At 39.6% G+C, this 526,516-nt stretch overlaps 4 protein-coding genes and 1 long non-coding RNA gene across 23 annotated transcripts; 3 read left to right on the top strand and 2 right to left on the bottom strand.

The window, feature by feature from the left end:
- Positions 1-63,889: 63,889 nt before the first annotated feature.
- TMEM243 (transmembrane protein 243) lies at positions 63,890-92,692 on the top strand. 5 transcript variants are annotated; one of them, XM_026504794.4, is made up of 5 exons: positions 63,890-64,126; positions 64,766-65,064; positions 81,108-81,158; positions 82,186-82,290; positions 83,594-92,692. In XM_026504794.4, the coding sequence occupies exons 2-5, from the start codon at positions 64,987-64,989 to the stop codon at positions 83,714-83,716; spliced, it is 357 nt and encodes a 118-aa protein (XP_026360579.1). In that variant the 5' UTR covers positions 63,890-64,126; positions 64,766-64,986; the 3' UTR covers positions 83,717-92,692. The 5 variants fall into 5 exon arrangements, with proteins under 5 accessions (XP_026360579.1, XP_057160422.1, XP_057160423.1 ...); XM_057304439.1 differs by lacking the exon at positions 63,890-64,126 and adding an exon at positions 64,217-64,288; XM_057304440.1 differs by lacking the exon at positions 63,890-64,126 and adding an exon at positions 64,230-64,325.
- Positions 84,027-128,291, bottom strand: DMTF1 (cyclin D binding myb like transcription factor 1). 4 transcript variants are annotated; one of them, XM_026504764.4, is made up of 19 exons: positions 128,128-128,269; positions 126,262-126,397; positions 117,181-117,303; positions 115,896-116,012; positions 114,035-114,157; positions 109,459-109,553; positions 105,503-105,617; positions 104,200-104,276; positions 99,483-99,640; positions 98,327-98,359; positions 97,319-97,428; positions 95,180-95,408; positions 93,868-94,019; positions 92,323-92,532; positions 89,491-89,576; positions 87,072-87,227; positions 86,183-86,560; positions 85,535-85,682; positions 84,027-85,368 (listed from the first exon to the last, which is right to left on the bottom strand). In XM_026504764.4, exons 4-19 carry the CDS (start codon positions 116,002-116,004, stop codon positions 85,259-85,261), a joined length of 2,289 nt encoding a protein of 762 aa, XP_026360549.1. In that variant the 5' UTR covers positions 116,005-116,012; positions 117,181-117,303; positions 126,262-126,397; positions 128,128-128,269; the 3' UTR covers positions 84,027-85,258. The 4 variants fall into 4 exon arrangements, with proteins under 4 accessions (XP_026360549.1, XP_026360543.1, XP_057160420.1 ...); XM_026504758.4 differs by lacking the exon at positions 126,262-126,397 and having other exon boundaries at positions 128,128-128,291; XM_057304437.1 differs by lacking the exon at positions 114,035-114,157 and having other exon boundaries at positions 128,128-128,259.
- On the top strand, positions 104,277-124,094 carry LOC123001327 (uncharacterized). Its single transcript, XR_006410109.3, has 3 exons — positions 104,277-110,977; positions 114,027-114,228; positions 118,961-124,094. It is a non-coding gene; the product is annotated as an uncharacterized LOC123001327 (long non-coding RNA).
- Positions 128,292-128,320: 29 nt separating the features above from the next.
- ELAPOR2 (endosome-lysosome associated apoptosis and autophagy regulator family member 2) lies at positions 128,321-379,750 on the top strand. 12 transcript variants are annotated; one of them, XM_057304433.1, is made up of 27 exons: positions 128,326-128,403; positions 144,417-144,565; positions 169,766-169,900; positions 171,549-171,592; positions 175,825-175,891; positions 181,502-181,535; positions 295,131-295,251; positions 309,108-309,303; positions 314,407-314,554; positions 317,793-317,879; positions 319,701-319,806; positions 320,724-320,876; positions 321,499-321,587; positions 331,295-331,475; positions 332,932-333,060; positions 339,468-339,558; positions 340,234-340,336; positions 343,470-343,607; positions 345,021-345,284; positions 346,018-346,191; positions 348,438-348,627; positions 349,884-349,980; positions 350,626-350,727; positions 359,857-359,983; positions 364,855-365,033; positions 366,041-366,206; positions 376,963-379,750. In XM_057304433.1, exons 8-27 carry the CDS (start codon positions 309,140-309,142, stop codon positions 377,020-377,022), a joined length of 2,748 nt encoding a protein of 915 aa, XP_057160416.1. In that variant the 5' UTR covers positions 128,326-128,403; positions 144,417-144,565; positions 169,766-169,900; positions 171,549-171,592; positions 175,825-175,891; positions 181,502-181,535; positions 295,131-295,251; positions 309,108-309,139; the 3' UTR covers positions 377,023-379,750. The 12 variants fall into 12 exon arrangements, with proteins under 12 accessions (XP_057160413.1, XP_057160416.1, XP_057160417.1 ...); XM_057304434.1 differs by lacking the exon at positions 181,502-181,535; XM_057304430.1 differs by lacking the exons at positions 175,825-175,891; positions 181,502-181,535 and having other exon boundaries at positions 128,321-128,403.
- A 5,036-nt stretch (positions 379,751-384,786) lies between these two features.
- Positions 384,787-474,828, bottom strand: GRM3 (glutamate metabotropic receptor 3). Its single transcript, XM_026504744.2, has 5 exons — positions 474,361-474,828; positions 454,183-455,038; positions 408,317-409,383; positions 397,734-397,908; positions 384,787-384,944 (listed from the first exon to the last, which is right to left on the bottom strand). Exons 1-5 carry the CDS (start codon positions 474,826-474,828, stop codon positions 384,871-384,873), a joined length of 2,640 nt encoding a protein of 879 aa, XP_026360529.1. The 3' UTR covers positions 384,787-384,870.
- Between the last annotated feature and the right edge of the window lie 51,688 nt (positions 474,829-526,516).

Below are 526,516 nucleotides of genomic sequence, written 5' to 3'. Positions count from 1 at the left end.
AGCAGCCAACAGCAAACTAAAGCATGCTGGATGCAATGAGACCAATCAGAGACTAAAAATTAACTCCACTACCAACAACAGATGAGCACACAAGGGGGCTCTTTTTAGCACTGATCATTGTTTTGGGATTGCCTTTGATGATATTTACTGTATATAAAAATTTACCACCAAAATCCTAGGGAAGAATTAACATAACTATGGTGTTCTTATATCGGATATAAAGCTTCTTATTACTAAACAGAACATTTTTTAAAAAATGTAACAGCCTTTTCAAGATATAATTTACATACCATAGGTTGCCCGTTTCAAGTATATAAATCAATGGCTTTTACTGTATTTACAGGGTTATGCAGTCACCATAATCGAATTTTAGAACATTTTTATCACCCCCAAAAGAGCACATTATACCCATTAGCATTCATTCGTCACCAACTCCTCATGCCTACCTCCCCAGCCTTATGCAACCATTAATCTACTTTCTGTCTCTATAGATTTGCCTATTCCGGACACTTCATATGAATAGGATCATACCATAGGTCTTTTGTGACTGGCTTCTTTCACTTAGCATCATGTTTTCAAAATTTATCCATGTTGTAGCAAATATCTGTACTTCATTTCTTTTTATGACTGAATGATATCACATTGTATGGATATGCCACATTTTATCAATTCGTCGGTTGATAGGCATTTGGATTGTTTCTGTCTCTTGGTTATTAAAATAATGCTGCTATAAACGTTCATTTACAAGTTTTTGTGTGAGCATATGCTTGTATACTTAGGAGCGGAATTGTTGGGTCATATGCTTACTCCGTGTTCAACATTTTTAGAAATTGCCACGCTGCTTTCCACCACAGTGACTGCAACATTTTACATTCCCACCAACAATGAATAAAGGTTCCAATTTCTCTACACCATAAAAACAGTAACAATATAATAGTAACACTTGTTATTGTATGTCCTTTTGATTATAGCCATCCTAGTAGATGTGAAGTGTTAGCTCATTGTGGTTTTAATTTGCGTTTCTAGGAAGACTAATGATGTTGAGCATCTTTTCCTGTGCTTATTGACCAGTTGTGTATCTTTGGAGAAATATCTACTTATTTTTTGCCCATTTTTTTAAACTGGGTTATTTGTCTTTTTGTTGTTGAATTTTAAGAGTTCTTTATATATTCTGGATACAAATCATATCAGATAAATGATTTGCAAATCTTTTTGTTCCCTCCTGTGAATTGTCTTTTCACTTTCTTGATAGTGTCCTTTGAAGTACAAATGTTTTTAATTTTAATGATGTCCTAATCAGTCTTCTCTTTTATCACTTGTAATTTTGATAGTGTAGCTAAGAAGTCATTACCTAAGCTAAGATCATGAAGAGATGCTCTGATGTTTTCTTCCAAGAGTTTTATCATTTTGGGTCTTATACCTACGCCTATGATCCATTGTAAGTTACTTTTTATGTGTGGTGTGAGGAAGAGGTCCAAATTCACTCTTTTACATGTGGAATTCCAGTTGTCCCAGAAGCATTTGCTGAAAACATTCTTCTTTCCTCGTTAAACTCACTTGACTCCTTTGTCAGAAGTCAGTGGAGTATAAATGTTAGGGCTTATTTCTGCACTCTCAGCTCTCTTTGGTTCATCTGTATGTCTGTTCTATGCCAGTACCACACTGTCTTGATTATTATAGTTGAATTTTAAAGTATGGAAGTCTGAGTTCTCCGACTTTGTGGGTCTTCTTTCAAGATTGATTTGGGTATTTTGGATTTCCTGTGTTTCCAAGGACATAACATTTTGCAAGATAACTGGGGACACTGGAATATACACCAAATTTGATTATATATATTCACTTTTCACCTAGATTATGCTTCTGAGAAACCAGTCTAATCTAGTTAATGAACTGGAAATACCAGTATTCTTGATTCTTTCCAGTATCATTTACAAGAAAAAGTTATGAAGAAAAAGTTATTTACAAATGTGAAGTTCAATGTTAGTATTTATTAATAACACTAGGTTTATAATCTATATATGGCATAATATTCATGTTAATGTGTATCTAGGGGATCTTTCCCTAAATCAAAGAATAGGGGAAACAAGAGAAATAAGATAATAGAAATAATGTACATATATCCTCAAAAGGAAACCAGTCTTATTCCATTTAGTTTTTAAATAACTATAGCTTATCAAAAAAGTGCTATGGTCAGCCCTCCAGAGAAACATCGTGAGGGCTAATCAGCAGGCCATAGGCTACAAGGCAAATAGTATTATCACGAATCTAACTTTGAAGGTCATTTGAAAAAACAGTTACCATGAAATTGTGTGTGATCTACCTGATTATATTTCATCATGTTTACTGACATTTGAACCTCAACTTGTTTTAGTTTTAGGAATATTTTTCCATTATTGTGTTTTTATAATGAACAATATGATATGTTCTACTAACATATAAAAATTGTCTACCAATCAACATTAAGTGCTTAGAGGAAAATGTCAGATTTTGAGAGTGACTCTTATTACCTTATTACCTGAATATTTTGTCTTTTTAAATTTGCATTCCATATTAGTTTATAACTCATATTTTGATACATACCTTAAAATGTATGTACTTTGTCTATTAAAATACGTGTCTATTAAAATAAAAAAATGTACTTTGTCTATTAAAATACGTGTATATTTTCTTTGAAGTATATTGAAGGCATTGCGTTATTTAAAATAATTCTGGGGATGCCTGGGTGGCTCAGTCGGTTAAGTGGCTGCCTTTGGCTCAGGTCATGATCCCAGGGTTCTGATATAGAGCCCTGCATCAGGCTCCCTGCTCAGCAGGGAGCTGCTTCTCCCTCTTCCTCTGCCTACCACTCTGCCTACTTATGCTCTCTCTCACTCTGTGTGTGTCAAATAAATAAATAATTGAAAAAAATAATTCTGGGTACTTAACCATCGTTCTGCATGGTTTTTTTTTTTTTTTCTATCCTTCAGTTATTAGAAAGGATACCATACACCAAACAGAGGGAACTTCATGATGGGTTTGTACAGAAGGGAAGCTGTCATGTTATTCTGTATTTTTTCATCACAGTACCTTCACCAATTTGCAACTCCTCTGAGCTCCCGTTTTTTTGTTTTGTTTGGTTTGCTTGCTTGCTTTTTGTCTATCATGCTTATGACTAAATGCTAACACTTAAAATTACCAAGAACTTTTTGGAAGTTTTATAATAAGGATTTTTATATCAGCCATGAGATGAGGTGAAGTCACCTGTTATGTCACACTTCCTTGTAATTATAGAACTTAAAAAAATGGGAAGCGCAAATAATTGGAATTTATGTTTAGTACATACCAAGATCATTGGTATTTATAAAGATCTGAAATGTTGCATAATCTCAAGTACCCTCTGAATTGCCAAAGAGATATGAAATTATATTCTACATACTCAAGATCAAGTATCAGGTGTTGTACTTTTATTCTTGGCAATCCTTATATTACAAAGCAGAGGCAAACAAAGCGTGGTGGGATGTTTGTACTACCTTCTTTAATATCAAGAAGCTGAAGGAAGATTTCCATTTCTGCTCCAAATATCAAACTTACCTTTCCCCCATAATAACATCCTTCTGCCACTGTGTCAAGTTTATCTAAACATATGAACATATAAGCGACTGGAGATATACATGGTATATGAATAAGATCTCTATAGTAGTGAAATTAATTAAATACAAATCCCTTTCCTTATTCTCTTTCCAGTTACCGGTTACTTTTCAAACACAAACTCAGAAGGTTTCTATGCTTCTTTAATGAAGTAATTTCATTTTTTGTTAGAGCCAAGTGGAACCATGTGTTCCTTGTTGAAACTTCTAATGACTACTGGTTTCTCCTGTACTGACAGTCCCTGTCTAGCTTTACTTGAGTTCTATACATTCAGTATCTTTAAAATGTCCCATCTCTTGGGGCGCCTGAGTGGCTCAGTTGTTTAAGTGTCTGCCTTAGGCTCAGGTGATGATCTCAGGATCCTGGGATAGAGCCAAGCCCCAAATCACATCCATATTGGGCTCCCTGCACAGCAGCCTGCTTCTCTGAAGGCTTCCTTCTCTCCCTCTCCCCCTCTCTCTCTCTCCCTCTCTCTCAAATAAATTAATAAAATTTTAAAAAATAATAAAATGTCCCATCTCGGCTTTCCTTTAAGCTTTCTCTTTCTCGGAATTCACAGGACTTCCAGAACAATCTTTGTCTTTTTCATTTTTATTTCATTTTATTTTTATTTCATTTATACCTCTGGGGCACATCACCTCATGTGAGCCTAAAGCTCACAGGACACATGTGATATGTAGCCAGGCTCCCTGACTTGGTTCAAAAGCACCATGTTGACGTTGAGTGGTCTTGAAATATTCAGAAGCTTTGTTCAGTAAATATTTGGGCGTACAAATTTGGAGCTCAAGAGAAAGTGTTTATGAGGCTTCAACGAAAATACAACTATCCTATGAAATTTCAGGGAAGAAAGAAAGAGTAATGAGCTTTTTTTTTTTTTAAAGATTTTATTTATTTATTTGAGAGAGAGAGACAGCCAGCGAGAGAGGGAACACAAGCAGGGGGAGTGGGAGAGGAAGAAGCAGGCTCATAGCGGAGGAGCCTGATGTGGGGCTCGATCCCACAACGCCGGGATCACGCCCTGAGCCGAAGGCAGACGCTTAACCGCTGTGCCACCCAGGCGCCCCGTAATGAGCTTTTTTTAAGAGAGAACTTCAGAAGCTACACCTCTCCCTGTATCTCCTTATTCTGTATCTTGGGCTCTTCTCTGTGGTAACTCTTACTGTCCATTGAAGTGCCGAATTCCCCAACCCAAACTGAGGAAATTCCTTTTTTAGTTCAACGAAGACAAACTTAAATTTTCAGAAAGAGTATAAACAGGAATTTTCAGACAAAGACTGTAGAAATGGCAGTACAGAACCCAAACTTACCCTAACAACTAAAATACAGCCATAAAGTAGCTTAGCTGGTACTACTTGGTAGCTGTCTCAGCATATTCTAAAGCAATAATTTTCAAGATGGGGTGATTTTGCCCACCAAAATATTTTTTGGAAATACTTCTGCTGATCACAACTAGAAGTGGAGGTGTTATTGACATTTAGTGGGGAGAGACCAGAGGGGCTGCTAACCACCCTACAAAAGTAATTATCTGACCCAATATGTCAGTAGTGCTGAGATTAAGAAACCCCGGTCTCAGTAAATATGTGAAAAGAAGGAGGTTCAACCACCTTCAAAGTGGGTTAGGATGGTATTTGTACATCCCGAGAGCTCTGCCAAAGGCCAGGATCGATTTCAAAATCTTTTCTAATGCAGTGTAACCAGTATCTTTTCAGCCTGACAACCAAATTCTTGTTTCCTGTCAGTGGAAATTCCAAATCTGATACTTTTTTTGTAGAGGAAAAATAAAACCATATACATAACCGATGATTAAAACTTCATGAATTTAGGGAGCTGGCTTTCTCTACCTCCCCAGTTCTCTTTGATTACTTAGGTGCCCTAAGAAAAAAAAGTGACAGACTTCCGTCAGTAGTTTTATAAAGCAGTAATGTAAAAGTTCCCTTAAAGAGGTCAAACAAGTCTTTATTTAGCATCTAAAGAGTGGGTAACATTCTGCAGGGAACTACCGATGAATTTTTTAAAGCATCACCTTCACTAGTTTTATGTCAGTGTTTTGCCCTCAGCTTTACTGGAGGCCCTCTCAAAGAGCAACCACGTGAAATTTGAAATATGCTATAAACGTGTTAAGAATGTAGTTTGTTACATCACTTGCAATATCTCCCATTATGTCCCACATTAAAACTTTCTTTTAGGTTTGAGTTCAGGGAAAGTTTTGGTATGGTTCCTCCTTTCTGATAATGAAATTTAAATAACGTACTGGATTCCCTCTAAGCTATAGCAAGAAGGAGACTCACAAAATGTTGATCACATAGTGTCCTTTGTCCTACATAAATATTTTTAAAACTTTTTTATTGAAAGCATTTTCAAGTCCTTTGTAATAAGAGAGAGGAGTGGGAAAGGATAAACTAAGAGGGAGGAAAAAAAAATAAGTGTACGTAGTTAAAGAATTCAGAAACAAAGGTCCGTGCAAAAATAACTGGAGACTGTGATGTGTCTTTTAAAAATTGAGTGCTAGGGGTTGTTGTACAGGTCATAAATACTAGTACCAAAGCACTTCAAAACATGGGTGAGATTATCACAAGCTCTAACTCAGAGAAAATTTGGAATAGATGGACCACAAAGGAAATGTATCCATCGGTAAGGAGGAAAGAAGACGGGCTTTCATTCCGAAAGTGACAATAGTAGAGTGTTTGGCCGGTGTGTAATGGATGATGAGGCAGCCAGGGAGATGGAAGATTGACACGAGGTATGCATAGAGAGAGAGAGAGATGGATAGATGGTGCTAATTGATGAAGAGCCTTGAATGCTACAGAGGAAAGAAATGCAAAATTTGAAAGCTGGAACGACAACCTTCTGTTTTAAAAATGAGAGCCAGAGACCCCAACGGGCTGATTTCCCCCTCCACTGCCACTGGTCTAGAATGTGGATCCCCTTACTCTCTTTCTGCAATATCCCATTGCCTTTCAAGATCTCTCTTGGCAGTAGAAAACCACTGTAGGCTTATATGCTAGAAAGTGTTTTAGAAAGTGTAGCAAAGTGACTGATAAGCTGTGAAGAGGGAGAACCAAAAAAGAGGCTTTCATTTTCAAGAAGGAATTCATTACTGAAGGAAAAGGGGGGGGGGAGGGAGACTGTTGCTTAGGAAGCACTCCCAGTGCCCACTACGTTACTGTTATAGTTCCTGCACTGCAAGAGACAAGAATATAAAAGTTGGTATTTATCAGGATAGGGATCTTTCTAGGAAGTGTTATGAATGTTCCACTTAGGTTATGGTCTGTGTCCTTTGGGCTGTCCCACCTGACTTGAAAGACAACTGGCTTCCATTCCTTGGTTACTTCATATTCAGAAGTTAAGCAAATTAGATAATACAGATTTGTGCAAAGATAAACTACGAGTTTTCTTATACATTTTCAATAGTTTTCAATACATTTCATAGAGGATTCCCTTAAGTAGCAGTCTTTGCACTATAGGGAATATGCAATTCCATATCATCACTACTTACCAGGAAAATGAAAGGCACTGAAAGATGCCTTTTGCCACATCTTGGAGAGTGAGTTTTATGAATGAGTTTGAATACTATAAATTTAATGCTTATGTTTGTTACTTGATGCAAAACATTTTTGAGGAAACATTCCATTTAATCAGGTACTGAAAGAAGAAAGTAAGGGCTCTTCCTTAGTAATAGCTTTTCTCCAGAGAAAAGTGTCAACCACACTTCAATGAAAAAAAAAGAAGAGGAAAAAAATGACCTGCATTTATATCAGTAAAAATAAAATAGTTTTGGAGCACTAAGATTAAAGATACTTCAGTATATTTTTAAAAGCTTAAAGATACTCTATCATATTAGTGTTTACACAGTAGTGTATCAACTTTTACTCAACATTGTCTTCTTGCTTTATTGAGGCAAATATATTTCATACATAGTACCAAAAATGCCTGAGGTCCTTCCTGTGTCTCTTCCTGGTTCTGAGACTTATCTTGGTGGACAAAACTATTTAGATTTTAGGGCCATTATTTTTCCAGAAAGATTTTGCTGATGAGAATATAATATTCTTTTTTTCAAGACTTTATTTATTTATTTGAGAGAGAGAAAACAAGAGAGAGCAAGTGGGGGGAGGAACAGAGGGAGAGGGACAAGCAGACTCCCCGCTGAGCACAGAGCAGAGCCCCTTGCAGGGTTCAATCCCACAGCCCCGAGATCGTGACCTGAACCAAAACCCAGAGTTGGCTGCTTCACCAACTGAGCCACCCAGATAGCCCGACAATATAATATTCTTGAATAAACAATGATCCTTTTTAATAGATTTCAGAATAGCCTTGGAGAGCCTCAAGACTCTATAGCAGGACCACTGTAATCCAGATAATGTGGGATGAGACCAAGTGGTATAGTTGGAGCACTCATGAGAAGGTCTAGAAACCTACCTCTGCACCTGATATGTGTTCTCAATCATGCGAGGATTAATCATGCAAACCCCAGGTAGGCTTCAGGTTCTCTGGGAAATAAAATGATTGCTCTCTGAGCTCCATCATCCCTACTTACTTTATAGTTCTGAGAAACTCCCAATGAGCTTTACCAGGTGTCCCAAAGCAGCGCTCCTCACGACCGTGTCTCCTGCTGGGCAGAATTCCCATGGGGCACTGGAGTCGTGGGAGGGTGAGTAGGATTTACAATCCACCACAGGAAACTTGTAGGAGTCCTTAGAACACGAAATGGGTTCCAGCATCTCTTGGGGCTGCTATCCACTCCTTCTTACACCCACATTCCTGTAGGAAACCTTTCTTTCCCCTCTTGTTCTCACCTTGTCACCAGCTCGCCAGGCTAACTGCACACCTATTTCCTAGCAAATCTTTTCCACTGCCCACCGTTTCGGTAATTATTGTGAACCCTTCTCAGGTGCAATTTCCCCCTGAATCCCTGCATTACTGAAGCTGCTAGATGGGGACAATGAATGTGACTGCGCAATTTGATATACTTGTTGGCGCTGGCCCCCTTGTACTGCAGCTTTCTTGTTAGCATTCCAAGTATTGTTCCCTCCGCCTAGTGTGTATAATGTTCACTTCCTTTTCTTTGTGTTTCCTACAAAGTGACATGTGATTAGATGAAGAAGTAAAAAGCTTTACAAGTATTTATTGAGCACTGCCCCTTGCCTAACATTCTGTTCAATACAAATGGACATGGGGGAGGGTACGTGTTGCGGTGAGCGCTGTGCTGGGTAAGACTGATGAATCACAGACCTTTACCCCTGAAACAAATAATACCTTACGTATTAACAATAAAAGATAATTAAAAAAGAAAAGAAAAGGAAGAAAGAAGTCAACGAGTCAATTCTGTATTTTCCAGTTTTCTGTATCCATGGTTATGACAGCTCATATAAGGTGGAAATCCTCAGGCATTTTTTGCTGTATTTTATGGTAAAGCATATACACGGTAAAAAAATAATCATAGGCTGCCAAGTGTGTAACTTCTACCAAAAAAAGTGTATTTGACATTCTGCTTGTATAAATCCAAATGCAGAATTCTGTGTGTTTTCATTACTTAAACAATTCTGGGCTTAATGCTAGCCCTTGTATTAATGTTTCCTTTTAAATAAAAAATTCAAACATAGGCTGTGTATCATTTTATTAGACACACTTTGCATGTCTCTAACTCAATGCCAAGCCAAAGTGGGTGCTGCTTGAATTTATATGTGAAAAAAATAATAATGGATAAGAGCTATTATCTCTGGGTTGTAAAAATAGGAATAATTTTTATTTCTTTGCACTCTTCTGCATTTTTCAATTGGCCTAACATAAATAATTTGTGTATATACTTAAATGCATGCATGCACACATACATACCTGTACATCAGTATGTTTATCTAGATCCACAGACATGATTTTATGGCGCCTCAGGATATCGTACAGTCCTGTATCCTGCCTTCAGAAATATTATGTGCCATTATCCTTATAAGAGGTCAATCCTCAGAAGCCTAGAAATATTAAGTGGCTTATCGGGAATTATACAAGCAGGAAGTAATGGAGAAGGGACCAGAACCAAGATGTTTCTGGTTTGTATTGTATTGTATTCTGTACTTTTCCTGTTAAAATAAACATAACAGGTGGAAGTGTGGAACCACCCTTCCTCTAGCATTATACGCGTGTGGTACCTGCTTCATGTTAAACCTCTGGCATTCTGAAATGTACAGTGCGCAGTACAGGTGTGTGTGTGGGGGGAGGGTCCTTAATCGCTTTGAAAATTTTGTCCTTTTTTTAATCTAAGAGTGCCTTATACAGTAATATGCATGTATTAGATTCTCAATAATAATGCCTTAAAATATAACAGAACATTAGCAGTGGTTGCTTCTGGGTTGTGGGTAAATGTTTTCCTTCTCATTTATATTTTCCCATGTTTTTCTTATTTTCTGTAATGACTACTGCATAGTTCACCATTAATCAAAACTGATTTTTTTATAAGAAGATTTCTTGAGGTCATGTTTTACTCCTTAAAGAGGGAGGAAGTTTTGTTTTACTTAACAAGGACATATATTCATGGTAAATATTTAACACTGTAAATGCATTGTTTTTTTTTTTAAAAATATTCTATCATAGGTTCCTTTAATAATCTATTGGAAGGTGTGAAAACCTCCCCCCAGAGAAATACAAATACACATATACAAACAAAATACAAAAAAATTTCAGGAGGTTCACAGATGCCCTCAAGCCTGTTCATATATACCCTCTCAGCCTTGTTCAAAGCACGGGCTACAATTTTCATCAGAACACCTGGGATGCTTGGGGGCACCTGAGTGGCTCAGTCAGTTAAGGGACCAACTCTTGGTTTTAGCTCAGGCCACGATCTCAGGGTCATGAGATCGAGCCCCACGTCAGACTCCACACTCGGCATGGAGTCTGCTTAAGATTCTCTCTCTCAGGGCACGTGGGTAGCTCAGTCAGTTAAGCGTCTGCCTTTGCTGAGGTCATGATCCCAGGGTCCCCGGTTCAAGCCCCTCACAGAGAGCCTGCTTCTCCCTCTCCCTTGCCTGCTGCTCCTCCTGTTTGTGCTGTCTCTCTCCCTCTTTCTCTGTCAATAAATAAAATCTTAAAAAAAAATTCTCTCTCTCCCACTCTCTCTGCCCCTCCCCCTGCTCGCTCTCTCTAAAAAAAATTATATATATGTATATATATATAATCATATTGCTTCCATTAATAGCCTTCAGCGATAGTTGCTGCATCATCTCCCTCCTGTTTATTGGCTCTTCTTTCTTCTACAATCTCAAACTCGTCCTTGCCAATCATAAGAAATGATTAACTCTTCATCTTTGGTACAATTCTTGTGTAATCTATGATGATTTACTCAGGACTACCTTATGCAATCCAGGCTACGATTATGTCGAACCCCTGCCTTGAGTCGGGCATCGTAACGGAAAGTGCAAGGATTACAAAGATAGGGGGGAAAGATCCAGTTTGTTGTCCATTGAATCCACACCACCATCTTCATCATGACCCATCTTCAGCCCTCCTTCTGTTTTGTTTTGCATATAGCTTTTGTCAGGTTTTCTATGAATGCATTCCTGATTTCTGTGCTGAACACATAAAAAAAAACATAAATACTAATCAAGTGAATAGAAATCTAGAAAATTCCCTGGTGGTGGAGAAGGTAAGCACATTTCTCTAAGCTTAGAGGGAAAAAAGAGCAGAAATGAAGGAGAGGACTAAAAGGAAAAAAAAAGACCTCTTGTCAACTTGCAATGCTTAGATTTGGGTCATAATGTATTATCTATTTTATATTACTGGGTTTTTTTGCTAATACATTGCCTAGGATTTTTCCATTTATGTTCATCAGTACATTGGCCTAAAATTTTAAGTTCTAGTAATGTCCTTGTGGGATTTTGATATTAAAGTTCTGCTAGTCTCATAAAATGAGATAGAGTGTTTTGTCTTTTTCTGTAAAAGTTTGGTAAAAGAGATTTTATTTTTCCTTGAGTTTTTGCTAGGATTCACCAGAGAAGCCCTCAGGCCTGTAGGGTGTTGTTTTAGATTTTCTAGGTTTTTTGTTTTGTTTTTGATTGTTTGTTTTGTTTTTACATATTATTGTTTTAGTGTGTAAGTGAGCAGCTCATACAAATTTAAAATAGTATTGTTAAGGTATGACTTAAAAAAAACCTTCTAGTTTGAAATAATTACAGATTCACATGAACTTGCAAAAGTAGTATAGAGAGGTCCCACCATACTCTTCCCCTAGTTTCCCCCAATGATGCCATTTAACATAACTATAGTACATATAAACCCCAGGAAACTGACCTCAGAACAATGTGTGTATATAGTTCCACATTATTTTATCAAGTTTTTGCACATTTTTGTAACTGTAGCTGTAATGAAAGTACAGGGGCACCCCAACACCACAAAGAATGTCCTGGTGCTAACCTTTTAAAATTATACCTGTTCTCCCCACCACCACCCCGATCCCTGGCAATCAGTAACCTGTTTTTCTTCTCTACAAACTTGTCATTTCAAGAACGTCATATAAATGGAATCATACTTTTGAGATTGGCTTATTTCACTCAGCAAGATGCTTCTGATATCTTCCCAAGTTGTTGTATGTCGAAAGTCAATTTCTTAAAATTTTTAAATTTAAATTCAATTTCATTACCATGTACTGCATCATTAGTTGCAGAGGTAGAATTTAGTGATTCATCACTTACATACAACACCCAGTGCTCATTACTTCAAGTGCCATCCTTAATGCCCATCACCCAATTACCCCATCTCCCCACCCACCTCCCCTCCAGGAGCCCTCAGTTTGCTCCCTGTAGTTAAGAATCTCTTATGGTTTGCCTTTCTCTCTGCTTTTATCTTATTTTATTTTTTCTTCCCTTCCCCTATAAGCCTCTGTTTTGTTTCTTAAATGCTGCATATGAGTGAAATCATACGGTATTTGTCTTTCTCCGACTGACTTATTTCACTTAGCATAACACACACTAGTTTCATCCACGTTGTTGTAAATGGTGAGATTTCATTCTTTTTGATGGCTGAGTAATATTCAGTGTGTGTGTGTCTGTGTGTGTGTGTGTGTGTGTACCCCATCTTCTTTATCCATTCATCTGTTGATGGACATCTGGGCTCTTTCCATCAAGACAAAATGGTACTGACACAAAAACAGACACATAGACCAATGGAACAGACTAGAGAACCCAGACAGTTATTTCCTTTTTATTGCCAAGTGGTATTTCAAGGTTCAGATGTACCTGAGTTTGTTTAACCATTCACCTATTGAGAAACACTTTGGTTGTGGACATTTAAGGATATTACAAATAAAACTGCTATGAACATTTATGTGAAGGTTTCATTTCTTTCTTCTTTTTTTTAAAGATTTTACTTATTTATTTGACAGAGAGAGAGGCAGCAAGAGAGGGAACACAAACAGGGGGAGTGGGAGAGGAAGAAGCAGGCTCCCAGAGGAGCAGGGAGCCCAATACGGGGCTCGATCTCAGGACCCTGGGATCATGACCTGAGCTGAAGGCAGATGCTTAATGACTGAGCCATCCAGGCGCCCCTGCGCACAGGTTTCTGTGTGAACATGAGTTTCTATTTCTCTGGGAGAAATGCCCAGCAGTTCAATTGCATATGATGTCTATGATTTCTCGAGAATTTTCCAAACCTATTCCAGAGTGGTTTACCAAGTTTACATAACCACCAGTAATGTACGAGAAGTCCAGTTTCTCTACTACCTCACCATTAGTGGGCATTATCAATTTTTAAAATTTTGGCTGGATAGGTGGATAGTGGCATCTCACTGTGGTTCTAATTTTGCATTTCCTCAATGGTTTAGAAATGCTGAGCTTATTTTCATGTGTTTATCGGACATCTATATATCCCCTTCAGTGAAATAGTTATTCAAGTACTTTGGCCATTTTCTAATTGGTTTGTTTGAGTTTTTCACTGCTGAATTTGGAGAGTTCTTTATGTATTCTTAATACAGTTGGTTGTCAGCTATGTGATTTGCAAATACTTTTTTAACCCAGTTTGTACTTACCTTTTCATCCTCTAAACAGAGTCTTTTCCAAAGAAAAAGTTTCATTTTGATCAAGTTCAATTTATCAAATTTTCCTTGCTTGAATCCTATTTTCATGTCTGAGCACTCTTCACCAAGTCCCAGATCCTGAGGACTTTCTCCTTTTTTTTTCTAGAAGTTTCATAGTTTTATATTTTACATTTAAATCTATTATCCATTTTGAGTTAATTTTTGAAAAAGGTGTGGTGAGATTTGGCCAACGTTCTTTTTTTTTTTTTTTTTTTTTGGCCCATGGATATCCAATTGCTTCAAATATATGTATATATTCAACGTATGTATATTTAACATTTAAATATATATTTAACATTTTCTCTTGTTGCGTTTTTATACATTTTATTTTATTTGAGTGTAGTCGATGATGAATTTGGAAGTTTTGGCTTCATGAGCGAACAACTAAGAAAGAATTCTTGAAATGTTTTTGGTGCAAAAAGATGATTTTATTATAGCATGGGGACAGGACCCGTGGGCAGAAAGAGCTGCACCTGCAAGTGGGAGGGGTGACTGATTATGTATTTAAAGCTTTGTGGAGGAAGTTGAGATAGAGATAACACAGGTTTCTAAGGAATTTCTGTATGGTGAAAGTGGGTTTTACAGGACCTTGAATATTTAGCTGTTTTCAAGATAAGGTTACTTTCAGTCTATAATGAAATATGACATTAAGGCAATAAGGCAGCCATGAACTCCTTGAGGAATGTCATGCTCTGCATGTCTCCGGTATCAATCAGGGGCTTCAAGCTGTAAGAAGATTTAATTTAAACTACATTGTTCTTGCCTTCCTGACCCTCATCAGTCGATACACAATGTTACATTAGTTTCAGGTGTATCACATAGTGATTTCACAAGTCTATATGTTATGCTATGCTCACCACTAATGTAGCCACCATCTGTCACCATAAAATATAATTACGGTATCATCAACTATGTTCCCTATGCTCTGCCTTTTATTCCCATAACTTATTCATTCCATAACTGGAAACCATATCTTCCACTCCCCTTCACCCATGTTGCCCGTCCCCCCACCCTTTTCCCCTTTGGCAACCATCATTAGTTTGCTCTCTATCCCTACAGGTCTGTTTGTTAATGAATTTGTTTTTTAAGATTTCACACATGAGTGAAATCATACGGTACTTATCTTTCTTAGTCTGACTTATTCCACTTAGCATAAGACCATCTAAGTCCATCCATATTGTGGCAAATGGCAAGATCTCATCCTTTTTTATGGCTCCATGATAATCCATTATGCGGGTGGTGGGGTGGGTGTATGCACACACCACATTTTGTTTATCCATTTGCCCTCTAATGATACTTATTCTTTAATTGGAATCATTACCTGACCAAGTTAGATATTTTGAGATAACTGCTTTTCTTTGACAACTCTTGCTCACACCAGTAAATCTGCTCACCTTCCCCATGAGTAGTCCTAAAGCTCAAATGGGCCTGTGTAGGCAATTTGAAGACGAACCTGTATAGGAATTCATTTTAGCTGCACTTGATTTACCAAGTGCAATTTATTTCCCTACCTCAAATTATTTTGTAAAATCAAAGTTTACTTACTTGGGTCAATTAGTTCCAACTCACACAGTTTATATCAATGTCAAAGATCAAAGTTCAAAAATATCCAAATTCCAGAAAGAATATTTTTAAATAGAAGGGAAACCTTTGGTTATTTTCCAGATCTTTTGCAACAAAAACAGAAACAAGGAACAAAGTGTCACAGGAGATTTTTACCACTGAAAAGAATAAATGTGCGCTCTGAATTGATTCCAGTTAAGATGGCAGAGGAGTAGGGGACCCCTTTTTCAGCCGGTCCCCTGAGTCGAGCTGGATAGGTACCAGACCAGCTTAAACAACCACGGAACCAGCCTGAGACACAGGAAGATACATCTGGATCTCTACAAATGAACATCTCCAGCGCTGAGTATTGAGGTACGAAGCGGGGAGCTGTGAAACCGCGCACAGATATTGGAAGATAAACGGAAGGGGGAGAGAGCTGCGTTCAGGCGCCGGGAAGCGGTGGCCACCTGCATGGGGGAGCGGGCGGACTCATGGACAGCACCCGCGAAACAGCAGACTGAGACCCTGAACCGGGTGCGCGCGCCACCAGGCTTCTCACGGAACTCCGGAATCGAGGTGTGCTCACCGGGCACAGACTGAGACCGGGAGACCCGGGAGCGCGCGGGGGCTGCTGGCAGCTGGCGGCTGGCGGCTGGCAGCGTTAGAAACACAAAGGACAGAGACGCGCCGGCCCTGGAAGTGAGGGCTGGGACGCCGGGTGTGGGGCGCACATCCCGGGACGCTGCAGCGTTGAGCAGCACCAACAGAAACAGAGTTAAAGTGGCCAGAACATCAGTGGAGAACGGTCCACGATCCCTCCGTTCTGTGACAATTCGGCCTCTGCTGCTCTGACTTTCAGAAGAGGCACAGCAGACAGCCAGGGAAAGCCGCCAGAGAACAAAAGCCTGGAAATACCGGCTCAGAGAGTGCCCGTCCCCATCCCCCCTCGCAGGGGACACGGAGACTCTACCCAAACAGGGTTGCCTGAGTATCGGCGCGGCAGGCCCCTCCCCCAGAACACAGAAGGCAGGCTGAAAAATCAAGAAGCCCACAACCCGGGGCGCCTGGGTGGCGCAGTCATTGAGCTCCTGTCTTCGGCTTAGGGCGTGATCCCAGCGTTCCGGAAAGGAGTCCCTCATCGGGCTCCTCCACTGGGAGCCTGCTTCTTCCTCTCCCACTCCCCTGCTTGTGTTCCTTCTTTCGCTGGTTGGCTCTGTGCCACATATAAATAAATAAAATCTTTAAAGTAGCCCACATCCCCAAGATCCCTGTAAAACAAGGGGCACGGCCTGGGACCCAGTCAATAATTTGGGCTCTGGACAACCCCGCAACCTCTCCTCATCAGAATGACAAGAAGGAGAAGCCCCCCCCAGCAAAGAAAAGACAGTGAGTCTGTGGCCTCTGCCACAGAAATAATGGATATCGATGTAACCAAATTATCAGAAATGGAATTCAGAGTAACGATGGTCAAAATGATGAGTAGAATTGAAAAAAGTATTAACGAAAAGGTTACTGAGAATATAGAATCCCTAAGGACAGAAATGAGAGCGAATCTGACAGAAATTAAAAATTCTATGAGCCAAATGCAGGCAAAACTAGAGGCTCTGATGGCCAGGGTCACCGAAACAGAGGAACAGATTAGTGAATTGGAGGATGGGTTAATAGAGGAAAAAACGAAAATAGAAGCTGGTCTTAAAAAAATCCACACCCACGAATGTAGGTTACAGGAGATTACTGACTCAATGAAACCATCCAATGTCGGAATCATTGGCATCCCCGAGGGGGTGGAGAAAAACAGAGGTCTAGAAGAGATATTTGAACAAATTGTAGCTGAAAACTTCCCTAATCTAGCAAGGGAAACAAACATTCGTGTCCAAGAGGCAGAGAGGACCCCTCCCAAGCTCAACCACGACAAACCTACGCCACGTCACGTCATAGTGCAATTCGCAAATATTAGATCCAAGGATACAGTATTGAAAGCGGCCAGGGCAAAGAAATTTCTCACGTACCAAGGCAAAGGCACCAGAATTACGTCAGACCTGTCTACACAGACCTGGAATGAGAGAAAGGGTTGGGGGGGCATTTTTAAAGCTCTTTCGAGAAAACCATGCAGCCAAGGATCCTTTATCCAGCAAGGCTGTCATTCAGAATTGATGGAGAAATAAAGACATTTCAGAATCGCCAGTCATTAACCAATTTCGTAACCACAAAACCAGCCCTACAGGTGATATTAAGGGGGTTTCTATAAAGGTAAAAAGGCCCCAAGAGTGATATACAAAAGAAAGTCACAACCAATACAAACACTTTATTGGCAACATGGCATCATTAAAATTCTATCTCTCAGTTCTTAGTGCCAATGTAAATGGTTTGAACGCTCCCATAAAGCGCCACAGTGTTGCAGATTGGATAAAAAGAAATGACCCATCCATTTGCTGTCTACAAGAGACTCATTTCAAACCCAAAGATGCATTCAGACTGAGAGTAAGGGGATGGAGTACCATCTTTCACGCAAATGGACCTCAAAAGAAAGCTGGGGTAGCAATTCTTATATCAGATAGATTGGATTTTAAACTAGAGACTATAGTTAGAGACGCAGAAGGGCACTATATTATTCTTAAAGGAAGTATTCAACAAGTGGATATGACAATTATAAATATATATGCCCCCAACAGGGGAGCAGCAAGATACACAAGCCAACTCTTAACCAGAATAAAGAGACATATAGATAAAAATACATTAATAGTAGGGGACCTCAACACTCCACTATCAGAAAAGGACAGAACACCCCAGCAAAAACTAAGCAAAGAATCAAAGGCTTTGAATGCCATACTTGACGAGTTGGACCTCATAGATATATATAGAACACTACACCCCAGAACCAAAGAATACTCATTCTATTCTAATGCCCATGGAACATTCTCAAGAATAGACCATGTTCTGGGACACAAAACAGGTCTCAACCGATACCAAAAGATTGAAATTATCCCCTGCATATTCTCAGACCACAACGCTCTGAAATTGGAACTCAACCACAAGGAAAAATTTGGAAGAAACTCAAACACTTGGAGACTAAGAACCATCCTGCTCAGGAATGACTCGATAAACCAGGAAATCAAAAATCAAATTAAACAATTTATGGAGACCAATGAGAATGAAAATACAACAGTCCAAAACCTATGGGATACTGCAAAGGCAGTCCTAAGGGGGAAATACATAGCCATCCAAGCCTCACTCAAAAGAATAGAAAAATCTAAAATGCAGTTTTTATATTCTCACCTCAAGAAGCTGGAACAGCAACAGAGGGACAGGCCTAATCCACACACGAGGCAGCAGTTGACCAAAATTAGAGCAGAAATCAATCAATCAGAAACCAGAAGTACAGTAGAGCAGATCAACAGGACTAGAAGCTGGTTCTTTGAGAGAATCAATAAAATTGACAGACCACTGGCAACACTTATCCAAAAGAAAAGAGAAAGGACCCAGATTATTAAAATTATGAATGAAAAAGGAGAGGTCACGACCAACACCATTGAAATTGGAAGGATTATTAGAAATTTTTATCAACAGCTATATGCCAATAAACTAAGCAATCTGGAAGAGATGGAATCCTTCCTGGAAACCTATAAACTACCAAGATTGAAACAGGAAGAAATTAATTCCTTAAACAGGCCAATTAATTATGAAGAAATTGAGTCAGTGATAAACAACCTTCCAAATAACAAAACTCCAGGCCCGGACAGTTTTCCTGGGGAATTCTACCAAACAGTCAAAGAAGAAATAATACCTATTCTCCTAAAGCTATTTCAAAAAATAGAAACAGAAGGAAAGCTACCAAACTCATTCTATGAGGCCAATATTACCTTGATCCCCAAACCAGGCAAAGACCCCCTCAAAAAGGAGAATTACAGACCGATTTCCCTAATGAATATGGATGCCAAAATCCTCAACAAGATACTTGCTAATAGAATCCAACAGTACATTAAAAGGATTATCCATCATGATCAAGTGGGATTCATACCTGGGATGCAAGCGTGGTTCAATATTTGCAAATCAATCAGCGTGATACATCATATCAACAAGAAAAGACTCAGGAACCATATGATCCTCTCAATCGATGCCGAAAAAGCATTTGACAAAATACAGCATCCTTTCCTGATTAAAACCCTTCAGAGTGTAGGAATAGAGGGTACATTTCTCAATCTCATAAAAGCCATCTATGAAAAGCCTACTGCAAATATTATTCTCAATGGGGAAAAGCTGGAAGCCTTTCCCTTAAGATCAGGAACTCGACAAGGATGCCCACTCTCTCCACTATTATTCAACATAGTACTAGAAGTCCTCGCAACAGCAATCAGACGACAAAAAGGGATCAAAGGTATTCAAATCGGCAAAGAAGAAGTCAAAATGTCTCTCTTCACAGATGACATGATACTCTATATGGAAAACCCAAAAGAAGCCACTCCCAAACTATTAGAAGTTATAGAGCAATTCAGTAACGTGGCGGGATACAAAATCAATGCTCAGAAATCAGTTGCATTTCTATACACGAATAACGAGACCGAAGAAAGAGAAATTAGGGAATCCATCCCATTTACAATAGCACCAAAAACCATAAGTTATCTTGGAATTAACTTAACCAGAGACGTAAAGGACCTATATTCTAGAAACTACAAATCACTCTTGAAAGACATTGAGGAAGACATAAAAAGATGGAAAAATATTCCATGCTCATGGATCGGAAGAATTAACATAGTTAAAATGTCCATGCTACCCAGAGCAATCTACACTTTCAATGCCATCCCGATCAAAATACCGAGGACATTTTTCAAGAACTGGAACAAATAATCCTTAAATTTGTATGGAAACAGAAAAGGCCCTGAATCTCCAAGGAACTGTTGAAAAGGAAAAACAAAGCTGGGGGCATCACAATGCCGGATTTTGAGCTGTACTACAAAGCTGTGATCACAAAGACAGCACGGTACTGGCACAAAAACAGACACATAGACCAATGGAACAGAATAGAGAACCCAGAAATGGACTCTCGGCTCTTTGGGCAACTAATATTTGATAAAGCAGAAAAAAACATCCGGTGGGAAAAAGACAGTCTCTTCAATAAATGGTGCTGGGAAAATTGGACAGCTACATGCAAAAGAATGAAACTTGACCAGTCTCTCACACCATACACAAAAATAAACTCCAAATGGATGAAAGACCTCAATGTGAGACAGGAATCCATCAAAATTCTAGAGGAGAACATAGGCAGCAACCTCTACATCGGCCACAGCAACCTTTTTCATGATACATCCCCAAAGGCAAGAGAAACAAAAGATAAAATGAACTTATGGGACTTCATCAAGATAAAAACCTTCTGCACAGCCAAGGAAACAGTCAAAAAAACTAAGAGGCAGCCCACGGAATGGGAGAATATATTTGCAAATGACACTACAGATAAAGGACTGGTATCCAAGATCTACAAAGAACTTCTCAAACTCAATACACGAGAAACAAATAAACAAATCAAAAAATGGGCAGAAGATATGAACAGACACTTTTCCAATGAAGACATACAAGTGGCTAACAGACACATGAAAAAATGTTCAAAATCATTAGCCATCAGGGAAATTCAAATCAAAACCACACTGAGATACCACCTTATGCCTGTTAGAATGGCAAAAATAGACAAGGCAAGAGACAACAATTGTTGGAGAGGATGTGGAGAAAGGGGATCCCTCCTACATTGTTGGTGGAATGCAAGTTGGTACAGCCACTCTGGAAAACAGTGTGGAGGTCCCTTAAAAAGTTAAAAATTGAGCTACCCGATGATCCAGCCATTGCACTACTGGGTGTTTACCCCAAAGATACAGACGTAGTGAAGAGAAGGGCCATATGCACCCCAATGTTCATAGCAGCAATGTCCACAATAGCTAAATCGTGGAAGGAGCCGAGATGCCCTTCAACAGATGACTGGATTAAGAAGTTGTGGTCCATATATACAATGGAATATTACTCAGCTATCAGAAAGAACGAATTCTCAACATTTGCTGCAAAATGGACGGCACTGGAGGAGATAATGCTAAGTGAAATAAGTCAAGCAGAGAAAGGCAACTATCATATGATTTCTCTCATCTATGGAACATAAGAACTAGGATGATCAGTAGGGGAAGAAAGGGATAAAGAAAGGGGGGGTAATCAGAAGTGGGAATGAAGCATGAGAGACTATGGACTATGAGAAACAAACTGAGGGCCTCAGAGGGGAAGGGGTGGGGGAATGGGATAGACCGGTGATGGGTAGTAAGGAGGGCACGTATTGCATGGTGCACTGGGTGTTATACGCAACTAATGAATCATCGAGCCTTACATCGGAAACCGGGGATGTACTGTATGGTGACTAACATAATATAATAAAAAATCATTAAAAAAAAAGAATAAATGTGCGCTCTGATATTACCAATATCGTAGATTTCCAAATGAATTGGCACAAATTCCACTGTGTGTGTATTAATTCCCTGGAAAGTAGCTTGGCAGTTCCTCAAAATGCTAAACATAGAATTACTACATGACCCAGCAATTCCAATTCTGGGTATATACTCGAATGAATTGAGAGCAGACACTCAAAGGTACACACCTGTTCACTGCAGCATTCTTCACAGTATCGAAAAGGTGGAAACAAACCAAGTGTCCATGAACAGGTAAATAGTAAACAAATTGTGGTATAGGGGCGCCTGAGTGGCTCGGTCGGTTAAGCATCTGCCTTCAGCTTAGGTCATGATCTCGGGATCCTGAGATCAAGCCCTGCATCAGGCTCCCTGCTCAGAGGGGAGTCTGCTTCTCCCTCTCCCTCTGCCACTCCCCTCTACTTGTGCTCTCTCTCTCTCTCACTCTCTCTCTCAAATAAATAATATCTTTTAAAATGAAAAAAAAAACAAATTGTGTTATATCCATGCAATGAAATAATGTTCAATCATAAAAAGGAACAAAGTGCTGATATATGATACAACATGGATGAACCTTGGAAACATTACACTGAATGAAAAAAGCCAAAAGGTCACATAAGTAAGATTCTATTTACTTTTTTTATTTTATTTTTTTTGCTATTTCTCATTCATTTATTATTGTTTCATCCCACTATCCCACTAGTTCTCACAATAACCTCATGAGGCAGATGCCTTCATCTCCATTTTATAAGTAAGAAAGGCCCAGAGATGTTAATCGCTTGACCAAGGCCACATAGCCAGTGAGTGACCACGGCAGCATTTGAACTTGGAGTGATCTGACCCCTAAACTTACTTTTTTTTTTTTAATTTTTTTTATTATATTATGTTAGTCACCATACAGTACATCCCTGGTTTCTGATGTGAAGTTCCATGATTCATTAGTTGCGTATAACACCCAGTGCACCATGCAATACGTGCCCTCCTTACTACCCATCACCGGTCTATCCCATTCCCCCACCCCTCTCCCCTCTGAAGCCCTCAGTTTGTTTCTCATAGATTCTATTTATATAATTCCATAACTATTCCATTTTTAGAATAGGTGAATCCATAAGGACAGGAAGTAGATTTGTCATTACCAGAGGCTAGAATGGTGAGTGACTGTTAATGGCCTGGTGGTTTCTTTTTGGAGTCATAAAAATGTTCCGGAATTAGGTAATGGTGACGGTTGTACAACCTTGTGAATATATTTCCCAAACTACTGAATTGTATAATTAAGAGAATAAATGTTTTATGTGAATTGTAGCTTCATGTATTAACTTTAAAAATGAATGATTATTAGGGGTGCCTGGGTGGCTCAGTCCTTAAGCGTCTGCCTTCGGCTCAGGGCGTGATCCCAGGGTTCTGGGATCAAGACCCACATCAGGCTCCTCTGCTGGGAGCCTGCTTCTTCCTCTCCCACTCCCCCTGCTTGTGTTCCCTCTCTTGCTGGTTGTCTCTTTCGAATGAATAAATAAAATCTTTAAAAAAAAAAGATTGATTATTAAATATGACCACCCATGCAATTTGTTTCTTTTCCTTATGACATTCTTAGTTTTGAGTTTTAAAAGTACAGGATAAATAGAATGAAATTTAAATTGGCTGATGAACAAACCACATTTATAAACAATCTGATTTGTAAAAGGATGCAATTTCAACAGCTACTTCCTCTTTCACTGAGAAAAGGAAAAATTTTAGGATAGTAAATAAACAGGGGTTCATAAAATAGGGAAGAAGCAACTTATATCTGTTAGAGAAAAATAATATGGTAATTTTATAGATTTTGAATATGAAAGGAATACTTGAAACCAGAGATAGTTATTTAATTAATAGAAATGTCTAAAACATCAAGAGAGGTTTCTAAAACCAGTCAAATTTTCAGAAATAAGAGAAATAGTTTTGAGGATCTCGTATACAGCATGATGAATGTAGTTAATAATACTGTATCATTTATTTGACATTTGCTTAGACAGTAGATTTTAAGTGTCTCACCACACACACACAAAGGTAACTATGTGTGAGGTGATGGACGTACTAATTAACTTGATTGTGGTAATCATTCACAATGTACGTGAATATTAAATCATGTTGTACACCCTAAATATATACAATTTGTTTGTCAATTATACCTCAATAAAGCCAGAAAAAAAATAAATACAACCAGCCATTGGTGAATAGTTTTGCTGAACTTAGAATCCGTGTTGGAATAAGCTTTCATTTCAAAAGGAAGCTTAAAAATAAAAATAAAGGCAGTCAGGTTATTTTTCCAAAGATGCTTCTGAAAGAATATAGAAATCCTATTTCTATGGAAACAGAGTACTAAACCTCATGGACACCTATATTCCAAAGGGCAATCATAACTTAATGGTTGCTTTTAAAGGATCAGCAAGAGAATTGAATCTAAAATGAACCTGTGTAAAACACAGCCTTGAAATACATTTTATTCTAACGGGGAGAACTGCTCATGTAAATACTAACCGGAGCAGCCAGTATGGTCTAGTTACAGAACAGAATGTAAAGGAATTAGCATTACCATTAGCCTGCTGAATTATGTGGGAGCAAAATCTCATCCTATACTTCCCTTAGCTTGGTAGCTTCAACAGGCTTTGCAAAATCAGGGTTAATAATTAAATGAAGGTAGAAATAGATTATTTTGAATAACCCACTATCTATCCCTAGTTTTTTCTATTAACATTATCAATAGAGATTAACAATATAATTCCCCTCTCTGGGTTTTCTCATTTAAACTTGTGAAGTCTGAGAAACTAGGGGTAGGTAGTGGGTTATTCAAAATAATCTATTTTTACTTTCACCTAATTATTGACCCCAATTTTGCAAACACATTAAATATTAGTGATTTCTGATGGCACGGTAATCACCAACAACTTTATCTTCAAATGTCAGTAGGACTTAATAGTGTCCGAAGCCTGTAGTTATCACCTAAAGGCAGAGACGAGGGAAAAATAAAAAAGGAAGAAAGGAATGCAATTAGAAAAGAGATAGTAATATGAAAGAGATGAGAATATTGGAAATGAGTGGATGAGAATGCCAGCAGCACTTGCCTTAAACGCCATGGAACGAAAAATGCATGGATTATTAAAAAAATGTATTGAGTAACATGAAAAAAGGGATAGGTCAAGAAACAGCATGAAGAACCTTACTATCACACTGACCCACATATTGGGCGAGTAAACAAATATATAGACACATATTTTTATTAGAGAATAAGACATGAATAAATTTGTAGGGGTATTTTAAATAAAAACAGGTATTTCAACAAAGAAAATAATTAGGGACCATTTTCAAATGGCAATCTTACCTCCATAAGTTTATCTTACCAAAATCTCACTGGCAAATTTACAAACTTTTCTTGAACAGACATGAACGTTGTTATCTGAGTTGCTTTTAAAGGTGCAAAATCCTTAACAAATAGAATTCAAAAATATATAAAACGAATTATATACCATGACCAAGTGGAGTTTATTCCAGGAATGCAAGGCTGATCAATATCAGAAAATCAATCAATGTAATCCACTCTATTTACAGGCTAAAGAAGAAACATCACATGATCGTATCAATCAATGCCCAAGAAAGCACTTGAGAAAATTCAATTGCCATCTATTATTTAAAAACAAAACAAAACAAAACCTCTTGGAAAACTATGAATAGAGGGCAAATTTCTCAGCCTCGCAAAGAACATCTACAAAAACTATAGTTAACATCATACTTAATGGTGAAAAACCAAATGATGTTCCCATAGATAGAAAATAAGGCAGAGATGTTCATTCTTTTTTTTTTTTTTTAAGTTTTATTTATTCATTTTAGGGAAAGAGAGAGTAGGAGTGGCAGGGGGAGAAGCAGAGAGAATCTCAAGCAGACTCCACACTGAGCATGGAGCCCAACGCAGGGCTCAATCTCAGGACCCTGAGATCACAACCTGAGCTGAGACCAAGAGTCAGACACCCAACTGACTGCGGACACCCAGGCACCTCCAGAGATGTTCATTCTTAACTTTTCTCTTTCAACAAGGTACTTTATCTTGACAATGTTTATGTCAAAGTCCTGTTCGTAATATTGTACGATAGTTTTTTGTAAGATCTTACCATTAGGGGAAACTGGGCAAGTAGATGCAGGATCTTTCTGTATTATTTCTTCCTAGTGGATACAAATCTACATATCTCAAAATAAAAGTTTTAATTTTAAAACCCTCATTTTAATTGGAGAGGGAGTCTTTGAGTTGGAATTCATAATATTAGTCTGATGGAGCAATGTGATCCTGGAAAAATGACATAGTATGATAAATGTATTAGTCTTTATTCCTTAAATGGAATTATTCTTTGAAATCTCTACCAGTGAGTAAGATTCATTCGATACCTTTTTAAATTTGTAAGTCATTATATGACTTCTCTTGCCTAATATCTTGTGCTCAGTATATTCCATATAATGGGGCCCTCTGGCAAGTAACAGAATTCTTTAATCTGGATGGCCTTTCACTTTCCAAAACCTTTTAACCAAATGGTTCTTTTTCAGTCCAGAGAAGTTCAGTCTGAGGTGGGTTGAGCAACCAGGCCCAGGTCTGGAAGAGTTTGGGAGGTTCTGTTTTTGCCAGTAACTACTTTGGCGAGGCCTGGACTAGGGCTCTTGGGGCAGCTCAGAGGCCTCTCAGTAATGCTGGGTCTTGATTGGCCTCAAAACTGTCTTAACTTTCTTTTAGATTTTCTTTCATATCAATATAAAAGTTTTTAATTATGAAAAATTTTTCATGACAAAGTGTATTAGACTCCATATTTTTCTATCATTTTTTTTTTGCCCAGAGATATGAGGAAACTTGTCAATACTTTCTTTGACATACCTGTAAAAGTTACAACTTTCTTTGTTTTTAGAATTCTAAGTAGTAAATTCACTTGAATCCCATATCATAAGTTTATTTTAATTTGCCAAAATGAATCTAGTGAACTTAAGGCCTTAAGATGTATTGTTTAAATTTAACCTTTCTGCCAAAAAAAGTGGTTTTCTATGCACTTACTTTTCTCAACTAATTCTATAAATTGTATTTAAAAATCTTAGAAGTTTACACAATGAAAGAATGCATCAGTACAGTGCAAGTACCACTGTCATCCACAATCAATGTTTGTAGACCCCAGAATAAGAAGCATATGAATGAGATATTTCATACAATGTAGTTCTTCCATAAAGTTCTATTTTAGGAAATAAGGCATTTCAAGTCTATAAGGCATTTGGAAGAAGATTCAAAAGGGTGTTGTTCTCCATCAGGTTCAGACTCTAGAAGGAAACCAAAGTGAACTCTAGAGCAAACCTAGAAAAATAGTTCCAACTTATCCGATAAGCCTTTTAAAACATCCTGCTAGATTACTATAAAATACCAAGTGATAAAAGCCAAGTATATATCTGTATGATGATTCTAATTACATAAAGAAGGGAAAAAACAAAGAAATCATGGGATGGAAATATGCCAAAATGTTAGAGGTGGCTAATCTTGAATGGTAGACTTAAGAAGTTTTTGTTTATTTCGTCGTTTGCATTATTTCTTTAAAGTTTTTAGACTTTCTGTTAGGAGTAAGTGTTTCTTTTATATTCAGGGGGAAAAGTAAAAAAAAAAACTGGAGGAAAAAATTATTTTCTTAGTGCATATAACTGTCTTAATCTCATTTCTTCTCATGAAACCCAAGAAGTTGGTTGGGGTAGAGTTAATTCCCAGTAAGTTTAAATATATCAAATGAAAACTACCAAAGTCTCAATAAAATGCCAAGGCCACCAAAAGAGCCAATAATCTACAGCACAATCTCCACATATTATGTTCCCCCACTCCCAAAGGGCTTGCAGTTCCATCTAGATGTAAGACAGTTTGCAGAGACCAGAGCAGCTCGATACCACATGGACCCCGAGCCTCGTTGGGTCCATTCAAGTCAAGCTGTCAAACTGCCATCCCCATCTCTCGACCATAGCTACAGCCCAGAACACTTGCTATCGGGTTAATTTCTCACATAGGCTCGTGACTACCCACCTGAGTTTTACCCATTTCCTTGCCTCCTCCTACTGATTCTCTCTTTAAATCTTCCTATCATGTTCTCAAGCCACAGATTAATTTCCAAGAGATCTCCCTAGAAATTTAGCTCTTTCCTAAAATGCTCCATCTCTTCACTGTAACTGAAGACCTGAAGTTTTTCCCTTGATAAAGATTTCCCTGCTGAGTGTCAGGTGGAGTCTGCTCACCCCTACACCCTCATCTCTCTCTAGACTAGGAGAAAGAGTTAGTGTAATCTTGGCTCTGCCTTGTGCCTTTTTCAATTCCTTGCTCTGTAACCTTCCTTCGAAAATTCTCTCTCTCACTGAGTTTCACAATTCCTCACCTCAGCTTTAAGGATGTTCACTTCCATTTCAGTAACCCACATACTATTTACCACCATGAAATATTCCTTTAAAATGTTTAGGTCAAGAAGGTAAATTTTATGTGATGTATCTATTAACGATAAGTAAAACACACCTTTGTCGTAAATTCCCTTTTCTGCCACAGCATCCTATACTGATGCTGATACCACTCCTGTTCTCTCTGCTCCACTGAACCTTTTTATTGGCTTGGCAGGACTTACAGCCTGCTGACTTCTCCTTCTTCCCTCGGTTTATCTATAATTCCCAGGGAAAATGGAAATCATCTAGTCTTGAATTCCCTCAACTTCCGTTCTCTGTCCCTCGGGACTCACCCATGTGTTTACCAGGTCTACATCCTTCCATTTTACTGCAGAGGAAAGAAGTGTCATTTACCAGTTTTCACCTGTGTTACTATCTCCCTTCTGTTCAGGGAGCTTACTCATAGCTTATCTGCTCATTCTTCTTTATCTTTTATCTCTAGATTCTTTGCCTAATTTATACAAATCGATTGCTCCTTTCCTGCACATACTAAAACGCAAACCAAACATTCTCCATGGATCATGCATCCCCCTACATTGGTTTCTCTTTTCACCTGTAAATGTCTTGAAAGCGTAGACCACCTTCATTTCTCTTTTGCTTGCCTCCCATGTACTCCATGGTGTTTCTACAACTATCCATTTAAGGACCTCACTGGGACCTCCATCATAAGTGCCCAGGTTGGTGGAATTCAATGACCTCTTTCCTTTCCCCATCTTCATCTTCCTTCATCTTTGAAGGAGACACTGCTGGTGAACTAAAGTGGGTCCCCTTCTTGGTGCATTATAGACAGAGGCTACACCATGCAAAGTTGTCACACACAAGGTCATCTTTATTTGTACAAATAACGGGATCGTGAGGAATCATTTCCAAATCTGTGCCTCCCTGAGCAAGGAAAAGCAGTGCACAATTCCTCACCTCAGCTTTAAGGGTGTTTGCTTCCATTTTATTAGGGTTTGGGATGAATATTCAGAGGGGAATTTTAACATTATCGTGAGGCTGAGGCACTTCCTGATTCATTTGTGCGGGTGTCTTCCTCAAATGTTTCTTTTTCTGTTCCCGCAATTTGTCAGTTAGTTTCTTAAGATAAGATGGTCAGTGAGGCAGGAGGTTCTAGGAGTTCTGTTCTTAAAAAGTAAGATTGACAGGCAGAGGTTCTAGAAATTTCCTAAGTTCAGGGCGTCAGACACCAGTGACAACACTGTTCACCATCTTCCCTCCAATCTTCCCACCTTGACTTCCATGAGACCACTTTCTCCTGTGTAATTCCTTTCCTTCTAAAATTTTCACTTAGGCTCCATTTTGATGAACTTGTGACACCTCTCTCCATCTTCACAGTCAACCTCTTGCAAAGTCCTGTCATTCAACCTCTGCAATGTCTCTTTGAATCCATCCATTCCTCTCCATTCACTGTCATGAACTTGGTCCAAGCTCTTCACCTGTTATACACCCCATCCACCTCCCTCCCCACTGCACCACAACCTCCGTCCAGCCATCTGCACCATTGTCAGAGCAATCTGTCTAAAACTCAAATCTGATCAAATCGCTTTCCTGGAAAAGAAGATGAGGGGTTCTCCAGTGATCCTAAGATAATATTCAGGCTTCAGAGTGGTCCTTACCTGCTTTCACTCATTGACCACCCCTGTGCCTTACACTCTCTGCTGGATTCTAAGCCAGATGAACTCTTACTTGTGCTTCAAAGCCAGATCACGTTACTTCCTCTAAAGTGTGTTTCTAATCTGCTTTTTCCCCCCCCTTTACTTCTTCTTTTCTCTTTCACTGTCCTTGAGCACCTGGCATAAGTATGTACAGAGCTCTTTGGGAATACAAAGATGGCCAGTTCAGTACCTTCTTCATGCTAAATATTCTCACACATTTCAATGTCATGAACAGGGTTGCCACATAAGATACAGGATCCCCAGTTAAATTTGAATTTTAGATGAACAAAAAACATTTTTTTCATGTAAGTATGTCCCATGCAATATTTGGGACATATTATAAAACTATCAAATTTAACTGGATACCATTTATAGTAAAAACAATTTATTGTTTATCTGAAATTCAGATTGAACTGAGTGTCCTGTATTTTTATTTGCTAGTCTGACAATTGCAATCATCAACCAGACTAAAGGACAGGTAAATGATGACAGTTTCACAGCTGATGAAATAGAACAAAGCTCGGGGAGACAATTTCCCTAAAGTCACCTGCTTGAAAAAGATGGCAAGAGACATGATTTGAACCTGGATTTGATTCAAGGGGTAGATTTGAACTACTCCTTCAGTGCCAGTAACCATGGGCAATGGTGAGAAAGTGGAAGAGAAGTGACAGATCACAAAAGCTACAGACCCAAGGCTGGGGCTAGCTGCCTCTCCTTCCAACACAAGTCCCCTCTGCATGGAAGAACCAGCTACCTACTTGACTTTGTGTTTCTGTATTTGGTTTGCTGGACCTGCTGAGACCTACCCGACATAATAGTCGCCTCCCAGGTGTGTCACACTGCTCACGTCCTACATGTAGCCTAAGCTCTACTAGGTTCCAATATCTAGCAAATCACCTCTACCCAAATTTCCCAACAAGGTAGGAAGAGGGAGGTAAATTACAGCCCGATGACTGGGCTAGCTGGCTGCTGAGACATATCCCATAGGGCTTAATAGTATAAATACTACTATGAAAACTAGCTCGCTCCCATTGATTAAGACTTGGTATATTAATACTAACACAAACAGCAGCTCTTCCGTGCGTTGCATTGCATAATCTCCTACACACATACATCATTTTGTATAATCAATACCCTTTGGCAGAAGATACTGTTATCCTCAGAGAGGCAAGTAACTTGCTGGAGGTGGTTGGTCAGAGCCAAAATTCCTGTTTAATTTAGTCTGCTCTCAAATCCTGTGATACACAGCTCTCTCCCCAGTTGCCCAGAAGCAAAACCCAGAAGACAGTGGCTGCTGCCGCTCGCAACTATTCCAGTTTCAGTAGAGAGCACAGGAAGGTCAGGGATGGAAATGCAGCTCTCTCTGCGGGGGTTTACTGCCCTTACTTCTTCTTGTGTTTTGTTTTTTTTTAATTTAAATTCAGTTAGCCAACATATGGTTCATCATTAGTTTTTGAAGCAATATTCAATGATTCATTAGTTGCGTATAACGCCCAGTGCTCATCACATCACTGCCCTTACTTCTAAAGAGGACGTCTGAGCAGAAACAGTCCCTGCCCTCCTCCCTGACTTGTTTCCTCATGAATCACATGTGCCATAACCCAAAAGGGGCTTCTTTTCTTTTTTTTTTTTAAATACAGACTAAAGGTGTTACTTTTCTTTTTTTTTTTAAAGATTTTATTTATTTATTTGACAGAGATAGAGACAGCCAGTGAGAGAGGGAACACAAGCAGGAGGAGTGGGAGAGGAAGAAGCAGGCTCCTAGTGGAGGAGCCTGATGTGGGGCTTGATCCCATAACGCCGGGATCACGCCCTGAGCCGAAGGCAGATGCTTAACCGCTGTGCCACCCAGGCGCCCCAGGGGCTTCTTTTCTAAAACCGCCCAGCAGTCTCCAAAGTGCCCCACGCCCAGACCAGGATCTGCGTCTCTAGTGGGACCCAGGATGAATGAATAGGGTCTTATTATCTGGATTTCTACTCGGTGAGCAAAGCAATTGCCATTTACTCTTGAGCAAGTTCTGCAGCTATTGTTAAGTCTTTGATAAGTAAAGTACAGGATGGAATGTGTCCCATCCCGCCAAGGACTTCGGAAGGAACCTACCTAACTCGAAGCCAATCAGGAAAGAAACTGTGAACATTGTAGTGAGAGTGCAGAAAGAATGGAACTAGGGTCACCCTCTTTTATATAAGAAGGTCATAAGTTTTTATTATAAGAAAACCATGGAAAGGACAGTGTTCAAAGATAATTACTGATCTTAACATAACACTTTCTCAAATGCGTAAAGGTATGTTTTGAGGAAGTGTTTAGAAATAACTTGTTCAGTTTATGTCTGTTTAAAAAGTGTCAGGGAACCCTTATTAGAAAATGCAGGTCTAGACCCTTACTACTCAGTTTGGTCCAGAAACCAGTAGCACTAGTGTCACCTGGGAGTTTATTAGACTCTCGGACCCAATCCCATAACTACTGATTTAAAATCTGCATTTTCACAAGATTCCTGAATGATGTCTATGCAATAGTCTAGATTGGTAAACGGTAATAGCAGCTAGCCTGGTAGTGGTGTGTTTGTTCCCCGCTGAGGTGTGGGGGTGGTGAAGGGGAGGGAGTTAAAAGAGAATGACTATAGAAGAATGAGGAGACCTTATATATACAAGGGACAACTGTCACCCATCTGGCCAGGAATGATGACAAGGAAGTTGGAAATCACCATGATTTTTACCCTCACTGGATCCAGGACAAGCCCACGCCAGTGCTGACACCAGAGCAGGTCTTCACATTGTCCTGGCTGTCAAACAGGCTGTTAAAAAAAGAAGAAGGGGGCGGTGGCTCAGCAGGTTCAGCATCTGCCTTCGGGATCCCAGGGTCTGGGATTGAGCCCTGTGGGCGGCTTCCTGCTCAGAGCAGAGTCTGCTCCAGGTTCCCCCCTCCCCCCGCCCCTGCCCCTGCCCTCTCTGTCTCTAAAATAAATAAATAAAATAAAAATAAACTTACATACATCAAGAGCTGGCTCCTCATTTCCCTACCCCCCCAACATTGCTCACTTACTTTTTCCTGCACCACCAGCTACCCCACACTTAGTGATTTAATATAACAAGTTATTTCTCATGATTCTGTGGTTTGACCAGGCTCTTCTGGGCAGCCCTGCTCTCCAATCCAGCTTTTTCATAATAGAGCTGATAGTGGATCTCCACTTGTCCTTTTGTAGTGCTTTTCATCTTCGGTGTTCCAGATTTTACAGGCAAAGACAACATCACCAACGTAGGACTGTGTCCCTGTAACTGCCTTAGCGAAAAGCAGTGAGTGACTAGAAGAAAATTCAATGTAGGAAAAAAAAACACCTTAAAATATGCTAATTACAATTGTTCCCACAATACAGATTTTTAAAAATATTTAAACCTTTTCTGGGACACAACCCATTTCTCTGCCTTGGTGTCCACTCACTTCTTAGGAAAAAGAGGAGGAGTTTCTTCAGTATCTCCCAATACGAATCGCATCTCATCCTTCAGAAAAAAACCCTTAACAGAGGGCAAGTTTGATTTGCTATCTCTTCCCTGGGAGCATCTTGAAGGCAACAATTTGCCATAGAACAATCCCCCAATCTTAACATAACGTGAGGAGAGGAGCTCTGTCAGACTGGCCCCACAAGGCCTTTGAGCCTCCAAGTCCTCTGGTTTCTTTGAGAATTATCCACAGGTATGAAATAAGGACAAGACTCTTCATTCTTCCTGCAGACTCCTAATGCATCTTCCCTCACTCCCACATATGCATCCTTCAGGGATAAACAGTCAGAACCAGTGGAGTCTAAACCCATATCAAGGAGAAGAACCGGTGCTCCAGGGGTGAACTCATGAGAAGCTTCCCCTTCTCAGTGGGGAGAGAGCTTGACTGTGTAGGGCAACTGTATCAGTTCATCTTTGTTCATTTTCTCTGCTTCCAGGCCTTGCCCAGAAACCTATTAATAACTTCATATTTTTAAAAGATCAGATCCATCATAATGTTTACCCAACAATAGACAGTATGATCCCGGTGGCTACCCTTTAGCGATACGAAGTCCAAACTGAAGCAATTTGTCAATGTGTCTTTACTTTGGACCAAATCAAGTTCTTAGACATCAGCCTATATAAGCAGAGGATGAACAGTTTGCAGAACCCTTTTGCCTCTGTCCAGAGCACATCCAGACAGGCTGGGCTGTGTGGTGTTCTCTGTTCTCTGCATATACAACCTGTATGTACTATGTGAAGGCGGTTCACCGGGACCATTTCTCCCCCCGGGGGAAGAAAACACTCTGAGGCAAATGTGCCCCATACCTAGCTAGTAGCCAGACATAACTTTAAAGTCTGTTTCCTGGCCACCTGCATCCACTATTGCTTCCCCCACATCAGGTCACCCAGCCAAGGTGCTCAGACCCTGTGGCTCTAGTTTCCAAAACGGTCCCTTTAATGCCAAGCATAGGCTTTACTTTCCTAGCGTGTGACAGACATTACTTGAGATTCGATTTCCTTTAGTGCCTTTATCCCCCAAAGAAAGCAAAATATATATAGTACCTCCCTCCGCACTTTGGAGAAAGTTCCTAGCTCATGCATTATCACCTACTGAGAATCTTAAAATACTTGGCTACAAAAGAAATTAATTTTAAAAGTGCTTCAAGGAATTCAAGGTAAACTGAAAACCCGATGCATCTCCTCTAGGTAACGTCATGGTGAAAATATGCACTTGGGCACAGACTGGTAACTAATAACTTGGTTGTAGATTTAAAGACGTGGATTCAGGGAGTTCTGAGCCTCCAGCAAATGCTGGCTGTGATGGAGCGACACCTTCTGGTATACATGGAGTACTGCATGGAAGCCGGCCGCCTTTGAGGAAGCTCTTTTGCTCAGGTTAGCTTCAAACCAAAAGTTCAATCAATTCTATTGACCAAGCTCAGTTTCATCAACAGGGTCATATTGTTTGGAGAGTTAATAATTTCCACTGCTCGATTTTACAAGTTGTTCCTGGACACTGACTTTTTAGAGAGAAACAAAGCAGCCTCAAGCACACTTTTCATCTAGAATTATGGGAAATATCAGCCAGACTCTCCCCACCCCCCACTTCCTGTCCAACCCAAGAGGAAACTTCATAGGACCAAAAATGAAATGGAGCCTTTGCAACAGTGACCAGTCCAGACCCTCTCTGACTGATACAGGTAGGAGACTAGTTGTTACAGGGTATTATGGTTCATACTGTTCTAGTGGGTCCTGAGGTAGCAGGGAAAAAAAAAAAAAAAAAAACCAACCCACAAGCACCATAATGGGGTTCCTAACTTCATAAGAGGAAAACAGTGTATGGCTATTTAAATGTATTACTTCGCTAGGACTGTTGTCCACCACCACCAACTGGGGAGTTGAAACGATAGAAATGTATTTTCTCCCACTTCAAGAAGTCCGCGATCCAGGCTTTCAGCAAGATTTGTTCCATCAGAGAGCTGTGCAGGAGAATCTGTCCCATGTCTCTCTCCTAGCTTCTGGGGATTTTCTGGAAATCTTCAGTATCTCTTGGCTTCTAGACACACCATCCTAATTTTAGCCTCCATGTTAAGAGGATGTTCTCCTAGTGTGCCTATCTGTCTCTCTACAGGGTGCTCTTTTATAAGGATTCTAGTTACATTCCATTAGAGGCCCACCCTTCTCCAGTATGACCTGACCTTAACTCATGACATCTGCAATGACCCTATTTGCAAATAAGGTCACATTTGGAGGTACTGGAGAGTTAATATTTCAACATAGGAATCTTCAGGAAGACAGGGACATAACCCAACCTGTAATCGTTTCTCCCTTGGTCCCCAAAACTCATGTCCTTCTCACATGTAAAATACAATCACTCCATCCCCCCGTCCTCAAAAGTCTTCATCCATTCCAGCATCAACTTTTAAGTCAAAGTTTCTTCTAAATCGGGTCTGGATGAGATCCACGGTATGAATCCTGGAAAACATTCCTCTCTGTCTGGGAACCTAAAAACCAATCAAGTTGTCTGCTTGCAAAATTTGAAGATGGAACAGGCATAGGACAGAATGAATTCTCCCATTCAAAAAGGGAGAATTTGGGAAATTACGTTTACCAATATCTATGCCCATGTTTCAGTTTATATTTGGGAAATACTGGCCATGTTCTCTCTCTCACCTGGCATTCTATCCCAAGCTCCCTCAACTGGAGAAATTTTATTTTGCTCCCCTGTTATCCACATACAAATGCTCATTATTTTCTTATTCCTGTATTACTTCGAAAGGAAGCAGCATCTTGAAATTCAGTGCTATTGGTACCATACCCCTTTCCTGCCACACACACTCATAAATAAACACACACAAAAGAATACCACCAGAGCTACTTCTTTTGAACAAAGTATTGTTTTAAAAACTGTAAGATTGGGCGAGCCTGGGTGCCTCAGTCAGTTAAGCATCCAACCCTTGATTTCGGCTCAGGGTTGTGAGTTTGAGCATTGAGCCCGAGTCAGGCTCCGCACTTCATGCTGGGTGCTGGGAGTGGAGCTTGCTCAGGACTCCCTCCCCCTCCCCCTCCCCCTCCCCCTCCACTTCTCCCACATCGCTCTCCCCCCTCTCTTAAAAGAAAACTGTAAGATTGGCCATGTGTTGATCATTTCAGAAGCTTGGTGGTGGATACATGGAGCTTCGTTATATTATTATCTCTACTTTTTCTCCCCTGGGAAGCCATTCGGCTTGGACTCTTGTTTTGGGGAGATTTTTGATTACTGCTTCAATTTCCTTGCTGGTTATGGGTCTGTTCAGATTCTCTATTTCTTCCTGTTTCAGTTTTGGTACTTTATACACTCTAGGAATGCATCCATTTCTTCCAGATTGCCTAATTTGTTGGCATGTAGTTGCACATGTTATGTTCATATAATTGTTTGTATTTCTTCCATGTTGGTTGTGATGTCTCCTCTTTCATTCATGATTTTATTTATTTGGGTCCTTTCTCTTTTCTTTTTGATAAGTCTGGCCAGATGCTTATTGATCTTATAAATTCTTTCAAAGAACCAGCTCCCAGTTTCATTGATCTGTTCTACGGTTCTTTTGGTTTCTATTTCATTGATTTCTCCTCTAATCTTTATTAATTCTCTTCTCCTGCTGAGTTTAGGCTTTACTTTCCGTTCTTTCTCCAGCTCCCTTAGGTGTAAGGTTAGGTTGTGTATTTGAACCTTTCTTGTTTCTTGAGAGAGGCTTTTATAGCTATACACTTACCTCTTGGGACTGCCTTTGCTCCATCCCAAAGGTTTTGAACAGTTGTGTTTTCATTTTCAATTGTTTCCATGAATTTTTTAAAATTCTTCTTTAATTTCTTGGTTGACCCATTCATTCTTTAGTAGAATACTCTTTAAGCTCCATGTATTTGAGTTCTTTCCAAATTTCCTTTTGTGACTGAGTTCCAGTTTCAAAGCATTGTGGTCTGAAATGGGAATGATCCCAATCTTTTGGTACCAATGGAGACCTGATTTGTGACCCAGTATGTGATCTATTCTGCAGAATGTTCCATGTGCTTTCAAGAAGAATGTGTATTCTGTTGCTTTAGGGTGGAATGCTCTGAATATATGTGTGAAGTCCATCTGGTCCAGTGTGTCATTCAAAGCCCTTGTTTGTTTCCTTGTTGATCTTTGGCTTAGGTGATCTGTCGATTGCAATGAGTGGAGTGTTAAAGTCCCTTACTATTATTTATTATTGATGTGTTTAATTTTGTTATTAATTGGTTTATATAATTGGCTGTTCCCAAGTTAGGGGCATGAATATTTACAATTGTTAGATCTTCTTGTTGAATAGACCCTTCAATTATGATATAGTGTCCTTCCTCATCTCTTATTACAGTCTTTGGTTTAAAAAAAATCTATCTGATATAAGGATGGCCACCCCAGCTCTCTTTTAACATCCATTAGTATGATAAATGGTTTCCACCCCCTGACTTTCAATCTGGAGGTGTCTTTGGTTCTAAAATGAGTCTCTTGCAGACAGCATATCGATGGGTCTTGCTTTTTTATCCAATCTGATACCCTGTGTCTTTTAATTGGGGCATTTAGCCCATTTACATTCAGAGTAACTACTGAAAGATACAAACTTAGTGCCATTGTATTACCTGTAAAGTCACTGTTTCTGTATATTGTCTCTGTTCCTTTCCGGTCTGTGTAACTTTTGGGCTCTCTCTTCACTTAAAGGATCCCTTTTAGTATTTCTTGCAGGGTTGGGTTTAGTGATCATAAATTCTTTTAGTTTTTCTTTGTCCTGGAAGCTTTTTATTTCTCCTTCTATTTTGAATGACATTCTTGTTGGATAAAGTATTCCTGGCAGCATAATTTTCTCATTTAGCACCCTGAATATATCATGCCAGGTCTCTTTGGATAGGTCTGCTGCAGTCTAATGTTTCTACTCTTGTAGGTTATGGACCTTTTGTCCTGAGCTGCTTTCAGGGTTTTCTCTTTGCCTCCAAGATTTGCAAGTTTCACTATTATATGTCAGGGTATTGACCTATTTTTTATTGATTTTGAGGGGGGTTCTCTGTGCCTCTTGCACTTGAATGCCTGTTTCCTTCCTCGGTTAGGGAAGTGCCCCACTATAATTTGCTCCCATATACCTTCTTGCCCCCTCTCCTCTCTTTCCTCTTCTTCTGGGATCCCAATTATTCTAATATTATTTCACTTTATGGTATCACTTAATCTCTCAAATTCTCCTCTTGTGATCCAATACTTAGTTATCTTTCTTTTTCTCAGCTTCTTTATTCTCTATCATTTTGTCTTCTATATCACTAATTCTCTCTTCTACGTCATTTATACTATCAGTTAGAGCCTCCATTTTTTTGCATCTCATTAATAGCCTTTTTGATTTTGACTGGATTAGATCTTGGTTCTTTTATTTTTCCAAAAAGGGATTCTCTTGTGTCTTCTATGCTTTTTTCAAGCCCAGCTAGTATCTTTATAATTGTTATTCTGAACTCTAGCTTCAATGTCTTACTTATATCCATACTGATTATGTCTCTGGCAGTCAGTACTGCCTCTTTTTCTCCTTTTTGAGGTGAGTTTTTCTACTTTTTCATTCTGTCCAGAGAAGAATAGATGAACAAAAGAACAAAGTACTAAAATGGCAATAACAACCTTAGAGAAGTATACACTAAATAAATCAGAAGAGACCTAAAAAAAATTAAAATTAAAAAGAGAGACAGAGAATATAATCAGACAGGTGAACAGAACAGAGCAATAGACTGGATCCTGTGTGCATTTTGGTCTGTGACTTAGAAAACTAGATCCCGAAATTATAAAGAAAAACTTATATATGTACAAAAATAAAATTAAATACAATGAAAGGATAGAATGTAACTGTAAAAATGAAAGTTAAAAGACAATAAAAAAAGAAAAAGAAAAAAAAGGAGGAATATAAACAGACAGGTGAACAGAACAGAGCAATACACTATATCCTGAGTGTATTTTGGTCAGTTTGTTAGAAGAAAGTACATCTCAAAATTGTAAAGAAAGAAAAACATATATATACAAAAATAAAATTAAATACATTGAAAGGATAGAATGTAACTGTAAAATGAAAATTGAAAAAGACTTCAATAAACAAAAAAAGAAGAAAAAAGAGAGAGAATATGGTCAGACAGGAGATGAGAACAGAGCCTTACACTAGATTCTGGGTGTATTTTGGTCTGTTAGAAAAACTGCATCCCAAAATTATAAAGAAAGAAAAAATTATATATACACAAAAATTAAATTAAATACAATGAAAGGATTGAATGTAACTGCAAAAATGAAATTTAAAAAGATTTTTTAAAAAAGTTGATAAAATAAGAAATTGGGTGAAAAAGGAAAGAGAAAAAAATTAAAATCGAAAGACTAAAGAATCATGATAAAAAAAAAAAACCCCACAAATTCTATATGCTGTATTCCCCCAGTGCTGGAGTTTTGCAGTTCTCTATAATCGGTAAACTTGGTCTTGGCTGGATGTTCTTGCAGATCTTCTGCGGGGAAGGGCCTGTTGCAGTGATTCGCAAGTGTTTTCTCCCGGCTGGGCAGAACTGCCCCACCCTTGCCTGCGGCTAACTAATCTGCTCCCTCCACGTGGCTTTTGTTCCCTCAGGGCTTTCTGCCTTTCTGCGCTTTCTGCACTTTCTTTAGAGGATGAGAATGAAAATGAAGGCCTCCCCATCTATGGCCCCAGAGCCAAAAGCTTGGGGCCCCACTGGGGCCCCACTCCTCGGTGCACTCTCAGGTAAAAGTAGTCAGCCACTCTTGTCTGCCTGGTCTCAGTCCACACTCCGTGCCACCCAGCCCGTGACTGCGCATTTGTATCTCAGGCACGGGACTGCATTTGCATTTCGAGTCTCCAAACCCTGCGGGCTTGGCAGCACGCTCCCCTAACACTCCTTCCAGGGGAGGGGGGGGCGTCTCGCTGGTTCTGCCGCTTATTGGGCCCCTGCTTGGAGAGCAGTTGCCCAACGGTGTGGTGGTCCGTGGTTTATGGCGACACCAAGCTGAGAGCCCCCTCCTGGGCTCCGTTTGCAGCCGGCTTCCCCACTCCTATGCCTGGAAACTCCGCTGCACTCAGGCACCCCCGGTTTTCCTGTGACCCTGGGGATCCCGAGATCATACTGTCCCAACTAGGCTCCTGCCCCGCTTTGCCACTTGAGCACCTTTCAGGCAGGGACATCCCTCACCAGAGCAGACTTCTAGAAGTTCTGATTTTGTGCTCTGCTGCTGTATCACTTTCCAGTAGCCAGCTGGTGGAGAATCCCTCCCCGCCATGGTGAATCTTCCTGTGTATCTCCTCAGATTCACTTCTCCGCACCTCCTGCCAAGTGGTTGCTTTTCTATTTGTAGAATTGCAGCAGTGCTTTTCTTAGAGCTCCGGTTGAGTTCACAGGTGCTCAGAATGATTTGATAGCCGTCTGGCGGAATTCCAGGGGCCAGACGAAGCTAAGGTCCTCGGCTTCTCCGCCATCTTGGACTTGTTCGTGTTTTGAAGTCTGTGTGACTTATTCGGAAAACAGACTCCCAAGAATCCACGGAGATATTCCTGAAAGCAGCCTGGATTCCGGAATGCTCTCTGTGTGGAGCACCAGCCACTCTGTCGCGGGGCCGGGAGACTGCGACCACCCTTCCTGTGTTTTTAGCTAGGTGCCCTCTCCTGATGTTCGGCCTCTACCAGACACGCTCAGGTGATTTTGCCAACTGAGATGGAGCCGTCTTCTGCGCCTGGTAGGTCATCTGATAGATGGAAAAAATATATTTCCCAGAATCTGTTTCTGCCCACATTTATAGCTGTTACCATGGAGACTATATGCTCCAGCATGTATAGTATGATTCCAAATACCCTTTTGCCTAATTGCTTTCTAAGTATTTTGATCCATGGATGAATATAGAAAGAAAACCTGGTTCACCTAATGCATTCATGCAGCAAACATTACCTGGCGACTCTGAGTTAAGCATTATAATAGGCACTCGGGGCCACTGAGGTGAGCAAGACAGGTACATTTCAAAGAGGGATTTTACACAAAAGCAAATTGATGGGTGTGGCAATAGGGAAAATGGGAAACGCAGAATGGCTGCCTCACAAAGCAGCACCCACGAATAGTCAACCTTGAATTTCTGGAAAGGAGAGCAAGACAGTGGAGAAAAATTGAAGGCATTTACTTTGTGAAAGCAGGCTTGTTTGCTCAGTTTCCAAAGCATAAAACAGGTTGCTGTCCAGTTGAGCTTTCGGTTTGTTTCCAGTAGACTTATTAAACCCTAGGCTGGTGGTCTGATAATGACCCTCTGTGTTAGTGAGGGTGTGAGTCTTCGTCCTCCTTTTCTTCATTGGCATGGCTCTACAGGTCACTGGAGGAAGGATGGGATACCTGCATGGGGTCAAATAATTAGGTCTCTATCTTACATCAAACACAAACATAGTTCAGATAGATTAAAGATCTAAATGTGAAAAGCAAAACTTTAAAACATCTAGAATGAAATTTAGAAGAGTATCTGTGTGACCTTGGATAGAAAAATGCTTTTTGACACAAGACATAAAGAAAATAAATCACAACGTAAAATATTCATAAACTGTGTCAAAATTAAAACATCTGTGCATCAGGGGATACCTTTCAAAAAGTGAAAAGGCAAACCATGGATTGGGAGAAGACATTCACAGCACCTATGACCAAAAAAAGAATTGGTATCTTATCAGAGAACTCCTACAAATCAATAAGGAAAGGGGCAAACAAGCCGCTAGCAAAATGAACAAAGGACCTGAATAGGCAAGTCGCTAAAGAGAAAACCCGAAGGCCAATAAATATTTGAAAAGATGCTTAGTCTGACTAGTAATCAGAAAAATACAAATTAATACAATTAATACAAATTAATACAGTTTCGGACCCATAATACTGTCAAAAATGTAAACCCCCGACAATACCGAACACCACAGGACTGTGGAGCTAAAGTAACTCCTGGTGAGAGGGTGAAACTGCCCCACCCTTTGGAAAACCGTTTGGCTTGTCCATTAAAGCTATAGATGCTCCTATGTTCCTGCCCTCAGTATATACCAAAAAAGCTCACACGTGGTACAAAATTCAAAACCTAAATTTATATCAATGGGAAAGTGCATACATGAATTGTGGTACATCTTCAAACAATAGCTAAATAAATGCAAGTCAATGAGTTCCATGTATCGGTATAGATAAATCTTAAAAACACAGATTGAGGGAAAGGAAGAGTTGCAGAATTACAAAAGTATGCATAAGTGTTATAAAACCCCAGGCAGAGAAAAACGGAAAGGAATTGTGGGCAGGGTTACAATGTTATCTGGGCTTCCACGTTATATGTTACGTGTGCAGCAAACATGATCAAGCATTGGCAAAGCTCGGGGGCGGGATGCATATAACCTGTTAAGTATTAGCTTGAAGAGGGGCACCTGGGTGGGACAGCGGTTAAGCGTCTGCCTTCGGCTCAGGGCGTGATCCTGGCATTATGGGATCGAGCCCCACATCAGGCTCCTCCGCTATGAGCCTGCTTCTTCCCCTCCCGCTCCCCCTGCTTGTGTTCCCTCTCTCGCTGGCTGTCTCTCTCTGTCGAATAAATAAATAAAATCTTTAAAAAAAAAAAAAGTATTAGCTTGAAGAAAAAAATAAAAGGCTTCAGCAGCTGACAGACCTGATTTCAGATGGTAGCTAAAATCTCTGGGCTCTTTCACTTGTGAGCTCTGTCCTCAGGTGAGTTTCTTAACTTCTTGGAGCCTCTGCTGCTCTCCATATATACCTTCTGTTCTGTTACGTTATCATTCTTACACCTGCAGTCTTCGTGGTTCTGATTCTGGGGTCTGCTACCTGCTGTTTCTTTGAGCTCTTGTTCATGGCTGTTTGCTTCCTTATGAGCATTGGGGTTGTTGAAGTGAGTTCAGATTTCTTGGAACTTTCTCTGTGGGAATGCTCAGAGGCCTGACTTTAAGATGTTTTCCTCCAGGGAGAATATATGTTTTCCAGAGGCTGCAGGCTCTGCAAACCCAGGGCCACTTTAAATGTTTTCCCTGAGGGCTTTTCTCTTTCCAGAATACCCTAATAGGGCTGTGTGGGGGCTGAGCTCTATCGTGAGGGCATTTTGTGGTCATAAATTCTTGTTGGACAATCAATTTTCCTTGTTGCTTCATGAAAAGCTCTTTATTTCTACTTTACATTCACCCTGAGGACGCAGCCCTTTGGCACCCAGCATAAATGTGGAGGAATGGGAAGCTCTTACTATGCTGTCCGCCTGGTGTCGAGTCTAGGTTTGGGGGTCTGTCCCCTGAATCCATAGACACCATGAAGAATGGAAGTGCAAGTTCATCTGGGTTTAGTTAAAATCCTTAAGGTGAAAGTCAGTTCTTTGCCTGCTCTGATTTTTACTTTCACTTTGTTTTTTCCTTCTGAGAATTCCTTTCTTTCTTGCCAACTCATCAATGCATTTAAAAAGATTTTTCCCCTTCATTTAATCCAGCATTAAAAAAAATTTTTAGTGAGGTATTTTCCAAAGATAGCTCATCCAAAATACTGCTGGAAAATGAACTTGTGTGTTCTTTTATTTATTTTTTATATCTTTTTAAAGATTTACTTATTTATTTGAGAGAGAGAAAACACAAGCCGGAGGAGCAGAGGGAGATGGAGAGAGAGTCTCAAGCCGACTCCTTGCTGAGCACGGAGCCTGACACGGGGCTTCATTTCATGACCCTGAGATCATGACCTGAGCTGAAACCAAGAGTCCGACGCTTAAGCAACTGTGCCGGCCAGGCACCCCTGTGTATTCTTTTAAAAAGATTATATGAAATTGTACTTGGGATTTGCATTAAAATAATTCCATCGCCCCCCAAAACCACACAAGTTTGGCAAAACTTGGTGATAGGTACAAAGGAATTTGTTATACTAATCCTACTACTTTTATGTTTGTTTGAAAATGTCTTTAATGAAAATTTTTTCAGAGACGGAAAAAAGGAGAATCCAGAAGTTTGATCACAAAAGGGCTCCCTTTTCTATTCCCCTCAAGCACTGTCTAAGCTGGACTATTTTTTAGCCACCAGCCATAATGCTGAACCCTTCTACTCTCAGTACATATAAAAATGTAAATATTTGAAAATAAAAATTATACTTTTACCAATAGCTATTGTTTATGGTCTTTACTCTGTCCCAGGTGAATAACTTCCACATGGTACAGTCAGGAGGTGTGAATATCTCCATGTGCAGAGAGGAAACAGAAGCTCAGGTAGGTTCAAAGTGACTTGTAGATAATCACATATTCCACCAGTGGTGGGGCCGCTAACTGAACCTCGGTGACCAAAAATCATTCTGTGTCTGTCTGGCTGCAAAGCTCTGGCCTCTACCCACTGCAGTAAGTTGCCTCCCACCCATGTACTAGACCAAAAAGAAAAAACCAAAGGCATAAGCTCCTCCTCCCCTTGGAACGTTTCAGAGTCTCTTCTTCCTGCTAGCTCTTCCACTCCTCTGTTCTGTGATTCTACTGTCTGCCCCTTGCCAGACCCTTTCCTCACCTCCCCTGCCTTCCAGGCCTGAGTTGCCATCTTCCTGCTGGAAATTTCCTATTGGCCAGGCCTTGCAACCAGCTCTTGGAGCCATAATGTCTTTAAGCCCACCACTCATCCCCAGTTAGGTGTGAGGCCTTGAATATATAATAGCCTTCTAACCAGTTTCTCTCCTCCTGTCTCTTATTTCTCTGGACTGATCTGCATATCACAAAGGTTACTTGTGCTGAAACACTGCTCTTTGTGGACCCTGTTCTAAAACCAAGTCTTCCCAGGACTTAGGGCTGGAATGACAAACACGGGTCACAGAAGAGCCCCTCTGTGCCCCACTGCCATCCCTCACTCTTATCAGAGCAGGCTTCACAGACCACAGCAGTCTTCTCTCTCAACCCAGTGCTCCTGGAAACCCCTCTGGAGTCAGGTGCACACAGGAGACACCCTTCTTGCATTGTGACCTAGAGCCCTGACAGCAAACTCCCTCACTGCATGGTCAAGGCCCTCCCCCATAAAGGTTTCATTCTTCAAGTGGATCTGTGGATGCTTGCATGAGCCCTCTGTTCTGGCCAAACTGCTCTATTCCCTGTACCAGGGACATGTCTGGCACTTTCTCACCCTGGCTTTTGTTCTTTGCTCATGCCGTTTTCCAAACTTTGCTTCCCATGCCCCCTGCTCTACCTACTGAACCCTCTTCCCTGCCAGGTCCAGTTCAGATTTTAACTCCTTCTTTTTTTTTTTTTTTTAATTCAAGTACAGTTGACATACAATGTTATGTTAGTTTCAGGTATACAACATAGTGATTTGACGACTCTGTACGTTATGCAGTGCTCCCCATGGAAAGTGTAAATGTGGTTGCCATCTGTCACCAGGCAATGCTATTATAATACCATCGACTATACTCCCTATGCTGTATTTTTTATCCCTGTGACTTATTTATTTTATAACTGGAAGTTTGTACCTCTTAATCTCCTTTACCTATTTCACTCATCCCCCCCACCTGCTCCCCTCTGGCAACCACCAGTTTGTTCTCTATATTTATGAGTCTGCTTCTGTTTGTTTGTTTTATTTTTTAGATTCCACATGTAAGTGAAATTGTACAGTATTTGTTGTAATGGAGCCCAAGTTCATGTGCCCCACGGGCAGCAAAGCCAATCACTGAGACGTTGAGTATGTAGCAAGGAAAGGGTTTATTCTAGAGACAGCCAAATGAGGAGACAGGAGGCTGGCTCTAAATCTGTTTCCTGTACTAAGATTAGAACAAGTTTTTTATAATCCTAGGGTTGGGATTACATACATATTGATGAAAAAGGCGGAGAAATTTATGACTATTTGAGAGGAAAGATAGAGCATGCGCATTGTGCAAACATGTATGTAAAATGCATCCCATGTTCACCTTGGGGTGGACACTTAATATTAAAAAGAGGTAAAACTCACCTTCTTATGTCAGGAGGTTATCTTAGAACGAGGAGAGAGCTACAGGTATGCTCCTAGAGCCCATGTAAACTGGATGCAGGGCCATGTTTGTTCACAGGCTGGAACCATATCAGTGACCTTCCAGTGGATTTGTTAGTGGAGTCTGAAAAGGAACAATAACTGATGAGGGAGAAACAGATCTCTGAAAAATAGGCTTTAAATTTCCTGTCAGTTCTAGGGGTCTGGTTTCATTTGTCTGACTTATTCACTTAGTATAATACCCTCTGAGGCCATCCATGTTGTTGCAAATGGCAAGGTATCATTTCTTTTTTTAAGGCTGAGTAATATTCATATATGTGTGTGTGTATGTGTATGTGTGTGTGTGTATCATCTTCTTTATCCATTCATCAGTCAATGGGCAAGTAGGTTGCTTCCGTATCTTGGCTATTGTAAATAATGCTGTAATAAATGTAAGAGTGCATATATCTTTTCAAATTAATGTTTTCATTTTCTCAGGTAAATACCCAGCACTAAAATTACTAGATTGCATGGTATTCCCATTTTTATTTTTTTGAGGAGCCTCCATACTGTTTTCCATAGTGGCTACACCAATTTGAATTCCCACCAACAGAGCATGAGGGTTCCCTTTTTTCTACATCCTCACCAGTACTTGTTATTTCTTGTCTTTTTGATACTAGCCATTCTGACAGGTGTGAGGTGGTATCTCATTGTGGTTTTGATTTGTATTTCCCTGATGATGGGTGATGTTTAGCATCTTTTCATGGTTCTAGTGGCCATCTGTGTATCTTCTTCAGAAGATCCTGGGATCGAGCCCCACATCAGGCACCTCTGCTGGGAGCCTGCTTCTTCCTCTCCCACTCCCCCTGCTTGTGTTCCCTCTCTCGCTGGCTGTCTCTCTCTCTCTGTCAAATAAATAAATAAAATCTTAAAAATAAAATAAAATAAAATAAAATATATTGGGACCAATTGTGTGCAGACTTGTGTTCAGCCAGAGAGGAAGAGTAAAAAGTGAGAACCTCACAGTTTAATTGGGAAAGGCACATGTAAAAATAATTCTACATCAGGATGCACCGGAGCGTGGGTGGCTTAGTTGGTTGAGGGTCTGACTCATGGTTTCAGCTCAGGACATGATCTCAGGGTCATGACCTTCAGAATCGTGAGATTGAGTCGTGCCTAGGGCTCCGTGCTGGGTGTGGAGACTGCTTAAGATTCTCTCTCTCCCCCTCCCTCCTCTTTCTCTCAAGTAAATAAATAAATATTTTTTTAAAAAGACACACCGTCAAGGTGCCGTACTGGAGAGTCAAATATTAATGGCCTGTAAGCATTTGAAAAATTATTCTACCTTACTCTAGTAATCACAGACAAGCTAATTTACATAATAATTAATATCATTATTCCTTGATCAAATTGGCAACAGTTTTTATTTTAAATCATGATATCCAGTGTTGACTAGAGTTTGGGGCAAGGGGTCTCAAACACTGTGGTAGATCCTCTCAGGTGATAATTTAGTAAAATTTTTTAAAACCTTAAAAAAGTACGTACATCATCTAGCAATTTTATTTCTACAAGTAGACTTAAGTAAGTCTGTTTTCCAAAGATTTTGCTACAAATATCCTCATTGTATCAATATTTTATTTGTAATAGTGAAAAGCTGGACACAATCTAAATAACGATAATAGCTAACATTTAATTGAGTGTTTACTATGTCCTAGATACTTACTTGGACACTTTACACACCTTCATTCATGCAGACCTCATAAAAAACAATATGGGGGAGATACTATTATTATTATCGTCCCCATTTTACAGATGAAGGGCTGAGGCACACAGAGGTTATGTAATGTGGTCATACGCCTGGTGAGTTGAAGAGTCATGTGATTTAGCCTCAGCTGTCTAGCTCTAGTGTCCATGCTCTTAACCATTCCACTCCACCTCCTGCCAGATCTAAACAGCCAATAACAGCTATGGTTAAAATCAGTAATGTTCAATGTGTGTGTGTGCAAGGGGGTGGGAAAGAGAGAGAAGGAAAGAAAAAGGAGGAGGAGGAGAGACGAAGGGGGAGAAGGAAGAAAGAGAGGGTATATGAATTATAGCACATGTATACAAATACTATGCAATTATTAAAAATGATAATGCACACTATACAGGCATACTAGCTTTATTGTTGGTTGCAGATGCTGCATCTTTTTAGGCAAATTAAAGGTTTGTGGCAATCCTGCTTTGAGCAAGTCTATTAGCACCATTTTTCCAATAACATTTGCTCACTTTGTGTCTCTGTGTGACATTTTGGAAACTCTTACACTATTTCAAACTTTTAAAATATTATTATTTTTGTTATGGCTCTCTATGATCAGTGATTCACCTTGCTGAAAGCTCAGATGATGGTTAGCATTTTTTAGCAATCAAATATTATTTAATTAAGATGCACTTTTTAAAAGACATAATGTTGTACAATCAATAGACTATGGTAGAGTATAAACATAAATTTTATAGGTACTGGAACATTAAAACATTCATTTGACTCAATTGTTTTGTGATACTTGCTTTATTGCAGTGGTCTGGAACTGAACCCACAATATCTCTGAGGCCTGCCTGTATTGAGTTGTGTTCTAGAACAATGTCTTTAAAACTCTTTTGACATGACCTATATTAAGAAATAGACATTTGGTGCCTGGGTAGCGCGGTCAGTTGGTTGTGGGACTCTTGGTTTCAGCTTAGGTTGTGATCTTAGGGTTGTGAGATTGAGCCCCGTGTCAGGCTCCACATTCAGTGTGGAGTCTGCTGGAGTTCCTCTCTCCCTCTGCCCCCCAATAAGTAAATAAATCTTAAAAAAAAGGAAGAAAGAAACATTTTGCATCACAACCATACCCATCTATGACAGGAGGAGGGTAAGCTGGCTTCCACCAGTACAATTGTCCTAGTTGTATATGGTGGGTGTCTCTTTTCTTATGTCATGGCAGTTCTTAAATTTTTGGAGTATCATAGACATTGTTTTTCTCACACACACACACACACACACACACACATGCACACACATCTGAAATAGAAGTTTCATGAAAACCACACTCAGACTTACTAAATGTGATGCAGTTTTATATTTTCTCTTCTGTTCTATTCTATTCCATTCTTAAAATTCTGGTCATCAGCCTCTAGTTGAGTTCATCATCCTAAATTAATGTACCCATAATTTGAAACTGATTCTGGAAGAAAATCATGGTGCTTGTAATACCTAAAGTCTCCACAAGGAGACACCACAATTCTACCCAGACAGGGTTTACACCAAAGGCTCGCCCTGCTGGTGATGAGGAGAGGGCAGGGATGCTGTCTTCTGCAGGACGCAAGTCAATGGACCAGGCGCAAGGCACTTGGCTGAAGGACAGCTCATATCTTGACTATGCACCTATTGAAAGGTGTGACACAAAAATCTCTGTTCCTGTGGAGACTGTCAGGGTCTCAGTCACATGCATCTGACATGGAGATATAGGAGATGTAAGTGATTAACAGAATAGAGGAGAAAATCCATGAGATAATGAGAAGCTGGAGGGTAATAATGGGTCTGTAATGAGCCAAAGGTTCAGTAAGTTCAAGTTATGTTTGGAAGACAAAACTGAACAAGAAGATAGAAGGAGCTAAGAAAGATACCTAGAGCAGGGAAGCCTGCCGAAAGGAAGAGGAGATAGCATCATCACAGCAGTATGCACTGAGATGCAGTTGCATGGACCACGGCTCCCACACTTCTGTGGCTGGTGTCCCCGGGACTTCCAGCTCTTTGCGGCCCAGTCGTTCTTGAATTCTTCTTTCTAGGAGGCTCCTGGATCCCTGTATTCCTGAGTGCCAGGGATCCTAACAGCAAATGCTTCCTCCGTTTGCTGACCCAGCAGCAGTCGAGTCTCTTCTGCTTATTCCTACAAAGGAGCCTAACTGAAAAAAAAAAAAAAAAAGCAAAATGAAAGATGTTCCCAGCTTAAGTTAAAATGTTCCATATTACGTTAAAGATGTTCCCATATTAAGTAAAAAAAAAGGATATCACTTTAGAGCATTTCTTTATAATGTAATTTTGTTTTAAAATGTATAACATAGGGGCACCTGGGTGGCTCCATCGGTTGGGCTTCTGCCTTCGGCTCAGGTCATGATCCTGGGGTGCTAGGGTCAAGCCCAGTGTTGGGCTCTCTGCTCAGCGGGGAGCCTACTTCTCCCTCTCCCTCTGCCTGCCACTCTACCTACTTGTGCTCCCTCTCTCTCTCTCAAATAAATAAATAAATCTTAAAAAAAAATAAAATAAAGTATAGAACATAAAATCTGGAAGGGTATACATCAAGATATTGACAGCGGTTATAGCTGAATGATGATTTGTGAGCATACTATTTTTTTGCACAAGTTTTTTTTCTAAAATAATCACATACTAATTGTTTAATGTGTTAAGCACAATGCTTATTAAAAAGAAAGAAAGAATTTTAAAAACCAAGATATTTTTGTGTATTTAACTCCTTATTTTTTATTTTTTTATTTTTTATTTGGTTATTTTATTTACTTATTTATTTTTAAATTCAATTAATTAATATATAATGTATTATTAGTTTCTGAGGTAGAGGTCAGTGATTCATCAGTCTTGTATAACACCCAGTGCTCATTACATCATGACAACAGCACAGGGTTGCTGAACGTCTTCTGAAGGATGATGTGATTTGGGTCCCAGAGGGCTTTCAGGGTACAGGTATCCTGGGAACTGTCCTCAAAGGGGCCACTATGAGTAAAGTCCGAGAGGCTAGTGCCCCCAGGGAATACTGGGAAAATGGTGGGGGGCTGGCTACAGCTGAAGCAGAGAGCACCCTGAGCTCTTAAAGGACACAAAAGTTTGAATACATTTGGTAGAAATTAATATCTTTTTAGCATTCTAAAGATTATGCACTTCTTGATAGATATTTGAAATGATATAATTTATATGTAAGTTAGAAACATAATAATTAACAAAAATATATCCAGTACCCAGCTTAAAAAATAGAACATGACTAATACCCTTGAGACCCTCATATACCTCTCTCCGAACCCATCAAGCTCCTGCCCTCCCAAAAGTAACCACTCTCCTGAATTTTGTGTTTAACATGTCCCTTATGGTTTTATTGCAAATGTAGACATCCTTAATAATAGTAACAGCTGGGGCGCCTGGGTGGCACAGTCGTTTGAGTGTGGACTCTTGGTTTTAGCTCAGGTCCTGATCTCAGGGTCATGAGATCGATCCCCGCCTCGGGCTCCATGCTCAGCTGAGAGTCTGCTTAAGACTCTCCCTTCCTCTCCCTCTGTGCCCTCTTCCCCCGCTTGTGTTCACTCTTGCTCTCTCTCTAAAATAAATAAATAAATAAATAAATAAATAAATAAATAAATAAAATAATAGTAACATCTAACATTCTTTGAGTGCTTGCTCTTTCTAAGACACTATTCTAAATTCTCTATGTATTTTAACTCTAATCTGCACAACAAGCCGAAAGGGTAAATATTGTTATTAACATCCCAATTCAGCAGTTAACTGAACTGAGGCACAGAGAGCTTAAGTGACCTGCTCAAAGTCACACAGCCAGTACATGGCAGGCCCTGGTTTCAAACCCTGGCAGTTTGCTCTAGCTTCTGTACCCTTAACTACTTATTCTGCCCACTCTTAACAATATATTGTCATTCTCCTTATTTTTGAATCACGTACAAATAGAATCCCATTGTGTTAGTTCTGTTTGTCCAGAAGGGCATTCCGAGATGTGGGTTCTAATGAGAGCAGTTTCTTTGGGAGGTGAGCCACTGTATTTGTCAGATTTCTCCAGAGAAATAGAACTAATAGGATATACACGATAGACATAAGAGGAGATTTATTTTTATCATAGGAATTGGTTCACACAGTTGTGGGGGCTTAGAAGTCCCACCATCTGCCATCTGCAAGCTGCAGAACCAGGAAAGCTGGTGGTGTAATTCAGACTGAGTCCAGAGGCCTGAGAAGCAGGGCCCCATGGGGTAAATCCTGAGTCTGAAAGTCCAAGAATCAGTCACACCAATGGCCAAGGGCAGGAGAAGATGGATGTCTTAGGTCAAGCAGAGAGCAAGTTTGTCCTCTACCTGCCTCTTTGTTCTTTTCAGGTCCTCGGAAGATTGGATGATGCCCACCTACATTGGTGAGGGCAATCTTCTTGGCTCAAGCTACCATTCAAACACTCATCTCTTTCAGAGACATTCTCCCAGACAGACCCGGAAGTGTTTTACCAGCTCTCTGGGCATTCCTTAGTTCAGTTAAGTTGACACATACAATTAACCATCACAGCCACAAAAGCCCAGTAAGGGAATGGAATGGAAAATAAGGAAGGAAAAGCCAACAAAGAAGTTACCACTTTGGACAACTTCATCCTAGTCACACTAAGATGCCAGAGTAGAATAGACACTAAAGAGTTATCCCACCCAAGAGCGGGGAGGGAACCAGAGTATTAATACAGCAACTCATGGCAATCATGGGTTGAGGCCTGGCTTCTAGAGAGCGTTAATTCCCTCTGGCCTGCCTTATGTGCAGACAGAGCGAGCTTCAGAAAGAAACCCCTCTGGCAGAGGGTAGCAATGACTGACATAGGGCTTGGATTGACCTGTGCTGAAATGGTAAGGCCTAAGGTGATATGAGCAGGGAGCTTCTAGTATCTTGTCACATACTCTGTGAGCAATCCTGCAATTTGCTTTTTTTTTTTTTTTTTTTTTTTTTGCTTGCTGTTCACCGCTGTGGTTTTGAGATTCATCCATGTTGGCATGCTGATACATGTAAATTGTGGTTCATTCATTTTCACTGCTATATTCTATTATATGACTATGTTTCATTAATTTATTCCTTTTTTTAAAAAAAATCCATTCTGTAGTTAATGGACATTTGGGCTGTTTCTACTGTTTTGTTATCAGAAATAATGTTACCTTCTTTCACAAGTCTCTTATTGCATTTGCCAAGAGTTTCTTCTCTACACCCAGGTTTAGAATTATTGGGGTAGGAAGTACTCACAACTTAACCTTTACCATATAACGAGTACAGTAGTCGTTCCTGTAGAAATATCAGCAGCAGAGTCTCAGATTTCCTAATGTTTCATACCTTTGCTCAAAATGGTATTGTTAGATTTTTAATTTTTGCCAGTCTGGTGTGTATAAAGTGACATTTCTTCATATTTTGGGAGGATACACACACACACACACACATACATGCATTTTTTTTTAAATTTAAAAGTCATGTGAATTCAAGTTCAACTTCGGTCTCTAATTTTTTTTTAAAGATTTTATTTATTTATTTGAGAGAGAGAGCAAGGGAGAGAGCAAGAGAGAGAGCATACAAGCAGGAGGAAGGGCAGAGGGAGAAGCAGGCTGTCTGCTGAGCAGGGATTCCGATGCGGGGCTCGATCCTGGAACTCCAGGATCATGGATCATGACCTGAGCCAAAGGCAGATGTTTGACTGAGCCTCCCAGGGGCCCTTAGTCTCTGTCATTGTAATTTAAATTGTCTAAGAAGAAAGATGGGAAATAACACTCAGAGTTGTGACCATAAATGAATGAAATTTTTCACTTGCATAACTTGTATGATGGTTCATTTTATGTGTCAATTTGAATGGATCATCCAGATATTTGACTAAACATTATTTCTGCATGTGACTGTGAAATTAGTGTTTGAATCACTGGACACACTTAAGCAATTTGCCCTCTCCAGCGTGGTGGGCATCATCTGATCTGTTGAGGGCTTGAAGAGAAGGAAAAAGTAGAGGAAGGCTTTGGCCCTTCCTGAGTACTTGAGCTGGGACACTGATGTTCTGCTCTTGCCACCCCTGGTGCCCAGGCCTTCAGATCTGGATTGGAATCCACATCTTTCTCTTCTCAGACTTTTAGACTAGGAGCTTTATTGGTTTTTACACACCAGCTTTATTGGGTCTCCAGCTTGCAGATGGCAGATTGTGGGACTTCCCAACCTTCATAATTGCATGAGCTTGTGTTTTATAATAAATATATACTTTATTTATTTATTTATTTATTTGGACTGTTTCTCTAGAGAACTCCGACTAGCACAACTTGCCAACAGGTTCTAAGGTCAATGATAGGAGAAGACTTTCAAAAGTATGAGCAAAGTTGGCACCTTGAGTTATGTGTAGCTTCTGAGGATACACTGTAGGACGACGCTAAAGTTCTGTGTGTCTCTTAAAAATTCAGTGTCCTTATTTTACAGGCAGGTCTCATACCAGACAGATGATAGCCTTCCTTCTCTGTACTCTTAATGATTTTCTTAAGCTCTTTTTCACTTTGGAACAAGTGGTTGTTCTAGAGGACTTAGCACAGGAGAGAGCTTTGTCAACATTAATAAATCTTTGCGGTATCTCTAGTGAAGGAGGCAGCAGTTGCCAGTATGAGTTTCACAGGACTGCTACAACAAGTTAGCACAAATTGGGTGGCTTAAAACAGCAGAAATTAATCCTCTCACAATTCTGGAGCCCAGAAGTCCAAAATCAAGTTGTCAGTAGGGGTGTTTCCTTCTGGAGGCTCCGAGGGAAAATCCGTTCCCCGTTTCTTTCCTAGTTTCTAGGAGCCGCCAGCAACCCTTGGCATTCCTTCGCTCTGACTCGGTCTTCACGTGGCCGTCGTCTCTTGTAAAGGCACTTGTCATTGGCCTTGGGCCCCAACAATCCAGGATGCTTTCATTTGGAGAGTCTTACCTTAATTACAGCTGCAAAGACCCTTTTTCCAAATAAGGCCACAGTCACAGGTTTTTGGGTAAACATATCTTTTGGGAGTCCACGATTCAATCTGCTAATGGGAGGCAGCAAAAGACGTGGTTGAGAGGAGAGCTAATTACGTTAGATCTTCTGACGTTCTGCTCATAACTCTCTTTTAGTGGGCAGGGAGGAAAAACACCATGCTGGGCATTAGAGATGAGATTTCTTCATTTGTGAATTCTGAGAGTTAATAGCTTTTCCCCAAATAGAGGCTCAGTAACAGATGTCTGATCTCACCATAGGGATTGTCAAGGAAGCCAGCCAACAGGAGGTAGTGTTAATATTTTCACTGGGGAGAATATAAATGACTCTCTAAGAAGGAAAAATATGTGTGCTGTTGGGTGGACAGGTTGCAAAAGAATTTCTTTATCTTAGTTGTTATTTATTTAATTTTTTCTTCCTGATCTTAACATCCTTCTTTAAAAAAAAGCCCCCCCCCAAGTTCTTCCCTGGAAAATAAACCTATTTCGTAACATTCTATGTATTTTATTGAAAAAGTCAGAAGTGAGAATGATGTGAACTTTTTAATTCTTGGGTATTTTTTTTAACTTTTTTTCTATTTTTACAGTGAAAAAGTTAATTGGGTCAATTTCCCATAGTCAGCAAAAGACACCATAGATATTTTTAAACAATGCCATGTACTTCTTCAGATGTTTATTGTTCACTCTGAACCTGAATTTTTTTTTTAAAGATTTATTTTTATTTATTTGGGAGAGAGAGAGCATGTGCACAAGCAGGGGAGAGGAGGAGTAGAGGGAGAGGGAGAGAATCATCGTCAAGCCGACTCCCCACTGAGTGTGGAGCCCAGACACCGGGCTCAATCCCATGACCCTGAGATCACAACCTGAGCCAAAATCAAAAGTTGGACGGTCAACTCACTGAGCCACCCAGGTGCCCCTGAACCTGAAATTCTAAGAATAAGATCATTTTATTCCTGTCTAGGCCTCCTTAAAAAAATGAAAGTGACATTGTTCTAAGAAAAGAAGTGTGATTACCCCACTGTTACGTTTATTTAGATAACACCATAAGTAGTACAGACAGGTGCCCAGAGCAAGGCTAGCAGGTCTGGACTGGAGTGTGCGGTGCTATGCATATAGTACTAAATATATCTAAACATCACAGGGAAAACACCTTTGTGAAAAAGATCTTACCCCTCCAAAAAAAGGCCCAAAGTATCCAAAGTCACTATGTAAAAAGCTAATATATCTGCACTGTGAACTATAAATTACATTTATATTTTTCTCTTTCTCCCCTTTAATTTTTGGCCTCCTCTCTTAAGGTCAAAGAGTCACATGATTTTCATGCCGAAGACCCTTAAAAATTCACTTATTCTCTTGCTCTCATTTTACAGTAAGGGTAAATAAATAAATATGAAATAAATAACCGAATGTGACACAGTTAGTGACAAAGCCGTTGCCTGGCACACACTTCTCCTGAAGCTAAATGCTTGAACTTTAAAGAATTTATTCAAAATAATTATCAAAAATACTCTAGATCTCATATGAAATGATTACAAAAATTAACTGTCATTCCCATCAGTTTTTCCAAAGTTTTCTTAAGAGATGTATTATAGTTCAAAGCCTGAAAAATACTTTGTCATTGCATATTTATTTTCAAATTTCTCATTCATAGAATTAAAAACAACACACACACACACACACACACACACACACACACACACACAGAGTTTGAAACCCAGAAGCTACTGTAGTTACAGTGAAGGGCTTACATGCTCAAAATCCTATTTGTTCCTATTTGAGAGGATTGGCTTAAATTGGCATATTTGTTTAATTCAATTTCTCTGTGCAGATTTTGCATTTTCACATTGAGAACAGTGCTTCTGCTGTGGGCAATAGACAATTGCTTCAGATTTTATCCACTTCAGTACCAGTGCTGAATTCATTACTAAAACCCCTAAAAATTACTTTTTATCAGTTGTGGCTCATTCCAGCGAATAACACTTCAGAGTATAAAAATTGATTTCCCCCACTGGATCTCACTGAATTCTCATACAACAACCCTGAGGGTGGAATTTATTTTCCTTATTTTTTTTTAGCATATGTAAAACTGAGCCTCTGAAATTTGCTCAAAGTCACAGTTCTCTATTACACATCAGCCTTATTTAAAGTGGAGAACTCCAAATAAAGAGTCTATAGGTAATAGTATTATACCAATGCTAATTTTCTTAGGTTTGATAAATAAATGTACCATAGTTGTATAAAATGTTAACATTAGGGAAAACCGGGTGAAGAGTATACACCAGAGCTCTCTGTAGTATCTCTATAATGTTTCAGTAAATCTAAAAGTATCGCAAAACTTAGAGACATTTAAAAATAAGTCCTCTAATTAGTCTCAGAGTTTATTAGCATTTTAGATCTGGCAGGGTAGAATATAACCTTTCCGTTTACAGATAAGGAACCTGGTGCCCAAGCAGACTTTCCTAAGCTCACCAGATCAGTTTCCCAATTACTAAGCTGGTTCTTTCACAACACCTGCCTGGTTTGTAGAAATTGCATACTTCTATTCAAAAAATGTTGTCAGCAAGTCCGCAGAGACTATCTCCTCTTGGGGGCACATGCAGAATGATATGTACAGTCTGTTGCAATGCCTAAATTCATTATATTGGTGAATCAATCTTATTACATGACTATTCAAATTATGTACACCTGCAAAGGCCCCCAGCAGTTCCTGCCATCTGGCCCCGTGATGTAGGAAGACACTTGCTCCCTTACTCTTGCTTCTGGTTGCTTTTCACTGGTACCACAGCCTTTCTGCCAGCTGACTTCTTTCTTGCCACTTAACTTTCTTCTTGTGTCCATTGAGTGAGGCTGTGAGGGCAGCACTCAGAGCAGAATTCTGAAGATGTGTGCTTCTCCCCACCCCTACTATTTAAGAGACATCTTCCGGTTAGGAGTGCCTGGGTGGCTCAGTGGGTTAAGCATCTGACTCTTAATTTCCGTTCAGGTCATGATGTCGGAGTTGTGGAATTGACCCCCATGGTGGGCTCCACGCTCGGCGCAGAGCTTACTTGTCTCCCTCCCTCTGCTTCTCCCCTGCCTGTGCTCTCTCTCTCTCTCTCAAATAAATACATAAAATCTTTTAAAAAAAGAGAACGAGAGACATCCCGGTTTGGTAAGACCCAGGCACAAATTACCTGGTGTGCACTCCTCTCATTTTTGAGCTCTGGGACCAAGGAGAAGCACACTTCTTCAAAATCTGCTCTGTGATCCTACCTAAGTGAAGCTATTAATATTACTCTATTCCCCAGCAAAGGTTGTGTGTGTGTATAACTGCTTTGTTCCTTTTGCAAGCCACCTCACTGAACAGTGTTGGAATATGAACTTTTCCTTCAATTCTGGACTGTGAACACTGCTTCTCTCTTCATCCTCTCCTGACCTCTAGTATTGGTTTCTGAAAACTGATGCCCTTGACTACTGAAGGATCATGGGATGCCAGTGAACATATGCGAAGATGGAAAAAAGAGAAAGAAAAACAATAAAGAAGCACAAATGCATTATTGCCAGTTTTCCTATTTCTGGGAAAGGCATGGAACTGAAAAAAACATTTCAGAAAAGAGAGAAAGATTTATGGGGCACCTGGGTGGCACAGCTGTTAAGCGTCTGCCTTCGGCTCAGGGCGTGATCCTGGCGTTATGGTATCGAGCCCCACATCAGGCTCTTCCGCTATGAGCCTGCTTCTTCCTCTCCCACTCCCCCTGCTTGTGTTCCCTCTCTCGCTGGCTGTCTATCTCTCTGTCGAATAAATAAATAAAATCTTTAAAAAAAAAGAGAGAGAAAGATTTAAAAATAACAGCTCTGTTTTTATATTTTTCTTTTTTAAAGATTTTATTCATTTTTTTCAAGTAATCTCTACTCCCTAGGTGGGGCTCGAACTCACGATCCTGAGATCAAGAGTCACGTGCTCCACCGACAGAGTCAGCCAGATTTTCATATTTTTCATGTTTTTACATTTTTCATGTTTTCTCCCAGTCTTGGTTCACGTGCATAGCTATGTTAAGCAAGAATACTATAAAGATTCTACTTAATATTTATTTTTTCCCTTTAACGTTAAATCATGTGCATTTTTTAAATTTTGCTACAGTCTTCAGTATGTTCATTTTAGTAGATGCATAATATACGTAATTTACAGAGTTTTGACTATGTGTCCAGTGTTTAAAATATGTTATTTAATTCCCACAAAACCCTACAGGGCAAGTATTGTTTTGCTCATTTCATCTTATTTACAAAAGTAAAAACTGAGGCTCAGAGGGGTTAAGTAACTTGTTCAAATTCATGCACCTAGTGAGGGGGTAAGTCAGGATTCAAACCAAAGTGTGTGGACTCCAAAGTCTAGGCTACTGACTTGTCAGATAGCAGAGTGAGGAGGATATGCAGTGGAACTCCAGATCCAGTTACTTAGCCTGATACTCTGTCCAAAAACCAGTGGTTTATGGCTGTACACCAGAAAATATCTGGGGAGCTTTAAGAAATAGTGTTGCCTCCTCTGAGAGACTCAAATGTAACTGGCCTGGGGTGGCCCCAGGCATCAGGGTATTCCAAAACTCCCAAGTATTTTAACGTCCAGCTACTGTTCTCTGTGACAACTTTACTGTAGAAACGACAGAAGAGGGGAAACACAATTAAATCATAAATGAAATGAATGAGTATTTAACTTCAAAAATGGCTTCGTAAGTTATATGTCTCCTGCCACGTTGTGGTCGTCTGTCCCTATAAGTTTGGGAGTCATTAGCATGGACATAGAGGTGAAGCCGTGGCTGTAGGCGAACTGGCTCTTGCAAAGCATGTAGTGAGAAGGGAAAAAGGATGCAAACAGAGCCCAGGGGGATAATATTTAAGAGATGGGTAGAGAAAGAGCCAAAGAGCTATCATACAGCCTACTTCCAGGATTTTTATTTTTAAAATTTTTTTGGTTTTTTATTTTTTAAAGATTTTATTTATTTACTTGAGGGAGAGAGAGAGAGAGCACAAGCGGAAAGGAGAGGCAGAGGGAGAAGCAGATTACCTGCTGAGCGGAGAGCCCAATGTGGGCCTCGATCCCAGGACCCTGAGCCGAAGGCAGACATTTAACTGACTGAGCCACCCAGGTGCCCTACTTCCAGGATTTTTAAATGCTAAGTGCTGCCGAGTGGTCATGTAGGGGAAGGTCTGGAAACCTGCGAATTAGCCCCAAGCTCTCATGGGAACATTCATGGCAGTACACGGGGGAGCCATGTGGGTAAGGCAGATTTCAGTGACTGAGGCAAATGTGGGAGGTAAGGAAGTGGATATAATCTATATGGACCTTTTTACTGAAATTTTGGCTTTAAAAATGTATCTGTGTTTTCAGCTGTAAGCATGGGAATACCCAAATAAAAGTGACTTACACAATAGAGACCCTCCCACTACACACACACACACACACACACACACACACACACCAAGAAGCCCAGAAGTGGGCAGTTCACAGATTTAGACTCTCGTTGGCTTCTCTGGCATACTCTTGGCCACCCTTCATGGTCATGAGATAGTAGAAGCATCTTCAAATATCACGTCCTCACATGACAACATCTAATGGATAGGTCTCCTCTTATGCCTCTCCTTTTGTTAGGGAGGAAACCCTCCTGAAAGGCCCCAGCCAACCTGCTCTAGTGACTCATTGCCCTTAACACTCACATACCCTCCCCCAGCTACAAGGGGTTCTCAGCAAGTGAACATCTGGTATTTTTGTCCTTTACATTGGGAGGTAGGTTCTGCTTTCAAAGAAGAAGGGAGAGAAAAGAAAGATGGCTATATAGGTGACCACAGAGTTGCACAGAGAGTATGAAGAGAGCATGGTAGCCAGAGGTAGACATGGGCTTAATGCAAGTTCTCTGCTTGTTTGTTTTAAGATGGTTGAAGCTGGACATGCTTAAATATAAAAATATAATCATATTAGTGAGCCCCCCATGATGGTGGGATGCATGGGAAGTAAAACATGAGAGATGGACAGGTGTCTCTTCCATTCTAATTGGAGGGAAGGAGAACTGAAGATGGTGGATATGGTTCATGTGTTGGTTTGCTGGGAAATGGAGGGGATCTCCTCTGATGGCTTTGGTTTCTTTCTTGCGAAGGGGGTGGCTGAGTTATCTGCCAAGGGTAAGGGGACACAACACAAGAGAGTGTTGCCCAGGTAACACAGGATTTTCAGCTGGTTTTAAGGATGCAGTTGAGGCTTGCTGCCCTGAATTTAAAATTATTTTAATTAGGGGCATTCATGATTTTTTTTTCTCCAGCTGCACTAGACACTTGGCCACAGGTATTGGGATGGCAGAATGATGACTATCTCAGGGGACTTTCTGCACAGGTGTGATAAAATAAATAGAATAGGGGAACTGAAAACACCGTCGAAAGAGCAGTTTTAGTGATAGCACACACAATCTGAACAGGCAGGAAGTGAAAACAGGGGAATAGATCCACTGGAAGAAATTCAAGAGACCAAAGGATCAGAGACAATGAGGTGGCCAAGGGACTGATGTAGAATGAGTAAATTGGCAGGATTGTTGGATAAGGCTTAGTAAATGGGCTGGTTTCTTTCAAACATGGTGCAATTCTGGGTGTTGACAACCTCCTGAAAGTTGAATTAGAATGAGTGGCTTCAATACATCGAAGATCAAGAAATGAAGAGCTATGGTATTGGAAGGGTCATCTAATGGCCTGAGGAACAATTTATAAAAATAGAAGTGGATGAAAGAAGTGCTTTTCAGACTTCAGTGTGTGTACGAATCTCCTGGAGATCTTATTAAAATGAAGATTATGATTTAGTAGATCTGGGATGGGGATTGAAGCTCTGCAGTTATAACGAGTTACCAAGTGATGCTGATTTGTTGGTCCAGGAACCATACTTTGAGTGGCGAGACACTATATAACCCCATTATTATCTTCTACACATACTCTCTTCTTTATTTAAATAACCCTCTACTCTACTTTGCTGAAGGGGGTGGATCTTAGAAGATACCTGTTGTCCCTGGTCCCACCTGTTGGCTGGTTGGGGGTAGAGGAGCTGAGGCAACTGGAAACTACCCACAATCTGAACTCAGCTGATTGAAATTTCTCATGAGATTCTCAACTAACAAAATAGAGACTAAGCCTGCAAACCAGTGGTGAGCAGTGGCTCTATAAAATCTATTTTTTCCAAAGTTTAGCAGCAAAACAAGCTTAGGCCATATGTCACTTGAAATTTTGGGGAGTAGTAATGATGAGGAGACTGGTTCTTAGGAAAAAGAATGGAGTAGAGGCATAGAAAATTAGTGAGACAAAAGAATAAGAAGTTCTAGAGTAAGGGGTCATTATCTCCAACTCAACTTTCCTCCTCAAATACGCTCTACACAAATATCTGGCCTCTCTGGCCTGCCTTCTTCACTCTTCTCACATTAGCTAAATCATACTCCTCTTCAGGTCTTGATTTAGAAGGAGGAAGCTTTTCCTGTCAACTGAAGCTGGTGGGTGCCTTCCCGTGTATCCCTATAGCTCCCCTTGGAGTCCAGATCATAGCCTTCATCACCATTATGACAACCACCATTTGGATATTTATTTGTCAGATGTCTTGTATATTCTCTACTAAACTTTTTATTTATTTTATTTTTATTTATTATTTTTTTTAAAGATTTTATTTATTTATTTGACAGAGATAGAGACAGCCAGCGAGAGAGGGAACACAAGCAGGGGGAGTGGGAGAGGAAGAAGCAGGCTCCCAGCGGAGGAGCCTGATGTGGGGGCTCGATCCCAGAACGCCGGGATCACGCCCTGAGCCGAAGGCAGACGCCTAACGACTGCGCCCCCCAAACTTTTTTTTTTTTTGAATAAAAACTGGTTGAGGGCAGATATGATCTACTTCAAAGCTTGTCCTCTTAGCCAATGTATCTTGCCTGTCTCTTTCTTGATCACCCTATTACCCTTTCTGGTGGTTGGCTGGTACAGAGCAGGCTCTCAAAGGTACTTGTTTAATGAATGTGGCTGAATGTGAGTGACTTATTTGTTCAGCCCATCGACCTTCTATCAGAACTGGGTGCAGGGTTGTGTAGCATTCCTGTTAAAAGTCCTGCACAAAAAGATCATTTATGAAATACCTAACTGATCAGATATGCACCATAGCTCCTCTACTCAGTGTTGCAAATTTCAAATCAATGGATGTGTGGTTCTTAGTCCATCCCCCGTCCTAATCCCTTGACCTAAACCGCGGAAAGGTCACCAGGAATCTTTGCTTGGGCTCTAAACGTTACATGGCTACAGCGTTCTAACGAGGGTTCTCCCTGCAAACAAACATTTTCAGAGCTCTCTTTAACCTCGGAGCTGCAGTGTCCTGCCAACCTAACGTGGTTGCGTTTGTTCCCTAATACTTGTGACTCCAAATGCGGTGACACTATGTTGCCTATAAGGCCTGTCCACCTCCAGTTCCCTATGCTGTAGTGTTCTCTGTGGCTGCAAATGTGCTTAGTCAGCACAATCACTAACAGCATGAGTGTGCAAGTCAAAGAAGTACCTTGCAAGTGTCACGTCCCAGCTGTTTCTTTAAACGCCACAGGATCCCTATCACAGAACAAAACAAGACTAACATACAAACAACCATAAACCAAATTTGTCAGTGTCCCCCGTTGCGTCCTAGTAGTGCAAAGACTGGGGTGGTTAAAACAGGCTAGTTGTTTTAAAGATGTTTTCAGCCGAATGCAAAGCTATCTTCAGAGAGGTTCTTTACCCACGTGGCTCGCGCAGACGCTAATTACTAAGACGCTGAGAAACGTGCAGCCAGGGAGATTGGCAGCCCCAGCGGGAAAGAAGTGGCACCTCCAGAAATAAAGCTCCGCAGCCAATGCGGCTCCTCGGCCCGCGGGATTGGCTGCCCCGGCGGTGACGTCGCCTGGGCGGGCCAAGTCGGTTTGCGACAGAGACCGCGGGTCCCGGCCGGGGGAGCTGAGCGGAGGGTATCCGCAGCCCGGCGCTTGGCCCTCGAGCCCGCTCTCCGCCAGCCCGGAAGGTTTCTTTCTTCTCCGTGCGGTCTCGCCCGCGCCCCAGAGTCTTGGCTCGGAATCCCGGCGGGTGTGTGCGCCCGGGAGCAGCGGACCCCGGCGCGGCCAGGACTCCCCAGCTCGAGGGCGGCAGGGGACGCCAAGGTTTGGCCTGCGGGCGCGGGGCGGTCGCGGGGCGGTGCCCAGGAGGGTGGCCAATCTGTGCGCGACCGAGGCGGGATTTTCTCTTGCTCGCTCTGCCCGGGCGGATGCTCCAGCCGCGGCTCCCGCAGGAGAGAGCCGAAGGGAGCTGCGGAAAGCACGACGGTGCGCGGGTAGATGCGGCAAACGAAGGGGATTCGAGGTGCCTGGCGCGACTGCGACCTGCAGCTGCAGCGCTGGGGGAGAGGCCCGCGGAGCGCTGGGCTTGGGCAACTTCATTTTTCCCGCCGCTCCAGAACTGGAGGGGTGGAGAGGTGCTGAGAGCTTGGAGAGGGGCTTGTAATGAGTTCTTCACTGGAACCCCGCTCCTCCTCGAGCGTGGGGGTATTGGTGCTCAACGGAATATTGAGAAAGTTGGGAAGCGATCGCGTAAAGAAATGCGGTGGGGAGGGGTGGGAACGGTGGGTACCCCCGGGAGCGCGCGGCCGCGGATTTGCTGTGTGCGCTGCAGCGCCCCGCGGACCTTGCAGCCTCGGGCCCGGCGGGGCTGAGCGCTGAGATTTGGGGAAGTGGGAGCCGCGCGGGCGGGGCGTCCCGAGGAGAGTCGGCCACGCGGTGTCTGTTTCCTTTCACTTCCTGCAGCAGTTGCTCGCTATGAGGAGGGCAGCGGGCCTTGGGCGGAGCGGCCGCGTCCCCCGGGCCTGAGCGCCCACCCGCCGCCGCCGCGGGGACGTCCCGACCCACCTCGGCTTTCGGCCATGAGCTCTCGGTGAATACGCGGCTTGGGCATTCGTGGACCTGACACTTCGGGAGGTAATGCTGGCTCAGGTTTGAGTGGCGTGGGAGAGTGAAGAAACCCTAAAATGGAGGACTTTTCTACTAGGACCTATGGCACCAGTGGCCTGGACAACAGACCTCTGTTCGGAGAGACGTCGGCCAAGGTGAGCGCGGACCTGGATTCGGGGTTGGGGATGTGTGTGTGTCTGTGTGTGTCTGCCCTCCCGCCCGGAGCCCTGGCCTGCGGCCCTGAAGGTACTTGTAGGAAAGAGCTGGTTCTTCAATCCTGCTTGCCTCTTAAGATGTTTGTCCTGCCACTCGGCTCTTTCTTTGGGACAGGGTTGGCCCCGGAGCCCTGAAGGCGGGGGTGGAGAAAAGTTTAGAAAGTTCTGTTGGGGGCCCTTCAGGGGAGTACGGAAGCCCCTCTCGGGAGGGGAGGTGGAGCTGGAGTGCCAACCTTCAAGAGGCTTCAGGTGTGCACCTAAACCTTCCGCAAGAAAGAACCCCAGAGAGGTGCTTCTCATGAGTATTTATCTGGAACCATTAAGGGTTTACGGCTGAGGCAGCCAAGCAAAGAGGCTTGATAGGAGGCTTTCTTTGACAGCGCTCCGTTCCGGGAAGCGCTCAAAGGGTCTCCAGACCTAAACAAGCTGTAGTACCTTATTTTAGGCTTTTAAAAAGTGTAATGCCTTCTTACAGGCTTTATCATGTGATGTTCTGGGCCAGTAATTGAGGAGAGCTCTTTTCCTGTCTTCCACTTTAATTTTGAGTCATTTTGGCAAGATGAGCCTATGTTTTTTTTTTTTTTTCCACCTAGAAAGTGGTATTGGTGACCTTTGATCCCTGACAAAGTCCTTTTTTTTTTTCTTCCCCTAAGATTGATTTATTTATTTTAGAGATAGTGCAGGAGTGCACAAGCCGGAGGGCAGAGGGACGGGGAGAGAGGTGACAAAGCCCTTTCAAGCCTCTCTAAAAGTAGGGCTCATGTGGAATCTAGAACTTCTTGGGTTTTTCAGCTTTGGTGGGGGTGGGGATCTCTGACAGAAAGGATGGGAAATTGTACACCTGGCAGGGTGGGTTTGGAAGCTGCCAGTCTTCTACAGAACTAGTACTGGATTTTTTAAACTCTGTGGGTATTCTTCTTTCTTAGAGTATCGTAAGAAAATGTTTTAAGCTTGGTCTCTAGGAAGATGCATTTATTTATTTATTTTGTGACTTTGCATAATCCAGGTTCATATTGCACATAGTTTGAGAAGCATGATTCTAGTTGATTAGACGTTCCTATTTCTACTATTATTAAATATTATGTGATAGGCCCTCGGGGTCCAAGGAGCACAGTTTGGTGGGCGAAATAGGGAAACAGATGTGATGCATTGGATTTGTGTTATGACGGGGCATAGAGGGGGTGTGTTGGGGGACACAGGAGAAACTGGTCACCTTTGTTTGGGAAGCTTGGGGAAGATCTTAGACGGCTTTTCCATTCAGAGTTTCTGGTAGCCTTGGGCTTGCACATATGAATGCCCCTAAATTAGGGTTTAACAAGAAGAGGATTTGGGGCTTGGAGAGCAGAGGCAACTTGCTGCGTGAAGGTGTTGGACCAAGGGCACCTGACTGTCCAGTTGTCCCAAGAGCTAAGAGGTTCAGTGTCTCCCTCACAGGCCTTGGTGCACAGATTGGGGTTCTGGGTGATGTAGACTTGTGACCTCCTTTAAGCCCCACAGCCCCTTAATACTGAGGTAGATGAGTTTAAGATGGACTTGATTTACAGAGACACTGAGAAATACTGATGTTTTCTGACTTGCTTGGGCCTAAACAGTCAATCACTGTAAGTTTTCTATTGCCTATGATCAGTTTGAAACCCATCCAAGAACTTGACTGTTTGAAATGTTTCTCTCTTTGTTGCATACTTATTTAGTCCAAGAGTATATCGGCCTGGCATTACTTAGGCAATTTAGGGCATTGTAACAGTAGATTGAGCTACTCAGAGACTAAGAATAAGGTACAACTCCACATATCAAAATTTAGTTCCCTCCGTGAGGTTGACAGAATGATTGGACATAGAGAAATTATCCAGAACCGAAAAAGGAAAGAGACCATTGGTTTGAGAATGGGAGAAAACATCCTGTGTCTTATAGATTGAGGTGTCAGGTCTGAAGGAGAGACCTAGGTCTTTAATGACAGCAGATGATTCTATAGGAGGATCCGAAGCGGGCCAGGCACAGGAACTGGGAGGACAAGTTGCAGGGGAGCAATTCGTGTGGAGAGCAGTCATTGCCAGAGCGGGGTGGATCCCTGGGGACCCAGAGAAACCCTTCACTGGCCCCTCTGTGCAGGTATTCCTAGCCTGCTCTCCTTCAGATGCCAGGAAATTGGACACAAAAGCCACTTGGCCATGAGACTTACTATTAATGAGCTACCATTTCTGAGGAGAAAAATCCAGAAAGGGGAAAGCCCACTTCCTGTCATAGTCTGTTAGATGCTCTGAACTTTCAGTAATCTTGTTTGTCATACAACAACTGACCATATATAGCCCCTCAGTTTTATTTTATTTTTATCTTTATTAATTTTTTTTTTAGCCTCTCAATTTTTAATCGAGAGCTTTAGATCTAGTGTCTACCTCTAGGGCAAAAAGATGACTGAAAGCCCACAGAACAGAGCAGAATCTCCAGGGGGGCTGCTTTTCCTCAGTGCCAGGCAGCATGCTAGGCATTCAGGCTTTCCCCCGTTTGCTCATCCAGCTCCTTTGTAAGGTGGGCATTGTGACTTTGATTTTATAACTAAGAAAGCTCATCCACAAAGCAGACTCCTTGTTGGGTCACACTACTAGTTCTTCCCTGGTAATGTTTTAACAACCCCCTTTCAGGAGTTGACGAGGATAGTAGACAGTAAATGACGCAGTCTGAGTGCATACTTTGAAAAGCAGTGTAGAAATTCACATACCAGTTACCCAATCCCAGGAAATGGGTGAAAGGGGTTCATCCAAAGTCTTGGAGTGGGTGAAAGGTACCAGAGTCTACTATAGGACAGAAGATACGTAACCCAGTGGGCCTGCAGCTGCTTCCTCGTGGGAGAGTCTCTGTAGTAACTTTTTTTTTTTTTTTAAAGATTTTATTTATTTATTTGACAGAGAGAGAGCCAGTGAGAGAGGGAACACAAGCAGGGGGAGTGGGAGAGGAAGAAGCAGGCTCCCAGCAGAGGAGCCTGATGTGGGGCTCGATCCCAGGACCCCGGGATCACACCCTGAGCTGAAGGCAGACGCTTAACGACTGAGCCACCCAGGTGCCCCTGTAGTAACTTTTGTCTTCACCTGTATGGGATGCACATATTTTCTTCATTTATGGAACTCTAAACATATTCAGACTTCAGCATGATACTTACGAATACCTTCTCAGATAGAGCCTTGGAGGGAAAGGCAAAGTGAAACCATGCTGTCCTTACATAAATATCTCAGGGATAATAGGCAAAAAAGGAAACCCATCCATCATTCCTTTGGAACTACGTATTGCTAGGTGGGCTAGCTTACGCATCCTGGTCAGAATGTTGTTTTCAGCTGTTTTGATCCATTCCCAAAGTCTGGGATGGACTTACGTACATTGGTTGAAGGGAAAAAAACAAATGTGGTGCAGTTGCCAAGATGGATGTGTCTGTGGTTGCCAAGCCCGTGCTCTAGCCTCGCGTTTCTAAAGGGGCACGAGCCAGTAGAAACACAATGTGAGCCACATACGTGATTTTATTTTATTTTATTTTATTTTATTTTTTAAAGATTTTATTTATTTATTCGACAGAGATAGAGACAGCCAGTGAGAGAGGGAACACAAGCAGGGGGAGTGGGAGAGGAAGAAGCAGGCTCACAGCAGAGGAGCCTGATGTGGGACTCGATCCCATAATGCCGGGATCACGCCCTGAGCTGAAGGCAGACGCTTAACCGCTGTGCCACCCAGGCGCCCCACACATACGTGATTTTAAATGTTCTGGTAACCATACGAAAATATAAGCAGGTGAAATTAATTTCAATAAATTTTGTTTAATTTCCTACCAAAAATACATTTGCATGTATAATCCATATAAAAAGCAGAGATATTTTTACATTTCTGGACTAAGCCTTGGACATCCCGCGTGTATTTTTCACTTGGAGCCCATGTCCATTTGGATGAGCACATTCCCAGTGCTCAATAACCACAAACAGCTGGTACCCGCCTTACTTACTGGACAGCACTGAAGCAGGTGAGTTCGTAGTTACGGTGTTTCGGAGCATTAGTTACGGAGCATTCGTGAGACTGATTTCTACAGGACATCCTTTGGAAACTGTTACTGTAGGAAGCCTCTTCCTTTGCTCCTCTCTTCCCTACCCTACTGTGAACTAAAACTGGAGAAAATCCCCCTCTCTTGTCCATGGCTGCCTTTAAAAGTTTGCTTTAGGACCGCACATAGTTGGGGCCATCTTTCTAAGTAATGGAGGCACCCTAAGTTAACCTCAGGGCCTGGAGTCCATGTTCTTCTGGTTTGCTGGCTGCCTGCCCAGTCATCTGAGATCAGTTTCATCCAGTCCAGATGGATGAACCTAAGATGGGAGGGAGAAGATGGTTCTCTCCAGGAAGAAGGCAAACCCACACCCCATAGCTAGCACAAGTGGGAAAGCAGGAATGCTACCCCTGGTGGAAGGTAATATAAACTGCTTTCTGGACCAGCCTGCTCTGTTGATTTGTCACTGGTTCCAAAAATGAGTGATGCATCTTTTAAGGCGGGCGGTGACCATGGTTGCCCCTCCATTCATACCTGCATATGATCTAAGGAAGTGAGTGACTTTGGTGACGGTACATACACTGAACTCAACTAATATGGGGGTGAGGGGGTGGGGTCTGTATAGGGCATACGTTACTGGCCCCGAGGCTCAGATCTTTGGTTCCAAAGGCAAAAGGTCCATGTAGGAAAGTATTCTTCCTGCATCCTTCCCCCTTCTTCCCGTAAACAAGACAAACAAGATTGGTGGGGGGAACAAAGGTCTTTTATGGCCTGTACTCCAATGAAAGCCATTCCAGCTTGGGGCATTTAGCTTCCGCAGATGATAGTGTAAAATGAGAGTGCCACTTTGTGCTTTTTGTGGGGGGTGGCGGTTTAAGGGTTGCCGCTTAATTAATAACAAAACTGTGATTAAGATTATTTTGTCTGCCTGCTACCCTCCCTCTGCCTAGAAGGCCAGTCTTTATTCTGAGGGGTGCAGGCTTCTGGCTTCTTTCCTCATGCTACAGCTTCTGGGTGAGCCTCTGAGTCCAACTCCTGTCTCCCTCCAAGGGGAGCTGGTAGCCCAGGGTACCAGATCAGCTGTCCCCTTGCCTCTCGTCCACCAACACACCACTTTGAGTTGGGATTTCTTGTGCTGGAGATATTCGAGGAGGATCCCTGCCACGCCTTTTTTCTTTCTTACTATAATAAGTTTGCTCTCTCCCATCCCCAAACCAAAGGACTGGGGATCTCTGCAAGTTGGGCTCAGGCATTTGTAATTTTAGGAAGCCCCTCAGAGGGTGCTCTGCATCGAGAGGGCCGATTCCCTTGGTCTTACCCATGCTTTGTGGAAGCCCAGGGCAGGCTGGCACTCTCCACCAACCTCTTTCCTTTAGCTGCCTCCTGCTCTTGGCAAATGCTGTTTACCTTTCCGTAGCGTTCTTGCCGAACCCTGACATCAGACTCGTGATGCGCAGTAAGCCAGTCTCTGAGTCACCGGGTTTGAAGCAGAGAAGGCTGTGCTATCAGAAGGGCACCCCACAAGAAGGCAGGGGAGAGCATTGCCCTATCTGAGTTGCCCTGTGGAACCTAGGAATGGCTGATCTATGATTAGCAAAGTACGTGGCAGTTAGAGCAGGACCTGGGTGAACTTGAAACTTCTCCAGGGGGTCTTGAAACTTCTTGAGGTTATTATGTGCTATCTTCCCTACCCTGGCTAGCCAGGGGGTCCTGGTTCATTACATGTTAACCGGTTCTGCAAGACAGACATTTCAACAGGCATGCCACCCCTGGTCTCTGTAATTAACTTCAGGAAAAAGAATAAAAGGACAGGGTTAATAATTTTTGCAGGGTGGTGAAGGAATGTGTCTGTGTGCAGCCCCTGAAGGTTTTATAGAGGAAGAACCTTGTAAAGGTTTAAGTGAATAAAGAATCCTATTCCCTGGATCCAGTGCTGTCTCTTCTCCAAAATCTGAATCCCGTTCAGTCTAAATCCCCGCCTTAGAACATTCCTTAAAATCCAGGCTGCAACCATGCTGCCCTTAAATGAGCCTGGCCCTCGGAGGTGCCCCCCAGGCACTTACTCCTTGTGAGGAGAGGGATTTGTCTAGATCTTGCCTTCCTGACCCCGAGTGTCAGCTCCTTGAGGGTAGGAGGCCCTCCTGCTGCTGACGGCCTCCCGCGACCCTGTCCCTGTGTGTCAGCAGAGGGCCAGGCAGTAAACCTGATACCGTATTGTACAGAAAACTTAAACTGAGGTTGGCCTCTCAGAAGCTCTCCGGCCTGCTGCGTGGTCCTCTCCACACGTGGAGTTTTTGCAGGTCTGGGGTGGTAGGCTAGGTCTGCTGAAAAGGGTCATTTTTTTTTCCTCTTTTATGGTGCATGTAGATGTATAAGTACGTTTTTTGAGCTGCTCGAGGATCGAGTGGGTTGACAGACTTGAGTGTCCCTGTGGGAATGATGGAATGCGTTTGAAATTGGGGCTGACTTAGAAACTGGTGCCAGGGTATGGTCCGTCTGCACTCCTCTCATCTCTGAGGACCCAGCCTCTCATTGGTAAAATGCCCCATTAGATGTAGGAATAATAGTAATACCATATTAGCAGCCGTTTACCGGCTCTCTGGTAAATGTCACTGTTCTAGAGGCTTTACAGATAGTACCTCCAAGTCCTTACAGCACCCCCACATGTTCGACCATTGCGTGAATACGCAATTTAGGCTTAAAAGTTGAATGATTCCTCCAAGGCCACAGGCCGGCATATGGCAGAATAAATCCGTCCCGTCTGTCAGGCTCCTACTCTCGTAATCTTCCACTGTGTCTCTGTGACCCTCAGGAGGTCACAGCCCCTTCCTGTGGGATTCTAGGGATTATTTTGCCCCTTAAACTTGAGGGGTAGATTTGTTTTCTATTTTCACTGTGATCTGGTTTGCATAAGTTGTGCTTTAATGAAATTAACATATTTCAAGTTCATGTATCTCTGAGAAAGAGAATCAGATAGGATGGAATTACAAAATTATTCACAAATGAAAGCTGCTTCAAAATGTGAGTGTGTGAAATAAGGGAACCCTTTCAAAATGCCTGTGCATGTACTTTCTCCAGATCGAGACGGGGTGTCGGGTTCAGATGGACACGTGGCAGTGGTGGTCATGGTGCATTTGAGAGGGGGCTGGGGGGGTTGTAAAGTGTGCATGCGCCTGCATCCTCGTGACTACCTTCTCACGCTGCCTCTGCTCCTGGCGCCATTCCCAGTCTGGTGCTTCTTTGCGAGTCCTTTGGGATGTCTCAGAAGAGCAGCACCTAGGATCAAAGTCACTATTGAAAGCTGTCCCTGGGTTTGCCCCAGATGACAGTGTGAGGGCAGGCTCCTACTTAGAGCTGTGTAGCTCTGGGGGAGCCGTGTTAACCCACTGACAAGGCGTGAGAGTTCTTGTTTCAGCTGGGCCCCAACCTCCCACATTTTACACCCTCTCGGTAGGTTTATACCTATAGGGCTGTCTCTTGGGACATCTGCGCTATTTCCAGAGCTTTCCTGACAAGAAGATTTCCACTGCGATTTGGAAGAAATAAAAGGAAAATCATTTCTGAGAATTGGCCATTTATTTATGGGAGTGTTTTAGTTTGAGAATGCAAAAACTTTCGTCACAAAATTGTAAGATGTGGCTCAAGGGTCTGACTCACTCAGTCGGGTTAACAATGGTAGGAAGTGGTGCCCTTTGGACATTTCCTACGTGCTGAATGGACGGTCTTCTCTCTGCCTCACCAGAGACGATAATCACTGTCTTCAGTGACCTGAAGCTCTTGTGGGTTATGGAGGATAAGTTCTGGATTTAGAACGCGATTGAGGCCTTTAATGAAGGGATGAGCAAAGTTCTGGGAGCCTGAAGAAAGAGAAACTTCTATTCCGGGCACCAGATCAGAGTGCTTTTGAGTCTTGGACCTTGAAGCAGGAGTAAGATTTTTGACAGGAGGAGGTGATGGGGAATCCCCAGCCGGAGGTCCTGCCTGTGTCAAAGGGGTGGGAGCAGGAAAGTACCGGAAATGGTGAAGGAACTCTGGGTGCCACTGTGACTGGACTCGAGAGCTTGCTGGGAATGGGCTGGGCAGAGAGCCTCGAATGCTGTGCTGGGGAGTGTGAGTTCTTGCGGAGGCTGTAGGCTGTTGCTTGTGCGTGCCTGTATGCTTGTATTCACTTACCAACCGTGTCTGAGGAAGTGTGCTGTGTGCGGAGCTGTCGATCTCTCATGGAGCATGTATGTACTGCAGGGAAGATAGAAGGGCATTAAACAATCCCTTTTCTTCCCTCTCTCTTACTGAGCTTCAGCCATCCTGGCCTTTTATTTATTTTAATTTTATTTTTTTAAAGATTTTATTTATTTGTCAGAGAGCACAAGCAGGGGAGTGGCAGAGGCAGAGGGAGAAGCAGACTTCCCACTGAGCAGGGAGCCTGATGTGGGATCCTGGGATCATGACCTGAGCTGAAGGCAGATGCTTAACCAAGTGAGCTACTCAGGTGTCCCCATCCCCACCCCCTTTTGTCTCCATCCATTTCCTAAGCTTACTCCTGCTTCAGGGCCTTTGCACTTGCTGCAGTGGCTTGTTGGTAGTACCCTTCTCCCAGATCCTTGAATGTCTCATTCCTTAGGTCACATCCTCATGAAGGATTCCTGGGCCTCTTTTTACAGATAGACCCCATTTCCACCCTGGCCACTCTTCATTTACCCAGTTTTATTTTCTTCGAAACTTCTTAACACTTCGCATGTAAGATGAGTGGAAAATGAATGCCTAACGTCAAAATGGGAGGCGGTATGGATGGAAGTTTCTTCTGATGCTGGAGGGAATTGAGCTTTGTGTGCTCGAGATGGACTCCACGAGGGACAGCTTCAACATAAAGATGACGAGGGAGAGAGTTAATTGAGCCGGGGACTGGGTGCAGGATTGGCAGAGAAGCAGGTCACCTTCTGGTTCTGTTCAGGTTGGAAAGAATGGAAACAGGAAGAGGAGGAGTTTTCCTCTTGGCATCTTTTTTTAAAGGATGTCTGCTGATAAACAGTTTGCAAGAGTGGGATGAGGAAGCTGAGTTGAGATGGACCTGCACACCCTGTTCTAGAGAGACGCAGGGACTGTCATCTCGAAAGGCCATGGAAGGACAGTGAAGGCTCAGCTGACAACAGGAATTTGCAGTCAGCTTAGTCTGTCTTTGAGCTAATATTTGGACATCTAATATATGCTGGGCACTGTGGTCAGCATGACTAGTGCTACCCCCCGATTTGGTGGCACCTTTGTACAAACAAGAAGGTTCTGTCTGCTCTGGGCAGTGGCAGCTTCCTCAGCCACATGGCTTGGCTTTGTCTGAATTAGAGCAAGGTGCTCCTGCCAGTGGGGTGCTGTGGGCTGGTGCCAGGATGCTCAGCTGGGAGGGTGAAGCAGGGGGGCTGGACTGCGGGCATGCAGCCGTGTGTAGTGAGTGGCCCGCAGTCTGACAGTGAACAACAAAGACGTGGCCTTCAGGCTCCCAGACCTTACAGGGGGAAAGGGGAGACGGAAGCATAAACTGGCAGGTGGGGTTAGGACAGTGGGAAGGTTTCACGGCGAGGCTTAGCACCGGAACATAGAAGTAGTCGAGGGTTTGGGGGAGGGGTGACTCAGGACTGGGTTTTCAAAGCATCAACAGCAGATGAACAGATCCACTGGGGAATCTTCCGAGCACAGCTGAAACCGCTGACTCCATGGTCTGAGATTGATAGGGAGGCCCTCAGGTTAGAGCTTTGGTGTAACAGATGGGGAATGATCTAGACCGTGAATGTGGGTGAAGACCAGATTGAAGGGCAGTAGAGCAGAACGTTGCAGGGATACAGATTTGGCAAAAGCAGGTGCAGAAATGATCGAGGAACTTGGAAGAGGGGGAAGAAGTTGACTGGATGTTGCCAGGGATCTAGGTTTTAAAGAGGATGCTTTAGTCCATTTGAGCTGCTAGAACAAAATACCACAGACCAAGGACTAGGTGATTTTATAAACAACAAACCTTTTTTTCTCTCCATTCTGGAGGCTGGAAGTCCGAGGTCAGGTTGCCAGCATAGTTGGAGGAAGGTCCTCTGTCAGGTGGTAGCTTGTGTTTGTACCCTCACATGGCACAAGGAGTCTCTCATATGGACACCAGTCCCATTCCTGGGGGCTCTACCCTTGTGGCCTAATTATGTCCCAAAGACCCCGCCTCTTAATAGTGTCACAGTGGGCAGTAGGATATGAAGGTGAGAACGCGGGACACAAACAGACCATAGCAGAGGGTTTGACTGAGGCTGCTGACTCCATCTGGCCCAGAGCAGGGTATGCCCTGCACCCCACCCCTCGGCTGTGAACCTGGGGTGAGTACATGGGTGACACGGCTCTCTTGGGGACAGTGTTCACAGACAGAGGAAGCAGGGGAAATCCAGGGTGTGGGAGAACTCTGCAGCCCACAAAGCTGTTGGCTTCCATGGAACAAGTTTCAGGGGGTGGGATGGCTCACAGGACTTGCGAGGGTGGGTGTGAGGACAGACTTGGAGAACATTTAGCGGGAGGCTGCGGGTCTGCCAGGCTACCTGTGATGGTGTTGGAGGCGAAGGATTTTATGGAGTCACAAAATTAGAGGCAACGCTTAAAGTGTAATTCTCAGTCTTACCCCAACCCTTGCGCCCACCCCAGAGGGGTTTTCTGTCCTGCGCAGAGCTTTCTTTGTTTTCCTTTCCGTCTCCCTGGGAGTGCCAAGCAGCACTGCTGAAGGATGAATTAATTCCTCAGCAGGAGTTGCTGTCGTGCCTCTGAAACCAGTGCTTGGTCCTGCTCCTGCTGAAAGTGAGTAATTGGGCTTGTACTCAGGTAGGGAAACCTGGACCCAGGTTGATTAGATATTTCCATGGAATTAATGGAACCTAGCCTGGGAGGCACCAGTTGCATGTTGGGCCTCCGTGGCTGGCAGAAACGTGACCTTCTAGGCTGCAGGACCAGGCCATAGCTTCTGCTGGGCAGTGCTGTGTCCGTCCCGGAACGGTGAGGCCATGTGCTGTTCTGCCTGGGAGCTGAGATTTCTCAGGAGCTAGGCCCCAGATCAGTGATGAGAGGAGCCTCTTGGTGAGAGGCCCTCTAAGAGTAATGCTGTTGGCCACTTCTTACGATTCTCTGACTGAACCAGCATTCATAGAGCGTCACCCGTGTGCCAGGCTGCAGGGAAGGGAGACAAGAAGGCTGCCTACCTTGCCGTAAACTGACTGCCAGTCCTAATGGAGGAGACGGGCAGTATGTTCTAATTCAGTGCAGTAAGCGTCAAGTCTGGGCAGCGTGATCTTGGAGTCCTGAGATAAGAGCATCTCATCCTGAGGGGAAGGGGCCTGAGGATGGTGTCCAGAAAGGGTTTACAGCGGACTTGATGTCTGAGTTGAGCTCTGAAGGGTGAGCATTGAAATTGGGAGTGTTGGCATGTTAGCCGTCCCACCTCCCACCCCACAGTTCACTTTTGAGAACACTGTGCCTTTATCTTTACTTACGGGTCAATATAAGAGACGATTATGTGTGAAGTAGCTGTTTCCTGTGTCCCTGTATTTCAAAGACCCATGCAGCCGAAGTTTGCCTCTCCTCTTGACCCAGTGTGCTTCATCAGCCAGCAGTTTTACACCCTACTGCACTCCCCATTTACCCAGCAGTCTTAGTACTAACACTTGAGCTTAAATCAGAAAAGTTTTCTTTAGTCCAGTTTTTTTTGTCTGTCCTCTCACTCCACTCCCCAAGCCCCTTGCTCTGTTGTTCCTTAAATGAGCTGGGGTTTTACTATAGTAGCACAAGCCCTTAACTCCATCTTGGAAGTAGGCAAAAAATAAACTGCTCTGGAAATGGAATACTTGTTTGCATTCCAAACAGTCTAGAACCAGGATGTTTCCTGGCTGCTGAGGGCAAAGGCCAGTTTTCATTTATTTGGGATGTTACTGCCAGTTTCCTTCCAGAGCCATCATGAAACACCTGAGCATTTGACACGTGTTTGGGGGTCTCTGTCTTGTATCAAGATGCTGGCTAATGACTGACAAGGCAAGATTGGCAAGATTTGCCAAGATTCTCTGCTTCTTGACTGCTGGGGAGTGGGCCTTCTACTCTGGCCCAAGTGCCATTTGAAGCTGACAATGTAGAACCATAGTTAAAGCAGGAAGGGTCCAGAAACCATGTAGCCCAGTCCCCTGGTATGATAGACCCAAATGGGTTAAGGCATCTTTTTAAAGTCACATGGTTATTAGTCCGTGGCAGAAGGGAGATGAGAACCTTGGTTTCTTAACTCATTTCAGGATCCATATATAGTATTAGTCTAAGGATTCTTAGACTTTTGGCTTGAATTTTGCAAAGAGCATTGGATGGACTTGGCCATTACCTGGTCGTATGACCTTGACAGACAAGTCTCACTGAAGCTAGTTACCCATTGGTAAATGGAGATCATGTTTTCTTGTTTGAGTCACAGGGTTACCTTCTGCCATCCCAGGTACAAGCCATTGGCACATACGTCCATCATTTTTCTCCTTCCCCATTTCCCGGGAAAATGAGACCTAACTGCTTTGGGCTCAGGCTGATGCCAGCCCCTTTGCTCAGGTCTAATGAAGCTGGCTCAACTATGGGCTCTCTCCATTTGCCATGCTTTTGTTTTCTCTGGGGTCTTGGTTAAGGTCCCTCTTGACCACCTTCTTCCCTTTTTGTTCATCTGCTAGTCCTCTTTCAGGTCTTTGTCTTATATTCTCTACCTGACGAAGGTACCTTACTTCCTTTCTCCTTAGTGCTCTCTTGAGCTTTGGACAGTGTCAACTTCTGGAGGGTAGAATCTGTTTATTCATTGTTGTATTTGCATCTGGAATATAGTAATTTTCTTCATTTTATTGAGATATAATGGCGATGTTTAAATGAATAAATGACTCACAAGGTAATATATGCAGAATGCCTCTCAGAACTATACATTTTCTGTGCTAGAATGTCCTAATTCCCTATCCTATCCTCTGCAAGTAAGATCAAGGATGATTTTGAGCCTGTCGAGCTTTCTTGGGGAGTGAAAATAAAACACAGTATAGGGTCTAAAGGTCTGGGAGGGGAGAAGTTTTGGTAAGCAGAAACAGGAAGAGTAAAACTGAGGAGGAGACTGTTTCTATGAGAAATTAATATTCTTATCTTCATGTACTTTATTATGATTTGGTGCATATTAGTTTGAAAACTGACCTTTGAAATGCTGTTTAATTATTTGCTTCAGTTGCTCTATCTTTGGAGACTGGGAGCTGTGGGAGAGATGCTAGAGCCCAGCAAAGTAACCTCTGGGCCCAGGAAAGGGTCTCTTCTCTATTAAATAACTTCTCAATATTTAAAATGGTTTAGTTTGGACTTGATAGAGCAGTGCTTCTCAGATTTTAATAGTGCAGATCGCCAGAAGATCTTGTTAAAATGCAGATTGATTTAGTAGGTCCTTGGGTAAGGCCCAGGATTCTGCATTTCTCACGGGAGGGCGATGCCGCTGGGCTGCACCCCAGACTTCCCTATAGCAAGCTTTTAGAAGCGCCTGAAAGTGGGAGGTCTTACTAAGTCAACTCTGCTGTATCTCTGGCCTGGATTCATGGTTACTTGGACAGCAGAAGGCCTGAAGCCAAGTCCTTGGCTTGGAGAAGGAAAACCCTGTGAGAAACACTTGACCATATGCTAAATGGTTCATTCCATCTTGGGAGTCCCAGAGGGGCTGCATCATGATAGAATGACCGATATTCATGAAGATGACTTGGGATTCTATTCAGTGAACTGTCTAGAAGGCAATCAAGGAGTCTTCATTCATGTTTAGATATCTTACCATGAAAGATTAAAACCAGTTAGGCTTACCTAAGTTTAACAACATGAAAAACTCAATTGAGGAACTCTTCATTCCTGACACTCCACTGTAGTTTGCTAATGGACTGAGGGGCCACCTGCCACTTGATTCTTTGTCTAGACCAGAAGTAGCATTCTAAGTTGCTCTTCCAATGAGAAGCGTAAACGGGATCTACTCTCTCGGCATTGAATCCTGTCTCCATCGCTAACTGATATTGAGACCTTGGGCAAATTCTGTTTCCCAGAACCTGTTTTGCCACCTGTAAAATAGTCCTGATACCATTCCATCCCAGAACTTTTTTTTTGAGAAGATATGCAAAAGCTCTTGGCATAGTTACTGTCCCTTCACTATGATTACTTTTTCTCCTGCTCTGATCCTAGTTGGCATCTTGCTGTGCTGTTTGGAGATAAGTGATTCTTCTTGGCTACCTCACCTGAACCTCTTCACTGTCTTCTTTCTATGGGTAAGAGAGCTGTTGTGAGGTCTGCAGACCTTTGTAAACTTTAGCAAATCCCTGGAACTCCTAAAGAGATGAGAGCAGATATTCTCAGAATAGACCAGAGAGTTCAGTTAAACCTTTTTCACCAGGTAAAAATAATGGGGCTCCCATTAATAGACTGTACAACTTAGGTTGAGAAACACATTTGTCTTGCGTGTGGAAATAAGTGACTAGTGATCAGTGATTTTTGCCCCTGGGTCTCTTTCCCCACAAATGGTTGTAATTTCAGACTCTGGGTATTGCTGGCCAGGCTTCTCTAGCTGAGGCGGCGACAAGATCTGTTCCGAGTCCTTCTAGGTTAGTTAAGGGTGTAGCTGGAGTCCTTACCTTTGTCCTGTATAAAGGGTGAATTGCAGTGCCCTTGGTCTGGAGAGAGTGGTTTGTCCCTGGTCAGATCAAACACACCCAATTTAATACTTGGCTTTCCTTCACTTTTCCTCAGCTTCGCTTGCCTCTTAACTTAGGATTCTCAGCTTTAAATGTAGACAGCTCGGAAATGGGTGTTGAGTTGCTGCTCTGTGCTTGTTCCTTCCTGTGCCCTTCTATCTGTCAGCTTTTGAATACTGGCTACTCATGTTCCATATCCTGCTGTTCCTTGCTCAGATGCTACCAAAACAATCTTTAAGATGACTGACTTCTGTGACTTCTCCGTAATAGGACTACTTGGTATTCTCAATGGCCTTTAGAGTTTCTTAATCCTGACCTTGTTCTCTAAGCTCAATCAAATCTATATATTACACGTGTATTACATATTACTAATAGTATGTTAGTTTTATATATATAAAATACTTGAGTCCCTACAGCTGAACCTTTATCTAACCAGTGACCCTGATTTGGGAATCCTGTTGCTTCTCACTTGCTGTAGGCCTTTAGGCAAATAATTTAACCATACTCACTGGACCTAAATTTATCTTCATCTATAAAAAAAAAAATAAGGATTGAATTAGATGAGAAGTTTTCCAAATCTTTCTGTGGAATTGGTTGGAGTAAGGATGGGAATGACAAGAAGGCTCAGTGGATAGGACCCCAGGCTCTGCATTAAATCTAAGGATTATTTTGTTATTAAAGGCTTTTGCTAATTAATTTAGTTGGCAAAGCACTGGCCTAGACCGTCTGAGATTGCCTCCAGCCCTGGCATTGTGTGATCCCATCCAGCCATAGCATCTTCTGTTAAATACATTAGACAAGGACACCTGAGCTGTAACACAAGTAGGCCCAAACTCCTGGCACTGCGTATTATCTGCAGTCTGGTTCCTGATACTTGTCACCAAGGCCCTGGGCTGGCCATCCCAGTGCCTTTGTCCCTTTGCTTCTGTTAAAACTGTTCCCAGCAGCACACGGAATATTTATAAGTGTCCTTTCCCCCTTAAGTCCTTCCCAGTCTTCAAAAGACTATAGTGTAAAAGCATCCTGTCCGTTCAGAAAACCTTCTCTAATTAGTCGTCCGTGTCTTCCCCTCTCCACTCTGGTGGCGCAGTACACTTTGCCTTTCTGGCAGTTCTGTGTATGTGTAAAGCTCGGAGAGGGGCAGGACCGTAGTGTCGTAATTCTGAATCACCCCAATGGCTAGAACTGTACCTTTCTGAAAGTGCCGTGGGTCCATCATAGAGCTCAAAAACGCTTTTCTCTTTCAGGATCGAATCATCAATTTAGTTGTTGGCAGCTTAACATCCTTACTGATTCTAGTAAGTATGTTTACTTTGTGTCTCACCCAGGCTCTTAGCCAGAGTTTTTTGAAAGCCTCAGTATTGTGGTTCAGTTTAACACTCAGAAAAAATACTTGAAAGAGGCCAGTACGTGAACCTGTGAAGTATTCTCGTCATAATCTAGTTTTCAGTTTTAATACTGCTTGAACAAAACTGCAGTTGACAACAGGAATACGTAATTTCCACCCTTACCTCCCAGTTGAGTGTATGAAATGGCACACATCAGGTAAGTAGTTTTTCCGAGTTTGCCATGTTTCTTCAATAATTTGTAACTTGTCAGGGGCACAGCAATGCCCCTGTATACTACCCACAACTCCCCATTTCCGCTAATCCTTCAAGTTTATTTTGTTCCTAAAGCAAACTCATTATCCTTTGGTTTAAAAAGATTATTTGGTCATTATTTTTCATCCTGTGTAATGTAGCTTGGTGCTACTGTTGTAAAATAAAGCTACAGCTCCCGCAGTCTGAAAATAGCGTTTTTGTATCCTACTTTCATTAAATCTAAGACAATTGTAGTGACGTTTCATTGACTTCCTAATAAAAAGAATGAGTATAATGCTTTCTCTGTGGTAGAAATGGAACTCCAGTGTATTAGAATCCTTTTTCAGTATTTTCCAAAATGTTCAGCAAAAACCGTTTTGGTTTTAATTTGTTGGCATATTCAAAATAACGTAACAAAGGTTAGAACTTTTCCCGGTGGAGTCCTATCCTGGGAATGAGGTTTAAATGCTTTCTAATCTTTTTGTCAAGAGGTTATTTTGAGCTTAGCTAGTTTTATGAGCATGATGTTTTGTCTCCTTTGATCATAGAGGAAAAGGATAGAGAAAGGAAGTACTAAAAGAAGTAACATTACAAATACTTTACTAAATATTAACATTCCAGAAGGCAAACCTGGTGGTAGATGCTATTGTAATGTGAGTGTTTTATAATAGGACAACACTTAAAACTCCAGTCTAACGGAGTGTTGGAATTACCCCAAGGCCTGACACAATTTCTTTTCATACAGGTAACGCTGATCAGTGCTTTTGTTTTCCCTCAACTACCTCCAAAACCGTTGAATATATTTTTTGCTGTCTGCATCTCTTTGAGTAGTATTACTGCCTGCATACTTGTGAGTACTATTTAGAATTTAAATTGAGTATCCTTGAGGGCTGAAGGTTGCAGTGCCTGCCTAGGACAGATTCCCAGCCTTGGGTCTGTAAGAAAGGGTGTATCTAGTTAAGTCATCCCCACCTTGCTTGCGAAGGATGTCAGAAGTCTCAGTATTAAATTGGCAGATTTTTTGATGTTGGAATCAGGAGTTGTTAATTCTAAAGGGAAACTGTTCCTTTGAAAGCTTAAAACAAAGGGGGGGGTGGGGAGGGGAAGAAGAGTTAAGACTTGGGTGGCCAAAGCTTTGGTTTAATTTACCTACTACGTCTTCCTTCAAGGACTACGTACAGGCCCAGCAGGACCTGGCAAATACCGTTACTGCTCTAAAGGGAAGAGATACAGCCTTCTGGATTTATTTCTAATTACAGAATTAGTCTATTTTCATCTCTGTGCTTATCTCCCCAAATGAAAGTAATTAACACCAAGAACCTCCTGGGAAATCTTAAGCTACAGCTGTATCCTTGTCACAAGAATGTACAGTTTTACCATAAAGATGCTTTTCCTTTATGTAAAGAAACAAAGATGGTGACAGATCCTCACCTAGATATTTGCCAGTGATTTAGTCATTCATTAGTTGGCTGTTTTTATTTCCCTTTAGGAGAGTTAGAACCAAAACTATAAACCCTTAAAAGCAATAGTTCTGACTGACATAGGGCTCAATCGCCATTGTAATGCGCTTATCTAATTAATTTATTCTGCGCTACTCCTTTGATCTGAGGAAGAGTTGGCCCATCTACTTACTTCTGGAGCCTTTGGAACAAAGCTACCAGAGATGGCTTCTCACTCCCAGCCCAAAGCCAGGAGTGACTACTGGCTAGTTTTGTATGAAAATTTAAAATGTATTGGCAATTACTGATTCTGTAATTAAGAATTTAAAAGTTGTCATCCTTTTCAGTACCTAAGGGAGCTGTACCTTTTACTCAAATACATTTAAAATAGGCCTACAAGGTATACATTCTTGGATGGCTTGTCAGTGATTGGATGACTAATGGTTTGGACAGAACAAAGGTAGCTGAGAAAGCAGGAATAAGTATGATTTTGAATGTGGAAATTTGGTACTACTGGAATTGTAAAGAGAAAAATTATATTCTGGCCACATTAGTTTCAGAAATGCAGACTAATGTAAAGACTGTCTCACTTAGGGGGAAAGTATATATGGATGAAATTCATCACAGGTGAAAAAGAATTAGTTGTATTTAAAAATTTTCATACCAGGCCCAGTGGCTATTACTTAAACTCTTATTTAATTCTTCTTCTTTTAGATCTACTGGTATCGACAAGGAGACTTAGAACCGAAATTTAGAAATCTAATTTACTATATCTTATTTTCTATCATCATGTTATGTATATGTGCGAACCTGTACTTCCATGATGTGGGGAGGTGAGGCTGCCAAGGAGAAACACTTACCAGGTCTCTTCCAAGCTGTACATTAGGACTGAGTCAGAGCTGGGTAAGCTGTGCTGAAGAATCTCCCGCACAAGTCTGATACATGATTTTCATGTTAATTGTAAATCTAAAATTCCCTCTTGCAGGGGAGACATATCCTAGATGGCTTTGCTTTTTCTTTAAGAAGGTGGTATTGCACTTAAACATTCCAACCCTTAAAGCTTAAATGGCACAAGCAATTTTCACTTTTGAAATTAAACTTTTTTATAATGTAAGTGCATGGCGAAAGGCTATGTAACGATCTTGCATTTTAAGACAAATATTCTTTTATTTCTGTTAAACTGAATATACAATTGTTCCCTAGGCAACCAACTTTTGCTTATAACTACAATTTCACATTAACAAAACACAGACGGTGAAAAGACAACTTTGATTGTGAAGATCTAATTACAATAATAAATAAAATAATTTATACAAGTTTTTTTTTTTCTTTTTCTTTTTTGTGACTTTTCTATAGGGGTCATGTTCATTAAAGCCCTAGAGGCTAATTTTGGCTTCACCTTCTCTAATACAGGAATGACTCTTGATTTCTTTCTTTTCATAACAGAAGCAAATTTTGTTTTTTTAAATTGCCTGAGAGGGAGAAGTTATGTCGCACCCCACCAGCTAATGCACTGAAGTGAAGGGCAGACGCAGATACCTTCCTCAACTATTTCCTCGGTAGTCTGTACAGCAAAACATGTAAGAGTCATAGTATAGGGTAGGCAACCTTACTTCCTTTCCCATTTAGTTTAATTTTACTTCAAAGTGCTAACTTTGTAAACTGACAACAGTGGGTTCTGAAGGGGTAAAAACTCTACTTAGCTTCTGGTGAGCTGTGTTGCTATTCTCTTCCATATTCCCTTTAAAAGTAATAGAAAACCTGTAGTGAATGTTCTTATAATGCTTCTCCGTGTACCCAGCCTCAATCAGCTCCCACTGCCAGCAATGGGTAAACCAACAGTAGTGGCCACACAATCCCCTCCTAGGTCTCTGTATGGGATGCTGGTCACCTTTCAAACTAAGGATACTTTACTTTACATTTCTGAGCGTCACTGGTAAGCGCTACACCACGTTGATGGGAGTCTCTGAAATAGGAACAGGCCTATCTGAGACTGGATAGAGCCATGTCTGATCTTTAGAGATGAATATGACTGCTTTTAAAACAGAGGAGGAGATAAGCTTTGGTGATTGTAAACTTTTCTCAGTAGCTGAAGTGAATGAAACTCCCTGCTGACAATTAACACGAATCACAGGGATCTATCAGTTAAGACCTCCATACTCGGTTCATCTACACACTGTCCTAAGACTAAACCTCAGATGGTATATTTAAAGGAGGTAAAAAGTCATAGCAGCAACACTGTATGTGGCTTAAGCACGGTAGCTATTTAAAAGCCAAAGGAATGGTGAATTAAGCCTCTTGGGAGTTGCTCCTATTTCTTTGATGTTGTAATTAACAGTGTGGCTTCTTTGCCTGAGCTACCTGTCTCGTAAGAATTACCTAATGACAGTTGACCAAATCCTCAACATCCTTTGAGTCTTCTGAAACAGGACTGCCCAAAGATGATCCAATGATATTTGATTCTTCTCGATGATGTTGGAGTATGGGATCTGTAATGAGTTAAGTGTTAATAAGTTTACGTGTATGTACTATAATCCATGCCAAGAAGGTATAGTAAGTGCAAAATCTAACAAGATGACTAAATATTGTTGGATCAGGTAGCCTCATGTTCCCCTTAAGATTTATCAGGCACATGATGGAGTTGTGTCACAGTACCTGTTAGTGTTGTCAAAGGCAGGACAGATTCAGTATCTATAACATCAGATGCCTGGATAAAGCCATGTGGTGAAGGAACGATAAGTATGGTTTCATCATCAATGGTGGTTTGATCAACGTGTTCTTCTATGGTAGGAGACTCTAGATCCTAAACAGTAGCAATTAAAAAAAAAAAAAGACATTCTGACTCCTATTTCTTAGTTTTCCTTAAGATCCCAAACACATTTAGGTTTAAAAGGACTTCATATTTATAAAGAAAATTAAAGCCTTGAAGATGGGCAAAACAGAATTTAAAACAAGTGGTTCAGTTATACGTCCCCTGAACGTAGCAGAAATAATGCTGTTACACCGGGGGTAAGGTGCTAAGCTGTACCACAAAGACCTACTACTCACCACTCTCCTGGAAACGGTTCCATCGGTCCCAACAAACAATTCTCAATAGTTTTGGTGCTAAGGCTGAGCAACACTGCTGTCTCATACTAGTGAGGTCACAGGTATGGTTTGCATTTGATTTTTGTGTCCAGAGAAAAGGAAGTTAGTGGAAGACACGCCCCAGCCCCCGCCGTATTATTGCTAGGCTTTTTCCAAACTGAAGGTTCCAAGGCTCAAGGCAAGAACCCAGAGGCTGTTCCCGTATTTGCTACTTACCTCAGTAACATAAGCACGGGCTAAAGGAGATGACTCCTCCTCCTCTTGTTTAAGGTCGGTGTCAGAGATTTCTTCTGTTCTGACCATAACACTATTCATCAGTTCTGTGCTATTTTGGTCACTGAATTTGGATACGTGAGCATCATTAAATGACGGCTCTACAGTTATCTTAGGCTGATGAATTTCATCTGGGAAAGTGTCTGCTTCTAGGGCATCTGGAGGCTCAGGAAAATCAGATGAGTGAATATCACTATCTACTGTCAGTTCTGCTTGGGATATGGAAGAAGTGATGTCCTCTGTGGCAACAGTCTGAATGATGACTCTTGGTGTGTGACACTGCACTGTGACGTTGTCACTTGTGTTCAACAAATGTTCTGGCTATAAAATGTTAAAGAAAACGATCAATAGCAAAATGCGAAAGTCCCTATGAGACTTCAGTTATAGGTGACAAATACCATTTACAGGTGGTACCCTACTGTCCCCTCCCCACTCTTCCCCCCTCTGGAACTGCAGTGTTCTTACCACTGTTTTTCTAGGACTTCCCCCAGCCCCATCATTCCATCTCACGTCAGGAGACACATGGGATAAGGGTTATACCCCAGTGAAGGCAGAGTAATGGTGTAAAACCATGTTCCTGAGACAACAGCAGTAGGGAAAATTGTTTAAATAACTGCACTACATTAGTTTTGGCTCTTAAACTTTGTATCAATTAATCCTGGTCCCTAACAGGTACTCAAATACTTAGAGTAAATAATCAATTTTCCCCATGACCTGTTGTTACTGAAAGCACATGGGTTCTTTCCTAGTATTAAAAACAAAAAGCTGGTGACACTTATCAGCCAGTCTTCTCTACAGAAACTAGAACAATCAAGGAATTGATGTAACATACGGATAAAGCGTGGACAATGATCTGTTCAGGAGAAGCAGGAGCAGCAGCAGTCAGGGTTACTGTTGGACTAGCCGTCAGAGTGAGGGGAAGGCCTTGGCTTGAGCTTGTTTGAAGTAGGTAGGTGCCTGGAGTGCCAGTGGGCTGTAAATGGAAAGACTAAAGGAAAAAAAATTAAGATCCACACAGGTACAGCAGACTGAATAAATAAGCTTACTTATTAAGTCTAGCTTTATATCCAAAATGGAGTCTTTAATTGACTAGCCACAAACATACTTCCCAATCCTGAAGGTGCCCTCAAGTAGCAAAATGAAGGGTATAATAGTGACTTGTCCTACGTCCTTACCCTTGTCTTGGCGGTTTAACAGAGAGGCACGGCCAGACCTTGATCCTGCTCTTCCCTCCCGTGTATTTCTACGGTCTGGTCTTACCCATTTATTTCTAAGCACCAAGACATGGTAGCATCAGCCAGTGTGTCCAATGCAGTAACCTGCACACAGTCTTCCTTTACTGTCTCTCTAGAACATGAAGAACTGGTACTCCCCCCAATTTTTAAAAGTTTCACATTTTTGAAAAGGTACTACAGCAGAGTTTACTTGAGCAGTTTTTCATAGTGTAATTTTAGGAAGTATTTTTTATACTCAGGAGAAATGGACAGACATAGTAATTAGTGTTCAGAATGAAAAAGAATGTAACTGTTTGAAAAGCTGGTTAACTGATGATAAGTTTATCTTGATATGTTTCACAGAACTGTAACAAAACTGTTCAACACCAATAAGCCTTTCACAGCCACAAGCTTCTATAGATGATAATTTGAGTTCGGTTTATCCTACTCTCCCAAAGGGAAAGTATTTGCACTTAGAGGGTGGTGCTGAAGTCCTAGAGCCTATGGTCTTGTGTACTGAAGTCAAAACCGCTCTCCTGGTACCAGCTCAATGAAACTAAGTTTCTTTATTGCTAAAGCAGGCATAACAACTACCTTAGGGGTGGGGTTGTGGGCATTACAAATTATTACAAAATGGTGCCTGGCACACAGGACTCAATTTCTTTCCTCCCTCCCGTAAAAGTTAAAGCTGATCATTTACAAACACAACCTTCAGTAAATTAGATGTGGTCAGACAATAAATACTTCATGTATTATATACATGTAAGTTTCTGTAATGTTCACACTTTTTTGAAGCTGAGGCACTATCATCCTTCATTAATAAATCAGGACAGAAGTCTCTAGATATATGTATATATATTATTTGGCCAGGGGGAAGAGGGGAGCTGGCAAAAGTTTTCAACCTGTGACAAAGGGTTATATTACACATCCCTATTTTGGAGACGACAAGATTAGGAAGTGGAAGCTCAGGTTAAGTAAATTGCTAGTAGAGGTTCCAAAGTTGTTAGAGAACCTTTAGCCATGTTGGCTATCCTCATGAGATCTGACTGTGCAGAGGATAAACTTTTGCACTAATAGCCCTATGTTTGTCACAGCAAATAAACCTTGACATAATTTAAATAAAACCTACTTTATATTTTCCTCCTGAAAAATGAGCTAATTCTGGATATTACCTATTTTAGGAAACAGGACAAGAATGGGGACTTAAAAAGTTATTCTACGACACCCAAAAGAAACCCCATTCAAATTAGCAATCCTGACCCTTAGCTCCCCAAAACCTCTTAGCATAGGCAACCATTAATCTTCTTGTCTCTGTAGATTTGCCTGTTTTAGACATTTCAAATAAATGGGAATCAAATACTATATGGTATTTTGTGCCTAGTTTCACTTAGCATAACATTGTCAAGGCTCACCCTTGGAGCATGTATTAGCACTTTATTCTTTTTTGCTGCTGAATAACTGGATGGCGACAGCACATTTTACTTACCCATTTGTCAGTGGATAGACACTTGGGTTTCCACTTTTTGGTTATTAGGAATAGAACATACATGTACAAGTTCATGCAAACACGTTTTTCATTTCTCTTAGGTATACCTTGGATTAGAATTGGTGGCTCAGGTGTTAACTATACTGTTTCACCTTTTTAGGAACTGCAACATTCTTTTGTAAAGTGGCTACACCATTTAGGATGGGGACTTTTAAATTCTGTATCCCCAAGGGCCAGTACAATAAGCTTTTTGGTTATTTATGGTATTTGTTTATGACTCAACACAAATCAATAGTATGCACCCTCCTCATTAAGCCCTGTCACTTCCATATGTAAAAAGAGCACATTATTGGTTTAAACCTCTACAGATGAAGAAAAAGTGGAAGTCTGATTTGTCTTCGTTTAACCATCTGGCCTCAAAAACATGGACATAGTTGCACTTGATGCCAATCATGTTTTTATTTCATCTGTTCGTACAATAACAGTGCTAAAATTAGTGATTTTTCTTATGCATAAAATGACCAATTTCTATTTTGTGAAGTGTTACTCACTGGAAGAATCTCAAATGCCTGTAGTGTTCCACTGTTTAGTGTTATTGTTTCCGAGTCAACAGTAGCAGCAGGGGACTCTGTTGAAGCTATGGTAGGAACAAGGACAACAGTAAATAAAATACGTAGTCTCATAGTGAATAATTTGCCTGGAAACCTGAAGTCATTTAAATTTCTTACAAGAGAAGGAATCTAATGGATTTACCTGGGATGGCACAGATATGGGGTTGGCAAACCATGGCTCATATCCAAATCCAGCCCACTACCAGTTTTTGTAAAAAGTATTATAGGAACACGGGCCATACCTGTTTATTTTCCACAGTTGCTTTTGCACTACAAGGGCAGAGTTGACTAGCTGTTATAGAGACAATATCTGCTAACCCCTGGTATAGAACACAAAATATTTCTAGTATTAGAAGTAAGAGGATACACCAAGGCTAACTTACAAGTAAATAGGAACTTGGTAAAAAATTTGCCTGGGTATTCTGATAAGCAGTATAGATTCCTGGAACAGTAGTCCCCAAACACCAGGCTTCAGTTCTAGCAGCATTACTCCCGAGCAATGTAAACCTGAGCAAATAGCTTGCATTGAACCTACTTATGTTCTGAGACTTTATCTGTCCTGCCTACCTCATGTAGTTGTTGGGAGGAACCACAAACATGAAATATAAGATAGTATTATTTCAGGGGCCCCTACGTGGCTCAGTCGGTTAAGTGTCTGCCTTCAGCTTAGGCCATGATCCCAGGGTTCTGGGATGGAGTCCCATGTCGGGCTCCCTGCTCAGTGGGGAGTCTGCCCGCTGCGCCCCCCACCCCCCGTTTGTGCTCTCTCTTAAATCTTCAAACAAACAAAAAAGATAGTGTTATTTCAGAAGAACACATCTGGGAGACTGAACAGCGCTTTAGAGATCACACAGTATATAATCTCTTTATAGGTGTGTCAGTTGAGGCTTTAGACTTGAGCAGTGTTGGTTATACCTGATCAAGGTTATAAGAAATTAAGACTAGATGAAATGTGATCTTTTGGTGCTTTCAATTGCACCTGTAGATAAATCCATGCGAAAAATGATTTGGAATCATCTTGTAATGTGTAATGTTTATTCCGACTAAAATACTAATCAGTTGGAAAGGAAATGAGACACCTTTCAAGAGAAATGTACTTGATTCACGTTACTACTTCTCTGTTTGATGGAATCTTAAGATCATACCTAGACTAATTTAAAGTGATTCCAGAGAAATAACCTTCGTCATGGGTAAGCGAACTATGGGCAGAGATAAATGTGGTGCAAGACTAAGAATGGTTTTTACATATTTATTTAATTATTTTGGTTTTTACATTTTTAAAGGGTTGTTTAAAAACCAGAAAATTCCACAAAGACCTATGTAGGCTGCAAAGTCTAGCATGTTTATATTTACTATTCTGGCTCTAAAATTTGCTAGTCCCTGACTCCTAACATAAAGGAAGAAACAGCCAGGAGATTTTAGCCTGAATGCAAAGAATAACCGATATGGTATAAAACTCTTACTGATACTTCTTGCTGGAAGAAATAAAATTATTCTACATATTTAAAAAAAAAAAAGCCATCCTGTGAATATTAGGGTACCAATTCTAAAATGTCTACATTCCCAATAAGTATAGTCACCCCAACAGCCAAGGAAAGTTCTAACAATCTCTGTGCATAATCTATAACTAACAGTAGTTCTCATATTTATGGTGGACCGATAATTGCAGTTGCTTCACAATTCTTCAGGCGATAAAGTTAAATAAGCAAAGGGCTAAAGAAGAATTCTTCATGCTTTATTACAATGGTAGAAAGCTAAAGCAAATAACCAAACTTAGAATATTAAGATCGGCAATGATTAGTTTACAGGTCTCCAAGGTAACTCTGAGTCACTGGATGGATATAGTGTCACCCTACCAATACACAGCCCAGTGATTCTCAAAATGGTGTCATATTGTACGTTGAAGAATCTGTAGGGTGTTTTTATTTGCCATAATGACTAGGAAATACTACTGGCATTTTGTGGGTGAGTCAAGGGACACTGAGCATCCTGCGACATGCAGGACAGCCCTGCCAACAATGAATTATCTCACTCAAAATGCCAATAATCCTCTGGTTGAGGATAACATGCACCAATTGGTATACTCTTGGCAATGATCTTTCCATAGACATAGCATTTAGGTAGACAAAAGAAATGAGAAAAAAGTGAATCATCTGGTTCTGAGAATTTTCTTCTCATTCCTTTTCTGCTACTCTATCACGAAAGAAAAGGTAGAACTATCAACTTGGCTTAGATTTCAGGAAATAAATTTCCTCTCCCTATAACAATTGTTGGGTTCTCATAATCTCATTAAACAAAAAATATATCAGAGGCTAAGGAAAAAAAGGGTAAACAAAATAGTTCCCACAGGAAACTGGCTCTTTACTTCCTGAAGAAAAGCCTGAATCTCATCAAACCCATTTCTTCTACACATGACTTCAAATCCACCCCCAATTTGTGTGTGTCCGGTGAATCACCAAAATGATGTGCCACCTCATGAACTCTATTTCCTTGCTCAACTGACTGTATTTTAGGTAGTAGTCTGTTAATCATTAATTCCTTGTAACCTCTAAACGTAAGATGATTTAAAGTGGTTTAAATGGCTGGCAAGTTCTTCCTGTCACACACTCATCTTTTGTGCAAATATTAATTGAGCTAATGAACATGAAATGCCTTAAACTGCCTTTGTCAACTTGCACAAATTTCTGTCAGCATTTTGGAGGAATGAAAGGTGTTAGAGCCATGACCAAATCATACAGGTCCAACAGCAAGGAGTCTCCAGTAAGCACTTACAGACATGGGTGATCTGGACTGGAATCTGCAAGGCCGTCATGGGGCTTGGAGAGATGGCTGTATTGTCTTCCAAGCGGGCGACTCTGATCTGAACATGCGGTACACTGGAATTGGAATTACTGTTTGGAACTCCAGATCCCGATTTATTCTCCAAAAGCGTTGGGTTGTTTTTTTGATTCTCATGTAACTGTTTAAGACCTTTTATTAAGACTGAAGGGAGATGGGTAGACAAAAAGAACATTGATTCTCCGACAGACCACCATCTAAGCAGCAAGGGAGGTGGGGGTAAGGAGGGAAAGTATTTGGAATAAATAATTGTACGCTGCATGTGAGATCTCAGCAAAATAACAATAAAAATTTTTTAAAGCCACAACCTGTCTGGAAATTTTTGGAAACATTATCACAAGAAATTAAAAAAATTCTTAACATAATGTTATTCTTGCCACCTAAGATGCATTAAAAAAATAGCCGTTGTGAGGACCATGAAAATAAGACCTTTGCTATGTCCTAGGGCTTCAGGATAAAATTCTTATTATTTGGGAAGAATATTGTTAATGCAAAGTAGCTTATTTCCCTTTCTCAGTGAATAGTGTATCTCTCCCGCCACACACACCACACCAAGTACTCGAGGACATGTGACTGTTTTAGCCACGGCAAAGGCATCATCAGCTGGCTGCGAGTTTAACTCACAACTCCAGAGTAGTAGCTCATCTTTTCCAAACAGTAATATGCAACCACCTTGAATTCTTGTGCAGGAAAGTCAAATCTAGACTCTCCCCTTCACCAGTCCTGATAAACTATCAATCCTCTTAGGTGATAACTGCCATCTGGGTGAGTTCATGTCATATTAGTATACATTCACTCTTCCGGTTTTAACATTAGGTTTATAAATGTGTAACTATGTACTTGATTTTTTAAAAAGCTTATTTTCATCAAGCCAAAGTTCTTCATTTATTTTTCCTTTGGAAAAATGGAAGTTGGAGCACTATACTAAGGAGAATGAATCTGAATGCCTTAATTAAACGGACTGTACAACTTAGTTTCGCACCTAAGTGCAAAGCAGGCAGGGAAAGGACAAACATGCTGTGCCTCACTCTTCAGCAAACCCAACTTAAGATCCCTAGATTTACATAATAAGTGAATTATAAGTTTGTAGTCTTTATACTATAAAACCACCAAGAAAATCTCTATATGACAAGCCCAGTTAAGACAGGTGAAATTATTCAACACATAAAAGTTGATTTAAACCTCAGTTTTCAGAAATACATTTTTGTGCACAAGATGTAAAATCGTTTTCTTCACAGTGAGAATGTATGTAAATGTGTATATTTTCATCTTAGGTGCTTTGAGAATTACACATCACATCAACTCTTCTCAAGGAAGAAAAGACAGTTACCCAAAGAAATAGAGGAGATGTTTAAGGGAAGATCTACTGAGATTCGTATCTCTTTAGCTGAGGCAAAGAACTTCTGACCTCTAAGTAGGTCCTGAGGAGTAAATATGAATAAGACAAGGGAAGGACTTAAGAAGCAAATAATACATTACCAGGGAACGAAACATCCTTATGATTTGCAATTTGCCTTTTGATGGTCCACCATTTACTTCGAAGCCATTGTGGTGAACGGACACTGCTCCATCCCTCCGCTAACAGATCCCAGTTGATGTCATTTTCATCCGCGACATCAAGCTCTGCTATCCTACAGGTTACAAAACAAACATCTGTTAGATGTTAACTTCTACACATGATGGCACTGGCGATAAAGGGGACAGCAGCTTCTGTCACGGAGATGCTACTGTTCATTGCATGGGAAAGGATTCCAAGGTGCAGAACTGCTCCCAGAGCTAAGAGCTATATGACCTAGCACTAGCAATAGCCTTTCATTAATGGTATAAGCAATGGGCCAGGCCAAAAATGGTCTGAAGTAGATGGAAGCACTGTAAAGGCAAGGGAGTAGCTAAGGGTTAGAAACAGGGTAAGAACAGGGTTAGTTGTATGGTGTTTTGCAATGTTTTACAGCATGTCATAGCAAGTTATTTCCTAGATCTGAACTTTTCCATTTCTATATAATAAAAATGTTTAGAAATGAGCTCTTTGCAGCTGACTAGTTGAAAAAAAGTGTTTTAAAAACAAAACCCACCAACATTAATAGTACCACTAAATTTTAGGTATTAATGGTCCATTTGTTTTCTAGCTTCAACTGTCATGATGATTTTGATTTGCAGGACGGAGTAGCTTTTATTACTTCAGGGTCTCAAACATTTTTTTGCTGGTATTTTTGCCCACTTGAGTCACTGAGTCTTAATGGTTAAACTGACTAACTTAAAAAAAAACAGCTCAGGATTATTATCTTAAAGCTATTTCCGGGTATCTATGAAATGGATGTGTCTGACTGGGTCCAGCGTGAAGGTGTGGGGTAACTGCAGACTGGGCCCCCTTCTTGGTGAGCTCAGCACAGCAGCCCGAGATTGAAGGGCATGGAGACTGAGCAGCCCTCTTCCCCTCCACACGGTGCCCCTCTGCCAGCACTGAAGCACGGTGGTGGGTGGCGAGCCGCAGTACCGCTGGCTGCCTGGGCTGTACCTGTTCTGTGGACAGAGAGAGGACTTCAGTCTCCACGCCTGCAATCTGCTACTTTGCACGAGCCCTATATCCACTAAAAAGGAACAAACACAAAACAAAACAAAACAAAAGCTCAATATGAAATCCATAGGATCTGGAAGATCCTGCATGGATGTCTTCTCTATGGAAGGGATGCTTTCAGACATTAGGCATCTAAGGAAACCAAAAGAGGAAATACAATCAAGTCACCTACAGCGATTAAGCGGCTTTTGTCTTTAAAGGACTTAGGACACAAACCTGAGGATGAGATTGATTTCATCTTCCTTGGTCCATTCAGTACCTCCACTCTGTTTCCAGTTCAGGTAGTTGAGCCATTTAGAACGACACTGCTTTTCTGAGCGGGTACCCACTCGCTCTGCCACGGCTGCCCATGACACGCCCTGTGTCACTATGTCACCTGGCTCAGTGCTTGTCAATTCATGAACCACCTCTGCAAGTCTCTTTTCCTCTTCTTCCGTCCACTTCCCTGAAAGAAGGAAATCATCTAGACTACTACTGCTACCTTTTTTTTTTTTTTTCCGGCAAATCGGATTCAGCCCTGTATTTCCAAGGACTGATGGAAGTACACAGTAGCACCAAAAATTATTACTGAACGACCCTGGAGCGGGAAACTATCCACTAACATGGTTGCTTTTCACTAGCCCAGTAAGGTTCTTGACACAAAAGAAAATACAGAACCCTAACAGAAAACACTGGCTGACTCCTTAAGGAATGAAAAACTACCCAATACATACCTAGAAAGGATTATATACTGTCAAGTTGCACTAATCCTAAGTGGGAAGAGCTTCATGGAGGCAAGATGGACACAAACTCACAATCACAATTTTTCCTTAGTCTTGCCTAGAATTCCATCTCTGCAGAAGTAGAGTAAGCTCGAGAGAGATCCTTCATTAGAGGAATGAATGATGAGAGACATGTGCGGTAACTCCTATGAGCTCTGACCCACTGTAGTAAAAATGGAAACTAGGTTTATACCATCTCCTTTCCCTCCCATCCCAACTCCAAGATACTGTGATATAACAGAAGTCTGAGACTAATATTCACACAGGATTTTACTCCAGGTTTTCCTGAAGCCTAGACCAGTAATGACACCAAATGATCCTCTTGGTCTTTCCTTACGGAACTTGAGCAGAAAAACAGGAAAAGAAGGTTTGTTTGTTTTTTTTTTACTCCTTCCACTTGTTTCCATTTTGTTACTAGTAGCTAAATATGTCCAAGAAATTTCAAAAGAGCTGTGTGCTTGCATCAGGGATTCATTCATTCAACAAATATTTACTGGACATCTATTATGTGCTAGGCACAGTTCTGGATACCATATATTCAAGACAAAGTCCTGCTCTCCTACTTTATCATGGCAAGAAAAGTGGTTCTGTACTCACAGAATTTTACATAAAACTCTGGGGTCCCATCCTAAATCCAGAGCTCCTATTCCTGCTTCATTCGTTAAGCTGTCATTAACCACAGAATGACAGAGTTGGTGGAATTTATGTTCTCCATGTCTTACAGGTCATAGTGCTGGTGGAATGAATGGTTAGGTAGGAAACATTCCTGATTCCACTTTGGCAGGGTAAGGAGGTGAAAACAAAATATATAACCTTAGAAGCTTAAGCTTACCTTGAGAACTATTTTTCTTATTGAAAGACTGAGCACAGACTGTGGCTCCTTCAGAAAATTTTAGGGCTAAAAGGGAACTATGAGATCACCTGTTCTAACCTCTTCATTTTAGAGGAAACTGAGGCTCAGAAAGGATTTATGTGAGAGCTAGTGCCCGAGCCCCAATATTGTTGTTAGTCACATAGGTAAGCTTTAACAGTATCATCAATGAGTTTGTATACATTAAGAGTTAAATAGGCATTTGTGGTCTGGACTAGAGACTGAAACACTAATGACAAGTTGTTTCTATGGAAAAATATACTTACTTGTTTGAAATAAGGAAAACAGAGCCACAGCATCGAAAGATAACTTAAGTGTGGACCTGCCTGAACTAAAGCTTTTTATAAACATGAGTTGATAAGCTGTTATTAACAAAAGCTCAACAGTTAGATGGGCTTAAATTAAAACTACTTCCTCTTTTAAGCCTTAATAATAAATACTTTCCCAACTGGAGCAGTTCTGAATTGCTACAAAATTGAACATGCTACAGCTAGAAACTCTGAAACTGAGGAAATGTATCCCTGCAAAAAATGTCACCTCACACAAAACGAGAAAAATGAAGGATCACTTGGGCCTACCATGAAGAAAAAGGAAGACTAAAAAATAAAATGTGAACTCAAGTGAATGACAAATTTCTTTCCAGAAGAGAAGTGAAAGCAGTATGTGAAGGGGCGGGAAGCTCCAATGGAGACAAGAGCAGCCCAGCGGCAGTGCTCACAGTACCTGTGTTGCAAGTATCCTTCATCAGTCGGCACCGATCTTTGACGGAAGACGCGCTTCTTCCTAGCGCCGCCCCTATTGTTGCCCAGTCATTGCCATGCTTTATCCGGAGCCTAAAACAAGAGTCTGCCAATCAGCATTGGGTTCAACTGTTTTCTCCCTTTTAATTTCATCATTTATTCTTCATTCTTCTTCTTCCCATTTGACTGGTTTGGAAGTTGTGGGCAGCAATACTTTGAGAGCCAAAGTTTGAAAGTGTGGCCTTTTTTTGGGGTCCACAGTTGTCTGTGGGTGAAAAAAAAACAGGCAGCAATTGCCTTTTTCCTGGGTCAGAGAAGAAATAAGTAACTTGGATATGTGTTCAAAAAAGACCAAATTTCCCCTCAGGTTACTGACACAATCTCCCAGGCATCCCCAGATTGTTCCCTTTGGAGTACTCCTAACAAGCTCTTCTCAGACAACTGAAAAAGTTTCCCAAGCTGCTATCATCATAAAGAGGATCAACCTTCAATTTTTTCCACGATCCATACAATTCATTAACCCATACTTTATGGCCCTACTCAACAAAGCAAAATTATTTTTCCTGCGAAACAGCCTTCATAGAGTCCACCCAGACATTAAGTGAAACATTTGTTAAGTCACCATTCTAAACTAAGCATGTAGCACAACCCTGTGTTTTTGATCCTGGTATGTAAATTCCTGGTATTTAGTCTTCAGGCCACCAAGAATGGCCATCTGATCTTTTCTGTAACCCTGATTAGTGGTCTGAGGACACATTTCATTCAGCAACTCACTACAGGAGAAGAAATTTATGGGCATGGCTACTCCGTGCACGTATGGATCTAAAAAGTTCTTTTTATGGTCAATCATGCTTAATAGCAGGATTAAATTATACCAGTCTACTAAAAATCTCTTGACATTTTCAAAGTAAAAGTTTAAAAAACAAAGATATTAAAAAAGTTAAAATCCAACTATCAGAATTCAGGAAAAGAAAAAAATTTTTAAACTTACTCCTTGAGCTTTTCAATTTCTTCAGGTGTATATCTAGAAATTTAAAGAAATTTTTAAGAAGATCAATTAAAGAATGCTAAAAAACCTTAATAAAAAATCAGAATTTCACTTAGGGAGCCAAATATTAAGTCACTTAGCATACTGATAATATTTTTAAAGTAATCAATTTCAAAGTGAATTACTAAAAATTAAAACTGATGCTTCTATTTTCTTTTTTGTAAATATTTTTAGGTATAATAAAAGTGAGTAATGTACATTTTTCTCTAGGAAAATTCAACATTTAAAAGATATTTGCTCCTATTCTGCTTTAAGTCTTCCTTTATTTCAAAACTGGTTTCAGACCCTCTGTACCGTAGCTATTCTGAAAGACTTATGCATGACATTGTAAACCAGAGCCAAAATGCAAATCTATGGTAAATTCTCAGAAGGCACCAAAAAATTTTTAAAAACTTCTCTTCATCTCCCCTACCCATGCACGGACATCTGCCATACTCTCGCTCCAATGTAAAGGCTCTTTTTCTTTAGAGGGAAAGTACTCAATACAGCCAATGCAATGCTCCTTTTAAAAGCAGTTACCTAATAAGCCATACTATGACTACCTAAAATTCCCAAAGAGAAATTTAAAGTATGTCAGTAACACCATAGAATCACTGCATTGAAAAAAAATGATGCCTTCCCATAAATGCTACCTGTAACAGCAAGCCAGGCAATGTATTCAGAAATTTATTTATTTTCCACTCTGGTTTTATTTCACTTTATTATCACTAACCTAGGAAATGCTATACTATATTAAAAAAAATGAATACGAACAACGTTACCAATGAATTTAGAGGGTTTTTTTTCACACTTCCTAAATCTTTACCCACTATAATATTTGTTACTTTATAATAAAGCAGACTTTGATGTATGAAGACAGCTACGTCTAAAATCTGACATATATAAGGTGACTGAGATTCTAACTTCTAAGAGACCTTGTTATAATGAGATTTCCATATTTACAACATGGACCTGGAGAAAAAAAATATTAACACAACAAACAGTAATTCATAGCTGTCTCCAATTAAAATTCTGATCAAAACTATATGTTAAAAAGTGATAGCTCCTTAAATATTTCCCCTAATTACATGAAAACATGCAGCATTACAAGTTTTCATACTTTCCCACATGGTTTCTGTCATCATACATGCGAAGCACTCTTCTATAAACTGCAAACAAAGGCCGGTTCAGACCCCATGCTATAGTCCTGTAGAAATCTTTTCTTTCGTCTTTTGACATCTCAAAGATGATTTCTGTAGCATCTTTTATTCCGCGTGCCTAAATGGGTTACATTTCTTTGATTTAGGGATTTCTGATAAAATGCATATGGATATACTATGCTTTTTAAAAGTTGTTTTTTTATGTTCAAGATCATCAAAGGCATTTAGAAAAATAATGTATTGCTAATTCATTAATAAGTCAAATATAAACGTTAAAATGTTCCAAGAGGTAATAAGGTGATACTTAAATGCTCCAAAAATAAACTATTAAGTTCAATAAAGTCAAGTTGTGTCAACCCCTTTTAAAATGATAAGAAATTAGTATCTAAAGAAAGAAGAAAATCATAAGAACAAAATTAATGAAATCAGGAATCAAATAACAGAAATGACAGGCAATGTTAAAAAACGGTTCTTTGAAAAGACTCATTAAGACTAATAAAATATGAAAACATAAACTATGGCAAAACTAAAAGACAAAACAATACTGGAAATGAAAAAATGGGGCCTAAGCAGAAATGCTACAGAGATTAGAGAGTTGAACATTATGAAAATTCTATGGCAATAAATTTAAAAACTTACATGAAATGAATAAACTCCTAGGAAAAGTCAACTTACCAAAACAGACTCAGGAAGAGATAGAAAATCTAATAAGCACAGACCACCAAGAAAATTTAGTCAGTTATTAATAATTTTTCACAATGAAAATACCAGGCCCACATGACTTGGTAAAGCCAACCAAACAATCAAGAGAAACATAATTCTGATTTTAAACTATTCTAGGGTATAGAAAAACAGGGAGGACACTTCCTCATTCGTTTTATTAGGTGAGCATAACCTCAACAGCAAGACCAGACAAGGACAGTTTCAGAGAAGAATCTTCAGGTAAGCTCATTCAGTAACACAGATCTTCCAGTCCCTAAAATACTGAGCACCTGCAATGTGTAAGAAGGTCTGTAATCAATACAGAAGGTGAGCTTATTCCAGGAATTTTTTGTTAATTAAAAAAAATTATCATTATAGTATTAATTATTAAATTTATGGAAAAAATTAAATATCTACAGATGTGGAAGGAACATTCATAACATAGAACATTCATAAGTGATTATACACCTATCGAGTTTTGATTTGCCGACAATCTGATAAAAAAATATAAAAAGTATAGGTCGAAAAAGAAAAATTATTTACAAATGTTATATATGTAGAAACTTAAGAGTATTTAGCAAACACTGGTTACAAAATATATAAAGTCATCTGCATTTCTATACAAAGATCATAAAAAAGTTTAAAAGTTCTCATTTACAGTAACATCAACATTAAAAGCAACAGGACTAAATCTCAGGCAAGTTATGTAAGTCCTTTATGGAAGAAAACCAAGTATCACAAGGCATTAAAGAGGAAGCTGCTACAATGGAGGGTATACCATGTTCTCAATAGGAAGATGGACTACTGTATGGATGTTAATTACTCTCAAATCTACGCACAGAGCAACAGCCCAAACCAGCCAAGACATTCATGAAGAGACTTGCCCCATCAGATGCTGTGATTTCTCTAGGCAGTGTTATCTATACTAGTGCAAGTATGAACAAATAGAACCTGGAAACAAATTAGAAAACCCAGAAACAAATCTGTGGAAGCTTGACTTGGAACAAAATGGACATTGTAGATTGGGAGAAGACTGACATTCCATAGCGATGCTGGGACAACTGTCTTCCATTTAAAACAAAAAAAATCCCAACAGTGAAACCCCATCTTGGAGCAATAGGATAAAAAATCACCATGAAAGGCAAAACTACAGAACTTTTAATGTGACAATATATGGGGCAACATCTTTATGCTAACCTTGAGGCAGAGGAGGATTTCCTAAATAACCATGCAAAATATAAAAGTAAAAAATGATGATTTTGATATTGAAATTAAGAATCTTTTTTTCATGAAAGGACCCCCAGGGAGAAGGAAAAGATGGCCAATAAATTGAGACAAGATATCTGTCATGCAAATAAACAAAAAGCCATTAGTATCCAGCATACATTAAGAATGTCTAGAAAATGAAAAAGATAACCCCATAAAAAACATAAAAAAACACAAACAGGAATTTCAAAGAGGAAACATAAAAAGTAGCGAATAAGCATATAAAAGTATGTAATTAGAGGAATACAAATTAAATCCATAATAAAATACCATTCACATCCATCAAATTTGTATAAATTAATAGCAAAAAAAAAACACAAAACAACCCCAAATGACCGTTAACTGTGCATGGGTAACTTAGAGTATATATATTGGCATAATGAAATATAGCTACAAAAAGGAAATAAAAAATCAAAAGGGTATGGATCACAAAATCACAATAAACACAAGCCAGTTACAGAACACCCAGAGAATGAATCTATTTACATAAATTTCAGAAAGAGGTAAAACTACACTGATATGCATTTTATACATTCTTTTGAATGTATGAAACTTCACAGTAAAAAGCTTCTCCTTTTTTTTTTTTTTAAAGTAATCTCTACACCCAACGTCGGGTTTGAACTCATGACCCCAAGATCAAGAATCACACTCTACTGACTGAACCAGCTCGGTGCCCCAAGTTTCTAAATTTTAAAATCTAGAATTCTCTTACGCCAGTTCTGCAAATAATTAAATCTAACATTTACAAGTCTAAATATATGAAAGGCACTGTGTTGCAGGATGACCATATAGTGAGATGAGAAGATTCTTCTGCTCTTTTTTTCCCACTTGTGGCAGTTACTTTTGTTTATCTGATGTCTAATTAATTGGTTTAAAAATGGGTCCACAATGTTCTTAAACAGCAGCACATAATAAAAACCATAGTCAACTATCAAATAAAATACCTTTTCCCAAGATCAGTACATCTTTTTCGACATTTCCTATCTCTGCCAATTCATTCATCATTCTCCCAGTCGTCCAGAATAAACCACTCTGAAGTTATTCCAAATCCTTTTTCCTCTTCCCTGACATCCAGTCACCACGTGTCCTTAGAGACTACCTGCTTATCTGCCCTTTCCCTGCCAATTCTTCCACGCTGTAGTTTATAAAGTTCTTAATTACTCTCATATGGTCAAGTGAAATGGTCCTCTAAAAGGTCTCAAATTTCAGTCTCATTCCCACCCTTTAATCATAGAATTGAAGGGGTCCTTGGAAACCATCTACTCCAATCCCCTAGACAAGAAACCAGCTCCTTAATTTCCAAGTTTGCGTTCTTACCATTCGTTACTGCCTTATCTAAACCAGCATTTTTCAAGTTTTCACTCAAGTGTGACCAGTGGACATATGTTTTCAATGGTCACTGTATTTGTGTTTCTCTTAAAAAAATTAGTTTGGTGGGAAGGATCTTTATTCATTAACAAAGAAATGAAGTTTTTCACTCTTTAGTTTACAAAGCTTAGCTTGGGAACAGTGCTGATTAAAATTAGGCTTAGGAATGTGGACATTCTAGGCAGCAATGTATTTATAATAGTGAAAAATTATATAAACCACCTAAGTATCAAACGATAGGACAATGGTTAAATAAATACTGTACCCCTCCCATTCCCAAACAATGCTGATGGGTCTGTGTTTCAAACATGCACTAAAACTCCTTTAAGGGAATGGTTAGCAAATCACTGGAAAAATTTCCTTGACAAGAACACAGACCTACTCCACCAATCCCTCACTCAACTAAGGTACCAGTTGTTTTCATTTCCTATAGGACAGAGTTCTAATTCTTTGGACTGGACTTCAAAGCCAAGTTTCCAGAGGCTAATTACTCAGTTCAAGTTAAAAGGAGCCAATTTAATGTGCTCTGGGTTTCATTTCTGACTTCTTAGTGCTTAGTACTTACTTGCGCATGCTCCCTCCAGCCCCATTCTAACCCAAGTTCTATTCCTTTAAGACTCCACTCAAATCCTTGCTCTTCCAAATATTTTCCATTATTGTCCTAACCCTAAGAATATACTCTTCCTTCTCCGAGCTCATGCAGAATTCACAACATGTATCATTCACATTAGGTACAATCCTTATATTACTCTTCACCTGCTTTCAACATTCCCAAATGAACTGCTGGCTTTTAAAAAGCCAATACCATGTGTTACGGCAATTCATATCTCCAGTACCTCAAAAATACTACGTTCAAGAGACATTTAATGAAAAGGATGACTTAGCTAACAGAATATAAGCCTCAATATGAAAATGAACTAAATTACTCATTTTTTTAAAAGGGGGAAGATTCTCACGTCATAAATTCACTCAAAGAAGAAGACCTGTATCTTATGCTTTTGACAATGCAAGCTTAAACTAACTTATAGGCTGCTTGAAAAGACAGGGCTTTAAGATTCTGAGAAACTATTAGGATTTTGTCTAAACTTCAGGTGTTAACTAACACAGTAAAGCTATTTTAAATTAAGAATTTGAAATTTGTTTAAAAATATACTATAATCATATACCTTAGAATTAGGAAGCTATGACATATTAACCAATCATCCATTATAAAAATTACTGGAAAGCTACTTATAAAGTACATACAATGATGCTTTGATAATTTTTGCAATTGGCAATGAAAACAAACAAAAAATTGTGAAACAATTTGTTGTGAAACCAACAAAAAATGCCATAAAATACCTTTAGATAGCGTTCAATATTGTTCATCAAAATATCAATTTCTTCCTTAGACCACATCCCCTGTTTCCATTTATGTCCTTTAAAGGAAAAGAAATAATGTTATAGAAAACATTATCCCTTCAAAAGGAATAAAACACTGAAGATTTGATTTGTGATTAAATAAATTATCTGTGGGACTAAAATGTAGCTAATTTCTTTTTCATCTGAAATCTGAAAGATCCCCAGATAGTTGCTTTTGTAATCTCTTTTAGGTAGGCTCCATGCCCAGTGTGGGACTTGAACTCATGACCCTGAGATCAAGAGTCACATGCTCTACCGACTGAGCCAGCTATGTGCCCCGTAACCCCTAGTTTTTAAGAAAGAATACATTTGATCCTGGGGCACCTGGGTGGCTCAGGCAATTAAGTGTCCGACTCTCGCTTTCGGCTCAGGTCATAATCTCAGGGTCGTGAGATGGAGCCCTGCGTCAGGCTCTGCGCTCACTGTGGAGAATGCTTGAGATTAGGTCTCCCTCTGCCCCTCTTCTTCTCTTGCACTCTCCTTCTCTCCCTCTAAAATAAATAAATAAATCTTAAAAAAAAATACATTTGATTCTACTAAATAAAGACAATAATAAGTAAAAGACTAAAAAATTATGGCTTCCCCTCAGTTATATGTCTTACTCTTTGAGCAATACAGGCATGCTAAAAAGACATGAAAATTATAAAAGCCAAATCATGTTCAAGACTGTGAAAAATTCACCAGTGGAAAAAATAAATTTTATGGGCAAAAGAACATGCACCAATGATTCTAGGACAAGGTGAACATAATATGTTGCACACCGAGTGAATAAAATATTCATAATGAGTATATACTATGCAGTAGTTGAAAACAATTCCTTTTCTTAACTTCAGAGTGGCATATACACAACCCCCACTTTCTTGTAACAGCTCCCTACCAATCCTCAGAACTCCGTAGGACTATAAACACTTACTTTAAACCTCTAAGCAGCTTATCAGACCAAAGTTAGATCTCTGAGAAGACTTGACTTCCCACTCCCACGTGTAGTAACTGTACTTTCTTTTATATGCCACCACTGTGCTTCTGTTTATAATTTACTGCATCTCAGAGAAATTACAATTACTAAAAAAACAAATGTTGGTTTCATGGTCTCATTCAGAGCCAAAGTTAATCAATTACAAAAACTCAATTACTGTAACTCCTCAATCACAATTACGAAGTCCTCAAAATCCTGATGACTACAAGTTCTTCTTACCTCCCATTTTTTCCAATGGATATTAAAATTCACATTATATATTATTACCTTTGTTAGTTAGAGAATCCTTATCTTCTTTAGTTGTAAACCATGCTTGGCTAACTGCTGAAACTTCCTCATTACCCAAGGGAGATATTTCATCTAGTTGCTCATTCTGTAGAATCTTGAAGAGGTAAATGTTAAAACACAAAACAAAACAAAAGAAAAAACAAGTATAGCTTGATTTAATACAACCTGATTCATCTTTGTTTGCAATACTAAACATTATAAAACTCTAATATATGGAATTCATTTGCTTTACACAGAGGAAAAATATATTCAATTTATAGAAAAACAATGATTTCTCTGCTGTTTTTATTGTGACAATATGAAAACAAAACTGCCTACATTAACAAAATATGACCTTCATTTAAGCATGTTAACTCCGTACTAGTAGCCAATTTTATAGAATAATAGCTAAGGTTCCATTAAGTACTTCAATCAATACAGGATATCTAAAGCCATCTGTTTATGTAAATATATAAAATGAGCTCATACATATAATAAAATGGACATGCTTCGTTTCAATGTCATGATTGTTCAGGTCCTTATAGGTAGTTTGCTGCCTAAATATACAGTCATCTGTAATGTAATCTCTTGCTAAATTTAAAGGATTAATAGGTCAAATCAAAAGACATAGCAAAATCATGGTCTCCTTATTGTTTATTGACAAGTCTGTTTTTAGCCAACCTCTAGAACTGATTCCTAACCTCATTAATGTATCTTCTCAAAGGACTATATGTTATCACTTTTTATTTTTATTGCAGCTAAAGCAGTCTTTACCGAGAAATGTGTAGTTAAAACCTAATAGCTTTACTGAGATATAATTCACACACCATAAAACTCACCCTTTAAAATATATACAATTCAGTGGCTTTTAGTATATTTATGCAATTATCACACCAACTACATTTTCAATCACAGACATACCTCATCTAGCAAATTCTGCAGGAACAGAGCCATTTAAGAGAGCTGGACTTGGGCTAAAGACTGCTACAGTCTAAGTAAGGAAGATGTGGCAACAGGGCTACCATTTCAGGGACAAGCCCATCTAGGGCTTGAGCAGAGCAGGAGGAGTGTCACATGCCTAGTGACCACTCGACTCAGTTCAGTCTCTGCACTGGATCAACTAAGCCATGTCACTGGCTGGAGGTAAGTTCTAAAAGACACTGGACTATTTCCTGAATAGGCAGAAAGTGAATTTTTCATTTCAAGAGGAACTGAAATCATCCTGCTTGTAAAGAGAGAAGCTGTCAGTGAACAGCCCAAGCACAATGAGGAGGAAAGCCACGTTTCTACTGTTACCTATGTTATTTTTTTTTATCTGGGAGTAATGAGTATGTTGTATTTAAGAAATCACTGTTCTTAAATCTCTGAGCAAAAAACTAGAGTCACTGGAGTAAGTATGGAAAGTTTTGTAACCCTAGGTTTATGTGTCAAACATTTTAGATTTTTTTCTTTTAAAGATCAAGAGGCTACCTTTATAAAGTTGAGAATGGAGACAGATCTAGACAGATAATGTCTAAGGCCTCTTGTATTCTCAAGATCCTAACTGTCTAAGATTTGACAGAGGTTATTCATCAAGGGGGACAGATTGCTGTGAAAAGACCTTGATACAAACAATACCCACTATTAAGAAACGTAATGTAGAAAATACTCTCCTGAGGTGACCTTCTCTTATATATTAATCAGTTGGTTAAAAAAATCACCATTTCCCAAAGTGAGTCTAAATATACAGGCTACTCTCTGAACCTTAGGAATACATCTGTCATTCTGGTTAATTGCTATCTTTGGGCAAACATCTAATGCCTTTTGTCTCAAATTACCCTGATGAAGAAATAACAATTATTACTTACAAAGAGTAAACAAGTAAATGGTAAATATGTAAACAGCCATCAAATGAAGCCAACAATTATTAAATTTTAGCAGTAAAACTTAACACCTTCCATAGCAAGTGAACGGAGTGTAAAGACGACTTAGGTACCTTAAAGGATGTCTAACTATATTTAGTATATAGGTATTATTAAGTTTCACAGTATTTTACCCCAATTTTTCACTACTCTATATATACATTTTTTAAAATTACTCAGATATATTTAGTATGCTGCTGTTTTTGAAATGCAGCCTTTTTGAATTGGTTTGGTTATAGGGTTTTATGTCTGTAATATACATAGACTTGGAAATCTAAATATTTTACCCACTAAATACTTCTTTTAATCACAAAGCACTGTATATATTGCGAAATTTTTTAGTTTCTATTTTTTTTTCAAGCTAGTTCCCATGCTGAAATGGGACAGTACATTAACTACAACAATATGTGAAATAGTTATACCTGCTTTGACACAGGACACAGCAAAAAGCAGGCTAGTTCTGAACTTTGAACTATGCTTTCACTTACAACCTAATGGTATTTTTAATGAAACAAATATCAGAAATTATTAAACGCTTTTCATTCACTAAGACGGTAATAACAAACCAAGAGGCTAATATCAAATTATAACTCATTAACTTTTTTTTTTTTTAAAGATTTTATTTATTTATTTGACAGAGATAGAGACAGCCAGCGAGAGAGAGAACACAAGCAGGGGGAGTGGGAGAGGAAGAAGCAGGCTCATAACGGAGGAGCCTGATGTGGGGCTCGATCCCACAACGCCGGGATCACGCCCTGAGCCGAAGGCAGACGCTTAACCGCTGTGCCACCCAGGCGCCCCATAACTCATTAACTCTTAAGAAATAACTCAAACCAACCCTATAATTTGTCTAACTCACACTACCATTGCCCAATCTTTTAACAAGTAGGTTGTAAACTACATCACATACGTACACACACACACACACACACACACACAGAGCTATTTTTATTGTATTGAATATGAAATTGAAGTCAGACTATACAGTCTTTGAATTGGAAATGAATCTGACAAGGCCCGTTTTGAAGAATGTGCTCTATGGCTTCAGAGGACTTGGAAAAAATTCCTGTCCAAATCACCCACTGAAATCCAAGAGCAGATTATGACAATCTCTAGGCAGGCTCAAAACTGTTTGAAGCACATGAAAGATTCACTCCTCTGGAAGTCCTATCATTCTGGAACCACTGTGAAGCTCCCTGTTGAAAAAGGTTTTCACAGTGCACCCACCTGAGATGTCCTTAGTCCTTGATGTTATATATCAACTCGTAACTCTTACACTTAACTGAAGGGTCATTGTGATGCTTCACATAAGAAAAATAATGACATAATGTCTCTATTATCTACTTCAAAAACATATTATTAAATAAAGAAGTGAAGCAAAAGGACAAGATACTAAAAAGAAAGGCACAATCAGCCAGACATAAACTTCAAAGTAAAACAGATTTAAGCTCCAGGCTATCTAAGACAGCAAAGAATTCTGATTACGTTTGGCAAAAATAACGCGTATGAGACAAAGAAGTTCACATAAAAGGAAAGCAGTAAGTCTTGCTTGTTATCCAACCTCTTAACTCAGGATAAAATGTATCTTAGTCCCATAGCACCCAAAGGGACTACAACTGTTATCATTAAAATCTATGTGAAATGAATAGCTTCCATTCATATGAGAACAGGGCACATATGTAACCCCCCTAAATCGGTCACTAGAGATACTGCTGGGTAACACTTAAAAAGCTTTATACCAATATCTTATATAACTGGTAAGATAAAATTTAAAGTTATTTAATAGCTCAAGTGCGATCATTCCATGTAGCTGAAGAATGCACGTGCACCATCTGTTTCAACAGATGTGAACCACTCTACAGGGAATGAATTTTAAATTCTACCTTTGCCTACTATTCTGAGATTCATATATGTGGGGACTGGAAACCTGAATGAAAATAATAAATCTTACCTCAATTCTGTCCTTTGTCAGACAAATTATGTTCTCATCATCTTACCACCTAAGGTATGTGTTAAGGATAATCCTCTTGCGGTCAGTAAAAAGACTCACTGTACCTGGATCTGTGTCACAGTTCCCTCAGTAATCTCATCATCTGCCACCTCGGTGGTTGCAGTCATGGTCACCTCAAAGCTCTGATCATTTTCTGAAACTTCAAGAAAAAAAGAACAATTCAACTCCAGAATAACAGCAAGTTCTAATTATAAAAAAAAAAAAAAATCCATGGAGAAACATATGTGACCATCTAATTTCCTAACATATTACCATATATGCTTAACAAAAATTTATTGTGTACCTAATTCATACCATTGCTTTGGATGATGGGAAGATAGCAGTAAGCAAATGAAACGACGTCCTGCCTTCACTATGCTTATATTCTCGTGAGGAAGACACAAAATGAACACATTATGTCGGATGTGGATAAATAATGAGAAAAAATAAAGTAGAAAAGGGAATTTATTGGGGGAAGGGATTGAAATTTTAGATAACAGGCCAGAAAAAGGAACCAAGATTTGGACCCAACTGAGAAAGGAAGCTAGTCACACAGGTATCTTGAGGAAGAGTACTTCATGCAGAAGAAAAGCCGAGGGCAAAGACTCTGAGATGGGGCACACCTGGACTGCTCAAAGGAATGGCAAGGAGGACAGGGACGAGAGAAAACCGAACAATAAAGTTAAGATACTATGTGGGGACTTAGAGGCCAATGTAAAGACTCTGGCTCTAACACTCACGTAGGAAACCAGTGGAGTGACATAGTCTTTTATTTTAATGGGATCACTCTGGCTCCTAGGAGACAATAGTCTGAAGGGCAGGAAGGGCTGCAGTGAAATCGGTTAAGAAGCTAATTCAATAATCCAGGTAAGAGAGGTCAGTGACTTGGACGAGGGTCGAAGGCAAGTGAGGGTGATGAGTCGTTCAAATTGTAGATATATTTTGATTTGGGAACCAACAGGATTTGTGGACAAACCAAATATGAAAGAAACTGAAAAGTCCAGGATGTTATTAAAGTTTTAACAGTCTGAGCTATTGGAAGAATGTTCCTGCCATTAATGAAATGGGGAAGACTGTAGAAGAAGCAAATATTAGAATTTAAAAAGTTTTAGGAGCTTGGTTTTTAAACACACTAGTTTGAGGTTAAACATCTAGAATTAAGATCAAGTCTGGACTGGAATAAATCTGGGCATCATCACCTGAGATAGGATTCAAAACCATGCATTCTAGGGAGTGAGAGAAAACAAAACAGAAGCAACCTAAGAACTGAATCCTGGTCTACTCCAATTTAGAGCCTGGGGAGATGTGACCTATTCACTCAGAAGGTGCAGACAGGACGGTAGAAAAAAACTAGAGGAATGTGTTCCCTGGAAACCAAATGACAAAATGTTCTAGAGAAGATGGAGTGATAAATATTGTCAGAAATTGTGGACAGATCAAGAAGACGACTAACACACACAAAATCACCAATGGACTTAGCAACAGGAGAGTCTCTGGAGACTTGGGAAGAACAGTTTTGGTCAAGTGATAAGAGGTGAAATCCTGACTGGAGTGGGTTTAGCAAGAATGGAGGAAGAAATGAAGGTGAGTATACCAATTCTTTTTTTTTTTTTTAAAGTATATCAATTCTTTCAAAGTATTCTGCTCTAAAGGAAAGGAAAGAAGTTAGATGGGAGCCCAAGTGGGCTAATGGGACTTTTTCTTTTATTTTGAAAGATTTTATTTATTTATTTATTTGTCAGAGAGAGAGAGACAGAGAGGGAGAGCGCGCGCGAGCGCACAAGCAGGGGGAGCTAGAGGAAGAAGCAGGCTCCCCACTGAGCAAGGAGCCTGATGCAGGATTCCATCTCAGGACCCTGAGATCATGACCTGAGCCGAAGGCAGTTGCTTAACCGACTGAGCCACCCAGGCGTCCCGGGGACTTTTTATTTTAAAGAAGAAATTATAGTGTTTGTAATTCTGATGGGAATGATCCAGTAGAGAACGAAAAACTGATGATTCAGAGGAGAAAGGAAAGAAATGCTGCAACAATGTCCTTGAGTAAGTAAAAGGGATGCGATCTAGTGAAGCGAAGGGCTGGCCTTAGCTAGAAGAACAGAATGTATGGACATAACTACATGTGGGTGTGTATCTGCAGTAGTGGACACTTGCAGGAACTTGTTTGGATTACTTCAACTTTCTCAGTAAGTAGAAGCAAGGTTATCTGCTGAGAGTAACAAAGGTGGAGAAAATACTGGAGGTTTCAGGAATGTATGAAACAGTCACCCGAGCGGGAGAAAAAACACCCATTTGTAAGTGTGGTGTGACTGGCAGGCAACAGTATGAGCCCACTTCAAGTTAATGATCATGAATTTAAAGTAAGATCACTTAGCTTGCTTGTGCCGTTTTTCAGTTAGCTGTGCCAATATAGCGTAAATAGCCAGACATATTTAAACAGGGTTGTGGTTTCACTAAAGGACAACGAAGTGAGAGAAGGAAAAAAGGATCTGAGGGTAAATGCAAGAGTGATTATAACGATTAACCACGAAACAAACTGGGTAGGGAGGAAACAAAAGATACAAGTGGAAAAGAACAATGCAAAAGTGGTAAGATCAGTGGGCCCTAGTGGGCAAAGGACTGCAAGCATTCAAGAGTATTAGAGGAAGTAACCTAGAAAGATAGGACGTAGTCCTGGAAGTATATCACAAATGGACTCCAGTTAGTAGGTGATAGCAAAGGAGGTAATAGGAGTAATAAACAAGGTAGTTAGAGAACAAAAGGCAGAAGAGGCTAAGATATTGCAACAATCATCTAAATGAATAATCAAGAGTTCTGTGAAGAGAGAATGGATAAATGTGGTGGTAGATAATTGCAGTAGAGAAGAAGTGGTAAGTGATCTAGAATGATTAACATGAGACTTAAAGAGGCTTTTTAAGGATCAGACAGAAATTTTATCAGTTTTATAAAGGATGTAATGAAAACCCTGAATATTAAAATTAAATTTCAAGTTAAATTTTTAAGAGCTAATAATATTTACTTCCCTGAAGTCCAACAAACCATTCAGTCAGTCCCAGACGATGGTGACAGACACAGGACTTCATGTTTTTACGTGAATTTTTTTTTAATGGATAAGTTTTCCTAAGTTGATTTTATCAACATACTTTTTACCAATTTAGAGAAAAATACTTCAAGCCAATGTTTCATAAATTTAGTCCTACTGTAAATATTAGGCTCCAGAATGTCCTCCAAATGTGATGATGCTATGACCCCATATCAAGCAGCTCAGGTGCTTTTAGGTCAGCACATCCAAATTATTCTACCCAGTTAAGTGAGTAAGTGTGGAAGGATTCAGTCTAACACCATAAAATAGAACAAGTTTGAACCTACAGTCATGACCAAGGTACTCAACTTTAACCAAACGAATTAACCAGTCATAATTTATGTGAAAATAATCCCTCAAAAATTCTGACTTAGTAAAATAAATATTTTTGTTTTATGTACTAGAGATGTAATGTACAGCATGGTGACTATAGTTAATAATACTCTATGGTATATTTGGAAATTGTTAAGAGAGTAGATCTTGAAAGTTCTCATCACAAGAAAAAACAAAGGTGTTAACTAGGTGTGGTGACAGATATTAACTAGAATCATTATGGTCATTTCATAACATATACGTACACCAAATTATTATGTTGTACACCTGAGACTGATAATAATGTTATAGGTGAATTATATCTGAGTTTTAAGAAATTCTAGCTTAGAAAATGTCCATATAGGATTTTTATCTGTACAGACAGGTCAATTAAGTTTTAAGACTGGATCACAACCTAATTATGGTCAAATTAGGAGTTTAAAATCATATAAGCCATCACTAGAAGGAAAGATCATTTAATCAGAAATACATTATGTCTGTATATGTCAGCGGAAGCAATATTAGTAATATTAACTTTAACAATGTCTTTGAATAAAGTCTCACAGTAAACTGATATAAAATAGTTTCTTTTCTATTCAATTGAATAAGCAATAAACTCTACATGAAAAGTACACATCTACCTGTGAAGACAAGGTTTGCCACGATGAAAACCTAATCTTAATTTTTTCCAACTGAAGATGTGATTTTGCTTGATGCTGAGAGCAAAATTAAAGTTCTCAAGAACCAGAATGCCTGGGTATGACCTTAGACAAGTTCTCACACCTCTCTGTGCCTTAGTTTCCTCATTGTAAAACAGGGATCATAATACCTACTCTACAGCGCGCTTTCTCAATGAGGGCATACATGCTTCTGGGCGAGGTGTGGGTGAAAAAAGCATTCTCTTTATTAATAAAACAATACATACCTACGGTACATTAAAAAAAAAAACCCAGTATATCTGTGGTATTACAATTTCTCGGAGGAGAGCATGATCAGGAGAAAATGTCTAAAAAAGTTTGGGGCGGGAGGATGACAATAATTAAAAAAAAAAGGCTGAGAAGATTAAAATAGGCAATATATGTAAAAACATTTAGAGCCATGCCCACTCATGAAGTGTTAGTTAAGAGTTCTTTCAACTAAACGAAGAGAATATAATGGGTGTAAGTCTACCTTGAAATGCCAATTTGATTTCTCCCAAGCTAAAATTTGATTTCAAAAGGGAACTCTGTTCTTAATACACAGTGACTTACGTGGAAGTGCAACAACTGATATGCAAGGAGTAGAATCATCAATACTCTGATCATCCTCAGAAGACAGACAAAGCCTTTTATGTGGAGGTTCAGTACTATCTTCTGAGTCTATTTCATCAGCTTCTAATGAAACAAAATAAAACAAAAATCTCAAAATCTTCAAACCAATGAGGAAAACCCAAAATCTTCAACAAGTAAGTGTAAAACAATCTTCTTAACCATTTGCTCAGTTAACCCAATTGTGCAGGTAGGACTCCAAACGACACTGCCTTCGTTACCCCCAGTGCGGAACCTCAGCTCCCATTCTTACAACAGGAACTATGACAACAGAGGCGCCATCTCACTTTTGTGCTACTAACTACCTGTCTTTCCAAATATTTCACATGTAAAGACAAGGGCTTGTTATTTAATCACTCATAAATATTTACTGAATGCCTACTATGTGCTAAATACTGGAAACAGAACAATGACAGGTAACTCCTCACTGTCAAGGAACTCACAGGGTAGTGGAGATGACTAAAGCAACAATTTCAAAATAGTGTTCTAAGAGTTATGCAGGTGGAACGAGGGGAGAGGCATCTAATTTATACTACAGTTGAAGGAAGGTTTCCTGCAGGTGTTAAATTGGAAAGAACTTGAATGAACAAACGCCAGGGGTGATGATTATTACTGGCACTAGGAATAATTATTTGCAGCGACAGTGAGGTATGAAAAGCTTAAGGTGTGTAAGGAAAAAAAGTCAGCTGTGAATTGCTAGGACACAGATATATGAAATGTGACAGGAAGTGAGGCTGGAAGGGAAGTGGAGATGATGGGAGTCCATCACTGTATTCTAAAAACCATGGGACACTTAAAACAAACAAACAAACCTTCCTACACTACTGAGTATCATGAGCAAGGTCATCAGCAGTTTGAAAGATGAATTTGGGTTGGGAGATGAGTTAAAAGGCTACTAGGGCCTCCCAGGTGAGAAATGAAGAGTCTGAACAGAGAAAGGGGGACTTGAGACAAAGGAAGCAATGGACTCAAGAAACAAAATACTATCAACAAGTTTTCATGATGAAATGAACAAAGGAGATGAGAGAAGGGTTTATTCCTACCCACATTTATGATCTGGGATACTAAGTAATGAAACTGAGAAAGAGAAGTAGGTCTGGGAATTTTGTAAAAGAATTCAGTTTGGAACATGTGAAATTTAAGGTGTCTATGAGAAACACAAAGAATTCAGAAAAAAGACAGAAGTTTGAATCACTTTAATAGGTAGGTGGTAGTTAACATCACAAGTTTCAATAAAAAAAACAGAAATTAAATACTGAATGAGAAAAGAAGATAAAACCTTGGCTGAGCAAAGATAAAGTTAAGGCAAAATAAACAGTAAATACAAATAAGGAATAGGTAGAGAAGTGACAATAAAATCACAAGCCTCAAGGCTATGGAATCCTACAGATAATGACATTAAATCTTATTCAAACAGTCATATAAAATCCTCTAACAGACTGTAGCAAAAAAACTGACAGGACTACATGTATATTTTCTAATGTACTACCTACATTGCAGGCACCAAATGATATCAAAGAGGAAGTATATTAATCAATCATCATCTTTGTAGGCTCAATAAATTCTACTTATTCGTAAACAGCTATGTGATACATCAAAGTTCAAATTCATGGTAAATTTTAAAAATACAAAAGTATATTAAAAAAATAAAAATATAAATTAAGGTTAATTCATGATCCAAAGAGAGAACTCCCTTTTCTACTGTGCTAGCCTAAACTGTCTATCTGGGTAACAGGGATCAAAGGTGACATGAAATCCAGAAATTCAAAAAGATCCACAATTGTAGGTCAGCAAGTTCTCCTACCATTCTGAGGGCAATGAAGAATGAGGTTCCCGTCTGTGTCCTGAGTCAAAGTCACAGAGTTCACAGTTTCTACTGTTACTGTGTCAGAATCCTCTTCAACTGTGCTCATACTCAAATCTGTAGATTTCAGATTTAAAACATTATTTCCAAATACGAACATAAAGTAGCCTCCAACTTCCCCCTCCACCCCACGAAAACCCCCCACAATTTATATCCACTACAGTGTTCTTTATGTGAAATTGCAATGACAGACTTCAAAAATTGTTTTTCAAAAAGTTATACCCATATTTAGAATGAGATGTAATAATCTGCAAGAATCTGACTTTTCTAATTAAAAGCCTATGGCATTTATTTTTTAAATACTGGGTTTTACCACATCCAATGAAAATGACTGTTGCAAGTTGTCTTATTCATAAAATATGTCCTATTAGCAAAACTTTCACCACAAATTATTTATTGGCAATTTTATGATACATTCAAATAGGTGTTTAACTTCTGATTCTTTCAGAAGATTCATTAAACCTTGTATCTTAGAAATCTAAATCTAATAATTTCTCCATAATACTTTTTACAAGTATTTAAGCTCTATTATTATCTGAAAACTAAGAACACTATGGAATTATCCTCACAATGTTTTTTTTCCATATTAAAAAAGTGTGTACATTCATCACTGACCAAACTGCTTTTTTTTAATGGATATGGAGTTAAGCTTTCTTTTGGAATAATTGATTTTAAAATGCCTTTACCTGCTATTTTACACATACATTATTTTCCTCTTGTTCAGACGAACCGAACGATCAGAGTCTCACAATAGAATACCTCATGCTTGACAGGAGGAAATGTATTGAATTAAAATCAAGAGCCTGGTTGAAGTCTTTGGGGTTTACCTTACAATGTCCAATGAAGTTCTTCCCTCAATACTCCATTTTGGTCTTGTCCACATACTTTTTGCCAACTAAATAATAGAGGCCATAAGCCTTAATGTTTACTAATCACTCAATATTTATTTGGCTCCTATGCACAACGTATCAGTCTGTTCACATATTTACTATTTATTCACGTGCATTTTTCCTTGGCAGAAAAACTTAAAAATGTACTGAATATTTACATGGTGAAGATCCAATGATTCACTCAGGTTTTACTATACAAATTACTGTTTTAAAAGGATATCAATCATTTTACAGTAATAAAGATGACATTCCCCAAATTAAACAGAAAAAATAATCTAGTTACCACCAAAATTTGCAGAACACAGGTGAAGTCCTTGGAACAAAGGCAGGCTTACCTAGAAAATAGATGGATCAGGTATAGCCCTTCCCACAGAATCAAGTCGCCTTCCCTTAGACACCAGCATCACTTTCATGTTATCCAGACTGCTTCTCTCCCATACTCCTGCCTCTGCAACACTCTGAAAAAGTAACAGCATTACACAATAAGGCTTAAATAAGAACGAACAATCGTGTTCTATCGATACTCTCATGACACTCTAGCCTCAAGACTCTGTGATGTCTCAACTAGAAAAGGAATGGCAAAAACCAGAATTCTTTTCTAAATAGACCTTTCAGAAATCAAATCAGCCTCTGAAAGTATTCCCCAATGAAAGGCAGAAATGATGAGATCCTGTACCTATTTAGTTTATAGGCAGTTTATCAACCCAAGCTGTCCCTCAACATACAAATATTCTCAGAAAAAAAGAGGTTCAACTATGCTACTGGCTCTGTGAACTGAAGACAGAGCACATACAACCTAACCCTGTACCACGAGTACTACCAGTAACTTTATTTTTTTCTTTATATAATATACTAACACCTCTTTATACATAATACTGTATTTCATCTTAAAGCATTAAAAACTATATCATATCTGTGAACAATCCTAAGAATCTATGGAAAAAAAGAAACCCTAAACAACTGAGCCAGGAAAGGTAAATTACAAGTAAGCTCTTGAATCCAATGTGAAACTTACAAAATCTGAAGTATTTTTTAAACGTTTCTTTCAGTACACTCATTATCATCCCAAAAGGTCAACCAAAGAATCAGAAAGTTCAGCATGATTTGAGATTTAAGGGGTATTTCAGCTACAGCTAACAGCTGAAATTTCCGTTTTAGCATTGTTCTAATGAGAACTCCTCTCTCCAGGATAGTTGTATTTTGAGAATTGCTATACATAAATAAGTCTGCAGTGAAAAGGTACAGATCCTGCTAGAGAAACCTCCAGTCTGCTATTAAATTTCATGTTGTTCTTATTTCTGAATCCCTTAAAATTTCTTAAAACGCTGGTTAGTAATATTTTACTGCAGAAGATGGAGAAATTCAATGTTAAAAAAAAAATGATCCATAAACTTACCAAAAGCAGAGTTCACTCTCTCTGGTGTGTGTTTGTAAATGTATACACACTACAGTGTATAAGCAAATTATATCCTGCTTTTTAGAGTTTATTCATATTAAAAAGTATGATGAAACCAAGCTAGGTAGCTAACTGAAGTTTTTGGTATCATGTAAAACTTACACCACCTTAAAAAACATGACATTGTTTAATAATTGCCCTATCACTGGACATGTGTTGTTCCTAATTTTTCATTTCCTTAAAACATACTGCAACAGTTACACACTCTATTTCTTTAAACAGTTTTAATTAATGGAAATTATTACCTAAAAGAATATGACACAATTTAGAGCTTTTTTAAAAAAGATTTTATTTATTAGAGAAAGAGACCACGAGTGAGAGCACAAGAGTGGGATGAGAGGTAGAGGGAGCAGACTCCCCGCTGAGCAGGGGGAGCCGGATGCAATGTGTGGCTGGATCCTAGGACTCCAGGATCATGACCTGAGCCAAAGGCAGATGCTTAACTGACTGAGCCACCCAGGCATCACAAAATTTAGAACTTTTAAGTCACACTGAGACTGGGAAACTGTAAGGGACCTCATGGAAAAAAAAAAAAGCTGTTTTTTTTTGTGTTTTTTTTTCCCTGCTTCTAATTTTGCTAGGACCTGCACCCCTACCTTACACATGCCTTAATGTATGTCCTCCTTGTAAAGGTCAAGGAGTTAATTATTTCTTTGAAGTCTTCCAGCACAACTGATAACATCTAAGGAGTGGCCAGATGAGGTCTTCAAGAACATTCTCCAAGACCACAGACTCCAAACACGCGGACCAAGACTGCAAGCTCCAGGGCATTAAGTGCCTTAAGGAGGACATCTGACCATTAATCCTTGTTTTGACCAGTTCCTGGATGCCTGAGAGGACATGTACACCAGACCATCGTCCTTAATAATAACTCCAGATCGGCAAACATGAGACTCACGCCGGTTTTCCTTTGAGTCTCCCAGACGGTCTGTATCTGCTCTGGTCTATATATTCATTCAACTCTGCTTTCACTTCTTCCTGCCTTTGATTTCCATTCTGCAGGAAGCCTAGAACCTGGTTGGCTGGTCCTGTGGGACCCCTTCTGAATCCTCAGACCTGGCCTGCCTGCATCAATACTGCAATCAGTTTTTCAGAAAGGTTGTTTGAATTTATACGCAAACCAGTGAGGTAGAAACTCTATTCTTGGCAAACTTTTTTTTTTTTTTTAAAAAGAAAGCACAAAGCAAAAAAAACAGCACAAGAGCTCAGTTGATAGGTGCAAAGTAGTCACTGGTTTAGCGTTTTAATAAATTTCATCAGGACCCAAATTAATCTAAAACTAAGAAAAAATAAAGGTAGATTTAAGACAATATGGAAATAAGGTGAGATAATAATACCAGAAAAAAGGAGTCTGAAATACCTAGCTGAAATAAAGGATTTCATTCCTGACAACCAGTACTGGTTACAGGTAATCCTATGCAGTGTACTAGCTTTAAATCAGAAATCTAGGTTCATTTTCAAAAATTCGGCAACTCATGTTTGAGATTAGTAAATGGTTCTGAGATGCTCTGCAAATTAACAAGCATATTTGTTCAATCAACAAATATTTATTACTTATCTACTACATATTAGGCACTCTTAGGCACTAGGGATATGGTGGCCACTTTTTTTTTAACTGTCTCTTTAGATATGATCTTGACTCACTTTCCTAGGGTCTCTCCCACTCCCCACTGTAGTTAGAGCTAGGTGATCAGTATATTTATTAATATTTAAGAAACTCATCTGATTTTAATATATTTATTTTTAATAGGTAACATATTTACACAGTTCAAAATTCAAAAGATCAAGTTGATTATACAGTGAAGTCTACTTCCTGCTCCAGTTTCCTAGTTACCTGGTCCCCTTCCTCTACAGGTAAACTGTTACCAATTTCTCAGGCTTCCTTCCAGTTATTTTATGCAGATGTTAAGTTAATATAGCCCTTCCTGCTACACATACCCTTTTTACAGAAATAGTATCATACTACCAACACTTAAGAGTACCTTTTAATGGCTACTTTCCAGTGTTTCAGCAAGATGAGGAGACACCACTAGAAGCATATGACTGCAAGCTGGCCAACTGATTAATAATAGCAAAGTCCCTACAGTGGAACCTGCTTTGGTGGGTGGCAGGAAAACAACACCCCCCCCCCCACCTCCCAGCAGCCAGTATGGCAGAAGCATTCCATAAAGGAGAGTAGCTGAATTTAAGGTTGGAGATAAAGACGGTTAAATCTCACAAGGCCTCACAAATCCTTGGATGGTTTTCAGTTGGGGAATATAATTACATTTTTAAAAGATCACTTAGACTGCAGAATGGAGAATGGATAAGCAAGTTACAAAGACAAGCTGTTGTCCAAGAGAGGATTCTTGTCTGGACTGTTCACAGCAGTCAAAGGAAGGAGGCTGAACAGAGGATATATTCTGGAGGCAGTGTTGAGAGGATCTGCTGAATGAAGAGATGATGGAGATTAAGGGGAGGGGAACTATCTCAGGCTGATTCCTAGGCTTTTGGCTTGAACAGCTGATTGAGTTGGGGGCACTCAGATATATATTATGTATTTTTATTACTATTAGTATGAGTAATTAACATTCTAAGGCATTCAAATGAAGATATCACACTGGCAGCTGGAAGCTGGAATTCAACAAGGATTAGAATATCAAGACAAATGAGTTAGTGACATGCAAATACATTTTTTAAAGATTTATTTAATTATTTTAGGGGGGAGGGGCAAAGGGAGAGGGAAAAAGAAAGTCTCAAGCAGACTCTGACCTGAGTGCAGAGCCCAAGGCGGGGCTCAATCTCACAACCGTGAGCTGAAACCAAGAGTCAGACGCTTAACCCACTGCACCACCCAGGCACCCTGGCAAATAATTTTTAAACATATCACCACCCAGAGAGGTTAGATAAAACAGTCTAGATTCCAGTTCTAGAGCACCCTTTAACAGGCGGAAATCAAGCTATATATAAACAAGCAAAGGAGACTGAAAAGGACCAGCTAGTGATGGAGAAGGAATACTAAGGTGTTAATCAAAAGACACAGTGTTTTTCAAGGAGCATTAAGTAGTCAACTGTGTTAACAGAAATGTGAGATGATGGAGAAGTGACTATTTCATCTGTCAATATGGAGAACATTGGTGGCCTTAACAAAAGTATCTGAGGTATAGTGGGGACAGCAGCCCTACTGGAATATGCAGAGAACTGAAAGTAGGGAGACAAGACTACGGGTCTTTTATGAGGTTTAGTTTTCAGGGCAAGTGAGAATACTAGCTACAGTAACGTCCAGAGAGCTGTTATTTAGAAAAACAAATCTGTATTCTGATAGGACTATGAGAGTGCCTGAGAAACGCTGGTGAATAATCTTAGGATAGTAAGGTACAAAGCTGAGTTAATTTTAGTGCCTTCCATTCTAATTCATTATGCATGAAACTATGCTTAACTTCTGGACCTGTTCCTTATTTGATTTGGGAAATGTATCAGAAAGATGTATCGTTTTAGTCTTCTTTTGGATTGCCATGAGCCTACTGAGGTCTTCCCTTCATTCTCTGTAAAAGGAGGTAACGTATGTACTATTTGTATACTAACTAGAAACAAGAAGAGGAAAAAAATTTTAACAGTCATTTTAACTGGTGAAATGGCTTTTTAGCACGTTTCCATCCATCATTTGGTGACTATCTTGAACAGCAACAATATACTAATAAAGTCATGAAAAGAACATGTGAAATGCAGTATAAAACATTTATAATGGAATACCTACACTCACATTTAAATGAGAAATATATTTATCTTCATTTAGAGCTCCCAATAAACGAGAACCGTATCTAACGTAGAAAAAAATAACAACTCTGGATCTGGTACTTAATACAGAATTTAATTAAAGAAATGAATCCTTCATCCTACTTCATTCTAGTATTGATGTAAAGTTCTTATTCAATGGATTATCTTAGACTGGTATTTCCATCAACTAAATCTACATACAGGCATAATTCCTTTTATTACACTTCAAGGACACTACGTTTTTTAATACAATGAAGGTTTATGGCAATCCTGCTTTAAGCAAGGCTACTGGCACTACCAATAGCAGTTGCTTACTTCGTGTCTGTGTCACATTTTGGTAATTCTCAAACTATTTTCAACTTTTTCATTATTACAGTTGACCCCTGAACAGAATATGTGTGAACTGCATGTATCTAATTATATGTGGAATTTTTACAATACAGTTCTGTAAATGTATTTTCTCTTAGGATTTTCTTACATTTTTTTCTCTAGTTTATTGTAAGAATACAGTAGATGATACATGTAACATACAAAATATGTGTTAATTGATTTTTATTGGTAAGGCTCCTGGTCAACAGTAGGCTATTAGTTTTGGGGGAGTCGAAAGTTATATAGGGATTTTAACTGCCCAGGGGACCATCTCCCCTAAGCATCCAACAACTGTATATTGGTTGTGGTGATCTGTGATCAATGATTAAGACTAGGTGAAAGCTCAGACGATAACATTTTGTAGCAGTTATTTTTTTTTTTAAGATTTATTTATTTATTTATCTGACAGACATAGAGACTGCCAGCGAGAGACAGAACACAAGCAGGGGGGGAGTGGGAGAGGAAGAAGCAGGCTCCCATTGGAGGAGCCTGATGTGGGGCTCGATCCCAGAACGCTGGGATCACTCCCAGCCGAAGGCAGACGCTTAACGACTGAGCCACCCAGGCACCCCTGTAGCAGTTATTTCTTAATTAAGGTATGCACATTGGTTCTGACATGCTCTTGCATGCTTTTAAATGAACTACAGTAAAGTATAAACATTAATTTGTACATACCCTGGGAACCCAAGAATTCATTTGACTTGTTTTATTGCAACCTTTGCTTTACTGCAGTGATCTCGGAATGCTCCTAATTTTCCAAGTGAAGCGTCAGGTTATCTTCCAAAAACTACAACCAAGAAAAGTGGCATTTCTTCCTAGTTTGGGAACTAGTTTTGCAGATAAATCTGTATCTGTTTCTGAACAGTCCAAGTATACGAGGGTGTATTTTAGTGGAGATCATGAAAAGCACTGGAGCTAAAAGTTGCTGACCCTACAAGCCTGGAGTCAGGATTCTACACTGAAAGATGTGATAAGACTAAACATTCAGTATTATAAGATTTTTTTTTTTAAGAAATATCTTTTTCTTTTTTTTAAGATTTTTTTTTTTTTAAAGATTTTATTTATGTGACAGCCAGTGAGAGAGGGAACACACCAGGGGAGTGGGAGAGGAAGAAGCAGGCTCCCATTGGAGGAGCCTGATGTGGGGCTCGATCCCGGAATGCAGGGATCACGCCCTGAGCTGAAGGCAGAAGCTTAATGACTGTGCTACCCAGGCGCCCCTATAAGATTCTTTTATAAGGGGAAATCAAGCAAGCTACAGAACTTGTAACACTAGAATTTTATTGAAGGAGTTGACTGAAAAACAACACTGTGATGCAAGGTTTGTGGTGTAATTCAACTAATAAGGCAGTAAGGCCATGTTCAATTTTTAGAGGTCGTTTCTTAAACCAGTGTAAGGAAAGTTGTTCATATATTCCTCTGTAACATTTTGTGATGATCTTCCAAACATACTGTCCCATTTTTTAGAACTTCTTTTTCTGCACTTAATTTGGACTATTTTTCCAATATTTCTGCTTATTCTTCCACAGCATTTTTAGAAGCAAAGCTATAAATGAACGCAAAGCATACTAGACTAAGGTAACTAATCATTGTAATAGCTTAGCTTTAAGGTGGCAGAATATGACTACACACTAAGTCAATAAAGTTGTTTGGACTTTATTATAAAAAGTTTTAGTTGCTTAAGATGTTGATTTCAATTACCAGCTATTTTTTTTTTTTTTTTTAAGATTTTACTTATTTGAGAGAGACAGTGAGCCAGAGAGAGCATGCACACGCTGGGGGAGGGGCAGAAGCAGACTCCAGTTGAGCAGGGAGCTCTGGGCAGGGCCAAATTCCCAGGACCCTGGTATCATTCATGACCTGAGCAGAAGGCAGACCTTAACTGACTGACAATTAACCAGCTATTGAAAAACAATGTTATTATCAAAGAGAGTTACTTGGTAGTATGGTTCATTTCAAGGTGCAGCATTTCATACCTGGTTTGGCAATAAAATCATATTGCTGATTAAAAAGGAAGACTATTTTTCACGCAGTGCATGATTTAAGAGCTTATAATGTGTATCTGACTACATTCAAAAATTTTATCCATTCAAAACTGAGCACTTTATACAAGGCACCATCAGAAGCTCTTTAAATGGAAATAAATTATCACCATACTCCTCCGATTTACACTGAAGTTGATTTTTATTTTATTTTTATTTTTTTAAAAGATTATTTATTTATTTATTTGACAGAGAGATAGCCAGCGAGATAGGGAACACAGCAGGGGAGTGGGAGAGGAAGAAGCAGGCTCCCATTGGAGGAGCCTGATGTGGGGCTCGATCCCGAAACGCCAGGATCACGCCCTGAGCCGAAGGCAGACGCTTAACGACTGCGCTACCCAGGCGCCCCTGAAGTTGATTTTTAAAGCATATTTTCTTGACAGATACTAACATACACATAGGCAGTAAATAAACAATGAGCACTTCTTTTGCTACATAGTATGTGATGGTAAATAAAGATTAGTGTTGACAACCCACGGCTTGGAAGAATGGCCTGACAACAGTGTACATAACCAAAATGACAGCTTAAAAAAATGAAAAACTGTTCATAAAGGGATCTCCAGTGTGCTTTTTTCCTAACAACTACTTTCTGAAATTCAGTCATGGAATGGGGATCTTTCCACAAACCTGAAGCAGCAGACACGATAAACAAGTTCCTTCTTTTATTTATCATTTATCTTTATGGAATCAAAGCAAAACCAAAACCTATTGTGATTTCTATTACAAGAATTCTCTTCAGAAAAGGAAAAGAAGGGGGGAGAGAATGACATGAAAGCAAACAAATGCCACATACATTTAATAAATCTATCACTTAACACCACAGTAAGTTCATAACTTTCTCAGGTCATTTCCTATCATTTGAGGATAAAAAAAAAAAGTTTTGCAACTGAAATTGCAAAGCATTTAGAGGTACACCAATTCCTAGGCAAACCTTTTATATGGAGAAAAAGTGCTAAAGATGAGGGCAATAAGAGAAAATTGACTACTAAAAATAAAACTCCATTTTGAGAAGATAAACATTCCAGGTTAAATAAGTAGCCTCTTAGACAAAAAAAGGACAACTCTTCCTGAACTTCATTGTTGTTCTACAGTTTTGCTGTCCCTGCAACAGTTATAAATGTGTGTTCAATATGATCCAGGAGCTCAATACTTTAAGAAACACTTCCCAGCCCTCCTAAATTTTTAACATCTATGTGCCAGGCTGTAAATCCCTAAGGATGCTAGTGTTTCGAATTAGGGTATTCATCCTCACAGGTGTTAACTTAAGCCAATGGACGTAATGGAGCATGACAAAAGCAACGGTTTATTAATAACATGAAATTATTGTCAGAGCATACAGTTTTATTACAACATTAATAAAACATCTGTAGATGTTGGAGAGATAAAGTAAATTAAAAAAAGAAAAAGAAAAGCTTCTTTTATTTGTATTTCAATACTAAACTAGCAATATCTAACATTACAAATACACTTCTCTCTCCCATTGCCTCAGGGTGAAATCAGATAAAACTTGCTCATCTTAAAAAAAACAAAAACAAAACAAAAACTTTTAAAAAGAAGAGAACTTAAAAAAGATTCTTTTGATATAATTCTCTATAAGTAACCATTTCCCAGCCATACTCTGCTTTCAAAGATCAAATCCTAACTTCAAAACGTTCTTGTGATTGCTTCCCCTCAAAATATTTCTAAAACCTGAACGTTCTGAGAAAAACATTTATACAGTATATATTTATTCATCTAACTGCTCAAAGTATGAACTTAAAGTTCTAAGCAAGTATGCAATGCCCAGTACTTACTGATTAACTGTAGATGAAGACAGGGCAATAGCATTTTGGCTCCACCATCTAGCTCAACTGCAAATAAAGAGATTCACGCAGAAAATGCAGATTCTAGATCAATCCCAAAAAGCGTATTTTGGGGTGAGCCTATCAACTAAAATAGTAAAAAAAAAAAAAAAAAAAAAAAAAAATTAGCTTTTTGGTGGCACATGAAAGGTATTTTTTGTAACTGTAATTTTTTCCCAAATTCAAGCTATTTTTTGTCGCTGGTGAATGAAAAAACAACTATTCTCATACCAAATTTTTCTCAGACAGCCTGACAATTCTTTTTGTAAGGTTAAGAAACTGAATAATTTTTTCCTAAATCTTACTAAATTTCTGAATCTTAGCCTAATAAATGCGCTCTTAACACTACACCGCCATAGAAAAACGCTAAGTTTTTGGTATTTATCGCCACAGAATCTTTAAATGTTAAAGTGGTGGTAATTATTCAAATTACTAAAAAAGAAAATAGTTATACAAAAAAGATTATTAGAAACAACTTTAAAGCCGGCTCAAAGAATCTTAACGGAAAAATATAAAAACTAACTGAAAAAGAAAAGAAGATTTCCCGTTTGTAAAACTTTAAACACAATGGAAGAATATTTTCTTCCTTGGACTGGAGCTTAAAAGCTATAAATAGTTAATAGCCTTGTACGAATTAAAAATAAAGATATAATTAGTAAAAGATTAAAAAAATTTCGAAATGGTATTATTCTATGCTTAAAACATTGCATATTCGAAAGTCACCCTATAGACTACTAATTTTGTCGGATGTCCCAACAAGCAGCCTCGCCTACTGTCAGAAGGAACACGACGATGAATCAAGTTACGAGAAAAGCAACCACACACCTAATTTGAATTTCCAGATTCAAACATGGAAAGGGAGAGAGTCCTGATTTACATTTATCACCCTCTCCTTATCTTCACGGAGTATTTTTATTATAAAAACAGATGCTGTATCATTCAACTGCATAGAACGGCACTTGGCCACCTCTACTCTCAAATCTACGCCAGAGATTGGGTCAAAACAAAGTCTATTTTAAAGGACAATAAAATTAAAAAATTTAAAAACTTCCCCAGAACTCAGCAAAATATGACAATTACTACTTTGCAGACGCCTTTTACGGTTCTCTGCTAGACTAGGACACTCTTCCCACAGTCAGTCCCAGTCTCTCCTTTTTAAGGGAGACTGACAGAAATACTACAGCCAGCAACCTCTATTGCCTCTGCATGGGCCCTGAATAGCAAAGCTAGAACGAATCCCAAAAGATGGAAGAGTCTAAGACGCAAACAAGGTAAAAGGAAAAAAAAGGGGGGGAGGGGGAGAGACGAGACCCGCCCAACTCTCTCAAGCCCACCTCTCCTTCACTGGACCACATAAAACCGAAAAGGTAAGGAAAAAAAAAACCAGAAAAGGAATACCAAGAGAAAGCAAGTAAGGCTTCCTTACTCTCCGCATTCTCGGGCCCAATTCTCTACCGAAGCTCCCGGCCCACCCCACCCCACCCCCAGGGGTCCCGGCGCCATTTAGCTCCTCCGAAGCCGCCGCCATTTTCCGCCCCCGCCGGATCGCTGCTGCGCCTCGGCGGCCGCTCGCTACCCCACTCTGTAGCCTGAGCCACCGCCGCGGGCCAGGCCCTGAGAGGGGGGCCCTGGCCTGAGCGTGCGGGGACGGCAGCTTCAGCGTCATGAAGGCCCAGCTCCGACCCCGCCCGCGATGCCCGGGTGCCCACAGCCTGTGCCGGCCGACGGGAACAGGCTGGCAACAAGGGGGCCGGACAGGCTCCACTGGGCGGAGCGGCCCTGGCGGCGGTTGGGACCTGAAGGTTCCATCGCACTTACTTCCTGTTTTGGGTCCGGGCACTTTGGAAGAACCAGGATGGAGGCTCCAAAAAATACCAGGATGGAGGAAGCAGCCACGGGCAAGAGTGGCTGCAGCTGGAGTGAGCGAGCGCGACGAGCCACCGGAAACGGAGCTACGGCCGCGCCCCGCCCCCAGCCCCCGCACGCTCCCCCTCCCGCTCTCCTCTCCCTTGGGACTGCCCTGCGTGTTGGCTGACCGCGTCACTTCCGGCCAAGTCGGAGCCCTGAAAAAAGTCCCGGTTTATTGGAGCTTCGGTAGGGTCTGTGTGGCTGTTGTTTGTGGTCCGCTCCTCTTCTCTCTTCCTACTGGGAAATCTTGGTACCGACAATTCTGCTGCTGATGCTGTAAAGGAGGCTCATCTTTTTTCGGCGTAACTGTGGTCTTTCCGCCTCGGGGGGCAGTTGGGCCCAGCTGGCAGAGTTTGATAAATTCGCCAGGCTCCAGAGCGGATACAGCTGGGCGTGGGGCGGAATAAGAGCCTTGTCTAGATGGAGAAGAAAGCGGGGAATTAGTCTGGCCCCTCACATTTGGTTTGCCTTGCCTTAGGTGCTTTGGGAGTGTGATGGGGTTCTGGTCAGAAGTGTCCTCTGTGAGCGTAGGAAGTTGCCACTCTAGTTTACAGTCTGAAAGCACTGTTTTTCCTAAGCCGGTTGTTCTTCAGTTACGTGGGAAACTTTTAGAAAGGACCAATACTCGGGCCTATCCCCTAGACCAGTCTTTCAGCATCTCCGTAAGACGGTGGCAGAGATTTTGTTTTTAAAGAATTTCAAGGCCTTGAAAATCAGGGTGGAGTGGTCCGAACCTGTTACAACTATTTATGATTCCGATCTCATTTTACTTGTTTATAAAACTAGGTTTGTTGTAGTCTTCTTTCTGTGCCGGGATGACAGAAGTTTAAAAGTTACACTTGACTAATGTTCTTGCTTCCAACAACTATGTGTAGACTCACACTACGTTGTTAGGAGGGGAATGTAGTTCACCTCAGTGGTAAAGGTCAAATAAAGGCTATAGAGAATGTGAATATGTACTCCCAAATTGGTCTTAAGTAGCTAATGAGGTTAATAATGCGTAGTGATTTCCCTCCCCCATTATCTTAGCATGTTATGATTTTTCTGTGCAGTTGTGGTTTTCTTTGACTACAAAGTATGGTTGAAAGACTTTGTGAAAAGGGCAGTAATTCATCAAAGAAACATGGGAGTGGTCGTGGTAAAAAACAAAACAAAACTACACAATGAATTGGGTTTAGAAACATAGTCACATGTTAAGCCAGATGTACATGGTTTTAGCAGTAGTCCACATAACCATGCTGTTCTTTGGGGTAAAAGAATGTCTCTGGCATAAACATTGGGTTTCACAAAAGAAGTGCAAAACAGTAATGAGATACCATTATACACCTATTAGAATGACAAAAAAAAAAAAAAAAAGCCACAGACAACACCAAATTCTTGTGAGAATGTGGAACAGGAACTCTGCTAGTGGGAATGCAAAAGTTTACAGTCACTTTGAGAGACAGTTTGGCAGTTTCTTACAGAACTAAATGTTCTTACTGTATGATCCAACAATTGCTCCTTATTTACCCATTGAGTTGAAAAGTTAAGTACACCTGAAAATCTGCACACTGATATTTATAGCAACTTTTTTCATAATTGCCAAAAAACTTGGAGGACACCAAGATGTGCTATAGTAGGTGAAGGGATAAATTGTGGTACATCCATACACTAGAATATTAGCTAATGCTAAAAAGAAATGGACTATCAAGCCATGAAAGGATATGAAGGAAACCTAAATGCATATAACCAAATAAAATAAGTCAATCTGAAAAAGTCATACTGTATGATTAAAACTACATGACATTCCGGAAAGGGGAAAACTGGAGTTAGTTAAAAAGATCAGTAGTTGTCAAGGTTTGGGGCTGGAGAGAGGAATAGATGGAGCAAAGGGTATTTAAGGCAGTGAAACAATTCTCTATGATACTAAATGCTAGATACAAGTGCTTCTACGTTTATTAAAACCCACGAAATTTACAACACCAATAGTGAACCCTAATGTGAACTGTGGTCTTCGGGTGATAATGATGTGTCATTGTTGGTTCTTCATTTGTAAAAAATGTATCCCTCTGGTGGGTGATGTTAATAATGGAGGAGGCAACGCATGTGTAGAGCAGGTGGTATATGGGAAGTCTGTACCTTTCTCTAAGTTTTGCTTTGCATCTTAAAATCTAAAAAAAAAAAAGTCTATTTGAAAAAAGAAAGAATGAAAGTGTGAAATAAGCCTTTGGATTTGGACAACGTGAGCCAGCATTTTTTGATTGCTTATGTGTCAAATGCTTTACATGTATTAAACTCATTTAGTGTTCACAAGTGTAAGGTGCATCAGTACAGTTATCACAAATGAATCTTATTTTAGACAACCAGAAAGAAGTGAAAAAATGTGCAAGGGTGCACAGCAGATAAGTAAGTGATAGAGTCAGAATTGAATCCTCAGCTGCAGAGCCCATGCTCTGAACTATGACTCCTGCAGCTCACAAAGTACACTTTGCAGTCTTTCTATAATGAAAACAAACTATTTCAGCCAGTTTCCAGAGTCTTTACTGAACTGGAAGATAGACACATTTGACCAATTTTCAAAAATAAATGCCAGAAGCAGCATTTTATTACATCTGACTTTATTACCAATATGTGATACTCTGTATCCTACTTGGGTATTACGTATACCACTCATTTTTATAAGCAAAACCATGAGGTAGGATTGTATTGGGGAATAGATGTTGAAGTCACACCAAAGTATGCATCTTGGCTTTATTGTTTAGTAGTGGGTATGGTAATTCACTGCTCAGTTTCATTTGCCTTCAAAACATGGAAATAATAAAATCTACCTCCTAAAATAATGTAGGCATGCATTGCACAGGGCCTGACGTGTAGTGACCAGAAAAGCAATTACTCTCAGAGCGGGTTCTAATTAAATAATAATTACATATGTAAAATTGTTAACATTTATGAGGAAGTGGTTCCTAATTAGCAACATTTTTCATAAAGCATAACCATATAGGATTCTTTTTCACCAAGGCATGACAGGGTGGTATCTAAATTATAGTTTATCTGTCCATTGTCCTCTGCCAAATTTTGCAGACTGCACTCTGCTCCAGTCTGCGTTAATTCCCTGAAAAAGTCAAGCCCATCCTCATAATTAATTCTCCCTTTCTGGGTGAGTTTCTTACATAAATACCTTTTCCAAAGTCAGTTAGTATATACTTGGGGAAGACAAATGTATTTTAATACTAGTTTAATATATAATTTTAAAAGCAAATTCAGCATCCATTTATGATAAAAACAAAGTGGATATAGAAGGAATGTACCTCAACATAGGAAAGGCCATATATGACAAACCCACAGCTAATCATACACAGTGGTGAAAAGCTGAAATCTTTTTCTCTGAGATCAGGAACAATACTGGGATACCCACTTTTATTACCACTTTTATTCAACCTAGTATTGGAAGTCTTAGCCACAGTAATTAGGCAAGAATAGGAAGTAAAAGCATCCAAATTGGAAAGGAAGAGGTAAAACTCACTGTCTGCAGATGACATGATATTATATATATAAAATCCTAAAGACTGTCAAAAAACTGTTAGAATTAATCAGTTCATTAAAGTTGCAGAATACAAAGTCAATACACAAAAACTGGTTGCATTTCTATACACTAATAACAAATTATCAGAAAGAGAAATTAAGAAAACAATTCCATTTACAACTGCATTCAAAAGAATAAAATACCTAAAAAGAAATTTACTAAGCAGGTGAACGACCTGTGTGTTGATATCTATGAAACATGAATGGAAGAACTTAGGACAAATAAATGGAAAATATTCCATGCTCATGGTTGGGAAGGATTAATATTGTTGAAGTGTTCATACTACTCAAAGCAATATACAGATTCAACAAAATCCCTTAAAAATTCTGATGGCATTTTTCACTGAAATAGAACAAAGAATTCTAAATTTGTGTGGAACCACAAAAGACCTCAAATAACCAAAGCATTCTTGAGAAAGAGGAACAAAACTGGAGGCATCATGCTCTCTGATTTCAAACTGTATTACAAAGATACATTAATTAAAACAGTATGGTATTGACATTAAAAACACACATAGATCAATAGAACAAAGTAGGCCGAAAATAAACCCATGCATATGTGGTCAATTAATTTATGACAAAGAAGTCAAGAATATACAATGTTTAAAGGACAGTCTTATCAATAAATAGTATTGGGAAAACCGGGCAGCCACATGCAAAAGAATGAAACTCAGTCACTATCTTACATCATATATAAAAATTAACTCAAAATAGATTAAAGATGGGAACATAAGACCTGAAACCATAAAACTCCTAGAAGAAAACATAGGCAGTAGTCTCCCTGACATAGGTCTTGGCAGTGATTTTTTTGAACCTGACACCAAAAGCAAAAATAAACTAAAAAGCTTCTGTATAGCAAAGGAGACCATCAATAAAATGAAGAGGCAACCTACTGAATGGGAGAAAATATTTGCAAATCATATATCTGACAAGGGACTAATATGCAAAATACGTAAAGAACGCCTACATTTCAATAGCAAAAAACCAATCTGATTAAAAAATGGGCAGAAGATCTGAATAGACATTTTTCCAAGGAAGACACAGATGACCAACAAGTACCTGAAAAGATGGTCAACATCACTAATCAGGGAGATGCAAATCAAAACCACAAAGAGATATCACTTCACACCGTTGGAATGGCTATTATCAGGGGCGCCTGGGTGGCGCAGTTGTTAAGCATCTGCCTTAGGCTCAGGGCGTGATCCCAGCGTTCTGGGATTGAGTCCCACGGTCAGGCTCCTCTGCTAAGAGCCTGCTGCTTCCTCTCCCACTCCCCCTGCTTGTGTTCCCTCTCTTGCTGGCTGTCTCTCTGTGTCAATTAAATAAATAAAATCTTAAAAAAAAAAAAAAGAATGGCTATTATCAAAAAGATAAAAAAAATAAGCATTGATGAGGATGTTGAGAAAAGGGAATCCTTGTGCACTGTTGGTGGGAATGTAAATTGGTGCAACCACTATGGAAAACATTATGGATGTTCCTCAAAAAATTAAAAATAGAACAGCCATATAATCCACCAGTTCTACTTCTGGGTGTTTACTGGAAGAAAACAAAAACACAAACTCAAAAAGATCCATGCACCTCATATTTATCGCAGCATTACTTATAATAGCCAAGCTATGGAAACAACCTAAGTGCCCATCAGTGGATGAATGGATAAAGAATGTGTGTGTGTGTGTGTGTGTATAATGGAATATTACTTAGCCATAAAAAAATGAAATCTTGCCATTTGTGACAACATGGATAGACCTGAAGGGTATTATGTTAAGTGAAATAAGTCAGAGAAAGACAAATACCGTATGATTATATGTGGAAACTTAAAAAAAAAAAAAAAAAACCCAAAAAACCCCTTCCCCCAAAAACAAACCCCAAGCTCATACATATAGATAACAAATTGATAGCTGCCAGAGGTGATGGGCGGAGGGTGGGAGAAATGGATGTACTTAAAATCTTTTTTTAGTTAAAAAAAAAATACTAAAATTTATTATAGTAACATCATATTATCTTTAACTTGCATAATGATTGTAAGGACTATCCATAATATAATTTGAAGTCTAGGGCAACTTTCTGTAGTTTTACATGTAGGTTATTTTTACCTTAGTACTTTGTCACTGTATCCCTAGGGAATACAAGAGATTTTTAATATTATCCTAGGATTTATCTAATAAAGAATTAAATATTTTGTAGAAAAATCATAGAAATAGTTCTATCCCAAATAGAAGTTATAAAAGTATTTACAGCACAGTTATGGTATTTGCTGCATTTGCTACTTATGATTAACTCTCTTGGACTCTAGATTTTTTATAACACTTTCTTGAAGCTCATCAGTGATAAAATATTGATGAAATTAGTTTTCTTAAACACGAAAGTGTTTCATATACTGAGAGGCAGGTTCTGTTGATTATCTCATGTCCTGGATGGTATGAAAGAGATGTTTGCAAAGGCTTTTGTTCAAAGTATATGAAAAATACAATTACTGGGTAGTCCATTTTCTTTCTACACAGTTTCTGAGTCATGTTAATACAGTTTGTGGGCTACACTGGAAGTCTTTCAAGAAGTTCTGGACAGCTGATGGGGATTCCTATGCTAATAGGGGAAAGAACAAACTTTCCCTAATTAGGCCCACACATGATACTCTTCCAGGTCCTCTTTGGTCTCACATTCCTCCTCTAGGCTTTTCTCTGGGGTTTATGGCACTCCATGTAATACCCCTGTCATGCTCCTTCCTCTCCCCCCCATTTTGTGTCAGTGTCTCATCTCCACACTTCTTTTTATCTCTCAATCTAGTCACCACCTCTTTATACCCTCCTCACTTTTTCTTTTGCAGTAGGTCTTTACTGAGACTTATTAATAGAACATTAGCAAAATTTGGTTTCTCTTTCAGTTAGGAAAATGAAGAACCAAGACTTTGGATACTCCCAGTAAGCGAGGATAAAAGTTTTCATTCTGTCCTTGAAATTTTTTTGTGTGCAAAATGAAACAGTTAAGTTACTTGACTAAAATTGGGAGAATGTCTGGACCCAGATTCAAAGACCTGTTCCTTTACAGTCTGTCATAGGAGACAGAGGGATAATATACCAATAAGCCAGTAAATACTTGCCAATTTTTATAAGTTCTAAGGAGGACACAGATTGAATGCTCTGAAAGTAAGCTTTCCATGGGGTATTCAGAGTAGGGCATTCTGAGAAGACATTTGAACAGAGACTAGAAAGATGAGAAGAAATCACCATAGTAGGGGGTAAAAGATGGGAGAGCATTTGCCCAGTTAATATGGGAAAGAGTGTATTTGTAGAAAGCAACTGGCCCGTATAATTATAAAAGGGAAAGAGCACAGTGTTAGTAAGGGGTAGGCTCAGTCTTTTAAGTCCCCTCCTCTAAGATTGGTGGTCAGCACAGGAACCAGAGGTGGCTGGACCATCTGCCACCTCTGCCTTATCTCATTGCTTCAGTTTGTCAGCATATGGCACAATACTTTAATATACTCTTAAATGTTTGTTGATATAAAAAATAATTAGTTTCTTAAGCCAGAAGATCAGGAAGCTAGCCATTTCTCTTCTTTGGTAATAGTTACTGACTACAGAGAGCTCAGTTGTTTTTCAGATAGTGTCACTACTTGCATAACTCTGGAATAAAATACATGCTCCCTTTAATTATTACTGTAGTGCAAGGAGGGTATTTTAACAGAATGCTCTGAAAGTGAGCAAACAGAAGGTTTGGAGTTACTTTATTGCCCGAATCTCCTTGTCCATCTAGAAGCAATATTTTAAGGGTAGAAGCATTGCATTTTAACCAGCAGATGTCCCTGTTGTTTAGCAAGATTTTTTTTTCTTTCTTTCCAGAGTAGTAGCTTCAACAGTAGATAAGAATTCTGTGGTTTGAATTTGTTAGTATTACACTATGGTAGCCTCATCAGTAAGAAAACCAAAGGGATATGCTTTGAAATCCAAATGTGACAAGTCTTCTATCATTTGAAGGCTTGTCATTGAATTATCCCCTTTTCAATGTACCTCTAATTCCCTTGCACAGAATACACGGTGAAAGAAATAAAAGAAGGAAATAAGGAACATGTGTAACCTTTATAGCTTTCAGGAGCTTGCACATCTGTGGTACACTTATTCCTTGGCTTCATTCTGCAGATCTTCCTGAGCACCTACTTTGTGCTGAGCACTCTTTTAGATCTCTTGTTGTAGAGATCAAGAGAGATAATGTCCTTGCCCTCAAAGAACATATTTTCTAATGGAAGAGCTTACATTGTAGTAGTTTTTCAAAAATGTGTCTTCATAAAAAACTCTTGTTTCAAGTACCAATTTACTGAATTGTTGCAACTGCCTGTAAAACTTGCTCATTATTAACAACTTAATGAGGGATTAAGACAAAATATGAATCAAATAATTTGGAGTCATCAAATTAGTCTGAATTGCAAATATTAGGAAAAGTGGATCAATGCTCATTGGTCTTGCTTCATCAAAGCACTATGCTTCTTTTAAATTACACTACAGCTCTGTATTTAATATTGTTGTTAAGCTTTTAAATTCCAGTGTAGTTAACATACAGTGTTATATTAGTTTCAGGAATACAATATAGTGATTCAACAATTCTATACATTACTCAGTGTTCATAAGTGTACTCTTAATCCCCTTCACCTATTTCACCCATCCCCCCACCTACCTCCCCTCTGGTCACCATCTGTTCTCTAGAGTTCAGCGTCTTGTTTCTTGGTTTGTTTCTCTTTTTTCTTTTCCTTTGCTCATTTGTTTTGTTTCCTAAATTCCACGTATGAGTAAAGTCATAGGGTATTTGTCTTTCTCTGACTGACTTATTTCACTTAGCATTATACTCTCTAGTTCCATCCATGTTATTGCAAACGGCAAGATTTCATTCTTTCTTATGGCTGAATAATATTCCATTGTATATATATATACCACACCTTCTTTAACCATTCATCTATCGATGGTCACTTAGGCTGCTTCTGTAGTCTGGCTATTGTAAATAATGCTGCAATAAACATAGGGGTGCATGTATCCCTTTGAATTAGTGTCTTTGTATTTGTTGGGTAAATACCCAAAGTGTGATTATTAGATCATAGGGTAGTTCTATTTTTAATTTTTTGAAGAAACTCCATACTGTTTTCCACTGTGGCTGCACCAGTTTGCTTTCCCACCAAGAGTGCACCAGGGTTCCTTTTCCTCCCCATCCTCGCCAACACCTGTTGTCTCTTGTGTTGTTGATTTTAGCCATTCTGACAGCTGCGAGGTGATATCTCCTTGGCATTTTGATTTGCACTTCCCTGATGGTAAGTGGTGATGAACATCTTTTCATATATCTGTTGACCAGCTGTGTGTCTTCTTTGGAGAAATGTCTGTTCATGTCTTCTGCTCATTTTTGGCTGGATTATTTGTTTTAGGGTGTTGAGTTGTATCAGTTCTTTATATATTTTGGATACTAACCCTTTATTGGATATGTCATTTGCAAATATCTTCTCCCATTCAGTAGGTTTCCTTTTAGTTGTGTTGATTTTTTCCTTCACTGTACAGAAATTTGTGTTTTGATGTAGTCCCAAAAGTTTATTTTTGCTTTTATTTCCATTGTCTGAGGAGACCTATCTAGAAAAATGTTGCTTTGGCCGATGTCTGAGACATTACCACCTGTGCTCTCTTCTAGGATTTTTATGGTTTGAGGTCTCACAGTTAGGTCTTTCATCCCTTTTGAGTTTATTTTTGTGTATGGTGAAAGAAGGTGGTCTACTTTCATTCTTTTGCATGTGGCTGTCCAGTTTTCCCAACATTATTTGTTGGAGACACTGTCTTTTTCCCATTGGATATTCATTCCCCCTTTGTCGAAGATTAATTGACCATATAATTGTGGGCTTATTTCTGGGTTTTCTATTCTGTTCTATTGATCTATGTGTCTATTTTTATGCCCATACGAGGCTGGTTTGATTACTGTAGCTTTTCATAGACCTTGAAGAGTGGAATTGTGATACCTCCAGTTTTGTTTTTCTTTTTCAAGATTGTTTTGGTTATTCAGGGTCTTTTGTGTTTCCATACAAATTTTAGGATTGTTTGTTCTAGTTCTGTGAAAAATGCTGTTAGTATTTTGATAGGGATTACATTAACTCTGTAGATTGCTTTGGGCAGTATAGATATTTTAACAATATTTGTTCTAGTCAAAGCACTTTGAACAATATCTGGCAAATAGTAGGTGCTCCAAAATGTCAGGTATTGTTATTTGTCTTGCCCATTATAACAACAAAAAAATGAAAAACAGGAGAGAATTGTGTTATTTGACCATTGAGTAGGATTTATTAGGGTGACAATTCCATCTCAGTGAAGAGCATTAGAATATAAAAAAATTATTCACTAAGATTTATATTGAAAAAAAGATTTATCTTGAAATAAAAATAGCTAACAGGTAGTCTATTTTTAGATAACTTCTTAATTTATTTTAAACTGCCTTCCAAAATGTCAGTCTATTGATAATAGATATGGAAAGGAATATTATAAATTGCATTGTTTTGAGTTTTTTTGTTTCTCTGAAACTCCTTGGGAAGAGGCCTGTTTTCATGTTTCTGGACAAAGCGCTTTATGTACTGGAGAAGGTGATATGGCCACTTATTTGAGGAAACCCCTTCTACAAAGTTTCACTGGATACTTTTAACATGCATACAACAGATGCATATAAACACATGCAAGCTAAAGGTCTTTCTTGGCCTGAAATAGTTAGACTTAAAATCCAAACTCAACAGAAAACACTGTTTATCAAAGAAGCAATTCCACCAAAAACAATTACCTGAAGTATCAACCTAGTCTTTTAATACCTACCCAATTTAAGAACATCTACAATGTATTAAATATAGCCATATCAAATTAAATTCCAGAGCATAATACTTTTGTTATAATGACTACATCTTAAGTGGGCGGACCTGGTAAAAACATGTAATATATAATTTTTAATTTAATGAGATTGGGAATAACAGGATTAGGAAAGCAGAGCTGCTGTGAGCCATCTGTTCAGAGTGGTGAACAGTATTATTACATATAATCCTGTTTTAGAATTGTAGCCATTGCAGCAGTATTACACGGATACCAGCAAACCTAGAGTAAGGAAGATATGTGGCTCCCACAGTCACAGTATCACTAATGTCTTTTTCCTCTGTTTACGTTTCTTACCAGAAATTTACATTTAGGCCAAACTTTGGTCTGTGTTAGTTCAACCTGGTATACTATGACATAAGCCTGTTACAGCCATTCTTTGAAGGTGAAACTACTTTCTCTATTTCCATTATAATTGGATAATCTCTATTTTTGTTGAACAGGAGCCCATTTTCACACGATGCTGCAGTCTTTTCCTTCTTTTCCTTTGCCAAAGAGCCATCTGCCATGAAATCATTATTGAGAACACTCTTGATCTTGAGCCTGTAATAAATTTTCACAAGAATCTCCTCTGAGAAGGAACCCATGCTGCTTTGCCATTGTCGACCAATTGCAGGAAAAATATATGATACAACAATATCTCATACATAATGTTATAAATAACTATGTTATTTGAAAAGGTCACAGTAAATATAGTACTCTATAAGCAATCTGTCTCTTGCAGTGGCTAAAAACAAAAATGAATCTGAAGCCTTTGCTTTTAGGCCTTTCCTACCTCTCTCCACTGCAACTACATTTTGAGAAAGTAATAATTTGGATGAAGTATTTAAAAATTAGATTTCCCTAGGATAAGTGGCTTATAACTGCTGGTAGGATGCAACAAATGACCAGGGTTTTCCTACCATTCACATATTGACTTTGTAGTAATATATAAATTGTTAGGTGTTTTATTTAAAAAAAACTAAATAGAAAGCGAGATGGTTGATTTCACTTCTTTGTATTGTTGTTTAAGCAAATAGAAGATAAAACTCAGTCCTGATGGGGGCGCCTGGGTGGCACAGCGGTTGAGCGTCTGCCTTCGGCTCAGGGCGTGATCCTAGCGTTATGGGATCGAGCCCCACATCAGGCTCCTCCGCTTTGAGCCTGCTTCTTCATCTCTCACTCCCCCTGCTGTGTCCTTCTTTCGCTGGCTGTCTCTATCTCTGTTGAATAAATAAATAAAATCTTTAAAAAAAAACAAAAAACAAAAAAAACCAAAAAAAACTCAGTCCTGATGAAAAATTTAAAGACATATATCATACTCTACCGTTTTGCAAGGAATGTGTCTGTCATTTCTTCAGTAACAGGTCTTGAGAGAGCTCCCCAGACCCTGATAGCCATTTATTCCCCCTCTCTCTAAACAAATGACCTTTATGGAGTCTTTTAAGAATGAACTCCCTCAATGGGCTGCCCCCACTTATATGGTCACCTGTGTTTATCTAACCTCCTTCTCTACAATTCTAGAGATGTTCATTCTCTTAATCAAGGCTAATCTCTTTTTTTGTGCTTTTGACCTGTCTCCCTTCCAGGACTGTACTTATTCCTTCTTCTATATTTTTAACCACTGTAGTCTGGTTTCTGCCTCCAACATCCCACTAAAGATCATTAATGGCCTCATGTTGCTAAATCCAATGAATAATATTCTATTATCACTTAACTTAATTTTTCAGCAGCCTTTACTACTGAAATGACTACCTCTTCCTTCTTTGAATACTCTTTTTTTTTCTTGGTTTTGAGATCCAATACTCTGGGTTTTTTCCCCCCCAGGCATGAAGAACGCAGTCTTTTATTGTATCAACACTAGATGCCTAATACTTAGCCTAGCATTGTGCACAGAGGTTATGTTTGAAGCAATAATGATACTATTGGCCATAATAAGTATAGATCTCCTTGAATGGCAGGAACAACAACGGCAAAGAATTAAAAACTTGGGATGCCTGGGTGGCTCAGTCAGTGAAGCATCTGCCTTCAGCTCAGGTCATAATCCCGGGGTCCTGGGATGGAGTTCCATGTCGGGCTCCTTGCTCAGCAAGGAGCCTGCCTCTCCCTCTGCCTGCCACTCCCCCTGCTTGTGCTCTCTCTTTCTGACAAATAAATAAATAAAATCTTAAAAAAAAAAACAACTTATACGACACTCCGTATGCTATAGGCATGAATCCACTATGCATATATTTTTTTCTTCTAGGCAAGGTATTTAGTTGTTTGTTTATTTGTTTAGGAGGGTTTAAGTTTTGTTATATTTCCATCTTAAATGGTTTTAGACAGCATCCAATGGCTGGTACTTTTAAATCACTCTGGAATTCCTTCTATCTCTCTAAACACTTCTTGGCTGGCCTGGCTTTTAAATTTTAGAGCTCTTCATGGTGACCTCCTGTGTCCACATCTCCTTCTCTTTCTAATCTGTCTTCCTAAGTGATTTCATCCACTCCAGTGGCTTCAACTGCTCTTATACACTGATGACTCCTATATTTATAGCTCCACTAATCTACTATTCAAATCCCTGATGGACGTGGCACTTGGCTTAAATGTGGAAGATTGTATTTTCCAAAAATGGCTGTAACAGTATTTCTCATCCAACATGCTTTTCATACAATACAGCTTTCATACCTTCCCATCAAGAGGAAGGACTCCTCCCATTGAAATGGTACAGCTTCTGTGACTATTTTAACCAATAGAGTATGCAGAAAGTGGTGCTATGTGACTTCGGAAGATAGATCATCAAAAGCCTGTCAGGCATCACGTAAGCAGCCACCATAAAAGCAGCCCAGCTGCCATACTGTGAGGAAGGCCAAACTAGCCCATTCAGAAAAACCACATGAAGAGGCACCATGTAAAAAGATGAGTATGACTGAAGAGCCCCTTGCTGCTCCAACCTCCTCTCCAAATGAGGTATCTGTTGCTGCATAACAAATTACCCCAAAATGTAGTGGCTTAAAACGGCAAGCATTTATTACCTCTTAGTTTCTGTGGGTCAAGCATTCAGGAGTAGCTTAGCTGAGTGATTTCCTTAGGGACTCTCACAAGGTTGCAGTCAAGCAAGATGTCAGCTGGGGCTTCAGTCATCTAGCCTCAAGATCACTCACTCACATGGCTGTGGCAAGAAGCTTCATCCTTGGCTATTGGCTAGAGGCCTCAATTCCTACCATATGGGCCTTTCCATTGGCTGCTTGATTGTCCTCAAGCACATGGCAACTGGCCTCTCTGAGAGCAAGAGATCCAAGAGTGAGATCAAGGAGGAAGCTTCAATGCCTTTTATGACCTAGTTTCACGAGTTACACATTGTCGCTTCTATTTTATTCTATTCATTGGAAATGAGTCACTCAGGCCAGCCCACACTCAAGGGGGTAGGGATCGGGATCTACCTTTTGAAGGGATTTGTGGATACCTTTCATCCATTGTTACTGTTCCAGCCATTATCTGACTGCAAAGGCATGAGAGACCTGCAAGCTAGAACTGTTTATCCCAGCCTTTTCCCAAATTCTCATCCATAGAAACTGTAAGCAATAATAAAATGATTATTGTTGTTTTAAATCATTATGTTTTAGAGAATTTTTTTTTTTTTTCAGTGCTAGCTAACCAGAACATGGAGTCTTTTGGACTAAACCCTAGAATGCCAAAAGCTCCATTCTTTTCTGGGATCCCCACAAATTTGTCTGGGGTTTCTATTCCTTTCTCTCCCTCTGACCTAGGATTTTTGCCTCCAAGAAGGGAGTAGCATATGGGGTTCCTTCTCACCTACTACTGCTTGTTCTCTTGTCAAAATTTTCATTTCCTTTTGGTTGGGAAAACAGCTCTTACAGCATCAGCATTCTTCCCACACTCTGGTTTATGATATAAACTCTGATCTAGGTGGTTTAGGCTCTTCTATTAGTTTTTAAACGAAAGTTTTTAGGATCCCACAAACCTATTTTTTCCTCCATATTTCCTGTCTCTCAAAGATAAGACTCTGGGTTTCAATATTGTCTCATATAATTTATAAAAGTCCACTCAGAAGTTTAACTTACTTCTTGGTTCTAGTCTGTGTGTATGTTCCTTCTCTGAGGCAGTGTAGAGAAAACTATCAAAGTTGCCTTCATGAAGGATGACAGGTATAAGAAAGTTCAGGAAGCAACTGCAACCCATTAATAGCTCAAAATTATTATTATACTAATGAATACTTGACATATAGCATTTATGTTAAGTGCTTTTTGATTTTATATAATATGATGTTCCCCAACAAGCTTACATAGGAAGGACAGGACTATATTGTTCAACAAGGAATTTCTTCTAAGAAGGCCTTCTTGTATTGTACCTGGTTAACATCTGAAAGATCACTTTCTGTGAAAAACGGCATAGATGCTCACATAGGGCTTCCTGATGACTCTTCGTTTGTGTTTATTTGGTTCTAAATAAACTTTCTCCATGACAGCTTCTAATGGTGATGAGGCCTCTTCAGCAATGAATTATTTTGTAATCAGTCATGTTGCAATCTGTCAGAAATGCTCAGTTTGTCCATCTGCTGGGTCATTTCCACTATATTATGGAGTCTGTTTGGAAAGATGGAAATTGGCCAGTTCATCCTGTTTTCTTCACTGATGTGTTAGTATCAGTACACAAAATGTGGTTGAGAAAAAATTTAGGTGAAATTCTTAAAATCTGAGATGGTTACATTTAGCCTACTTTTCAGTTAAGAAAGTGATTCATATTTATTTCCAGTGGCTAAAACCCAACACTACGTTAAGTCTAACTAAAGCTCTCTCAAATTGCTAACTTGATAGTTACTATAAGTAGCATAATTAGGAATTCTACAGTGATTTCTTTTTGACTATGTTTTTTTCAACTATGCTTAATCCTGCTCTTAGCACCCCTGTTTGTTTAAAAGTTGTGGAATTTAAAAGGAGCTACGTTGGGGCCTCCTATCTCCCATCTCATGAAATCAATGTAAGATTGCTTCATTTCCAAAGTCCACCTGGGTTCAGACCTTTCCATATTCTCCTGCAGATTCTCAGAGTTTTAGACCTTTCCATATTCTCCTGCAGATTCTCCTTCTTCCTCTAATTCTTGATCCAGGTGCACATTCTATTTTACCTTGAAGAATCGAATCTCTTCACCAGTTATCACAGGGTTTCTCTTTCTAAGAATTTAGGCTTTGTGGGAGAGTTAAAGGTTTCAGGGAGGAGTCATAGCCTTCCACCATTTCTCTGGCTTCTTTCTCTCCTCTCCTATTCTTTCCTATCTTTCAGGAACAAAGCCAGTTTCTCTTCTTGCCTTATATATAGCATTTTAGTAGGCTAATATGCATGATCTAACCTGTGGTAGAGGCTACTACTAATCCCTGTATTTGTTCGTCCCTTCCTCCATAGTGTTAGTAGAATATTTGAATGCCAAGGTAACAATACATCTCCTAGCTTCCTGTATAGCCAGGTATAATCGTATGACCATCACTAGCCAATGTGATGTAAGCAAGAACTGAAGTATATGCCATCTGGGTTTTCCCCCTGAAAGGAATGAGCCTGCCCTCCTTTTCACTTTCCCTCTTCCTTCTGGTTGGGATGTGAAGGTGGTGGTAAGAATCATCTTGAACTATGCCGATAAGAGCGTCAGGAATAGTAGAACAACCAGATGTACTGACATGTTGCCTGTCCTTGACTGACTATGCCTTGAGAGACGGATAAGCATTTACCTTTTCTTTCTTTCTTTCTTTCTTTCTTTCTTTCTTTCTTTCTTTCTTTCTTTCTTTCTTTCTTTCAGAGAGAGAGAGCATGAGCAGGGGAAGGAGCAGAGCAAGAGGAAGAAGCAGACTCCCCACTTAGCAGGAAGTCCAACGCAGAGCTCGATTCTAGGACCCTGAAATCATGACCTGAGCCAAAGGCAGATGCTTAACTGCCTGAGCCACCCAGGTGCCCCTATCTTCTTTTTAATACACTTATATTTTGGGTTTCTGTTTCTGCAGCTGAGTCTATATTCTAATCCATGCAATGCCCTTCAAGCTCCCTCCCTTCTCACCAAGGCGTTTTTTAAGAATACTAAGAGGAACTCTGATGAACCAAATTTTCTCCTCTTCTTATTTATATGTGAAACTTCCTGTACAAGGGGAAGATGAGTGTTATTTCTTTAAGTAGATGTATGAGAGTGAAGGCACTTCACGTGGAAGAAAATTTCATGAGGAAATATTCAGGAAAATGCAAAGAATTTCTAGGGAATAAAAACATGTGCAGTTTGGGGGGCACATAGGGGAATTCTGGAAAGCAAAGCTGGAAATGTGACTTGGCTGGGTTAAGTTAATGGAGGCATGCATCTGTTCATCTTTGCTGCTTTGCCATGTAACAACACCCCCGCCCCCAAACACAACTTTTAGCGTGTTAAAACAATTATTTACTCACTACTTAATGGGTCTGCAATTGGAGCTGGCAGCAGTTGGTTAGTTTTTCAGCTGTTTTCCTACTCATGCAGCTGAAGTCAGCTAGAAGATCAGCTGGGATTGGATGGCCTCATTCACATGTCTAGTTGATAGGTTGATGGCTCATGTGCACATGCTCAGTTCTCCATGTTGTCAAATCAGCTGTCTACCTTGGGCTTGATAGCTTGGGCTGCTAGATAGCAGCTGTATTCCAAGAGGAACAAAGAAGGCAAGACCCAATGCTCATATAATTTGTTTTACATTAGTAAGTCTCCAATTGTTTTACATTAGTAAGCCTCCAATTGTTTTACATTAGTAAGTCACTAACTGAGCCCATATATGAGTTAGAAGAAGACGTCACCTCTTGATGGGAAGAACTGTAAATTACCAGAGGACAGTATTTTGCAATCTTCTTGGACCTTGGATACTAAGCTAAGAAATTTGGACTTTTAATTGGTAGAGAGTGAGGAAGGAAGGGCACAGACTTAGAGATCAACCCTAGATGTAGCCAAAAACTGTATTTTTGATAATAGTCTTTATTTTTTTTAGAACAGTTTTAGATTTATAGAAAAATGAAGATGATACAGAGTCCCCATATGTCCATCTTATAACTATAGTATATTTGTTAAAATTAATGAACTAATATTGATACATTTTTATTAGCTAATACATACTTTATGTAGATTTCTTTTTTTTATAATTTTATCTCATTTTATTTCATCATGATAAGTGCATTCTTTAATCTCCATCCCCTGTTTCACCCATCCCCCCACCTATCTCCCCTCTGGTAAAGGGGAGGTAGGTTACCAGCTTGTTCTGGTTAACAGATGGTTATTTGTTCCCTATAGTTAAGAGTCTGTTTCTTGGTTTGTTTCTCTCTCTTTTGTCTTTTCCTTTGCTCATTTGTTTCTTAAATTCCACATATGAATGAAATCATATGGTATTTGTCTTTCTCTGACTGACTTATTTCCCTTAGCATTATACTCTCTAGTTCCACCCACATTGTTGCAAATAGCAAGATTTCATTCTTTCTTATGTCTGAATTATGTATATATGGTGGAATATATACCACACCTTCTTTATCCATTCATCTATCGATGGTCACTTAGGCTGCTTCTGTAGTCTGGCTATTGTAAATAATGCTGCAATAAACAGGGATGCATGTATCCCTTTGAATTAGTGTCTTTGTATTTGTTGGGTAAATACCCAATAGTGCAATTATTAGATCATAGGGTAGTTCTATTTTTAATTTTTTGAAGAAACTCCATACTGTTTTCCACTGTGGCTGCACCAGTTTGCTTTCCCACCAAGAGTGCACCAGGGTTCCTTTTCCTCCACATCCTCGCCAACACCTGTTGTCTCTTGTGTTGTTGATTTTAGCCATTCTGGCAGTTGCGAGGTGATATCTCCATGGCATTTTGATTTGCACTTCCCTGATGGTAAGTGGTAATGAACATCTTTTCATATATCTGTTGACTAGCCATGTGTCTTCTGTGGAAAAATTTCTGTTCATGTCTTCTGCTCATTTCTTGACTGGATTATTTGTTCTTTGGGTGTTGAGTTATATCAGTTCTTTATTTTGGATACTAACCCTTTATTGGATTTGTCATTTGCAAATATCTTCTCCCATTCAGTAGGTTTCCTTTTAGTTGTGTTGATTTTTTCCTTCACTGTACAGAAATTTGTGTTTTGATGTAGTCCCAAAAGTTTATTTTTGCTTTTATTTCCATTGTCTGAGGAGACCTATCTAGAAAAATGTTGCTTTGGCCGATGTCTGAGACATTACCACCTGTGCTCTCTTCTAGGATTTTTATGGTTTGAGGTCTCACAGTTAGGTCTTTCATCCCTTTTGAGTTTATTTTTGTGTATGGTGAAAGAAGGTGGTCTACTTTCATTCTTTTGCATGTGGCTGTCCAGTTTTCCCAACATTATTTGTTGGAGACACTGTCTTTTTCCCATTGGATATTCATTCCCCCTTTGTCGAAGATTAATTGACCATATAATTGTGGGCTTATTTCTGGGTTTTCTATTCTGTTCTATTGATCTATGTGTCTATTTTTATGCCCATACGAGGCTGGTTTGATTACTGTAGCTTTTCATAGACCTTGAAGAGTGGAATTGTGATACCTCCAGTTTTGTTTTTCTTTTTCAAGATTGTTGTGGCTGTTCAGGGTCTTTGTGTTTCCATACAAATTTTAGGATTGTTTGTTCTAGTTCTGTGAAAAATGCTGTTAGTATTTAGATAGGGATTGCATTAAATCTGTAGATTGCTTTGGGCAGTATAGACATTTTAACAATATTTGTTAACAATATTTGTTAACAATATTTGTTCTTCCAACCCATGAGCATGGAAAGTCTTTCCATTTCTTTGTGTCATCTTGAATTTCTTTCATCAGTGTTTTATAATTTTCAGAGTACAGGTCTTTAACTTCTTTGGTTAGGTTTATTCTTAAGTATTTTACTGTTTTTGGTGTAATTGTAAATGGGATTGTTTTTTTAATTTCTCTTTCTGCTGCTTCATTATTGGTGTATAGAAATACAACAGATTTCTATACATTGATTTTTTATCCTGTGACTTTACTGAATTTGTGTATCAGTTCTAGCAGTTTTTTGGTGAAGTCTTCCAGGTTTTCTGTAGTAACATGTCATCTGCACATAGTGAAAGTTTTGCTTCTTCCTTACTAATTTTGATGCCTTTTATTTCTTTATGTTGTCTGATTACTGTGGCTAGGACTTCCAGTCCTGTGTTGAACAGCAGTGGTGAGAATGGACGTCCTTGTCTTTTCCTGACTTTAGAGGAAAAGCTCTTACTTTTCCCCCATTAAGGATGATGTTAGCTGTGGGTTTTCACACATGGCTTTATTGTATTGAGATATGTTTCCTCCAAACCTACTTTGTTGAGGGTTTTATCAAGAATGGATGTTGTACTTTGTCAAATGCTTATTCTGTGTCTATTGAAATGATCATATGGTTCTTATCCTTTCTTTTATTGACGTGATGTATCATGTTAATTGATTTGTGAATATTGAAACACCCTTGCAACCCAGGAATAGATCCCAATTGATCTTGGTGAATTTTTTTTTTTTTTAATGTATTGTTGGATTTGGTTTGCTAGTATTTTGTTGAGGATTTTTGCATATAGGCTTATTGGAGTTAATGACCTGTAGTTCTTTTTTTGTGTGTGTGTGGTGTCTTTATCTAGTTTTGGTATCAAAGTAATACTGGCCTCATAGAATGAATTTGGTAGTTTTCCTTCCATTTCTATTTTTTGGAATAGTTCGAGGAGAACGGTGTTAACTCTTCCTTAAATATTTGGTAGAATTCACCTGGGAAGCTGTCTGGTCCTGGATTTTTGTTTGTTGGAAGTTTTTTGATTACTAATTCAGTTACATTGCTAGTAATTGATCTGTTCAAAATTTCTATTTCTTCCACTTTAGTTTTGGTAGATATATGTTTCTAGGAATTTATCCATTTCTTTGAAGTCGTCCAGTTTGTTGGCAATATGTGCTTTCATAGTACTCTGTGGTGATGGTTGTTATTTCTCCTCTTCCATTTGTGATTTTATTTATTTGGGTCCTCCCTCTCTTTTGTTTTTGTTTTTTGTTTTTGATTAGTCTTGCTAGAGGTTTATCAATTTTGTTGATCTTTTTAAAGGACCAGCTCCTGCTTTCATTGATCTGTTCTTTTTTTTTTTTTTTTTTTAGTTTCTACATCATTTATTTCTGCTCTAATCTTTATTATTTCCTTCTTTTTGCTGGGTTTTATTGTTTGGGTTTTGTTTGTACTTTTTCTAGCTTCTCTAGGTATAAAGTTAGGTTGTTCATTTGAGGTTTTTCTTGCTTCGTGAGGTAGACCTGTATTGCTATAAACTACTCTCTTAGAACCACTTTTGCTGCATCCCAAAGATTTTGGACCATTGTGTTTTCATTTTCATTTGTTCCCATGTAATTTTTTATTTCTTCTTTTATTTCTTGGTTGACTCATTCATTGTTTAGTAACACGTTATTTAATATCCATGTATTTGTGCTCTTTCCAGACTTTTTCTTGTGGTTGATTCCTAGTTTCATAGCATTGTGGTCAGAAAAGATGCATGGTATGACTTTGATTTTTTTTGTATTTGTTGAAACTTGTATTGTGGCTTAATATGTGATCCATTTTGGAGAACATTCCATGTGCACTTGAAAAGAATGTGTATTCTGCTGTTTTAGGATGGAATGTTCAGAATATGTTTGTTAAATCCCTCTGGTCCAGTGTGTCATTCAAAGCTGGTGTTTCCTTGTGGATTTTCTGTATGGATGATCTGTCCATCAATGTAAATGGGTGTTAAAGTCCCCTACTATTATTGTATTACTGCTGATTATTTCTTTTATGTTTGTCATTAAGTATTTTATGTATTTGGGTGTTCCTGTATTGGGTACAATAAATATTTACAATTGTTATATCCTCTTGTTGGATTGTCTCTTTTATTATTTATTATTATATAGTGTCCTTTTTTGTCTCTTGTTACAGTCTTTGTTTCAAAGTCTATCTTGTCCAATGTAAGTATTGCTACCCTGGCTTTCTTTTGACACCCATTTGCATGATAAATGTTTTTTCCTCACTTTCCATCTACAGGAGTCTTTTGGACTGAAATGAGTACCTTGTATGCAGCATATAGATGGGTCTTGTATTTTAATCTACTCTGTCACCTTATGTCTTTTGATTGGAGAATTTAGTCTATTTTCATCCAAAGCAATTATTGATATATATGTATTTGTTGCCATTTTGTTACTTGTTTTGTGGTGGTTTCTATAGATTTTCTCTGATCCTTTCTTCTCTTGCTTTCTTTCGTGGTTTATTGGTTTTCTTTAATGATATACTTGGATTCCTTTTTTTTTTCTGTGCATATATATTACTGGCTTTTATTTGTGGTTACCATTAGGTTTGTATATAACATCTTCTGCATGTAGCAATCTATATTAAGATGACCATCCCTTAAGCTTAAGCCCACTCTTTACTCCTTTCCCCCATGTTTTAGTATATGTTGTCATATTTTACATCCTTTTATTTTATGAATCCCTTTACTAATTTTTATAGAAATACTTATTTTTACTGCTTTTGTGTGTGTGTGTGTGTGTGTGTGTGTGTGTATACTTTTCGTACTCTTATTTATGCTTTTTGCTTTCCACTCAAAGCGTCCCCTTTAATATTTGTTATAGGCCTGGGTTAATGGTCTTGAACTTCTTTAGTTTTTATTTGTCTGAGAAACTCTTTACCTCTCCTATTCTGGATGATAGCCTTGCTGGATAGAGCCTCAGGGAATGTCTACTATGTGTGTCGCGTGTGTTCTCTGCTGATTCTTGACCTCTTTTTCCTTCAGTCTGGTTGTCTGCAGAGGTTCTCTTTGCCTATTGTGGGCAGTGTTTGGTTGCCAGCAGAAGTCGAGTGTGTGGTTGTCTGCTTGTGAAATGAGACCTGCCCCTGCTGCTGCTGGAACTGAGGTCCTGCAAGACATGTGGGCTGGGAGATGTGGTGTTAGCAGGGTTTGCACTGCTCCTCTGGGGCATGGGCCCGCAGCACTGGCACCGAGGCAAGCACGGGAAGGGGGGTGGGGGAGGGAAATGGAGCCTCCTGCTCCTTTGTTCCAGGAGGGGTCTCCTTGAGATCCCTGTCTCTCGGGGCCATGCTCTGAACTGAACAAATCACTTTCGCTCCCGTCTTCTGCGGGCATTTTTCAAGCTGCCAGTTCTAAGCTGTATCCGCTCAGCTTGTTTGTGGTGCTGCGTCTTAAGGGTGGGGACTCTACTTCCTAAAGCTCTCCTAGAGTTGAGCCCAGAAATTTTTTTTTTTTTTTTTTTTTTTTTTTTTAGAGTAAGCTCTACACCCAACATGGGGCAGGAACTCACGACCCCAAGATCAAGAGTTGCATGTTCTACTGACTGAGCCAGACAGGTGCCCTCAGCTCATCTATTTTTAAAGTTCCAGGCTTTAAGTCCTGCTTGTTGTAAGAACTCACAAAATGTGGCCCCTTTCGCTTTCAAAAGCAAATGTTAAGGGGATTCATCCTCTTCATTTGTTGGGTTCCCCAGTGTGAAAGTCTCTTTTTTGTCTTTTTCATGCCACGGGCTCCCTATCCACTACTGATGGCCCTGGTCCATTTTGCCCCCAGACCAGATCTTTATCCTTCCTACCTTCTTTTTAATTCTTTAAATTAAAAATATATATATATATTTTTTAAAAATTTAAGCAGCTTCATGCAAAGAGCAGAGCCCAACACAGGGCTTTTGAACTCACGATCCTGAGATCAAGACCTGAGCTGAAATCAAGATGCCTAACCAACTGAGCCACCTAGATAGCTTCCTTCCTACTGTCTTTGATGTTGCCTCTTCTCTACCCTTAGTTGTGGAGTTTGTTCTGCCAGTTTGCAGGTGGTTTGGGGGGTTATTTAAGCTGATAGGAGTGTCATCTAGTTATACCTGTGGGACGAGGTGAGCTTAGGATCCTCCTACTCTTCCATCTTCCCTGCAGACTCTAGATTTTTTATTAGACTTTACCTAATGTCCTTCTCCTGTTGCAAGATCCCATCCCAGGATGCCATATTACGTTTAGTTGTCATGTGTTCTTAGACTTCTTTTGGTTATGATATTTTCTTGGACTTTTCTTGTTTTTAATGACCTAGATTGTTTTGAGGAGTACTGATTAGGTATTTTGTAGGGTACCCCTCTTTTGGAATTTGTCTGATGTTTTTCTCGTGATTAGATTCAGATTATGGGTTTTTGGAAGGAAGATCACAAAGGTAAAGTGCCAGTTTCATCATATCATATCAGAGGTACACTGCTTTGCACTGTTAATGTGAATCTTGATCATTTGGTTAAGGTAGTTTTTATCAGGCCTCTCTACTGTAAAGTTTCTGTCCTGTGACACCCCCCTCCCCCACATACTCTGGAAGGAAGTTACCATGCTCAAACCACACATAAGGAGTAGATCATTATTCTCCCCCTTCTTGAGGGTAGAGTGTCTACATAAATTATTTGGAATTATACTCTACATGGGAGATTTATTTCTTCTTCCCCATTTATTCTAGTTGACCCTTAAACAATGTGGGGGTTAGGGGTGCACAATTGAAGATCCATGTATTTCTTTTGACTCCCCAGACACTTAGCTACTAATAGCCTACTATTGACCGATAACATAAATAATTGGTTAACACATATTTTGCATGTTATATGTATTATATATTGTATTTTTTATAGTAAAGTAAGCTAGAGAAAAGAAAATATTATTAAGAAGATCATAAGAAAAAAGTACTTTTGCAGTACTGTACTGTATTTATGAAAGAAAAATCCACATGTAAGTGGACCCATGCAGTTCAAACCTATATTATTCAAGGGTCAACTGTAATTTATTCAATAGTTTATATGTATCAGTATGGACTCATGAACATTTATCATACACTCTGGGTTGTAATTTAATACTAATCTTTATTTTCTTGCTCAAGTTGTTTCAGCTTTGATGACTAGGAGCTCTTTGAGTTGGCATGCCCCTGTCAACATAGGCCGATATTGCCTGGGCTGCACAAATATCAGGAGCAGATTGCATAAGGCATGGGAGGCAGAAAGAGAAGTTTGCATGAGGACAACTGAAGGGTGGTGGGCATTAAGTTAAGGCTTAACCCTCTTTCTTTTGAATTGGAGAGAATAAGAAGAATTATTCTGCTATAGCAGATTTCAAGGTTGAAGCTATCATCAGGGAAAAGCCAGATGTTGACTATGTTATTATAACCAAAAAATACTTCTAGAAAAGTTTGAAGGTGCATAGGGTTTTTACAGTTGAGCAGGGATGCAACAGAATGCAACAGGAGGAGATAATAAAGTGTCCTGCAGAGGTAGAGGACTGTGAAAGAGGGAGGGAGAAAGATGGAGATTTAGTTTCGTGAATCCAAAGGGTACTTATCCCATGTTGCAGTATCTCAATATGAGCCCCAAACAAGGGATTTGACAGTTAAATGAATGAATAAAAATATCTTTTGACAAATGGTAAATTAGCAACCAATAATTGCTTGCTCAAATAATTATTTGGGACAAGAATGAATGAAAAGCATATGCTGCCTGTTTGAGTTGTCAGTACTTAGATGAGCTGTTGACAAAAATGGAAGGATATTAAATTAGAAGCGTGAGCTTACATATTGCATCAGAGAGTACTGGAAACGCTGGCACTTTAAATATTCACATGAAAAGTCATAATGAGAATGACTTCTTACAATATGTGAAAAAGTTATATAATGATATATGGGTTGTATCATTATATTTTCTTAGGTTGGGAGGAAGGAAATTTGATGGTTCTCTCTTCCACCATACTCTACATTACCAAAATATTTTGGTACATGTGTCACTTTGGGTTTTCACTGGGGAAGAAATGGAAAGTAGGAATAGTGTTCTGAAAAGCAGAGACAGAATTACATTGAAGAAAAAGAATAACCTTTCTTACTTTTCATCTGTTATTTTCCCTTGCTTCTCCCCACCACCACTGGAGAACTAGATTTAGATGACCTATACCAAAAGAGATCAAAGATCTCTATGTGCCTTCTTTGAGCAGCACAATGAGAATAGAATCAGAAACTGAATTCAAACTCAACTTTGAAGACAGAAACATCTGAAATTTTTGAGATGAAGACTGGACAATTTAAAGTGACCCAAAATAACGTAATAGTTGTCTCCTGCAGGGAACAATCTTTATAAATCTGGGCCAGAAGTTTGCATCTCTTATTTAATGTTATCTTCTGTCATTTACTCTTACCTGTCCTTGGGCAGGTTAATTTCCACCAGAAACTTTTTTTATTCATGGTGTTCTGAAGACTTAAATATAATCTGTGTATATAGGATTTTCTCCCTGGTTTTATTTTTTATGCAAAATAGAAGCAATCTCAAATTAAGGAATAGTTGGCAGTACAGTATAGTCAATTTTTTTCCCTAAGCCATTTGAGAGTAAGTTGCTAATGTGATGTATCGTCACCCGTGATTACTTTTGTGTATATTTCCTATGGTGATATTTAGTGCAGGATGGTATTTAGAAATCAAGAACTGGGTACTAGGTGTAATTGTAACTATTGGGATGTTGCTGTTTCCAGGTCTCTCAGTGGATAGAAATTTATACATGTCTTCAGAAAGAGACGCATATAAGAATAGTTATGCAGCTTTATTCATAAAAGCTCAAAGCTGGAAATAGCACAAATATCTCCCAACAGGAGAGTGCATGAAAATGGTGGTGCATTCATACAATAAAATACTGCATAGCAAACATTTTTTAAGAAGGGAAAGAAAGAACAAATGATACATGCTATCACCTGGGTAAATCTCAAAATCATCATGTTGAATGAAAGAATCCAGATACAGCCAAGAACGCTCTGTATAAATCCATTTATATGAACTTCAAGAACATGCAAAACTAACCTATAGCAATTGACCAGAATGGTGGCTGCCTATATGGAATGGAATTGAGTGGGAACTGAAAGTAATTGGCTGCCATTATGGAAATATTTTATCTCTTCATTGGGCTATTGGTTCTACAGTGTGCCCATTGAACTGTACATGTAAGATTTGTGCATTTCACTGTATGTAAATTTAAAAAATTTAATTAAAAAATTAAATTAAAAAATTTAGTGGGGGGCTGACTCAGTTCAGCAGAGAGGATTTTATGCCTTATCTTGCTTGGCAACTGTTAATGTAAGTTTGAGCATGGAAGCCATGAGTTAAGAATGGCAGAATAGAAAGAGTTTAAGTTCTTCATGACTTTGTAGGACCACATAGCATTCGTAGACTGTGTAGTTCCAGAATATGTTTGTGTGTGTGTGTGTGTGTGTGTGTGTGTGTGTGCTTGTGAGAGAGATTGAGACCTAATAGGTTTAAGTCATTATAGTTGAGGCTTAGTTCCAGCAGCCTAAACCATTCCCTGACCTTCCCTGATCTCTTTTTCTCTCATCTTGTTTGGTTAGGAATACAGTATTTCTCAACCTAAATGTACTATCAATCCTGAGGGAGAATTAAATAGCTATTTCATATGACAGTAATTGCCTGTTCCTAATGCATGTTCCACAGAATGTTCATTTCACAGGAAGAGATTCCATATTAAAAAAAAAAAACAGATTAACCTTTTATATGCGAATCGTTAGAAATTATTGAGAATTTAAATTCCCACCAGGGGAACACCCTCTACTCATTTCGCAAATATTTCTTGGCCACCCAAGCTTTTTGTCAATGGTGCATCTGGCTGTATTGGATATGTTCGGAAACATCATCCTCCATCAGGTGTGCAACTTGGAAACAACACTTCTTGGGATTTGACCTTTTCCCCAACTACCCCTCCCCACTTCAACAGGATGTGTAGCTTGTTTCAATTTGCTGTCATCAACCAGTCCTACTTAAAGAATGTGTTTCCTACCTTGCCAGAACTCTAGAAAAGCTCCCCGAGACACAGTATTTTAATTTTTTAAAGTCTTCTTAGTGCAGAGGCCTTACATGTTCTGTCCTGCCTGCTCTGCCCTCCCCTTTCAGTTCCCTTGGCTCTCCTTAGTCCTGAGATCTGGGATCTAGAAACTTTGAAGATGCTATGCATGTGTATGGCCAAAGTGTAACAGATGGGGGTATGGAAGGTGCCCTCTGGGATGTTCAATGAGGCAGCCCCAGTTCTCCTTTGACTCTTCCGGGTCCCGCCTGCACCCTGTCTTCTGCCTGACCCTGTCTTCTGGGGCTCATAGTTCCTGAACTTTGATTTCTGTTTGCTTCTCTTATTTCTGACTCATCTTAGTTTTCTCATCCTTACTTTCATTTTAGAGATGTTTTTGAGCTTCTGACAGGTTGGTCTGGGAACTGACTATGGCTAAAATCAACTGGTATTCCTGTATCCAAGTACCCGAGTATTAACGCTTCTCAGTTACCTCCCCTTCCCTCACAGATGCACTCCTGCTTGAAACAGTCTTTTGCCCACATGACAATTTGGAGACATGTGAAGAAAGACTAACTAAAGAAGAATTTTTAAAATTCAGGATTACTCTGTGTTGTGAATATTTGAAGGTAAAGACTCCATTCCTCCTCGGTCAGACTTTAGATTGTCTGTTGAGAATTAAAGTTTAAAAGGATCACAGGACAGAATAGCAATATCTTTCTCTAAAGGGAAAGAATGATGGCTCAACAGGTAACGTTGAACTGTAACCTGATTGAATATATTTAGTAACCAAAGAAAATAGTGTGATTCAGATGGTGGGGGACCTTGGCTAGCCCTGAAATTTCAGAAAAAGAAAGATCACAGGGGCAAAGATTGACTATACCTAGGGACAAGAGACCTTGACCTGGAGGGAGCATAGAACTGACACTGCTCATTCTGAGGTTATGATCACCAAGAAACCTTTTGATAATAGTTCAGCTGCCCATACAGTGGTCCTGTAGGTAAAGAATGCATGGGCCATAGCAGTGAGTGGCAGTGAACACCTTTCTTTGTGAATTAATATACTTGAAATTGAGTTTAGATATCAGTCTTTGTGAGCTGGATTAGTGGAATGCTGCGTGGTGAATTGAGACATCAGGTTCAGGAGCTTTCGAGGCTCTCGAGCCAAGCCTGTGAGGGATTTATCAAGGCAATGCCAGCCTGGTAGGAGCTGAATGTGTAGCTCGTCCCTCTTCCCTAGTCATCTTTCCTCCAACCATGGCCATGTAGGTGAGCACATTTTCTTCAGATTTCTAGCCTATTTAACTCAGATTGATCAAGTGTGTCAATATTAGTGACATGTTAATACCTATGTACTTTTCACCGTTTCCTCCTGCTTCCAATTTGGGGTGAAAGTATCAACAGGAAACAGAGGGATATTATGACCCCACATGGGAAATTAGATAAAAGAAAGGATTTCCTGACAGGTGTGCTTTGAAAGTTTTGTTTCTTTTTAATTTTTATTTTAATGTAATTTTATTTATTTATTTACTTTAAGAAAAGAGTTCAGATGCCAGTTTGGCTGAAATTGCTCTTCTTCTTTTTCTTCTTCTTTTTTTCCTTGTAAAAAGAAGCTGGCTCTGATGATACCACTCTGTTTTGTCCAGCCCAACAGATCCTAAAATGTATTGTTCCACTTGATATTAAAAGTATATTCTGAGCAAGGATCTGTGGTAGTTCCTATTTAGGTTTGGGGGTTGGGTTTTCTCTCACAAAGTTAGGTGAGAAAGGAAATCAATATGTTTATTTATTTAATTTAGGCAACCTCCTCTGAATTTTGCTAAATTTCTGACTCCATGTTGATAAGAGAAACCTGGGTAATTTCCTTTTATCTCAGCCTTTCTCCATGGAAACATCTGAATCAACATGTGTAACGGTTTTAATGGCTGTGATGTGGATTACCACCCACTCGCTCTCTTCAGTGTCATAATCTGTGCTGTTTCTAGATTGCCGAAGTAATTAGTGGGGCTATGTTGCTGTACTAGTCAATGACATTTTATGAGTATGATTAAATTGTGTGGGCTTCTGTTTCCCATAATCTAAGTGTAAAATAAAGTATTTGATGGATTAAATCATTAATGATTATTATTTGGATATTTGAAAGAATCACATTCCAACTCACATGGGAAAATACATTTAGGTTATGCTCAGAAATGAGTTAAGTGAAACTCTCAAACATTAATACGAGAAAGAAATCCATGTGGGACAACTGCAAGAACAGATAGACTTCAATTTTTTTAATGTTGAGAAAGTTAAACTTTCCATGTCAAGTAGCAGTCATTCAGTGGTAACAAATTGTCACAAATTATTTTTGTTATACTAGGATCAAGAAAGCTCACTAGGCAGAAACTGGGCTAGGGCCTGCCCACTGCACTTTCTGGCCTGCCCCCAGACACATGCATTGTATACTATCAGTCCTAAGGGTATGGCATTTCGTTTACATTCAATATTATGTTAGTTACTTTGAAAATTATCTATGCCAGAACTTTAAATTTTAACTCAAGCATTTAACTAATGGACAAAATTTACTGGAAAAAATAAGTAAAATAGATGATAAAAACAATAAAGAAGAAGCATTTTATTTCAGTAATTTGTACATAGCAGTAAATGTAGCATTATCTTTATGTACTCTTACCTTTCAGAGTAAAATAAAAATAAATTAAATGGGACTTTCCTGGAAATATAGACAAATCAATTTGTAGCTGTTTACTAGTTCAATATCAAGTGAGATAATTAATTAAAATTAGAACATTTAGCACATTAGAATAATTAGCCCATTAGAAAGATTCTATTTGGGCAAGACAAAAGACTAAAAAAGAGGCTGAATACAATGAACAAGTGAATGTGAAGGATATATTTTTGTTGACTTTATCTTGTTCTTTGTTTTTTAAAAAAGTGATAAGGAATAATCTCAGACCCCTCAGATATGGCAGTAGGGAATGATTTATTCTTACATTCATTTAGCAATGTCCTACTGCTGAAATGACAGTCTTAATAAAAATAGAATGAATGCTTCGAGGAAAAATATTTAACAAGAATATTTTGATCACCTATTATGAGAAAGACATTGCTGCAGTTCTTAGGCGTATAAGATGATAAAAGACAGTATGACTCCGTAAGGTATCACCATTTTCAGTATAAACTTGGGTTTATTTGTGATAATCCACACTTGGTTTCCACATCTCATCTTGGACTCAAGGTACTTGCTGGGGACCCAGGTACACTGTGCAGCTTTACTTGTTTTTGAACAACGGCAGAAATAGTCTTACCTGACACAGCGGGGAGGGTATAATTGGTTGGCTAATCAACAATGTGGCTAAAACCTAGAATCTTTTAAATTTTTTTCTTTTCCTTTTTTTTCAGGGACTCTTTAAAAATTAATATATTAAATGTGTAATTCAAACTTAAAACATAAATATGTATACTTCTGTCAAGTTTTTGGAATAGAGTTATGACTTTTTTTTCACGTGGGTCTCATGATTGGGGTTCTGTAATCTCATTTATACATGATGTATACACACAATAGTTATCATTTGTGATTCTCAGTTTTGTTTCCTGAAAATGGGATGGAAACTTGAAAATACTTGTGAAGTGTACTGTGAGAAAGTTCCTCTGTTTTTAAGATTTGTTCACCTATCTTTTGGCGTGCCTGCTCAACTTGTAATTCAAAGACAATAGTTGTTAGAGGTCCACCTTTGTTGAGTCACTAAAGTGAATGAGACAGTGTAATTCTATTACTTAGCATTTCTTAAAATATTTAACTTAATTTTTATTAAAACAACTTTGCCTTTTTCACTTATATTTAATTGATTTTTGTGATATTCATCTGAGTCATGTATTTACAGTAATAAGCTCAACGGGAATAAACAGGTTTGAGCAAACCGGACTGACTTGATGGCAACATAATTCAACTGATGGGAAGAGAAGTGTGTGGGCATAAAGAAGGAGAGTATTAGCGATGATTGTATAGTGTGACAAGGGTCTCAGTAGGTATGTTTTAAAGAAGATTATAGAAGAAATGGAGAGTGTTAGTTTTCCAGCAGGGCACTTACTTGCATTATGGTTAAAGTTACAACTGCAGGGGTACCTGGGTGGCTTAGTGAGTTAAGCCTCTGCCTTTGGCTCAAGTCATGATCGCAGGGTCCTGGGATTGAGCCCTGCATCAGACTCTCTGCTCAGCCTCTCCCTCATGCTCTCTCTCTCTCAAATAAATAAATAAATAAATAAATAAATAAAATTCTAATAAAAATAAAAAAAAATAAGAAGATACAAGTGCTGGGTAGACTCATCATGTAGGTGTGGTAGTGTGGTCTTGAGACTTTGTTATGTAATGTTGAGGGACACTCTACACATGGTTATTTTTTGTTTTTGTTTTTTTAGAGAGAGAAAGGCAGGGGAGGGGAATAGAAAGAATCTTAAACAGGCTTCATGCACAGCACAGAGCCTGACATTGGGCTTGATCTCAGGACCCTGAGATCATGAAGTGAGCCAAAATCAAGGGTCGGATGCTTAAACAACTGAGCCACCCACATGCCCCTCCGCATGTGGTTTTATTTTTTATTTATTTATTTATTTTTTAAAGATTTTATTTATTTATTTGACAGAGATAGAGACAGCCAGCGAGAGAGGGAACACAAGCAGGGGGAGTGGGAGAGGAAGAAGCAGGCTCATAACGGAGGAGCCTGATGTGGGGCTCGATCCCATAACGCTGGAATCACGCCCTGAGCCGAAGGCAGATGCTTAACCGCTGTGCCACCCAGGCGCCCCCACATGTGGTTTTATCAGGGCTCTTCACTCATCAGTGATTCTCTTGGCTTTTTCTTCTTCTGTGTCTTGGTTCTATCCTCAGGCTGACTCCCCTTATGATAGAAAAACAGCTGCAGTTGTAGTCCTACCATCTACATACCCCCACTGATCAGAAGGATTCAAAGTATCTCTTCAGGTAGCTTCAGGAGGAAAGTAAGGACGCTCTCTTCCCAAAAGCTTCCAGCAAACATCTCTTTTTTCATTGATATAAATTGCATCATGGGTCCTTCCCAGAATGAATTACTGTGACCAGCTGATGCGGTGTGCTGTTTGGCTTAAACCCATCACTGTATATGCATGAAACATATGGAATGAATGAGAGAGGTAAGAAACTGGAATGAAAACTGCGGTTCTATAAGAGGAGAAAGAAGGGGGAGATGTCCACTATAGGCTGCAAACCCAGTCTATAAATTCCTTAATATGGTGATCAATTTAATCAAGTATCATCCTTGAACTTACAGGCGTTATTTTTTACAGTAGGGAGAAGTCATCTAAAATATTTTTCTTTTTCTTATTATTATTGATGTGAAGTAGTGTTGGAGTGTACCGGAGATAGATATACACATTACATTGAATAATGTGAATTATTTCATTCGGTGTCTCAGAGGAGAACATGGCTTAGTGGCTAAGAACACGGGCTCCAGAGACACTGGATTCATATCCAGAATATTGCACTGTTGTAATATGACTACCTCTGTGACCTTAGACAAGTTTTGTAACATAAGACCTCAATTTCTTCATCTAGGAAATATAAAGCATCATAAAGTTGTGGGGATTAAATAACCCATATAACACACTTAGTACAGTATCTGGCTGCACTTCTAAATGTTATTTTTGCCAGGGTCTAATCAGAATTGGTGTCCTCATTACCATTTTGCTACCTGGAAGTCTTCAGGGGCTCTGGAATCAAACCTCATGCTGAATCTTTGAAAGAAGCTTATATAACTTGAAAATCCATCTTGTTTATTTTTCTGAGTGAAATGATAAATTCACCACTTTTCTTGCTCACAATATATATGTAAGAGTGAAAGGAACTATAACAACATAAAACAGCAATGTTGAGCTATAAAGGCTGGGCAGAAACGAGTAGACTTAAAGTCAGTAGAGGCAAAAATCAATCTATGGTGTTAGAAGATAGGGTATGGATTAGTCTTGGTGGGTAGGAATTCAGTGACTGCAGTGGGTTTGAGGGGAGACTTCTGGGCTGGTCGTAATGTGCTGTATCTTGATTTGGATGTTGGTTATAAAGTATGTCCATTTAATGAAATTTATTTAGTTGTATGCTTGTGATTTGTCCATGTTTCTTCCTTCCTTCCTTCCTTCCTTCCTTCCTTCCTTCCTTCCTTCCTTCCTTTCTCTCTCTCTTTTTTTTTTTTTTTGTTATACTTATCAGAAAGGTAAAAGTGAACATGCCTGACTTTCTTTGGATCAAGAAATATAGCTCCTTACCTTTTGTCCAGACTAAAAGCCATGCAAAGATAAGCCAATAGGAACCTATTTCTTTGGAGGAAATATGACCTTACAAGGACAGTCTCTCCCATGATTCCATGGTATGAAGGGCCAGCTCCTGAGATGAGTGATTCATATGTGAGAAGAGACATTTCCTGGGAGAGTGGAACTTGAATGACCAAACCTTTCTCTTTTGAGGTCTAATGTTATAAAAATCTTTTAAATGGGTGGTGTTGGTCCTAATGGAAGACCATTGTCAGAATGTCCTTAAAGTCCCCCAGTAGATTGCTAAAGATTGGGGAAGGAGGAGAATAGTCTGCTAATGGAAGTCTGGAGGTTCACGAATGTAGAACACATCTGTTCTGGAACATGTGGGCCATGCTAACTTAAGCCAATCTGTACATCTCATCCTTCCAACCACCGTGATTGTTTCAGACATGGGTGGAAAACCAGATCAGAACAATGATATCTAAGGTCGCACTTGCTGAGCTATCTTGTTAAAAGAAAGGTAAAGAAAAAAATTCAATTGTGGAAAATGGCAGAGAAGACATCTTTTTTGTCCTAAATGTTGAGGTATAGCATGTAAAGTTGGTTTTATTGTATCTGTATTACTGTCACCAGCAGGGAAACCATGAGGCTTCCCTGGAAGGCCATTATATATACAGATCCTGAGGATGAAGCCTATGTTACGAAAGGCAGAGAGGAGAGATGGAGTGAAAACTGAGTCCTTGATAACATAGACTCCTTTATTACTAAAGCCAATTTGAGTAGGTTTTTATCTCATAATATACTGATTGTTCAATGGATTCAAGAATTTGATTATTTTAAGAATGCATGTAATACAGTTTTACCTAATTTAACGTGTATATAAATATTGACATGGGAAGGAGCCACATAAAATGATTGGTCTGAGTTCCTTAACCCTTGTGAGTAGTTCTGTTCTCATCTTTCCTAACTTCTACCTCTATGTCCGATTTATTTATTTATTTATTTATTTTTTTTTTTAAAGATTTTATTTATTTATTCGACAGAGAGAGAGACAGCCAGCGAGAGAGGGAACACAAGCAGGGGGAGTGGGAGAGGAAGAAGCAGGCTCATAGGGAGGAGCCTGATGTGGGGCTCGATCCCATAACGCCGGGACCACGCCCTGAGCCGAAGGCAGACGCTTAACCACTGTGCCACCCAGGCGCCCCTCTATGTCCGATTTAATTTTGAAGGATTTCCAAAGATTACTGTGTCTTTGTAATTTTTTACATGGGATTTACTATACTTCTTTCAAATAGGGACCAAGCTAAAAATTGTCAATAAAATGTTGTTGAATAATGACTATTTTTAGAAGTAGACCTAATTTCTTTTTTAATTACGGGAGGACTTCTTTTTTTAAATTTAAATTTAATTTTGTTTAAATTCAGTTAATTAACGTATAGTGTATTATTAGTTTCAGAGGTAGAGTTCAGTGATTCATCAGTTGCATATAACACCTGGTGCTCTTTACATCATGTGCCCTCCTTATTTATAAAACCGATTTCCTTAATTTAAAATTTATTTTTTGAGGGTATGAACAAAGTTTTATTTATTTATTTTTTAAATTTAAATTCAGTTAATTAGCATTTAGTATATTATTAGTTTCAGAGGTAGAGGTCAGTGATTTCATCAGTCTTATAAAACACCCAGTGCTCATTACATCATGTGCCCTCCTTAATGTCCATCACCCAGTTACCCCACCCCCCCTCACACCTCCTCTCCAGCAACCCTCAGTTTGTTTCCTGTGGTTAAGAGTCTCTTATGGTTTGTCTCCCTCTCTGATTTTGTCTTATTTTATTTTTCTCTCTCTTCCCCTATGATCCTGTTTTGTTTCTTAAATTCCACATATGAGTGGGATCATATGAAAACTGTCTCTGACTGACTTATTTCGCTTAGCATAATACCCTCTAGTTCCATCCACGTTGTTGCAAATGGCAAGATTTCATTCTTTTTAGATAGCCGAGTAGTATTTCTTTGTATGTATATACACCACACCTTCTTTATCCATTCATCTGTTGATGGACATCTGGGCTATTTACACAGTTTGGCTCTTGTGGACATTGCTGCTATAAACACTGGGGTGCAGGTGCCCCTTTGGATCATTCCATTTGTATCTTTGGTGTAAATACCTAGTAGTGCAATTGCTGGGTCATAGGGTAGCTTATTTTCAACTTTTTGAGCCACCTCCATACTGTTTTTTAGAGTGGCCGTCCCAGCTTACATTCCCACCAGCAGTGTAAGAGGGTTCGCCTTTCTCTGCATCCTTGCCAACATTTGTCGTTTCCTGACTTGTTAATTTAGCCATTCTGACTGGTGTGAGGTGGTACCTCATTGTGGTTTTGATTTATATTTCCCTGATGAGGAGTGATGTGGAGCATTTTTTCATGTGTCTGTTGTCCATTTGTATGTCTTCTTTGGAGAAATGTCTGTTCATGTCTTCTGCCCATTTTTTGACTGAATTACTTGTTTTTTGGGTGTTGAATTTGATGAGTTCTTTATAGCTCTTGGATACTAGCCCTTTATCTGATAAGACATCTTCAAATGTCTTCTCCCATTCTGTAGGTTGTCTTTTGGTGTTGTCAACTATTTCCTTTGCTGTGCGAAGACTTTTTATCTTGATGAATTCCCAGTAATTCATTTTTGCTTTTGTTTCCCTTGTTCTTGGAGACGTGTCAAGCAAGAAGTTGCTGTGACGGAGGTCAAAGAGGTTGCTGCCTGTATTCTCCTCTAAGATTTTGATGACTTCTTATAGGCAATTGTTAAGTGATCCGTAACTTGAAAATCTGTAATTCCTAGATTCTAACTATATCAACAGACACCATGAGAGATGATTTCTGCTGAGCACCAGGGAAGTCATTAACAGTTTGGCTTGTCTCCATTTTTAGGTCAACACTCTCATACCCTCCCTCATTCTATTTCCAGTATGTTCATGTTTTCCCAGAATAGCTATGAAATCATGTAATTAGCCTCCAAATCAGCAATGCTGACACAGCCATTGGCATTAAGTACAAAAAAATTGATCAACTTATTTTAAAGAAAACATTCCAAAGGAGTCAGGTCTGCTTTCAAGAGCCAGGGAAAGTCCGATCTGTTAATACTACATTTCTTTCATTACAACATGAAATGGCTACTGGAAACTGTTCCCACATTGCCTCCAAGAATGCCTACTCCCAGAGCAGGAAACACCCCATAGGTCAGATTTCTGCACATGTACTTTGTGCCCATCACAAAGCCAAATGAGCTAGATCCAGATGGAAGTCTATAAAATAACATATTTAAAGGGGAAAAGTAATCAGTGGTGAGGTAGGTGGTATATGGGAGCAAGAATGGGGTCCCACCCAAGAGATTTTTTTTTTTTTAAGATTTTATTTATTTATTCGACAGAGACAGAGACAGCCAGCGAGAGAGGAAACACAAGCAGGGGGAGTGGGAGAGGAAGAAGCAGGCTCACAGCGGAGGAGCCTGATGTGGGGCTCGATCCCAGAACGCTGGAATCACGCCCTGAGTCGAAGGCAGACGCTTAACCTCTATGCCACCCAGGCGCCCCCCAAGAGATTTTTTAAAAGGGAAAATGGTATTTTCCTTTGTGGTATATTCTATAAAATCAATACATAGTGGATGTGTCAGGCGTATAAAAGACTGGCAAATCAGAAAGACTCAGAAATAAGTGTAAGACATAATGGTGACCTGACTGGTGATGTGTGTGGGTATATATTTGTGAGTACATGCACATATAAAGCAGCACAATCCAATTTTCCCATCTGAAAAATACAAATAATTGCACCTTTTTCACAGTGGCCTTGTGAAGATTAAAGGGAGGGAAGCTTGTCAAGCATTTAGTGCAGCACCTACCGCACCAGAGGAGCTCCGGGGGGGTGGAGAAGAAAGCCGCAAGTACAAGAGCATGCAGGCAATGCCATCCATTTGCCTCCTTTTTCTGCACAGTCTGTGGTCTGCCCAGGAGCTGCTGTAAGTGCTTTGTGTGTTTTAACTGCTTTCATTCGCACGACAGGTACCTCTAAGTACCTTTAAGGCAGGTGCTATTTTATCTCCATTTTGCGAATTAGGAAACCCTCACCAAGGAGTTACTTAAGCCTTACATTGCCGAGATTACAAAGTTGGCAAGTGGACGATTGCTGGAGACAGGATGGATCCCCATCAGTCTGTACCATAGGCATCGATGGAGTGTGAGTGTACCCAGAGCCCGCTGCAAGGTTCTGATGGCTTCTAGGGGGTCCTACTTTTTGCCCAGAGGCTTTCTTTTCCAAAATTAGTCATCTCATGGTTCTTGGTTTGTGAAACTGCTTAAATTTGCATAATTATAGGTTTATAGGAGACCTCTACATTCTTTAACTTTTCTGCCTGTTTCCAGCCATCTGATGATTTGTAGTTTCTCTTAAGAGCTGTTTAGATTTTCTTGGTTCTTTGTATGCCTAGTAATTTTGGATTTTATTTTGAACATTTTGAATATTATAGGTCTCTGGGTCCTGTCAATATCCTTTAAAAATGTTGATTTTATTGTTGTTTTAGTAGACAACCTGGTTAAGTTCAAACTACAAATCCTGTCTTCTGTGGGCAGTGGTTCGATTTTTAGTTTTTACAGCTATTTGGATCCCATCCCACATATGTCCCACTGTGCCGGTGTGGGACCTGGTTGAGGCTGTATACTGCGGTTTGGTTGTAAAGCCTTCACTAAGCTGTTTTCGGTCTCTGTTGCACATGCACATCTCATGGGTGAGCCTAAGACCTGTGTGGGTTCACACAGGGATACACAGATGGAGAGTTTCTCCTTCAGCTCCCTCCTCTGTGAGTTCCCATCTTCCAAGGATATTTTATCCCTGTCTCCTCGCTGGAAAGCTGCGGTTTCTCTTAGAGTTTTAGCCTCCCCACAACTGTTGTGCACTTCCCATAACTGGGACATAGGGGCAAGAGAAAAAAGGAACAAAGAAAAAAAATGTGAGAGAAATACTTTTGGTTTCTCTTACACTTTGGGGTGTGGGGAGCAGGCCCTCCACCCGTCTTCTGCCTGGAGATAAGGGTTTCTCTCTGGGTTTTAGGAGCCTATAAAACCTCAACTTTCACTGGGGTTTGCTGTGGGGAAGGCTGGGACAGAAAAAAAAAAATAAAGATTTCTTCCTCACTCTCAGGCTGGCTACTACCTCATCCTGTGATGAGAAAGAAAGTATTTCTCTTGGAGAGTTTCATGTCCATGTGTGCTACGCAGTAGAATCTGGACTGCCCTTGAGCCTAAGCTGGGAAACTGTTGCATAGGTTGTTCTTTAAGTGTTGGTTTCCTTCCCTAATATGTCTGCTCTTATTCATTTTCAGAGTTCTGGAATATTGATTTTTTATATTCTTTTGCAGGACTTTCAGTTATAATCACCAGGAGAACTAGGGTGTAGTGGGCTTACAGCGACTTACATGAAACCAGAAGCTCTTTAAAGTTATCTTTTAAATTGAGATACTCCCTTCCTGTGTAATCATATATTCCATATATACTGTGATATAAGGAACCTTAATCCCCTGGAGTTACCTATTCATTGGTTTCTTTATTCACTAAATAGTTGAATGCCTACTCTGTTCTACATTCTGAAAAGAATGTGGTGGAATACATATATAAATAAGACCCAGTTTCTACCCAAATTTCTCAGAGTATGCACAGAAGACAAATAAACCAGTAACTGCAATACAGAATCAGTGCTATAGTGGATCTTTAACTTTTTTTTTTTTTTCACTAAACCCCAAGCAGGGAACTATCTCTATTAAAGGCTAAGCTCTGATCTCTTCCTCATTTTTCGTTTCCTTTGATAACTGCCCATTTCCCTGTTTGCCTTTTCTTTTTTTTTTTTTTTTAAAGTACAGTCCGGAAGAGTTGGTTCCAAGGTAGAACTAAATGTTTTTATTTCACAAAGAAAGGCATATATTTTAAGCAAAATTAAAAGTAAATTCTTACTTTACTGGGTTACTTGAGAGGTCTTTAGAAACTAGATACATCTTTTCCAGTGTCCTCTGCCATCATTACCCTTTGGTCTCAAGATCTTATCTCTTATCTAAGGCTCAATCTCTGAGTTACACACTTTAAAAATACATTCTTTCAACCATTGAGCCAATGCTAAGCTATAGCTGTGAGTTCTATTTTAGTTTGTAAAACTTAGTTGCTTAAAATAACAAACATGTATTATCTCACAATTTCTCTGAGTCAGATGCTTGTGCCTCTGGTTCTGAGTCTCTGTTGAGGTTGCAGTTAAGCTGTCAGATGGGGCCACAGTCTCATGTTAGGCTTGACTGGGAAGGATACACTTCCAAGTTCCCTTATGTGGTTGTCAGCAGGATTCAATTCCTCTTGGGATGTTGGACGAGGGCTTCTGTTCTTTGCTGGCTGTTGGTCAGTTCTTTGCTCTGTACCTCTAGTTCCAAGCTGTGCATCTCCAGAGGGCTGCTCTTAACATGTCAGCTGACTTGCCTCAGAACCAGTGTGTAAGAGAATATAAGAGAGCATCCAAGATGGAAGCCATTGTCTTTCTGTAACCTAATCTCAGATGTGAGGCCATCACTTTTGCCATATTCTATTTGTTAGAGGCAAGTCACTAATCCAGCCCATGACCAAGGGGAGGGTGATTATAAACCTTAACTGCCTAGATCAGTGCATTTCTTATTTGCTGTAAATAGGACTTCTCTGTGCTAAGTCTTGGGACATGATAGCCTTTGCATGCTAACTCAAAGCATCTAAAATTCCATAGATATTTATCTTTACCCTTTTTATTTTGTTTATTCATATTAGCTTTGAACTACTTCCTTTCCAATAGGTTGGATTCACTCAGACTAGATCCCACTTTTAAAATATCCTGCAGGACGTTATAATGTACATTTATATATTAATAAAAATAGCTGTCTTCCTAAAGAAGTCTCTACTGTCTTTCAAAAAAGTATGCAAAGTATTTAAGACTTCATATTTATGTTTGATTCATGTGCCTGTCTGCCTCTTATTTGTTTGTTGCTTCTTATTTCCCAGTTACTCTTGGGAGTTGGAGGACATTTTGTGATAAAGGAAAATCTTTATCACTCAAGGTCACTTTGGGTATAATTTCTCAGGCCATGTGATTCTGGGAGAACTCTGTAAATTCAAAATTGTATTATTATTTATGTATTAATGCATAACTAAAGATGCACTGATCAAAATCACAGCAAGGGAATTACTGCCATGGAAAATATATACATTCCATTTTTTTCTATGACCTGCACTAATAGGACTATCTCTAATAGAAGAGAATTAACAACCTTAATATTTTAGTTAAGCATTGTGTGATTATAATGGGATGCCACTTTAACCTTCTGCTTGTTGAATTTGTGTCCACTTCAGATTTTCATAAGTTATGTTATATTCTACAAAATGTATTATTTTTGGTTTTCATATGATTTGATTTTCCCTAATTTTTGAAAATTTTCAGTTTAACAAGACAAAATTTGGAGCATCCTCTTTCATCTGTACAGGAAATAATCTACTTGTTGCTAAAGCTAACTGAGCATTATTGACCAAATTATTATCACAGTGCTACAGGAGCACATGGCATATATGTTGAGAGCCCTGGGAAACAAGGGCATGAACATTTTGTCCAGAGGGGTCTGAGTCCAGAGATTGCTTCTAAAGACAAAAACAAAAACAAACCCTGAAATGTAATCACTGTACATAGGTAATGCAGGAGTGCAAAAATCAATTTCTCTTAAATCCTAAAATAAAAGATATATTTCATTATCCTTTGTCAAATATTTTATTCATTGAACAAAATGTATTGGGTATCCATATGTGCCAGTTCTCAGCTGAGAATTGTCACTTCCTTCAGAGCTCATGGTATGATAGATAAAACAGGAGTAAATGGCTTGAAACAGTGCCATCTTTCTTTTTTTCAAATGGGCTTTTTAAGAAGATTTTTTTAAAAAAAGATTTTATTTATTTATTTGACAGATAAAGAGAGCAGCAGGCAGAAGGAGAAGAAGCAGACTCCCTGCTGAGCAGGAAGCCTGATGCGGGGCTCGATCCCAGGACTCTGGGATCATGACCTGAGCCAAAGGCAAACGCTTAACCAACTGAGCCATCCAGGTACCCCAGAAGAAGATTTTTTTTTTTAAAGTTTATTTATTTCTTTTAGAAAGTGTACACACAAGCTGAGGGAGGGGCAGGGTAGGGGAGGGACAAAGAGAATCTTAAGCAGACTCCCTGCTAAACACAGAGCCCTTCTAGGGGGGCTTGATCTCACAACATCAAGATCATGACCTGAGAAGAAATCAAAAGTGCGGTGCTTAACTGACTGAGCCTCCCCGGTGCCCCTAAGGAGAAGATTTTATTATGAAATATATTGCACATATATAAACTTTTGACCAAAAACCATTCACTACCTTTTAGTTGATGAAGAAAATATTTAGTATAAATGGTGTAACTAGGTAACAATTTTTAAAAATTCTCTCACCAAAGAAGGACATTAACCAGTCTTTTTAATCCCTTCCAAGCAACCTCATCTGAAAATCTTAGTGCTCTAAACCTGTTACTCCCAGATCAAAGACTTTCAGTAGTTCCTCTTTGTTCACAGAATATACCTCAAACTTTTAAACCAAATGTCTGAAGACTTGGGGGGCCTGGGTGGTTCAGTCATTAAGCATCTGCCTTTGTCTCAGGGCCTGATCCCAGGGTCCTGGAAATTGAGCTCCGTATCGGGCTCCCTGCTCTGCTGGGAACCTGCTTCTTCCTCGCCCACTCCCCCTGCTTGTGTTCCCTCTCTTGCTGGCTTTCTGTCTCTCTGTCAAATAAATAAATAAGATCTTAAAAAAAAAAAAAGTCTGGAGACCTGTGGTCCCAGAAGACTTTTCTAACCCCATCTTTCATTACTTTATTACTTTTCAGCTCCACCTTTCATAATGAATATTTGTTACAACACCGTATTTCAACCAAACCATTCTCTCTCCTTACGCTATTTGTCTGCATGCCTTTCCCTTCACTTGGTTGTTTAACTGGTCCTTAACCAGGGGCAATCTTGTCTTTTCCCTCCTCCCCTCACGTTTGGCAATGTCTGGGGACTTTTCGGTTGTCACAGCTGGAGGGGACTACTGGCATCTAGTGGGTGGAGGTTAGGGAGGCTGCTACAATGCACAGGACAGCCCCTCCAAGACAAATAATTCTCTCTCCCAAAACATTTCTATTGCCAATGTTGAGAAACCCTACCTAAATAGTACTTTCCTTTCTCTTTGTTCAAATTCCAAACTCTTTATGGCCTCTTTTAATGATTATCTCCTCTATGCAAGCTGGTGTTGTCCTTTCCATCCAAATAATCACTCTTTTGACTTTGAACTTTTCTAAGAGAAGTGCTTTTGGTACTTAGTATTTTAAGTAATTTATTTAAGACTAATTTTTTAGAGCAGTTTTAGGTTCATTAGCAAAATTAAGAGGAAGGTACAGAAATTTCTCGTATACCCCTGCCTTCATACACACATAATTTCTCCCATTATCAGTATCTCCCCAACAGAGTGATATGTTGTTATAAATGATGAACCTCCATTGACACATCATAACCATCTGAAGTCCATAGTTTACATTAGGATTCACTCTTGGTGTTGTACATTCTATAGGTTTGGACAATTGTGTAATGATAGGTATCTGTCACCATAGTGGCATACAGAGGAATTTCACTAAATACTAAAAATGCCTGCTTTCGCCCCCATACCCCCAACCACTGATCTTTTTACTGTCTCCACAGTTTTGCCCACGTCCAGAATGTCATATGGTTGGAGTCATAAAACTGTAAGTAAACATCTTTTTTAAATTGGCTTCTTTTGCTTAGTAGTGTGCATTTCAGCTTCCCTTATGACTTTTCACGGCTTGATAGCTCATTTCTTTTTAGCGCCGGACAGTATTCCGTTGTCTGATCCATTCACCTACTGAAGGACATCTTGGTAGCTTCCACATTTTGGCCATCATGAGTAAAGCTGTTATACATATCCGTGTGCCAGTTTTTGTGTGGACATAAATTTCCAACTCATTTGGAGTGCAGTTGCAGGATCATCTGGTAAGAGTAGGCTTAGCTTTTCCCGTCTCCTTTTTACACCCACTTCTATTCTTCCATCCTCTGAAGTTCAGCTTACAGTATGTCTTCTTCAGGAAGTCTGTTGGATCACTTCCGCTCACAGAATTCTTTCTTTCCTTTAAAATCATTTTATGGAAGTGGTATGGTATAGAGCAGTGGTTCTCAAACTTAAGCAGGCATTGGAATCCTGGTGAAGAGGGCTTAGTTAAAACACAGATTCCTGGACTCCATTCTCAGAGCTTCTGATTCAGTAGGTCTGGGTGGAACCCAGGAATGTGCATTTCTAACAAGTGCCCGGGGGATACTGATGCTGCTGGTCTGGGGACCACACATTGAGAACCACTGCTAAGGGAAGCGTAGAAGACCACCCTTAGCCAGACAGGTCTGGATTTCTATCCCAGTTCCTCTACCTCCAAGCTGTATGTCACCGAACTAGTTATTTTATCTCTCTAAATCTCAGTTTCCTCACCTGTAAAAGGGGAACAATAATAGATTAATTAGAACTATACAAAATAAGATGTATAAGTGTTATAAAATAGCAGATTTCTTTGGTATTATTTGTATTGTTTATGATAAATACTAAAATATACCAGTTATTATTTTTTTGTTGGAAAAGAAAAAGTTAGAGTGTAGAGATTTGTTGACATTCACAGGCCAAACCCAAAGAGTCTAGTAGCCAGCACTTCCCAGATTGGACTGTGAGCCAGCTACGGGGAGATGAGGAGCAATTGTTTATCATACAGTGCATGTGAGACCCACTTTTGTGTGCATATTATTTCAGAGTGCGTTGATATGTTACCATCTGATGCAGAGCATCCCAATTGGGCAGAGTTTCACTGCAAGTTTCTCAGAGGATTCGCTCTTCCTAATGTTGCGCTCACCATGTCTGCTTTTAGCATGGATGAGAACATCCAGTCCAATCTGCTGTGCTCTAAGTGGTAGGGTTGGTTGTTCTTGATGTACGTGATATAAGTTACAGCAGAGATGGCAGGGGGTTGCTTTCCTCACAAGAACACAGTGGGAATGGCAAATAGGACCCTTCAATGGTCCATGTTGATAGGTAATTTCACCCAATACTCTTGACTGGGCTTGGCTGAGTGGCGCTGCTCTAAGATCTGCCTTTAGGTTGAAGGATCAATGTCTATAGAGGAAGCTCTTTTCATTGCTATGGCAACAATAAAAGAGAACACAAAGAAACATGCAAGGCATATTGAGGCCTAGGCTTGGAGCTACCATTTTCTCACTTTTGCCTGCCTGTTTTGGTCAAAGCAAGTTTCATGAGGTGAGAAAGATAGTCTGTCTCTATGATGACATTACACAATCAATTTACCAAAAAATTGGCAAAACGAATGAAGGCTCTATGTGAGGAAAACTATAGCAATTTCAACATAAAATCAAGGTCTGAACAAATTGAGAGGCATACCATGTTCTTGGATGAGAAGATTTAATTGTAAAGAGCTAATTATTCCCAAATCAATTTATATATTTCATATAATTACAGTTAGAATACCAACTTGGATTTGTTTTGTGGAACTGGACACACTGACCTTAGAGTTCAATTGGAAGACAAAGAAAAAAATCTTAAAAATAGACAGAAATTTATCTAAAAGAATAGTGACCGGGGCATCCCATATATCAGAACATCGTCTATAACCACTAAAATTCAAGTAATATATGGAACTGGCATAGGAGTAGACAAATTGGTCATCCAGATACAGAGCAGGAAACATTAAAATGTAACATATGACAAGATTATTTTAATTCTGGGAGAAAAGATTTATTTAACAGTTGGTGCTGGTAAAACTGATTGCCCACCTATAGGAGTGTAAAATTAGATCCCTACATTTTGTATATATAAAAATCATTTCCTGTTCAAATACTTAAATATAAAAATTAAAATGTTAAGAATTTTAGGAAGGAATTTAGGAGGTAGCATACAATCTAGGGAGAGAGAGAGAGCTTAATAATAATAATAATAATAATAATAATAATAATAAATCCTAGATTAGAATCCTAGATTAAATGAATCCTAGATTAAAATCCTAGATTAAAAATTACATATCTGAGAACATAAATATTAAAAGTCTTGTATGCAAAATAAACTATAAGCAATGCCTGCAGACAGTCATTAGATTTGGAGCAAATTTCTGCAAAGCAGATGATGGATTAAGTAAGGATTAATAACTATAATACTCAGCTTTTACAATTTGACAAAAAAGACAATAGAGAAATAGATGAAGGAGATAAATCTGCAGTTCACAAGGGCAAATCCAAACAGCTGATAAATATATTAAAAGATGCTCTAATGCAATAGTAGTCATAGAAATGCAAACTAAATTAACATTGACGTACTGCCTTATACCTGCCAGACTGGTATACAGTTTCAATGTTATAGCAGTTATTGCAAGCAGGGATTCAGGAGCTGGAAGTATAGTTATCATGTTGGCAAATGTGAATTTTCATAGTCCACCTCTTTGGTACCCAACATCACATTTTTCTTTCCATTTATATAACCTCCCCCTCTTTCTCCAAGTCCAGATTTCTAGGTGATGTTCACTCCACTCCATCAGGTCTCCTGGTGTTTCCCTGGGCTCGTGACATACAGACTAAAATACAAGTTATTGGTTCTCAACATAATCATTTGTGGTAATTAAGAAGTACCAGGAAAAACTGCAATATAAGCTTCCGTTTGGAGAGAGACAGTAAAAAAAAAAAAAAAAAAAACAACCCAAAAAGCATAAAAACGTCCCGCTGTCACCGGTCCACAGCAAATATCAAATCCTAATGGGTGGGAGTAGCAAGAACTCTGTGCGATGTCAAAGAAGTCACTGCCAGTCTATCAGACCCTTCTGTTTTCTGGTAGGTCTCTGTTGTTTCATTCCGCAGCCTCTGGTGCTTGCTGGGGTGGGAGTAGGGGATCCTCCTTGTCTGTTATATTTCATGACCACAGGTGAGGTCAGTTATTGCTTTTTAACAGCTCACTTCTAGTTGGTGTGACTTTGGGGTGCTTGAGGATGGCTTTAGAGGCTGATTGATGGAAACATCAATGCGATATGAGGAGTAAAGTTGGGGATAGTGTTAGGCACATAGATGAGGGGGAGGGGATAACCCAGAAGGGCAAGGAATTTATCTGCTGGTTTCTTTTTTGTGTTTCATCTCTTTGAATATGTAACCTTCTCCAAATGTGTGAGTAGTGTTTATTTGGCCTCTCCACTGGGGCTTTTTTTCTGCTCTGAGGTGGTGGGAAGAACGGAGCCTCAGTGGGTCCCTTCTTGTCTGGGAGGGACACAGGAACTGTGGTGGCTCTGTTATAGAGAGAGAACAGCTGCCGTGCCAGTGCTTGGTGCTTTCTTCTGGGGAGACTGGGTCAGCCAGTGGTATTGGAAGACACTGCCAATGGCATGGTGAATCTGGCCACAAGTGCCTTATTGTTCCTACTGGAGTGGATCCAGTACCATCAACTGCCCCTCACCGAGGGGGCTGGGTCTCATGTGATTCCCACCCGTCTCATGCATGTGCAAATTCTTAAAATGGCTGTAAAAACTGACTACAATCATATGACACATATTATTTAATATTTACACAAGTGACTTTTTGTTTATGCAGGATTTTATATTTTATCTTGGTCAGTTTTCATTTTGTTAATTTAAGAGTTGGTGAGCAGGATCATAGGAAGGAAGCCAGCTAGTCTGTAGTTCAGGCAAAAGAGGGAAAGGTGGGGAGCAAACCCTTTCTTATTAGGGCTTGCATAGCCAGGAATTGCACTAGATTGGCCAAATGTATTAACTTGGTGGGTCAGAATCACCTGGGAACTTTGCATACGGCGCACGTGCTTAAGTCTTGTATCCCTTATTAACTCTCCGGGTAGTACTCCAATATGTACTCAAGTTTCAGCTCTCCCTGCATTAACCCATTATACCTGAGGTAGATATCATTGCTCTCTTTATAGAGTCCCAAGCCGGGGTTCCCAGAGGTTAAGCTGGATCGGGCTGGAAGATGGAGAGGAATTTTAAAAGGTAATTTCTGCCTGATTTGGTGGGGAGTTTAGAAGCTTGAAGATCATAGTTTATGTTAATATGACATTGTTCTTGCCCGTTTCGGTGAGGACTGATGACATTCCAGGTATGCTTAAAAAAAGTATTACACGTTAAATCAAGAAACAAATCTTCTCAGCGGTAGTTTGCCACCTTATATTCATAGCCCATTTTTTCATCAAAATTTCAAATATTATATGCACATAGTTAAAAAAATAAAACAAGGAAGAAAGAGTTTCTCTTTCAATATTAGATGTTTCTAATTCATCCTGGGGACTGGCATGGGGGAATGTTTGTGTTCTTTTTAAGATATGTAAGTCATTTCGTCTCACCTCCTCTGTCTCTCTAACCTTAGCTTCATTAGTTTCCCACTCCAAACAGAATAACATGTAAAGTCTTTCACATGATCTAAAAGACTCCATGACCTGGCCCTGCCTGCTTCTTTAACTTTTTTCCACCATTTCCTTTAGCCCATGTTACCTCCCTGGCTTGGTGCTGAGTGTCTTGCATTGGATGGATTCTTCGCTTGAAAGATCAAGTCTGGCTTTCAGGTCTTTCCTCAGCCTATTTATACAATGTGTCCCTTAGTGTGGTTTACTTTCTTAGTGGGGTTGGTCGCTTTCCAAAAGTATCTATCTGTTTAATTGTTCATTATATTTCTCCTCCACACATGAGTAAATTCCATGAGAATAAGGACTTTGTCTTTTTCATCTATGTTCCTATAATACCTAGGAAAGAACAGTGCCTGGCCCATAAGAGGGCATAATACATATTTGTTGAATGAATGAATGAATATACCTTCCTGAGGACACACAAACAGACATAGACGCGCACACACACACACACACACACACACACACACGTACAAACACACAGAGAAATTTACACCAATAGAATCATGCTATCTTTAAAAACAAAATTGATTATCTTTGAGATTTTCCTAGAAAGACATAGATTAACTAGTATTTTTTTATGGCTTAAAGATCTTTAGGATATAAAATTTAGCTAAAAATAAGAAAGCAAAGGACCGAATGTAATACTATTTTGTGGATGTACTGTAATTCATTTATCAAGTCACCTACTGATGGATATTTTGCTTTGGATTCCAGGAGTTTGCCATTTCAAAAGTGCAGCAATGAATACAATCATGGTGTCTTGGAGTACCTTTCTTTCTCTCTTACTTTAAAATTTTTAATATTTCAGGTGCATACATATTTGAACATCATTTTGTCAGAATCACCATATTATGTGACTGTTATTGCTGGTTGGGGTGGAGATATTATTAATTAACATTGATACCTGAGAATTTTCAAAAATCAATATGATTCTTAGAAAACATTGTTCTTTTTACTTTAGCTTCAGACTTACTGTAAGTAATTTTATTCTATGAGAGATGCCAATTTTTAAATGAATTTCCTGGAAAAGAAAGAAGTATTTCCCTTATTACTCTGACTTTTGAAATAATAGCAAGAGTCGGTTAACTTCTCAAGTGTAAAACTCAACAGGGCCCATGCCTGCTGACCCATGAGAAATTTCAAAAGGCTGGCTAATGCATTATTGATTGTACTTTTTCTAATTAATTCTAGTAAGTGGGCAGTTCCTGGGGGTGGAGTGGCGGGGACAGGGCCTCGAGCAGATCATATTGTATGTCCCCTTCTCTGCTCCACCAGTCCTGTTAATCTAGTGCTATCAGGTCATGAGGAACACAGGCAGTTTTGGTGGTGAAAAGTTGCTAAAAGGGCTAGCTCGGGGATGGTGCAAGGCAGGGAGGGAGAGGTGGTTCCTCCAGCTGCGCTGCGTGGTTGAGAATAAGATGCTGTCACGCTGAGTGTTCATAGGTAAGACTCAGGTCCGACTAGCTAGCAGAACCACCTCCTGCCTCACGCTGTGGCTGCTTCTCTGCATTCCAATTCATCTTGCACCAAGAGATGATGAGAAGGGGAAACGTAGGTGGCCCAGGACTGTTTATCTGATCCACATATCTTGGATGAGTGTTCCTCAAACGGTTACTTTTGTACCTCTGGACACACTCCAGTTTATCTGTGTTTCTTTTAAAGACATTTCTGTAAGCTAAGCAGGGCCTCCCACATGCTGTTCCCAACCCTAGTCTGTGTCTTGTCATATCACCACCCTCTGGGCAGCCACAAGTTATGGTATTGAGAAGTAATGACCGGCTCTCCAAGACATGGCAGGACCTGCCCTTTCTGAATGGCAATTCCAAGTCTATTTACACACCCAGCGCCAAGAAGAAAGCAAGCCAAGAGAGAATCTGTATGCATCTTAAGCACTTTAAATGCACAGTGAATTCTCATACTTTTAAGTGTGGCCAAATGAATATTTTGAGCCTTATCAATCTGGTTAGCAATTCCTCTTTCCTCAGGGAGAAGAAAGGGTTTGGCATAAGGTGGGTAGAATGGCAGATGTATTTTCTCTTCTATATCTGGATTGAGTCTAAAAAGAGAGGTTTTCTAAGTAGAAGTGCTAGAACTCAGTTTAAGCCACAGAAGTCTGAAGATAGGGGCTATTTTGAACCCACCTTGGCCTGTGTTCCTCTTTATTTTGTCTTTCTGTACTTTTTATGTAATTTTGATTTTTTTAAAACAAAATCTTGGGAAGCCACATATAATCTAAGTAACATACCTGGTGATGTGATGTCAGGAGTATTCTTATCTATCTGGGGCCTTTTTCTTGTGCTAAGGGCTAAGACTCCATGAGATACTAGAACACCTCAGAAAGAAGATGAAGTCACTGACTGAGACCTCCCATTCCCCAACCAGATGGAAACCACTTTGTGAGATCCCCCTTTCTCCACCCCAGCTTCTTATATCCTAGTGCTTAGTATGGCAGGTGGTAATGGTAATTAGTATGGTAGTGAACTTTAAGAATGTAATGAAATGTGGACAGGTTCTTAACTCATATATGAACTTTGCAAGAATGTATACATTTGAGCTGGTTTTGAGCATCTTGTTACATATTCCCATCATGCTGATACATGATTCCCATTCAGTAGGCTGAATTGCATAATAGTTCCAAAGGCTCTCCCTGCCAGAGTCTTGTTCATGTTGTATTCCAGAAGACTCTGGAAGGATCTGATACTTAGGGAAAAAGGGCCGGTCGTGTTAGTATGACTGTAGGCATTTGTTCGTTTTCTATTTGGGAAAATTGCTGTTCTTTCACCAAGATAATTGTAATTTTTAAAAGATGACACTTATTAAGTGATAATGTAGTGATTTCCCTTCCAAATAGGAGGAATGAATCGAATTTTTTTTCTAAAGAAACTATTATTAACGTTAATGATTTGTAGGTCACTAATTACTTTGCTTGCTGCTCATGGGGCAGTGGTAGGATCTGACAGTCCAGGACCTTGCTCCCATAATTATAGATATATTCCTTCAAATGATAACTGAAAAATTGCGTGTAGATGTTATTTTGTAAGTAGTTGAATTATAATTAAAGCTCTGTAGTGCATTATTTTGTTTCATATAAGTCTCCATTTTATTTTATCAAGTTTTTTTTTTTTAAGCTAGGTACACTTGTACTTTCTTATTGAATAGATTCCACCTTGGATATAGATAGTCACGCCTGTTTTATGCTAGCAGGGAAGGAGTAAAGAGGTGAAGATTACAGGAAACAGGAGTAGATTGAGTTACATAGCCCTCTTTGTAAGTAACAAGGAGAGCTGAGAGAATATAGTCCAAGGATGGATCTACTCTTCCAAGTATAAATGTTTATTTCTTCAGTGCGGTTGTAGATAGCCCATCAGAGATAAAATAATAAGCAGAGATGAGCACAGTTCAAAATGAACAGATGTCTTCTCTATTGGAGTAAATTTTAACTTCAAAGACATATTTTTATATTTAATTTTTGGTTGCATGGTGTATTTCAAAGCTTCAAAATGATTCCAAAATTATTTTTCACTACAAGATTTCAATAACACATCATGTATCTCTGGAAGGTAAGAATCAAAGTGTATGACAGGCACTGGGAAATCACGGCAGACAGTGGCAAAGTGATCTCAGTTTGTGTCATAGAATTCTCATGCTTTGGCTGAAACTAGTTTAAGAGACGGTGGCATAATGGAAGGAGAGAGTAGGCAATGTAAAACTGTAAGGAGCCAACAATGATGGGAAAGAAGACAACTTTAAGAGTGGACATTTCATTCTCCCTTCCTGAAAATTCTGGAATGATGCTTTCTAGGGAATGTGCAAACAATGATTTGGAGGATGACAGCATTAAGACTTCAATGATGTCAAAGCTTAATACAATGCAGTGTGGCACAGATAATTGAGTATGCATGGAATATCCTTTAATACGTAGACCAATTTTTCCTGTGAGCCACCATTTCTAATTTCATGTTGCTATGAAAAGATGGCAATAAAAAAAACAAATAACAAGGAGATAAGCTGTTTGTTATTCCTTCTTAATTTTGTTGCCATGTCTTTCCTCATATCCCCTCAAAAAGGGAACGATACCAGAGCATGGTTTGAGATCTCTCAAGCTTTGTATTTCTTTCTCCCATTCCTCTTTTCCCCTTTTGCTTGGCCTTGGGACAACATTAGTTAACATTCTAGTTGTTTACCCCTTGAATTAATTATCATGAGTTGTAGAGACACAAGTTCTGCTATCTGTTGCACATCATTAAATGGCATCATTAAAACATTAAATTATATCAGGGTGAAAAGCAGTTGTGAGTTCTGCTCATTTATATACCATCCTTGCAAACTCTCCTTATGAACAACCATCTGTGCAAAGATCTCGATGAGGAAAAAGAAGAGAAGCCTATAGATTATAGACTCTGCACAAACACGGTTGAGGAACTCCACAATAATTGTTGGCTCACAATGAATCCCCACAGCACTCTAACATAGTTGGAGTGAGATTATGGCCAGAGCTCCACTGTCTCTCACCGTTAAGAAAACTATGTTTGCATTAGCTGTGGAGTGTATACTGTACCAGTTTCCTACTAAGAGATGTATGTTACAGTATCTCTGTTAGACGGTTACTGACTCAGTGGAAGTGTGGCTACAAAGAGCTCCAAATCTCTGCTCCAGGTGGTTGGAAGAAGGTGGGAGGTTAGCACATGGCCGTTCTCCATGAGCAGCAGAAAAGGGCGGAAGTGAGGTTTGTTGGGAGGGTCTTCTTTTGTTAATGGCTTTACTGTGGCTTGACAGAACCTTAGAATTAGGTCAAAGGTCTGTATCCGTCAATAGAGCTCCTTGTCTCAGGGCTCTGATGGAGGAGATCTTGGTGTAAATCCTGGATCTGCCACTTACTTTGTGTGAACTCCAAGTCTCATTTCTACATTTGTATTACTTCCTAAAGCTGTCATGATGATTAAATTAAATCCTGTCTGTAAAGACACTCAACTAAGGCTGCTCGCTCTTATTTTAATGATGTAGGTAGAAGTGCAAATGCAAATCACAATGCTTCCCTTCTCTTCTAAAGAACTGTAGATGAGGGATAGGGAGCGGACGATGAGTGTGTGACTGGAGATGGCGTGGGGGTAGGCCATATCTCCTAGGGTTCCCGTATCTCCTAGGGTTCATGTTGCTCACTGGCTTTTCAACTCTTCTTTGATTCTTTGTGTTCCAGAGCCTGAGCTGTAAGAATCAGCAATAATGGACTGGTGAGTAGGCAATCCTGAGGTGCTGCACATCTTTTAGCCTATAAGATACTTGCTTCTGGGTAGGTATAGAATTAATCGCAGTCAAAAGGAAGCCAGAGGCTATAAGTCAATCTTGATCATTACTGAATGCAGAGCAAAAATTCTGGAATATTAGACTAAAGCAAAAAGAAGATTTACTAAACATGGTGTTATAGGTTTAACTGTGTTTCCCACCTCCACCCCCAAATTCATATGCTGCAGTCCTAACCCTCAGTACCTCAGAAGGTAACTTATTTGGAAATTGGGTGATTGCAGATGGAATTAGTCAAGATGAGGTCATACTGAAGTAGGGTGGGCCTTTAATCCAAGATGATCAGTGTCTTTATAAAAAGGGGAAATTTGGACACACACACACACACACACACACACACACACACGGAGAACACCATGTAAACATGAAAGCAGAGATCAAGTTCATATATCTTCTAAGTAAGGATCACCAAAGATTTCCAGCAAGTCTCCAGAAGCTGGGAGACAGGCACGGAACACCTTCTGTAGCACAGTCCCCAGAAGGAACCAAGCTTGCTAACATCTTCATCTTGAACTTCTATTTTTTTCTTTTTCTTCAAAAAATTTTTAAAGATTTTATTTATCTGAGAGAGAGAGAGAGCATGAGCAGGGGGAAGGGGCAGAGGGAGAGGGAGAAGCAGACTCCCCGCTGAGTAGGGAGCCCAATGTGGGGCTCAGTCCCAGGACCCTGAGATCTTGACCTGAGCCGAAGGCAGATGCTTACCCTACTGAGCCACCCAGGTGCCCCATCTTGGGCTTCTAGATTCTGGATCTGTGATACAATAAATTTCTTTTAAGCCATCCAGTTGGTAGCGGTAGCCCTAGCAAACTAATACACATGGGTAAAATTAATCTCCATTTCTCTTAAACAAAGCTGGGAAAAGGGTGAAGCAAATGAAGCACTTGCCTCAGCGCGTTTAAAGGGCACCACACACACAAGAAGGCCCTTACTAATGAAGATAAATCATATCTGAATGCAGTATTTTTAAAAATTGAAACTAATGCAAAATATCAATGCCAAAAAATATCAAAAGTTTAAATAGCAACAGGATCAACAAGAGCTTCATGCTAAGCATATTGGAGCATGGGGCAAAAGAAATGAAAAAAAAATTAGTAATACTATGTTCATAGTGTTCTTAACACTAAACTTATATCTGCTATATGAAGCATCACAATCAAGACCTTTATACATGTACACTTGTCTAATGATTTCCTCAGGGTAAATGATTAGAAGTGGACCAAAAAATGCACAGATTTTATGATTGGATACTCATTGTTAAATTGACAAAATTTTGCTTTCCCCATTGGTTTATGGATACCTTTTTCTCCTGGATATAATTTGATGTCTTGAATATTTCACTTATTTTGTGAATTGCCAATTCACATCCTTTATGTATTCGCTTGGGTTGTTCATCTCTTTCAAAGTGTTTTATTTAAAGAGCTCTCATATTAAGGATATTATCTGGATATTAACTCCTAGTTAATGTTATATATATTGCTAAGTTTTCTCCAGTTTATCAGTCAGTCGTCCTTTTTTTTTTTTTTTTTAAGATTTTATATATTTATTTGAGAGAGAGCCGAACGCAGATGCTTAACTGACTGAGTCACCCAGATGCCCCAGTCCTCTTTTAATTTATGTTGTATTTTACACAACCAGAAACCTGAGCGTAGGTGGAAGACGAGGTGACTGGAGCAGAGAAGAAGGTAGAGCCTTTTTGTAAGGTCACAGCCAGACTAATAAGCACCAACGGCAGGCACCCGAGGTCCAGAACAGACCAGAACGATGAGGAAGCGTTTGTCACTGTATCTCTGCACTCATGAAGAACTCAATACAGGTGTACCTAGGACACACATACTGACTGATTGGCCTGAGCTAATGAACTCCACTTTTTTATTTTTTACCTAAGCCAATCTGAGTTTTTTGTACTTTGTAGCCAGAAAGAGTCCTGATTAGTCAGGCCACATAATTTGGGGAAAATCATTTTTTTTTCCCTGTTAAATACAAGGAGACATTTCCAGGGAACCTGAAGAACTGAAAAAGTAGTAGACTTCGTTTTCCTGATTTTGGAGAGCAAAGGCTCAGGTGGTGTTTAGACGGACTAATTATGAATGAGAAGATAAATTAGAAATTTGTCATCAGAGTCATGGAAGCTGGGAATATTTCCACATATCTAAAGCTCAAAGTGTAAAGGCTGAATTGGAACAGAGGGTCAAAACTCTTTGTTTAGCCCCATGGAAGTCTGCCTCCAGGGAGAAAATGTGCTGATCCCATTGACTTTTGGCATTCTGGTTTTGTGGCAATTATTTTTTATTGTATAATACTACGTTGGCATTTGGCTTTGAATACGTCGGTCTTCTGAGTGGGTTAATAGGAGTCCTCCCTTGGGACATGGCAGAGTACCAGTGACTGAGCTATTATTATTTCACTCTAAATTTAGCCTTCTCTGTGTGGCTCTGTGATGATGTAGCTGGGACTTTGCAAACTACATTGCCCAGAATTCTTTGCCTGTTAGCCTCCTCAAGTAGCAGGCCCTACCAAGGAATTGGGAGTCAGGAGGAGAAGAGAAGGGATTTTCATCCTGCTTGCTTGTTATTCCTATTAGTAAGGCTCCTACATCAGCATTTTGTTCTGGTCTCCAGCTTCTTGTAGTACTTTGCTTGTGTGTCTCCTCAGAGGTACTTGGAGCAACGAGGTCTCCCTCCTTTGAGGTTCTAGGCTCTGATAATCTAAACTCTTTGTATTACCCTGGCCTAAGGGCTGGTAGCTGCATTTAGCATCGCTGCATTACCTCAGTGTTTCTATTGTGCTCTTTCAGCCAGCAAACACCTGTGTAACCAATTCCTTATATTTAATTTCCTTCCTCCCTAGACCCTAATATGTAATAATAGGAATGGTCCCAGGAAACATCTCCTAAAAGATAGAATTCTGGAATTGGTTCAGTTATGTTCTTGGGCTTAAATACATACTGCTTAACTCCTTGGCAAAAAAAAAAAAAAGGAAAAGAAAAGAGTCACTAATAATCCATGACATGCATTGGTATCATGATTAAGTAAATGGTCTCTTGTAGTTGATTGTGATGAAGTGTTTGTTGAAGCAAATGCCTTGGAGACCAAGTAGCTGTCATACTTTTTTGTTTTGTTTTGTTTTGTTTTGGTAGGAATGAAAACTGCAAACACTAGAAGGTAGGGTAACTGCCTTTGATTGCACTGGTGAGTTGACTGAGAGAAAAATGACAAACTTCAGGCCTTTAAACTTTCAACTAAAGACACTGTTGGATAATCAGAATTTCTATAGCAGCCCCAAAAGAATCTCTTGTATTCTGTAGCCACTGAGCTGAATTTGCTGCAGATTAGTCCATAATTTAATTGGGTAGGTTGCAGAATTACAATACCAGTTGGATTTATAACCTGCCAACTTCTTACTGGAAAGATTGGGAAGGAGCGAGACCTGGAATGGGGTATCCGTATAAATTCAAAGCTGAGAGTCTTGAACCCTTGAGTGTTTCTGAGACTCCCTTGCCAGCAAAATCAGCTCCTCCTGCCTCACCTTGTCAACACCTACCAACACGACCTCTCAGGGCTTCTATAACTTGAGTCAGAACAAGTACAAGATATGAGTCAGGAGGGTATAGTTATGTTTAAAATAATTACGAAATTTTGTTGCTACATATTGGCAGAAACATGGTGAATTCATGTGGGAATGGGTTTTCTGGTTGTTAGATTAAGATGGATGGAATATCACATTGGGTTAGGCTAAGTTTATTGATAGGAGTTCACAGAGAGTCTGGATTCAGTGTATGAGCTCAAGCAGCTGAAAGTGGCTGTAACAGTTTGCTTGGCTGATTGATTGACACTTGGGCTCATTGGTTGTCTACATTCAATGAGGCTGAGATGTCAGAGCTTCTGGGAGTAATGTTGTGGAAGAAATCCAAAGGTTTAGAGAGTTGCAAACTTTGGAGCAGAGCAATCATAGACAGCCTCACACTGCTCCACTCCCTTTACTATAATACTAGCGAGGGCCCAGTGATGACTTCCTTTACTAAGGCGCTGAGAGATGCATTAGTGAGAGGAGCTCCAGCATCTGTTAACAAACTGCGTGACTGTGGCGGCGGTTCTCTGGAGGCTCGGGATAACGGCAGCAGAATGCTTTGACTCTCTTTACACAGAAAGACAGTGAGACCCCTCAAACTTGAGTTTGTTGGGAACAGAAGTAGAACCAGAACCCATATCTTGTGACTTCCAGTCTGAGACCCCTTCATTAAGCCTCATTAGGTCCAAATCCATCAATCCTGTATAGTTCAAGACTCAAGGTCACTTTGGTTTAACATGTATATATTCGTGCATACTTGTTCTCTTCTTCACATATGACTTACAGGGAGAAAATAATGAGACAATCTCATAACATGCAAAACCGAACATGGCAGCCCGTTACAGTAGCGGTTGCATGCACGTTTACACTGCTATCCAGCTGCAAAGGCAGCACTGAGCAGTTGTAGGAGATCTTATGACCTACAAAGCCTGAAAAGTTTACTATCTGGCCCTTGATGGAAACAGTTCGCTTACCCATGCTCTAAAAATAAAAGCACTGCAGATAGAGCTTAAGTTTCCTGTGATCACTCTTCCTCTTGTCAGCATAAATTTAATAATATTGTGTTTTCATGTTTATAGATTATTTGTCGATTTAAATAATCTATGATTTCTCTGGTCACTAGGAAAGATGGGGCAATTTTTCCAGAAGACTTAACAGAATGACTGTCTCCTAAAGAAGGTGGGCTACTTGGTCTCCCCCTTTTTTAATTTTTAAATTTTATTTGATAAATTTATTTAAGGATTTTATTTATTTATTTGGGAAAGAGAGAGAGAGAGCATTAGCCAGGGAGAGGGGCAGAGGGAGAGAAAGAATCTCAAGCAGACTCCATACTGAGCATGGAGCCCGACACAGGGCTCGATTCCTCAACTCTGAGCTGAAATCAAGTGTCAGAGGCTCAACTGACTGAACCACCCAGGGACTCCTCCCTACCTTTTAAAAGTAGGCTCCACACCCAGTGTGGAGCCCAACATGGGGCTTGAACTCACAACCCTGAGATCAAGACCTGAGCTGAGATCAAGAGTCAGATGCTTAACCAACTGAGCCACCCAGGTGCTCGGGTCTCCCTTTTCACAGGTGAATCTTAAAGAGCATAATTACCAGAGAGAAATTTATAGGTCACTGGTACAATGCAAAGTTGCCTTCTAATGATTAGGAGGTAACTTTACTTTTACAATTGCTAACATTCACTATATATATATTTTTTTTTTTTTTAAAGATTTATTTATTTATTTTAGAGAAAGAGAGAGCAGGGGAGGGGCAGAGGGAGAGGGAAAGTGAGAGAATCTCAAGCAGACTCCCCATGGAGCATGGATCCTGATGTGGGGCTAGATTTCATGACCCTGAGATCATGACCTGAGCCAACACCAAGAGCCAGATGCCCAATCGACTGAGCCACCCATGCACCCCAACGTTCACTATATTAAAAAAAAAAACCTCTCTTTCAATATAACTCTGTAGACCAACCACTTAAAGGCAACCATTGTTAATTGTTAATTTACATTCCTTATGAGCATTAATATTCATTGAAAAATGCTAAAAAAATACAAAAAATAAATGGATGCATTCATTATTTTCTGATTGTTCTAGCTTAGCCTCAGATGTAATATTTATAGAATATTTAGTCAATAAATAATTAGTTGTCACCTGCCTCTTTTTTTCTTGAGGGATATAAGATTGCATGTATTTTCCACAAGTCAAGAAACACGCTCACATCCAGGACAGGCCATTATTTTCTAAATTACTGAAGTCATCCTGGAGATGAAGTTGTTTTGAGATGATTGATTGTTTTCATTATTCCACCAGCCTGAATATTTACTGCTGTGTTCCTTTTCACCATTCATATTTAAAAGAATCTCTCAGGGAAATAGAAACATAAAAAGCCCCTAGGATCCTTCTCCATTTTATTGCTGCTATGACACACGCCCTTGTCTAGCTTCTGTCTTCCCTGTAGAACTCCATCATGGCTTCTTGGTCAGATTTGTCTTCCAGAGATGCTCCATGTGAGAATGCTTCCTGATGGAGGAACAATGGCTACTGTGTCAGTCTGAAGACCTACTCCAATGCCTTTTCTCAAGTGATTAAACAAATATGCTGGTTGAATAGTGATTTGATTCTTCCTTCAGCTTTGCTTCCCTCTGCTTCAATGAACACTGTATTAGTGTCCCATCGCTGCTGAAATAAATCACCTCAAGTTTAGTGGCTTAAAGCAATACACATCTATTGGCTAGTAATTTTTGGAGGTCAGAAGTCCAAAATGGTTCTCACTAGGCAGAAATCAGGCTGACTACAGGGCTGTGTTCTTTTCTGGAGGCCCTAGGGGAGCATCTGTTTTCTTTCTTTTTTCAGTTTCCACTTCATTCCAATTCCATCTTCAAAAGCAGCAATGGCCTGTCCCATCTTTCTCACATCACATTACTCTGACACTGACACTCTGGGCTCCCCCCCACATTTAAGGTCCCTCATGATTACATTGGGCCCACTATGGATAATCCATGGTGGAGTCTCCCAAGTCAAGATCCTTAATTTAATCACAGCTTAACTACAGCTCAAAGTCCCATGGGGTATGTGAGGTAGCGTGTTCACAGATTCTGGGGACTAGAACGTGGACATCTTTCTGGTGGCTGCATTATTCTGCCTACCACAAACACGTTCACTCAAAAGAGTAGATAATGTCTGGGGGTGTCTGGGTGGCACAGCGGTTAAGCGTCTGCCTTCGGCTCAGGGCGTGATCCTGGTGTTATGGGATCGAGCCCCACATCAGGCTCTTCCGCTATGAGCCTGCTTCTTCCTCTCCCACTCCCCCTGCTTGTGTTCCCTCTCTCGCTGGCTGTCTCTATCTCTGTCGAATAAATAAATAAAATATTAAAAAAAAAAGAGTAGATAATGTTTGAAATGGAACAGAATTGTTGGGGAAATTTTGTTTTCCTGTCGCTATTTCTCAATCATACTAGTTTACTACATCAGCTGTCTCAGTATAAAATATGTTTTGGGGATAAAATTACTATTCTTGCATGCCCCTTTTCCGGGCTGGCCTGAGACAAATTATGAACCCACAAGTGAATTTGTCTGTCTATCCCCCCACTACCCTCCCTGAGTCCTGTTTCTTCCCTCCCAGAACTCTGCTCTCTTTTCTTACTCCTTGTCTTAAGCTAATCCTGATAAGGTATTTTGTAATAGGAGCTAAAAAAACGATGCTCCTACAGATATTTTTACATTATCAAAAGGTTTTGAAAATCAAAAGACTTCTAAGTCTTTAAGACACAGAATGGAGTTTTAAGATCCAAAATCCCAAACCCAAAAGCTGATAGTAAATTATATTCAAATATTTGTTCATCATATGCTATGCTAGTCGCTGGGAGGATTCAAAGATAAGGAAAGCTCAATTCTCAGTAAGTTGTTGATCTGGGCAACTGAAAATTCATATTATTGGATCAGAGGACTTTCAAATCACCCATGTAAGTTCTAGTTCTTTGTAACTATACTATCATTGACAGCATTAGAGTTTAAAAACTAGAATTTTTCTTTATGGAATTGCTATGGACCTGTATTTACCAATGGCTTCAAATTTACTAACAGAAATGTGCCAGGGGAATGTAGCCTTCAAGTTTCTTATACCTTCTGATGGCAGAAGGTGGGGAGGAAGGGGTGAGACATAAACTTCAAATTTGCCATTATATAATTTCTTCTGGTTTGAATATTCTTTTCTAAATGATTCAGATTCTTAGATGTAAAATTGATTTTCCTTCCTTCTCTATCTTTCTAAAATGGTATCTGGTTGTATTTCACGATGAGGTTTATATGACCACATGATCGTGGGAGACTACAAGGGCCTGTGGATTTTAGCTAGTCTCTGCTGTGGAGTGGTCATTCTGGTTTTCTTCTTAGACCAGTATCTACTGAAATGCCTGTGTGGTCATTTGAACACATGCTGACCTATATCCTGCAACCAGACATATATTTCTAGAGGTGAAATCTCCACATATTGTGGCTTTGCTATCCCAAGATTTTGCTGGTCCTCCAGCTCTCAGAATTTGTGTCGCTTTATCAGAGCATGCAGAAACCACTAGGGCCCTGCATCACCTGTGTCGAGGGGCTGTAGGAGACGTTAGTGCTGCTTCAGGCTCACTTGGCATCCTTCACCAATGCAGCATTATTGCTTCTGCATCATGCTGGATGAGGGTGTATGTGACACTCCAGCTAGGGGCATAAAGTCTTTGAAGTGTTGCAGGTAAGATTTCCAGGAGACACACTCTGAGATGGAGATTTGCATGAGAAGTTTGTCGAGGAGGGCTCCCAGAATCTACAGCTGGGTGAAGTGGTGGAAGAATGATGAAAGCAGATGGAAGTGTGAGGGAATGCCACAAAGTCTCAGCCAATCCTGTAGGGAAGCTTTGAAGCTGAAATAGACCATCAAGGTGTCCTGAATTAAGGTAAGGGGGCTAGGCACCCTCTGTTGACCAGTAGTGGATCGGTATTAGACCTGTATTGACCAGTCACTGGATGAGAATTGCTCCGTGCCCACCTGACCCCCGGGGGCATTCCCTTGGACAGTGGGGCTCTCTTCAGCTGAAAGCAGTTTTCTGAGAAATATTTAGCTGTGAACTCTCAGACATCAATATTGTCACCGTCTAGGGAAATGAGTGCATTAGTCTTGGAGGAGGGAGGAACTGGGGGCCAAACCACAGCATCCACTATCCTGTGGAAACATGCCGTTTGCCACTCCTGACTCCCAATTGACATTCTTGGGATCCCCCCTCATCCATCTGGATATTTCTACTCTGTCTCCATTCCCCCACTCTGTCTAGGCATTCTACCCTGAGAGGGAAAGGAAGACGCATAGTCATTTCGTGTTTTTTCTTTATTTCCTTGTCATTTCATTTTCTGTACTCTCCCTGGACAGTAAGTGTGGGCTTTCTTTTGTCCTCCTCTTTTCTGTAGGGGACTTCTCCTATATCATGTTGTCAAGAACAGAGAGGAGTCTGAGATTCTACTCCGCTCTCCAGCTAGCCAGTTAGCTTGCCATAGTTTCATGGCGTCTGGCAGAAGACATAAGTCTCCTGAGTTGGAGACTGGGGGCTTTATTACTCAAGGCACATGAGGTAGTAAGCACTTTATATTAGTGCCTACTCTCCACTTTCTCCAAGTCCCATGGGAGCAATGTTGATGGCTCTAGATGAGTGCTATGTACACAGTGGATTTATGTCACAGCTGAGGAACTCTAAGCATTGGAAACCCCAAATCTGCCCAAAATTTGAACCAGAGGGAGACATTATTTTCATTTTACTAGACAGCAAACAAACCTATCCTGTGCTGCAGAGGAACATACTATTTCTGTCTTTCAAGGCTGTTCTTTGTAAAGTATCCTAGAAAAGATAGTCCTGGATAGAAGACTGTCAGTGCCTCTACTTACAAGATGTGAAGAAATGTGAAGATTCGTGGAGAATTGTCTCCTAACACACACATCCCTAACCCATAAGCATCTTTTACAGCTCAGCCTTAAAGGTAGAGGATGTATTATTTCTACATTGTGGAAGAAATTATAATCAGAGTCTTCTAGGCTTGACTATTGTTATAAGAGCTTCAGAATGCTAGAAACTAGGGATTAATAAGGATAAAATATATTGGCTTGATATCACCCAAATAGTGCTCAAATTATCTATTACTTTTGTATTCTTATGCCTTTTCTATTTAAAACTTAGGAAGATCACAACTGTATGATGTTTGTAACACACAGATATTGTCTTGTCTAGGACCATAATAATCTAAAGACTGCTTTTACCTGAATTGGCAAATTACTTTTAGGAGTATTCACAGCATTCAACTATGTTTTGTGTTTTATTTTGACATGTAAACTGTCAGGTAGTAAGGTAATTTGTGCTATTAGCCAAGGGTAATTAACGTTAGCTGCTGTAACAAACAATTTCCAAGTTTCAGTGGCTTAATACAAAAAAGTTTCATTTCTTACGTCACAGAACAAAGTAGGTCAGATGGCTCTCCTGGGGATTCTCCACCCCCACCCCATGTTGAGTCAGGGACCTAGGGTCCTTCCATCTGGTGATTCTACTTTTCAGTAAGACCCCCAGACTCCTTCAGTGGGTACCCTCCATTTGGGCAGCTGACTAGCAGAGTGTTGAGGACCTCAGGGGATGTTTTAAGAGTCAGGCCAGAAAGTGAGGTATATCACCACCTATATTTCTTTGGCTAAAACTAGTTACATGGTCTGACCTACATGCAAAGGATGGGAAATATCATCTTCCTATTGTCTCTGTCATATTCCTTAATAAGAATCTGTCAGTCAACAGTATTTATTGATGATCAGCTTGGTGCTTATCATTGTGTTATACACCGTGAAAATAGGAAGAGAGTCAAAAGTTTTCATCCATGGATATAGAGAATGGGTTCAGGCAAGAAGTCATTTTTGACTCATTCTCTTTAAGTTAATCATTTATTTTTTTTAAAGATTTTACTTATTTGAGAGAGAGAGAGCACAAGCAGTGGGGAGAGGTAGAGGGGGAACAGACTCCCCACCGAGCTGGAGCCCGATGCAGGACTTGATCCCAGGACCCTGGGATTATGACCTGAGCCGAAGGCAGACACTTAACTGACTGAGCCACCCAGGTGCCCTTATGTAAATCATTTAGTAATAGGTTGAATCAAATGCTCCATTGCAGGTTAGTTTTTTTTTTTAAATTAGGGGCATATTTAACCCCTGGAAGTATAAATTATAGTGTGTGTATCAAATAGCATGTTTTCTGGATTCAAATATTAGGTGCCTAGATCCCTGGTAGTGATTGAAGACAGTCCTCCGTGTACAACAGCTGCAGCAACAGAAGGGGGTGGGCAGAAGCAGTGTAGGGAATTGGGTATGCCAGTAACAGGCTAATTCTTTGCCTAAGCATAAATAAAGAAAGATATTATGTGTTAGGCAGTCAGTGGCAACCTAAAGGAGGATGGGATCAGAACTAGGGATCTGGGTCATGAGAAAACTGTATAAATGAACAGGAAACAAATGACAGGACACGATAATTGTCATCAGATTGGCAAGGACTGTGATATAAAATAAGGGGGGCAGTAAACTAGTGATTGTGGAATATGTGATGATCTTAATGGCTAAAGAAAAGAAAACATAAGTCAGAAATTACTATGACCTCCTTTTTTGCTGCAACAGACACAAGTATATTTTCAACAGTCTTGGTGACCTTGTAATTATAAGATGAACGCAAATTAAGTAGCTGCTTGCCTTCTGAGGTCAAATTTTGTCCCCCCATCCCCATTCTTATTTTTAAATGATTCAAATAATCAAGTAGCCCAAAGATGGTAGTAGGGAATTACTATTTGTTGAATGCCTGTTATATGTTGGGAACCACATTAGCACTTAAAAAAAATGTTTACTATTTAATTCTTGTGAGGATGCTGTGAGGCAGGCATGATTATCCCTGTTTTAACAGAAAAGAAAACTGAAGCCCAGTGAAGGGGCATGACTTAATGAAGGACACATGACTAATTGTAGAATTGGAACTAGAAACCAAGTCTTTGGACATGGTTCGTTGCTGTACATTATAATGGTGACATAAATTTATCTGTTTATTGTCAACCAGAGATGGTTGGTATTTTGAACAATTTATAAAGCAATATAAGGTAAAATAAAAGACTGCTTACTTGAACTCGGAAAAAAAAAGATGAAAGAGAGGTAAAATATTGAAATGTATTAATTTGGCATCACAGAAAAATATGTGTACCTCTCACTCTACCGTTCATGCTCTCACTCTCTTTCCCTTCCTTTCTAATTTGTATCTCATCAATTTCTGGAAAAGGATTGATGGAAGTTCTTTTGCTGACTCCCAAGAAAGTAATAATGTAGTAAAATTCTTTTCAAATTTCTAGCTAAATAGATTGCTCACCTTCAGACTGTGAAGAACTGACAACATTGGTAATAGAAAAATATCCATGTAGGTAGGACATACTTTTGTGTCTTACATAAACGAAATCATATTATTTACATTTTTCTATAGCCCGCTTTTGTGTTGGATATTATGTTCTTGGGATTCATCCATGTTGTTCTGTGTAATCTGTAGTTCTTTAATTTTTACCACTGTATGTGAAATTCTATTGTATGTATATACCACAATTTGTTTATCCTTTGTATTGTTGACAGACATTTGGGCTGTTTCCAGGTTTTTACTGTAAATTCTGGTGTGAACGTTCTTTTACAAGTGTCCTGGTGCACATATGCGAATATTTCTGTAGGAGATATATATTCTTAGGAGGAGTATAATTGCTGGGTCATAGAGTAAGGGCATCAACTTTATTGGATGACGTCATAGGGTTTTTCCAGAGTGAGTGTTGTGCCAGTTTACGCTTCCATGTAACAGTTGTGATTGATTGATTGAGGTAGAGTTAATACACAGTGTTACATTAGTTTCAGGTATACAGCGTCGTAATTGGACAAGTTTAAAGTGATGCTATAGCCATGGAACAGTTTTATTTGCGCCAGGAACCACATCTTAGACTTGTTATTGTCAGTTGACTCATGCCAGTCTGGTTGCTCAGTATAGTTTAAACTTGTATATCCTTGAGTAATAATGAGATTAAACATGGTTTCTTATGCTTTTTGGTCCTTCATGTTTCCAAGTCTATTGCTTTCCAGGACCCTTGCCCATTTTCCATTGGGTTATTTGTCTTTTTATCATTGATTTAGACAAATGTTTTTTAAACATATTTTTGGGACATAAATCATTTGACAGTAATTTGTGATGCAAATTTTTTCTTTCAGGGTGTGATTTATCTTTTGATTTTTTAAATGGATTTTTTAAGTAAACACAAGTATTAAATGTTAATGTAGTCAAATTTATCATCTTTTCTTGTGTGGTTTGTTCTTACTGAGTCTTAGTTAAGAAAACTTTTTCTACTCTAAGGTTGTAAAGCTAGTCTCTTACATCTTCAAAACTGTTTCATTTTTTCATACATGATTTTCTTAATATATATGGTGTACTTTAGAAATATAATTTATTTTTTTTCCATATGGTTCACAAATTAGTATCCATCCAATTGGGGTGTTCTTTCATGTATCAAATTTTATGACTTGTATAATGGAAAAGCCACTCCCCATTTTTAGAATATTTTCAGCATGTTACTATGTGGTTGTGATTAAATGTGTTTTCATTGAAAACTAAAGTGTGGTTAAGGTGGATTAATCTAGATTTGGTGAGCAGGAAACAGGAAGGGTGTAAAAGATAACTTTGAGGAAGGGAGACCAGTTAGAAGCTTATCACAAATTTAAGTAAATGAAGTTGTGAAGCATGAAGTGACATGGTAATGGAAAGGACAAAAATGTGAGAAAACTTGCAGAGAAAGAAGTGAATGTATTTGGTAAACAAATGAATATGGAAAGCAAAGTAAGGTAAGTGGTAAGTATGACTACAGGTTTTGATCTTGGATAACTCTGGTTTTAGGAAAAATGATTATTTCAATGTTAAATTTATTAAAATTGATGTGGCAACAGGTATTGATTTACAAAGTATTTATATGTAATTAAGTCTGTTGGAGGGATGTTTTTAATAAATGTTGCTGGTTTCTGCATTTTTATTGTTTCATAGGAATTCTTTATATATTCTGCATATGAATCCTTCTCCCAGGAAGATCTTCTAGTCTGTGAGGTTTTTTTTGTTGTTGTTGTTATCGTTTTTAATCTTTTTATGGTGTCTTTTGAGGAACAGATGTTCTTGATTTTTATAAAGTCAATTCTATCAATTATATTATTTATGTTTGCACATTTTAAGAAATTTTTCTGGACAGTGAGGTCATGAAAATATTTTACTATTATGTATTCTAATTATAGTTTTTACAGTCACATATAGATATTTAATCCAGCTGAGATTGAATGTTGTTTAACTGTATCAGGTAAGGATACACAATCATTTTTACCCCTTGTGAATACTCAATTGTTCCAGTACCACCTTGAAAAGTCCATCTGTCTGTCACCAATTTTTAATACCACCTTGACCATATATCATTTGATAAATGTAGGAGTTTATTTCTGAGCCTTTTATTAGATTTCATTTCTTTAATTGTCAGTCTGTGTCAACATCACCTAATTTTAATTTCTGTAAGTTCATAAAAAGTTTTGATATCTAATAGGTCAGGTTTTCCAAACTTTTTTTCTACTCCTTCAGTAGAATAACATCTTGACAATTTTTTGACCCTTGAACATCAATATAAATTTTAGACTAAATATGTTAATGCATACACACACAGCTGATAGGATTGTTATTTTTACTATATCGAATTTACATAACAATTACAAAGCTACGATCTTTATATTAGTCTTTTAGTTCATGAACATGGTATACTTGTTGATTTATTTAAGTCTTTAGTATACTTAAGTAAAATTTATATTTTTGTCTATAACAGTTTTACATATTTTTATTAAATTTCCTCCTATTTCATGCATTTTTACCTTAGTTTTTAAGAGTCTGTTTTTCAACTCTGTATTATTGGCATATAAAATGCAATCGATTTTTTAAAAAGATTTATTTATTTATGAGATGGAAAGAGAGAGTGCGAGCACACAGCAGGGAGGAGCAGAGAGAGTGTGAAGCAGACTTTGCACTAATTGCAGAGCCTGATGTGGTGCTTGATCTCAAAGCCCTGAAATCATGACCTGAGCTGAAACCAAGAGTTAGGAGTTTAACTGACTGCACCACCCATGTACCCTGTAAGATGCAATAGGTTTTTACTCTGCAAATTTACTGAACTCTTTTCTTATTCTAGAAATTATTTATAGATTCTGTTGGATTTTCATAATAGTCATACTACATGAAAATAATAATATTTTAATTTCTTCCCTTCTTTCTAGTGTTTATTTCCTTTATTTCCTTTTGGTACTGGCTAGAGACTCCAATACAACCTTGAAAAAAGTGGGCATTCTAGTCATTGTCTTGATCTCAAATGGGATGTTTTTATCATTAAGTGTGATGTTTAGTGGTAATTGTTTTGGTAGATAAGGTGAAGGAATTTTGCTAATTAAAACAAAAACAAAGACAAAAAACCAAGGCTGAATCGTTGGGCTGGAACAAAAGAAAGGAAAAGTGGAAAGAAAACTTCATTGAGTTTTTAATTCCAACTTTTTAATTTTTAATTTCTAAGTGTCCTATTTAGTTCCTTCCTCCCTCCTTCCTTTCTCTCTCTCTGTCTCTTTTAAAACCAGTTTAATCTTTTTAAAAAGGTTTATTTATTTATTTATTTGAGAGAGAAAGAGAGAACATGAGTGGGGGGAAGAGTGGAGGGAGAGGAAGAAGCACACTCCCCACTGAGAAGAGAGCCTAATGCAGGGCTGGACTCCAGAACCCTGGGATCATGACCTGAGCCAAAGGCATATGCTTAACTGATTGAGCCACCCAGGCACCCCAAAACCAGTTTAATCTTTAAAATATATTCTCTTATTTTCCCCTTATATGTTTAGGGACATTTAATTTTTAAAATATATTAAGTATATTTAATATTTATTCTTTGTCTTCTAATTCCAATATCTGAAGTTTTTGCACATCTAACTTTGCTGTCTTTGTTTCTACCATCTCCCACTCCAGGTGGCATGTTTCCTTATGCATCTTACAAGTTTTAACTATAAGTTCTTAATTTTTGGAATTTTATCTGTTCAAATTTTTCAAGTCCTGTATTGGCAGTTTATACCTCCAGTGACTATTTGCATTCACTTTTGCCAAACATTGGGGAACTCTACCAATATAGAAACACTTTAGGTTTTCTTTCTTGAGGATTTTTTTTTTTTTTTAAATATTCCTAGGTAGTATGAGCTCTGGTGAAGCCCAGCTTGTGGATATGAATTCCAAGGGAGGATTTAATGTTTCCTTCTACCCAATGCCACATTTTATAATAGGCAATTTTCCTGATTGTCTCCTGGATTTATTTTTAGTTCACATATACTTTGAGGGTTTAGGCCTCTGGGGTACCTGATTTATTAAGGAATCTCCAATTAGATTTCTCATCTTGGTCAGGTGCCTCTTAAGATTTATCTCCTGTTACCTATAAATACAGAAGCTCAAGTTCACCTTCATAGGCAGATGTACTCAAAGTCAAAACCAGATTCAAAGTTCAGGTTACCTCTCTGGATTCCTTAGTTTTTGGTTTCTGAGGGTCCTTATTTTCTTGCTAACATAAGGATGTATTTAAATTTTTAAAAATTATTTTAATTATTTTCAGTGGGAGGGTTGGTAAAGTGTCAGGTATGTCATATTACTGGAAAACGGATTTCTTAGGGTCTTTGAAAATAATTTATCCCTATAATAAAGTTGCATTGGTATGAAAAGAATGGGGGTATCTTTATGAATAATACATAGTATAAATACAAGATCATAGACTAAATGCTTATTCAATTATTCACTCTTTTATATATATTCACTGGGCATTCTGTGAGATGCTGTGTTACATTGCAGAAGATACCAGTAAATATACTGAAAGGTCCCTGGGCTTCAAAGATCATTTATATCATTTATAGATATAATGATAAATTCCATAAAGATGGTTTAAACTAAATACTCATACCTAGCTGGGGAACTGAAGCAAATCACTGCAGAAGGTGATATTTTATCTTAATCTATAGGATAGATGGAGGGAGATGAATGGCAGTTCACTCCAGGTAGAGGGACCAAAGAACATGAACAAAGGTGTAGAGAGATAAAAAAGCATGGAATGATTTTAGATAACTATATGCCTGACTGGATCATAGTGATTTTAAGGAAATTGTTAATGATAAGAAGGGAAAGTCAGGCTGAGGCCAGAGTGTGAAGGGCCATGAATTCTAGGTCAAGTAATTTGAACTTAAATTAGTAGGGGGACTAATGGATGCATACACCTCTCAGTTTTATATAGTTTAAAATCTGTCATTTATGGGAGGCTGATAGTGGAATCAAGACTTACTCAGTTAATCTCTAGCAATTATGAATGGGTAAACTAATGATGTACTATATACTGGCTAATTGAACATAATAATACAAAAAATAAATAAAGCAAATATAAAAAAATTAAATAAACGGAGGTAAATGAGGATGGGCTGAAGTCTGGGATTGTGAGACAGCAAAATATGGATATTTTATTCAGGGTTTCTGATGACGGTGGGATGTTGTTTACATAATTACTTCCATTGCTTAGAAAAAAATTATTTATTTCTGAACAGGTTTGAACCAAGTTCTTGGCATTTCCTTCCATGAGTTAAGATTCAAGCCGGAGTCATAACTCTAAGGACACAATATTTAGGAACTAATATTCCCCTCATTTTAAAGCGAGAACTGGGCTTGTTCTTGCTCAGTTTTGATCATTTTATCTTATTTTTTAGGTTATGATACTAGTTTAACAGAGCATCTCTATAAATTTCTTAGGTCAACTCATTTTGTTAATAAGAAAAGAATCATTAAATGCCAATTAGGATTTGTGGTATCAAAATTCAAGGTCTACTTAAAAATGCTAAGGATCTTAAAATTATCAAAGGAATACTAATAGGCATACTACAAATGGCTAATGTAATTTTTATTTCTGAACCGAGATGAGAAATGAGAATGTGTGTCTTTCTCCACTCCAGTACCAAAACCTCATTAGGCTCTGGCCAGCCTGTGGGGAAGTGACACAGCTGAGGCTTTCCAGGCAAAATGCATTAACATTACAAATGAAAGTTGGTCCAAATCTATCTCAAGCAGCATTTTCTCTCAGAGGCATAGTAAGAATTACATTAGCAGTGCAGTTATTAAGCTCTGTTGAATAATTCTGTATTTTAGAAAGGGAAAGTGACCTTTTGTATCTCTCAGAGGGGTAATAGCCATACAGATATATTTAAGATGAAGCTAATTGGGACAGGATACCAGATTGACAAAAATATGGGGGGAAATTTGGTGTTCAGTTAAGCAAATATAGAGTATGTAATACAAAGCATTTCATAATATTAGACAGATGTGTGACCTTTAGCACTTCCAATCAAACAACTTTATCTTCTCTTACAGGTTGTATATATAGGGAATGAAAGACAGAAAAACGCTTGAAAATTCTCTGTTTTATACTGCTTTGAAATATGGGCACAATTTATCACCTAAACGCCTCAATAATTAGCATAACTATTGCTTCTCTTCAGAAGTAGCTATTTTTCACATTTTGACATACTTCAAATCTGGGTGTTCCCTAAAAAGCAATGTCAAAAAAGAATATGTCCCATTTCCTACCCTTCTTACTGCTCATTATCTTTGTGAGTGATAATACAGTCATATGTGGTAGGATTCAATGTGTGAATTAAGTTTGAATCTGTAATGTTGCTTTAAAAGTTTCAAAAACACAACACTAATACAGAACTGAAACAAAACATTATTTTATACGAAGGACTATTAACCAGCAAACAATGAAATCAGGGGTAGTAGAAAACTGCCAAATCTATTGGCCTTTCAAAGCCAGGAAAGACTGAATGACAGATTCGTGGTCCTAAAGGAGTATAATTCAGGTGCCAAACATGTATGTATCAAAAGCTTCTGGATGACTCTCAAGAGAAGGTAATTCACTTACAGTGATGGCTAATTCAATTAAGGAAAAAGTGAAACTATCAGCTTAACCAAATAAGAAATGAAAACAAAACCCTAAAATAATACTCTCAATCTTAAAGACGCCCAAGAGCTGAGATCACAAGCATGGATTTATAAAAAGCAACATATTGTCACACTGCCTGACCAAAATCAACTCAGAAGACTCCAAATCAACCCAGAAGACTGAGTGGGAAGACACTGGAACTCAAATTGCATTTTGATGATGCAGAAAGGGCTGTCTCCAATTAGATGAATAAAAATATAGTACCATGAGTATGAAAGCAATGTAACATATATTTAGTGTTTTGTCTCTGAAAACATAATAAATACTTAGAAGCAGAAATGGTAATCACTAAGATCCAAGGTGGATTTACTGTCTCTAAATTACTTCACACTAATATGATATTCTTCCTTGATAGGGTTGAAAAGTTTGAGATGAGTAACAAATCTATATTTCAGTAGAACACTTAATAAACTCATTGTATTCCTGTGGACAAAATGAAGAAATATGGCCTAGATTAAATAGTGTATCAGAGGTTGAATGACTGGGTGGATATGGTCTGATGAGTGGATTAATGGCATCTGGAGAGAGGTTTCGGGTGGTTTGTGGATAACCCTTTCCTAGGCCTTATTCTATGCAGCACAATTTGTTGGTAACTAGAACACATGGAAACCTTTCTCACAAAACTTGCAGTTGTAAAAAAATAGGAAGTATAAAAATACTTTAGATCAAATCAGTATCTTTAAAAAATTTTGACAGAGTAGAGGGATGGACGGAATCCAGTAAGATATGTTCTATAAGAGATAAATATAAAATCCTGACTCTGGAATCCTGTTTGGGTAAGCTAGTTCTTAATTTCTAGCCACTTTGTTAAACTCTCTCAGCCTCAGTTTCCCTATGTGTAAAATGGGAATAATAATACTAGGTACTTAACAGTTTGAGGTAAGGGCTTAGCACAGTGCTGGCACATAGTAAGTGCTTAATAGGTGTTAGCTGCTACTTTTCAGGAAATCCTGGTATAGAATCCAAATTCTGCCACCTGGGTGGCTCAGTGGGTTGGGTGTCTGACTCTTGATTTTGGCTCCGGTCATGATCTCAGAGTCGTGGGACCAAGCCCTGAGTCGGGCTCCCTGCTCAACAGGGAGTCTGCTTGAGATTCTCTCTCCCTCTACCCCTCCCCCCACTTACATGAATGCTCTCTCTCTCTCTCTCCTTAAATAAATAAGTCTTCTTAAAAAACCAACAAACTCAGCCACTTATAGGGTATGTAAACTTGGGTAAGATACTTATTCTTTCTAAAGCTCGTTTGCTTCATTTGAAAATGGGGATGGAAATAGTACCTACCTCCCAGGGGGTTGTCATGAGAAGTAAATGAGGTGACGTATGCGAGGCCTTCTTTGAGGTGGTTGGCACATCGCGAGCTCCTAATGAGGGGTAGCAGTTACAGGGAACATTAGTATGACTTGCAGAAAGTCTACCTTGAATGAGATAGAACTATAGCCTGTTTAGAATAAGGGAAATTATTCTTCTACTCTATTATGGATGGAATCTATGCTATTACTTCATTTTAAATGTATACTTTTAAGAGGAATATTGAAAATTGAGGTGACCATAAAATCAAATACTGTGCAAAATGATAGCAGCGACTGGGATGTTTATTCTGAAGAAGAGAAGATTGTGAAAGGAGGAAGCTCTTTGAAGTGTCCTCATGGGAAGAGGAATTAAGGCCAGTGCTCTTGGCTCTGTGTGGGCCTCGGAGTTAGGATTATGACAATGAGAGGTTTTTTTGCTCCCCTGAAGACTTTCTTCCTGGGAGAGCTCTGCAAAGGTAGGACAGCTGCCTGGGAAAGGAGTGATTGCTCATGACGGAAGTTTTTTTTAGGTCTGAAAAGTCATTTGATGGAGAGTTGCAGGGATTCAGGGATTCAGGGATTTGAGACGGGATTTGGCTCCATGATCTTTAAAGGCCAATCCTCTCTTAAGGTTCTGTGGTTCTGCAGCTGTTGACTTCTTTACAGTGCTTAACATTTAAGATCTTTAAAAAAATCTGTGTCCAGTCACCCAGTCTTCTCTTTCAAAAAACTATTTGACTGAAGCATCTCACCCGGAGTAAGAATTGCATATCCTTGACCTTTCAGGACTAAAATTTATTTCCTTCACTGCTTTTATCTGCAGTATCTGGGCAAATGGATTTGCAGAATCTGCACGTGCCAATCATACTTGCATTTCTTTTTAAAATAGGGAAGTTGATAAAATGGTCAAAGAATTGTCAGGTCACAGGATTTCTGATGGCTCAGCTTTAAGAGCCAGCAATGATTTGTCCCAAGTAATGTCAATATTAGTTAATAGACATGCAAATATTGGGGATGTGATTCACAAGCAAGCTTGTTATTGCACAGAATTCTTTGAACAATAAGTCTTATAGGAAAAAGTTGTATTGACTTTACTATCTCATTTGGCATAATAGTCTGCTTCCAAGTGGTTTAATTTTTCTTTGATTTTTAGTTTATGCTTCTTGGTCTTAGAATTATGTATGGAAAAACTCAGACTCTCTCCCTACTTTTATATTGATTTACAAATAAATCATGTGTGGTTTAAGGACAATGGAAAAGGGAATTTTTCCAACAGATTCAACCCCATGGTAGGCATTGCCTGGAAGAAGGTGACACGATGTCTAATCTACACCTGTTCACGGGTAATACAGTGAAGGAATGGGAAGGAACAAGACTGGAGGTTTGCTGTTAAAGAGGACTGAGAATCATGTAAATGAATTTCTTGAAAAGAGCCTAGTGTGTAGGAATATTAATGTCCCTTGTGAATTTTCACCAAATGTTCAATAACCAGGTGAACTAGATGACTCACTCTGTTGATGTCAGTCAACTCCTTTCTCTGGTTACTGTGTCAATGAGCTCATAAACAATGGTCCGTCACAGCAGTGATGAAGATTGTTCATGTCTTAATAAAAAATCGATTGTCTGTCTCCAAGGTTGATCTGGGTCTCCTACCATGGCTGAATGCTCAGTCTGCCAGCAGTAGAGACCAATAGTGAGCTCTTGAAATTGTATGATATAACGAGGGGACCAGCCTAACTGCTGGTTGATTATATTGGGTCCCCTACATTATAAAATGAACAGTGTTTTATCCTTACTGGAATAAACACTTAATCTGGATGGTTTATTTTCTTGGTCCAGTATGCTGCTTCTGTTGACTTAATGCCATATTTACATCATGTCCGAATTACATAACACAATATTGCTTTCTCACACAATACTGCTTTTAATCAAGAAGTTTATTTCACAGTGAAGTAATTAAGGCCAGTGCCTTGACTGGTATTTCCACGAAACACTCACCCAGAGCACCTGGCTTATGGTATAGCAGAATGACCTAAGGAACTGATTTACTGTCTCAGCTGGGGAACGGTACCTTTGATGTCAGTGTGGTGTCCATCAGGATAAAACATATTCTCTGAACTAGCGACCAATATATGATGCTGTTTCTTTCAAAACCAGACTGCCCTGGTTCAGAAATTATGGAGTGAAGTGGGGTAGTATTTCTCGTTATTACACTGAATGAACAAAACACAAAATTTTCCTTCCCAAGTCTGTTCCTTTAGATTCTGCTAATTTGGAGGTCTTGGTATTTAGCAGAGAAATATTCCACCAGGGAAGACAATTGAACTGGGAGGTGAGATGCTAAGATGGCCATTTGGCCTTTTTGGGCTCCTTCTGACAACAGACCAGGGTGCAAAAAAAGAAAACAAAAAGTTTACTATGATTTTCAATGATGGAGCTCAGGAATACCTCTGGAGCACCTCCTACTATTGTAATATCCAATGAAAACAGTTAATGGGAGACAACCCCTTACAGTTAGGGTCACCAAGGTTCAGACCATTCAGGAATTTGCTTTTGGATTGCCTCACCAAACAACCATGACTGCTGAGCTACTGCCTGAGCACAAAGAGAATGTGAAGAAAGTTATCAATACCAAAGGTAATGTCAGAAGCAATTGAAGAAATGAAAATTATTGTCCCTGCTCATATTTTCTTGTTTTTATATGGATATAGTAATAATATATTGTTTTTATATTGTTTTTCCTCAGTTTCCCTAGTTTTTTTTTCAAACTTAATAAATATTTAATGTCTACAAAACCCAACATGTTGTCATCTTTAGTGGTTATTAACTTCAGTAGTCACTGAGTTGCAGTATTTTTTTAAAATTAATCCTTGGGGCGCTTGCGTGGCTCTGTGGGTTAAGCATCTGCCTTCAGCTCACGTCATGATCTCGGGGCCCTGGGATTCAGCCTCATCTCAGGCTTTCCACTCAGTGGGAAGTCTGCTTGTCCCTCTTCCTCTCCCTTTGCCCCTCCCCCCACTTGTTCTCTCTCTGTCTCTCTCTCAAATAAATAAATAAAAATATTTAAACAATTCATTCTTTAACATACAGTCAAATTGACTTTTTTGGTAGGCAATTCTATGAATTTTAATGCATATGTAGCTTTGTGTGACCACTATCACAAATACAAAATGATTTTAACTGGTAGTTAACTTTATAATTTATCTGATAGATTTCAGTATATCAAGGTGGGATTGTCACTGAGTTAGAAGAGCAATGTGAACATCCCTCAGAGATGGAAGTTTTAATGTAGGGGTGAGAGTGTTTATGTACATTGAGTGGCAAGAGGGGGAACTGCTGTAGAAAATGTACTTTGACTCACTTCTCTCCAATCTGTCCTACTTTTAGTGTGCCTTCTTGAACCAAAGAGGTGAGACAGCTAGCTAAAATGTTCGCAAGACTCCCTTGTAACCAGATTGTATATTAAAACCAGATTTTCCCCAGGAAATGTCCTCACATGAGATTCGGAAGGAGGGAGTGAGCAACGTGAGATGGCAGCTGTGTGAGTGTAGATTAATTCTTCCGGCTGACACGGCAACAGGGGCATTTGGGTCTTCTGCTTTAGTAGGCACAGAGGTTTTGGTGTACAGTTTTTTGTTGTTGTTGTTGTTGTTGTTTTTGATGTTGGGTTTTTAAACATCACACCTGCTGAGTGGTGTGTGAAGTCTGCGGGGGAGTTTCTACCACAGTCGTGTTACGGGCGGGTAGGCTGTCACGCGTAGCTGTGGGTCTCCTGGCTGCATAGATCCAAGCTTCGTTCCCTGGCCCCTCAGGAAATTTTGTAAAGTAGCCAATACTACGCTATAAGTTCCTTTCCCTTAAACCGGATAAAGTGGATACCGTTATCTGAGACTCATCCTTTGTTTCTCAAACTGAGAATTTGGGGGAACCCTCAAATTCATCTTGGGATAAATTTTAGAAACTATTAAATGAATTGCTGTGCATCTGAAATATTTCATATTAACAGTAACAAACCTGCATTTAATTGCTCTCATTTATGGTCATCTCATAATGCACTCATTCATGCCACCTATATTTATTAAGTGCCTATGTACTAGATCTGGAAACACAGCAAAAGCATGGGGTGCCTGAGTGGCTCAGTTGGTTGGGCATCTGCCTTTGGCTCAGGTCATGATCTCAAGGTCCTGGGATGGAGCCCTGCATGGAGCTCCCTGCTTGGTGGAGGGTCTACCTCTCCCTCTGCCCCTCCCCCCACTTATGCCCTCTCTCTCTCTCTCTCTCTCAAATAAATAAATAAAATCTTCAAAAAAATAAAAGCAAAAGCAAAAGCAATACCTATTTTTCATGGAACTTCCATTTTAGTGAGGAGAAATAGTAAGTAAAATAGGCAACATGCAAGATGATACTGCTAGGTAGAAAAGCAAAGCAGGGAAGGGGAATCGGGAGTGTCGGGGTGTTAGGGTGGCCAGGGAGGTCCTTATTGGGAAGATGACATTTGAGTAAGGACCTGAAGAAGAAGGAGCATTCTGGACAGAGGGAATAACAAATACAAAGGCCCTAAGGTAGAAGGACATCCGGTAGGTTGAAGGAACAGCAAGGAGGCCAGTGTGGCTGGCATACAGGGAGTGAAACTTAGGGATCATAAAGTCAAGTGCAAGCAGAGGTACTAACATTTCATGCGAAAGAGTGACATACAAGTAATCTAAAAAAAAGTATATGTTTATGTAGAGATTATAATTTTTCTCATTATCAACAAAATGCAAATTCAAAATATAAAAATTCTCAGAGAAAAAACCTGATCTCCTAAGAAAACACTGAAGGTGCCCCCTTCCACAGCCCACCCCGGGAGTTTGTGAACTCAAGCGGAGAAATGCTCTCCTTTTTTCTTTTCTTTTCTTTCTTTTCTTTTCTTTCTTTTCTTTTCTTTTCTCTTTCCCCTTTTCTTTTCTTTCCCCTTTTCTTTCTTTCTTTCTTTCTTTCTTTCTTTCTTTCTTTCTTTCTTTCTTTCTTTCTTTCTTTTCTCTTTCTCTTTCTCTTTCTTTCCTTCTTTCCCTTTCTTTTCTTTCTTTCTTTCTTTCTTTCTTTCTTTCTTTCTTTCTTTCTTTCTTTCTTTCTTTCAGATTTTATTTGTCAGAGAGAGCGAGAGTGCGAGCGCACAAGCAGGGGAAGTGGCAGGCAGAGGAAGAAGCAGACTCCCAGTTGAGCAGGGAGCCCAATGCGGGACTCAATCCCAGGACACTGGGATCCTGACCTGAGCGGAAGGCAGACATTTAACCGACTGAGCCACCCAGGTGCCCCGAAATGCACCTATTTTTTAAGAAGAAACATTTATAGGGGCACCTGGGTGGCTCAGTTGGTTAAGCATCCAAGTTAGTTGGGTCATGATCTTGGGGTTCCTGCTCAGTGGGGAGTCTGCTTCTCCCTCTCCCTCTCCCTCTGCCCTTCCTCCCTGCTCATGATCTCTCTCTCTCAAATAAATAAATAAAATCTTTTTTAAAAAAAGAAACGTTTATAAAGAACTACAAATATACCAATAAACATGGCAATGCTTTAGGCACATTAATTCATTGTATTTATGAATTCATTGCAAACCAAGCCTACGATGTCAGGCATTTTTAACTCTAATTTACAGATGAAGACACTGAAGCCAAGGGAGATTATATAATGTTCCCTAGATCACACAGCCAGCAAACAGTGGAGTTTTGATTTTAAATGCAGTTTTGTCTGACTTCACAATCTTTTTTTAATATCTCCGCAACCTCTCACAGAAGGTTCAACTGTATACCCAAGTGAAAGAATTTTCTTCTTTTACTAAAAATAGGTTTGTTTTGATCCTTGAAGGAAGTGGAGAGCAAGGGACATACGTACCACCGGTAAAAGTCTTTCTGGACTTAGAGACAGTAAATCAAGTAACCATAATTTAGCCTTTCCTCATATGACCTATTTTCCATTTTTTGAATAATTTTTTTTGTTCCATTTCGAGTCTTCTCCACTTATCTTGCCCAATCCCCCATTCTTCTTCTCCTACCTGTTAATCACCCCTGAAATTGGCTCATAGCCTTCTATCCATGTTTTATATTTTTATTTTATTGGATGTATCTATTGTGTACGAATTTTGTATCATGATTTTTCCCATTTAACAGAAAACATTTTTGTAAAAGCATTTCCCTCTGTCAGAGACTTTTCATAAAACAATTCTTTGGGTTGAGGTGATATACCATTGAATATTATTATTTACTTAACTGTTTCTTAGAGTTAGATATTTAGGTTTTATTTATTTTCTTTGACAAATAACACTTGGTGCACATTTTTGTCCTTATATTTTTGTATATATCTTTGATGATTTCTTGAGGTAGGATTGGTAGGCATCAAAGAACACAAACATTCTAGTAATTCATAATGATTATGAAAATGATCTATGATAATTGTAGAAAAATTGAAAACAAATCTGTAAAAATAAAAGAAAAATATCTGTATGCCACCGTTAAAAGATTATCATTGCCAACATTCTGATTTCTAGTCATATTCCTTCTATAAAGCACACTTACACACTGCCTCCTGCCCTATACTTGGGAATATTGTTTATTAAAGTTTGTTTATTCCTTTTTTACATTAACATTATGTGATAACATTTCCTTGACTCATTTAGTATTCTTTGGGAAATGTAATTTTCAATGTCTGTATAATTCTACCATGTGAAGTAGCATAATTCATGTACCTGTTCCCCTATTAGAGACATATGGGCTATTTCATTTTTAATTGTATTAGACAATAGTGAGTATTCTTGTACAGAACTTTGTGCTCCTTCCCTATTAGTTCCTTAAACAGAGTCATGAAAGTAAAAATTACTGGATTAAGGCACAAATATATTAAGACACTTACTGTATATTGTCAGATTGATTTTCAGAAGTGCCTGTTCTCTTGAGTGTATAATACACAACATACAGTTGCCAAAACTATTACTTTGCTAATTAGATACAGAAAATTCATTAATTTTTTCATTTTGACTGTTTAAAATGGATTTTTAGAAAATGTGTTGTTTGCATTCATTTAAAATTTTTTTCTAATCTTTGTGTACTTAGACAATCTCTAAAATTTTGGTTTGTTATACCACCATCTGCTTTAAGTTAAAAAAAAATTTAAAAAATCTTTGTGTTTAGCATCATTTGGGTACAGCAGTGACTTTTGTTGATTAGCAAAGTTTGGTTCAATTTTCAGTTATGTACTGCATAAATGAAAGTGAAAATTGATGACCGTCTAGTGACTTTAAGCTATTTAAATTTCACAGTTGAACCTCACCCCCCCATTTCATTAGGAATTTTTATATTGAAGTATTTTTTTAAAACTAGGCTTTTAAAAGTAAAGTTATTGTTCAGATAATCACAAACCATTTGAATAATCTGCTGTTAGATTTCAGAACAGGTGCAAGGGGATCAGAGTTTTCTTGAAATTTTCCTTTCTCTGTCAATCTGTGTGCTGGTTTTAATTACCTAAGGTCAAGATCTTTTCTATAGGTAAGACTGCTCTGAGAAAATGATAATTATTATTATTTGTGAGTATAGTTGACATACAATGTTACATTAGTTTCAGGTGTACAACTTAGTGATTTGACAAGTTGATACATTATGCTGTGTTCACCACCAGTGTAGCGACCATCTGCCCCATTACATCGCTAATACAGTATCATCAACTGTATTCCTTATGTTCTGCTTTTTATTCCCATGATTTACTCATTCCATAACTGGAGGCCTGTATCTCCCTCTCCCCTTCTCCCATTTGTCCAACCTCCCACCTCCTCCCCTCTGGCAATCATCAGTTTGTTCTCTGTATTTATAGTTCTGATTCTGCTTTTTGTTTGTTTATTCATTTTTTAAAATTTATTTTTACTTATTTTTTAAAGATTTTATTTTTTCATTTGACAGAGAGAGAGCACAAGCAGGGTGAGTGCAAGCAGAGGGAGAGGGATAGGCAGGCTCCCCTGCTGAACAGGGAGCCCGATGCAGGGCTCGATCCCAGGACCCTGGGATCCTGACCTGAGCGGAAGGCAGACACTTAACTGACTGAGCGACCAAGGTGCCCATCATTTTTTTTCTTAGATTCCATTTATGAGTGGAATAAGACGGTATTTGTCTTTCTCAGTCTGACTTATTTTACTTAGCAAATACTCTCTAGGTCCATCCACATTGTCTCAAAAGGCAAGATCTTATAATTTTTTATGGCTATGTAATATTCCATAATATTACAAATAGATTTAAAAAAAGGATGTGAGAAAAAAATATATATATACACCACATGTTTTTTTTAAAAAATCTATTTGTCTACTGATGGACACTTAGGTTACTTCCATGTCTTGGCTATTGTAAGTAATGCTGCAATAAACATAGGGGTGCATATATCTTTTCAAATTTGCATTTTCATTTTCTTTGGGTAAATGCCCAGTAGTGGAATTACTGGATCAGATAGTAATTCGATTTTTAATTTTTTGAGGAACCTCTATACTGTTTTCCACAGTGGCTGTACTAATTTACATTCCCACCAGCAGTGCACAAGTTTTCCTTTTTCAGCACATCCTCACCAACACTTTTGTTTCTTGTCTTCTTGATTTTAGCCAGTCTAACAGGTGTGTAGTAATATCTCATTGTGGATTTGATTTGCATTTCCCTGCTGATGAGTGATGTTGAACATCTTTTCATTTGTCTATTGGCCATCTGTATGTCTTCTTTGGAAAAATGTCTATTCAGGTTCTCTGCCCATTTTTTAATTGGGTTGTTTGGTTTATTTGGTGTGAGTTGGAGAAGTTCTTTATATATTTTGAATGTTAATCCCTTATCAGATATAGTGTTTGCAAATATCTGCTCCCATTCAGTAGGTTTTCATGATGGTTTCTTGCTGGTTTTCTTTGCTGTGCAAAAGCTTTCAATATCCTTTGCTGTGTAAAAAGTTTGTGTTTGCTTTTGTTTCCTTGTCTTAGGAGACATATCTAGAAAAATATTGCTATGGCTAATGTCAGAGAAGCTACTGTCTGTGTTCTAGGATTTCTATGATTTCAGATCTCACATTTAGGTCTTTAATCCATTTGCAGTCTATTTTTGTGTATGGTGTTAGAAAGTAGTTCAGTTTCATTCTTTTACATGTAGCTGTCCACTTTTCCCAGCATCATTTATTGAGACTCTTTTCCCCATTGTATATTCTTGCCTCCTTTGCCATAATTGGCCACAAACATGTGGATTTATTTCTAAGGTCTCTATTCTGATCCATTGATCTTCATGTCTATTTTTGTGCCAGTTACCGTACTGTTTTGACTACTATAGCTTTGCAGTATATCTTGAAATCTGGAATTGTGATAACTCCGGTTTTTATTTGGGGTCTTCTGTGGTTCCTTGCAAATTTTAATATTATTTGTTCCAGTTCTGTGAAAATGCTGTTGGTATTTTGATAGGGATTGCATTGAATCTGTAGATTACTTTGTGTATATGGACAGTTATGACAATATTAATTCTTCCAATCCATGAGCATGGGCTATCTTTCCATTTGTGTCATCTTCAGTTTCCTTCATCAGTGTTTTATAGTTTTCAGAGTACAGTTCTTTCACTCACTTGGTTAAGTTTATTCCTCAGTATTTTCTTCTTTTTGGTGCAATAGTGAATGGCATTTTTTTATTTTATTTTGTTTTATAAAAAGATTTTATTTATTTATTTATTTGAGAGAGAGAAAGAAAGAGAGTGCACGCAGGCAAGTAGGGTAAGGGGCGGAGGGAGAGAATCTCAAGCAGACTCAGTGCTGAGTGTGGAGCCCAAAGGGGGACTCAATCTCACAACTCTGACATCATGACCTGAGCCGCAATCAAGAGTCAGACCCTGAACCGACTGAGCCACCTAGGTGCCCCATAAATGGTATTACGTTTTAAATTTCTCTTCCTGCGACTTTACTGTTAGTGAAAAAGTTATTTATTGACAATGACAAGATGTCTCACTTGGGATAATCTGTAATTGTCATTTAATCTACATGCATTGAATAGGACAATCCTTATTTTTACAAGGAAAGAAACTGTCCATTAGCCATGCTGTTAAGTCTCGCTCAGATGAAAAAATAATATAATTTGACTCATATATTTTGGATGCATTAAAGAATAAAAAATATAAAATGAAAATAATAACTAAATAAGAAATTATAGGCATTTATAAAAGGATCTGTAGAAGCACAGGTGTCTCTAAGGATAAAACAAAGGAAAAAATCACGAAGGAAATGTTATATTTGAGAACACAAAAATGATAATCTTTTGCAAAAAAGGCCACCTGAAACAAAATTAAAAGACTACAAACTCAGAAATGTATTTGGGACACATACGGTAAATAATGTGTAGTACGCAAAACTTAAAGACTGCTTACAAACTAATTAAAAAAGATGGAACTTTAATAGAAAAATAGCCAGAGTGCCAGTGGAAAGTTCACACACAATGACAAGAGAAGGAAATACATAATCAGTAAATACATATGAAAAATAATTCAATGTCACAAACTGTAAAAATACATTTAAAAATACTAATAAGATAGCATTTTTCTCTTTTGCCAAAATGGTAAATATCTAAAGTATTATTAAATCTAGAATGATGTTAGATAAATACTCAAACAGCTGGAAACAACTGATATAAAATTGTTGGAGGGAATTTGTGCCCTATTCATCAAAACCCAAAAATACACATACAGTGCTACCCAATGATTTCAATTCTAGAAAACCATAGAAAATTAAAAGTAGAAGTGTGAACAGATTACATACCAAAGGCAATCATTCCAGAATTATTTATAACATCAAATACTTGAGAAACAATGCCTAATATCCAATAGTAAATTATGTATCTCCAAAGCATAGATGTTATTAGACAATTATTAAGGCTGTGTTCGCAGAGACTTCATTGACTTGAGAAAATATTCATGTTGTTAAGGAAAAAAGAGAAGCAGGTTACAAATTATAATTCTAGTTTTATAGTACACAGGCAGTTAAAAGACCATGAAGGGGGGCGCCTGGGTGGCACAGCGGTTAAGTGTCTGCCTTCGGCTCAGGGCGTGATCCCGGTGTTATGGGATCGAGCCCCACATCAGGCTCCTCCATTAGGAGCCTGCTTCTTCCTCTCCCACTCCCCCTGCTTGTGTTCCCTCTCTCGCTGCCTGTCTCTCTCTGTCAAATAAATAAATAAAATCTTTAAAAAAAAAAAAAAAGACCATGAAGGAAATTCTTCAAGAGGGTAATACCATGCTAATGGTGTCCTATCTCATTGGTGGGATCCCTAGTAATTTTTACATTCTTCCTGGTACTTTTAAGTATTTTCCCAAATTTTTACAATTAACATGCATAATTATGATAATCAGAACAAGAGGGAGAGAGAGAGAGAAACTTTCACATTCCATGTGGAAACATTTATTAAAAAATATTAAAGATAGAGACACATAAATTCAGGTCAATTTATGAGTCAGCCAGGTACATTTCTCTCATCAGAAACTTGGGTACTTCTTTGAAACAACAGGAGAATTCACATAATCACAGAATTATAGAGCAAGAAGGAACCTTTGAGATCCCCACAACTGAGGAAGTCATATGCCCATTTTGTTCACCTGTTGGTGCCCACCACCAGTTCAGTATATTTGTAAGGAAAGAACATATGGAGACTACCCCAGTAATTGTATATATAGAACTGCTTCCTCCAGAAACAAAAGGGCTTTCTTGCCCAAGGTTACGCATCTTCCCCATGAAATGACACCGACAGTAGCAGTACTTGTGGTTACTACTACTACCAACACCCATCGCATCTACTGCTTGCCAGGCACTCCCCTCGGTGCTTTATGTGCAATTAATTTAACCCTCCTAACAACCCTATAGGCTGGGTATTGTTACTATTTTCGTTAAAGAGGTGAGGAAACTGAGTTACCAACTGCATCGATATTTCATTCCCCTTTCCTCCCTGCCATTTTACCCATTGATCTTAATCACCCCAAAATTCGATGTGACGCTGGCCAGCCTGGATCTTCACCAAGGGCCGTTCCTAGGGCGCGTCTGTGAGGGCTTGTGTGTGATGCAGAAAGTAGGGCAATTTTAAAGACCAGCCGCCTGATAAACAATATCCTGATGTCCTGTATTCTACTCTGGCTTCATGCCTGGAGCGCCCCTCCTGGCGGGCCACGGGACCCGGGGATACCGCGGGGGGCCGCCGCGTCTCTCGCTCTCCTCCGCGCGGCGACGCTCGGGCCCGGCGGCGGCGCAGCCCCTCTGGAGCGGCGGGGCCGAGCCGCAGCACTCGCCCGCGCCACCTGCGCCCGGGCTCCCGCGTCCCCGCCCCGCGGCCCGCCCCCGCGCCGCGCCCGCGCCCCGCGGTCCCTCCCTCCGGCGTGACGGGAGCACCGGCGCCGGCTGCCCGGCCCTGAGCGCTGCCGAGCTGTCAGCGGGCGGACGGGCAGGGGGCGAGCGAGCGGCGAGCCGAGCGCGCCCCACCCGGGGAGGCTGCCTTCCTGCCGGCCGGCGGACCGCACTGGGACGGAGATGCGGCTCCTCGCCCGGGGGCCGGCGCGGGGGAGGGGCCGGGGGCGGCGGGCTGGGGCTCCCCGCTGCGGGCTCTCGCCGCCCTGGAGCCCCGCCTGGATTTGCTGCTGGGCGCTCGCCGGCTACCGGGCGGCCTGGGCTGGGGAGCTGCCCTCCTCCTCCGGCCGCCCGCTTCCTCCTTGCCTGGAGGTGAGCAGCACCTGGTCCTTTACCTGGAGTTTGCGGGGGAGGGGGAGGAGGGAGCGGGAGGTGAGGGGCGAGGCGGGTGCCCGTTTGTCCCTCCCTGCCGTCGCCTTTTGCCTTCCTTGGAGGACGGGGGCTTCCGTGTGTTGCAGGGATGAAGTTGCCCGCCCCGGGTGGCTGGCCGAGAGAGGGTGTGTGGCTTTGCTGTCTTTTGGGGGATGCTGTTCTGTTCGCGCTCCTGTTTTGAGGGCTCTGAAGGACTTTGCGGCGCCCTCTTCAGAGTGCCTGGCTTGAGGACCTGGGGCCTTGGCAGAGATTTCTGCAAGTGGGGTGGCGGGGAGACTGGGGAAGCCCCGCTAGTGGAATTTGGAGACCCACCTCCTCACAGCTCTTCTGGAGAGCCAGATAATGCCACAGGAGGGTTTCCCGCTTTCCGCCCCCCCACCCCCTGTTCCTCCTCCCCGTTTCTCCACCTCCTTCTCTTCCCCTAGACCCTGTAGGGGTCTCTACAAACCCCTTCTTCGCACTCGCCCGCACTCAGCTTCCTGATAAGGCCCTGGGGACTTGCTAAGCCAGTGTGTGGTATCACTTGGCATCCTTCTGGCAAAATGTGGATATGGATTAGGGAGAATAAAAGAGTGTGTACTTAGGGAAGAGGCGGGTTGGTGATCTAGAAAATTAGAAAAGACAGAGTGAATATGTTCCTTTTGGGAGGTGTTCATCTGACTAAAGCATTGCCACTGTTTATTTTGTACTTCGAGATTATTGTTGACTTACAGCCAAAAAGAAGAAAATGATGGGTGATGAGATTTTCTCCTTCTTTTAGGGGAAGTGGACTTAGTGTGCCAAAAAATTTACAGGGGGTGTCATTGGTACTTGTAGTGGGTGTTTATCTTTCCTTTTAGTGTTCCAGAAAGTGCAGCCTCTTAATGAAAATCAATGAGGGGAAGGAAGCAACATTTCTGACCTACTTTGAGTGATTATGTTCAGCAGGATATGGGGAGTGGATACTGTTTTTAGGAAGATTGCTAAGAATCAGGGTGATGGGTCATTTTAATTTTTGTAGCAAAAATAGGTTAGCCAATAGCCCCTCTGGGAAGAAAGGCCAGACCCTGTTCCTTTGTGTGTGATGCTGTAACTTTTGAATTTTACCCAGGCTTGAATTATAGAGTATCTGCCTTCTGGACATCATCCATCATCCTTGGATTTTCATCTTCCTCTCTCATAGTACAAGTCCCAGGACAGACTGAAATGAGAGAGAATCAGATCAAAGGCATATATGGGAGCACACAGGAGTGTTGCAATTGGGGAAATCAGGGCAAGCGCTCAAGAAACAGCTGTGTTTAACTTCAGCGCTTATCAATATAATTAGTAGTTTAATCTGTGTTCTCCAACTTTACCTATCACGTGGGAATGATCCATTCTTCCAGATTTCCACAGAAAGCTGCTTCCTGGACATCCTCTGATTGAACAGTTATAACAGGACAAACCTAAAGCCTTGCCTCTGGCCCCCAGCCTCAATATGCCCAACATACTTCTTTTTCTGAAATGAAATGCCTTAAGCTTTTTGTAACACTAATTCTTAGTAATGAAGAATCTACTTGAAACATCAAGGTGAAAGTTGGGGCCAGTGGACTGATGTTTTTTGGTCATTACCAATAGACTGATCATTGGGATGGTCACATGGACCACAGATGTACACCTAGAAAGAACAGAGTAAGAGCCTCCAGCCTAACAAAGAAGTAGTGAAAGGAGAGGCAGGAAGATGACAGAAATTTCAGGAAGGCTCTCTTCAATTAATCCCAGCTCTTTGTTGCACTGACTTTAGAAATTGCTTGTGACTCAGTTCCTTGAGGTCTCCTTTGAATTCCTCCCCCCCCCCCCCAAAGTGGGAATATGTGACTCATACAGAGGGATTGTATTGAGCTTGCCTGTGGCTGGTTGTGTTTTTAGAAATGGTGATACCCGGATGCATTGATATTCTTCCTGATGACTGACAACATTTGTAAGACGACTGACTAAGAGTTAGAGGTTCCTTTGGAAATAGGAGAGGCCAAGCAGTCTCACAGTGGCTGAGTCCACTCCTGGGCATCTGGTCCAACTCGCTGAGACAGTTTTCTAGAGTCGATCATTGTTTCTCTCTGACACTGTTTTTAAGAGGAAAGGGAGAGGAGGAGGTGTTTTTCAGGCTCTGAGGGTAGGGTCTGTTTGTGCTGGGAGGTAAGGAGGAGGCCTCCTCTGAGGCGGACCTGTGGAATTGTAGGCCAACTCCAGTGGACAAAGAAATAAAATAACAATTTTGTGTTCACTCTTACCTGTTTATCCTTTTCCATGATTGAGTAATAGAAAAGGAGGTGAATGCCGCACACCAAAACAGAACCATGTGCTGGGGAACAGAGTGAGAGGGTACAGTGAGGGTCAGGGGCTGGAAACTAAGGCCAGCTCTTAATGATATGACAGAATGTTGAAAAGGGTGGAAAAGTCAATGATTCTAAACCTCATTTCCCTCCAGTAATTTGAGTTTCACCCTCAATGACCAGTATTTTTATAAAAGTAGACATGATTACATTATGTAGACTTTGATTTTCTTTGCTTGTTCCTTAGAAGAAAGCAAGGGAAGGAAAAAGAAAAAGAAAATTGGTCTGGGACTAATCAAGTTATAATTGCTGGAGTTCAGAAAAAAACTCTTCAAAAAGACAATTGGGTTATGGGTTAAGTTTCACTTAGGTTTTTTGCAGAGAATGGGACTCTGGGGTGAAACTCATGAAGTACGGCTTCCTTTGTCAAGTCATTGGATTTTGGAGGTGAGAAGGGGAGAAAAATGATTACTTTGGAATGAATGCTCAGCTGGTGATCAGATCAGCAGGGTAGAAACACAAGCACAAACAGGAAAGCTATAGTTTGGGAGACAGAAATAAAGAGTAAAGTTACTGTGCCAGATAGAAAGGACAAGAGGATGTGACTTTGGTAAATGGTGCTGAAGGAAAAAAAAATACAAAGACTGGACGTCAGAAAGTGCAGAATTAATTTCACAGGCTTATGCTTGGGGAAACTTACGGAGAAGGATAAGCATCCTCTGGGTTTCTTGGCACCAGTTTGTTGCTTGTAAATGACAGTAATAAAAACTGACCTACCTATTTCTGTTGTGAGGCTGAGATTAATATACGTTAAAGGAAAACAATCTATGTGAATGTGAGAGTTGATTATTGCTGAATTAGTAGACCTGGATCCTGATATTTCAGGAAGGGTCTACAGGGAGATTTCAGAAGCTCAGAGGATAGACTTATCCAAGGAGGGAACGGACTGGAATTTTTAACTCATCGAATAATAGGACTTAATGGGACTGCCAGAGGAAAAACATGATAAAGGCCAACAGATGATTCAGAGGTGGAGTAAGGTATTAGAAGATAGAGTGCACGAGAGTAAAAAGAACAGAGCTAAGTGGATTATGTATGCATTATTTAAATTTGGAAAATTAAATCACAATATAGCTTGATTCTTAGTTCACTGCTCTAAAATCCTGCATAATATGATTTTCTACCGGTCTCTGAATCTTGAGACTGATGACTTTGTGCCAACAGTTTTTATTCCACAGGCATTTATTGAGTTTATACTATGTGCCAGATGACATGTCAGATGATGTGAAATTACAAATTAAAAAAATAAAATTTAATTGGATAACAATGAGACAGAAAAGTAAACAATTGCAATGAAATGATTTGAGGCCATGAGAGCAGAAAGGGGAGGTCACATGCAGTGAGAAAGGTCAGAAAAGGCCCTATCGAGGAAGTGAGTGGGACCTGAAAGATGAGGAGCAATTTGCCAAGCAGACAAAGGTCAGATGTACATATGGGCTAGGAGGACATTTCTGGTGTAGAACGCAGATTGAGAGAAAGGGCAGAAAGACAAAACTGCATTGTGTTATAATAGGTCGTAGCTGGGATACAGGGTGCTGTGGAGAGCTTAATGAGAGATGAGTCTGCGAGGCAAGCAGAAGCAGCTTGATCCTAGAGGCCGTGTGTCATGCTAAGAAGCTGGTCTTCATTTGGTAGATGATGGGGAGCAATAGAAAGATGTAAACATCAGGAGCAACAAAATATGCTTTAGTTTGGCAACAATATGGAATCCATATTAGTGGAGGATAAAACAGAAAGAGGTGAGACCTGCTAAGGGCAATTGCTGTAGTCCAGGTAAAGGGTGATGGACCTCAGTTAAGGAGTAGCTACGAAGATGGCAAAGGGGGCATGCTTTTGGAAGGTAGAATTGCCAGGAAGTGGATGTGGAGGGTGAGGAAATTCAAGATCCTGACTTGATGAGAAGATGGTGCATCTGACCTCTCTGAGGAAGAGGAGATGAGGAGCTTGGTTCTGAAGAGGTTGACTTTTAGTAGAGTTGGTCAGTAGGGAGTTGGATATCAGGCCGTGTTGCTCAGGGGCCTGGTCTGTGCTGATATGGGAATCACTTGAATGAAAGGCATGGTTGAAACTGCTTTATTGGATGCAACCATCCAGGGAGTGAGAACAGAGACTACAAAAGGTACGACTGGTTTTCTCAGCATTGAAGGTGGCGGAAATGGAGGCATCCACAAAGGAGACATGTAAGTAATGCTAGAGGAAGGGAAGTGGACAGTACAGAGTGTGAGGAAGGTGAGAAAAGCCTTTGAAGGAAAAAAGGGGTGGTTGTAGTGTCATTTGGCCAAAAAACTCAAGTAAGATGAGGACTGAAAAGAGAATATTGAATCTGACCATTGGATTGCTGGTGCTCGATGCCAGAGTGGTTCCTGTGGAATGGTGGGGATGGCTTAAGTATTAACTGGGAGGTTAAGCGAGGGGGGGGGGGGTTATGATAGAGGAGAATTTTATTGTATAGCCTTTGTAGATTAGGTAAGAAATTGGGACTTTCAAGTCCACGGAAATCAGAAGAGTTGCAAATGGCCACATCTTCTGTTTCAGGCTTGGAGGGCAGCAGCTGAGAAATATCCTTTCAGCTGGCAGTCTCTGAAGGTCATGGACTGTGGGTGAGGGGGTCAGAGTCTCTAAAGTCACACTGCTTCAAAAGGGGTTAGGACTCAGCCTTTGTTTTCAAGCAGTTAAGATAATTAATCTTGCCTGTTGGGCTTGTGGAGGTGATTTTCCATTTCAAGTTCTTAAGCTCAGAACCATTTCTCATGTTTTAGGCAAATGTGAACAAGTATTCACACCATCAATATTTACAATGTAAAACCAAGAGTTGACAGTTCTGTGAAGTGTCATATTTTAGCACAAGGGATGGAAATAGCAGAGCATAGTATAGAGTGGCACAGTTTCCTATCATAGTGTATTCTTCAGAAGTGTCTTGGATCTTGTCAGAAAACATCGGTCAAACTTTGGTTGCCTTTTCCTTCCCTCTGAAGACACCATGGATGATTCTTGTCCCTTTTTACATTTTTAAATCTAAGTTATGTGTCCTATTTCAGTATTAAACCCATATTTATTGTGTACTTAAGTACTAGGTACTCACGGTAGAACAAATAACAAAACATATGGCCGTGCCCACATTGAGCTTTATAATCTCATGGGGGCAGAATCAAAACACCACCACCATCTAAGCATGTTTGCCATAGTGGTACGATGGAAAATTGCTGTGTGCAGTGGGAGTATATGGCCATTCTAGTCTGGGGTTGGGGGGATTCCCAAGGAAAAGACGTTTAAGCTAAGACCTAAAGGATGAGTAGGAGTTTGTTGTTTGAAGGTTGTGCTTGGTGGTGGTAGAACATCTCAGACAAAGGAAGCCTCCTGGCCAGGATCAATTTCTGTATCCTCCTTTTACCCCTCAACCCTTCAACTGCTAAAGACAAAGGATCTTTTTTCAGAATTCTAGTCACAGCTTATTGTTTACTCTCGGGCATGTGTATGCTGTTCTACAAATGGTTTGCACATGCAGGACTGCCCTGTAAGGATGGGTGAGTTGTGCACTGTAGAAGGGCACCCAGCAGTGGCAGCAGGTAAGAGCTAGAATCCATCCAGTGTGCGTGTGGCTGGCCAGCTATCCATCTGCAGGAAGGAGTACCTTCTTCCATTTCATAGGTCCAAAGGGGCACTGTTTTCTAAGTCCTGTAAAGGTCCATATGGTTTACCAGTGGCACTGAATACCCTCCTGTTCTCCCCCCAAGTATATGATATGCTCATTGAGGGCAGGATTTCATCATTGTACTCAGCAAACAGTGATTAGATATCTTTATGTTTAAGACACTTTAGGGGTTTTAAAGATAAGTAGGATGTAGGTCCTCTTTTCTGGCAGCACTAATCACTGCCTTGAAAATAAAGTAGTGTGGGTGGCTTCCACTTTTTCCATTATGAAAAGAAATTGATCTTTATAGTACATTTAATCTTAATTGACATCTTCTCTCAGTTATACCAGATGTAAGACTCTGCAATAAAAACCCAGTGATCAGAATATATTGAAGTTTACTCTCAACTCAGTTTATAGCTCTGGAGTTCAGGATACTATTTATTGCTTATTCAAATCTTCACTTTTAAAGTTTTTTTCTCTAGGTCAGTGGTTCTCCAAGTGTGATCCTAGGACTAGCAGTGTTAACATTATCTGGAAACAGGTGCCTGGGTGGTTCAGTTGGTTAAGCATCTGCCTTTGGCTCAGGTCATGATCCCAGGGTCCTGGGATCGAGCCCCACATAAGGCTCCCTGCTTCTTTCTCTCCCACTCCCCCTGCTTGTGCTTACTTACTTCCTCTTCTCTCTCTGTCAAATAAATAAAAAGAATCTTAAAAAAAATTACCTGGGAACTTGTTAGAAATGCAAGTTCTTGGGCTTTCCACAGCAGTCTGTGTTATAGCCATCTCCCCAGGGGATTATGTTTTATCCTGAAGTAGGAGGACCACTGTCCTAGGTATAAGGAGAGGAATACAGTTTAGTTGCCTGAAAACCCGGGACCTGTTTCATTGTTAAAGCTCCTTCAGCTGTAACTCAAGCTGACTTGCTGTTTCTGCAGGGCATTTTAGAAACTCCTACAATAATCACATCAAATGGAGCACGAGCTCCTCTCCATTACCATGAAGTGTATCAGCAAGCATTTCTCTATTATCTTCTATACCAGGTACTAGGCAGGATGCTGCTAATAATACAGGATGCAGAGGACGTTGTCATCCCTGTCTAGGAGCCTAAGGCCTGATGGAAGAAAGATGCATCCACTCATGGAAATTAATGAGTGTTTCTTCCTGAAATAGACATTGGAATAAAAAAACATGGTAATATTAAGAAAGTATGGTCAGCCTTCTTGGTAAATGTTTGTCAATGTTTGCTAGTTATGGGGAGGAGATTGTTGTGTATATTTTGCTCCAACTGCAAAGTGTCTTCTTGTTATAGGAGACAAAGTATCAAAGGTGATAAAAGATTAGATTCACATCTGGCCACTGTCTTACGTGACCTTGTGCAGATCAACTTCTTTGAATCTTTCTTTGTCTGAAAATGGAGACAGTAACTCCTGCCTTACCCATGTTAGAGTTACTGGGAGAATCTAATGCATTTGAAGATGCTTTGTAAATTTTAATGCAATGCTAGATAGTAGTTATTATGCTTGTCTAAGTTAAGAACAGTGTTTCTGAGAGGATGGATTGAAGTGTGAAAGTGTTGGGAAGTGGAAAGGAAATTTGTTTACTTATGGAAGTATTTTATAGGAGTATTTTTCCTAATTATGCAAGTTGTGCATAGTGAAAATTTTAGAAAACAAAAGAAATGATTAAAAAAGTCAGCTCTTGTTCTTCCACTTGGGGATATCTGGAATTAATGTCTTAGCTCATTTTCTACTTACGCATTTTCTTTTTTAAAACCACAAGTGATCCCAGAGTGTATCTTTTCCTCTCTTGTTGTAACCATTTCTCAATGACACTAACTTTTCTTTGTAAATATTTCCATAATAGTTATAAAGTATTTTAATATGTAATATATTGCAAAATAGTACATCATTTGAACGTCTGCCACTGTTCACTTCTGAGTCATTTACATCACCATTTCACTGAAAATGCTCTCTTCTAGGTCAACAATGACTGCTTCTTCACTAAATCCAGCCATTATTCCTCCTCTTTACCTGCCTGGTCCGAAGCCTTAGACTTGAATGATCTGTCACTGCTGAAACTTGTCCTTGGCTTCCGTCCGGCGCACCTCACTTCCATGGCTTTTCTCTTCACTGTCATTCTTATCTTTCCTGTCTCATCACCCTGACTTCTTTACACTGGGGCTTCCCAGCCCTTTCTCATTGGCCCTCCTACCTTTTTTGTCATCCTCACGCTTTTGGTGATATCATCCAGTTTCTCCGTGTTAAATACCATCTCCATGTGGACAGCCCTCAGGTTGATATCTCTGGCGTGGAGCTTTCCAGGTTCCCAGCAAGCACAGCCTCCATATCTCCACGTGGAGAGTTACCTCAAACCTGACACTAAGCTCCTGCATTGCCCCAAACTTACCCCTTCCCCATCTCCTTGAATGACAACTCCTTCCTTCCTGTTGCTCAGGCCTACAACTTTGGAGTTTCTGTAGACTTGTTTTTCTCCCACATCCTATATCCAGTCTGTCAGCAAACATTCTTGTCTCTGCTTCAAGATAGCGCCAGAAATTTTCACCTTCTGGGCCACACCGTGGTCGTCTCTTGCCTGGATTATAACTTCCCATCTAGATCTCCTTTAGTTTGATCTCAACAGAGCAGAAAGAGATCACCTAAAACATATGTCCAAAACAGTGTCATTCTACTGCTCGAAGCTCTTGTAAGGCTTCATTCCAGCCAAAGCTCTGATGGTGGCTTACAGGACCCAATACGATCCAGCCTCCAGTAAGCCTCTGATGAGGCTTAAGAAAGCCTGTTCCTTACGCCTCTCTCCGTTCTTTGCTGGGCTTCAGCCTCCCTGGTCTCTTTGCTCTTGGTAGAATGTGTTGTGTGAGCTCCTTTCTCAGGAGCTGCATCTTTGCTCTGCTTGGACCTTCCTTCACTCGGGTTTGCTTGGCTTTCTCCCTCATGTGCTTCTGGTTTCTGCTCAGCTGTCATGTTCTCAGTAAGGCCTTCTCTGGGCACCTGTTGAAAATAGCACCCTCCTTTCTATCCTCATATCATGCTTTTATTTTTCTCCACAGCACTTTTCAGCATCCATTATAATATATATTCTAGTTATTTGTTTTGTTTTGTTTTTATGACACCCCCTCAATGAATTGCAAGCCTCGTATAGACAGGCCAGTATCTATCTTCATTCCTTCCTCTTACCCTCCCTCCCTTTTTCTTTCTTTATTTCAAAATAAGCTACTTTTCCCCTAGCACCTCAAACAGTGCTTGGCACAGTAAATGCTTAATAAATGTTTGTTGAATGAATGAGTAAATCGAATTTTGGGCACTAGGTTTTTAATTGTAATTTAAAAATGTCACAATTACATAACCCATATCTGAATTTCTTATTATTAAGGCTAGATTATTTGCAGTAGAAATCTTAGGTCGAAGGATATGAACTTTATCCTGGCCAACAGTGAAAATTGTTATTTATTGTTACTAACTTGATGGTAGAAAATGCTGTATCATTGACGCAATTTACATTTCTTTAATCACTACTGAGGCTCACTATTTTTCATATCACTTAGCTTTTTATATTTCACTTTTTGGGGGAATTTTCTGTTTAGGTTTTTCACTTAATTTTTTCTTACATATATGAGCTCTTCATTGTAGTAAGGATAACATTCAATATACATTGAAAATATTTTTCCTTTGATTTTTTTTCCCTGAGTACATGTTTTGATATAATATAATACCTAGAGAAAGCCAATAATTATTTAGGCCATAAAAATGTGTACGGAATTACTTCCCTTATCATATCAAATAAGAATAAATTTAATTTTTAAAAAGACTGATATTTGGCACATAGTGCCTTATTAATTTCCTACAGTAAATGAAATCTGTCATGTATCTGGCTGACAAAAATACTGAAGCAACTGCAAAGTGACTAAGAATTGGGCTTGGATTGATAGTCTTTTGTTCTAAGATTCTGTTTTTGAAATTTCAAGACTGCCCTACTTCATTCTCTGTTACTCATTTTCAGTGGCCATTCACATGTTTGTCTGTTCATCTAGTATTTAATGAGTTCCTATCATGTGTTTCTCTCACGGGAAAGCTAATAATACCTAAGTCTATGATTATACTACAGATGGGTTAACTGCTGTGCGGGAGTCGTGCACAGGGTTAAACAGAAGCCCAAAGAAGGGGCAACTAAATCAGATTAAGGAGCCCTGGCCTCAGAGAAAGTCCTGTTTGAGCTGAGTTTTGACAGATTTCCAGAAGTGCATTCTGGGATGCACAGGGGCCAGCGCATTTTAGTCAAAGCAAACAGGCTGTGTAACGGCCCAGAGGAATGAACTCCTATGGGCATTTCAGGGGCTACCAGCACATGGGTAGGAGTGGCAAGAGTGAGACTGTGAGCAAGGCAGGAAAGCTATGGGGAGCCACTAACATCAGATTGGAAGGATTATTCTCTTGGTGAATGGAGGACAATAAAAGAGGGATCTTAATGGAGGCAAGAAGATCAGTTAGGGGACTGCTGCCTCTCCCGTGGGGAGAAGAAAAGTCATAGCTAAGCAACGGAGAGAGTTGTAGTGGGGGCAGGGTGGCGCTGGATGATACAGTGCAGTCTCCTCTGACGGCTGGGTTTTCCGCCTTGGGCTACTGGGTGGATGCTCAGCCTTTCATTGAGACTGAACATTTAGGAGGAGGAGGAGGCTGGGTGGCTGGAAGAAAGAGAATGAGTTCATTATTGGCATCCTGAGTTTAAAGTGCCCCAGGGACGTCCAAATAGTGCTCTCCCAGAGACAGCTGCGTGTCTGCCTGTGAGTGGAACAGAGACACCTCATGAGCCGCGAGCACAGGAGAGGTGCTTGCGGCCATTGGTGTTGATGAGGTCACCTGGGTTCTGAGCACACAGCAGAAGCGGTGTGTTGAGGAGAGGGCGCAGGGAAACACAGGCATTTAAAAAGGCAGAGCGGGGCCCCTGGGTGGCTCAGTGGGTTAAGTGTCCAACTCTCATTTCAGCTCAAGTCTTGATCTCTGAATCAGGCTCTGAGCTCAGTGGGGAGTCTGCTTGAGATTCTCTCTGTTTTACCCCTCCCCCACTCTCTTGCAACTAACAAATAAATAGATCTTAAAAAAAAAGAAAAAAAGCCAGTAGAGTGAGAAGCAATTGAGAATGAGCCTGAGAAGGCACAGCCAGTAGAGGGATCACACAGAAGCTGGCGGAGGGTAACTGACCAGTAAATCTGGACAGTGAGAGAGATGTGGTGTTTCTTGATGTTTGGTAAGGCATTTGAAATGTTGTATCTCGGTATGGCAAGAAGCGGCAGTACATGCTGAATGACCGTATAACTAGGCAGATTGTTGGCTCTTTGAACAGATGTACCCTAGGGCTATTAATTTAAGGACTTGATGCGAATCTGGAGGAAGGTCTTGAGTGTAATGCTCTAGTCCCCCCACATTCACAGGGGATACATTCCAAGATGCCCAGTGGAGGCCTGAAACCCTGGACAGTGCTGAACCCTATATATATTATGTTTTTTTCCCTATATATATACACACTCTTGTGACAAAGTTTAAGTTAAAAATTAGGCTCAGTAAGAAATTAACAACAATAATAAAATGTAACAATTATAACAATATACTGTAGGAAAAGTTATGTGAATGTGGTCTCTCAGAATATCCTACTGTCCTGAACTCACCCTTCTTGTGATAGTGTGAGATGATAAAATGCCTGCGTGATCAGGTGAAGTGAGGTGATCCCCGTAGCATTAGGCTACTATTGACCTTCTGACTACACATCAGGAGGGGGACTGTCTGCTTTTGGACATGGCAGAACCACGGGTAGAGGGGCCTACTGTACCTTTGGTATTAGTATGTAATCTCTGAGCTGTTGTTGTTTCACTATTTAATCGATATTTTGGTTTTGGGAAGGCTTAACCAAATTTTATAAAGTCAGAAAGCTGGGAAAGATGCCTAATGAGTTGGAAAGCAGAAGTGGGATTTAAGATGATTTGAAAGGCTAGAATAATGGGCAAACAATTGTTAAATGTAGACTGTTCTTTTGGGTTCTGAAATTCAGATGTTCAAGCATAGGATGAGGAAGTCTTGCTTTAAAGTACTTTTGAAGCCACAGATGTCACATGGCTGCTAAAAGCAGTGATGGGGTATGTGTCTTAGGCTCTATTAATATGAGCAGAGTGCTTGGCACATAGAAGGTAGACATTTAACTTAGGTTAGTGATTCAACTTAGGTGTAATATTTGAGGAGGAATATTGACATATGGAGATGTTGACTTGACGTGCCAATTAGGAAATGAACTATTTGGAAAGTATGTCCAAATCCTTGAGGACTGACCGAAGGAATTGAGGATGGTTATTTCTGAGAAGACTTAAAAGGAATCATGATAATGAGTTTAAAATGCATTATGTGCAGTCATGTATAAGAGGCATTGGTATAATGCTCATTTAGATGATGAAATTAGGATTGGTGGGTAGTAGGCAGAAGAATGCAGAATTTAGTTCATCCACGAAGGTGTTTTATTTCTCTTTTATTTTTTTCAAGAAGGTGTTTTGTATCTGTAGAGTCATGAACTGCTTCTTTGTACTTTGAAATTTGCAGGGCTCCTGTTTTGGACAGACTGATGGCCTAAGTCCCATCTATGAGTTCTGGTTTGCTACACTGTGCCTATATTCCTAATGGTGGATTTAAGGGGCAGTTCAATGATGGCTCAAGGTTACATACATTTCTGTTGTAACAGGCAAGAGGATAAATCTTTATCCTCGGTGCTTTAGTTCTAGGACACACTCCTTCTTAATCTGTCATATTTAGCACTTTATTCTAAGATTGCAACAGTGTAAGCATAAAACAATGCCTTTGGTGTTTAACATCCTAAAATTGAGAGTGGAAAAAATTGGCCATTTGAAATTTAAGCTTGATGCTGACTTCTATTTGGTAATTCTTGGGCATATCAATAATGCATGCTAGGAGATAACTTGAGCCGAAATGACAGTAGATGCTTAAACATATCTGAGCTTGGTATGCTAGGCAAGTGCTTCACTATCCAAAGAGCAGATAAATATTAACACTATTTGCTCAATTTTTTTATGATTCCTTTTTTTACATTTGACCTTTTGAAAATTAAATGCAGTATGTGTGCATTCTAGAAAAATGAGGCACTAAAAGTACTCATAATCCTGCCAAATAAACACTACTCTTAACACCATAGCATTTGTAATAGGAGTAATAAGTAAAAAGAACAATAGCCAGATACAATTTTAGGGCTTTTCGTTTATTTATTAATTCATTCATCCTCCAGACTCTAATGAGATTGGTCCTAATACTTCCAGCATGGTTGAATTACTACTTGTGAGCCCCAGCTTTTGCCCCAGCACCCACACTTGTAACCATCAGGCAGCCCTGTCTCTATCACATACATCGGATGTCTTTGCATTTATTTCATTATGAATATACATGTATGTTTACAAAATGGGAATATTCTGCACAGTTTGGTAATTTTTTTTTTTTGTATTTAACAATATGCTGTGAACTTATCTCCTCTAGAATTTTATTCAGTGCTTAATGTAAGGTAAGCCTCTATTTCCCAAATAACCAGTTTTCACAAATAGTATTTTGAACCATCCATAATTCATCCTTTCTCCATTGATTTGTTTTCTATACCATCTCTTGTCTGGGCGGGTATGTATATTCTTCTTAATCTATTATTTTATAGAGAATATGTGACATATGTATACTCAAAAATATTTGATTTCTTTTGGGCTACTTTCTATACTGTTGATTTTTTTTTTTAACCAAGATTGCACACAGGGTTTTATAATATGATATTATAAGATACTTGTTGCTTTTCTTTCAAAGATTTCTTAGCCATTCTTACTTCATTTAGTCTTCAGGTTCAACTTCAGAAAAATTTTGAGAAGTTTAAAAAAACTCATTGGAATATTCTTTTGGATTCTGTTAAATCTCTTTAAGTTATTTAGAAAAAATTCTCATCTTCATAGACTTTTTGTCTTCACATTCGAAGACCTAGTTTGCTTTGGTGCTTGGAATATTCTGTACTTTTCATGAGCACTGACTTTGTATTCCTGAGTATTTTTTGTTACTGTTTTTTTCTGGCAGCTTTCCCCTCCTATCTTTTAATTGAGTTTTCCCGGACAGGTTGGAAAGCCATCGGTTTTTGGAAATTAATTGTATATCTGGTCTCTTATACAGCGGTCTTGTTAATTCTAGTAGTTCATTGGTTAATTATCTTCGATTTTCTTGATAACAAGTACCACTTATTGAGTAGTTAAATGTGTGAAGTACTTTTTATATTCACAGTAAGCTGCACAGCTATCCATCCCTCTGGTTTCAGAGTTGAGGGTACTGAAGCTCAAAGGCAATGAATAACTTGAGAAAGATGTCAAAGGTAGTGAGCCATAAAGCTGGGATACCTATGTCCCCAGGGACCTCGATTTCCACTGAACTTCACTGCCTCCCACTCTGCCTACACAGAACTGGACCGCACTTCCAGCTCTCTACACCTGCTTCTCTCAGGCTTCGTACTGGATCTAACTAAGAGCCTCCAGCACCTCTTTATAATGTTTTTCACCTTTTGTCAATTGTTTTTAGGTTCCTTTTTCTAAAGGCAGTAATCCCTTCCTCCTTGTTTTAGATCGCTATCCTCTGCTCCAAGGTAGATGTTAGCATTGCACATGTTTTAACAAAAAGAGCTCTCTGTCCTGCTGTGTTTCACCCCCACACTGGTGTGCAGGTGGCCGTGGCCATCGGTCCTTTTCTCTCAAGGATGTGGTGTCTTTGCAGAGTCCCTAGTCCAGTTTCTCTTGTCTGGCAAACTTTATTCCCCTGGTACACTGATCAACTGAGGGGAGGTTGATTTTCTCTCTACCAGATTCCTGTGTGAAAAAAATTTTTTAGAAGAAATTTTTTAAGAAGGAAAAATGCAGAGCCATCTGTGGTTCTTGCACAGTAAGCACACGTGACGGGCCCTGGATGTAGGGCATGTTCTGTCTCTGTCTTGACCTGTGCAGTTGCGGGAATGGAGGACGGAGAAGAGCTAAGCGGGAGTGAGGGGCGGTGGTCTGATGACATCTTAAAGCAGAAGCCTGTCAAACTTAGATGTAAAAGGCCAAACTCTGTTGCTGGAAAAAACACTTTATACCAAAGACAACTCAGAATTAAAATCAATGGGCTATAGTTCCATCATTTTACCAAAATTATTTTAATGTTTTTGTTCTCTGTTGCCTCTTTCTTTAGAGACTTACATGACAGTTACATGGACCAGGCATTGTTCTAAGTGTTTGGCACATAGTAGCCCATTTAAAAGCAATCATTTTATTAGTCCACTCCTTCTTATGTAAATGATACTGTTTTAAAGTGTTACTCAGATATTTTAATGGGAAGGCTACACAATTGCCTCAATCTTTTTTTACAGTTTATTGAAGATTAATGGAAGCACACTGAACTGCATAAACAGGGGGTACATAATTTGATTGGTTTTGACATATGTATATACTTATGAAACCATTACTATCATCAAGATAGCCATTTCTAATACCCCCCAAAATTTTCCTACTTCCCCTCTGTAATCCACCCTTTCCTCCACCCTGTCCCTACGCAGCCCCCGATCAGTTTTCTGTCACTGTGGATTCACTTGAATTTTTTAGAATTTCATATAAATAGAATCCAGTGGCATGCACTCTCTTTCTTTCTCTCTCTCTCTCTCTTTTGTCCTGGCTCTCTTCCCTTAGCATAATGATTTTGAGATTGATCACATTGTGGTGTGTTTAATAGTTTGTTCCTTTGTTCCTTTTTATTGCTGAGTAGCATTCCATTGTATGGCTATACCACATATGCCTTTCTATTTTTAACATACTATAGTTCTAATCATGGTACTTGATATGCTTAAGCTCCAGTATGATAATGTAATCTATGAATATCAAGAACTCATTAGTGAGCATTTCAAATAGGTTGTTTATAAAGTTCAGCAGCAGCAGCCTAAAATGTAAATGTAAGCACGAAAGGACTGTTGGCGTTCTGAGATATTCTGGGAGGTAATTTAGTTTTCTGTTTTACTCAGTATTTAGTGCTATTTCAGATAAGTCTTGATTTTTTGAAAAGCTAATCATTCAGTTAGTCAGTTAAATAGGCTTGTTGTTGGAATTACTTCCACTTGCCTGCCTGTCTGCCTATAGATCATTTCGTTATCAATTAATGTTTGGCAGAGTGCAGGGGACAAAGGCGGACCTCCCACCAAGCGTTCAGAGGCTAAAATGTGGACTTTTTTAGTTCATGGTGATGAGCATTTGTGTATGCTGTAGATGAGAGTAATGTTGGTATTCATTTGGAAGGACAATTAAATGTATTCATTAGTTTCATTTACTAGTTGAAATTATATTTCTAAAAAGAAAAATCCAGCAAAATAGCTAGCTTTAATTGCATTTTTTTTTCTTTTTTTTTGGTGGGAGGTGATGAGAATTTGGTTGACTAACACGTTTGCCTTTAGAACGAAGTAAGAATGCTTTTAGACTAGTAGTGCTTCGGCAAACTTTGTGGACCCTTATATTTTTCTTTTTTTCTTTCTTTTCTTTTTTTTTTTTTTTTTTTGTTTTTCTCCAGAGAAGCAAAAGGTACTAATAGGAACTAGGATTGTGAGACTAGCTGACCTGTCCTATTGGGGTTTATTTCTTCTGTAGCAGTCACTGATGACTTTGACAGGACAGGGAGAATGATGTGACTCATTCGACTTGATAGTAGCAGGTTCTGCGTTCTCTGCTGGACACAGACACACGCAGACCAGTCCTTAACCCTGACCTTTTCAGCTATGACTCTTTTTCTGACCTTCCTTTCAAAACCAGACTCTATTTTTTTCTTTATTTTCTACTCTTTTTTTCAACTCACTGTTGCCTGGCTTTTATCCCAGTCATTTTCCTAAACCTCTTGTTATGGTCAGTAACCATTTCCTAATTATTAGTGGTTTCTTTATTCCTCGCCTTACTCCATTTCTCTGCAGCATTTAATCCTGTTCCCAGGCTGCTCACTTCGCTTTCTAAGGCACTGAAATCTTGTATTACTCAGTCCTAACATCCTTATTTCTTTAGCTAGCTACTCTTTTCTTTTTTGGTAAATGTTGGTTTCCCCAGGTTTTTGTTTTTGGTTGCCCTGTCTTTGCATTATATATGTCCTCTCTGAATCTTAGTCATATTCCCTTTGTTCTTAATTTTGTGTAAATAGAAGTAATACTTACTATACACAATTTGAGTATACATTTGAGAGTACATGATTTGAGTGTATTATAAGTAATTTTGCACAAGCAAAAAAGATGAATATCCCCTGCAGTCCCATTGTGGAGAACCATTGCTGGAATTTTTCATCTGACTGCTAGTCTGATGTAAGCCTTTATTCAAATGAATCTTAAATCCAACTTCCAATGCTTAATTCTATATCAAGTTCCAAAAGCACATTTACAACTCCTTAAAAGACACCTCTAGTAGGATGTCACGGATGCCTTCAAATGAAATACACCTGGAACCAAATTTATTATCTTTCTCTGTACCTGAATCTAGTTTTTCTTCTTGCTTCCATTTCTGATTGGTTAATAGAGCCTTGATGTCATTAGTATTTTTCCTACTCTAAGCTCCACCACTCAGTCATAAAATAGGTCATTTTAATTTGGTCTATGAAGTCCTTTATCACGTGGTTTCAGGGGACCATTTTAGCTCTCCCTTTGGCTCTTTACTCCCTTCCATTTCAACCTTCTGTCTTATTCTGCAATCTAACCATCATTCCGCATTTTCAGAGATTCTCATGCACTTCCATCCTTCCGTGCGGCCACATGTGAAAAGCCATTTCCTCTCTCTCTGGTGTAAGGAATCTCTAATTATTATTCAAGACCTGGATTGAGTGCCCTTAGTTGTGGCTGAGATACCCCTGCTCAGGTGGAATGAATCTGGGGCCTAACACTTCCTACATTTGCCTTGATTTGTTCTGCCTGGAGAAGAAGCCCATTCAAAGGGCTCCTTCCGATTGCTTTTAGATCTATGAAGAGCTACCTTTCAAGGATGGACTTAAGGTGTATTTCAGACAACTGACCTGGGACCACCAAGTGGATGTTATGGTGAGGAAGACTTTTCTTCAGATTATGGAAGAACTGCAGCCTTTAATGCTATATGGCAATGGGAAAGACCTTGTAAACTACTTAGCTCTTCATCAATAGAAGTACACAAGCAAAGACTAAATGACCATTTTTCCTAGATTTATTCATTTAATCAACATTGTTAAGCACTTTGCCAGCTGCTGTGCTGGCGGTTTCAAGATGAAAAAATAAAATCTTTTCTTTAAGGAGCTTATGGTCTGATGCAGTGGTTCTCAACCTGGCTGCAGATTAGAATCACAGACCAGTGATTTATTTCCATTTTAGAGATCTCAGAGGACAGGGTCTGGGAAACATACTCCAGTGTACAGCCATACAGTTACTTTTCAAAGGGCCATTTATTTAAGACCTACTCTAGGGCAGGCTATATGATGTTCATTTATTCTTTCACTAAATATTTCTTTAGCCTCCTCTTTTGTGTTTGTTGCTGGTCTAGGTACCAGGAACATATCAGTGGACAAAAACAGAGTTCCTGCTCTTAGGGAGTTTGTAGAAGGGTAGATTCTGGGCCTATTGCAAACACGCGACAGTTGATATAAGTCTAAGTAGAAAAGTAAAGGAGGTGCGGGGATAGAGGAGGTGTTGGTGAAGGGGACATGACAGCAGATGCGAACACCGAGATCTCAGGTAGATGGGGTGTTGCAGATCACATGATGCCTTTTAAGACACGTTGAAGACTTTGACTTTTATCCTGAATGAGAGGAGAGCCCTGGAGGGTTTTGAGAATAGACATAACATGATTTATATGTAAAAAGTTCAATCTAGCTGCTGTATGGAAATAGATGATGGGACATGGGTGAAAACAGATTAAGTTATTCCAATAATCTAGGTGAGGCATTATGGCAGCTTAGATGAAGGTTTGAGGGGTGGAATGGTAAGAAGCAATTGGATTCTGTGTATATTTTGAATTAAAACATATTTTTATGTATTTTTAAAGGGATGATAGGCTTTACTAAGCTCTCCCAGGGAATGACTTTATTTTTTATTTTTTATTTATTTTAAAAAATTTTTTTTGAGAGAGAGGGAGGGAGGGAGGGGTGGGCGGAGGCAGAGGGAGAGAGAGAACCTTAAGCAGGCTCCTTGCCCAGTGCAGAGCCCGACTTGGGGCTTGATCTCCTGACCCCGAGATCATGACCTGAAACAAAATTGAGAGTCAGATGCTCAATGAACTGAGCCACCCAGGCACTCCAGGGAGTGACTTTACCTAGAGAAAGAAGGGGACCAAGTGCTAGGGCATGTCAGGAGAGGTGGGAGACCTAGTGGAGGGGAATGGGGGCTCCGAGGCCAGATGAAGAAAGTGCTGAAGGAAAAGCCAGTGAGGCACTGAATCAAATGCTGTTAGATCGACCAAGAGGAAGGCTGAGAATTGATGTTTGGATTTTGTGAGGTGGCGGTCCACAGTGATTTTTACAAAAGCAATTTTGATTGAGGGGTAGAGGCAAAAACACGATGGGAGTGGGTTTAGGAGAGAATGAGAAAAAGGGAGGCAGACTCTGTGAGAACAGGCAGTTCTTGGAAGGAACATTGCTAGTAGTTGCGGGGCATGGTGGAGAAAAATGCCAGTAGCTCATGGGGGAGTGCACATAGTTACTTGGGGAGAGTAATGCTAAACTGTACTTCAAGGCTTCTTCCAAATGCAAGATTTTGTCCTGTAATTAGTGGCTCTGGTTTTATTTGTTTTTTTTTTTTTAATACCTTGTTTAAGAATTTGAGATGAGGCACACCTACAGTCTTCTCTCCTGTTTAATTTGAGACTTTTAAAAATCTAGCTCAGCCATTTTATTTATACCATGTGACTGTTCCTCCTCCTTTCTGGTTTGGGGATGTCTTTTTACGTTAGTTTTCTAGGGCTCCCATAACAAAGCACCACACACTGGGTGGTATTTATGGTCTCACAGTTTGGGAGGCTGGATGTCCAAAATCAAGGTGTCCTTCTATTCCAGGCCCCTCTCCTTGGCTTATAGATGGCCATCTTCTCCCTCTGTCCATCTTCCCTCTAGGCCTGTTTTTGTGTACATATTTTCTTCTTCTTCTTCTTCTTCTTCTTCTTCTTCTTCTTTTTTTTTTTCCTAGGATACCAGTCATATTAGAATTGGACCCACTCTAATGACCTCATTTTAACTTGATTACTTCTGTAGAGCTTATGGCCCCAAATCAGATCATATTCTGAGGTCCTGTGGATTAGGACTAGATCCTATGGATTTGGGGAGGGGACATGACACTTTTACTTTCTCATAGGCTCATTTCTGGAGTTTCTGATAACTTTTAAAATTTTTCTGCTGGGTGGTATTTAGGCAGAGTTAACCTCGTCATTTTGGGGACATTAGGCATTGCTTTAGAGAATTGGGGCCAGGAGGTGGATTTCCTGATGTAAAATGAGCACTTGATGAATTGTAACTTCAGTGAACTGCCCTTTTGAAAAGAAATATAAAATGAATTAGAGAGGTGATTTCTTAACACTTTCTGTGAACATGAGTTAGACTTTTCTTAGACTTCTCAGTCACTTTCATGTTTAAAATAGTAGAACAAGTAAGTTAGTAGATACAGACTCTGTCTACCTAGGGAGGAAGAAGAGGTAAATCAGAGCACCTTCTCCAGGAAAACATTTACATTAAATACGTGGATCACCTCCCTGGTATGACGATGAAAGCACAGCCTAGTTATAAATAAAGGCCAACATGTGACCCTATAATATGTCACCCTTGTTATAGACAGAAATTAGTTGTTTATTATAAGGAGTTTTGTTGTTATATTACAGAAACTGGCTCATATTTGCTTAGCTGGCTGCATGATCCCAGGAAATGTTTCCAGCAAATTTTTGCCTATCCTGTTCTCTCTAAAGAATTGCTTTTCCAGCATCCGGTTTTAGTTGGAATATAGGTCATTAAGATGTATCCTCATAAAACTGTTTGTGATGGTAATGGATTTAACTTGGAAACATTAAACTACAGGATGTAACTAATGATTGTAGTTGTCAGCCCGTGGGCCCAATAGCTCTCATTTTTTCATTAGCGCTGCAAGGAAGACATGTACATTTAATTGTGGAATAGCAGATATTTTTTGTGGGCTTATTACTCCCTTATAGGATAAGGCAGAATCCAGTGCTTTAAAATGAAGAAAACATCTGTGGTGGAAATTAGGGCTAAATAGAATACTTTTTTGGATATTTTTTGAATCCGTTTTTGGTTTAGAAACCTATCATTTGGCAGTGCCCTAAAATAACCCCTGAATGAATCTCTTGGAGACAGCCTTGATTTTTTTGACTTTGTATTCTTGGTTTAAATAATGAAATAATTTTTTCATATTGTTTAAACATGAAAAAAAATAACCCTCTGAATAAGAAAGTAAATTCTTCTCTAGTGTAAAATAGCAGCAAACATATCCTCAGTGGGGTTTCCACAGCTTAAGCCTGGCAGTAGTTCAGATAATAACTCTATTAAAGCAGACAATTTGTTATGATGGATTCTTGTTCTGGGTCCACAGTCTACCTAATTGATGACCATGGCTCAATGAAATCTGATTTGATATTCTTGTGCATTCATGAAATCACAACCCTTCTTCCAGCTTCCTCCCTTACTTTCTCATGTTCAGTGACTCTGGAAAGACATCTTTTTCTTAGTATTTTCTCAGAGACTGTACTGATGGAATACAAAGAGCATATGGAAGCAGATATATGCGTAGGTCTTGATTTTATGTTTTGGTAGACTGGTTTATTTAAGCAGATACAACAGGCGAATATGTTTGTTGAAGGTTTTCCTTTGTACCAGCTGCTGCTTTTTCCTCTTTCCTGGGCTGCTTTGCCAGAAATGCACACCTTTATTCCTACACTGTTTGACAAAAGTTTCCAATTGACAATTTTTCAATGTGTTAATTAGCTCCTTGAGAAACGCAATATATATTTAACATGTATATTTTAAGAATGTTGAGGATTTTTGAAGACTTGTGCTTAAATTTGTTTGAAATGGAATGTTTTTAATTTATTAAAAGTTTTTAATGATAGAGGCTTACTGTTTCTTAAATATTGTTTACAGAATTGGCCTTAGTTTACAACAGCGTAAAAAACATGCAGTCTACTTTAATTATTCAGAAGAAAAGTTTTATTTTTATTGCATTTTTTTGGGAGGGGAATTAATTGCTGCAGAGGTAATGTTCACCTTGTTGTATATGTACCAGACTGGGGTGGAGTGGACATTGACCAGGGAGTCAGGGACCTAGGTATGGGATTTTTCTTACTGGTAGTTGGCTGTTGTGACCTTGGGGAACTTGCTTTCTCTTGGACTCAGTCTTCTCATTTGGAAGGAAAAGGATTGGTTTAGATAATCTATAAAAGCTTTTTTTTTTTTCTTTATTTCTTCTAGTTTTATATTTTTAGAGAAACAGGGGTTATGTCTTTGCTTCTTATTGTACTTTTGACTGAATGTGGAATTTTTTTGTGGCCAGTATGGGTCATACTTGGCAGAGTGATGTAGCTTGATAGTTTCTGGAAACTAAGCATTGTCTACAAACAGTCAACAAGAGGGTTTGGTGAATCTGGCCCATGCTACTTCTGGTTTTGTTTTTTTTTTTTTTTTAATTTTTTAAAGATTTTATTTATTTGACAGAAAGAGAGGAGAGAAATCACAAGTAAGCAGAGTGGCAGGCACAGGTAGGAGAGGGAGAAGCAGACTCCCCACTGAGCAGAGAGCCCGATGCAGGGCTCAGTCCCAGGACCCCGGGATCATGACCTGAGCTGAAGGCAGATGCTTAACTGGGTGAGCCACCCAGCCGCCCTGCTGCTTCTGTTTGACATGAATGCAAGTTTGCAATTTTCACCAGCTGATGACTAGTTCTATGATTTCATCTAGTCGTCCAAGTCAATTGAGTTTAGACATTTAGTTTGAGATACTTAACATTTCTCAAGACAAGATTTTGGGGAATTAAAAGGTCTTAGCTTTCTATAATTCTGCCTTGGGTTATGGGATGATCTAGCATAGATAGGACTCAATCTTAGTAATAACTTATATCTGTGACAGCCTAGGATTTTTTTCCTGTAGGAAAAGATTCACAGGTTATTGACATGAAACCAGAATGGGTGAGGTTTGCTTTTCTTTTGAATCCTCCTTAGCCACTGGCCTAGGGCCTTATTTTAACTTCTGAGACCTTGTTTTCTCATTTGAAAATGATCATGTCCCATGGGGATGTTTATAAGACTTATTCCTGAATAGAGATACATTCTTAGAAAGGCTCAACATTGTAAAGATATCTGTGTTCCACAAATCTATACATTTAAAAGCATCTCCCCAAATATAAATAAAGTTTTTCTTCTTTGGGACTGTGTATCTGTTGGAGGGGTAGAGTAGGGAGTAAAATGATCCTTGGGTTTATTAGACTGTGTTCTGAGACAGGTTGGGAAAATTCTGAAAAAGAAGTGTGATAAGAGGAGGTATTCTCATAATCTATAAATGGGAGTATCAAGTATTAAAGACTTTGTAGGAACAGTTGGGTAACATTTGTCAAGAGCCTTGAAACATACTCTCATCGAGTAGTTTACATCTTAAGTAAATTGGTTAAGGGTGATGTACTCATAAGGTGATTCATCTCAGTGTTATTCATAAACAACCCCAAATTTTGTTTTTATTTCTTTTATTGTTGGGGGGGGGGAGGGAGAGAGAGAATCTTAAGCAGGCTCCATACCCAGCGCAGAGCCTGATGTAGGGCTCGATCTCATGACCCTGAGGTCATGACCTGAGCTCAAATCAAGAGTCAGACACTCAACTGACGGAGCCACCAGGTGCCCCACAACCCCAAATTTTAATAGGTGACTGGTTAAATTGTTTCCTGTGTTAAATGGAATACCATGGCACCATTAAATGTGATGACATAGCAGTGTATTCATTTACATGGAAGAGGTTTATAATATGTTAAACAGATAATACAGTATGTTATGAAAGCTTTGGTATAGGTATATAGATGTGTGTATTTATTTGGAAAAATGTATAACAGATTAACAGTGATTATACCTGGGTGGCAAAATTATGGATGGTTTCCCTCCTACAACGTATGCTTAACCTCTATTTCTAATTTTCTGCCAAGACCATGCATTCTTTGAGAGGAAATAGAGTGTAACATGTGAGGCTCTTGAGAGCATAGGACTCCGAAGCCAGCGTGGCTGGGTTTAAATCCCAATGCTGTCACTTCCTGGCTGTGTATTCTTGAGGAAGTCACTTTATCTCTTTGTGTCTCTCTTTCTCATCTGTAAATCAGAGATGATTATAATAAATAGCAATAATAATGTCTACCTCATGTATTTGTTGTAAGGATTCAATATACTTAATGTGTGTGAACTTTGAGAACAATTTATAGTAAGTACCATATTAATGTTACCTATCATTATTAATAAGAATAGTGAGCGAGTGAATGAGAGACAGATGGACAGACAGACACACTCAGACACACTAGCATACCTAGAACTCACTTATAGAGGTAATGGTCTCTTATGGTGTCAGGCATATCAAATTGAAACAATTTGGTAAACTTTGAAGAGGAATGTGATGATTAGATGTTCACCTTTTCCCCTTATTTTTTAACTTTTAAAAATAATTAGAATGTAATTCACTTAACATAAAGTTAACTGTTTTATTTTAAATTGACCATTTGAAAGTGAAGGGCTCAGTGGCAATTCGCCTAGTCATGATATTGTGCGACCACCACCTTTGTCTAGTTCTGAAACATTTTCTGTCACTTCAAAATAAAACCGTGTGCCTGTTAGGCAGTTTCTGTCCATTCCCCACTCCCTGCTGTGCCTGGCAGCGATCAGTCTGCATTCAGTGTCTGTGTACTTACTTATTGTGGATATTCCATATAGATGGAATCATATAACACATGGTTTTTTGTGCTGGCCTTTTTTAACTCAGCAGAATGTTGTGGAGGTTTGTCCACAACATAGCATGTAACAGTAGTACATTCCTTTTTATGGCTGATGAATATTCAAGTATGTGTGTGTGTGTGTGTGTGTGTGTGTATTATGATTTGCTTATCCACTGATGGACACTAGGGTTATTCATTTTTGCTCTTGTGAATAGTTCTGCTATGAATAGATGTATACTTTTATTAAATAATGGGTTTCTTTTGGTGGTAGTGGTGGTATATTTATTATAAAAATGTGAGAAATGCAGAAAAAATTAAAAATAGAACATCCCTACAGTCTAGGAATCCCAATACTGGGTATTTACCCCAAAATATAAAAGCACTAATTCAAAGGGATACATGCATCCCTTTGTTTATTGCAACATTATTTGAGATAGCCAAACTATGGAAGCAGCCCAAGTGTCCATTGATAGATGAGTGGATAAAGAGCCACAAACTGAGCCACAAACAAGAATGAATGAACTGCCATTTGCAGCAACATGAATAGAGCTAGAGAGTATAATGCTAAGCCAAATAAGTCAGTCATAGACAAATACCATATGATTTCACTCATATGTGGAATTTAAGAAGCAAAGCAAAATGAGCAAAGGAGAAAAAAGAGCCAAACCAAGAAATGGACTCTTAACAATAGAGAACAAATTGATGGTTTCCAGAGGGGAGATGGGTGGAGGGAGATGGGGGAAATAGGAATGGGGATTAAAGTGTACACTTAACATGATGAAAAAAATAAAAAAATTAACTGCAAAATGCAAATAGTCCCAATTTACATTTTGGTATAGGTCCTTTCAGTATTTTTCTGCATCTATACATGTATAAAAACACAACTGTGTACAAAAATAAGCCTTTTTAAAAGAAAATTGAAGATCATATTATACACTGGGTTTTTTCCTCATTAAACTTTGTTTTAATGGGTCTTAAATTCTGTGCTAGATTTTTGGTCAAGTTGTTTCCATTAGAAAGTACTCTTTTTAAAAACCAGTAACTTAAAACTGTCACCCACACACAAAACAAATGGTCCACAAAACGTTCTCCTTTTCTGCTGAAGGTTTTACTATGCATTGTTAAAATTAACGTGTTTTGCTATTAAACTTCAGGGGCCAATTGAGACAAGGAGTTCTGAGACCCTTCTTCCACCACTGATTAAGACTGGGGTGGCAGCTATTAGGCATAATATTCATTGAACTTTCTGAGCTGCTGGGCAGACTTGATGCCCTTGCCAGCGCCAGCTGCCTAATTGTCCACTGCCTTGATGACACCCACAGGAACTCCCTCTCACCTGTCATAAACAGCAAAATGGCCAAGAGGAGGATAGTCAGGGAAGCTCTCAACACATAAGAGCATGTCAGGAACCGTATCAACAATGGAACATCACCAGATTTCAAGGATTTGGTGCCATCTTCCCGCTCTGCCCCCAGCATGATGATCAGTCTTCAGCAAACTTGCAAGCAGTGTGAGCTGTGTGACAATCCAGCACAGGTGCATATCCAGCATTGACTTGGCCTGGATCATTCAGGTTAATTATCTGAGCCATGAAGCTACCTGTTTCCGTCATTGGGTCACTTTTGCTGTCAGCAGTGACGTCACCACAACAAACATATTTGACAGATACATTCTTGACACTGAAGCCTGCTTTGTCCCCAGGAAGAGCTTCACTCAAAGCTTCATGGTGCATTTCATCAGAGTTTACTTCACTTCTCATGTTGACAGGAACAAAGGTGCCCATCCTGCTGGGTTTGGAAACACCACTCTCCACCTGGCCCTTGTGCCAATACCACCAGTTTTGTACATGTCTTGGAGAGACAGACCTAAGAGCTTGTCAGTTGAATGAGTTGGTGGCAGGATGCAGTCCAGAGCTTCCAGTGGTGTGGTTCCACTGGCACTGCCATCTTTACAGGTGACTTTTTCATTCCTTGAACCAAGGCATGTTAGCAATCGTCTCTTCCAGCATGCTGTCACCAATCCAAAACAGAAATTGGCGGGAACGCTACTGTGTTGCAGTTGTAGCCAATTTTCTTATGTCGGTGCAGACTTCCTTAATGATTTTTTGTGTCTCTTCTGGCTGTAGGGTGGCTCAGTGGAATCCATTTTGTTAATATCAACAGTTAGTTCTTCCACACACTGTGTTAAATTAGAAGGGCATGCTTACGGGGAGGCCCATTCTTGGAGATACGTGCTTCCAATTTATTAACAGTGGCAGCAACAATCAGGACAGCACAGTCAGCCTGAGATGTGCCTGTAATCATGTTTTTGATAAAGTCTGTGTGTCCTCTGTTATCGGTGGTGGTCACATCATACTTGGTGGTCTTGAGTTTCCACAGGGTGATATATAGTGGTGGGAATATGCTCACATTCAATTCTCAGTTTATCCAAGACCCAGGCATACTTGAGGGAGCCCTTTCCCACCTCAGTGGCTGCCTCCTCAAATTTTTGCAAAGTTCTCTTCTTCCCACCACATTTGTATATCAGACGGCCAATAGTGGTAGATTTCCTGAATCTACATGTCTACTGAGGACAATACTGATATGAGTCTTTTCCTTTCCCATTCTGGCTTAGATATAGTGATGGTTTTCATGGCACCTGTGTTTGGGTGGCAGACCTTTTGTGAACAAGCTACATTGTTTCATGTCAGTACTTACCATCTAACATTTCTCAAGGTTTTCCGATGTCTATAAGTGTTCCAGCTCATCGTGAATTTCAGTAAACAGTATTTATTTTACTGATATCTTGATAAAAATTTAGCCTTTGGCTTCTATTTAAGGCTACGATGAATAGATTTTTAGATAAAATATTGCTTACCTATTGTCTAAAGATAAAGTCCTAGGAATAGAAGTGTTTCGTCAAAGAGTATATGCTTTTAAGGCTTTTGACACACACTGCCAAATTTCCCTCCAGAAATGTTGTGCTGATTTACATTCCTCTCAGCAGTATTTGAGTGTCCGTTTCCTCTTTTATTTGCTCATAATTTTTTATTCATAGTCATTGTCATTTTAACAAAAAGTGTATATGGTATTTTTATTTCTCTTCGCATAAAATGTTTCACCATATGTTTGTTGTTTTCTTTTTGTGAATGCCTACTTTGTGACCCTAGTGGATTTTGTCTTTTTCTTATAACTAGAACTTAAAAAATATATAATGAAGATGTAAATCTTGACAATCTCTTACAAATATGTTTCCTACTTATTTGTGTTCTCATTTTGTTTATGGTATTTGGTCACAGGGGGCTTACAAGCTTTATGTAGTGAAATCTATATGCTTCGCTTTTTTTGGTTTCTGCCTTTGTGCATATGTTTTTCTAAGTTTTCCTTAGGTGATTGGTATTTGTGCTCGATAATGAGCAAAAATCTTATATTGTCCTATGTGAATGTGGTTTAAAACTTACATATTGTTCACAAATGCTGCTCAGTATTTATTTGCTATATAAGAGTTTTCTCCAGTGACTTAGACAAAATTGCAGTTAACTGAGAACTTCTTGAATCATCAGCCTAGGATCTTTTGTGTTAAACTTTAGAGATAGATACAGATCATAGGAAACAAGGGCGTATCAGGGATTTATTCAGGGAACCCATTTCCATGGCATGTGCTTGAGTCAGAACACATTCACTTTATCTTCTTTCCATATTTTCTCCCTGTCCAGAGTCTTATAACTTGTGTTGACTCTTGAGGCAGTGAGATCCTCATTCATCAAAGAAAGATTGAATTTTGTTCATCATGCCCAATTTACATGTACAGGAAATTGGACTGGTTCTTTTTGGGTGGAAATTGTGTTTACCCTTTGAAAATCATTTAACTGGAATACTGCATTTCTTAGGCATTCCAATTCATTTGTCTTTTTTACATCTTAGGGAAACATATGAGTCAACGCTAACCTAGGTAAGAAGCTAACGTTTTTTTCTTGCAATAAAAATTGGAAGTGACTTTTCCGGTGGTATGAAATGAAACATCTGTTTATTTTAGGCTGAGGATGTTAATGACAAGTCACTTAGTCTTTACTTGTTTTTCTATTTTATTTCTAAATGATCTGGGTTTTTGTTTGTATAAAAAGAAACATGTTTATTATGAAGGGAATCAGGAAATAGAAGCAAGCCAAACATGCCAAGATGATTACTGTTGGTACCTTTGTACAGATCCATTCAGATTCCTTTCATGATGTATATAGTCATTCACACATTTTATAAAAAGGCAATCATGTTATACTCATCATATCATGAACATTTTACTATGTCCAGGGTAGATGTATACAATTTGAAATAAATACACCAAATGCTACTATGTGGGTGTATCAAAATATAATGTGGCAGTTCCCCATTGTCTACCATTTCTACTTCTTGCTATTACAGGTGTGTAATAAAGATTATTGTAGCCATATCTTTGCTATATCTAGATATTTACCTTTATGTATTTCCTTAGGACAAATTCCCCAAGATGGAATGTCTCCAATTTCCTAATTTCTGAATCTTATAAGTTCTTTTTCTTTCTTTTTTTTTTTTTTAGAATTAAAATAGGAATGTGAAAAATATAGCTTGGGTACCTTTTCAAATTTATTATACGAAATCAAATCAGAATTCCTCTAAGAGTAAAGGCATTGTTTATCTTTCCATTTCTCTCTCTCTCTGGCAATTCATCGTCCCCTCTATTTTCCTGATTGTAGAAAACAAATGTGAAAGGGTCAGTGTGATAGGAATTCTAGAAGATTTGCTTCCTATCTTTGTTCTTTTTGAAACATAAACTGTGTGTGAGTGAGTGAGTGAGTGTGTGTGTGTGTGTGTGTGTGTGTGTGTGTGTGTGTGGTGGAGGGAGCGGGGGCGGGGGTTACTTTTTGAGGGCAGGTTTTTGGAATGGAGGTGTCTATTCTTCTGACCATGCCTGTTTTTATCTATTTGACATTTGGAAAAGTTCTTACAGTTGGCCTTACTGTTTGCTGATGATTACTCACCTTGTTTTCAATTTCTACCTTCTCCTTTTCCGTGGACATCAAGAGCCCACCTTGTGCAGTTGCTGAGCAAGATAACAGAGATGGGGAGAAGATAGGGCCAGTTTCTCAGGCTAGTCATGTAATCTGGTGTGGCAAATACTGTGATAGGACCACTTCTTATATAATCCAGTAAAACAATTGGAACATTAACTTTAAGTTATTTGGGAAGTGCTCTGTTTTCTATTTTGGGTTCTCTTTCTCGCAAGTCTTACAACTTTGTAACCTAGAACTTCATAATTTTATCAGTGATGAATGATCTGATTCTGAAAACAAAGATACAGATTGGGGCTAAAATATTCTAGGACACATGAATACTAACATGCAGAACAGTTTCATTGTCAACAAAGTCTTTGAGAAATAGTGACTATCTCTCTACTCCTTGAAGGTTAAGAAAGAATTGTCTACTTGTTTGCTTTCATGTGTTTAGATTTGTCTCAGGTTTCAGTTTCCACTGTGAATCACTGAGTGCAGAAAAGGGCACACCGCTAATTTAGGAAAGACCTGTGTGAAGGTAATCACACCTTCAGAGAGAGATTTGTTGCCTGGAGAGGAAACGGTGCTGTTATTTCTACTGGTTTAATTAAGAGACTGGCCAACGCAGACCTGTTGACTGACAAATAACCCACTTTAGGAAAACCTGTTGTGTAGAGTTCAAACTGCAATCTGAAATGTAAGGATATTATCAGTAGAAAAAGATTTTTCACTTTTGAAGGATTTGAAACAGGCCTTTCAAAACAGCTTTGATAGTCTTTGTTAGTGAGGGATTAAATTGTTGAAAAAACTGCAGGCAGAGAGTAGCAAAGATCTGGGCTTAAAATTGGTGTCCAGAAACGTTTAGGCAGATAATTTGTGTCCACTGACTCAAATAGGATATATAGATATAATATTACAGTTCACAACCAATTTATCAGTTTTATGTGTGGTCCTAGATTTTGATAAAAAATGTTGATTAAGATTGTTTTGATAAGATATTAAAGCCCAAAAGGTATTTTTTTTGCATATACTGCAAAAATATTTATAAAAATATAAGGCAGACTTTGTAATATACTACATGATTATTTCCTGGAAACAGAAATCTGTCATTCTGTTAACATGCATGAATACTCTTATTTGTATGGTGTTGATTGATAGTCATAGCAGTTACTTTTTTTCCTGCAATGAACCACTTCTTTTTTTTACAGGTTTATTGAAATATGATTTATATAGAAAAAGCTATACATATTTAATGTAGACAATTTGATGAGTTTGGATATATGCATACGTTTGTTGAATCACCACCACAATCAAGGTAATGAACATATCCATCATCTCCAAAAGTTTCCTTGCATAGAAGTTACTTTCTGAAGTGAACCAAAGAATGTTCAGTTCATATGCAGTTTGGTTTTACTGTTTTCTCATGTAAATATAATTCTGTATTATAGGAACCAGTAGCTGTCCAATAACATTGGGTGAGAGAAAACGTTTGCTAATTTCTTATATTGAATGGGTGCTTTGTATAAATCAGTATTTGAATTTTAAAATCTATACCATGTTTGCTTCACTTTAGCAATTTTTTTTTCTTTATTTCTTTTACCTTCATATTACTTAGGAATCACATTATTGTGACTATATTTTTGAATAGAGTAGATAATGGGTGACATTGGAGTGCTTGAAATTCTGGAAATAAAGCTGTGTTTAGCTGTTACTTTTAGCTTCTTCTTATAGCTACATTTTAACCAAATCCACTATTACCAGATAATTATCTGGAAATGTCATTTATTTAAGCATTGACCCTTTCACTGTGTACATTTAATTCTTGTTTTTGGTGATCATTTTGGTCTGTAAAGTTGCCTCAAAGACCAAATTAACAAATACTGAGCCTTTGCTCCTACTGGAAACATAAGAGACTCTGGTTACAACATTTTCATCAGCCAATCAAAACATAACCTTGTTTATGTTTCCATTTAAAGACATTTTGTTTAATATACACTGTTAACTCATTAATATGGAAGTCATGACCAAGGACACTATAACTCACACTTGAAGGAAGCTTATCTAATACCTGTGTTTTCTCCATAAGGTACATCACAACCTTCAGCCCTATGCTTGGAGCCATTTTAAAAGATGAAGTCACCTGTATATAGCAAAAAAATGCAAAAAATTTGGCACATAATATGCTGCCCAAAAGACAGTTGTTTAGGCTATGAGAGCTGAAATGGGAAGGCAGAGCATTATCCTGTTTGACTTCAGCCTGGAACATGCATGTTGGATGACTCAAATTTTTTGCCACTCTGGGCATGCCTGTGAATGATGGTGAGAGTACCACGAGTATTGACCTTGGGGTTACAAATAAATTTTAGCAAGTAGAAGAATCTGCAAATGCAGCCTCTGCAAAAGATGAGATTCACATGTAGCTGTTTTTGAAAATACTTTGAAATATTTCTAAAATGAAATAGAATTCAACATAATTTAAACTTATCTTGATGCTATAGGCTTATCATTATGGGGATCCTTATGAAGTTCATTCAACATGAATTGAAGGTCTGTCATTGCTGCTCCCAGTGTGTCTGACTCCACATCAGGGTCCCCAGTGGTTCACCATTGTCTTCTTTACTCCCTGCTCCTCCATCGCTCTAACCCACCTGGTACTTCTCACGGTGGCAGCTTTAGGTACCTAACACCTTCCTTCCCTTTCTTGCTGCTCCTAATGTGCTGTCTCCTATAACCCAGGAGAAACCAGGAGCTTTTAGGAGAAAGCAGAAAACCACACTTACTGAATGATTAAGAATAGTTTTTAGATGTGAGCTAAACTCCATTAACTTTAGAATGAAATTTAGAGAAGAACTATAGTGCATTTGTGACAGTTATTTCCCTTCTGACTCAGAGGCTCCTGTTTTGTTAACATTTGTTTTCTACGAGGTACAAGATAATTCAGAATGGCAGAGTTTCTGCCATTAGGTCAGTGTGGACCAACACTCAAGGCTGGGTTAATTTAACATCTTGAGCTTTATTTTCTTTTGAGATTATATATAAACTGTGATAGAAAGCAGACTTCTGTTGGTCATTTTTGCATTTTGCATACATTCCTGAATATAGGTACCTTATCTTCATTTTATAAGATTGGACACTGATGTCTGGAAACAAGCTAAATATCTTAGGGTAGTAGCAGAACTGATGAGGAAGTCTGCCAAATACTTCTTTGTCCTATGTTCCATGACGTTGTTACAGAATTTTGTGTTTTACTTCTTTCTTTTTCAGGCCAGCTTTAAATTTTTTCATGGTCAATTTTCTAGAGGTTTTTAAATCATTAAATTTCTTGGGTTTTAGTCTAGTGACTTCCTCCCTGGTCTAGTCGGCAAAGCCAGGCTGGGTGCAACTTGTTCCCCTCTATGATTTAGAGCTACCTTCTGCCAAAGGGCCCATTTCAGATATGATTTTGTTATACTTTGCTTATGCCAATTGGAATGTTTTTTTAATCCCTGCTTATCTAAGATTTAGGTTCAATCATATTTTTGTTGCGGTGCAGTGTCTGTCAGACTGTTATACATTGCTAATGCAAAAGTGATCACTCGCTCAGGATAGAGAGACATGATGTAATCGAATAAAACCTAATGATTACATGTAGATCTATACTGTTTAATACTATAGCCAGTAACCACGTGTCACTATTGACCACTTGAAATGTGGGTGGTCCAAACTGAGATGTGTTTTAAGTACAGAACTTACACTGGATTTACATAATTCAGTACAAATAAAAGCATGTAGTTTTTCATTAATATTTTATATGCTTAAATATTTAAATGATAATACTAGTTCAGTATACATTATTATATTTAATTTTACCCTTTTCTTTTTGCTTTTTAATGTGGCTACTAGAAAACTTAAAATTACATATGTGAGTCACGTTTGTAGTTTATATTCTATTTATTTTGGGATATTATACAGCTGGTATCAATGTTATGCTGGATGTTTAAAATGTACAGACCCTGTCTCTTATTTCCTTCTCTGATCTTTCCTCCTCTCTTTTGAATACATCTCTTATGTTGTCCTTTTGGGTAGAAGGTAAGAAATGTAATACCCTTGTTCAATGATCAACTCCCTAGTGACTCACTGACATCACTTCTCATTATAGGTAGTAGTTATGCACCTGTAACAGTTCCCAGGATACCAAATTAGTAAAAGCTGAGTAATATAAGAATATATATATATATATATATATATATATATATATATATATATATATATTTGTTTTGTTTTGTTGCATGATGAAGTTAAGCCAATTGGTGATTTAGAGAACTCACCAGAACTGAAAAAATATATTGAAAATTTGCTGAAAGGAGTTTTGGAATAAAGATCAGCAGTCCTTGCTCAAGAGTGAGTTCTTTTCAAATATCTTACTGTCAGTCAATAAGAACTGAATATTACCAGGGTGTTGAGTAGTATGCATTTTCAAAAGTTGGATGCTATTTTCCAGTATATGGAGATGGATTCACTCCAGGATGTGTTCTGGTCTTTATTATTTTGCTTAGTATAGCTTCAAGGACAATTTTTATTTGCAAACTCGCTTTGTGGCACTATTGTTAAATTTCTGAAACCTTTATTGAAAAAGCAACATTGTACTCATGTGAATTTATTTATTTATTTATTTATTTAGATTTTATTTATTTGACAGAGAGAGACAGCCAGCGAGAGAGGGAACACAAGCAGGGGGGAGTGGGAGAGGAAAAAGCAGGCCCCTAGTGGGGAAGCCTGATGTGGGGCTCAACCCCAGAATGCTGGGATCACGCCCTGAGCCAAAGGCAGATGTTTAACAACTGCGCCACCCAGGCGCCCCTGTACTCATATGAATTTAGACAATGCAAATAATACACACACACACACACACACACACACACTAATTTTAATATGCTCATCACAATTGAGTCTCTACCTTTAGGCAAAATGGAGATCAATCTCTAATATTTGCTGGTGAATTTAATGTTTGATATCATGTGATAGGTAAAAAAATGTAGTTAAGGGCTCATCCACTTTCTGACTACAGAGGGAAACAGTATATTCTGGCTCAGAAATAATGTTGATATAGTGGTAATGACAGCATTCTTTTCTTCTGAACATTTTGTAAGGGTATCCTTTTCAGATTTCTCTGTTCCATGGGGTTGGTTTTAGATTTGGTTAGTTATATATAGGCAAAAAAAGTGACTTGGCACAAAATAATCGATCATTTTATTTCTTGTTCATCACAACTGATCAGCTTGGGTGCCTCTTTGAGCTGGTTTTCTCTATGCTAGGTCAGTGTTCTTTGAAATGTCACCAAATTAGAATAGTTACCAAGTTAGAGGTTAGTCCTTATTTAACTGATGTGGTCTTTTACTGGCTTTTTTGTTTTGTTTTGGCAAAGGGAAGAAGAACTTCAAACTTATGTTTTGCCAGTTTTCTTTCTTTGATATCTTGATTTTATTAGTGTTCCCTCTCTACCATTAACTGCCCCTTAAACCTCAACCAGGAATATTTATTCTCTCATTTTATTTGGAGGCCTGGGTAACTGTATCTGTTAAGTTAGAAAGTTTAGGTTTGTTCCTTCCATTGATAAAATATTACAGTTCTAGACAAGAAGATAGTTTTGAAGATAAATGGTTTCTGAGTTCTTTTGGTCCTCTTCATTGCTTTACGATGTTTAAGAGTAATAACTACTCTTGGGTGCATATTTGGGACCACTGCTTACCTATGCTGTGCCTCTGAGTTAAAAAAGAGGAGGAGGTGCCTTCTGTGAGGGCAGAGCTTTCACCGTGTGCCCTGGGGCCCTTCATCAGTGCACTGAAGGCTGAATTTTAAGACTCCATCTAGGATATGTGTATGGAGCTCAAACTGCCTAGCCATGCAGAGATTCCCAGAGATACATACATTATCTAATTTAATCTAAAAGACATTTCATATCCACCCAAGCATTAAGTACAACTGCTATTACTTATTTTACTGGAAACATTTATTTTTATGACCATTTAGAGTTTTAATTTCCACAATTGAGGAAATTGAGATTCCTATAAGCCAAGTAATTTGCACAAGGATGCAGGGCTGGCTGATGGCAGAGCGGGGAGTCACTCATAGATCAGCATTGCTCAAAGTCTGTGTTTTTCTAACACCTAATTTCAGTACTAGTTTTATGGCCAGAAGTTAAGAGAAGTAAAGATAGACAAGTCGTAAGCAAGGTTGGATCTTGTTGGTTACCAAATTATGGAATGTAATAAGATTGATGAGAATCATTATATGAGTCTTCGTGCTTTCTTGAGTTTGACAACTTTAAAGATTTTTTACATAGTAGCTTATGTAGAATTTCTACTGGCTTTATAAACTATAATAGTGCCTGTCTATGAGTGGTGTAGATAATACCATCCCTAGAGAAATACTAAAGACAGTAGCAGAATGAGCCTCTTCTCTCTGCTGCTCTGAGGTTCATCTTTCCTGTCTCCTAAAAACAGAAATTCTTCATGAATTCACATTTTGGAAGTTCATGGTGACCTTCAATAAAAATGTAACAGAAATGTATCATAATATGTTGTTTAGCTTTTTCCAAACAAAAGTGAGAGTATGCGTAAGCCTGCCCCATACAGCCGATCACTTTAGTTCTGTGTTAATATGAGCACAGATGAACGTCGTAGATAGTGCTTCTGATAGTTTGTTTCTATTCGCTACATTGGACCTTATTTTGCTTCATTGGTATTTGTAAAATCAGCTTAGCCTTACTTGAATCCCTGTTTCAAAGAGTTCCAGCTGCAAAGCTGACAAAACTCTTGGCAGGATTACTTGGAAGTATCAAGAATCTTGCTTTTAGTCTCTCCTGCCCCTCCCCACCCCCGGGGTATTTGTTTATAAGAATTAAAACTCCAGATCTTCTCAACATCAGGCGGTGCTACATCCTGATAAACTCATCACAAATTGAAAATATCGTAGTCACATGTGCCTTTAATACACCTAACCTACCGAACGTTATAGCTTAGCCTGGCCGACGTTAAACGTGCCCTGAACGCTTAGGGAAGCCTGCAGTTGGGCAAGACCCTCCAACACAAAGCCTGTTTTATAATAAAGTGTTGAATATCTCATGTAGTTTATTGAATACTGTACTGAAAGTGAAGGAGAGAATGGCGGTGTGGGTACAGCGTGGTTGTGAGTGTATCCATTGTTTACGCCTGTGATCCCGAGGCTGACGGGAGCTGGGGCCCATGGCTGCCGGTCCGCTGGGCGGCATCATGAGAGAGTGTTGTACTCTGTATCTCCAGCAGATGGTTTCTACTGAATGCGGATGGCCTTTGTACCGTTGTAAGGCTGAAAAACCCTAAGTCAAACCATCCTAAGGTGGGGACCATCTGTAACTGTAGAATGATGATATGTAGGAAATATTAAATGCAAATTCCACTCTTTGACAACAGCCACCGGCACAGATTTTGTGTCTGAATCTGGGGGAAAAAAAAACTTTTGGAGAAATGAAGTGCTTTGAATTTGGGCCTTTTTAAATGAATTGACTTAGACCCTTCAAAGGTAGTGGGTATAAAAACAGTTTTATAAACTGAAGTGTTTTAAAGGGTGTTCTTTAAAGCTTTCCTAGGTTTATTGGAGGAAAACATAAGAGCTCATCAGTCTGCACAAATACCTTCATTCTAGTGCAGAGAGTATTAATAAGCTGCTTTCAAGATAAACTTATAAAACACTTTGTGAGGACACTTCATGCTTACTAGCTTGCTTGATAACCAGTGGTTATCTTGAGCCTTCCTACGGCCGAGGGTGAGAAGACCAGAGACAAGTTTGAACACTGGTCTGTTTCTGCCTCCTCTGGGTGCACACCTGCTTTCCTGGACTGTTGGATTAGCCTCTGGCCTGACTTCACGTGTGAAATAGATGTTTCTTCCCCATTCTTCCTTATCCTGAACCACTCCCCTGACTAAAATTAAACTCCTACACCTCTGAGCATAAAAGCTCCCATATGCTCTGTCCTCAAACTAGTTTTCTAGTCTCTTCTTTCTTTACTTTTTTTTTTTTTTAACTGCTCCTTTCATACCCCACTCCCAAGCCATACTGTCTCCTCCTGGTTCTTGCAAGAAGTACTACAATTTGCTCCTCAGTGCATTTCTCCTTAATGTTCCCTCTGTGCGGGACACCTTTCTGCTCTGTTCCCTACTTCTGTTCTGTCTGTTGAAATCCTACCCAGAGACTCCATCCCCCTTTCCTCCATGAAGCTACCTTGGATCTCCTGGGCCGCTGTCAATGCTCTGCTTACCCGTTCAAGTTACACCTTCACTGTCGTAATGATCCCTGTTCGTCTCGCATGCTGACTAGTTGAATTGATTTCTTATCTATCCTATGATGAAGATACATGCTCATGTCTTATAGGTCTCTTTTTTATCAGCAGTGCTTAACAGAAATTGGAGATAGAAATATTTTTTGGTTCATGAATCAAAGAATTCAGGTAAGTTCTCTTTCCTTCCAAGTATCCTAAATTCGGTGTACTACTACTTGTGGATTATTTGTTTTCCATTTACCAAATGGCTTTTCTATGGTTTCTTCTTGTTTCTCTGATTACTTTATTATTTTAAAATCATAGAAATGTTGCAAGAGTAGTACAAGGAACTCCTGCCTAACTATAACTATCAGATTCACTGTTTATTTTTTCCCCTTAATTGTTTTATTCATTCTGTGTGTGTGTGTGTCTGTGTGTGTGTGTGTGTGTGTGTGTGTGTGTGTGTGAACCGTTTGAGAGTAACTTGGAGACACTGTGTTCCTTTCCAAGGAACAAGATCATTTTTTGACATAGTGATAGTATCATCATCAGAATCAGGATATATTATATTGATAGTTTATTCCTATCTATAGTTCATATTCAAATTTTTTCAGTTCCAGTAATGAATTTCATGACTATTTTTGCCCCAGTCCAGTACACAGTCTAGGATCCCAGATTACATTTTGTGGTCATATCTCTTTAGCTTTCTTCACTCTGGAATAGTTCCTCAGTATTATGGGTTTGTTTGTTTGTTTGTTTGTTTGTTTGTTTTTGATTTTTCACATTTCTGAAGAGTATAGACTCGCTCTTTTGTCAAATGTCCCTTAAATTGGATTTGTAGGATGTTTCCTCATGATTTAATTGAGATTATATGTTTTTCATCCAGTAACACGTAATCCTACGTCCTTGCTAAGTCATCATGTCAGGAGATATTTGTCCCGGTATTGATGATAACTTTCGTCATTTTGTTAAGTTTGCCAGGACCTTCAACTTATAAAAGTACTGTTTTCCCTTTGTAAGCCGTTAGTCATTTGTGGGCTATACATTTAGGCTTTGTGAATACTCTGGTCCCTATCAAAATTTCTCCCGCTAGTTTTAGCCACCATTAATGGTTTTCTAACATCATTATTGCTTCAGTACTTATTAGTTGACCTTCTATGGAGAAGGCTTTTCCTTTCTTATTTATATCAATATGGATTGATGGATTCTTATTTTAGCCCATAATTTTGAGTATTTATTTTGATGCACAAATTGGCCCCGAGTCAGCCAATCAGAGACCCTTCAAGCTAACTGTGGTGTCACTTTAACCTGTTTCATTTAGTTTTTAACATTTCCTTACTTCCTGGCATAGGATGTTCTAGGCTTATTGTATACTTTTCTGTTCAGCCCTTGAATTAGCCTTTTCTTCAGGGAGCCTTGATTCCTTTGAGGATGGTCTTTAGAAAGTGAGATCTGGGAGCCAACTCTGTTTGCTATACTGGGTGTCACGTTTTCTAGATCTCACTAGTAGACAAAGGTTGAAAATGCGTGCTTGTGTTTGTATATAGGCATGCACATATATACATATGTATTTTATTTAGTTCTGTATCTCTTCATATTAAAAGCTACAGGTTTATATTGATAACTTCAATTTCAGTCTAAAAACACAGGGTATGCTTGTGTTTTCTTCCTTTCTATATTTGCAATTCCCTTTTCACCAGTGAGAAACGTGGTTTCACTTATAAAGAATATATACAATACTCATTTGCTCAGTCTAGAATAGACAGAAAGTAGTTTGAGAATTACTAGCACATACTCCTGCAAAAAGTAAACCTGCTAAGTAGAATTCAATATTTATGTAATTTTTTGAGGTACAATGTACACATAATCACGTGTACAATCCTAAGTGTGCAATGTAAGTTTGAGACATGCACACATATGTGTGACACATATCTCTATCAAGACAGAGGATGTTTCTGTCACTCAAAAAGCTCTCTTGTATTCTTTTTTTTTTTTGATTTTTTATTATGTTAGTCACCATACAGTACATCCCTGGTTTCCGATGTAAGGCTCGATGATGCTCTCTTGTATTCTTTGCCAGTTAATCCTCTTTCCAACTCTGTTGCCAAGAGGCAATAACTTTTCTGACTACTTAAATCATCGTTTAGTTTTGCCAGTTCTAGAACTTTATATAAATGAAGTAATATGGTATGTTTTGTGTGTGCATCTGGCTTCTTTCACTTCTCATTATGTTTTTGAGATTCATCCACATTGTTTTATATGCCAGCAGTTCGTTTTTTTTTAAATTGCTAAACAGTGTTCCCTTTTGTAATTGTATCACTATTTGTTTATCCTTTCTTCTGTTGATGGACGTTTGGGTTGGCTTTTTATCTACTATGATAAAGTAAGTGGCTATCAACATTTTTGTATAGATCTTCTTTGTGGACATTTGTTTTTATGTTTTGGAGTAAAATCTTAGGAATGGAATGGCAGGAAAGGGTAGACGTTGATTTACCTGTATTAGAAACTACCAAGTACTTGTTCCATAGTGGCTGTGCTGTTTTTCATTTCCATCTGCAAGATAGGAGTGTTGTCTTTGCTTTGCATCCTTGTCAATATTCTGAGTTTTCCCTCCCCCTAACGTAGCGATTCTAACATAGGAGTGTCTCACTATGATTGTAATTTGCATTTCCCTGGTGGCCAGTGATGAAAGCACGTTTTTATGTGTGTATTGGTCGTTTGTATATGTATCCTTGTGAAGTTTCTGTTCAAGTCTTATGCTTTTTTTTTTTTTTTCAGCTTTGGTTGTTTTTATTTTAGAGTTGTAGCAGCTCTTTACATATTCTGAATGTGAATTCGTTGCCAGAGCTATGTTTTCAGAGTATTCTATCCAGTGTGTGACTTGCCTAATCTTTTTTCTTAGTATTATCTTTTGTTGAGCCAGAATTTTAAATTTCAGTAGTCTAATTTACCCTTTTACTTCTTTTATAATTGTTGCATTCTTACCCTGCCCAAAGAAATCTTGACCCTTGTCATGAAGATATTCTCCTGTTTTCTTCTATAAATTTTATAGTTTTACCCTTAAATTTAGGTCCATGATTTATCTTGAATTAATTGTTTTGTACAGGTGCTACAATAAGGGTTAAGGTTTATTTGTATATTCATACGGATATTCTGTTGTTCCAGCACCATGTATCGAAAGGACTGTTTTTCCCCCATTGAATTCCTTTGGCAGGCTTTTGGAAAATGAGTTGCCCATGTCAGCGTGAGTTCCTTGAATAATCTTAATTACAAACATGACTTTGTTTTTCATTGAGTTGTTACTTTATATTTTAAGTAGCATTCATAAAAACTCTTACTCAGCTTTTATAGGGGGAAACTTTGTTGTGGTTTGACCACCTTTTTCATCAAATGTCAAGATAAGCTGGTGTGTGATTTGCTCTTGGGCGAAATCTATCAGTGGGGCCTCACACATGTTCCGTTAGCTTGTCTCAACATTGTCCTTTTGCCAATACAGAAAGCTTCCTGGGTAGTTTCTTTTCTCACCCTACTTAAGAAATCAGACTTTAATAATGCAGTAAGTCAGTCTTTCATTTTTATTAAAGCATATGTGCCATGATGCTTATAATAAATAAGGCAACTGCCATGCTTTTCTTTTTTCTCTCTCTCTTTTCTTTTCTTTCTTTCTTTTTTTCTTCTTCATCTGTCCAGCATGTATGTATTAAGATTCTATTATAAGCTGCCTCACTCTGGGCCCATAGGATGAATGGCAGTTGGCTTTCTGTGACCACATTTCCGAAACCTTTGGTAACATCTTAGAGTACAGACAGGGCTGAAATTTGCCAGAACGGGTACCTGTGCTGAGCTCATAAAGTATGCACACACATGTGCGTGTACATTCCCCCCATACCTTGGAGGAAGTGGAAAACTACCTTGGAGATCTCATTACTAGTAGCTCAGGGCTATTGCAAAGAGGAATCATAGCTTTCCTTCTCACTGCTGACTGCTTAAGTTTCATTTTCCTTAGCTTTGCAATTTTCTGATGGAGTCTAATATTTGTCCATTGGTGGAAAACATGTAAAATTGTCTCTTTTTTTGTTTTTTTTTGTTTGTTTGTTTTCAGACCTATCACACATAGGAGTTTTAGGGCTGCTTCTGCCATTAATATGTGCCATGGCTTCACGGTAAGAATGTGCTGCCGACAATTAGGCGAGCCGCTGACGGACGATGTGCTTCTGGTAGCCGTCAGCCTGCGACCTCCATAGCCTGTGCTGGATAAACAACTGTGTTGGGTGACTGTTGTTATCTCGAATGCCCTGCCGTTGAGCAAGGGTAATGGCAGGCGCCAGGGCCGGCAGGCTCCAGGCTCCCAGGAAGAGTTGCTTTCTGCAGATTTTGTGTACAGCGGCCTGTCAGAGATGCTCAGAGTGTGTGGTGGGAGCGCCCACATGGCTGACAAGGCAGCAGCATTATGTTTGAGCTGTGGACACGTATTGAATTTGTATTAGCTTCTTTTGTAAGGCCAAGTGCAAGTACATAATGAAATAAGTAACATGTGTAGAAACATTGATTTCGGTTTCGTCCCGGTGCACAGGGACCTGGTCTGTTCTCCGCTCTGGTGTTCAGAGGGGGCTGATCTTGAGCCTGCAGCTGTTCTGCATTCGTTTTGGCAGTGAGCACATTCTTCCTTTGTTGTCCCCACCTATCCAGGACAGAGGGGCATCTGTTGTCATATCCATTATTTATCTGTGAGAAACAGTTTTACTTAATTATCTTCCCTGCCGCTAGAGGCCTGGCTTGGCTCGCTCCCCTCTGAAAGGATAATAGGACTCAGTGCTGCTAATACGTTTTAATTAGTGAGCTCACTGCAAAGCCAGCGCCTCACACTTAGTTCTTTAGATGGCTTTGGAGATAAGAACTTCTGCAGCAAAATGAGCCCGCAAGTGGCGTGCACACTTCCTGAGAGCTGCGTTCAACTCTCATGGCAGCTGAGTGAAGTGTGCGTTTTCTCAACACCCTTATTCCTGGCTGACCCTGCCAAAGTGGCAGAGACCGCTTTCTGGGCTACTTCACGGGGCTCCCGTGTATCATGCCTCGCCCAGCTTTGGAGGAAAACGAGCCCTTTCCTCCGGCATGGCACAGCTCGCCTTCTGAGAGAATGGCGTGTCTCATGCTTTATTCTCAGAGCTCCAGCTCCTTCGTTTGAAAGCAAGGCATTTGAACCACGATGCGCTTTCAGGCACTTTTGAGCTCTAAGCCTAGAATCTTTAATGAATGTCGACGTTCTGGAGATAGGTAAAGCATAATACCAGGAATTGAGGACCCAAGGAGAGGAGCCCTTGGCTGGCACCATGCATGGATAGCCTTGGGAAAAGGGTAGTTTCCTTTGGGCTCTGCAATGTTCCTCTGTCTTTGCCTTTGTAAAAATGCAGGGCAGGGCCTTCCTATGTCCCACTTCTCCCTTAGCTTTCTTTGAAAATAAACAAGGTGGTATTTTTCTCTGGGCATATTGACATGTGATTTTATAACTGCATAGTTTTCCAAATTCCTTCATTTCAAATGCAGGCGGTATTAGTTTCTTTTGAGGAGCATAAACCCAACCTCTGAGAGGTTGGTGATTGTCCCCACCATTACTACCCCGCTGGTCCATGCCAGGGCTGGAGGTAAGAACCTAAGTGTCTAACCTCTGATATTAAGGGTATCACATGGTGATGTATAATAACTCTGAGAGGTGCCCTTCACAGTTCTTCTTTGCTCTGGAGACAGTTCATAATTGAGAGCTTAAGGAGATGCATTCTATAGATGTTTAGATCAGAAAAATGCCCTTTGTCAGTGGTCCCCTTAAAGTAGGGCCTGCCAAGAGAGGGCAGACCTATAGAACTTTTGTGACTCCCTGTTTACTCTTGTATGTAGCAATAGAGAGTCTCGGGGGGAGGGGGGGATTAAGGTTGTGATAGTAATTCACGCTTCCCCTCCTCTTAGAAGGGCCATTCATCATGTTTCCCTTTCCAAAACCAAGCCCCCAAAGCCAGAGTGAACGTCTGGGTCAGCGTGTAGCAGGGGAGTTTTGGAAGGAGTGTGGTTGACTTCTCACCTGCAGTGAGTGTTGGCTGTCAACTCACAGAAGTGCCCCGTGTGTACTGGATTGAAGAGGTAGAGCAGAGGCTCTTAGATATGAACAGGGTGGAAGCATCTAGCCCCACATGCCAGAGCTTCACAACATCCTCTGGAACTGGAGGGTAGGCGGTCTTTAGTTTCAGAAGGACCTCAGTGTTAAGGACATAGTAGTTGATTGAGTGGGAGACATCACCGGGCTTTCCTAGGAGATGTGCCCCAGTTACATGCCTGAGGTGCACACCTGAGAGGGAGCATTCTGCTTATCACTGGTGGGTCTAGACGAGATACAACATCCTCCCCCCAGCATCTTATGTGCCTTTGTGGAGGGAACACTGCCTGCTGGCATGCTTTGCCTACCCTAAGGACACCTGGTTGGTAGAAAGCTGCAGTATGTAGCATTCATTCATAGAGGGGAAGAGACCACCCATGGCAACGATTACTTGTCACTGGCATCAGATGGAGCAGCAGCAGTGACCAGCAGAATGGGGAGTGCTGCTGCCCTGGGAGCCTCACCCCCTTGGCTTCTCCTCGCTGTCCTGAATAGAACCAGCATATGGGTCCCAGAGGAAGGCGAGCAGGCCACTCCTTTCCCATCTCAGCCCGAACTAGTAACTGACAGGTGCAGTCTGTGTTAGAAGGGACGGGCAGCCTGGCTTTGAACCGGACTGGATGAATTTTTAGAGTAGAAGTGACTGGGAATGTGATTGGTTTGGACTGAGATATCTCCAGTTGGTGAGTTAGTTTGACCTTCACCCAACTGGATGAGATCCTTGACTTTGGGATTGGTAACATTTGATGAAAAAAAAAAAAGGCACAGTATTGAGACTCTTCAGCCAAATATGACAGAACAGATCAGCTGTGACTTGCAGCTCTCGTGGATCACAGTTTACTCCATTAAGTTCAGATGTGCATAGAAAATAAAGCTGCCGCATTTTTCATAAAGGAATCTCCTCAGTCTGCTTAACGACGCATCTAGCTGTTCTGGGACTTCAGCTCAAACAAGTGAGTTTCAGACACACCTGCCTCACCATTTGCTTGCACACCCTCCTTTTCTCCTCACAGTCATTTGGGAGCCCGACCTGGTGGGCTTTCCTCTTCTAGTTGGCCCAAGTTTTCCTTTATGTCATTTCTTGGCAGAATGTTTTCCAGGAAGCCTAATTTATGTAGGAAAGCAATAAACAATCCACTGTTATCCCTGTTACACCTCTCATTGGATTTCCCCCAGTTCTGAGCTCCAGTATTTCTGTTTACAAATGAAGAATCTTTTGTAGAGGAAGCTCAGAGAAGTCAAGGAAATGTCCCAGGCCACACATCTAGGAAGAGACAGAATTGAGATTGAAACCCCTTGCTCCATTATGCTGCCCCCAAGGCGCCTCCCCAGAACATGCTGTTGGTTCTAGGTCAGCACTCTACAGAGCACCCCGACTTTGCCAGAAATTCAGCAGTGCAGCTGCTGCTTGATATGGGTCAGTGGATGATGTTTTGTTCCCTTGATTGAAAACATTGAAATGGTGGTGCTTTTCCTACATTTTTAATTAGCCAAGCTGAAGCTTGCGATGCGAAGCCGAGTGGGGTTCATTTCCTATTGTGTATTCTGTACAATACGTGGAATGTGGTTGGCACTTGCTTAGGTTAGTAGCACAGGCAGAGTAATGACAACAGCAACCACGAGATAAATGGCTGGCTCAGAACCTCCAGCAAGTCAGGGACGTTGCAAGGCTGACTCAGACGCTGAGTCTGGGCCAGTGAATGAGTCCAGGCTGCTCTTCTCTCTCCTCCTTCAGGCATCTCTGGGATGAATTACATTTACAGGACACCTTAATGTTTATTGGGAAAGGGCTCCAGCAGCTTTCTGTCTCCTGGTTTAGAAAACCACCCTTCAGCCTCTGCCTTGGAGGCAAAGAGGGGCTTTTCCTAAATGGCCATCTGTGAAGTCTGCAATTACCCAGGACATGCCAGTTTCAACTCGCAGCTTCTTTTGCAAATGTCTCCCCTCCTGTCCTTTTTTTTTTTTTTTTTTTTTTTTTAAACATGTAGTTTTCAAAGAGAAAGCACAGCCTTTGTCGATGAGTATTAACCAGGACAGTTTCATAAGGAGTGGTGTGATGGCTTGCAGGGATGGCCATCAAATGTCACATTTCGCTTTCGAGAGTTCATGCAGCATTTTGCCTTGCATATGGACAGTAATGTGCTCTCTGTGAGGTGAAGCTGGCTCTTTTGGATGTGTTTTTCAGTCAAATTCAGGAAGTTCCATATGGCACTGTTTTTATTCTTGCATCATCTTTATTAGGTATTGACCTTTACACCTGAAATTGGTCTGATCTAAAGAAAAACAAATGAAATAGGAGTGAGAATCATCAAGTGCATGGATCTTGGCTATGAAAATGCGGATAATTTATCCTTAGAATTTTAGGTCAGCATATTATTCTTAACCACAGGAGATCACATGGAGGAATAGAATCTGTTCAGTATAGTCTAGATTTGGCTTTTTAAAATACAGGTGAAATGGGTTGCTGAAACTGAATGGAGTGTTGCTCTCATAGAGGAGCCTGTCATTGCTGTTTTCCTTGGGGAGGCTCGGTGCTTTAGGAGGTGTTGTTGGTAAAGCTGGCTACACTGTCTCTTGAAGCTGCTGCATAATTCTGATGAACAGAACAGAAAGGAGACCCAGAACACGTGATTGTGGGAACTGACCTATTTTTTTACTTGAAGCTATAATTTCAAATCATTTATATTCTTTACGCTGCATTTTATATGCTCAATTGATTTTTATAGTTGAATAATCAAGATGGTAATTGATAGAATATATCATTTACTAAATTTAGGCAAAAGTTACCCTAGAGAGTTTACTGATGGGGGTATACATTTTTCGTTTTAACTATTTCCCTTCTAAGGCTTTTAAGAAGTGTTCTTTATTCCTGGAGTAGAACAAAGCATCTGACATAGTGATTACAACAAAGTGTTTCCAAAAAATACTAGAAAATCAAAATACTGAATACCCTGCATAAATCAAATAAGATTACCTGGTTGATATCCTTAAGTGGCCACACTGGGGAATGCCAAGGAAAGGCGGTTGGTGCCAAAGTAGGGGCTTTGTCAGCTGTTTTTTCTTGGCTGATAGTGACTCTTTATTTATTTATTGTTTCTTTTTTCCTCCCTTCCACCACTGAAAATATGGATAATACCAGAAAAGAGGAAATGACACCAATTTAGTATTTTTTGTTGTTGTTGTTAACCTCACTAATATGTAAATATATTTAAGAAAAAAGTGTTTTTGAAACCATGAAAGTTCCAGAACTCTCCATCAACCACCCCTCTCCCTTATAACCTGTCCCTCTCCTACATCTACAGCTCGATGTTCCTGTTGGTCATGAGCATTAATTATAGTTGTCTCAGGTTCTTGGAAAAAATCAAGGAACTATGGGATCCTAAAAATATTTGGTAAAAAAAGATCGTTTTGTCTCTTTGTTTACATTTGGTTTATGAAAAATTGATGATTTAGTCAGAATTGTCAAATACTATAAACGTATGGTTTCTTTTAACCTGAATAGAAGCCTACAAAGTAGGCTAGATGAGTAGCTCTCAGTAGGGGTGTGTGAATTTGTCTACCAGGGGCATTGGGCTATATCTGAAGACATTTTTGATTGTCATGACTTTGGGGAAGGGAGGCTTTCCTATTGGCATTTGGTAGGTAGAGGTCAAGGATGCTGTTAAAACCTTGCAGTGCATGGAGCAGTCCCCCATAACAAAGCACTATGTGGCCCAGAATGTCAGAAGTACCACTGTTGGTAAAACCTGTACTAGATCCACAGGTAGGAGCCCTGGATTTAGACTGTAGCTCTCCTACTCAGTAACCATCCAACTTTGGACAAAACTGCTTAACTTCTGTGAGACTCAATTTCTTCTTCGTAGAAATACAAATAATGCGTCATCATCCATCAATTTTTTTAGTTTTGCAGTGCGGATCACTGTGAGCTAATGGGTAGTAAAATGCTATATAACTAAAGGAAGGCTATGTACAAATTGTGTGATAATAGAGTAAAAAAAAATTGGATGTTTTTATATTATCGTTGTTTAACCAGAATACTTTCTTGATGAACTCAGAACTTTCTGAGTAATGATCTCTTGAAGGTTAAGACCTATACTTATATTTCTTTAATATCCTCAAGTAAAATGCCATGTGTATAAAGGAACATCACATTTTTGTTAATTATGTATGCGCGTATTGTTGACCCTCCATTAATGAATATCTTTCCTTTGATTAGTTTGTCCACCCTTGTGTAGTACTGTTTGATTCTGTCAAGTCCTAGGTGGTGGATCTGGCTGCTCTAATTTGCTTGATGAAATATCGATCACATACAGTGTGATTCCTGTATAGACACACACTGTAAGCTTTTTCATAAACATTCAGTACCCAAACTAACTGATGAGGTTAGGGTTTCTGGAACAAATTACTTTGTGGTGCAGCTGACTAGATGAACCCTTGATTGAGAGACACTTCTGTATCTGGTGGGGATTTGGGTTTACGTGTGATATAGAACGGACCCAGAAATACCCTTGGCCAAGTGACCATGGTGGGATGGGACACTCATGACAGTTCTTTAACCAGATCAAGGATTTTGAACAGTTCTGGAGGGAATCTGAATTTCTTGACTTGATGTAAAAACCCATTGGCTACGCAGCCCAGTAAAGGTGTTGTTGATCCTGCCATGTTTTCTCATCCCAGTTGAACTACTTCTGCCTAACTTCTCCAAATGTATGGAGAAATAGGTCGGAGTTGTTACTGCTGAACATTAAATCATTCCTGGAACTATTTGAGTCTGGTAGTTTCTTGTGAGAGACAGAGGAAGAGCTCCTTTGGGCATATAAAGGATGAGCACAAGTGGAGGCTGGCAGCTTCTGATCTCTTTCTCAATCGAAATCAGATTTAGCGTTATTTGCTAAATCCCTGGAGAACTATAGTGGCTGCTCTTTGTGATGGGCTTCTGCCTTCATTTGAATTTATATATGAATACTGCCTGCTTGGGCAGGCAGAATATTATTTAAATGTATTTGGGTTACTTGCCAGCATTGTTCACTGGACAGCAGCTTTTCAACAATTTGTCCAGGATCTTCCCCCTCACACCCTTTATTCTGAACACCCATATACAGTGTGAAACATGCGAGAATTTTTTTTTTCCTTCTTGCTTATTGATTTAACCATAGTGATAGATAGGTACTTGGAAAAATTAATGACAGGCTCAGAGAGAAATTTTTTAAGTATATCTATAGATAGCTTTAAAAGCCTTATAAGAATAAATGCTGAATATAGCTAAATTTGCAATTTTGTTTGAATATTAATATAGTTAATACCATTTTTAGAATTCAAAGTGTTTCAGGAGATAGTCAATTAAAACTTCTAACTTAGTATGCTTGTCTCAGAGTCTTGATTGTTCCACATTTAGAATATATCTGGGAGAAAATAGATTTGTGTGATGGTTAATTTTGTATGTCAACTTGACTGGGTCACAAAGTGCCCAGACTTCTGGTCAAACACTAATTATTTTGGGTGTTTCTGGATGCGATGAACATTAGAATTGGTAGAGTAAGTAAAGCAGATTTCCTTTTCTAATATAGGTGGGCCTCATCCAATGAGTTGAAGGTCTGCATAGAATAAAAAGTCTGACCCTCCTTGGGTAAGGGGATTCCTACCTGCCTCTTTTGATCTGGGACATTGGTTTTTTTCCTGCTTTGGACTAAAACTGAGACATTAAGCTCTTTCTCGAGCCTGCTGGTCTTCTCACTGGAGCTACACCATCCGCTATTCTGGGTCTCCAGCTTGCCAACTGCAGATCGTGGGATTTGTTGGCCTCCGTAATTGTGCGAACCAATTCCTTATAATCTGTCTGTATCTGGCCACCTATCCATGTACTTACCTACATACCTACTTATCTCCCTATCTACGCATCCTATCGTTTGGTTTCTCTGGGGAACCCTGACTAACACAATTAGTGTTTGCCAGGAAATGGGAAGAGGGATAAGGGGTATAAGGTTGTGGTGGTGGTGTGTGTGTGTGTGGGGGGGGTTGATCAAAATGTTAGATAATTCAATAGTTGATCCAGTGATAGTTGCACAATCTTGTGAATACACTAAAAATGACATACATGTACACTTAAAATTGGTGAATTTTATGGTATGTAAATTATATCTCAACTTTAAAAAGTCAGCTACATCTGAATTGACTCATCTCGGCCACACCACTTATTCTTTTGCTTGGACAACTGCACTAGCCCCCTACTGGTGTCCCTGCTTCCCTGCAGCCACTTCTGTTTAGCAGCCAGTATGCTCTTGTGGGAAGCCAAAACTATTTCAAATTATCCTCCTACTTTAGACTCTTTAATGATTTCCCATCATACTGAGAATTAAATCCAAACTCCACTCTATGGTCTACAAGACACTATCTTCTGGCCTCCCTGTCTGTCATCATGCCACTCTTCTCTTGATTCTCAAAACTGAAAGATTTACCTCCTTCGTGTTCCTCAACAATCCACTCCTATTTTTCTTCTAGGCTTTTGTAGCTGCTGGTCCCTCTACTGGGAATGTTCTTTGGGGTCCTTCTCTCTGTGGCCAGCTCTTGCTGCTGGTGGCCCACTTTTACTCCTCACCCTTGGCTCCTCCTCCCCCGTGACTATCTACGTCTCATCCTTCAGGTTGTATCATAAATGCCACCTTCCACGAGCCCCTTATCTGAAGTAGGACATCCTGTTTGTTTCCAATTTATATTATAGTCTCCATAATCTGTTATTTCAGTTGTTGAGTTTTTTGTCTCTAACTAGAGTGTAGGTTTCCCAAAGGCGAGGATCTTTTCTGTCTTATTCTCCTTCAGTTCTCTCCCATTTTAGTTCATTGGCTGGTTTCATTGTGGTTATGGGTTTGGCTGTGGGAGGCAGATGGCCTGGATTCCCTGTACTATCATTGTGATCATGTTACTTGTATTTCTTCTGTGAGAGAGGGGAATCTCTCTTGTGGAACTGTTGTGAAAATTAAATTAGAGAATTCATAATTCATGTTACGCATTGGCACCATGCTTAGCACATTAGTAAGTGCTCAAAAATTTAAACTTGTAATACAATACATAATAATTCCTCAAAAAAATGAATTAATCCACAAAAATAGACTCCTGGGGAGAATTTCCTCTCCTAACTTTCAGGTTTATTTGCTAGTTACATTCTTTTTCCTGAATCTTACTGAATTTTATACTCCTTCCCTTGCCCCCCATCCCCAGCCCCCTGCAGCAAGTCTCTTTATTTTTTATTAAAATTCTTGAAAGAGGAAATGAAATCACAAGGTTAACGGGGAGCCTGACCTAACTCACACTGGTAGCATCAGGGTGGAGCACAAAGCAGGTTGTAGCAGACCCAGCTGGGTACTACATGCGTTTACTCACTTCCATCTTTCTTGTCTGTGCTCAACTTTGGTTACGAGTCTCCCATGTTCTTCTGGGAAAATAACCCTACTCTAGGAATACCCTTGGTTAGTCTAAACTAGGAGTCAGCTAACTACATCAAACCAAATCCAGCCAGTTTCTGTAAATATGGTTGGTATGCAGCAGTTCTTACTCTTTTGTGTACTGTCTATTCCTGCTACAGTGGCAGAGATAAACAGTTTGCTGATGGACCATCTAAGCCACTCATGGAGGTCTTGCCCTTGCAAGTGATTAAAGGTGAGCATGTCATTCTGTCCTGGCTATTGAGAAGCAAGGGGGAGGTTTCCTTAACCATAAGAAAAATTGAAAAATGATTCTTTATTCTGTTGCGGGACATTGTTTTGTGTGGAGGTTATATCTGGGACTACTATAACCAAAATATGGCCAATTGAAGGATGAAGCCGACCCTGATAGAAAGGCAAAATAGTTAGGACTTGAGTCCTTGCGGACATCCTTGAGCCATTGAGTCCATCAACTTTGAGAAGTCTTCTACCTTGGTGCTTCATTTTATAGGACAAAATTCAATTTTCTTGTTGAAACCAGTTTGAAAAGGCATTTTCTGTTAGTTGCAGCCCAAGGTATTCTAATGGAATGAATGAGTGTGAAGTGTTGGGCAGGAAGTATAGCCCTGTCTCTTTTCCTTTCATCCTTGAGGAGTTGCTTTATGGCCCTAAAAGGAAATTTTATCTTATTTAACCAGTTCAGTTTCTAAAAACTATATGTATTAATGGAGCCATTCCTTAGGAATTGCATTTGATTCATGCTTTACCATTTCACTTAAGCATCAAAGGTAATTGATGAGGACCTTACAGTAATTTGATAGCTTTTATCCTGGAATTTCAAAGCACCTGATAAATGACTTTGATTTACTCATTGTTATACCTCTTAATTCAAGAGAATGTTTTATACTTCTCTTGGCAACGCTGTGTTTGGCAGCAAGAACAGTCCAGTGTGGTTTCCCCATTTCCCAGGTGGATATCTCATTTCTAGGATTTTTCTTGTGCCCTTTCCCTCTCTGTATAGGGTAAAGGGATGTGATTGATAATTACCAAAATCATCAATATTCACTGAACTCCTCTGCTACTCTAGGCTCAGATGATACGGAGATGTAAAACTTAATTCTTGCTCCCATAAGAGATTAAACTTTGGACAGGAACATATGATATGTAATAAGAAAGGAAGTCTGAGGAATCATATCAGTGGTACAGGTGGAAAAGCTAAAGGAGAACAAAGATTTTGATTTGGTATAGATTCTGTTGAGGACAGGTATTAGGTGGGTTTGTATGAAGAGAAGAACTTAGCTGATTAGAGTGTGTGTATGTTTGTGAGAGAGAGAGAAAGAGAGAGAAGGAGGGAAAGGGAGGGAGGGGGAAAGGAGATGGGTAAGGGAGTTGCTCATCACAGAGAAGGCAGATGGCACATGGTGTCTTTAGAGGTTAGTAATTAGACCAGTTTGGCTGGAATGTTGGGATTGTATAAAAATTGGATTTTGAGAAGGCTTTGAGGGCTAGATTATGGAGGAGTTGGAAAGATGGCCAAGTGGTTTGGACTCTATTTCGATCTTATATCCATGATTGTTTTTGTAAACAATTCTGATTTGTAAAAGAAAATCAGAGGGGCGCCTGGGTGGCACAGCGGTTAAGCGTCTGCCTTCGGCTCAGGGCGTGGTCCCGGCGTTGTGGGATCGAGCCCCACATCAGGCTCCTCCGCTATGAGCCTGCTTCTTCCTCTCCCACTCCCCCTGCTTGTGTTCCCTCTCTCGCTGGCTGTCTCTATCTCTGTCAAATAAATAAATAAAATCTTTAAAAAAAAAAAAAAAGAAAATCAGAGGCAATAACATAATTCTAATTTAATATAAAAATAGTTATTAAAATGAGAGATTTATCATTGTTAGTAAATAATCAGCTGCCTTCCAAATATTTGTAAGATTCCCCTCTTTTTATAATAACCAACATGGGTGATTTTCTTTCCTCTTGTGAAGCTTTACACAATCCCAGCATTCCAGCCCAAATGATCGAATTACTAACCTGTGAAGGCACCATGTACTCATGTGCCTTCTCTTCTACTGTATTATATTAAAAGAACTCATCATCTCTTGAATTTCTCCATTTGTTCCAAAGTGCAGGGCCATGTCTCATTCACTGTTATATTCCCAGTGCTTATTGAACTGTAGGGAATCACTGTGCGGTAGTGGAAGTGAGCTTAGTTCTAGGTCCCAGTCACTTCATTTCATAGGATTTCATTTTTACTCTCAATCAGTCTCTATAGTTTTTATAGTTTTGACATTTTAAGATGATAAATGATCATGACATTCTTTCTTTAAAGATTTATTTATTTATTTTGAGAGAGAGACAGAGCGGGAGGGAGGGATGGAGGGAGCAGGTGCAGAGGCAGAGGCCAGGGAGAGAGAGAGAGAAGCGGACTCCTTGCTCAGTGTGGAGCCCGACACAGGGCTCGATCGCATGACCCTGAGATCATGACCTCAGCTGAAACCAAGAGTCGGACACTCAACCAACTGAGCCACCCAGGCACCCCTTGACATTGTTTAAAAAGATTTTAGCTCTTGTTTTCAAATCGATGTAGGATTTTCAAAACATAACAGTCTGAAATTATTTTGGGTCAAAACATCAGTGAAAACCTGAGACAAACTTCTTTTTAGAATGACAGTGTTATAGCAATGCAGAGAGAAGGAATTTCACTTTTCTATTTAATGTGATTAGTCAATTAGTGCTAGAAAAGGCAGAATGTTTGCGAGGGCTTAGTTAAAACTGACTCTTCTAATTTTTCCACATTAACTTAGCTTAGGAATAATGCGAATCTGATTTCTCTAGCATGAGCTATGGTAAATCTCCATTTTATTTGGTTTTCATCCTGACTGAAGATTCCTGAACTAAATCTAGGAACACTGGATTTTAGAAATTTCTTTTATTAGGAACTTTTTTTTTTTTTGGAGTCCACTTCCTGTTGTAACAATAGTTTACTTCCCTTCTCTTCATTGATAACACTATTTTTATTTACAGATTGGAAAAAGCACCTGCAGCTCTTCCCTCCCCATATTCATTAGCCCCTCTTCCTTAGTGACAGACACTTGGGAAGCGTGCTTAGTTAAAAGATGCTTTCCCAGGATTCTTTGCAGCTGGTGGCCATGGACCAACTTTTGGCAAATGAGCTATAAACAGATACGTCAGACGGGATTTCCAGGCAGGCTCTTTAAAAGGGAGAAGGGTGTCCATTCTCTCCTCTTTCTCTTAGGTTCTTTTTGTCTTGCTGACTGTTACAAGAATATAATGGCAGGAGCTTCAGTAGCCGTCTTGGATCATGAGGTGACCTTGAGGATGGAAATCAAGGATGAAGCAGAAAGCCAGGAGGAAACTCACGACTTCATGGAACTGCCAAACCAGCTCAAAACTGTTTGTTTCTTACTTGTTTTTGCCTGTGAGAACAAACTCTGGCATAACAGAGCTGGGGCATGTTTTTCCAACTGTCAACAATAATCGCATAATTGCATTTATAATCGGGAATGTCATGCATGTGTTTTGAAAGTTGAAGATGGTAAATTTTTCTCACCAACCTCACAGATGATGATAATCACTAGAAATAAGGAAGTGTAGAGGTGAGAACCTATTTTCCTGGAAGGAGAGCTGTGTGTTGTACTAGACAAAACATCAGACTGGGAGTAGGGTGCCTTGGAATGTCTGCCCTGGTTCTGTCACTGACCAGCTGTTCAGTAGCATAGTTATTTAATAGCATGGAACTCTTGTTTCTTCAACTATAAAATGAATCATCATCACTCTCCCAATCACCTGATGCAGTCACTTGCCAAGTGTTTGCTTTGTGCCAACTCTGTGCAGGCATTCTGCTAGTCCTTGGGACTTCCGTAGCACTTAAACTGTATCTTAACTTAGTACTCATTGCCTTCTGTTATGATATATGGCAGGTCTAAATATGACACATGTATAAATAAATCTATGATTGCGTACATTGATAGATTATAAACACAGTGCTGCTGAGTTTATTTATAGCTCAGATGAACAAATTCTATTTTTTCTTTGTGACAAATGTGTCCTATAGATGAAAGGGACAAACATCATTTCCTTTGATAGGTTGGGTTTCCAAGCTTTGTGGCTACAGCTGGCTGTGTGGTTAAAGTTTATATTCCAGGGAGATTACATAAAATCTCTGTAGTTCGCAATTGGGAAGCTTATTTCTTCTCGGCAAACACTGAATATTTTATGGTCAGGGCCACAGACTATGTAGATATAAACTGAGATAAGACCATTAACCCACCCAACTAGTTCTTTTTGGTGTTTGTTCAAGTGTGTTCCAGTGGTCCTTGGAAAATAAATAATCTTTGACCTCTTTTTTATCTCCCTGAGAAGCGTAATGGCTAGTTCAATACTTTGAATTCTTAAGGAGCCAAGATTTGCTAGATTATTTCTTTTGACCTATCGTTTCTCTTTTAATTTTATCCAAAATTGAGTCAAGCTTTTGGGGGCTTATAATTTGTTCTATAATAATAATGAGGTACTGTTTCCTTTATATTTCAAATTTGTAAATTTTGTACTCCTTGGGATCTCAGTGTAAAGAACAGAACTCAGGGCCTTCCACTTGAAACTTGAGGCAAAGAAGCAAAGAGCAAATAGTATGTTTCCAAAATGGTGGTCAGAGCTGCCACAGGCGGATAAAGTGTGGGCTAAAGTTGAAAATCAACTCTGCTTCACGAATTCCTCTTCAGTCACTTCTGTGTAAGTGGTAGTAAGTGCCATTGGAATGGCACGGCAGGCAGTTTCTTTTCTTTAAATAAAGGGCCAATCTATGCACAAATGTTGCTTTGAAAATGGGCTGTCTATTCTAGGGTGCTTGTTTACACTTAAAAGGATTTAGAACACCTCGAAATAAAATAGCAGTCCATAGCCCACTGAGCCTTCTCAGGCTCGCTTGCTGCAGCCAGGCTCCTGATTTGGGAGCCCACGCAGCCAAAAGCCAGTGTGGGAGAGTCTCTTATTTCTAAATAGGCACACGTTTTGTATGTGCATATTTTACTGTCTTCATTACAGCTAAACCAAATGATATTTGGAGCCCAGAGCATATAGTCTGGGTAATTTAAAAGGGAAATAAAGACAAAATTGATGGAAATTGCTTATTTAAAAAATACCCGCAATCTGTTGGTTCATTATTTATGAAACTCTCACAAAAATAAGTGATTGGTTAGCCCTCATGTGTTCATTTTACTGTAATAGCAGGAGAACCTTTCACTATAAAAGGCTTTGGTGATTTGATTTTATAGTTATTAATGGTTTTATAACACTGTTTTTGGGTCAGTTTCTACTTAAATTGCTGGTATGCACGAGAGAAAAGTAAAATTACTTACTTAGGCTTTCTCTTTGTTAAAACTTCGGAGAGAATTTTATTTTGGGTAAGTGGGATATATTTTGGTTCATTGTTTTGTGAGCACATGTGTTGTGAATCACTTGTGTGTAGCATCAGGCTCCAGGATAGGCTTTACGAGATTTATAAAGATAGAGGTGGCATTACCCTTTCTCCTGGGTTGCTTAGATTCTCTGGAGGAAGGGAGACATGCACACACAGGCATGTAACAAGAATATGTCATCACTTTAACTCAGACATGGTTTTTTGCAAAACTGTGTTTAAATCATGTTTTAGTAATAGTGGCAATATGTCCATAGTGGTTGCTAGGATCCAGGCATGCCCTAAGCACTCTCATGTATTCTCATTTAATTGCACAACAATTTCGTGGGAAAGATACTATTATTATTATTATTAAAGATTTTATTTATTTATGAGAGAGAGAGTGCATGCACATGCACTCGGGGGGAAAGGGACAAGAAGACTGTGCTGAGTGTGGAGACCGATGCAGAGCTTGATCTCAGGACCCTGAGACCATGACCTGAGCTGAAACCAGGAGTCAGACACTTAACTGACTGAGCCACCGAGGTGCCCTAGGAAGATACTATTATTACTGCTGTTTTACAGAGGATAGAAAGTTAAGCAACTTGCCCATGAGTCAAAGCAGGTCTAGTTTCAGAGTCTTGTACTTAGATCAACTATGTAATTCTGCTTTTTGGTTGAAAGATAAATTACTATAGCTAAGAAAATAGCTGCAAATACATGGTTTCTTTCAACACCAACTTTAAAATTCATTGTGAGGGCAATCAAACAAACATTTAAGCAGAAACAGTTTAATAAAAATGTTAAAGGAGAAATTCACTTTTAAATTTAATTTTTGAGAAGGTGACGGTTTCCACAGTATCATCTGTGAGTCAAATACTTAACAGTAAATATAAATACGAGCCATTATTGAAAGATTGTGAGACCTTCATTAAAGCAGTATGTAATTCAAGAATGTGGTACTAGAGCAGAAATTGGAATACCCTTTTGAGCTCGTTATGATGAAATTTAGGTTCTCCAGTAATGAAACTCTGGAGCACAGCCACCAGCCTGCTAGGGGGTTGACATCACAGTTCAGCTCTCTTGGGTGTGGAAACTGCCCTGCATCGTGGTGCTGCTCTCTGCCTTCTGGGGAGGAGACTCTTTGTTAGGAGAGTGGTTCTGGAAATTTTGATGGAAACTCTGGTGTCTTTCTGATATTATATTGCCTGTAGGGTAAGAAAAGGATTAGATGACATTTCATGATGTCTTCCAGCAAAGAGTTCTTGTTGGGGACTGTCACAGAGGATGTAAATGTTGGCCAGACCTAAATTTCAACTCATCACGATCAAGGACTTGAACAAATCCGATTGTCCTTGAATTAGGTTGCGGACGCAGGCTAATTTTTCTGCTCTAAGGTTGAAATGGCTAATTGTTTACCTATTTGCTTGGTTTAAGCATGTGATGGGATAGCTATGATCACAATTAATTTTGATTCCTTCTTATCAAAAAAAGGGACCGTAGAGTTCTTTTTGCTCTTTTGTCTGGGTTATATAATTTTGGCCTTATCTAGATCCTAGTGAGTGATATACAAGTAGAGCGTGTTAGAGCAAATATAAGATGAACATGACTATAATATTGGAGAGTTGCATTGGGTCTTCAGAGAATGGTTACTATGGTTTCAAGTATGAATGCTTGATTACTTGCTCTTTATTAATGTGGTATAGAATTTGTATCCAGTGGAAGATCTATTTTCTAAAAATTTCTATACTGCTATATTACTATTAGAAAAAATGGTTTCAGTCGAATGGCAACTTTTCCAATTTTTAACTGTAAGATTAATCTGGTTCAGCTGAGTAGGGTAGCCCTGCCCAATGAAAATTGTCCCTCAGAATTGAGAAATATTGGTTGATAAATAAAACATCTTAGTTTTGGGTATTGGAGTTGTGTCTGAAAGGGAAGAAATTATAACAAGGTTGAACTTGCTTGCAACAGTGGACTCCCATCTAATTTTTAGAAAATTAATTCTGTTCAGGAGCCTCATTGTTAGCTGTAGTCTGGTACTGTTTGTGATACTAATAATGCCTTGGTGGACTTACCCACTGAGAGACTTAGACTTCTCAGTTCAGATTTATCAATTGGGCACAGGTATAAATTCTTCTTCTCCTAATAAGTTAGTCAGTACATCTATATCGAGTGCCTATTATTTTTCTAGAACTGTACTGGGCTCTTGAACCACATTTAGTTTTTGTATCATCTCAGATCTGTACATTAGTCTTGCTGACTGAGGCAGCCTCTCCTGCTCCCACAGCATGGCTAAGTTGCCGTGGGAACAATCCGTCATGTTGCTTGCAGAAACAACCCAACAGCATCTTCGCGTCCATGCTGTGTGTCTCTCCTGAAGCCCCAAAGTTTCCCTCTTGCCCCTGAAACACGGTGGGGACCTACTCGGCACTCACATATGTGTGACCTACAACTTGTGGGGAGTTAACATCCCGTGTGGCCAAACTTTGACCAATGAGAGAAGGGGGTCAGTGGCTAATTTCTTTCTGTACGTGCTGTCTGGAGATCCAGTGGCTTCATACTACCTCTCTGAAGACGTTCTACAAATCTGAGCATTTAGTTTTAAGGAAGTTCTGGCTAGCTCGGTGACATACTTTCTTATGTTTGCTTTCTCTTCTTTCCTGCCTCACTCCTGCACTGCTATCACATAAACTTTTACCTCGAGATGTGTTTCCTAGGGAGCGTGGGGTCTTTCTGCTCTAAAAGAGAGAAATATTTGGTGGGATTACAAAGTAAATCACAGTGAGATAATGTGATGAGTGCAAGAGTTGTATAGAGGAGCTGGGCATGTAAGTGAGGACGAATTCTAGCTGGTGGAGGCCCAGTGAGTGAGGGAGGGATTCCCAGAAAGAGGTGCTTCCTCAGCTGAAGCTTGCCCAGTGAGTAGGGATTCACTAGCTGCCTGAAGCAGAGAAGGACTCTCTAGGTGGAGGGAATCCTGTAAGAGGCCTAAGACACCCAGGGACACCTGTTCTGGCTGTGGACATGCATGAATTAATAGCAGCTGGAAGTTAGAGAGGGCCAGGTCATAAATGGTCTGGACTGTCCTTCTTGAGAGATCAGTTGGGTGGATTCATGGAGTGGAGTGGAAGCCATTTACCTCTCACAAGGGGTTAAGGGGTAAATGAGAGACAATAGTGGAAGATAGTACAGATTACTTTTTCCAGGAGCATGGCTGGGAAGAAATGGAAAGGAGCTGGAGGGGCACATGAGACATATCAGTCAGAGTTCTGGCAGGAAACAGCTCACACAAAAAGTTGAACTGAATAGAATTTAATAGAGACTTTCTATGGAGCTCTGGATGTATTTTAAGGGGCCCAGCAATACAGGCACCAGGAACCAGCAGATACAGGTCAGGAAGCTGTTAGCACTGATAGGCCCAAAGGGGTCAGGGGAGGAAATGGGGTTGCAGTGGAAACTTAGTGGCTATGGAAGGCAGAAGGGAGAGAAATCCTTCCCACCAGTCTCCTGTCAGTGCCTCCCATTGGACAAACTTAACTAGATTCCAAGACAAAGGAACTTGAATGAAAGAGTCTAGAGAAGTCAGCCTCTCTGGGGCTAACTTGAGGCAATAAGATTTGAGATAAATCTGAGGAGCAAATGATGAATCACCAACACACGGGGTCGAAGGAGTCTTTTTTTTTTTTTTTTTTAACAATAGGAGAGACATGGGGGGGCCTGGGTGGTTCAGTCGGTTAAATGTCCGACTCTTGGTTTCGGCTCAGATCATGCTTCCAGGGTTGTGGGATTGAGCCCTGTGACAGACTCCATGCTCAGCACAGAGTCTGCTTGAGATTCTCTCTCTCTCCCCCCGCTGCCCCTCCCCCCGTGCACTAACTCGCTCTCTCAAATAAATAAATAAATAAATAAGTCTTTAAAGAAAATAATAGGAGAGATGTGAATAATTTACATGTGGAGAGGAGACCCAGAAGAGAGGGAGGAGAATAATTAATGGAACAAGTTTGAGGAGAGGATAAGACTTGGAAGAACAGATACTTGTTTTATAAAATAGGAAGGATGCACTGTTACATGAGACCCAAGGGAGGGAGCCAAGCTGGTGGGTAGGTTTGAACCTGCATAGGCACGCACAGAAGGGAGACCGTTTGAGGAATCTCATGCCCGGAGAGCCTTTACTTTCTTGTTTTTTTTTTTTTTTTTTAAATTTTATTTATTCATTTGACAGAGATAGAGACAGCCAGCGAGAGAGGGAACACAAGCAGGGGTTGTGGGAGAGGAAGAAGCAGGCTCCCAGCGGAGGAGCCTGATGTGGGGCTCGATCCCAGAACACTGGGATCACGCCCTGAGCTGAAGGTAGACGCTTAACGACTGAGCCACCCAGGCGCCCCTACTTTCTCATTGAGGGAGGAGGCAAGTTTATCTATTGAGAGTGAAGGGACTGGTATATGGCTTGGAAATGTTAGTGTTAATTATAGAATTGTCCTGAGGACAGTGGGAAAGTGAGCTGACTGGGAAAGAAGCACAAAAAGACAGCGGAGGGGGTGGGGGTCCAGCTGAGACAGGAAGTGCTAAGCACTAAGAGCAAGTAATAAAAGAAGCACCCAGAATACATATTAATAAGTAAATTGCTAATGTTAGTAGCTGTGATATAGTGAAGACAGAATTTTCCTGGTGCTATTTTTGACTCCTAGCTATACTTCACATGTGCTACTGGGTCTCGGATTTCTCACAATTCCATATTTCCTCAATTCTGAGGCACCATTTGTTTTAAAATGTGCCAGAGTTGAAGGAGGAGGAAATCCTTATTGTATTGAGCATACAGGAATTTTTTTCCCAACCAGTAATAGTATCAATGTATCCACTTAATTATGTATCATTCTTCATTACTTTCTCTGTCAAAGACTGAGTCTGTGCCTTCACCTGGAATAGCTAAATTCTCCTGAATTACTGCAGTCAGCAGTCCCCAAGCCTGGATGACATCTTTCTTTCCTCAACCTGTGCTTGGGGTCCTGGTCTGTATTGTCTGGACCTGACCCAGCCTGTGTCTTGCTTTCTATGACATTGGTCTCTGCCTCATCTTCCTCTTCTGTTACTCTGCCCTCCCTCTTGCATTCTCTCTGCATTCTGGCTTTACTTGCCATTGAGATGTTTGTCTTTTGTCGGCTCATGCCCTGGCTCAGCAGGGCTCAGGCATCTGTCAATTTATATCCTTAATTAGTTCTTAGAGTATCATATGGTTAAGGTTGGGCTGTGGTCTTACATTTCCTATTGTTTGTTTTTTAAAAAAATTTCTACTTCCTAATGTAAATGATTTGAGCCTTGTTTTATAAATAGTCCTAAAATTGCTAATGTTTTTACTGCTTATACTCCTGGCTTTGTTACTTGTAATTAAATACTCTTTCTTTGGAGTTATTCCGAAGTCTTTGGCAGATATCTCAGTGACAGTCATCGTCATTGTTGTCTGCTTTCTTCTTTCTTCTCCTCCTTCTCCTTCTTCTTCTTTCTCCTCCTCCTCCTCCTCCTCCTCCTCCTCCTCCTCCTCCTCCTCCTCCTCCTCCCCCTCTTCTTCTTCTTCTTCTTCTTCTTCCTCTTCTTCTTCTTCTTCTTCTTCTTCTTCTTCTTCTTCTTCTTCTTCTTCTTCTTCTTCTTCTTCTTCTTCTTCTTCTTCTTCTTCGTCTTCTTCGTCTTCTTCATTTACTTACTTAAAGAGAAGCAGACTCCCTGCTGAGCATAGAGCTGGGCGTGTGGCTGGATCTTATGACCCAGAGATCATGACTCTGATCTCATGACCTGTGCTGAAACCAAGAGTCAGTTGCTCAACCTATTGAGTCACCCAGGTGCCCCAGTGACAGTCCTTTAAGTTGCAGGAAGTGATTTTATTCTAGCATTTAAATGTCACTGGTTTGCTCTTAGGGGATCGGCAACTTTGCTTCCTCTGGTTACGTTACCTCTTGTGGGAGAGGTAGTCTTTAGCACCCTTCACTCGTGGTTGCTGTGCTGCTTCCTTGTGTAATTTTTTTTTTTTTCAGATGTTGTAAGCAACAAAGATAACATTCAACTCTTGGAATACTCAAATAACTGAAGTGATAATGAAATGAATGGATCATTGACCTATTGTTAAGGTTGTACAGGCCCAGTCCATGGCAATTACATCATTCTGCATACCTGATGACAAGTTTCTTTTGAGAGGGATTTCAGAAATCTTCAGATTTGCATTTTACAATGAAGAAATGTATTAATACCTCTTTCACATTGCTGCCATGAAGATCAAATCGGAAAAGACACGTGAAACATCTTTGTAAAATACAATAAGCCAAATAGATTATAGTCCTTCTTTACTATGCCTAGTATAATGTGTGGCCTGGAATATACTAATTCAGTAAGAGTTTTTTTTTGGTACACAAACCTAAATAATACTTTTTCTTGTATATGAATGACCATTTTATGTTTATATAGTGATCAGTTAATTTACTTATTGTAATACTCCTACAAGATAAGGAGAGAAACTGTTGCAACTTTATTCCAGATAAGAAAATCAAGGCTCAGCATACCCTGGGTGGCTTAGTTGGTTAAGCATCTGCCTTCAGCTTGGGTCTTGATCCCAGGGTCCTGGGATCAAGCCCCATATCAGGCTCCCTGCTCAGCGGGGCTTCTGCTTCTCCCTCTCCCTTCCCCAACTCATGGTCTCTCTCTCAAATAAATAAAGTCTTTAAAAAAAAGAAAAAGAAAAGAAAACCAAGGCTCAAAGATGTCAGGTGGCTTTCCTAAGGTACACAGCTGGAAAACTGGAGGTGGTGGGACTAGAATCGGGTCATCTGAGACTGTGATTAGTCTGTCTGCTTAACATTGCTGAGCTGTATCATTGGCAAGGCTGTGAGAAAACACTGAGAAAATATTTTTCCACAGATGCCTATGAGTATTGGGGAACTGAATAAATTAGATTTTATAATTTCTAAGCAGTGTGCCTTATATTTTTTGTCCTAATTCATTCCTGTGTGCAGAGACATGTATTATATTTTGGAAAGACAAATATTTAATTTTCTTGTTGGAAGTGACTGTTGTATATTGCTTTTAAAAAATATGAATCAAGAGAAACCTGTAGAAAGGAAATCCATCCTTATCTCTACTTTCTAATTTTTCCAGAGTCAGTATTTATTACCTACATAATGCAAAATAGGTACTATGACTGATAACAGTTTTTAAGATAAACATGCTTAGAAATATGACTGAGATGCTAACAGCGATTATTTCTGGCTAATGAGATTATAGCTGATATTTATTGTCTTTGTGTGTTTCCATATTTTCTAAACTTGCCACACTGAACATGTATTGCTTTGTAGTTAAAAAACAAAACATTAGCCACTATTTTAAAACCATCACAAGCAGAAAACAGACAAAGCTGAATAATTAGAAGCCTTATGGTAGAAATTAAAGATATCTTGGAATAAGTAACTTGTGAAGAATTATTTTTAGATTTACTTCGAGGTCGTGGATTCGCCAGGACACAGTGTGGTGGGATAATATGGAGCACCGGGAAGTGTGAAGAGGGATTGGGCAAAGGGAATCATTGGAGGCTAAAATTCTGCTTTCTGTGACGTTCAGAGAGAGGTAGCGAGATACCAGTTTTTATATTGATTTCTGCTTATAAGGTTTTAGGATTTATCATTAGCTCTCAGGATCTAACAAGGAAACTCTCATGGTCACGATGACATACTTCAGAGTCAGGCAGATTTAGGATTAGATTGACATTGGGAGGTTATTTAAATCTTTGTCAGTTTCCGTATCTGTAAAAAGTCAACCTTAGAAGGTGGTGGACAGCACTGAGATTTGTGGAGAGAACTGGGCCCTGTGACTGGGACATGCTAATCCATAATGGGTAGCAGCTGTCACAACCACTGAAGTCATCCACCTGATCTGGGGTTTGAGACGGTCGTGAAAGGAGTGGGTTTCATGGAACTACACAGCCTCTCAAGTATCTGTCAGCACTCTTGGCTGAAGGTGACAGCAACCCAGCTCAATCAGTTTCAGCTTTAAAACAGTGTTTATTCGATGTATTTTGGGGAAGCTCAACAAGTCGGTTGAAAGAGGAAACAGCCATGGGGAGCTCAGGCTTTTGAGTAGCTTAAGCTCATGGGGGATGGTTATAATAGCTGCTTTAAATTTTTTGATAATTTTAATATCTGCAGTTTGAAGGTTTTCATATATTGGTATCTTTTCTCTTGTGTATTGGTCAGATTGTTTCTGGTTCTCTGTTTATCAAAACAATTTTGGATTGTATTCTGGATATTTACAGTATTCTGTTGCAGAGCTCCTAGAGACAGAGAACAGACTGGCAGTTGCCAGAGGCGGAGTGTGGGGGGGAGGTGGGCAAAATGGATAAAGGCGACCAAAATGTACAACTTCCAGTTATAAACAGGTCCTGGGGATGTAATGCAATGCATGGTGACTATAGTTAATAATGCCGTATTGCATATTTGAAAGTTGCTAAGAGAGTAAATCGCAAGTTATCATCACAGGAAAAAAATCTGTATATAAACGTAGTGATGGATGTTAACTAATTGTGATCGTTTTGCAATATATACACGTATTGATCACTGTGTCGTGCCCCTGAGACTAAGCTAATGGTATTTGTCCAATATGCCTCAATTAAAAAAAATTCTGCTGTGAGACTCTGGGTCCTTTTCCAATCCCTTGTAAAGTTTTCTGTTTGTGTTAGCAGGCAGTTGACTGGTTAGGTTCAGACCACAGATCACCTTTTGTCTGTGCCGGTTCGGCGTTAATTCAGTTTTCAGAACATTTGCTATTTTTTCTTCTTGGTGGTTGGAGTTGTCTGCCTCCTGCTGAACCCCTCAGGGTTTAGTTGAAGCGATGGTTCATGGTTCGATGGTTGGTTCGTAGTGTAGTTGAGTTCTCTGTGATGGTGCTGTGCTGCTTTCGTTACGTGCCACACCGCTGCAGCTTGAAGGGGGAGCCCGGGGTTGCTGGTGTTGGTTCGTACACAGAGCCAGAAGACGCTCTTCCCTGTTCCCCTGGGATATTTTCTCAGGGACTCCCTTTTCCTATTTCCTCAGGCCAGAAAGATGGGTTACGGCATAGTTCTAGCCTCGTGCTTTTCTGTAATTCTGCCTGACTAGCGTGAAGTGTCAAGAGAAGGAAGGGAGAGGAAGAAGGAGGAGGATTCTCTCCCCAACTCTTCATAGCAGGAGCCCCTGTTCCAGTTCTTTTCTTCAGAGACCTGGGTTTTCTCTGGAGGTATTAGCTGCTGGCCTCACTGTCGCATCAGTGCTGTTCTACACCTGGGCTGGCCTGGGGCAGGGCTGCAAGAGCAACCAGAGGCCACAAGAAGCAGCCCAGGGTCCCCTCCTCCCTGCTCCAGAGTTCGCTTTTTTATCCAGCTCACAGAGTTCACTTTTCTTGGTCTTCTGGCCAGAAAGACAGGATTCTCTTGGAGTCTTTGCAGTCCGCATCCTACCAGACAGATCCCTGGTTTGTCCCACCTTCAGCTCAAAGCCAGGAGATAAAGCAAGAGGAGAAGCCGGCAGACCAGAGATGAACTCCCAGGGTGCTAGTTGTTAGTCACGTTGTGATTTTCTTCCCCAGCCCACCTGCTGTTTTTTTGTTTTGTCTTGATTTTTGGTTTTTTTGGGGGGGGGGGGCGCACGTTGGGAAAGAGAAGCTGTAGTGGGCTTTCTCCATCTTGGCCGACACCAGTGAGGATTTACTGATATGGGCCAGATAACGTGTTCATTTTAGGGTGTTCTGAGCTTGGCTGTCCAGTCAGAACTGCATGGAATCTTAGAATACTTCCCCAAAAGGTAGTGAGGGCAAGGGGCATGCTGTTACCTGAAGAAATGGGAGAAGGATGCTAGCCAGACAGAGCAACTCTTACTCTTTCTGATTAAAAAGAAGAACCTTCTAATAGATATTTTAAGTTTGTTTTCTAGGAGTGTAGTTATGACAGTAGGTGTTATTAGATTTATGAGGATTTTTAAAAATTCTGTTGATTCGAGAGATTCTTATAACATCAGTTGAGTGCAAAAAACTTAACTAGCTTATTTTTACTTAGCTCACAGAATTTGCAAGCAAACCCATGATTTGGATGTCAAACTGTTAGAGCCACTTATCACCTATGCTATTTCTGTAGACACTCTTTACAAGTAAAGCTCAATTTCAAGTGGCAGCGTTGACGATTATTAGCTTTTGAATTTAAAATGTATTTTTATAAATCTTTTCTGGCTGAACTCTGCCCGTGGCTTAGGTGGATTCAGATGTGGAGTTTGGCTCTTCCTGAGCCAGTGATGGCTTACGGAAGTCAGTAAAGTATGTTTTCAGAACTCCTCCACTTCCTTGTCCTCTTTTTGCCCATTTGGCTATTCGCATCTTCTTTTCCCTCCTTTTAGCAGAATCCTCCTTCTGTTTGCCTGCTTATACAGCACTTGAGTTCTGGGTCTTCTCTTCCATGCTACCTGGCACAGATTTTATCTGACCCCTGTCTTGGGACTTTTGCCCTTAAGGCCTTGCTGGGTGATTGACACTCATCAGAGAAACTGAGGAATGGTAATGGAATAATCCTTCAGCAATATCCTTTGAATTTTTGCATGTCCTACCAGGTACTTTATCCTAAAGTCAGGAGAAATACGAACATTTTTTATGTCTTAGCAAAGCACCTGCCTGAACTCAGAGAAAGCAATACATCGTAACTGTAGAAAAATGTGAAAATACAGAATCACAAAAGAGAAAATAGAAATCACTATGTTCGGCATTCAGTTCACTGTTGTCAGCCTTTTGGGATACATACCTGAGTCACTTTTCCATGTAGTGATTATACACTCATACACTTTAAAAGGGTTCAGGCATAGTGTTTCTTAACCTTGATATGACGCTGGAGCATCAGAAGTATTTTTGTTATTAAGTACGGCACTGGCATTATCATTTTAGAGTGGACCTGTCATGAGTACGCAGTAATCTATTTACCAGTCTTTTATTTTTGCACGTTTAGATTATTTTCAAGTTTTTAGTATTTTACATAATCCGAAAATGCAAACCTATTGTGGTTTTCTTGGGTCACATGAATGGAAATGGAAGTGGAGTTGATGTGTCATGGGGTATATTTAATATATTTCTGAAACTTTTGATGCAGTTTCTCTTGGTGCTTATTAAATAGTAAGTAGTTGCTCAAATTTGGCAGAAGCAAGGGTGCCTTTTCAGTTTCAGCCTGATTCATATAAAAAAACTGTAGTTTCTATTTCAGGCAGATAAGCTTGCGCCATATGTAATTAGACATAACAGGTGGATTTCCAAGGATTTAGCTTTTCTCCCTTTTGGAAAATTGAATTCTGCATACCATGGTACAGTTTTAATTTGGGTTAGGAAAAAAAAAAGAAAAATTACCTCCACTCAAGAAACCCTTCAAAAGGTAAACCGATTATCCCTCCCTCCTAGGAAATTCTATATTCCGAGTGATAGATCTCTTTTTTGTTTGGATGTTGTTATATAATGGGGATCGGTACCACATTCAGACCAGGCAAGTGTGGCTCCTACCTTGGTCTCTGCTGTAGAGGGCCTAATTCTGGTCTTTCTCCAGTTGTGTTCCTCTTCTTGTCTTGTCAGCAAGCCAAGGAGCCGTGCCCACCTGGATGTCATGTCCTGCACTCCCCGCACCCTTTTATATCATGCTGTGGATGACATGACTTTGGAAGGCTCAGGTTTGCCTTCAGGGCCTTCCTGGACTTTTTCTAGGTGCATCCTGATTGTAGACTGCAACGGGGGGAGGAGCGCTGACAGACTGGATGTGCCGCTTGGGTCGTCACTTGTATGTGTGGAGGCTGTTTAAGGTATGGGGTGGATATAGGAGAGGAAAGGGCACCTCGGTTTAGACCCTTGCCTTTGGTCCTGCAAATGTTAGGGGTGAGCCTGGGAGAGAACCTGCTACACGGTGCTTTGTTTTTGTACATGTGTCCTGAGGCTATTACCAGGTTCCAGCAGAGAGAGCCTTCCAGGCAGAGAAAAAGGCACGTGTTAGAGCCTGGAGGCAAGGAAGAGGATAGCATATTTGATCCCCTTTTAATATTTCATACATGAAACAGGGTAAGAAATGAAATATGGAGAAGCAGATAGAGAATGAATCAAGAAAGACCTTTTATACTATGCTAGGATAATGTACTTTTTCTTCAGCCAGCTAGAAGCGTTGCAGGGTTTTGAGCAGGGATGACGTAATTAGAACTGGCTGGGGAGTGTCAAGGAGGAGCAGGAGACAGGTGCCACTTAGGCTGTTGGTGGTAGTCAGTCCAGGCTGCAGGAGACGGTCAATGAAAAAGGACAGTGGCCATGATGGCGGAGATAAGACCCTTGCCCACTCTGAGGGCTATTGTGCGGCCCGATTCAAGTAGGAAAATGTTATGAAAATTGTTTTGGAAAGCTTTTAAGGTTCTGCAGATGTTGTTAGTGTTATTGTTAATAACAAAAATAATTATTGTATTTGTGGACAAAGGACAAAATTGAGATTCCAGCTAATCTCAATTTAAATGTAAGCAGATGTGAAAATCAGCTGAAATGATAGGGGTAACAGTCCTAATGTGAGGTGTCACATTCCCCCGAGGGCTTCTTTGGGAGCAGGAAGGTGGCTCTGCTAGTCTTGGAGATGGTGGTCCAAATGGAAAAGACGGCGGTGTTGGAGTTGGCTGGGCTCGGGTTTCAGTGTTGTTGACAAAGTGTCCTTGAGGTGGGTGTCATCATTCAGTAGGTGACTGTTCACACGGTCCCCTGTTGTCAGTAAGGCCTTTCCTTCCATCTGCTGCACTCATGTCTCTGAATCTATAACCTCCCTAATTCTGTTTTTCTAGAGGAAATAATCCTTGTCTCTCACCATGATGTGGAAGGGAGTTGGGAAGGAAGGGTCTATATGCTTCAGATTTTCAACCGGTCTCGCTGTTTGTAGATTTTTTTGCTTTCTGAGATACTTGATGCTTTCAACTATGAGAGTTCCTGCAGCTCAAATCCACTTTCTGCTTGTTATCATCTGCCTATGTAGCCCTTAGCTTTCAGATTTTCTTGCTTTGATTAGTCAATAAAGCTCATCTTGTGCTTTTCATCTCCCAAAAAACTGTTGACACCTGCATCTATTGTCATTTTCACGTCTAATCTCTTTATTATTGTCACCTTAAAGTATTACTGTTTTCACTCGTTACTCCCTTGAGGTATTACTCTTCTGTGGGTTTGTGGGAGCAAAGAGAAACATATATTTAATTCAGCAAGTTTAAATGTAGTTATATAATAACATAATGATTGCATGTGTTTAAAGACTTTATAACACATTTTCCTTAGTACTTTCTATGAGAGTTTTAAAATGAATATGTTTAATATTGATATTATTATAGATTGCCTAGCTGTAGGTTTCTTGAGAAAATTGAAGTTTCCTTCATTTCTTCATCGGTAGACTTGGCTTAGAATTTCTTTTTTTGAAACTTGCCCTCACAGTGCAGGATAGTGCTGGAGGTAGTTGGTTTCCCTTTATTAAGAACTGTGAAAATATGAGATATGGACTATCATTGTACACACATAGATTTTTCTTTCAAAGATGCAGAGGAATTTGGGTGCAGAGTGTTGGTTGAGTTGCTCAGGGTCTTGTGTTTTGATGCAGGCAGGCCGGGTCCAAGGACCCGCAGGGTGTCCAAGGGGTCCTCGGCTTCATGCAGGATGGAAGTCAAACATGAGCCAGCAGGAGGTGAAATCAGAGTTTATGGGAGAGAGAGAGAGACAGACAGAGAGAGAGCATGCACGCAGATACAGACAGTCAGTCTGGGAGACCCAGAAAGGACAGGAGCATGAGTCTTGTCTTTGGGGTCTGGAGGTTTTTGTTGAGCACTGTGGTCTGGTGCACCTGTCCTCCTGGGCATCCAGGAGCTGGTTAGAGCAAAGACAAGAGCCAAGTGTTATTCTGTGGAGCCAGAGGGGCTTGGTGTGGAGATAGCTAGTGCTGGCAGTCTGAAATAAGTATATGATAGCTTCATCAGGTCATTCTCACGCAGTCCTTCCTTAGATGTTATCTATTCTAGAGAAATCCTTAACTCCTGTCCCTTTTAAGGAGGACATATGCTATTTGCATTTTAAGGCCTGTGCAGAGTGGGGTGGGGGTGAAGATCCTAGCAAGGATAGAAGCTAGAGAAGAAGCAAAGGAAGAAAAACAACTTTGTTTTCTCACAGGGTCCCTTCCATTTCCCTATCTCAATTTCACAGTGGTCGGTGTGAGATTGGGTCTGTTGCTGCCAGTTCATTGCCTACTGGGTCTGTTGCTCCCAGTTCATTGCCTACTGGGTCTGTTGCTGCCAGTTCATTGCCTACTGGGTCTGTTGCTGCCATTTCATTGCCTACCCCTTTACAAGCTTGCACAGAGACACCATAGAAGGAAAATTGTCTAAGCTGGATCTTTCCCAGAAGCCCTGGGCACTTTCATTGACACTAAAAAGTAAGCCCCATGAGAGCAGGGACTTGGCTGCTTGGTTCATTGCAGTATTCCCAGCATCCACATGTCTACAATTGGCACATGGGCAGTGCCCAATAAATCTATATTGGTTTACACAACGAATACCTGAAAGGCCTTGTTTACAAAGATAGACATTGAGCTCAGATTTAAAACATGAACTCTTTCAAAATGATTTCTAAAAAGCAGTAGTGTCTGCAAATGCAGAGAAGAGGATGTGTCATAAATAGATCAGATACCTATTACTTAGCCTGAGGTTCCCATGGTAACTTCATGTTCCTTTCTTTAAAAGAAAAATCTGAATATAAATATTGCTGCACGCGGCTACGGTGCACACGTCCTTGGTAATGTAGGCTAAGGAAGTTTTTATTACAAGACCGATGTGTGTCTGCATGAAGTAGTCTCACCCTCCTGACCTTCCCACAGAAGTCAGAGGAGTATGCGCACTCACGGGAATCGGAGTGGAAGTATTTGCGCTCTGCCCTCCCATCTCGCGCTCTCTTCCCTTCTTGCTGCCTCGCCTTCTCAAATATGGGTGCCAGGCTCTTCGCTGAGCACTTCAGTTCCAGAGCTTTTGTCCCAGATGAGCTGCAGTCTGGGCTCTGCTCTTCTCAGTGCTTTACATAAAAATGTTCAGAGAGAAGGAACCCTCTATGAAGAAAACGGATTACATTTGCTTCTTTGGGTCCCATTCCTCTGTGTGTGTTCCCTTAAGTATCAGCACTTATTCTTCTTTGAGGCCCCAGTCCTCTTCCTGCCTCGATCCTTTTGCTTCTGTGCTACAGTTTGTGCTCGTCTAGTGGGTCTTGGTGATTAACTGTGGTCACCTCTTACTTGACTTCAAGGCTAGGCAGGGAGCGTATGGGAGCTGAAGTTCTCATGGGCGGGTCACAGGCATGAACAGACCTCGGAGTCCAGAAGGTCAGGCCGCTTCGTTTGTTATTAGTTCACTCTGTCAGGCGTCTGTCTCTCTGTCCTTAGGCTGCTGTATTTCACTGCATACCTTCCGGCATCTTACCTTCAGGCCTCATCTCGCCATTTGTCACACCCTATCACACTGGCTGATTTATGAAGGATCTAGTGGCCCTAGAAGACTTACGATCCCTACTGTCTTTCAGGGATGTTGCCTCAAAGCCTTTTCTGGTGGTTTCAGCTCACAGATATTTGGTCTGACTCTGAACTCATTATACAATGAAGTCACATCATGCACATTCTACCTTATTTTTCCAGAAAACATGGCACCTAAAAAGTAAGCCATTTGGGTGCTAGGAAATAGGGGTCTGCTAGAAGGCTTAGGGAAAAATTGGCTATCATGAGGTGATTGAGAAGTGCTACAGCATTGTACTTAACGGAGGAGTTAAGGGATTTTTGTGGGTAATTTTCACCAGCTGGAGTTTTTTCTTGAACACTGACCTGTGAAGCCACTGTTCCACTTTGGAGCCCTTTGTCTTTACGCTGTCTTACAGAATGATATGGTATGTGTGTGTGTGTGTCCAGTCCGCTCCAACAAAATCAGAAGGTTAGTGAGTACAAGGACTATGTGTTTTAAGTATTTTAAATCTTCCCCATAGCACTTAGGCCATAGTACTTATTACTAATTAAGTGCCACAAAGTAAAGAATGATATATACTAATGTTAATATATAAAAATGGTATATATTGATATAGGCATAAATCATTACATATGTTAATGTTTTATATAAAATATGTGTTTGTCAAGATATATATGTACATATGCATATTATTTTTATATATGAGATTTATTTGAAGCATTGGCTAGCCTATGTGTAGTTAAATTATAACAGTTGTCATCATAATTGGGAGATGATGGGGCACCTGGGTGGCTCAGTCGTTAAGGGTCTGCCTTTGGCTCAGGTCATGATCCCAGGGTGCTGGGATTGAGCCCCGCATCGGGCTCCCTGCTCAGCAGGAAGCCTGCTTCTCCCTCTCTCACTCCCCCTGCTTGTGTTCCCTCTCTCACTGACTCTTTCTCTGTCAAATAAATAAATAAAATCTTAAAAAAAAAATTGGGAGATGGTACGCCAGATTTTGTGTGAGTGTCATGAAGCTTTTGTACTATAAATGACTTTTGTGTTTGGGGGTGTCCTCCTTATTAGCAAGGAGCAGGGTGGAGGGTCAGTGGATGAAAAATTATTAAGAGGAGCCTTCGGGGTAAGGGAGGATTCTGGCTAAACGGACTTCTAAAATTGGGTGATGCAGAGCTGAACATGGAAGCCCAAAGGCCAAAACTTCTATGGGAAGAGAGCATGTGTGTGCAGGGGTGGGGGAGGGGGATGTACCATGAATTCTACTGAGGGATAATCTTTCCTTAAGTGTTTGGTGATCAGGAGTAATTCCATGTTCTGTTTATTTCTGGGGTTGTTTCCTGGTTCCCACATATTTACCCTGTAAATTTTTCAAAGGATCCTATCATTTTGTTATTTGGGGGCAGTGTCTCCATGCCCCAGCATTCTGGGATTTGCAGACATGTCTAAATAGCCGCCATCTTTTGAGTGGAGTAGGGCCAAATGTTTCGTCCAGTTTATGTTTTGGAGAGTATGGCTTGTGACCTCGTTGTGTTGTTCTTAGAGTGCACTCTGACTCATGTCAATCTGTTTGGTGATAACCTACCTGGAGCCTGAAACGGAGGGAAAATTATCAGGAATTCTACCCCCATAACTTGGCAGGAAAACTTGTGAAACATGTTGAAATAGGCGGGTGTCCTGCTTGGTGCCCTTTGCTGAAAGATCAGTTGCTATGGGAGCCTGTACCTTTGTCTTTGAACTACTTTACAACATTTCTGAGGTGTAGGAAACCGGTAGTCCTACAAATGACTCCTGTCCGTGGAAATGAGAGTGCGTTTTATCCTTTGGAATGCAAACTGATATTTTTACCCCTCTGCTTCTCTTAGTTCATTTTACTTTCTGGATTGCCCGCTTCTGTGTGTTCATTGAATTCTCCTTTGAACTGGTTAACATGTTATTGATTGACTTGCTGATTGATGATAAATAAAATCTTTGATGTGTATTAATTCCATGTTTGTATAAGAAAAAATTTTACCTTTTTAATTGCTCTTTAACACTTGGGAATTTTCCTTTCCAAAGGAACAATTTAAGTGTTCAATGGTTAGGTGGGTCTGTGGCTAGAGTTTTGGGGAGTTGGCTGTAAATCAGTACCGTGAATGCCACTCAGAATATTTGAAGAGTAGAGATTGTATCTTTAGTGATTTTACTACATCATAGTATTTCTTACATCTTTGCTGTGGATTTAAGGGTCGCTTTCAGAAACAGATTTTTAAAAAATGCTTTGTTCCCAGCCCAGATAAAGTAGCCTAGTAAATAATTTAAAACCCATCTAGCTTGGCCTACAATCTAAATTCCTGACCCTAAGTACTGCCCTCTCCATGAAATAGGTCTGCATTTCAGTATCTTTAAATTATAAATAAACACATTAAAGCTTCCTGCTGCAATCCTAAGAATTTTTTAACATAAGAGTAGAGGTCAGTTATCTGGAGGAGGCAGGTAGGATAAAGAATTTTAGGAAACTAATTGGCATGTGACATCTACCATTATAGCTAGAGAATACAATATGCCTTTGACCTGTTCTTATTGCTGTTCTCATCTCCTCACTGGCAACTTGAATGACACAGAAGCAGTGGTCCAGTGGTCAAACAGAGCTTTCTGAGCTTCCTATTTATTCTGGGGCCTTCATTTGAAATTCATGTCAGACTTCTCAGCATCATTATTTTGCAAGGATGATAACAAATTACCTGCATTTTACATACGAGGGCCAGGAACTTCTCAGTGGGATATGAAAATAGGAAAGACTTCCTAATACAAATAACTGGGAACAAGAGAAACAACAGAGTCATTACATAAGTGCATGGCTGGTCAAGGCTTTTCTGCAATGGAGGATTATAATAGGCTGAATAATGTTCCCCTGCCCAAGTCCTAATCCTTGGAACCTGTGAATGTTACCTTTAGGGGTGAATAAGAATCCTGAGATGGGGGATTATCTGATGGGCCCTAAATGCAATCACAGTGGGAGGAGAAAGAAGACCATGTGTCCATGGAGGCAGAGACTGGAGTAATGTGGCCACAAGCCAACCAATGCTGGTGGCCACTGGGAGCTGGAAAAGGCAAGGAATGGATGCTTCCCTGGATTCTCCAGAGGGAGCCTGGCCTGGCTGATGCCTCAGTGATATCTGAAGCCAGAATAGTGAGAAGACATCTCTGTGTTAAGCTGCTAACTTTGTGGTAATACGTTACAGCAGCCATGGGAAAACCAATATAGAGTTTGCTATCTGGTAGTGGGGAGCTGCTGTAACAAATACCTAAAAATGTGGAGGTGGCTTTAGAATTGGGTAAGGAACAGGAATTGGAAGAATTTGAAGGCACATGATAGGGAAAGCCTGGATTGCCTAGAACAGACTGTTGGCAGAGATAGGGATATCAGAGACTGCCAGCGAGGACTCAGTGAGGAGCACAGTGGAAAAAGCCAAGATTCTCTTAGAGAAAATGGAAACTCATAAGCACAATGTTGGTAGAAATAGTAAAGGTGCTACTGGTTAGGGCCGAGAAGAAGATGAGGCATATGCCTTTGGAAATTGGAGGAAAGATGATCCCTGTTATGTAGTAGCAGAAAAGGTAGCTGAATTTTGTTCTATGGTTGTGTGGAAGGCAACACTTACAAGTGATGAACTTGGTTATTTCCAGAGGAGATTTATGTATTGAAGGTATGGCCTGGTTTCTTCTTGCTGCTTATAGTAAAATGTGAGAGGAAATAGGCAAATTGACAGAAAATTCTTAAACAAAAAGGAAACCAGACTTGATGATTTGGGAAATTTTGTCCAGATTGCAAAAGATGGTAAAATTAGGAGACCCACACACAGTTGGGAAACTATGCTGTGGAGAGAAAGAAGCCAAAGAGCATGTCTGGAAAACCTTTTGCTAGCGCTACAGAAATTAGGTGTCTGAATCATGGGTCTTTTTAACCACCTCAGCAGAAGCCAGGAATAGGGATGGGACTGTCGAAGAAAGATCTGTGGAGGCTTGTCCGCCTAATGACGTGAATCCTGTGACACGCACGGGAGACCCACAAGGTATTTGGTAACATCAGCAGAAATACTGCCGGCTTGACTGAAAGAGACAGAGGTGGAGGAAATGGAGGAAGGCTGTTGGAATCCCCCAATTGTACAGTCAAGAAACAGCCTAAGAAAATTGCTCAGCTGCAAACATGTTCTACTTTTCAGAAAACAAAACAAAACAAAAACCTGAGAACAGCTCTGAGGTTGGAGCCTTGGGTGCCATGTTGGAGCCGTAAAGTACAGGGGATTATTTCTAGGCCTTGAAACCTAATGGAATCGGCCCTGCTGGATTTTTGAAATTATTTGGGACTGTTGACTTATTCCTTCCCTTCCTCCCTTCTGGTTTATCCCTTTTGGACTGGGAATATCTGTAACTGTTGTTAAGATCCAAACCCCTTGTATTTTGGAAGCAGGTAACACAGATCCCCGATGGAGAGGAATTTTGCCCCGATATAGATCATAACCAGAGTGTCCCCATACCCGATTTAGAGGATTACATTTGGAATTTTTGAGCTGATGAGATACTGATGAGGTTTTGGACTTGGAGTCAATGCTGTAATAGGCTGAGACTTGAGCTGATGTTGGGTTATGGTGAAGGTATTTGGCATGTGAGAGAGACATGCATCTTTGGGGCCAGAGGGTGGACTGTGGTAAGCTGAATAATGTTTCCTGCCCCCACAAGAAAAGATATGCATGTCCTCATCCCTGGAACCCATGAATTATCTTTTCTGGAAAAAAGGACTTTGAGGATGTGACTAAGTTAAGATGGGGAAATTACTCTTTATTATCTAGGTGGATCCTATATGTAATCACAGGTGTACTTCTAAGTATGAAGCAGAGGGAGATAAGACAGAAGAGGAGAAGGTAGTGTGACCCCAGAGGCAGAGACTGGGGTGATGCTCCCATAAGCCAATGAATGCCAGCAGCCGCCAGAAGCAGGAAGAGGCAAGGAGTGAGTTCTCCCCTCGATCCTCTGGAGGAAGGCCGACACCTTGATTTTGGTCCAGTGATACTGATGTTGGACTTCTTGCCTCCTTAACTGTGAACGGATAAACGAGTGCTATCTTCAATGGCTGTGTGGTGACTTCTTGTAGCAGCCATGGAAAACGAACACAGAGACAGGGGGCATCAGAGGGTTCCTGTTTCTCTGTGTATTCTTGTATTCTGTTTGAATATGAGCCATCTTTAAGATGACTGGTAGACTGTGTAACCATCAGGCTTTTATATTAGAAACTTTTACCACTCCTTCTATTTTAAAACAGTAACCTTCTCTTTGAAGCATAATGGCATGATATAAACTGAGAACCCTTGGTAGATAAACACGAGGCTTGACTTTGGCTCTCAGCTATGCTACATACTAGCTGGCCATCCCTGGCTAAATCACTTACTCAATTGGAGTTTCAGTTGAACAATGGTAATATTATTCACGGTCCTTCCTGAACCATATAATTGTTAATGAGTATTTAATGAAATAGATGTATGTGAAAAATACCAGATAAAGAATGTATGTCCTATAATGTTCACCTATTACTTATGCTCCTTCTACCTATATCAAACCTATGATGAGCGATTTTGCACAGAAATCAGTGACCACATTAAATAGGTTTCCCCCTTGGATTAGATGCTACCAGAGGGATTTGGGGTTCAAATTTTTGAACACTTTAAAGCTTTTGATACCTACAGATCTACTGCTCTCCAGAAAGGTTGTACCACTTAACTCTCTGATGGGAAGGCCACAAGTGCTCCTTTTATTGCCCTGTAACCTCAGAAAGCTTTTAAACATTATTTAAAAATGTTGTGTCAACTTGATGAATATAGTTTGTATTTCTTTGGTGAGGTTTAACTTTTTTAGTTTGTATTGATCTTTAATGAATTGCTTATGGTCTTTGACCATATTTCAAATAATTATTTGTCCTTCTCTGGGCTGGTTTTTAGAAACACAGGTTTGTTAAGTTAATTAATCTTTGCTGTAATTTGTTTCTTCACTGATTTGTTGTGTTGTTATCTTTTACTTTATGATAACTTTTGTGCTTAACCTTTGTATGTGGTTAAATTTAGTAAGCTCCTTTTTTTAAAAGACTTTGTCTATCTATCACAGGGAGGGGGGGAAGAGAGTGCACAAGTAGGGGGAGCAGCAGGCTCCCCACTGAGCAAGGATCCCAGTGTGGGACTCCATCCCAGGACCCTGGGATTGTGACCTGAGCTGAAGGCAGACACTTAACCGACTAAGCCACCCAGGCTTCCCAAATTTAGTGAATTTTTATTGCTTTCTTTTCTCCCTCCCTTCTTCTCTCCCTCTTCCCATCTTTCCATCTGGAAAGTCTTTTCCATTTGGCTGCTTTTATTGATTTTTTTTAAGGTACGTAGATTTGCCCTTAACTGATAGTAAGGTATATTTGAAATCCAGGATACTGTCAACTTAATCTCAGATTACCTGTTGTCAAGCTTGGTCAAAAGATTGAGTGGAAAAAAATAATATTCAGAGGTGATTGCCTGAAGGGTATACTAAATTTTGTTTCTGCCGTATAAAACCTTTGCTTCCAGCCTGATAATTCCACCTCTCTAACTTAAGATCCCTTCTCATTTTATCTTAAGTATATGCAGAAATTGAAGTAGAAGAAACAGAAACTCAAAACAGTTTGTGCCTTACCACATCTGCACTAACTCCTTTCTCTGTATCATCATCTCTACCTTCACCGTCCTTAGGATAATAATTCAATAATTCAACCATTCGTCAAGTGCTAAAGCAGTGTAGCCTAACATACCTAACATTTTACATGTGTTATCTTAATTAATTTCCACAACAACCATACAAGGTAGGAAATATTATTCTCATTTTTCTAATGAAATTGGATGCTTTGAGAGGTTAAGCGGCTTGCCCAGTATCACACAGATTGTACTTGGTGTAATGGGATGTGAATTTAAACGCAGACCTTTCTGATTTCAGAACTCATTTCTTAACTGGTATTCTTTCCATGTGTACGCATGCCCACATATGCACACGTGCGCGCACACACACACGCACACACACACACCTTACACACCTGATTTCCCAATGTTGATGTGACTTGATATTTCTGTTCTCTTTGGTCACTGATACAGTAAGGGAGGCAGAATAGAGTGGATGAATCCAAATGGCAACATCCAAGATATTAAACCGAATAAATAAGATGTTGAACTGAAAATATTTGAGGGAAGGTTTAGAATTTCTTTCATTCTCAAAATGCTCCAATGACGTTGTGTCCTTGCTCCCCCTCAGTTCAAGCATCTCACACATGTAATGTGCTCGGACCAGGGGAGGAGGTCATTGTGAAAATTTTAAAGCGTCCAGAGGCTAGAGATAAGTGGGTTGGTCTTAATTTGGCATTTGTAATAAATGTCTCTTTTATAGTCTGTGATTGATGGCAGCCTGCGGTGGTGGATGTGTATGGAGCCTGGGAAAGGTGCTTAAAAACTGCTCATCCTTTACTAGCATTTGGATGGTTCATTATTATACCTGCTGTTAAATTTTAAACAGAGTGAGAATTAGGTCAGTGGGAATAGTTTGCTCTTTCTTTGAAAAACTGGGGACAGTGGTGGCATTCAGTTTCCGAGTATTATTTAGCTCTTAGAATCACATCTATCAATTATTTGGAGCTTAAAAAATCTGCAAGAGAAATAGGAAGTGTAGCCTTTTTGGGGAGGTGAAACTAAAGGTCAGTGGTCACAGCTTCAGTGCATTGACTGTCCCTCATCCTATCCTCAACCTACTCACTGCCTGGCCTGATAATTTTTGATAAAACAAAACAAAACAAAACACAAAGCCCTGCTTGGTGTGAATGGAAGAGGGTAAGAATGAGAGCCAAGCAAAGAGGACACTTTGGAATCAGCTTTGCAGGCAGTTTGGGGGTGATGGAGAAAGCACAGTTGTCCCATGAGAACTAGCTCTAACAAAGGCTTGTTTCTGTGATTGTTTGCAGAACGATTACCACTTTGAATACACAGAATGTGACAGCAGTGGCTCCAGGTGGAGAGTTGCCATTCCGAATTCTGCAGTGGACTGCTCTGGCCTGCCTGACCCCGTGAGAGGCAAAGAATGCAGTATGTTTTGACGTTTGCACCATTTGTTTTCCTGATTAAACTGTATCCCTTCAGCCCAGAAGTGAATGTAAATGGATATAAAAGACTTTGGGAAAAAGGAACATAGAGCATTGATGTCTAGCAGAGCAAAAGCTTCTTCTTAACACTCGGTGCCTAAGCTTATGCCTGAAGTCTGTAATGAGACACAGGCAAAATTAAAGGATGCTATTTTTATTTATGTATGTATTTTTTTTTAATCTGTTTAAGATCTGGTTTACTATCTCAGTTGAAACTTTGGAGAGTCGAATGGCAGAATCTCTCTTTAATGGATTTTTTTTCTTTACATTTTAAAAAAGTTTTCAAAAACTTCGGGAAAATATATATAACATAAAATTTACGATCTCAGCCATTTTTTAGTGTAGAGCTCAGCAGCATGCGGTACATTCCCATGGTTGTGCTCTCATCACCAGCATCCATGCACATGCACGAAACTCCGCCATTTAGCAGTGGGTTTCTTTTTTTAATCCTTAGACATCGTGTAATTTGTCTTTTTAGTGTAACCTACGGAGAGATGGTAGAATTGATGAATATCTCATTCAGTAGCTTGTGTTAGCAACAAACAGGTTGGAAGGGCAACATTATGAATGAGTAGAGAAATAGGTTATTAAATTTGTTTTCATTTGTAAACTCTGCTTTTTTTTAATCCTTTCATTTGGTGAGTGATGGGTTCCTGCAGTGAAGTAGGTCTTGGGGTAAATTGGAGTTCAAAGCTGAAAAGTAAGACTGAGGTTATGTTGGTTTTCCTGCTGTCTCTCAAACGGTCTTCTTAAAAGCTTAGTTTTTCTGTTTCCAAATAAAAGAGCAGATGGATAAGTAAATTATAAAATGATAGTTAATTCCTTCCCATTCATAGAATATGTCTCTCTTACTGGTGAGAGGAGTATTGGCCTAGGTGGTAGGTTTACTGAAAAAAGGGAGACAGGAAGGCAGTAGTAGTCTCATGGGGAAAATTAGTGGAGAAAACCATTATTTTTAGTGAATGATACTAAATGAACACAGAGAGAACCTGGGATCCCTGTAGCTAGGTAAAGAGTTCAGTCTAGTAAGACTCAAGAGGAGAGTGGGGTCAGATTAGAATAAGTCTCTACTAGCCTGGGGTGTTTTCAGCACCTGTGCAGAAAGAGCATCAGCTCTCAATAAGGGAGGATTTGTGTGCAAAATGGAAACCGTCCGCAAAATACTTATGGAGTTAGGTTGTTGTAAAATGCTTCGGTTACTTTCCTAGAAAATTGGTATATTATTTATCTCTATTTACTTTTTACTTGTGGGTTAATTCCTTGGTTCCCTTGTAAACAACATGGGTGTGCGTGGGGGTGGGGGGTGGACTACTGAACCATCACGAACACTGCTCCTCATGCTGTGCTGGCCGGCACTGGCTTTTGAGAGCTGATCGTTAGTTTGAAATGGGCCTGTTCAGAGTATTTTACACCATGGGATTTGGCGAACACTACAAATCATGTGCCTCTCTTCCCCCGAGAGCTAGCTGTGAAACACTTATTAGCATTCCACTGATTACATTTATTGGCCAAAGGTTCAAAAATCTGTCATAGAATTGATGCTTAAATAGGAATTATTTCTATTTGAGGATGGCCTTTTTTGCATGTTATTTAGACGTGGAAACATGGAAAGTGTATAGTTTTCCACAGATAATGTTATGAATCTGATACTGGAGCTGGAACTTTTCAAAAAAAAAATTGACTTGTTATCAAGTCTCTGTTAGTTATTACTTTAAAAATGATGCTGACTTTAAAAATGACAATACTTATGTCATGGCTGGGAACATTTTTTATTTTGGTGTTTTGTCTGAAATCCGAATTTTCAGCGATTTACACATAATATGATTATGTCTGCTCTAGAAACCGTTGGTCTGGCCTCTAAAATGTGACTTTTTTTTTAATATGGTAAAGGTATACAAATATAAATTATTTTACAATGCACAAAAAGCATCGCATATCTAAGTAACTTAGCAGCTCAGTTAATTCATAGCATTAAACATGGTGCTTACCATGTTCCTAGCCATTAAAGTACTGCAGATGCAGTTAGGGTGATAACTGAGTATTTCCTCAGTGCCTTAGATTTTCTATTGCTAAGAATAGCTGTCATTTCTCATGCATGGACTGTATGCTAAACACTGCGCTTAGTCCCATTGTATCCTTACAAGAACCCTCTCAGGTAGATATTGGTGTTTCCATTTCATTGATGAGAAAACTCAGTTAAAGAAGGAAGTACCTTACCACAGGTCTCAGAGCCAGGATGTGGCAGATCTGGGATTCAAATCCAGACATGTCTGACTCCAGAGCCTGTCTCTTATCCCCTGATTTAGACTGCCACTTCTGGATGGCGGGCCTTGCAGGGCCCCATGTGGGAGATGTAAGGCGCTGTTGGTGGGTATCTTCAAGGGAAAACTGTAGGCACTCTTGTGCTTCAAGGACAAAGGAGGGTAAAAGCGTCCTGGTTCAGGAATGGCATGCTGCTTGTAAGCCGTGCCTGAACAATGCCAAGACCTTGGATGGCGAGCGATGCCCGTAGCTGCTAGACTCAGCAGTCGTGCCATAATGAGATGGTATAGCAGTTGGGTCACAAAGAAAAAATAAAACTATGGCGTGTGGCAGCTTCAAATCAGTGAGGACTGTCTAGGGCAAGGACTGTGTAGGGCTTACTTTCCCCGTGTCCCAATGTCTCCAAAGGAAGTCAAACCCAGAGTTTGGCCTCAGTTGAAATTGCTGTAGACCCGTCAGAATGTAATTGGGGAGACTTTTTTCTTTCTTATCAAAAGAAAGCAGTACAGGCCTTTCCTTAGGAAAAGGCTTATAGGAATGTTGAAGTAGCACTTGTAAATTTTTCAGGAAATCGAAGGGCAAGCTATATTATATAATTGTTATTTTAAAAAATCGTATAAACTCTGGCTGCAGGGCTTCTTGAAGTGAAGTTAATGAAGCTCGTGTTGTGCTAGAACCATGGGTGGGCTGTGAGCTGCAAGCTTATAGGGCTCAGGAAACGGCACGGAGAGGCCTCTGGTTATTAACTGACAGTGGCTCCTGTCGTCCTCCTGTCCCCTCTGCTGTGGAAAGCTCCTCAGTCTCTAGGTGGTACTGCTCAAAGGGCAGGCCACTGAGATGCCCTCATGTCCCTCCTTCTGTCTGCTGATTCCAGACTTAGCTTAGAGAACTTTGCTGCTTCTCCGAAGCCCTGGTGCCAAGAGTCTTGTGTTGGTGGGATCCCCCATCACTGAGGTCTTGGTATTGCTCAGACACAGCTAGAAGACAGCATGCCATTTCTGAACTACGACACTCCTCGTCTTCCCTCAGAAGAAGAGGATATAACCGCCATCCTTACTCTATTTCTTCTCTACTGTTGGGTCACTTCCCTAAAATCATCCCTTGACTCTTTGGGGTCTCCTTGACCTTCTTAGATCATTAGACACAACAGTGTTTTGGAATGCTTGCCTGAGTGGGGATACCTTCTCTCTCCTCCCTCATCTCTCCTTCCCTCCCTCCCCCTCTGTCTTTCTCTCTCTTCCTTTCTCTCTATCGCTCTCTCACTGGAGAAAAGGCCCTTTTGTCTCAAACCAAACCAAACCTTACAAATAGAAGCCTGGGGGCACCTGGATGGCTCAGTCTGTTAAGTCTCTCCCTGGTGAGTTCAGCTTAGGTCATGATCTCAGGGTCATGGGATCAGGCCCCACGTCCGGCTCTGAGCTCAGTGCATGGAGTCTGCTTGTTCTTCTCCCTCTGCTCCTCCGCCTGCTCTTTCGCTCTCTCAAATAAATAAGTAAAATCTTAAAAAAAAAAAAAAAAAAAAAGAAGAAGAAGAAAGAAAGAAAAGCCTGGCTACTAGGAGTGGGGAGAGAATTCCTCTACCTATTTCCTTACGTATTTTCAGAAAAATCTAGAACCCTGAAGGGGAAATAAACATGATGAGATACGTCTTCCTCTTAGGAGTTACCTTCTATTGCTTACTCCCTCAAATATTAGTCAGCGTGACTTTGAGTACAACCATTACACACTTGTCTAATTGAGGATGACTCTTTAAGATAGCTGTGATTCCATTTGATATGTTGTCATCCAATTGGCCATAGTCTTGTGGGCATTTTTAATCTTGTACTTTAATATTTCTATAAAGTTCTAATATTTGGTTTTCTTGGATCAAAAAGCGCTCATGTGCAGAGTAGAAAAAAACTCGAATATAAATTTTTTTCCTTCTTCTTGATTTCTCTCAGATCTGTATTTTTACATATTTATAAGCAGAGTAACTCATGACAAGTTTGGGTCAATAGCTTTTGATTTCAGTTTAGAAGTGAAGGAAGGGGAAGGCTTCTCAGGGAGAGAGATTCGGCTTTAGCTTTCTGAGTGGGAGATTGAGAAATCCATTCCTTGGCATTGAAGCTCTTGCTGCTGTAGGCTTTTCCCCAGGATGTAACTCCTAGTGTGTTTCTGTTGTGTGAACGTTGTTGCTGGTACAGGAGCATGTGCACGTGGGCGCCCTGAGCACATGGTGCTGGGTGCCGATCACGGAGCATGCCGTGAGTCTGTTCCAGGGACTACTGACCCCGAGAAATACTTCATGGAAACAAAGAAGTATTTCAGGGTTTTCTGTGGTGAAATACGAGTTAAGTTTGGAAAATGGTGAATCCCCTCACGGGGGAATGCAGTGAACATTTTCATACTGAAGTCTCTCAGAAACCTAATAAACACATATAGAACATTTCTTGTGTGTTAAGTGCATCCTGTCTTACTCAGTTTGCCAAGTTTAGTTGATTACAGGCCTCTTTTATCTAATGTGTAGTTGGACCCCACATGCTAATTTCTGCAGATGTAATTTTTGGAAAACACAGGTGTAAACATACATTCCTGGATAATTTAGTAATTTTTAAAAAAGATTTTAGTTATTTATTCTAGAGAGAGAGAGTGGGGGGAGGAGCAGAGGGAGAGGGACAAGCAGACTCGATGCACTGAGCATAGAGCCTGACGTAGGGTCAATTTCAAGATCTTGAGATCATGACCTGAGCTGAAACCAAGAGTTGGAGGCTTACCTGACTGAACCACCCAAGGGCTCCTAATTTAGTAAATTTTTATATGGCATTACTTATACCAGATTTAACTAATTTCATGTAATTTCTTTGCTCTACAGGGTTCATTGGCCATCTTACTGTACTGGTGTCTAGTTAAAGACCTCCCATGGGTGATGATGGTCAGATGTGGTGAACACCTGAGATTAAATTCCAGATCTGCAACCAACTTGTATGTCTTGGGCAAAATATTTAGTTCACAGCTATTTATTGGGCTTTAATTCATTCACTGAACAAACATTTATCATTTCCCATATTCTTGACAATAGGGATCCAAAAATAAACTTAAAAGGATTGCTGTTTTCCGTGACCTTTCAATCTAATAAGAGAGCAAATAAGTAATAAGTTACTTATGGTATAGGGGCAGAGTGAATGAAAGATGGAAATACCTGAGGTGATCTTACCAAGGAGAGATGGACGACTTCCGCTCGCAGGAAGAGGGCTCACAGTGAAGCAGATGTAAGTTTGAAGTTCAGAGTCATCTGTTATCAGCTGAATGACCTCGGAAAATTATCTAAGCCTAGGCAGGTTCATATGAAAAATTGTTACTGAGAAAGAATTATTACTAAGAATTGTTACGGAAAAGTTGTTCATGTGAAAAATCCTTACTGAGGATTGAGTTAATAAATGCCATATTTAATGGGCCATATGTGTTAATTCTCTGAGGACCTCTGAAGCAAACCCCAAAAGAAGTTTTAAATTCAGGGATGCAAAGTGGCATTTGGGGCATAGGAAACATGGACAAAGGTGCAGATTGGGGGCAGCACCCACAAAACTGGGTGCTTTGTGAAAGCTGCATGGCTGGCTGTCAGGGAGAGTCTGAGAGAGGACAGAGTTTCTGGCAAATCTCACAGGCTCCTGTGTGTCATACCAAGGACTTTGACCTGGAGACAGCTATTCATGGGTGTCCAAGGGAGTTAAATGAGGTGATACATATAACCTATAGTGCCAGGAATCATAACTGTAATATAACTTAATAGTAATAATAATGTAAAATGATAATGACCAATCATTCTTTGCTACATGCCAGGCACAATTGTAACTGCTTTACTTGTATTCACTCAAATTCATTTCTGCATCACCACAACCTTATGAAGTAGGTACTTGGCAGAATGGGGATTTGAACCCAGGCAGTCCAGCTCCTGGGTTCATGTTCTTAACTTCTATGGTGTCCTGACTCTTCAGAATATACTACAGCATATACTGAACTGGTCTTAGTCCCCCTTCTTGAGGCATCCATGCTTCCCGAACATTTATCTCTTGTCTGAATTGTGATGCAAGTTAATATATGGATACCCAAATGATTTAAAAAAAATAGCATGTAAAGGCTCAGATATATTGCTTTGTGGGTCATTTTAATGGATTAATGCTCTCGTTGTAGATTTCATTCTTAATTGTATATATTTCTCTGAAAGGTGAAAGAATAACATTCAGAAAAATGATCTTGTAGATTTCATTCTTAATTGTATATATTTCTCTGAAAGGTAAAAGAATAACATTCAGAATTTAGGGCACATTTGTAGTTACATCCTCATATACAATGAGAAGTTGGTTAGTTAATGTTTTCCCCCCTGTGCCTAGAGTATTGTTAGTGCTTAATACATATAATATGCTTTCAGTATTCAGTGTCTATTAGGAAAAAAATGGGTACTTTCTTCAACTATAGAAATTCTTAATTTAGATGAGTCCTTTTTCATTCATCTCAAGAGATGAAGCTGTAACCCTCTCAAGGCTCCTCACATAGCTCCAGCACCCTGGACTGTTTGTGGATTAGAAACCTGGGGTGTCCTAAATTAGAGACTGACTTCGCTGTTTCATTCTATAGGTGAAACACAGAGATCTGATCAGATTTGTGAAAGTTCATTCTGTATGGAAAAGGACAGGAATATTTAGTCCTCGGTCGGCTTTGTTTGGAATGTTGATGCCTCAAGTTCCAGGTGGGAAGAGTGTTGAAGTTAATGGGTTCTGCAGCACAGCAGTGGCAGGTGAAAGGCCTGAGTGAACAGGATTATGAAAAGAACAGCTCAAAAATCAGGCTTGACGTCAGTTGTTTGATGGGAGCTACGGTTGAGGGGGGTTCTCTGAAAAACATGTTTTATAAGGAGATGAGAGAACTCAGCCCTTAAAATTGCAGAATCAAGGGCAGCAAGACTATTAGGAAGTAGAGGATGACGGACACCTTCTAAGAAAGAGGAAAAGTTCAGGATGATAAGAATCAAAGTGTTAGGACATAATTAGAAGTTGAGAAAACTGATTTTGCAAATGCATTGTTCTGCCCCCTTTGGTGACCTCATGAAGTACTCTCAACGTTTTCCTTCCCCTGACCTTCTCAGCTGTATTTTTTTCTATAAAACTTAGGTCATCTTGTGCCCGATGGACTGGAATTGGTCTTCTCCCCCATCAAACACTTAGGTCAGGAAGCCACAATAAAATCCATTTTTTTTTTTAAGATGAACACTACCTTAGCTCTCTCATGAAAAGTTGGAAACTAATTTAATGGGGATTGTTCTCTCTCGTGTTTCATGGATCATTTTTCCAGGCAGGAGTTGGTGGGGTTTTTTGTGTGGGGGAGGGGGTGGATATTCCGGCCCATCAGTCCCCTTGAGGAAGGATAGGGACAGTCATATGATACTACCTGACAGGACTGTGTGAGGACCCAGTCGGTGGAAAGGATGTTAGAGGTGAGAATTCATTTTCAGAGATGTAGAGACAGTGCTTTTACTAAATACTCTTTTCAGAGAACAGGGAATTAGAGAACATGAGCCAGAACTGGTTTGTATTAATGTACTTGTTTATATGTCTCCCTTTCATTTTTATAAAAAGAGATATTAAAACAGTTTTTCTTTTTTTCTTTCTTTTTTTTTAAGATTTTATTTATTTCTTTGTCAGAGAGAGAGAGGGAGAGTGCACAAAGAGGGGGCGCTGCAGGCAGAGGGAGAAGCATGCTCCCTGCTGAGCAAGGAGCCTGATGTGGGACTCGATCTCAGGACCCTGGGATCATGACCTGAGCTGAAGGCAGATGCTTAACCAACTGAGCCACCCGCGCGTTTCATAGTTTGTTTGTTTGTTTTTTTTTCTTTTTAAAGAATTTCACAAGTAGGAACTTAAAAATGCTGTGTTCCAATGTTCTCTTCATCACTAGCACTGAGAGAGGAAAAAGAAGAGCTGAGACTTGCTGGGCTCAGTATTGTGTTCGATTTCTCATAGATGCCACTTTCTACTTTGTTTTCAGTGAGAATTATAATAATAAACCTGGCAGGCAGTTGAAGTTTTAATTATTTGATAATGATAATTGATGGGCTGAATGATTAATAAAGGTTAAACGTATCATTTTTGCGGCCCACAAACTACGCATTACAGTCCCTGTTTTTACTGCCCTCAATGGCAGTGAATAATAATGGTTGTAAGAGTATACTTGTGGTGTAATCAATAACAGCAGTGTCTACAGCTTTAACCTAATTTTTTAAACTTACTCTATTCTTATTTAAATGAAACTAAACAACTGAAGAAAAAGAGGCATATTTGCTTATTTCTGGAATTGATTTAATTATTTATTTCCCCTAAATGTATATAATTATTTTTTATTTAGTATTAACTTAGGTTAACAGATAAGATAGATTTTACAGTGAATTTAGTTTCATGAATATAAATTTTGAATCTATTTTGAGGAAGATAAGTCTAGACTAGATTAAAATAGAAACTCCATCAGAGTAGGGATTGTTTCCAAAATATCCTTAGTCTCTAGTGTTTGCCAACCAAATACTAGGTACTCAAGAAGTATTTGTTGAATGACTTCCTGTAATATACTGTGATTCCCAGATACTTACCTGTAATGACATTGTATACACTTCCTAATTCATTAGCATCCCATTAAAAATTGATAATTTGGGGGGCACCTGGGTGGCTCAGTCAGTTAAGCATCGAACTCTTGATTTTGGCTCAGGTCATGATCTCAGGATCATGAGTTTGCGCCTAGTGTGGAGCCTACTTAGAAAAATTTTTTAAAAAAATAATTGAAAATTCTTTTATTACTATGATTATTGCTGTTTACTGTTCAGAAAACAAATTTCAGTAATGAATAATCTTGAATTAAATAGAAAAATAGATGAATTATGAATAAATGTAATTAATATCATCTTTCAAAGCATGAGGTCTCTGGAGGAAGAAAAAGCAAAATTAAAAGGCCCTTGTGGTGAGAAGATTAAATAGATATTCTTTATTGTTAGGCATAAATCATAGATGATAATCAGCATAGAAATGATGAATTCAGTAGCTGTTGTTTAGTACATTGTACTGGGTGGTTGCATAATAGTGATGTTTTGAATTTTCATGTCCCTTTTCACTGTCAGAGTGGTTTCCAGTGTCTCATGGTACCACAGCAGTCTTATGATGGAGGAAGCAAAGTGATATTCTCACTGGAATGTGAACAAATGAAGGCACAGAGGGTTAAGTTAATTGCGCCAGCCCTTTGCTAGTTGGTGACAGATGAATATAAATGCTTTTTTTCCATATCTGATTCTTCACACCTGCACATTTCAACCTTTCCGGATTTGCAGTAGCAGAAATTGAGGTCAGAATAGAGGCATAAAGCTGAGAACAAGGACACTGACTTTAGCACATGACCTCTTGGTTACAATTTAGACTTGAAGAGGATGGATTTTCAACATCAGTCTTTCTTTGGGTACTTAGGGAAAATATTGTGAAATCCCGCGCTGAGCCCATTGTTACTTAGTGTGTGACCTTATGCAAATCAGGTTTTTCTGTTCTTATGGCAGAACTTTGGAGTCTGCTTAACTTTAATTCAATTCAGATACTCTAGGATTTTGAGGTTGTTGAAGAAAAATTGTATTTATTTTAGAAATGATTAATTGTTCAAATGAAACCTAATCAACTGACATTTACAACAGTTAAAACAACTACTTACAATAACTGTCTATCATCCTGCTTTTGTTGAAAGGGTCCAATGTTATACTCTAAAGAAATCTGAATGAAAAGAGTGTCATGCCTAAGATTGTAGAAACTTCTATAATCCAGCTAAAAATCAGAGGCCAAGAGAGCAGTGTTGCAGTAGAAAGTGGGGGAAAAAAAAAAAGAAAGAAAAGAAAAAGGAAGTGGTGTCAGCTAAGATGGAATATACTAGAAAAGGGAAAGCTGGTCATCACTGGTGACTGCCTAGAGAGGTGGGCAGTGCCGTGCTGACATAATCTCATGGAGTAAATTGTGTTTAGCAAGAACGTGTGGCTCTTCTCCTCCTTTGACATGTGGCTTGAGAGCTGGCTTCCAGGGTGCAAAAAAGATTGAGGAATAGCAAATGATTAAAATACAAAAAGTTCAGACTCCTCAGTTTCCCGGTGTCATTAAAGGCCCCATACCCATTTGACTAGCTTTGATCACATAATTATTCTAAGGAGATATAAAATCGTCAGGCTGGTGGCAAAATTCTTATTGCCCCAGACCCTGGAATTGTAGTATTAATAATAATACAGTGAGTGCTTTATGTCAGGCACAGTGCTAAGTGCTTCATGTGGAATAGCTCATTGAAACCCTTAGCAGTTCTTTGAAATAGATGCTATTACTATCTTCCTTTCATAGACGAGGATATTGAGACTTATGGAAGTTAGCAGCTTGCTAAAATATTCCATGAATGTGTGTTTTAGGAGTGATATATTAAAAATTCCACAAGGTATCTGAAGGTAGGGAATGGTTATTGCTCAACATGTACAATAATGAATACTGTTCAACAATTGAAGACAGGAAATGGAGAATGATGTCAAATATAATAATGGATTCATTTGAAATTGCTTGAACTTTTGCATCGATTATAGTAATTGCCTAAGTTGAATTTTCTTGGGGCACTTGCTTTGGAATCAGACCTAAATTTGAATATCAGTTTTGCCACTTGTTAATGGGTACCCTCCTAATTGGATTATTTAAATGTACTGTGCCTCATTTTCCTCCTCTGGTAAATGGACATAATATCATTCTCCTTCACAGGTCTGTTATAAACATGTCGCTCTGAAATATTTGCAAATTCACCTACTTTATAAAGCTTATTTGTGACCTCCCACATCAGTACAAATAATACTTTCACAGTCATTTGCTGACATATACAGAGCTTTAAAATTTAAATTCAAATTTAAAAATTCAAATTCAAATTCAAAAATTTGAGTCACCCGATCATATGGTGTCCGCTGAGGTCAAACAATTCTGCCAAAGAAAGTCACTTTCTGCCTTATTTCTCATAGTGTCAACAAGTGTCCTCTTCACAATCTAATGCCACTTTTTTCTGTATTTTTATACTTTTTTTTGGTGATTTTGCTATCTAAAATTAGGCTCCCAAATGTGCTGCAGTACTAGTTAGTGTTTGTAAGTGCAAGAAGGCTGTGCTGTGCCTCGTGGAGAAAATACGTGGGTTCAATAAGCTTAGTTCAAGGATGAATTATAGTGCTGTTGGCCATAAGTTCAATGTTAATGAATCAACAATGTATATTAAATAAGATGTTTTTCAACTGAAACACACATAAAACAAGGTTATGTATTGATCTGTTGCTGAAGATACTGTGACCAGAGTCTCACAGGAGCCTAATCCTGGATTTTACCATGAATAAAAAGAATTGACTGTGTAATAAATACTCAAAACATTCACTGTCAGCTTTATCTTTCAGCTTTCCTTCTGGTCTAGAGAAGGAAGCATCTCTGAAAGAGTTGAGGCTATTCTCAGTGCTTTTAACGGGGCAATGAACTCTCTGAAATAACACAACACAATCTTCTTAGCTTCCAGAGTCCCTTTTAACACCTTACAAAATATTACTCCTTATTAATTAAAAGTTCAGTTTAGGACACTAGACTAAACTATCTTCTAACTAAACTAAAAATAAAATTGTGTTATCAGAAAGTAAATATTTTCAGCCCAGCAGGTGATACAATCCTTGCTGCAACTATTCAGCTCTGCTACTGTGGTACAAAAGCAGCCATAGACAATATGTAAATGAATGGTTGTGACTGTGTTTCAGTAAAACTTTATTTACAAAAACAGGCAGGCTGGATTTGGCCTGTGAGCTGGAGTTTGCTGGCCCTTGATTCAGTGTAATGTTGGTGCTTGATTTATTATAGTATGTGTCAGTTTACTAGAAGCCCTATAAACGATAGAAGGTAAATACAATTGTTTCCATTACTGTGTTTCTCTGCTGGTAGTGCTGGTAGTGATAATAATAGCTTATAGTGAGTGTTTATTAAATGCCAGGCACTGTGCCAAGCACTTTATACTATGTTTTATTTCATTAGTATAACCATATGAAGCGGTACTATGATCATTATCTCATTTTTCAGAGAGAGAGAAACTGAGGACCCCAGAGAGTGAAGTAACTCACTTAAGGTCACAAGAAGTAGTACAACCTGGTCCCATGATGTTTTTGACCTTGTAGCCAGCATGCACTATTTTTTGCCTAACCTTTTCTTATTTTCTGATGTTTACCTAATTGTGGGATGTTGTTTTGAGAGTTAGAATTTCATTGTACAGCATCGTAAGCTTTTCTGAAGAAAAACATAGTAATTTTTCAGTGGATAAATAAGTAGGCAGCTGTGGGTTTTAGCTCTCATTCTTTGGTTTTTCAAAATTAACTTGTTTGTATTTCTCTCTAAGTTTCCAAATGTATTATAAAAGAAGAATGTATCTAAATGTGAGGCTTTGCTCCTTCACTCTCTGCTGGGAGACTTGTTTTTCTTTATGGAATAATTGGGAGGTTTTATTTTGTTCTTGTTTCTTTAATATCCTGATTAAATGATTAGAAATCCCTTTGCTGTGTTTGAGTCACTAATAGCACTTTGAACACAGACCCACCCACTTGGGGGCCATAGATTTGCATTTGTTGAATGACTAATAACTTAGCAGCAGAGCTCCTTCTTTTCTGTAACTGTGTCAACTGTTCTTCACAATGCCCAGGCCTGCTGTCTCTGGTTTTAGTTAGTTCTCAGAATCAGCAAGTGCTTGACATCAGTAATAAAATGTAGGTAGTAGAAATGACTAGGTCGGAGTCATGAATGTTGAAAAAGTGGAGATTCTGATTTGGCTCTTGCATGAGAAACACTCCTATTACCCCTTTATATTTAGTTTCCACTCACTGGACCAAACTTTTATTGGACTTAATATTTGCCAGATAGAATTAGGAATCCAAAAATAATGATCCTTGTTTTCTGGAAGCTCAAAGTCTCACATCAACTGATACATAATATACATCACCTTATGTGTGTGTGTGTATGTGTGCGCGCGTGTGCGTGGCGTGTGTGCATGCATGCTCGCACACGCGTGTGCCTGCATGAGCACTTTAATGCAGGTGCTGTAAGAAGACTATGGTAGGAGCACAGAGGTAGACACACCTGACCGGCTGACTGCCTGGTGAGAGCAGGGAGGTCTTATGAAGAGGGTCATTTTGGGGTTAAGAATGGGAATTTTGCAAGTAGAACAGATGGATTGGTTAGCATCTCTGGAGAAAGAACACAGCAGAGAGAGAGGGGATGACCTATTTTGGGAATTATAGGAATCTTGTTAGGGTTGGAAGAGGATGGGGCAAGGGATGAGCCTGGGAAAATAGGTTGGGGCTAGATTATGAAGCATGTGTGGTAATAAGAACAACTTTAGAAAGCTTTAATTAGGGTGTGGCATGACCACAGCTTTATAAAAATAATTCTGGTGACAAAACTGACGGAGGAACACAGTGACTAGTGAGTTCTGCATTCTTCTGCCTTCCAGCTTTCTCCTGTGCTTCCGGAGAGTATCTAGAAATGAAGAACCAGGTATGCAGTAAGTGTGGTGAAGGTACCTATTCCTTGGGCAGTGGCATCAAATTTGATGAATGGGACGAATTGCCAGCTGGATTTTCCAACGTTGCAACATTCATGGACACTGTGGTCGGCCCTTCTGACAGCAGACCAGATGGCTGTAACAAGTAAGAATCCAAAGGAGTCTCTGGATCTTGACTGAGTACTTGGGAAGCATGTAGTTGCTCTTTTCCAGAAAGATGTGGGGGTAATCTTGGTACTGACTGGGATTATAGATAAGCTAATTGCAAAGAGTCATTTTTTTTGGGGGGGGGGATGATCCTACAGATAACGTAGCTCAATTTTCATGAGGTTAAAATAATTGCTCTTAGGCCATGATGAATACCGTATGCAAAAATGCAGTAAAGCTATTAATAGAAAAACAAACCAGTTTTCTAATAATATAACATTCAAGACAGTGGTATTTCTACAAACCTTTCTCTAATTTCGGATGGGTAATTTTAGATTAATTTTTCTTCTCTGAAAGGAAGAACATGTAATCTTCATGTAGATACTCTATTATCTCCTATAAGAAAGAGTAGGTTAAATACATAAAGTGGAAAGCTCCTTTGCTTAATTCCTACCTTTTAAAAAAATTTTTTAGAATTGAAGTATAGTTGACATATAGTAGTTTTAGGTGTACAACATAGTGATTATATATATGATGAAATGTTCACCATGGTAACTGTGGTTACTCCGTTACCATGAATAGTTATTACAATATTATTGACTTCATTACCTGTGCTGTAATTTCTTCCTTTCTTTAGGGGATTATTAGCTTTGCCTGTGACAACACTGGTAGAATGTTAAATTGTTTTGAAAAGATGCAAAATCTTTATCTTTGGGCTGTAATCCTTCCTGTTCTCTTGTATTGACTATGTAACGTTTCCTTCCATATGGCCATGCATGGGAGAATTAAACTTCAGGCCTCTGGTTACCTTCTGACAAGAATGGCTTCTCAGGAACTCAACATTTTTACCATGAGCTAAGGATGCTGGGGAATTATTTAGCTGTGCTGAAAGATGTGTTCTCTCCTTCCTACCTTCCCTTAATCCTTTCCAGTGCTCTCTCTTTCTCCCTCTGCCAAGTGACATTTTTACTCTCCTGATAATCATTTCAATGTATAGGGGTGGGACATTAGATATCATTAACAGTATTATTCCCCTAAATACATAAACACACACACGTATGTATATATATTTTTGTATATATGCACACATATATGTATATATACATGTATATACATATGTGCTTAGGTATGTGTGTATATATTTTTAAAATGTAATTTAATTTTTTTAAACAAAATTGCTCCTTAGAGGGAGGGTACTAGTAGGATGTTATGGTATCTCAGATCTTTGTTTTGGTGGATGGGAGATGTTGACATAGCTGCTGCTTCTACTTAGAATATGTAGTTTATTCATTAAACAAATTTAATGATAAGTACAACTTTTTCAATGTACTGTCTCATCTAATTTTCTTAATGTGAGTATCAGTTTGACATTGCTGTGTTCATCTCCCTTTTTCCATTCATCCTTTTTTCCATTCCTTTTTCCATTCATCCAATCTTGTTTTAATTCCTAGTTGGTTGAGTTATAGAGTTTTCCAAAATGGTTGTATCACTGTAGACTCCAGTGGTACATTTGAATTCTAGTCACACTCCATATTTACCAACATTTGTTTTGTCAATCTTGTTTTATTTTAACTATTTCTGTGTGTGTGTATGTGTGTGTGTGTGTGTGTGTGTGTGTGAAGTGATACCTCTTGCAGTTTTAATCTGCATTTCCCATGAACACGTTTCATATATTCATTGTCCATATGTTTAATTTTTTTTGTGTGTGAGATATCAACATGTTTTACCCATTTTCTATTTTGGGGGTTCATTTTATTATTGAGCTGTATGAGTTCTTTGTGTATTCTGGACGTGAGTTCTTGTCATATATATATTCATGTGATAGTTAACATAATATTTGCATACATGCATATGCAAATACATATACATACAGGTATATGTAATATTTCCTTTGTGGCATTTGCCTTTTCATTTTCTTAATGGTGTCTTTTGATAAAAGTTTAAAATTTGAAAAAGTACAATATCAAATTTTTTTCTTTTACGGTTAATTTTTTTTTTATATCTTAAGATATCTTTGCTAATCTTGATTGCAAAGGCTACAAATTACAATAGGCATTCTGAGAGTGTTTCATAGAGTTATTATTGTACTTTTACTTAAGATGTAAAACTTACAATAATAGTTACAGTTATACCCTCATCTCTGTGCTATTGTCATATATTATATTTAGAAACATGTTATAAAGCCTATCATACAGTGAAATGTATGTTAAATAACCAGTTGTTTTTAAAAGAACTTAAGAGATGAAAAAATATGGCTTTGTATGTTTGTCTGCATAGTCATATTATTGGTGCTCCTTCTTCCTTTATATAGATCTGAATGTTTAGGATTATTTTTTTCAACCCATGAAATTTTCTTTATCCTTGCTTACAATGCAAGTGTGCTGCTCACAAATTCTTTTAGCTTTTTGTTTACTTAAAAATAGCTTTATTTTTGCCTCCATTTTGAAGAATATTTTCTTGGACATCGGACTCTGAACTTTTCTCTTTCTGTGCTTTAAAGATGTCCCACTGCCTTCTGAACTCTCCCTTATTTGTGACGAAAAGTTAGCTGTATTTTTTATGATTAATTCCCTTCTATGTAATGTGTCTTTTTTCCTCTGCTTATTTATAAAATGTTCTCTGTATTTTTGCAGTTCAACAGTTTGACTGTGACATGCCTGGCATTGGTTTTCATGTATTTACCTCAAGTTTAGTGAGCTGCTTGGATTTGTAGGTTGATACTGTCACCAGATGTGGAATTATTTTAGCCATTATTTCACCAATAATGTTTCTCTGGCTTTTTCTCTCCATCTTTCCTTCTTTTACTCTAATCACATGTACGTTAGACCATTTGATATTGTCTAAAAGTCACTGAGGCTCTTTTTTTCCCAATTTTTTTCTCTCATATTTCAGATTACATAAATTTTATTGCTCTATCACCAACTTTTTTTTTTTTTTTTCAGTCTCAAACTTGCTCTTAAGCCCATCTGGTGAATTTTAAATTTTACATGTTGTGATTTTTCAGTTCTAGAATTTCCATCTAGTTTATTTTATGGCTCTTATTTCCCTTAAAATACTCGAGATTCTCCATCCCTTCCCTCACTGTATGAATACATCTTTTATTTATAGTTGACTATATTTGTAAGAACTGTCTTAAATACTTGTCTGTTTCTTTTTACTGTCTTTTTTCTCAATTAAGGGTCATATTTTTCCACTTATTTTCATGTCTAGTAAATTTTTGTTATCTTGGGCATTGTGGATGTTAAGATGTAGGGAATATGGATTATTTTTTTCTTTGTTTTAAGGATGCTGCATTTTGTTCTGGCAGGTGGTTTATGTGCTGAAAGAGCACCTTGATGTCATCAGGACTGGTTTTATTATTTTTTTAGGGTGGCTCTGTATTGGTTTCACTTTTAGTTCTAGGTCACAGCTTTTGTTAGTGCAGGAGTTGGCAAACTATGACCTGTGAGCCCTTTGTTTTTGTAAACCAAGTTATATTGGAAGAAAGCTGCTCTCATTTGTTTATGCCTTGTCTGGGGCTGCTTTTCAATTACAGTGGCAGAGTTAAGTATTGCAGGAAGGAACAGATGGTCCACAAAGCCAAAAATATTTTTTCTCTGGCCCTTTATGAAAAAGTTTGCTGATACCTGGTCTAGGGCAAGGCCCTTATTCCCAAGGTGGCAATTCTGGGGTGTCAGATGAATGCCCAGTGTGGTTATCAAGTTTTCTCCTCGCTGGCTGGCCGGAAGCTCCTATGACTCCCACTAGAGTGATCTCTCTGATTATGTCACAGCTTTGCAGTGGCTGTTCTCTGCCATGTCTGTCTGTATACTCCAGCCTCAAGCCCAGGACCAACAGAGAAACTCCATATGGGCTTCTGGAACCCTGTTTTCTCTGATTCTCAGGCCTATAAATTCCAGCTGCTACAGCTGCCCTAAATACGCATCTCTGCTCCTCAGCTCAGTGAGACCACTCTGCTCTGCTTGGGTGCCACAATCTGGAAAGTGTCCTGAAGAGTGAGGTCAGAGTCAATGTGGGCATTGCCCCATGTATTTTGCTGCTGTCAAGAGTCTCAGTCTTGTATTGCCTATTGTCAGTGCCTGAATATGGCCCATGTATTTTCCTTAGTTTGTTAAAGAGAAAGGGCAAATCCACTATCAGTTACTGAGTCAGGTTGGGTTGTGGAAATCTCAGTCTTCAGATTTCTTTTTTTTTTTTTTTAAGATTTTATTTATTTATTTGACAGAGATAGAGACAGCCAGCGAGAGAGGGAACACAAGCAGGGGGAGTGGGAGAGGAAGAAGCAGGCTCATAGCGGAGGAGCCTGATGTGGGGCTCGATCCCGTAACGCCGGGATCACGCCCTGAGCCGAAGGCAGATGCTTAACCGCTGTGCCACCCAGGCGCCCCCAGTCTTCAGATTTCTTTTAGAAAAAAGAAAAGAATTTGCCAAGATCTCACTCTTATCATCCATACAAACAGTTACATCTGAGGAGAAGGATGTTAAGTTGTGCTTTCATACAGTTTGGTTAGAAATTTTTTTTGGCCAAAGAGTCAACATGTGACTCATTATTGTTTTAGCTAAGAATTATGGTTAGATTTACAACTCAAATTTTGTTCACTAGTGTTCTTAATTTTTCATTTTTTTTTTTAGATAAAAATTCCAATTAGATTCTTACCCCTCCTATATACCCTAAAACTGTGATCTATGTTTTATTTAGGTTTACTTTAAATGGGTTTTTACAAGGACCAGTCCTTCATTCATATAAAGGAACTGCTCATCTCCCTGCCAGGTGTATATGTATAAAAATAAAACTTCAGATGTTGCTTGAGAGAATAATTCCACCTCAGACTATTGCAATTAGTCATTTATTTAGTGACCAAATTTTTGATGAATAATAGCTGTTTCTTAGCAAATGGATCACATAACCTTACCAAGATTTAGGATGCCCTTTGACATAAGAAATGAACCTTTTCCCAGTAATGTGTTGGCCTTTGACTTCTAGAAAAGCTTTAGATTTCTCTGGTGTGCCTTGCTGATTCGAAGCTTAGTTATGTAACTTGTGAACAGAAGAGGGTTACGAATGCTAATGTAAAAATGCCTCTTGGTTTTGTTTCCACAGCTCTTCTTGGGTCCCTCGTGGAAATTACATTGAGTCCAATCGTGATGACTGCACAGTATCTTTGATCTATGCTGTGCACCTCAAGAAGTCGGGTTATGTCTTCTTTGAGTACCAGTATGTCGACAACAACATCTTCTTTGAGTTCTTCGTAAGGCCTTCTTTGTTCTAAAATTTACTTTTTGAGAGAAATTCATGTAAAATTTCTCTTAATCAGTTGTTGCTATTCCATGGTATGCCTCCTCAGTTTTTTCTGTCAACTGAACCATTTGATATTAAAAGAAAACTTTTTTTCTTTAATATTTTATTTTCTGCTTAACATTGTTTATTTACCTCTGTGCTCTCACCTTGTTGAAGAACATTGGACTTGTTTTACTTTTGGTTATGATCATTAGATGACCATTTGATTTAGACTTTTTGTGTGAAAAATACTTTCACCCAACATTCATTTTAATTTTCTTTATAGCTACAGATGCTATTTTATTCAAAATGTGTTTCACCAATTTTAGTTTTTGTTTTTTCCTCTTTGCAGTTTCAAGTATTTGATTGATTTAAGTATAAGCATGGGCAATATTTCAAAAGTAGAAGTGGCTATGTGTTTCTGATTCTGTTGATTTTGTACAGTCTAAAGGAATCAGTGGATGAGGTAGTTGATTTCTTTGGTAAGAGATGAAATAGCTTTACAGAATATAGTATAAAATAGAAGTCTTACAGAATAGGCTGGAGAGGAGGTGGGGGGATGGGGTAACTGGGTGATGGGCGTTAAGGGGTCACATGATGGGATGAGTACTGGATGTTATATGTAACTGATGAATTACTGAACTCTACCTCTGAAACTCATAATACGTTATATGTTAATGAATTGAATTTAAATTTTAAAAAAGGAATAGGCTGTTACTACTAAAATTATTTAAATATATAATATAGGGGCACTGGCCTGGCTCTGTCGGAAGAGCACATGACTCTTGATTTTAGGATTGTAAGTTTGAGCTCCAATTTAGGTGTAGAGATTGCTTAAATATACAAATAAGTAAACTTAAAAAAAAATAATATAAACTATATCTAAGCTAGCAAATATTTGTTGTAGCTGTCTCTCAAATGCTTGAGAAAATGTTTTCAGATTGACTTCTTAAAAAAATATGTTTTGTACAGGTAACTGGGGAAAATTATCTTGTAAAATGTTTCTTTGGTCCAGATTTCAGGAGCCCAGGACTAATAATTCTAAAGCAAATTTATTTTGCTCCTGATAATGGAAATTGGTAAGTCAGAAGTTTGATAGGAAGAGATACTTGCCATGAAAGTATGAGCCTGGGATTTGAAGTCAAGAGATTCTGGCTCATGCCCCAGCTGTGTGGCTGGTTGTGTGTTTTGGGCAACTGAGCTAATTTTCCGGCCCTCAGCATTCCCTTTTGCAAAGTGGATTGTGTAACCAAACCTTTAAGGATCCTCCTTGTCCTAACATCCTTTGAGGAATTTAAGATGTTAAGTAATTTTCAAACAGATTTGCTTTTCAAGCTACATCTGTTTGCAGAACACTTTTTTTTTTTTTTTTTTAAGAATTTATTTATTTATTCGACAGAGATAGAGACAGCCAGCGAGAGAGGGAACACAAGCAGGGGGAGTGAGAGAGGAAGAAGCAGGCTCCTAGCGGAAGAGCCTGATGTGGGGCTCGATCCCATAACGCCGGGATCACGCCCTGAGCCGAAGGCAGACGCTTAACTGCTGTGCCACCCAGGCGCCCCTGCAGAACACTTCTTAAAGTAAATGATTCCCTATTCCGTTGGACATTTTTGCAATATTATTAAAACTAGAGTAAAGTCAAGCAAGGTATTATAAAACTGTTAGAATAAGCATTTAGTTGTGCATTGTTGAGTAAGTCCTTTGAGAGTTTTCGGTGAAGGTACTCCTAAGGCATCAAGTTTCATTACTTCCTTTGAATGGTGCCTTTGTTCTGGTTACAAATTCAAAAGAGGTGAATTCCTTCTTTTATTGATGTTTCAGCTTTATAGGTTGCAATTTATTGACTCAGAGGGTCAACACTTCAGTCATCAGACTTACGGTTAATGGAAAGGAAATGTCTGAAGACTGCAAGATACGTTACCTACCGACATCACATAATTTAAAGCAGTCAAGTATTTAATTTTAGAACTATGGGAATTTCATTCAGCTCCTCCACTCTTCTTTTTAAGTGATGAAACAAACCTAGAGAGAATAAAGTATTGGACCAAGGTCATACCTTTACTACTTACTTTTAGAATGAAGAACAGAAGTGTCAGATCCCAGAATGCCATTAGAATATCCTGAGAACACATGATGTTTGATTTCAGCTGGGGGAAAAAAAAAAGAAAAAGCTTTCAGCTTGTCCACACATGGACCACCAAAGGTATATTTAGGGTCCATATCTGCTTAAAAATGGCTTAGCACTTGCATTAGAATGGTCATTATGCTTATTGTATAAATACGATACTTAAATTCAGTTAAAACAAATATCCTCAGTGGCTGATATTCTCTGGTATTTTTGGATGTTAAAAGGATCTGTTTTCTAGTTAATAAGCTTTTAGGAAATATATATTATGGAGAACATTTTAATGTTGTTGGTAAACTGGCCAGGAGGATGAATGAAGTGGCCAAGATGTAGAAAAGAGAGAAATAGCCATTTTGGCCAAAGTAGGGGTGACGAGTTCTTATTTCAACGCTACTCTATTGCTGACTTGTGGGCAGTACTGCAAAATGGCCTAGCTTTTCGATGTCTGTGTATTCTTCACAGGCCTGGAAAGGTTGCGTGCAAACCCTTAAGCATTTTGTAAGAATTGTCTGGAGAGCACAAAGTCTTAAGTGCTAAAGATAGTAGCTGTAGCCATTTGAACTGGTACTGCGTATGGTTAACATTTCCCCCAAATCAAAATTTAGGGCTTTAGCTTTGACTGTAGCTACTTACCTACGTGTTTGGAATGAGTCCTGGGGAATTGAAAACCAAGCAGATGTCATTTATTTATTCATTTAAAACCTTACTTCCCTAAATCTTGTAAAAATATACTTTATTTTTATACTATTGGGCCTGGATGGTGAATGAAAGCTTTTAAAACTTTTGGTAAGTTTTTCGTAATGACTTTTTCTCCTTTCTGTGAATTTTCAGAGTTAACTGCTCTCATCCTCTCTCCCTCCCTCCTCTGTGCTTCTTAACCCTTTTGTTACAATAATGAGGATGCTTTACTTAGAATCACTTGTATACAATGGTCACTTAGGCTCTAGAGATCTTGGTATGTTTACTTGCTGAGAATTACTCATGGTCATTACTTAGTAATGCAGCCTGTCCTATGCTGAGTAATGAATTTAATTAAAGCCATCATTCAAGAAACTTTACTGGGGCCCTTGTGTTTAATCCACAGATTCAAAATGATCAGTGCCAGGAGATGGACACCACCGCAGACAAGTGGGTAAAACTCACAGACAATGGAGAATGGGGCTCTCATTCTGTAAGTCTCTGTTTGTTTGTCTTCTCTCCCGCTAACCCCCTTCTGCTCCTTCCTGTTCCCAACCTTATAAAAGAGTTTATGAAAAAAAATTTTTTTCATTGATTTAGACAGTTTCTAGTTAGGGAAGAAACTGCCCCAAAGTTTCATGGACACAGGTTCTTTGTAGGTATTTGTTCCTACCTTTCTCTTTTGCCTTAGGTTTCTTTCCCTTCGATTTCCCATTATACTCCAACTTTCCTCCTTTTCAAAGGGGCATTGACAAGAAAATAAGGCTATTCAAAACTAACACACAGAACCTCGGGGTATGTAAGCTTACATATGTGCCTGTCACATGGGCAAGAATCAGTGGCTCCTGGCACTGGAAAGATCCTTTGATCCAACTTTCTCTGCAAACTCCCCAACAAGTGACCTTCCAGCTTGTCTTGTTGGGGGCTGTATTGACTCCACTGTTGGATGGCTCTGCATATCACAAAATTCATCCATGGTTGGAGCCTAACCCTGTCACCTGTTGCTCAAAGTTCTACTGTCTCTGGTCACATTGGGTAAGGTAACTGCCTAGTCTCCACAGGACAGCTCCAAATGCTTGAAAGCAATTATCAGGCAACACAGTGTGTGAATCTGCTTTTATTTGAGGCATGGATTCCAAATCTTAACTCTGGCTAATAGTAGTTGTGTTTCTGTAGGCAGTTGGCTTAATCTCTTTTGTTTTATTTTTGGCTTAATCTCTTTGCATCTGATTTTTCATGTAAGAAATGGAAGCAATCTTGCAGGATTAAATGATAGGGTATATGGGAATGACCTAGTGTGGGGCCTGCAGTGAAGACTGAGCTCTATGTCAGTAAGTGACCATCCACCCCCACCTTTGAGTTGCAGCAGGTGCCTCATCCTTGAGTGATTAATACAATGCACCCTTTTGGACTGTTTCCCTCCCCTCCCCCCATCTGTATGCCAGGAAGTGATACTATAACCACTTAAGATCCATTCACCTTAGCATTCATTAAGCTGGGCTTTGAAGGTACAAGTAACCCTTGGCAACAAATATACTTTCTTCACTTAACACAGGGGAGAATACTTAGTGCACTACTTTTCTGAATCTCTGGCAGGGTGAAGTACTTGAGTATGTTTTAATTTCATACAGCTTGAATTTGGCCAGCCAGAGACCACATAGAAGAATAGGAGTGGCAAATGAGAAAGCAAGGAACCCTTAAGTTAGTTCATTGGCTTTGGCAGAAACAGCATGAGATTTATGGGAAATGTAGTTTGATAGGTAAATAGAACCATGTGCTGGTGGCAAAGGAAGCAAATATTAGATGTAATATCTTTTATATTCTGTAGTCATTTAAATCATGTTATTTTATAAGAGTCCTATTTTTTCTCTGGTCGCTGTTGCAGTATTGTTTATTAAGCAATTTTAGAAGGAAGCAAACTCATTCTGTTGCCTTTTTGTTTTCAGAGCCCCGAGATGTACTTATGAATAGTGGCAGTCAGCAAATATGTAATTGGGCTGAGTGACTCTTCACTGTCTGGAATGAACTCCTTTTAAATATAAACCAAGACTTCATACACATGGTTTAAAAATCATTTTATCTTTTTGTTCAGGCTTAAAGAATTTTCTTTTCCTTCTTTATTGATATATTTTTTGGATTGAAAAACTTTTTTTTTTTTTTTTTTTTAGAAAATATGACTACAGCAGAGCTTAGATATGAACTAACAGTAGACTTAAATTTGTAGCTTCCTAATTAATGGTGTTTCATGATAATGCCTTGATGGTTGAAGTAGCATGGTTTCTCTGACGCAGGTGCCTTGTGTTTCTCTTCACAGGTGATGCTGAAATCAGGCACCAACATATTGTACTGGAGAACCACTGGCATCCTTATGGGTTCTAAGGCAATCAAGCCAGTTTTGGTAAAAAATATCACAATTGAAGGTATTCCACAGCAATTTTTTTTAGTAGTCACATATTAGAGTTAGTTAAAATATTGATTAAATTGTTGGTTTGGATGGCTCAGGGGTTTATGGGGCAGGAATTAATATGTTAGGCATCATACGTATCTAGGATCCTGAGTTTATTTTTGGCAAGTTGACTGGCATTTTTTGTACCCTTAAACTAAAGTAGTTTAATCTGTGTGAAAAAAATAAGCATGATAACAATTTTCGGTGTCTCTACATAAAATAAAAAAGGATCCTTGTTAATAAGAAGCTATTCTTCATTCAAGAAATATCTATTGTGCCAGGCATTGAGTCCACCCGGGGCCACTATTAAATTCATAGAAATAACAATAAAATAAACTTCTCTGCTTGTCTCTTAAACCTCTTTTGCCTCTCTGAACCAGCCGGGCATTTTCTGGTCCAGGAGAGCAGCCAATAAACCCTGGCATGGTTCGTTCTCAATTAGGGATACTTTTAATTAAACCAGTGATTCTCTTTTATTAATGGCTTATATTTTACTACGTTCTGTACTGGTTCCTGTGACACTAACTCATTAGTTACAGGGACATCTGCTGGCAAAGGCTGGAATTACAAGCCAGAAGGAAAGGCCATTCTTACTAGGGTCTGTCAGGTCTGAGTGGAGTTGTCTTCTGCCAACTCAGTTTATAATCGAGTATACCTCTGTCAAATCTCAACCTCTCGTTTAGGTGTTTGCTCTCCTTAGGATGTTTAATTCAGTATCCATCCCAGTTTTTTGCACACAGTAAATACTTCCTTGGTGTTGAATGAATGGGATAAAGATCCTGGCTGACTACTCCTATTTCTCTCACTTCTGATAAAGGCAGGAAGAAAGTGCTGATGTGCTTGTTGCTGGTGGGTCCTCCCTCCCATGCTCTGTTTTTCATTACCACACAGGGGTGGCATACACGTCCGAATGTTTCCCGTGCAAGCCAGGCACATTCAGCAACAAACCAGGTTCGTTCAACTGCCAAGTCTGTCCCAGAAACACCTACTCTGAGAAAGGAGCCAAAGAATGCATAAAGTGTGAAGAGCACTCCCAGTTTTCGGGTAGGACTAGGCTTTGCCAGTTTATGCTCTTTGTTCTTCTCTCTCTAAATTTATGTTTGTTGAGAGTGTATAGTCATAAGCCAGAAGTCACACATCCAATGTGGTGGGAAGAGTGTACCAGAAACCAAGTGCTGAGGGCAATCAGTACTGAATGGATAAAATACGATTTCTTCTTACCCCTTTGTGCATGACTTTTCCATTTGTCACTTTTTCTGTTCCACACCCCACAGGGATATATTTCTCCCTGTGCTTTGGATATATTTATACTAATCTAAAAAAAATCATACTGTAATTTTACATGATTCGTTGGTGTAGAGGTGTACTTGGAAAATTTTCATTTGTTGCAAATTTACAGTGTTCAGTGATAACGGAAGAAATCTAATGTCTTATTGGAAAAATTGTGATGTGTTTCTTGTGTATCATGGAAACATTCATTGATCTAGGGTAAATAAAAATGCAGGCCTTTACTTTCCTTAGGCCTAGCTAGTTCTTCCTGAATTCTTCTGGTAAGGTTATTTTAAATTTTTAGTTGTCTGGATTTTTTTGTTTGTTTTGATTTTTTGCCTTTTTTGAGAGTCACAACGTAAATGACTCATTTCTGAAATGTGTTTTTATGTTGCAGAGGAAGGATCCAGCGAGTGTTTGGCGCGACCTCCCTGTACCACAAAAGACTATTTCCAGATCCATACTCCGTGTGATGAAGAAGGAAAGGTACAGGCTGTGTCCAGTCGACTGCACTCCGTACTAATCCAAGCCTCTTCCCAATTTGAGCAGACTCCGATTTGTTCCTGAGGGACTTAACTGAGTTGATTTATAACACATGTTTGTAAGTAGGACAGAGGAAATTTAAGAATGTAGACTCTCAATCCTGCTGTTCCGGCTTCGATTTTACTCTATTACTTACTAGTGCCATGGGCCAGTTATTGCCTCTAAGTTTTTTCATCTGTAAAATGGGGCTAATATCACTTCTCACTTCACAAGGCTGCTCCGAGAATGCAAGACATGTCGAGTGTGAGGTTCCCCGCATAGCGTCTGGCACATAGCGAGTGCTCCATAAATGACTGCTATTTTTAACAGTTAATTTTTTCCCAAAGTAATAGGATCAGGAGGAGCACAGCCTTAAAATGCGTACTGTGACTCACAGGATGGAAATATCCTGTAACTTCTCTTTAATTATTTGGTTCCTCAGTTGGTGTATCAATAAGAGCCGTGCAGTCATAGGCAAATTCAGTTCTGGCAGATTACTGTGTAATTGTGTTTGGAAAATGCAAAGTAATTACCATACAGATGGTACTTTGCCAGAGGGAAAATGCACACGTGAACCCCACAGGTGATGTGGCGTTTTCAGTATTACGTTAGTCTGCAAGTAGCGTATATCAGTAGGAGAAACTGAGATTAGAGTGGCTGCCACGGTGCCTGGGTGGCTCAGTCGATGAAGCATCGGACTCTTGGTTTCGGCTCAGGTCCTGACCTCACGGTTGTGAGATTGAGCCCCGAGCATCCGGCCCTGTGCTCAGCACAGTTGGCTTCAGATTCTCTCCTCTCTTCCTGCCCCTCTCGATCACACTCTTTCTGTCTGTCTCTCTCTCTCAAATGAATACATAAAATCTCTAAAAAAAAACAACAACAAAACAGTGGCTACAATGCAGCTTTCTCTCCTTGTGCTTACATCTTTCAAATCATGGCATTTCATTTCTTGACCTAGTTTGGAGAATATACATACATGTCAGTATTGCTTTTCTTTTCTTAATTTTGTATTCTTCTAATCTGTACTTTTTATATTTGTGTGATCATTAATCTTATCTTTAGTCCTTAAATTTTTTTTAGGAATTGACTTTTGAGTACTTGAGACCAAGGTTATTTTCGTATTTGCAGGAGAGCCCTTACTGAGAATCATTCAGGGGAAGGACAGTTTAAATTAGTGGAAAATTTTAATAATTAGAAGTATATGTAGTATTTTTAATAAGAACAGTAACTCAAACAGCCCTTAAATTAGAAGGAGTTATGAAATTAGATCTCAATGGTCCCATAATAGTGGCCAAGGAAGGGTTATTTTCATTTAGAAAATACGTGCAGAAAGCCACTAAGGTGAGTTGAAAGTCATTTGAAATAATGTTTCTTTACCTAAACCTTTTTTAGTTAAACTTGTCTTATTAATGAGTAAGGCAAGTTGAATTTGTTTTATTCTATGTAGTAATCACTAATTCAGCATTACTGAAGCTTAAATGAATGACATCTAATACACAAAGGGTTCTTGTCTTTGCTATGATGAAAATATTCAAAAGTCGTATTTTTATTATGTCAGTAAGTAGTTTATTATGTCACTGAATATTGTGATAAAATTTAGTTGACCTTGGCCTAAAGGAAGTAAAACCATATATTTAATGTAGAATGTACAGAATGCACACAGGCACCCACACGCATCCGTGCACACGCATGCCCTCACAGACATGTTGTGTCCACGTGTACACACAAATTACCTTTTTCTGTTGAGTCTGGGTGAACTCTGAGCACATTCTCAGTATAGAACACAATGTGCTTGCGCCCCATAAACTCAGCGATTCTTTAAAAAGTGATTTAAGACTTACTTCAAGATAAATGTGTGTAGCTTCAGAAGTAAACAAAATCCAATAGAAGCTTACTTAACTGATATAGTAGAGAAATGTAGATTATAGATGTGAGTTTTAATTTTTCCTATTATCGTTTGTTTCAACATTTTCATTTGTTCCAGTTTTCTCTTTTAAAAAGATACTTTATTCTTGCTTGGCACAGCCTGGTGGTTTGCTGGTGGCTTAGTGATGTTTTCAGGTCGTTCAATGACTGTGGCTCCCTTTGTCCTGTCATACTCTCTTTGATCTTATTTTCCCCTTGCTTGGAGAGCATCCTCGAGGGAAGCAACTGTTGAGTTGGACAGACTTTGAACATAAGCATTTATGTGACACAGGACTGTTACAGGTTCCTGTGTTTATTTCGAAGCTCAGTTATTTGATTGCTTCCCTCCTATAGGGAACATTTTCAGAAGTATTTTAATTAGTAACTGAAACCATTCTAATACTGATTGAGAGACTCTCAGTCATACCATGAAAAGTGCAGCATTTCTGCTGACTCATTCATTGATTCAGTGACTCTTTCCTGAGCACTGGTTATGTTACAGAGAACTGGGTGATGAAGGCAGAACCAAGGAGAGGCAGAAGAAGAAGGCAACTGTTGTCTTCTTGGAGCGTAGAGCACTGGTTGCGAATTTTTCTATTTGCAGCAGACACACCTGGAGGTTCGTGCCCCCGATTTTCTGTTTCAGTAGATCTGGGGCAGGACCTGAGAATTTATATTGCTCAGAAGTTCCCAGGTTAATTCTGATTCTGCTGGTCTAGGATCTCAGCAGTTTGAGAGCGACTGATCTGGATTTCAGAGGAAGAGATGGTCTGTCAAAAGCAAAAAAAAAAAAAATTATTTCCAACTGTGATTAGTGCTAGAGCAGAGAAGTCTGAGTTTTATGGGGATATGACCCAGCCCAGGCAAGCTTTAGAACTGTATGAAATCTTGGCCAAAGCATGGAAGAGGAACAGAATGGTGAAGATCCGATGTGGGAGGGAGCAGGACGTATCTGAAGAACTAATGGGGTATGAGTGTGACTGGAATGGGGGTGTGGGAAGGGGGTTGCATTAGCTGCATCTAATGACATAGGCTCATGCTGGAGTAGGGAGGTTTCATAGTGGCGAGTTTACTTGGAATTTTTGTGTATGTTTTGTTTTCAAAATGTTGTTTAGAGCCCACTTTTTACATATATTGAGATACACTCATATGACTGCATACAAGCACATGCACAGATTCAGTGCTTGACATTTGAGCTCAAAAAATCTTGACCTTGGGACACCTGGGTTGCTCAGTCAGTTAAGCATCTGCCTTTGGCTCAGGTCATGATCCCAGGGTCCTGGGATCAAGCTCCGCATTGGGTTCCTTGCTCAGCAGGGAGCCTGCTTCTCCCTCTCTCCCTCTGCCTGCCACTCCCCCTGCTTGTGCTCTCTCTCTTATTAAATAAATAAATAAACTCTTTTAAAAAAAAGTCTTGACCTTGCTAATGGCCAGGTAGTCATCGAGAGAAGTCATCTTATAATGTTAGCACCATATTTGACAGAGCTTTTCATGATCTCCATATGGCTAAGATAAGAGAATTATGGACTAAATGATATGGTTAAGAGGATATATGGCTAATTGAGGAACTATATGTAAAAAGTTTGACTTAATAAATGAATATATCAACTAAGAGTGTAGTTGATACTAACTAGTAGTATAGTTTGTATCATGTATTTGCTATACGAATATAAATTTAACAATGTAATTATACATATCCTAAGTCATACCAAGAAGAATATGAGTACATGTGACTTATTTTCAACATTTGATTTAAAAATCCTCAACTTGCTTGAGGATATTGGGAATAAGTATGTTAAATTGTAGAGCAATAAAGCTGGGGAGAATGACAGAAGTAAAATTTGGATCCCAGTGTGCGAGCACATTGAACTCAAATTAGCAAAGTCAACATTTATTTGTGTCAGAGTCTCAGATATAGAAGTATTTAGAAAAGAGAAAACATTAACTTGCCAAAACTTGCCAAAAATATTTTGAAGAGAATCCGAGCTTTAGAGCCTGGCTTACCAAATAAAAAATGCAACAGATATTTAAAGGGGAAAAAACCTCCCAAAAATACAAAGGATACTTAATTTTCAATTAAGTGGGTTCATGGCTGAAAAACAAGTCGCTCATTTGTTTATCATTCACAAAGTTTGTCTCAGATCTGCCTACAGAAGTTAGAGGGATAAGGGGTTTTGTTAGGGAGTCAGCCACATATAGACAAGGCGTAAGCTTTAATTTATTTAGGGTATTAGAAGTAGATAGAGCTAGTAACTTTTTTTTTCCCTGTCTTTTATCTCAGGATAAAAAGTAGTTTCCTCCCCTACCTGACTGTGGGATGTGATACACCTTTCTTTCTAATGGTTGCAAAGCAAGGTGTCAGTTTTGCTCCCACACTTGGGGATAATTAATTATTTTAAAGAGATTAAAAAGTACTTTCCAGACTTGGGGTTGGTGGAAGCAAGGGCAGGAGTCTCTTGACTCATGTGACTGGGAAGTCAACAGAGAGCAAATAGTTTTATCAAGACATTTTTCTTTCTTGTTCTTACTGATATGCTTGGTTCATTTTGATTTCCTTCACAGGCACGCTCTTTCCTGTGGTACCAGATGGCCTGGTGGTGTCTCCACCCAAGCCACTATCCTCCTCATGGCTCTTGCTCACAGAGGTGCCGACCGAAGTTTCAGAAAAGACTTTGATTGGCCCTGCTTGAATCATGAGCCCAACCATCCTTCTAATAGCATGGGATACTCTGGTCAGAGAGTTGCTTTCCCTGGGCTAAGCCCTGTGGCTGTGTGGCTGGATTTTATATCTCCCTGTTACTTTCAGTGTCACACAAATCAGTTCCTAAAGAGAAAAAGATGGGGTCGGTTACCACAATAAAAAGAGAGTGATTCTGTGCGGGTTCACAGAACTCATCTACTCTTAAATAACATGAATAGATCTGCCAAGGTTGTCTTGATATACTGGGAAGTCCCACAAAATTTTTTGCACCCCTCTCCTGATAGTTTCAGAGGGTCATAGAAGGTTTGCTAATGTTTTGGTATCAGATCACTATTGCAAATACAGTTCTTGTAAAGATGACTGTTTTCCTTCGCCAGACTCTCAGCTTCCTATAGACAGAAACAAATTTTTACTCACTTAAAAAGAAAAAAAATCTCTCATCCTAGTAGAGTGCCTGGAACAGAAGATAATGAAGCATCTTTTGAATGAATAAATGAATGAGAAATTAGTGAGTGAATGATTAACACATTTAGAGAGTTGTGTTCTGTCCTTGGCAGAGGGCTTGAGAAAATTTTGACAAACCAGGCAGAATCTCGAGAAGAGGGGCCGAGATATTAAACTATTTGATATGAAATATGGTTGAAGTTGCTGGTAATATTTTTTCAGGTTGGAGGAAAGACACCATGGGATGGAGGAATTTGGATCATTTTTCTGACATGTTCTATTTGTCCCAAAGAGATTTGATCTGTTCCCTTTGAATATCCATGACACTTCATGTTTCTCTTGGAAATGATGATGGTGACAATAATTATGGTAATAGTAGTGATGGTATTAACAACAGAAGCATCCGTCACTTACGTAATTGTGTGTGCACTCACTGTGTGTGTGCATGTGCATTCGAACATGGCCTCTGATTCTTTTTTTTTTTTTTAATTTTATTTACTTATTTCACAGAGATAGAGACAGCCAGCGAGAGAGGGAACACAAGCAGGGGGAGCGGGAGAGGAAGAAGCAGGCTCATAGTGGAGGAGCCTGATGTGGGGCTCGATCCCATAACGCAGGGATCACGCCCTGAGCCGAAGACAGATGCTTAACCGCTGTGGCACCCAGGCGCCCCTGATTCTTTTTTTTTTTTTTAACAGCTATGCAATTTAGACATTATTATACCCAGTTTGTAGATGAGAGATCTGAGGCTTAATGAGGCTAAGTAATTTCTGGAAGGTTATAGCTAGCCACAGCAATTAAGTCTTAAGACTGGAATTCTAACCTTAATCATGTCTGCTTCTAGATCCAGTGCTTTTGCATCCTCTTCACATATTTTCTTTTTTTATATTCCAGCACTTTGTGACCCTGTCTTATCACTATTAGACTGGAACCTCCTTCAGAGCAATTTGTCTTATTAATATTTAAATTCCCACAGTGCTTTCTTCTATACACAGTAGGTACTTAATAAGAACTTCCTAAATACTAAGTTGAAAGGAAATCGTAGAAAAGGAGAAACAGACTTTTCTGTATTATTCCATAAGGCAGAGTTTGGGTGAACTTACAGAAGGTAAATTCCATTGGTACGTAATGATGAACAAGCAGAGCTGCCCACTTCTGGAACAGCATGTTTTGTCAAAGAGCAAACTTGCAGCCAAGGCTAGAAGGGTGCCTGGCAGGGCAGGAGGTTTTAGAAGGAGGCCTTGAGAGGGGACATTTGACTGTGCAACTTAGTCATCCCCGAGGCAAGGAAATTGATGGAATTTGTCTAGTACCTTCTTTGCCCTTTAATGAACTTCACTATTACAAGTTATTCCAAATGCTCGATGTTTCTTACGCAGTACTTGTGAATTACATAGCAAGGGTAAGATGTAGGGAATATTAAAAAGTAGGGTATAAAGGGATACGGCCTTTAGAACCCCCTTTCTTCCTATATGGTTTAAGTAAGTCAAATATATTGGAGACTGTGTTTCTGAATTAGGATGATGGGGAAAGACCATGGCATTTCTCAGTGATTAGGGAGTTCTAAATTCGTAGAAAATAAAATTTCATGATAGTCTTTAAATTATTTTTTAAAAACAACTTTATTGAGATTGAATTGTCATATTAGACATTGTAGCCATTTAAAGGCTCACTTCAGTGTTTTCAGTATTTTATACACCAATCTAACGTTAGAACATTTCTTGCCTAAAGCCCTGACTACAACCTCCAGGGCAATGTTCAGTCCCCCTGGTGTCTTCCACATAAAGAAGAGGGCCCAAGATTTGATGCATTTAGAAAGGAGACAAGGAGGGAACCACAAAGGAAAAGAGAAAACAGTAGAACCTTCATAGAAAAGGAATCCAAGTGGATGCTGATATGTAGATGGCTGAGCTGAGGACATACTTAGAGCACATTAGATGTTGAGCATGGCTTTGAAGGAGGGGGTGGACACAATTTGACAGAATGGTGTGGGCATGTCAGACAAATGATGAGGGCCCAGTGCCTGGCTACTTTCCGGAAAAGATCAAGGATTGGAAAAGGCAGGAAGACAAGCAATAGCCCACCTGGTTGGGAGCATACAAGTCAGAACATCATAGAGCGCAAGGCAATTAAGTCGGGTTGGCGGTAGGTAGACTTACAAATCACGTGTAATTTAGCTCTGATGAATCCAGCCAGTCTACAAAGCCTTGGTGCTTCTGAACAGGGACATTTGAAGGAAGAAAGCTGGCAACATGGACAAATGCAGTCTCAAAATTTGTCTAAATTTTAGTCTTCCCAGTCCTGAATTTTATTTTGACATGAGAATTGGTACCTCCATGTGTTTCTTTAAAACATTTTATTATATTCACATTTAATATAAATACTCAGACACTATAGGTCTTCTCTAATCTTCCTGGCAATCTGATGAGGTTTGTTCTATTAGGGTGTTTTGGTTTCATAAAATTTTTCATAATTTTATCTCGACTTGCCAAAGAATGAGTTGATTGTGGGTTTTTCACCTGCACTGTGAGCCATCTGGTGCTAAGTATCATTAATATTGATTATTATCTTTTCCCAGCCAGCTCCACTTGAAAGCATCTGTCCCCCTTAGAAAGAGAGGCATAGACTCAATCTGCCATGTGAAGCAAGAGGCTTCGTAAACAAAAACTTTTACTGTAGAGCATTTGAAATTTGGCTTCTCACTGTTTAAATGTTTAAAGGTGGTGCACATCTTCTAATTTTTAAACATTTACTGTGCTTGGATTGAGAATCATATGGTCAGCTGACTTGTGAAAAATATATTTCCTTCTTTTACTATTTTTACCCTAACCGAACTGACCCTTCTTGACCAGTGTTACGTCACTGTTTACTAGCTGTGTCTAGTTCTTGGGCAAGTTGTTCAACAGCTCTTACCCATAGCTTCCGCATTTATAAACTGGAGGATTATAGTACTGACCTCCCACAGTGGTGGGGAGGAGTACAAGGTGCCCCCAGGATAAGTGGGAGCACTCAGCCTCAGCACCACACCCACCCCCACGTGGGAACTGCCTCTTTTCAACAATGCAATAGCTCACACCTATCGCAGTGCGATTTTAATCCATGTCAAAATAAATCAGCAAATTTGTGAATTCATTGGGTTGGAAATTTGTTTTCTATTCTTGCTACGCTAGATTTTTAAAAAGACAATCTCCCAGATGTAATGATGTTTCATTTGCTTAGATTCGCTGAATTTTATACACCCTTTTTCAGGAGAATTGAGAACCCCTTATGGATACAGGATCTAGTTTCTTTTTTTTAACCATCGAGGAAGCTTCAGCATCATTTTACAGATGGAAAGAGCGAGGCAGATGGGTGCAGTGGCTGGCTGAACTGTATCATCATGTAGGCCATAAAATGAAGCAGAACGAGAGTTATAAAAGGAAAAATCGGTTATTTATAATTCTGTTGAGACACCTACCTTTTAAACCATTTCCTTAAGCATCCTTCTTCAGATAAGGTAATTTGCTCTTCCATAAGAGAATACTTGAGAATAAAATTGAGTGGTCTAAAGGGTGTGCTACATATAATTTTCTATTAACTGAAAATAGCTATAGAGAATTGCCTTTAGTTTTGTTTCTCCAGCTTCAGTATTAGACTTATTATTGCAGAAGTTTTTTTTAAAGGAGAAGGCATTCTTTTATTGGATTATATGTCTAGTGAAGGAAACAGAGTCTCTTTTTAAAAACTATAATTATGAAATTATTTTTCCCTTTGCATTTAAAATACCTTCTTATTTTTACTGAGCATATTGGTTTTGTTTGTGAAATGGCTAAACCATTTAATTTTTCTGGTTTCACAATGAGAGTAATTTATAATCGCAACTTTCTGGTTTTGGCTGAGTTATAGTTATCTTGTGTATTTCGTGTTGTGTGTATGTGTGAAAGAGAATGAAAAGATAAAGTTTAAAAGACTTCTGTCTTTGAAAGTAGAGGTCGTCTTAATTCTGATGTTAGAAGCACGTGCAACAGGTCGTAGGATTAGAAATATTTTAGCTGTGGCTGTAGTCTGACATCAGGGTACTGGAAAAGATTCAGAGAGGAACCACATGTGTTTGTGAAATGCAGGATTGAAATGAGAAGCTAGACATAGTCTTTTTAAAAATGTACACTTTTTTTTTTTTTTTTTTGTAATCATATTGTGCTAGACATGGTGATAGGTGCTCAGGGTGAGAGAAAGGAATAGAGTAGTGAAGGTCTCCAAATGGAAAAGGTAGTCTCTGCATAGAAGCATCTGTCATTATGGAATAAAGTGAATGAGTGGCTACAGGAGTAAGGATTATAATCATGTATCTGTATTTTAAAGTGGAATTCCGTAATGATGAACGTGCTGTATGGATGCGGTAAGGCCCACCTGTAGCTCGTAGTAAAAACATGAAGTAACGGCCATCTCCCAACCAAAGTTTTTTTTTTTTTTTCCGTTTTATCTTATTTTGTTACTAATGGTTTAGATTCTTTTCTCCCGGCCCTTCTATTTCACTATTTGACTTTTCCTAGGCTTTCTGTTTAATGCTTTTATTACTGGAAATTTAAAGCAAATAAAACATCATATATGACCTGCAAGCTTTTTCTCCCCCCGCCCCCAGACGCAAATTATGTACAAGTGGATAGAGCCTAAAATCTGCCGGGAGGATCTCACAGATGCTATTAGGTTGCCCCCTTCTGGAGAGAAGAAGGATTGTCCACCTTGCAACCCTGGATTTTATAACAATGGATCATCATCTTGCCATCCCTGCCCTCCTGGAACATTTTCAGATGGAACAAAGGGTAGGATGCCAATTGGACCTTTAGCAAAATAATCTTGCTGGATTATTGTGACCTTGTTCTTCATTGTTTTTATGGAAGACTTCTTTATAAAAACATACTTATTCACAGAAACTGAAGAAGAGTTGAGAAATATTGTAGTGAATTGTGAGGTGGCAGTGGCTTCTTTAACCTACCACGAGGATAGCCTTTTATCAGTATTTTGTGTAATATGTGTAATATTCTCGTCATGGGATGACTCACTCTGCCTTTGAATGTTGATAAAAAAGAATCCCACCATATTAAGTGTCAAGGATAGATACTCCTTTTCCAATGAGTGTGTACACATATATTAATGCAGGTGTAAAATGTAGCCTCTTCTAATTCAGCTTTGGAATAATGAATCACATTTTGTGATATAGCAATAGCAAAAATTACTCGTTTTGATCATATGGCAGTGGAGATAGTCTCTTAATTGTTTTGGTGTGTACGGTTGAGAAAATTTTAGTGCTTATCAAATAATACAGAAAGTGATGCAGAGTTTGTTTTAATTTTGGTAAACAAAAATTACAGTGCATTTCAGCTGCAGTCATCTGACTTGAATATAGCCATGCAATCTGCTTACTACCCAGAGTCTTTGATAAATAGCATGAGAAAGGCTCAAGAGTCTGATTGACTTGGTTTTGAATTGACATCCTGCAGGCGACCGTTAGTGTGATTTATCCAAGTTACTTAAACCTTTTGAACCTCAATTTTCCTGTCCGTAAAATTGTGGGTAATGGTATCTAGCTCATTATCAATGAGCAGGTTATGTAAAAATATGTCCTAAAGTACTTTGGTATCAAGAAGTGTTTGCTCAGTGAACATTTTTCTCTAATGACATGATTAATGCGAAGTGTGTTGGGTAAATTCAGAAATGGTTGGAAAAGACCCTTCCATTTCATTGTTGCAGATATTAATTTAAATCAGGTTTATTTATGAACCTGACTTTCAACTCCCAGTATCATTTTTCAACATAGCCAATATTTTGAATTTCAAGTAATGAGTCCATAATTAAATGTTATAATACTCTGTTAAGTTTAATAGCCAATAGGAAGGCTGAAATATTTCCTCGTTCATGAGGTGGAGGGAACTGATTCTAAGATCACATATAAGAGAATGAGTTTCAGATTAACTTTCTTGTGGAGGGTGATTTGATGTTAGCTGTTACTCTCAGAAATGAAGGAAAAATAATTTAAAAAATTTATGTTGATCCTTTTCCTTTTTCATATTAGTCAAGTGTATATTAGTAAACTATATCCAGAAATATTTTTCTTTCCAGATTGCTTTAGAAAATGTATTAATTCTTAAGGAATTGGTGCTCCACTATCTCTCTTTCTCACTTCCCTCTCTGCTAATTAAGGTTTAGTGCTACTTCGAACAGAGGCATATGTCCAGATGCAGTTTAACTGTAATTGTTTATTTCACTTGTCTCTCATAGAATGTAGGCCATGTCCAGCAGGAATGGAGCCTGCGCTTGGGTTTGAATATAAATGGTGGAATGTCCTTCCTGGCAACATGAAAACTTCCTGCTTTAATGTTGGGAATTCAAAGTGTGATGGAATGAATGGTGAGTTCAGAATCGGCCCCCGGGATGTCTTTGGGTCATAGAGATTCTTGGACCCAGCTCTCTAAAATCATACCAAAAATGGGTATGAGGGACTTCATTCCTATCTGTTGGCTATGTGTCTGCCTTCCAGTCCTCACATGGAAATAGTAAATGTGGTGTCAGAGCCAGCTGACTTTTCTGTAACAATATAAACTATTTTGCATTTTTTTGGAGTTAGCTTTGAGGTAGATATTGAGGATCACCATTTATGGTTATAAATACCAGAGTAGATCACCAAGGGATGTAATGAAATCTATGTCACTTGCCATTTTGAAGAGTAGGATGACAGCATTTCTGCTGGGATAGGTTGAGTCTGGCTCAGGACTGAGCTGTGTTGAGAGGTGAAATCATCTCTAACTCCCCTTCCCTATGAAATCTGTGACTGTGTGTACAAAATATATATAAACGCCACTTATTGAAAATTTGAAAATGTGACAGAGTTCTATAAGATTGTGGCTGCATTTTATTTGTTCTAATATTTTAAGACTCGAGAGAGGCTAGCACTTCGTTGTTCTGCAATATTTGCTGGTTGAATGAGTGACAGTATCTATGTATGTATTTTTAAACTTGATGCTAGGAGTAGGTGTTACAAATACTAGTGTCTTATACCAAAATGCATTCTTTTACTTTGATCATCTCATTAGCAATTTTTATGAGTTAAATTTTCTCCATATTATATTTTGTTTTAAATAATTCTTTTAAATTGCCCCTGTTTTACATCAGTACCTATCTGAAATAAATATACTTGGAATGTAGGAAGTGAGGTAAACACCTGAAAACAAAGAGTGAAAAATAGTAGGTCCTTGAATAATGTTGGTTAAACATATGAGTGAGAGAGGGAAAGACAAAGCCTTAATACATATTAAACATTTTGAAATATTCTCTTTTTTGACCAATAATCCCACTTCTAGGAAATTATCCTAAGGGAGAAGAGAAAATGCAGTAGTTACTACTTGACCATGAGGGTCTACGTTCCTAAAAGATCCATGATTGAATTATAAGTTGAAGTTAAGACCTATGGAGGAAAAATAAGACTGGGAAGGCCAGGGAATCGAATGAAAGCATCGGTGTGTGTGTGTGTGTGTGTGTGTGTGTGTATTCACTTACTAGTAAAGATTATCTGGAACTTTTATTTGATCTTTTAGAGAACTTGGTCTAACTCTCACGACAATATTCAATGGTAGCTGCTTGCTCCTTCCTTTACTTAGAGGCTAAAATTTACATTTTTGATAATTTTCAGAAATGTTCAATTATTAATTTGAAAAATAGACATCCCTGCAGTGTTAGTATGTGATATTAGAATAGCAACTAGTAAGGTGAAAAATACAATACAAAAATGAAGATAAAAGGTGATGTATATTTTTGTGCCTGGACAGTTCAGTATCCAGCTTTGAGAGGAATAACACTGACAAGAATGGGGGCCAAAGCGAGAGGCCCAGGAAACAGCGTATGTCATGAGGGGATCACCCAGTCATGGGGTTCAAGTGGATGTGCTTTGGCCAGCTTGACTGTGTGACTTGGAGTACTTGGAGATTCATGTCTTCTCAGTCTGAATTGCAGAACAGACACAGAGAAGTAAATCTTCATGTATTGGACGTTTGCCTAAAAGTTACCCATAGTTGGAGACAAGTTACTGTTTATGCATGAAGATGTTCACTGAGCATTATCTGTAATAACAGAAATTGAAATAGCCTAAAAATTCAAAAAAAGCTTATGTTTATGAAAGTTATGCTGTAATAATAGAAGAAATGTTATGCAAGCATTAAAAATGGCAGTCATATGGAAAACAATTTGACAGTGTTTCAAGAATTTTGAATGTTCCTCTTCTCTAACCTGTTTATTCCATTTCTGGGAATTTATACCAAGGAAACAATGTAAAGGTGTAAAGAAAGGAATTATTGAAAAATATATTAACTTTGGTGTTGATTAGGAGAAAACAAGCTAAATTTTCAACAACAGGGTATGATTAAATAAAATTATGATGTAAGCATGCAAACATAGTGTTAAATCATTAAAATTAGATGTAGTAAGGGTTTTTAATGGGAAAATATTTTTAATAGTAATGAGAAAAATCAGAAGACAGTGCTAAATGAAAAAAATCAGAAAATAGAGTATACATTAAAATCTAAGGTATGTTAAAGTGTGTACCAGAAAAAGATTGAAAAGAAATACATTTAAATGTTAAGAGGCTGTCTCTTGGAAGTGGGAAGTTTCAGGGAAATATGAATTGCTTAATTTTTTTTCATTTAGTTTTGCCTTATTTAATAAATATTCCTCCTTGACTCACATTGCTTTCCAAATCATCATAACAGCACAAAACACTGGTTTAAAAATATATCTATTTTACCTAGTAATTCTTTCACTGGGATTTTTTTCTGAAAAACATACAGAAAACCTTTAACAAAAGTAGGTTTATTGTTAGAGCGTCATTTATACTACCTAAAAGATAAAAACAACCCAAATGGTTAAATTGGATATGTGGTCAAAGGAGGTAAGTCCAATAGTGTGATTTGGTAAATTATGGATATTAATTATATCCATCTACATGATAAACTATTAATTCAATCATGAATATGTTGAATTATTTATGCATAAAATTGCATATGCAATAATGTTAACATATAAAGCCATGACACTAAATGTTGTCAACAATAAGATCTCAAAGATGTAAAAATATGTGCATCCAAAGATAATGAAAAGAGACTCCTCAAAATATTAGCAGTGGTTTTATTCTGGGTAATAAGATTAAAAGTAAGTATAGTTTTCATCTTTAAATTTTTCTGTAGTTTCAAAATGTATAATAAATATAAATATGATTTCTGAAAAATAAGTAATGGTATATGGGGGATGCTTCTCCTTTCCTCATTTAATGTGACCATTTCAGCCTATGGTACATTGATTATTTCTGTACAGAGAACAGACCTCCTATCACCTTCTGTGTGCAGCCCTGTCTCCCCATTCTCTTGCCAGTTGTTAGGATATGCTTCTCTCTATTATATGACACTGACTCCTCAGTGAGGTGAGATCCAGTCTTGTCTTTCTAACCCTAGTACATATCATGGTTCTTGGTACTCAGTGAATGCCACTTGAGTGAATAAGTGAGTGAATGCAGAACAGGAGTTGTAAATTAGGGAACAGCAATACAGCAAACCATAAGAAAGAACTCTGGACCCCAAATCTTCTTCATTAAGTAATTTGAAATTTCTAGTTTCCATTGGTTACCTGAAGACTAAGATTTTCCATCTCAGTTTATTAGAATGGATAAAGACCATCTGTTTTAGTTAAAAAAAAAAAGCCTAATAGAGAGAAATGCTATTAGTTTTCCCATTAAATAGCCTCTATGCAAAAATATGCATTACTTGATTCTTCCTGAGGAATCATATGGAATGTCTTTACTGATATTAGGAGTTTGCCTCTGCATGCAATTTGCAACTGCAATGTAGACATAGGGAATTCTTTTGGAGTGTTTCTAACTTTGGAGGGAAAGGAGACAAGATGGCAGAAGGGTAGGGGATCTCGTTTCATCTGGTCCCTTGAATTTAGCTAGATATCTGTCAAATCATTCTGAACACCTATGAACTCAACCTGAGATGTAAGAGAAAAATTGCTGGAATTCTACAAATAGAAAAGCGACCACTTTTTGTAAAGCAGGAGGAGCAGAGACATGAATCTGAGGTGATATATCAGAAGATAAACCACGGGAGAGAGAAGCCTCTGAAAGCTGGCTCTCAGAAAGTGATATAGCCCCAGAACGCAAAATTGGAACTTCTAGAATTCTGCTCCGGGGAGAGACGTCCCTGCCTGAAAGGTTCTCAGGTGGTGAAGCCGGGCAGAGTCCTAGGTGGGACAGTGTGGTCTAAGGATCCCCTGGGGTCACAGAAAGTATGGGGGTGCCTGAGCTAACAGAATTCCCAAGCATTGAAGTGGGGAAATCAGCTGTGGTCAGCAAGCCTGGGAGTGGGCTCTCAACTCTGTTTGCCATAAACCTCAAAACATGGAAGCGTGGGGACCCTGCAAAGGGCAGAAACATGGCGACCCTCCTCCTTCTCCCGGGAGGGACAGCAAGGGTGCCATAGGATTGGGCAACTGCTCTCCGTGTGGGGCCCTCCACCCTCTCATGGGGAGAATTGGCGCAGGTGCGTACTGCAGCAGTCTAGCTCGAGGGCTGGAGGTTGGGGTGCTGCCCTTTTTATTTTCATCCATTAAAGTGGGGTGGAAAGCCTTCAGGGAACAGAAGCCACATAGAGCAATCCAAAGCAGCTTACACCAAGCCTGGCCCCCTGGCAAGGGGTGGTACAACTTTGCCCAGGCAAAGGCACCTGAGAATCAGTGCAACAGGCCCCTTTCCCGGAAAACCAGCTGGAACATCAGGTGAATACTAAATTTAGGGAGCACACAGAACTGCAGAACTCCAGTGCTAGGGGAAAATATTATATAGAATTAGAGAGTTTTTTTCTTATGATTCTTTATCTTTCAGTTTCAATTTTTCCTTTTCTTTTTTTCCTTTTCAAAAGTTTCTTGTTTAATCAACTCTTTGTTTTTAAGTCTTTTTTTAACTTTGATTTTTACATTTACATTTTATAGATATATTCTTCATTTTTGGCTTCCTTTCGCTGTATTCAATTTTATTTTTGTATATATAAAAGTTTTGTTTTCTTTACAATTTTGGGATTTAGTGTCTTCTAACAAACAAACCAAAATACACCTACGACCAAGTGGATCATCCTGTTTTGTCCACCTGGGAGATTATATCCTCTCCTTCCCCCCCCCTTTGACCTCTTCAGATTTGTCTAGTGTGTATTTTGCTTGGGTCATGGTTGATATTTTTCATTTTGTTCTCTCCCTCATCCATTTTTTCTGGGCAAAATGACTAGAAGGAGGAATTCACCCCAAAAGAAAGAACCAGGGGAAAACTCTGCCACAGATCTAATCGATAGAGATATAAGTAAAATGTCAGAGCTGGAATTCAGAATAATGATTATAAAGTTACTAGCTGGACTTGAAAAAAGCACAAAAGACACTAGAGAATCTCTTAGTGCAGAAATAAAATCTTATCAGGTGAAATTAAAAATGCTTTAACTGAGATGCAGTCTAAAATGGACGATCTAAGAGCTAGGGTAAATGAGGGAGAAGAAGTTGCCAGTGACATAGAAGACAAGGTGATGGAAAGAAGGAAGCTGAGGAAAAGAGAAAAAAACAACTAATGGACCATGAGGGGAGGCTTTGAGAAATCAGCGATAACATAAAGTGAAACAATATTAGAATTATTGGAGTCCCAGAGGAAGAAGAAAAAGAGGGACAGAAGGTATATTTGAGCAAATCATAGCTGAGAACTTCGTTAATCTGGGGAAGGAAACAGTCATTCAAGTCCAGGAGGTAGAGAGAACCCCCCCAAATCAATAAAAATAGATCAACACCCCAACGTATAATAGTGAAACTTGTAAATTTCAGAGTTAAAGAGAAAATCCTGAAAGCACGTCAAGAGTAGTCCCTAACCTACAGGGGTAGAAGCATTAGACTGGCAGCAGACCTATCCACAGAGACCTGGTAGACCAGCAAGGCTGTCATTCAGAATGGAAAGAGAGGTAGAGAGCCCCAAGACAAACAGAAAGTAAAAGAATTTGTGATGACTAATCCAGCCCTGCAAGAAATATTAAAGGGGATCCTGTAAGTGAAGAGAGAGCTCAAGAGTAACATAGACCAGAAAGAAACAGAGACAACCTACAGAAATAGGGATTTTGCAGATAATTCAATGGCACTAAATTAATATATTTCAATAGTTACTCTGAATGTAAATGGGCAAAATGCCCCAATCAAAAGACACAGGGTATCAGATTGGATAAAAAAGCAAGGCCTGTCCATATGCTATCTGTAAGAGACTCATTTTAGACCTAAAGACACTTCCAGATTGAAATTGAGGGGGTGGAGAAACATTTATCATGCTAATGGACATCAAAGGAAAGCTGGGGTGGCAATCCTCATATCATACAAATTAGATTTTAAACCAAAGACTGTAGTAAGGGATGAAGAGGGACACTATATCATACTTAAAGGGTCTATCCAACAAGAAGATACAACAACTGTAAATATTTATGCTCCTAACTTGGGAACAGCCAATTATATAAACCAATTAATAACAATATTAAACATGGATAATAATACAATAATAGTAGGGGACTTCAACACCCCCCCCTCACTGCAATGGACAAATCATCTAAGTAAAAGATCAACATGGACTATTTCTAACTTTGAACATAAACACTAATAGTCTTTTTTTTCTTTTTTCTTTTTTTTTACTTTATTTAAAAAGGTTGTTGGAAATCAGTAACGGGATTTTTACTGATAAAGATGCCTTATCTCATTTCCAGGTTGGGAGGTGGCTGGAGATCATATCCAGAGTGGGGCTGGAGGTTCGGATAATGATTACCTGATCTTAAACTTGCATATCCCAGGATTTAAGTAAGGAAAACCAATTCTGATTCCTTTCTGTAAGAATCCTCATGCCTGTTTCCCTATAGAAATAGATGAAGTAGGACTACCTTCATAAAATATACTTACGTTGTGATGGACTTAGCAAATAAGCTGTTGTACGATAATGTATTACATTTAAGAATATCTGTAGAATTGGTGGTTGAGAAACTGTAACTATTAGTTGTATATTTAGATGAAGCTGAAAGTTTTAAACAATAATTCTATCCAAATGTTACAACAACCGTGATTATTGGATGCTTAATGAAGAAATCTTTGTCCAAGATGTTGTTTTCAAGAATATCTTTTGGTTTATAAATTTATTTTTGTCTCAGTTTTATCTGTAAAGTAGTATAACTGTTTAAATCCCTTTTGCTTTAGTTCCCCATGTTGAAGTTTCCCAATAGATATATTTTTCTTGCCTTAGGATGGATGGTGATATTTACACCAGGAGATTCAAGCATATTACCATTGTTTTGTAGACTCCTTACTGGGATGGTCTGGGCACGCAGGGATGGAGTAAGGAAGAAGTTGTCATTGTGGGGAACCATTGGTTGGGGGAAGAGAGGAGTGTGACTTTCAGCTTAATAGAAAAAGTAACTTAGTTTTGTGCCATACTGTATTTAGAATATACTATAAATATTGTAATTTTAATCTGTCAAATAGACCACCAACATCTATGACTGGAGCCATGGGTTCTGAACTGGGAAGAATAACATTTGTCTTTGAGACCCTCTGTTCAGCTGACTGTGTTCTGTATTTCATGGTGGTAAGTGAAAGAGGGGCTTTCAAAGGTGGGTTTCTAAGCTTAGCCTTTTCTTTCAAGTGTCCATTCATGCAAGTTGGGATAAGAATCCCATTTTTCTTCCCATTCTTAGGTCCTTGCAAAAATTTAAAAATATCAAAAGAAGTCACTAATGTGCAATACAGCCCACAAAGCAAGCTTGTGTTCCTTATGGGGAGGACTGAGCAAGGGGACTCATGTGACTGACGGAAGTGAGGGAATATTAATCTGGTAAAAACTCCTTCATAGAGATATGCCACCAGCACAATGAAAATTCTCCTCTAATAACCATTCTGTAGCTCAAACCAGCAGGAAGGAAAACCCTGTATTAATAAGTGAGGGTAGAAAATAATAGGGGTGTAGGGCATTAGGAAGAAGGAAACTCTTCACTGTTTAATAATTGTTGACAAAGGACTTTACTATGTGCATGTCATAATTTTGCCCAATTTTTTCTAGATGCCTTATACATTTCAACTTTTAGCTTGAGAAAAGTAGCAATACAAAATTTATTAAGACCTTGTGTGGGTATTAGAAAGTTGTTGGCTAAGACTTTAATACTTTAAGTAGTGACTTCATAGACACAGTTTTTGCTTTTTCCCTAATAGACTTTTAGTAGCTAGTTAGCAGTCTGTTAACAGTTTCCTCTGTGATACGTAAGTTAGATAAAGATTTAAATATTTATTTGTGATTACTACTACCTTCAAGGAAGGCAGACTATTTTCTTCTGGTGGGGGGGGGGAAAGGACTTTGTCATAGTAAAAGAAGATCATGAATAATCTTCAACACATCCATTTAATACAAACAAATAACCAATAACTCTTCAATTCCCAGCTCTGCCTCCCTATTTCTTTAATCTGTTAGTTTTTTTTCATACTCAGTGTCCTTGCTGAGGTCCAGACTCCCATTATTTCTCAACAGCCATCTATATCCTTTTTCTCCCCATTCTCTCATATATGCTGTTGTGAAAATTATCTTTATAAACATAAAAACGGTAGTGGAGACCTCCACAACAAATATGCCTCCTTTCCCTTGCTGGTTGGTCACTGCCTATGGCAGTGGCTTTTGAAGTGTGGTCCCTGGACCAGCATCACCTGGGAATTAGAAATATAGATTTCTCAGCCCCATTCTAGTCTTAATGAGAAGCTCTGGTGATAGGGCTCAGATATCTGTATTTTAGACAGCCACAGGGGTGGTTCTAATATCAACTAAGGTTTCAAAACCAATAGGCTCTGAATATGCTTAAAATTTCTTAGTATGACATCAGCGTGGCTTTTTGTTCTCTTTGCCCAGCTTCTGTTTACCAAGTCCACTGTTACTACTCACACCTCTTTAGACACCGTGAATTCAATAGAGGAATACCCTGTACTTCAGTTCTCATGCCTTGGCACTCTAAGCTAGAATGGTTTTCTTCCTTTTGCTCTCTTGTCTAGTGAACTCCCACTCATAATTCAAGAGCTGCTCAAACTTCACCTCTTCTGGGAAGCTTTCTCTTAATCCTTTAAATAAAATTAGCCGCTCTCTCCAGCGTGCTCCAAAAACTCTTCGAGAAAACTCTATTTTCATTATGTGATTGTATTGATGTTTTTGTCTCTCTCACTTGACCAAGCACTCCTGAGGAAAGGGATCACAGCTATTTATTTTCGTAAATCAATCTTAGAGTTTTTAGCTCATAGCAGAATCTGTTAGTTTTCTTTCCTCTCTGTTTGATTTGGTTTTCTCACAGGATTTTTTGTATTGTCAATTAAGTAGTGTATAGAAATGCTTTCAAAACCATGCAGTGTTTTATCAAGGTAAGATGGCATTATTTGTGATAATAAATTCTATTATTGGAATAAATATCTAGAAAGATGATGTCCAACAGAGCACTATCTGTGTATTCTGAGCTGCTTTTAAGAAGTGGCATGTATGGTGGTTTGGTCATTTGGTAACGTGGGGAATTCTGTAATGTATGACAAACACATTCTGTTCTTCCTGTCTGTAGTGTGAACTCAAGACACATCTCTTCACAGCATATTTGATTACTTTATAATGTTTGACTCCTATGTTTATATCATAGAAAGAAACAGACATATCTTGAGCTTATGCCACCATATTGTCAACCTCCCAGATTATGTAACAGAAGCTCATCCAAATTTCTAGGTCATCTATTAGGGTTTCTGTAGGGACCACTAATTAGAAAATTCAAGGCTAGCTTTGGTTTTCACTTCAAATTAATTAGATGTGTATTATGTTATTTGGTTGACTTACTGTATTTGTTTTCTAATCACGTTAATGACAGCATATTGGTTAGAATGTCACACATATGTAGAATATTCTAAATATTGAATTTAGCTAAGGAAATCAGAAATAAAATATTACACAAATTCTTTTGGAATTCAAGTTTAAGCAGAAGAAGATTCTTTGGACTTAAAATAAGATTCTGGTTAATATGCACTTAGAAAAGCCTGGAAGTTGCAATTGTAAATCAGGGGGAACTTAGAATTCCTGTGCAAGAGCTGCCTATCAGAATTTCTCAAGGAAAAAGGCAAACATGGAAAACCTTGCTATTCTGTGAGGAGCCTACAAGTTTACTCTGAGAAGTTGGAGGAATTATGTTTTCCCTTTGAAGTGTATTTCCTTTTTTAAATTTTTTTAAAGATTTTATTTCTTTATTTGACAGAGAGAGAGAACACAAGCAAGGGGAGCGGAAGGCAGAGAGAAGCAGGGTCCCCACAGGGCAGGGAACCCAATGCGGGTCTTGATCCCAGGACCCTGGGATCATGACCTGAGCCGAAGGCAAACACTTAACCCACTGAGCCACCCAGGTGCCCCTGAAGTGTATTTCCTAAGCTAGAGTCACATGCACACAGACACATGCACACACACCCTTAAATGTACTCTACTTTCAGACTTCTTTCAGGTTATATTGACAGTATGGTTGAAAATTGTAAATACTAAGCTTGTGAGTGCTTGTGTAGACTTGAAGGGAGGTTTTGAGAGTTCTAGGGTGACGTGTTCTGCAGATAAATATTCACTGACCCTACAGGGGTTATTGTAAAGACACATATTTGTAATGTATACACATGTATATTAATCCTTAGTTTGTGCTTTTTTAAAATATTTTTCTACTATATATTAGGATATTAATAGAAAAAGTACCAATGTGGTGGAATCATGGGGTGGAACCAAAGAAAAGCAAGCTTATACCCACATCATATTCAAGAACGCAACATTCACGTTTACATGGGCATTCCAGAGAACCAATCAGGGTCAAGATGTAAGTTCCAAACACTTTTTTTTTTTTTTTTTTAAATACAAAGATGGTGCTCCCAATGGAAATTTTACAAAATGATCACTCAAATCTCTTGGAGGAAAAGACTTAGTTTTTTTATTGATGTGGGATCAATCATTTGGTTATGGAGTGGATTTGCATAAAAATGGTATATGTATTTTTTGAGAGCAAGAATGTATGAAATTGAATAACACAGTGTATCTTTGGGTTGTTCTACACTAAACAGATATTTTTGCTGAAAACTTAAAGAAAATCTGATTTTGTAGTTACTTAAAAACATATTTTTAAAGCTTTCTAAGACTTTGAGAAGGCTGGTGACTGTCTTCCTCTTTTTCTGAATGATCTGACATTTGTCCTGGAGCCATCAACTGGTGTTGGTTTATTATTTCATTGTACTGATATCGCCTTTTATAGCCTGGAGAGTGTGTATATACACACAGTTGGGTTTACGCACAGAATTACTTATTTTCTTTTACTGCCCCTGCTAGAGTAGACCTTAATCCTCCCCTAAGTAAGTTCCGTTGTATGTTTCAATAGTAGCAGGATTGTTACTTTTGTGGATCTCTACAGATATGACCTTCCCAAGGTGAAAACAAGATAAACCACTTAAAGCTGTGGTGACAAATGCAGAACATTTTCTCTTTTCTCTTTGGGCTTTCACTGGGGAACCCATTCCTAGATATTACTTGACTCTAATTGTTCTTGATGAGTGTTCGGGTTACCATCACATGGGGCATGAACATGCTGTGGAATGCTTCCTCGTCTTCCTGTTGTCTTTACCCCAGACAAAAAACATCAAGTAGTCTAGGGTAGCTCTGTTCTCTACTGATAAAGTGGTGCCCACTGCCTGGTGAGAACTGGATCTTAATTGATCCAGTGTTACAAGAAAGAAAAGTATAGTTAGACCCAGAGATTTGCCTCTGCTATGCATCCCTTCACTAGAAATCCGTACAGAGGTCAGAGAAAGTATTGGAGAGAGAGAAAAAGGCCCAAAGGGGTGGTGCGATGGCATGACAGTTAGTGTTTGGTGAGGACCAGTGTCCTAATCTTTGAAGACTAGCCCCTCATCGAAGTCTACCACTTGTTACACTGCAAACATCCTATACCAGTTTTTCCACATGTAAAGCCTCTATTTATGCCTGAGTTTGTACCAACTATGACAGATCTTGCAGTGATTGCGGCTAACCTCTTGGAACTCCATTACTATGGAAATTAGCTCCTAGTGTTAATATTTAAGATTTTTTTTTAAAGAACCAAGAAGAAATAATATTAATCCGCTATTGATTATAAACTGTTAGGCTGGAACACTCTGCTTATTTTGGTGATAGCAACACAAAACAATCTGGTTGTACAATTAAGCCCCAAGGCAGAAGTCATTACTTTCTGCTCTCTTTTTAGAATAGACGGTTCATCAATGACATGGTGAAGATTTATTCTATCACTGCCACTAATGCAGTTGATGGGGTGGCGTCCTCATGCCGTGCCTGTGCCCTCGGTTCTGAACAGTCGGGCTCATCGTGTGTCCCCTGCCCCCCAGGCCACTACATTGAGAAAGAAACCAACCAGTGCAAGGAATGTCCCCCTGACACCTACCTGTCCATACATCAGGTCTATGGCAAGGAGGCTTGTATTCCATGTGGGCCTGGGAGTAGAAGCACTCAGGTAAGTGAGTGTGTGTTTCGGTTATCCCCAGGAAAGCACACTGTAACAGGAACACTCACAAGATCCCCTTAATGCTTGTCTGGGAACTACGAAGTAGTTCTATTTAGAAATATGGCCTTTTCATTCTTGTTCTTGCTTTCTCTCTTCTTACATTTATTAAGCACTTGAACACATATTATGTGCCATGAAAGTTTTAGCTCCTGGGGGCATAACATATTAAGAAAAGCACCCAAATAAAAATGCTTTCTGAAAATATTAAAATTGATTTTTGTGTATTCTGTTAAGGTAGAGTGAGTAAACTACTTCTGTAGGTTGGCCATAGGAATATATGGAGGCCAGCAAGTATGTCTTAGAATATTTTAAGGGCAAAGGTTGATGCTATTTTATGGGTGAAGGAGAAAGTAGTTTTATTGTCTGTTGAAACCGGTGTAACAGGGACTTTTGGCTATTTATTAAAATACCTTTCTACAAGAAACTGGTCTTAGAATAACTTTGCTCTTACTTTAAACAATGCTGATTTTTCTGAACTCTGCCTTGGAAAAATCTACTTATTGTTTGGAAATTCTCTATATTCATGTGATAAAATTCTAACTAAGACAAAATTACGAAAAGAGTTTTTAAACATAGAAGTTTTTTTGAAACACTTTTCATAGCAGCTAATATTTCCTTTTTTCCTACATACATATATATATATATATATATTTTTTTTTAATTTCTTAACCTTTAATCAAAGGACCACTCAGTTTGCTATAGTGACTGCTTTTTCCACCATGAAAAAGAGAATCAGAGTTTGCATTATGACTTCAGCAACCTCAGCAGCGTGGGCTCGTTAATGAATGGACCCAGCTTTACTTCCAAAGGAACCAAATACTTCCACTTCTTCAATATTAGTTTATGCGGACATGAGGTGAGTGCTGGCTGTCAGAGTGAGATGGAGCTGTAGTTTAGCTCTGATCGAGTTGATATTTTCTGTGTGGAAGGCCCAATAAAAACTTCTACGGAAACTAACAACCAAATGTCAGAAACTGAGCTGTGATTGCTTAAATCCCATGCTGCCTCCCAGCACGTTGGCAGCTTTCTGCAGCAGGGCCGGCCTTGTCTGTGTCTCCGTCCATCAAAGCACTCATTACCCAGCCCCTGGGAGCCCAGAGCTCGAGTTAGGGTGTAGGAACTTGAAGGAGCTTTCTTTTTTGTCCAACTGGTTTGGGCTTGTTGGTCCCACCTATTTTTTAGGCAGGTAGTTTTGGTTTGAGAAAGTTCTACTGTTCCTTATAGTGTCCCTTTTCTGTTTTAAAAAGAAAAAAGACTTCCAAGAGGAAGTTTGTCCAAAAATTAAAAAGGAGGTAAACAGGGAACAAATGTCAGCTGATCAGGTAGCATCTGCTAATAAATACTGGGATCTCCTTGTTCTATGGGAAGAAGCTTTAATTAATGCTGGTAATGGGAAAAGTTACAGGACTATATGCCCAGTATTTTTATACATCTACGAGGCTAGGATTGGGAAGTACATGTATGTATACACCTTTAGCAAAGATGAAAATGTAATAAGACATTTCCTCCATGTTTTTTTCCATATTAACTCTGATCTCTCCAGTGGTCTTCATTATGAGATGCTGTGCCAAACTTTGTGCGAAGGAAATAAAAAGAGATCTGATGACCACAGACATTTTCAGGCAAAAAGATCTATAAATTTTACATGGTGTGGTGTTTGTCCTGTTCTGATTTTACAGGGAGTGATCTAACACACTTGGTTGGTTAGTCACTCAGTTCATTCAATAAATAAATACATATTAAATACCTGTTCTGCTAAATACTGAGTGAAGCAGTGAATGAGATTCATTACATTATGTATTAATTTCTTTTTGTCCTTACGCCTGTGTTAACACTGTCTTGCCTTCCCTCTATCCCCTCTTCTCTTCTGTCCTCTTTCTTTCACTTTCCTTTCTTTAACTATTCTCGGAATGAGAATATTTCCTCTTCTCAGCTTTAACAATTTAAGCTTAGTAACAATATATTGTACCTGTGTTGTGGTGAGAAGGCTTAGCGGAGGGAGTACATTTTATAATTTTGGACTGCTGGCTGCATGAAGGAAGATAAATCTATGTTCCTTTCTTTGTGCCCACATGCGCTTACTCTACATCTAAGACCAATAAAATCATCTTCCTTTTTCCCTTTATACATTCCTACATAGAAATTATAAAGCTGTAGTTGCTTGCAGTGGGACTATAGTATATTTAAACAGTCTTCCAATTTTTATAAATTGTATATTCCAACTGAATAAATGATTTAAAAACAAACTCCTGGGATGCCTGGGTGGCTCAGTCAGTTAAGTGTCTGCCTTCGGCTCAGGTCATGATCCCAGGGTCCTGGGATCGAGTCCCACATTGGGCTCCCTGCTTATCAGGGAGCCTGCTTCTTCCTCTGCCTGCTGCTCCCTTTGCTTGTGCTCTCTCTATCTCACAAATAAATAAGTAAAATCTTAAAAAAAAAATAAAAAGTAAACTCCTGTATTCCCTTTAACTTCCTGTGTAGTTGAGTAGTACACATCATTGAATCTGAGTAGCTGAATAAAGACACTTGTAGTGACCAACTATTAAGAATTCAGATGGTGTCCTACGATTTTGCTGCAATAAGACTTTGATGCTTTATTCTTCAGACTTCACATTACGTTTCTGCAACAGTAGGCTGATAAAGGAGAAGGAAGAGCACATCTTTTTCTTTGACAGTAAAACCTTCACCAGGAGTTATCTGGTCTCTTTGAATGCATTGTTATCCTTTGAATGGAAGGTTTCATGGGCGACTTTTAGTTCTTAAGTCAGATGGCTTAATCCAGCACAAATGATGCTTGTAGTTGGAAGAGCAGTGCAGCCTTGAATTTCTATATTCATTATAATTTAAATGACCCTGGTTAAACATTAGAATTCCTCAAGAGCTTTAAAAAAAAATGCCAGTGCCTGGGCATATCATTTAAAGCAGAATCTCTGCTGTGAAGAGAGAGCCACTGCTCTATTAGGGTCAAGAGCTCCATATCAATTAAAGCAGAATCTCTGCTGTGAAGAGAGAGCCACTGCTCTAGTAGGGTCATGAGCTCTCTGAGATCTAATGTAAGGACTGAGTCTTCCGTAAAACCTCCTTATGACTTTATTTTCCTAGGGGAAGAAGATGGCTCTTTGTACCAACAATATAACAGACTTCACAGTGAAGGAAATGGTGGCAGGATCAGATGATTACACAAATTTGGTAGGAGCATATGTATGCCAGTCAACTATTATTCCTTCTGAAAGTAAGGGTTTCCGAGCAGCCTTATCATCACAGTCCATCATTCTGGCAGATACCTTTTTAGGTAAGCTTCATTTGGTTCCTATATGCATGCATGCAATTATTCTAAAATTACAGCACTGATAACTTGTCATTGTGTTGGTGTTTGCCTTAGATGATGAAGGCCACAGGTAATTCTAAATCATCACTTTGTAACATGGTTCAAAAGCCCCTACAGTTAAGATCTATTGGTCATTCTAAGTGAGTGCAAGCATCTGCTGAATTTATGTCTTAAGTCATATGTGACAGGATGTTTTCTGAGAGTCTGTGCCTTTCATCAAATTCTCTAGGAGTTTAAGAAGCAGAATAAGTTTAGAAACCAAAACTATAACCAAAAGAACGGTAAACAAATATTGTGTAAACCTAAATCATAATATCACCACCAGTTTTCATAATCTTTTCTCATACCAAGAGGAAGCTGGGGTGACACTTAGCAAAGGTGAGTGTGCTGAGCTTTATTCCCCGTCTATCCTTTCTGTGTTTGTGGACTAGAAGGCATGGGAAAGATTTAAGAATGACCTCTTAGTGATTTTTAGGGATCAAGTTCATTAGAACCTTTGGGATGGTGATATAACATATAACAGTATAACAATTTAACAAGCTTCTTAGGTGATTCCGATGTACATCAGTTTGGAGGACCATTGTTATTGATGCGAGAGGAAGTTAGCTTTAATTTTCAGCACCAAGGTCAGTTACCAAGCTTGTGCTCAGTGTCAGAACTCCATGCCAGGAGAGATGGCTGTTATTGCTTACCTTTTGGCTCTGCTGTCATTTTGTCTTCAAGGGATGGGGAAAATGCCTGACTTTTAGATTAAACAAACTTTGGAGTTACTTTCTGGAAATTATTGGGTACAAATTTTTTTTTGTTTTCTCAGGTGTGTCTTGAGTGAAAAGCCGTATTAGCAAAATAGCCCAGCTCGTGCTACAAAACTTATCAGAAGCTGAGAATTTTAATAATGTCAGGATGCTGAAATGTTAGAGCTGGAGGGGGCTTTAGAGATCATCTCAATTATTTCATGCATTTTACAGATTTAGGACATAAGGCCCAGGGATGTGAAGTGACTTGAGCAAAATTACAGAGCTATGGAGTAGAATCTTTTCTTTTTTATTCTTTAGAGTTTGGAATGGTTCTTCATCTTACCTTGAATGGATAGATTTAATACAATATTTCTGGTCAAATGATGGTATCAGAGTAAAGCCGCTTTCTATTCAGATACACAGAGACTAAATAAATCTAATTTTTCTGTATTGCTTAATAGCTTCTTTTTTATTGTCGTCTAGGAGTGACCGTTGAAACTACATTGCAAAATATTTATATAAAAGAAGAAATGTTCCCAGTTTCCCCGAGCCAAATACCAGATGTGCATTTCTTTTATAAGTAAGTGAAGATGATGCTTCCCTTGACTATTTTAATCAAAAGAATGTCCCTTCATGGTACCTAGCATAGTAGCTTATTATACTTAATAGATACTCAATGGTTGGTTCTTAAATGGAAGACTTAGTATAAAGTAGAAAAATGAAGTATTTTGAAAGTGTTACATAAGTTCTGATATGTATAAATATATATCTTTTTTCTGATTATCTATATTTTATCTATATCTGTTTTTTCTGTGTATTCTTTTTTGTCTATTATATATTTAAATTATTTTAAATTAGGCAATAAAGAGACTCTACTTCCTTGTCCAGGCAGTATTTGTAATTCACACTTTTCAACATCAGCAAAATTAGATACAACCTCCCTTCCCTTCAAAAATTTTTGTGGTTATGACTTTGATTATAATTATGGTAACTTGACTAAACACCTTGATGATAGGTTATTCCTTTACCTGAGAAAATAGTCCACTTGTCCTGGGCAGTGAAAGTAAATGAGCTCAGTTTGTATTTAAATTCTTAATTAGTGAACTTGGACAGATTTTTCTTTTTCATTGTTGCATAGAGTGTGGGAGCAGCTATACCCGGGGTATTTATGTCTTTGTGATCTGTGTCCTGTCTGTTCTGTAAAATGCCATTTGCCCTGTAACAGGTCTTCTACAACTACAACATCTTGTGTCAATGGCCGGTCAACTGCTGTGAAAATGAGGTGCAATCCTACTAAACCAGGAGCAGGAGTGATTTCAGTCCCCAGGTATTCTTAATTCTGTGTGGTTATTTCACATTTGTATTTATTGTGAGGCAGCAAAACTCTCTAGAATCTTACTATTTTAAAACATATTCTCTAGGAATGCCAAGCAGAAAGAGAACAGAAGAGTATGTAGATTTTTGTTATAAGGATGTGCTGAGCGTTTCTTAAGAGGAATAGGTCTTCACCAATCTCAGTACTTCCCAGTCTCCTCAATGACATAATCTCATCCTGTTTGCCTAATAGTCGTGAAAATTATTTAAGTAATACATAATTATTGTGTTTGGATCCTTGTATTTATTCATAGTGGTTAGTCCCAATTTCCTTAAGACCTGGGTAATACATAACCTGGCTTATAGTTCTTCATCAACAGTGAACTACCTTGGTGATCTAGGTGGAAGTAATCTGCCCTCTGAATCGTAGCTTCTTTCTCTGTGAGAGGGTAGGGGCCAGGGAAGATGTTTTGTATGCCCCATTTCCAGCTCCTGCGTTTTCTGATGAATGGTGGCAGAATCACCAAGGTAGAGTCTTACCTGTAGAATACATAATACAGTTCGTTTAACTTACTGGCATTGAGGCAACAGCTCTCCACAGTCTCAGTCTGACTAACACAGTCCACTTGGGTGGGAACAGTAGGAGAAAATGAGCAATTTCATGGACTCAGAACTGTCAGCTTACCTGCTGCTTTCATGGTGTGAGCAACACTAAATGTCTGCTGATTTTCATTCTTTGCATGTATTCCTTGTTCTGTATATAGATTATTTCTAATCTTTGTGCAGGGTTAAGGTGCCTTTGGGTTACAGTTTGACTTGTAGGTTTTTCTCCATCAAGCTAGCAAAAGTGTGTATTTTCAAAAAATAAAATGATTAACTTAGTCTTGCTTTTGATTGTTTCATGATAACCCTTGAGAGATTTGAAACTATTCTGCTTATGTCACCGCAGTGTTGGAAATCAGTGGTCTAAGCGTTGTGTTACCTACTTGGTATCTTAAAAATATTAACAATGCTAACCATGTTGTGGGTTTACCTTGGGACATAAAGGTACACTAGTATTCACCTCTCACCAGCTGTGTTTCTCTGGTTCTCATGCATTTGGGAATTAATTTTTCTTTTCACCTTTTCAAGGTGAGAAGAGTATGTGATGAGAGGAGAACATAATGAAAGGTAATAGACATCAGTGAAAGAGACAGAGGGAGCCTGATGCATGATGTGCTGGAGGATCCTGGGGCCAGCATCCAAGCTGGAGTCAGGACAGCACACCACACTTGGTTTATGGGAAGGTGTGTTTAGAGTTGCTTTAATTATTCCCCAGTATCCCACCACATAGCTTTGAGTTCAGATGTTTCTTCTATTTATGGTAGCAGCTATGAGATCCTATTTTTGGACTTATTAACTAGTCTCTCTGAGTCTGGCCTTTAGGAGTTTCCCTGGATGGCTTCCAAAGCCTTCTCCAGGGCTCTGGCTCAAGCACATAATATGACCAAAGATAAAATGTGTCCTTTAGAAAGTATCTCATGCTCACCCTCCCAAGGTTGGTTCTGATGTTTTAAGGTAAAAAAAAAAAAAAAAAAAAAGTCTCATGATGTTAAGTGATAGCATTTAGAAATTTAATTTTTTTTCCATGTAAGGAGAGGAAAAGTAAGTTTTTCCTTTGACCTCTAGCAGTTTGTTCTATTTACGGTATTTAGCTGTCTTTGCCAGGGTTTCTCAAGATCACCTGTAGCAGAATACCTTGGGGTGTCTATTTTAAAAATCAATTTCTAAATCTTTCCTGAACCCAAAAGAATCTCTTGAGTTTGAGCACAGGAATATATTTTTTTAATACAAGGCAATTCTGGGGTGCCTGGCCGGCTCAGTTGGTGGAGCACAAGACTCTTGATCTCAGGGTCGTGAGTTCAAGCCTTACGTTGGGGGTAGAGATTACTTAAAACTAAAATATTATTTTTTAAAAGCACAAGGCAGTTCTGATGCAGATTAAAATTTTGGAGCTACTAATCTTAATCCACGTTTTGGTATTTTGGTGATTTGGCTTCGTTTGTTTTTTGAGACAAATTCTCAAACTTTGTTCTGCAATTTAGTTTTCTGAAAAGCTAATTTTAAATGTCTTGGTCTACAGGGTAGTACTTCACATGTATTTGATAAAACTATATATAATTATGATGCACATTGAGGTTTGAGGACCACTGCTCTAGGAAACTGCTGGAACCCTACAACCTAAGGTGCTAACCTTCAGTTCTTGCTTGAATCAGTTCCCCATGAGGGCACAAGGGGGAGCTCTGGGATCAGCATATGAAAAAGAGCAGCTTGTTCTGAAATAATTAGAATTTTTTTTAGCTTTGGGACTGAATTATGATTTCCTACTAACAGTAAGGAAATGTTAATAGAGCCAGGTTTCTCAGGCTACTTTTGAAGAGGATTTACTTTGCAATTTTTGGCAGTTGGGGGTGGGAGGAGCTTTAAGATCTCCAGAAGAGGGAGGAAGGTGCTAACCAGGCACTTGCCTTGAAAAATCTCATATGCTGTGACCAAGAAGTCTCAGAAAGCAGACTTTGGCAGTTTGGAAGGGATGCCACCCCCGGGAATTCTCCTCTGTTGGCCAAGAATCTTGGCAAAGCTGGCAAATGAGACTTGAGTAATAGTGATGTTGGTTGGGGCTCTGAAGCTTATGATCTGAGAAAATGTCATTAAGTCCCTTAGCCCTGGGAAAGTAAGAATGTCTTAACAGAGTGTGGATGGGCAGGAGAAAAGGGACAAGGTGTGTTCTCTATGTATCTCATGGAGGGAATAGCAAATTATCAGGGCCACCTACTAATCTTCAATTGGAAAACTGCATCCTGTCTGTTTGGTCTGGCAAATGCCTTTGGTTTCTAATTCCACAAAGTGTCTGGGGGGAGTGAGACATTTTAGATTAAAACTTAGCAACATTGTGTCTGTGGCAGAAGAAATCTGAGAGCCAGAGTGCAGTTTTGGGGATTTCTTGGTACAGTTTGTATCTTGGCCAGCAAATGAATTTCTAACAAGTTAGAGTGCTGATAGCCCTAAATAGGTCACCCTCCAGCCTCTGCTTAAGAAACTTTCCAAACCTTTAGTCATGATCCTAGGTGGTTAGAAAAACTGAAGGTTCTCCTTTCTGTAGGAAAAATTTAGACCTAAAGATTGTGTCCAAATCGTTCTTTCAAATAGATGAGAGATTTCTGTGAATTGAAAGGTTATTAAGAAATTATTAGAAAATGGGCAAAAGGAGTCATTTTTGCTCTGGTAATAGAGCTGTCATAGCTCATGAGAGACCTGAGTCAGACCCATTTACTTGACACATTAGGGAACACTGAGGATCTGTGGTATACAGCTGTGGTGGCACAGTCAAGATGGAATGATGCCCTGATTATGTCTGTTGTTCTTTTCTTCCCATCGTATTTTCATCTTGCCATTTTTTCCCTCCAGTTCTTCGTAGGTAGAGATTTACAAAGAAGCACAGTAAGCAAAGAGGCAAAAATCACATTATGTGGGGGATAACTCAATTGATCTGCAAGTTATTGGTGCCGTGTTTAACATGAGTCATCCTTCCTCCAGCGAGGTCGTCTTTAGTAATTACATGAGTTAGAGGAAAATCATCATCCTCTCTTTCTCTTTCTCTTTCTCTTTCTCTCAATTTATATAACTATATTTAACTGCTTGGATAGTTTATAAATCAGTCTAAAACTGTTTTGCCAAAACCTCCTTCAAAATCCAAATTCATCTTTATCGTAAGTGTAGCCTCGGCCTCAGAGAGTCAGGCTAGTGGATGGTTCAGGGCCAAGTGGAGAGGGACTGCTACCCATTAAAAAAAAAAAAAAAAAAGTGTAGCCTCTGAGAATATTGTATCTCACAAAAGGGATGCTTCAGCGGTCTGTCCTGATAGCATTCAGAGGTTGAGCATGCCAGGGCTTTATTCCACAGGCTCTGATTTAGAGCTGTTCTGTCAAAGTCACTGGACCTGTAGGACGCTAGTGTTTTCTTTGGTCTTTGGCGAGGTCTGTTGCAGCCAAAAAGTCTATCCATTTTAAGGTGGTAAAAGCCAGAGGATAATGATTGTTTAAATGGAGTCCTTGTTTTCCTTTTTCTCTGAACCATTTATGGACAGAGAATAGATATCTAAATCTGTACAAGTTAAATTTAAAAGGCAATAGAATTTAAAAGATTAAAGCCAAGTATGTTCTTAGAACAATGAAAAGTGAGGAGGCATATAAAAGCACTCTGAGCATAAGTAGAAACCGGTTATCATCAAGAAATGGAAAAATTCTACAGAATTGTGAAAATTCTACAGTTCAAACACTAATGAGTAATGTTAGGACATAAAAAGATCACAGAACACTCATAAAGTTTAAGGATCCATTTTGAAATAAGGATGATAAAACTTTGACAGAGTTTGCAGACCTGTAGATAAGAGGGACTGGGGAGTGTCGGCGAATGTAGTTTGTCCAGGTCTTGATCAGATTCTGGCTTTTGGTAATTAACCCAGGAGAGAATCTGCAAAAAGCGAGGTTTTTGCAGGAGACTGGTAGAATTTTATATCCCTTGGATGGAAGAGGAATGGAACAAAAAGTCTTATGTTCAAACTCTATCATAAGTGATGTATACTCCAGCCTTAGGGCAAACAAAATTGGAGCAAGATCCAAAGCCATTTTATGGGCCCCATGCAAGAAGGCTTTCTGGGCATTGGCATTCTCAGCAGAGAAAGGCTGAGCTTTCTCAGAAGCCAGAGCCGAGGGGCGTTACCAGCAGCTGGTCAGAGAGCATCACCCATGCCAGAGGATGCCAGTCTCTGACGTCCAAGATTGGGAAACCCTAGGAAACCCAGGAAAAGCTTCACATAAAAGAAGCTGTGGGACAACTGATCTCTGACACCAAACGAGAAAAGTTCTAGGCCCTTAAGACTATGGCCTTCTCCCCAGTCTCTTGAGACCAGCTCCAGAATGGTCAGAACCATACTGACCACGTATGTGAATTTTAACTTTGGAGTTTGAATAAGGTTTAGGCAACAACAAGTTTACATTGCTCTTATCAACTATCCTCACCATTAACAATAGGTTGAGGGTTGGGTTGTAATAGTTCATAAGAAAATAAGATTATTGTCCATGAATTTTTAGTATGAACCAAGGAGATCCTGCTTTAGGTGAGAGCATTCATTTAAAGGGGGACACTCATAACTCGTAGCTCCATTCACTTTCCTCCCAGAATGTGTATCCCATTTTAGAATCCAAGATAGAACTTCCCCTTAAAAGAAGATTCACCTTAATTCTTACACGTTGCCGTTGCTGTCCTGATTGGTAAGGCGATTCCAGAAGCAAATGAGGAAACCAGAAAGTCTTCCTCATTTAACGGTAAAACCACATTAAGGTGCCCTTTGAGTCGATGGTGGTTTCTTCACCTAGGATTCACAGCCAGGGCTCATCCTGGGGAGCTCGAGCCTTGTGTGCCCAAAACATCCATGATTCCCGTGCTGCTCTTCAGACCCCTCCTTGCTGGTGTCTGTGGTGATCTTGCAGACCAAAAATTATAAAAGAAGCACAATTAGTGACACCTTTGGAAAGCCAGTGTGGAGGGGTTGGAGATGATGGTGACTCAGGTCATCAAAAGGTTTCACATATGTGGCGATAAAGCATTTGTCTACCTTACTATATGTTTTTTGTTGTTGTTCTTAGTAGAAGAAAATCTTTTTGTGTTTTTTCTCTTGCATCTTTTTTTTTTTCTATTTTCCTTTTACATATAAGCACTATTGAAATGAGTATTGCTTCCTACATCCTTGTCACTTCTTACAGAAGGCCTGATTCAAACTGTGAAATTTGGGTTTCTAACAAAGAATCAAATTTGGATGTTCCACATTTTAAATGATTCGGTGGGTTGAAAGAATTAAAGAATTGATTCTAAACTAAACTACTTTTAACCTAAGAGTATATTTTAAAAAGTGAAGTCTACCAGGGAAAGGCAGTGAATCATTGCAGTATTTTGACACTTAATGGCAACTTTATAAGTTACATCAATGTCTTGATTTTTCCCCCCATTTCTGTAGTTCTACCAGTTCTTTAGAAGGTGATGTGCATTGTTAATAGTCTTTGCTATTTTGCAGTACTTGAAACTTGCCCAAATTGTTCTCTCATTTTGTCCTTTATAACCACCCTATGAAGGCAGTGAAACAGACCTTTCACTTCTGCTAAATTACAAATATGAAACAGTGGGGGGAGGGGCTGAGTCACTTGGGGAAAAAACACAAAATCACTTGCAAGTCCAGCAGGAATTATAACCTGAGTTTTCTCTCCAGAGGTTTTTGCAACTTTAATTAATTTTCCCTTTTCTTTTTTATTTGTTGAGTTTTTTTTCCCTCAAACTTAACCAGACTTACTCTTTCATTTTCCTAAGATAAACAGCCCTCACTGCCCTTGAAAATGTGCCTGTGTTGGAAAGATAAAATAATTTGGGAAGGAGAGAATTGAGCAGGAAAGTATATTGGTAATTTATGTTCAATGATCAAAAAGTTAATTACCTTTAAAGTTTCAATTCATTGTTATGCAACTAATTGTGTTCTTGAAGAACTTTTCTAATTGGTTACCCAATTTTTTTTCAAAAGTGCAATTTTGAGGTGATTTTCCTGATGTAGAAGGTGAGAAATAGTGATAATTTTTCCAGTGGTATGTTTTTCATCTATTGTACTTAGCTTTTTAAAAAAATCTCTTTTTGTTTCTTCATCTGAATATACTTTACTGCCTTTTACAAACAGAAATTAAGGCAGGTAAGAGTAAAGTCATTTTTCCAAAGAGTCCCCATTCAGCACTGTTCTTAGCTCTAACAGTGGTGAACCTCAATTTCCAAAGCACGTTACACAGAGCTACGCTTTTATTTCCATCCCACCTGTGATTAGTTTATGCATGCAGACATTTGGAAGGATAGTCATATTAAAATGTAGTCAGTTTTTAGGCACGTAGATTTTTGTTTCAGTGTTCATATTGTAGGGTGCCCTTAGAATATATACTAGGAGTATGAAATTTTACTTTGCTGGTAGACCGAAAATTAGTTTTAGACTGCATATCATCAGAAAGGCACCTGAAGTTACAACTTAAAAAGGGGTGTTTTGGGGTTCTGCCTTTTATTGTGTGTCTGTCTTTTTGCCCCAGGTGTTTCGAGACACCTTCACTCAGCAGCAGTAAGGTCTAAAGAAGGTTTCCAGGGCAGTGCCGTGTATGTACACAGCTTAAGGGAAGTAGAGTAGACACACGAACGAAACAGTATTCCCCGAGCTTTAATGAATTCATGAACAAAACAGCCATTCCCACCAGAGCCTTTCCAAATAACTTCTTGCTTCAATCAATAAGGATTCTGTACACAGTAGCAGCAGGTTAATTTCTGAGCCCTGCTGTGTTTATCTGTCCCTAAAATGAAAGAGGCAAGTTGACATAATAGACCCACGTACCACAAAGCAGTTTAGTCTCCATTCAGGCCCCGCTTGGTGGTTGGTTCTGTGCAATCTTGCACCTGTGTCTAAACCCCCTCCATGGTCACCACCTCTTGAAAGTGTCATCGTCAGGCTGAGGAAACCCTGGTTTGCATGGTCATTTGCATCACTGAGCTATGTGGACTTGATAGTTGACTTGTTTTTATACTTCAGGCAATTTTGATTTCATGTTTCTCCACACCCCCTCCCCCAGACTATGGTCCTATTCGTCATTCTGTTCCTGGGAACCACTGGCTAAGTACATTACTTCAAACAGAAATGACACCTCCCTTCTCCCACCTAGTTCCTGCCTGTATGCCTAGTGCCCACCCACTGCTCTGCTCTTGAAGGTGTTGTGATAATGACCAGCTTGTAATTCCCTTCCAGTTCATCTACCACTTCATCCCACCAGCACGCATTCCCTTGCTTTCTTCCTTTCTCTGCTGGCTAACTCTTACTGAATATTCTAGATTTGTCTTAGGCATCCCTTCCACCAAGAAGTCTTCCCAGAGCTTTTTTTGACATTATCTCTGTCTCTCCTTTAAATTTTTAAAAAATAGCTTTATAGAGTTACGATCCTCGTGCCATACACTTTGCTTACTTAAAACAGACAAGCCAGCGGTTATTAGTATATTCATAGATATGCACAGTCTTCACCATAGTCATTTTTAAGAGCTTTTCATCACCTTGAAGAGAAACCCTAGACCCTTTAGCTTTCACCTCCCTATACCTTAGCTCCCTTCCAAGCCCCTAGCAACTACTAACTTACTGTTTTTATAGTTTTTCTTATTCTGGACTTTCATAAAAATAGTATCATTTTTTTAAAATAAAGATTTTATTTATTTATTTATGAGAGAGAGAGCACAAACAGGGGGAGCAGCAGGCAGCGGGAGAGGGAGAAGCAAGTTCCCTGCTGAGCAAGGAGCCTGATGTGGGGCTCTATCCCAGGACCCTGGGATCATGACCTGAGCCGAAGGCAGATGCTTAACTGACTGAGCCACCCAGGACCCCCAGTAGCATCATTTAATATATAGAGTTTATATTCTGTATGTTAGTAGAAGATTCTATATATTAGTAGAAGATTTATATTTTATATATTAGTAGAAGATAGGCTTCTTCTACTTACTGTATTTTCAAGGTTCATCCAAGTTGGGGCATGTATCAGTTCTGCGTTCCTTTTTATGGCCTATTCCCCTGAATGATTATAGCACATTGTGTTTATCTGTTCATCTGCCGATGGACTTTAGAGTTGTTTCCACCTTTTGGCTCTTATGAGTAATGCTCCTACGGACATTAATGTACAAGTTTTTGTGTGGATATAGGTTTTTATTTCTCCTGAATTTTTATCTAGAAGTATCATTACTGGATCATGTGGTAACTCATTTTAATGATCCGAGGAACTACCAGCTTGTTCCAAAGCAGCTGAACCCTTTTACATTCCCATTAGCAGCATTTGGAGTTTCTAATTTCTTGACACGTCCGCAACTCTTGTTATTTTCTGTTTCTTTGATTCTAGTAGGTGTGAAGTTGTTGTTTTCTCCCCTTCCAATGTTCTGTTTGTTTGTTTTCTCCGCACCCACACATTGCTTTCCAGTATGCAGTGGGCACTCAAATGTTGATTGGACTTGACTGAATGTGGTATAAGAACTGCCATTTCATTTTTTATTTCAGCAAGTGCCCAGCAGGCACCTGTGATGGATGTACATTCTATTTTCTGTGGGAGAGCGCTGAAGCTTGTCCTCTGTGCACAGAGCATGACTTCCATGAGATTGAGGGAGCCTGTAAGAGAGGATTTCAGGTAAGGGGCAAATCCATCTAAGCAGATCTATGTGACTGAAGAGAAATTGACTAGTCTGGCGTCCCTGAAATCACAGAAACTCAGGTTCAAAACCATGGCTAAGGCTTATAGTTAACTTAATGTCACATTAGTATGCATTTAAAATCAAGTTTGGAAGGTGAACTCCCACATGCTGGGGTAGCTCATGGTGCACACTGGCATTGGGGGAAATATACTGTGTAAGGGAGTTGTAGGCTGTGGGTATTTATCTGGATTCTAAAGAAATGGTATCATTAAACCAAGATGTGATTTATATAATGCAGTTATAGATATAGTTAAGATGGGGATGGTATAACTCGTTCACTAAAGCGTACCTAAAGAGTAAAGCATGTATCTGGACATCAGGCCTATCCCATCCTGATGACAGTGTTCAGAAATCCCACCAGAATCCGACTCAATGATGCCAGTTCCCCGATAAGGTTACCACCATTCGGATTACGTTTAATATATTTCTCTTATCATTAAATTTTTTTGAAAACATGATTTTTAGTTACTGACAAATATTCTATTGTATACATATTGGGATTTAATAAATCCCCTGTTGGACATTGGAGAAAAATTTGAGAAGTCTTTTTTAAATAACTCTGTAATGAACGTCCTTGTTGGAAATGTGTTATTTGTTTAGAATTTATTATGAGAAAGAGATTAATTGGATCTAAGGAGCTGGACATTTTTAAGGCTCTTGATACATATTACTGACTTGCTTTGGTGGTATCGTTTCGCACTTCTGAGAGTCGTGTCTGAGAGTGCTTAGCGTGCTGTACTAGCTTTGAGGAGTACCGTATGAAAACACAAACTTTTCCTCCTTCAAGATGACTTCCCACTTCAACCTCTCTGAATTCTATTGAAATGACAAGAGAAAAACACAAATGATAATAAATCACTGCTGGTGGTGGTAACCTCAGTGGGGAATTGGCATCAGAGAATCAGATTCTGATGGGATTTCTGAAAACTGGGATGCGGATGAAATAGGCATGATGTTCAGGTCACCTGGAGTGGGGAACATGCTAGAACATGCAGAAGGCTCACGGCATGAGGGGATCAGAGAGGGAGCACTGTTCTGTCCAGGAGAGTCTGGAGGAGCATGTCATTGGCAGGTCAGAGGGCAGGAGTACAAGAAATCGGGGTGTGCCACCTCATCTCCTGCGCTCAGAGTATTAGCGGCAGTAGCCTTTACCTCTAGGAAAAAAACACAGAACTTGTCTCTGATTAGGGATTTTTCAAACTGTAATAACAGTGAACCTATACTAAGAAATACATCGCACAGCAAAGCTAGTACACAGACACCAACGCAGACACATAGCAATATGCCTAAAAACGAAATTAAATTTCATGGAACAATACTTATTTTCATATTTTCTGATAAAGTCTAAGCATAAAGGTCATATAAAATGTATTCTCATGAAATAATTGAATACAAAACAGGAAAAGTCCCCAGATGGACAACACGTAAACAAAAATTAGGAATGTATTATTTCATTTACCAAGTGTGCTTGCCTCTGGATAGCTCCTTACGGTTGAGAGGGCATGTAGACGGCGCTGCTCGTGCACCGGTGAGCCAGTTGGTGGTTAACATTTTTAAGTGGGTCAAGGGTGAAAATTCTTGGCTTACAAAAAAACATGGTTTTAGTCCTCATAATAATAATGATACACATTTTATGTCTCACAGTGGAAATTCTTCTTTATCGTTTCTCTAAAATGGTGATACCCTTATCATTTTCTTAAAGAATAAAGGAGAAATGGATGCCTTCCCTTCTTTGGCCACCAAGTTCAACTCAAGGGCTTTGAAAAGTCAGATGACTTTTATATAAACATTCTCTAATATTCAGCATTTCTCTTCTGGAAAGTAATGATGAGAAGGTTAAGACCATGAGGTTGGAACAGTCTCTCTAATTTCATTCAAAACGCTCTTTATTGACAAAATTCGGTTCAGCATGTTACAAGAATGTTTGGAACAGATAGTTACAAGGTCATTCTTTTTAAATATTTGTTTCTGCCTTAAAAATAATCTTTAGGAACACGTTGATGTGTTTGTCATATTGAAATATATAATTTCCCTCCTATAGTTCTAAATTTAACTTGAGAAATAGTTAAGTATACATTTCGGCTATACTTAGATATCAGTTTTGAAAATATTTGCCAAATGAGATCAGGCTTCAGTTAGAAACATAGAAATGCCATTCCGAAGCTTGTGCAGCTTGCTTAGTGTGTTCAGTTGCACCAGCAAAACAAATGGGCGTGACCCAGTAAGTGGGTGTTTACTTCCAGTCTCTGAATAAAATATTTTAAAATACTTTTAAAAGTCTGCTCTTCAGTCGTAACACAAATGACAGCTTTCACTCTTTTTCATTACTCTTATCCCGTGGGGGATTGTGCCAAGACTCCAGTGAATGCCTGAAATCATGGATAGTACCAAATGCCATGAATACTTTGTTTTTCCTTTTACATACATACACACCTCCCTGTGATAAAGTTTAATGTCTAAATTAGGCACAGTAAGAGATGAACAACTGATGATAAAATAGAACAATTATAACAATATATAGTAATGAAAGTTATGGGAATGTGGTCTCTCTGTCAAAATATATTGTCCTGTGCTCACCACTGTGATGATGTGAGATGATAAAATGTCTGCGTGATGAGATCAAGTGAGGGGAATGACGTAGGCACATGACAAAGCATTAGGTTGCTATTGACTTTCTAATGATAAATCAGGAGAAGCATGTGCTTCCTATTTGAACTCACAGAAAGTCAAACTGTAGGTAAGAGGGAGCTATGGTAGGTTCACGAGCAAGGGTAGATTTCTTTGGATGCCAAAAGCTTCATGAGTGAGAAAATACAGTGATTGCAAAATATTGCTAAGGGTATCATTTAAGTTTTTAAAATTGCACTGTATTTCCTGCTCCATCCTTTACAGGTTTTCACTCTGTATTGACTAAGAGTATATTTTCCCAATTCTGTAACTGTATCTAATCCAGGCGTGTATGAAGTTAAATTTACACATTACAACAGGTCCTCCACAGAGAGGGTTGCAAACTAAGAGAGTGGCACAACTTGTGGGGAAAGTGCTCTTATCAAATTGGATCTTAGAAATCTATACCAGGTTCTCAGTGTGTAGTAAGCATTACTTCTAAATGTCATGCAGTCGTAAAGATTTGAAGAGATACCATGTTATCACTAAGAGGGATATTTTAAAGCTTATCATCAAATTTATCTCACCCTGTTTGCAAAATATCCCACCATGCTAGAAGAATACGTATTTTCAGCTGCAGAGTCAGCCATTTTCTCCTTTGCCAATGACATGTGACTGGATGAAGGGGTAAGGTGTTCTAATTAATAGTTATGGGATGACTGAGAAATTTTGCCAATAGCTTGATCTTTTTTTTTTTTTTTTCTTGAACAATTTGAGGAGCTTATGGAAAAGTTAAGTGTTCTGGGTTTACAAGTATCTTTTTGATTTGAAGTTTTAACATTTTGTTTATGACTGTCATTAGACATTAGAGCTTTGCCATTTTCACTGACTGTTGCACATTCGATGAAACCATATAAAGTATTGCATGGTCTTTTATTTTTTTTGTTAGAACGCACTTCAGATGAAGCCAACATGTGTTGACTAGAGTTAATGTTTTTCTATTGTTGTTATTACCCTTAGAGATGTAGCATTTGTATTTGAACATAACCCTCATTTCTCATCTCATTCTTACAAACATAATGTGACCCATTTTAAAAGTGTTTTTTACATTAAATTTAATGAAAATATTAACGTTGTCATGCAGGAAAAAAAAAAAACTTCAATTACTAATGTCCTTTCTAAAAAACATGCTGAGAATTCTTATCCAAAACTTGATTGAAACTTTTCCTTAAAGTAAATACCATTTGTTCTTCTGTACTTCGTGTTTAATTGCAGAAATGTGTGCGTGCATGTGTGTGTGTACAGTAAAATTACATATTATTATGTTATCCTTCTGTTAGGATATTGCTAAAGTGACCATCAGACACCAGAAAATTTAATCAGACACAATGGTTAAAAAACTGAGTCTTCTATGTCATTTAATCTCACTAGATACAGTCATCAAACAAATTGCTACTGGTCATTGTATTTGTTGAAGTATAAAAGGAAGCATGCACTGTACTCTAATTCTTGTTTCTGGTTAGTGTTATTTGATCTATTTATTTGAAAAAAGTCATGGTTGATATTCAGTATATTGATTTCATTATTCCCTAGTTAGTTGCAACTTGCAGTTTGAAAAACATTGTCCTAACAACACTGAGTCATCTGCTTTGGGAGGATAAGAATAAGGACCTACTGTGGGCAGTGATGACCCAGAATAATGCATGGGCAATAAGGGTGCAGTCTGTGTGCCTGCCCCAGCACCACTTGCCCGTCATGGTGCGCCTGCACGTCCTGGGTCCAGAGTTTGCTCTTCTTCCCAGGGGAGATGCTTGGTGGGGGAAATGGACCTACATCATGGGTAGGTGAACCCCATGACAACCTAAGCTTTCAATTAAAAACATGACTAAGAAGTCAGGGATCATAAGGATTTTGAGGAAAAAAGCCCAAATGGTATGTCCAAGCGAGTCATTTCTAGTCAACCTCCTCACCCTGGACCAAGCCTCCTGATCTGGTGATCCATGTTTTTATTTGGTTTTGTTGTGTTTTTGTTCATTATTTCTCTATTCATTCTCTTCTCTATTTTTTCCTTCTCTTTCTGGAGCTTCTATTGGATGAATGCTGAATAATCCTCTATGCCTACAATGAATAAAGAGTAGAACCCTTCTCCTTCTGAATCTCATTTCACATGTCATCTTTGTGTGTATGTGCTTTTTTAAAGGAAACCTTGTATGTATGGAATGAACCTAAATGGTGCATTAAAGGAATTTCTTTACCCGAGAAAAAGTTGTCAACCTGTGAAACAGTTGACTTTTGGCTGAAAGTGGGAGCAGGTGTGGGAGCTTTCACTGCAGTTTTGCTGGTGGCTCTAACTTGCTACTTCTGGAAAAAGAATCAGAAGTAAGTAACATCATTGGAGTGACCATGTAAGAACTGAAGGATCTCTTTTGTTATGAAAATTATAGACGTAATTATTATTACATCCATTATTTTTTCTCAGACAAGAAACTGCTCCTATGAAGGAGTTATAGGAAAGACCTTTAAGAAAGGAAACAGAAATGATTCTTATTCTACTAATAGTTGATAGAATGTTAGAGGTGATTGAATTAGACCCATTTGTTACAAAATAGAGAAAAATGGAGGCTCTGGCTTATTCAGGTAGATGGGAGCAGAGCTGAGATCAGAGGTCAGGTTTTCTCTCTGCCTCTATTTTTCTTTTCATGACAACATTGTGTCTTCTTGCCCCAATGTTTATTTTTTAGTTTCTTGTGAAACAGACTAAGTATATAGGCAAATACCATCTTTATTTGCTCCAGGACTTCAGGAATCTAGGGTTGAATATTGAGTCTATTTCCTGAATATATATTGATTTGTTACGACATTTGCCTCTTCTACAATGATGTATATATCCGCGGGGCTCTGAAAGTTGTATATTGTAATATCTCTAGGCCGTTATAATATCTGAGGTGGTGAATAGAAAGGAATGGGTTATATACAAAAACAATAAAGACCAGATCACTTACCTATGTGGTATTCTCATCCTTATGAACTAAACTTTGGGAAATCATATAGTCTCTGAGCTTCCAAATATGTATATATTAAAAAAGTGCATTCAAACTTCAAGGTTTCTCTTTGTTTTTCAAAAGTTCTTCATAACTGGACAATTTAATCAATGTAAAATAATTGATAGAGTTAACTATACTGCCACGATTCTCTGAAATCCTGGAAAAGATTTGTGTGTAGATGGTAGATAAATGAGAACGCATAGTGCTTTGGCTATCGGTGAGGGACATTGGTTAGTAGAGCAACTATACTACAAGAGCTGGTGTATGACCACCTAAAATTAGCTTTCATTTGTAATTTATTTATTTATTTATTTACCACTTCACTTATTTACCACTATTTAGACTGGAGTACAAATATTCCAAACTAGTGATGACAACTAACTCAAAAGAGTGTGAACTCCCAGCTGCAGACAGTTGTGCTATCATGGAAGGAGAAGACAATGAGGAAGAAGTTGTATATTCCAACAAACAGTCACTACTGGGAAAACTTAAATCCTTGGCCACAAAGGTGAGAGCAGAATTTTAACCTGGTATTACTTTGCATTTATTAATGAGGGGCCCTGGTAACCTAATAGTAGCTTTCATGCAATGCTGTGATTCGGTCTGTCTCTATCTCCATGGGTATTTTTATCCAACAGAAATACTCTTAGACGTACACAAGGATATAAATATAAGAATATTCACCGCAGCATTTTTTTTCCTGATTAATAGAGTAGAAACAACCTTACACACCATGAAGAAGGAGTAGATAAGAAATTTCCATATATCAAAGTAATGGAATCCTGTGCAACTATGCAGCTATTAGAAACAGACATATGTATGTCAATAGGCCAAAGATAAGTAAAGTAAAAACAACACACAGACTATTACATCCATTAAAGATTATTTATGTTAGTCTTTGCAAAGCAGACTGTGAACAATGGCTGCTTCTGGGGAGTCTTGAACTAATGTGAGTCTTTAGTTTTTGAAGTAGTACATTTTTGTGATATTTGAATTTTCACAAAGATAATGTGTTGTTCTCTAATTAAAAATTTTAGGTTACAAAAGATCTTATTCACTCATTCTTTTCTTTTTTTGTTTTTTATATCGCAACCCAGTTTTTTCACATAGAAAAAGTAAAATTTATATAAACTGTTGAGGTATTAGAGGTGCCTTATCAGATACCATCACATTTGTCAGCTTTGAAATGATTACGGTATCCAAACAGATTAATGTTAAGCCTTAAATATTATTTATAAACACATTTTATTGACATTCTTCACCATTGACTTAAATAGGAGAAATTACCAGTGTACCTACACTCAGCATTAAAAATAGAATGAAACAGAAGAAAGAACGTGTTTCAGATGATTTTCAGCAGGAAGGACAAGTGACGGAAGATTCCATTTATTGAGAATGTTTTCGTAACTATTTCCTTTTACTCTCCTGATTTAAGCACATAAATATATTATAAGGGATCATTTAAAAATGAAATGAATAAGCCATATTCCCCTTCTAATGGTTATTTAACTATTTTTCCACTGTGGTACTTTAGGAAGGATGTTTTTGCTCTGGAATAACAAATGCATAGTTAATGTCAAGAACCGAGATTTCACCCTACTTGCAAGATAACAAATGAGCCTGCCACTGTTTCATGGACAGTTTAGGAGATGCAAGACTCCCGGTCAGAGACAAAGCACAGCTCAGAGCTCACTGCAAACACGCTAACCAGGGTATCAGCATTTGTACCAGTTCCCCAAACCCCACTTTCCTCAGGGCTCTGTGAACAGGAACAGATGACATTTGCACACTCAGTGGCCTGCATTACAGGAAAAGAACTGCAAGCTTTGGGAACCTGACTTTTTTAGAATGGGCAGTATTCATGCCTGTCTTTTGCTCCAAAGAGAGAAATTACTGCCGCTGTACTAGAGAGGTAGTGCGTGCTTTCATTGCTTCAGAGGAAGATACCATTTCCTGCCATTTGCTCTGGAAAAATACAATTCCTTTAGCTTCCAAAGCTGCTTTCTATACAAAGATCCTTAAAAAGATAATCTTGAACAAAGGGAAATCACTGTCTTACTCACAAGATCTACAGAAATGCAAAAGAACCGCAGAGAATTGTCTCCCCAAAATAGCCAAACTTCATTTCTACACCATCTTGGCTTCTGGTGAATTTTCCCATTAGTATAGCACACTCTCCACCACTCTGTTTAATCTGTTGGACTGAGGTTGGGCTCAAATCCGGCCAATTTACTGTATGTATCATTTAAATAAAGCTACTACCAATACGACACCAAAGAGCAAGATGAGATGAACCTGCATTATTAACCTCGAACATAGCCCCAGGGTCCCAGATCCAACTAGCTGAATAAATCCCATAAACCGTGAGGATCCACCTTAGAAAGCCGGGCAGCTTTAAGTACCAGTATTGATCTTTCTACTCAGCCTGAGACCTGTCCATTGAGATCTTTCCTCCATAAACTTCATATGGAATAGGGTCAAAGACATTTTCAGAAATTTGCAGAACCCAATATATCTCCCACTTTTGTCTATACAGCCATGGTTGGGGAACTTGGTGAGCAGTATATTCAACCAAGTGGTCACTGTCTTTTGGTCTAGGATGATGGCAATCCAGACACCCAAAATAGATGAGTGCCTGCACAGACTTTGTCTTGACCCTCAAGGGTGAAGTTTAGGGCAATTACATCGTCCATAATAATGTTTGAACCGTGAGTTGATGTTGACGTAAATGTCATCAGAGGCTGAGGTGGTGTCATTCCATACTTTAGCTAAAGTCAGAGACAAATTTTTTACCACCCTTTCTAACTGAATAACTGCCTGTAGGGTAAATGTGAATAACATCAGTTATCCCTTCAGAAACCTCTGAATAACCAACTGTAATCTCATTTTGAAAATCCTTGCGGTTGCTAAAGGTTAATGATATATTGGGGCTATTCTCATAAATAGTTGAATTATGACCACTTACAACCCCTCCTAGGATACAAATGTAAGCCACCATGTTTTCAGGAGAGAAGTTAATGCTTCCCTCTACACAAGAAGTACAGTCCTGAAGATACATAGAGTGCCTTTGGAAATAAAGTATTACAGACAATTGTTGGAGACACCAAGTGGGACCTACATTAATTAGGCAATATGGGCTGATGGTGCCTGCAACCCCCTTGCTGGCTAGTAAATTCATTTCATATAATTGTGTCTCTTCTTTGTCTTTGAGAGGCTGCTTAAGAGCAGTCAGTCCAACTTTTCCTGTTGGTCCATGCTGTAAACTGGGTGGTGCTTGTTCACTCCATGGAATGACTGAGGAATGGCAATGGGAATGTTGGTGTTGATGTTATTTGGGGCAGAAACGGGCCATTCCCTGCTGTTTCTTATAGATTTCTCAGTAAGTTTAAAGGGACTTACTTAAGGTTAGAGCATCTGGTGGGTATGGTGAACCTAATAGTCGATTAAATTTAGGATACTTGCAACCATTTGAAAAAGGAACACAAATGCATTATCCTTCATAGAAGGTGACAGGGTGGCTCTGAAAAACAAATTATCTTTAATATTCCTCCATCCTTCATACCTCTCAGGGTCTAAGGTATCTCCTCCAGGCACCTCATTATCAGACTGCATTATTGATCTTCTTCCACTGCCACAAAATCAGTTTTTCCCAGTTCAGCTAAAACTTCATCTTATTTCTACATATCCCCTTATGCCCTTACTGGCACCTAGACCTACGCTCCAGAACATTCAAGTGCAAGAGGGACAAAGGCATTTAAAAAACTTAAGATGGAGACTAAATGTGTCTTCTGCCTTTGTTCATGTGGGCTATGGTAGGAGGTCTTGATGAGCTGTGTAGTCAACAAGTGGTTATTATCCTTTTGATCTAGAATCGTGACAATTCAATAAAACAATGCAGATGGCTATATTAGAATTATATTTGAATCTCCTCGACTTCCTTCTGAACCTCCCTAGACTCTCCAAACTCCCTAGGGGTTTGCTTTTGAGTAAAAAAGACACGTCATGTCCATGAGTGGACAGGGTAGAATCCTGGATTTTTATGTAAGTGTGTATAACCTTATATAAGTGCATATAACTTTAATTAACCTTCTTACTGATAATTATGCATGACACAGCCAAGAGGAGATGATCCCTTTCTCGGGACAAGCATGTTTAGTAACTGAATGACCTTATTAAAAGTGTGGACCAGGTGGAGGTAAGGGAGAGATAGAGTCAGAAATCTTTTTGTGTGATTTTGAGAAGGCCCTTCTCATGCTCAATGATACCTTTCAACAGTCTGAAGTAACGAAGGACCACTGAACATCTCTACTCTCAGCCCATTTTCAGGTAGCTTTTGTGATAAAGGGCACCATTGTTAGATGACAAAAGATCCATAAAATCACAAACATGAAACAGACATTTTTCAAGGGACGTAGTGGTGTGGCTAGAGTTAGTGGATCAGACTGGAACAGCAGCCCCATCATGTGAACAGGTGTCAAAAGTGGTAAGGCACTACTGATGGCCCAAAGAAGTGATCAGAGTTGTGACCTCATCAATTTGCCGTGGAAAAACTGGTCAACTCTTGGCATGAATCCCAAGTCTTGCATGCTTGGTAACCCCTGCATCTGAAAAAGAGTCCTTTACTTTGTACCCAGTGTGTGATGACAGATTCATTGCTATGGTGAGCAGAATGATGGGTCCAGGCAGCATTTGTGGCAGTCTGTCTGGTGCAATCTCTGTTGTGTGCTTAATTCTCTTTGATCTTTTCAGACCATGGGTCCTTAATGGAAGTATCTACATGAGTGACCCAGATGATTTGATCAGCTGAGATTTGTTTCTGGAATTTGTTGCCCCAGAGAGGAGTAATCTTGCTTTATCAGTCTATAGTTTTCCGAGTGGCAGACCAAATAGTTTATTGACTCTTGGTGATAGCTCCAAAGTTAGTGGTGATCTCATAAGGTTTATCAAGATAAGCACTGGCCACAGCTATGAGAATGGCTTTGGATTCTGCCCACTAAGCCAAGCAGTTTGTAAGTTTTCAGTTATGCATACCTGGCACTGAGATAGGAGAGCTACAGCAGCTGGTGAGCACCCATTAGGGTTCAACTCAACTAAATCATCAGTGAACAGGTCCAAGCATGAGGTAGAACTTAGGTGAACTAAGGACTGGAGCCAGTGGCTTCATTTTTGGTGGTGGAGTAAGGGATAAAGTTTCCCCAAAAGGGTATGCTGCCATTTTTTCATCTAAGGTTGAGATGCTTCTGGGCAGGACCAGCTGTATTCTTGAATATACCATTTATATTTGACAAGTGAGGCTTATGAGGTCCTTGCCACCTTGCTTACCTACCATGAATGCAACTATCAGGCTGCGGAATCACAAGATGTACATGGGAATGGCTTTCAGTTTTGACAAGAACTCCGTAAGAAGCTAATAGCTGCTTTTCAGAAGGGCTCTACCTGGTAGCCATATCAAGGTGATGAATCTAAAATCCCAAAAGATGCCTCTGGGGAAAGGCTCCTTCCCATTGCTGAAGTCTCTAATTGGCAGAATCATTAATCACTGAGAATTCTCTCACAAAGTGGTCATTAGGGCTGTGAGGCCACAAAGGTGGAGAGCATGATTCAGCTTGCTGGACGGTTTTTAACATAGCCTGTTAGCTTGGGCCCACCTCAAAAGATAATACTTTGTGAGTTAGCTGATGTCAAAGAGCAGGTAGCATATTCAAGTGCGGCCATGCTGTCTCCAATAGCAAAGAGTCTAGTCAAGTGCTGGACTGTTTTTCCATGACTGGCAGACAGGGTTAGCATTGCAAATCTGGTCACATAGTCTCAAGAAACTTTATTTACTTAGCAGTTTCCTGAAGGAAACTTGGATAGTCCTGCAGAATCCCTCACACAAGGTCACATTATCTTAGCCTCCCTGCGGAGAACCTTGCTTAAACCCCATTAAAAGAATTTACATGTCCCTCTCCTGTCACAGGTTCTGTAGGATGGTGACTTTGGTGCCTGCAAAGAAGAGTCATAAATGCTTGAATCTTTCCCCTCCTCAAGGCTCCCTAGCCGACCCAGGCGGTTGTGCCTGGCCTTCAGTACCTCTTGGTGACAGGAAAACTAATCATCTTTCTCCTTAAAGCAGCCAAAGTAAAGATCGATGGGGAGGAAGAGATTAAGGGTGCAGAGAGAAAGACAGTTTCTGGGACAGCAAGCAAAAGCACATGCTTTCGCTTTTAAGCAGCACAGCAGTTGCTCACGCAAACTTGCAGTGTTCTGGTCCACCTAAGATCCTATGTTACATGGCAAGGCTATCATTCCCGACATCATCTATTTCAGCTTTGGGAATCCTTCTTGTTTCAGTCCCAGCCAGACTGATTTCGGGCTGAGGCTGGAAGTGTTTTGTCCTTTTGTTGATTTAGGCTTGACTCGGATATTGGAGCCTTTTTAAAAAAAGGAATCTACCTTATTTCTTACTACATTTTTATAAATCTAAATTATTGCCTGGTTTTAAAATACAGGATAGTTGAAGTTTCCAGGGTGGGGCTGATCATATTAACTTATTAAGATTCCTTTGGGTCAGTTTGTCATTCTCCAGTGGACTCCCACATTGTCAACCCATCTGGGGCAGTAACAACCCAAGTGCTAGGCATTCCCTCACGAGGTTTTCCTGTGGGAATTCGTCTCAGTGAAACCTCTAAAGAAGGCCAAAGCTCTGTTAACTGCAGTTGGGACCCACTATGAAATCTCTGAGACCTTTTACTGTCATCTTTGAACACGCCCAAAGTTGGCATGATAGAGAGCAAGAGGTGTTTATCGCTAGGATGGCCAGCTGTTGCCATTCTTAATGATCATTGATTCCTGCCACATCATGTCCAAAGAGAATCAGCAAAAATTTTAACAATTCACTTAGCTTCTGCCCATGAGTAGTTTCTATTTTTTTCTTTAATGGTCATTCTAGGTGCATGTCTCTGTAACCTCTGTCTGAAAGAGGGCGAAACTGTTTCCTGTAGGGGTGAATGTTAGTACTACTGGTTACGAAGGAGCACACCTGCAACTGATGGCCTGATTGGTGAGGAAGTCCTCTTGCTCAGAGGAGGATTAACAACATCCAGGCCACCGTTCAGGCAGCTGAACCAGGAACTCTTGGAACCATTTCCCAGAATTCAGCCTACAACCACCTCCCCGGTTCCTTTCCACTTCCAGGCAGTGAAGTGGACAACTTTAATTGCCTTGTGGATCATACAGTTTGGTCACCATGTTCATTGCTAATTCTCACGGACTTTGCTCAAATCTTGTTAACCAGTGTGTGAGGCTGTCATCCTTATTATTCTAGAAACACATCTTTCTGTCAATTTGCCATCCTCATCATCAAAACAGTGAAGAACTATGAAGGTTATGGAATTGCACCACACTTGCTAGCCAACAAATTAACCCGCCATACTTTCATGGACATTTTGAAGGAAGGAGTCTCCTGGGTCAGAAACAAGTCTATTATTCATAGCAATAGCAGTGGCCACAATGACAGTGATTATTTTATTTCCTTGAGCCCCATTTCCCAAAGAGTGGGGCGGCCTAGGTGATACACAGTGTTTTATGTTGTATAAGAGGAGGCCTTAGCTTGGGGAATCTGAATCTTTTCTAACAGTCAGGAAGCATGTCTGTCTTTTGCTCCATGGGGGAGACAGTATCAGGGCTGCAAGCAAACTTTTCTTGTATTCTTCCAAGGCTTTTTGTAATATAAACAGCTTTGAGAAGATTGTGTACCATAAAGAACAATTAATGTCTTCCTCAGAAGACTTGCAGAAACACAAGAGACCCATGGAGAATGATCTCCCATCGTCAGAATACTTAAACTTCTCTCGCCTGATTTGATCTTGTGATTCCCTCTTTGTAAGGGCGTTGTCTTATAATGGAAGAAGCATTCAGGTGCCAGGTAAGCTTCTGAGGAGGAAGTGACCTTTAAGCTGAATGTAAAAGAAAAAGTGGGAATTACAAGTTTTTTTTTTTTTTTAAGATTTTATTTATTTATTTGACAGAGAGACAGCCAGCGAGAGAGGGAACACAAGCAGGGGGAGTGGGAGAGGAAGAAGCAGGCTCATATAGCAGAGGAGCCTGATGCGGGGCTCGATCCCAGGACCCTGGGATCACGCCCTGAGCTGAAGGCAGACGCGTAATGACTGAGCCACCCAGGCGCCCCAGTATTATTTTTTTTTAAGATTTTTATTTATTTGACAGAGAGAGAGAGAGAGAGAGGGAGAGAATATAAGCAGGGGAAGGGGCAGAGGAAAAGGGAGAGGGAAAGCAGGCTCCCCGCTGAGGAAGGAGCCTGATGTGGGGCTTGATCCCAGAGATCATGACCTTAGCCGAAGGCAGCTGCTTAACCAACTGAGCCACCCAGGTGCCCCAGGAATTACAAGTGTTAATAAACTTTGAAGTATTTCCTCATGTGGCAGTACCTCCTTTGTTATTATTTTATGGCCAGAGAGTCGAAAGCTTGAAAGATTGCTAAAAACAGTCACAGGAAACATGATGGAGGATAAAGTCTTTCTCCCTGAGAAGGCTGAGTGCACCTCTTTTTGTTTTGAATAACAATTTTAATTGCCTAATAATTAAAAAATCATTTAAATGAAAATTTAAAATATTATGGAAAAGCCAAAAGAATTGTACAGTGGTACAGCTACATACCCACCACCTAAATTTTACTATATTTGATTTATTATCTATCTTTCTAAATCTCTACTCCTCTATTCGTTTACCAATACATCTTTTTTGATGCATGTCAAAGTAAGCTGCAGGGTTCAACATTTCATGCCTAAACACTTCAGGATACATATAATTGATGAGAGAATTCAATATTTTCAGTTTTTTCTAAGGGACAGTATTTACATAGAGTGAAATGCCCACATAACAAGTATGCAATTAGATGAATCTTGGGAAGTGCATATACTTGTGTCACCCCAAATCCTATCAAAAAATAGAATATTAACCTCACTCCTGAAAGTAAACTCATGTCCTTTTGCGTGCAATTGATCCCCTTCTTCATCCCCCAGAGGAAACTACTGTCATGATCTTTTTAAGCTGTAGATTGGTATTGTCTGTTTTAGAACTTCATATAACTGTAATTACACAGTATATAGTATTTTGCCTAAGTTTTCTTTCAGAAAAATGTTTCTGAGATTTATCTACCCTGTGTTAATCAGTTGTAGATACCTTTTTATTCAGGATTGGTATTCTATTGTACGGATATGCCAAAATTGATTTAGCCACTCTCCTATTGATAAATACTTGTGCTATTTCTAATATTCAGCTATGAATGAAGCTGCTGTTAACATCATCGGACAAGTCTTATTGTGTGTCCCATTTAAAAATTTGTTATGCCTGGCTCTACGGAGCAAAAATGGTAGGAAGTTTCTTAACTGTTATGTCATTTAAGATTTGCTTTATCTTATATGTGCTTATTCATGTCCTAAAGGCCAGACCTTATTTGGTATTTTCCTCCCAATACACTGCACTTGTCGGGTTTTATTTATGGATTTACTTTTCTTGGCTTTTCTCAGCAACTTTAAAAATGTATCTTCAGGGTTTTCTTTTTTTTTTTTTTTTCTTTTCTTTGTTCATTCCACCATCATTCATGGGATACTGTCTGATAGACACTCTGCCTGGTTTGGGTGATATGTCAAATTAGATACAGTTTCTTATGTCAGAGACTGTCTAGTTATTATTAGTACATGGCACGTGCTCATCTTACACAGACACACACGATCAGCCAGTGGGACAAGAGCATCGTGTAGGGTCTCTCGGAGCATGGAGAAGGGAGTGCAATAAGGTAGTGACAGGTAAGGAGAAGCTGCTGGGAAAAGTTGGCTTTTGAGTAAGTTCTTGAATTTAGAACTCAGAGAAATCATTTGTATGGCATCTTTATTTAATGCTTGAGTAAACCCATATCTAGAACAGTTCCCTTATTTGTCCAAGAGATGATTAGGTAGTAATTAAAAACCCATCTCCTGAGTTCCAATCCAGTGTTTCCCCTTCTGAAATGTGGCATTGCAATACATTTGCATGAACACTGACAGCCTATCATGTACTAGGCCTGGAGTCACGTTTTGGGAATTTAAAATGTGAATAAGCTACAGTTCTTGTCATCCGTAAGTCTCATTTAGTGGTGCTAACTCCACACACACACACACACACACACACACACACACACACACACACCTACATATCCCACCATCTCAGCGATAGGATCAAAGTCCCATGTGAACAAAGAGGACACAGCACCTAAAACTCTATGACACTAACATGATTTTTAAAAGTGTTTTCCGTGTTTTTATTTTCAAATCTCCCCTTGAAGATCATCAACAGGCCTCTGGCCCTTCTCCCCTCAGGAACATATTGAATCAAATCTTCTCAAGGAAAGACCATAAAAATCTCAGATTTCCTTTTTAGTTTATTGTTGGTACCCTAAAGCTCTTTCCCATAACACACTGTAAGCTCCTTGAGGACAGACATATTTTATCCCGAAAGTCTAATCCTGTTCCTGGCAGTGCACTGGGGCTTATCAAACAGAAACACTCCAGAAAGGTTTTTTCTGACTTTCACAGTGAAACATTGGGAGAAATCTCTTCTCTTAAATCTCTTTTTCCCCATTAAAGAAGTGCTTATTTTAATAGGCTGCGTTTTGAATGTAATATGTACCAAAGCCAGCAATGCTGTATCTGAGTTAAAATTTTGATTTATTATCCAAGATGACTTGTTTTTAGTATCTTTAGAAGGTATATACCCAAAATATTTTCCTAAAATATGTTTGCGAACCCAAATGATCTTATGTCTTACTTCTCCTTATTTATTTCTGCTGTCCTCCTTCTTAGTATGTATCCGATGTTATCTTGCGAATATGTAGCTTCTGTCAATCTTCTTTTGTCCAAAATTCATACGGCAAGGTCATTTGTTTCAGCACCCAGGTCAGATATCCCCTTAGGAGGGGTCAGGTCTCAGTGGTTGCTTCACAAAAATATTTTTTGTGAAGCTGTATTTTTTGGTATCTATTGCGATCATGTGTTTGCTTCTATTTTGGATTATCTGTCTTATCTCTTGGACGTCAAAAACATCCTTCAGGGCAGGCATGCTATGTGTTTTATATCTGCCACTCTCCTTTAAATGTAAAATCCTAACCACAACTGGCAGGTAGATTAAAATGATTTCCAGAACTTTCCTTCTGGACCCGTAAGATCCTAAAAATCTTAGTGGAATTTGAATGAGTTGATTTTGTTTCAATATTTTTTTCTTCATAGGAAAAAGAAGACCATTTTGAATCTGTTCAACTGAAATCCTCAAGATCCCCAAATATATGAAAAGACAGTGCTATAGCCTTCAGACTAATGAATAAAGAAACCTGATCTCTAGTTCTGCAGGACCGTAGTTTAGATCCTGTCTTCGTATCCGGCACATTGGTGATCTCACAGAGGAGGGCCATGCCGCTGAAAAGGGAAGGAGGTTGAAATGTTTGATTGCCTTATCACATGGTCAATTATTTTGCCAAAAATAGGAAAGCAAATGGCTTGGGTCTCAACTGAAGATGAAGCTCAACTCAGGAAGAGATTTATCTGTAAATAGACATAACTGAAAACCAAGGTTAAGCCCACCAGTGCACTGCTGATGCATGCCATATAAGTAATGGGTAACTTTTATTCTTTATAACTTCTACATAAAAAGTGTGCTTTGGAGGGCAGATGTGAGCATATGCATTGTGATTCTATTTATGTCTTTTCTTTGTTTATAGTTTGGGGGGAGATTTGAAAAGTTTTAAGACATAATTTTTTCCCATTATTTATTTTCCTGACAGACCTTAAAACATCTTTTCTATTAAAAAATGGTGAACAAAGAAAGACAATAAATTTTTCATTTTTCCATACAGTCTTTCTTGATTTCAGAAGCCTAAGTAAGCAGTAACTTTTTAGGAAGAATAAAAATGTAAACATGTGCTTGGGTTATCTAAACTTACATTCGCCTTTGAAATTTCATCCTTGTTGGAACTGGTAAGAAGGGCTTGACTGAAAGAGTTGAAGGAATATTAAAAAAAAAAAAAAAAGGCAAAGAGAAGCCTGACTTTCCATTTAAAACAAACAAGCTGACGGCATTGTGGAAATCAAATGGCTTAAGACCATTTATGTAATGCTTGAAGTATAATTTCAAATGAGTGAGAAAGCTTGTTTATCAAATCACATGCAAAATCATGAAGAAGAAAATGGGATGGCTTGTGTATAAGTACACATAACCGTGCGAAGGTATTGAGATAATTTCATGGTTCGCAGAAAATGGCAGTGGGACACTGGCCCTATATCAAGCATCAAAGTTATATGGTTATTTTTCTTCTAAGACATTGAGGGTTATGACTTCCATAGAAGTTTTTCTTTTTCCGTAAATAAGGCAGGAATTCAATTTTGGGAAATTGCATATAATTGTATTCATAATAAGAATGTGGTTGTACCATAAGTAGTTAGGAAATACGTGTTGTTCTTATTCAAAAGTGATCCAGGTAATTGTGAACTTCCTCTGACGGATGGGTTACTAGAATCAGCACGACTTGAATAATTATCTGTTGAAAGAAGTTTGAATGGAGTTGAATCTAACTAATTTTGTGTAAACCTTTATTGTTTCAGAACTGGGAAAGAGGGAAGTTTACTGACCATTGATGATCTAAGGTGCTCTGGTTTGTTTTCAATAAACAGTAATCTTTGTAGATCTTAATCTAGGTTTTTTTTAAAAAAGACTGGTGATTGCCTGAGAGGCAGGCCATAGGGGCAGGGTTTGTTGAAAGTTTTGCCCCAAGTCTTTCAATGAAGTATGACTTGTAACTTTTGAGTCAGCAGGTAATGTCTTTATTTTTGTGGAAAGTGGGAAAAAAATAAATAATTGCAGTTATTCCTCTGGTGGGTAAAACGTTGAACCATTCTGTTGTTGAATGAATGTTCATTTTGTGTTCATCTTTGCTGTGGGATTCGTGAGTATAGGTGAGGTTGCCATGATTTTATTGTTTGTTGTGAAATTCAGGGAGGGCGTCACTTAGCATCAAGCTTTTTCACATTCAATTTCTTAAATCGTGTTTTAATAAGAAATTATTACAAGAAATTATTTTAACATTGCTCACATTTACCCTGGTAACTGTGCTGATGAGCCTTCCCCCCATCTTGATCAAAATTTAAACAGAAGAATGACAGTACATTGGAGTTGCACCTTTTCAGAGGAGTCCTGGCAAAGGTGTCCAGGCTGGACCGAGTCAGAAGGTTCCGCATAGTCACCTGTCACCTCTCTTCATCTTCGGCTGTGCTCCACGTGTATGTACCAAGCCATAGAGATAATTGGGATTTGCTCCCAGGTAGCTTCTTTCTTCTCCTGTCATTGGACTAAAATCTTTGACATGTCAAAAAAAATGCCTTAAATTTTAATGAAGTCTCTGAAAATGTAGTTGGTATTGAAGAATTTATTTTATTTCTAATTTTAGATATAAAATAGATTTTGTCAGCTCAGTCTCATCTTTGGAAAGGAGCTGCCTTTCCCCTTTGGGTCCCAGTGATTTGTCATTTTATTCCAAGCGCTGAAGAAGTATGACAGAAAGAATATCATGAGGAAAATATTCAGACCAATCTTGGCTATAAAATTCAATGTAATTTTATGTCTTGCCTTTGCAGAGCTTAGTGGAATGTTGAAAGGCATAAACAAATTAATCATGTTTCTGTGACTTTTAATAGACATTTGTTGTTTCTTTCCCCTCATAAATGGTAGAAGAAAAAGTTATAGGTTATTTTTCTAAAAGGCACAGGTTTTGAAGCCTTAAATACTACATTAAGTCCATTGTTGCCTATAATGTCTCCTAGTCCTCTGTCAAAATATATTTAAATTGGTTTTCCACTGGATGAGACCATGTCTTCTATGGATAAATTACATCATGCCATTTAACAACGTTGAGCAATTTGAAATGTGTCCACTTGATTTAAAAGACTGAATTTTATTCTTGTTGACTTTTCCCCTTTTTGGTTACTAGTAAATCAAGTCCTTTCCAGGATTAAAAATGTTTCATAGTATTTTTGTATAGAGTTTTGTGATTATTTTCTTCCCAAGGAGAGAAGATGGTTTAAATGGTTATATGGAAGAATTGTTTGGGTCCAGTCATTTATGAACCGGAGTCTCCAGGTTCCCAGGTGATGGGTCATGATTGACTGTCATTCTTCAAGACCAATTGGGTCAACTGTCATTTGACATCTGTCAGTAGAACTACTTTCTGTGGCTCATGGTCATTCCTAATGGAAGGCTATTGTGCAAATCATTTCTCTCTTCCTCATGAAAGTAAATTTCCTGGAAGTTGGGGTGGGAAAGATGACTTCACTGGCAAGTTTAAAGTCAGTGTATTGCTCACATTTCCTTTTTACACAGGAGATATGTAGAGTAGGTCTTCCTCTTGAGACAAATTAAAATATCCTCATATCTCTTTTATCATAACTGTGGATATTATCTCAGATTTACAGGACCAATTCCTAAATTCAGGTTGCCCTAAAGAAAAGGTCCCAAGGTGAGTAAACTTCAACAACAACAACAACAACAAAAACCCAACACCTGATGCATTCATTGGATGCTAAAATGGATTTCATCCTCACATTGACTGGCCAGAGATAGCACTCTTGCTAGATTTTATTTCTTTTAGCTTAACATTTTCAGATGAGTTCATTTTAGGATCATAAATGAAGGAAGTAAAACTTGAAGATAGGGACAAATAATTGAAAACATGATCACAGTGGATATTGATGTTACCATCACAACTGATAGTACTATTGCAGTTGTCTAGATCAGAGACCAGCAAACTTTTGCTGTAAAGAATCAGGTAGTAAATATTTTCAGCCTTGCAGGACATGTGGTCTCTGTTGTAACTCTGTAGCATGAAAGCAGCCACAGACAATATGTAAACAAATGGGCGTGGCTGCATGCCAATAAAACTTTATTTATACACATGAAAATTTGAGTGTCATTTAAATTTCACTTGTCATGACATATTCTTCTTTGGTTCTTTTCTCAACCATGTAAAAATGTAGAAACATTCTTGGCTCACAGGCCTTACAAAAAACAGGTGCTGGACTAGATTTAGCTTGGGAGCTGTGGTTTGCTGACCACTAGTTTTAATCACTGCCACCCACAAGCAAAACTATTCAGAAGAATCTGCATATAGATTCTTGGCCCGTTAGGTGCTTACCACCTCAAGAGTTTCTCAAGTCTCAAGTCTCAAGTCTCTACAGATGTTCAGGAAGGAACTAAATCATCACCCTCCCTTGATTTCATCACCTACACATAGGCAAAGCCAGATACTCTTCTACGTTCCTCTTGTAGTTTGGGACTCAATTCTGGATATTGATTAGCAAATGATAAAACTAAAATATGTGAATAGGTTCGAATTCAACCAGCAAGATTGATTTAAACACCTTTTTTGTTGGGATTTGTGTAATACTTCTTGCTAAGGTAAATGGATTTGGAGGTAATATTCATTCTTATATACAGATCCATTTAAAGTAACCCTAGTATCCCCAAGTAGGGGCTGTTGATGTATAAGAGTAGTTTCAGCAGGGAATCTTGAGTCCCAGCCCTGGAGAGGGTCACCTGATCCATTTGCCTGTGTCCAGGCAGCACACACTTCCATCCACACACATTTACCAAATCCTATTTTGAGATCTACTGGGTACAAAAGACAGTTAGGATTCCTTTAATGTTTGGTGGCTTGAGAAATGGACCTCCAATTTCCTTGAATAAAATGTCCTAGCTAGGCTTTTAATTTGTTGAAATTTTCCTCGTCTTATTAATGAGACTTAGAAGAAGAACTCTGTGTAAAATAGCTTGTGGGTATTGGTAGATTTGGCATAGAGCAGGGCATTATTTCCTTTATCTCAGATGGCTGCTTTCAGATTACTACTGGTTGGGTTAAATAAAAGGGTTAAACCAGTGGGAGTTCTGTAAACCTCAACTTTGTGTCACAAGGCAGGAGTGATCATTGCCGCCTTAGCAAGTTTGGGCCTTTGTTGTTAGAGCTATGGAGGTTAGAACCCACACTGGTGTTCCATCTTCCTGGCACCTCACTTTTCTTGGCTTCTCCAGGCTTGCACTGAAGAGCTCTGGGGCCCAAAGCTATCAAGATGGCTAGGTGAGAAAAGCAGGGGCTAGCCTAGGGAAAGTGGAGGTGAGGATTGTGAAGGCACACTGTCTGAATTACCTCCTTTCTCAGCTTTTCTCTTATTCTGTCCCCTGTGTGATCTGCCAACCAGCTTGCTCCACAGCTTGACAATGGGACTTTTTCATATTACCATGATGAATCTGAGTGGGCAAGAGAATCTATTAATATTTAAACTGGAGAGGACCCAGAGCATTTCAGAAACTGTAAACACTCAGAATACTAACAATCATCACCCACAGCGTTAGGTTCTGCTATGTTAATGGGTAGGGTAGATTATGCTGCTTCAGTTCCTAAAATTCAGGAAGTTTTTGCAAGGATGGATCAGCTCAATCAGTTTTATACTCTGGAAGGATGAAATGTTCTTACCAGAGTTAAAAAAAAAAATCAAAACCTATTTGTTCGAAATGGCCTAAAAATGATTTTATAGTTGCTGTTTACCATACATACTGGAATGTTTTTCAAAAAATTATTTCTAGGGATCACATGTTAGGCAATGCTTTTTCAAGTAGGAACAAGGCTGAGGGCAAGGAAGGAGAAAATGACAAGAACTGTCAGTCATTGCGTTTCCGGTGTGCAGGTGGAGTGTGAAAGATCCAGTGGCCTGTAGATCAAAACCCAGCTCTCAAATACAACATTCTCAAGATTCACCCACGGCCTCATTGCCTTGTTTAAAAAGATCCATGGTCAGTTTGATTGTTTTAGGCATCAGCTGTGTCTCTGAACCACCCATCTGATACGGCCTTCCTCCGACTGTCACATCCCATCAACGGATTGCGTTTATCCTCCCTTCCATTAGCTTTGCCTCAGCCTTTATCTTGAACAGATGCTCGTTTGGGGCGCACTTACCTAGCACTCCTGCCACCGTCTGCCACAGCAGGATGCTCTTCCGCTATCTGCCTTCTTCCTTGAATCTACTATGCAGTCCTTTCCACCCACTCCCCCAAATCCATGTTCTTCTTTGAATATGAGTTCGGGGGCTGGTTTGCACTGTTGTGTATCTGGTAACTTCTGGTTGGATTGGTTAGGTTGCTGATTCAAATGCATTCAGAAGGAAGGAGAGCATTTCAAACATCTGACTCCTCACTGTATGTCCTTCAAGCCCAGTCCTGTTGGCTGTGTGCACCTGCTTACAATCTCTAGATATTTTAAAAATAGCATCGGTATGTCCCAATAAACCAGCCCCTGGTTATTGAGCCCATGGGCCCTTCCTATCCTCGAGTCTCCTCCTCCTTCCACTCACTGTTTTCCTCAGTCACCTTTCTTTCATTAGAATCATTTCCTATCTTTATGCTCCTTAAAGGCAGGAACTATGTCGCATCATCTCTCTGTCATGGGCTGAAGAGTGCCCCCCTCCAAAGAACGTCTACATCCTAACCCCTGGAACCTGGGAATGTTACTTTATTTGGAAAAAAAGGGCCTTTGCAGATGTGACTAATTTAAGGCTCTTGGGATGAGATGATCCTGGACTATGCAGGTGGGCCCTAAATCCAATAACAAGTATTGTTATCAGAAACACACAGAAGGGAAGCTAGACACGCAGCAGGTGATGTGAAGATGGAACCAGAGACTGGAGTGATGGGACCACAAGCCAAGGAAGCTGACAACCCCCAGAAGCTACAAGAGGCATGGGATGGATTCTCCCCTAGAACTTCTGGTAGGGGATGGCGCTGCCAACACTCTGATTTCGGACTTCTGGTCTCCAGAACTGTAAGAGAATAACTTTTCTGTTGCTGTAAGGGATCCTGTTTGTGGTAAGCTGTTACATCAGCCACAGGGAATGAATATGTTCTCTAGTCGTGGTACCTGGCACAGGACCTGGCAGAAAGATGAGTTCTTAGTGAATTTTCCTACACCGATAAAAGATTTGTGACTGAAGCGTTTACAAAGGGAAGTCGGGGAGTGTGGGTACGAATAAGCCAGGTTTACTTATCCTCACTTTGCCTGTTCACTCCGTATTGAGCTTAGTAAAATATTCAGGTTTAATGACAAGACTGTGTGCCTGAGTATTGTTACTGGAACTTTGGAAATGCACTGGAACATAGCATATTCTGCATTTTATTGCCCCATTTAGCTCTCAGTGGTGAGAGTGATTTTCTAATAGAATAAGTTTTCCATCTTTATGCTTTTAAAAATGAGAGCTATCCTGCTTTCGCCGGCAGGCCAGAGTGTCTACATTCCAAGAACCATCTCCTTACTGCATCAGAGGCCCATTTGGGCAAATTCTGGGCTGCCATATGGATGTGGCTAAAAGAAACTCATATGTGTATTGTCATCTGGCCACCGACGCAGCCGGATAGTCGTGGTATCGTCAGTCAAATTCTGATCTTTGTGATTTGTGAAGTCCAGATTTGCTCGGAACTCTGTAGCAGGTAACAGCTTGTGTTCAGAGAGTATGTAGGTGTAAAGAGAAGCACAGTAGACAATTACATCCAACATTAAAAGTAGAAATAATCTAAAGTCAACATATTCAGATTACTTGGAGTGATTAAAAAAGAATAAGCCATTATCCACCATGCTGGAAAACCTCGAAGGTTTTATTCTCAATATTTTTACATTAATACAGATGCTTTTTATTTTGTGCTGAGAAAAACAATCTGTTACACATAATGTAACTTTAATATACAACATAGAAACTCATCCTAAATTAGTTACAACAAGGACCTACAAAAAACTTCATAGGAAAAAAAGTTACCTAATATTGCCACCATTTTTGTTTAGACTGACCCTGTCAGACCCTGTCACCAATGCTCCGCTCTGTAAACAATGGTTATTTCCATGTTCCGGGGAATCGTTAATAATAGGGGCGCTAAAATCAGCCTAAAAAGTTCTAGCACATCACTATATACTGTACAGTCCTCAAAAATAATTTATCGTACTGTTTCTAAAAAAAGGTACTAGGGTTCTTTTGCTCTGTTTCCATAGTCTGGAGCTGCACGCGAGCACTTTGTCTAACAGTCTAAAAACACGAGAACTGAACTGGAATTCACAATCACAGAGATGAGGTGGTGGAGTCGAGAACTTCCCGCCCATTGCACACCGTTGGGACGTAGGTGCTCGCAGAAGCTGGAAAACAAAGCAGGTCAGAAAATTCAGTGTTAGTCAAGTGAGTCACATAGGTAATGGAACGGATAATCCTAGACAGTAGTGAAAAGTAAGTTCAAAATCCATTTTAATTTAGCTTTGGAAAAAGCTAAGTGACTTAATGCTATAGTAGGTCAACTTTCTCAATACGTTCTGCTCAAAATTAGTTTGTATCCTGGCACATACTCCACTCATGTCATCCCTCTTGGAGAGAGTTTATGAGCATCATCATTGTTGAAAGGTGTCACTTGTGGGTTTAAAATTAGCTTTGGTAAGCTATAAACTGGTTAAAACAGAATGTGCAAAATTGAAGCTCACTGCAATTTTCTTAAAGATTGTTAAATTAATTACGGTTTTTAGTACCTCAATTACTTTTGTTCTTTCTGGGCAGGGATGCCTCTTACGTAGTCTCACGAGTCATCTGTGAACTCCACTGCCTTACAGAATGGTTTGATGCATTTTCATTGCTCAAGTGGATAACCTCTGTGAACACTCTAGCAAGGGCTGGGGTGCTGAGAACTCAGTTTCTTAACAGTTCTCAGAAGGGAAGATGTTCCAAAGGGACGAGACTCTTGCTAATGAATAGTGACGACAGTGTCAGGGTGTGAGTATAATATGGGTATGTATATTCGTTCTTTTTATGGCATTTAGTTTTCCTAGATGCAATTCATATTTCTTGTTACTTTAAAGGTTTTGTTTTTATGAGAAATCTACAGTCAGCTTTGTCTTTTTACGAACGAGGACAAAACCAAAACAAAACAAGGAGCCCCTTCTCCATGGGCTTCACAACCATGTAGCCAAGAGAATCAGGGATGGCCTTACATTTCCTTTTAGAGCTGTTTATGTGGCATCCGTTGGCCTGTCCATGATGATATGCTTTGCTGAGAAGGAACTGATTTTCTTGGCTCCCTGACCGGTCAGCTGTCCCATTCTTTAAGTGCATATCTCTTGGTTAATAATCGTATAAGCTCATTTCTTGCTGAAGTAGTCATGCCTGATAGTGGAAATATTCTTGCCCCATAAAATGACATTTTCCATAGGATTTTCTTTAAACACAGAGCAGACACTAATTATAAACTTTGAGATGATACGCTCAATCAACATATTTGGGGCACTGAAGTCTTTCAGCAGGCTCATCACTAGGGAACCGACAACTTCTCCATTTTGCGTTGATTACCTGGCTAGCTGTGTAAGAAAAGCCATAATGACAAGTCTCTGTGTTTGTGTGAGGTTACAGCAGAGTCCTGTGACATGCTAACTCTTGGAGATATTTTTTCTTTGGTCATTTTTAGGATCAGGTTCAATTTTCTTTACAATATGATCCCAAGGTACAACGTTGGGAGAAAATATGGCATAATCTACCTTTCTATAGTGAAGACATTAGAACACAGCATTGTGCCAGTTAAATACTGGATGGAAAGGGATAATGATAATAATTTCAAATGTGAGGGATTTACTTTATTCCTTGTAAAATTTCTTCATACTTATGTAACCCTACCTTCATGAATGCTAGGTAAGGCAAGAGAAAGAACAAGGTGAGGTGACGTTCAACCACTGTTGGGTGGAAACGTGGGAGGCATGCTAGGCTCTTCAGTATGTGCGTCTGCCGGCGTTCTCTCTGGTTCCATATAGCAACTCGACATCCCCATGTGGATGTTTAATAGACATCTCATAAGGAAGTAGCCAGAGAGTAACTCTTGATCCCCTAACCTGTCCCCATTTAGTTGTCTTTTCTTCAGCGAATGGTCTCACTGTCCAGCCAGTGACCCAAGCTAGAAGTCTAACAGTTACACTTCCTTCCTTCTTTGTCCTTCCTCCCAAGTCAAACCAGTCGTGTGGCCCCCTCTCCACATCCGCCTACCATCTGTGCATCCACCGCCTTGGGCCACACCACCATCATGTGGCTGTTGGCTACCAGGACAATTGTGCCGCTGGTGTCTCTGTTTCCACTCTTGCTCCCCTGCCACGCATTCTCCGTACAGCAGTGACAGTGTGTTGAAATGTCAGTCACCTCCTTGTGCTCCCCTAATGGCCTCCTTTGTGCTCTCCTTCCTCCAGATTACACACCCCGGGGTGATTCAGACCATGCCTGTTTCTCTGCATTCATTTCTTTCCACGGTTTCTTTTCCCCACTTTGTTTGCGTTTGTCCTCAAGCATGGCGGATCTCAGCGACAGCAGGCCTTGGCAGTAGCCACTGCTTCTGCCGGGAATGTTCTTCCCTCTCTCCATCACATGTGTGGCTTCTTCTTGTCATCTACAACTGAAATATCACCTCCTGAAAAAGGCTATCATCAGGCCACCTAATTTAAAGAGCCAACTGGTTATTCCTTGTCACATTACCTAATTTTGAAAACTGATTTTTTTCTTTTTGGTTAGTGTCTTATGTCTATTAATACTGTTGACTAGAAAATATGCTCTTTCTCATTATTTTAATCCCAATTGCTGGTCATGGTATAGAGCCTCTATAAATATGCTCTGAATGACTGTATAAATGGTTGCATTTCAAAGAACAGGGGAAACCAATGGAAGTTTCGAGAAGAAAATAATCTTTTCACATGAAGAAGTGACCAGGAAATAGACATACGGGCAGCCTTGTTTTGCGACAGGTAGGCCTGTTTGCATCTCCAGCCACACTGTGACAGTGACCGTCAACCGCCCCTGTGGGGAGAATTGGTTCAGGCTCTGTACATCCCGTGGCAGGCCAGGGACCTTTGACATTCTGACGAATCTCGTCATCTTTTCCAGGCTCAAGTTTTATGATTTCTGTGCAAGTTTTCCATTTTCAGAGCTTGAAGAGGAATGATAGGTCATGGGGGTGAGTCTAGGAGAACCAGGGACTGGTACGCCCATGCCCCTCTGTGTCTATCTTGGATCAGTCTGATAGCCTTCCTGCCGGCACTTTGAAAGATCGTATCAGAAACCTATTGTGATATTCACCACACTATTTTGGAGCTTGGTGTAATGCTGTTCTTAAGTGTGATCTTATGATTTTTCTTGCTCACCGCATTCTAATTTCTAAACAATTGAGTGTATCTTGACTAGGTGGGTAAGAAGGACAGGGGCTACAAAGGTGGCTGCATGGAAAATCCTAAGTTATAGTCTCAAATCATGTTCCCCTGGACCCCCCCCCCCCCCGTAGATACCGTTATGGAAATCTGTAGAACTTTGACTCACCTACTTGCGTCACAGGGACATTGAAGGGAACACCCTATGAGAAAACGTCTATACTCTTTGAAAGGAAGATAGAAATTCACAGCAATGGCAGGCCTTGGCAATACGCATAATCCAAATTCAAGTTGGTTTTGTTTTGTTTTGTTTTACCAGGAATAATGACAGCAAACCCCCTCTGTAAGACTCTTTCTGTAGTTATTTCTTCCCCAGCCATTTTTAAGTGTATTGAAGGGAACGGTAACTTGTATTTTTCTGCTTCTCTTTTAGTGTTTCATCTGTAGCTTCTGCCAGTGCATTTTATTTTATTATGTAAAAAATATCTTCATTTTTGTACGTGCTGCTGAATATAGTAGAGGAAATTACTGTTTTATGAGTTTACTATCTCAATTACTTTGCCTTTCATAAATATTTTACATATGCCTCCCATCTTCGCCCATCTGTTATTCCCCAAGGTAGTGAAATCTGGGGGAGAGCAAAGTACTATAATTTCCATGTGTGTGTTTGTGATGAGCTTTTGCTATTATTCTAACGAAATTCTCATGAGGTTTTTAATGGTGTAAGTTTAGCCCATTTTCTTAAGTGCGGTTAAGCCGATTTCTATAATCATACTTTCTGTCAGAAATAAGAGGTATGCTGGCTTATTTTTGGCTCTGCCAGGGGTGGGGGCGTGGGGGGTGGTGAACAGCCGCTGTTAGTCACTCCAGGCTAAGGTGGTGTGATGCAAAGTGAAAACCGAAGATAGTGGAAAAGGACCTAATAAGTTCCACTATTGATCACAAAAGGGCGATTCACACCCATCAAAAGGCAGATTTGACTTCACACCCTTTGGGGAGGCATTGAAAATCAATGCAGCCAAGTGGCAGCTTTGTCTCGCACTGTGAAATCCATTTCTCTTCCACCCGTAATGCACAGGCTGGCCAGGCTTTGGAGAAAATGACCCCATTTTTTCAGGTACCTGGGCCCTCAATCAATGCTAAACATATTTATTTAATAGATTCTTACGGACGCCAAGTCTGTTAGTCAATTTAGTGGCTGAGACTTGATTCCTGAGAACCAGTGTGTTACTCTAACTGTGTGTAATATAGCAGACTCGGGGAAAAAAGTAAAACAAACATTTAAACAGAGCAGACATTCCAGTTTGTTCCCATCTGTTCTGTTTCCTTGCTCCTGGTAACCCCAAATAATTTTTCCCAGCATGTCTGCTTGTTTAGATATTTTAATGCTATGGTCATGGAATTCGGTTTCTACAAACTGTTTGTTGCTTTGTCCTTCTGCTTTGTTATTGAACCTGTTTTCTTACTCATCACCTTAATTTTACTTGGACTAGGGCCCCAAGGGCCCATTCCAGATGTTCGTCTGCTGATTAATACAAGTTGTCTGTGCAGATGATGACACTACTAGCCATCGTTTTGGTAGCCTTGCTATGTCTGATTTCACAGTGGAAGTTATTAAGAAAGGAGGCTAGATTCTTCGGGTAATGGTCTTAAATTGTTAACAGTAGATCTAAGAGGAAGTCATATTCATGACGATGTGGGTTAAAAAATCTACAGACCCAAGATTTAATTTCCAAATGTGGAGTTAGAGCTTATGAACGCAAAGCCTTCTTCATTCGGTGACTTATTTATCGTGAGACAAGATTCACAGAAGGAAAAATATGGCATATACTTTTTTAAAACCCAGAATACAGCTTAATTACCTTATCAGCAGAAATTCCACTTGGTCTCCAACTAAACACCCTACTCCGCCGTTGCCACGACATACTGTCATGCTTTCTTTCCTTTTTAAAAATATTTTTATTTATTTATTAAGTAGGCTCCACACCCAGCATGGGGCTCGAACTCACAACCCCAAGATCAGGAGTCAGGTGCTCTACCTGCTGAGCCAGCCAGCCACCCCTGTCATGCTTTCTTTCCAATCATGTTCTGTCACTCTCTCCTCCCTCCCTCAAGGTGTACGAAAGTAGATGTGCAATAAATAATTTGAAAACGGAAGGACTTAATAATTTTTTGTGCTATTCTATTTTGCATTCTTTTGTTTCCTCTTAGTTAGTTGCCCAACATCTCTGGTTTTTCCTCTTTCTTACCCAAATGTGTTTTCAGGCAAGGATCAGAAGCTCCTTCACCCTGAGGCTCACACAGCTCCTAAGAGCTGCATGTGTTGCTTTGTGGAGGGATCAAAGTCAGGCCACAAGTGTTAAACTCTAATAAACTAATGTCAGGCATTTGTCCTCTCTTCTAGTGCCGCTGATCTTGTCAGCTTCACCGTCAGATTACATGCAGCATCTGAACACTTCCCTAGCTTCCATCTTCTGTCCTGCCCGCACAGCCTGAGTGATGAGGGCGATGCTTTTAAATCAGGTCATTCCACACCCTTGGAGCGTGTTTCCCAGTTCTTTCAGGAAAAAAGGAAAAGTTCTGACAGTGATTTCCAAGGTCTTTCTGTTCTGCCCCTCTCTGTCCTCATCTCCTCTTACTTTCATCCTTCGTCATTTCCCTCTCGGCCTTTCTGCTGTTCTTCTAGCTGTGGACCTTTGCATTTGCCCAGACATGGACAGGGCTCCCTTGTTCCCTTTCCTTCGTGCTTCTGGTCAAACGGCACCTTATCAGAGAGTCTTTCCTTGGCCACTGTATAAAAAACAGGAACCTTGTGTCCCCAGGCGGCCCTGTTTGTCCTTGCCTCACATTATCTTCTCCATGTCGCTTATCAGCACCTGATTGATTATGTATTCTTTGTTTGGCTGTTTCATTCATTACCACATCCTCAGTGCCTAGAGCTGAGCCTCAGCCCCAAAGCTTCTTGAATGAAGGAGTAAATTATCCATCAAAATGATCACAATTACATACTAAGGGGTCCCTGTTCCAAAGCCACTGACATTACTCTAGGTAGGGAAGACATTAAAAAAAATTTCCATATATAGGCATTTTCCCATTCTAGGGATATAGATATTTCCATTTATGGATGTTCTCAGTGAATTTCACTTAAACAAAATGAAAAGGAACTTGGAAGGAGAAATAGTACAGAATAAATTGATGTTAGACTCTTTGCTTGCTTTAAGGCATTGACCATCTGAAGTCAATGTACGGGCAGTATTTGATTATATACATATTACAAATTCACACCTATGCCAGTAGAACAAGATGCTGTCATGTGTGGCATTGAAGAGAAGCCTTCTAATTTAAAAAAGAAATCATTGAATTTGCAGATGCTAAGATTCTCGCTGTCAGAGTAATCTCTGAGATACACTTTGAGCTGAGGCAGAAAATCCAGAGAGGCCAGAAGAGCCACATAGCCACTTTTGAGAGTTTTATCTGTGACTTCACTTATCAAATTCCTTAAAGTGTCTAACAAAGAGGGCTCTGGTTTGCCCATCCCGAAATATGGTCATTAAGAGTAAATGATCCTTAGCATTCTCTTCCAGCTCGAGTCCCTTTGGTCACTGTTATTAAAGAAGGTAGGCTGTGGCACCTGGGTAGCTCAGTCAGTTTGGCGTCTGCCTTTGGCTCAGGCCCTGAGCCCAGGGTCCTGGGATCAAGTCCCACATCGGCCTCCCTGCTTCTCCCTCTCCCATTCTCCCTGCTTGTGTTCACTCTCTCTCTGTCAAATAAATAAATAAAAATCTTAAAAAAAAAAAGGTAGGCTATATTTGCTTAGGGGAAAACCTAGTGAAATATTAGAGATAAAGAGAAAATGATTAAAGGGTTGCAGAAAGGCAGTTGTGAGACAAATACAATGGAAATGTTATGTAGAAGAAAGGGGAAGTGTGAACATCTATTCCTTAATACATGTAGGGTTACCTATGAGAACCAGGGCCTCTCTCTTCTCCCACCCTCGAGGAAGGGGTGCAAGAGGACGGAATGAGGTTCTCAGGCATCCTATGACTTTCCCTTCCAAAGGGAAAATGGATTGGCATCTCTCTGATGTGGACGTACTAGGTCCATTCTGCCTGGAAGCAGCAGATGGCATAGCTTGCTGAATACTCTAGGCTCCTCCTGGATTGGCCAGCCAGGATTTATGTGTATAATATACTTACGCCTGTGGCAGAGAAGACCATCAATTCAGACTGCGTTGCCAAATAACTTGCTAATTTGCCTGGCCGGTCTAGTACACAGTGTCATTATGGGACTCCCTCGACTGTCAAGTGTAGGCATATTATGCTGATTTTCTGGACTTGCACTGTCAAGAAGAAACTTGGGCATTCTGTGCCTTTTTTTTCCTTTTATAAAGTCATATTCAGACTTGAGCAATGGCTTGCCCCCTTTTAACTGGGGTATCTTCAAAGGCTTGGCCATTGGTAAATGCAAAGTCTGGTCCTCATATGCTTGCTTTCAGTTGCTGCAGCTCTGGAAAATTATAGCATGACTCTGAAAGACTGTTCACTTGATCTTTTTATACCCCTGCTCCTTATAACGTGAAAAGCCTTTGTAATAAAGAATAATTCTATTAATGAAGACGTCCACACTTCACCACCTAGACAAGTGACTTTCTGAAAAAGGTTTTGGCAGAAGAAATCAATCTCCATATGCCAGCGGCTCCTCCGGGACCCAAATCTGAGCATCATTAGTTAGCAGAAGCCTCTTGACTGTTCTTAATGATAATGGCGTACATACATCTGAACGATCATGAGCAAGAGAAGCACACCCCCTCCCCCAGAGAACCAAGTCTGGATGCAGAATGGCTCCAAGGACGATTGGGTACCCCCCATTTCTCACCTCTCTCTCCCCACTCTGGGCTGATACGAGCTCATATTAGTGTCAACAACATTCTGACCTGCATGGGTCCCCTAGGGTTTTATGCTGCATAACCTCACGTGTACATCCCGCTTGTCTCCTTCAAGATTTTGCAGCTGGACTTACACTCGCAGCGTGCGTGCTTGATTGCCTGTCTTTGGGAACCGGCTCTAGGAAGCCCTTTTGCTTCCAAAGCTGAACAAAATAAAGAATGGTCTCTTCCTTCTCATTCAAACATGAAGAACGTTTGCTTATGTGTGTGGGTGTAGAAGCAGCATTATAAGTATGAATTTAGGATTTTTAGGGTCTCTGAGTTAACTGCTATTAGAAGGAATATTCCCAGTTTCAGTAACTGTCTTGTGTGGACAGGTACTTCTGTGCCAGACATGCCTTCTCTGGAGGGTTCCAGAGAGAGCTGGGGGAATAGTAGCTGCACAGGGCTGTGGCCGTGGGCATCACGGGGCAGAGGATGGGAGTTCAGAGCACGTCTTCCCCTCCGATCTCAGTGCCTGCTTCCTCCGCGAGGGTCCTCTCAGAGGCTGTCCCTGCTCTGCACTGTAATAGGAGATGAAGCAGGCAGCATGGTTTAGGCTGGGGCTCTCAAAATATTTTCCTTGGGCCACTTCCATTGAACCAGCTGGAGCATCTGTTACAAACCAGATTGCTTTTGACCCAGACCATATGACTCAGCATATCTCTGGGTGGGGCCTGGGAACACCATTTCAAAGAGGGTTTTTTTCCTTTGTCTTTTTGGTACACAGATATTGGGAGCCATTGGCCTATGGGTGTACTTAACAGAGAAAAATTAATGTTCCCTTCATTTTTATTATTTTGACTCCCACTGTGTATAGATAATCAGATCCAACTAAAATTATGCTCTTTTTCACTTAGCAGGATATAAACATTTTGTAGAACATGAGTTTTCCAAGATGTCCCTAACCACGTCATTTCTTCCATGCCTGCTTCTAAGTTTGGTTATGCTTTTCCATCTTTCTGGAGCAATTGCTCAGCTTTTAAAATCCAATACTATTACTTTTTCTGCTATCAGCCACCTTGGCTGCCGTCAGGTGGCTCACCCAGGCTCCTAAGCGCTGCAATATTTCTGCTACTCTCGCCTGCGAATGAAGTGGGGATGGATTTGGCTGCACCTTCTGGCCCGGGTAGCTTCTTGGCATTAACAGGATTGCCTGTGTCCGGTCTTTGTGATTCCTGATAAAACTGCAGTAGTGGAGTAAGGATTGGATGGGTGTGTCATAATAAAAATGGCCACAAGTTCTTTCAGAGGTGGGGGATCTGTGTCCCTTCCTTCAAATGTGGACAGGCTTTCTCATCCTCTCTACGATTCCATGTGATGAGGCATCCTGCCCAGCTGCCAAGTCTAAGAGTATAGCTACTGTGGGCCTCCAGATCAGCTCAGCCCCAGCTGAAACCACAGAAGGACCCAGTCCAGGCCTCACAGAGCAGGTGAACAGCTCAGCCAAGCCCTGCCTGAATTCCAGGCCCACCAAATCATGAGATGATAAAAGGGTTATTGTGGTTGGTTCTTATTTTTATTTTTTTAAAGGGCTATTGTTTGGAAGCCACAAAAATTTGGGGACATTTGCTACGTGGGAATAGCTAACTAGGTGTATGTGTGTGTTGTGGGATTAACCCTGTTGCTACACTAACTTATTCTCATCAACACACGGAGTTGTTGTTTTTACATCTGGAGGGATTAAATTAGAAAACCAGCAGCAAATTGGTAACAATAACTCAATACAATAAAATGCCTGCATAATACTTACCAGAACATAAATTATGTGCCAACTAGGTAAACGTATGCTTTACCTAATGAACTCAGAGCAATTTAAGGATATTTCTTGATTTATAAAACCATGTACTTCCTGCTATTTAGGAGGGAAATGAATATAAATTGAGCTGAATATATAATGGGGGAAACAGGCATTGGAAATTAAACAGGTTGCTTAAATTGTCACCACAGTGGGTCAGTGGCATGGTCATCCATAAACTAGATCCCCTAGACCAGTGTCTTTCAAACTTCTTTGGTTGCAATTCACAGTAATAAACATTTTACCTGGACCTTGTATATATACATATCACCTCTGGAGCAAACTTCATGAAATCCTACTTACCCTCATTACATACAATGCTCTCTAATATATTTTATTCTATTTTCTTCTGAAAAATGCTGGCCAAACATATTGCATAAATTTCATGACCCATTCATGGGTTACACACAACAATATGGACGACACTGGTCTATACACTGAGTTTCATGGGACCAGGGTGTCTGTCCTTTTCACCACTACGTACACAGGTGCTTAGAAATTTCGGTTGCATAGAGGATACTCAAGCATTTAATGAATAGTGAATTCCATGACTGTAGTTCCAATTTATTAAAATGGGTAGGATATTAATCACAGGTCAGGAAACCCGGTGTCGATTCTTGAATCATCGTATATCTTTAAGGAGTACCTCCTGTATCTTCTCATCTGTGAAATGGAACTTGTCATGTCTAGTACCCATGGAATAAAATGAGCCCACAAGTAAAGTTATTTTGAATAAAAGATAAAGAATTACAAATAATGGATTAATGTATTTGTTACTTCTATACTTTGAAATGCCTAGAGGTATCACATGAATACTTCTTCACCTTATTATTTTAATACCACTTCATTAATATAGATTAGAGGAAAAACTATTTTAAAAATGAGATCTTTTTTGAAGAAAAACATTTACTTAAAATTTCATCGAGTAACAAAATTGTTCTAAAACGTTGGGCTGGGTGGATGCTGACTTTGAAGTATTAATTAGGCCGCTAGCAGATCAGCATTCTGACGGGAAGCGGGGAAGCGTACGGAGGTACATTGGGATCAAAATACATTATTTTTGTGTAAATGGATATTTTTGAAATTCTGAAGAGAGACTCGTTTGGGTCAGGTGCCCTTGTTATTCCTTGAAGAATGTATTAATTCCTAGTATATATACATTAGGAAATGATGCCACTTCAAAATTACTGAGGTTTGCATGTATCAATGTCTGTGGAAGATTTAGGGACTTTGTTAAATTGCTTCAATAACAACCAGGAACTCTGAACTCTGAGAACAAAACGACTTTTGCTTGGAAGTAAATCTTGCAGCACAGCCTGGGGTAACTTTCCTATTGTTCTCCCGGTAAAGCCTACCTGGGACCTGACTTCCTGGGAACTTTCCCAGCTTGCAGGACGAGTGAATTGGCATCATACAGTAGTTTGATGCACTGCCTTTGAAACCAGACAAACTGACTCTAAATCCTGGTTCGGCCACTTTCAATATGCGGGATGACGGTTTCTTGATGTCCGGCATTGTGTGCATTGAATAAGATACAGCACACATGCACACGTGTGTGTAACCTTGAGCACCATGCCCGGCAGATGGAAATACTCAATTGAGGCTAGTTCCTGTTCGCTGCTCTTATCCCTGCTGTTTTTCTTTGTTATTGCCAGTTCTTGTCTGGACTAGTTAGCTGTTACAGTCAGGCTCTAGAAAAGAGATTTGTTTGCTCAAGAAATAAGCAGGTTTTTCTAAGGTCCAGGGAAAATTATTTTACAAGTTTTACCATGTCCTGGGACTCAGCCCTGGGGACACCTGGCAATTGCGGCTGGAAAGACAGTCACATCCCTATCTCCACCCGGGAGTGGCAGATACAGTGCAGTCCTGCATGTTTGCTTCCAGCCGGCAGGCTTGCCTTTGTTTGCTGGGGGAAGGGCAGCCGTGTTACATTTCATACTTTGTTGCAGAAACTGGGGCACTAATGTGATTGCTCACTCTGTGATGCTGAGCTATTTTGAGGCATCCTTTCTGATCGACTCGAGGCAAACTGGTGAAGTAGTCATTTGTCTCTGTCACTCCAGTCTTCCTTCCCCCTCCTGTGGCTTCGCCCCTCCTCCCCCCTCACCCTTCTGTCAGTGAATTTCTCCTGCTTCATACCACAGAGATGCTGAAAATGGCTTCAAAGGCTGTCCGTCCCTTTTAGGTACATTGTGCCTAAGAATTAAATGAGTGATTCGCTAAGGGTAGTGTTTCAGATATTTGCAGGCCAGCAGGAGAGACCGCTGTGGACTGGGGGGGTTCCTCTGTTGTCCTGCACTTGACACTGTTTCTCAGCTGGCTCGCAGCTGAAAAGCATCGTGTCACTGAAGCAGGAAGGAGATGTATGCCAGCATTTTTCCAGGTGTGTTCCATGGGAACACATTAGCTGGCGTAACTGTGGTCGACTACATTTAAGAAACTGTAAATAACAGGTAAACAGGTTAGCTTGCTGTAGGGATTCTTAAGACTAAATGCTCACGTTCAAGGAGGCACTTTGAACTTCCAACGGGGTATTTAGGATGTGCCATTTTCCATCTTAGTCGTCTTTCCTTTTTAATTTTTCATGAAGCACCTTCATCTTCTCTGTGACATAGAACATCCTTTACAGAGCACCGGTAGTCCAACCCTCTAGGCCAATGAGTGAAGTAAGGCCGTGAATAGTAAAGTGAGGTGCTCACGGTTACCTCCTGAATTGAGTGCAGAGTCAGGACTAGGGAGTAGGTGCTCTGACTCCCAGGCATGGCCAGATACCTTAACGGCTGCTGAGAATTTAATGTTTGTCTACCCTGCTAAACTGTATGCACTGCCAACCCAGAATGACTCGTCCAGTGACCTCTGTCTCCCTAGCACCGAGCATGGCACCTGACATGCAGGGGTTGAACCAGGACTTAGAGTGAATTGAGATTGTTCACGGGGACGGACACTTGTTGTCCTTGCCTGTCTATTCCATGGCTTCCCCTCTGATCCTGCTCCCCACTCCGGTGCTGTTCGTGGCCGGGTCAGCACCAAGTTCCATACTTACACTGAGAATACGTGGTCCCAGTTCCGCTGACACTGAACCTGTTGAGGTGCAGTCTGTGTGTGACCACATTCTTCTGGGGCTGGAACAGGATGATGTGCACCTTGGGTGCAAACAGACAGCCCAGGACCACAAAGCCGCTTAGGCTAACGGAGATGCACATGGTTGTTGTCTGCACCTACGAGAAAAGTTAAATGCCCGGCTGTAAATTCAATCATGTGGCCTACTAAAAAGAGCACTGAAAAAAGACCAAACTGAGAAAAAAACAAAACAAAACCCAAATCACCCACAATTCTATTGTTAGTATAACCAAACTAATATAATAATTAAATGAGATCTTCTGAGCTTGGGAGGTTCATGGAAACATCACTGAAGATTTGTAAGCAAACACACGTGTGTCGGGTGCTCCTGAATGCTTGCCAAGACTTTACATGGATTTTCTGTTTGTTTTCTTCTATTTGTAGAAAGACGTTTCTGCAGAACCACCTAAGTCAGAATCCTAAATAGTAAAATATCAATATCAATATTCAGTGGTGAAGTGACCGGATTGCTGATGTTTTCAGTCAATCAGCTTGGCTTGTTTAAGGTTTACTGTAATCATGAACAAATTGGGGCCTTTACATTTTTCTCCGTCTCTCTTTTTTGCTGGGAATTCTGCCTATCAGCCATTGGTTCCCCTACTCGAAATCAGGGAACACTGTCACCTTTCTTCTGGGGTACGTGTCTTTATTTCATTGGCACCTCTCTGGAATTTTGATACCTCAGGTATGCACTGTTCAATTGTTTTGTTCTCTAGGCTTCCATATACCTGTTCTTGACAGAGGAATTTCACTTCCTCTTTGTTGTCCCTGAAAATACACCTGAGAACTAGGTTTTATCATATCTTTTTTCATTTGTTTGCTTTCACTCTTCAGCTTCACTGATCTCATCAACTGTCCTAACTTCAGCTCCCATACATTCTCTAGAAAATCCTAAATTAGCTTCTACATATTTTATTGCTTTCGGTACTGAAAATGGAAATTAATTACTTCTTCTATCAGTGTCTACTCAGAGTACCTATGGTAAATCCTAGGGTAATTTTAGATTTCTTTGTCCTCTTTCTCCAGGCAATGCTATTACCAGATAGCATAATCTCTCGTGCACTAAAGTGTCTGACCTTCTTCTCTCATCAAAGAAAGCTGAAGACTGAACAATTAACTGGAAAAGCCACATAACGTTAGGAGGCTGTGTTCTGTTTTTGACTAAAAAAAAAAAATCAGGTTATACTTGTAGCGTAATTCTTCAGACTCTGGGTTTACTTCACATGCTAAAAGCACAATCTGTCCTGTCTATTTTAAACCTCTTGTCCGTTTTAACTGTCCAACTTGGCCCCGCATTGCAGGCTCCTTTCCCTTTTGTTAACTGCTCAGAAAAGAGTCTACTATCTCATTTCATGATGTAAAAGCCTTGATAAATCATAACTGTGTTATTTATAGCAAGTCCAATTTCTGGCTTAGTTTGTTTTTTATTTTTACATAGATAAACAATATCAGAACTGTTTTCTTCCTTTACAACCGTACTCCTCCATCCTCAGCTTTGACTGTGGAGCCAACAGGAAAGAGATCAGATATTATAGTGAGGGTAAGGCAAGTTCGAATGTGCCAGTTTTCAAGGAAACCTTTCCTAAAAACATGTCTTTCATGGTGAAGCTTCCCACACTGGAAGACATTACAAGGACAGGAGAGGCTTTAATGAGGGGGCTATGTTGGAAAAGCTGTGCTGTGAGTCGTAGACCCTTCCTCCCTGAAGGAAGGTTTTGCTTATCTCCTCACTAAAGGCCTAGAGAGGAGAGTTTCACTATGGCCATTCACAGAAGGTGTGAGGTTTTTCTGCGGGAGGAGGATGCTCTGGCCTGGAGCCTGATTCCTGTCTTGGAAATCTAGAAGGTGAGAAGAGGCTAATTACTCTCTTGGCAGAGCTTGCTACTGTACGGAGGCTGTTCTTTACTGTAACAATTTATCAAACAAAGGCTACATGAGGCCATTCATGGACAAGATGGACCACATGAGAAAGAGCCATCATGGGTAGTCTTGGGCCCATGTGGAGGAGCTTGGAGTCCTTCCTAGAAAGATGCCGCTGGCGGAGGATAGCTGGGTGCCCTGGGACTGAGCATGGAGTCACAAGGGACAACTTAGAAGAATAGGATTTGCCAGCCAGCTCACTCAAGGACCAGCAGGAGAAAAGAAAGCAGCTGGAAAGTTCTGAAGATGGCATGAAAACAACCTTTAATCACCTTCCAGGTATGCTAAGGATGCGTGTTTAACAAACATCATGGAGATCATAAAACCACCAAGTTATGTAAAAACTGTCCTGCTTCTTCCTTATTACTTTTTAACCAGGGCTGAGAGGGAAACAGCAACTGGTGGACTGGGGAGTGTGAGCAAGGGGGAAAGAAAAGTCAGGCACTCCAGGCTCTCAGCCTCTGGGAGAAAATGAGGATTGATGTTAAGTCAAGGTATGGTTTTGAGAATTACCCAGGACTAGGCACTTTAATTTCCTAATAGAGACTGTTTTCCACGGAAAATGACTGTGGGACCATATCACCTAAGAGCACACATTCATGGGCCTACCAAGGTCGTGAGCGCTTTCATTCATCGCTCTATCCCAGCACCAGAATGGGGCCTCACATACAGCGAACGCTCAGGATTTGAATGTGCGCACCGGAATTTCCATCCAGGGCCAGGGGATCATTACTCCCGCCAAATACTACAGGGGCAATGGGCGTCAGAACTAAAGATGCGTGTTAGTCATCGCGTATGCAGCTTATTATTTAATCTATTTGTTTTAATTTGATACCTTTTAGTTTTCTTTACAAAGCCCAAGTAGTAGCCTCATGAACTCACTTGTCCAGTTCCTTTAATAAGTCACACCCCTGAGTCTGTATGTATCTGTAATTCTTTGTTCTACCTCTTTGAGTCCACGCTGCTCTGCTTTCATTTTCCACAAACTCCCAGCACCATTTGACGTGGTTAATTACTGCCTTCTTTTTGGCTTCCTAGACATCCTTCCCTCACTGAAAGTTCCTTGTCTTAGTTTTCTTTGGTGGCTTTTTCACTTCTCCCTGATCTTTAAGTGTTGGGGGGTGTCCCAGACCTCAGTTTGGATTCTTGTTTCTTCATCATCTCATCGAGTTCCATGGCTTAAATATCTCCTATGTTGATGTTGTTCAGATATGTATTACTAGTTCCAACCTGTCTTCTGGGCTTCCAGACACATGTTCAACTGCTATCTTGGCATATTGTCTTGGATTTATAGTAGGCATATTGGGATATGTGAGCAAAACTGATCCCTTCCCCCAGGGTCTCCACTTGAGTAAGTGACATCAACTCCCACCTGATTGTGCAAGCCCCAAACCTGGCAGTCATCCTTGGTTTTGCCTTTTCTCTTACACCCACACATCCAGTCCAATAGCAAGTTCTGTTTGTTCTTTTGGAAGATAATTCTATATGGTGTCTTGTGTTTCTAACATGTCTTTCAAGCACAAGCCCTGACTGCCTTTCTTCTGGACTTTCTTTTCAGATATGACTATAGCTAAGAGACTTAGAAGACAGAGATAGTGCCTATTTGTGGAGCAAAGAGCCAGCATATCATCCATTACGAAAGGTTCAGGTTCCCTAAGCTCACAGTCCCTGCCCTGTAATGCTGCCACTGTCTGCGCGGTGGTCACGTGGCCCACTCTACACAGCCCATGGGAAGTGGACTCAGGGAACCAGAGCCAACGCTGGCCCTCTGGCTGCAGCTATTGCTTTGAGTCATAAAGTCTTTTTCGTCAGCACCAACAAAACCCTGGTAAGCTAACGTGTTACCTTCTAAGTAGAGTCAGATCTCAGATGATACAGTCTTTGACAGTTTTGGCAATGAGATCGGAATGGCTTTCTCAAAGAGGAAGTCTCAGGGCCTACGGGGCTGAATAACAAAATCTGAGAGAAGTCCGTGGGAATCAGTAGCAAGCATGTTGACCAAATTCTATGGCCAACCAGGCAGTAACGGTGCTCCACGTTACTCCCTATTAATGATGAGGTGGATCTGAGGAGGGGCTAAGGGCTGAGTGACGGGAAGTAGGTCCAGAGCTGCTGGACCAGTGCTGTAATTGTTGCTAACTCTCCTCTAGGGGGTGGGGTGGATTCCCTCCCGAATCTGATCCAGGTCCTGGGTGGGCAGAAAGTTCGACTCCCTATCACATGAAAGTTGCGGAGACAAGCACCGATATTGAGCATGAAAGGAGGGACCTTCAGAGAAGGCCGACACCAGGTGAATCATCTGCACTTTGGCTGATTCTCCTGGAAGCTGAGGGGGCCGGGTGCGTAAACCCTTGCTAAAGAAGAATGGCAACAGCTGGGCCCTGCTAGGGCTCATCCCTCGCTATAGTCTCTCATGCCAAATTTAGATCCATTCCAAGATGACAAGGTCTCTCAGTTTTTTTGTAGCAAAACCTGGCAGCAAAAAAGGAGCTTTGGCTGTCTCTGCAGGATTTCCCTGAGACAGAAAAATGCTCTGGAAAATCATAGATGAGGTGCTGATTAGTATTTGGGTTCTTATTGACTTAGATTGGGTTTAAAATGCTGACAAAGGGGCCGCACTCAAGAATGAGTGAAAGTGACACAAAGAAATCTAGATAAATTCTTGTGATTGGCAGCAGCACCGGAAAGCTTCCCTGGCCCTTATGTTAAAACCGGGCAAGACTCTAAGAGATGTTATCACGATGAGACAGCACATGCCCTGGATTAAGATGGACTTTTTAAAAAAAAGTCACTGCTGTGCTGGTCAAGACTGTGTTAGCCTAAGTGTACAAACCACTTGCCCCAGGCAGAAAGTTATCTGCTTCTGGCTTCTGAGTCAGGGAGTTCCCAAAGTTGAAATGAAGTGACAGTAATGATGATCTTGCCATGCCATTTAGGATTTGGGGGGTTCAGAAACACTGGACCTTTGTTCGGTTGAGCCAAGAGTAGCTGCTGCATGCTTAAAACTGAAAGCTAGTGTGCCTTACTAACTACCACGGAGTTATTCTCTTCCTCTGTGCTGCCTGATTCCTCCTTTACCCTTCACCCTGGTTTTAGCTGCTTTAAGGAGAGAGATACTTATGGATAGGACCAAAATCTCCCCATCCCCAAGGGTGACTGAAGTCCCATACACACGAGATCCTGGGAAACTTCTGGGAGGGAAAACCTCAAATTTTTATGCTCTCTTGGTTATAGACAACCAACTCACCATTCTCCCCAGACCCGCTAGGGGGAAGGCAGGGCTCGGCCCACAAGGAGGCAAGTGAGGCACTTGCTTGAGATGCAGATTTAAGGGGGCATCAAAAACTCCATAATTAAGAGAAATAATGTTTTCTTGCAGTGTTTTTTAAGAATAAAAATGAATGCTAAAAACTACGATGGGGCTGCCTGGGTAGCTCAGTCGGTTAAGCATCCGACTGTTGGATTTGGCTCAGGTCATGATCTCAGGGTCCTGAGATTGATCTTTGCATCAGGCTCCATGCTCAGCAGGGAGTCTGCTTAAGATTTTGTCCCTCTCCCTCTGTCCCTCCCCCCCCCCACGCATTCTCTCTCTCTCTCAAATAAATAAATAATTAAAAAATACCTATGATGAACACACTACCAACATTTTAAATAAGGATAGAGTCAGTAACAGTGCTGTGATAGGACATAATCAGTCTTAAGGCAGACACCGATCCTGTATTGAGGACTGCTTATACAACGGTCAGCGAGCCCACTTCGCATTGCCTAGTGAAACGGGGGCCTGGGGCACCCATATAAATGCTGCACTCTGGCTACAGCAGTGGCTGTGAGTAATAAGAGTCCTTTGTCTCTGAATCAGGAGTCTCGTGTCTTCCGCCAGCACCCTGGAAACCATGGCAGTTTAACCTGTTAGATTGCAAGGTGGATAAAAATCCTTGACAATGGATAAAAATCCATTTCCATTGTTAATATTCTACCATGTGATTGGAACACCTACCACAGCCACCTAACCAGTCTCCCCACTCCTGCCTTTGCCTTTAAGTCTGTGTCTTCAGCAACTTGATTTTTTTTTTTGCCTAGATAATGTGAGATCATAAAATGTGAGATAATTAAACTCCTCTGCTTAAAACCTTTCAATGGTTTCTTTTTCCATATAGACTGAAATCTAAACTTTCTGCTATGGCCTGTAAAGTCCTACATGATTTAGCTTCCCTGCCCACCTTGCATATAAAATCACTCTTCCATCTACTCATTAAACTCTAGCCATATATACCTTTCTTTTCTAAGACTTTTTTTTTTTTTTTTTTTTTTTTTTGCCTAGGGGTGTTCATACTTGCTGTTTCTTTTGACTAGCACATAGAATTCCCACGGCTAGCTCCTTCCCATCCTTCAGTAGAGTATTAGGAAATAGACACTAGCAGGGGTGACAGACGTGTTTTGAAGGAATTTGAGATCTATTTTTTTTAAAATCTTCAAAATAGTCAACATGGGTACATTGGAATGTCTTTGTAAGTATTTGAACCTTGTCAAAATTCCAGTCACCTCCAAAGGCTCTGCCTATTGTAGGCAAAGTGCCTCACCTGTGCCACACCCTATAAAATCCATCATCCAGATGCTCAGAGTCTAGAAGCATCTCTGCTACCTGTGAGCTTGCCAGGAACCCAGAAGCTGCGGCCACCTCTTTTCTTACTGGATCAGAATCTTTAGTCTAGCCAGGACCCAGATGAGCCCTCTGTACACTAGAGCTTGACGAGCTCTGTAGGGCTATCACCCCCCTTTCCTTCCGCCACAGCCCTTACACCACCTCATGAATTGCCCTGCATTTTCATGCATTCATTATTTCCTCTCCCTCCCTATCCTCCCCTCACTCCCACTAGCCTGTAAGTCATAAAAGTTATAAAAGATGTGTCTGTGTTGATAGCTATATCTGCAAGGCCCATAATAAGTGCTCACATATTTTTGGAAGACATGAATGAACAAACACTCAGTAATTACTATTAAATCCTTTATGGATAACTTTCCATCCAAACATGACCTGGTTTTTATTTGTACCATTTAAACTATGATTGGATCCCTGATGACTCAGTGTTTGATTCTTTCACTATCTTGTGATACAGAAGTAGATGGCCTGGATATTTCTCAAAGATCTTTGAATTTTTGGATTCTTACTCAGGTTCTTGCTTGCTGGGTCTTGGATGCTTGTAATTGCTTCAATTAGTTTTGCTTTTTCTAGGCTCCATTCTTTCAAACCCATCTGCCATATTAAGGATAGATAAGTTTGTGGTGTCATAGGAAAGGCATGGATTTGCGTAGGAAAAACTTGTCCTATTATTTCTTAACTGTGCCACCTGGGAAGTTAATTCTCCAAGTTTGTTTACTCACAGGGATACAAACATTTGCCTTTCAGGTGCTAATGAGGATAAGTGAACTCACATATGCAAAGTATCTAGCATAAGGGTGAGAGCTGATCAGTAAGAGTTAATTCCTATCTTTCCTTCTTACTTTTCATCATGTCACTTTTTGCCTGAGCCAAAAACCAACCAAAAGAAAATAAAAATTTAAAAATAGCAGGACCTCAGAACTCTTACTCATTATTTAAATGATTATTCAAATTCATTATTTAAATGAATTCCTCTGTTAAAATCTGACCAAGTGGCCAATTCCCTTTAGTTTCTCACTAGACTCCTCCCCACAACCCATTTTCTACTTGAGTAAAACCAGTATTCTGTGTTCTGCTTGGTTCATTCCTGTCTTGCCTCAAGAATATTCCCTATATGCCCTGTATTCTCTAAGCTCTGTAACTGCACTTTCCTACCAAGGTACAGTGCGAACTCCTCCTGCCTGAAGGAGTATTCCTGGAAAGACCATTCTTACTGATCCAACTCTTTTTTTCAAACCAGTAGGCATTTAAGAGCTTGTATCACCAATTTAATTATAAACTCTTCTGTGTTAATCTTGAATTCTTTCATGCTTGTTAATTTTTTCCCATCTGGGATATGAGCTTTTTGAAGACTAGAGTAGAGCTTTATATTTATTTATAATTCACAATGGGTGGCAAAGCACTGAGTCATATACCTTGTTGACTGTTTGATGGCCAAACTCCTACTAGCTGCCTGGAAATGGTTGGGTACTTTGCTAATACTGCTCATTCTATCTGAACCACCTGGTCTCCCGCTGGGAAATTTTAAATCTCATTCTTGTTCTGGAACTTCTAGAACAGTGGTCTCAAGTGCAAATGCTTATAGGTTCATGCATATGCATAAGTGAAGGGAGCCAATTGTGAGCATTCAGGGATTGGTAGTTGTGTGCTCTGTCTAGAGGCATAAACTCTAAGGTCTGGCTCAATGTTGCATGTAAGAATTTGAGTCCACATGTTTTACTTTGTTAAGAGAAACCAAGAATCTGCATATTTCTATAAAATTCCTCAATTTTCTGATTTTGACAAATATTTCAAAGAATTACAAAACAACGCATGCCAAACTGAAGACATCTGTGAGACAATAAGAGCATGTGATTCATTAGAGCAGTGGTTTTCAGTCTTGGCTGCAAATTAGTCACTTGGGGAGCTTTGAAAAATCCAGATGTCCAGGCCACAGCCCAGGCCAATTAAAAGAGAATCTTTGGGGCTGTGCTCCAGGTACCAATATTTTTTTTTCCAAAGCTACCCAGTTGATGGCACAGTCGAATTTGAAAACCAATGTGTTGGAGACTCCATTCTACCTTCTCATTTCTTTTGCGAAGTTAGGATTGGCATTATTTACAAGGAGTGAGGCCTCAGATGATTTCATTGTGCTTGGATGCCTTAATTAGCTTGGACCTGAAAATGCTCTGCAACCTCCGCCCTGTTTGCTTTAGGCCATGTGGTGAAACTGCTGGTACCGTCCCCTAATTCCATTGAGTCGGTGGATCTCCTATATTGCTCTCATGTGAAAGGAAAAAAAGTCATTTTTTGTCTTTTAGAAGTAAATGCTAATTCATTCAATAAAATTAAATCTTCATAATGCTATTTGTTTATTCTCAGTAGTATTTCTTGCTCTATTTTCTTGTTATCTTTTTGGAGAAAGAATAGTTTCAAATCATATATATCCAGAGTTAAATAATTAATATTGTAATTGGTTCAGTCGCCATACCCTAAATCATGTCTGCTGAAGCTAGCTTCCTAAGAACTGAAGTCCTTCCAGATCTGTAGGAACGGATGTGTACGTGTAGACAAAGGATGGAGATGGCAGCATTAAAATACGTTAGCTCTAGTTGCCCATCCTAATCCCCACACTGTCATGGTTCTAATTCCCTTGTGGCTCATATGATATGAACTCTGATCTTGCAGATTCAGTTCTGATGTTTTCTCTACTGACACATTTTCAAAATGTTTTACAGGTGGTCGTAGCGTGCCAGATCATTACCCCAACCCTGAACTTAAGTTCTCTATTTTCCTTGCTCTTCCTTTAGTCTGTAGTTTGAGTCACATGGTTGCAAATCATTTAAAAGACAAGAAACACTGAGCTTTGCTAGTCTCTTGAGGCCATATTTTAAATAGCTTTCTCTTCTTTTTGAGCTGCAATATTCAAGATTTTGGTAATATAGGAATTGCTGGTAAACAGAAGATGTGGGGACTGTTACAACCTATAAAAGCACTTTACTTTGTGAAATCATGGTGTAACAAGGAAACCTTATGCCTCTGGAAAACTTTATGACAACTTAAGAAATATGGAGAATAAAACCAGTTGCCTCAAGAGAAAAAAATTCTTATCCTCACTCCTTGGAAGATACTAAAATCAGAAATATAAATGCAAAAGTAACTGATGTCTCAAATTTGAACAATTTGAGAAATTATGATAGAATGACGAACTGTTTCTTTCAGAAGAAATGATAATTATACTTATTCCCAGAAATGTGAACTATGCATTACTGAAGACTTTATGAATAATGACTTAATTAGGTTACTTGGATATATACAGTAATATTTTTAACTAATTCAAGGATTTTACATATGTATGTATATATAATAAATATATACAGCATATATCTACAGGAACTAAAATTGTAGAACAAGTATAACAAATTAACATTATGTTTTAATCTGTTTTAGAGAAGTAATGATGCTTATTTGAAGCTTGGGTGAAAGTGTTTAGATCTGATATTGGCTTAATGTTGCAAGTCTCTTTTAATTTACAGATTAATCTGTGGCAGCCAGGTCCTTTTGTGTCTTATTTAAAGTATTCTTACTAGGTTCTTAATGGTTTAATCCTTACCCTCTGGTGAATCACTTTCTAAATGTAATTAAAAGTTTTAGGTGGGTGCGTGAGTTACATTTTTCTCCTACTAGATTATAAATTGCTTGAATGACCATGTCTTACGTTTATTTTCCTTTCTGTGCCTAGCATGATGCTTTGCACATAGTACTCACTAATTAAGTGCTTTTAAAACGTATTGGATTAATTTTCATATATAATATGATGGTTCATCATGGCATTTACAGTTACCAACCTAATAACTGTGATGAAAGAAGTCTATTTTAAATCCTACATAACAAGATGTTGGCAGGATAAGGGAAGAAGGAAAAGAAGAAACCATTCAAAGACTTACTCTGTAATCACTTGACGTCACGTAAAATATAGGGAGGAAGGCCAGCCAGATGATGCATGTGGTGTACATGGTAAAACCAATGAACTTGGCTTCGTTGAAATTTTCTGGGCACTTCCGAGTTTTGAAGGCGTACACAGTGCATAAGATCACCAGGACCACATCGTAGGTCAGGGAGATCAACATGCTGGAATCTCTGACATTGCATTTTAAGATGACTGTTTCTCGCTTCTCCGGGAGGGTGTACCGCCGGGTGCCCGGAGCCTCCAGGATCAGCCACACGGACACCACCAGGATTTGCACCAGTATCAGACCCAGGCAGATGAAAACCTGAGAACTCGGGCTGATGAATTTGGGCCTCTGAGCGCCATTCTTTACCCCATCAAAGATGCGGGCGATGCAGTTTGTCTTGGTCAGCAGGGCCGAGTAACAGACTGCGAAGGAGGTCCCCAGCCCTAGTCGGCGCAGAGCGCAGATGACTGGTGATGGCCTCGCGATGAAGAAGAACGTCATGCAGTAGGACAGACCGACCCCAAACAACAGGATGTAGCAGAGCTCCCGGCCTGACGCTTTGACCAGGGGTGTGTTGTTGTGCTTGATAAAAACAGTCACAACTATGCAGGTACACAGGAAGCCCAGGCAGGCGATGGTCACTGGCCCAATGGCCCAGGCGTCTTCCCACTTGATATAGTCCTCGGGGAGGTTAAAGCAGCCAGACAGGTCTGCCGTGGGCCACTGCCCGAGGCCGCAGTCCATGCAGGTAAACTCGTCAGCCAGGTATTCATAGGGCTCACAGGGGATACAGATCCAGCAGCAGACATCCCCTGGTTGCATGTTCTTCATCTCATTGGGAGCACAGGGGTCACTGCACTGGGAAGTGGGGACTGAGTTCCGGGACCAGTGGATGGAGTCAACGTCCAGTGATAAGGTTTCTGCCCAGTGACCAACCTTCAAGTAGGAGTACTTGCCACCCACGTACTGGAAATTGAACACGTTGTATCGTCCCATTCCGTCTCCGAAAGTGTCAAACTTGACAATGCTATCCACACCTTTATTTGGGTTGAATGGAGCTGTGACATGTAAAGTGAAAGGAAAAAAAAGAACAGTGTTTAAGTATCTGAGGTGAGATCAATTACTTATGTCCTAGTCCTAGCAAAACTGAGAAAAATAGCAAATAGGGATTCCAAGGCTGAAATAATTGACTACCATTGCTTTTACACATTAAAAGCTACTGGAGTACTCGTGCATTTATGAATTCATTCACTTAACATTTCCAAGCACCTCCTGTGAGCCAAGTGCTCGGGGAAATCATGAGCACAGTGCGGCGCCTGACTTCGGAGGAGCTGCTTATGTAACAGGGAACTGGCAAACGTGGTCCCAGTCTCTGTGGTGTGCAAATACTCATTCCCTCAAAGAGTTCACAATGGGAACCGGGCAAAACTTTGTGTTTCATCCTTATGAACGTATTTATGGTGTATAGACACCAAAATGTTCAATGTTTTCATGAAAATATAAGATTAATAGGAAGAATTTTTCTCTTTCAAAATGAAGAAAAAGGTTTTCATTGCAATTGTACGGTATGCTGCTTTTTTTAACCACTTTTTAAAACAAGTATAATTGATGTACAATGTTATATTAGCTTCTGGTGTACAACATAATGGTTCAGCAATTCTTTACGGTACTCGGTGCTCACAGCGATAATTATAGTCATCATCTGTCACCATACAATGTTATTATAGTATTATTGACTATGTTTCCTATGCTGTACTTTATACCTCCATGAATGAGTCACTTTATAATGGAAGTTTATACTTCTTAATCCCATTCTGTACCTTTAATCCCCATCCCCTCCCTCACCTCCCATCTGCAAACACCATTTTGTTCTCCGTATTTAAGAGTCTGGTTTTTGCTTTTTTAAAAACTTTTTTGTGTTTTAGATTCTATATACAAGTGGAATCATATGGTATTTGTCTTTTTCTGACTTATTTCATGTAGCATAATACCTTTGAGGTCATCAATGTTGTCACAAATGGCAAAATCTCATTTATTTATTTATTTATTTATTTATTTATTTATTTATTTGTGGCTGAGAAATATTCCATTGGGATATACATGGTAAAACCAATGAACCCCAATACCCCACATCTTTCTTATCCATTCATCTATCAATGCACACTTAGGTGGCTGCCATATCTTCGCTACTGTGAATAAATAATGCTGCGGTAAACATAGGGGTTCATACATCTTTTCAAATTAGTGTTTTTGTTTTCTCTGGGTAAATACCCAAGTAGTGGAATAACTGGATCATATAGTATTTCTATTTGTAATTTTTTAAGGAACCTCCATAATGTTTTCTACAGTGGCCGCATATGGTATGCTTTTAAACAGTTCAGATGATTCAAAAGGGAAAAAATGGAAACCTACCCGTGCTCTATGTAGAATGCTCCTATTCGCATAAACACATGTGACCTAGATATCTTAGAGGCACCAACAGTACGTGGAAGCCAGATGACAGTGCACTGAAGTTTGTTCCTGACTGTACAGTGTCAGAAACCCCCTCTCTGTCTCACAGCTTGCTGCGAGGCTTCAGGAGGACCAGCTCTCTGAGCATCTATGTTTCCTGTCTTCCAGCTGTTTGTCCACCATGTTTCTCTTGCCAATGACTGCTGCCACTCTGATCACCCATTTTGATGCTACCAGCTTTCTTTTGTGTGCCTACTATTTCACACTGTCTGTTTTTATGCTTTCATTGGATGCAGAAGAAGAATGTTGCTGATAGCTACTGATGCATAGACAGACTCTACTAGTTAGGATAGGCTTGCCTGTGTCGGTAAGTAGACCCCAAATCGTTCAATAGCTCAACACAGTGGAAGTTTACTTCTCCCTCATGAGGCCATTTAAGGGCTGGGCTGGTGGGTGTCTCTCCTCCACATGGTGATTTGGGAACCCAGGTTCCTTTCATCTTGAGGCTGTGCCGATTTGCGGGGTCTCCTCCTCATCAGTATCCCTCCAGTGGAAGGAGAGAATGTGAAGCAGGTGTCCCCGCTTAAAAGGGTAAACCTAGAAGTGACACATGTTTCCATTCACATCGCGTTCAGTAGAAATCAGTTCCGGAGCCACACCCAATGTCAAGAGGGGCCAAGAAATGTAGCTTAGCTAATGTGCCCAGCTACAAACCTGCCGGAGGAGGAGAAAATGGAATTTGGAGGACACTGTGTTCTTACTCGGCAGGGATTTTCTGTCTTTGTTGCCTTCTCCCTGAACTCCATTCCACCTTCTCTGGGGCTCACGTTGTTCCAGCCAGTAGGGAAACATCTTACCCTTCTGGGTGAGATGCTTTATGAAGGAGAAGGGTCCCTCATTGAGTTACTCGGGTCCTTGGTGAAAGAAAGCTTCACGATTTACCAAGTAGCCCTCTCCTGCTTAGGGCTCATAGGTGCCCCTGAAGGCCTGCATTGGGTGGTTTCCCGTAATGTTTCAGACCACATATGAAGTCTGTTAGCAAGTGTGGTCCAATATGCCAAATTTATCCCTCATTTATGATTTTTCTCTTAATGATTTTGTTACCTCACTTGCAATTCAACTGTTTTTCTGGGTTTTGGTCTTTTATTTTTTTCCACTTCAACTTTACTAACTAACCTTTACCTAACTTTCTGCCACATTCCACGACCCCATCACATACGTTGGTTGTGTCCGTATTCTAGTTGTGAAGTGGCTTTGAGCTCATAGTGAGGCAGAGGGCTGTGGTAGATGAGGGCAGTTTGGGATGGTTTATATGTGATTCTCATCTCTATCTTTTAATAGTTAGCTAAATTAACCTTTCTGACTCCGTTCCTTAATCTGCAAATTATAAATGAAAATTACAAATAAAGTAATATAAAAATATAAAACGATCATTGTCCACTTATATGTAGCACTTGCAGATATGAAACTGTGTGATAATTAACTCTACAGTATTTGTTTTTTCTCTTGATCTCTTTCCACAGGGGTACGATCTATTCGCCATTGATACAGCTTTCAACTATGCTTTAATATCTGTCAGGACAAGTAAAAATAGGAGTTGAAAAACTTATTACTATATTTTTAGGAGTAGGACTCAGTATCAGAATTCTTATGTTATATAAAACTAACCTTGTTTAGTCGTGCTTATAAAAATGCACTAAATTTTTAGGGACTCCTTTTGTATGTTACTCCACTCATGTTACAAATCAGTGAAATATTGAATATTTTAACACAATTTACATCAAGTATAACAACCACAGATGTGTTATTAATTTGTTTACTCTCAACTATGCAATCACTCTCCACCAGTGTTCATTTGATGTTAGATTATTCTGTAAAAGATTCATAAAGAAATATATTTTACATTCTTAATTTAAATTCTTCATTATTTTCACAAATATAAGTTTTTAAAAATAATATATTTGGCAGATGATAAAAATGACTGCTTTGTGTGTTCTGAGCTGGAAAGTGTTACTGATAAGACTGTTGGCCTGTGAGCTAACAGTATAAACACTAGAGATAGAAAACATTGCTTTTACAAATCTTTTCTGGAAATGATCTAATATCATCAACTGGATATTGGGGGAGACTGTTTGCCTAGTTGAGGTTAACAGAATTAATAACACATCTGAAGTTCTTGCATTTGGTGTAAAATGTGTTAAAATATTCAAGGTTTCACTTATTTTTGATATATGAAAGGAGTCTCTAAAATTTTTAATGATTTGTTAAGCATAGAATAAAGAAACTGAGTTTGATGTTAACTTAGGAATTCTGATAGTGATTCCTACTCCTGAGACTGTAGTAACAACAGTTCAATTCCCATGTTTTTTCTCACTTGTTGGAAAATGTTGACTGTTAATACATTTTTAAAAATCATAAATAAGGACTTTAGCTCCTGCTTTTACAGAATGTTATTATTTTCATGAGGCTATTTTAAAGCAGATGGGTGGAATATATTAAGATTTTCATCAGTTTTTTCCTCCCTACCTTTTTATTTTGAAAAATTACAAACCTACCGAAATGATAAAAAAAAAAAGTACAATGGACACCACAGAATTGGGATCACCTAGAGTTAACTAATTGTTAATATTTTGTCATATCTGTTTTATCTGTCTCTATTTCTTTTTTGCTAATATATTTGCTATTAAAATTATTAAAAAATGAAATACCTATACTGGAGTATCTGTAGAGCAAGAGTTGGCAAGCTATAGCCCATGGGCTACATTCTGCCTCTTACCTATTTTGTAAATAAAGTTTTATTAGAACATGCCCATGCTCATTTGTTAGCATATTTTCTATGGCTGCTTACCTACCACACCTGTAGAGATGAATAGTTGCTCTAGAGATTGGATGGTCCCCAAATATTTACTATATGATGCATTTCATCAAAACCACATTAACTTTTACTCCATAAAGTTGACACATTTTACATCAAAATATATAGAGCAAAAGGAACCCATACACAGCAATTTGGTAGTAAAGTTAAATGCTTGTGTATCTGTTACCTGGAAATCACATCCTTATACATATACCCTAGAGAAATTCTTGCACATGTGTACCAGAAACATGTAGATGAATGGTATTAGGACAGTGCAAAGGGAAACACAAGTAGAAACAATTTCAATTTCCAAAAAATTTCCAAAAAATATTTCGTGTATTATTCACAATATCATACTGTTGTGAAATAAAACTAACAACAGCTATGGGAAAGAAGATGGATGTATGTTAGAAACAACATTGTGTGAGAAGACTTTATGATTCTACTTTTATAAACTTCTGAGATGAACTAAACTAAACATACCATTTGGGGATACATATGGAAATGATGAACTTTTAAGAAAAAGCAAATGAATGATAAAGACAAGATTCAGGATAATGAGTATCAGGTGAGAAGGAGGGGTATAGAAGGATGGGCCCAGGAAGAGTGCAGAGGTGGTTATCATTTTGTTATATTCTGTTTCTTGTTCAGATGAAGTGTTTCTGTGAATGATTATTTTATTGTTTCACTTCATAAATTGAACTAAGTGTATTCTTTGTATGATTTAGCATTTCAAAATAAAAATATTTAAAAATTAAAATGTGAGAATATGCTCTTCCAGGCACAATAAGATGTATTAATCTTGTCACTCAAGGGGACAAATGTCGCAAGTGTTTATTTCTCCTGATTATCACATTTGGGGACTGAGCATGTAGTTACAATCAATTGCTCCTGTTGCTGTAATGAATTACTAGGAGATGTGCTAAGATGTATTGGAAAATATAAATAACTTATATATACAATTTATAATTAGGGAAAGAACCACTCCATTTAAATGACATCAAACAATAAAAAACTCAGGATACACTTAACAAAATATGCGAAGGTGCAATTCACTTTAGATCCATTTTGGATCTAACCTCAAGAACTGTTAGATAATAAGTTTATGTTGCTTGAAGTGATTAAGTTTGTGATAATTTGTTCCAAAGGCAGTAGAAAACTCATGCACACATTAAATCTCTTCCGCATGTGTGCACCTGTTCTGTTACTGAGGCTCTAGAGAAGCCTCGTCACGCTGCTGGTGGGCAGGGAAATTGCTGTACCTCCAGCATGGGCCACCTGACAGATTTTCCAAATTATGAATGCATGTAACTTTGGCCCAGCATCTCCAAGTTGTGGGATGTATCCTACAGACATATTTGCATAGGTGTCAAATGATGTTTTCACAATGTTATTTATTTCAGAACTGTTTATAATTGAAGAATATTGGAAATGACCAATAATGAGAACACTGAATACTACATAGCTATGAAAAGAAATGACTCGTTCTGTGTGCCACGCGTTATGGAGCTATAACAAATTTTTAAATGACACCGTTAGAAGTGAGAAAAGGCAGCACACATTCTATAACATTGAATGTGCTATCTTTTATGCAGATGGAAAAAATAGAAGAATCTCTTTTTTTTTATTATGTGCATAAAGGAACTCTGGAAGGATACTCAAGAAAGTGGTTACCGATGGGCAAGAAATCGGAAAAGAGCAGATGTATGACAAAGATGAGAGGGAAATTTTTATTCAATTCTTTCATAGACTTTTTGCATTTTGAGGCAGGTGAATGTGTTACCTATTTAAAATATAATAAAAAAAGGAAAACAGAAATCGACAACCAGTTTTACGCTTGAGTAAACTTCTAACCTGAGTGACTGAGACAAGCAGAACAAAGAAATTTCAAGTCCACGGAGGCAGCACAAGGAGCAAGAGCAAAGGCTTTAAAGCACGAATGTGCTCCGAGAGACAAGAGAAGATGCCACATCTATGAGTTCGGTGCAGTATCTTCTTAAAAAGGAACAATCAGAGAACAAGCATGAGCTTCTGGAAATGAAACAGCGGAACTAGAAATTCAATATTAGGATGAAAAGGTGTATTTGAGAAAACTCAAAGTTTGACAAAAATGCTGAGAAGGAAAGCAGAAAGAACAGGAAAACTAGAGAATGCTCTGTGGAATTTCAACATTCGATCAACAAGATTTCCAGAAAGAGAGAGAAAATAGAAGGGAGGACATTATCAAAAGAGTCAAAGTGAATAACTATGGAGAACGGACGTGGCTGGAAAAAGACAGAAGCAAGAGACAGTTGTTCTTTCTCATAAGCTAGTTGAATTCATGTAAAAATTATGTGCATGTGGGGTTTTTTTTGATAAAAATAAACTATGAAGTTAAAAAAGCATGAATAATTGAACAAGGTCAGGCACAACAGCTTGCAAAGTAACTTACAGAAATGATCTTGCAAATATTGTAACAAGTTCTTGATAAGAGGGTGGTGAACAAATAGTGTTTTTGGTGAAATTTTGTTGTTTTTAAAAAATATTTAATTTATTTGACAGAGAGAGAGGGAGAACAAGCAGGGGGAGCAGCAGAGGGAGATGGAGAAGCAGGTTCTCTGCTGTGCAGGGAGCCCAATGCAGGGCTCGATCCCAGAACCCTGGGATCATGACCTGAGCTGAAGGCAGACGCTTAACCGACTGAGCCACCAAGGCGCCCTGAAATTTTGTTTTTTAATACTGATTTACCTGGCACTAAATTTGTTTTGTTAAATATGCAGCAAAGTATGGTCTAGTGTCTGGATCATTTGAATACATAAAATACACAAAAGTACTTCAAATAAATGCATTATGAATTCTAAACAAAGATCCATTGTCAGCGAAGTGTTAGCTTGGAATGAAGAGTTGCTGTGTCTATACTCCAGTGACAAAGCCTGAAAGGAGAAGCTAGAAGAAAACAATGAACCATGTCTGTCAAATGTTCCACGGGAGAGAATAGTCCTGTTTCTGAGCTTGTTCCAAACATGCCCGGCCTGGGTATTGTGGGGCGCAGGGAGGAACACCAGGCTCTTTCTCAGGTGCTGCTGGAGTCACTTCAATGACAGAGCCCCTGGAAGCTCTAGGGCATTGATCTCATTGCCTTCCTGACGCATTTAGAGTTGCCTCTAAGTCAAATGGCTCACCTGGGAAATAAAGTCCAGTGAACTAGAATCGTGGAGATCAATTGCATGGTTCTTTGGCGTGAGGAGACTCTGGGGAGTTGCCTATTTCTAAAGTTGAATCTCACCAAGGGAGCAAACATCATTAGAAATCCATTTGTTGTTGCAATAGCATGAAAGAACCCAAATGAGAGGAGGGAAAAGGAACTGGGAGGATGGCAGAATTCTTCTGCGGAAAAATTTATAACCTCCAAAATCTAATTTCAAGCCCTTTCCCTATCTAGCTCCTCAAAATCAGGTCCCAACTTTTCAGAAGGAGCCTGACGTGGCCTGAAGTCGGGAGGATGACTTCTCAGTTCAGCTCATTATCCAATTAGTTTTGACCCCAGTTTTTAATGGATTTATTTGAGAAGTTTAGTGCCAACGTGACCGGCTCTCCTAAGGCCCATTTGGTAGAGATGAGGCAAGCCCGTGCCTTAAAAATATCATAGGTCAATGGCAGGAGACAATTAAATCAGTTCTTTATTTTTTCCTCTCAGACAGAAGTCCAATTAAGGTAAGACAATAATGTAGCTCTTAACAGGCTTTCAGTAATGAGAATATTACTGCCACGGCCTGGGTTCACATTCATAAATACTAATGAAGATTGCAAAAGCTACTAACGGCAACATGGCTCCAATTTACAACATTTTCCAGCCAGGCAATCACTGAGCTTTCAGTGAACTAAGTTGATGAATTGGAATAAAGACATAAATGAAAAGACAAAAATGGCATCTCCCTTGAAAGACCTTGTTAGAGGTCAAGAGGTAAAGAAATCAAAACCTTTGGCTAGAACAAACATTCGTTTACAAACATCGTGCAGCAGGCAGATAGGAAATAGAAAATACTGAGAATGAATTCTTGGTACCAGTAATTAATTTACCTACCGATTATAACAAAATTGCCGATGCATTTCTCATGGTTATTTATCGACAGAACCTAGCTGCTGGGGCAAAGCACCATCTAGATGTCTAAGGTGGTCAGTCTCACATAGGAATAATGCTTAGTAAGTACCCATAGTCCACAGTGAAAGTGAGTGTTCGAGAAAAGCTGAAAGAACATCATTTTTTGGGGGTGGGATGGTATTATGACTTTTGAAAAGGACTCTCTTAAGTTCTCCTGGAAAGTTAGTACAGCTAATGCTTCTAAAGCTTTATTACATATTATCCTGGCTTCCCTGACTCTCTTCTATGTATTACTGCTGAAGTTCTCAGCCCTCAAGACAGCTCAGGAAGGACAAATATACTCAGACTAAGAATGAAGAGTGGGGAGGGAAGGCACAACGAGTGGAAACTAGTGAGATGCCAGTCCCTTTCTCTCCCAATTCAGAGACCAGGCTCAGGATCAGCCTTGGCTGACTTGGTTACTTCAGCTGGACGTCTCAGGGTGGCCACCGAATCTTTGGTTAGGGATCCTCTTTGATGCGAGCTAGTGCTATTACCCCATTGTTTTCTACCCCCCTCCCCATGCCCACCCTCCCTGTTACATAATCTGCTGTTCTCACAGACCCTATGATGAAGGTTTAGGCTTTCTTAAACTTTTAAATGGACTGTATATATAGAAAAAATTGCAAAAATAAGTGAATTAGTACAATGTGAACATATGCATGTACTATCACGGCTGTTAAGAAATAGAGCATTGCCGGTCCCCTCGTTCCTATTTTTCTCCCCATAGGGAGCCACCATACCTTTTAGTACAGGAACTAGTTTTGTCTGATGTTAAACTTTATACTAATGCCATCATCAAGTATATATTGTTTTGTAACATTTTTGCTCAAAATTAAGTTTGGTGAGATTCATTCAAGTAGTGGCGAGAAGCTACAGTATTTTATTATATGGAGGTGCTACAATTTCCTTAGCCACGCTTCTGTGGATGGGCATTTCTTTTTTTCTTTTCACTACATCTTTAGCTTATATAAATAATGCTGTGTCTTTAACTGGGTTGTCCCAGAAGCAAACCCCAAGACTAGATATGAGTTCAAATAGTTGATGTGGGAGTTTGCAGGGGAGTAGAGAAGTGAGGTTTAGACAGAAAACAAATCTGACGGAGAGTGCATCGCTGAGTGCCCGTGGGTCTCTTTCTCACTGGGGTCCTCTGGGAAACAGCATCGATCGGCAGTAGAGACTTAATACTGCAGCTTACTCACTTGGGTGGGACAACTCTCGTTTGTCCTTGGTTGATAGCGGCTCCGGGGTGGTGGCTTCATGGCACTCTCGACCTGCTCTACGTGCAGCCAGAGAGCATGCTCCTGTGGCCTGGAAAGCTCCCTGGCAGATCACAGAGGCTTCTCCCGAGAAGCCGCTGGCATACGTGAGAGTAGTGAGTGCAAAGGTGATGTGGGCGAGTCACTGAGAGCATCTCCCACGTGCGGCTGTGACTAGTTCTGTATACACGGCACTTTGGTCATATGTGTGTATGGGAACAAGTGTATTTTGTACATACATGAACACAGTGGTGCAGTGGGTGTGTGGGTACAAGTGTATATACACATGTATATGTATACAGTGGTGAAGTATATGTGTACAAGCACACTTATGTGTGTGTGTATGGAGTAGGATAGTGTGTGTGTATATAGGTAAACAGTAATAAAGTATAGATAGATGTTTATGTATATAGTGATGAAGTATGTGTGCAAGGACATATATGTATGGATATGTACACAGCTGTAAATTGCACGTGGGGGCACAAGTGTATTTATGTACATGCGGACAGTAGTGAAGAATGGGGGTACAAAGTACATGTGTGTATGTGTATACAGTGGTGACAAGTAGTGTACAACTGCCTGTGTATATGGATATGCATACAGTAGTGAGTGTCTGTGTACAAGGGCTTATCTGTGTGGATATAGACACAGCAGTGAAATGCGTGTGTGCGTAAACGTGCGTACATGTATGATAAGCATGAAGTAGTGGAATAGCTATGTGTGTGAGCTCCCATGGCTTCACTTCCCTGACGTCGCTCACTCTGAATCTGAGCCATGCAGGTGGCAGTGCAGTGACACCTTGAACATCGTGCCATCAGGCTACTGACTCTCCCACTGCGCTGACACAGTGTCCTGTATGTTTAGCTTTAAAGGAATCGAGAACAACAAATTAGAGAGTAGCTGTTTCGTGTCCCTCTCTTGCCTTGATCCTGAGCCCCTCTGGGCCAACAACAATGTGTCGTCCATCTCTGTCCCCCGGTCACCTGAGGCAATGCTGGGCACATAGTGGGCCTTCACTGATTGTTTCCTAAACAGATGAGTACACTTATTAGACCGAAGAGCATCATCTTAGGAACTTAAAAAACACCTCAGCGTCTGAGCCGAATCAGAGACTGATGAAACACCAGTCTTAGGGAAAGGGGCCTTTGCACCTTTATTTTCACAGTTTACTCTATCACTTGGCCACCAAGGTTAAAAGCCTTGGGTCTAGGCCGTAGGTTCCCAGTCATGGGTGATTTTGCTCCCAGAACATATTTGGCAACATCTGAGGGATTTTTGGTGGTCAGGACTCAGGGCTGGCGCTGCTGCTGCCCCAGCGGGTAGAGGTCTTGGGGAGACGGGGCTGACTAGTCTACGGTGCACAGAACACACCCCCATGACCAAAGTTATCCAGCCATTAGTGTCAACGCCACCAAGATTGAGAAATCCTCATCAAGGGTAATACATGTTTGGATTTCTAGAGATTATCTGATCATGTCTCACTTCTTCATAAATGGAAAACCCCCATGCCAGTTTGATTCTTTATGGTGTTATGATATTGAGTTTCCTATTACCTGTTTTTTTTTCTCCCTACAGACAGTTCCAGCTCACATACTCCCTTCAATTCTCCTTCAAAGTCCTCCCCTTTCCACACACGATGATAGCTGCAACGAACGTCGTCCCCACCTCTACCAAAGACCCCATTTCTCACAGATCCCCACGGTTTGCCTTTCATCCCCTTTTGAGAAACTAGTCAGCCCAGCTGGATGTCTCCCTGTGGTCAGTCCCCTCCTGGGAGAGAAGCCAGCTCTTGCACGTAGCTGGGATAGGTGCCCCGCACTCTTTTGGAGCAGACTCAAAGCACATAGAATAGGTGTTAGTGGGGAGAACTAAGTAGAGTCTCTGGGGGAATTTTCTCCGATTTAATGTGATGTCCTTAGCACAAACCAAGCACCCAAGAACCCTGGGACTTTGCAACCCTCACCAAAGGTTTTCAATTGGGGAAAAGACATTGTGAATTCTGAGGACAAATTTAATCTGTCCTCATGTTTTTTAATGTGACTACATCAAGTAGTAGGGCATAGATTAAAAAAAGGGGGGAAGGCTTCTCCCCAAAGTAGGATGGAAGTACAAATCCATCCGTGACTTTTAAAAAGAGAAGGCGTATGTTCCCCGTTGTTTTGGCCTGCATCACTCCTCCCTTACTATGCAACAGGTCCGCTTGCGGCAGATTTCAGTGCAATGTGATAGGGACAGAAGGTGAAACTGGCTGAGAAAATCCCATTCAGAGGAGTTCTAGGAAGTCAGTAGTGCCAACTAAAAAAAACCCCACTTGAAAAATGGGAGCAGAGCTAATATTCTGAAGAACATAGTCACAGCAAGCATGCTTAATAAAACAAACTTTCCGTTTTTAAGCAAACAACATACTACTTTATATAAAAAGCAGAATAGCAGAAATTTTATTCTTCAAGGATGAACTTTTCAAAGATAAGCCCAGCAGCTTAGCACGAGGTAACTGAAATTTTCTACGGGGGAAGCAAATTAATTTCTCTTCTCCTGCCTTATGCATGCACGGACATGCGTGTGACTCTCTGTGTGGTATCATGTGAAAAGAATAGAAGGGAAAATAAATGACTTCTCCCAGCATGCAGGTCTATTGTTGGCCTGTCATGTTTTTCCTACGCTGCTGTAGCATACACAGCCTGTCTTCTGTCTGCACAGAGAGGGGCTGCATTTTGAACTACAAGATTTCAAGTCAAGTCATCAAGCGCATCCCTACATTGTTAAAAAAAATTCCAAACTCACATCTTCCTGAAAAGGTTTCCGTTCCACTGGAAATAATTAAGGTGGCAGATTTGAAAATAGTCACATTTTTCTCTTCAATTTGTGCCATAGTTTCTATTTTGAATTATTGTAAAAATAAGGATGCTAAGGGTATCATAAACCTGGTTATTTTGTTTCTTCTTAGAAAATATTCCTAGAAAGTGATCAACCTCATCATTCTAGCTCATACAAGTCTCATTGCTATTCCTCCAATTATGTTAAATTCATAAGGTAGATAAAATTAACTGGGTGATAGGTAAACATATTTCTTTAAACATAATAATTACATAGATATAATTATATATGGGACATACTGATATAACATACAGATATATTTATAACATATATCTTAATATGTTAATTATATATTACACATACTATATAATTGTTATGCTCAAGGGATATATTAGTATTCTATCACCAAGTTAACTTTATCTATTATAAAATCTATATATAAGTTTTCTTGCTTGTGTTCCCACATTTCCCATACGGTGTTTTTACTGAAAAACCTGGGGATAAGGCATTGTTCACCTCCAGGACTTCACCCAAAGTTGTCTTGAAATCACTGGAGACAATGAGGGTGTTTTCATATCAGCATCCTAGGAGGTGTGCAATGTGAAGTAAACAAAAGAACTGTGGGGGTCTTCTACTTCCTTTTTTCCTTCCTCCTTTTCTCCAGCATACTTTCTTGTTCCCAATACCCAAGCTTCCCATGCAGCCCTAAGCAAAACCAATTCTCATCGCAGTTCTAGATTCTGTTGATGTTAAGCCTTTCAGGGATATTCATACTGAAAGAGATTATCAAAGGACAATGTGAAAGGCCACCATGGAGTGATTAGGGATAATGGAATATGCTCTCTCGGGGGAGAAAAAAGTTTGGCCAGAAGGTTTGTGCAGCTTTCCTAAAATAACACCATTTGGGGAAAGGGGAACAATTCTGTTCTTGGAGTATGTTTTAGTGTCAGCCCTAAGAAAAGGGAATTTCCCTTCTTTCCCATAGTATTTTTCTCCTCCGTGGAGAACACTGACAGTATCACCATAATTAAAAGAGACAGGCAGATGCTCTTCTGCTTCCTGTAACCTAGTGACAGAAGGGCCAAGCACACCGCCATGTTCACGCCCACCGTGCACGGCAGTCTCCAGGAGGCACAGAGGGGGTGGCACTTGCCTGGCGGTGCTGACCCTCCCCCAGGCTCTCTGGGCCACCTGCGACAGGTGGGGAGGAAGACTTGCCATTTGCTCTTCATACAAATGGATATTTGGATTAGTAGGCTTGGAATCTGCTCTAATGATCCAGCCACTTGGACAGGGCTTGTAGGAAACCAGAGCCTTTTTGCCCTCTGGCTTTTGCCCAGGATTCTAGCCATAATATCAGAAAAGTCTTCTGTGAAGGGGGACAGAGGGAGGGGAGATCAGGTACTTGCTTAGTTATTAACAAAAACTGAAATTAATTTCCTCTTGGTGATCCATCATTATGTGTTTAGAACCCAGGAGAAGAAAAGGAGAAAGCAGGATTTGGCACTAAATCTGTGCTAAAGCCCTGAATTACCTGCAACCCCCACCCCCCAAAGCTAACCACCTGCTTTCCCTGTTAGTTCCTTTATTTTTTTTAAGATTTTATTTATTTATTTATTTGACAGAGAGAGAGAGAACCAGCGAGAGAGGGAACACAAGCAGGGGAAGTGGGAGACGAAGAAGCAGGCTCATAGCGGAGGAGCCTGATGTGGGGCTCGATCCCAGAACGCCGGGATCACGCCCTGAGCCAAAGGCAGATGCTTAACGACTGTGCCACCCAGGCAGTAAAGAGGGAAAGGAAAATGAATCTCAGTTGAAAAATAATCTAATGGCAGCATTCAAATATCAACTGTTTGTTTTCTTTCAAACTGGAGTTGCAGGGCGTGTGTGCCAGAGCTGCGGGAGAAAAGGCAGGAACGGAGCAGAAAAAAAGAGAGAGAGGAAAAGAGGAAACTGAGAGGATGGGAAGGGTGGTGTGTGTTCTGTCTGATCCTTCTTTGCCTGAAACTGGATGCTGATGGCTCCTTCTATCCCAATTCTGGTTCTCATGACCACTTGCACAGTATGAACCCCACCTCCGGTGATGTCTAGCATATATGGAGAGCTCTATCTGAGGAGGCCAGTAGTATTCCTGCGGACTGTTGGGATAGGCTCCTGGGTGGTTTTCTGTACCCAGTCTCTCCACTTTGGTTTTCTGGTTCCTCTTAAAATGTCTTTAAGGCACCACAACCACCAGTGCCCCGTCACCCCACTGCATGAAGGCCTAAATGGCTTTCCTGTTGCATCTAGCAGAATTGACTGAATTTTTTGTTTGCTTGTTCTTTTTAGGGTAAAAATAAATGTTCAAAGAAAAAAATAAGTTCCGTGATCAAATAAACTGGATTAACAAAGCTAAACAGGTTTCATTCCTGAATGTGGTATTTAGCTCCTTGAGCATCTAATTTGTGAGTCTGTTTGAAAGTCATCCAGAAATTTGTAGGATGTGTAGCCTTTCCCTACATTTCGAACTACCAAGTTTTATTTTAATGTGGTCACTTTACTAAAGGAGCCTACCATCTTGCGTACTGGTGTGTCTTGGAACCACACCCCACAGAATCAAGCATCTGCATGAATTCCTGGGTCCTGCACCGTGCCCCCTCCCCATCCCTCTTGTGTTGTCCCTTCAGAATCCACAAGGAAACCGCACTGCCCGCCTCCTCTGGCCATATGCGCCCTGTCCTTTTCCACCTGCTTCACTCAAATTTGCTCCTCGTGCTCCCTGTGCCCCTTCCTCCCAGGAATGCCTGTGAGAATGTCCACGCTCAGTAAGGCCAGCAAAAATCCTGCATCTCCTGCCCTTTGCTGCCTCCTGGCTGATAGCGTCATTCCTCTCTGGGATCCCATGTATCATGTTCCTTTTCTTTGGCGCTCACAACCTGTCTCTCACATAATTTTTTTTCCATATCTCTCTTCCATTTCTCTATTTTATTATCACTAAGTGAGCCCCTCAAAGGCAGAAAGCGAACTTTACTGTCTTTCACATAGGAATGGTGAGCTGCCACCTATAGGCTACGTCCAGCCTGAGAAATAGGTCTTATTTGTCCTCCACTGTATTTCCAAAATATCTGAATTGGTGTCTCTTCTTAAGACATCGAGATGAAAAATTCAGATTTACTTCTTGAAACACAGGAAGACGTGATGACCCTGGGCCTTTGTGGAGCAACAGACGTGCTGGCAGGAATCCCAGCCTGCCTGCTTCCTCCTGGCGCTGACCAGCCCGCTGATGATATACTTGCCTTTCCACCCCAGCGACCGTGTCTAATACAGAGTAGGTTCTTGAAAAACAGGTGTTTTAAGCCAAGAGTAATTACGTCACAAATCTCAAAGGACAGGGGAAAAAATCCCACTAGTTAGAAAGAAAATCACAGATTTTTAAATTTGATTTTCTTTTCAAAATGAGCAGAGGGAGAATGAATTAAGGAGGTGTGCTGGTGGAAAACACACATTCACAAGAGGTGTTTGGTTGTAAGTGAACGCTCTCTCTGGGGTCGCAGAGCCCATGTGCACATCTCCGGAAGCGTATGCGTCACCCTCACTAAGCTGCTGCTTTGCTCCGCCCGGCAGTTTCACCTGGGCTGGGCTGGGCCATGCATCACTTTTCCCTGCAGTCTAACTGACAGCTTGTGTTGGAATCTGTCTCATTGCTTACTGGTTACGTCACTGGTGCGCGTTTCAGCAACCGTAGGATTCCTGGGAGCACTGTGTGGAGAGCGCTTAGCACAGTGTCCAGCACAGAGAGTGCTGCATGACTCTGGGCTTAAGAGAGCGCCGTCTGGTAGGTAGTGGATAAATGTTTGTTGAATGAATACATGAGCGACCGCACTAATGTGCACCATTGTGTAGTCAGTGTGCGGCCAGCCGGCTGGCCTTTAGCCTCGGTTAAATGGCTTAGGTTTGTTCAAAGAATCATCGCAAGAACCTCAGCACATACACCCATGTAGAAAGCTAGAGGTGGTGGAGAAATGTCAGACTTTGTCTGTAGGATGGAATGTTGGCTATGGAAATTAGGAAGAAAGAACCCCTGACTTTGGCCCTCTGCACATTTAGGGACGTTTTTGTTGGAGGGCGGGCACTGGGGGATGTTGAGGTGGCAGGATACTGGAAGGCTGGAAGCCTTTGCTTTGGAAGGTCTATTCTGGTCTGTAGAAGCAGGGGCCTGCTTTCCTTCCCAGGTCTTTTCTCTCGGAGAACCTATACCATTTGTGATGACGGGGATTTTTTCTTACTAATTGTTATCACCTTAGTACCTAGCATTTAACAAATGTGTGCTGGGGCAATGGTTAAAGGAATCAGAAGAAGAATGAATAATTTAAGGCAGAAAGCAAGGAACCTCCCCAAACATCAGCTGATACGTATAAACACGGAAAGTAATAGTGTATTATTGCACGGCGCAGTGAGTATGGTCACACCATTCTGAAGGGCCCTGGTGTATTTGCGGCTAATACTTCAAGGCTTTTGTGTGAAAACCTAAAACTGTCTGCTTGAGGAAGGTACTCAACACATACTACCTGCTGAATTTATTTGGAAAAACCTAATTTAATGTATTCTTTTCTGTTATCTATTTTAAAATAACGACTTTGAAACAACGGCGTACCTTCTCACCTCTCTTCCCGAGCCCCGGGGCGAGCACCTGCGGGAAGTCGGAGCGGCCCCGCCCTGCTGCGCGCGCAGGTCTGCTCGGAGGCGGCCATGACAAGTCACGCCCCTGGCTCGCTCTCGGCGGAAGATCCCCACGCTCGAGTTTTGACCTCTCAGCCTTCTTTTTCCACGACATTCAACGCCCTTTCCCTATGATATGAGCCAGACTCCTTCTCCGTATCAAAACTTACCCACAGAAAGGGGTGTGAGTATTGGGTATGGAGACCGGGGTATAAATTTAAATCACTATGAGAATTTGCTCGCGGGTTTGTTTGGTAAAACTCTGCAATCATACTGTGGAAAACGAAAGCTTTGTTCTGGTGAATGGAACGGAACGCGGTCCCCTGGGCCCAAGTGGTTGTTGGAAGGGTGGGAGGAATGCACTCAAGGGCAGCAGAGAGGCTTCGTCCTCTCCAGGTTCACCAGGAATTGGGCAGAGGTCATCCCACTTCTCCGCCTTCTAGTCCCTTTTATTTGGGTTGCAGGGTACATTCTGTGGAGTGTGGAATGGCCAGGGTTTTTCTTTTTCTTTCTGTTTTTTTTTTTTTGTTTGTTTGTTTTTTTACCTTTGTTTTGTTTTCGACTATTTTCACGCGAGCGAGGGCGTCCCACTTCAGAACTAATGACCGACGACCCTGGAAGGAGGCGGAGACGGTGTGTGATTCGGGCATTCACGGGTTAGAACATTATACATCTTGGATCAAAGGCCTCTGAGGAATTGCACCGCCGAAATCGCGCTTTAGAGGCGAGTCCATTCTTCGGGTGCTGATCACAGCCTCGCGCTGTGTCCGCGCCCCTGAGCCTGCTGGGCAGCATGGCATTAGCTTCAGCTCAGCCTCTCCGGCCCTGATTGTTGCCGCCACAATGGTCAGTGTTCCATGCTTTTCTTCAATCGGTTTCAAAATTGTCCCTGGAGCATTTCTTTTGTTGGCTTTAGGGTGTGCGATTGTCCTTCTTAAATGCACTATGTGGTAACTCGTTTGAAACACAAGCAGTAACATTTTGAAGGTAGCAATCGGAATGAATATAAAGTCTTTTTTTCAAAGCTTCTCTTGATAATGTATGATTAGAGAAGGAAGACATTTGCAAAAACTTTGTTGCAAGAATAAAGGGGAAAGGTGAAAAACTGATCCCCCCCCTTAGATTTGCTGCTTCCCACACATGCATAAAGACATACAATGACAGCTATTACTTTCTTTTTTATTTTCATCCTATGAATTCAGGAAATGGCACAGGCATCTCTGGCTGTGATAATTGCCGTGTGAAGTGAAGTGTTCTTTCTAGTGGAGGAGTTGGAGCTGTGGGAGCGGGCTCTGCAGGCATCCATTTCACGAGCGGACACTTCTTACAGTGAGGAGGTCCGGGACAGGTGCTTCAGGTCACCGTGTGATGGCGGGGGAACAGCCTCAGCCTTCTTTGCCCAGTGCCCGTCGGAGGTCTGATCAGTGAGATAGGGATTTGGTGGCCGGAAGAGAAGTTTTTGGTACACAGCGTGCATCTGCCTGCCTAGGAAGTTGACCCACATTATACAGCACTGCTGGATCAGAACTTCCTCTTTTATCGCTAATCGTAGTAATTAGTTTCTGGACTTTTAGGTGCTGCTGGGAAGTGACTAAGGCTGCAGGCATCTGCTGGGTATTGAGCCATTTGGTATGCATGCACCTTCTTTTGCTGAATAATAAACACCCTTGCTCTACTCCACTGGATACCTTCTCAACACTTCCTTCTTATAATCATATAAGGAAGGAATCCTAAACTGTATTTTATGATTACTGCTACACACGCATCTATTTGAGTAATGCTTTGTATCCAGCTTTGAGCTTTACATACATCACCTCATTTAATTTAACCTGATAACGTGAGTCCTCAGTGACGTTCAGCAGATGCGCAGACTGAGCATGATAGAGGTTGCGTCACATGACTAAGTGAAAGTCTCAGAAGCAAACACAGGTGTGCATGAGTCCAGCACTTGGGTTTCTAACTATGGCCAATTCTATCCTACTCTGAGTCCTGGATCCAGTCTGTTTTGCATATCTGTTCATGGTGCTTCCATAAGCACTGAGTGTATCTGCCATAGTCATTTTCACGCACTGCTTTGGTTGTCTTGAAGGCAGAAACTATGTCTTATTCATTCTCAATATTTAGCACAGTAAGAGGTGCATAGTAAATATTTCAGGGATTGCTCACTGAATGAATGATGAGGATTGACACCCGGGGCTGGTCTTCGAGGCTAAGTAAATAAACATGTTCATGGTATGATTTGGGGATTTCTATAAATGGGTCATTTGAGAAAGAAATCTTTTTCTTTTCTTTTCTTTTCCTTTCTTTTCTTTCTTTCTTTTTTTTTTTTTCTGTCACCATTGAAAGCAGTGATCCAGACTGAAAGGAATGCCCTGGTCTGCAATACGAGATAACGCCCAAGGAGACAGGCCTAGGGGACATGTATGGGAATGACCTGCATGGTCTACTTCAGCAGATCCAAACTCCCTGCCTGGCTCTAGGCTGCATACCAGATAGTTCCTTTTGTGGTATCAGTGCTTAGATAAATTTACCGTTAATTGCTGTGAGCATCTCATTTATTGATAACTTCGAGACCATGTTTGTGAGTTCTAATTATGAATAATTTAAAAATTGCCATCATTTTATTTAGGATAAAGGAAGAGGTTGAGAAACTTTAGAAGGCCCCAGATTCTCTTCATCTTCCCAGAGTCGCACATATGAATTCTCTTATTTCACTAGCAGCTCCACAAGGTGAGTTCCCTTACTATTTCATTTTCTAAAGCAGCTCAGAAAGACTGTGTTGTACTTCCTGAGATTTTTCAGCCTGGGAAATGATTTCCCAGACCTTAGCTGAGAAAAATCCTCTGCCCCACAATTTCTTCTCCACAGTGCAACAGGAACAATCTTCCTAAAATCACATTTGCTAGGTCTAAACCTTTCAGTGGGCTTTTGCCTTCATGAAAAATAGTTCAAACTCTTTAGCTGGAGATGAGATGCTTTTGACAATGTGATTCATTTACCTCCCTAACAAATGCTTAGCTACTACGCCCTTGTACCCTTTTCTTCTCCCCAACACTTGTCACCACCACTCCTGTCCCCACACCAGCCTCTCAAGCTCTATGCTCCATGCGTACCAAACAATTTTCCATTCCCTGAAAGTTCCATGTTATTTGCCTGTGTTCCTTTGCATCTGTCATACCCTTTGCCTGGGTTCCTCTTTACTAATTCTTATTTATGGCTCAAGACATGTATAATTTTGCTGACCTCCTAAAATTAGAATAAGTGACACTCTTTTGTATCCTTTTAGTATTTGATCCTAACCTCAACTCATTCATTTATCTAGCACCTAGGCTAAAAGCATCAACAACACACCCATGATCCTTGTCTCCATGGAGGTTATTCTAGTGGGCTACAAACAAACAAAGTAACTTCGAATAGTGCTAAGCACCGTGATGAAAACTAAAAGAAGGTGATAGTATAGAGAACGATGAGTCATGGCAGTTGGGAGGATTCTTCAGATAGGGTGACTGAGACAGGCTCCTTTAAGGAAGTACTATTTTAGTGGAGCTTTAAGATAAGAAGGAACCAGGCATTCGAGGTTCTGGAGGAAGAATATTCTACACTGAAAGAGCAGAAAAGAGAATATCTAAGGTTGGAATGTGCTTGGGAGTGACTGATGGACAGAGAGAGAGCCAGTGTAGTTCATGCAAAGAGAATAAGGGGAAAGTGGTGCAAGATATAAAGTTGGAGCGGGCAAGTAGGGGACTGGATCCTAGGAGGATCATGGGGACTCTGGTAATGTGTTCAGATTCTATTCTGTCATCAATGAAAAGTGTTCAGAGAGTGTTCCATATTAGGGACTTGATCCGATGACTGCAAAGAGAGGATCGGTAAGATGGGGCCCTGGGGCACCGCAATATTTAGAGTTTGGACACAGAAGGAGGAGGAGAAAGCATGCCAGGGAGCCTGAGAAAGAAGGGCCTGTGAGCAAGGAGAAAGAGGGCATGGGATTGGGGAAGGCAAAGAATGGTGTTGTGAATGGGAATAGAAGCCATAGAAGCCTAAAGAGGAATGGAAGTTAATGGTCCATTGTATCCAAAGTGGATTCACTTTGTCACACTGCATTATAATCACCTCTTTATTCCTATGTATTCTCACAGAGATTCTAAGTTCCTAAAGGTAGAGATAGATACCTTTCGATAGGCCCAGGACCTAACACATAGTAGGTGCTTTGTAAGTATGTTCCGAATGGATAAATGAATACCAAAGCCTAACAGGATGACAGCTGAACTCTGAGAAGGCTTAGCAAATCCAGGAAGTATCTGCTGTTCTTTGCTCTGACCTCCAGCCCAAGTTGTATTTTAAATTTTCTGTAATAGTTAACATAAAAAGCGATCAGAAACAGGACCCAAACAGTGTATTGAATAATATTCATTAAAAAATGATGGACAGCATGACAGAGTAGTGAATCCACGAGGGAGCCGAGAAGAATGAGCTATATTTTGAGTTAATTTTGTATTCATAAATAAGATTGGAATTGTAGCTCTGCTTTGATTCACCTCATTGAAAGTGAAAGGGGAGAACGGGGTATTTCCCCACAGGAAATCTAAAACTGAATATAGCATAGATGGTAATGGCCTTATTGCTTCACTTTCAATAATGTATCATTTTATAATTTAATAACAATCCTAGGGAGATACATTAGAAGGGACACATAAAGCATTTAGGGTTCCTTGGAGAAAGCTATTCATAATTTTGAAATTATTGTGATAATTGTTGGATAATGAGGAAGCTTAAAGCCATATCTGATCTACATCTTGACGAGCTTCATTTCCTCTGAGCTCTACCTATATTCTTAAATTGGGGAAAAGACTTTTTTTTTTTTCTTCTTTCTGTTTTACTGTTCTCAGAACACCTGTTTTTCCCTCAGATCTTCTTCATCCTGTTTCTAAATATTGGAGTAATTCAGGATTCTGTTCTGTGTCTTTTTCTCTTTCTCTCTACATCTATTCCCTAAGTGATATTTACTTATTTCCTGTCAGTTTAAATATGCCAAAAATTCCCAAATTTATCTCTAAAATTAGGAAAAGGGCTCTGAAAAACAGACGATCAAATCCTACTGCTTCCTAGGCTGTATTTTCTTGAAAGTAGGAATAGATATCTGTTTCATTCATCAGCGTGTCAGAAAGTGCTTGACACTTGGTAAGCTTCAGAAAATGTTTGTCGAAAAGCTGTAATAAGGATGTGATGGGGCAGCATACTGTTTTTGGTTTGCCCAGATAATTATGGACAGCTTCCACCTTTGCTAGAATGCCATCTGCCAAATCCTGCTTCTCACTCAACACTCAATTCAAACACTGCCTTCTGCATGAAACGGTGTATCTTCTCAGCTAGACCTGACTTAGCTCCCTTCTAGCTACTCCTGAAACTTTACCAGACCTTTATTTTTAAGTTGAGGTCTGACATAATAGATTAGTTTCAGGTGTACAATGTCCTGATTCCATATTTCTATGTATGGCATCGTGATCACAACAGTAAATCCAGTTAGCACCTGTATCTGACCCTTCTTCTGGTACTTAGCCATGGATGAATTAATGCATGAATAATAAAATGGAATCACGTCAACTCTGAACATATTTATGATGAAAACCTGAGTCTTTCTCCTCCCTGCTCCAGTCTGGGATCTTTACACTACACTGGATCGTTTCAACCTTTCCCTTTTGTTCTTCTCTAACATGAGTTGGCAGGTGGTACAGACTGAAAGGGGGTTTCTGTTTGTGAGGAGACTTGACTACCTATGAATAGAGAGACGTGTTATCCTGATTCGCCCAGGACGGTCCTGGTCTGTGCTGTTGTTCTGATGTGATTATTTATAATGCTCCCTTTCACTCTGAGCGGTGCCTGTGGTGAACGATAAGTAGATGTTCACTCAACCTATAAGGGTGTAGAAAAGCACAGCCCTTGACAAATTTCAAAGTACTTTGTGTTCAGGAAAAAGAGAGACAGAGAGAGAGAAAGAGAGAAAAGTAATATGGAATTGTGTAATAATTTCCCCAGAATCTGCATTTGCATATGATGGTAGAAACTTGGCTGTCCTTATTTCCTTTTACATAAGGGGGGGGAGCTGTTTATTTTCTTGGGATCAATTTTGCTTACTATACACTGTAATCTCACACTTGGGTAAAGAACATAGCTCAAAATTAAACATAACAACCAAAGGTTATCTCTAAGGGGTGTTAAAAAAGTTGTCACAGGAGGCCATTGGCATTTGGATACAGCTTAGAGATGTCACACAGCTGAGTTCCCATATACATCTCAGCTCCCTAATTGGTTTTGTCCTCATGAGATTTCTAAAGTATTTTCTTAATATGAGGGCCAGCTCCTAAAAGTATATACATGTTCTGTCCAGCAGATGGTGCGTTTGCAGCAAATTGCTCTTTTCTCCATCCTCCCCTGCCCCCACCCCTAGGAACTTAACCACCACGTTTCTGCCAGAACCTGCCATATTCAGGGTGACATATGATGCTGTTAAAATAAAATATAAAGGTTAGAGAAAGATCAGTAATAAGTCCTAAATTGAACATAGATTTCAAAAAACCACCTCTAAAAGAGTCTAGAAATTAATAGTCCATAATATGATGAAAAACCCCAGCTGACATCAAAGGAACCTCTTGCCTTCTTTTTAAAGAATTCTGTTTAATGCATAATTCACTGAGCCCATGAAACATTCTGGGAAACTTTTGGATGGATATCAGCCTTTTAATTCAAAATTATGCACTCTGGGAAATGGCTGGCGCTGAAGGTGGCAAGCCTACTAGGTAATTTACACCAGCAATCAAACTGCAATTACAAAGGAGATTAAAACGTGACTTTAAACAGCCTAACTCCACACTCAGGGCTAGTAGCTGTTTGGTAAACATCGAAAGGGAGCCTGTAATTAAAAATTCCGACCCTCTTCAAGCTTTCTTTAGGGTGCTACTATGAAATCTGAAGGGAAAGGGGAGAAATGAAAGCTTCATTTTAAGCAGTCTTGGGAGGGTGGCTTATATCTTCAAGAGGGTGCATTTCTTCTGATATTGTCTATCCCATCCGCTACTAGTTAGTTGTTTCTTGAAGCTGGTGTTACCCTTGTTTTTTTAAGAATAACTTGAAAGTTCTTCAAATCCGGAGACTGAATGTAGAGGGGGTGAGAACATTCAGACGGCAACAGCGACACAGCCATATAATTTGAGGTGCTGACTCCAAGACATGGGCTTTATAAAGAAATGGTGTCATCTGTGAATGTCTTGATTATGCTTACATGGTTTATAGTCTCTTTTCCCCTGAGGAGATTTAAAAAGCCATCTGGTCTGGATGTGTGGGGAAGCCCAAGGTGGAGGGCTGGGCAAAATGATGTAGTGTGGAAGATGATCTTAGTGGTGCCTATTCCTGCAGACCCCATCTCCAAGCCCATTTCTTTAGGATCTTGCCCTTAGCAGCACACATGCTTAACCAGGGTTTTAGCTGAGAAAGTGCCATGTCGCTTGGGAGGTCATGAATTGGCAGGGCATTTTCCTCCCTAGAGGGATGAAGTTAACATGATGGGGGCTGGCCACTAGGACACATCCATATACATCTTACCTAACATCTGAAACTCTAATACGGACCAAGGTGTGTCCCGTTCACCAACATTATCTGTGTGGCATTATACACTTTCAGAGCTTAACTGACACTTTGTTAACATCTTTGATTTCAATAAAGCCAACATGCTACAGGGACCCCAAATGAATGGTCACTCCAATGTTAGCAATGCTTTAAAAATGAGGTTGATTAGAATTCAATTACTGTTATCTGAACCCTGAGGTAAGTAAGTGATTAAATGATGAGGATGTATAGGCCTCATTTGAAAGACATTTAACTGCTTCCTTGTAGGAACTTGACTCTAAGCAGATTGAGAGATTAAGATATTTTGGATGATGCCCAAGATGTCTCATTTCTAAGGACCCATGAAGCTGGAAAAGCGTTCAGAGACTCAGAAACATAATTAATTACCGACTTAGGCCCTTAGAGACAGGAACTGCTTCAAGCCCGATATGGACCTTTTATCTAGTTAATTAGTTTTATGGGGAGAGTTTTGCACATTTAGCAGATGAGTATAGATTTTATTACTTGAAACACAATACAATTTATTTTTATGTTGTACTTTTAAATTAGGGGGAAAAGGAAAATAATGTTAGAACTCTGAAATAACTCAAGAAGTTCTGATAATAATGAGGTTCACTATGATGAGGCTTCATTCTCTCAATCAAATTATATCTCCAAAGGAAAATAAAAATTTAAGTATAATGTCCTCTAAATAGACCAATTTATTCAAGATAAGGGGCTTTTGATGTTACTCAGTATAGTTGTTCATTATCTAGAGCAAACTGGTTCTCAGTATATGGCTGAACGAGGCTCCAAAAAGGTGTTCATAAATCCCTTTGGTCCTAAATCCAAAGTGACTGAGGGAGGTTTATACACAATCCCATCATTTTCACTAAACAATGGTAAATGGTAAAATGGACATATTATTCTCTTTCCAAATGGATCAATTTTTACACATGAAAAATATGCCGGGAGGCAACTGCCCTAGAGGTTCCCTGCAAATGCTGTGAGGGATTTCTCAGCAGCTATATTCCCCTCCACAACTGTGATGCCCACTTTGATTCCATTTAGAATTCAAACAGGCTTTAAAACCCCTGAGTCACCTGTGGCTGGGAACACAAGTTTCCACAGTAAGACTTTTAAGGTGAGTCAATTTCAAGTTCTTGATTGTGATTCTAACAGAGTTTGGAATTAACACAAAGCCAGTAGGCATCAGAGGTAAATACCAATTCTGCAGCCCCCCACTCCAAAGTTGACCGTCTTTTCTGGGTTGCTTTTTGTTCTCCTGATGCACAAATATATCAGCACAAGTACATAAGCTTGTGCCAAGTTTTGAGTCACACTCTGTCACTGAGAATCCATGGGATTCTCCCAAGCTTAACCTGACGTGTGCATTGCAAAATTGGTCACTTTTCTACACTGAAAAAATTATTTCAGCCTCTGTTCTTTTATAATCATATGTATCTTCTTATTAGTAACTTGAATCATTCTCACTACTTTTTAACCTGTCAAAATAGGGTAATTTCCATACCAACAGTTCAAATGAACAAGCTGCACTGTTTGTGGACACAATGACCACAGCAGATTGCTCACACCCTCATTTGGTTGCAGCAGAGTGAGTACAATTTTTTATTCTAGACTGTAACTTTCCTAGTCAGAATAAAAATTAGTAAGTTTAAAGTCAGTAAGTAGGGGGACGCCTGGGTGGCTCAGTCGGTTAAGCGTCTGCCTTTGGCTCAGGTCATGATCCTAGGGTCTTGGGATCGAGTCCTGCATCAGGCTTCCTCCTCAGTGTGGGGGGAGCCTGCTTCTCCCTCTCCCTCTGCTGCTCCCCCTGCTTGTGCTCTCTCTCTCTCTATGACAAATAAATAAATAAAATCTTAAAAAAAAAATAAAATCAGTAAGTAGAGAAGCTTGTATTATATAATACCTATTATATATATATATATATATATATATATATACACACACACACACTATATATATAAATGACATATCAGTAGATAATTATATACCTATTATATAAACTTTCTATTACATAGATAGAAATATGCCTCTGATTTCCTCATCCAGCAAATGAGTATAAGGGACGGAAGAGGGGGAAGGGGAGCAGACTATTAGATGGATGTCAGGGTTCCCAACACCTCCTGCGTTCAATCACAGCAACTCCATTTTTATCTGTTTTAAATATTGTATTTCTTAATAGTGTTTAAGAAATAATTATGCTAATTTTTTTAAAAAGCTCGAAAACTCTGGCTAGGTAATCTTGAAGGTTCCTTCCCATTTTGCCCAAATGACCACTTAGTGAGATCTTTGGAAACCACTCAGTGTATGGGGTCAGTCAGATGTGAGGTAGCATCAAGGACATAGTTCAACATTTAAGGGTATTTGCCATGGAGGCATCAGATAGGTAAAACTGTGTCATCCAAACTGCTGAATCTCTACTCATCTACCTTCATAGGTCCCTGGAGGTGACACTTCCTGGAGAGTGAGTGGGGACATTGCAAGAAGGAAAAATCAAATACCAAGGACAGAGAAACAAAATAGTTCATTGAGTAATTTAATTTCTTTTATTGGTTCTTTTAGGACTAGGCTAAAAATGGCTTAAAGGTCAAAAGTTGGTTCTTTATATTAGCAATCTGAAAAAAAAATTTGAAAAGACATAAAGCTAAATGGTTTTTCCTGGCCCTTCAGCAGATTTACTGTTGTCCCTTATCATGAACTTCTCCTCTAATGATGGCTTATGAAGCAATTGGATGGCACCTCGTGTGCTATAAACAAAAATTTATGGTTGAAATCAGTTGGTGTCAGTTCCTGCCTTCCTTTGCCTACTTCTTACCTGATGTTCCCCTTATGGTGAAATTCACACAAAAATAGATGTTCTGGGCCATTTTATTATGAGATCCAAACAAACAGGAACAATGACACACTGGCCAGTGTCGATTAAAGATGCTCCCACAAGACAAGAAACAGAATTGACTACATGAAATTTTGATGAAGTGGGAAAACTGACCCATTGTTTTAGTGGTACTAAAAAATTAAAAAAAAATTGTTCTGTAGTGATTTTATGAAAGCAGATGGAAGCTTATTCCAATGGGTGTATTTCTATGTGATGTGATGTGGGGGGTGTGTGTGTGTGTGTGTGTGTGTGTGTGAGAGAGAGAGAGAGAGAAATTAGTGTTTTAATTAATTTTTTTCTAAAAAAGAAGGTTCCTTCAAGGCAAATTCTATTCTTTGATCTCTGACATAACTGAGGCCCAGAAAGCTTGGGTAACTTGCTCAAGGCTTCAGGGCTAGTTAATGTCACAACTTGGGGGCAAACCCTATATTCCCTGATTTTTTGCTCAGTGTATTTCATTTATATCACAATACTTGGTTTTATGCAAGTTATCTTCAATTAGAGTTACTTTCTATGACAAAGTCATTAAGCTAAGATTGGCTTCAGGAAAGAAGACATTTCCAAATTTATGGAGGGAGTATTTTCAGACAATACATTATGTGAGTGGTTTCCAATTTGGAGGACCCAGGTAAGATTACCTTGTCATTCTTGGTGAAGTAGAACCAGAATCTGAAACTGCTGAGGAAACAGAATATATCAATATTGTTTTTCTTCATAATAAAAGCAGTAACTATTCACAAATTTCTAGCAGAATGCCATTTTTTTCCCATTTCACTTCACACCCATGTTATTCTTGAGAACAAAATTTGTGCTTGCCAGGTTATGAAACGTTAATGATGACCACATTCATAAGGGGTCTCAATATTTTCTTTCTTAAGCACCATTAAGCAGAAGTTTCTAGCCTCTTGACCTTTTGACAAGGGATGAGACTGAGTAAACCACTACAGGCCAAATCTATGCAATTTTCCCTAGAATAGAAAATCCAAGGTCATCACAAACCAAAGAACAGGAGCTCCCACACTCAGATGAGAAGGCACTGCCTCTAATTTTGGGATCTGTAACATGCCTTCCATATTAAACTTACACAAGTATTTACCTGATTTTAAAATGATTTATTTTTTCAGTTGCTGTTAAGAGGCCTTTCTTGGCCTACTCCTTCCCTCCTCGCACTCCCTAGGTGGAAACTGCATTACTTTCAACAATGATTAATAAGCCCAGTTTGTTTGCAAATGATATAAAACTCAAATGAGATGCTGTATGTACATGTATATTTTTAAATGTGAAGTAGCAAACAAGTGATTTTATTGCCCTAATACTTCTGTTATAGCTCTTTAGGCGTCCTGCTTCATGTTATTGTTTCAAGATATATGCTTGTCTCTCCCAGATTAGCAGTGAGGGTAATGAGCACATCTTTCTCTTTGTCTTCTTTCTAGTCTCTAACATAAGAAAGATGCTTCAGTAATTGTTGCAGAAATGACTTAATACTTTGATCAATGAAGCCCATACATGATGGTCCTATCATGAATAATAAATATTATGGGGATAGAAGTAGGCCACTTTGCATCACTATTATGCACAGGAAGTGGAAGAGGCCAAAACAACTTGTGGATTGCTTGACGTTGCATAATTAGATTAGGGGTTCTGTGCTGTGGGGAAGACAGGTGTAGAGAGAAGAATATCCTATTATCACCCTGACATTCGGGGCTAAGCAAACATCACTCAGTGATTTTTTTTTCTTCTTTGTGTAGGTAGGATCAACAATGGTATGGTACGAAGTCCGGATAGAGAGTGTACAGATTTCTACAGAATCACACAGTGACTTTGGTAAGTTCTTTTGTCCAGTCTTGCGGTGGAGTATAAAAATTACAACTGCATATGAAAAGTAAATTCGTTGGTGCCTAGCTGCTAACGTACAATAGACAGAACTGATTTGGGTTCTAGTTGAGTACCTTGGAAATTTTAACAAAAGGCTTACTCTTCAGAAATTAAAATGTCTTAGATTCCTCAGTATTTATAGAAGATATGTATTAGGATGTCAACACTGACAGGCTTTCTTTATTAGCTTTTTCAATGTGTAACCATAATTTTAAAATGTGCCCTATTCTAAATCTTTGCTATTGCTCCTGTCACTTCTCTTGTGGAGCTTCCTGTGGCTTCTAACCCAACTCACAGTAAAATCCCACGTTGTGACAACGTCCTCCAGGTTCTGGACACCACCACCTCCCTAACCTCACTTCCTCCACCTCTGTACCTGCTAAGTCCCTCCAGCCACCCTAGCTTCTTTGCTTTCCCTCAAACACATCAAGTAGGCTCTCATCTCAGGCGTCCTTATTCCCTTTCTGGGGATGTTCTTATATTTCCACATGGCCTGTACCCTTACTTCCTTTAGGGCTTTGGTCATATGTGAAATTATCAGTGAAGTTTTCCCTGACCACATTCTATAGGACAGTAACACTCTATCTGCCCCCCACCCCCCCAACACACTTACATGGGACTCCCTAATTTACTTGCCTTGCTTTATATTTCTCTGTGGCATGTATCACCCTGTGACATGCTATGGATTTACTAGTTTATTTATGGAACAGAAGCTCTGCAAGGGAAGGGACTTTGTTAAGTTTCACTGCTTAATTCCTAGGGTCTGGGGTTGGCACTGATGTAGATAAGGTCAGCAGTAAATACTGAATGACTACAGGAAATTTACCTGGTTCTTCAAAGTCCACTTCTGATCCTATTTCTTTCAGGAAGTCTCAGGGTGAGTGGAATGTGGATTACCATCCTCTTTACACCCAGAAATTATAATCTTTCCAGAAGCAAGAACACTTTAGTCATATGAAAGATAAGGGCAAAAATACCGTATCTGCTAGTTCTATTTGGCAAGCAACAGATCTGTTGTGTTTCTAAAATATTAACAGATGAGTCTTGGAGGAGCTGTGGGATTTGCCCCAAGCCACAGAGCCATGCAGTGGCAAATTGAAAACGCAGATGAATTTTGCTGATTCAGAGTCTCTTGCTCTGCTTAGTGTCAATATTCTGTCAGGGCTCCAACAACAAATATAATCAGACCGGTTTTGCCTCCAGTAATATTTTTCTGCTTTATTAGACAGGTATCATTACCTGCCTGTTACACTGGAAGTTGAGGGGACATATCACTGGATAATGATCAAAGGACATGAATTCTAATCCAGGGGGGTTCTTTTTCTTTGACCTTGAGCGAGTGACTACCTGTCCCATTATCCATTTTCTCATCAATAAAATAATAAACAATAACATCTACTCCACTGAGTACAGAGGGCTGTGGTAAGGGTCTAGTCATAGTGTGTTTAAAAGTGTTTTTAAAATGATAAAATGCTAGTTGATCTACATCTTCACAATTATTATTAAGATTCTAGAATTCTGATTTTTGGGCAGCGTCTTCATTGTAGCTTCTTGACTGTGTGAGCTCTTATGATGGCCCATCAAACCTGAGGGACAAGAAAGTAAACTCCCTGCCACATTGTGGCTCAAGATATGGTTAAAAGGGATGAGCCTGCACACTCAGGGAATAGTATTAATTAATTCAGTCCTTGGTCTAGTAGTTTAGATGGCTAAATGTAAAAGGTAGATGCCAGCAAAGTCGAATGGAAAGCTCTTGTTTTCTTCTGTTGTCAATTAATTGATCTTACTTCACTTCTCCAGCTGTCTGCCACAATATTTTAAAGGAAACTGTGATATAATGTTCTGAAGAAAAATAAAACAATGTAAACGTTCCTTTTCCTTTTTTGCATTGTTTAGCTAGTGCATTAATTCAGCAGCAAAAGACCCTTGCCAGGCAAAAAGCAGAAAAAGAACTTAATAAATTTCCATACTGAAAACGAAGGAATTAAGGGGGGGTCTTCCACAGGATAAATTCATAGGGAGAATTTAGGTAGGCAAAAGCAGTGAAGAAAGCCATCTCTGGAAATTGGCACTCTGGGTTTTCTTTTAGAAACATTTTATTTATATTTTTTCTGTTTAAAATATTTCTGGAACTGACACAGAGTTCTTGATGAATAAAAATGAAGGGGATATAAATAACTGCATTATCCAAAGACTTGCTTTTGATTATTAAGAAATGATAAATTTTCTTTGTTTTCTACTTTTATTAAAATTGAGATAATCAAGGTTTAGGGTTTTATTAGACCAGGAGCATTTTAGGGACAGAGAAGAACGTTTTAAGAACTCCAAGAAGCTGGTAGAGTGCTACCATGTGATTATTGGTGACTGGATAGCTTACAAACAAAACTTTGTGGTAGAAAATTCTTCAGAAATTCTAATTTATGAAAGTATCAGTGGTATTCTTAAGTTATTTTTTACAAAGAAAACTTGATTTGTTATGGGTACTATAAAACAAATTACCACCATGACCCAACAATATGAACACAATGAGAAAAACCTACCAATACACCAGACAAACCCACAAAATTACTAGGGTGTTGGATGGAAATTCTGGAAGAGTTTCAGACCCACTATTTTTCCTCTTTCTTTCATTATTTTACTTTTAATTAAGTATGGAGGTTTGTAATTAGAATGAGAGAATGGGATGACAGAAAAAATGTAGTCTTAATATTTAAGACACATTGACCTGTAGCCTGATTACTTTTCTTTTTTTTTCCAATTTGCTTCTTGGAGATAACAGTATGATATTACAAATATTGATCTACTACAGTTTGATGCTCTCAGAGGAAGGAGTGAAGGATATAATTAGAGGCTTTCACTATGAGTCATTCTTTATTGAATATATCATTATAGCAGTTAACGAAAGAGTTAACAAATTCCTTTTGAATAATGAACATTTTGGGGCAACTGTTTATTACTACCACAACTGCACATAGTAAGTTGAGCCAAATGATGATGGGACTATACCCTTGTTCTAGCTACAAACTTATTTTTTCTCCTTAAGAAGCAATTGTGGAAAACAGTGCTCATGAAACAGACAGCTTTGGGTTGTCTTTGGAGGCTACTTAGCTTTGCAAACTTGAGAAAGTCATTAAAGTCCGTTGAGCCTCAATGACATTAAAATACAGGGAATAATATCTGCTTACCTGACAGGACTTTTGTAAGAATTAATGAATGAAGTATATAAAATGGTTATTGTCAATCAGGTAGCAATCAATAAATTCTAATTTCTTTTTCTTTTTTTCCCCTTTCTCACCTTAGAACTTTCTTCATTGGTTTTAGCTGAAGTTCAGGGAAAAGATGATAGGCTAGTGACCATAAACAATGTGATTTTGGAAAATTTTATATATTCTTATATAAGAGGACTGGAAACGTATATTTTCAGATTTAATCTAAAAAATCAGATCAACACTTTACTGTTTCAGTTTAATTTTAGTTTCCAAAAGAGCTCTGCACTTTAATACAGGTTAAACAGAAAGAAAACATTTGAAAATTTATGATCATGCCTGTGTAGCATGATCTCTTCACTTGGAAAATCTTTTTCTCCCTCCCTCCTTCTTAACAAATCTTACTCATATCCAGTGTTACATCTTTTAGGAAGTTGTTCCTGACTCCCTGCTCACTGCTGATCCCTCTTTACATACCAGACCCTTTCAAGATGCCCAAGATGAACCCTGGAGTGTAAAAGCTATCTTCTCATATAGCTTGTATTAACTGTGCAGCTACTTATGGGCAGAAAGAACTTATTTACTCATTTTTTTCTCATCCTTTGTAAGATCTGACACTAATTCACATTGAATACTAAAAATTCTTTGAAAAGTGCATAAATCCTCTCCATATTTTAAAAAAATTTTCTCCAGAAGCACTAGGAATCCCCAATTCTGTTTGTGCTCTACCATGAAGAAAAAATTATGTAAGAAGTTCACAAAGGTCAAATATGAGACTTATAGCTAGCCAACTGAGTTACTTCAGGAAAACAATGTACAGTCTTGTCTCAAAAATGAATCTACGTAACCTAGACTAATGGTTCTCAAACTAATCTTCACTTGGGTTCTATACCTGACAAATTCATTCTACAACTAAAATAGAAATAATCATGTTTTCTGAATTGGTTGACTACTTAAAGTCACATTCAATTGCCTTAATTTTTCCTATGATATTTCAAAAACTTTTGTTAACTTGCTGCACATCTGCTAGGAGGAATGAATGAATGGACAAGTAGTCAGTTAATATTAATGGCCAATAGGAGACAAACATTCATAAAGGAATTACACTATACTCATCAGGATTCTTGGTTGTAAGAATAAAACCAGAGGGCAGTCTTTAAAGAAAGTGACATAGGAAGCTCCTGAATTCCCCTCTTCCCATGGACACACTAAATTTACAGCTACACATGGAGCATTTCCCTCTAAACAAATCCAGAAATCAGCCTAATGATGTCTATACATTAGGCAAACAAAAAAATACCCACGTTGAAATGGATAAGAAAGGCTGAGACGCACTCTTGCCATAAACCCCACCCCTAGCACAGCACCACACAGTCAGGAGGGAACCCCCAACTCCCAGCTTCTCCCAGACGAGTAAAGGTTTGGACACAACATGTAGCATCCCAACTTTTAAGACTCCCTCCTGAGGGAGGGACTCCCCAAACACCTACCTCTGAAAGCCAACAGGGCCTGTATCAACAAAATCCCCAGGACTACAGCAAACACAGAAGCGTTATTAATGGACAGCACTCACTGTAGCTGTACTCCAGGGTTTGGGGCAGAGGGAACAGACAGAAAACATCCATCACCCAGTTACTCCTTGGAAGGGGCCTAACTACATTCAATAAATAAATAAAATCAGAAATAAAAGAGGAAACATTAAAACCGACACCACACAAATACAGAGGACCGTAAGACGCTACTATGAACAGTTACATGCCAACAAACTGAACAACCTAGAAGAATTAAATTTCCTGAAACATAGAACTTACCAAGACAGAATCATGAAGAAATAGAAAAATCTTAACAGACCCATTATTAGTAAGGAGATTGAGTCAGTAATCAGAAACATCCCAACAAATGAAAAGTCCATGACCAGACAGCTTCACTGGTGAATTCTACCAACATTAAAGGAGAGTTAATACCATTATTCTTAAGTTCTTCCAAAATAGAGGAAGAGGAACACTTCCAAACTCATTTTATGAAGCCAGAATTACCTTGATACCAAAATCGGGCAAGGACACACAAGAAAAGAAAATTGCAGACCAATATCCCTGATGAACACAGATGCAAAAATCTTCAACAAGATATTAGCAAACCAAACTCAATAGTGCATTAAAAGGATCATACATCACAATCAAGTGGGATTTATTCCAGGGATGCAAGGATGCCTCAGCATCTGCAAATCAATCAATGTGATACACCACATTAACAAAATAAAGGATAAAAATCATAGGATCATCTTAATAGATGCAGGAAAAAAATGCATTTGACAAAATTCAACATCCTTTTGTAATAAAAATTCTCAGTAAACTGGGTATAGAGGTAAATGCCTCAACATAATAAAGGCCATGCCTAACAAGTCCACAGCTAACACCATACTCAGTGGTGAAAAACTGAAAGTTTTTCCTCTAAGATCAGGAACAAGAGAATGATGGCTTTTATTCAGTATACTACTTGAAGTCCTAGTCAGAGTAATTAGGAGAGAAAGGGAAATAAAAGGGATCTAAATTGGAAAGGAAGAAGTAAAACTGTCTCCATACGCAGATGACATGATATTATATATAGAAAATCCTAAAAGCTCCACCAAAAAACTTAAAACTAATTTAAAAATTAAGTAAAATTACAGGATACAGAATCAGTATACAAAATCAACAGTGTTTCTATGCACTAGCAAAGATCTATCAGAGAAGTTAAGAAAACAGCCCCATTTACAACAGCATCAAAAAGAATAAAATGCATAGAAATAAATTTAACCAAAGAGGAAAAGAATCTGTACACTAAAAACTATAAGATGTTCATGGAAGAAACTGAAGAAGACACCAGTAAATGGAAAGGTATTTTGGGCTCGTGGATTAAAAGAATTAATATCGTTAAAATGTCCACACTACCTGAAGTGATCTACAGATTCAGTGCAATCCCTATTAAAATTCCCATGGCATTTTTCACAGAAATAGAGAAAAGAATTAAATTTGTACAGAACCACACAAGACTCCAAATAGCCAAAGCAATGTTGAGAAAGGTACAAAGCTGGAGGTATCACATTCTAATTTCCAATTATATTACAAAGCTACAGTAATTAGAACAGTGTGGTACTGGCATAAAATCACACACATAGATCAGTGGAATAGAATAGAGAGTCCAGAAATAAGCCATGTACATATGGTTAATTAATTTATGGCAAAGGAAGCAAGAATATACAATGGGAAAAGGATATTCTCTTTAATAAATGGAGTTGGGAAAACTGGGCAAACCTCATGCAAAAGAATGAAACTGGACCCTTATTTTACATCATACATAAAAATCAAATTGAAATAAATGAAGGCTTGAATATAAGACCTGATACCATAAAACTTGTAGAACAAAACCTAGGGAGTAAGCTCCTTGGCCTCAGTCATGGTAATGATTTTTTTGAGTTTGACACCAAAAGCAAAGGCAACAAAAGCAAAAATAAACAAGTGAAGCTACATCAAATGAGAAAGTTTTTGCACAGTAAAGAAAACCATCAACAAAACGAAAAGGCAACCCATGGAATGGGAGAAAATATTTGCCGGCTATCTATGTGATAAAGGATTAATATCTAAAATATATTAAGAGCTCACACAACTCAATGGCAACAGACAATCCAATTAAAAATGGGCAAAGTAACTGAATAAATACTTTTCCAAAGAAGATATTAAAATAGCCAACCAGTACATGAAAAGATGCTCAGCATCACTCATCATGAAGAAGATGAAAATCAAAGCCACAAGGAGCTAGAACCACACACCTGTTAGAATGACTGTCATCAAACAGAAAAGACGGAACAAGTGTCAGCAAGGATATGGAGAAAAGGTAATTCTTGCATGCTGTTGGTAGGAATGTAAACTGATACAGCTACTATGACAAACAATACGGAGGTTTCTCACAAAATTAAAAAAAACAAGCTACCATATTATCCAGCCATCCCACTTCTGGATATATTTCCAAGGAAAATGAAAACAGGATATTGAGAAGATATCTACATTCCCACTTTCATTACAGCATTATTTACAATAGCCAAGATATGCAAACCACTTAATTATCAACAGATGAAGGGATAAATAAGATATAGTATATATTATTCAGCCATGAGAAAGAAGGAAATCGTGCCATTTGTGACAACATGGATGACCTTGGAGACATTATGCTAAATGAAGTAAGTCAGAGAAGGACAAATACTGTATGATATCACATATACGTGAACTCTAAAAAAGCTGAACTCATAGAAACAGATTACAGAGGTTGTTTACCAGGGGCTAGGGGATTGGGGAAGATGTTGGTCAAAGAATATAAACTTCTAGTTGTAAGATAAATAAATTCTGGGGACCTAATGTATAGCGTGGTGATTATAGTTAATATTGTATTATATGCTTGAAAGTTGCTAAGAGAGTAGTTTTTAAATGTTCTCACCACAAAAAAGTAATGGTAATCCTGTGATGGGATGGAGGTGTCAGCTAATGCTGTGGTGGTTATCATTCTTCAATGAATAAATACCAAATCAACACGTTGTAGGCCTTACACTTACAAAATGTTATATGTTGATTTTATCTCAATAAAGCTGGAAGAAAATTTTTAAAAAATTAAAAAATAAAAATATATTAATGGTCAGTCATAGAATGTCTAATCATATTTGGTTCAGCGGTTCAGTGTGTGTATGAACATAATTTTGTATTTGAGATATTATTTTGGAAATGTATAAGTCAACTCTGTGCTAGTAAAATTGTTTATAATTCTTTTATGGAATTAAGTTTCTGAATATTCTGAAATGTTACTTAGTAGTGTAATTTCTGGGGACTCAGCCACCTTATCAAAATCTAATTTATCCCAGACAGTGGGATGAATCCTTTAACCATCACAGTTTTGGAATGAACTAAATACAAATGTGGGCTTATACTACCCCTGGTATAATGATAGGGGTTTGGAGAAAAAATGTGATGGATGACTATGTAATCTTTCCTAGAGATATCACATAGAGTGACTAACAATACTGTGGACACCTGTTGAACATTTACAGTAAGAGGGAGGTGAGAACAGTGACCAGGCATTGAGTTCTTTAGCTTTCCTCCTCAGTGCCTGCTCCTCAGGATGCAACCTCACATCCTTAATCTTCAGAAGGTGTGCTCACTCTCGGGTGTTAGGACAGTTTTGCTAGGTTCCTAGGAAGGTTTACCAAACCCAACTCTGGGAAGGATCCCCCATAATCTCCTGCTTCATTTGATGGCAGTGTAATCTTTTAAAATGTGCACAGAAAAGTCCTCTATTTCAGTATATGATTGCCATCAGGAGCAGAAATTTTTTTCTGAATCCATTGGAAACACTTCCTTTATCTATTTTGGCTCCCCAGTGTTCTGTTGAAGACGAGTAGTAGCACAAAGGTAGATGAAGTAGAAAAACACGTGTTTCCAATTCAACTGAGTTTAGAAACCTTGAAAGACCAGGTTATTGTGGGATAACACCAGGTGTCCCAAAGGTCAAGAACATAGGCTAAACTTATTTTTAAACTACATGTTAGCTATAGTGTTAGAAAATGCTCAGAATATTTTCCTCAATCTCCAGACACCTTTGTAAGTGATATTCCTAAAAATATACCACAGTGTCCAAAAAGCCTGGAAACATCTAGAAGATAGTATATTTATTATACTTTTTTCTGATTAGCAAGGTGGTAGAATTCATTTCTTTCATACTTTATGAGGGATGATTACTTTTTTCTGCTTCGTAGACAGGATGGCTTTTCAAATGAATCATAAGGATTATGAAATAACAACAACAACAACAACAACTATATGATAAGAATAATAAGCAGCAGCAGCAGAAGGCTCAGGCCAAAGTGGAAAATGAGGTTTTCTAGAGACTCCTGTTCTCCACTGTGTGACCTTAAAATGAGAATCATTTCTCAAGCTTCTAAGACACCAAAGCACAGATGTGCAGTGCATAAACAAATAAGTAACCACATTAGTGGTGTCCTTCGGGGGTTTAAATCTTATTCCTGTGACCCCAGGAAGCTGACCAGAGAGAATAGGAAAGAAAGAAATACAGGATATTTATCTTTACATTTTGGAAATGCTTTTGATCAGCAGAGCTGGAACAAGTTTCTGTGCTTTTGTGGGAACTACAAATGTTCCAGGGGAGGAAGCAAGATCAAGAGCAGTTTGCTCTTTCAGGGACTTCAAAGCCCATTCATCTAAAGATGTGGCCATTACCATTTTGGCTTCCTCGCTGTGCCTTGGATGGCCCTGTACTTTTCAAGAGGAGATTCTTGCTGGGTTCGGGCCAGCTCAAACATATTCCTTGGAGTGCAGTGTTCCAGAAAATCTGCCCTTCCTGGCCTGTGCTCTGTGATTACAGTCTGAACCAGGAGTGATCCTTGGACCTACTGGATGAGTCAGACGCAAAGGTGAATGGGACAGTGATGCTGGACTGCTCATTTTCTGCCTCTGCTCCTCTTCCAGGTGTGGAGAATTGTAAACATAAGAACAGGCTGCACCATCCCTCCCCCCACCCCCAGGCTCTGGGCTCTGATCTCAGCAGTCTGTCCCCTTGTTGAGACCAAGAGATGAGTGTGTTTCACCTTCCCACCCCCACATCCCCCAAAAAAAAGAAAAAAGGAAAAAAACAAGCAACCAACCAAATGAGCAACAGCAACAAAAGCTGTCATCGCTGTGTGTCCTATTAGGACCACAAGTCCAGCATAAGAGTTGTCCTCTTCACCTTTAAGTCAAACCTTGGGAGTGAGATTTGTTCAGTGAGTTGGAGGTTTCTTCTGGGCCTAAGTTAAGACACAATAATTTTCCAACTCAAAACAAAAACTGTATTCCAAACAGAACACAACGACTAGGGCAAGACCCTAATACCGCAAGCCCTGATCGTCCTGCTTCTAGAGTGGCCGCAGAAAGCAGGGACTGCCACTGTACTGTTCACTGTTGTGTCCCCAGGTCCCAGCATGAAGTCTGAACACATCTGTGGCATGAATGACTACATCAGGACCTTGGTGTCGCCCATTTCATTATGTGATCTTGGATACATTTCCTATTGTGTCAAGTTCTCAATTTCTCCCTTCTCAAACATTCTAGCCCACCCACCCCTGCGACTCACACAGAGGAATGCTGTGAGTGTTATCTCCAAGAGATTGCCTCCTCGATAGCGAATGTGTCCTGGAGCACCCCTGGCAGTATGTTCAGTAAGTGGGAGCTCTTCCTTTTCTCTTTTGAATTGGGTGTACTCTGGTTACCACATCACTCTGACAGTTAAGTTCACTTTTATGTGCTTCAGTAAGTGAGGATAATAATGCTGACATCCTGAATTTCCACCTCTGTCAAGTGAGGAATAGGGGCAAGTTCATCTTTGAGGAAGGCCTTTTGTCACTCTATGATTTTATTCTCCTCCACTTTCTGGAATTGGTCTCAGAATAAAAAGTGAGAGAGATTGCATTGTACTGTGAACACACAGCAGTCACAGTGATATTGCATTTCTGTGGATGTTTAATGGCCCTATTTCCTCTCTTTCTAACTCGGTAGTTTAAGCTTTCTTTTTACATGATGAGCACATGGAATTTCATTCAAAGTCATTTTGAAAAGTCAAATGACAACAAACATAATTCACATTTAAATATTTCTTTCAGAATTCTGGATGACATGGCTCTTTCAGATGGAAATCACTTTACTAACAACAAAAAAGCTTTGAAAAAAATTTTTTTAATATCCTAAAGTTTAGATTCTAAGGCTCAGCTTCCAAAGTGTGGGTGTTTTATGAACCACCTCAGCTCCAACTAATTGGGAAAGTGGCCCAGGAGCATTAAAGGAATCATAAGAAGGAGCCCAGAAAGAAAGGTATTTCAGACTTATTTATTGACTGTCTTTCATTCCTTCAATCCCATTAAGATCTAAGGTATGTCAGAAATGATGTTAGGTATTTGGGATCAAAGACCTCAATGTCCCAGGGTCCTTGGTGACACCCAAAAGCAGCCCTGGACCTGGTGACTGGATTTCAGTCTCTGCTCCTGCCACTAACCAGATGATGACATTGGACAAATTATTGTGAGTTTTGGGGCTTCATCTATAAAACAGGAATGTATAAGAGATCCATGACGAATGCCGTTAGGTTTTAAATTTATCTCAAATAAAAATGATAGAACATAACTAAAGGACAGTGCTTAGGTAAAAGCAAGCCATTCTAGAAGTCATATCCTTTTCTTTGTTGGAACTCATTTGTTAGAGAACACAGTATATACATTAAATTTTCAAAAAAAGAATATTATAAATCTATTGATTATTTTTCTCATTCCTTATTCCTTCAGTAAACATTTATGTAATGCACTCTCTGTACCAGAAACTGTGTTGGGTCTTTGAGATCAGAGATGAAACATATGTTCTCTGCCTTGAAAAAGCTCACAGTGTAGTAATGGAGACAGAGAAGGAAATATGAATTTGGGTGTCAAATGATATTCATAATCAACAAATATTTACTGAGCATGCATTATACTTTAGCAATGTCAGTGAAAAAATTGGTAACAATTTCTGTTTTCATTGTGTTTATATTCAAGTGTGAAGATCAAACAACGGAGAATAAACATGAAAATAAAAGAGATGGTGTGAGAGAAAAATGAAAAAATCATGGTGTATAAAAGAAGTAGAGCAGCTTAGAAAGAAATGGGGATGCTTGTGATGGGGTGGGGGCAGTGAATTACAATTTCCAGAAGGATTTCCTGGTGGGCCTCAGAAAAGCTAACATTGACATAAAGGCTTGAAGAAAGTAGGGGAATTGACTAGCCACAGGAATATATGGGGATAGGGCATTACAGGCAGAGAGAGCTGCCAGTGGAAAATGCCCTGAGTTTGGAAACAAGGGTGGCTGGAGTGAAGGGAAGAAGATGGGGAGTGAAAGGTGATGACAGGAGAGCAAGAGGGACAGGGAGGGGGTGGATCGGGGAAGACATCTGTAGGGCATTGCAAGGATTTTTTTGACTTTTACTGTTGGATGAAATGGGGGAAATCCCTAAGAGGTTGTGAGCAGAAGAGTGACTTGCTTTGATTTAAGTTTTAAAAGGGCATCCTGGCTGCCGTGAGAATGGGTTGTGGAGGCTGGGATGGAGGGGGGGCAAGAGTGAATCAATTAGGAGGCTCTTGTAGAAATGTAGCTAGAGATGTTGGTGGCTTGGACCAGGGTGGTAACAGTGGAGACCGAGTAAGTGAAGATACTAGATAGGGTGGATGGGGATGGGGTAAGGGGTTCTAGGTGGAGGAAACAGACATACACATTACATGTACATTTCATGTACAGAGGATACAAAGACAAATATAAAAGTATGATGTGCTTGGGGAGCTGCAAGTAGTCTTTACGGAAGGAAGAGTGAATGTGGGGCGCACAGCAAGAGGTAGAGAGTGGTTAGATCCTATGCCAGAAGAGCTAGCTCACTCTTCTGAAGAATCTCTAAGAAAGCATAGTTTTGCAAAATCTCTTTTGTAAAAGGAATATCAAACTGGGTTAACTTCAAGGATACTCATGTTGGCCAGTGCTGGAACTAGCTAGTAGAAATGTACCGAGGAACCAAAGAGTATTTTAATTTATGTAGTTAAAATTCTCAGGAGGCTTAGCTCTTCCATTCTGAAGTGAGTAGAGCCCTTTGGAGGCTGGCTGCAACTATCCTTTGTCAGAAGGATCTCAGTGTAAATGCACTGAGTACAAGCAGATGGCTGGAAGAGGACTTTTTCAATCCAGTTGAACAAAAATTGTTTGCTGTTTACTATTGTGCTTATTAGTCCCTTGTGTCAATATTCAAGTTAGAAAAACAGAGATACTATTTCAGAAAAAAATGTAAAACAAAATCTGCTTTTCAACAGATAACCAGGTTAGCCTTATTTTAAGAATGTACATATTTAGCTCCTTTAGCATCTCAGTGTCCTCCCATAGTAAGATACTTTTTCGTCCAATTCCCACATTACTAAGCATTGTGGCACTGATGGTTGGTCTAAGTTCCCTGTCTTCTCTGTAGTTTCCACCTGTTTTTCACCCTTCTACTCTCTTCAGAGGTGGAGAATGATTGGTAATGTTGAACAAATTGAGAAGGCTAAAATAGCACTTTGTGGTCAAATTTACAAAGCTGAACCAAATTGTAGAATCAAAGTTAGTAATTGAACAAGACAATTATTTATCCAAATAATGGCCTTATTTCTTCACTTTTCTTTGCCATTTAAGACTCTGTCTGGGAAATGAAAGAAAATATTTTGGTTACATAAAACACCTTGCAAGGGTTCCCTGAAATCTAAGAGCTCCCTTAATAGTAGCTGCTGATGACAGATTTGTGTATTTGCATACTGAGGAGTGAGGGATGGATTAGAATAATAAGATTAATGAATACATGTGGTGAATAAAGATAAATAATAACCCCAAGGGTAGTGGGAAGAGGGTAGGGAGGGTGCTTACTTATTTATCTTTAAGACTTAAATGCATTGTAGATGCTATATACAGATACCTGTGAAATTCATTTATATTTAGAACAAAGATATTCTTTTTTACTGATTCTGTGGTCCATTCTTATTTTCTGGAGATGTCAGTGGAAACTGATCTGAGATTTTGAGATAGATGATTCGATATTATATATAAAATATGTATTTATTATTTCTATATGGAATGCACCTGTGGGAACACAGGGCACAGAAAGAGTTTAAGCTTTACCACTTATACACAATCATTCCAGTGGTAAGGATATCTAGTAGATGAATAGGAGAAAATATTGACATAACTGATTTCCACTACTTTTGGCTCCCTCTGGGTGGAAAGAGGAAAAGATGTGCAAAATGCAGACTGGTAATTTTTGTGCTTATTTTCAAGGCTGGTTTAGGAATTAGAATTTTGGAATAGGAACCAACGGTCATAAGTCCTACCAGTGATTTTTCAGGTCATTTGATTTCCGAATGATCATCTGTAGAGGAGATGTGAGAACTGCCACTTTTCCGATAACAGTATGATTTGAGTATACAAACTTTCATGTCTTCGGGGAGAAACCAATTGAAACAGACTGCGTAGATTAGAATGATGCCCTAATGGTATGGGAGATGATTATTAGCAATTTAGGCAAGTGAAAGCATTTTATCATGGTAATATTTCTGACATCAAGTTTTTTTTTTTGAGCCCTATAATGTTACTTACCATTTATGACTTGGGTAAAGCTAAAGTCCTCAGAACCAGCACCTTAATGCACTGGTGTCACATGCACCTTCATAGAGAATGCAAAGCTAAACATTTTGTGCTTTTTATGCTAGTAATGCATGGAAGTGCAATGCTATCTTTAGAAATACTTTACCATATTTAGAACCAAATGAAAAGGAAACAGAAGCCACTTCAGATACACCTTTGCCTATTCACTGCTTTATTGGAGTGACTTCCATCTGCCTTCAGTTTGTTTATACGCAGGCTCTCAGAAAAAGTTTCATTTCATAACATCATTTGAGAAAATCTACAACTCAATGCCGACATGGAAATGTTTCTGTATAGCAGAAGAAATCAACTCAAATGCCTGGAAATCACCATGGTCTGAATATTTTTCCCTTTTTGCCCCTAATTAAGCTCTGGGAAAACAGCGACTTTTTTCTCTCACCCACTGTGAAAGTTATGAGATTCTTTTGCTCAAATCACCCACAAGGAAGGCTTGGAAGTTCATGTTCCTTAGAGAGTTGCCAATTCTGCTAAAGAAGATTAAATGCCCATATCACAAGTGTCATACCCCACAGCTAACAAGAAAGAGAGCAAATGTAGCGTAGCCAACATGTAGGCAGCTACCACAGATCAGCCTAGCCTAGGGAGCCTTTCGATTTCATGTAGTGTATCAACCAAGATATTCACTCAAAAATAAGTAAGAACATCACAGCCATCATATCGCATCTTGGCATATTTAACAGTCTGAACCCTTTTTTGTGGGTCTGAAACCAAGATTTCTGGGTTAGGGACAGAGATATTTGATTCCTGTTTGATTCCACCTGTTTACCCCACAGAAGATGAGTAAAGGCTCCTCGCTTACCTGTGAAGTTGATTTTCAGCAAATAGTCCTTGTACAACTTCTTCCCGTCCAGGATCTTCATAGCATCGCAAAGCTTGGTGGTGTTGGGACAGAGGGTGCGCTGCATTTTGTGCAGGGCGTGAGCCATGGCATACACGGCGTTCACCACAAACATGATCTTGGATTCTTGCTCGTAGTTGCTGCTGTCGATGGCCAGGTGCTTGTCGCACGCGCGCCGGTGGTTCCGCTTGTTCTGGAGGCTGCACTGGAACTTCTGCTCCCAGAAGTCCCGGAACCAGGGGTTCCGGTGGTTGTTGTAGGGGTTGAGGCTCTGGAAGTAGCGGTCGAACTGGCGGACGGGGTGCGAGGCCAGCTCCAGTGTGATGGCGCCGTAGGCCACATGCTCGCTGCCCTTGACGATGCTCTCCTGCGCTCCCCAGCCGTCGCTGGCCACCCAGGTGAAGGAGGCGTTGGCGCGGCTGGCGGCAGCGATGAGCTCGCGTGAGTCGTCGCTGCGCATGAAGAGCACGACGACGCGCGCATTGGGCTTCTGCAGTAGCTCGCGGATCACGCTGTCGTAGGACTTGCGGATGTTGGAGCGACCCACCTTCTCTGCGGTGGCGATGCAGATGTTGCGCTGGCGGGCTTCCTGCTCGAAGGCCTCGATCCCCGTCTCCCCGTAGTCGCCCTCCGAGGCCACGGTGGACACGTAGGTCCAGTTGAAGAAACGCAAGATCTCGGCCATGGCTTTGGCCTGGTAGAAGTCGGGGGGCACGGTCCTGGCAAAGTAGTCATAGCGCGACTTGTCGCTGAGTTTGGCGCTGGTGGACGCGTAGCTTATCTGAGGGATCTGGAAAAGCCTTAGCAGGTTTGCCACCTGGGCGGGGGGGGGGGGGGGGGGGGGGAGGGAGGAAGGAAGGGAGAAGAACTTGTTTTAGAAACCTGGAGGTAAACGGACATGGAAAATGAATAGTACCAGACTGTTTACCCAGCTCCCTTTTCACCTCTAGACCTCTGAGGTTTTCTTAGCACTTTTCCAGACACTTCCCTGGATGCTGTATTTTGGATATGAGGGAGCAGGTTTCGAGCAGGTAGTTTATGCTTTCGGAAAGGGCATTAGTAGAGAAATGAGAAGGGCAGTCCTTCCTGTCTCCCAGACTTTACGCTAGTCCCCGGACTATGCTCAGTCCTGTTTAGGTGTTTTCCGTGTGGTTGTTTTAAGTTTCTGGAGTCCTGCTATAGCTCAGTCAGGCGATGAACTACAGGGAATTGGCCAAACTAGTTTTTAGACAACTTGGCTGCGGTTGCATAGAGAGAGCCTGGGTGTTGTCTGATTCTCACTTCCCCCTCTTTTGCTAAAAATGGCAATCTCTGAAAGAGTTTAATTTGGGAACCTTATGCCACATGGACAGTCCAAATTAGACATTTATTATCTAGGTTAAGAAAAAAAAATCAATTATTTTTGGTCCACTCCAAATTTTAGGCACACGCTTTTCTAAACTTCTGAAAAGCTTGACCAATATTTTCTTTGCTTTCTTTTCCTTTTAAAATGTTGTTTCTGTTAGGGCTGTGTGAAAAGAAAGCATGCAAATGCTATTCTTATGGCATTTTTTTATTAAAAAGCAAATAAGGAAGTATTAAAGACCTTATCAAGAAAAAACCATCTACTTCAAAATTTTAAAGCTTGAATAAAGAATGTAAATTTGTTATACTTCACCTATCAGCAATATTTCACTGTTTTTCTTTATTGCAGAGTAAAAAAGAAAGTGACACTAGCTTATCAAGGAGCATTTTATGCATTGAGTATTTGCATAAATATATATCTTAAAATATCTACACACATTGTATGTATACCAAATAATAAGTTTGCTTTAATTTTTCCTTAATACTTCACATCTTCTGAAACCTTCTATCTCTATACTGCAGCTAAGTTATGTAATATACTAATTGTACTTTAATCAGAAAAAACACTGAATATTCTGATATACTCTATGAGTACTTTGAAATTTTCCTTCTGGAAATTGTGGTTTCAGGTTTACATTTGACATGTAGGAAGCACAGCTTGAAATAGGCAGCTGTTAGCAAAGAGCACAAGTAACATAAAACAACTGACATCTGAGTCCCGATTAATCATCATTTCATCTGGCAAAGGAAACCAACAGCCAAGTTCATACACAGCCACACAGCATGTTTTTGGAGATCTGGCCTGCTATTAAAACCAACACTTGATATAGCCCAGAGCTATTAAAAATGTTTTCTATATCTTTTCAAATCCTGGTACCTCTCCCTTAACTACAAATAGAACAGCTAGAAAATCTGGCACTTGTCATGCAAACAAAGCAAATTTAAGACCCAAATCTTTCTTGCATATGGTAAAAAAAAATTTTTTTTTAAATATCCTAGGATATGGATGAATTTGGGGGAGTAGAGGTAAGTGGCTGGGTGGCTGGAAGCTGAAGGCTAGTATGCCATTTATTTCTTCTTTCATCAGGACCAGGAGACCATGAACAAAATGGCCTACACTGATTCATTTGGACATAGGAGTATCGCTTGTTTACTCACCCTGATAGATGTGGGACTAAGCAAGTACTGTCACTACTTCTAGACTGATTATCTGGCTTCCTACAGATATATGTACCATGGTGGCAGACGGGCAATAAGAGAGAGCCATGTCTGTGCATAGGCTTGGCTTGGTAATGGTGTTTCCGGGTAGCATTGGAGAAGCTGTCTCCTCTTGATGCTACAGTTTATTCTCATCTTCAAGTTACATTCATCAAGACCTTAACCCCTCAGGGAGGCAAGGAATGAAAGGACCTGAAAAATGCCCAGAGATATTATTTTCTGGCAGCAAGGAGCCAAGTGAAAGGATCCTAAGCTGCCAAAACTTTCTTCTCCCAGAGGGGTACAAGTAATGAGAAGCTGCTTAAGAAAAGAGTTCTTGTCTGTTGACTGATAGGATCCTGTGGCTTCGTGTCTACTTCTTCAGGATGTCTGAAAACAATTTTCAGACAAGGCAGGCTGTTCAATAGAAGGAACTATGCATAGAATAATGGATGTGGAAAAGATTCGCTGCACTGGGAAGGGCCACGATGAGCTATAGCACGTTGGGGAGGGTGGCGGGCTAGAATAAAACTGCGATTATTACAATTATTATAATTATTCATAGCTTGTGACTATGAATCTGAAGGGTGAAGCTCAGAAAGACGTCCAGATGGGAAGAATAGGGCAGAAAGACAGAAGCGATGTTGCGGCATACACCATGGATTGTCTAGCTGTTGTTAGTAGGAGCTTTCTTACTAACGTAAAACTTGAAACTAGGGTTGGGGAAAATCCAGATAGTTGTCAGCTGGATGTTTCCTATCTCATTTGTCTCAAAACTGGGCATCTGAGGCATTCCTGACTTGCTTTACTGGCCATATGGTTTCTCTGAGAAAGCATGAAGGAATAAGGGGACCTCCTACACTGGACATCATTTTAAAAGTAAAAGAAGAACCATTGTAGGATGGGGAAGCAATGTGAAATTTTGGAAGAAAGTTATTCAATTATATTATTAGCAGGAGTGGAGGAAGGAAAACCAAGATCAAGTTATATGTGCTTTAGCAAAAAATGGTTTAAAAGTAGAGGTACACTTCTCATGGACAGAGACTCTAAAAAGGTACATAGTTTAAGAGAAATAGAACTATTTCAACAAAACAGAAAAGACAAGATCTCCAAAGAACCCACTGGGTTGCTAGCCTGCATGGGGGCATTTGAGTGATAATAGAACTAGGGACAAGGGATGGGTGCTAGAGGTATGCCGGGTCCTTGGGCATCCCCATGGACAGCACAAAAGATGGGAATGAACCTGTGAGAAGTAGCAAGACTAAAGCACAGAATGTGAAGATGGAGCAAAATGATTGTTTTTGCTGTTTTGTGTTTAAATTATGTTTCAGCAGAAGACTTGGTTAGAAGGGAGAATCATTGGTTGGGGAAGGTGGTTCCAGAAGGTGAAAGAAGAGACCTTGTCCAGTCCCTCTCGCTTCTTCCCTCTCTCCAGTGAGAATGTGTCCTAACCTGGAGATGGTAATACAATTATATGAAAACGTTATCTCACATCAATGTGGGAGAGAAGACCAAACAAAAACCCATAATCATATTATTTGAGTTTGCTCCCAGTTCTGAGTTCTGGAAGAAATAGTAGATTCACCTATGGAATCACCATCAGAAATTTTTGAGAAATCAATAATGGGAAGACTGTCAGAGGGTTGAAAAGAAAGGAAGAAGGGCAAAAATCAGGAAATATAAATTAAGAGTGAATAAATCAATAAGTAGAATGCATTTTGGTAGTTCTCTAGAATAGAGTTTTTTATTAGAGAACATGTAAGTGCTTAGAAAGGCACAGCACCGATTCACTAAGAATGAATTTCACTAGAGAACATCTCAGCATTAGTTGAACTATTTAGGGAATAATAAGTAGCCCTGGAGGACTATGACTTCCACAAGGCATCAGTGACATTACTTGGACCCTTGTGGAAAAGGGAAAATGATAGGAATTAGATGAGAAAGTTGAATATATTCTAAGAGAACAGTTTGAAACAAAGTCTGTATGAGGTGGTCAAGTAAGGTTAAATTTGTATCAGTGACTTTGGAAAAAAAATGTAAATAAGCTATAAGATCTTTACATTTTAGAACTGGAAGGAACCATGAAGATGATCTAAGCCTTTTGTTTTATAGGTGAGGGAACTGAAGCTCACAGGGTGAAGTGACTTTCCAGAATTTACACAACCAATAAATGGAAAAGCTAAGATGAGAGCCCAATCTCTTGATTTCCCCTAAAGGACTAGACTCTCTCGCTGGCAATAGGGTGATATGAACATAGAGAGGGATGTAAATTTCTGGATTTAAGTTAAAATGACAAAAATGAACAAGGAAGAAGAAAACTAGGGGGGAAATGAGGTTACAAATGCAAAGTTGAGTGTTGGCAGTTCAGCACCAGAAATCCAAGGGGAGCTAAAATCAAAGGCGGATGATTGAGGGGTTTACTCCCTTTAGATACCAGCTCACAATTCTTCAAAAACAAACAGATAGATGAACTATCCCACAGTCCGTGTTTTCTGAGTTACTGTTTGCAGACTACCCTTTTTGGGAAGCCTTTTAAAGATCCCTCATATTTTTAATAGTCCTAATATTTTTGTGCCAGCTAGCATTCTAGCTGTTGTAGATGTATTATCTGCTTTGATTCTCGTAACAATCTATGCAGTAGATACTACCATTAGCCTGTTGTATGGATTGAGGAACTGAGGCACAGAGTGCCTCAGGATCTTGCTAAAGAGCCAAAGGTGATAGGATTTGGCACTGCGCTCACCTTCCCAGACTCAATCCATTCTGCAATCCAGGCTCTCAACCTCTGCCATATGTGATTCTTCTCACTACACTATGGCAATGATATATTTCAAGTTATAACATGTTTGTCTTTTTTTAAATTTCTGATGGCAAAAACTCCTTGATTTGAAGGCCATGAGTAATCACTCCTTGTTAGCAAAAGTATATATATTTTTTTCATTTTTCAGTCTGTATTTTGCAGTGGCTCTGTGAGCATTTGTTTTCTGATTGACCATCTTCAGAGATAACAGCAGTTGTCTGAGAATCCACTGGGAAATTTTAACTGTGAGGTTGAAAGCTTCAAGCTATAAATATCATGATCATGTTTGGCTTCATGATTTATGTGAGAAATACAATGACCTTATGGCAGAGCCTGTTATTTCCTAGGGCTGGAGAGGCTGCACACAGATTTAACAGAACACTTTTCCCCATGTAGCATGTATTATAGTTTGATACTCAGTGTTCACACACCTTGGAGCATCCATTTTCTGGGTGGTTTGAATTTATGCAGGACTAGCCATTGCCGGGGTTTCATTGTAACCTGTCAAGTCATAAATATATTATTGACCCTGTTGGCTTGAGGAGAAACATTTAGGATGCTGGGCTTGGCCAGGTACTATTATGGACTTCAGCAGATGACATGGTCTAAAATTAAGATTTCTTGTATTCTCATTTTTGTAGTTGCAAGCTGGAGTTATTTAGGATGGGCATCACCCATTGGCAATAGTTGTCCAACAAACCAATGTTACATGTTGTGAACATCTGCCACCATTTTTCCACTCTTGTCCCCTCCGGAGGAGCTTGGTTGCATGTAGTTTCCCCACTGTGTTACGTTCTGGGTCTATGCATACAGTGTACAGTATATGATGTTCTCAAATCTGCACGCCTTTGCACACACTGTTCCTCCTGCTTAAAATGACCTTTACCACTTATCTGCTCAGGGAATCCATTCAAGGGCCCCTTCTCTGGGAAACCTTTCTTGATGACTCACCTCGAGCTGAGTTGTGTGCATTATCTGAGACTCTTGCTCTCCTTTATGTATTTTCCTCATGGTACTTACCAAAGTATAGTAGTGATTTCTTTTCGCTAATTCCTCTACTGAAATGAGAACTCTTAAGGACAGGGGATGTGTATTGTTAATTTCTGTTTCCTCAGTGCCTTGCAGAGTGTAGAGATGCCTCATAATGTTTGTCAAATGAATGAATTGATGAATGAGTGGGTAGTTTGCTGCTCTCCCATAGAAAAGATTTTTTCTATTACGAGGATACATTGTGGGAAAAAAAATAGCTGGCCGCCAGCAGGCAATGTAAAGATACTCTTAAACACCATCGATAAACAATTTGCTGTGCAATTGGATCTTGCACTAATTATATTCAATATTCCACTAAAATGAGATGACGCATAAGACATGGAATTGGCCTAGACATTTAGGAATCTGAAGCAAAGGATTTCATACTATTAAAACTGATTTCTTCAAATTATCTGTGTCACTAACTAGGAGTATACAAAAGAAAGTCAATAGGATAACAACTGCATCTGGCCTTTGAACCAATTCCTTTTGGGCTAGAAAACTTTTATTCAAGGAAAACAAACTAAGGGCCTCATCCATGAAACCTTAGTTCTCGAACAACATATACCTAAAGTAGAAGTCATAAAAATGTATATGAACTAATAGTGAGGTCTGCTAGTAAGGTAAGGTTTTTTTGGAGACAAATGCAACCTGTACAAGATACATAAGCAGCCAAACCCTCAGAGCTGTCATCACTTGCTCACTGATTCTTTCTTGGGACTGTCTAAAACTTTACCTTTACAATAATCAATAGCTGATTGTGGATGGACGTTACTATAGGCATCAAAACCATCCTTATGCACTGTTGGGAATTTTGAGTTAAAGACCAATTTGTTTGGGAGTTTTACTTCTCCTGACTTTTTTTTTTTTTTTTTTAAAGTAAGTCAGGGAGACTCTTCTTTTTAGGATTCCAGGTGTCACGCTTCATTTCAATGACGTTCTGGTCATGAAAGCGAAAGAGTATGTACTATGGGAAAGAGCTCAGGTAGTCTGTTCTTTGATGTTGTGAGAAGGGAATATGAATTGGAAATTTCAGGCCCCTGTGAGCCTGCACATCAGTCCTGTGGTCACCCTTCCCATCCAGGGTATCTACAATGTACCCTCGTCAAACATTAGCTTTGTGTCTTCTGTGTTGGCACAATGCCAAATATTTTTTTTTTTCAACAGAAGACAAAAAAGGGTGTGCACGTTTAGAGTCTAGTGGAAATAGATTTCCCACTCAAGGGATTGTCCATTCACAAGGGTGCTTTTCAGCACTTTCATTGTCATTGGCTTCTAAGGCTGTGCTAATAATACATTAAAGGGAATGACAATGACTAATTTTTATGTGGACCTGTACTTACCTACAAGAGTTCCAGATGGTGAGAGGCATCAAATGCTTACTCTCCAAGAGAGTGCTATCTATAGCACTGAAGTATATACATTTGAAAAACAACTCCTTGTGGCTGTCCTGGGAATTAGAGGACTCAATAATAGCCTCCATGGGTTTGCCTTTGCAGTCTTTGCTTTCCACCTATCTCTGGGGCTGTTTTCTAAGCATAAGTCTATAACTTTAATTGTTTTATCACACGTGCAATGCTGAAAGCTTTGTTTCATTCTTTTAATTACATGATTATATATAAACCTGGAAGAGAAACAGTGAGTGCTGCACTTTGAACCATCTGCTGCCTCATAACACATGTTATTACATAAAGCAGGTTCTAAAAGTTGTGATGGTAGGAGACCTCAGGACCCTTCTATTCCGAATGATAAAGTTGCACTGTTAGCTGTACAAAATCCCGGATTGGCTTATATTTTAAACTGCAACTGGAGGAGGTATAGGGTTGAGAAACTGCCTGAGGAATTCAAGCTGTTCACATCACATGAGTTATCTGCCCATAAAGGATGCCAATCATATTGTTATTGTGGAAAGGATTAGTCATTTTTTTTTTTTTTTTTTGGACCACACTACCTGCAGCACATCTGGGAACATTTTGCATGAAAACAGTTGACTGCAGCCCATGTCTGAAGGCCAGAGATTAATCTGGATTTAGGAAATCACATAATAGAGTGTAGTAAATGCCAGTTTACTCAGTATAATCTGCAAAAATCACTCTTACATGCTGTGGCCCCAAAACACACTATTCAAAGACTCATATTGCCTTTCCTGTTCAACAGCATGACTCAGTCCCCATGATTCTGTATAGACAGTCCAGACAAAGGATTCCTTATTCATGGCAAAAACTTACAAAAATGGCTTGAAGTTAACTTGATTTCTGTCCCGACCTCTCCTGAAATCACTGCACTCAACACCTGTGGTTTGCAACCCAGACAGTAATACACTTTTCATTTTCTTCATTTGTGACAAAGGGATTTATGAATAGAAAGGTTGTCCATTTTGACATTCTCGTAGCTGAAATGATATGTAGACCACATAGGATCCCTTGAATCACATTTTTTCCAGGAGGTCAGCATTATAAGACATGTCAGGTTTCTCATCATGACAGTGCCACTCTGCATTGGGCAAGTGTCCACCTTGTTCCCTTACTAACAGGGTGCTCTCTCAGGAATAACTTTGTTTCCACTCTGTCTTAGCAAGCACTTAGAAGAAGAACCAGAAGGCATTTGCTTACGGAATCCAGCAGCCTCGACTTTTGCTTCCTTTTTCCTCCATGAGTTTATTCTCAAGAGAAATCATGGAACCAAATTCATTTGGGTTCCAGTCACTGACTGTGGGATCAAAAGGTCTATGTCAGATCTGGTCCAGAGTATATTAATGCTTGCCAGCCACACCTGCCAAAGCCTGGTTCCCAGGAAGACCTGACACCAACAGACCTGTTAGAAGCATGTCCTTTAGTATCTTGAGTATTGATTTTTGACAATGCCTGCTGAGGATCTAACAGAGCCACAGGTTGTACTAAAGCGTATTTTTTGTGACCCTGAAGTCACTTGTATAACAACCACATGACAAATACAGCCTTATCAACAAGAAAGGCATTTCTACCCTTGTTGGTAGTTAACCAAAGGCCAAAAGTTGTTGGTATGCTTGAGGGGAGTTGAGGACTATAGCCTAATTAAAAAAAAAAAAAAAAAAGAAGCAGCAGCTTAATATTTACTTCTAAGGTCCTGGGGCAATAATTTAGGGCAGAAGGTTCTATACCATATTATGTGTAGCAAATAGAGCTGTGTTATCTATGGTTTCCCTGTTAACTGTTCATTCCTTCAATAGCGCTGTCAGGGATGGAAGCAAATAGTGTAGTGGTTCAGCGCACAGGGTTGGCATCAAACAAGCCAACATTTGGAACCCCAGTTCCTTTCCTCATGGGTAGTGTGAACTTAGGCAAATTATTTTAACTCCTTGAGCTTCAGTTCCCTCATCTGTAGAAGGAAATAATCACAGTCCCTCACTTGAGAAGTTATGTGAGGATGTAGTGATAACACACATCAAGTACTTAATTCACTGACTGGTACTCAGTAAAGGCTCAAAAAATGATAGAGATGCTGATAATGTCTCACTCAGCAGTTATTCATCCAGCAAACTTTGATCAATGCTAGTGGTCCCAGGCAGTATCCTAAAATTTACGTCTTTCTATGATGAGTAATGTACTACTATCTTCCACAAAATTATAGTCTGGTACAAGACAAAGAAACATAACCAAGGATTAAAATGTTGAGGTACGTGTGTACAAACTGTTACAAAACACAGGTGAAGGAGCAACTCATGGTGCTCAGTTGTGTCATGGCAGGCTCCCATGGAGAGGAAACATTTAGCCTTGATCTTGAAGGATCAGTGAAACTTTGCCAGACAGAGAAAGAGAAAAGGAAGTTTTTAGGTAGGTGGAAGAATATGAAGACAGAGAAGGGTATTGTTTTAATAGTGTAATAGTACAGTTCAGTATTGTCGGGGCAACCAGTGCTTTGCGAGATTTAGTAGAAGATAAAGAAGAATAGAGGGACTGTGGCAAGACTGCTAAATGTTTTATACGCTATGCTAATGATTTTGGACTTTATTCTTTAAAAGATAAAAAACTATTAAAAATTTTAATTAAGGGAATGGCATGATCAAAGTTGTGTTTTAAAAAGGCCATAGTGGATGATATCCAACTCAAAAAGAAAGAGTCAGGGAAGGATGGTGAGATGGACAAATCACTCATTCCAACCTTGGCTGTGAGTTCATGTAATCCCAGTAATGATGACTAAATTCGTACTAGAAATATGAAGATTGGAGGTATAAAGAAAAGTTTGAGTCCACTGAAAACTGTTTTATTTGGTTGGTAATAATTACTCAAATACTTATGTCCTGTTTGTTATCCTGTTCGTGTCATTACGGGTCACTTGAATCCTTGGAAGGAAGCAGGTCATAAGTAATATTGGTTGTTGGACAGTATAGAAAGGCTGAAGAACTTTCAAATCCCTGGAAGCATCTCGGAAAAGTGAACATAAAGAATTTCTTGAACGTGGAAATGAAAACCGAGAGTGAGTTAAATAGCCATTGGTAGCAGTTAAAATTTGCTGGATGGCATCAACCTGTGTTTATTGTTGCATTTCTTTAAATCTGGTTCTCAGTGATATTCCTTACAACTATTGTGTCAGCATAGGTAATCTGTGCTTAATACAAACATACAGTTTTCACTTCTATGGAAAGTTACTTTTTTATAGAAAAATTCGGAACACATTGTAGATTATGTCTTCAATCACATCTGTTTTCCACATTGGGAAAGCTTAAGTGCCTGGTTTGTGTTCTGTGGGGCCTCACTGTGAACCTGATGGCAGCTACCCAAACCAGAGGCACAGTGCCTGGGAGAAACCAGCTCATCCCTGGGATGCATGCCCTGCACATTCAACCCTATTAAGTGATGGCAAATGTTTCAAGATGCTTTGCCATTCTGACCACTTGGCAAGGAAATCTGGTCTATATTTGGAATATAATTTTTTAAAGTGTTGCTTCTATTGTATTCTCCCCTGTGTTGCCAGTTCCCTCTGTTGGAAGGTAAAGTCAGAGCTGGCAAGAATCAAGACTTTGTCACTAGTAACAGAGGGATTTCCATAATATACCAGGTGGTGATGTCAAAAATAGCAACACCACAATTTTAGTGTCCAAAGTCCCACTGATATACTGCCTGGAGTATCAACGTTTGCTTAGAGTTTAACTGCAAGTGTTTTTGGAACACTATTCTTAGATTTCCAAAGTCCATTAATTAGAAAAATGCTCCGTAAGTTTTCAACTGCATTTTTTCATAGACCAGTAAAAGCACTTCCACTACATTAAATCAATGAAATTTCATTATTATAAACTGCTAAGTGTTGGCTCCTTCCATGTTGAAATACTGAGCCTTATATATATTGATCCATTTAAAAGGCACATGTTTAATGGTATTTGAAAAGAGAACTTTGTGTTGTTAAAGCAAAATCATATCTCAGATTTAGCTAAAGGAGTCCTATTTCAATTAGCTTGCTTATTCATCTATCTCATAGTATAAAACACTTGCTGATACTTCAGGAATGTCTGCATTCCTTGCTTGTCATCCTATGACCTCCATCATAGGCATGTGGCTGCAATAGAAGCCGGTTCTCAGCCATGGGCCATTCTTTTGCCCAGTGGACGGTGGTCCTGATGGCACTTGTTTCTCACAAGAGTAGTTTCCAAATAAACACATGACAGAAGGGGAATTAATTAAGGAGTAAATTAACCCTAAAGCAAAAGGGAAAAACAGTGCATCTTAGATAATTACCTCTGATGAGAAATTTCTATGATGTCACAATGTTAACAAAAGCATTTTAGAACTGCTGTTGCCTCCTTCCCTATGATAAAGTCCTTGAACATCATTGTCCTTTTTTTGCAGAGCGGAAACAGGAACAATGAGGGGAGGTTTCAAAACAATCAGCTTTGTGAGATTACTTTAGAATGAAAAGTCTGGAAAGGAAATAAATAAAAAGATTCTATCTGAGATAACTTTTGGGTTGGAGTTTTCTGAAGCTTAGGCTGTGTGTGGGGATGATCAGGATAGCAGTGTGGGAGGCAGGCTACGGGGATCCTAATGTTGATTCTGCTACTTGCAGAATGGTAGAGACTTGAACTTGGTATCTGACTTTTATGACCCTCAGTTCCCCCCAAGAATTGTTTCTCTTGAACTGGAGATGTTAAAAGTTAAAAAACAAAAAACAAAAAACAACCAAACAACTAACAGATGATTATAATATGTATTAAAATCTAAAGTGTTAAATGCTCATTATGTGTGAAACACTGTTTTTTGTGGGCTTTATGTATTTTATGTATTTTCTCATTCATTTAATTCATACAATAAGCCAGTAAGATATCTCCATCTTAGACATGAGGAAAGAGGCAATGAAGGCTTAAATAAATCCTCATCAGTCCACATGCAGAATTTTAAATCAGTGAGCTAAATTTTTCAAGAAAGGCATGCTAAAAATGTGTAGTTGTAGCGTATCTGTGCTATGATCACTGTAGCTGCAATCTTAAACTTACTAAATGCAACTCTCACCTTTACTTTTCTGGTGAAAGACACACTAAACATGGATTCATAAATGGATCTCTAAAGCTGTCACTCTGCTTTTGTTGAGGACAGGATGATATTTCCTTCTCTTCTGCGTTAGCTATGCTCGCAGTATGTGACCTACTTGGCGCTGTGATGACTCTGTGCACGGGGAGACTGTGTAGAACTAGATTGGAGTATGGGCGAGGTCCTGACAGTATCTGGAATGGCCCTGGATGCCCAGCTTCTAAGGAAGAATGAAGTCAAACCCCTAGATCTGCTTTCAAATCAAGGCATCTTTCATGGCACATGTGTGGGCAGTGGAAGAGGGGAGAGTGGAGGGAGACTTTAGTCCCACATGCTCACTTTGCTGCATCATTTTTCTTTTGCATCAAACCCAGGTTTTCTACTGTCGGAAAATGCTTATTTTGAACTATGAACATTTAGACTGATCTACAATAAGGTCATAGCCATGACCCCCCCAATCCAAGATTTGTTTAGGGATTTTCAACCTTCTGGACATGTAGTACGTTATCATCCGTTAATTCATTCAATTCATTAAAAAACAAAACAAAACATTTATTCTCAGCCTGGTAGAGGCATTATCCTAAGTGCCATCAGTACAAAGGCAAAAGGATGTGTTTCCTACACTCAGGTGTCTTATAGTTTGGTGGAAGAAAAGATATGCAAATAAACAATTATACTTAATAAGATAGTAGCAGGGGGGTGTGTTTATGTAGTGGGAACTTGGGGAAGGTTTCTCAAGAAGGGTAGGGTTGGAACTGAGAACCGAAGATAGGTAGGGTTTGGCAAGGCCTACAAATAGCTAAAGAACATTACATTGCAGGTAGAAGAAACACTGTGTTCTCTCTTTCATGAAAGAATGTGCAGATGGTATCTGGGAGACTATGAGAAAGTGACTTTCCAGGGAGACTTCAGAGGCAGGCTTTATGTTTACACTGATCTGAATGTCTTTTTCCTGTTCATATCCATTCCTTCCTGCTCATTCTGTTATTCTAGCTAGTCTCCAAGTGCTTATGATGTCAAGTGATCCTCGGATCCTTTTCTCATCCCTGTTTTATGTATGGATTTGATATTTCCTAATTTGCTTATCCAGGCCTCAGAGCTCATAAGATGTCTATTTTTAAATTTTATTTTATATTCTGTCTGCTCCACATTGCCCAGACTCTACACAACAGTGTTCTTGATGTTCCTGAAATATAAATGCTTAATAGATGCTTATTTTCTGATGAAAAATGATTTTATGAGAGCCCTGGTTGTAATATGTAGGTAATTGAGATGCTCGATTCACCAAATTCATAAAAATACTACTATAATCAAGTGAAATAACAACTGGCTGGGTTTCCTCAAAGTGATCCTGACAGAAAAGAGCCTGTTACTTATTTTGCTTTGTTTTAGGTACTACTTCCCTTGTTATCCCTTACATCCCAATAGTAGAGTATTTTGCTTGTGTAACCTGTAATTATAAAATTAAGAAATGCCCTTAAATGCCATATAGTTCAAATACCAATATGTTGCTTCATTCTCCTAAAAAATGGGCCAGTTTTGCTTGAATAACTCTAGTGACAGAGGACTCACTTCCTCATATCCCCTGCCCTTTCATTTCTAGGACATCTCCCTTATGTTGGCCCAAAATGCACCTTGTTCTAGGTCAGTGATTGCCAGTGGGGAAGGGCCATAACTTTGTGATTTGGCAAAGCATGGACGCATTTTTGGATGTCACAACTTCACAACTTGAGGTGCAGCTGGCATCCAGTGTAGTGGGTGGGGGCCAGTGATGCTGTTAACTCTCTTACAAAGCACAGGGGCAGCTCTGGCCCAATACTGCCAACGCTGAGAAACGGCTCTAGATTCACCTTGTTTACCCATGGAAAAAGTATAAAGTTTTCCATCCAGCAATCTGCCTTATACTTGGGCCCAGCTAACTGCATGAAGGCTATTGTACCTCCAAGTCCTTTGACTATTTTTCTAATGCTCTTACAGTAAGACCAGCAATTCATGTGTGACTCTTCCCAAAGCATTTCAATGTAAAGGAGGGAAGCATTGAGGGAGGGCAGGACTTCGTACAAATTGACTCGTGGTGGGCCACGTTCACACTGTGGACTTGGGTGGAGGAATAATAGAATGGTGTCTTGATGTGCTGTGCCCCTTGCCCCATCTAGATCAAATCTGTGAAACTTACTGCACAGGATTTAGCCTAAGGTGTTATTCTTGTCAGAGACATGATACGAGGAATGCATGTCCAAATCCATGTCATGATAAACAAGAATGCTATAATAACCCTCTCCCAGGGTAAGAGAGGTCCTAGGATGTGGATATTGCTAAAAATTCTGTTAAAGCATCTGACCATCCCAGGCATGAGAAAGAGGTAGTGAGATCCTCTCAAGGCTCCCTTCTGCCCTTTCTATGTGCTCACCTTGTAGATGCCATTAACCCATGTCGCCATTTGTTGCAAGGTCACTTTCACACTCAGGGACACAAATGGGTCAACTTACACATGTCATTTCAGTTAAAATGTGCTCCAGGTTGGCAAGAAAGACTGCAAAAATGATACAGCCTCTGAAAAGGAGTGAGGAACATTTTTTGGAAGGATTCAAGGGACATTTTTGAATGGACAATTGAGGAGCTCTCTAACTACAGTCTGTTTAAAAAGGCACAAGCATAAGCAATGCTTCAAATTAAGTACCATGTAAACAATCGCCCAGCTAAAAGCAACCAACCTGATCCTCTTCTTGAATAAATACTGTTTTCCCTCGAAGTGGGTGGATTGCAGGGTTATAGAGAAGAGCAGAGTCATCGTAAAAATGCTTTGAAAAGAAGCTGATTCACCAGAGGGGGCGAATAGACCCCATGTATGCTTGCTAATAAAGAAGGATTTTTGATACTAGCTTTCATTGATTATCCAGTTAAGAAATCAATACTGTTGTTTTATAAAAAGGACAACCACAGAGTAGTTTGCACTACTTAATAGGAACGTTGGGAAAATAATTATTAAGGTCTTCGTCCATGGTGATACAGCTTAACTCAGCAGATCATTAAGAATTTCCCCTTTCAGGCAGTTTTCACTCTCTGCAAACAATGCCTGTTGTATGAGCTAGCCCAGCAGGGGGCACTTCCTCTGCTGACTTCCGGAGAGTTCTTTTCCAGTAGTGAGGAGATAATGAAAGAAGAGGAAGCTGGCGAGAAAGCATCTCCTGGAGCAGTCCCACCAATACGACAATCTAGACTCACACGGGGAGATTATTATCATTCTCTGAAATGCTCTCTCTCACCAGGCAATTTTGTGACAGAAAACTCTGTGCTCTGGTTTGGGACTGGGCACTACAATTAGATGATAGAATTTTTAACTGTGGTGGATTCGTGTTAGTACATTTCTCCTATAGCACCACCCTCTTTTTTCCCTCTGCTCTGTTCAAGCAAAGATACTTTCCAGTAAATATTCAGGAAGTCAGAAGTAGTTAAAAATGGACTTGGCAGTGTTGACTGATGTGAACGAATCTTTGTGGCCACCAGCTACATGCTGTCACCACAGTTCCCAGACACTGGGGTCTATGATGAGATTCAGTCCAGGAGCAGTAGGTGAGTGTGAGGGGTACCCTCAAAAAGCCACTCTCCTAAAATGTTTTCTTCATTACTGTACAAGAGTGCTTTCAGTTCACCATTAGAAATGTATCGCTTTGGATTGCCTTTGATTATTTGTTTTAGAATTCTTATTAAAAGGTTTGTTTCAAATATATAATACACTTTAATTCTTAGCTCTATAGCTAAGAGCCCCCTAAGACCTCTCTTCATTCACGATATCTAGCTGAAAGCAAGGGCCTATGGGGAAGGGTCCCTTGCAAGGCTGTCTGGAGGCCAGTGTGTAGACACATAGCTCCACCTCCTAGCTCACCTTGGCCGGGACCAGTGTGTGGTCTAGTCAGAGCCTGAGCACTCAGGACACCAGGAGGTGTCCCATGGAGGAGGGAGTGAAGCCCTCTCTGTACTTCCTCTCCAGCTTACGCCGTTACATATGTCAAGGCCTTTTCCTCTGACGTACAGACATTTGCCACCATATTCTTTTTTTTTTTTAAAGATTTTATTTATTTATTTGACAGAGATAGAGACAGCCAGCGAGAGAGGGAACACAAGCAGGGGGAGTGGGAGAGGAAGAAGCAGGCTCATAGCAGAGGAGCCTAATGTGGGGCTCGATCCCATAATGCCGGGATCACGCCCTGAGCCGAAGGCAGACGCTTAACGACTGTGCCACCCAGGTGCCCCTGCCACCATATTCTAATTGGCCTCCAGCATCTCATTCATACTGTGGCCCATGTAGCCTTTCTCCAATGCGACTGTCATTCTGTCAGTCTTACTCAAAACCTTTCAAAACATCGTTTCTGACCTTGTGAGCCACATAAACATATTCTGAATTGTAGTTACTGTTATTTCATAGGAGTATTGTACCTGGAGCCAGATTTTAAGTTCCTTGAGGCCAAGGCTGTGTTCTCTTACTTTAGTGGTCTTTCTACCCTTGTCACAGTGCAGGACACACAGAGGGGGATATATACAGATTGACCTGCTATTGAAGTACATGGGGCTCCAACAATGGTTTGGCCACTGGGAGGGTTGTGCAGTTGGTCTGAGGTATGGCTTTTCCACTGACTTTTCCTATCATTGTGGGAACATAATAGTTACCATGGTTTGAGTCTGTTAGTGTTTTGGTGAGGCATTTCCCACAGATCCTCTCAATTTATCATCTCAAAAACTTGTCAAGATAGATGCTATTTTGCTTATTTTACAGGTAAGCTAGTAAATGATGGAGTTGGAATTAAAACCCGAGTCTTTCTGGTGCCAAAATCGATATCCTTTTCATCATAGCATGATACTTTTGGTTTCCTTATTTATTCTATGGAGGCAGAAACCCTGTCAGAATTTGTGACTTTATGGTGATATTGACCAGATGAATGAAATAATAAGCCTGGTCCTTTGATGATTAAGAAGTGGCTTCTTCCCTCGTGAACTTGTACAGGATTTTAATAGCCCAGATCTTTTTGTCCTAAAACAATCTGCCCTTTTTTGAGGAGTACATAGGTAGTCAATGAGTAAAATTAGATTTAAAAAAATCTATGTGCCTGGCACAGTTTGTTAATTACTTTGGATAAATAGGTATTTACACATCTGCTGTAGAATGTCATTTACTGCACTGGGAGAAACTAAGGTCAGAAAAACATGGGGCGCCTGGGTGGCTCAGTCGTTAAGCGTCTGCCTTAGACCCAGGGCGTGATCCCAGGGTCCTGGGATCGAGCCCAGCATCAGGCTCCCTGCTCTGCTGGGAGCCTGCTTCTTCCTCTCCCACTCCCCCTGCTGTCTCTCTCACTGGCTGTCTCTCTCTCTGTCAAATAAATAAATAAAATCTTAAAAAAAAAAAAAGAAAGAAAGAAAAACATATATGTAATCCCTTACCAGTGGTAATACCGGGTTTAACATAAATATTTATAAAATGATTGGCACTCATCTGGTGAAATTATTATTAAAAGATGACAGATACATATTTTTAATTCTCTCTTCTCAAATAGCAAATCCCTTCTCTCCTGATCCAAATATAGAAATAGTGGCAAAATTAACATAATATGCTTTGAGATGTGCAATATTTTCTATCCACCTAATGAAGTCAAAGGGGGTTTACGAAAAACCAATTATCCTAATTACTCGTAATATGAGGGTGTTGTTCTGAAGAAGGAAAGAAATTTGAAGTACCTCATTTAGAACAGCACAGAATTTTAAATGCAAGGAATCTGGGAGATAGAAGTAAGGTTATTCCAGTGCAAATAGAGCCAATTTCAGTGGTTTGTGACGTATAAAGACAACATGAATGTAATTTGACTTCCTTTAGTGCTTGTGGCTTTGATTGTAGTAATTTGGTAGGAGGCAAAGTACATGACTTAGAATCATGGACTTTTATTACTGTGACAAAAAATGTTGAACTGCAACTAACATATAGAAATCATATGGGACAGTTGAAAGAGCACAAAAGTAGGCAAGATCTGAGTTCCAGTTCTTGAACTACCTACCAATGGGTGTTTTCATGAAACCAGTCTTCCTGGGGCTTGGGAAAGTGACAGGGTTGAGTTAGACAATTTCTCAGCTCTTTTCTGTCTCTCAAATTCTGTGACCCTGTAAGGGAGCATTGCTAGAGTTTGAATAATATGCTCCTTCTTTTCCCAACAAAATTATGAGAACCAGTTATCAGCTTTCTCTCTTATTTAAATTGTGTGCCAAATTGTTCCTTTTATTCCTTTATGGTAGTAATTCCGTGGCTTTTCTGTGTACGTTTTCATATTTACATCATGAGAAATTGTTGACGATTTATCTCTGAACAAAATGACACCTTAGTAAAAATTAGTTTTAAAAAATAGAGTTTAGATGTTATTTCTTCTTCTTCTTCTTCTTCTTTTTTTTTTTTTAAAGATTTTATTTATTTATTTGACAGAGAGACAGCCAGCGAGAGAGGGAACACAGGCAGGGGGAGTGGGAGAGGAAGAAGCAGGCTCCCAGCAGAGGAGCCTGATGTGGGGCTTGATCCCAGAACGCTAGGATCATGCCCTGAGCCGAAGGCAGACGCTTAACGACTGAGCCACCCAGGCACCCCAGATGTTATTTCTTCTTGTGACTGTTGTATTGATGGCTTTAGATCCTCACACCACCTTATCCCTACATCCTTGGTGATGTAACTTTGCAGCACTTGTCCTGTGGGTAGGACACATTTCTCTGCTCCTGATACTGGGCTGAGCCCTGTCCATTGCTTTGGCTAATGGGCTGCTAGCAGATGCGACACAAGCAGAAGCCTGGAAGGGATCCTTGCAGTGAAGTTTGCATTCCCTTGCACCTCTGCCATGTCTCTGAGAAAAACTCGTTTGGGCTAGCCCACTGATTCCAGGTGGAGAATAAGGAACAACCTGGTGTAGAGCCACCCACAACTGAACCCAGCCTCGATCAGCTCACTCCAGCTAATCTTCAAAATTATAAACTATAATAATAAATAATTGTTGTTTTAAGTCATTAAATTTTGGGGTAGTTTGTTATGCTACAGTTGTTACCTGATACGCTTCTAAACAATTTTCATTGCTAGAGAAATCTTCCTTTTGCAAACCTGTCTTATCAAATACCCGTAGAGGTCTTCAATTATATTGTTAATATCATCCATTAATGAAATCATTAGAATATTTTCTCTTTGTTTCCCCGGGACATAAAACCAAAGAGTCATAACATTTTAGCAATAGCACTGGCCAGTCTTACCTGTATGGAAACACTGCTGTATGAGCCGCCAATGACCCCTGCAATGAGCAGTGGGATATTTTCTTGAATGGCATAGGATCCATCAGGACACATATACTCAGCTTCATCCACTTTAGTCAAGGATGCCCTGACAAATTCCAGTGATTGCTCTAATGCATAGGTATCCCTTGAGCATGTATCCAAAATGTGTACACCCAGCTTCACTCCTGGCAGCAAGTAATTGTCCTTGTTGATTTCATCAATAGCAAACAACATGGCTTCCAGGCGTTGGATCCCTCGGTCTTCATTGATTCGCCCACATTCTTCAGTTCCAGTTCCTTTTTCATTAATAGGAAACAGACCCCCTAAAACAAGGTCACCTTCGATTTTAATCTCCCTCCTCAAAAAGTTATGGTCCCCTAAAGAGAGTAAAAATCCCTTTGAAAACAAAGCTAACGTAAGAACTTGGAGTCTTGTCAACATCTTCATGAATCCAGTTTCTGTACCTCTGGGAGGTATCAATGGATGAAGCCAATGTTGCCCGCTAGTCCTCCTCTCTCATTTCCAAACTGGATCTGTGGCCTGTCCTTCAAATAAGGGAGGAACAGACTAACAGAGCCTGTCACCAAATTCCTAAAGAGATAAAAATTATATGAACAAAAATGGTAAAGAAAACAACAGTGATTACTTGGATGGCCCCCATTCAGACCTTTGAAGGGATCATGACTCAAGGTACCATTTAGCAAACACATACTGCACCACTGCACCAGGCACTCTCCCACAGATACCCTCACCCAGTCCTTACAACACGTGTGACACAGAGCTCAGTGCTTCCATTTCCCAGAAAAGGATCCAGAGGACTAAAGAGGTAAAGTGACTTGACAGGGTGTACCTAGAATGGAGGTAGTGTTTAGACTCCGGTTTTCCTAATGCCAGGTTCAGTACTCCATCTCCTCAGTCACTGACTTTGCTATTGGTAGGACAGTAACTTGGGTATGAGTCTTGATCCCTTCCCTTCCAGCTCCATTTATAGACCACCCCTCTTTATTCACTCTTTTCTTTGTATTTGGGGATGCAACAAAACACAATGGGAACTCTTTCACAGTTTCTTCATTTCTACCACCACATTCCTGTCCTCCCTTCATTCCAGATACTTTCAGCCCACTGCAATCAAGATTCTCCCTTCACTGCTCTAAAAAAAAAAAAAAAAAAAAAAAAAAAAAAAAGTGCTCTGGATAAAGCTACTACTGATCTACTATTTTCTAAATCCACTAACCCTATTGTAGTCCTCATTTTACTTGACCTTCATTGAAATTCTGACTCCTTGCTATCTGTTCCAACTTCCTAGGTTTCTGTTCTCTTCTACATCTCAGATTCCATTGTTGAAGCCCTCCTCCCCACCCCCACTCCTGTAGGTCATCTAGTTTCATGGTTTCAACTATCGCTGAAATGACTCCTAGGTTAGCTGCCTCTTAAAGCTCTGCCTATACATCCCTCTGACACCTCAAGGTCTCTAGCTTATAACTTCTCCCTTATCTCTGTGAATGGATCTTTTCTGTACCCAGGTTCTCAAGCCAGAAACCTGCAAGCTAGAGCTCTTCCCGCTAAACTCCTTCCCACACTTAATTAGCCACGAAGTGCTGTAAAGTCTACCTGTTGAACATCTTTCAAAGCCACCTACTAGTTTATAACCCTGCTGTGCTAGGCCCTTGTTATCACTAACAGGACATAACAGTAGATTCCTGTAGAGCTGCTGCAGGCCCTAAAAGCACGTTTTTGGTGAGTTAGGAAAAGATAACCTTCCTCAAGTACCAAATTTTCAGATTTGTTATTGTATAGCCTGTACTACAGATGCTGAGTAAAGCTCAATTGCTGATAGCTGCCTCCTCCAGCCAGTGCAGGCAATGCCCGATGTGGCCCTCACATTTAGAGGAGCATAGTGCTTACTAGTGTGGGGGTTTGCACAGTTGGTTGTAATTTAGGACAGTTCCACAAATCGAGCTTCTTTTTACAAAAAGCCTAGAACATATGCACCTTCGAGGAATCAGACAAAGCCCTGCTATGAGGATCATGTTTTTGACAATAGGTTGGGGTGTTCCCGGGGAGCTTTCCAGAATCTTGATGTGGAGTAGCCCGGTTGCATGCACACAAACCAATGGACCTACTGTTGTACTCCTTGCCACCCAGCTCCCTAGCACTAGAGCAAACACTGGCCAGCGCCCTCACTCTGCCTGCTCACTGCCCTTCTCCCCAGATGAGGTAAGCTTACTATTTTTAGAATCAGGTGGAGAAGTGACAGCAGAGCTTCCTGTAGCATTCTCCTGACAGGGTACAGGTGCCTGTCGCTGTGTGTGGTTTGGTGTGCCAGTCTGCTCTCCTGCTTTTGTGCATGATTATGTGGGGTTTTATGAAGGAGGGGCTCTCCTGGCTGCATCTCAACGTAGGATGTCTGAAAGCCACACCACCTGTGTACTGTCAGCTAGGTTAGCAAGTGTTAATCACCTGAATGGTGTCCCATTGGAGGAAGTACTTGAATAATGCATAATCTTAATTGCTGTTCAGAACAGCCCATCTCCTGTCAATCTGTACTGACTTCCTTTTGCTTCTAGATTGAAGAATTGACTTCTTCATAGTCTATGATCTTGTCCCTGGCTGGCTCTCAAGTCTCACTGCTCACCAGGCCCATCAGTTCCATCCCACCTCTGCCTTCACATCTTATGCTCCAGCTGTTCCCGAACCATGTTTATCTGAGAGGAAATCTAGAATGTCGATGGCCTCTTGGTTCTGCTCATGTTTTTCCCTTTGCCGCAGATACCCTTCTATATCCATTCGTCTAGTAAACACCCACTTATCACTTAAGACTCAACAGTCACCACTAGGAAAGGCCAAGACTTTTTTCCTATCTTCCCCCGTCAAATTGTTTACTTCCTGCTTTATATTCCTATTGTAGCTAGTTCCAGAAATGTTTGCTGTTGCTGTAATAATTCTTCCTTGTTTCCTTGTCTGCTCATTGGGAATAAATAAAATAGCACATCATTGAGGATTTTTAAGGTATGAAGAAAAAAAAATCAAATCTCAACAAAAAAAGTAGAGACAGGAACTAGTCCAGTACGTACTTCAACATTTTTGACATTTCTCCCTTCTCACGTTAGCAGTGCCCTTTAAAGCCCGGCTTTCCACATGCTTTCTGTTGCTTTCGCGTGGAGCAAGTGATGGGTTGTTTTTTTGAGACACAGGAGTTATCCAGTCATCCGGGTTTTGTTTTGTTTATTTGGGTGTGAGCCTCAGCAATGACAACAGCAGTCATTGGAATGCTAAGTGTTAGCCCAGAGCCTCTCTGGGAGATGTGCCACAGGGCACCAGAAAGTCTAATAATAATTTTTTAAAAAGTTGATACTGTGGTAGGTTTTTTTGTTTGTTTCATATCAATTTCTAGTCTCTCTTTGATCTTTATGAGCAGTTCCCTTTGAAGCAAAACTGCCATGGAAGGCAAAAGACACTGTGATCGTTATCGTTAATGATAAAGCCGCAGAAATTGCTCTATAAAATAATTGTTTTATGGGCCTAATAAAAGAGAATAGCTAATTAAAAGGAGGTCATCAACACAATCTTACCATGTATCTATGGAAAAAAATGTAGATATATTTTGAATCGGAAGGAAGTTTGCTCAAATAATAAAGATGACCTTATAGTTAATGGAAAACTTATTCTCTTAAGAAAATGCTCTTCGCCAAAGCAGACTTGAAAGGGAACATCACATTCCACTGAAAGTCCTAATACGTATCAGTCTACCTGTTTCACAGGTAGGGGCTGTGTTTTATTTAATTTTGTGTATCCAGGGCCTGGCATAGTGTCTGCTTGCAATCCAGAAGGTATTCAACAAATATTTCTTGAAGGAATAGAAACATCCATGGCTGTTATATTTGCAGATGACTCTACTATTTTAGTCGTGGCACAGTAAAAGGAAACTAAAGTAGAGAAAGGGGTTATTTTATTTCATCACCTACGTAATCATCCCAAGGGCTCTTATCCTATTATGCTCTTTGATGGTAGGACTGCTAACAGATAGAACTAGAGGAATTACTCTGTAAAGATTCTGGGGAGCAATGCTACCTTAGTATTTGGGAGTTGCTGCTGACGTGGGTCCCTATAAAGCTAGGAGAGATACAGCCTCAGATTGACCTACATTTACTTAAGTGAAAGCTTCAGTCAGGAGAATACTAAATTAGGAACATGCATTTTATCCTATTTCAAAGCATCGGAGATGCATCTACTCATCAAATATTTATTGAACACCTACTATGTGTGCGCTAGGCCGTGAGCTGGCTATGCAGAATATAAGCTTTAATTGCAAACAAATAGACATTATCTCTGCTGTCAAATGACATTCTAAATGCTCAGGTATTTTTATTTACAAAGTGATGGAAAGCTATTCATCTCTGTTTCTACCAACTGTCTCTGTCATTCATGAAAATCTTAAAAATAAGTTTACCATGGGTTTCCTTTAAGGTGGTAATTGTTATTAAGTGCTTGACTCAAAAAGCAATCCATAACGTATTACATATATTATATATGGTTAAAAATTAGATATACAGATCTTAAAAACAAGTTGACAATGTTATGTAAAATATTTTTCCTTTAAGCCCTCTGACAAGGCATCTTTGAGTAACATTTAATGTAGTCTTAGAGAATTACAAATTAAAAATCAATTAGAGTAATGTTTAAATACATGGTCTTAATATTTTCTTATTTACCTTTTCCTTAAAGCAAAATTTAAAATGATTAGGACCATAGGGCCATGAATAATTTAAAAACACTTAGCGTTATTTAAAATGAAGCCCTAAGAGCTGAAAGAACAGGAAATTAAAATTTAACATTGAAAAATAGACAAACATGCTTAATTTAATGCAACTGTTTATCTCTGAGTAACAGCTTATCGGATTGTGGGAAAGGGCACCAACCATTTCTTTTCAGGTTCCTTTCATTATAAATCAGCCAGCAGCACATTCCCCAGATAAACAGGCTCCCTACTGTAGGCACATTCATATGCAGCTGGAGAACAGCAGCTCTGCAGTCAAAGTTCTCTGTTCAGGGATGATGAGTGATCTGTCAACTATAAACAAGCATGCGTAGCCCTCTCTGTAGGTAACCTGCTCACCAATGTTTTATTAATCGGTGCATTAATAGAATCTCAGAGGTTTGCTGTGAATATAACCCCTGGAATATGTGGGCAAGAAGCATTCCTATACTCTGCATATGCTAATATGTATTTTCCTTCCTCTCTTGACTTTGCCCAGGGACACAGTGTCTAAAATGAAATCCAGTGTGACTCAGTGAATAAGTAGTTTATTCAGGGGAGATATAAGGCCAGCCCCCATGCCCACTTTCTCCTAAAAAGAAACCCTTAAGTTGCTGAAGGGCTTTGAGTGTTGAAAGCCTTGCACATTCGACATATCTGGAGAAAATTTAGGGTTAGTGATATTGTGTGAAATTTGATTGCACCTTTGGTTATAAAATTTTCAGCTGCCAGAATTACGGGTAATAAAAGACATGGCCTTTGTCCTTGAGCTGACATTTTCAATTGGGTAAACAGAGCCTGTATCTTACATTTTTAATAGCAGGATATATCATGTACAATTCTAATTCCTTTACTTTTACTAGGCAACAAAAGTATTTTTTGCCCAGAGGCCTTTAAGAAATCATTATGAATAGCTGACTATTTAAAATCCAATCATTTTTGGCAAATCTAGCTTAAAACTTCTAGCTTGAGTTACTCCAACTATAAGGTGGTCTATTTCCATTTGCTGAATTCCTGTATAGTTTGTGCTATGTTTGTCATAATGATCATATTTTGTTTTATATTTATTTGTTTAGTTTTTTTAAATTGAAATTTAGCAATTAGAAGTTGTTCCTTCTTTTTTCCTCATTAGATTATAAGCTATTGGATATCAAGAACAGTGCGTTAGATGTCTCTCATAGTGCCTCACATGTATAGTTGTCAAATGCTGGTTAAATGATAAATTCCAAGTAGCATGTAAGTTTTTGAGAGATTGGTCAGAGGATTGGAAAAATAATTTGGAGATTTCCTGCAGAGAATGAAGAAGGTAGCTGAAAAGACCAATTTTCTTTCCTTTTTTTTTCCCCCACAATGTGACTTTATAATAGGTCAAGATTCAACTTTGGCGCTTAGAGAAACTTGACCCAAATAGCTCTCAATCTTCCTTTAACTTTGAATTGCTGATTTTTAAGGAAAAGGATATAGAGTAAAACTAGAAAAATTGAGAGCACTTGGAGAAATTTGAAAGGTTAGGACATACACGGGTGTGAAGAATGAAGAATGAAAAACAACACAGGACGTGTAGGTCAGGTTCCATAATGCATGAATGACAAGGCGGAAAAGTGGAGGCCAGGCCTATGTATTCAGATTTGAAGTTACAGAGGAAAGTTCTGCTTTCTCTCAACTGTTTCTAGTTTGAGGAAGTTTGAGATACCACAATATATATAAAATTTCACATAACCAGAAACTTAGGTCAAGTGTTGGAAATAAATCGACCAGAATTTCCTGTGATCCTGTTTTATTCACAGTGAAGACAAAGGAAGCCCCCAAGCTCTAGGTGGCTATCTGGAAGAGGAAGATGCTTCCAGTTGTGACGATGGAGCCAGAAAGAGATGTTGATGATGCCAAAAGGAGAAACACCCACTTCACTAGTGGGACTTTAACCCTCTGCCCCCTGCAAAAAATCACATATAATATTTCCTTTATCCTCTGAATTTAGAAAAGAGTGTCTTTATGAGGCAGGCAAACAGATTTACAATTGTGCTAAACTTTAATCCTTAGGGTAATTGCTGGTAATTTACTTCCGATCAATAATATAAACTTGGTTCATTCAATATAGAGTATATGAAAGATTTAGTCACATTCCATCAAAATAAATCTTTACTGTTCTAAACACCAAACTGCACAGTATTTTCCTGTGTGTGTGTGTGTGTGTTGCCATTTGAGTTGTTTTTTCATCCTTAGGTTTCGTAACCTCCTTATAAATCCTTGGAATTGGAGCCTCCCCAATTTCCCTGCAGTCCACCTTTGTCCTTTTCCTCTTAGAAGCTGCCAAGTCTAATAGAAGTCACAGGTTTGTCTACATGAACAGAGAGTATAGAAACTGGGTTTGTCAAAAAGCTTTCCCTCTAGCTCTGGACAAAAAGGAGAAGAAATGGAGAAATATTTTTCATGGGAGAAAATTTTTACTTTGGTCATGTGATTTATCAGCTGGTTGTTATTTGTAATGTTCTGTGTGTATATAGTCCTTTCTCTTGAAAATGTCAAAGTATTTTGCACAATGAATTAACTTTTACTGCTTCCTGATGAGAAAAAATTACATCATCTATTGCGGGGGGGGGGCGGAATTTGTAATGCAAATTGTTCAAGGTAATGGTGAGAAGTAAATATAGAAGTAGGACCTAAAGAAGTTTTTTTTTTTTTAATCGTTATTGCCCAATAACATCTTACAAAAGAGAATACATGTCAATGCCTATCATACTGTTTCCCCCAAAATATCACACCCATCTCTAAAATTTTCCTCAGTAGGTAAATGATAAAATGTCTGAAACACCACCATCTTTGCCTAGTGCCAAAGTAATAGTTACAATACCTATAGCTGGCTTCTGCTTCTGGCCAGTCTTAGTAATTGGTATTAAATCTTCCCTCCAGCAGAAAATAGCTATGAACCTGGACAAAACATATAAGGCAAGCTATGACCCTTGAGAGAAAGAAACACATGAGAGAAACTCCATGATTACCGTATGAATTTCCCAACATTCTACATGGGAGCACCTTTTTGCCCTGGGGCAGTGACAGTATTGTTGGCTTTAAGAGGCAGAGATTAGAGTTCTTGGCTTCTGAAGTGATGGCAGTTTGTAGGGTAGAGAGCTGCACAGAGATGGTGAGCTTAAGAACTATGTGGTGCAAAGGCTGGTCGTGTTATATACAGAGTGAGATTCAGTGAAGACTGGCAGAGATCACCTGCCTGCAAGAAGTTTGAGAGGTAAATGTCAATATCAGAGGTCATGCATATCAGAAAATTAATGAAGTTCTAACCCAGCTCCAGTGGAGAAACCATACCAAACGTTATTGTACTTTGAATTAAATTCCCAGAAAGGCCAAGCTCAGGAATGAGTGACATGTCACAGGACTACATCTAAAACAGACCTGCTTTAATGAGACTAAAACTAAGTCTAACAAAACCAAGATTATCCACCAGTTATTTAATTGCCTGCTAAGCAAAAACTCAAAACTCTTAAAGGAAGATGATATAATTTAGACTGCCTTCAGTATAATTCCACATTAACCAGTATACAATAAAAAATTGTTTGATATATAAGAAAACAGGAAAATGTGACCCAGAGTAAAGAGAGAAAGCATTCAATAGAAATAGGCCCTGAAATGATTCACCTCTTGAAATTAGCAGACAAGACATTTAAGTAGACTATTACAAATATGTTCAAAGATTTAAATATATGAATAAATAGATGAGAAATTTCATGAGAGAATGGAAAGTTATAAAAACACAAATACTAGAACTCAAAAGTACAATATTTAAATATAAAATTTGTGTGAGGGGGCACAATAAATTGGAGATAGCAAAATAGTAAAAACAAAAAATGAAAAAAAAAAAAACACAAAAAAAACCCTTGAAGGCAGATGAAAAGAAATTATCCAATCTGACCAGAGAGAGAAGACACTGAAAAAATTTGACCAAAGCTTCAGTGTTCACTTAGACAATATTAAGTTGTCTAGTACACATGCAATTTGAGTTTACAAAACCAAGGGACTCAGCCAACCCTAAGCAGGATAAATACAAATAAAACTATACTCTAGGCAAATCATAGCCAATTTGTTAAAACCAAAGATAAAGGGAAAACTTTGAAAACAGAGTAAAATAGCACATATGTGCAGAGTAACAATATGAATGAGGGCTCACTTTTCATCAAAATCACTGGTGGCCATAATCCAGTGGGATGACATCTTTAAAGTTCTAGGGGAGAAACTGGCCAGGCATCCCCAAATTCTATTTCCAGTTAAAATATGCTTCAAGAAGGAAGGTGAAATACAGATTTTTCAGGCAACTAAAAGTGAGAGATTTCATTGCCAGCAGACTTAAAATATGAGAAATGTTAAAGGAATAACTTCAAAGAGGAAATGACACCAGATGGAAATTCAAATGTATAGGAAGGAATGAAGAGCACCAGAAATGGTAAATGTATGGGTTAATGTAGAAGAGTATCCATTAAGTCTAGCTACCAGGTATTGTTAGAATGAGTTCATGAAAACTGTATCTGTCACAAATAAAAAATGGTAAGAAAATATGGGTTCCACTACCATTTTGTCTATTATAGTTTGATTTTATTTCTCTCTGTGTATATGTTTGCATTTATCCTAGATCCTATTAGCTGAAAGCCTTTTCACACCTTTTAGAGTCCTCCTGCTAAAAGAACAATCTCATAATTCAAAGGCCATGCTTCTGAAAGTAAGATAGGTAATAGCCAATAACATATGCTTTATGATATAACTGCTAATAGATTCAATGAAGGATGAAACCCAACTGGTATACACTGGTACAGCCATACTAGTTGTTAAAATATTAAAATACTTCCATCTGATTGGTGAACAGGAAATCCACTAAGCCCTCTGAATCAGTTGCTCTGATTCCTCCTCTGGTGTATCTCCATCACTTTTCCCACTTTTCTCATGATCCAGCAATAAAAGTGTTAAATTCTGGCACAGGAGGATCTTTAGGTTCCAGCGTCGAAGGTATGGTTGCTGTCCGTTTTCATAACACGGTGCTAGTTGTTAAATGTTTTGAATATCATTCCTGAATTGACTTGCTGAATAAAATGTTGGGAAATTTGGGGAAAGTTTCAGTTTTAAGCAAAATTCTCATTAACTAGAACAAAACTGGATTTTCCCTTGTAGTTTGACTGATTAGCATCTATTTGTAATTTTTTTCTAGAAACTGTATGCAAGTTTTCTTGGGGAACTAACACATATGTTCATAAGGTAGGGTTAATCCATTCCTGGCTTGATAGGTGGCTTGTGATACATATGACGAACCAGAATGTGCTATGTGTCTCTGGCCACAGCAATTGGTTCCGGGATGAGTCTGTGACCAAATCATTGCCAACTAGGGTTAATCTGAGAATACTTTTTAGAACCATCAGGAGAAAAGCATCCTCTTTCTGTTAGAGTGACTTAGAGAAGTGGATATAAGCCCAGAGCTGTTGGCAGCCATATTACCACCATGAGTCAGGAGCCTGAGTTGCAAAGCCAGGAGACAGAGAAATAGTGAAACCTGACAATATTATCTGTGCTATTTAATCCAGCTAAGATTTCCCAGTTATGTGAGAGAGCAGATTCCTCTTTTTGCTTAAGTCAGTTTGAAATCTCTTTTGTCACTAAATGATTCCTGAATAAAACCTCTCTTCTTTTCTCATTCCTTTCCCATTAAAGATATTCTAAAATTTATTGAGCACCCACTATCTGCCATAGTGTTTTATGTTTAGTGATTAGTGTTTTATGTAGATTATTTTATTTAATCCTGCAATTTCCCATCTACTCAGGTATGCCCTTTTATAGATGGCCTGATTCTGTCCAGAATCACAGATGGGCCCAGGTTTTATGATGGTTCCTGTTGTGTTACCCCATCTATGAATGGGTTTTCCTAGAAATGCAACTACTCTAGTCATCCCTTCTTTCATACTTTTATCAGGATTCCCATTTTCTCAAAACTTACTTATGACAAGTGAAGTCATTTGATATATTAAGCTGTCAGTTTTCAGCACATGAATGCAAGTTAGTCTGTTAACCATTTAGGGATGGTCAAATTTTCAATGGGCCAAAATATTGGCTTAAGGAAAGAGAAACATTTTAAATCATAGAATTTTAGATACCTCAGTGTACATATAATGCAATATGAGGGCCTACTTGGTGTTCAAGTTACAACACATATGAACTCCATACTCAAATAGAAACAACTTGTACATATCACCCACTGTGAAATTGTGGACTTCAAATAATGCTTCCCTTATCGAATACACAATTCAATGCCAGGCAATGAAATGCCATTGACAAGTTATCTCTACTGTAATGGAGTTCTCTGGTCACTGATGTGATTTAAAAGACATTTTTCCAGTTCTTCTTTGTTGAAAAATTTTAGAGGAAATTATTGGTGGGCTTTAGTCGGCTGGTGTGAGCTCTCAAGGGCCAATTATACATATTTCTTCCCAATTCCATGTGTCAGTGATATCACTTTGGTAGCTTCAAATTAGCATGTTGGGAGTATTGCAGAAATCAGCAAACATTAACAATCAGTTTCTCCTCACAGATCCTACAGATCAGGTACTTAAACATTTACCAGTACACCACTGGTGGTATATTTAGCAATATGGCCTTAAAATTTATTCCTAGAGAATCCAATAGGAAAAGCATGGGAAAGCAATATCGCAAAATGCCTTCTACAGTCAGGGTTTTTCTACCTGCAGATCACAAGCTATTCTTGTGTCATGAAATACATTAGTGACTGGCAGTGAGCATTTTAAAAGGAAATAGAAGAATTATAGAAAATACCAAAACACTGATCCAAGGCATGCAGTAAGGCTGAGTATTATCTTCTAAAAGTTTTTTTTGGTGTGTATGAGTGTATGTCTTGGGTTACAATGTAAAATAATTTCTTACTGGCTCATGGCCAAAAAAACAGTTGAAAGCCATCGTTTAACAATGTGGGCTCTATAGTCAAACACATATTTGAATCTCTAATGTCAGCATATGACCACCTTCCTGTTCCTCGTTTTACATACATGTGAAATGGAGATAATGGTAGTACCTACCTCATGGGCTTGTTTATAGGATTAAATGAAATGGTACAAAACATTAGCTCAATAACTATTAGCTACTGTTAAAATTTTTGGTAATTGAGGATAATTTGCCGTTGGCTCCAGTGCAGTTGGGGGGTATTCTGGACTCTCCATGTAGCCACCTAGAGTCCAAAGCCAGTGTTGTTTCAGGACTGGATCACTTTAATTGTCTAGTCTTTATTTCCTCAATTAGTGATCAGAACCACCTGGTGGTCATTCTCTATTATGGTGACTTTTGCTTGGCAGATGTTTAGGAGTGATCTTGGAAGAATCACTGGCTGGCTGAACGATGCACGGTGGGACCTAAAGGTGGGACCTAAAGGTGGGACCTACTCGATGTCCGGTAAATTCTGGATTGTTTGGCGTTTACGGGTGCCAGAGACCATAAAATACCAGGAGAAAATGGAAAGTGATCTCCTAAGAAAAAGGTGCAAGGTGCTCATAGCAAATTGATTCATTCCCTCTGCCCTGAAAAACATGTTTTCATCCCTTGATGCTCCCTTGATCCTTTCCTGTCAGACTGAGTTTTATTGAGAGAGGGCTGGAAACCTCTTGTTCTGAGTCCGTCTGAACTAGGACGTTAACTGACTTGCATACCGAGACCAGAATGTTTATGATTCTGCCCACGAATGGTCTTAATTTTCATTATCTAAAGCATCAGAGCCTCAGGTACAAAGGGTTTGTGCCCTTGTGGTGGTAATGCTTATTAGTCTTTCAATTCCCTGGCAACTGTTCATGCCTGTGCCAACAAGTCCGGGCTGCCTTGTGCCCTTTTCTCAGGTCCTTGCATGCTCTTCATGGAGAACCAATCCCTCTGTCTCAGTACACATCTAAATGTGGGGAGCTCCTAACACAAAGCTGTAACTGGAGGCTTACAGATTTTCAACCAGCAGGACCAACGTGTCTCTTGTGGGGCTTGAACTTTTAAACTGGTTCTGACTTTATCTGTGTTTTACAAAAGACCAAGTAGAACACAAAACCCTCCTCTAACACAGCCTCAAGGCGTGGCTTCCTTTTCTTGTGTTACACCCAAGTTACCAGTGTGAAATTATGGCACTATGCTATTACACAAAGGCCCATTTCCCCAGGCAAGAAAGGGGTGGCGTGAGACACAAAGGAGCGCACACTGTGTCAATCTGCTTGTATAAAAGTCAAAACCAAGCAAACGTAATCCTGGTGTTAGAAGTCAGGATGGATTTCACTCTTGGGGATCTGGGAAGTTAGTGCCTGGAAGGAAGCATGAGAGCCCTTCTCTAGTGCTGATAACTTCCTGTTTATTGATCTGGGCTCTTGTTTCATGGGGGGTATTGTGTGTGGAAATTCATCAAGCTGCACTGTTAACGACAGATGCATGTTTCTGTCTGTATATTACACTTCAGTGAAAATTTAAAATGAAAAAGCAAGGCTAAAGTGAAAAAGAACGCCTAGAGCAGCTGAGTATTTTTTTTTTATTTTTATGGTTTTGTATGACAAATTGGCCACAGGGGCAGTGACATAAACTTGCAACTGTGGGTTTATTGATGACACTGGCCCTCATGAGAGAATCCCTTACTGCCTGGGGAGAGGCCCTGGTGTACAATGAGGGGCCTTACTTCATAGTGAGTGAGTGTTGGCCATGCAGAGGCCTCCTTCTCATTATAACTGGAGGCTAGCCACTGTGTTCTCCTTCCTGTATGTCGGCAGAAATCAGAAATCAGCGTGCCATCAGCCAGTATGCCAGTCACCTTCAGCCTGACGATGGTATCGGTGATTTACCAGCTCAGGTTAGGTGGCAACAGGGGTTATGAACTCCAATCAGAGGAACCCATTCTGAGGTGGGGCAAGTGCTGCTTTCACAGTGTGAATTCTGAAAAGTGGATGGAATTAATCCTGGACTTTGTTATGTTCCAGTGTTCAAGAAATTCAGCTCAGTAATTTCTTAAAAATCATTTGCTGAATCTATGACATGTCAGGCCCTCTGATAGGTTCTAAGGATGCAAGAATGAGCGGGACAGCATCCTTGTTACATTCAAGAAAGTATGGTTTCTGAGGACCATGATAGCCATTAAAAGCTAAATGTGCAATGTCACCCAAACTGATGTTGGCAGAGCACTCCAGTGTGCCAGACCTGGTAAGGACCAAAAGATGCGTCTTCTCATTGCCATGATTGTTTGTCTCTACCACAGATTGAGCTGGATTATCATGTAAAGGTAGGATGAAAACTATCAGGGCAGAGTTCCAAGGGCAGAGGATACTACTGTCCTTTCCAGATATCGTTAATTTTTTAGTGTGTCCATCCTGCCCTCTGTGGGCCAGGTGTCATTTCAGACAACTGGGAAACTGATGCCAACCATCAGTTATTATGTGAGAGCACATAAGCAGGCATCTGCTTCTAGTATCTTCCTGATGCTCCATATTTCTGCTCACAATGGAGTCTCATTTAAAAAGGTCACAAAAATTGTATAGAAAGTTGATTTTAATTATTTTTCTTTCCTAATCTTTTAGGTACACATGATTTTCTTGAAACTCAAGCTTTCTTCCTATCCCGGTTGCTGGTTTTTGTTTTTGTTTTTCGTTTTTTTTTGTTCCGGGTGCTGCTTTGATCACAGTAGCTCCAAGCTTGGTTTTCCTTTCCCTGCTACCACTGTTGGATAGTGTCCATTTCCTCTGGGGTTTGGTTCTGCCCGCTCTAGCCCTCATGTGCTTAATTTCACACAGCTATCTTCTCTCCAACCATCCTATTCGAGATATTGCTCTAAACTCGTATGCCTTACTTGTGGCCACTTGAACAGTTTCAAATATCACTTGTGTCACTCAATTTAGTTTTAGCACCACCAGTGTCCAGCCCTTTACCTGTTTGCTTCTCTCTCTTTTACGGCCCATTTTCTTTAGCCCCCAGAAAACACTAAGATAATATTTCATGCTTTTCCTTTGCATTCTTAACTCAGATATTTTTCCAAATCTGGACAAATTAATTCAGTGTTTTAGCTCACGGGACTCATAAAGTCAGCATCATTTGAATTGTCCAGGTTCCATTCTTCTAGAGAACACTTGTATTACACGTCTGGTCATAGTCCATATTTCAAAAGCATGCCATTGGTCGTAAACTGTGGTACACGCTACCTGGCAAGCTTTGTACAGTTACCATAGCTACACTTGTGAGTACCAGCAGATCAGTGTTGGTTACTATCATCCTTCCTTGCGATGGATAATGTGTTGCCAGGCAACACATAGCAGGTATGCAAAAAAATACTTGTTAACTAAGTAAATGATTATTTTTCTCCTTTGTGTTACACTTTACAAGACCTCCTAGTTTTCTTTTTCACCAGATACTTCCTTCCTGGGTGGAAAAAGTCATTAATAGTTTTTTAATTCATCCTCATTTACATATACATACTCATTTACTTCTCCAGATCTTCTGTTGTAAGGGAATGAGTAAAACTGGCTTAGGGGCAAACTTAACGACTGCTTGCTCAGGACCCCTGTCACTCAGTAGTGGAAAAGATCTGTCTGATTCCCAGTTTTTTGGCCCTCGTTTTATAACCCCCTGCTCTTAAGGATCGTGTCCTAACATCCCAGGGGATTCTGAAAGGCACCTGAGAAGAGCATGATGTGGACATCACTTGCAGTGGCTCTCTGGGGTTTCGCTTGTCTGGAACATGTGTGTTTGCTAACCTTAAATTCCTACAGTATTATGGCCTCAAAAGTATCTTGTCTCAAGTCTATACATGGTCCGGTTCAGTTTCAGGAGACCCTTTCCTCTAGGCCATGACCCTTGGAAATGATCCTAACCATGGAGGGGACCTTTGGACATTAATTTGTTTCTACATCTGGCATCTATTAGTCTTCTCATCAGGGCCATCTTCGGAGCCAACTCCAGAGCCAACTCCATCCACCGTCCAGATGTTTCTTTAACTTGTGGCTTAGCACAAGACATTTACACCTTGCTGTTTAACATACGTATGGAGTAATAACCTTGGGGAATTTTGAAAGCCCCAAACTGCAATTGCTGTGAAATTGTAGGCAAAATGGTCCCGGTGGTATGGCTGCTGAACTAGCCAAGCATCCCCCGCCACAGCCTACCAGTGACCTATTTCACAATGGGAGGGCTGCCACTTGATAGGATCTGTGGCGGGACACACAGATGTTGCCCAAAGGATGACACCCAGAGGAAAATGGAGTACCCAGGGGAAAGCAGATTTTCTTTGAAAACATTATTTCTTCATTAGGTGGAAAACTTGTAGTGATAGTAAGAATTAGAAAATCAGAATTTTGGTTAAATTTTAGTTATGTATTTTAGTGAAAACTGCCTAAAGAATGAGCATATGGATTTCCTTCAATATTACTGATGTTGCAGACATTTTACACAAAATTCTTTGAATGTTGGCATCTGAGCATGTTAAATGGTGTTTGCATGTGGACCAAAACAAATGCTTAACCATTTGCCGTCTCACACTCTTCCAGAATGCATACTGGAGCTGTGGAGACTTGGCGTATGGAAATCAAGAACGATGCCACTATCTTTGTCATGGGTGAGACAAAAGGACAAGATTAGGGTTCTTTTAAGGGTTTTGAGCTGATTTTATGACAACTAGAGAACAATGGACAGTGGCCTAATTCTATGAGAAATTTCACATTTCTTCATGCTCTAGTCCCACTGCCCCTTTCTCCAAATGGCCATTGTTCTCTGCATCACAATGAGATGTGTGTACTTGTTTTTAAAATCTGAGTATTAGTAGGTTATAAAATATTTTAGTAGGAAAGCCTTAGAAATCATGGAGACTGACCCTTGATCTTCTCAATTTTCATATGAAGAATCTGAGTTCTATGGTGTAAGGAGATCCCTCTTTCAGAGTCTGGTTTTTTTTTTTTTTTAAAGATTTGTTTATTTATTTATAGAAAGAGAGCACAGGGTGGGGGGCAGAGAAGCAGAGAGAGAGGAAGAGAGACTGTCAAGTAGACTCTATGCTAAGTGGGGAGACTGATGCAGGGCTCGATCTCACGACCCTGAGACCACGACCTGAGCTGAAACCAAGAGTGGGTCACTTAACTGACTATGCCACCCAGACGCCCCTGAAGTCTGGCTTTAAAACTTGGGTAAGGACCCCTGCCCTGAATAAAATCTTGTCTGTATGTGGTACATATTTGGGAACGTGTGGATGTGACATACTGAGCAAGGTTCTTCAAATATGTTCTTCCAGATAGAGAGACCTGTTACTTTTCCCCAAAATGATTTGGAATTCTTGCTGACAGATTTCTTCCATTAGAAAATCATGTTGCTTCCCAAAGGGACAGTTAGTTTAAAAGAAAGGGGAGGGATATTGGTGTGGGTGAGCCAAGGCAGAGAAGGAGGTATTCTTTTGTTTAATCACAGGGATCCATGGCAGCCAGTTGTAGAAAACAAAGCACGTACTGGCCACATGCTGCTGCTCTGAGAACAATGGTGTAAAAGGGAAAGGTTAAAACAAAAGCAAAAAGCAAAATAATAGGTGTATTCGCAGGCTGTCTCCTGCCAGGTGAAGAAAAAAGAAAGGGCAGGCAGCTACTTCACTATACCGAGCTTTTGCAAAAGGACGAGTCAACCACAGGGCGACAGGAGAAACAACAGTGGAGAGGGGCGCGCTCCAGAGCGCAGAGCGCTAACTGCTCCCGCCACCAGTGTTCGCTGTGGGCTGTGCTGTTCAGTGGGCTGTGAAATCACAATTAACAGAGCAAGGGTTTTGTAAGTGAGCCGGAGCTGCTCCAAATGACATCCTGCTATTAGCTGCTTTTAGAACAACCACATGGAACAACTCCATGTTTATCGGACTGTGACAGGATCTTGAAGAAATCATTAATAAAAACAGTTGATGATAGTTACCCTCACTGTGTTGGTATTTGAGATCGTTACCACTTAGGATGTGAGCGGGGGGCGGGGGGGGGGACACAGAAGCGAGAAACGGGTAGAGCTGAGCTGGCAGCCGGAGAGGATGATACCAAAATATTCCAGCCAAGTCTTGCTGAGGTTTTTATTTATCTCTTTTGGACTTGTGTTGAGGTTATACTTGCGCTCTGTGAAATGTGCTCGAGGCTGAAACTCTTCAGTACCTAATGCTGTGGACAAATGAGAGCATCCAGAGAACACACCTCTAAGGAGAAAAGAGGCTTTGATTTATGTAGAAGACTGAGGATATTAAATATCACGATTGCCCATGGAAAAGCCTTTTTATGAGATAAAATGGGCTCCCAGAAAATAGGTCTGAAATAGAGAAAAATAAATCTCGTGTCGATTTTCTTTTAAAATAATAGCTTTGAAATCCTTATTACCCCCTAGATATTAGAGGGTGCATTACCATTTCTGTTTTGATACATGTTAGGGAGGGTTTAGAAGCTGTAAGAGAGACCACGTTTTATGGATGAGACATGGTTTGTTGCATGTACTGAAACTTAGTGAACCTTGTGTGGCGGCTAACTTTTCACTGCCTGGCTCAAGGGTGACCTGCTTAAATTTTTCTCAAGATAATTGGATGTGTAATGGAATCGTGGACACTTCTATGTGGAAGTGAACTTATAAAATGTCTCTTCCAGCTCCTCTGAGGGCTCAGAGCAGTGAGTGGTCTTGTCCACCTTATTAAATCACTTGAAATCGGAGCCAGAACTGGAACTGAGTTTATGATTCTGAAGTCCTCTCTGAGAGTGTTCTCTGCATTGAAAGGTGTCGGTGGTCTTTGCTGCACTCTGTCTGCAAGATCAGCACAGAGTCGACGTTAGAATCTGAAGCCGTTACGGGGCGCTTGGCTCTTTTTAATTTTTGTCAGGCCAAAGTTGCATGATGTCTGCCAACACTGTTATTCAAATAAGCTGACTCCAAGTGGGCTGCTTCATCCAAGAATCACTAAAAGTACCACTGGATCTTTGTCCCATATTCTTTTTGAGTAAAGCGATAGAAGCCCTGTGAAATCAGCTTTCCTGATTTTGGCGTTAGCAAATACAGGAGGCGAGGAATTCATCCTGGCTTAGAAGGTGAAACAAAGGCGAGGAAGGCCAGGGCTGGCTGCTGGTGAACTATGTGGCCTTGGACAGTCTCTTGAGTTTTCATTTTCCAATCTGTAGAACAAAGGGGTTGGACTGAATGATTTCTAAGGTATACTTTGACTTGCACATTTTTTTTCATCCTCAATTTAATGTGGACAATTATTTCTGGAATTCTAGCAGCCTATTTCTTTAACTTTACAACACTTCACACTCCTCCCCAATCCAGCACGCATTTCTATTGAAGTCATTCCAAAAATATCTATTTTTCTGTCCATGGCTGAGCCTCTACTAGTCATATATCTGGTGGGTTTCCCAAGGGTAGGGTTACAGTAAGCCCAGCCTGCCATTCTCTCGTTTGTCCACCCCCCTCCCCCCAAAGATGGAACATAAATGAATTGGTCATAAATTAAAGATTAGAGAACGAAGTGAGAAAATATTAGAAAAATGTGCTTAGGAACTCGATACTATTGAAAAGTATTTAACATCTGATGCGTACCTGGAAGAAACTTTGTATTGTTGGCAAAGGGAGAAGAAAAGAATGAGAGGGGAGGAAAGGAAAAAGAAAAATACTTATTGAGGGCCTACTTTGCTTTAACTATGAGTAGACGCACCCATCTCGTTCTCCTTTGGCCCTCTCCATCATTCATTCATTTAAATAATATTACTCAGTGCACTTGCAGGCTAGGTACTCAAGACTCAGAGGTGAGTGGGACAGATGGAGTCTTTGTCCTCAGTGAGCTCACTTAATCAGGTAGATATTTTATCTTCAACTTTACACAAAAGAAGTTCCTTTCCTTTTGTAAAAGTAGAGATGTCTTTCAGAAACCCTGGGAATGGCATCCTTCTTTTAAAAATTCCTCCTAGCCATGGGTGTCCAAAAATTGAGTAGGCATCCATTTTACTGTAATGATGAGATAGCAAATTTTGTCCACAGACTTTTCACTCCAATGGTCCAATTTCTTAGTTTCCTAAGTTCTCGGTGGGCAGCCCTGCAGGAAGGCATTCCTGTCATGCTGGAATTGAAGGCATAGTGAGGCTGTGTGACTTCTCCAAGGTTGCAGAGTGAGGTGGCAGTAAGCCCTGGATCCGAGGTGGCTGCAGGTGTCTGGGAAAGATTTCTGGTTAATATTGTTTTCACCTTCCTGATTGTTTCGTCAGATTTTCTGGTGTCCAAGTATCCCGGTTTGGAGGGTGATATTCTAAACCCAGGTCTGCCTTCTCCAAGGTGGGCCAAAGGCTAAAATGAGAGTGGCCTTTTTCTATCCTTGGGCCAATGCCCCATTCTGCCCCAGCAGCAGGGCTGTGAATAATTAGATAAAGCGTACCTCCCACTACCCTCAGGGGCTTTGGGCACACCTGCCAAGTCAAATACACTTTATCTCAGTCAAGCATTGCCTGCCCCTCTGCTGTGGCCAAATGCCCAGACATTTTGCGGTTGTTTAACAAAGCCAACTGGAGAAGAAAATGACCCAAATGCCAGCACTGGGAGAGTTATGAGATAGAAGGGAAATTTCCATAAGGTAAAATACGCAAATGAGAGAGCCTGGTTTTCTTTCTTATCATAAATCAGCTATTTATCACACTGGGACATGAAATGCCAAGACAGGCAGTGCACCCAGATTTGGCCACAGCAAAGACAACCTATACGGGTACTTGAGCAGGAGACCCAGGGCCTGGGCATGAGGAATAAAGCAGGGCCCGTTTCTGCTTCTGCTGGTCTCCAATGCATACATTTCCAAGAGCGCTTTCCTTGTATCTTTTGTAAGGCATATCATATTCAGTGACGTAGAGAATCTATCTCTGCGCTTGTTTTGGGCACCAGACTGGAGTTCCTAGCAGTTCCTTAGGAGCATATTCACGCCCTCATTCAGCTGTTCCTGCACTGGAATGTTGACTCGAGTAGAAGTTAGCACCTCACCTCTGAGATGCTGGTGCTCGTCTACACCCTTGGGCTGCAGATACGGGAGCAGGAGGTTGGGAGCTTCCCTGGCTCCCTCCCTCATTGGAACCCTTGGCAAGTGGTTTGTAGGGGGTCCTTCGCTACTTCCGCTTCTGGGCCTCATACTCCTGTGGGAAAAACCTCCTCTTGGTGAGTCTAGCAGTGGGAAGTTCTTCATGATCCCCATTGCAGAGTAGCATTAACGAGATAGCCCTCTGCAATTTTTTCAGGGTGCCACAACGTCTGGGACTCAATATGACAGGAGGCTGCTACAGAGGGCAAGAGTTTCTGGCACCACTGTCTGCTACTGCACTCCTTGATGAAAAGCATTAGCATTTCCTAATGTGGTGCTTGGGTCACTCTAAGCCACCAACATCCTCTTAGTGGTGTATGTCCGTGTGTGTGTGAGTTGTGCTCGGGGGAGTGCAGTGTCAGTAACGGCGGGCAAGGGGCTTTTTGTCACGGACTCACAGGGAGAGAGGCTAAACTGGGGCTCTAACATTGCCAAGAAGCTTTAAGATCTTAAATTCTCCTTTGTGTCTCAGTTTTCTCATCTGTAAGATAATGCTAATAGCGCCTACCTTGCAATGTTGTTTGTGAATTTAAGTGAGATAATGCTTGTGGATGTACTCTGTAATAATTTAAAAAAAAAGTTACTGTGTAATATCTTATGAGCAATATCTCAGCCGGCTCTCTTCTTGAGGATATGGAAGTGGTTTGGGTCAGACTTGAAATATATTAGTGCACTAGTGTATATATGATAAATTTGGAAGAGGTGCTACAACTCCCTTCTAGCCCACAGAAGTCCTGGTTTCCAGCCCCACACTAGGCCTGCAATCCTACTGCTAGATTTATTCTTTATACCCACAAATCTCTTATTAGAATATAAATTCTACTGGCAAGAGTAGTATTACAAACTTTTTTGCAATCAATAGAGGACATTTTAGATGCCTGGGAGTGAATAGTTGCTATAGAAGTTCTAAAAACTAGCATTATCAGCCTTCTGATTTGTCCCTGGACATTAGGATAAGGTGGGGTCAAGGTTGCAGATTGAATTTCAGAATAAGAACACTATATGCAGCTTCAAGGAAGAAGAAATATGGAGTGTGAACACTGTTTTTGATAGGAAGGGAATAAGGAAGGACCATAAAGTCTCTACAAATTCTCCCCTAATTTATTGTGGTTTTCTTTGGGTTCTTCAGAGAATATGCTTTCCTGAGTCACTTCGGGATGTCTGTGTGTGGATAAGGGAAGGCCATATTACAGATAGTTGGATCATGGGATATAGCTTCTGCCTTTCCAATATCTCTTAAAAGGTTCTTCTTCTAAGCCTAAAGCAGAGAGTTTTATTTGGAATTTTCTTTTCCTTTCATTTTCCAGTTACCTGACATTAAAACAGATGGAGCTTCATTACTACATTATTTATCTTTTTGCATAAAATGTCACTTTCATCTTCAAAATGATGGAGCCATCACTGACATGACCTGACATGGTCATAAGCATGACGTAGTGAGAGAAATCCTTGCTTTGTAGGCAGACAGACTTGGGCTTTAATCATGGCTCAGTGAACTACAAGCTATTTGACTTTGGTCCAGTTGTTTAATATTTCTGTGCTTTGGTTTCCTCCTCTGTCAAGGGGAACCGTAATACTGGCCTGCGATTCGTTCCTATGTTGTTCCTATAAGATAATACATTTGAAATGTCTGGCATATGGGATACCCCAAAGTGCTCCCATTGTCTTCCTTTTGAAATGTACAGCTATAGAGATGGTAAGAAGTCACAGAGAGGAACTAGAATTGAGTTCTCCAGGTCTATAAAACACGTCCGTCCCCTAAAGAGCTTTACAAAGCTCACCTTTATTCACAATGTACATCTCTCACTGGGGTGGAATTCAGTAAGTCCTTAACTCAAAGAAATCTTTACTCAAAACCCTTCAATGGCTCAATTTCCTACTCAGCATATCTAAACTCCTCAAGTTCTTTTATCATCTCCCATACTGCTCCTCTCCAGCCATTTTTGGTCTCTCCTCCACTATTCTCTGTCATAATCTTCTGTTTTACTCGTTGGGATGGCAGATTTTATTTTCCACAACTATTTCTGGTCCCCTACGCTCTTCCAGAACTGGGCCACTCTCTCCTCAAGAGTTGGGGGCTACTGTCCCTCCCCTTGAACCTTGGCAGGATTTGGTGAGTTCCTCACGAGGAGAACGAAGCAGAAGCTGCTGTGTGACCTAGTGACGCTGGGCTGTGAGAAGTGATAAGGCTTCTTGCTCCTGCTGCTTTCTCTTTCCAGGGATGCTCAGCTTTAGAGCCCAGACACCTTGGAGGGAGCAGCTACATGGCCACATGTAGAGGTCATGTGGCAGAGTTCTAGCTGGTAGCACTCAGTCGAGGTCCTATCAGACATCCAGTATCAACCACCAGACATTTGTGAACAAATATTTAGGTGATTGCAGCCCCCAGTCTTGAGCTTCCCCAGATATAATTTATGGAGAAATGAGTTGTCTCCACCAAGCTCTGTGTAAATTGCAGATTCATGAGAAAAGTGAACGTCATTTTCAGCCATTCAGTTTTGGGGTGGCTTGGTACTCAGTAGGAGATCACCAGAACAACTAAGGAGTACTGCTTCTTATTTATGTTTGGAGTTTTTTTGTGAAATAAAAGTCATATCTTCTCTATCCTTTATTTACAGGACAAACCAACCCTGGGCATATAGCATATATGGTAAAAATGGTCTTCAGCGATCATCTAATCCAGCAACTTACAAACCACTACAGAGCTGAATTTTTTTCAAAATAGATATCCTGGGCCCTATTTCTTGTGGTTCTGAAGAAAAAGATCTGGGGTGGTACCCAAAAATATCATTGAAAGACTTCTATTAAGTCTCCAGATTTGGAAACCACGGATACCACTTACCCTTCTAAACTTAAAGATGCAGAAATAGGTCCAGAGGCAGGAATGAATTTATCTTAGGTAGCAAAGTGTGAGCAGAGCTGAAACTGGAACTTAATTCTACTGTCTCTCCCACTGGTTCATCTTCTAAAACACCTTTCTTCAAAGATAATTCAACATACCTGGGTGGGAACATTCACTTACTGCCTGTACCACCTGTCCTGCACAATAACTCAAGAGTACATTTATCTCTGCTCCATAATGCAGACTATTTTTTCAAATGAATGAAATATTTCCATGCTTTCACAAGGTCTGGGTGGAAAGGGCTCTGGAAAACCCTGCAGGAGGGGAAACGGTGGGTTAGAGATGACCGCTTTCTCTTTGCCTGACTGCTAAGGTCAGTCCACACATATACATATGTTTCCTCCTTCATGTACCTGCAAAGGTTGAATTAGACGTGGGCTGTACAGTTAATCTGTACATTTCCAGCCGACATGCTCACAGTGTGCTAAAGAATAGAGTGCCACAGGGAAAAATGGATGAGGTGAAGATCATTTCCGTCGCTCTGGGAGGAACATGACAGATCAATCAAGGCACGTTCTGGATGAATGAAGTCAGTGAGTTGGAAGTCCTTGCAAAAGACTTCTTTCTGCTGTTCCAAGTCTTCAGCCAGTTATGACTGATTTTTGAAATGACCCAAGTATTTTTAAGAGTCTTTCTCGCTTCCCCAAAATCACCTCTCAGCCTATTTCTGCCATAAATTCATTTTTAAATTTTGAATTATTTCTTGATATTTCCTTGTGATCTTTTTAAAAAGTTCAGCTGATTTTGGGGTTACAAACTTTCTTCTGAAACTTGATTTTGAATAGGCAGAGAAGTCTTTTTATTTTTGTTCTTATTTTATGTTTTTTACTGGCAACAGAACTTGCTGCTTGAAAAAATTATCAAAAAATCTTGCTTTTTAAATGGACTTGGTTGCCATTTTTTTTTTTTTTTTTTTTAGAGAGAGAGGGAGCATGGGCCTGCAGGGGGGTGGCAAAGGGAGAGGGAGGGAGAGAATCCTAAGGGGGCTCTGCCCTGAGTTCAGAGACTGCAGTGGGGCTCGATCTCATGACCTGAGCCAAAATCAAGAGTCCAATGCGTAACCAAGTGAACCACCCAGGTGCCCCTTGTTGCCATTTTTGAACCAAGAGAATATGGCCATGGGATATTTTGTCTTATCTTCTGCTCTCCAGTTTCGATTTTCCAGGTTGAGAGAGCATGAGTTATTCCTAGGATTAGTTAACCTAAAGGCAGGTTATATTGACTTGTTCCTCGTCAAAATGAAAGCTGGTTGGATGAAATGGTCATTAGACCTCATTAACCACCCTTCCTGTTATTCCCTTCATAGTTGGGGAATTTTCATGCGCCTGCCCACCCGCGATTCCCCAGTTTGTGAAGTTTCTCTTTTATATCTGGTTTGTTATTTTTCCTAATTTATATTTGGTTGCTTTCCCTCCTAATTTGTAAATTTTCTCATTTCCATTTGGATTGCTTAAATCTGATTATCCCTGTGGGCATTTCCTTGAGGTGTGGGTGTTTTGTTTTTGGTGTTAATTTGTACTTTTTTTTTTTTTTTTTTTTTAAAGATTTATTTATTTATTTATTTGACAGAGAGAGAGAGAGAGAGAGAGAGAGACAGCCAGCGAGAGAGGGAACACAAGCAGGGGGAGTGGGAGAGGAAGAAGCAGGCTCATAGCGGAGGAGCCTGATGTGGGGCTCGATCCCAGAACGCTGGGATCACGCCCTGAGCCGAAGGCAGACGCTTAACGACTGTGCCACCCAGGCGCCCCTAATTTGTACTTTTAATAATCATAGCTAATATTGTTGAATGCTTACAATTTTGTTGCTTACATTTCATGATACAAGCATTATTTTGTTTAATCCTCATACTATCCTGGTGAAATAGATGATACTATTATTCCCATTTTAGTGATGAGGAAGCTGGAGAAAAGAATGAGGATCTGTACCTTGTCAAACAACACAAACTGGTAGAAAGGGCTTAATCATTTACAATTGTGTCCTAGGTAATAAACTGAGCTTTTCTGTATTCTGTTTGTGCTTTTGGCCCTAATTTTACTTTAGTTAAGGTTTAAAAGGGGTATTCAGGTTGTCTTAATTCAGTAGTTACCAAACTTGAGCATGAATCACCTGGAGGGTCTCGTTAAGCCACAGATTGCCAGGCTCCACCCACAGAGTTTCAATTTAAGGAGATCCTGCCAGAGCTTCACAGTCCGAAGTCGGGGGTTTTCAATAGGTTTCCAGCTAGTAGTGTGGGTGCTGTTGGTCCTGGATGGCTCTCTGAGAGCTGCTGCTTTTGTTCACTCCCTGCAGGTAAAGTTAAGACGCTTCCTATCTCATTCCATCCAAATGTGGCAAGTTAATAGATATTATCAAAATTATCTCTCTTTTTTTGCCTCCTAGAAGTAGAATTATACATGATTTACGATTTTTAACTTTTTTAAAAGAGATTTTGTTTATTTATTTATTTTTTTACTTGACAGAGAGAGAGCGTAAGCAGAGGCAGCCGGCAGGCAGACGGAGAGGGAGAAGCAAGCTTGATCATGACCTGAGCCGAAGTCAGATGCTTAACCGACTGAGCCACCCAGGTGCCCCTCTTTTAACTTTCTAAAGGCTGCTCTGGTGTCAGCTTCAGACTAAAGCTGTTTCTTTAAGTTTCAGTGACGCCTTTGGCTGAATGGTAGCACAAACTCAGAGGCCTGGAAGTACTGATCCCATGCCTTGTGGTTGGGCGCCCCAATCGGCAGCTCATCATGTTTAGGGACCTATCTGATCCTAATGGTTCAGGAACTACAGGTGGCAACTGTGTAGGCTGGGCCGTTTTCTTGCTCTTTCGTTACGGCCCTTAGTTATAGTGGACATATATGGGTAGTGTGGGTCTGATTTCACTAGATAGTGATAATTTACGAAAGTCTTTCTATTCTTTGTATTCATTGAATACACTGACTGTTGTATGTTGACTCTTCCTTGACTGTTTTCCCTGTTGGTAGTTTTTATGACTTTTAAAAATTTTTGGCTGATTTAGTCTGTTGATAGAACCTTGAATTAATGTAGGTTAAATGATTTATTATGTGAAATGCTCCAGAAAGTTCTACAAGGAGCAGAGAGATGAAAGGGTCCTGGGAATTTCGACTACATGGTGTACAGGTGGGAAGAGCAACATTGGTCTGAGAGGTGGGTAAAGGTGCCCAAATGGCGTCTCAGAATGAAAAGGCCCAGGTCTCCCTCCCTGAGGAACATGACTGCCCTGCACCTACAACTGTGCCATCTGATAAAGCTGGGGTCCGGAAATGGTGATAGGATTTAAACTGTTGGCACATTTTGTAAATCTGTGGAACTGCATGGTATCCTAGGCTACTCGTTGACCATGAATCATGGAATTAGAAGGCATTAGAGTTGGCAAGTTCAAAAACTTTCCAATGCACGTCAGTGCCTACTGTATTAGGAGACTGGATTCAGAGGGAAAATGCTTGTTTTTTTTTTTTTATGTTTATAAAGGATGTCATCTTGGGTGAATCATTTAACTTCTCTGAGTGTTGGTTTCCTCATCTGTAAAATGTGGAAAAGAACATCTGCTTCACAGGCAAGGTGGGGAGATCAAATATGCTGAGATAATGTGTTGAAGAGCAGAAGGTCTGGCTTTATATCTGACTTTCAAGTTCTGTCATGTGAGACTCGGGATTAATTTGGCTTTCTACCACACGTCCTAAAAAGTGACCTCTGCCGCCATCAGACTAGTTTCCTCACATGAGTATGCCATTCTTTTCTCCTTGACTTTGCTCGAAAGCACCCGTGCATTCTCCTTGGCTGAAATCTGTGGCTTTGGCACCTCCCAATGTACTTGTATTATGTGTTCTTTCTGGGAGCAGCAGAGTCAGACGAGGAAGGATAATGATTAAGGATAGAGAGTGCGTGTGAATCACTTAATCCCTGCTTCCCGACCCTCTGCTTTCTGGGTGCTGAGCCTCACAAAGATGGAAATATGAGGCTCCTTCCTGCCCTTATCTCTTGGCCATTCAACCAGGGAGGCTAAACTTCACTGCCATGCCGTTGCCTCCAGAATGTTCCCAGCAGAGCGAAACTTTGAAATCTGGGAAATGCTCTGGTGTCAAATCTGACAAAGCAGCATCTAAGTGGTGCAGAAGACGTGCCCCACAGATTTCATATAGAACTAAGTGGGGCATGCTGAATTCGTAATGAGAGTGTTTATCCTTCTCGTCTGCTAGCTGGAGAGCGATAGATCAGCCACCGCTGACTGTTTGATTATAGATTTGCCATTTTATTTCATCTTCTTTGCCTCTATAGTTGCTTTAAAGATCATATTTATTTGGTACTATGGCCTGCCACTGCAAGCGCTGTTTGTAAAAAAAAGCTGCCCCTTGGTAAATCTCTGCAGCTCACTGTGTCCCAAGTGGAGTCGTCATAAAGAATATTATTACTAAATTTTTCTCAGATCTATTTTTTGAAGGGGAACAAAGGAAGCTATAGTAGATTGAAGGTCCTATTGAGAAAGGAGTTGTTTGCTATGCTTGCTAATTGTAACAAATGGAGCCCTTCATTACATGCCTGGCAATGTGTTACATACATGCTCATTGACTTACTGTTTGCAACAAATCTCTAAGGTAGGTTTTATTAGTGAAGTAGCCAGTGTTCAGAGAGGTTCAGTAAATGGCAGAGGAGCACAGAATTGGAAACTCAGACTTCAGGTCTGAGGCTTGTTCTGTATCTTGTTGTGTCCTTGGGCAAGTGATTCAGGCTCTAATACCGTCCATGAAATCTCCAAGTGTGGCTGTGAAGGTTAACTACGATAATGCATGGGAAGTGCTAAGCTCTGGCTTGGTTCTTAGAAAGCAGTTACTAAACATGAGCTATTACCAATAAAAGGCACAGTCAGGATTCAGATCTGGGGCTTTCCCTCTCCTAAGTCCATCCTCTCAAGCCCAAGGCTTTGCTTGTTTCTGTTTCCATGCTAAATGAAAATCTTATCTAGCAGGTGAGTGTGGCTATTTATTTATGAACCACAGCAATTACCATTTTTGAAATGGAATCGAATGGTCGGTATTATTTGGGGCCCTAGTAACAGTGTTTAGGACTTCTGTTAAAGTAGTAAAGGTAAGTACTATTTTTCTGATTTGCCTGTCAGGAGGATTTCTTGAGATAGGATTCAATTTTAAAGAAACTCACATATGCAAATCTCGGCTTACAAAAGAAAACAATATGGGACAGTAGAGTAGTGGGAGAGTTCTCCATATTTAGTTCCTCCTCTTCTTGAGTGCATGACAACAAGATCTTCTATCCCAGCCTCGTGTGACTCAATTCAGCTGATGGGAAATGAGTGGAATATGGCTTATGTAAACCTCCCCATGGGATAGACTCCATGCTCTTTTCCCTTCCTGGCTGAACTGAAAACAAACATGGGACCTTGGAAGCCACATGCAGAAGATGGAGAGCCACATAAGAAAAGTACCTGGGTCTCTTTTGATCGTGAGTGGGGGATACCACCTGTCCATGTGGAATTTACTTGAGGAAAACAGAACTTTGTTGTGTGTTAGGACATGATCACTTTTGGGATTTGTTTGTTACATCACACCAGTGTTTCACGGACTCTGGCAGCTATGACAGTCAGATTGACCTTTAGTTGAAGAAGAACTCTTTGCCTTCTTCCCCTTCTGATGAGTTAGGGTTCACCTCCTGCCTGCAAGTAGAATGAACCAGCACATGGCCCCTGGAGATAACCCTGACACCCTCTTCGTCCTTTGCCTACCTGCCAGCCCACGAGGATCTTCACATACTTCCCATAAGTTTCTATCAGCCTTTGCCCCCCACTCTTGGGCTCTTTGGTGTCATGTAAGTGTTTTTCTGTATCAAATATCTTATTCTATATCTCTTAGTACAATTCACAAAATTTGAAACTTAATTTAGCTCACAGCAGCTTCAGACATGGTGGGAAAAGTAAGCTGGGAAGAACTGGGGGTTAGTTCTGTTTCACTGCTTAATGACCATGTAGCTTTGGGCAGGCCTACATTTCTCTAAAACTCCATTCCTCCTCTGTAAATGTGGTTAATCCCTGTGCTGCTTTGCTTGCTGAGATGCTTTGAGGATGTACATGTGGTTTATGAGAGTGTTTTGAAGAAATTTTAAAGTGTTCGGCAAGGCATTATAACTATTTGTTTAAAATATGAATATACACATCAGAGTCTTTAGAGTAAAATGGTAACTGTAGTGCCATTACAAGAGGTTTCTTTTTCTTTGTAAAAGGCAGTGTGCTGTATTAACACAAACAGATAAGCTGTTTTATTTGAATCTCACATTCCATTGCTTACTAGTTGGATGAACTAGTAATTCGTGGAATTGGCCACTCTAGGACTCAGTTTCCTTTTCTGAAGATTTTGGATAATAACGCCTACTTTGCCGAGTGTTGTCAGACCAAATGAGGGCCTGCAAAATAGGCACTGAAAAATATAAAAATCTGTGTATCTGAAAGATTTGCTACAGGTCAGATCTTTCTAGTGTTGATAACTATTTGCATGTGTGTTAGCAAATACTCAACCACAGAGATAAGGGAGAAGACCAACTTGATACTGAAAAGTTAGAGGTTGCCATCAATTGAACGTCAGAGGAAGCATCTTTGAAAGTACAATGCCAATCAGTGGGGTATTTTTTGTCTGACTCAGGCAATTTCTAGTTATGTGGGATGTCTGTAAGGATAACTGTTTTGCATAGAGAGTTTCCTTGTACTGAGGAGTGCAGTCACGTACAGCCGGGTATATTTACTGTTGACTGAATATTGAAGGCTAAAGGAGAGTCAGGATAACCACAGGGGCAGCTGGTTGCTCTTTCCCATTCCAGCTATTTTAACATCGTTTCTCTTCAAACTTCTGTGGTCTCTTGCAGATCCCTTGACTATCAGGTGGAAACTTTTATCTAGTTTCATATGCAAATAAAGAAAGTCTGTCCTCCCTGCTCCATTTACACAGTCCCCTCCAATCATTTGAACAAAACGTGGGGGACCATTACTGATGGTAACTGATAAACTTTCACATACTTTAAGTTGGAGAAAAGTGTTCACGGTATTCACATAGTATTCTTCACTAGGGATGGTGGGGGAAAACAAATCTGAATGTGTGTATAAGAGAATAGTGGCTTCATTTGAGCCGGTGTGGGGTGGGGGAGAAGTGGGGGCTGTGGGAGTAGAAACACTGAGAAGAATGGTAGGTGAGGAGAAGATAGAGAAGAAAAGGAGGAGAGAATGATGAGAATTTTACCAGGTATCCCAAGCTAGAAGGGAATAGAAATACATCTGTCCATGTGTCTGTGAAGGACGTTGGTGTTGTCAGAGGGCTTTGTTCTGGAATGAAGCTGCCTGCAGAGAGATTTCCTGTGACGTTTATGGGAATATGAAGTTCTTTTTCTTTACAAGTAAATATTTGAGTTATCTAACCCTAAAATGTCTGTGAAGAGATTTATGGCTTATGACTAATTCCATGTTATTGATGGGCAGAAATAGAAGAGAGAAATGGAATCCAAAAGTAATCTCCAAATTTCATTTTAACCTATAGTTTCAAATGGCAGAATTGTTAACAAGCAGCAGAACTGATGGATTTAGTGCTGCCTCCTACCTGTCTGGCACATCTCCCAGAAAAGGAACTAATTCAGTAACGAAAAGGCCCAAATCAGTAAGCAATAGGGACGGTGGAGGGATCAAAGGCCTTAGCAATATGCATGCTCTAGATTTCATGCTGAACTGACTTTTAACTCCTCTTTGTATCCTTCTTGGACAATCGGTAGTTAGTGACAAAGCATTTTCTTGCTATCTCAGGAGTAGATAAGGCCCCATTTATCCTACTAAATACTATAGGGCGTCCCCAGTCTGGAATTCTTCTTTTCCACTTTCTTCGGCTACTTTTTAAAATAACTGCTTGGCCTCAGCAAACTTGGATTACACTATTTCCCTGCTTCATCTTTGCTTAATTAGAAATCTCTTTTTCTCAGTCTTTAGAAGTCCTTCTATTTCTTGAATATCCAAGTCAACTCCTTCCTTCTCCATGAGGCCCTCTTAAAATCCAATGTTTGTCAACTCCTACATTTTAGATGTTGGGTGTCCTCTTTAACTTTGGAAGGGATGGGCCACCCATAGGCTCAGTCCTGCCTGGTCCTTCCAGGAAGGAAGAATGACAAAAGCCTCACGTCCATCATTTTCTGGATTTAAGGTCTGTTGTCTTTTTTCCGTAGGCTAGAAATCCAGAGTTCTGGGGAATGAGCTCCCGATTCTCAGCCTTTGCTCTCTCCCCATCACTCCAATCCTAGGTACTCTCCATTATATATTCTGCTGTCTCCCTTTTACTGCCAAACATTGCCATTTCGTTCTAAAATCAGATCCCAAAGCTATCGTTGGAGTCCACAAAACTTTTGTAAATCATGCTAGCCCCCTGCTTTTGCAAGGTGTAGTGACAAATGTTACTTCAGTGAAGTAACTATTCTGTGAAAATGAATGGTCACCCAGGATGGTCTTTCATCTTTCTTCAAGTGGCACTTAATTCCTAATAACCATCTACCACCTACTCCTCCCACCACCTGTGTGACCATTGAAAATTTACTGAGTTTTTTTAAGCTTTACATTATGCATGTGGAAATTGGCGGAGTAGTTAATGCCTCCTTCACAGAACTCTTGTGAGGATGAAATGAGTTAATTCTTGGGGCTTTGCCTTTCACACAGTAAATACTCAAAAATATTAGCTATTATTCTTAAGGTTCTTAATGTCATTATTGATATCCCATATGTGTTGAACTGTAGTCTCTGAATTAAAATCATCTGCTTGATTCACACCTGAACTTGGCGTCATGCTCTTTGGACATTACCAAATGACTCTTTAGCCAGATTCATTTCCCTAGACCTCATTGCAATCTGGCTTAGAGTTTCCTCTCCTCTGACTTGAATCTGCCTCCTACATCAGTATGCTTGAGTCCTGACATTATAGGACTTGGATATATCTGTTCTTTAGACACTTAGTACACCTGGTTCTAAGACTTATTTCTTCATTTTTTTCCCCTTCTCTGCTGTCTGTAGGCTCCTTATAGTCAATTACATTCTTTTGTCTCCTAATACACCTAATATGTGCGAGACCCTTGGTATATATATTTTGTACAATTGAAAGATTGTCCCTACAGAATATAATACACATCTTAAAATTTAACCCTTCAATACTTGAAGTCAGCGTGGCTATTAGAAGCAAGGGTTTATGTTTCTAATTCCATGTTCATTGAGTGTTTAAAAATTGCCAATCCTCACTACCTCAAGAAAATGCAGTTAAACTAAATTTAACAAATACATATTGATGACCTACTATAGGTTGGCCATTGTATTAAACTTTGGTGATACCAAATAAAAAACAGACTCAGTAACTGCCCTTGGCCATACAAGATAAAAAGGAATAAACATATGGATTCTAACTCTAAGATGTATCCACTCAGTTGCAAAGTCAGTCATTTAATAGCTATTTGAATGCGTAGTATATTCCTAATGAGGAAATTGAATAATTCCTGGAACAAGGCACAGAAATTCACCTTCAAGGTGCTGATATTCTAGTATACATGATACTGTTACCGCTAAGGTTTTCAAACCTATTTTCTGCAAATTCAAAAAGCCTATGAAATAGGTATAGCAAGCCCAACTAAACTATGTTTTCAGATGAGCAAATTAAGAATTTAGAGAGATTGAGTGACTTGTTCAAAATCCTACAATTAGTAAATAGCACAGTTAGGATTTAGACAAATCTCTATAGCAACAAATAATCGGATGGCATATCAGGTTAAATCATGTAAAACTGGCATTTTTGTTAATCAAAACTGGCTGAATATTACTGCATGGAGTTCCAATATAAACATGGTCTATAGTTAGACAAGGAAAGAATCATGGAGAAAGTAGAATTTAATGTACACATTGAAAAACTGATAAAATTTTCTTGGGAGAGGGCAATCAAATATTAAAGAGTGAATAAGGTATTTGGCAGAAATTGTCAAAGCTTACCAGAAGGAAATTAGAATGGATTCTTTGCTAAACGAGGGATAAAAATGTGGGAATACTGGGTCCAGATTGTGGAGAGTTCTGAAAAGAAAGCCTAACAAAATCTGCATTGTGTTTGGTAGCTCCTGGAGAGACTTTCTTGTACTGGAATAACAACACAAAAGCCACGAGGCAGGAAGAATGTTGAGGTGAATGCACACACGTGTGAACATCCTTATGCAAACATATCAGCTAGATCAGTGTAAAGAGACACTGGGGTGGGGAGTTTGTCAGGAAGCAAGTTCAGCATTTCTAGGAAGAGTTAATGTTGGAAAGGATGTAATGGAAGGCAAGGATATAATTGAGAGTCATTTCGTGGCAATGATCGAAAGAACTTGGTAATTGATTTTGTGTAGTGAGTAGGGAGCGAGAAGAATCAAAGATGATTGCTAGGATTCAAACCCAGGTGACTAAAAGAAAGGTAGAATTACCAATAGGAAGTGGAAAATTAGGAGGAAGAGCTTGTTTGGGGAAGGAAAGATGACATGATGAGTTTAGTTTTGGGATTTGAGCAGCTGGTATTTAATCAGAGAGGTATGTGGGAGGTAGCTGGGACTATGGGTTATGGTTCAATAGAGTTTGATAATGGAGTCAAGCTTCTAGAGGTAATGACCGAAACCATGGCATGGGATGAGTTAATTGAGACAGATGACATTGTATGGGATAGCAGTCAAGGATAGAAACTGAAGAATGCCAAGATGTGAAGAAAGCACAGTCGGGCTAGGAGACGAGGAGGAATGCTCAGAAAAGTGTCATCATAGAAGTAAGTTGGTAAGATCTAGTGATGACTGACCCTATCAAATTGTCTTAGCAGATTCAGTGAAGATAAGGGCAGAGAAAAGGCCATTTTGTGAGTATTTGACAATTAGGATGCCATATGTGACTCTGAAAGGTTTTTTTTTTTTTTCTTTTTTTTTTTCGTATAGTAGTTCTGGTGAAAGACAGAACGCTAAGGTTTAGAGAATAAAAGATGAAAAAGTCAACACAGGGAGTGTAGGTTGCTATGCAAGGTGTCTGTTTTTAAGACCTAGGAATCAAACTTTTGGAAGAATGTTGCTCTGGCTAGTACTTATTACTTAATTATTTTTAAAGTTATTTTTAGAGTATTTCTTCATATGCATATTTGAAAGTTCAAGAAACATTCAAGGTTCTGTCCTTCCTGTCAAATCTGGCAGAAATTAGATGGGGGTTTATAAAGTTTTTAAGGGGAGAGCTTAATGCAGTTGTTCTTATATGATCAAAGCAATGAGAGAACTGTAATGAGACAGATATTTTTCCCCATATGGCTTGTGGGGTTATTTCTGCTGTCTGACATTAGCTTTTAACCAATAACTTGATCAGATTCTGATAGATAGAAAAGTTTTATGCATGTATTTTGAAATTAGACTTTTGAAGTTTTATACATGTATATATGAAATTACAGTTTTCCTTTACAACCAAGAGAACAGCCGTAAGTGGATTGCTCCTTTGCTAATGAGAAAGAATAAAGTTAACAATTTACAAATCTTAGCTTTTCTCCATGTCAGAGAAGAATGTGTTTAGAATCAGAAGCAGAAAGCAACATTTTGTTCAAAACCCTTTCTTTCTTCCTTTCCTTTCCTTTCCTTTCCTTTCCTTTCCTTTCCTTTCCTTTCCTTTTTTTGCCATTAATAGGATAGGGTCATTTCTGTACTGAACAATATGTAGCACAAGGATACTTTCTAGAAAAATGTAGATGAATCTAGAGTAAAAAATAATACTGATGACACACATTTATGCCAAGCACTATTCTAAGGATGTTAGATTAAATTGATTAACTCACTTCATCCTTCTGACATCCATGAGCAGTAAAATCTGTAATTATCATTGCATAGATGAAGAAACTGAGATATTGCAATGGGAAGAGATTGCTTTGCTAGAAGTCAGTAGAGTTGGGATTTGAACCCAGCAATCCAGTTGAGGAATAGAAGTTCTTAATTATGACACTATGCTACTTGTAAAGGCCATCTGCATTCTTCAGCTAAGAATGATCTCGTAACAGGAAGCTAACCAGAAGTAATTTTGGATGACTGCATCTGGATTCACTCTTGGGAAGGTGAAATCAGAGCAGATAAAAGAATGCTACTTTCTTTGGGAATAAATTGACTATGGCGGGTGCAAACCCCTTATGTTAGAAGGTACTTTTTTTTTATACTACGAAAGATAGCATATCAATAAAAATTCCTTTGGAAATGAAAGAATTGTCTCTCTTTGGGCTCTGTGTATTCTGACAACCCCTATAATTGTGTATCTCCACCCCTGCATTGCACTGTGGGAAGCTCGGACTTAATTGCGTTTAGTTTACCAGTTTCATTGCCTACTCATTAGCTAAATGATAAAATTCCACCAATAGAGCAGATGTGGGCATGGATGCCCCGCTTTGTGGTGGCAAATGAAGGGCAGTAAACATGTTGGGAAAGTCACACCTGAGCACTTGGAAGTGATCAGACAAGTGAAAGCCTGCTGAGAGGAGGAAGAAGATATTGTGAAGCATTGCCAGCCTAGGGGTCGGCAGAGTGCCCGAGGCAGGACTTAGAAGACTTCATCCTGATAACTGACTTGCCTACTTTAACTCATTGCTGACTTGACTGCCCCCACTACCTGGGGAAGAAGGGGACAAGTCTCAGAATGCTAATTGCGCAAATTCGTAAGACAGTCAAGTTTATTCAAACTCTCTGGAAGTAGTTTGAAAAAATGGTGGATCAAAACTGCGACTAGTGGAAATAGGTTTGACTTTCATGAATGTTTTTATCCACAATCCATGGGAACTGCCTCTGTCAGTACACTCCCTCCTTGATAGTCCACGGGGTTTGCAGAAGGCAGAGGAACTGCTCATGCTCCTACTGGGTGCATACTCTGGTCTTAATTCTAAGTTCTTAGGGAGCAGAGGAGAAGTCTTGGAGCCTGCTGTGGTACAGTGTCTATTGTAGGGTCTTGGTAGAGCATGGCAATAAAGGTACTTAGAAACTACATGAAGGGGTATCCACAGGGGGGAAATGGTCTTTTTTGAGCCATTATATATTGTCTTCAGGATATAATATGTGTTTTTGAGATGTGACACATTATCATTCTAAGTATTACACATCACAGGTTCACAAAGCTTTTCCATAAAGGGCTAGATGGTATATATTCTAGGTTTTGCAGGTCAAATGGTTTCTCTTTTCTAAGGATTTTTTTTATTTTACAGAGAGAGAGAGACAGCACGAGAGAGCGAGCGGCGGGGAGGGGGAGAGGGAGAGAAACTCAAGCAGACTCTGTGCTGAGCACAGAGCCTAACACGGGGCTTGATCTCCTGACCCTGAGATCATGACCTGAGCTGAAATCAAGAGTCAAACACTTACCCGACTTAGTCACCTACCTACCTGATCATATGGTTTCTATTGCAACAACTCAGCTCTGCAGTGGAAGTGTAAAAGCAGTCATGGGTAACACAAAAACAAATGGGTGCATCCATGTTCAAATAAAACTTTAGATACAAAAATAGGTGGTGGGCCAGATTTGGTCTACAGGCCAAAGTTCGAAGACTCCTCGCTGAGTTCCTGCACACTTACACTTACACTCCCAGACAAGTACATACAGGGTCCAAAAAAAACAGTAACTGCTCATTGCATCTTTTTTTTCTTAAATTATTTCTTATTTTGATCAGACTTCTGACCTGACTGCAGATTCTTACATATATATATTAAACATCTGTTTGGTCAGTGCTAAAGGTTTCAAGCATTGTGCTAAAAATGCAGGAATAAGGAGGAAAATGTAGGTTTTTTCCCTCAAGGGCCTCGCTAGCTGCTAAGGAAGATAGGTAAATACAGATAAATGGAAACACACTATATTAGGTGCTGTGACAGCTTTATGTTAATAGGCTGAGGGATTCACAGAGAACCAGTAACTAACTCCTCCTTCTGAGGAAGAATTGCCTGAAAGGCGTCCGCAAGGGCTAGTGAGATTTCAGAATTAGTCAGAGAAAGAAGAGGGTGGAACATATGTGAATGGGCAGGGGGGTGGGGGGCGGGAATTCTGGAAGAGGAGGTAAAGCTAGGGACCAGACCATAACAGACTTCTACGTCTTTCTAGAGGCTTTTTGCTGTGAGAGAGTTTTGTTTGGTTAAAAAGACATGTCTTCTATTAAAACCTTCTACAAAATTTCCTGCGAATCTATTTGTGTCTTTCTTGTGCTATATCACCTTCTGCCTTGTGTTATAATTGTTTTTGCACTTGTCTTCCTCATGCCTATTTTATTTAATTTTCCTGGAAAATAGGACTCTGACTTACTCAAATTTGTATTCTCTCCTATCTGTAGGTTAATCTCCTGGCTGGGTCTTGAGACCTTGTTTACTACTTAAATTTAATTTCCACTCAGGTTTTTGCTCCCTGTGCCTCAATCCTGGCTGCAACTTTGAAGTGAACGTCTCATCCATTTCAGTTTTGCTTCTTATTCCCAATACTCTGATCTGGCCCCTGACACATAGTTATGAGTCTAGAATGATGGCTATGGACCAATTCAGTTAAGAGGAACGGTATAAGAGAAAATTACTGTATCAATATGCAGTAGATTCCTAGGTTATATGCACAGAAAATGCAAGCACTTAACTGGAGCAGGAATTCTGATATTGGGTTTGAAAGGGTGCTTAGTGCTTTCATTTTCAATTATGTGCTTGAAAAGTAACTTACTTGAGATGAGGAAGGAGAACAGAAAGTAATACTTTCTGAATTATGTTCATTATGGTTCCAGGTAGCTGAAATACACTGTGAAATGTCCAACTGGGGGAAATATGGAGGAAAAGGTGGGTGATGGTGAATTACATTCCGACATGAAACTGAAGAGGAAAGGAAGCTGTGTAAGAACACATAGCATGAAGTTGAATTTGTGCAACGTTATTGAGCAGCAATTCTGTACCATACACTGTAGCGTAACCCCAATCTAGGAACTGGAGGATACTCAGAGATAGAGGAGGATACTCTTGTAATCAAGGAGCTTGGGTGTAACTCCCCCCCCCCCCCAATGAGGATGCTCATGAGAAGCAGTGGCCTTTTGTTCTGGAAAAACATCTTCATGACCCAAAGGGTCCCTTGGCTGAAGAAGATGATAGCTTTCTGCCCTCTGGGTGAGGGCTTCTGTGAATATACTTAGTCATGCTCGTGAACTAGGAACTGCCAGAGTGTCCTTAGAGTAGGAGACAGATTAAAAAATGACCTCTGGAGGACCCTGGTCTGAGTTTTTGGTAGGCAAGGGTAGAGTGGCAGATGTCACAATAGCATGACTCTTGGATAGGTTTCTAGCCCACAAGGAGAAGAGAAATAACTATTGTTTGCCTACTGAAGCAGACTTTATTTTCCAAAGATGGCTGTCCTGCATGTTTTTGTACAATGAGACTTGGCTACTGTCTAACTGATTAGTGGAGTCTGATTCCCCTGTCCTTGAGTACAGGAGGGCTTGTTGGAATCAATAGGCTGTGGAAGAAATGATGCTGCATGATCTTTGAAGCTAGCCCATGAAAGGAGAAGCAGTGTCTGCCCAACTCACTCCAACCTGTGCGTAGAGCCCTGAGGTCCCACGTCAGAAGACTGACTACCATGAGGCAGCCATGCCCTTGACACACTCGTGACACACAGAATCCATGGCATAGTATAATAGTGGTTGTTTTATGCCACTCAACTTGGGGTGATTTGTTACACAGCAATATTAACTAGAATACCTACACTATGTTCGACAATGTGCTTACGGTTTTACATGCATTATTTCACTTAATCCTCAATCCAATCCTTAAAGGTGAATTCTGTTACCTCAGGTTCCTAGATAAGAAAATAAGTATGGAGAGAAGTTAGGAAGCTCACCCAAAGTTATGGCTATTAAGTGGAAGAACTAGGATTCACATCAAGGTCTAGCCAATTCTAATGACTGTAACTTTTGGTAATGATAAAGAGTGTTCCCAGTCCAAATATAGGAATCCCCGGATAAATGCCAATGTCCAGACTCCATCTTAATTCCACTGAATTACTTAGAACCAACACCTCAGGAGTCTGTCTTTTTTAATCAATAGAAAAGTTTGGTAATACTATTACATGGCACCACATCAACTGAACTAAATTCTCTAAATAATACTGCTGTCTTTGTGAGGCCGCTGTGGAAGACCACACCCAGCACAGTGCTGGGTGGAGAGGAAATGCTCACCAAGTGAGTGCTAAACTGAACTGGCTTTTCCAAAGAGTGTCTTCCATGAACCATCACCAGAGACATTAACTAGGATAGTGCAAGAAACACAGACTCTTAGGTCCCATCTCAGGCCCATTGAATCAGAATCTGCATTTTTAACAATATCCCCAGGTGTTTCAAATGCACATTAGATTTGAGGAACATTGATTTAACCGATTCTGGTCCTCATTTAGGAAAACTTCCCAGCAATGGGAGAGTGGGGCTGTTTGCCACTGTGTGCTCCAATGTGTTGCTGTGAAGAAACTTTTGAATAATTCCAGGAAAATGATTTTGCAACATGGAGGTTGTGTTTTCAAGGAAGTCTTTTTGGAAACTATAGAGCTAGATGATATGAGCTCTGAAACCTTGTGGTTACATTCTGTGCTAATGAAAGCTCAATTCTGCTATGAGTGCCTTGCCTGGAAAATATTTCCTTACTGTTTCCCAGACATTCCTACATCCTGAGCAATCTCAGGAAGAGAGCAGTTTTACATATGCAGGGTTTGTAAAAGGAATCAACAACCATTCTGCTTTGTTTTCAGGCAGGGCCAGAGGCATCTGTTTAATCTGTTGATCTGTATATCCTCTTGATACCATCAGATCATATGCACATGACCTACCCATTCCCGTGAAATGGTGACTGAAGCACTTCTTCAAGGAAGTCTAGGACAAACTGTATTTTCTTAGATTTACCTCATTTATAATTAACGAGCCTGCTGTGCTGCTCTATAATTACAAACACACGTGATTTAAAATCCATTTGTTGCCACACACCTTGCCTTTCACACAAATCTTGGGTCACGCATTAGTCAGGAGAGTTGCACAGACTAGTGTAGCTCCATTTAATCTATGCCTCCCCAGGTTCACATGCATGTGAAGGCACAGCGGGGCAACAAGGCTAAGACTATAGCTGGGGGAGGGGGAGAGAAATCCTTAGAGTCCTCAGAATTTTCCTTGTTGAATTAAATGACATTTTGTAATCACCTTTATCAAGTAAGTGTCTTTGATCAAGTACCCTTCATCAAAGAACTGCCCTTGGGCTCAGCCACCAAAGAGCGCCACAACATGTCTTCACAACAGCATGCTTGTTGTGTGTGTGTGTGTGTGTGTGTGTGTGTGTATATATATATATATATATATATCACATAGATATCAATTTAGTTATATATATCATATATATCATATAGAAATATAGATACAAAAATATATTTTAAAATATACTAAATATATTAACAATAATATATTAATATATTTAATTATATTATATACTTATATATAAATTATGTTAATATAGTAATATAATAATAAAAATATATTTAAAATATAGATAAAATATATAGTTATATATCATATATATCATATAGAAATATATATCATATAGATATCAATTTAGTTATATTATAAAAATATATTATTTATTTATTTACTCCTTTAGTAAGAAGTCCAGTGAATGACAATTCCTCTCTATTTTGGTAATAAGACCCTATGTTTAGCAACTTTTCTTAGCATCCGTTCAACTCCCTTTTAAGGTTAGCTCTAAGAAAGGAATGCATACTTAGGCCCATGTTTTTCTTCTGCTGTCAGTACAAATGGGGTTCAGTCAGCCGCCATTCCTTGTGTAGTATTTGCTTGTGTACTGGAAGAAGATCCTCCCTCTCAGTCTTGACTTCTCTAAATTTGTGAATTCCAATTTCATTTCCCTTTTTATCACTGGTGTCATTTTCTTACTTTTTAAATATCAGTATGACTATCATCTGCACCTTACTCCTCTTTATTTTGTTTATATAAATGTCCAACTTAATAGAAGATTAAGAACCCTACTGCATAGGGTTCTGCAGATATTGAGAACAATAAAACAATTCTCTGGGATTTGTTGAACATACACAATTTCTGTATTATCTGTAAATGTTTATTGCTATTAAGAAAAAAGAACTTGTATCAGGTACCTAATCAAATTTCATTATGGGGATAGTATTAACAGTTACCTTATTTGGGGCTATTAGGACTGCACTAAGCAAGATCAACTCTAGGTCATTTTTTTGAAATGGGAAAATAGCATTGTCAAAGAAATATATTGAATTAGGATCAGAAGTCCTAACTCTAATTAGTGAGCTCTGTGACCTTAGAATTAATACACTGAAACTTCCAGAAAGTACCTCCTAACGCAGGCAGTGTCAACAGAATTTCAATATGAGCCTTCTGCTCTTGGGGTGTTGTGCTGAGGAGCCACTTTACTAGCATCATGGACAAGCTGGAGCCTGCCCTGGGGGCAGGGATTCCCTCCTCCCCATCCCTCCTTGTAGCCACACAGAAAGTCCCTGACATGGATCAGGCACTCACTAACGCAGCTGAAAAAAAAGTAAGGAATTCACTAACTAGACAGTGGTAAGTCTGGTGACTAGAACATATGAGTTCATGCAGAGGCTGCATGATGAATACAGGCTCTAATTGAATCTCTACATAATAAAGAGGAATCTTTCTCACATATGCTAGATCGTAGAAAACATTTTTTAAAAATATATATTTCTGAGGACAACCCAAGATACAATGAATCAAAATTGTAGATGGTGGGGAAGGGAAGGGGCTTTGAATTTTTATTTTTAAGAAGCATCTTTGAGGGTTCCCATGACCAAATGAGTATGGGATACAATGATAATGAGAACTATGCCTTATCTTAAAGGATCCTTCCCACTTCCAGTTTTTATGTTTGAAGACCCTTTTTTTTCCCCCCTCAGGGGCCCAGTTACCCACAAGGAGGGGTCTTGACTTGCTCAACTTTAAGATCCCTGCTAATTCTAATGTTTCAAAAGTCCATGTTTCTCCTGGTGTCATACGTGCTTCCCAGTGTATCCCTTCCCCATGGTGCTCAGTAACCTCACACTGCAATGCAGCAGTTCATGACTTCCTCCATGGTACTGACCAGCTGGATCTGTTCTTGCTGAAGGGTCTTTTCCAACATTGGTCGAGCCTTTCTCTTTGGGTTCACAGTGTATCTGTTCTGCATGTCATCTCCTTGACAAGGTAACAGGTACACTTAAAGAGATATGAAGGTCTTTACAGGGAAGGCTGAAACACACATCTGTTGGTAGGCATTCAATCTCTTGGCCCACTGGTAGAGAAAGATAATGGTTCCTCTCAAATCTAATGCTGTAATACAGTGTTGTGCTCAAACCTAAATGTGTATTTCATGCTTGGTTTCAGGTTTAATCCAGTGGCCTCTGCTTAAGATCTGAATTACCAAACTGGAGTTCTAGAAAAAGATAAATTATGAAATAAAAAGTTATTTTTTATAAAGGAGGATACATGTTATATAGAAGTATGTAGATATTATTTGATCAGATTGCTTTTTCATTTGTGTCAGGGAAGGGCAGAAATTTCCAGGTTTTTAGGGGTCAAATGAAAGCCTCCTAGATTTTTCCCTTACTTGGTATTTCATCCAACAGGCCATGAGGAAGAAATTAAAAACTCATCAATAAACCAGCATGAAGGCTGAGATGCTGGAAGCTTTCATCTGTTAAATACTATGCTCGTGTATAACCCCTTTTGAACTCTTCTTCTGCTCAGTAGATTAATTTGCTACCCATTTGGTCCTGAGCAATGGGGATTCTTGGGAGGACAGCTGTCTATATGGCCAATGAATGTGAATGTGAATGCGTTAAGCAAGGTGCATGGCTGTGACCCAGACAGCAGATACGGTAGAACATTAGCTTCCCATTGGGGCCTGAGAAAAGCAAAGTCTTGACCAAACTACCTAAATCAGCCCCTTCTCTATTCCTAAAACCTTGCTTATTTTTGCCTATTGTTTACCTGATTCTGTCTGCCACAAAGTAAATGCTAAAAGGCAGTGTTTTGCTCACTTGCATGTCTCCAGTATTGAAAACCGAGCTTGCCACATAGTAGGTGCTCAATAAATACTTGTTGAATGAAACAATGAACAAGGGAATACTTTCACAGAAGTCCTATTGTGTGGATATACCATTTTAGGAATTGAGTATCGGTGATATACACTGTGATGCACTTTGCCAGTTCCTATTTGGTTGGCCACAGTGCTTAGCTCTGCTGTGGCTCTGTCTGGCAGAGTACACATTGAGGAGGGGATAGGTAGATGTGGAGGGACTCGACTCTGTCACACATCTCAGGGCATGGCCAGGGTGTCCAGACTTTGACCCCTCCAACTTTCTCTTCTTTCTCAGTATTCTCTACCAGTATGCTTGCATGTGTTGTACATTATCTGTTGTCTAGTTTACTCTCATCTCCTCCCATGACCTCACTTGCTATGTCTATTCCAACTTCCATTCATCTTCTGATGCCTGAAGCTGCTCTAACCACCTGTTCCACGGCACCCTCATTTTGGTGTCTCACTGGCCCCTCCAATGCAACATGCTGCATATGGTATTCTTGCTCTTGCTCCTTTCCAAATGAATTCAGAAATGTTCCTGATACCATCTTGCCAGACAGCCAGTGCCATTTAGAGCTTAAAAACAGCAGTTCCTTATTTCTGGTCTCACTTAGAGAATACAGGTAAGCTTTAGCTTTTCTGTCAATACAACAATTTTGACAAATGAAAGAGGTTTAGAATTGTAAGTCTCTTTCGTTAATGATTATTATGATTTCCTGTATTTAATATAAGATGCCAAGTCCTTGAAGGGTCAAGTGAATTGCCCTTGGTCTCAAAGTAATTAATAGCATTTATGCTTCTGGCACCCAGGTGTCTTGGTTCCTAGCTCTCTGCTGGTTTCTCTATACCTGCTCTCTACTGCATAGGCTTGCCTTTACAGAGGTGGGTAGTGGCTGTGGGAGAATGTTGGAACAACTGTTTTCAACACCAGTGTGGTTGAAAACAATACCCCTGTCTTCTCCCAGCAAACCAGCAATTAGTCTCAACTGTTTGAAAACAGAACTATTTCTAGGAGAAATGATGTTTGAGATGAACCAACACTCCTGCATCTCTTTGGTCAAATACTCCCTTCATCTCTTTGTTCTCTACTCTTCTCTCTCCTCCTCTCTCTCCTGGACTCTGTCCTTCTCTCTCTCTCTCTCTCTCTCTCTCTCTCTCTCTCTCTCTCTCACACACACACACACACACACACACACACACACACATTCCTCATGTATCCTTCTTATTCAAAGGGTCAGACAATAGTAAATCTGAAAGTAAACAGTACCCTGTTTATTTTCCAGTGTTGATTTAACTGACTAGGTCTTTACATTCAAATCTTAGGTGGTGGTTAGTTAAAATAAATTGTGATGTGAAATTCATGCATGGATGAGAATGCTTGCTTTACAACACCAAGATAAATGCCAGACTGAAATGACGACTTAAGGTCAGGTAGGCTGAAGCATGTAAATGGTAGCAGATTTCCGTCTCTAGTTGTACTTTAAAAAACCTGCTAATAAGGCATATATAAAGCTTAAAATGTCACACTCAGCAATGAAGACATTAATTTTGCTTATACAACACTATTCACACTCATAGGATTTCTGACAGTTTCAGGAACCCAGGAGAATTGAGAGGTCTCCAGAAAATGAATGCACATCAATAAAACCCCCTTAGAGAGGGATTTTTTTTTAAAGATGATCCCAACTTCTAGCTGATTTCTACTTAGAGTAACTGACAATGAAGATAGTATATGCAATGCTTTATAATGACTTTTTGATGTTTACTTCCTGTTCTGAATATTCCCTTTGTGCTTTTGAAATCAATAGTGCTGCAGAGTTTTACCTGCTCTTCACTGTTTCAAAAGCCCTTCGCTCAGTGCTCATGTTTTCACACAGAGGAAAGTAAGCCTGCCCAACCCTTATTTCCATGTCTTCCAGAAACACAGCGGATTTCCCACTGCTCTAGTTTGCTCTTAGACAGTGAAGCATTTAAACAAGGCTAACCATATACTAGTATCCTCATCATTTCCGGAGAAACTGATGTTTTTTTTTATTGTTCATAATACTTTAAATAAACAATAAATGCTTCAAATATCTTGATAAGAGTTTCATAAATTTATATCACTGATGTAAAGCAAAGGTTCTCCTTTGTAAGAAGAGATGGATGAAACAGAGTGAACAGAAGAATGAAACAAATGGTAGTCACTTGCTGATTGTTATTCTGCTATCTGTGTCTGTCAGCTTGTAGGGAGTAAGTGCCATCATGAATTTAAATAAAAGTCATTGCTCACACATACTTGAATAGAAGTAAGAGGGAACGGTTTGGTGTATTTCACTTTGGGGACATGGCATTTAAAAGCAATCAAGTTCATTTCTTTGACAGTAACATCTCTTTCTGATCAAAACCGAAATGAATCCTCTCTGTTCGGTGGTGGGTACAAGACTTCATAGGGTGTTAGCACAGTCCAGTTAAAAGAGAACCGACTTAAGAACTAAGCAGGCGATGTACTCTGTAATAACACTAAGAGTGAGTTTTTATTTTGCACGTATTATGTATTTGAATAGGTATTGACTCTTTGAATCTTCATTATCATCTGATGTCTGTCCTAGTTGATGCATTTTACAGATGAGGAAACAGAGGTAGTAAATAATCAGCCATGGGACACACAGTTAATAAGTGGGGGAGCCAGAATGGGAACCCATGTAGACAAACTCCAGAGTTCTATATCCTGCTGTCTACACTGGAAAAATGTATCTTTATAAATCTGGAATAATCACTCATCCCTTCAACAGTTGTGGGGATGCTAAAGGTGAAACAAAGGGTTTCATTTTTCCTCGCTGAGGATAGCTCACTCTCTCCTTACAAGGAAATTGGAGATTGCTTTTCCTAATTGCTTTATGCAAATGTAAGCCTAATATCAGGCAAATAAACAAGGAGGAACGTTTTTTTTTTTTTTTTTTTGCATACAGCATCTGGAACAGTGGTCAACTGGGTTACATCACAGAGAGATTCTCTTCCTTGCTTTCATCTGACTCACCTGTGCAGATGCCCACGCACGTGCTCACTCCTGCTGGGTAGTAGATAGCTTTTAGCACTTTGTGGGCAAGGACGTTGGTAAAACCCTGGGCTCTAGAATCAGACAAAACTGGGTTTAAATCTCATCTTTTTCATATAGTAGGTCTTTGATTTGGACGAATTTCTGAGTACTTCTCAGTCCGAGTTTTCTCACAGTAGCATCCAAACTAAGGGTTGCTTTGAAGATTAAGTAAAATAATACATATGATATATTTAGAAATGTAACTACTTAGGGGCGCCTGGGTGGCACAGCGGTTAAGCGTCTGCCTTCGGCTCAGGGCGTGATCCCGGCGTTGTGGGATCGAGCCCCACGTCAGGCTCCTCCACTATGAGCCTGCTTCTTCCTCTCCCACTCCCCCTGCTTGTGTTCCCTCTCTCGCTGGCTGTCTCTATCCTGTCGAATAAATAAATAAAATCTTTAAAAAAAAAAAAAAAAAGAAATGTAACTACTTAGTAAATATTCTCTATTCTATTTCTCTTCTCTCTTTCCTTCTTCCTCTTTCCCTTCTCTTTCTCATACCCCACTACTTAACTGCTCTTTTTGTCACCTCTTATGATCAAAGAAGGTCCAGTGTTATGAGCATAAATCTGGATATCCATTCTGACTGTGACGGAGTTTCTCTGTGACTTTGGAAATGTATTTGAGAGTTTCTATATCCATTTATCCAGTTGTCAAATGGTATTGGTATTCCTCATCTGCACGCAAAGAGAGTATGTTATAAGTTGATCCAGAGCTTTGAAGATGAAAATTGCCGTGTAACTGCTTGCTACTATAATTTATTAATCTGTGCTTTGAATGAATTCTTTTTGAAGATGAAATCACCACTGCTTTCGTATATTTTCTCTTTTCCTTATAATCTCGCTGGCTTTCCCATTGTCACACCCCATCTCACCCCTACTTTTGAGGCCTTTTATGTTTAAATGCCATTGCAAGGCAACAAATCAAAATTTATGCTTTGTATTCTAAACTTATGTGAGTTGGCCTTTTACAATAAGCTGGCATTTTGGAATTAGGCTTGAGATATTAGATTTGCATTTATGAATCACGGGTTAAGGTAGATGTAGTCTGGGAGGCTATCTATGTGAATTTTCATCTGGAGAGTCCACTCTCTAGATCAGAAACAATTGATTCATTCATTCATTACATAAACGATTATTAGTCATCCATTCTGTGCTAGCCACTGTGTAAGGTGCTGAGGATAGATGATCTGGAAATAGGTCTGGAAATAGATCTATAAGGAGCCTACAGCCTGGCAGGAAGATGGACTTGTGTAGTTGATAATAAGAGACATTTACTGAGTACCTACTCTTCATGCTGGGCACCTTACTTCGAGTGCCTCATTGAGCTCTCACAAGTAGCAGGTAAGAAAGCAGAGGTTCAGAGAGGTAAAGTAATGTGCCTGTGATCTGAGTCGGTAAGTGGTGGAGTAGGAGGCAGATCCAAATCTGTCTGATGTTAAAATCCCTCTTTGCACTGTTTTCCACTGCTTCTTAACAGTATTTGTGATACTGTTGCGTAAGTACAAGAAAGGTAACCAAGGGATGATACTAGTGTGCGAGAATTGAACAGCAGCTGTTTGCCATTTATATCTAGCCTTGATGGTGACCCCTCCACTTCCTCATGTGGGTGACTGACATTCATAGAATGACACTTGCTAGAAGGTGGAGATATGCTAGAGCCCTTCTGTTTGAATCAATTATCTCTGACCAATACAATCATCAGGGTCTCAGCAGAGGGAAACGTATTAACAGTAATAAACCTAAATCAAGAGAGAATTATAGGAATGGGGCAGGGAGCGGGTATTTTGATGCAAGAATTGTTTTTATGTTAACAATAAAGTGGTAAAATGGTAGTCAGGAATTTATAATCATTTTGAAGTAGAACCTTAGCTTAAATAGGACTCTCTTTTTAAGAAAATTTCCCTTCTCTAAAGAGAAAACAGTATTCTTTATTATCATAGCCCATAGCCTGGCAGACGGTTGTCATTCAACATATATTTGTTTCCTGAAAAATTAATGAATGTCTGTAGCAGCAAAAACGTATTCCTGAAACATGCCTACGTGCAATGTCTATGCTGATCCTATACTGTTGGGGAATTTGGAGGTACTTTGAGAATAGCTGTGTAGACAGGAAGATGAACCTTACTAAATTTCCAAATGAATGCAAAGATTGCAAACTTACATAAATGTATTTGATTTAGTAGGTTAATTACTTAGCAGTGTGTAGTGGTTAAAAAGATGTGCTCTGAGCTACGATTTTATGGGTTCAAGTCCTGGCTCTTTTATTAACTGGGTGACTGGACAAGTACTTAACCTAAGTCACTTTATCCACCTTGTAAGATGGAAATACTAGTCCTATCTTCCTCATGTGGTCAAATGAAAGAATGCATGCACACCAAAAGGTCCACTATTGTTGTTGTCGTCGTTGTTATTGAAGCTGGCTATCAAAGTAGCCACTGAGGCAAGGTTTTCACAGCGCAGGGAGAAATGTGTAGTAACGTCAGAGAGGAAATTGGGTCATTCCTGATTCTCTGAGAGGCAGAGGCCAACATGGGATTAGATGAGCAAGAATTTTATTAGGGGAAATACCTATGTGGAAGAATGGGGAGATAGCTGGACAAAGTGGGGGAGACTGATGAAACTCATAACTATTTAATCTGCAGTGAAAGGGAGAAGGAAGAGCTGTTGGGTGGATGTGCCCTTGATTGTGGTATGATGGAGGAAGGCTCCACAAGGCTGTCCAGGAGTCTTGGAGTCAAAGTGGCTATCAGAGGACTTTTGTGTCTTCCAGGAATGGACTTGCCTTGGTATTCCTGTCACAATTAATTATGGGCTGGTAGACCTCCATCTGGCACAAAATAAACTCTGCCTTATGTTTAACTCAAACTTGTGTTTGGGGAGCAGAAATTTATCTTAACCACCTTTGTATTTCCCACACCCTCCAGCATGGTAGTTCTTTATACAAGGAAAATGTCCAGATAGTGAATTAATGAACTGATTTCTGTGGTGGCAATGAGAATGGGCCTTGCAAACTTCCAAAAACAGAGAATGTAATTGACCAAGCTCCCCAACTACTGGGTCCAGGACTGAAAGCTGCACATGCACTGAAGCTATGCTTCCCAGAGCTCTTACGGGCCATAACTGCAGAGTTAGAAGATGTAAGTGGATTATATTACTTACATTTTTAATTGGTTGCATTTACACAAAGGAAAAATGAAAATATAAGTAAATTAAATAGCCAGGGTAATAAAAGAAGATAGAAGCTACATTTGCAGCTTGTTCTTAATTATAAACAAATGGGCTCTTGATTATTGTAGGACTATGAGTACAAGGTCATAATCCAAACCGGCTTTGAGATAAAAGAAAATGGGCATTTTAAATTGCAAGATAATATGAAATACGAAATTCTACTTCTAATAGCAAGATACTGACGTTGGTTGCTCAAGTAGGTTATTTCCATTGCTTGTCTATGCAGTTAATATCAGTGGGGACAAATGTTTTCCCGAAGCCATGCAAAGATAATTCACACTGCTTGTGTGTTCTCCTCCCACTCTTGTCTCCTCATCTCCATCAAGTCTTAGAATATCCTTTCTGACATGAATATATCAGTTATAGACATTTATGGTAAAACTCAATATGTGTCCTAATTTTAAAATTCTCAGCACTTTTAGATCTATACAGTTGATTTTATTTTGGTATCAACTGGTAAAATGTCATTTCAAGGTCTAAAGTGACTCCCCAGGACATTGGAAGACTTTTCCAATAGACAGTTTTGAGCTGATTACAATCTGAGGTGTCTTTCCTTTGGTGGGAGATGGGTGGAGAGGTGGCTTTGTTTGGCTCACTAGTGATGGTTCCTCTGGGCTGGGGCTGGTGGAAGGGGTATTTCTCACTTGAGGCTGAGATGTTGAAATTAAAGGGCCATATTAAAGCTGACAAGCAAATAGGAAAATGGAGAGTGAAAATCACATGGGGTACCAGACTGAGGCCCAGAAGCAGTTTTTCATGGATCAGTGGTTAGGTGATCTGAGAGCAATTATGAAGAAGTGGGTTCTGATATCACTGCAGATATCTGAGGTGAGCTGCGGTGTAGTATGCCTGACTTAGGGGGGTAGAGTTGCTCCTCACAGTTACAGGGACTGGAAAGAAGGCAGAGAACTGGAGTGGCTGAGAACCCTCAGAATGTCAGGGACCGAAAGGACTAGGACCCAGGGTTTAGAACTGTGAGTGCAGTGCCAAACTTAAGCCTCATTGCTACTTGTATGTACTCTAACTGTAGCCCCTGGGAATCAAAGTGTGGGGTGGCTTTGACTATAAATATAGGACGTTGACTATATCATTTAGGTAATAATTCAGGCGTTGAAGCAAAATAACCTCTTACTTTTTTTTAAAGCTAAAAATTAAGGTATTTTCTTCAGTGGTAGGGTGTGTGTGTGCATGTGCGTGATACAGAGGGAGAGAGAGCACAAGCACCCTTTGAGCTACTTAGCTAATTGTCAAGGTACTCTGCTATACTTTGCTTATCTGGAGTCAAAGGCTTTAACAAAGATGATCAGTATTTTAATCTCTAAAGGTATGCTCAGACTAGATTCTATACAGTCTCCATTATATTCGGGTCAGGAGACCTCCTTAATGATGAATAATTAGGAGTTATGCCCTCATTACCTTAAAACTGATTTGTTTCTGGAAGAATTTCTTTAGCTCTATTCTTCCAATAGTGGACTGGACAAGCTCTTGCTTAGTACTGAGGGGAAATGTGTTTAAATCCAACTCTGCGTTGGATTAGTTGGTGTGCTGTCCCTCTAATCCTCTGCCAGATGTCTATCCCCAGCTGGCAAAGCTCTCCGCCTCCCTTTCAGTGGTGATTGTCAATGCTGAGCTTCCTGCCAGCAGGAGCTGGTCTCTCCTCAATGGAGAGCAACATGCCCTCCATCAGCATTTAGATTCTTATGTGAAGACATTCATGGATAAAACTCCCCACTGCTTCTCATCTGCCTACTGTTCTTGGAATTTCCCAGACATATCCTGAACTGTTAGGCTTCTGTGTGGCCACTGTAGGCTGTGGGCTTGGGGAGATTGGTGCTACAAGCCTGAAAGGACACTGGGCATGGAGCCTGAATGTTTACAGACCCTGTTCCCATAGATCTTCAAGTGTCAAGAT

This window comes from Ursus arctos, unplaced genomic scaffold (genome assembly GCF_023065955.2).
Source record: "Ursus arctos isolate Adak ecotype North America unplaced genomic scaffold, UrsArc2.0 scaffold_3, whole genome shotgun sequence".
NCBI classification, from domain to species: Eukaryota; Metazoa; Chordata; class Mammalia; order Carnivora; family Ursidae; genus Ursus; species Ursus arctos.
Note: the sequence above shows the minus strand (reverse complement) of the source record. Positions and strands in the feature narration are given on the sequence as shown.

Bases quoted from the DNA above. Each gene is read 5' to 3' on its own strand.
- TMEM243 (XM_026504794.4), top strand. From the start codon at position 64,987: ATGGAGGACTTTTCTACTAGGACCTATGGCACCAGTGGCCTGGACAAC. The intron at 81,159-82,185 runs GTAAGTATGTTT...CTTTTCATACAG, and splicing joins TAACATCCTTACTGATTCTA to GTAACGCTGATCAGTGCTTT. The intron at 82,291-83,593 runs GTGAGTACTATT...TTCTTCTTTTAG, and splicing joins GTATTACTGCCTGCATACTT to ATCTACTGGTATCGACAAGG.
- DMTF1 (XM_026504758.4), bottom strand. From the start codon at position 116,004: ATGAGCACAGTTGAAGAGGATTCTGACACAGTAACAGTAGAAACTGTG. The intron at 99,641-104,199 runs GTATTTTATGGC...TAACCCATTTAG, and splicing joins ATATTGAACGCTATCTAAAG to GCACGCGGAATAAAAGATGC. The intron at 97,429-98,326 runs GTAAGTTTAAAA...CTCTTGTTTTAG, and splicing joins GAAATTGAAAAGCTCAAGGA to GCTCCGGATAAAGCATGGCA.
- ELAPOR2 (XM_044386142.3), top strand. From the start codon at position 214,131: ATGCGGCTCCTCGCCCGGGGGCCGGCGCGGGGGAGGGGCCGGGGGCGG. The intron at 317,880-319,700 runs GTAAGTCTCTGT...TTCTCTTCACAG, and splicing joins GAGAATGGGGCTCTCATTCT to GTGATGCTGAAATCAGGCAC. The intron at 359,984-364,854 runs GTAAGGGGCAAA...GCTTTTTTAAAG, and splicing joins CCTGTAAGAGAGGATTTCAG to GAAACCTTGTATGTATGGAA.
- GRM3 (XM_026504744.2), bottom strand. From the start codon at position 474,828: ATGAAGATGTTGACAAGACTCCAAGTTCTTACGTTAGCTTTGTTTTCA. The intron at 455,039-474,360 runs GTAAGACTGGCC...CCCCCCGCCCAG, and splicing joins ACAGCAGTGTTTCCATACAG to GTGGCAAACCTGCTAAGGCT. The intron at 384,945-397,733 runs GTAAGTATGGAA...TTTGTTTTCCAG, and splicing joins TGGGACCACGTATTCTCAGT to CTTCTGCGAGCACCTACGTC.